The sequence below is a fragment of the Pseudorasbora parva genome, chromosome 15, assembly GCF_024679245.1.
Source record: "Pseudorasbora parva isolate DD20220531a chromosome 15, ASM2467924v1, whole genome shotgun sequence".
In the NCBI taxonomy this organism is placed as follows: domain Eukaryota; kingdom Metazoa; phylum Chordata; class Actinopteri; order Cypriniformes; family Gobionidae; genus Pseudorasbora; species Pseudorasbora parva.
In genome coordinates this window covers 34682047-35258762 of record NC_090186.1, presented here as the reverse complement: position 1 = coordinate 35258762, position 576716 = coordinate 34682047, and the positions used below count along the sequence as shown (strand labels likewise).

The 576716-nt window shown below is 37.3% G+C and overlaps 17 protein-coding genes, 2 long non-coding RNA genes and 1 other non-coding gene across 37 annotated transcripts; 10 read left to right on the top strand and 10 right to left on the bottom strand.

Moving 5' to 3' along the window:
* The first annotated feature begins 29165 nt into the window (after window positions 1-29165).
* Window positions 29166-38466, top strand: angel2 (angel homolog 2 (Drosophila)). Of its 3 annotated transcripts, none has more exons than XM_067417899.1 (9): window positions 29166-29317; window positions 31013-31497; window positions 31590-31807; window positions 32325-32394; window positions 32896-33317; window positions 33404-33512; window positions 37101-37140; window positions 37418-37584; window positions 37907-38466. In XM_067417899.1, exons 2-9 carry the CDS (start codon window positions 31020-31022, stop codon window positions 38056-38058), a joined length of 1656 nt encoding a protein of 551 aa, XP_067274000.1. In that variant the 5' UTR covers window positions 29166-29317; window positions 31013-31019; the 3' UTR covers window positions 38059-38466. The 3 variants fall into 3 exon arrangements, with proteins under 3 accessions (XP_067274000.1, XP_067273999.1, XP_067273998.1); XM_067417898.1 differs by lacking the exon at window positions 29166-29317 and adding an exon at window positions 30166-30332; XM_067417897.1 differs by lacking the exon at window positions 29166-29317 and adding an exon at window positions 30170-30214.
* Window positions 38467-46339: 7873 nt separating this feature from the next.
* Window positions 46340-84815, bottom strand: vash2 (vasohibin 2). The gene is made up of 7 exons (XM_067418658.1): window positions 83998-84815; window positions 73881-73969; window positions 72367-72423; window positions 72051-72125; window positions 64097-64478; window positions 58935-59059; window positions 46340-47333 (listed from the first exon to the last, which is right to left on the bottom strand). Exons 1-7 carry the CDS (start codon window positions 84313-84315, stop codon window positions 47264-47266), a joined length of 1116 nt encoding a protein of 371 aa, XP_067274759.1. The 5' UTR covers window positions 84316-84815; the 3' UTR covers window positions 46340-47263.
* A 1523-nt stretch (window positions 84816-86338) lies between these two features.
* Window positions 86339-101122, bottom strand: flvcr1 (FLVCR choline and heme transporter 1). The gene is made up of 10 exons (XM_067417892.1): window positions 100065-101122; window positions 99088-99232; window positions 98532-98672; window positions 97635-97702; window positions 94700-94803; window positions 93836-93946; window positions 92725-92830; window positions 92386-92497; window positions 92239-92303; window positions 86339-88281 (listed from the first exon to the last, which is right to left on the bottom strand). Exons 1-10 carry the CDS (start codon window positions 100722-100724, stop codon window positions 88198-88200), a joined length of 1596 nt encoding a protein of 531 aa, XP_067273993.1. The 5' UTR covers window positions 100725-101122; the 3' UTR covers window positions 86339-88197.
* A 1886-nt stretch (window positions 101123-103008) lies between these two features.
* LOC137041511 (spermatogenesis-associated protein 45-like) lies at window positions 103009-103635 on the top strand. The gene is made up of 2 exons (XM_067417896.1): window positions 103009-103381; window positions 103497-103635. The coding sequence occupies exons 1-2, from the start codon at window positions 103141-103143 to the stop codon at window positions 103514-103516; spliced, it is 261 nt and encodes an 86-aa protein (XP_067273997.1). The 5' UTR covers window positions 103009-103140; the 3' UTR covers window positions 103517-103635.
* tatdn3 (TatD DNase domain containing 3) lies at window positions 103589-107764 on the bottom strand. The gene is made up of 10 exons (XM_067417893.1): window positions 107622-107764; window positions 107164-107196; window positions 107000-107073; window positions 106691-106772; window positions 106531-106593; window positions 105621-105730; window positions 104621-104676; window positions 104427-104539; window positions 104021-104101; window positions 103589-103924 (listed from the first exon to the last, which is right to left on the bottom strand). The coding sequence occupies exons 1-10, from the start codon at window positions 107676-107678 to the stop codon at window positions 103793-103795; spliced, it is 801 nt and encodes a 266-aa protein (XP_067273994.1). The 5' UTR covers window positions 107679-107764; the 3' UTR covers window positions 103589-103792.
* Window positions 107765-107943: 179 nt separating this feature from the next.
* On the top strand, window positions 107944-110208 carry nsl1 (NSL1 component of MIS12 kinetochore complex). The gene is made up of 6 exons (XM_067417895.1): window positions 107944-108119; window positions 108619-108697; window positions 108805-108932; window positions 109426-109480; window positions 109593-109660; window positions 109835-110208. The coding sequence occupies exons 1-6, from the start codon at window positions 107952-107954 to the stop codon at window positions 110072-110074; spliced, it is 738 nt and encodes a 245-aa protein (XP_067273996.1). The 5' UTR covers window positions 107944-107951; the 3' UTR covers window positions 110075-110208.
* Window positions 110209-110766: 558 nt separating this feature from the next.
* Window positions 110767-113483, top strand: batf3 (basic leucine zipper transcription factor, ATF-like 3). Its single transcript, XM_067418657.1, has 3 exons — window positions 110767-111063; window positions 111306-111410; window positions 111625-113483. The coding sequence occupies exons 1-3, from the start codon at window positions 110989-110991 to the stop codon at window positions 111808-111810; spliced, it is 366 nt and encodes a 121-aa protein (XP_067274758.1). The 5' UTR covers window positions 110767-110988; the 3' UTR covers window positions 111811-113483.
* Window positions 113484-122737: 9254 nt separating this feature from the next.
* On the bottom strand, window positions 122738-127527 carry atf3 (activating transcription factor 3). 2 transcript variants are annotated; one of them, XR_010898191.1, is made up of 5 exons: window positions 127395-127527; window positions 125784-126034; window positions 125478-125585; window positions 123669-124793; window positions 122738-123634 (listed from the first exon to the last, which is right to left on the bottom strand). XR_010898191.1 is itself a non-coding variant. In XM_067418656.1 (4 exons), exons 2-4 carry the CDS (start codon window positions 126024-126026, stop codon window positions 124536-124538), a joined length of 609 nt encoding a protein of 202 aa, XP_067274757.1. In that variant the 5' UTR covers window positions 126027-126034; window positions 127395-127527; the 3' UTR covers window positions 122738-124535. The 2 variants fall into 2 exon arrangements, 1 of the variants encoding a protein (XP_067274757.1); XM_067418656.1 differs by having other exon boundaries at window positions 122738-124793.
* Window positions 127528-141970: 14443 nt separating this feature from the next.
* On the bottom strand, window positions 141971-153680 carry pex3 (peroxisomal biogenesis factor 3). The gene is made up of 12 exons (XM_067417889.1): window positions 153464-153680; window positions 152973-153104; window positions 152800-152881; window positions 152664-152707; window positions 151316-151437; window positions 151152-151218; window positions 150976-151030; window positions 150689-150839; window positions 148303-148373; window positions 146611-146733; window positions 142783-142879; window positions 141971-142686 (listed from the first exon to the last, which is right to left on the bottom strand). The coding sequence occupies exons 1-12, from the start codon at window positions 153534-153536 to the stop codon at window positions 142603-142605; spliced, it is 1101 nt and encodes a 366-aa protein (XP_067273990.1). The 5' UTR covers window positions 153537-153680; the 3' UTR covers window positions 141971-142602.
* On the top strand, window positions 153630-159756 carry adat2 (adenosine deaminase tRNA specific 2). The gene is given in 7 exon segments (XM_067417890.1): window positions 153630-153838; window positions 153840-153939; window positions 154089-154193; window positions 154780-154930; window positions 158605-158711; window positions 158925-158997; window positions 159085-159756. Coding segments are annotated over 7 exon segments (861 nt in total). The 3' UTR covers window positions 159201-159756.
* A 5163-nt stretch (window positions 159757-164919) lies between these two features.
* Window positions 164920-228031, bottom strand: aig1 (androgen-induced 1 (H. sapiens)). The gene is made up of 6 exons (XM_067417891.1): window positions 227699-228031; window positions 222793-222948; window positions 211321-211422; window positions 180643-180758; window positions 172621-172784; window positions 164920-167581 (listed from the first exon to the last, which is right to left on the bottom strand). Exons 1-6 carry the CDS (start codon window positions 227987-227989, stop codon window positions 167547-167549), a joined length of 864 nt encoding a protein of 287 aa, XP_067273992.1. The 5' UTR covers window positions 227990-228031; the 3' UTR covers window positions 164920-167546.
* Window positions 228032-237626: 9595 nt separating this feature from the next.
* On the top strand, window positions 237627-335307 carry hivep2a (HIVEP zinc finger 2a). 7 transcript variants are annotated; one of them, XM_067417884.1, is made up of 9 exons: window positions 237627-237818; window positions 253517-253585; window positions 308785-308937; window positions 319110-324247; window positions 324811-324962; window positions 325533-325708; window positions 325914-326009; window positions 326285-327189; window positions 334318-335307. In XM_067417884.1, the coding sequence occupies exons 4-9, from the start codon at window positions 319385-319387 to the stop codon at window positions 335077-335079; spliced, it is 6954 nt and encodes a 2317-aa protein (XP_067273985.1). In that variant the 5' UTR covers window positions 237627-237818; window positions 253517-253585; window positions 308785-308937; window positions 319110-319384; the 3' UTR covers window positions 335080-335307. The 7 variants fall into 7 exon arrangements, with proteins under 7 accessions (XP_067273985.1, XP_067273984.1, XP_067273989.1 ...); XM_067417883.1 differs by lacking the exon at window positions 237627-237818 and adding an exon at window positions 248784-248962; XM_067417888.1 differs by lacking the exon at window positions 237627-237818 and adding an exon at window positions 248784-248962 and having other exon boundaries at window positions 253517-253590.
* Window positions 267756-359870, bottom strand: LOC137041504 (uncharacterized). The gene is made up of 3 exons (XR_010898111.1): window positions 359815-359870; window positions 357997-358113; window positions 267756-268091 (listed from the first exon to the last, which is right to left on the bottom strand). It is a non-coding gene; the product is annotated as an uncharacterized lncRNA (long non-coding RNA).
* Window positions 359871-362751: 2881 nt separating this feature from the next.
* Window positions 362752-370791, top strand: si:ch211-202p1.5 (uncharacterized protein LOC103909337 homolog). The gene is made up of 4 exons (XM_067418655.1): window positions 362752-362987; window positions 366970-367111; window positions 369863-369991; window positions 370070-370791. Exons 1-4 carry the CDS (start codon window positions 362930-362932, stop codon window positions 370173-370175), a joined length of 435 nt encoding a protein of 144 aa, XP_067274756.1. The 5' UTR covers window positions 362752-362929; the 3' UTR covers window positions 370176-370791.
* Window positions 370792-373191: 2400 nt separating this feature from the next.
* On the bottom strand, window positions 373192-432553 carry adgrg6 (adhesion G protein-coupled receptor G6). 5 transcript variants are annotated; one of them, XM_067417875.1, is made up of 29 exons: window positions 432275-432553; window positions 428737-428825; window positions 414731-415081; window positions 412182-412802; window positions 407788-407829; window positions 403811-403876; window positions 401389-401457; window positions 400635-400694; window positions 400047-400088; window positions 395127-395212; window positions 394884-394936; window positions 394756-394797; window positions 394498-394637; window positions 393940-394054; window positions 393705-393793; window positions 393422-393623; window positions 393058-393223; window positions 392063-392203; window positions 391890-391907; window positions 389012-389131; window positions 388789-388840; window positions 388587-388693; window positions 387550-387677; window positions 382733-383001; window positions 382496-382598; window positions 382044-382327; window positions 381051-381152; window positions 380295-380447; window positions 373192-374355 (listed from the first exon to the last, which is right to left on the bottom strand). In XM_067417875.1, coding segments are annotated over exons 1-29 (3894 nt in total). In that variant the 5' UTR covers window positions 432277-432553; the 3' UTR covers window positions 373192-374173. The 5 variants fall into 5 exon arrangements, with proteins under 5 accessions (XP_067273976.1, XP_067273978.1, XP_067273979.1 ...); XM_067417877.1 differs by lacking the exon at window positions 391890-391907; XM_067417878.1 differs by lacking the exon at window positions 391890-391907 and having other exon boundaries at window positions 388795-388840.
* Window positions 381297-381369, top strand: trnaf-gaa (transfer RNA phenylalanine (anticodon GAA)). Its single transcript has one exon. It is a non-coding gene; the product is annotated as a tRNA-Phe (tRNA).
* Window positions 432554-435190: 2637 nt separating the features above from the next.
* Window positions 435191-478756, bottom strand: vta1 (vesicle (multivesicular body) trafficking 1). Of its 3 annotated transcripts, XM_067417874.1 has the most exons (9): window positions 478553-478689; window positions 477518-477604; window positions 461050-461144; window positions 456637-456764; window positions 453408-453483; window positions 449010-449121; window positions 441671-441853; window positions 440417-440494; window positions 435191-435837 (listed from the first exon to the last, which is right to left on the bottom strand). In XM_067417874.1, the coding sequence occupies exons 3-9, from the start codon at window positions 461128-461130 to the stop codon at window positions 435692-435694; spliced, it is 804 nt and encodes a 267-aa protein (XP_067273975.1). In that variant the 5' UTR covers window positions 461131-461144; window positions 477518-477604; window positions 478553-478689; the 3' UTR covers window positions 435191-435691. The 3 variants fall into 3 exon arrangements, with proteins under 3 accessions (XP_067273975.1, XP_067273973.1, XP_067273974.1); XM_067417872.1 differs by lacking the exon at window positions 477518-477604 and having other exon boundaries at window positions 478553-478755; XM_067417873.1 differs by lacking the exons at window positions 440417-440494; window positions 477518-477604 and having other exon boundaries at window positions 478553-478756.
* Window positions 478757-483556: 4800 nt separating this feature from the next.
* gje1a (gap junction protein epsilon 1a) lies at window positions 483557-496306 on the bottom strand. Of its 3 annotated transcripts, none has more exons than XM_067417869.1 (4): window positions 496226-496306; window positions 490052-490148; window positions 489014-489196; window positions 483557-484497 (listed from the first exon to the last, which is right to left on the bottom strand). In XM_067417869.1, the coding sequence occupies exons 2-4, from the start codon at window positions 490079-490081 to the stop codon at window positions 484096-484098; spliced, it is 615 nt and encodes a 204-aa protein (XP_067273970.1). In that variant the 5' UTR covers window positions 490082-490148; window positions 496226-496306; the 3' UTR covers window positions 483557-484095. The 3 variants fall into 3 exon arrangements, with proteins under 3 accessions (XP_067273970.1, XP_067273971.1, XP_067273969.1); XM_067417870.1 differs by lacking the exon at window positions 496226-496306 and adding an exon at window positions 490287-490445; XM_067417868.1 differs by lacking the exon at window positions 496226-496306 and having other exon boundaries at window positions 490052-490445.
* On the top strand, window positions 495798-509462 carry nmbr (neuromedin B receptor). The gene is made up of 3 exons (XM_067417867.1): window positions 495798-496273; window positions 500246-500591; window positions 506071-509462. Exons 1-3 carry the CDS (start codon window positions 495885-495887, stop codon window positions 506452-506454), a joined length of 1119 nt encoding a protein of 372 aa, XP_067273968.1. The 5' UTR covers window positions 495798-495884; the 3' UTR covers window positions 506455-509462.
* Window positions 509463-565999: 56537 nt separating this feature from the next.
* Window positions 566000-567961, top strand: LOC137041970 (uncharacterized). Its single transcript, XR_010898190.1, has 4 exons — window positions 566000-566326; window positions 566811-566903; window positions 567513-567655; window positions 567840-567961. It is a non-coding gene; the product is annotated as an uncharacterized lncRNA (long non-coding RNA).
* The last annotated feature ends 8755 nt before the right edge of the window (window positions 567962-576716 follow it).

Below are 576716 nucleotides of genomic sequence, written 5' to 3'. Positions count from 1 at the left end.
GTGGAAGTTTAAGGGATACATTAGGCAGCAAGTGAAAAGAAAATCCTCAAATTTGACGTGTTAGAAGTAGGAAAAATGGCCAAGCGTAAGGATTTGAGCGGGTTTGACAAGGGCCAAATTGTGATGGCTAGATGACTGGTTCTGAGCATCTCCAAAACTGCAGCTCTTTGGGGTGTTCCCAGTCTGCAGTGGTCAATATCTATCAAAAGTGCTCCAAGGAAGGTGAACCAGCGACAGGGTCATAGGCGGCCAAGGCTCATTGATGCATATGGGGATCAAAGGCTGGCCCGTGTGGTCCGATCAAACAGACAAGCTACTGTAGCTCAAATTGCTCAAGAATATAATGTGATTTATATATATATATGAGGGTTTATATATATATTTGCAAAGATTTCAAACAAACTTCTTTCACATTGTCATTATGGGGTATTGTTTGTAGAATTTAGGGAAAAAATATAATGATTTTAATTTTGGAATAAGACTGTAACATAAAATGTGGAAAAGGTGAAGCGCTGTGAATACTTTCCAGATACACTGCAACACGCATGCATGTATATATGAAAATGAAAAGGAAGTGTGTTATATTTATATATAACATATTTATATCTATTTATATATACGTATATAAGATTGTACAAATTGTGAATAAAAACAGAATGCAATGATGTGGAAGTTTCAGATTGTAATATTTTATTTCAGAATACAACATAGATAACTGAGAACAGAGAAAATTGATAATTTTAAAGGGAAATTAAGTTGATTTTAAATTGCAAGGCATCAACACATCTCAAAAAAGTTGGGACGAGGCCATGTTTACCACTGTGTGGCATCCCCTCTTCTTTTTATAACAGTCTGCAAACGTCTGGGGACTGAGGAGACAAGTTGCTCAAGTTTAGGAATAGGAATGTTGTCCCATTCTTGTCTAATACAGGCTTCTAGTTGCTCAACTGTCTTAGGTCTTTTTTGTCACATCTTCCTCTTTATGATGTGCCAAATGTTTTCTATATGGGTGAAAGAGCTGGACTGCAGGCTGGCCATTTCAGTACCCGGATCCTTCTTCTACAAAGTCATGATGTTGTTATTGATGAAGTATGTGGTCTGGCATTGTCATGTTGGAAAATGCAAGGTCTTCCCTGAAAGAGACAACGTCTGGTTGGTGCCTTTCCAGATGTGTAAGCTGCCCATGCCACACACACTCATGCAACCCCATACCATATGCAGGCAGATGCAGGCTTCTGAACTGAGCGCGCTAATAACAACGTAGGTTGTCCTTGTCCTCTTTATTCCGGAAGACTTGGTGTCCCAGTTCTCCAAAAAGAACTTCAAATTGATTAGTCTGACCACAGAAGAGTTTTCCACGTTGCCACAGTCCATGAGACTTGGCCCAGAGAAAACGTCTGTGCTTCTGAACCAGGTTTAGAAATGGCTTCTTTTTTAACCCATAGAGTTTTAGCCAGGAATGGTGAATGGAATGGTGGACTGTGTTCACCGACAATGTTTTCTTGAAGTATTCAAGCCCATGTTGTGATTTCCATTACAGTAGCATTCCTGTATGTGATGCAGTGCCGTCTAAGGGCCTCAATCATCCAGTATGGTTTTCCGGCCCTTCTCTGAATCTTTGGATGATAATATGCACTGTAGATGATGATAACATTAAACTCTTTGCAGTTTTTCTCTGAGAAACTCCTTTCTGATATTGCTCCACTATTTTTCGCCGCAGCATTGGGGGAATTGGTGATCCTCTGCCCATCTTGACCTCTGAGAGACACTGGCACTCATAGAGGCTCTTTTTATACCCAATCATTTGACCTAATAAATTGGTTCTTCAGATGTTCCTTAAGAAATTTTAACTTTTCCGGCCTCTTATTGCTCTCATAAAATCCAAAATGAGCCAATATTTGGCATGACATTTCAAAATGTCTCACTTTCAACATTTGATATGTTATTTATATTCTATTGTGAATAAAATATAAGTTTATGAGATTTGTAAATTATTTAATTCCTTTTTTCTTAAATATAAACATGTCTGTGTGCGTATTTATATATATACAGTACACACACACACACAATATGTAATCATAGACTTTTATTTTGGATGTGATTAATCACAATTAATCGTTTGTCCAGCACTAATACACACACGCACGCACGCACGCACGCACGCACGCACGCACGCACGCACGCACGCACGCACGCACGCACGCACACACACACACACACACACACACACACACACACACACACACAAGAGCTTAACTTATCAGTTGATGGATGTTCATATATTCCCATTCAAGAAGTGTCTCACTTAGGACAAGACAGTGTTACACAAGAATATATATCAGTATATGCTGATAAAAACAAGCCATTGTAGTGCCACAGAAAATAAATTGCATACAAATATGTTTTACAACAAGAGATCACAGTCATATTGGATATGGCAGCACACTGAATCACTTGAGCGTGCCCAGCAGGAGGATGAATGACTACACCATACGTGTCAACAGGAAGAGCAAGGCAGTCTGGGTAAAAGCTAGTGTTCTGGCAGGATAAGACGCTAATCATCTCTCTCTTTCTGTGTCTGTCTCTTGCATGGAATTGTAGCGTAATTCCTGCTGAGGTGGGATAATATTGAAGGGTTTCAGATGAATGGTTAGAAGGAGGCTGATTAAGCTATTTCATCAGCCTATTGTGATACCGCGCTGACAGCCCTAAGAGCTTATTCCTGTGAAGCCTTGTTATTAAGTTTCTCCATGCAGATAAGTTCAAGTGTCTGTGACTGGCATTCTGCATTATTTGCTGGGTTCACTGTGCTGATGAGTGAATGTAACCGTTTGGGTCACTGTGTCGTTTTAGTTACTCGGATGTCTGTCAGCCTAAAATGACTTTTATATTTTTAATACGTCATCTGATGAAACATTACGATTAAATTTGTTATTTCCAGGTCATAGGATTGCTGGCAGATTCAATATAGTTGGCACTGCTCCATCTTGTAATAGCAGTTTCTGCTTCATATCATGACTGGCTCAAAAAACAATGCTGAAATAAACTAAACTAAATTATTAATCAGTTTTGACAGTGGTATTTTAAAATAAATAAATAAATCTAGTTAAATCGTAATGCAATCCTAGAGGACTCCAGCCACATTTAAAGAAACTGTGAAATACCTTTAACTACATCAGTATAAACCCTTTTTGTGGGAATTTTCACATTTATTTATTGATATTCATATTAAGGGTGCATTAAATTGATTTCTGAAGGATCATGTTACACTAAAGATTAGAGTAATGACTGCTGAAAATTCAGCTTTGACATCATAGGAAAAAAATACATTTTTAAATTTATTCAAATAGAATTTTTAATTGTAATATTTCACAATATTACTGTTTTTTTACTGTATTTTTCTATCAAATAAATGCAGTTTTGGTAAGCAAAAACATAAAAAAACAGTGAACAGCCAAATAGGAGCTGATATGTAAAAGTAGGCGGCCATATGTAAATCTGCTCATGGGTGTGACATCAATACCCATTTTTTGCTGCATAAATCTCCATAAATAGTCTCTGTGGATGAGAAAGCTTTGCTTTATGAATGTCAGAGCATGTCTACATGGTACATCAAACTTTTTTATTTCAAAAGAGACAGAAAAATCCTGTTTTCCAAGATATGTCTGCACTATTAGGTGGAATCCACTTACATAAAAGAAATATCTGATCCTGACATTAACGAAGATGATGAAAAAAAAGAAGAGACAGAGATCGCTGCTCATGTCACATCTTTCGTGAGCAGTGAAACGCACACACACACACACACACACACACACACACACACACACACACACACACACACACACACACACACACACACACACACTGCAATGCCAAACTGTGGCACAGCTTCAAATTGAGGATATGAGACTTTGAGGACAAGCTGGCTTTGATAGGAAACATCCCACAGATGAAATCACGGGAAGAAAGATTGCAGCCTCTGCCAGCATATCTGTGCTTTAGAAGAGAAAATAGAGCAGCACTGATTGATTATTTTAAAAAGAAGGAGAGATAAAGATGTAAATTAACTTTGAACATGTTCGTACACACTTACAGAGGAACACAGATCTTTTTGGCATGCCTCCCCAGTCAGTGGCAAAATATAGGACAAACACAGAGCATGCTCAGTTTTTGACTTTGTTTATAATTTTGTTATATTTTTAATGCATTGCCTCGTTTTTAAGTCCCTAATGCAAGCTGAAAATGAATGCTATCATTCAAATGTTTTACTAACATTCAGGTCAAATTGAAGAACGATTCACTCACAGCCCAAATTCAACCAGGAAATATAGTGCTTTTTTGCTCCTTTCCTTTGTTGATGTCCAACCATTTGGATCGGACATCGGAGAGAATAGTGTCCGTCTCATACAGAAAGACACGGCCAAAGTACACAGCAGCTCACAAAGGCAGAGAGTGAAGCCTTAAATTCCCAAATCAATACAATGTCGCTGAGAAGCAATAGACATATTTAATGATAGGAAACCATTATACTGAACACTAGCGCCTGTTTGAATTGTGCAATTTGTCAGTTGTTAAATGCTAAATGGGGGGGCTACAGATCCTGAAGCAGCTTAAGGTGTTCTACACAACAACAAAAAAATTGTGTTTATTTATTTTGCAATAATGGCAGACTGATTGTAAATTTCCCCTTTTTACATGCTACATAGTCAACGGGGGGAAAAAACATGAAATATATAACATATGAAACACTGACTTAATAATGTAAAAGTAGTCCAGGACAATATACAAAACAACCTTCCAAGCAACAAAATGAACACTGCAATGTCTATTACATTAATACTAATACTGATGGACATAAGAGAATACTGGATGATGCGATTGACTAATTAGAATCAAAGCCCCTTTTGAGGAAAGTCTGTTCACTCAGCGTTCATATATGCAAAGCCTGCAGCTATTTCGGGCATACAAGATCAAGTCCTATCTATTTAAAGGGGGAAATCCTGGAATCTCAAAAGCTGCTTGCCGAACTCACAATTAAATAACATATTTCAAATCAGCAACAGAGTCTAACATGAACTGTCCCACAAATGTTGTTTCATATTATCAAATAGCATAATTTTTATTTAATTTTTTCAAGCTAGACGAGCCAATGCGCATGTGCAGTCCTAAGCGTGAGTCTTAAGCAGGATTGGAAACCGCAGTTTCTAACGGCAGCCAAAGTGACATAATAACTTTACCGTTCAGCGATTGGCTCTTTTACTTTAGAAGGCAAGGCTATGCTGCCATATTGCACGTTGAAGTTTCACCCATTCATAGGTAATAGAGTGGTGAAGGGGCAGTTTTTAAATAAAAAACTGGAGGAGTTGTAGGAAGCTTAGTTATGATGACGTGGTGAAGTTCCTTAGCCTACCTTTAGCTTTTTACTTTTGGCGACTGCATTGATCAAAGTGATGTCATACCTGCACCAATCTATAGGAGTGAACCATATTTTTATATCTACAGTCTTTGTTTGAATCCAGAATTCCAGAGAGCCGTTTAATGATAAGTAATAATGATTACGAAGCTAAATGATATGAACGCAATTGTGAAACAGATTTACAAAACTAAATAAGAGGCTCCTAATGACAATTGGTTGGCATTTAATGAACATGTCCCCTCTTTAATATGACCCTTGCCTTTAGTGTAACAGTGTTAATTGATTACAGCACTCAGGTGGGTTTTTGGTTCGAACGGGAGAATTGCATTGACTTCCTCTTGTCCAGGTTTCACAAGGGAGAAACTCAATCTAACATCCTGGCTCATAGACATCTGTCTGAGGATACAAGCTGGCTGGAAGCCAAATATAATGCTTATTAGAGCCTGTGGATGTGCAGAAGTGATTTCTAATAGCTGTCAGCATCCATTTTTCAACAGAAGGCAACATGCTGTCAGTCATAGACAGCAGGATAGTTGGCAATGAGTTTGAACAGCTTGAGTCTAGGCTATTTTGTTTCATCTAAAGTACGCAAGGTTATACATTAACTTTGTGTCATACCTGCCAATGGTGGGTGAATTGAGAAAATGTACCGGTCAAATGTCTCTTAACAGCCATGTCTGCAAAAAAGTCTATTAAATAATATATACAGTGGGTACGGAAAGAATTCAGACCTCCTTAATTATTTCACTCGTTGTTATATTGCAACCATTTGCTAAGATCATATAAGTTCTTTTTTTTCTCATTAAAGGGGTAATTAATTGAGAAATCAACTTTCCCTTGAGCTTTTGATATATAAAAGGTCATGGTAATATAAGAATGTCCTCTCAGAGCTGAAAACTTCCTTGTTAGTCAAAGAAAAGCTTTTATAGACACCAGGCCCAGCAAACGATCTTGTGCTTCATTCTTATGTCATAGCACTACGACACACACACCTCTACAGCACAATTAAGTAGCCCCGCCCACCGACTCATGGAGGTGATCGGCTCATGCTAGCTAGCAAACAACAATAAACATGCAGAGGAAGATAGCAAGATATTACGCTATTCCTGGTTGTGGAAGAACACAGTCGCTGCATAAGCTTCCTTCGGATCCTAATATTAGGAATAAAGTGGTTGAACTTTATTTTTAATGAAGTACAAACAAATCTCCGGTAAAGCTGGATTTGGATCCGACAGCAATGGTGCAACACACTTATGTGAGTAAAACGTGTTTTTATTTGTAATAGTATTGCATTGTTATATAGATTGTTTTGCTTATGTGTAGGTGTCTAACAGAAAGTCCAATCAATCGCGGATGGATGAGAAATAAATCATTGTGTTTGTTTGATAAAGACGTTCATGAGCCCTGTGATCGAGAAAACCATTCCGGTTGCCGCTTTCACAACAATCTCTCTTCTCCCTCCTGTCAACTGACAGGGGAGCTTAAGCTCATTAAATATGCAAATCTTCTCCAATCCTAGGCGTGGGCGTTTTCTTCCAAGTCACCAATGCAGCACGCCCATCAAAACCCAGTGTTTAAGAGAGAGCCTCAAAAAGAGTGTAGAAAATAGCCTTTTACTTATTGGTTATTATGTTTTTGAATCTAAAAACCACACAAACATCATTAGTGGACCTCAGACAACAGTTTAAAAATAAATAAAAAAGGCCAGTTCAGGACACATTTAATGTACACACAGCACCCCATATTGACCGAAAAACACAGAATTGTTTTTAAAGATTTATTAAAAAAAGAAAAACTGAAATATCACATGGTCCTAAGTATTCAGACCCTTTGCTCAGTATTTAGTAGAAGCCCCATTTTGATCTAATAGAGCCTTTTTGGGAAAGAAACAAGTTTTTCACACCTGGATTTGTGGATCCTCTGCCATTCCTCCTTGCAGATCCTCTCCAGTTCTGTCAGGTTGGATGGTAAACGTTGGTGGACAGCCATTTTTTTAGGTCTCTCCAGAGATGCTCAATTGGGTTTAAGTCAGGGCTCTGGCTAGGCCATTCAAAAACAGTCACAGAGTGGTTGTGAAGCCACTTCTTCATTATTTTAGCTGTGTGCTTAGGGTCATTGTCTTGTTGGAAGGTGAACCTTCGGCCCAGTCTGAGGTCTTGAGCACTCTGGAGAAGGTTTTCATCCAGGATATCCCTGCACTTGACCACATTCATCTTTTCTGCGACTGCAACCAGTCGTCCTGTCCCTGCAGCTGAAAAACACCCCCACAGCATGATGCTGCCACCACCATCCTTCACTGTTGTGACTGTATTGGACAGGTGATGAGCAGTGCCTGGTTTTGTTCACACATACTGCTTATAATTAAGGCCACAAAGTTCAAATTCTCATTAGACCAGAGAATCTTATTTCTCTGGACCTCAGACAAAGTGTGTTTTTAGCAAACTCTATGCTTTTATGTGTCTTGCACTGAGAGGCTTCCGTTGGGTCACTCTGCTATAAAGCCCCGACTGGTGGAGTGCTGCAGTGATTTTTGACTTTCTACAACTTTCTCCCATCTTCCGACATCATCTCTGGAGCTCAGCCACAGTGATCTATGGGTTCTTCTTTACCTCTCTCACCAAGGCTCTTCTCCCTCGATAGCTCAGTTTGGCCAGACGGCCAGCTCTAGGAAGGGTTTTTGGTCGCCCTAAACGTCTCCATTTAAAGATTTTGGAGGCCACTGTGCTTTTAGGAACCTTAAGTGAGGCACAATTTTTTTGTAACCATGGCCAGATCTGTGCCTTGCCACAATTCTGTCTCTGAGCTCTTCAGGCAGTTCCTTTGACCTCACGATTCTTATTTGCTCTGACATGCACTGTGAGCTGTAAGGTCTTATATAGACAGGTGTGTGGCTTTCCTAAACAAGTCCAATCAATATAATCAAAAACAGCTGGACTCAAATGAAGGTGTAGAACCATCTAAAGGATGATCAGAATACATGGACATGGAATACTGAGTTAAATATATGAATGTCACAGCAAAGGGTCTGAACATGTGATATTTCAGTTTTTCCTTTTTAATAAATCTGCAAAAATGACAACAATTCTGTGTTTTTCTGTCAATATGGGGGTGCTGTGTGTACAATAATGAGAAAAAAAATGACCTTTAGCTAACAGTTGCAATATAACAAAGACTGAAAAATGTCAGGGGGTCTAAATATTTTCCGCACCCACTGTAGGTGTGTGTGTGTGTGTGTGCGTGTGCGTGTGCCTGCGTGCGTGCGTGCATGCAAAATTTTGCTGCGGTTTTCTTCACATGAGAGTGTCAAACCGCGCAAGTCACTGTCAGTCGCAGCATCATATGCATTTTGAGCCAGTTTACAGTCGGTAAAACTGTACAGTTCTTATTTGAGCATGTATTATGTTAAAATTCCTAACAAAGTTACCGACCAACTGGTTTTATTTAGTCGTTAAAACCCATTTTTACCAGCATTTTCACTTAGGGGTTGACCCTGAATTTAATTCTGCAAATTGCCATGTCTTTGTACAACCATACTGCAGTTCTATTTGATTTTTATCTCAGATGTTAAAGGCACAGTACCATAAAAAGTTTGGGGTCAGTAAGATTACTATTAAAGGATACGTAAAACACACAGAGCACACACATGCAATACTTCACCACATTATTACCCCAGGATAACTTGCGTGCAGACTGCTAACAAAACAGACATTTGATGCAGTTTCATTCACCAACAACAAACAAACACACTTGCAGAACTCTGTTGCTGCTCCGGAAAAACAAACTAACACTACTTGAGAAGCTAAAAAAAGGGGATCTTTCCCTCACAACCAAAAACACACTTCTTTAGCGAAATTAGCTGTTGCATTTTGGTCCAGAGGTCGCATTTGAAGGCTGCATACATCAGAGGCGGTCTCATTTAAGAAAAGTAACCGTTAGATTCTGAAGAAAGAAAGAAATTACAGAATTATGCACAAGGAATAACAGTCATTTATGTTGCGTCATTTTTCTTAAATAAGACATCACTGTTCATGTATGTAGCCTTCAAATGAGGCCTCTGGAGGACGCAGCCTCTGAAATTAGACACAGCTAATGTTAATTTTCGTGGTCTAAAAGCAAAATGACAGCACTATCGACGGCTTCCGTAACCCGAACGAAGCTCATTGATGGGCACACATTCATCCAGAAGAAGTTCCATACAAGGAATTCCGTCCCCCTATCAGGCCAAATACTTGGAAGTTCCGAAACTTGTTTGAATCCTGAAGGAGTGTATTTGGTACAGAAATATAGGGTACTCGAGTCATACGTCCAACTCATTTTTTGTTTTTTATTTTGGCCATGTTTAGCATGGAAATCCACCTCATTAGCAGTGTAAATAAGTCAGAATGTTTGAAATAGCATTAGACCGGCCAGCTATAAGAATTTTATTCAGCAAGGATGCATTAAATTTATCAAAAGTGACAGTAAAGGCATTTATAATGTAACAAAATATTTATTTTCTATCATAAATGCTGTTCTGCTGAACTTTGTATGCATCAAAGAATCCTGAAAAAAAACATTTTCACATTTTTTTCCACAGAAATATTAAGCAGCACAACTGTTTTCAAAACTACTACTACTACTACTACTACTACTACTACTACTAATAATAATAATAATAATAATAATAATAATAATAATAATAATAATAATAATTGCCATCACAGGAATAAACAACATTTTAAAATATATATTTTTTTATTTTTTATTAAAATTATTTTATATTTGGGATCAAATAAATGCAATCTTGACAAATAAATGCAGAGGCATAAGAAACATAAAGAAATCTTACAGACCCCAAACCTTTAAACAATAATGTATAAAGAAAAACATTTATCTAGTCTTGCATTGACTTATGCAATCAAGTCTAGTCCATTTAAAAGCTGATGGGAAGAAAACGATCTACATAATGAACCTAGACCCTCAACAACAAGAAAATACCACAATGATATAGTATAAATGTAATGTGCTGCTATATTGAGAATGTAAATACCCTGAAAAACAACCTCCCCATGCATGAGCTCACTCAGCATGTTTCTCACCGGGAAGCGGCACAGAGCTGACAGGACCTGCAAGGTACATCTGAGGCGATCAGTGTTTCTCTGGTGAAACAAATGCCGGGACAGCTGTTCCAGCTGGCTGAGTAAAGCTGACCTCAGACAGAGCACTCCGGAGGTGGATCTGTGGAAAGGTATCAGAGATTCAAGGTGTTTGAAGCTACAGCCAGCAGCAGTGCATTTGTGATCCAGCCTTATCTCTTGTCTGTAGACAATTGTGTGATGTAGTAAAGTGGTTCTGACTCAGAGAATAAGCCGACAGCAAATAAACAAAACAAGCTGAGTTAGTCAATGTTACATTCAGATATAAATCCACACAACAATGTGGATGTACTTTTAAAAAGACACAAAATGAGGCAACAGTATACAGCTGTCCATAAAAAAACCTTTTCTACTTCTATTCTATTCTTCTATTCTTTTTAAAGGGATAGTTCACTCAGTAATGAAAATCCTGTCATCATTTACTCACCCTTATGTTGTTTCAAACCTGTATGACTGACTTTCTTGTGACACACAAAATAAGTAAGAAGAAAGAAAAACATGTCTACATAACCATTTCTAAGGGCCATGATGAAGCATTCAATCCTAACAAATCTATTGTAGATCTAAATAAAAGAATTGGATCCGAACATTAGGTCTTGCAGTGTAAATGCAGCCAAGGAGCTGCAAGGATAGAGAGAGCTATATTCAGACATTCTAGACAGTGCAGAAGACTAAGCAACCATATAGAGAAATCCAGGTAAACTTTTGTTAATGAATTCCTCCTACACAGAGGGCTGTTCAGGTTGTGCAGGGAGAAATAGAAAGTTAGGATGTCAGAATATAACTGCTTCTCCATGCAGTGGATGTGGGCTTTAAAGTCAGAGTGCTAAAAGCACTGATCAAATCTATGCAGATAACAAACTAATGTAATGCAATGCATGATAAGCAGAGAACTCTAAATGAAGAGAACTGTTGGTACTTCCCTTGTGTTCCCATAAGCATGTACTCGCTCTCGCTCTCTTGCTCTCGCTCTCTCTCTCTCTCTCTCGCTCTCTCATTGTGGTTGGATGAGAAGTATACACAAATATACCATTCCGACACCCTATTGGTTTGTACGCGATCCATCGCACCTGGACATGACACAAGTCACGTAATGCTCAGTAGTGCACACATATATGTTCTTTAATGTATTTGCTTTGTACAAAAATGCGTTCATTTTCAATGGGCATATATGCAGCTAAGCTGGTGGTGGTGGTGGTGTAATGGTGTGGGGGATGTTTTATTGGCACACTTTAGGCCCCTTAGTGCCAATTGGGCATCGTTTAAATGCCATGGCCTATCTAAGCTTTGTTTCTGACCATGTCCATCCCTTTGTGACCACCATGTACCCATCCTCTGATGGCTACTTCCAGCAGGATAATGCACCATGTCACAAAGCTCGAATCATTTCAAATTGGTTTCTTGAACATGACAATGAGTTCACTGTACTAAAATGGCCACCACAGTCACCAGATCTCAACCCAATAGAGCATCTTTGGGATGTGGTGGAACATGAGCTTACAAATCTGTAAGATGCTATCCTATCAATATGGGTCAACATTTCTAAAGAATGCTTTCAAAACCTTGTTGAATCAATGCCACGTAGAATTAAGGCAGTTCTGAAGGCAAAAGGGGGTCAAAGACAGTATTAGTATGGTGTTCCTAATAATCCTTTAGGTGGGTGTATTTATTTGGTTAAAAATACAGTAAAAACTACAATATTCTGAAATATTATTACAATTTAAAATGACTGTTCTATTCTTATATTTTAAGAGTAATTTAATCCTGTAATGGAAAATATAAATGTATTTAAAACATGGGTCTACTTTAACTGACCCCAAAATTCTAAACAGTACATATTTTAAAGCAGAAGAAAATGCCAAATAATTCCCAGTAATTAGAATAGAGCACTAATATTTTTGAGGTTAGCATGTGTCTGGTGAAGTGCGACAACCTATCAAACTTCATTGTACTAGTCCAGGGACTGAGCATTAATTTACAACTCCATTTAATATCAATGAAATAACAAGACGGTTCTACTGGAGTGTTTTAAAAGAAAACACTCTCAAAAATCTGTGATTTGGGTCAGGGGCTGGCAGTATGCCTGGTTGTAATGCCATTGTGGCTCTTAGGAGCAGCTGTTCAATGGTGAGTAATTTGACAGCAGGTTGGATTTTGTTTTGTGGAGATAACAACAGGCTGTGAAGATGATTACGGTGCACCGACTGAAACCACCGCAACACGCTGACAGTCCTGTGGGTTTTTACTTGAGGTGCAAACTCTCAAAGCAAGAATGGAGTGCTCAGAAATGCTCCAAGACCACTGATGGGAAAATACAAGGGAGGTAGATTCCAGTTTTGCACTCAACCGTGTGCTAGGAGCTGGAACATCTTGTTTAATTAATGTAGAGCTTAGTAAAGCAGGCCTGAAATGTGGCCGTGGCAAACATCAGAATTAATATTGCTTTACAAGTGGGGATTTAAACAAAATAGCTAAGGTTGCATGTAACTTGTCCAACATAATTTATACTATATAGACATAAACGATACAGTACCTTATATCATGTAGCTTGTTAAGGAGAGGTGTGCTATTATGTTTCTAAGTGATCTAACACAGTGGTTGATAAAAGAAGCAAAATTATGCTGTAAAATTGTATTAAAGCAGGAAACTGGGCTTGAAACCAAAACAGCAACTGTTTTGACTTGAACTAGCAAGCAAACCTACAGCAAACAGAGCACCCTAGCAAAGTCCTATAGCAATGTGCTTATAACACTGAAAATCTTAGGTTGTGTCCGAAATCACCACCTATACCCTTAAATTGGACACTATTTGAGGGGTCAGCCACACTGTTAAAAATGTATTGTAATTTTACAGGAAATTCCTGGCAACGAATAGTCGTAAAGTACAGCAAGTAATATACTGTCACTAATCCAGTCTTCATCTCCTGTGTTTTCCTCATGTTCTTCCTGCATGGTTTCTGTTTGGTCACATGTTCCTTTGTTCTAGTTTTCCCTCCACAGTCTGTCCCTGCGTGTATTAAGTATTGTCAGCTTTGTCTCGTCATCGGTGTCACCTGTTTCCCCTCTTTTGTCTGTCATCAGTGATTGTATTTAAGTTCCTAGTTTTCAAATTGTCTTCGTCCGCTCTTGATGTTGTTAGCACCCTAGCTGGTTCTCGATGTTCATTACGGTTTTGAAAAAAGTGTTAGATGTTTCATGTAGAGTCAAGTTGATTGTAAATAAAGTTCCTTTGAGTTTTTGGAAGTCTTGGAATCTTCTTCAGTGTGACATCTACAAGTAACATATACAGGATTTTTAAGTAATTCAATAAAGTACTGTAATTATAAAACAGTTCTACTGTGATTATAGTAGTGTTATTATAGTACAATGCTGTAATTTATTAAACACTCCTGTAAATTTACTACAACACAGTTGCCAGTAATGTCCTGTATTTTCACAGAACAGAATTGAAATTTAATATTGCAATTCAACATTTTGTAAAACCGGTTATTTGCAAATATTGTAATAAAATACAGTAATTGCAGAAACCATATTCCGCAATTAACAACAAAACAATGACATTAACACTTTGCAACAACACATTACACACTTATAAAATTATCCACATTTTATAAACTATATAGACTAAAATAACTAACTTATAATATAACTTTTAATATAAACTAACTTATAATAACTAAATCCTGCGGATTGCTGTACGCATCGATTTATGGCGAAACAGTTCCCCTTGAATGATGCATGCGTATTGAAGAACGCAAAAGCGCAGAGGATAGAGCAAAACAACGGTCATGAATTAGAAGTCTAAAATTAGAATTTTTAAAGAGAAATGCCAGAGGATTTCAATATAAGAGAAAAGGGTGTTGCCCAGCCCTATCCGTGAGAGGCGTCAAAGCTTGCGATGCCTCTATACATCGCCTCAGGGGGTTACTCTTTTGCCATAAGTCGAATTGTGTATACAGCTCTCCGCTAGAAGCTAGTTATTTTAGTCTATTAAGTTTTAAAAATTGATATTTTTTACACAAATGCGCCACTTCGCTTCAGAAGGCCTTTATTAACCCCCAGGAGCCGTGTGGAGCTTTTATATGATGGATAGATGCACTTTTATGGACTTCATAAATGAAACAAGAAGTCACTTATAGCCATTATAAAGCTTTATAGCCCAGACTTTTTTAATATAACTGCGATTTTAACCGTCTGAAAGAAGAATGTCATATACAACAATAGGATGACTTGAGGGTGAGTAAATCACAAGCTAATTTTCATTTTTGGGTGAACTATACCTTTAACTTTAACAAAGTAGTTGTTTTATAAAGCTTAATATGTTTAACGTTTAATAGGTTGTAAAACGATTATATGATTTGATAAAATGGACTAATAAAACATTTATGTTGTTTTCATATCTCACTTTTTAATTGAATTAACTCATAATAAGAAATATAGGACACTTGTGTATTTAAAAGCTAAAGCCACACACATTATGTGCCCTTCTTCATGATCAACTCTATTATCTATGCATGCATGTGCTGAAGAGACACACAATGCTAATAAAAACCCGCTGTCACACGTTTAACACTGATTTAAACATCTTTACACTTCCTCACATCCTGGACTCTAATACATGTCCCGATACACTGAACTCTCTTGAACAAGTGATCAATACCTGAAAGGAAAGAGAGATTGATTTCTTCCCTTCTCTCATCCATCAGTGTCTCTAAAATGAATACATCCATCTGTAAGCATATTGCTTATCGACCCCGGGTAAACAGAGATACAAAGCAATTGCACAATTATCAAGATGCATTGCGATGTCGTCCGAGACGGTTTGTCGCTTGACAGTGGATCTGTCTAAAGAATTTAGGCTACTTGACTTGGTCAGAAAATCAAGGGTGTCCCTATGTCCAGCTGAATTAAAAAAGACCTTGGTCTAGCTGTGTGTGAACAGCTACGATACGAACAGAACACGGTTCAAAAATGTAGATACGTATGAATATTTATATTTTTTAATACATTTTAATATAATTTAAAGCTACACTGTGTGATATTTTCCGCCATCTAGCGGTGTAAAGGTATATGACAATCCAGTGAATAATAGTTTCTGTTCCTCTCAATTCTGATTTCGTTTTAACTCCTACGGTGGCCGATTTAGGCCAAGATTAACATGGCAATCCCCCTCTTCACATTCGACACGGTGCCATCAAGTGTTAAAACGCAAAAGACGAAGCTTGAATTTATGGGTATGTCCCTCTTTGGCTAATGTACTTTCAAGATGGAGGAGCAACATGGCGACCGGCATTCGAACCCCTCACCCGTATGTATTTTCAATGGCATATTATAAACTTACGAGAATACTTTACTACTTGAAAGAAGTACAAATACATTAATGAGCACATATATTTTTGAGCACATAATAAGTTTTTTTTTGCTAAGAATAATCTAACATTTTTTACACAGTATAGTTTTAAAGTCTTTAGTGCCACGTTATTCTTAAGAAATAATTTTAATATCTTGATTTGGTGTTCAAATAAAAAGTCTTGTTATTAGTTGTGCTGTTTTTTTTTTTTTTCTTCCAGGATTCTATGATGCAAAAAACAGCATTTTTTTAAAAAATATAATAATTTTAAAGCTGCTGTCCGTAACTTTTTGTGTTTTTGTGTCAAGATTTTTGTGTCAAGATTTACAAAAATTATATATCCGCCATAGACATAAACAGAGAGAAGTAGCTCCGGCTGCAATGTTCTTCTGCAAGATGCATGCAGTTCTGTTTATTAACCACTAGAGTGCAAAAAGTTACGTACTGCAGCTTTAACATAAATAAAATATACATATATTTTATCTTATAAATAAAACAAATATCATCCAAACATTTTGAATGGTTGCATATGTAGCATCCTAAATGTAATGTGCGTAGCATAAAGGCTTATTTAAAGCTATACAGCTATTGATAAATACCATAACATGCATTTGTTTTATCCAAAGCTACACGTAAATGAGAAATGCTAAAACAAAATCTTGTTAAAAGTAATGATTTCCAATGCAAGCCTCTTCTTAAGTAAATGCTATATTTCATTATACAGTCTCTTTAGGATGTATGACAAATGTTATGCAGGAGCATGTCTTGCAGTTGCACTCGGCTCTATTTTAAATTCCCAGAGCTGTAAATTATGCAGAGACTGGATTGTAGCGGATGTGTTGATATCCTCCTCTCACATCTCTGACACACGGTACAGTCAGGGCTAGCAAAACAGCGGGATGATAAATGCGAGAAGCTTATCACCAAATGAACTTCCTACTCAACTCAAGTTTAGGGGAAGATCACAACTTTATTGTGCTTTCATTGGACATTTTTTTCAATTTACATCCCACATCTCACAAATTTTGAAATTTCAGACCTTTGCGGCACAACATTCATACATTCTGCACTGACTGTTGTGTAGTCACATAAAGGCTTTTCACACTGCACTTAACCCCGAGCTGTGCATGGTTAGAACTGTTTCTCTCGGGTTATGAAACCCTGCCCCAAAGCAGGCATAACACCGCTTTTACAGTATTATAGTGCCAAAACTGTACAGTCCAAGTGTGCCACACATGTCCTAAAAAGTGAACCCAAAATATTTTGATCGCCCCCTTGTGGCTGGCTGCAGCATAGGTCAAAAACCCCTCCCAATATGTAATCGAATGGGACATGAGCCAAACAAAAAAATCCAATTGCCCCCCGAGACTATTGTCTTTTGCGTTATCCTTTTTTTTTTTTTCTTTTTTTTTTGGATCGAGGAAATTATGCGTACATTGAGCATCGTTGTCGCACAACCAAATCGAGTCACAGTGGACACCCAGTACATAACCTCAACATGTCGAACGAAAATGTAAGAAAATATGACAGTGGCAGGGGCAGATCTACCGGGGTTTCAACTGCCACCCCAAAATAAAGAGCATTGCCACCCCAGCAGGCAGCTAGTGTATCCCAAATTCCCAATGCATAAAATATAAAATGTTCCTCTACCGATTTACATTAGCGGCGCTTCAGATGTGATGAGATAATAGCAATAAAACACGTGTTTCTATTATTGTGTAGTAGTCCAACAAATGACTCCTATGAACTGCTTAGCAACGCAAATAGTTTGATCACGAATAGATCGCCTGCTATACGTCCCAATGTTAACGGATTTCAGCTTTCTCACTACACACGGATGCGGTCCGGCAGTGCTTTCAGGAGCGGTGCGTCTGCAGCAGCAGCTGAATTAGAACGTTGTTGGCATTAAAATAAACATGCATTGAAGTGAAAATCTAGTTATTTCACCACAGATTCATGTCATTTAAAGTCTAATCTGTTTCAATGGCTTTTTGCCTCGGGTAAAGCAAGAAAAAAAGACACATTTAGGTAAACAGGCAGACATAATGGAGAGCACTCGTCCTTTCTTGAAGGTGGAGAAATAAAGTTCTTTATGACCTGCAGGATTCCTTAAAAGATTTAAAAATTAAAGAAATTAAAGACTAGATTTTTTGTCTATTGTAAGTTTTAATGTAAAATGTTTTTGATTTTAACATGGGGGGGGGGGGGGGGTGGCGGGGCTGCAAAAACTTAGCCCAGGGCCCTGCAAAGGCTTAACATGGCAGTGGTTGAAAGTGGACAAAAATCAGGTGTAAACATGTATTTGTCTGCCTCGTCTACTTGTGATCCAGTCAACCAAAACACATCTTAATACCAGAAGTAAACAGAGCCCTTGATAACGTGGCTCCACTTAAGGATCACCACTGCACAGACCCTAGCTCCAAATGACGTAATCGAGACAACATGTCAAAGAAGGCCATTTTTTCTACTACAGCGGCTTAACTTTTCAACAGTGGAAAGAAGTGGAGACATGTCGTCCATCTTTTTTTTTACAGTCTGTGGAACAGTGTGATGCAGTATTAAAACGTTAGGACTAGATGCTTAGCATCTGAAAACCAATAGCGTGCTACATATTCACACACTTTGGACAGTCACAGCACATTGTATAAACAGTAGTTTCAGCGTTTGAGGGAAACAAATTAAATGGTGACAGAAAAGACAACAATTGAAGAAGAAGAAGAGATAGTTTCATACCAGTGTGAAAAGTTTATTCAGGATAAACTTGACAGTACAGCCGACAACAAAAAGGATATGAGGATGCACAACAGTAGAATCTTTATGTAAATATTTCACGTCCAATCAGTGTCACTGACACTTCAAATAAAAAAACGTTAACCCAGGTTGAACGTAAAGTGTGAAATGATAGCTTATATGAATACCCAGGATTAATTGTAAACCTTGGGTAAATTATGAGCAATGTAAAATATGAAGCATGGTAACCCAGGATTGTATTTTACCTGGGGTTTAGAATGACTCAGGCAAGTGTGAAAAGCCCTACAGTCACATCGCACACCTTCTGTGTTGCCTCGTTTGCAGCTCAGGGGAATGACTACAAAAACACTTCCAAGCAGCACCAAGGCAGATTGCCTGTTAAGATTCATGACTGTTGGAATTGAGGATGTGATAAAAAATAAATAAAGGAAATTAAACCATCCTAAATGGTTGTTCCATCTGAAATGCATCTATCATGGAGTGCATTTTATCAGGAGTTTCAAAATTAAAATCTCAGAAAAACAAGATGCCTGTTTGATACAGCACATAAAACCTGAGCAGAAATGCACTTGCCGAGAATATGCATTGTGTCTGATGTTTGGTTATGGATTGCTTAGGTCTTTCAAATGCCAGTAAAACACCTTCATGAAGGCCTCGCACCACCATACAGCTATCAGATCATGCAAACCCATTTACCCAGCCGCTTGATGCCGCAAGGAATACAAGCTTTTTTTTTTTTTTTTACACATTTGAATGCCTCAGTAGAAGTGCATGAAATTACACTTCAAATTGGCATGCGTTTCCCCTCCCTACAGGGAAGGATACATTCCCACATCCTGGTACATTAATCAACTAGAAATTGAGACAGCAGTTAAACACACTATGGCCGTCAGACAGCCGGATACAATGTAGGACTTCCACCACCTCAAACGGGGGTCTCCGGTATCACTCAGTTCATTAACATTTCATACAGAGAATACAACACAACAGCCCTCTGGAGTGAGACTGTCTTTATTTACACAGACTCTGGCTGCTGCAAGTGGCTAGAATTTTGCTAAAATTTCACTATATTACTGATCTGCCCTAAAAGGGGAATTATGAAACCCACTGCTGCTTCAATACACTTGTGTGTGTGGGTATATATACATATATATATACACACACACATAAAAAATAACTTTGTTTCGATGGCATGTCTGCAACACTCTAGCCTACTGCATCAGCTCTCTCTTCCGTAATGACTGTGACGTGGCCTCGCCCGCATTGTCTTCGCGGGGCAGTATTTATGTTAATAACAAGGGTTTATGATGTCACCAACCCGGAAAAAAAAGCTTGTTGTAGTCCAAACTGGCTGTTTTTGTAGGCAATAAACTGCCATAACGTTAAAAGACAATATCTCAGTTTGCATTAAACTGTCAGCGCTGTTACTTTGCATATACTGTTTTTGCTCAAGCAGCAACATTACGCACTAACTAATGTTAAAAAGTGAAATCGCATGCAACCACCTCTTTAATTAATTGCAATCCTGACTCTTGTGCTGCGTCCCAATTCGCCTACTTATACTACGTCCTAAATGTATGTACTCTTTTTGTGAAGAAAAGGTATATACTTTTGAGTGTGTAACAGAAAAGTATGCAAGCTTCGGGACATACTACTTCGCCATCTTTAACTGACTCTGTCGCTTAGTTACGTGCATCCCGTCACCGTTTATCTGCCCTGTCAATCATCGTCAGATTCGTCACAGTTCAAATCCAACACATTCAGTTGAATCTCCTACCGCATCGGAGAGAAATGTAGCCGCTCGTTGATCTGCTATGTGTGGGTCTTTGTGGGTCAGAGACTCCTCGTGTGTTTGCAGTTTAAATATAATGATGCATTTAAAAGTTAATGGCCAAAGGTGTCATTAAAAAAGTTCACAATGCTGCTGCAGGTGAAATATAATGTGGAAAACACTGAATAAATATTTGTTTTGTCGGGTTAAATATTGATAGTTGGTCACTCAAACCCCTTTATCTAAACTTCTCTACTTAACCGTCGAACTCGCACATCCGTCATGTTTGTCGTTTTTTTAACGTTTTTTTTTCCGCATTTGTAGTTCTAATCGAATCCTTGTCCAACTCGCAATGGGTTGTGGGCAATATCAGCCGTTAGAGTGCCCATCGATCCATACTACGAATTCGGACCGGAAATAGTAAACCATCCGGGAATCTTTGGAATACTCTTTTCAACATACTACAATTTAGGACATACTAATTCTATTTTCGAATACTGTTTAGGATGGATAGTATGCAAATTGGGACGCAGGGCTTGTCTTCATTTTTCACTACTGGTCTTGGGTCATAAACTGTTAACCCCAACAGCCCGGTCTGACACGATATGATAATTGAAATTAGCTGGATGACATCACTGTTTTCTCCTGAGCGACTGTAAAGCTGAATTCTGTTGCATTATTTTACTGTCAACACAAGGAAGAATAAGCATACTTTTCTGAAGCCGTAACACAGATGGTTCTGCTTTCTAATGCGTTTACAGAGCCGAAGCAAAACCGCAACAAGTGGCCTCAAATCTAGGCTGTCTCCTGCAATAGCAGGACTGCCAACATCATTAAAAACACATCTCTTCAAAGCAAACTGCCATCTTCATCAAGAAAGGGCCATTACAAAACTGTGGTTACAACATTCTTTTGTAACCTTTTTGTAATCTTTTTTATTCCACACAATAAGTCATACAGGTTTGAAACGACATGTGTGAGTAAATGATTTTTTAAGTAAACTATTCCCTTAACCTAACTTATGCATATTCTTGAAATGAGATGATGGTTATGTAATCGTACATTTAAATCAGAAGCGCCTCAACGTAACGCACTGACATGCACATGCACTTGATCTGATCCCCAGGGATTTATTTGTATATTCTTGTTCGCTTAATCCCACAATATTCAGACATTTTTATAACGAGGGAGAGAAATAACGTATCAAATTACTTAAAGGCTAAACAGGCCTGAAACATTCACAGTTTGAAGGTGGAATTACATATTGAAGTGGCCTGTTTGCCTGGGAATTAGTTCACACAAGCATCTAATTTCCCATTTATATTTATGTTTCACAGCATTTTATGAATGGAATGTTGAACTTTTGTATGCAATACATTTCACTGCATTAGTAACTAAACCAAAATCAACAGTAATGAGTTTTGATATGTCTCACAAGTTTATAGGGTTCTCTCTTAAATGTGCTAAAATGTGCCACAGGGGGCCATAAAAAAAGATTGATTACACTGGGTCATTGAAGTTTGAAATCAAGTTTGCTGGTGCTGTCAGCCAACATGATTAGAGCTTTCTTTAACAACTGAAACAACACTTACAGAAACAGGCACAAAGCCATGTACACCATTATATTTTACAAATTACACACACACACACACACACACACACACACACACACACACACACACACACACACACACACACACACACACACACACACACACACACACACACACACCTAAAGGATTATTTGGAACACCTGTTCAATTTCTCATTAATGCAATTATCTAATCAACCAATCACATGGCAGAAGCTTTAATGCATTTAGGAGGTGTGTTCCTGGTCAAGACAATCTCCTGAACTCCAAACTGAATGTCAGAATGGGAAAGAAAGGTGATTTAAGCAATTTTGAGTGTGGCATGGTTGTTGGGGCCAGAAGTGCCGGTCTGGGTATTTCACAATTGGCTCAGTTACTGGGATTTTCATGCACAACCATTTCTAGGGTTTACAAAGAATGGTGTGAAAACCAGCGTACTGGTGATCCAGTATGCAGCAGTACTTTGGGTGAAAATGCCTTGTTGATGCTAGAGGTCAGAGGAGAATGGGCTGAAATATTCAAGCTGATAGAAGAGCAACTTTGACTGAAATAACCACTCGTTACAACAGAGATATGCAGCAAAGCATTTGTGAAGCCACAACACGCACAACCTTGAGGCGGATGGAAGAAGACAGCAGCAGAAGACCCCACCGGGTACCACTCATCTCCACTACAAATAGGAAAAAGAGGCTACAATTTGCACGAGCTCACCAAAATTGGACAGTTGAAGACTGGAAAAATGTTGCCTGGTCTTATGAGTCTCGATTTCTGTTGAGACATTCAGATGGTAGAGTCAGAATTTGACGTAAACAGAATGAGAACATGGATCAGTCATGACTTGTAACCACTGTGCAGGCTGGTGGTGGTGGTGTAATGGTGTGGGGGATGTTTTATTGGCACACTTTAGGCCCCTTAGTGCCAATTGGGCATCGTTTAAATGCCACGGCCTACCTGAGCATTGTTTTTGACCATGTCCATCCCTTTAAGACCACCATGTACCCATCCTCTGATGGCTACCTCTAGCAGGATAATGCACCATGTCACAAAGCTTGAATCATTTCAAATTGGTTTCTTGAACATGACAATGAATTCCCTGTACTAAAATGGCCCCCACAGTCACCAGATCTCAACCCAATAGAGTATCTTTGGGATGCGGTGGAACAGGAGCTTCGTGCCCTGGATGCGCATCCCACAGATCTCCATCAACTTCAAGATGCTATCCTATCAATATGGGCCAACATTTCTAAAGAATGCTTTCAGCACCTTGTTGAATCAATGCCATGTGCACAGAAGTCGCTAAATTTCTATAGAGTCAGTAGCTACAGACCTCCAAACTTCATGTAGCCAAGAACAGTGCGCACAGAGCTTCATGGAAATGGTTTTAATGGCCAAGTAGCTGCATCCAAGTCTTACATCACTAAGTGCAATGCAAAGTGTCAGATGCAGTGGTGTAAAGCACACCACCAATGGACTCTAGAGCAGTGTAGACTTGTTCTCTGGAGTGACGAATCATGGTAATCCGATGGAGAAGTCTGGGTTTGGTGCATGGTTACCAGGAGAATACTTGCCTGACTGCATTGTGCCAAGTGTTTGGACAATTTCATGCTCTCAACTTTGTGGGAACAGTTTGGGGATGGCCCCTTCCTGTTCCAACATAACTGTACACCAGTCCACAAAGCAAGGTTCATAAAGACATGGATGAGCAAGTTTGGGGTTTGGAGGCAGGCGTCCCAATACGTTTGCAATATAGTGTATTCTATATGGACATATTTTTAAACTATATGCAGAATATATACCACTATATTTATAATATCTATCCATCTTTGTTAAACTACACAAAGGCTATGCGTGATTCTCAAATGAATCAATTGTTTTATTAATAACAAATTTTTATCTTAGCTTAGCCTGTGAGAGAATGATAATTAGCTCAGTCAATATTATTATTTATTTCTTTTTTTACAGTGAGCGAATGTTCTTGATTATGATAATACAGATTTATTTTTGATCTGCTCACTTTTCCGGAGGAGATGTAGCAGGGATACGCGACGCGAGACCAGCTGCTTACAGGCATAGAGAGAGAATTAATATTTAAAAGATCTAAGAAATATTTGCTCTTAATCCACCTTAACCTCTGCCATCCCAAACTTTTGAACAGTAATGTGTATTTACGTAATACAGAAGCCCTGGACCGCAAAGTAAATAATAATGATAATAATAATAATAATAATAATAATAATAATAATAATAATAATAATAGTTAAAAAAAAACAACTTAAGATTAAAGTCGAAATATTTAGCGAATAAAGTCAAAATGTTTTGAGAATAAAGTTTAAATTAAATATGAAATATTTAGAGAATAAAGTCGAAACATTTTGAGATTAAAGTCGAAATATTAAAGTCAACATTTTTCGAGAATAAAGTCAAAATATTAAATATTTTGATAATAAAGTAAAAATATTCAATATTTGTAGAATAAAGCCAAAACATTTTGAGATTAAAGTAGAATTACTTTAAGATTCAAGTCGAAATATTAAATATTTTGAGATTAATGGGGGTTTTTTGTGTGTTTTTTTTTTTTTTTTCAGTTCAGGGCATCCGTATTAGGTATTTTTCCTAATTAAAAATGTCTTATTTAGAACCATGTGGTATAACATGAGAAAAAAAAATATTTTCTATTCCTATTACAATATTTACATGTGCAAAAATGTGAACATGATTGAAGATCAGTCCTTTTAGAGAGATGGTATAAAACAATAGATTAAACAGTGGCTCGATTTCCAACCAGCTGAACATGGAGTCACGCTCGATTACTATTAAATCAATACATCTGAGCCGCTGGTGGCCTGTCTTAGCTGTAAGGTAATTATATTTTAATTCAAGTCACATTTTACACTCCAGCTTGATCCTATTAAAGAGTGAGATGGCAATGGCCTTTGCTCGCTAAACTACTAATCTGCCTCTACGCCTGCCACCTGATGTTTCGCGTAAAGACTGAATTGTAATAAACCACCAGGCCTTCAAAACCACACAATGACAGAAAGGTAGGTTCAAACAGTGTTCTCTTACTTTACACACATGACACGCTGAAATGAATTTCATCATAACTCTGTAATGAGAGCACTATACATTGAAGAGGAGAATGATGAGTACCGTAATCACTATTAAATACAGTGGCTGTGTTAATCATGTAATATATGTGTCTTCATGTGTTAAATTGTGAGGAAAAATAGCTGATTGGTTTAATGAGTTTTTAAAATATTGCAAATGCATAATATTACATATTTCAATGCTCTGACTTTTTTCAGTGTACTGTTGGCGCTCTATAAAGAGAGTAGCCTATCTTTATTGAGAATCATTGCTTTTCATAGTGTCTCATTTCCCAGTGACCTTTTCCTCATACTGTCCTTGGGGAAGGAAAGACTTGAAAATGCATTTCACACATCAGACTAAATTTATGCAAGATCTCCGTCTACTTTGACCCATTTACCGTGACACTTCTTTAGCCTTCTGCCTCACGGTTATCTGCAAATGTTAATATTTGATGTCTGTGTGGTCAAAAGGACCAAGGTGAACCTCAAATCTGATGAGGTGTTATAAAAGAGGCTGTTAATTTTTCATCCCAGGGTTTTTGCATGAAACTAAATGGATGGGGTTTTAAAGCAGAACTAAAAATAATGAATCCTTTCTGAGACATTGCAAAAACAAACAAAACAAAAACCATAATTTTAACAAAATGTTGCAGTTCACAGTCTCCTAATTATAGTCTTTCTCCCAGTATTACTTCCAATTACAGCACAACACCTCCTCTTCTAACGTCCCGTGCTGTGTCAACCTGATCAGCACGTTTTTACGCCACATTACACCTACCACCCAACCAATTTATATTTAGTAAATGAAGACATTTCGGTGTCCTTATTTATTTACTTGTTGGTTTGACACCCTCCACAAATAATGATTTTAAAGAAATGTTCTTGAAAAACTGGTATTTATGCAGCAAATTCGCAGAGCAATATGAGCTAATGGACTGTGTCGATGAATAAGGTCATGCTGACAGCAGATGGCTGGAGCGTTGATCAGCAGCCTCATCAAAACAAAAAGGTCTGGATTTGAAGGGCCGCAACTGGGGTGTGTGAAATACATATGGTCTACAATAATCGATAATATCGTAATTGAGTATAATATCCACAAAAACACCCCAAAAGCACACATTATGTATTGTAGTAGGTTAATACACGGAAAAATATTTAAGCCTTTTTTTTTTTTTTTGAGATTTACGCATTTCAATTCATTGTAAAATTTTCATCAAATTAAATAATCATTACATATTTAAATTGGTTCAGGATTGTTCAAATATTAAAATAAAATATATAAGGATTCAATTTCATGCAATTTTACAATTTATTGAAATCTTTAATCTTTCAAAAAAATCTTTAAAAAAAAATTGTTAACATTTTTTTAGTGTAGAGTGCACGCTTTTAGCGTGATTTAGTCTAGAATACCCCAAAATTCAAGATAAGGAGCAAAAATGTATATTTATACACTGAAAAATGTTTTTTTTTTTTACTGCTCGTTCCCATTGCTTAATTAAAATGAGGTAAAGCAACACAATTGGTATACATTTTGTCCTAACTTAATTCAATCGGGTTCAGTCCACTTAAATATAAGTCAAATTGAAGTTTACTTAATCCGTTTGGGTTGTGTTACATGAATGATTTGTGTTGCATTAACTGAAACTGGGAGGGATTTGTAAGTTCCCAGCATGCTTTGCATATGGCTATGGCTAAATCAAGAGAGTAAATGTTATTTTATATGTAAAATTGTTATTTTATGTATTTTTGAGCAAGATAAGAAAGGGGGAGACTTGATTGTGTTTAATAGAGTTTTCTGACAATTCACACAATTGTACACTTGTCTTTTAGAATTATTACTGGATTCAGTGGTTTCTTACTGTGTCAACTGTTTGCATTATATTTCTCTCATTAACTGTCAAATATTCAATTATGTTGGAATTATTAGAACAATTTAACTTACAGTGGGTTACCATTGTGGAGAAGAGTCGAGCATTCGCTTAGGCTGTGGACTAAAACAACTAATGGCTTCACTGAAGGAGTTTTTAATACTTAGAATTTCAGATGCTAATGTGTGCTACTGCTAGCTAAATATTTGCCAAAGCTAGTGCAGTATTATCATTGAGTTGTGTAACATTAAAGCATATGAAATTGAAGTGGATGAATGAATATATGAAATGTAATATCTGAAACAGGGAGCAATATAAAATTCCCTTTGAAACAACTTAATTGAGTCACTTAAAATGTATTCATTCTACGATGTTGAAGTTACATGAACAAATCATGTTTGTTTAACGCAATTGATTCATGTGGGACCGATGTACACAATTAAATAATGTAAATCCAATGCACTTTTTCAATGTATAATTGAACAGAGTCCAAATATAAGCATGATTACATGATATTGATTTTATACAGTTCAATAATAATAAAAAAGTTGATATTAAGTGACTTAAATAGTTCGAAACAAGCCACAGCACTGTTCTGTGTCTCTAAACAACACACAGTGGTGTTTCATTACTGGATGAATCAACTTTTTGAACATATTTGGTTGAATGAATGATTCAATGGCTCATCCTGCATCTAAATTTGCATACTAGCCATCCTAAATAGTATGTAAAATTAGTAATATTCAATGCTATTTAGGGGGGATAGTATGCACACTGGATGCAGGGATTTAAAATCAGCTGTTTGAATGAATAGTTGAATCTCAGTGACTCAATGCCACCCACTGGTGGATTTAATTCCAAATTTAAAGTGTTCAAGTTTTATGTTTAAAATATCAAAACATTATTTACTCATTTGTAACTGCAGGTTAGATGCATTAATGTTGAATCTGAGCTGCATTAAACAGACTAAATAAATGCATGATCTAAATTAATTTTGTTGATACTGATTTCATTTGATTGGTAAAAGCCATATTGTGTCTTATTCTAAGTGAATTGATTCATTAAACGTAAGAATTTTGACACAACAGATGATGCATACATTTATTTGGTTAAGAAAAATGGCTTTATAAAGACAGAATGCCCATATAAAGGTAAAAATCAATTTAAACTTACTGGAAAATGTAATTCCTCTCACTACTGTGAACTAACCACGGCACAAATATAAAGGATATCAAAAGATTTGAGAGGCAGCTGTTTATTATAAACCAAAACTGGGTTTTCACAGTGATGCCATAGAAGAACAATTTTGGTTGCCCAAAGAACCGTTTTGTAAAAGGTTCTTTAAAGAACCATTTTTCCTAACCATTTTATAGTCTAAAGAACATTTTTGCACTACAAAGAACCTTTTGTGCAATTGAAAGGTTCTTTGGGTATTAAAGGTTCTTCATGGAACCATAATCCCTGCTAAAGAACCATTTAAGAACCCTTTTTTAAGAGTATATGATGGATGGATGCACTTTTTGGGCTTCAAAAGCTAATCTTCTATTCACTGCCATTATAAAGCTTGGAAGAGCCATGATAATATTTAATATCTCCGATTGTATTCGTCTGAAAGAAGAAAGTCATATATTCCTAGGTTGGCTTAAGGGTGAGTAAATCATGGGGTAATTTACTTTTTTTGGATGAAGTGAACTCCCTTAACACAATCAAGCAGATCTACATGGTGACATTTAGGCAAACACTGTTGAGTTATTAAACGGCCAACCAGCAATCCCAGTTTACAACTGTGAAATTTCAAAACTGCGAGCCTAGGAATTCTATGAACAGTGTGGATATGGAACAAGATAGCAGATAATTTTGTTTATGCAAGCTTTAGAATGACCCAAGTTTATTCCAATTCTGAAAAGGCTATTTGTTTGAGTAGAAGAGTAAGAGTTTGACCCCGTTCTACAATGCAAGAGTGACCTCTTGTGGTTACAACGTTTGTTCACACAATACATCTATAAATCTATTGAACACATATTTGAATTATGTTGTAGGCCTACACCCTAATGATAGGTATAAATATTTTGTTTTGATTGGTTAAAATATATTTTACTTTTACTGTATGAGTCGCAAATTATTATCATAAATAAATACAATTGAGAAAAGGCCAAACGTGTGAGTGACTTGCAACTGAAAAGATTCGCACAAATGTTTTGTAACAGCACGAAATCATCTACGGTCAGAGAAGACAGACAGGGCAGACAACAGCCGGCAATTCTGCCCATTCCACCCCGGTACCAACAACAATCATTTAATATCTCATCGAGAGTTCTTCGCTGTGTTTAGCGCGGATTTTCAGGTAAGACAATCACGTTAACGCTTAACGTTAGATTTATCGATACAATGCACCGGTTAGTGAAACGCTATTTCAACTGTTAGTAGACGTTTACTTATATGCGATGCAAATTCTAATGAATAATCGACCGAAGAAGCCAGTTCTTTGCCCAGGGTTATCACCAGTATTCTCGGAAACAATCAGATGTCTACATTTACTGTATAACACATTTTCATGTGGAGGACCGACCGTTCTAGTATTTTGTCATATAATGCTTTCCGTCATGACTAGTCCGAGTCTGACTCCTTTCAACGAATCGATTCTTTCGATCAGTCCATTTGACTTAGTTCTGTTCCTGTTTGTTGCAGCATGATTCAGTTCTTTAATGCCCATAATGCAATACAATAGACTGTGTGCAATACTCATACTCAAATATAAATCACATTTAGATTAAAATCTATATAAGCTTTACACATTATATAAAATAAATTAATAATATATTAAATATATAAACTATATATTTATGTGTTTGTTCCGGTAGTGACCCAGCCAGAATTGGTAAAGTTCTCAACGACACAAGGATTCAATTATCAGAGAACACGTAGGCCTACGTTACTGATAAATTCAACAAAAATCACTTTAGATAAAAAAAGTAGATACATGTAAGATAATATCACCTCTCTTTCGTGTGTAAAGCTGTCATACAATAAAGACATAAACATTTTTCAGTGCGTTTTCGAGCCGTATCGGCGCACTCCATACAAACGTCGGCCTGTCGTCGACTCGGTTCTCATAGAAAAGATCCGACTCAGAAAAATGATTCATTCACGAATCGTATTCAGACATGGCTAGTGACGTCATATCCAAACGCCATCACATCTGTGTTTGTTGTGTTAGCACAGCAGTTGACGAGTTTTCAAGGTAGTTTTTATGTTTCTTATAGCTCAGATGGAGGTAAAAAGAGTCGTTTTACGATAAGAGGACGTTACATGCCTCGACACACTAATTCTAATTATGTCAGACCAGGAGTATCGCCAAAGTAAGTTCATATTTGGATTGTGAGTTTTGACTATGCTAATGATGACTATCAAAAGCAAAACTACGTGCTAATATTTTAATTATTATTAACAGTCTAAATTAAATAAATACATAAATATATAGAGCAATTATAAATATAGAATGTTTAGATAAATAAAAAGTGCATTATCGTAAATCAGGTCTATTTTATTTATTTGTACATACTTTTCATTCTGCTCATATTGATTCCAACATTTTATGGTGTGTGTGTGTGTATATATATATATATATATATATATATATATATATATATATATATATATATATATATATATATATATATATATATAAATTTATTGGTGTTTTTCATTATTTCATTTTACAGAAAATTGATGTATTCCATACCTTGTTTATTTATGCTTACATTTTATTATAACTTATTTCAATATTCTATGATGTATTTAATCATGTTATTATATAATTATTTATTTACTCCAGTCCTCTAAATCTCTCCTTATATAATAAGAAACACACTTACAATACAGTCCATAACAACTCTTAATAAAAAAAAGTTGGATTTATAATGATTCTACAATATTTCACGCAAATTAACTTCACATAGTGTTTCCATAGTAAAACCATGGTAAATATTTCTAAGAGTTTGTTCTGTGGTATAATATTAATTTTTTTTTCCTCTTGCAGTCATCCCATGTTTGGCCGTTACCTGAGCACAGTGGGCTTTCCACCAGCTCAGACTGTTTACAACCACTGGAGACACTGGTATCAGCCTGGTCATTTATGGTGGACACAACCACCTTACCTGCAGCATCCCTCTTCCTTTTTCAGCACGGTCAGACACCCCTCCAACAGGCCCCCGAGACCCCCGGATCCGTACAGCTGGAGCTCCTGGAGGCAAACTGGAATACTGTCACACCCTCAACCCAGACGTGGCCTTCACCTTTCCGCAGGTCTGATGGAACGCTCTGATAAGGAGCCACCCGCGAAGAGGAGGAAGAGTGCAGACGGGAGGCCAGTAGGGGAAAGATCTCAACGCTCACCTGAACGTTCACCTCCAAAAGGCAGCAGGAGTCTAACAGGAAGTCCTGAATGGCTACACAATGTAAGCAGCATTACATTGCCTCCTGGGAAATTTTCGTCAAGCCCAGAGAGGACTGCAGCCACACCAGGTGAAGGATTTAGATGCTAGTTTTAATTTATGTTGATGTATTGGTATGTAGTCGTGCATAAAAGCTAAATCCACAATCTTTTCCATTCACAGAGTTGAAGAGACACTGGGAGGATCTTTGTAATGTTGCATCTGCAAAAGAAGGGAAGCAAAAATGGCCATTTGATTTTTCTGTGATGTCCTATAATATCCTCTCGCAAGACCTGCTCTGTGATAACACGTACCTTTACAGACACTGTAATCCTCCCGTTCTGGACTGGCGGCATAGGTTTCCAAACATCATCAAAGAGCTAGAACAACACAGTGCTGATGTAAGTGAATTAATCACTTGTTGTATATTTTCCTTATTTCTCATCCCCGCGTACAATTACTGGATTCAACTTTCTGGCTTTTATACCAGCTTTATACCATACAGTGTTACCACTTACCTATCACACATCACTGTTAAAATGCCATTCACTGTCTGGCTTGAACTCTTTGACGGCATATTTGTTACATCAGAGTGTATGAACATTTATACAAAGCCGATAATCATTTTTATGTAATGACTGATAACAGTAAATGTCAGGTGTTCAAATTCTATACTATTTTCTCTAAATAAATTTAAATGAAAACACTAAAAACTAAAGTCAATTTTAAATGCAGCAGAACTTATGGTTTGTATGACAAATGTATGCATTCATTTTAAGATTTGCTGAAGATTACATTTAGCAGAGTTATTAAAAACTATGTTTGAGTTTCAGATGTCTAACAATGCTTTGTTTTCATATTCGGTGGGCAAAAATGGATGATTTTCTTCAAATATCTCTAAAAACTTTTTTTCTGTAGATAATGTGCCTGCAGGAGGTGCAAGAGGACCACTATCAGCAACAAATCAAACCCTCGCTAGAATCTTTAGGTACTTGGTTTACTTCCTTGATGTCTTTATGTATCTTTTGTTTTATGTATTTTGTCTATTTCAATAAATCTTAAAATGTTATTTATTCCTGTCTGGCTAAGCTGATTATAAAAATCAGCCAATATGCTGATTTGGTACTTGAGAAACATTTCTTATTATCAACACTGAAAATGGTTGTGGTGATTAATATTTTTGGTGGATTTTGAGATTTAAAAAAAATCGGGATTCTTTGATTAAAAGAAGATTAAAGCATTTATTTGATACGTTTTTTGTAACAATTCAAATGTGTTACCATTACTTACTTTAATGTATTTATGTTGCATAAAAGCATGTTTCTTTAAAAAAAAAAAATCTTACTAAACTCAACATTTTGATTGGTAGCATGTAAGTAATGGTTTTCACATTGATAATCTAGGATTACAAATCTTTGTAAAGGGGGGGGAATCACAGGCTTTAAAAATTGTTAATTTTTAATGCAACAATTCTCTGCCCTTTAAACAGGCTACCATTGTGAATACAAACGGAGAACGGGACTTAAGCCTGACGGATGTGCTGTGGTCTTCAAACGCGAGCGCTTCTCTTTGGTCTCCTGTCATCCTGTGGAGTATTTCCGCCGTGGCATCCCTCTCCTGGACCGTGATAACGTGGGCCTGATTGTGCTGCTGCGGCCGATTGACCCCCATAGCTCTCTAACCAATGTCTGTGTGGCCAACACACATTTGCTGTACAATCCTAGACGCGGGGACATTAAACTGGCGCAGCTGGCTATGCTGCTGGCAGAGATAAGCCGGGTGGCCCAGTTACCTGACAGCAGTGTTTGTCCTGTGCTGCTCTGTGGGGATTTTAACTCTGTTCCCTGGTCTCCCCTGTATCGCTTTATTAGGGACAGTAGACTGGACTATGATGGCATAACTATTGGGAAGGTAGAGAGTCTTGGGATGTTTCCTTGCTCTTTATTTTTTTAAACACATTTTTGGCTTCTTTTAAATTTTCTGACTTGATTTTGCAGGTGTCAGGACAGGAGGACAACCCTAGAGGGCAGCGTATTCTCACTGTGCCAATTTGGCCCAGAAATCTGGGCATCTCTCAGCAGTGCCAGTATGAAAGCCAAACAAAAGGTGACCGTTCAGCTTTTATTGCATATAATATACAAGACACTGGATACTAATTGCCAAGAACATTTGAAAACACATTTAACATTCTGTTCCACGGTGTATTTGAAATGTTATTTCTGATGATTACTGTATGTACCAATCGGAAGTTTGAGATCTCTTATGTTCACCATGGCTGCATTTATTTGATCAAAAATACAGTAAAAACAGTAATATTTTGAAAAAATACTATTTAAAGAAACTTAATGTTTTGAAGAAGAAAAAAATTGCCTCTTCTTATGAGGCAAAGCTGAATTTCCAGCAGCCTCAAAGTGTCACATGATCCTTCAGAAACATTTCTTCTTATTATAATTATTGTGTTGAGGATTGTGCTACATAATACTTTTGTGGAAACAGTGAAAAAAAAGTGAAGTTTAAAAGAACAGCATTTATTTGGAATATGAATCTTTTGTAACAATGTAAATGTCTTTATTGTCACTTTTGATTAATTTAATGCGTCCTTGCTGGATAAGAGTAACAATTTATTTTAATAAATAAAACAACTGACCCCATACTTTTGAACGGTAGTGTGATAAGCATTATGGGGGACATTTTTGCTGCTCTGCTATTAACAGTTACAGCAAATACCGTAGTCCCAAACAGTTATGTCATACATACAAATATATAATTGTTATAAGATTAGATAGAAAATATCCAACCAAGTGGCATGTGAAAATAAATTATGGTACCTTTTCTCAGAAAACAAAAACTTCAATTTTAGTCATTTTTACAGTGATTTTTTACTAGCTGGTGTTATTGTAAAATAATTTTTAATGAATGAATGATATACAGTCGTGCTTAAAAGTTTTATCTCAAAAGCTATGGTGGCTGACACAGGACAAAGATGTCGTCATCTGAGAAGGCAGAGTGTAGCTAGCGCTCTGTAGAGCAGTTTGTCCATGTAGGGCTACTGTAGAAACGTTTCCACCAAAATTACCCAGAACATTTTGTACCAGGAACTTTTTTACAGGAACTTTTCTCCCCCCCAGACCTGCAATTGTCTGCGTTTCCACCGCGATAAAGTTCCGTGAAGATTAGGCAAATTAGTCCGGTGATGTAGGTCTGCGCGCGACTGCTCCTCCAAGTCAGTGACAGACAGTCATTTTTGTGTGTACCGATTGAAAGATTAAGTGGACTGTTTCCATGAGACGTTATCTAAACCGATCGTGTTTACATGTGATGACTTTCAATCGCAATCATTTTGTCACATGCAGTTTGTCTGCCGCATCAAAAATGTCAACGCTGTTTTCTCCAGCAGCTGGAATGTGTTAATTGAAGCCATAGCAACTCTTAACAGCCACCAGGACTAATACAGTATTATATAATTAGCTATTTATTTGTTGTAAAGTGTAATAATCATTTCAGAAAAAAGAAAAAAAAATCTTCTGTCAGGCGCAGTTAAAGTAAAAACTGCCTGGGGCAATATACACTGTCATTATTCCAACATTATCTTCATAACTTACGAAATAAAAAGTTTACCCCTCAGAAAAATAAGCTTTCCTCTCTTGTCAACATGAGCGCGGCGCGCGCTGTCACGTCATGTAAGGACGCACACTTAAAAGTAATCGGTCAGGTCGTTTACATGGTGAAAAATATAGACTGTAAAAAAATGAATAACGTATGGAAGAGATTGAAGCTGTGCTGCTTTTGCTGGTTATGTATAGGTTTCCTAAGAGGTAATTAACAACGACAGAAAAGAGCACTAATATGCAGATTCAGCAGCATGCAGCATATTCAGAAAGCTTGTAAAGCTAGATTTAAAATGACAATGTATATTAATATCAGCTATTACGGACATTGCACGTGAGATGGCTGAGACGAACGCGCGCCATCAGACAGAGAGCAAGACTGATATTTACTGAACGTAGACCGAACCTCGCAAAAGACTTTTAAAAATGCCGGTTGAAATAAAATGCTGCGTGAGCTAAACCAATCAGCATGTTCAGCGCCCAAGTCCCGCTCTCGAAAGTTCCTGAACTTTGAAAAAGTACTACCTCGCGAGCAGGGCCGTTTGGAGGGGGAAATATTTACCCGGAAATTCATTTAGACCCTGGTTCCTGCGGTCAAAACACACCGAGTACCTCCCAAAGTTCCTGGTTCCTGGGTAAAGTTCCTGCGGTGGAAACGGGGCTATTGATGTCAACTTCACTGGGGAACTTCACATGGCTCATTCTAATAAAAACATTACGGTTGATTATGTAAGGGTTTATATACCACTAAAGCATGGTTATATACACTCACCTAAAGGATTATTAGGAACACCATACTAATACTGTGTTTGACCCCCTTTCGCCTTCAGAACTGCCTTAATTCTTCGTGGCATTAATTCAACAAAGTGCTGAAAGCATTCTTTAGAAATGTTGACCCATATTGATAGGATAGCATCTTGCAGTTGATGGAGATTTGTGGGATGCACATCCAGGGCATGGAGCTCCTGTTCCACCACATCCCAAAGATACTCTATTGGGTTGAGATCTGGTGACTGTGGGAGCCATTTTAGTACAGTGAACTCATTGTCATGTTCAAGAAACCAATTTGAAATTATTCGAGCTTTGTGACATGGTGCCTTATCCTGCTAGAAGAAGCCATCAGAGGATGGGTACATGGTGGTCATAAAGGGATGGACATGGTCAGATGCAATGCTCAGGTAGGCCGTGGCATTTAAACAATGCCCAATTGGCACTGAGGGGCCTAAAGTGTGCCAAGAAAACATCCCCCACACCATTACACCACCACCACCACCAGCCTGCACAGTGGTAACAAGACATGATGGATCCATGTTCTCATTCTGTTTACGCCAAATTCTGACTCTACCATCTGAATATGACCAAACAGAAATTGAGACTCATCAGACCAGACAACATTTTTCCAGTTTTTAACTGTCCAATTTTGGTGAGCTTGTGCAAATTGGAGCCTCTTTTTCCTATTTGTAGTGGAGATGAGTGGTATCCGGTGGGGTCTTCTGCTGTTGTAGCCCATCCGCCTCTGACCTCTAGCATCAACAAGGCATTTTTGCCAGCAGAACTGGCGCATACTACATGTTTTTCCCTTTTAAAAGAACCCTAGAAATGGTTGTGCGTGAATATCCCAGTAACTGAGCAGATTGTGAAATACTCAGACCGGCCCGGCACCAACAACCATGCCACGCTCGAAATTGCTTAAATCACCTTTATTTCCCATTCTGACATTCAGTTTGCAGTTCATGAGATTGTCTTGACCAGGACCACACCCCTAAATGCATTAAAGCAACTGCCATGTGTTTGATTAGCACTGCATTAATGAGAAATTGAACAGGTGTTCCTAATAATTCTTTAGATGAGTGTATATTATATTGCATTTCTGTTAATAGATCCTCATTAATATTACACACTGCACCTTTAAGTGTCCAAAAATTTTAGGGACCACTGTATGCACTTTGAAAGCAACTTTGACATTCATTCTTACTAAACATTACAGTGTAGTAAACATTGTACTAGCACAGTGCACAGTGTAGTAGCATTATGGGATATTTTTAAAGAGAAAACTGCTAACATTTAGTTTGAATTATTTTCACAGATTCAGATTTGACGGGTTTGGAGCAGACAGAACTGGATGGGTAAATAAAAACTCATTCACTCATGCCAGTCACATCAATAAAATTATTATAAACCCTTGCCCCTAGTTTCTGTAGCTCTTTTTTGTTACGTAACGGTCAACACTTTAAAACCAAGCTGACATGACAGTCTGTACTGTTCAGCAAATTTAAGGTGAAGAGATTTGACAGCTCAAAGTGGAGTGTGTTGTTGAAGTCCTGCGATGTGTCTTTTCTCAGAGTTGTCAAAGTAAATTTTTTAAACAGTAATCATTCTTCTCTCATGTGTTCTGTTTTGCAGTTTTACCAAGCCTAGCATAGAGCACGGTTTAAAGCTGACCTCTGCATACTCCCACTATCTTAAAGAGAGCGGTCAACCTGAGATCACCACATGCCACTCACGTACAGCCATCACTGTTGATTACATCTTCTACTCCGCAGCTCTGGGGGATGTGATGTCTCAAGAAGGTTTGACCATAACATTACTGTTCTCTTTCCTAGGAAATGCTCAATAATTGTTGTGTAATGTAATGTAACATTTTATTTCAAATATAAACTCAGAGGATTTATCACAATAGCTATTACGTTTACGGTCGTCACATGAACTTGTATTCGCGTTAAATATCCTCAAAGTAGAAGCTGATGCCACTAGACTATCAATGTAAATGTTACATCACTCCTGTAATCATGTGACCTGTGATGCTGCAGTTTGCTGCAGTGCAGTATATTCAACAGCAACATTTTTGCTACTGCTGGTTACCATGGCACTGTTTTTATCTCACTTACCCAGAATGCAGTGTGCCACCAGAGAAGGGTCTGCAGCTGCTGGGAAGGTTAGCCCTGGTGGGGAAAGATGAACTCCATGACGTTAACGGCCTTCCCAACCAGCATAACTCCTCTGACCACCTGCCACTTTTGACACGCTTCCGTCTACACCCTTGAGCTGATGCCTGACGGAACGAAAAGTGTTGGCGATTTTCATAAAGCCTTTAAATCATTTTGTGGCCAGAAGAGAAATGATCTAATGAACTCACAGTACAAAGTCAAAAAAGTTTTTTCACACCAACGAAGAAATGATTCATAGATTCTCTTAAGCAGAAGTGGAACTTGTCTAAATTTTCAGAATAGATACCTGATTTGCCCAGTTAAATAAAGTCACATTCATACTATACCCAATAAATTAGGGATGTTGTGAAATATGGCAGCTTTGACACTAAGCGAGTCATTTCATGAAGATGTTTATATTTATTTTATTTTCAAGGTTTTACAGAGTATCTCTCTTTCGGAACTCTGATAATTTTAAAGAAAATATTAAAAAAGAGGGAAAATAATAAATGATTTTATCTTCAAGCTGTTGAAGTATTTTTGTAGTATTATTGTATTGCTGTTCATTTGGCAAAAAAATATACAGAGGTGCAAAAAGGCAAATGAGTCGAGTACAGAGACGTTCTGAAATTCATGCAAAAAAAATTATATAATTATTGACAATATAATTTGTAATTCATTTATTGAGTTTGTATTTTTTTATATATAATACATTTCCTTTATGCAATTGGCAGATGCATTTATCCAAAGCGACTCGCATTGCATTCAAAATGCACATTTGATCAGTTTTTGCTTTCCCTGGGAATCGTACCATTATCTTGGTGTTGCTAATGCTTTGCTCTTCTATTTGAGTTACAGGAAGAGAAAATTCAAGCATTGTTCTGATGGTTCTTTTTTAATATTTTCAAATAGGATGCATTTGTGTGTTTTCATTTTAATTTTCGATATATTTTATTGTTTTTGTCATATTTTAGTCATCTTTTAAAAAATGTCTAGATCTACGTTTTTCTACATTTAACGTTTAGTTATTTTAGTATACATCAAGTTAAACTAAATGGAAATGAGAAATGTTGCTTTGGCAACTAGCTGAAATAAAGTAAGGTTTTTGTATTTTATTTTATTTCAGTTCATGTTTATTTTATTTAGTTAAGTTAACTATAATAACCCTGCTAATTAGAATTGTTTGTAAAAAAAATCTTGTATTTAGACTGGCACATTTCTCTGATTCTCTGTTTCCTCTGGCCCTTTTTCAAAAGCAGGACAAATGGTGTTAGGATTTGAGCGAGTTTGACAAGGGCTAAATTGTGATGGCTAGACGACTGGGTCAGAGCATCTCCAAAATTACAGCTCTTGTGGGGTTGTTTGCGGTCAGCAGTGGTCAGTATCTATCAAAAGTGGCCCAAGGAAGAAACAGTGGTGAACCGGCAACATTCTTGCAGTTTCAGATTATTCCAAAACTGGACATTTTTACAATTATAGTGAGCTTCAATCACCTAATGTTACATGAGAATACTTTTGATTGTAAAATTAGACTGCATTGAGCAAATTGTAAATTGCAAATTGTCTGCATTGAGCTCATTCCTTCCCTCCAAATACAAGCTAATATTTGTGTGAGGCAGCTAGCAACACTTCAACTTATTTTACAAAAATGATAGCTACTGTTGGCTCTCCTATCAGTTAAACGTGCAGAAACCTTATCTGTTGTTCTCATAACTCATCCATGCATGACTGAGCAAATCAAATGTGCATTACACCTCAAATATATTCTGAAAGTGAAGGGCAAGCTCTATTTCTGGATTATTAAAATCCAGACGTAAAATGTTGAGATTCAGCTGACTGTTCTTTGGTATATTTTCTCTAGGAGTTAGACAAAGGTGGGTGTTCTAGGAGTCCTTTTATCCTGGGAGAAGAGATGAGCAATGAAGGATTTTTGGTAAATCCGCTGCGGCTCTATTCCTGTGTGACGCCGTCTTTGTAAGAAGATTAACGCAGGCATATTCTCTCTGTGCAGAAAGACTTCACTCAGGCTGTGTTCGGTAACTGTATGGCTGATTTAGGGCAGCTGAAGTTACATCACCTGGTTTAATCTCAAATCTCTTAGCCTACAGCGAACACCGCCGAATATTCAGACAGGAGTTTTACCCCCTTTAGAACTATTAATTTGGGGGTCACAAAATATATATATATATATATATATATATATATATATATATATATATATATATATATATATATATATATATATATATATATATACACATACAGTGCCTTGCGAAAGTATCCGGTCCCCTTGAACTTTGCGACCTTTTGCCACATTTCAGGCTTCAAACATAATGATAAAACAAATTTTTGTGAAGAATCAACAAGTGAAGTGGAACTAAATTTATTGGATATTTCAAGCTTTTTTAACAAATCAAAAACTGAAATATTGGGCGTGCAAAATTATTCGTCCCCCTTAAATTGATACTTTGTAGCGCCACCCTTTGCTGCGATTACAGCTGTAAGTCGCTTGGGGTATGTCTCTATCAGTTTTGCACATCGAGAGACTGAAATTTTTGCCCATTCCTCCCTCCAGAACAGCTCGAGCTCAGTGAGGTTGGATGGAGAGCGTTTGTGAACAGCAGTTTTCAGTTCTTTCCACAGATTCTCGATTGGATTCAGGTCTGGACTTTGACTTGGCCATTCTAACACCCGGATATGTTTATTTTTGAACCATTCCATTGTAGATTTTGCTTTAGGTTTTGGATCATTGTCTTGTTGGAAGACAAATCTCCGTCCCAGTCTCAGGTCTTTTGCAGACTCCATCAGGTTTTCTTCCAGAATGGTCCTGTATTTGGCTCCATCCATCTTCCCATCAATTTGAACCATCTTCCCTGTCCCTGCTAAAGAAAAGCAGGCCCAAACCATGATGCTGCGCTGCCACCATTATGTTTGACAGTGGGGATGGTGTGTTCAGGGTGATGAGCTGTGTTGCTTTTACGCCAAACCTAACGTTTTGCATTGTTGCCAAAAAGTTCACTTTTGGTTTCATCTGACCAGAGCACCTTCTTCCACATGTTTGGTGTGTCTCCCAGATGGCTTGTGGCAAACTTTAAACGACACTTTTTATGGGTATCTTTAAGAAATGGCTTTCTTCTTGCCACTCTTCCATAAAGGCCAGATTTGGGCAGTATACGACTGATTGTTATGGACAGAGTCTCCCACCTCAGCTGTAGATCTCTTCAGTTCATCCAGAGTGATCATGGGCCTCTTGGCTGCATCTCTGATCAGTCTTCTCCTTGTATGAGCTGAAAGTTTAGAGGGAGGGCCAGGTCTTGGTAGATTTGCAGTGGTCTGATACTCCTTCCATTTCAATATTATCGCTTGCACAGCGCTCCTTGGGATGTTTAAAGCTTGGGAAATCTTTTTGTATCCAAATCCAGCTTTAAAATTCTCCACAACAGTATCTCAGAACTGCCTGGTGTGTTCCTTGTTACGTTAAACCCTCTGAAACTATCACAGTGCAGGTGCATTTATACGGAGACTCGAAACACACAGGTGGATTCTATTCATCATCACTAGTCATTTAGATCAACATTGGATCATTCAGAGATCCTCACTGAACTTCTGGAGAGAGTTTGTTGAACTGAAAGTAAAGGGGCCGAATAATTTTGCACACCCAATTTTTCAGTTTTTGATTTGTTAAAAAAGTTTGAAATATCCGGAAATTTTGTTCCACTTCATGATTGTGTCCCACTTGTTGTTGATTCTTCACAAAAAAATTACAGTTTTATTTTATTATGTTTGAAGCCTGAAATGTGGCAAAAGGTCGCAAAGTTCAAAGGGAACGAATACTTTTGCAAGGCAATGTGTATATGTGTATGTGTGTTCAATAATATTTTATTATAATATATATTTTATTATATAAAATATATATTTATATAAATATATATTTTTTTCCTTATTGAAAATAATACAAACATTTCTAATAGATTTTTAATTAAAGCCAAAATATGTAATTTTCACTGCACTTATTTAAAACAAAGGTGTAGCTCGATGAAGCCTTGATTTTGCAGTAATTTAAACACTTATTTTTATTAAGTTGTAAATTTAGCTAAATTATCAACTTTTTTTTAAGGTTTAAAAAAAAAAATTCTGATTTGAAGTGTCAGTTTGGCATTAATTTGACTATCGTCAAGCCTTAACACAGAAAGACATTTTGTTACATACAACATTAAAATGAATAAAAAATGTAACAAACACGAACAGGAATGTTTAATCAACCTGATTTCAACCGCTTATTTAAAGGTCTTCTAAGCGATCCTGGGTGGAGTAACTTCTTGACGTTCAAAGTGTTGACCCTCCTTCCTCCTCCATCCATGCTGACTTTCTGCAACCGGAGTTCTCGCCAGCTTTCGAAGGCTTTTCCGATGTAAATTTGGGACTTTGCAGGTTCCTTCTCCTTTTCATTGCAAGTTGTTCATCAGAATGTTGTATCGGCCATATCAAAATCATATAATTCGAACTTCCTGCTTTATGCTTCTCTCTTCTGCACACACACCCCTTCATGCAAACCTCCACCCCCAAATCATTCTTGTTGGTTATTGGCTAGGGCACTGTATTATGTTTTGTGGTCCACACTGCACCAGTTTGTTTCTGTTGCCGTTTGTGGAGCTTGTACTGACTACAGAGACGCGTTTTTTTTGTGTTTTTTTTTACAGTGTGCTCAGGGGACAGGCAGCTAGCAGATAGTGAGACGTCATATGTGACAAAAAAAAAAATGTTGTGGCCTAAAAATGCATGACATTGCTTAGCCTTTTAAGCACCTTACACCTTTAAGCCTTCTGGCTCAATTTTGCCATATTGTTACAGCTACAGCTAATCACTTTAATGTGTGTGTTTAATAGTGTGTTGTGTGTAAATGAGTGTGCATTTGAGTGGGTGTGTCTGCTTTCTACTCTTAATGTTTTAGACGGAGTGTATCATTTTTCATACTATCCAATTTTTTACAGCATTGTGGCAGAATTGTTGATTTTATTTCAGGCATTTGCAAAAACCTGCTTTTGTATTAGTCACACCAGGTCATTTTTGACCATGAACAACACAAGTTGCACTATTTTCTATAGACCACACACTATTTTATATGACCATTAGCTTTTTCGAAATGAAGTCCACAATTTTTCCATTGTGAAACCAATTTTTCCAGTCACAGAGTTTCATACCATTTTGATGAAGTAGCGATTTCTAAAATTTCAAAACACTTTTTTTTTCAGCCTAAAATTACAGAAAGTAAGGGATAATGCACATTCAGCCAATCACTATCGAAAAATAAACCAGTTTATTATATTTTGATTATTGGCTAATCAAATACTTGGACATTAAATATTTGATTAATTAAATTTTGGAACCTTATACCTGCATATTATCTTCCACTGAGAAAAAAAAAATGTTATGGCCAAGTAAAAAAATAAATAATAATTTTATTACAGTATTAATACCTTTTGATAATATTTTCACTATAATCAAAAACTGAACACTTTTGAAAATACGGTAAGTATCCCCCACAGCCTCGCTTTCATACCTGTCATCATGGCGCTGCTCTGAATAAGGTCTATTCCCGCGAGCCATGCAAATAAACAGTGAACAGTGAATCCGACTTACAGAAAAACATAGTTTTATTAAAACATGCTAGAGAGGATTAACAAATGACATGTTTCCTCGTAGGGAAATGGACGTGACTCAGAAACGAAATTATGACAGAGAAAAGAATATGATGCAAGCTGTGGTAAGGCTTAGGAAAAATGTGTAAAACCGTTGAGGGTCAATTGAATTTTATAAAGTCCTTATTTAAGCTGTACATTTAGGCTATATTGCGAAAAATATGCAATATTAACATTTATTATTATTATTATTAACATTCTTTGAGAAAAAAATTCCCTTAAAATTGATTATTTGTCATTCATCAAAATTGATTGTATTTTCAGACAAGACTGCATTTAAGACATTGAAATAAAAATTCCACAAAAGCATTTGTAATCTCATGAATATTATTGTTTGTTTTTAGTTTTTTTTTGTTTTTTTTAGCAATGCTTACCATTAAACACGTGTCTTGTAATAATTGAGATAAATTCAGTTCCTAATAATTGTGCTACAGAAAAGTCACTTTAATGTGCTTTCTAATCATAAAAAGTCATAAAATAATTGAATTTAATAATATGGGTCAAATGTCTTAGCAGTTAGCACCTTTAAGGGGAGATCATTGCATTTCCTTAAAACCAGAAAGCCATTTTCAAACAACTAATACTGCTATAAAAATGTTTTCACTCACAATTTCACACGCATCTGATTAGTGACCAAACAAGTTATACATGATATGAAGTAATGTTCTTCACGTTCTTCCAATAAGCAGCAGACCGCTTCTCTCCCGTAAAGGGTCTGAGCAGTTCAACATGATACATTTGATATGTCATTGAAACTCGTGACCTTTCATCTTCATGTGACTGAGAAGAAACTCTCAACCTTAAAAGGATAGTTCACTCAAAAATATAAATTCTGTCATCATTTACTCACCATCATGTTGCTCCAAACCTGTATGAGTTTCTTTCTTCTGTTGAACACTACTATGGAAGTCAATGGATACTGTCAACTGTCTGGTTTCCAACATTCTTCAAAATATCTTCTTTTGTGTTCAACAGAAGAAAGAAACTCATACAGATTTGGAACAACTTGTGGTTGAGTAAATGATGACAAACATTTTCACTTTTGGGTGAACTGTCCCTTTAAGAGTGAGTTTGACATACTCAGTGGTCTGGCACTTGTGTGGTTCAATAGCTTTTGATGGAAAGCTGGTACCAATTACAAGGCAGAATGAGCTATAATGTGGTAGTTTGGGCAACAGCACCCGATAAACAACACTCAGAGAGAGACGGCTCATATACAACACACGGAAAATCAGTAACAATGTCACTGCTACAATTTTAAAGACAGGTCTGCTGTCAAGAAGGACGGATCCACAGACCTTTTCCACGTGCATAGCTTATTCTCACGAGGTGGGAAAGTTCAAAGTGATATGCTGTTGATAAAGAGATGATATTTGGTGTATAATTGAACGATTCCAAATAAAGCTAGAACCCACGGAGCCCCTAAAGGCACATAATGTTGGAACAAATATGAGATGGAGGGAAATTTTTATTCAATGTTAAGTTCAATACAAACGTTGCACTAAGCTAACTACGCTAGTAAAACTTCGCTAACAAAAGCATCAAAATATGGTCTTTCTTTCCACTTAATATTTTAATAATTTGTATTTGCCCAAGAAATGTTGCATTCCCTTGCAAAACTTTAGTCTCTTGTTTGTTGTGCTCCCTAATAAACTCGGTACTTGGCTATATCTTCACTGGCAAAAGCATCAAAATATAGTTTATTCCCACTGTATATTATAATTCTATTTCAATGCTTTTGTATTTGCCCAAGAAATAAACAAAAAAGGTTTGTATTCTCTTACACGTTCACTCACAAAAACGTTGTTCTCTCTTGCAAGTTTTTGCGTTCCCTAATAAACTTTGCGCTTCGCTAACTTTGCTAGCAAAACTATGCTAATTTTGCTAGCAAAAGCATCAAAATAGTTTTTATTCTCACTTCATATTACACCGTAAAGCCAGATGGCAAAATGTTTTAGAAGTGTAAACTTGGCTAGCTTTAACTAGCTGATTCAGTAATTGCTAATTTGTTAATTGGCAACATAATGCGTTGACAGTGTTAAGCACAGCAATTGCTGAATGAATACAACAATATAGAATATTCAACATACCTGTGCTCAAACTAAGCTCATGCTCCACTCGTCACCATGATGGTAACCCACCAAAAACTCTTCTAAATACTAATCACTTTTGTTTCATAGTTTTGAGTTTTATGAACCAGGCTGAGATTTCTATTTCCCAGCAAACTTTGCCATGGCCAAGTGGGACTGAAAGTTTTATACTCATAAATATGAGCAGAAGTTTTCAGTGTATAATAATTATATTTCAATGCTTTTGCATCCGCCTGAGAAATTTGCAATCCCTCACTAAACTTTTCTGTTTTGTGGCAAAAGTATTGTGTTCCCCCAGGAAACGTTGTGTTCGCAAGCAAAAGCATTGAAATTTGGTATTTTCCTCCCACTTCATATTATTTCCATCACAGCCCAAAGCAAAGTTTCTCAGGGGAGGGCAAAACAAAATTTTACACCAACGCAAAACTTAATTTTTTTCCCATCACCATGTTCCTTTAGGGGCTCCATAGGAAACTACTTCTCACATTCATTAGCCAAGCTGATCAATGTTATAACAAAAATGTTCAATGTTTAAAAAAAAAAATAAAATATATATATATATATATATATATATATATATATATATATATATATATATTTTTTTTTTCAAACAAATGTGTGGTTGTTTGTAACGAAAAGGTCAATTGATAACACATCCACCTTCACACCTCGGAGAGATTTTGTTTAAAAAAATAAAATAAAAATACATTAAAAACACTGTAATGGTTAAACCGGTAAAAACAAACAAGAAAGAAACCGTTTACAAGTTTAAATAATAAAAAATAATAAAAAACTATTTCTCTACAACTGCAACCGTGATATTTTTATGAGGAAAAAAAAGGTACAAAGCCTACAATGCAAGTGAGCCTCAAACCTTCAGTCAATAAATCATGTCCATTCCATCCATATTACAGGAGAGTTTTGGGATTGTGTGCAGGTAACACCAACAAAAAAAATAAAAATGAATTACAAAAAATGTAATACAGTTCTTGTGGGCAGAATGGGCAGCTCTCTGATGCTCTGGTCCCTCACGTCCTTGCGCCACTGGCAAAAAAAAAAGCTTCTCTCTTCTACAAAAGGGACAGTCAGCCTCCAAAACTCCCACCGCTACAGCACGAGGCACCAAGGTTTTTATCTCTCTGCCAAGCACAATCCATTCACACCCCAGCTCTCACTGCTAGTGAAAATACAGCTTACCCCCACCCCCACATTTTGCTTAAATATTTTACTAAAATGCTTGACAATTATTTGGGTAAAACATTCTTTAGCAATGCTGATTTTGGTTCCTACTTACAATTTCCACTAGTAAAAATATGGTTTGGCTGGAAAAAGAACATTGTGTTCTTTTTAAAACATCTTTCAATTTGAGAAGGGCACCCAGTTTACCTCTAACACTGAAGTACAACTATACATATGTTTAATATACTGTACAGTTCACAATGTGCATTAAATAGTGTTTAAAAACATCATCTGTGGATCTGACTGAGGGAGGACGTTTGGAGGATAAAGCTGTTACGTCAGTGCTGTAGTGTCTCAGATGCGGATCTGGTAGCCATCACTGAGGGTGCTGAGCTCTGCCGGCTTTCGGTCCAGTGCTGCTGGCCTGCAAATAAACATGTTTCATTTTAGAGATTAGTGTTGCATAATGACAAATATGGCAAACCTTTTCATGGATTAGTTGTTTTAGAGTAGAGTCAATCACATCAGTAAAAAGAGAGTGTAAAAGGCACAAAAAAGATAAATGAATATACTCTGTTTACCATAACTGATGTGCGAGTTGATGAATATCTGCATGTGAATAAAAGCCTACATTTAATCTGTTCATCATATAAAGCAATCAAGTCTCCTCAGAAAATTTGCCTTAACTCAAGAACTATGAATTATGAACTATGAACTTTTTAAATCGTCAAAGTGTTAGTTGCGTCGACTGTCAACGGAGGGACAGAGAGCTCTTTTAAAATTCATCAAATCGATCTCCATTTGTGTTCTGAAGATTAATGAAATTCTTATGGGTCTGAAGATACAGTCCCTGACATATAAACCTAGTTTACTTTTAGTATGGCCAGCTCATTTCTTTCCTTTTTTCAACTTTCTTTCTAACACAAAAAACTGAATTGATACAAATATTTAAAATGCGACAAATGCTAGCTGTGGACCAGAACTAACCGTTGCATTGGTCTATCACTCACTAGTATCACTAATCTTTCCCACATGTTTTGTTTCCTAAGATAATAATGTTCAACCTCGACTTTCATTTCTGCTGAAGAACCATGTGCTTCATCACAGACCTCCAGCACAGCTGTAACTGCTGTTGCCTTCAAAGGTCTATCACATTCTCTCTTTCACCATTTACTTTTATGCTATACTACTCTTGTGAAAGAATCAATAGGTCTCCATGTTCTTTTGACTGATGTTGGCTATTTAAAGCAGGTCCTTCAGCGCCAGGCGATCGATCTCACAGCAGTGGCAAATCAGGTCCTCTATGCTCCAGCTTTTACCATTTCTTCCTTCATAAAAGACTAAGAATGAATGTTTCGTAGGCAAAAAATTCAAATGTGAATTGATTAGTCATCGTAGGAAACCACAACAACGGCAGCTAGTCACATGAATAGTCAAAACAAACAAACTTTTATAACTCAAACCTAAGGTTTTGAAATAAATACAGTATTTTATATTTCAAAGTCCCCTGATCTTTGTTAACACATATTAAAGGTCTTAGCGTGAACAATTAATCCGTCCAAGTTAATACACAGAAAAACATAGTTTGCCGTGGTAATCTTTAATCAAAATCTGAGAAGTAACTTCTGGTCTGGAAACATTGTTCCTTCTCAGATGATGTCAATTTGACGGCTTAGTTTTGAAAATGCTTAACCGATCCCCTCCAACTATTAGTCTGCTATGAGCGAGATATGGAGAGGAGGAGCGCTGAGGTAAAACTCTGCCCTCTGTTCAATATTCCTTTCACTTGGAAATACGTCACATCACTGAAGAAATCTCACTTGCTACTTCCGGTTCACTGGGACTTCAAGACCTTGCGAGCAGCCGGATTATTTCCGCCTTTCTGGTCATGAGTATGAGGAAACGCAGCTCTGTTTATCATATTAGATACATTTGAGTGTTTAAAATGATGTTATGACGTTACTCTGCGCATTCGCTCAGCGGCTGCTGTGACACTTGTAAGTTGCCCACTGCTAAGAGTAAAGCGTTTCTGCAGAATAAAACCAGAAACCGAGGGTAACGCAGATATGACGCTGTTGACAGGCGACTCCCTCAGACGTCCCGGCTCCTTGGTTAAAATAGCAATTTTCCCACAATTTACAAACAGTTGGAAACATTTGGGATATTGTAAGAACTCAACTGAACAAAATATTTAACACTGGCCTGGTGGTTTTGGGATATTTTACTGCAAAAATACTACATAGTGCACTTTTAATTGCTCTGACCTTGAAATATTTGAGTAAGCTAATTCATACATTTAACTTAAAAATATTATGTAATGTCACATTTTTTATTTGTGGAAATTTGACTAGCTTTAACTAGCTAATTAAATCAATCCCACCTTGTTAATTGGTTACACAATGCTTTGGTAGCAATAGCACTTGCTGAATGATGACAGCTATATAATAAATTTAACATATCTGTTCTCAAACAAAGCTAATGCTCCACTCGTTACCATGATGGTAACCCTAAAAAGCACAATTTAAAAAAAAAGTTCTCTTTTTGTGGTGCAAAAAAGAAAGAAGGGCATATGGCATTAGAACAACACCAGGGCGGATAAATGATTACTTAAAGATTTTAAAAGTACAGCATTTATTTATTTGAAATAGAAAGCCTTTGTAGCAATGTAAAAGTTTTTACTGTTGCTTTTAATCAATTAAATGTGTCCTTGCTGAATTATCGCATTACTTTCTTTTAAATTATTAACTATTTTCTTTCTTTAGTTATTTTTTTAATCACCAGTCTACTTTTTTGACAGATGAATACCGAAGAACAACCTTCAGGAAGATTGTCAAGTTCTGAACACTTCAAACTCTGTGGGTACAAGATGTACAAAGTGGGCACTGAAAGTGTTTGTTCGCATTTCATGTGGATATCTGAGGACGACTGAAAGATGCAGACAGAGGAGGCGGGGGTGAGCCTGAAGACAAGCAAACATCCTGTGTGTTAGAAATAGCCCTGAGTGGAGATAATGCATTTTGACAGGGAGGGGACTCAGGAAAAGGGCAGGAGCAGATCTGTTGTACCAGAGCTAAATTTCATTTCCCCTATGGAATTTCCCCTGTTCACTCAACAGATTTGATGTGGAAAGTCTGGAGAGAAACAGAGGCATATATTATCATCTTATCTTCTGGGAATATCATGTCTTTATTGATTAGAGATAGTCAAAAATAAGAGAATGATCTTATTGTGAAGGATACATCAGTTTTGTTTATTTTTTATTTTTTTATTTTACCTCATAATTTAATCACAATGCCAGAACCGGATATTTCAGTGAAAACAACAGACTTTTCTCTTGTGGCATATTTTGCCACAAATTAGTTCCACCTAATTCAATTTTATGAGAATTTAGAACTTCCTTTTTTTTTTAAGTTCTCAAAACTGACAATTAGTCACATTTTGACACATCAAATGAACTTTTATGAACCTTTTTGTTTTGACTATTCATGTGACTAGCTGCTGTTGTTGTGGTTTCCTACAATGACTAATCAATCCACATTTGAATTTTTTGCCTACAAAACATTCATTCGTAGTCTTTTTTATTTTAATTTAGCTTAAATTTAACCGAAACTGGGTTGGTATTTCTATTTCCCAGCATGCTTTGCAATGACACACAAAAGGGACAGTAAAACCCAAAATAAAGTGTTTTTTTTTTTGCACAAGATTAAAGTTACATGAGAGATTTAGTTTAATGTTTTGTCATGCTAGTTTAGAATAGTTTTTGTTATGTTTTTTGGGGTTACCATCATTGTGACGAGTTGAGCATGAGCTTGGTTTGAGAACAGAAGTATGCTAAATGTTTTATACTGCCCTCAATCAGCATGTGCTATGCTAACAAATTAGCAAGTTGCTATTTACTCAACTAGCTAGTTAAAGCTCAAAACTAGTCAAGTTTTCACTACTAAAAATTTGAAACTACATGATATTTTTAAGGTAAATGTATGAATTAGCTTACTCAAATATTTCGCGTTTTGAGCATTTAAAATGTATGATTACAAATAAAAAAAATTGCTTACTTAAGCTTTGAGGCAACTGATTACCTTCATTTTTTGTTTTGCCATCTTATTCGGGTTTACAGTGTAAAAAAAATGTATATTGGGGGTAGGGCCTTAATATTCCACTGTAAGTGAATTAACTAGCTCATCTGCCAAGAGATGCGTGTGCAATTCTTCTGTGTAATTGAGGGTGATACTGACATTAAATGGGTGGTGTGTTTCAGCAGCTGCCTGCACGCTAGTGTATGTGTGGGGCTCAATAATTAACATCTCAGAGCATGTGACAGGAAGGTGCTATAGAACACAGCAAAAATAGCTTCAATCAGGAAGCAGGAGGTCCACAGATCTGCAGTCTAAAACTTTGGTATCATTTCATGCCATGTGCGGTTCAGCCTCTCATCTGGGAGGTGCATTAGATTGACTAAATAATTACAGCATTGTAAGACACAACAATCAAGAGTTCTTTTTAGACACGTCAACAGCAACGCTAGCTACAATACATGCGGTTAAACAAAACTCAATGACCAAAGCTACAACGCTGCTGTGGTATTTTTAAATTGCTTAACACAAACATGCTAGATGAGCGTCTTTGACAATCATTATCTTGCATCATTTTAAGACATAACATCACTTACTTGAGCATTTAAGTAAAAATGTTATGATTTAATTAGAAGAGTGAAAATGGTTTAACAAGAAGGTTCTTGAGTAAAATATCAGGGAATAGTGATTGAAAGGGATGTTATGAACATGTTTGGGAAAGAAATGAATGAGGTGTTCTAATTAAGATGGTACATGTATCTAGACTGTAAACTGAAGGATGTTTTATTTTTATTTTTTATTATTATTTCAGACCATTACTGTGTATTTGACCTTTTTTATTATTATTTTTATTCTCTTTACAACTGTTTTAATTGTCCTTGTTTTTATTTTTAATTCTTACACATGGTATTCTTATTTCTCATGCTTATGTTATCACTATTTTAATTAATTTCTATGTAAAGCACTTTGAATTGCCATTGGGTAATTCAAATGTGCTATACAAATAAACTTGCCTTGCCTTAATTAATTTCAATTAGGGTGTCAAACCTGAAAAGAAACGTTTATACCAAATGCAATAAAACACTCAAATCTATAACTGGAAATACTGCAGAGACTTGAATCAGGTATCATTTTTCTGAATCTGTTAATTCACATGAACCATCTTAATGAACCGATTCACTTGAGTCAACTGGACTTTTCCTTCACTACATATGATCATTAGACCATTAGGACGAACCGATTCACTAATGGAAAGTCTGATTCATTTTAGTGAATTGGTTCATCATAAATGGTCTTATGTCTCATAACTATTGAAGAACTCAATCATATTTTGAATTAGCTTTTATTTTTATATTTTCAGCTTGTTTTAGTACATTTATGTGCTTTTTATTTTTATTAATTATTTGGAACCTATTAATATTGTTGTTGTTGTTGTTTTAGTCATTTAACTTTCAATTTATTTATTTCATTTTTTCTTTTTCTTATAATTTTTATTTCAATGACAAAAAAATGAATAATATTTTTAATGTTTTTCGTATTAATTAACAATGACAACACTGCTCATATAGACTGGGTAAACCCAGCCTGATCTGCCGGCGATTTGATTTCGCCCTACAGCTCAGGCTGGAAACCTGTATATACTTTTATCCTGCTTCTGTTACAAATTTGCAGGGACCAATCACAAACCGGCTTATCCAGCTGATGTGCTATTGGCGGGGTTAACACAATGACGAATAGATAAGTGATGGATCGTTGGTCTGATTGGTTGAATGACTATCCAATTGTGTACAGTCATTTAAACTATGCCAGTTGATCACACCTCTTGTGCAGTTAAAAATACAGAGCAGACTCCCCAGACCAATGTTCAATCTTAAAAGATTGAGCTTGGTCTGATGAGACAAATGCTCCTAAGTATAACACTAAAAAGTTGAATCAATGGTTCATATACGACAGAAAGGACCATTTAGAACAATTTCATTAGATATACATTTTTCAAGTGTTACATATGAGAGAGAGTATGAACTGGATTAATAGAGTGAATTAGACCTCCCATCATTTTATTTTACAGAGAAGACCGTTTAGTATGAACCAGTTAACTTTAGAAAATCAGATGTTCTAATGCTACATATGAGAACGATAATGGACTTGGACTGTAAAAAAAGTAGCTTTTTACTGGAAAACCTAAATTCATTTGAAAACTACTGTCACACTTCTAAAAACTGTAGTTAATTAGGAGCAGTGTAAAAAAAGGTGACGTCAAATTAGCAAAATTTTAAAATATGGCGATGAATGAAGCACCCCTCACATAGAAGTCACTCAAACCAAGCAGCTTTCCATCAACGCGCCGAATGTGCATGACCAACGTTGAGAAATCTGCTCATAGGGAATGTGAAATCCATGATTCGATGAGAAACGCTAAATGTGACCGCACCTTTAGTTACTCCCCAACACACACTAAAACACACCGGCACACCGGCTTTAACATAATCCATTGCATCAGAGGATGAAGTTACATCATCAGACGCTGAGCTCTGAAATGCTAAAACACAACAGGACCTGCTGATTATCACTGTATGCTTATATGGAAGGATTACTCATTGGTTCATTTGAGCGTGACATGTCAGTGAGGCCCGCATCCACCACAGCTGTTGCATTGGATTCACATCCTATTAGAGCAAACGCCAACACAGTGTAATGCCTGAGGGCAGATGTACTGACAGGAGATAGTGTTTAAAATGCCACTTTGCCTAAATAACTACTCCTAACTCCCTGTTTTTTCCAAAGCTTAGGGATCCCTTTGTGTTAAAGTCTTTCCAAAACAGCCACTTCTATCAGAGAGAAAGCTTATCTATCAATATGTCGCTTTTTATGACTCTGTTCCAAATAGATGCAGAGCAGTCTATATTTCCCAGGGGCAGAACTAAAAGGTAAAGTATCTTATTTCCTCAACACCACAAACAAAAGCAGCCCGAGGTCTCCCTAGTAAAGTGATCAGCAGCACTAAAAGGGGCTTTCTGGTCCACTCAGCATGATAAAAGAGCCTCTGTGCTAGTACTTGTGCTGTGCTGCTATAGAAACATTGAAGTCAACATGCCTGGACAAGAGGAACATGGTCATGCTTTGGTAACATGAGAAGCCACCAACCGTGTGCTGCTAGAGGAGATTAGTCAACGAATTACCACCACCTGCTTCGCTGTGTCACCATCACAGCTCTAATGAGAATGCACCGGGTTAAGGCAACGGCATCAACACGAAACATGAGCAGACAATGTGTCATCTTCAGTCTCCAGTAACGTTAGTGACAGCTAAAAAACTTACGAAGTGTCTACAAATGTCAAGGAGTGTTCACACTGTGACTGATTTATAGTGGAAAAGTGGAAAAAAAGTAAAACAATTTTCAAATTGTACTAATTTTCAAAGAAGAAAGTATACCTATGATGAAAAAAGAGTCTCTCATCTTTGTGGGAGAGTGGGAGACCTATCACAATTGGTGGCTGACTAAATACTTGTTTGCCCCACTGTATATATATGCAGACTTGATACTGCCAATAAATACACGACCCACTGATGTGAGCATGTAAGACATACAATATAGCATGTACATGAATTACCCCAACAGAGCAGGTGACAATGAAGTAGGAACAATACAAGCCAATTGTACATCATATGTACCGCAAACAGATGTACTGCTACTGTTCCAAAGAGCCATGGGGACCACATGTATACTAGTTATGTGTGCCATGGCACTAGTTTTGTTTAAGTATAAGAAATGGGGCATATGCTTGGTCTTGGCAGGCTAGATCTGCCTACGCATACGCAAGTGTTCCCCTAAGCACTAAGCAGATCTAGCTTTTAGAAACATTAGACCTGACGCTTTGAGCGTTGAGTGGATTCTGACTAATATCACACACCTCTAATAGCCACTGCATCTGTCATTGGCCACACTGCAAAAACCGCTGCAAATACAAACATTTGACGTTCTCCAGAGCCCAAACACAAATATGCACTGGAGTGTTAGCCAAACCTGGAAAGTTTTGCAAATAGGATATTATTACAGAGAGTGCTCTTGCTTTTGTTTGATGATGTCTGGAAAACTGCCTTGACATGTGGAAAGCAAATAATTATCAATCTTTAAAGGTGGGGTAAGCGATTGGTTGAAAGCTGGTCGAACCGACACAACCATTTCGGTCGAACCGAAATATTGTAGAAAGAGATGGATGAGAGACATTACAAAAGAGAAATCACTGTAAAATTATCAGGAAAGCGCTTTAGGAAACATGTTAATATTAGAAAGCTTTCCAGCGCTGGAGAGAGCTAAGGGGGAAGGCCTAAAAACAGACTCAGTTGGGCTTCACCATGTCTGCTGGTGAGGAAGTCGGATTCTACTTGTAGGTTTTGTACTGACTACCATAAGTTGAATGCTATTACTAAATCTGATGCATTTCCCCTTCCCCGAATGGAGGATTGTGTGGATCAGGTGGGTAGTGCAAATTTTGTGAGCAAACTGGACCTTTTGAAAGAATATTGGCAAGTGCCTTTAACTCCTACAGCTAGAGAAGTAACTTCATTCATTACACCATCAGGGTTACATTCATACTCTGTGATGAGTTTCGCTTTGTGAAATGCACCCGCAACCTTTCAGAGATTGATGAATAAGATGACATTTGGTCTGGAAGGGTGCGCGGTGTATTTGGATGGTTATCATTTTTAGTGATACATGGGAACAACATTTGGTACGTCTTCATGCTTTGTTGACATGTCTTGCTGAGGCATGTCTTACAGTCAACCTGGCAAAGTGTGAGTTTGCTAAGGCTACTGTGAGGTATTTGGGGAAGGAAGTGGGACACGGTGTGGTGCGCCCAATTCACGCTAAAGTTTTAGCTATTTAGCATTTTCCTCCTCCATCAACCAAGAAAGAGCTGATGCGATTCTTGGGGATAGTGGGGTACTATCAGGTTTTTTTTTATGTTAAACTCTTGCTAACTTCTGCTCCTGTTTTAGCTGCTCCGAGGCTAGATAGACAATTTAAGATACAGGTTGATGCTAGCCAGATTGGTGCTGGGGCGGTCCTATTACAAACTGGTGAGAATGGACTTGAACATCCTGTGAGTTTCTTTTCTTGTAAGTTTAATACTTATCAAAGAAATTACTCTGTGATTGAGAAAGAGGCATTATCTTTAATTGGGGCTCTTCAGCACTTTGACGTATAAGTCGGGGGAGGATTACCAATGGAGGTTTATTCCGATCATAACCCTCTTATGTTTTTGCACTCCTTACAGTCTCCAAGTCAGCGGTTAATGCGCTGGATTCTCTTTTAACAGCCTGACTGTTTAACTGTTAAACACATTAGGGGCTCTGATAACGTAGTGGCAGATGCATTATCTTGTGTTCCTGATGAGATTGAATAGTATGTTGTAGTGTTTGAGTTGTTCATTTTTTTGTTGTTGTTGTGCTTTCTTTGCTGCCTTAAATTTGCTTCCAGGATCCGGATTGCTGGGGGTAACGAGAGCAGAGGGAGAATGGAAATGACTGAGGAAAACACTATCATACTGGATTTGGAGGTTATATTTAAAACGAAAGTATTTGTTGTTTTTGTTTATACTTATTGGTTAAAGTTATGATCCTTATCTGGTGATGGCGGATTTTTTTTATTTTTAATTTTTACAATTTGCACAAGCTCACCAAAATTGGGCAGTTGAAGACTGGAAAAATGTTGCCTGGTCTGATGAGTCTCGATTTCTGTTGAGACATTCAGATGGAGTCAGAATTTGGCGTAAACAGAATGAGAACATATATCCATCATGTCTTGTTACCACTGTACAGGCTGGTGGTGGTGGTGTAATGGTGTGGGGGATGTTTTCTTGGCACACTTTAGGCCCCTTAGTGGCAATTGGGCTTCGTTTAAATGCCACAGCCTACCTGATCATTGTTTCTAACCATGCCCATCCCTTTATGACCACCATGTACCCATCCTCTGATGGCTACTTTCAGCAGGATAATGCCCCATGCCTCAAAGCTCGAATCATTTCAAATTGGTTTCTTGAACATGACAATGAGTTCACTGTACTAAAATGGCTCCCACAGTCCCCAGATCTTAACCCAATAGAGCATCTTTGGGATGTGGTGGAACAGGAGCTTCATGCCCTGGATGTGCATCCCACAAATCTCCATGAACTGCAAGATGTTATCCTATCAATATGGGCCAACATTTCTAAAGAACAGAGGTGGACAGTAACTAAGTACATTTACTTGAGTACTGTACTTAAGTACACTTTTTGAGTATCTGTACTTTACTGGAATATAATTTCTTCAGGATACTTTTACTTTTACGTCACTACATTTGAAAGACAAATATCGTACTTTTTACTCCACTACATTTCTATCTAGATCGAAAGTCATTTCTATAGCAGCTCTGAAAGTCGGTGGATGATTTTTTCCATCTTTAAAAGTTTTTTTTGGTGTTGTTGTTTCAGACAGTCTGTCAGGAATCACTCTTATAGGGTCATATACATTTTCCCAACTTTTTTTGAACACTGATCAGTTCATAGCAAAATGGAAGAAGAGGGTTCTTAGGCACAAGTGTGTGCACCCATAGACATACTTTGAAAGTATATTTCGGTTTAAAAAAAAAATCAAGATTAGTTTAGTTGGCATACATTTGGTGCATGTCTTATAAAATATTAAAAATATAAACATCTGGGAGAAAGAGTGGTAAAGTTGGGAGAATATCAGATGTGTATCAGTGTATTGGATCTGTGCATTCGGCCTTAAATAGCTTTATAAAGCTATTTGTAACTTTAGTATTTAAATGAGTTAAGTTAGTCATATGCTAGTATGTGAGATGGAGCATCACTGACGGGCTTAAACCATGATGACAGTGTGCATTTATACAACAATAATAAAATAATGCATTGGCATAAAAAAGGAAATTTACTTTGATACTTAAGTACTTTTGAAAACAAATACTTCTGTACTTTTACTTGAGTAAAAATCTATTTTTACAACTTTCACTTGTAACGGAGTAATATTTGACCAGTAGTACTTTTACTTTTACTCAAGTAATAGAGTTGTGTACTTTGTCCACCTCTGCTAAAGAATGCGTTGAGAACCTTGTTGAATCAATGCCATGTAGAATTAAGGCAGTTCTGAAGGTGAAAGTGGGTCAAACACGGTATTAGTATGGTGTTCCTAATAATCCTTTAGGTGAGTGTACATTTTCATCAGTTAGTTTATCTACGGGTCAATATAAATTTATTCTCATAAAAAATCAGATAAAGATAACTGTAAGCAGGTAAGCACTACAAAATAACGTGTTTGAATGCATTAGAGAGAACGATATATACATGCATACACACCCTAACATTCAAAAGTTAGTTTAGAAAGACTTTCATTAATTTCATTAAATTAATTAAAATATTTTATTTTATTCAGCAAGCATGCATTAAACTGATTAAAAGTAAACAGTAAGGACATTTAAATTGCCAAAAAAAATATATTTCAAACTAATTGTTCTATTGAGCTTTCTATTCACAAAAGAAACATGAAAAATAACGGTTTGCACAAAAATATTTAGCAGCATGTATGTATGTATGTTTGTGTGTGTGTAATGGAGTAATCGATTTTTTATATACAAAGTTTTGCACATCAGTCAAGCTATGTTGGAACAGTGTTTCTGTGACCTCCCTAGATTTAATCTCTGTCAATGTGAACACTCCTTGAATAGCTTATTTTCAGAGTATTTTTAATAAAAGCTTTCTAATTACAGTCAAAGCGCACGAGTACACACAAAAAAATGAAGATGACAAAAAATGTGTCAACATTTAATAAATGGACCCCAAAGTAATTACTTTTTAAGCTTCCATGACCTGATGCAAGTCATGACAACTAACTGCCGATAAATCACTACCAAGCGACTGGACGTATTTCACAACATCAAAGTGTCCATTACTTACGATTTGTCTCTTCTGTGGGCGTGTTGGCGTCTTTGGGGACTGCTGGCTGATCGGCGGCGTGGTGATAAAGACTTGCCTCTAGTTCGTTCTTTGATTGGAGACTGAGCGCTGGATGACTTGAGGATCTGTAATAAAACCCAGAAGTTTTAATACTTTCATAAATTCCATATATTTTATTTTCATTTTCACTTTACAATACGGTTCATTAGTTAACATTAGTTAAGTACATTAGTTAACATTAACTAATAATGAATTGCACTTATAAAGCATTTATTTATCTTTGTTAATGTTAATTTCAGCATTTTACTAATACATTATTAAAACCTTGATAACATTAGTTAATGCACTGTGAACTAACATGAACAAATCATTAACAGCTCTATTTTTTTAACTACTGTTAACAAAGATGAACAAATACAGTAACAAATGAACTGCTCATGGTTAGTTCATGTTAGTTAATACATTAACTAATGAACATTATTCTAATGTTACCCATTATTTTTATATTTGTGAAAAAACTAAAATGCAAATGAAATTATAAAAGTAAAATTATAAAGTAAAATTATACATTTACAGATTATACATTTTTATCTTCAGTTTGTTCATGAAATTAGGATTTCAAGGCAGCTAAAATGAAAAAGGGCTCAAAATCTTCAAGATGGTAAAAGTCAAGCTGAGAAATGAACAGATGAGGAATACTGCCTATCGTCAGCCCAGCAGGGGCCCAGTGCAAGAAAACAAATCTACAGTCAGTTTATGAAACGGTTATGGCTTGAACTTTTTCACACCACAGGGAGCAAATGCTGAATCGCTCTCACTGTGTTTTCTCATTAGTGACTGCAGCACAAATAAAGCTAGCATTATGAAAGACTCCACATTGCGTTCATTAACTTGATGTCGTTCATTAACTTCATTAAGCTAGAACACAACAGATTTCCCAAACTCTTAGTCTCTCGATATATTGTGCTTTTCCCAAATGAGAAGCACAAGTGATGAGAGGCAACTTCACATTGGAATGTTTTCAATCATTATAGTTCATTTTTAGAATGAGATTTATAATGAATTACATATTGGTTCCATGCTGGTGATTCCAGATGCTAGGTTTTCAGTACATAAAGAAAATCTTTCAAGATGGATTGCCAAGTAAATTTTGATTTCATGTTGTCTTGAATGCACAAGCAATTTCTGCAGACCCACAAATATTTGTTATATATTTCAATCAAAGATAACAAGTTTAATAATTAGTTAGTCAAAAAGACTTAAATAAACAAAATGCACATTCTATCTTGAAGGGAAAAGTATGTGTTATCGCTTCATCACAGCACCTGTTAAGGGGTGGGATATATTAGGCAGCAAGTGAACATTTGTCATCAAAGCTGATGTGTTAGAAGCAGGAAATATGGGCAAGTGTAAGGATTTGAGCGAGTTTGACAAGGGCCAAATTGTGATGGCTAGACGACTGGGTAAGAGCATCTCCAAAACTGCAGCTCTTGTGGGATGTTCCTGGTGCATCCGGTCTGCAGTGGTCAGTATCTATCAACAGTGGTCCAAGGAAGGAACAGTGGTGAACTGGTGACAGGGTCATGGGCGGCCAAGGCTCATTGATGCACGTGGGGAGTGAAGACTGGCCCGTGTGGTCGGATCAAACTGACGAGTTACTGTAGCTCAGATTGTTCAATAAGTTAATGCTGGTTCTAATGGAAAGGTGTCAGAATAAATGCATTTATATAGCGCTTTCAACAGACAAATGGTCATCCAAAGCACTTTACATATTGCCTCACATTCCCCCATTCATACATGCACATCGGGAGTAGCTATGGTTAGGTGGCTTGCATATTGGACACCTCAAACCTTGGTCAAGTGGAACCAGGGATTGAACCACCCACCTTTGGTTTGTTGACAACCTACATGAACCACTGAGCCACTGCTGCCCCATGTTATACACAGTGCATCTCAGTTTGTTGCATGTGGGGCTGCATAACCGCAGACCAGTCAGGGTGCCCATGCTGACCCCTGTCCACCGCTGAAGGCACCAACAGTGGGCACATGGGAAGAAGGTGGCCTGGTCTGATGAATCACGGTTTCTTTAACATCACGTGAATAGTGTTTGTAACAAACAAGTCTGATCCATGGAGGCCCCACCTCAAAACTTACTGGAGTTAAAGGATCTGCTGCTAACATCTTGATGCCAGATACCACACCACACCTTCAGGGGTCTAGTGAAGCCTATGTTTTGACAGGTCAGAGCAGTTTTGGCAGCAAAAGTGGGATGAACACAAGATTAGGATCATAATGCAATGCCTGAATATATATACACTGTATATATACAGGTCCTTCTCCAAAAATTAGCATATTGTGATAAAGTTCATTATTTTCTATAATGTAATGATAAAAATAAAACTTTCATATATTTTAGATTCATTGCACTCCAACTTTCAGGTCTTTTATTGTTTTAATACTGATGATTTTGGCATACAGCTCATAAAAACCCAAATTTTCTATCTCAAAAAATTAGCATATCATGAAAAGGTTCTCTAAATGAGCTATTAACCTAATCATCTGAATCAACTAATTAACTCTAAACACCTGCAAAAGATTCCTGAGGCTTTTAAAAACTCCCAGCCTGGTTCATTACTCAAAACCGCAATCATGGGTAAGACTGCCGACCTGACTGCTGTCCAGAAGGCCATCATTGACACCCTCAAGCGAGAGGGTAAGACACAGAAATATATTTCTGAACGAATAGGCTGTTCCCAGAGTGCTGTCTCAAGGCACGTCAGTGGGAAGTCTGTGGGAAGGAAAAAGTGTGGCAAAAAACACTGCACAACAAGAAGAGGTGACCGGACCCTGAGGAAGATTGTGGAGAAGGACCGATTCCAGACCTTGGGGGACCTGCGGAAGCAGTGGACTGAGTCTGGAGTAGAAAAATCCAGAGCCACCTTGCACAGGCGTGTGCAGGAAATGGGCTACAGGTGCCGCATTCCCCAGGTCAAGCCACTTTTGGGCTACAGAAATGCAGCACTGGACTGTTGCTCAGTGGTCCAAAGTACTTTTTTTCGGATGAAATCAAATTTTGCATGTCATTCGGAAATCAAGGTGCCAGAGTCAGGAGGAAGACTGGGGAGAAGGAAATGCCAAAATGCCTGAAGTCCAGTGTCAAGTACCCACAGTCAGTGATGGTCTGGGGTGCCATGTCAGCTGCTGGTGTTGGTCCACTGTTTTATCAAGGGCAGGGTCAATGCAGCTAGCTATCAGGAGATTTTGGAGCACTTAATTGAAGCAGTCATTTCTGCAAAAGGATTCTCGACCAAGTATTGAGTGCATAACTGAACATAATTATTTGAAGGTTGACTTTTTTTGTATTAAAAACACTTTTCTTTTATTGGTCGGATGAAATATGCTAATTTTTAATGAGCTGTATGCCAAAATCATCAGTATTAAAACAACAAAAGACCTGAAATATTTCAGTTGGTGTGCAATGAATCTAAAATATATGAAAGTTTAATTATTATTATTACATTATGGAAAATAATGAACTTTATCACAATATGCTAATTTTTTGAGAAGGACCTATATATGTTGACAACAGTCCCAAATTGTTCAACACTCATAAAAAGATGCATTCCTTTCCAACATCCAGAGTGCAATTTCCACTCTCTGCTCACGCTGTTCATGGAAACTATGTCACAGCTGACTGCGGTCAAATCAAGGCCGCATCTGAGAAACTGGGAGCACATGACCTACTTTTTACTGTCTACACGATAAACATGTCCCATATTACAGTCATACAGATGATCTCAAGCTAGTCTGCTGGTGTAAGTCTTCAGAGGACAAATACGAACTCTGCTGATCCAGGTTCAGTCACTGAACCAGAATAAAACATAAATGTATACGTTAAAATAACAGAGTACAGGCAAACGGGATCTTTGTGATGTGGCTCTACCTCCTACAGGAAGTCTGAAATTATTTAGTTCCCACTGATTTAGCTTAGTTTTTGAGAGGGACATTAGCGTTGCATCCGAAAATCATGTACTGTCTTGAGTATACGTACTACATTTGAATTTACTTTGCGACCATTAAAATATGCTCTATATAGAATGAATATGGGGAGTATGAATGAAATTCGAATGTACTACATCCGCCATGTTGTTACTGTTACGTGACCTACCAGTGTCAGTTGCATCGCTTCAGTTCCATTCATAAATCCTCTCCCGTGGTCTGACGGGATAGTAAAGTGTCCATCGAATGTGCACTTCTGAATCTTGGTGGAAGTAGTGGGTCATCCAGAGACTTTTCACCTACTGTTTTTCGAATACTATGTATTCAGACATACTACTATTTTGGCGTACTGTTTTTCGCATAATATACAGTAGGGAAGTATTCCATTTCAGATGCAGTGTAGGTCTCTGTTCCAAAACCTAAGATATGTCATTTTGGCAAAATGTAATATGAATATCAATAATATATGTATAAAATATCTAAACAATATACTTATAGAAAATATTGATAATAATTATAGTTATGATATTTTGATAATTTGTTTTCCTTTTTTTAAATGAAACAAGCATGGGTAAATATAAGATTGAAATAAAATATAAATAAACTGTAATTGCCCAGGCAACATTTCTCATTTTCATTTAGTTTAAGTCCTAAAATAACTCAAACTAAATAAACCATGACAAAATAAAAATATATATATAGTTTTTAATATTTTGTTATACATTTTCATTCTTTGTAATTTTCTTTCATTTTGTCGTTAATATATATATATATATATATATATATATATATATATATATATATATATATATATATATATATATATATATATATATATATATATATATATATATGAATACGAAATATATATATATATATATATATATATATATATATATATGAATACGAAAATAAAAGTGATTAAAAACATTAAAGTTATAGTTCATAACATTTGGTTAAAAATGATCCAAAATCCATTTTTGAGCAAGTACACAACCTCTGTCTCCTTACCTTAGCCCGTTTCACAATGGTAAGCTTGTAATAATGTGTTATGATTTGATTTAAAAAAAAACTAAAAAAAACTCAAAGACTGCAGCTTTATCAAAAACTATAATAGTATATAATTAATACTATAACACTGCCATAGAAGGCTACGGACTCACCTTCATCCTCATGTCACGGCCGTGCTTCTCCAGCTCTTTGCGCATGTCCTCATGGCCCTGCTTGCAGGCGTTGATCACCAGATAGTTCCACTCAATAGGCTGGAAAACATGCGGATTGTGGGGCACATACAGGCCGATTTTGATCTTCTTCATGGTGTGCTGGTAGCGGCGGTACGAGTCTTCAAAGTCAAACACCAACTCGCTGAGTGTACGAAAGCTCAAAGATCTGTCCATAAGGTCAGCACGCCGACTCATACCCAGGGTGCCGTAGCGGCCGTTACAGTAAACGCCCAGCACCACGTGATGGAAGTGGTGGCCAGAGAACTGGGTCTTAAAGCTGATGGGGAACCGCTCCACAGAGGTCAGACCGTTGGTTAGGTAGCTAATGGCAATTGGGTCAAGGATTTTATTAACAGCACAGTTTTATGTAATGTTCATTTGTGATGGGTTTAGTCAAGACAGGTTGAAATCAGAATCATTTTCAAGCCCAGAAGCAGCTGCTTGAGAATGAGGTGATTATTAAATGGCAAATTGATTTTTATCTGTGTTAACATTGTTTCCCATGATACTAAAGTGTTTCATGAAAAAAACTAAATCCTCCACTTAATGTGATTTATTGACTTTTCAAACCTGATTTGTCATTGTACATTCAGTAAGTTTGGTTTCAGTCACACTTCCTGAAAATCAATCAGCTATTTTAGGTCAATAAAAAGATGGCGTGCTGTAAATCAGGCAATTAACAACTAGTGCTTCCTAACTCATTTTTGGACATTCAGATTGTAACCAATTATGCAGTTTGTTGAGGAGTGTCAGGTGAACAATCGGGAGAAATACGAGAAAAAAGTCCCATAGATTTACAATGAACTACTCAAGTCATATCTAACCATACAGAACTCTCTAGTAACCACGTAACAACTCGCTACCACACTACACCTTAGAAACTACATAGCAATTCCCTAGCAACAACTCTAGGATTATGGTGACTACCTTTGCCACAAGAACATCCTAGCACTGGCCTAGCAACCACCAAGAATTCTCAAGCAACCACATAACAGACACAAAGAAAACCCACTCTGAAGGCCTTAGAATCAGCATAGCAACAATTGTGGCAATATTTGCATAGGCACGAAGTCAAGTAAAGTTACCTTTATTTAGCACTTTATACAATATCCAAAAACAAACGTCACAAAACAATGTCACAGTAATAAACAGAAAAATCGCAGTGTTAATGTTAAATTATGAAACAAATACAATTCTAACTGTAAAGCAGCTCTAAAAGACAATACTGTGTCATTATTCAACTTAATTTAATTGAATCCTCAATTTAGTTCAATAACAAAGTCAATGTTGCATCAGTTCATCAGTTATGAAATCTCAACTATAAAGCCCTGACCTAGCAATAGCAACCACCCTGAACTCCTTAGTAGCAACACATAATGGACTAAAACACTGTGAATGTCTTATAGGCTTCATAACAACCCCCTAGCAACCACCCATAACTCTCCAAAAGTAAAGAATTTTGCATGGGCAAGCACTAACAAGAACCACTCAGAACAAACATCCGAAGCGCACACAGAAAGCTCAGTCTCAGACATCAAACGAATATTAAAATGAGCTCTGTTTCGCATCTTTTTGTACTTGAAAAAGTGCAAACATTGTAATGGTAGTGAATGGCAGCCCAAAATTTAAAGCCCAAAAAAAGTTTGTCCATCCATTATAAAAGTAATCAACAAGGTGGTATACTAAAGGCCATCTGAAGTGATTCAGATGAGTTTGTGTAAGAAAAATATCCATATTTAACATGTTATAAAGTAAAATATCTAGCCTCCGGCAGACCGCCTTCCATATTCAACTTACAAAAAAAACATAACTGGTGTGACGACGATGACGAACGTAGCGCAAGTATTTTGAACTGCGAGAGGCGTTACTATACTTTTAATACAGAAGGCGGTGTGCCAGAGGCTAGATATTTTACTTTATGATAAATATGGATATTTTCTTACACAGGATGAGTAAATCATGGGATAATTTTCATGTTTGGGTGAGCTATCCCTTTAAGTGAACGTAAACAGTTGAGAAAGTAGACGCATGTGTACAGTATCAGCATATTGGATCTGTGCATTTGCCCTTAAAGTGACAGCAGCCTAATATTCCTGCAGCTGTCTGTGCTTTTAATGTTAATCAAATGACAAAGACAATCAATCCCTCAACTGAATAACTTTTGTAACTTTAATTAGGATTAATTAATAAGGATTTAATTTATACAATAAAGACTATGCAGTGTTATTTTACATTTGCTTACATTATTTAATTTCTGTACCAGATAACTACTGTCCTGTCAGACCTACCTGAAATGGACGGTATATTTATAATTTTTTCTTACTTTATTACTGACTGTTTACTTGTCTTCAATGTTTTAAAGTTTAGCATTAGAGAATTGTTAATTTCCACTGGCATCTAAAATGTTGGTGTCATTACTGCCTTTTTTTCTAAAAACAGGGCCAGTAAAAAAAAAAAAAAAACATTTTTCAGATTTTCTTAAGCCATTGGGCAAAACATTTATTTTATGCCCTGTATGTATGTACGTTTAAAAGAAATACATATACATACATACTGTATTACCCTTTAATATATCAAGTCAAACAAAACCCTTCTGATTCCATGAAGTTGCAGGGAAGTGCTTGAAGTTGGTCAGGAGACATTTGGCTAGACTGGCCTTCCCCTCGGGCTTTCCCTTGTCTCTGCCTGATCTCTTCTGTAGTCTTATGTAAGCGATCAGTGCTCACTGCGGCATGGCCCCACATGATGCGGCACTTGCTGCCATGAGGAGTCACCAGGCTGTGAGTCTATCTGCAGGGTTCACACCAGGATTCATCTGCAACTAGGGACAAAAAAAGACTACTTTTTTGACCTTAATGCCATCAATCACATCAGTAAACTGAGTGGTGTTGGTTTTAGGGTATCCATTATGTAATTTAAGAATTAGACCACAAACAAACTGGAAAGAGATTAGCATGATTGCTGTTCTCTATACTGATGCTAAATTTGAACTCATGTGGCCTTGAGGTTGCTAAAATGAGGAAATAATGCTTTACAACCACCCTTCAAATGAATCATTATCATCATACTTGTCAGTAAACAGTGGGCCTGTCTCGTTTCGCTGTTGGGTACGGCACAAGCGCCCAAGTCAGCCAAGAGCACATACCACAGATCTGTTAAACCATGTGTGTCCAACAACACAACGCAACAAACTGGAACTGCTTCACTGCTTCGCCATCTGCCTTTCAAAGACTATCACCAGCACAATATGCTTGTAATCTATAACACAAGCATTTTCATCTATTAATCAAAACTCCTGTAGTCCACAAAAACAAAAAAAATCAGATTCCTTAGAATCCTTAGTCTTTACAATTCTGCGCTGCAAAATGTTCTCTTTTAATAATATGTTACTTACTTGTTTTCCATTAAAAATAAAATAATCAAAAAATTCTTTAAAGACAAGATAAATAAAATTGTTACATTTTAATATACTTTTAATTTACTTCGGTTAAATGTATCTTGTTTCAAGGTTTTAAAAAGACAATAATTGTTAAGAATATATATATTTTTGCCATGTAGATGTCAAAAGAGCAACAAAACACTCACAATGCATTTAACATTAATACATGACATTTCTGGGGAAAAATGCAGAGCAGGGCTTGATTAAATCCATTAGCATTTCACTGGTTCATAAACAGTAGGCTGCAAAATTATTGGTTAATGTAAATTGTGGCCTTGGTACAATAAACAGAAAAGCTGTTACAGATTGCAGATGGTTCCAGTTGACTATTATATTACACACACACACACACACACACACACACACACACACACAGTGTATATATAATTAGTCAGAGTGGGAATAGAGTGTACAGTTGTATAAATTAGAGTGTGTCACGACAGCTACAGATAAAGCCACATCTTGAAGGATGGCGCAAAAGAATATAAACAGGTGAACGCTGACCAATAAGAGGACAGTTTTACTCCCATATGACTTGCATAAACACATTTTGGTACACTTTGAAATGTTGCCCTGTGAAGGCGAACTGAACCAAGAAGAAAATGCAACATTGTAACAAATTATGACCCTGTTTTGGATAACAAAGAAAACAATCTACGGGTCTGAAAACGCCCTTAAACAAAATACAGGCCCATTCCATATGTTTTGTTCCTCTGCAGCTCTTTTGAGTTTCGTTCTCTCTCTGTGTGTACACAGATACACACACCCACAAAACCCCCCACCAGTGTTACAATGAGAAGACACCAGAGGATCACATTACCCATCAGTGGGGCCATGTGATCCTCTCAGCAGCAGTGCCATGAATTTCAACATTCTTATCTGCAACGCACGCATTCTGAAACCTGCAGGGATTACTTCTCCTATAGGTTCTAAGAACACTGTGAGAACACACTCATTTTGTCTTCATTGAAATATGCAGTCTTTTGAGGGTCCTTGTGATATAATAACTAAAAACAATGACCTTGCATATTTTGTGGAATAAAGTGGAATAAAAAATATGCCCTGTCCATAAAATCGAAACAATAGATATAAGCAAAAACTTTTTCTAGGTAATCTATCATGGACAAACATCAACAGTTAAGAAAATTATTATCAGAATATCGTCTCTTTGACTTTTAGACCCAAAGTTGTTGTAAGTGATTTCTGGGCTACTAGCATCTCTAATGGAATTGCACTAGGACGTTCTGCACTTAAACACATTCCATTGGTAGAGACCCACCTCTCCGAAAGTTTTGATTGGGTAACATCCAAAGTCATTTTAAGGCAAGTCATTTAACTTGGAGGCCATCTTTGAAATGTCTCTCAATATTTTTTTTCAGTCATGCAAGTAAAGCTCCTTTTTTTTTTAAAGAGGAAGCAAAAAATTATCCAAAGCAGTTCACCAAGTTTAAAAATCAACAACTACCACTGACGCCTTGTGGCGTTTGTTTTGACCAAGCCTGCAGTCTCCCTCTCAGATACTGAAGCTTTCGCGCCTCGATCGCCTCCCCGGTGACCGGTCCCAGTATAGCCGCCCCTCTGTGTTTTCTAATGGACGCGAGGCAAAATAACAATAAAATTAAACTTCAAATATTTGTTCCCCAAAGTTAGTTTATGTCATTGAAGGCAGTTATCATCACAATGATTTCATTTCAAGTGTTCGTTTTTAAAATAAGTTTAGTTTTAGTTCTTTATCTGATGCTATAAAAACGGGGGCTGTGACGTCATGATTGACAGCTGAGATCGACATCTTCTCTGAGTGAAGTTGTCACTGAGGCACTAACAGACTTTTTTCTGAATTTTTGGGAGCAGATTGGAGCTTTAGCTTTAATTTCCACATTTCCATATCTGTTTATTTCACACCAACATAATTAATTGTTCTGCATCTGCGAGAGTGTGGGCGTGCTTTTGATATCGCAGCTGTCCTTCCTGCTCTACTTCCTGCTCTCTACTGCGCAACTCCGTTCCCGAAATCGCTACTGCGCTGACTCGTTCCCAAGATGTCAACGCCGTGCAGGCCGCCTGAAAGCTTCAAATCTGGCAAGCGGAAACAGATGATGGATGTCAAGTCGTCCATATGTTTTTACGGTCTATGGTTTTGACATGTAAGACTGTACGCTGCACAGAGCGGGAAACTTCAGATACGGATTTAAAACAGAAAATGAAAGGGTATGTATACAGTACACTACCATATGTGTTTTCATATCATCATAAAGTAATTTATGTGTTGACTAGATGCTGCATTAGTAGAGAACAGCAGTACGTTTGCCGTCGAGAGGATGCTTAACATTACTAGTTAAAATAAAGTGACAAAACACATACAAGCCCGACTCAAATGTTAATGTCATGATTGTTACCATCTTTTAATTCGTTTTGCATCAAGCTGGTCGCTTTGCATTCATTATGCAGTGAAGTTACATATTTAAAGGTAGTGACGTGAGAAAGAAAATTGATATGTTCATGCACCCGACACAAACATTAACAAATCAGAAACGCATTCGATTCCAGTTCATTTTTTATCATTACTGTAATACATATACATGTTATTTTTATTAGATAATCAAGTGCTCTAAAATAGAAGCAAAAAACGAGTTAACGTATACAATATACGTATGTGTCTAATTTCAATGCTATAGCCTTTGTGTATATATTTAAAGACGCCATCTTTAAGCCATGACTGTTTGGATTTATATGAAATGCTAACAATTTACAATAAGATTCCATTTGTAACATTAACTTAGGTTAATTAAAGTATTGTTCATTGTTAATTTCAACATTTACAAATAGATTTTTACATACGTTTATATGAACTAACGCGAATGATCAAGTTATATTAATATTTTTTATATTTAAAAAGTTCAGTACGTTTTCCTGATTCAGTACCGTTTTAAAAATGTTCAGCACTATATTATGATTTATTTCAATCATTATCCCTTAAACTATCGGTTGATTAATCGGTTATCGGCCAGCATTGTCCAACCTTAACGCTATCATAAAATCCTCTATCGCTGTGTGGCCACAGTGAGATTCTCTTTTTTTTCAGCGCTTGGTACTGTCACAAAAAACAAGTGCTATATTTCAAGACCCCCATTTTTAGTGATTTTTGATGTGCTGTATTTAAAAAGAAACTGCTTAAAGCAACTTTAACTTTACAACAACAATAGCCTCAGTGTTCTCTGATACTCTAACACTCTTTGTCCGTTATGATGTTTGAGTCCTTTGCGACTTTCCAAGTACTGCACCGAGAGCGCTGAAGATTAAAAGAAGTTTTGTACACAAAGATACAAATCTCAAAGTGACGTAAACTGGAACCCTTCATCTTCCCGCTCAAATCTACAAATCTGCACGGAGAGAAAGCATCTATTTGCAACTAATGAGCCATGAGGTTCTAAACTCAAACTGAAGTCAACACTGCGGCTCCTGTGAAACACCACAATCTGCAAAGCAGCTCTTGAAAACGTTTCTCTGCAACACTTGGCATTTGCGTGGACGATGATGACATTCACCTTGTGTTAACCCCTGGCGTGGGTCTGCTGAGATAACTGGCACTAATAGTTCCTGTAGGAGCACACCCTCCCAGTGGCACTGAATGGCACAGCTGCATCCGCTACATGGACAGGAAGCTGTGCCTCTGCCTTCAAGAAAATCTACTACGACTCCTAGTTTCCTAGCAACAGCTGAAAGTAAAAGCTTCGGGCTGAGTTGAAAGGGTGGGGGATCATAAGGAAAGACAGTGATCTGAAGCACATTGCCTTTGATAGATCGCGGCTTAGTCTTCCATCCCAAGTGTAGCAATTGAGATATCAAAAACAACTATAAAAGTAAGGGAGAATTTCCCAAGACAAATTATCAGTGTTGCAAATGCTCAATGGCAATAATTATCTTTAGGAGTACTGATTTATAGTTATGGACCAATATGAAATGTTTTCTAAATGCATGTTATTTATCTTATTGTGAGTGATTAATCTGTGCATGTTCCATTTTTTTATTTTATGTTTTACATAAGAGAATGCCCTTTGTTAATGACTGTTATTTTAGTATTATTTATATACAATTAAAATGTCTAATATTTTGATTATGATTGATATTTGATTATCATTATTAGATTTTTTTATATTTCTATTTAGTTTTATTATAATATCTATCTATCTATCTATCGGTCGGTCGGTCAGTCGGTCGGTCTGTCTGTCTGTCTGTCTATCTACTATCTATCTATCTATATATTTGTGTGTGTTTGTGTGTGTGTATACATTCAGTTTTAGTAATTTTATTTCTACACAATTTTAGTTTTGATTTAAATTAAAAAAAATTCATATAATAATTATATTTTATTTCAGCTTTGTTTCAATTAATGAAATGCATTTTTATATTTTTTGATAAAATAACAAGACTGTTGTCAATAAAGCTAAAGGATACATTCCAAGGATAACTGCTTCAAGGCATTTGATGGGAAGTGATTCTCGTATCATCTCTCTGGCAGTCTCCATCAACCTGAAAAAAATATATATACATATGCAATACAGGGTCAATGACTTCTTATTTAAAATAAACCTAAAAATTGTGTTCATGTCTGTATAAAAGCTTAGTATTTGGTAAAGAACATGCCAACACATTCTAAGTGAACATCAAGAGTGTAAAATCCAAAGGAGCAGGAAAAAGAAAAGCCTAAAAACAGGAAACACAGGATAGACAGACAGGATGAGGAAAATGCCTCAGCGATGGCATCACTTACCCACTCAGAGGTCTGGTTTTCTTAATCTCAAAAAACTGAGTTCCCGTGTGGTTGTATCTGTCAGCAGTTAAGGAGCTTCGTGATGTTTGTATGGCTTATTTAGGAAGTTTTATTTTCCTGTTTTTTCATTGTGACTCATTCATCTAAAAATGCACAGCTGTGACCAATATCCTGTTGAATCCTACATCCTCACTACCCTTCGCGGATTTCAATCTTTTTGCGGGAGGAAAATCAGACAGAGATAGGGTCGGGCCGATAGACGATGTCATCGTCCATCACCGATGGCTGACAGACAACACAATGTTGAGCCGGCAGCGTGATTCCCCCTTCCCCTTCCCCCCACAAATAATGAAGTTGTTCCCGATCACAATACAAATTACATTCAAAACATATTTTCCATCTGGACCGTGAGACAGAATGGTAGCACCGTTTTTAGTTGAAGTGAGCAGAACATTAACACTGAGCTCACAAGCACTCAGGATCGTTTGTGGTCATGATATTTCGTTGCTATATTGTCTAGTGCAATGTTTCCCAACCTTTTTTCCATCATGGCACCTTTTGAAAATTTTCTAAATTTTGTGGCACCCCCTCGCATAAGTTACACTAGCGGGGTACACAGATTGTATCACGGTTTTATGTTGACGGTTTCCGTGCGGTTCAGTATTTGCTATGTTCAGGGAAAAAAAGGACTACTGTCAAATAAAAAATAAAAAAATAAATAAGAACAAACAACTTAAATACAAGCAGCAGCAGCAAAAAAAAAAATACTGTTGAGCAAAGATACTAATAAAATAAACAATGCTCTTCAGGTTTTTCAGGCACGTCTAACATTAGTTTTCAGGTACAGAAAATAAGTAATCAAATGTAAAATAACTGCATATTTAACTGTTTAAATTAAAGAAAGCATTATTTTTAAGTTACAACCCATGTTATTGGTGCGTCATCAAATGTGAGATGAATCGTGGTGCAAGTGTGTGCCGACACCTTTTACACGATAACCCTGCTCTCGTCAGACGGCACCCCGGTTGGGAAACACTGCTCTAGTGGTTTTATCTAAAAACCAAAGGATAAAAGCAGAGCTTAATGCCCAAACGCAACCCCCCGATGTCATCGTCCATCGCAATGTTTCACTGTAGTCATCATCTGATGCCAATTTGGTAGACATGATGAACATATGAACACATGCTGAACATAATATGCGCAGGAGCTGAAGTGATCTAGCAATGGCTGCCCAAACCATAGAGTACTATAAACTAAGGCTTTATCAAAACCCTAAGGATCAGTGTGCAAACCCATGGCTAACATCACTTCACATTAAAGTTTCTGACATTCCAACCAAAAAGGCACTCTGAGGGACTCAAGCAAACTGAATAAATTACACGGAGCGAAAAAGCATAACTGACACTCCAAAGGAACGAGTACCAATGAATTCATAATGCATCCAGAAGCAAGAGTTTTAGAATTCGTCCGACAAACTTTCCCAGAATGAATGGTATATGCAGGTTAAAGGATACTGCAGGTTTCTCATGTAATTCTGGACGGCATGGAGCCAATCAGGCACGGACATCGATGGCTTAAAGTTTGGAACCGATGGCACGGGGTGCTGTGAAAACAGAGAGAGAATTAGTGATTTGCATCTGTCGTAGACAAGACAATCCCTGAATGCACTCTGACAAGCTCAGTGAATATTCTTTTAACAAATATTTCAGCACGGATGCATTAAATTGATCAAAAGCGACAGTATTTTAAGAGACAGACATTTATAATGTTACAAAAATAACGTTACTGAGACTGATTGGATTTCTTTTAGACGACATCGTAATTTGTGTACTCAAGCCGCCCAAAAAGCTAAATTGGAATATTATAAGCAATTTGCAAATAGTACCTCAAATTCAAGATTATTTTGGAAAAATTTAAAAGACCTAGAGAATACGTTTCTAACAATAACAAGGGCCTAATTTGCTTAAAAACAAAGCTAGTATTGTTACAGACAAAACTAAATTAGCTGATTTTTTAAACAAACATTTTATTAGAACAAGTGATTTATTTGAAAATCATGTTGACAGAATATAATGTTTTTTTTTAAATAAGACGGACAAAAAGTGTTACCCTTTAGCTTTACCTTACAACCAGTTACTAAATCACAGGTATTGTTTGAATTATATAAAACTAATCCCAAAAAAACAGCTAGTGTCGATATCTTAGATCCGTTCTTTTTTAAAGTTGGTGCACCTATCATAGCTGAACCTCTAACATATATTTTTAATTAAATATCAACAGCTGAGATACCGAAAACCTGGAAAACTGCAATTGTATCCCGTTTATAATAATGGTGATAAAATGGATCCAAATTCATATAGGCAATGGAGAGAATGTTGCAAAGGTAATGGAAAAATAAATAGGCAGTTAATAGAGTTCCTTGATGAATTTAGCATAATTTCTGATGCTCAATCTGGTTTTCTTTCATCATTTAGTTGCATCACAGCAGCTGTAAAAGTTATAAACGATATCTATAATGCTTTAGATAGACAGCAATTTGCAGCTATTTTTATTGATCTGGCTAAAGCCTTTGAAACAGTTGATCATTCTATACTAATATCCAGATTACATAGTATTGGGACATCTAAGTTAACTCTATCATGGTTTTCTAATTATCTTTTTAATAGATCACAACATGTAAAAATTGATCAAGAACTATTTAAGTCCCTAAGTATTAACAAAGGTGTTTCTCAAGGTTCTGTGTTGGCTTCTACCATATTTTCAATTTATATAAATAATATCTCCCAAGCAGTGAGAAAACTTTTATTCATTTATATGCCGATGACACGATTCTTTACTCAATAGGATCATCAAGTGATGTTTTAAAATGGATACAGGATAGTTTTAATAGTATTCAAGAAGCTTCTCATGATTTACATTTGGTTTTGAATAGCACAAAAACAAAGATAATGTGGTTTGGAAAGAATCCGTGTAACAGAGGGGTTACACGTTTTTACACGTGAAACATGAAATCATGTTATATTGCACACTGTAAACATAATCAAAGCTTCAAAAACACGCGAAGAATGGGACCTTTAAGTATTAATAAATCAAATGGCCTTATCAACTTCTGTGTCTGGTCTTTTCTGCTGCCTGCTCCATTACAGCAATACTAACATCTAAATATTACGTTCTGACCCTAGACCTTTAAAAGTTCGTAACACTCAATCATCCAAGAAATATCTTGTTGAAACTACAGTTTTACCATTATTTGACTATGGACACATAGTTTATAGAAATGCTCATAAAATGACTTGAACAATTAGATGTATTGTACCATACAGCCATTCAATTTATTACCAATGCACCTTACAGGACACACCATTGCGAGATTTATTCCCTTTTAAATTGTACATCATTACACATCAGACGGGAAATACACTGGTGTGTTTTTATTTATAAAGTCCTGTTTATTACCAACATATCTTCAAGAATTGCTTTTTCCTTGTATTAGTATACATAAATCTCATCATATTCTTTTAACTATCCCAAAAAAGAAAACTGCTTATGGCCGGTTAGCTTTTTGTTGTGCTGCTCCTGATGACTGGAATTTAGTACAAAAGTTACTGAAATTGAAATTATGTATATCAGCATTTTAAAAAAACTACTAAAGGAGTGTTTTTATTACAGAATGTTACAAAATGTGTACTGCAGAATAGGTGTGTATGTCTTTCAGGAGATTTAATTATCCTGCAAAGCTGTTGTTGAAAATAAGAACTTGTTCTTAAGTATACCTTTTTTTTGTAAAAAAAATTAATAATAATAATAAAAAATTTACCCCCCCCCCATAACCCAAACCCCCGATTCATCCACTCATTTTGTTGATGATTTTTCCATAAAAATATTAAGCACCACACATATTTCTTAAGTGTGGGAAAAAGTCTACCTTACTAGTTGTTGCTGTAATACTGACACTACACTTGGCAGTAGGGGAAGGAATGCAGAATAAAAATGTTTTTTTTTTTTTAATGGAAGGAGTCACTTATTTTTATCCAGCTTAAGTTGGCAAACCCTTTCTAGTCTTGTAACCAAAAGGAGGTTCGTCAATCGGATTCTGATGTCTTTCAATGTCATCCATAGAAACAGTGCCTCATTGATCATTGCAACCTTACAATGACACTTCTAACTGCAAAAGGGCAGCGAAGAGAATTAGCGATGAACAAAGCTCGTCCTCTCGCACACAAGCCTCCATTCAGAAGACGAAAAGAAGCAATAAATGAAAACTAGAAAAAAAGGGCTGTCCTCTAACTGAAACATGCTCTTTACTACAGCATATTAACAGCATCAATCTAAAGCTTCACACAAAAATGCAGGCAGAATTAAACACATGTTGCAGGACAGCTGAGGAGACAAGAGCTACTGGGTCACAGGAGGAAATGAGAAAGAGAATCATCTCCCGTTTCCTCTTTATCTAAATGCACAGAGCGAGAGAATGTGGGACGTTAGAAAGGCAGGGAAGTTAAGTCTTGTCTGTGCTGACTTTTGAAGCTTTTGAATGCATGATAAAGAAACATAAATGCAATGTACTCTGCAGGGCTGGTGCCACAGAAAAATGGATTTTAATGATGAAATAGAACTATTAATTAGAACCACAGTCATAGGCTTTTTAGCCTTTAATATTAGGCTAATATAGCAACATGTGGTTAAAGATATGGTAGGCAATTTGTTTTATAAACACCTCTCTTCCCATCCTGATAGCAGTCAACAATAGAAGTGGTCTTAATATAAAACATATATCTTCTGTCTGTGGAAGTCACAGGACCAAAAAATGTCCAATCATTGCATGTGGTCCTACCTGCCTGTCAACAAAGTGTTTTCATACCTCTTTAGGTTGTTTATGTTCATTATTATTTTAATGTTATGTGCATAGAGAAAGGAATTTAACTCTGTCTCTTGTGTTGTGATGCTGCTGTGTACATTGCGTTCATGTTTTTTGGAGGTGGCGGGGCTTTGAAGAGCCCTCTGAGGGGTTGAGACAAGGTTGCTATTGCTAGCCTGTCCGAAATTGTCAACCCTACCTTTAAAGAGAGTCTGTTTCACGAAGTCAGATTTTTATTGGCTGTAGAGACGACTCACTGACAGAGTCGTCAAGTAATCAGTTATGTCACAATAAAGACGTAACTTCACATGAATGAAACAAAACAGCCATGAATGAGAGCATGTTGGAAGTAAAAGCACCGAATTTCTTTCTTTCTGTGTGTTTATGCTCAGTTGCATTCAGCCGTTCACTCAACAAGTTGTTGCTCCAGCATATATGCTAACGTTACCGTAGGCTATGTAGGCTAAACAAGACCGTCTCGTTTAAAACTCCTTAAATTATATTAACGTCTGCTATATAACGTTTATATAATAAACATCTTATTAATTACAGCTCCGTGAAAATGAATTATTAGGCCACCATGAATGAGAGCATGTTGGAAAGCGCTAAACTTATTTCTCTCTCTGTGTTGTTTATGCCCTGTCGCATTCTCTCACGGAGTTGCTGCTCCAGCATAGGATAGTCACCGTATGCAAGACCGACTCGTTTAAAACTCCTAGCTATATTAACGTCTGCTATATAACATTTATATAATAAATATCTAATTAATTACAGCTCCGTTAAAATGTATTATTAGGCCTATCTCCGCGAGATGTGTAAGTTAAACGCAGAGATGAAAACAGCGCTGTCGTCAGAATTTCATAGACATACAGAAACATTCATTTTGATACCGTACTAGATGAGATAAGAAAAAGAAACAAACCCCCGAATACATCATAGCTTTTACAATTCCAGAGAATATTCAATCTTTAGTCTATTAAACACATAAACCTTTTAAAACTACGTAGTTTAAAAAAAATGAATGCTTATATTTATGCTCATAGTTATGGGGATTTGATAGACTCAACTCTCAATTATGTACTCCATTTGAAAATATTAGACTTTATATATGTATTTTGCCTGTTGTTAATATGGCTGCATTTATGAATAAATAGTTGAAACAGCATTACTGTTAAAAGGACTGTGCTGTATTTAAAAAAAAGCAAATTTTTCCAGACTATTTATTGATGTAGATGTCTTTTGTTCTGTATGTAAGGGAGTGAAACCGCAAAAATTACAGTGTTTAAAAAGCGCAGTTCAGTGCTGTTGCTGTAATTGTAAAAAAACAGAAATAACACAATAAATAAAGATCGGTTCTATATATCGGGTTATCGGCACATAAACATCCAAATAATCGGTATCGGTATCGGTTATAAAAAAATCAATATCGGTCGATCACTAGTGATATGGTAACATAGTCTGTATTCATGGTAAAACTGCTGAAATTGTGTATCCAAGACGCATTTATAGAAATAAAAGTACAAAAGCGGTCACTTGGGTGGTACCCCTTTAAACTGAGAGATTGCATATTAGTAACTCAAAAGTACATATTGGTACCAAAAATGTACCTATAAGTACCTAAATCGTACCGTCTAGTGCAAGCTTTTGTACATTTTTTTCTGATGGTTTAAAACTTGTTTATTTCATGGATATCATTCAAAGATTTTATAGGAAGACGGTGCACTCCAATTACTTGAATGGAAGGGAGAAAGTGCAACACCAAATATGGTGATTAAGCCCCGCCTTCTAAATGAAAGAGCCAATCGTTGATTGGTAAAGTCATTGTTTTCTGCCGATGAATGTTAGGACTGCGCATCCGTATTTGCCTTGTCCACGCTTTTGTTATGATTCGAGCATTTAGAAACAAAATGTATGAGACAGTTGTTGTCAAATTTCATTGCTGATTTCAAATATATAATTTAATAATAAGCTTGGCGAACAGTTTTAGAGAATTTGATGATCCCATTGAAAGAGATAGAAGCCGAGAGCTGTTTCAAAGATGGCCTCAGAGTGAAATGACTTGTCTTAAAGAAACTTATCAGTCAAATGTTGGCTTGGCAATTGTGAACTTTTTGTTTTAGGTAATAATTTTCAATGCTCTGTCTGCTGTATGCTCAGTTGTTGTTTTTTTGTCTAAATCTGCACCAGTATTATGATAGCAGAAAAAAAATGCTGTAGTTCTGAGTATCTTTTTTAAGACAGACGTGCTGCCTGCAAACACACACCTTCTTTCTCAGCTTAAATATAGAGGTGTTTAGAAACCTGAGGTGTGACAAACGTCGTAAGAACTTACAGCCTTATTAAAATTGTGTTTTTGACTGACTCACTGACAAGTCGAAGACATTTGTCAGACTAACATTTTCTCAACTATAAAAGTCAAATATCTTTAAAATAATTTGCTTAACTTCCTTAAGTTATGTTTATTTTATTATATGTGCCCTCTACCAAACTAATTTGTACAAAAAATACATTTATTTGGACACACACACACACTTATGTCAACAACAAATGTTATAGGAAGCATCCTTACTTGATTTGAAATATTAATTTTACTTTCCTAACTATGCAAGATCATATTGGTTGCATTTTTATTATTTATTTACACTACCATTCAAATTTTTTGAGTTAATGCTATATTTAAAATCAATAAAGACTTACATTTTTACTGTATTTGTTATCAAATAAACACAGTACTGACAAGCATAAGAGGCTTGTTTCACTACTAGAACAATGTTATATATTTTGTATACCGGTATTCATACATTTGTGTACTTACATTATCCTAAATGTTTCCAAGAAAGTTTAAATCCAGAGAAATAAGCAATTTTAACCAGGACACAGACAGCATACCCTCGATTTCTTGTTTTATTTTGTAGAAACCATGGAAACATCAATATATTAAGTGTTTTGTTAGACAGGTGAGCAGCTGTTTGGATAAATTTATCAACAGAAAACGTATTATTGTTATATAGCTCAATACACTTACTCTAATTGTTTAAATCTTGCTTTTTTGATTTACCCCGAGTACCATGTTTTACCATGCCTAATATCGATCTAGCTTACTAAAGTGTGAAACAAGTGTCTCATAGTAGCCACAGAGTGAATGCACAGAGGTAGCATTATAACTTAACTTTCATACAAGCTTCAGCTTCATAATTTTCAGACAACAGTAACATTAATAATTCTTTAATACAGTCCCTCATCCATAAATGAGTCCTGTCAGATTATTTTCCTTTAATATAGAAGTGAAGACAACAACTCCCATGATTCCGTGAAATCCGGATATCATCAAGCTTTACCTTTATTTCTTTTTTAATAAGCAACATCTATTGGCAAAAATTACATATTGTGCCTTTAAAAAAACATAGTGATCTTGTCCAGAATGTTAAGTATTGACGCACAAACACTAATAAAACATGGTGTAAATCGGGAGTAAAAATCATAGTGTACATTTAGCATTAATTTCCTGTGTTATCAAGACCAGCACACAGTTGAGAAGCACTGCTTGAAATTATCTTACCACAGTGATGGCATCAGTTCATTTACATTCCCAAAAAGTGTCTCTAAATACAAATGCCATTCTGAATATTGATTCTGACCATCTGAATTCTCGAAGAGAGGTTCCACTGGCTCAACTGGGTCTCTTCTACCCTGAAAGGAGGTCAACAGAAATAAATAGGCCACAATCCACACTCACAGGGCCGTTAGCTGACCCCATCCCACCCGTGGGACTGGACAGAAACTCGAAACTCACTTGCTGTAGGTGATGATATAAACCACCGAGAACATTTGTCCATCTGTAAGAACAGATGTGTGGACTCACCAGAGTTCAACCACAATCTGATCAAACAATTTTACAACAAAACATTTTAAGTAGTTTCTATGACTCAAAGATTGTTTTGTTTCCCATAAAGGTCTAGCTACTAGACAAAACAACTGAAATTATGCAATTTATCCTTAGTAACATTCTAGCGAATGGATTATATCAATAACCAAATCCAAAAGATTTTTTATTAAAAGGTACTATGCATACAGAAATGTAGGTAATCGTTTGAAATGTTTTTGAAAGAAGCCTCATCAAGGCTGCATTTACTTTATATTATAACATTTGTTTTCGCTTTTAATATTTAAAAAATGTAATCTATGTCTATGATTTATTCCAACAGCCATTCCTCCAGTCTTCAGTGTCACATAATCCTTCAGAAATATTCTGATAACAAATGATGATCATTATTATCAATGTTGAAAACAGTTGTGCTTAATATTTTTGTGGAAACTGTAATACAAAATAACAGGAATTACCACTGATCCATATAGATCAGTGGGAATTACGCAGATTATTCCTAATAGCACTCCAGCAAATGGATTATATCAAACTAACAAAGCCAAAAGATGATTTTAAAGATGATAAATGATAATGATAAATAATAGACTCTCAAAAATCTCTTTTTAGCTTTCAAACATTGTTTAACTGCATCAACATTGACACCGCTGTACCGGTATGTGCTTAATTTACATAATAACTGCAGTGTCCTCGGATCCAAGGTTATCACTGGTTTGATTTTTTGCTTCTTTATCAATACAGTAATTTATGGGTTCACAGCTAGGACTTTCCCCATGGACTGCCACTCCATTTAATGAATCTAACAGGAATGTCTGGCTCATGTCGCTGTCGTTCGGGTGACTCCTAATCTGACTGATCTGTCGAATTCACTCCACGCACCTGTTCAACACTTGCTGGTGGGGAAAGCCCCTTAATAAATCAATTTAACATCTGGGGATCTGACTCAATGCTTTTGGCCAATCAGGAGCCTTTGTTATGCACGCATCAGCACATATGAGCCTGTAGGAATGCACAATGGTGTTAACAAAAACAAAAGAGCCACTATAAACACATTTTGACCCTGCGAATACTGTCCGGCTGGGCACTGAGGATTACTCAGTCTGTGATTAAGACTCACTTTATCCCCTCCAAGGCCCTTCATTTGCATGCTCTATGAAGCCTGATAAGGCCTGATTGGTTTATGTTTGGAGGTTAGAGAAACGTTGTGATAAAGGGTCATGACAGCATTCTTAATCCCAATGAAAGTCCTAAAACATCACATGGCATCATTCCTCATATAATGTGCATTAACATAGGAATGTTTCTGCATTATTGTGGATCGGATCTCTCCTTTGCCTGGTTTTTAATTCAATTACAGTATGACAAGGGACAATGTAGCAGTGTTAGAGAACACATGGATGAGTAAATCTTCTCACATGTCACATAGCCTATACTTCCTCTGCTTGAAAACTGGGTCACATGCATGGCAGTTCGTAGGCTATTTATATATAAACACTATTCCTGTAAATAAGACTTCATGTAGACCAATTTGGAGGTTTTACCAAAAGATTACCAACATTTCTATATGCATACACTACTTTTCAAAAGTACAGTAAAATGTTTAATGTTTTTGAAAGAAGCCTCATATGCTCACCAAGGCTGCATTTATTTGGTACAGCAAAAACAGTAATAATGTTTACATTTTATTTCAATTTATTAATGTGATACATGAGCCATTACTACAAACTTTAGTGTCTCATCCTTCAGAAATCATTCTAAAATGCTGATTTGGAGCTTAAGAAACATTTATTATCAATGTTGACGTTAGGGTAATATTTTTGTGGGAACTTTCCAGGACTTTTTAATGAACATTCAAAAGAGAAGCATTTATTTGAAATAGCAATCTTCTGTAACATTTTAAATGCTATTACTGTCACTTATGATCAATTGAGTGTTTATTTGCAAAATAAAAGTAGTAATTTCTTTTAAAAAGCCAAACTGACCCCAAACTTTTGAACGAAAATCATATTAAAAGGTACTCTGGCAATAAACTACCTATGAAAACTAACATTTATAGGTAAAAATGTGTTAGGCCTCATTTACTATGTAAAAACACAGTAATACATATGACGATTGTCCATTTGAACACTTTTTAACAAACATACTGTGGTTGTTACTCAAAACCAGTGTTGGTGTACTAATTACTAAGTAATTAGTTACTGTAATTGAATTACTTTTCCCTTGGAAAAAGTAAAGTAAGATATTACTCTTATTTTTCCTGTTATTTAATGAGTTCTGATGTAATTGAACTCAATACAGTGTATAGACTAGAACAATTGTATACAAATAGTGGCATTAACATTTAAAGTCTAACTTCAAAATGCATGCTTTTATGTATCATTCTCACATTTATAATAGGTAATGCTTTGGTCAGTTAACAATAATAATTTATGTAGTTTTATATTATTTATTTGAATTAATTAAAAGAGCCATTTTATTTATATCCTTAACTAGTCGAGGTTGATATATGATTTAGAAAGTAGGCTGTTAAATACATTTTGGAGAGAGTAATTTGTACAGTAATCTAATTAAACTATTGAAGATGTAATCAGTAGCTAATTAATTACTTTTTCAGAGTAACTTACCCAACACTGTTGTCTGGCTATCACCAGACCAAGCTCCATTTAAAATGAATTTTAAACAGGCAAAATCAACTCGCCGGCAGATCAGGCAACCAACACTCAAAACTAACTTGCCAACCAAGAAAGCATTTTTGGCCATTGTTGAATGAGTCGCCTCATTTATATCAGCATTTTTTTTTTTTTTTTTGTACTTTGGGACACCAAGATCATATAGATGAGCTTCCTAACATCCAAACATGTTTAGGTATTGAAACACACTTTCAACTTACTTTTGGGATGTGTGTTGCATTTCGTATTCTTTCCACCATCTCTTGTCCATCAGGATGAACTCTGGTGACGTGCGACCACATTCTTTCCCAAGTGACACCGTCTATGGGAAAGCCCGTCCTGTTCACGAAAAAAGGAACCCCGCCGTCTTTCTCGTCCTCCTCACCGGACGACCTGCCGGTGTTGTTCGCTGCAGTGGACGAGGCGGATTCAGCAGCGGTACCCGAAGTGTGACAGTAGGTACTGGTGCTTTTGGACCGGCCGTGTCTGTTGATCTTGGTCGTTGAGCCGCCGCTGCTGGTGGCGCTTGGTCCGGTCATTGTTCAGAAGTCTTCCGAGGGGGAGTTTCCCCTTGTTATTACCCAGATCAGTTATGACTGCCCAGCATTCATGCACAAAGACATGTTGCGTCTCGAGCTTGCATATTAATGTGCCAAAACCACAGTCCTGCTCAAGTATGAAAATTCAGGTGGTTTGAAAAAGATCCAGAGACCGACAAAATGGTCCGTGATACCATTTCTGTATCAGACTATGAGTGAATGTCCTTGCAGAATAGATTGTCATATATTCCCTGTAAGCCGCATACTGTAACGTTAGTTGTCGATCAGCTCCGGAGCCACAGAAACTACTTCATCCTTTCGCTTAAAAACACCGAGGAGGCAACCGAATCCTGCGGAGGGGATCGCGGGGTGAACAATCCACGGCAGATTAATATTTAATATCTGACTGCAAAGTATTAATGAATGTTTTTTTCTGTGTAGGCGTGTAACCGCTTTCACTCACGGTCTCAACAAATGGTCACTCACTAGCGTTTTTTGATACTGTTATTGTATCACTATAAACAACAGCCAATCAAATTCTGGCGTCTTTTTCATTGGGTAAAGCAACAAAGCGAGGCGGGTTCAATTCCATATAAGGGAAATAGATCAGCCTGTGATTGGCCAAAATGGCGGAAATAGGCGTAAACTTTCGTTGCGTAGCCAGCAGGGTTTTTGTAAGCTTTTAAAGTGATGGTGTAAGTCAAACCATAAAAATATATTAAAACATTTTCAAAAATGTATATTAAAGGCTGTAACCGTAACCTTTGCTATATTTTTGCATCAGGTGAAATAATTATTGTACTTTTCATTATTTGGCCTCAGAAACAATGAACAAAAAGCATGGTATTTTTTGTAATAAATTAGCTATTATTAATAATAATAATATAGTATAATATAGATATCTTTAGTATATATATTTTGTATATTTCTAAATTCTGTCTTATTTTGTCTATCCATACTCAACAATTTCAGGATTATTTTAGCTTTTGCTCTCCTTTCAATGTGATGAAGTTCAAAAGACCCATATAATAGTTGTTGTGGTAAAACACCTATACTGGATCTAAACTTTGTCAAATTATTTTGTCATGTCATCTCCATGTTGAAAAGCACATTTAATTTCAACTTAATGGCTGAAATATAGTTAACCCAAAAATGAAAATTATGACATCATTTACTCACCCTCAAGTTGTTCCAAACCTGTATGAATTTCTTTCTTCTGCTGAACACAAAAGGAGGTATTTTGAAGAATGTTGGTAACCAAACAGTTGATGGATCCCATTGACTTCCATATGAAAAATGCTATAGAAGTCAAATGTCATACAAGTTGAGGGGTGAGTAAAATAATGATAGTATATTTATTTTTGGGTGATTTTGGTATGATCACTAGAGGGCGTTAGAGTTCTAAATTCAAACTTGCTCCAACAAGGTCAAGATAAGGTCCTCACAAGGGAGTGCCAACAAGATCAAGATAAATAAAATAAAACATAAATGCATGAGCAAATAATTAATCTGACAGTAAGTTACTGTGAATAGGAAACAAACTATTATTAAAATATTATTTTCAGAATATCATTTTAGACATTTATAATAAATAAAAATGTATATAAATTTGGTCCGTACATGCCTTTTAAAATTTAAGGGGTCCCTTATGATTGGGGGTCTGTGGCATCTAAAAGAATGGAAACCCTTGTGTTATATAACATATTTGCAATAACAAACAAACTGCATATATATATTTTTGCTATATCATTTTTATTTTACAACAGCAGTGATTGAAATATGAGCCACTTCCAGTCCTCCAATGTTAAGAGTGTAATGCAATTATTATTTTTTTTTTTTTACTTTACAGTGAATGTCCCAGCATCATTTGTGACAATCATGTGAAACTTTGCACAGCTGCCTTCATTAACCGACAAACACAGTTGTGGTCTTTTGGCACCCCCGGTAAATATAATGAAAGATGGCTGTAAAAAAAAAAAATGAATCTGCATCGGTTTATCCTTTTGTTCTATCATTCAAAATTGAACCTTTCATTAAAGTAAAATAATGGAAAGTCAGGGGAAAATCACAATACGAAATAATTGTTTTTGTCCAAAACTCGTTGGCCATAATTATTGCCACCCCTTGAATTTTTTATGAGTAAAATATCTTTGAAGGGAATTGATATATCAATTCCCATTGATATTTAGATTTTTAGCACACCAGGGTGACTAGGAACATGAAATTGTCTAGCTAAGACTTCTTGTTTCACGTGAGTATAAGGAATCACAAAGGCCAACTTCCCTTAATCATCCATCACAATGAGTAAAACCAAAGAATATAGTTCTGATGTGCAGAAAAAGATTGCAGAGCTTTACAAAATAGAATGTGGATGTATGAAAATAGCTAAAGCATTGAAAATACCCATTTCCACAATCAGGGCAATAATTAAATTCCAATCAACTGAAAATGTTACGAATCTCCCTGAGGGAGGACGTGTCTATACAGTCTTAATGCACGGCAAAGAGGAAAGTTTGAGTGGCCAATGACTCCCAAGGATAACAGATGCAGTGCAGAGATTTGTAGAAAGCCTAAAAATAAAAATAAAACAACCCCTACATCACCCTATGCTGTTTAGGAGTAGGGGTGTAACGTTACACAAATCTGACGGTTCGGTACGTACCTCGGTTTTGAAGTCACGGTTGGGTACTATTTCGGTACAGCAGTTTTACAAAATTGCTTTTTATTTATTTTTATTTAACAGTGGTATATATACTGAAAAAAATGTGTCTGTCCTTAAATTAATTCAATTATAACTAAACGTTTCTTAAAGATACTGCTGTAAACTATATAGGGAGTCCTTACTGTGAAAAGAATTGTAAAAAAGCATGACTTACCCCTCACTTTCAATTGTTTTACTTCAATGAGAGGTTTTTGTGATTTTTTTTTAAGATCAAAAGGATAAACAATGCAGATTTGTTTTTACAGCCATATTTGATCATATTTACCAGGGGAGTGCCAATAATTCTGACCACAACTGTAAGAAATTAATAAATACAAAAACAGGCCAATAAAAGTAATATGTCCAATAAATATGCATCAAAAGTACAAAAAAGTAGATAAAAGCAAGTAAACCTAGGCTTTAAGCCATCAAAATAATAGTGCTCTTTCTACCTCACTTCTGAGGTACGACAGTTTTATAAAACCTCACTAGGGCCGTCCGCAACACACTCTTGTAAACAGATCACATTCCCTATACACATTCATAACGTGGTAGAAATGCTGAACGGTTGATTTGTGCTCTCTGGAACAGGTCAAAAAAGCTGAACTTGCACAACATTCGATTTTATCTTGCATGAGCACTTTCAATGGTCAGTCTCATAATTCGCTAAAGCACTTACCTATGCACTACAATTTGCATCCTATGTCTTTTTAGTTCAAAGAACACTCTTCATTGAAAGCATATGAATTCTTCATCAGCCTGAATAAATAAAACGGGAATTTGTGGTCTTTGTGGAATTATTACATGTAGATGTTCCGCAATGCAACAGCAGACTTTAGAAACGTCAGAAAGCACACAGTCGAGACGAAGCAAACAAACATGCTATTCCAATCACACTAACAGGATTGTGAAGCCCTGTTAAATACCTAATATTTGGTCCACAATTCTTCAAAAATAAGCATGCATGTATAATTAAGAGACAGATTGTATATACAATCAGCCTAGGCTGGGTGAAATGAAATCGCAGCATATTTGTGAACAATTATCACGGTCCATTTTCACTGAAAATTGTGCTATAATATCATTACATTACAGAAAAATAAGGAGGAGATTTCAAGTCATCTCAGGAGAGTCTGTCATTTCTTTTGATTTTTGATGTGCTGTAGGAAACCGTTTAAGACTTAAATTGAAGTCTCATGGGGTAAACTAGAGGACTCCGGCTTGGCGTCACAGAACGCTTTTTCAGAAGGCAGCTCAGTGGGAACCTTCAGGGGAGAGAAACACGTGTTCAAATTAACATCTCATTAAGACATGGAAATCTTTTTCATGTCCCTTGAGACAGCATTTAATTGATAGAATGGTTATCTTGAACATCAGGATATCGAAGGCCAAATAGACAACCAATCCCAGGTTTTGAGAGCTGTAAGATTTTTAAAATGTTTTCGAAATAAATATCTTCAAAGGCTGAACAAGGAGGCAAAACAATAATATATTAAATATAATTATTTACCATAGTAAAATCATTTAAAAATATAATGAATTCTTGAATTTTCAGCATCAATACTCCAGTTTAGTCTCACACGATCCTTGAGAAATCATTCAAGAAACATTTCTTGTTATCATCAAGTTTTTGATGAATAGGAAGTTCAAAAGAACAGTGTTTTTTTAAACAGAAAGGTTTTGTAACATTATAAAATGTTACAAAAATCTATTTAATGCACCCTTGCTGAATAAAACTAATGACAAATTATTACAAATAAAAATCACACTTTATTTTACAGTCCTGTTCCCCGTGTACATACAATGTACTTTATTATAATAATTACAATAACTGGGTAATAACTACGTCCTAACCCTGGATCTCCCCCTAAACCTTACTTTAACCCATGTAGTTACCTTATACTACCCAGTACTTTCTTATGTAAGTACACGTAAGTGCATGTACTGTAAAATAAAGTGCAACCAAAAACCCAAAGTGAGCCCAAATTTTCGAACAGTAGTGTACATTGAAAAATAAAGAACAGAATATGCTGTCTGATTTTATATATTTTTTAAAAAGTTCAAAAACAGTAATACACATTATAGAAGCTTGTTTTCACCACAGAATAAAAACAAGACTTTTTGTAAGATATATGACAATTATGAGGAAAAAAAAGTCAGCCTTATATTTCACAATTCGGACTTTATAACACGTAGTTCTGACTTTATATCTCGCAATTCTGACTTTATAACACGTAGTTCTGACTTTATAACACGTAGTTCTGACTTTATAACACGTAGTTCTGACTTTATAACACATAGTTCTGACTTTATATCTCACATTTCTGACTTTATATCTCGCAATTCTGACTAACATTTCTTGACATTATAATTTACTTTCAAATATGTCATGCAAAATCCCTGTATTCACTGTACCTGTCAGGGTTCTATCACTTCGGTCAGTTTATTCTTGGTTTTGGTTACAGAACTCTGACACTACCGATACTATTGTCTTGTCATTGTGAACGTGCGGTTTCGAGTTCACTCAGGTTGTGCGCTGTTTAATGCTTTTCGTAGTGTGGTTGTCCGACAGCTTATCACAAATCTCGGCCCGAGTTCGACTGGAGCCCGTGTTTTTTGGCTTACATTGTTGCAGCCATTAAACAAGTTCTATTTTGTTTTTAATGTCAAACTAGTTATATTTTGTGTTGTTTATTTGTTAAGTTAATTTAGAAAAATGTTTAAGAGCAATTTTTTGTTTGTTAAAGCTACGCTGTGTGATATTTTCCCCCATCTAGCGGTGTAAAGGTATATGACAATCCAGTGAATATTAGTTTCTGTTTTCCTCTCAATTCAGATTTCGTTTTAACTCCTACAGTGGCCGATTTAGTCCAAGATTAACATGGCTTCCAGTTCGACCTCTTTCATGACTTCTATCGAGTGTTAAAACGCGAAAAGCGAAGCTTGAATTTACGGGTATGTCCCTCTTTGGCTAATGTACTTTCAAGATGGAGGGGCAACATGGCGACCAGCATTCGAACCCCTCACCCGTATGTATTTTCAATGGCATATTATAAACTTATGAAAATACTTTATTACTTGAAAGAAGTAAATATACATTAATGAGCACATATATTTTTGAAAGAACTAAGTGTTTTAGCTAAGAATAAACAAAAAAAGTTACACAGTGTAGCTTTAAATTAAAGTTTAAAATAATTTAAGTGACGACCAAGCGACCAGCAGCCGACAGTGAGTTAACCACATGTTTAATCAATTTAGCCTCTCAAATCAACTCTTGACTTGTCTTGCCTATAATAAAATCCATAGATATAACACTTCAAGCATCACAATGTTAGTTCATTTAGCCTAGGCTACTACTCCACAGTAAAAGGTATTTTTGACGAGCTGAGGCAGGCTGATACAGCTTGCAACGCCGCTCGCAAATCATACGAGCTAAACAATCTAAACAAATAATAAAAAAAGAACAGATCTTCAATTCCCGTGGTATTCCCTATATTTAACAGAGTTCACAGCAACGAAAGCAAAATATTCAAAATGCATTTTATTCAGCAGCTTATTTCAAATTCAAAAACCGCAATATGAGAGAGAAAGACCTAAGCACTGGTAAGATCATTTATTAATTTTTATTGAAGATCATTGTGTTTTAGAGCATCTGAGACTTATTTTATGTTTCATTTGCGGCCATTTGCGTTGGCTTGCTTTACTCATTTGTGGCGATGCGTGTTGCAGTAGCACCATCATATCTGACTACAACATATAGCCCATTACACCCTCTCTCACACGTTTATTTTTCAACCATTTGCCAGGAGTAAAATTTACATGTGGTTTAAACAACCAGATACATTTACACTTGTCTGGTTTTGTCCGAAATGCTTTCAGACCACCTTCTGAATTGGTTTGTTTAAGTAATCGGAATTAAATACGTCTCGAAAGAATCTCAGAAGGCATTTATGCCTACTCCTGGTCATTTCGCAACCAGATAGATAGCCTACCTGGTCAGAGAAAACGAATGAAGGAACCAGTTGTAAAAAGGCCACAACTCTAGCAGCTGAAGAAACGTGCGCTGCTGCTGCTGGACTCTATATGTGCAACCATGTCTTAAAAGACGCGTAAGCTATGGTCTCATGTTGTTTCCACCAGCGCAGCACATTGTTTCTTTTAATTAATATAATAAATATAAAACGAAGGAGAAGCCTAAAAAAGGTCTGAAGCTTGGCCCGCGTTTAGGTATGACGAAAATTGGCCCGAAGCCCGGCCCTATAGAGGCGTAAAAAAGTCGGGTCCCGTCGGGCTCGGGCATAAATGCAGCTCTATAGTGTGAATATAGGTTCTGTTGTTGAGCTGTTCTGTATTCTGCTATTTGCACAATTAAATAAACACGCAAAAAAGTATTTTTAACGGGTCACAGACACTCTTCAATTGTATTTTTATGTAATGCCAATTCAATATTACAATCGTACCAGTTAACGGTTAATAATCGATTAATGAGCATCAGTTGTCAGTTGGGAAAATTAACCAAAATGAGCATCCCTAATCCCAACATTTTGGTCTAGTTTGATTTCGGTTCCTGTGTTGGGGTTCAAACATTCATGCTCTGTGTGTTTGTCTCCTGTTGTTAGTGCACAGGGTTATCAGTCGTCTTTTTGTGCGAGCATGCAGTTTCGAGTTTGCTCTGGCTGTAAGCTCGTCTGTGTAGAACTCGCTTCGTGTTTACATCAGCCGCATGCTTTCATGTTGTCATTTTTTGTGTGAACACGCATGTTACGATTGTTCTCATTAGCTGAGTGTTGGTGTCTTTTTTTTTTTTGAGCACATGGCTTATGTTTGTGTTCGCTGGCCATGTGCTTTTGTTTTTGTTCAGTGTGAACACATGGCTTGTCAAGTCTGGTTCTTTGTGCCACGTGCTTGCATGTATATTGTCTACCCGCCCTTGTAATCTGATTTTATTGGTTCATTTTGCCCCATCTGTCCTGGCACCTCAATAACCTGCCTTGTTTGCTCCCTATTTATTCTCCTAGTGTTTGCAGTCCTGTGCCAGATCGTCTTCAAATGTCTCTCATGTGTATCCGTGCCTTGTTTTTTTTTATCCTAAAACAGCTTTTTTAATCCTAAAATTTAACTTTGAACTTGCACTAAACTGATTAGTGCACTAAAATATATACCACTTCACATGATCAAGATTTGCAAGGTTGCATCATGAATAGCATAAAAATTTGACTTACTGCTTGTCCTTTGTTTGTATTGCCCACATTGACGTCATTTCTTTTGAGATCTGATTTAATCAGAGCTGTAAGAGCAATACAAAAGTTAATGCTGTTCACCAACAATACTGATCAATAAGAGAAAGGCCTGTAAATAAGAAAAGTTACCTGTTAGAACAATGCCAAGGAGGATCCAAGCACACAAGAAAATGTTTCCGCTGAGTGGGCCGTAGTCTGTGGTCAGCTGCCCTTGAATGAGAGTAAAAATGATGCCGAACACCTAAAAAATAAAGATAGAATATGAGATAGGAAAATGAAAATGCCAATGAATCTAAACCGGTTCGTCAACAGAGAAAATGCGGAAGGATTAAGTTTATCAATTGAATTGTGGGTGTGTATTCCACCGGGCTAAAAGTGGTTACCATGGAGTGTATGGAAATGACCAACTGAAACAAACTGACTTATTACAAAAATGAAACAAGTTAAGAAAGAGCATGCGAAACATACCTGTGCAAAAGCATTCAGAAGACCAGATGATGTGCCCTCTGACTCGGGGTATGTGATTTCAACACCGAATTCAAAGCCAATGGGAAGGTAACCAGTCATAAAAAACCTTTTGAAATGAAACGTGAGTCATATGTACCTGGCTGTTAGAGAGCTATTTGAATAAAAGAAGCTAACATACAGCATGTATAGACATGTATCCAACAGCAATATAAAAGCAAAACCTGACCAGTTCTGCTGTCTTTAGAGGTGCACTATGTAGTATTTTTGCAAAATATCCAAAATCCACTAGGCCAGTGTTATACATTTTATTCAGTCGAGTACTTACAATATCCCAAATATTTCCAACTATTTGTAAATTGTGAGAAAATTGCTATTTTAACCAAGGAGCCAGGACATCTGAGCATAGCGCCTGAGAGAGTCGCCTGTCAATTTGGTCATATCTGCGTTCCGGTTTCCGGCAGGCGGCAGAAACGCTTTACTCTCTGGAGTGTGAACAAATGTCACAGCAGATGCTGAGCGAACGCACAGAGTAAAATCATAACATCATTTTTAACACACTCAAATTGATCTAATATGATAAACAGAGCTGCATTACCTCATACTCATGACCGGAAAAGTGGAAATAGCGCCGGCGACTGTGTCCCGTCATAATAAAAGTCCCGCTGCCCACGAGGCGTGTTGTTCATCCCATTAACAATCGCTTTAGCGGCCTTGCTCAGCTCCACAACACTCAGTCCTGCTCTGCTTCATACTACAGTAACGTTAATAACCGCATTCATGAACATGATTTCTGCCCGTGTCCTATTTTCCACCGGCTGTGAGGTGAAAACCACATGTCCCAAGATGCTGCGCTCAAACTTGGTGTTATCAAACTACGCTTGTTTTGAATAGGCGCCATCTAGCGGACTAAAAAGTTGCATAGTGCACCTTTAAATTCAGAACATATGCTGCTGCTGACTTGTTTACAAGAATCAGAATGCTTCATATATATGAAAAAAGAAAAAGTTATCTGAAAAAGAAAAAGTTAAAAGTTTTCTGTCTGGACTCAAGATACTAATTGCATTAATTATAGTAAAGAGCACAATACGTTGAACTTTAATGGCAGGCTTACCCTAGGACCCCAGCAGTAAAGAAAATAATAAGGAGTTGGTCCAAGTTCAGCGTGAATGTGAACACCACCATTCCGATAAAAGACAGCACATAGACGATCAGTGTTGTCAATCTAAAGGGTAAGAGAAAAAATTAAAAACCTTTGACAAGCTGCTTGTCTCAAATCTGATTAAAAAACAAACAAACAAACAAACAAAAAAACAAACAGTAAATTGATCAAATAAATGAGTTTTTATGGTCAGAATTCAGTGTGGGGACAAAACATTTCCCCATTCAGATTTTGCAATGGGTTCAGTTTGATCAGGCAAATTCGCAGTGTTTAACAACAGAAAGGTGCTTGGCTTCAAAGTGATTTTTGTGTGAGCTGTAATTCATACATCGCTACACTTTTACAGCATAAAATTAACCTTTTTGACCATGGCATTTTGTTGAAATGGGCTAATGTGGCGGCACCTTAAATTAAAAATTAGAAAGAAAAGAAATACTCAACATACTTAAAATGATTTACTGATTAGCAGCTACTTGGGGAAAGTTACTCTAAAAAGTAATGCATTACAATACTGACTTACTCCTTTAAAAAGTAACATAAGAAAAGTCAGTCAATAAATGGGGGAACAAAGTAACTTGTATTACTTATATGAGAAAAAAAACTATTTTGTTGTAAATTTGAAAAGTAATGTGTTACTTTACTAGTTACTTAAATAAGTAATCTGGTAACCGGAGTTACTTGTAATACGTTACCCCCAACACTGGCTACTAATAATGAAAATCTAGTGCTAAAATAAGTGTGTAAGCTAAATCCTTTAAAGCCAATACTTCAAAATATTAGAGAAATATATTCCACCGGTTTACCAAATATACATACTTATAGGTTTTAGTACGATCCAACCAGATACCACACAGTATTGAGCCGAACATCCCAGCCACCACCAAAGTCAAGCCGATTCTTCCAGTGTTTATTTCTTCACCCTTAAAAAAAAGTTCTAGAATGTTTAAATGGATCATTTCTATCAACGCCTAAAAATTCTAGTGAAACTGTCCTCCAGCGAGTTTTGATCTCAGGATTTTGGTATAAAGAGCTCACAAAAGCAAGTTCAATAGGTCTCCAGTTTAACCAGAAGAAAACCCATAGTAATCATTTATTTTAGTGTTGTCAAAAACATTGTTATTTCAATACAGAAATATCTAAATCTATTCCAATACTCATTTTTCACAGTACTGATACACCGATACCAGTTATGCTCTCTTCTCTCCGACGGCGAATTGACACACACCTGTCTCCTCTCACTCACTATTACTACTTGCAGGTATTGCACATAATTTTACTCATTCGCAGTTTAAAACCGCACATTAAGGCCCTGATCAGACAGATTGCTTTTTTCAGGTTAAAAAAAGGTGAGTGACTAAACAACTTTTGTAACTTTAATTGTAAGCATTTTTCTAAATTAACATGTTTTACAATGAAGACTATCCAGTGATATTTTATATTTGATTGGCCTACCTTATTTAATTTTCTGTAGTATTTCTTACCTGAACATTAAAGTTAGACCCACCTGAAAAGTCATGTTTAATGTGTCTTTTCTATTGAATTTATGTGTGCTATCGTTTGCAATTTGTTCTTATTTTACTACAGACTGTTTTTTCCTTGTTTTTTTGTTGTTGTTTTTTGTGTACAAATTTAGTTCAAAGCTAAACAAAATTACCTAAATTATTATTTTTTTTAATTATAAGATAATAATAAAAATATCTATATGGCAGTACATTATATTTCAGATTCCCTGTGGTATTGAGAATGGTATCAAATATCAATGTTTGTCCAATTTATCCTATCATATTTAGAAATTCCAGTATTGTAACTACTTTTTTATTAGTTCTAGGTTTGTTACATTATAATTGATAATATTAAGAGGCTTAAGAGGTTTGTTGCGTCTACTGCAACACTTTTGACTAATGCCGGGTGCACACTGTACGATTTTGACCACGATTTGGCCGTCTGAAACACATTTTGCAAATCCTATAAGATTCCTCTGGTCCTAGGCCAAAATCTGTAGTCCTTGATCGCTAGGTTTGATCACCGACACCCCATTAATAACCATTGCAATCTAATTTTAAGGCCAGTCTCAGACGTTGAGGCACAGTCCTGAAGTGTGGCTTCTCCTGCAACAACTGTCAAATCAAAAACCAATAGTGGCACAGAACCTGATGACACAATTAGTGTGACAACAAACCACCACTTGCTCCATACACATCATCTTGGTTTTCCTTTTGAACAAATATTGACTGTCGCACAGTGTGACATGACTTACAGGGCTCATGTTTGTTCAGTGTGACAAGCAACAATCGTAAAAGACTATTATACACTCACCAAATGCATTATAAGGAACACCATAATAATACTGTGTTTGACCCCCTTTCGCCTTCAGAACTGCCTTAATTCTACTTGGCACTAATTCAACAAGGTGCTGAAAGCATTCTTTAGAAATGTTGATAGGATCGCATTTAACAGTTGATGGAGATTTGAGGGATGAACATCCAGGGCACACAGCTCCCATTCCACCACATCCCAAAGATGCTCTATTGGGTTGAGATCTGGTGACTGTGGGGGCCATTTTAGTACAGTGAAGGGTTGGACAAGGTCAGAAACAATGCTCAGGTAGGCTGTGGCATTTAAACGATACCCAATTGGCACTAAGGGGCCTAAAGTGTGCCAAGAAAACATCCCCCACACCATTACACCACCACCAGCAGCCTGCACAGTGGTAACAAGGCATGATGGATGCATGTTCTCATTCTGTTTACGTCAAATTCTGACTCTACCAGCTGAATGTCTCAACAGAAATCGAGACTCATCAGACCAGGCAACATTTTTCCAGTCTTCAACTGTCCAATTTTGATGAGCTTGTGCAAATAGTAGCCTCTTTTTCCTATTTGTAGTAGAGATGAGTGGTACCCGGTGGGGTCTTCTGCTGTCTTAGCACATCCACCTCAAGGTTGTGCGTGTTGTGGCTTCACAAATGCTTTGCTGCATACCTCAGTTGTAACGAGTGGTTATTTCAGTCAAAGTTGCTCTTCTATCAGTCGGCCCATTCTCCTCTGACCTCTAGCATCAACAAGGCATTTTCTCCCACAGGACTGCTGCATACTGGATGTTTTTCCCTTTTCACACCATTCTTTGTAAACCCTAGAAATGGTTGTGTGTGAAAATCCCAGTACAGCAGATTGTGAAATACTCAGACTGGCCCGTCTGGCACCAACAACCATGCCACGCTCAAAATTGCTTAAATCACCTTTCTTTCCCATTCTGACATTCAGTTTGGACTTCAGGAGATTGTCTTGACCAGGACCATACTCCTAAATGCATTGAAGCAACTGCCATGTGATTGGTTGATTAGATAATTCCATTAATGAGAAATTGAACAGGTGTTCCTAATAATCCATTAGGTGAGTGTAAATCGTACAGTGTGCACCTAGCTTAACTTTCATTAGTTTGTCAGTGACACCGCTTTTGAACAGATCTCATGACCAGATATGGACAGTAAGAAATATCACATGGTGTGTGCGGTCACTAAACTTAAGCCTTGTGGGAAAGACTGCAGAACATTCAGAAGGATCAAACTTGGGAATGTGCTCTTGAGAAGAGCTTGTCTTTTCATTCGGACAGTAGCAGGCATGCATAAAAAGAGGCTAATGAACTGTGACATTCCTCACAAAGAGACCCGCGATGTGCCTGACACGGACCCAAAAAGACCCCTACACATATGCACGTTATAAATGTACAGAGTTTATCAAAGGTCACTTACCGGATAGTAATAAATTATCATTTGATTGAGAAGTGTAGATACAGAGTAGAATGATCCAGTCATGATGCCTGAAAACATTATCAGATATTTAGAAAATTATGTTTAAAAAAAAGTTGACAATATTTGCTGAAGTGCAACTTTCTACAATGAAATTCTATAATGAAATGTGGCATTACAGAATGTCAATACTGTAATTACAGTATTAATTTAATAAGCCATATACAATATAAAATGACAAATTAAATGCACAGGGAAAATATATATTAAAATTAGATTAACAGAACAGTGGTTTAACTCTATCATTTAATAAATTTTTTATAAATAAATAAATAAATAATATCTAATGAAATACACTATAATTTCAAGAAATATTATATATATATATATATATATATATATATATATATATATATATATATATATATATATATATATATATATATATATATATATATATATATATTAATTCCATGGAAGAAACAATGTTATACAGACTTATAACATAAATGTGAATTAAGGCCTTTCCCACCAAAGACAATAATATATAAATGATAAAAAAATTAGTTCTAAAAATCATTCTAAATATTAAACAATAGCAGAATCCACACTACCACAACTATAACGATAATGGCATAGAGGATCGATATTGCTGGAATCACTTTCACAATTTTTTTTTCCAGCTGATTATTTGATAAAAACATTGACAGCCAATCAGAATTATTCCTGCCACCTTGAGCATTTAAAGTGGCAGACAACATAACTGCAGCGTGTGCTTAGATTAAACAGAATGATATGGTGTGGATGCCAATATAGTTATAGTTATCTTTATAGTTACTGTTCTTGGTACAACGGCCTTAAATAATGACAGAATTTTTGTATTGACTAATTGCCTCTCACCATAGCTGACGAGGAGCAGAATGAAGGGTTTGCTCCTAAAGAGGTTGATGATTGATTGTTTGTATGAATAGTCTTCACCTGGACCAGTAGAAAGAACAGCTTGAGCTTTGCTGGGAGGGAGTGGAGGTCTGTCCCTAATGACTGAGAAAATGAGTGAGAATGAGAGAGACACACATGAACATCTAATTCTGATAATCGGATTACTAAACATGTTGTGGGGGATTAACGTACTTGTATTCATTTCAATACTCTATGAGATATTAATCGTTGTATACAACTCTCCAGCCCATGTTTATAAAACAGCCCTTTTCCATATTATTATGACAGATGACACGACACTATATGCAAAGATAGTGTGCAAGTTGTTCCAAACTTGATTGTGTATTGTGAACCATAATGACATAAAAGCATAGCATGCAGAAAACTGAATTATTTTCCATGATGTGTTTAGACTAAGCATTAAAACATGCATCAGTTGCATTTATTTATCTCCTTTATCTTGTCACTTCACTTCTAGAAAAAGTTCTAACGATGTGAAAAGTAAACGGATTGTTACCAAATATTGTAAGAAGGAAGAGCAGAGTTGAAATCCCAGCTGTTCCATAGAACATTATGCTGATGTTATGGCCCATGAGATCTCTGTCCTCTGGAGTGTTGGGAACCAGTACAGGTGGGAGCAGGAAACCTATAGCTACACCAAGCTGAAGGGAAATAAGCGGACCATTAAGTCTCAGAAATTGAGAACATAAAACAATAATAAAACACCACATCCTATAAGAATAATAAATACACTGTTAAATATTTCTGGCCTCACTTTAAATTCGTGTTTATCACTCACTAAATACTAAAAAACACCATATCCATAACAAAAGTTTACTATGGTTACCATAGTTCTAGTTTTGCTAGTTAGAAACAATGGAAGTCAATGGGAACCAAAACTGTTTGGTTGCCAATATTCTTCCGAATATCTGGAGCAGCTTGAACTTGTCGAATGCTTGAAATAGCTATTTAGAGCAACTTATGATCATTTTAGACCATCTACATAGAGAACAAAGTGTCAAAACAGCTTGGCACTGGGGCAGTACTTTTTTTAATCCTAAAAGGTGCATACTAGTACATTAAAGTACAAATAGAAACATACATTACGGTACTACTATGAACCTTTTTGTGGTAAAAAAAAAAAAAAAAAAAAAAAAAAAATACACACACACACACAAGTCTGTCCTTATACCGGTACTGCACCAGTGACAAGCTGTTGTATTCCTAAAGGTACAATTGTGACTTTTTTTCTTTGTGTAGACTAGAGACCAACAACCATGTGCCAAAACACAGCTAAAGCCGAGTTTTACAGGAGGTATTTAAGTGATAACCATACTGCTATTGTAACAATAGCCTTTTTTCGTCAAATGCTACAGCACATAAGTTGTCCTGACTGCAACTAAATAACAAGTCGAATGACATTCCCACTATGTCATATGGTGAGTAATATTTAACCAACTGTATCACTAATGTCATGTCATTTGCAGGTCACACCTGGTTGCCCAACACCGCTGTGGCACAGGCCGTGGAAACTTCTTTCGGGCCGAACCAAACAGATGCGATTCTGGAGGGGAGACCGAGGATGAACACCTGTGCCACAGAGCATATGATCTGTGCGCTCATGGTGACCCAGAACAGGTTGGGCCCCACGCTGGCGCACTTCACCCACGCACCAAGTGCATTCAACCCGGCCCCTAACAACGCAGTCATCCTCAGCCCCTTCTTATCCAACAGCCACGTCGCGGGGAAGATTAAAGGTACATACGCGACCATATAGACCACGGAGAGCCCGTCAATCATGATGCTTGTTACTCCATAATACTCCATGAAGATGTTCGTAATGATGCTGTACTGGATCCACTGAAAGGCGTTGACTAGCGAATAGAGGCTGAACACGGCGAGAACGGCGAACCGCCTCCAGTAAAGTCTCGTCTCGAGCGCATCGTTATCATGCTCTGCGGGAAGCATCGCCTCTTTTTCGTCCGGTGGTGGAAGCTCCTGTTCCAGCACCTTTGGATCCAATGTTATATGGACCGATCCATTAGAAAGCTCCTTGTAGCCGCTGTCGTCGTCTGTATTTGCTTCCGTGACACTGCCGTCAGGTGTGCTGTTAGGCAGAACAACATGCTCTGGAAGAAACTCGCCTGCAACCATTTCGGCAAAATTAACCACTTAACTTAGATTCTACTTCATATCAAATCGGACTAGACTTGTAATTCTCCGACTAAATGCAGTTTCCTGATGCAGTAAGGCAACAAAGAGATAAGGATGACGTTTGCGGGCGGTCCACTTGATAATAAAATGCTGTAATTAAGAATAACGGTCTGAATTTGGGGTCACGTTTCCGATCACTACCGGCTTCAGCAGCATGTGGGAGATGATGGTGGCGTGATCTGCGCGCATCCACTTCAGATTTGCTCCGCTTTAGCTCACTAGTACAGTAAGTGGATTTATAGGCTTGTCAGGGACCAATGAGACTGCAGACGGGGCGGGGCAAGTAGGCGAGCCCATCCACAGTAGATAATGAACAATGAGACCTGCGTCAGCCTCCTTTTCTATTCCCCATAAGCTATACATTTGCTAACCAAATTTCTTCCCATTTTATGAATGACTTTAAATTATAGATATTCACCTAAAAATGAAAGTTTGATGTTTATCTGCTTAACCCTATGGTATCCAAGATGTAGGTGTGTTTGTTTCTTCAGAAGAACACAAATGGAGATTTTAACTCCAACCAGTGCTTGTATAATGTCAATGAGGTGTATTAAATGTGAGAGTAAAAAACAGATAGACATACGAAACCATATAAAATCCTGTGCCCGGATAGCAAACAGTCATTGAAACTGTTAAATCAACATTCTTTTGTCAACATAATTTTGCACTGTGTTTTTGAAACAATTGAAATCCTGTCCATAGATCAACAGAATTATAATGGTATTTCAATAATTATTAAGCCATAGAAAATGAATGTTAGGCATACAAAAATGTAATTTCATAAATTAAATTGCCTATAATGAATATCCTGCTTAATCCACGTCCAGGATGTAAAAAGTAATGGAACATTTGAAAGCTTGTATGCCTATCCCTAGCCTAAAACACTGACCAGACCACACTATTTCAGGTAAAAAAAATAATTTTTACTGGCCTCTTATTTCATTATTTTTCCTCTTAATAGCCTATTTACAGTTCATGGTCCTCTGACGTCTAAATGGTTTGCTGTCCAGTCTCTCCTCGCTGGTCTGGCGTATAGCGCAGCCACTTTTGCACAGCCTGGGCAAAAGTAAATTGGGTGACGGCGGCTGTCCCCATCTGCTGTGTGAGAGCATCTAAAACAGAAAATAGAAGCACAATGCAAAAAATTAGCCTTTAAGTTAAACAACATATTTGTACACTTGGAAACAAATTAAGTAGTCTAGGCCTAGGATTTTCAATGATCAGATAACGCAATTTGTCCAGTGTTGTAGGCTTGCCTATCATATTTTCCCTACGTTCAAAGCACTTTTCAAAATTACCCAATATGTGCATTGGTAATTCAAATTAAACTACTAGGCTACTTCTTTGTAGAAGTAATAAAACAGACATGACATTTACATCAGAAATAAGCTGGAGGACCTTTGATGAACTTGGAAGGCTGCTCTTTAAAGAGTTAGTTCACCCAAAAAATAAAAATCATAATTTACACACCCTCATGTCATTCCAAAACCATAAAAGTTGTGTTAATCTTTGGAACACAAATTAAGATATTTTTAAAATTCTCAAATTTTGTCCACCCATTGCAAGTCTAAATAGATCATTTTATATGATATTTAGGATTTTGATTATATAAATAATGGTATGGATTACTACTACAATCACTTTGTACTTTTGAAGCTTGAAAATGTTGATTATCTAGAGATTATAGATTAACAAAAAATTATGAGAATATTTAAAATATTTTCATTTGTCTTCCAACAAGGACTTGGAAGATCGACATGGACAGGTCTTTAGGTTGTCTTTTTTATGGTGGCTCTCATAGAAATACACCCCATTGCCATGCATTAAATACTAACAACAGTTGTAGTTAAAAATCTTCATGTGTTCAACTGAAGAAACAAACACACCATCTTGCATGCCTTTGGGATAAGCAGATAAACATCAAGTTTTCTTTTTTGGGGCGCACCCTTTAAGCCTATTGATTTTGACGTTTGTTTTACATTTTGCTGTACAAGTATGCGTTCTTAAGTGCAATTTATATTTTATTTTACATCAAGTGCTGAGGCAAGAAAAACAAGAAAAACTTTTGATGCATTTTATACACATTTCTTTTATAGCCTACTATAGGCTATCAGTTAAATGTTAAAATAGATAGATAATTAATCCTATTAATAGAAAATTACCTGCGTCCAAATATAATCATCTGCAACACAAAGGAAAAAAACACGTCCTAAATTAAAGTTATAACTTGGTCAGACATTAGCCTACGTATGCTCCATGCGTGGTTACCATGGTTACTTCTTTCTAAACATTAACGACAGGACTGGTGGCCTTAAGCTATTTCGACGTAACAAATAGCCTACGTATAATTTATAACATGTCAAAATCAAAGCAAAACCAACTGTACGAGTTGAATATGCAGAGAGAGACGTGGTGTATTATAGAGAAATCCAGCAGGTTTTGGAATTTACCTGAAAGAAAACACTTCCGTTGTCACCTCAGGAACAGCTGCGACATCAGCGCGCTGCAGACTGGGCATCCCGAGCAGCGGTCGTCTTGGAGGAGCAGCGGCGACAACACTACGACACATCCCGAGCGAAGACATTTCGAAGACAGCTGTAAGATGAGCCTCAACTTCGTTTTAAACCAGCTGTACTTCAAACAGCATTATGGTAACATTTCGCTTGCTTTATTTTGATATTTTACTTAAAATCCTTACTTTTATCCTTCCAGATAACGCTCACCTGGTGTGAGGAACTGCAATCAACCTTTGTGCAGAGCAAATGTTTTTCTCCAGACAGCAATACACAAATATAATGAACCAATCTGGCCAATCTTGTAGTTTATTTATTTATTTTGCATATATATAGGCTATATAAAATAACAATTATGTTATAAAGTCAAAAATATACTTTTGTAATTTGCCTGTCATATGCTTGTTAAAACCTGTAAGAATACCTTTCTTTTGAAAGAAAATATTGTTTTGAGTGAGCTCATTATTTAAAAAATGAAATATGATAATATTAACTCTAGGTTTTTAACTTTGAAAACAATCGAAGGGCGTTTTGTGTTGTGACTTCCATAACTACACCTGAAGATATTCCCTTAACTTTTGCAATGTATTCACAGATGATCGATATGTTTCCAGGTTCATTTCTTACCTAGAGCAGTAAAAGGAAATACACAGGCAGTGAGATTCAAAACATCTCAGTCATGAAGAAAATCTGATTATTATAACAGGTTACTATAGGACTTACATGCTTATCAAGCCCCAAGGCTGGAGAGTCGGTCTCAAGGCAAATGTGTTCCAGTGGAATCTGTCTGATTAATTTCACTCTCTGCATTTAAAGTACAGTAAGAATATATTAAAGAAAACAAAACTCTCTTTCTGTCACAAAGGTCCATATACACTCTCAGAAGAAAAAAAGGTACAAAATGTCAAAGCGGTGATACCCTTTTAAAAAGTACACCTTTGTACCTAAAGATTTATGAATTATTGTTAAAACATATTCTGTGTATGGGATGTACTAATATTTAATATGTGACGTGGAACAGGGTCATCCGAGATTCTTTAATATACGTTTCATGTCTTTATTGCATACTTGTCATACATATTTATGACTTTATAGCAGCATGGTAATTAAAAGATAATCCTTATCCAACCTGCTCGTTTTTGCTGACAGCAGGCGGAAAGGAGAAGAAGAATCCAGCCTGAACCCCTTCCATGGCAACCGATGGCTTCCCGGCAAAATTATGCAACAATGCTTGTCTAATCCCTGAAGACATAAAATCAGAATTACGCAAGAAATTCAGAAAGGTCAAAGAGACACAATGATTTGCTGGCTGGTAGCTTTTACCTAGTTCTTTCATTATGGCTATGGTAACCTTGGCTGCTGAGCGGGAATGTACATTCCTTCAAGACAAGTTAAGAACATTAAAGAGATATATACTGTACATACAGTATCTTGCTATGCCTGGGCTCCAGACTAACATTTGAGAGTCCTACAGATGGCACCAGTACTTAATCTGGTAGCGTGATTTTTTTGGGAATTGAATCATGAAATTACTATTATTTTGCATAAATAAGTGAAGTAACTAATAATAGATTACATGTTCATTTCTTAGAAATGCACATTTGACAGTAAAACACTGAACTTGAGTGTTTTATTTTACTTGTGTGAACTTGAGTGAACTTTACTTGTTTTACGAACAATGATAACAGTCTTATAGGAACATTTTAAAATATTTGTTTATACTTTATCATCACATTAAAATAATATTTCAAGTTTGAATCGCTGAAAAAAAAGTGTGAAGCACTTTAAAGTCCTTGATAAAAAGTGCTTGAATTTCACTCTCACAAACCTTAAAATTAATAATGACATTTGACTGTCTATTTCTGCCACAATACTATGGTTACAGTTAGCATTTCTACATTAAATCCAAGGTGAATGTTGGGGATTTGTGGACTGAAACATTCTATAACTTAGTTCATGGCACAGTGTTTTTATGGTTTCCACGTCAGCACTGTTTAATTTGATATCATTGGTTTATAACAGATAATTCTGTGCCAAATTTGAATGCTTCTCACCAGATCGTGCAGCGATGTTATTAATACTGCGGCGAGAAGTGCTTTCGTTTAATTTCGTTTGCTGTTTTTCATATGCAACCAAAAATTAGCTCTTATCAGTAGGGCAACAGTGCAACCTCTAACAACATTTACTCGCACAAGCAAGAAAAAAGGTCACAGAATGCAACCATTTTGTCGCAGTCTGGAGCCCTGAATGCAAAGTTATGTCAAAAAAGCCGGCTTGTATGGTTTCCTGTTACTCTCTAGTAAAATGTAATGTTGCCACTCACACAGGCAAATCCAGTTCTTTAGATATTTCAAGTTGTTTTTTAAAGACTTTTATCTGTTCATCACGCTCTTGATTAGTATTTGCAAACCAAGGGGTAAAGTCAAGACCAATCTGTGGAGAGAGAAAAAATACTGGTAAGCATAGATCATGCAAGAACTAGTGAGACTCAAGATTCAATCGACTAAAGCTTGGAACATACTCTGCAAGAACAAAGAAATGTGTTCATTTTTTTGAGGTGGCAAGAACAAAGTTCGTCCTTGGCAGTTCATTTCATACATCACGAGAAAAGCAGGTGCCGATCATCGGTGTTTCTCCGCATTAACCACGCCCACTTTAAATTTATGACCAATCACACAATAATTCTCGGACACCCACAAGAAACAAGTTCTGCTCAGGCGATGTGTCGAGAACAAGCTGCGAAAACACCCAAACCATGGCTGCGAGAACAAAATGCCGTCACTCCCAATTTTCTACCTGATAAAATATGTTGAGCTTTTCAAAACTATAAAAAATATTTTTCAGTAAAAAAACAACAAAAAACATGTTGCTACAAGATTTTAGTAATTCACTTTTTTTCAGGTCTAAAACTCAGAAAAAGGTTGTTGAGGGCATGAATTAAAATAAGAAATGTCAATTTCTTTTGTTTTTATAGCTTGTGTATATTTTGTTGTTTTGGCTTATTGAGGCCCCTTTGGAGGTTTCCAGAGCCTCCTTTACTTTTTTCCTCTCTTCTTTGGATAAATTTCACATTGCTTAAAAACAATTTATCTACTTCTATGTTACAAGACTATAGTGTCCATTAAAATGGTATAGAACCTGTTTGGTTTGGTAAGTGCTGGGTCAAACCATTCAAATAATATTTTAAAAAATCCCAATAGTCTAAAATATTTTTCCAAGACATCATACTTTACCTCTCCAACCGCAACAATATTATCTCTGTGCTTCTGGAACAAAGGAAGGAATGGCTCCAAGTCCTGTCAAAACAAAACTAAAGTTTTTGCACCAAAATATCATAATATAGCATATGAAGCACAGAAAGACTATCTATCTTTGTTATTTTGCAATATTTACCTGAACCTTGACACTGTGCAAGTCTTTTCCTGACTCTTGAAGGGGATGAATGCCAAAACAAGGGAACACAAAACCAGGATAGCTAAATAAAAAACATTAAATATTAGTAAAGCTGCATGTGTCCGGTGCTATGTAAGCATACGTGGTTTGCGTGTGCAACTGGAACTTTGTCATTCTAAAGGCAACATGGGGCTTTTCAGATTCAAGAAACTCCTCAGAGATAATGTTCTCATCCAAAGCTTTTGTTGATACATGAGATGTTGTGAGATCTCTCACGAGATACATCATGAGATGTTCAACTCAACTTACCTTTTTGACAACTGAATAACTTTCTCAAACTCACTGGCTCCCTCTGTAACTGCCACAAGAGCTTTCACTCCAGCCTTAAACAGAAGAGGTCATTATTGCAACATTTGAGGGTTGTTTTTTTAAGCTTTTAATGGTTTATTTTCTAAGGCTTGACAAAAGCTCACCTCTTTAGCCCTCAGTAGTACATCGTCTATGTCCTAGTGAAAAACATGAAAATTTCTGTAACTATCATTTTGCACTTGAATTTTGCTTGGTGTGGCAACAAACCCTTTGTCTGCATCTAGTTGATATTTATACCTATACAACAGTTTACATAAGACACTATATGAAAACATTTGTCTTTGATTATTGTAATTTCATTTGGTACAAAAAGTGACCTTATTAACTACAACTATACTGTTCCATGGCAAAATAATTCGATTAGTTCTGAACTACCAGTTGAAACAAACGTAAATCAGCTTAGACCAGCAAACAGGCTGGTTTAAGTGAGTTTTTTTAGTAGGGCTGTAACGTTAACACACATTTAAAAAGAGATGACAGATAAGATCATAAAAACCTGGTGGTTATTACTTTAAGATAAGTCTTTCGCAATTAAATTTGATGATTGCATGTTTCTTCTTACCTGTGTAAACTCGTTTGCTGATAGGTGACAGTGACAGTCAATGAACTCTCTAGCCATGATGACTTTAGTGTAGCCAATATAAAATATTTTGAGGATGTTTCATTTTCTCATCAAAAAATAACCTTGTTTTAAAACCACTCGTTTGGTTTTTCATGTTCTCAAATAAAGCATTTTCCCATCTGTCCGTCTCATAGACAGTAGGTCCGTCTTCATGATTGCGTGGAGGGTGCGGAACGCTTCTTCCACTGAAGTGTTTCTCAGGGTTTGTTTTTGTAGTAACACATCCTGCTTCCGTTTTTGTGTTTATATTGAAAAAAATAGGCGCCAGTCATGGAGGACGATCGTGCGAGTGTGGCGGATTTCAGAGTAAATGTCAAGTCGAAAAAAATAGTTCGTGATCAGCTTGAAAAGTATAAAGACTTATTTAAAAAGTTAATCGATGGCCAATGCCATATTTCTCAGGAAGATAAGGTCAAGCTGTTGCAAGAAATGGTTGTGGTAAGTCTAACGTTGGTGTCATAAAAGATAACGTTATGCCAGTCGAATTATGCTTGGCCTTATCAAGTTTACCATAGTTTTAATACATTAACACCATGTTTTTTCCTGTGGTATTTTGTGGTAATCAATTAGAGGAGTTAAGTTGCTTATTACATCGACTGTGGTTAATTCTACACTTAGTTACGAAAATAAACCATTGTTTGTTTCCCTACAAATAAAAACCTTGGATATTGTATATAAACCTTGATGACCACTAAGTTAATTAACCTTATTTTCTACGCTAACCATAGTCTAACTATGGTAGTAAAAATGGTTATACAAATGGTAATCAATCTGCCAAAAAACAACAACATGGTTCCTACACTTTTACTATAATAAAACCATTGTTAATTTTAATAAGGGTAGCTGTTTAGGCTCAACTCATTTAGTCAAATGTGTTTTTCAGTACATCGCCATGATCTTTGTTTTTTCTTCCATCCACCATATTTGTCTCTTTTAGAATTTTGAGTTCACAGTACAAGAAAATATAGTTATCGGTGGCTTGTCATGGGACGATGCGTCAGAGGAACATTGTGACGGTAAGTTACTGTCACAGTCTCAGAGAACTTATTACAGCAGAGAACTTATTTTGCAAACTAAAGGCAATGACATTATGAACCATTGTTTTTCTTGTTTAAATATATAGATTATGAGAGCACAGTAAATGACATTCTGGATGAGAAGATTGTAGAGACTGCCTGCAAACGCAACTCTTACCCTAAACAAATACGCAACCAAGTTGTACGATCATTAAGAGCAGAGAGGAAACTTTTGGTGAGACAACTCCATTACACGAATAATTATGAATTACGAATGATTATTATAAGTCTGTGTGTGTATCATATATATATATATATATATATATATATATATATATATATATATATATATATATATATATATATATATATATACACACACACACACATTTGACTTAGGAAAACACAATCAATTGAACAATTAATGAAATAATAACAACAAAAAAATATTAGTCTTAATGGGATAATGTTTTTATTAAAAAAAAATATTAATTTGGAACTATTTGGGAACACCCATCATACTCATTTTGTTAAAAATGTAGATGTTCTGCCTCTGGCCACTAGATGTCCTAATATATTCAAAAATGAACTACTGTGTTTGCTGTAACTCGTATAAGACACTGAGTGCAATACACTTTGATGTTTTTTCTGACAACATCTCAGCTTGATTTTCAAAAAGACTGTGTGAATGTAACTTATATGTTATTACTGTTTCTCCATTATTTTAGGGTTTGTATGAACAGGCAGTGAAGCCACAAGACATAAAGCCGGATACAGCTCAAGGTGTGTGCTCCATCCATCCATTTGTTTTTGTTTTTTTTAGAAAAGTTACATTGTGCTTCAAAGAGTGCTTTATGCAATATTAATAAATGCATTTTAAACATTGTTTATACAGACACTATCATCAGAGATGTATCAGCTACAGTACCTACAATGTTCAAACAAGCCAGTACGGTTATGAAGGTACAAATCAATGCTATTTACCTTTATACAGTGCTTCTGAATTGCATGTTAGTATGTGCTTGTCCGTTTAAGCTCAACAGTCTTTAAGTATACTAATGAGCTGAAAGTATCTTTAATAACTATAGCCAAAAATACATTTTTATTAACATGCACCATTTTCTTCATTCTGTTCAGTCTCTGAAAAGTCTGAAACGGGCAGCTGAAGGCTTGCGTCAAGTTCTTGACATGCAGTCTTCAGCGGAGACAGTGGAAGTCTACAGAGAAGTGTTCGGTAGCTCAGTAGGAGATACCTGTCCAGACCTTCACCACAGGCTTCCTTCCAGCATCAAAAGAGCTGCTTCTGATTCAGAATACAGTGCAGACTATGTCCCTGCACCAAAAATCATCCAAAAGACTGATGCAAATGCAATTTAATGTGTATATTTTTGTACATTTGTTTGGAAATGGAGAAGGGCCGTATATGAGTGTATTTGCACCTGTTACTAAATATGTGTTTTGTATGCTGATTCTTAACCATTTAATGTAAATAAATATTCTGGTCAGAAAGACTTTGTGCGTACAGAAAATAAGTGTTTAACCACTTTCTTTTTCCATTAAATCTTATATATTACATTTTTAGAGAACTATTGTGCTGGTGTGGTCCAGGTCCATACCACAAGGTGTTCTTGGTTTACCAGTATTGGTTTTTTAACTGGCACTTTTTTTAATGAAACAAACAGGCCAAGTAAACATTGATTGAAACCCTTTTTTACACCTTGTCTCATTTTCTCCAAAAGGGTGGAGGAAGGCATGTACAGTAAATCCAAAATGTATTAAGAAACCTTCAGCATTTTAACACATTTTATTTGCTATAGTTTAGAAAATGGTAATACAATATGACAAGGACTCAGAGTTAAACTGTCAGAAAAAGTAATCTTGATAATGTCCGATAACTGATAGAAAGGTATGTATGGATTAGAGTCATCCAATCAGCTTTTAAATATAATATAAGTACACAATTAGATAATACCTATTTAGGTCAACCAATTACCAAGCAATGCTTCATTTTGTTTTTAAAAAAAAGTTTTAAAAAGCACCGGTCAAAATGGTAATTTCGTGGAATGACCCAAACGCGAAAATAACACACCGAGAGAAGTTACTGGCGTTCTTGAGAGCACCACGTGACTTCAAAGAACATCCGCCGATGGCATTTGCAAGAAATTTCTAATGTCACTGTAGCACGTTGACTGACAGTTTGAAAATGTCTACCTTTGCGCTAATTAATTTGCTTTAATTTTATATCCAGTGGACTTAAGTCTTCATTGCTCTTGTGCTCTCCTGCACCTGTCATGTCACTTTTCAATTCGACAAGTAACTTTACGCGCAGTGATGCTCCGTCTTTACGGTTGTTTCGAAAGAGTGAGGTATGTTATTTGTTTATGCTTGTTTCCTTTCTTTAAATAATTACAAACATATAAACAATGTTATGAATGAAACCATCCGTGAAAATGTAGTCTGCATAATTTAAAAACTGGCTACTAAGTCATCTGTGCTACTGCTACTCAAAATTATGTTGTGGTTTACTAATACGATTATCCTGCAAAGTAATGTAAAATGTTCAAGTAACAACACAGCATAACTCCTACAACATATGATTATTATTCAGAGCTCTGATGATGATGAAAAAAGGCTGAAAAGGAGAGAAAAGAACCGAGTTGCCGCACAGAGAAGCCGCAAACGACAAACCCAGAGAGCTGACGAGTTGCACGAGGTTTGCAACCTGCATATTACATATTCTGTTTATAGAATGTAAAATATGCTGATTTCATCATTTGTTCTTTTCCGTAAACTGCAGCCATCAAGTTTATTTGCCCCATACAGACATGTTGACAATTGTGGGCAGACATTGGAAAATACACCAAATGCACAGTGATGGGCATGTGGTTAATGTGGGTTCTTGACATAATGATATTTTGTGTAACCAGGCATATGAGTGTCTGGAACAGGAGAACAGCCTGCTGAGGAAGGAAGTCCAGCTTTTGGTAGAGGAACAGCAACGCTTAACAGATGCCCTCAAAGCCCATGAGCCTTTGTGCCTTGTCCTGAACTGTGGTATGACCTCCACAACAAGGTCCACGGGCACAGTGCCACCTGAGTTTATGTCTAGATAAAGACATTCACATCGGATGCACATGATGTCTGAATGTCCATTTTAGGATAAATTAAGCATCTTGTTTGCAAGTGATTCATGCATGCATATGCTTTTTATTCTAAAGTATTAACCCGTGAGCTCAGTATGCAGTTTTCCGTTAACATGCACTTGAATGATTAATTCATGCTTAAACTTTCTCTTTTGCATTTTGACAGGTTTTGTTCAGAATACAGAATTTCTGTAGTCATATGTTACTTTTCCCAGGGTTGTGCCTCAAGTGAATAAATCCACTTTTGGTATTTACTGTGATAGAGTCAAAAGCCACAAACTAAACCATCTATACCAATTATTGGGCTGTGAATGAACGACATGCGAGAATGGACTTCCGCTTAATGAGAACCTGTCTGACCAAAATACCAAAGGTTAGTTTCAAAACTCTGTTACTGCAGGTTTGTTATAGCTGCACTATTAAAAATAGCCACGACAGCTTAATTAAAATGTCAGTTTTACTGTTCTGTCTTGTGTGGTTATGTTTTGCTGTGGGTGTGTATTGTAAGTATTAGAAGAAGAATTTTATTTTAATAAATAAATCACTCCGTTTATATACTCTGTGACGCAGATGCAGATTGAAATCCTGTAATAGTGATACAATTTCTATTAAAATTAGGTCACAATATCAGAAAAGGACTAAAAGAGTAGTATGTTGAAACCATATCTGGGGGTGGTTGCGGTAAGATGGTGGTCAGTTTTTTTCATAATGTATCGCTTCCTCAAACCCGATGGACTTACCTTCCTAACCAGTGCAGGGTACATACTTCTATATTTCTCTTCCAGTTTTCTCTTCTCTTCTGAAAAGTCCTAGAGTTCCACATGGATCTATTGACTTTCATTTTAAAACATTAAAACCAAAGTTAGTTAGTTTAATTAGTATGATGCTAGCGGACATCATGGAATTGTTTAGAATGGCTTCAGAAAAAAGTATTGCTTTAGTTTTGATTTGGAAATTTAAACAAGTTTTAAATGCAGCAATTACAATGTTGCATAGCCTCATGATACTGTTTGCAACTATATAAAAAGTTAATATTTTATACATGAGGCATCAAAAATAGTTCTTATGTATATTAGAACCTGTATAAATCCAATGGCAATGACACTAACACTTCTATTAACTTTCCGGTCACAAAGGTCTGTCTTTATTCCTGGATTTGAGTCTTTTACCTCTTCCCCAAATATCAGAGAGTTTCAGTAACAGAAGACACAGAGCAAGTTCTGTGAAAATGTCTTCTTTGGATGATTTTTTTTATTTTATTTTAGAGAAGTGGTTCTTCACCAGGGGGCCGGGGACCAATGGGGCCCTTAGCAAACATCTAGAAGGGTCCTAATAAGTCTTAAAGTTATATACATTCAGTTATACAGTCTAAATAAACTAGGGCCCGCAATGTAGGCTACTTTGATTTGGCTACCGCCATGTCATGAGGGGAAAATCTTAGGGTTAAAAAAAATATATATATATTTAAAAAAAAAAATCTTTACTGCCATTGAAGTAGATGCCATTGTGCAGTTTATTCAGAACTAGCCTACTGTTTATTTCATCAGTTAAAGGATTAGTTTACCCAAAAATGAAAATTCTGTCATTAATTACATACCCATGTCATTCATCACCCATAAGACCTCCATTCATCTTCAGGACACAAATGAAGATATTTTTGTTGACATCCGATGGCTCAGAAAGGCCTTCATTGACACCAATGACTTTTCCTCTCTCAAGACCCATAAAAAGGTACTGAAGACATTGCTAACAAGTCTATCTCACTACAGTGATTCTACAATCATTTTATGAAGAGACATAGGGACATAAGATAATAGCTTTTGTGTGCAAAAAAAACCTAAATTGCGACTTTATTCAACTTTATTCTTGTCTTCCGTCTGGGCCTCTGACGTGAACTCATGAAGCACCACGACGCATGTGCGAGAAAGTGACGTAGGCATTTAGACATCAAGGAAATGCACACTTTAGCACAATTTTGAGCACTACGCTGAGACCTAAAGTACATCTATCTAGAATTCAACAGCTTGGATACAGCGTGTCTTATTCTGCTTATAAACAAAGTTCCTCACTTCCGCCAGCTCTACGTATTCTCGTGGTGCTTTGTGGGTTCACGTCAGAGGCCCAGACGGAAGACAAGAATAAAAGTTGCTATTTATTTATTTTCTTGCACAAAAGCTATTCTTGTCGCTTCATCAGATGATTGTAGAGCCACTGTGGGGAGATGGACTTGCTAACAACGTCTTTAGTGCCTGTTATGGGTCTTGAGAGAGGAAATGACATTGGTGCCAAAGGAAGCTTTTCTGAGCCATCGGATTTAAACAAAAATATCTTCATTTGTGTTACAAAGATGAACAAATCTTAAAGTTGTCGAACGACATGAGGGTAAGTAATTAATGACAGAATTTTTGGGTGAACAAACACTTTAATATGCCATGGTAACAATTACTGTGGGCACTTCAAAATGATGACATATTAACATAACGGTTTTCGTTTCTCTGAATTTACAGTAGCTTTATTTTCATCCATGAGTCAAGATTCAGAGTGATCTGCGCAACCCTTATGGGCTGTTTAACACACCCATTGAGTGCCCTATCTGACTGAGAATGAGAGTGAAAGCAAAACCTACAATAAGAAGTATGTCTGAAGGAGGACTGCTTTAGGTTGAAAAAAATCTGATAATGAAAGTGCATTACATCATTTAATTATTATTTGTGTAAATAGTTATTACAGAGACTTACAATCATTCAAATAATCACAGAAGTACTGGGATAAAAGTTTATAGTAACACTGATGTCTACATAGCAATCAAAATAGAGCGAATCACCTAGTAAGGAGGCGACAAAATGTAAAAACGTTATTGAATCATTCACTCGAGATTCGTTCAAAAACTCAGAATCATCCAGTAATGAAACAAGTGATGTCTTTATGAGTGAATCATTGAATCATTCATTCAAACAGATTGAATTATTATTATTATTATTATTATTATTATTTAAAATATATATATTCAAATTCATTAAATACTCTGCCACCATTACATTTTGTCAGAAACTATAGTAAATTACATGTTGTTTTGTTTATTTATCTGTTCAGAATTGTGGAAGTGTGATTTATGTTTTGAACAAAAAAAAAGGTGATTCTCAAATGACCCAGAACTGTGCAGCTCAATACTGTAACATGTCTTTTGTTTATTATGTGTTATGTATACAGTATACGAGATAATGTGTGATCAGCAACTAAATAAACCCTGACAGGGTGCAACATATCACAGTAATATTAATACTGAACTGAAGTTATGACTGAACTATGATATCATTTTCCAACATAATCAAACACTAGATTATTATTTATTTTTTCCTTTTTTTCCCCTTTTTTTTCTAAAATGCGAGTTGGCATTTAAAAAGTAACTAAACATTAAACCTGCAATAAAGTTTAATGGTGTTATAAAACTGGATTAGTTAAGCAGATTGCTTAATTTTTTTTAAAATTATGAAATCATAAATCAGGGGAACCAAGGCTAACCACTTTAAAAAATAATATACAAGTTTGATATAATGCAACTTTTACTTTCGGTCGGCAGACTTCAATCAAGTTAGATTTTTGGCCCTTCATTGTAAAAAGTCTCAGTATATATATATATATATATATATATATATATATATATATATATATATATATATATATATATATATATATATATATATACCGATTCCAATTTGGTGTAAAATCTTTAATAGTGTGATTCAGCCCATAGTGCTGTATGGATGTGAGGTGATGAGAGATACTGATGAGACAGACATCCAACAGAAGTCCTACCACAGTTCTGCAAAATGATTCTAACTAACACTAACCAGTCTCAGACCAGCACTTCTTCTCACACAAACATCAAAATAAACCAACTTATCAAACAACCTAAAAATACATATCTGGAACACTGGGATCAGGAAACTAAGGCACAAAGTAAATTGAAAGTATCAGATTATCAGATCCTGAGCAAGTACAGGTTTAGTGAGCAGTCTTAGCTGGTTACCCACAGAGCAAAAGGTGTGTGTTCACTGTAGGACAGGAAAGATCGAAACAGAGATGCATTTCCTCCTTCACTGTCACAAATACGTTCACAAAAAATACTTAAACAAATTCAATAAATTAATAAAGAACTTTACAACTATGTCAATAGAACAAGTAAAGGTAATATAGGAGAGGGACAGACAGCAGCGCTGGCTGCGAGATATGTGTGGATATGCCACAGCCTTAGAGACAGCAGGTGAATGTGTGTATCGTGTCTGACCTCAGTGTGTTCCCCTCGGTATGTGTGAGTGTATAGGTTAAAACTGTGTGGTATTAAATCTTCATATTGTTAAGTTTGAGTTGTTATAATATTTCTTCTATTTAGATGTTTTTGTTTATTTTATTATTATTTTATGCTAATATATTCCTAGCTTTGGTAATACTGTACTATTTACATTCATGCCAATAAAACCATTTTGAATTTGAATAGATAAATGTGCTTTAACATCTGATTGATGTCTTTTTGTGGCCTACAATTCCTTGATTTTATGCCCTCTTGTGGACAATTTGCAAATGGACCTGCATCACAATTTTATTTTCTCTAAATATTTTATATTATCGAAGTATAGGCTACTTCAAAAAAATAGATATTTAGTTTAATAAATATTTGCAATACACGTTATTTCTTTTACATCGTAAAAGTTCAGGTTGCGTCAGAGCTGTTTATGTCTCTTCTTGTCACTACACGAAAATAGAAGGAAGTAGAAAAGATTATCAGAAACTGTTTATCGTTCCCTTTAAAGTGGACATGTTTTCAAATCTGAATAGAGGCGAATGCAAATTGTGAATGGGAAATTAGGGGTGTGTCCGATATGCGCCTCGCGGCTGAAAACTCTGTTATGGTAACTTTTCTTTCCTTATCTGGAAGTTCCTGGTAGAGACTGTAGGTGGTTGCCCTTGGGCCTTGCATCTAAAAACTCCTGGAAGTCTTACAGGAACTTAAAGAAGAATGTGGACATTGAAGTTCCCATTCAACCCACACTTCCTTGAGATCTCCCATAGTAAAAAGAAGAAATAAGGAACAGTTTTATGTAATAGGAAGCAGGAAGTGGTCAAGTTCGCTAAATCTATTCATTAATCTACGAAAACAAAAGTAGGCCTATGGTAAACAGTACCATATTCGGGGTTTTCGGCTTGTAACAATAGCAGAACCTTTTTTGGTGCTAAATAGAATCCTATTTTTAAGGTTCCATGATCCATGCTTCAAAAGTGCAACACCTATAGGCAGCACTTGGTGTTATAAATATTAATGATAGTTTATTTTCATTAATATTAGTAGACCTATATTCATATTATTTATGTATGTATATATTTTGTATTAAGCTCTTATTCTTCATATAATTTAGCCTGACGTCGTCATACTCAGATTCTAGTCAGAATTTTTGTTGCGCGCAGGGCTAAATTCGACTGGCATCAAGGCTTCATATAATAAATAATGCCGGGCAATCAATTAATTAACCCAACACTAAGTATTTGTATTATTTTTATTAATATTGTGGTTGATTTATTTATTTATTTATTTTGGTCCTCTATATTTCTGGTCTTATAATACCCTAATAATGAATCATTATTATTAATAATTAAATAAATAAATAATAATAAAAAACCCAGCATGTTGTCAATTAGGTACTTTATTTTTTGTATTAACATGGCAAATTGTGGCAAAAATGACAGCATTCTAACAGTTATTAGCTGAATACATTAATGAATAACAATTAACAGTGAACACGATATAGATATAATGAAGACCAAGTTCCAGTGAAATATCTTCACAATCTTCTGATTTCTTTGTGTCCTTATTGTGTATGTGAGTGGCAGATTTTCTCTGCAGATGAGGAGGTGATAGGTGATCTGAAATATACAATTGAGTTTAGAGTTACAGTTTGTCTCTTCCATTTGATAATGTAAAACCATTTATGTTTTATGAAGGCCAAAATTAAAATGGTCAACAAAAATGGACAGTAGGCTTATGTGAGCCATTTAATATGTTGAAAAAGTGATATAAAGTAATGGGATAATATTAATGTTTGTTTTGTGTGTGTGTGTGTGTGTGTGTGTGTGTGTGTGTGTGTGTGTGTGTGTGTGTGTGTGTGTGTGTGTGTGTGTGTGTGTGTGTGTGTGTGTGTGTGGGTGACTGGTTATGTTTAGGCGTAAAGTATAATGTAAAATCTAACAACTTACTTTCTTACTTACTTTTGGGGAGAAGAGAAGATGAGCGGGCCTATGGCTAACTGAACTACTCACACTGACACGTTCATGATTGGTAGGAAATAGGAAACCAGTTACCATATTTTAACGTTTAAATGTATAGACATTTTAAGAAAGGAATTATTAATGAGAGTGTTTTGACAGTCTGTGTAGTTGTAGGCTACATGAGCTCCAGAAAATCAATAATGAGGTGGCTTACAGATTTGAAAAACAAAAAGGCGGGAATAAGAACCCTAAACTCTAACACAAAGAACCATTTCACCATATAAGGGTTCTTCTAAATATAACTGTTACTATAGAATCTTTAAAGAACCATCTTTTTTAGAGTGGTGACTGCAGGGTTGTCAGGATACCTTTTTTATTTACCCTGAAGGAGTAATGCATTCCTGCGATCTTACGGGGTAAAAACCTGTCATGGATGGATGCATTACATCAAAACATTAAAATCATTACATTTCCATCGCTCATGTTTGAAATAGCATTACAACACCCTTTTTGACATTTGAAGATTCCATTGCAAAAGTTTAAAGTGGTTGCATCAGAATGTGAAGTTTCCGCTGATTGCATTTATTGGCAAGGGCCGTGGCCATGTTTGTTCACATTCTGCCAGGGCAAAGTGCACTTTACTGTGAAAGGCAGGTCACGGTGTTAGGAACCGGGGTCACTTCCAGCTAACTGCAAGATGTCAAAGGAATGCAATGTATTTAAGATATCAGATTATCAGAAAATGTCCCATATTATGCATTCTGAAAGGTGATCATTTAGTTCCAAAAGTGTATTTATATTGGGTTGAATTATTGTGATTACAAATAGTGACTCAGTTTAATTTCAGTGCACTGATTGGGAAATGAAGAGTGTTTGATTCCTGGTGATGATAATATAATGTTTCTTCTTCATGGGCGCTATATGTTTTCAGAAAAGAGGTGGAAGTATATCCTGGAGTAATTTCTGAGAGTTTATCATGACATCAATATGCATCAGCAATGAAGCAATGAGCAGCAACTCAGATTAGATTGCCCCATAAATATGTTTTTCCTACTTTAAGGGATGTGGAGGAAAGAATGACTTGAGTTCAACCTGAACTGGACCGTAGCAGATAAAAAGGCCAAAAGGGACGTTTTTTATTGTGGATCATGGAAAGGGTGGAGTACAAAGCAATGAAGACACATGTAAAGGTTTTTCATTTAGATTCAACAGAGTAAGATTATCTGTGGCCATATAAGATTGCCTTTCACTCTATAAGATAAAATAAACCTTCATTCTGTTTATTTATTTAGTGCCATATTAAGATTTTTTTTTCTTCATTTTGTCAGACAAAAAAAAACCCCTCTTAAAACATTAGCACATTAAAAATTGCGTTAAAGGGATAGTTCACCCAAAACGGACAAGTCTGTCATCATTTAGTCACACTCAATTTGTTCCAGACCTGTATGAATTTATTTCTTCTGCTGAACACAAAGGAAGATATTTGGAAGAATGTTTGTAACCAAGCAGATCTTAGCTGCCACTGACTTATATAGTGGGGAAAAATACTATGATAGTCAATGACTGCCAGAGGTGGAGAGTAACTAAGTACATTTACTTGAGCACTGTACTTTTTGAGTATCTGTACCATACTTGAGTATTCATTTTCATGGAAACTTATGACTTTAACTTCTCTACACTGTAAAAAATTTGTGGTGTTTTTTGTTGGTTTAACCTAAAAAAGTAAGTAACCTGGTTGCCTTAAAAGTTTGAGTTTATTGAAATTTGAAAATTTGAGTTGATACAATGAAGGAAATTAGTTTAATAAATAGAAACTAAAAATATTTTTGTATCTGAACCACATAAAAAATGTGATAAATCATGAAAATAGCACAATTTGGCATGTTTCACTGCATCATCAGAAATAAAACACACACAATTACCCAATATGCTTACAAAATCTTTTAATAATCTTTTAATAAAGGTTGTTGAATCTCAAAAAATCATTGTATTAACTCAAAATTTTAATTTCAATGAACTCAAAATTTTAAGGCAACCAGGTAACTTTTTTTTAAAATATTTTTTTACAGTGTACATTTAAAAGACAACTGTTGTACTTTTTACTCCAAAAAGTTTACTCCTCTCTCATTTCTGTTAATAGGGGGGAGGGGGAGATGTGAGAGATGATGATGTTTCAGCCGGGACTTTTTACTGCACCGTGTCGAAGTACTCTCAGAAGTGCTATTCCGCCATACATTATAGTTCTCCTTTTTAATCCGCTTAGAAAATCAGCACGTTTCATTTTGTCACCATACTTGATCGTTCAGCTATTCGTGTAACTGTATTTAAAAAGGGAAAAGATGGAGGTGTTTGGTCGTTTCTAACCTGATCTCTGTTTGGTACCTAATGAATGAACTGGGCTTAGAGGGCTAAGTTAAATGCTATCAGAATGTCACTGCGCGTCAGAGAGATTCACTGAGATGAGAGAGGGATGTATCAACTCGTCCCTTGTATGGTGTTCGGGCCTGTTGGACCCATTTTCCTTTTTTATCGAAAGAAAGATGATATGATTAATTATTTTTTCAAACTGAAACTCATTGGTCGTGGCTCATTTTCTGTGAGGAATATTTATCAGAACACATTTTCAATGACAACACACTGTACACCCCCCCCTACACATTTATATTACACACAGGATGTTTGGGTCCACTGGACCCGGGGCTAATAAAAGTACTTTTTTACTTTTGTAAAAGTTTACTTTGTCCTCCTCCTGTCAGGGCTGCTGTTAGTGTGTGTGTTCATGTATATGGTTTATGAGGACACAAATGTTTATAATGACATGGATATTACAACGTAAACATGGTTTATGACGACATCTTTGTCCTCATACTAAAACATACTAAATGGTGTTTTTTGAAATTCATTTAAAAAATGAAATGTGTTGCATGTGCGTGAGTTATGGGTGTGTGTGTGTGCTTGAGTGTGTGTGTATGTGTGTGTACTGTATGTGTGAGTGTGTGTGAGAGAGAGATTGTGTGTAAGTGTGAGAGAGTAGCTACAATAGTGAGTTTTGTTTCTACCCCTGCCGTTCCCACACAAGGTTGCAATTCTTAAATGTGATCTAACAAAGGTAAGGAGAAAATATTAACCATATATGCTGTTTATATTGCTTTTAATTTGGATGAAGTAAACATCTGTTGAGTATTTTAACATAACATTTTTGATTTTGTTGAATTAAAAACCCAAAAATGCAGCGGGTCCACCAGACCCATGAACACTGGCTGAGTAACAAAAATATGAACACCACACAAGGGTTAATGGAATAACATAGTTAATTATGAAAAAGCGGTAGAGTATCCCTTTAAAGTGAAAGAAGTTTTGTAAAGGGTTTTGCAACTTTTATACAAGTATTTCAGTTAGTTTAAGTTAGTCGTATGCTATATGTCGGATGGAGCATCACTGACTGGCTTAAACCATGATGACAGTGTGCATTTATACAACAATAAGAAAGTAATGCGTTGACATGAAAAAGGAAATTTACTTTTAATACTTAAGTACTTTTGAAAACAAATACTTATGTACTTTTACTTAAGTAAAAACGTTTTTTACAACTTTCACTTGTAACAGAGTAATATTTGACCAGTAGTACTGTTACTTTAACTCAAGTAATGAAGTTGTGTACTTTGTCCACCTCTGGCTGCCATAGAGATCTGCTTGGTTACAAACATTTTTCCAAATATCTTCCTTTGTGTTCAGCAGAAGAAATTCATACAGGTCTACGTGACTATATGATGACATAATATAAATTTGTGGGTGAACTATCCCTTTAATACACTGAAGAAGATTGATTTATTCAACAGAAACTCAAATAATATGTTATCTAAACCATGTCAATTATCTAAGTTGATTTGACAGAGTAATTGTTTTTGTGATAACAAATAGTGAAAATAATTTTTAATTTGTTACAGTACAGAATTCTATAACATTGCATTAAAAAGCTACTGTTGTTGTATTTGCTATAATTTACCAATGACAGTAAGGCAGTGTCTGTTTGTGTGTGTGTGTGTGTGTGTTAAAAGCAGACATGTTAGGTTACTCCCTCTCAAAGAGAAATGTTTTCAAAGAGAAATAAAAGATACTTTTATTTCCTGTACAACCACATTTGTTTTGTTGAAAAACAAACAGGGCATTTGCTTGCAATTATTTAGAATTCTGAATAATTCCCACATTTTCCCCCTAAAAGGGAGTTAACAAAACATCCAAGAGTTCCCTGAGCAGTTGAGGTTTCCAAGGAATTTCGGAAGTTTTTATTGGAAGCCTTCCAGTGCCTTCCGCCTGCACGTTTAATCAATTGCAAATCCTAATACGTGTTTGTACAAAACCACCCACTTTAACAGAAATAATCATTAAAATCAGCAGAAAATGCTGAATCATTGCTCTCTTGCTGGATGAACTCGATTACCCTAAGGGTTGCAGTCTCGCAGCACGTCTCTCAGGTTATACATGTGCAGACTTGCCCTAAAGCACATATCTCAACACAACTGCTTTTTGGACATTAAGTACACTTTAAATAGTAACAAGGTGTTGCCTCTTCTGATGCAATTACATCATATTTAGTCACATTTGATTTGAATAAAACAGCAAACAGTGACTCAAATGCAAGTGGTATCATTTTTTATTAATAAAGTATCAAAAACAAACAACAGACAGTCAAAATGAAGCCATACATATTTGATATAAATATGCAATTGAATACAGGCCATTATCTTTTCAATCATGACTTCTGCTAGCAATTGCACTTACACTTTGACGTGGACAGCAATGATGTGATGGATAAAACCTGGTTTAACCACAAATAGAAAGCATAGCTTTGTTTTCATTACACATTTAAATGTCAGTAGTGCCAGTTTGTGGCATGCCTGTTTGAACAAATACAAAAAAAAGGGAAAAAGCTACCTGACGCCTGCGTCACTTAACCTTTCAGTGCATGATATACTCCAAAACAAGAGGCAGAAGTTTGTGAAAAGATTAGGGGTTTTCCTCTGTTTTGTAGAAATGGAGTGATTAAAAAAAGAAAACGAATTCTTACACCTTTCTGAAATATTAGGCAATGTAGTCACAGGGCATGATCAGATGTCTTGTGGTATGTGTTTCTTCACTAAAAACATGGCGTGACACTAAAAGTGCTTGACACATGATCCAGTAACATAGCCAGACAATTATTTAGAGCTTTATGTTGAATCGTTTAAGGTTCTTTTTCAGTTAGAATAAGCACAGCTAACAGAAATGTTCTAAGAGCGTTTTTAGTAACATTATGAAAACGTCATTTCTGAATGTTCTCTGAAACTTTAAAACGACCAGTTTTTCTTTCTTGGCTATGCAAACATTCCATTTAAACATTTTTGCAAACGTTATGAGAATGTTACTTTTGAATCTTCTCTGATTGTTCTGAAACGAGTAGTAGCTTAGACAACAAACTAAAACATTTCAGAAAAAGATGTTGCAAGAAAAATGTATGAATAACACCTTGAGAACATTATTAAAAACCACGTAACTTTGAAGGAACATTCTGTTAATGTTACTTGAACATTTGCTCATGACTTTGACGTTCTGAGTATGTTCCTTGTTAGCTGGGAGCTTGTAGAGGTTTGTTCAGCTAGACAATAACGACACACATCTACAGTATACATCAGAAAATAAGTAGTATGTCCTTGCTAAAAGCACAAAAACAATTTTTAACAGTGGGCTGATAAATGCAGACCCTCCTGCTCACAGCATTGTAACAACAATATAGTCAGATGGTTGAGGAGATAGACAGGCGGTGAAGATACTTCCTTGCCAGTAGCGTTTCAAAGTCCACTCCTCATCGACTTCCCTGTTATTTTATCTGTTTTAATATGAGTTTCCTGTAATATATATAGCCCAAGTCCTGAGAGATTAGTAGCAGCTTGAAATACTTCATGTGGCATGTTATGTGGACACTTAACAAGGCAGAGGCCACAGATAAATATGTAACTAAACTAAACAACTTCATTCAACACCCTGGGATTTTTTTGCCAAAAAATGTAAAAGATACACACAAATCACTACGTTTCCTCCCTCACTAGAATAGTACTTGCCGTCAAACACACCGCCAGGGTTTAATTTAACCAACAAGCTGATAAATAAAAGAAATCATGTTGTTCTAGCATCAACATGACATCAAGCTTTGGTGCATACAAAAAGCATATCATGTTGAACATACATTTACGAACACATTTAAATAAGAGAAAAACGCATCAGACGTCCTTCAACACTTTAGTGCTTTAACAGTCTCGTTCAGTGTACATCAGACCGACCTTCAGTGGCATCATGGCAGGCACCCGTGTTTAGTCCTTTATGACGCGGGTGAACCTTCCAGTGTTCCTTGGCGAGGGCTGCGGATCCATTAGCTTCTTGCCTGTACAGTTTGTGCTTCAGAGATGCCCACAGCTAGTTGGTATTGCGGTGTGTGTTGGTCCAGTTGTGGTAAGGTTCAGACCCTGCAGGGTGGTCTCTTTGATTTGTTGGATGAAGAGCTTCCTCTCATCTTCAGGTGTCTGGCCGTTCTGAGCGCGGACAATACAGGTTGGCCTGTGCAGGTTGAGCATGTAAACTAGCTGCTGCTTTTGGTTCTTCAGCTCCTCAATCTGGGCTTTCAACTCGGCATTGATGGACTCCAACTTCTCTGACTCCTGAATAAAAAAACAAAAGCCATTCATGGAACAAATGAGTGTAAAATTCAAAATAAATATTTTAGAAATTTAAAAAAATATTAAATAAATGTTACACATAAATAATATGATTTTATGATTGATATATATATATATTATGCAAACAAATGACGCAATTCATCAATATATATATATATATATATATATATATATATATATATATATATATATATATATATATATATATATATATATATATATATATATATATATATATATATATATATATATGTGTGTGTGTGTGTGTGTGTGTGTGTGCGTGTGTGCGCGCTTGTTTTTGTGAAATACCAGGTCACAGAAGTGTATGACACAGGCATTACAAGGAGAGGGTGAAATATGAGGACACTGGCCATGTCACCACTTTTCAAAATGCTTATAAATAATACAGGATGAGTTTTAATAAAAAATCAGAATGTTTCCTGTGATGGGTAGGTTTAGGGGCAGGGGCAGTGTAGGGGGATAGAAAATATGGTTTGTACAGTATAAAAAACCATCACACCTATGGAATGTCCCCACATTTCACAAAAACAACATATAATATTATATATATATATATATATATATATATATATATATATATATATATATATATATATATATATATATATGAAAGAAAGAAATAGAAGAGAAAATAACAAAGACTACCTTTTGTAAATGATCAGTTTTCTCTTTTTTCTTGTTTCGGCATTTTGCTGCTGCAATTTTGTTTCTTTCCCTCCTTCTTTTTCTTCGATCACTCTCCTCTGGAGTGGCCTAAAATTATAATAATTATGACATACATTAAAAAATATATACCCACATTGTATAATAAATATTGATTTTATGAAAATACCTAATGATTGTGGAACAAGTGAATTGTGCAAGCATGGTTTTTCTGTGTGTGTGTTACTCAATATAACCAATGTGAAATACAAAAAATGACATTCGTTTATAACTGTAAATGATCCTTACCTCTCGCTTCATTGCAGGTTGTTCAGTGGGTCGGTCGCTGTTCATACACGCTCGATCAGTGGTCAAGGTGCTCATGCCGTTGGACATGCGCTTGTTCTGGATGGCGTAGCGCAGCTCCTCTTTCACTAATGGAGTGAAGTTGGTGAAGTCGTCGAGTGTGAGTGAGCCTGGCGGGGAGAGGCAGGGAACCAAAGCCGATGCACTGATCTCAAAGGGACCCAAACCAGGATGCTGAAGCATCATTCCGAAATCTAAAACATATGAAGCAAGATTTCAGTCCTGGTCTTAATAAGGAAAGATCATACAGAAGGGATTTGTAACTGACAACAAAAAGTTTACTATTAAATATTAGACTACCAACTTAACTGTGAAAAAAAAAAGAGTCCCCCCCTCCATGTAAAATAGTTGTAAAATGCTACTGTAAAAACCTATTGAATGATTAACTGTTAAAAATATATTAAATAAATAAATGTACTTGCACTGTAAAATATTATACAAATGTAGGCCTATTATAGAAATAAAAATATATATTAATTTATATACATTTATTATTTCAACATAATATTTTTTTCACAATTGAAAAATTAACAAAGCATAACTATACTTTTACAATAAAATATTGTTATGATTTGGTAAGAAATGGGTATTCTCAGATTATAATGTTTAGGGTTTTTGCTTTGTTTTGTTTTTTATCATTTGAACACAATAGACTATAAGGTGCTTTATGTTAATAAAACGTATTATATATTATATGACCACAGTTGCTACTTAGGCAAATTTTCATCTAAGTGAAATTCCTTAAATAGGCTATACATTATTTCCAGTACATTTACAATGACAAACAGATTTGAATAGCTCAAACTAGTTAGCATTTTAACACAATGTACTCATATGAAGTGTAACATATGTAGGAATGCTTTTAAAACCACATTTGTCAATATTCCCCGTATTTTCTAATGACGTTTTACATATAGCTTAGTCTGTACAGAATATCAAACTTTCTTTGTTATCGCTTTATTCAAAAGTTGCGACTACATTCAATTACCAAACTTAAAGGGTTTGTAAAATATAATATACCTCTAATTATATTTATAACAGGTCTACAATCATAATCAGTTTAATCCTGTAAAATCATCACCTTAGCTGTTTAATAGCCTAAACTGTAGCCTAATCCCAGCCTATGTGTTGGTCGATAATGTAAACGGTTTTTGTTGTACACATTTGTACAGTTGGCCATATAACGATTCGCCAACAGAAGAAGCCTAGCTACGCATCATAATCAGTTATTATAGGCTACAAATATTACAACATAAGTTAGCCTACTGCAGCCAAGTTCCGCACGTTTTGCAACTACTCCTGAGAACAAGATAACTTATAAAGATTAAATACAATAAAATATAAATAATTACTTACTATAATTAGGCCTATATAAGATAAGATAACGTTTTGAATATAAAGTATTAGCCTATACAATCGTTTGACCCAAAAACATATTTATATTTTAATCGGTCACTGGCTGAGTGGATTTATCAGAACACAGCGTAGACATTTTCTAGTGTGTTCTCGAACAGTTACCCATAAAATAACAAGTGTAACAATGCTGTCACTCACCTTGTTTTGACTGAATAAAACGCGCGTGTTGTGATGCTCTCCACCGGCTGGAGTGTTCTCGCGCTCAGCTGGTAAAGTTACAGTTGTCGCCGGCTCGTTGCATCACCCCTTTTAATGGCTGGAGGACGTGAACTACTACAAGGGCGGAGCGAGTGACGTCACCCTATTTATAGTAGGCAGAAAGGCTGTCTTTGCGATGATGCAATCAGGCAACCCTCCGCGCGCACCATAACTGGGCATGCTCAGCCCCCCGCCCTCCCTGTACAATGGAGTAATCGAAGTCGTAGCAGGATGACATGTTCACCTAATGAGCAAATAAAGACATACCCGTGTAATGACATGGGATCTCTGGTATGCTCTAATGTCATATACTGAATAGTTATGAAAAAAAAAAAAAAAAAAAGATTTGGGAGAGGAGAGATTGACCGGCTAGTTTGGTCAGGGTATAGACAAAATCCCTCTCACTGTTAAACACACTCTTTTTTAGTGTGTTAAATGGAGAAATGTATGAAGATGGAGAGTTGATCCCAAGGTCAGTGTATCGCTGTGTTTTACATATCCTGTTTAGTTTTTAATTTAGTCCATAAATGTAAACTTTGTAATCAAATATGATCATTTGGTTTGGCTTGGCAGCAAAAATGTTTTCACCATTTAACATCATGTTCAAATCTAACTTTCTCTGATGTATACTTTGTTTATTCATGTTGATTGTCTTTATTCAAAGATTTAAAAAGTGGCAACACCTAGAATTTACAAGGCATAAACTTTTTAATTTTAGCAAGAAATTGTGCATTGTGTTCAACGTTTAAAATATAATTCAATGTTGTAAATAGCTTTAGTAAGAGTGTTGCGAACCTCTTCTAGTGTCCTGTTATCTGTGGGTTAATCAATGTTAAGGGGATAGTTCAGTGAAAATGAAAGTAAAAATCCTGTCATCATTTACTCACCCTCAAGTTGTTCCAAACCTGTATGCATTTCTTTCTAAAGAATATATTTTGAGTTGATGGACCCCATTGACTTGAAAAAAAAATTCCTATGGAAGTCAATGGTTCCCGTCAACAGTTTGGTTACCGACATTCTTCGAAATATCTTCTTTTGTGTTCAGCAGAAGGAAGAAATGCATACAGGTTTGGAACAACTTACGGGTGAAAAAAATTATCACAGGATTTTCCTTTTTGGGTGAACTAGCCCATTGATCTGTTGTGGAAATGAGTTGTTGTTTAATTTCCATTTTTACAGATGTAGTTGTTTTAGAACAAACATGTATGTGTGTAATACTACAATAAATTATAAGAAAACACAACATCAATAAAACATATGCCACTATGAAGTAATCATATAAAAGGTGGTGCAATAAACATTAGCTCATAGCTTTTGTCTGTTTACTTTGAGTTGTGGATGGATACTCAACAGAATGATTTTAGAGTGATTTCAGGGAGTGGGCAGTCAGCAGTGTCTGCATTCCTCTCCTGGATGTGAAGCAGAGCTTTCTTGCTCTGGTTGGGTCATTACCCACCCCAGTACACACTCTTAGTGTTCTGGAAATTTCCAGTGATCTCCTTTTACCAGTTCTGGTGCAATCACTACTAAAACACTCCCTTGTTCAACACGATTACCTAAATTGCTTGAACACAAAATAATGTTACCAAGGAGATGTGTCTAAACCTGACACAAAGTCAAAAACATGGCAATATTTATTTTTCCAAAGATTAATTCTGACTGTCTGGCTTAAAAGCTATGTTCTCCGTATTAAGAATCTGGGTAGTGAATGAGTTTGACGTTAAACATTAAGTGAACTTGCTGCTGCTGCTGTTGTTTTGACTTGACATGAAATAAAAATATTTGTTAATTTATGTTTTTGAAGTTCCAAATAATTTAATTGAATTAAATTGAATTAGTATTTTTTAAATGTTATTAGTAATCTTTAATTTTTAATAGTGTTTGATGTGCACTGTAAAATAATATGATCAGTAAGTTATGACAACATATGTTTTAACATCGCAATAACTCACCAAAATAAGTTAAGCAATTTCCAACTTTTTAAAAATAAGTTATACAAGATTCAGCTCATTTTGTAAAGTCTGATTAATGTAATTTAAGTTCAAATGACTTTTGAACATTCAACACTTTTGAAACATTCAAGTTGATTGTACTTAAAAATTTAAGGCAGCAACATTTTTTTACAGTGTGTACAGTGTTTATTTTTCCTTATTTGCATTTTGCAAAGACTAAAAATATATATATAACAAATTTAAATACTAATTAATTTGTTGGTGTTTATCCACTGATACAGAGACCCAAAGATAAGCAGTATGTAAACATTTATAAATCGTTTTAAATCCAAACCAAATAGCATTTATAAAAAAAGAACTATAGCACAAAACTTTTTTAAGCTAGTTGTTATATTACAAAAATAAGTTTGTTTAAAAATGTGAAACAACAAATGTTTGATATTAAGATTAACAGCATTGGAGCACTTTGTGGTTGTCCAACGTGAGAAAATGTATAAAGCGATGCATTAAACCTGCGGTTATTCTGCTAGGCAGCTGTGTGAACTTGAGGGGAACTAACTTCATACATTCGCTATTACCTTGACGACAATTGGAAAAAAAGGGAAGTTATTTCTGAGAAAAGGTCTCATATATGTTTGCATATTCAACTTGATTTGATTTTATGTTGCCCAGTGCAATGAAATTCATAGATTATACAGTATGTGGCTTATGTGTCCCGAAGTTTCTAAAGAATTGTGGATGTACTGTACGTTATGTACATATTTATCAGAGAATTACATACATAATCTATTATGAAATGTATTCATTTAAGTATAAATTAAAATCTCAAAAACAAAAGGCGCAGCTGATTCTAAAATGGTGCTTGTGATCAAATGTGTTCATAATTAAACACATTTAAGAGTCACTCCGCACTATATACATGACCGATAAAGAAACTAAGATGAATTCATACTAATATGCTGTTCACTGGACATATGTGGACTCTTCCGAATGATCTATATCTAAAACCTTACACAGAGCTTAAAATAGAAGTATTCACCATCTTATCATCTCTTTATCAACTGACAGGGCAAAGTCACGTCATAGAGTTTAACTTGCGCTCCATCGCATAAAGTCAAACAGGTGTTTAAAGGCCTGTGGCCATTTTGTGTCTGGGACATGGATACATACAGCTGTTATGATGTCAATATTGACCTGTTAGCTATTAATACACTGTGAAGAAGTGATTTCACATTTCCATCTGTTGTTACTTGTTGATTGTTGTCTGTCTCCAAAAGATAAGGCATTTGTACAAACTGTGTTTAAGATAAAGGTCTTTAAACAATATTCAAACAGTTTCCTTTCCCTTCACAGTTTCTTTCTGATGCGAATAGCAAGTCTTTCAGTTTTGTTTTTATGACCACTCAAACTATATCTTTATTGCTGGTCTGATTATAATCAGTTGTTCCAGAAGAACACAATTATGTTTTAAAGGAAGTATTTATGCATTTATTTAAATGAGTAACCATCATTGTGTACTAGATTTTCCTTTTATATATGATTAAAATAATGTTGCATATCTTTTATTTGGCTTCATTTTCATTTTGAAAAATATGATATAAAATATAATATATAATATATGCTATATACAAAGTATTTATCTATCACTTTTGTTTTTACCATGCATTTAGATCTTCACAACCAACATTAATTAGCCTACCATTAAAAATATATAATATGTCCAAATTATATATAGTCTCTCTGTGCCAATTTTCTTCATTATAGGGAATTTTGTGTGTGTGTGTGTGTGTGTGTGTGTGTGTGTGTGTGTGTGTACTTGTTTATGGGGACCAAATGTAATATAAACCTGAGATCACAACATGGATTCATAAACATACTGAATTATGTTTTTTTGAAAATGTAAAAATGCAGATTGTTTCCTGTGATGGGTAGGTTTATGGGCAGTATAGGGGGATAGAATGTACAGTTTGTACAGTCAGTGTAAAATCCATTACAGGAAAGTCCCCACAATTCACAAAAACACTACATAGCACATATAAACACTTCAAAATATCTTCTTTTGTGTTCAGCAGAATTAAATTTATACAGGTTTGGAACAACTTGAGAGTGAGGAAATGATGACAGAATTTCTATTTTTGTGTGGACTATCTCTTTAATTACACTCACACACGAAGTTTGTTCAAAATGCAGATTATTTTAATATTTCCTTATATATTAATTTCTAACGCCAGAGGATGTGGCCTTTGTGTCACAGACACAGGTTAAGTAGCACACAAAGCACTTTCATAAGAAGCACAGACTGCGCATTGTTTCTTTAACACACTAGCCTCGAGTATTCTCGCCAGGGGAGAGTACGTCATCCTTCCGGGAAGTCGAGACTACAGTAATCCTGAGACTGTCCGTTGTTTTCTAGGCTTGGAGGTGAGAAGTCAAATCACCCTTTTCCCAAAACACCACGCGTTTGAAACGAAACGTATATTGCTGGAATGATGAAAGGTCGGGATCGATGGTTTGATTTGCACTTTCGGTCTGACACATCGCATTCCAGTCAACCGTTAGTCATCAAAAACGCCTGATGGTTTCTCTCTCTAACGTTAGATGTTATTAAACTTACAAATCTAATGATGACAGAGTTCAGTGTATTAGTAGACTATACTATGTAGCACACTGTACAAGCGCAATACATTTACAAAAATATAGCCTAGGCTAGCTAATAAAACATCGATCGCCTGGTATTATTTTTATCAAACCACATGCAAATGAAGGGTTTAACTTATTAACAACGATTTTTGGAGAAACTATATAGCATATAGTACAGTTTTTTATTATTATAAAGGTTTAATGTATTTGTGTAGGCTAGCCTATGCCTCACCCTTTAGATGTATAGCCTAATCCCATTGAATAATATCAAAATATTTTCTTTTTTATGGCATGTGAATCCATACTCAAACATATTGAAAAGTATCTTAATTGTTTTCTGTTATTGAATCTAAAATGAAATAGTTTGCATTTATTTGTAATAATGTGGCAAGATGTAGCCACACACAGAAAAATAGGGTGTCAAAATTGAACCTTTAGGGGTAATGTTACAACAGTTTGTCGCTGGGGCAGTACCCTTAAAAAAACATCTTTGTACCTTTTTTACTCCTAAAAGGTGCATAGTACCTTTGCGTACAAGTGTGTATCTTAAGGTACTACTATGAACCTTTTTGTGGTAAAAATGGTACACAAATGTTTTTTTAAGGGTACTGCTGTGTGCACATTATTAAACTCTGATTTAGTTTTAGTTTTTTAATATCAAATATTTACAGGTAGACTAAATAGAGTGATATTTGTGAATCGAACTGCTGTGTCATGACCCAAAAATTGGTCACAGGTCTGAAAATATTTGGCTTAGTGTTTGTTCTGTGTCACACTTTTTCTGTTGTTTATTACAAAAATGTCAGTCATGCGTCGCCTCATGGCATCCAGTGTAAATGTCTTAAAGCGAAACAAGTTATCTCTAGATGGTTTCAGGGTTTTCACCTCACAGAGCTCAAAGACAATAAATCATAGCCCATATTTCAAGTCTGACAACATATGTTGTATCATTTCATTGCACAGTTGGCACACTATTCTTTTATATTTCTATAATTAGTAAGAATTTTGTGTGGGCTCAGCTGATATTATATTTTCCAACCAGCCTCGTCAGTAGATAAGGAATGTAGGGTGAGCGGGGCATAACCTTACGTGGGGTTATAGCCAGCATGACGAAACTAAGTGTATTTACTAGTTTTCGTATCAACACTATGTCGATCTTTTTTTTTTTTTTTTTAAGTCTTTGGAAGATATCACTGCAAAATAAATTTCTTAAGTACATTTTTCATCTCAGTTTTTTGTGTTTATTTAAAATGAGACAAATGTGATAATATTTTAGCCTTATATCTGTTATTTAACAGTTGAGAGTTCTTTAATGCTGATCTAACCAGTAGAAGACACGAGCCGTGGTTTAAATCCCAGTTGTGCAGGTAGGGTGTGTTGTAACACTGCGTTATATTGTCCCCTTATTAGAAATATGCTATGCTATTCTATTCTATACTTTTATGAATTATATTGAGAAACCATGAGTTAGCAGTGGATATAAACTGAGAGTCAATGATCCGAAATGATTCATTATTATTATTATTATAACTATGTTTGCTGTTTTGCGTTGTGTTTGTTGTCAAACTCAAAAATGTGTTTATTTTTAATTCTTAAAAAGAGTTAAAAAGTTAATAATTGTATTTTATTTTGAATTTTCAGTTTGTCCTTTTTATATATATATATATTTTTTTTATTACATTTTTAAGCTCACATATATGGTCATGTTACAAGTTACCCCACCTATGGGGCATGTTGTCACATTTCACTTCCATCTTTCGGGTTAAATCAAGAAAAAAAGAATACACTATCAAACAAAACCACACAATTAATGTGGGAAAAAATAAATACTCTGAAGCCCAAGTGGTTTTACACAAACTGAGAAAATCAAAAAAGCGTTAGGTTGTGCCCCACTCTCGAATGGCTCACTAAAAACACATAAAAAGCAGTACTATTGTGAAAAAGTATTACATTTTAAAATAAGAGTTTTCTATTTTAATATATTTTAAAATGTAATTTTTTCCTGTGATGAAAGCTGAATTTTTTTAGCATCATTACTCCAGTCTTCAGTGCCACACGATCCTTCAGAAAGCATTCTAATGGCTAGTGCTCAGTTATTATCACTTGTTATTGATGAATACTTTAATAAATAGGAAGTTTAAAAGAACAGCCATTTTTTAAAAATATAAAATACTTTTGTATTATTATTAAAAAAAATAATAATTTTCATTTCATTATCTTTTTGAAGATTACCCCAAATTTTAAAGGATAGAGTAATGGTTTCCACACACACACAAAAAATAGCAGAACAATGGATGATTATAAAAAGAAATGCTTATTGAGCACCAAATCAGAACGATTACTGATAATATAATATATTTATTTATTTAGTGGTTAATTGAAAGGTCGATTGTCTTAAATGACTCAGCAGCAATGGGGCCCAAATATGCATAGCATCACTTGCTCAGTATAAATGTTGACACTACTTTCTCTAAATAATGGTTTATATAGCTTTCCTCTTACATATGTGACATAGACAGCTGTAGGACTCATAGTTATTTATAAAGTCCCAGTTAACTCAGTGCTACCTTCACACTGCCCTCACCCTGGTACACGCACCAGAGCACTGTGTACATGTTTACACTGGCTGCATCCATAGTGACGGACTCCCGCCCAAAGGACTTTCGTCGCAGACAGGCAAAGTAGGGAAAGCCAGGATTCCCAACCCCGTCACGGGCCGTGACCTCATTTCTCACTCCCAGGCCTCCTAGGTTTTGTTATTTTGGTCCTATGTGCAAACAGCGTGTAGGGTGGGTGCAAATACCTAAAGGTCATTCCCCACTACATTATAAATGCCTTATGTAATTTATAAGGAAACCAAATTGAATCACGCTAAGCACATGTAATGAACCGCATTTAGAGAGGGCTTCCTCTTTTCCTGGCCACTCATTTTCCTTTCTTCAGTTTTTGGAGTTCATTTACAATGAAACTTCTATGTGGTAATGTAAACTACGTGCTGTACTATCTGTTTCCTGCAGATGTGAAAGTAAAATGCTGCTCTACATATTTGGCCATTATGTGACTAAGGAAGTTTCTATGAAATTTTTTTTTTCTCATTCCAGCATCCCCAGCGTCCGAGCAATGCCTCAGGGAAACGTCATATTCATCATTCATTTCCCATTCCTCACTTCTTCAATTTGCTGTATAAGAACTACGTTATCTGGGATTCTTGACTTCTTACTGGCACATAGAATGTAACGGCAACTATAATTTCTGGGGTTTTATTTCAGGAAGGGAATTGAAGCAACGCAGACCTCATATAAAAAACAAAAACCAAAAAAAACAGTGCACTTAGTCTTTAAGGGCCACGTCATATTTAAGAAGTCATGTGACTGCTTGTAAAGGATCTTCGAGTGATATACAAATGATACGGTGAGCGCAGAGCTGCTAGTGTGGCTTCAGCCAATCAGCTTGATAAGGTGAGATGACATCATCTGACTGCTCTGTGGTGTGACTACAGTGCGCATCATTGCAGCATAGGATTAATAGTTAATGATAATCCCTTGAGATCAGCCAATCAGAGCGGAGGAGAAGGACATGGTGGTCAGGGCATGTACACAACCATCAATGCAGTGCAGGACTGGAGCCAAATCACTGTACTTGTCCTTCCCTGTGATATCTACATAATAATATATATATAATAATATCTACATAATAGTAATAATATAATAATAATAATAATAATATATACATATTATAGTCTGTATATATATATATATATATATATATATATATATATATATATATAGTCTGTTTATATATATATATATATATATATATATATATATATATATATATATATATATATATATATATTAACAGACTATTATATAGATATTAAACCATAATTATATTTGTAACACTTTACTATATGGTTTCATTAGGTAAATACTTTAGTCAAATTAATACTTCTACAGCATTTATTAATATTAGTTAATGTTAATTTCAACAGTTAATGATACATTATTAAAATAAAGTTAGAACATGAACAACCTATATTTTTATTAACTAACATTATAAAGATTAATAACTACTGTAGCAAATGTATTGCTCATAGTTCATCTTAATTAATGCATTAACGTTAATAAATTAGACCTTGTTGTAAAGTGTTACTATATTATTCTATATTGATTATTATTGTTTTCAAACCTGCTTTCATGTCACAAACTACAATTTGGTTGAATATTAAGTTGCACAAGCTCATGTGATGGTGAGTTCAGTGTTTGCAGTCTGACATCAGGATGAGTCAGAGAGTAACAGGACTCTAGAATGCAGGTAGAAGAAGATGAGTCATAATCTCAAAGGCAGAAAAGACCAGCAGCAAAACAAAAACACCCTGTCCCAGCATTTCCTGATTATTATATAAAATAGAAATGCCTACACATATATGTATGAATATGCACAATCACAATGACTTTCATGGTTTATTGTAAAATTATTAATGTATATAGCTTTTTGTTTGTTCAGGTACTGCAGTGATGTTGTGACTGAATTAGAGATGTCATTTCCCTTTATTATGAGGAGGGTTTTGCATTCTAAAATGTGTTTAATATCATGTTGTTCACTCACATGAAACTCCAGTCAGTAACTTAAAGGTGCACTATGTAAAACATTTTCAGTAAAATGTCTAAAAACCACTAGGCCAATGTTATATATTTTGTTCACTTGAGAACTTACAATACAACAAATGTTTCCAACTGTTTGTAAATCATGAGAAAATTGCTTTTTTAATCAAGGAACCGGGACGTGAGAGAGTCGCCTGTCAATTGCGTAATATCTGAGTTACATTGTCGCAGCAGCCACTGAGCGAACGCACAGAGTAACGTCATAACATAATTTTAAACACACTCAAACGTTACATATTCAATATGATAAACAGAGCTGCATTACCTTAGCCTGACAAGCCAGACCCACATCAAGATGTTTGGTCTGGAAACTCACCACATAGACAGGGCTCAATCCGAGGGGCGAGATAAACGGTTGTCTTTCAAACTCCCTCTGCACGCGATAGGATAACGCTACAACCAACCAGAGCAACGAAGGTGAAACAGAGCTAGTTGAAAGATTAAACATTCGCCGTATCCGGTCGGCAAAACTCCAAACACATCTTCCCTTCTTAAGAATGACTTCAGTGCCGTTCTTTGTTCTTTTCTCAGAGAAAAGCTTAACTCCAAGTCTTCCAGAGTCGCAGTCAAAGCTGATTCGAAAGACCGCCGTTTGCCAGTTTCTGTGTTTACTAGAAGCACGCAAGCGCAACTCAGCTGTCATTTTGTTAAGCCCTGCCCACCGACTCTATACACAATGTGATTGGAGCATCAAGAGTTTGACGTTTACAGCTCAGATGGGTATTGAGAGTTGCTAGACGACACTCGCGGGCAGATTAGATTTGCTGCCGCTAGGGTACATCTAGATTTCTAGGCTAGCATTACATTATACTTGGAAAAGCTGAAATGGAGCCGGCGACAGTGGCATAATAAAAGTCCCGCTGCTCGCGAGCCGTGTGTATGCATAACATGTACTCCAGCGGCCTTGCTCAGCTCCCACAACACTCAGTCCTGCTCTGCTTCATACTACTGTAACGGTAATAACCGCATCCATGAACATTTCTGTCCTATCCCGATTCTTTTCCACCGGCTGTAAGGTGAAGACCTCAGGTGTGGCTCATTCAGTTCCCTATCTCCCGAGCTCGTGAATCAGTAGCCCTATATTGTGTAAACAAGTTCGGGCACTGGTAAGGACAGCAAAAGACACTACACATTGGGACACTGATAACTATTTCCGGTGACACTTTTATCTTTCTGACATTTCAAGTAATGTTATTAAAGTACATTATCATAAACACGTTCCTTTTTACATATACGTGCAACATTTCAGCTGTAAATAAATCATACATGTTAGCTAGATTGTGTTAATTACCTCTCTAACGATTTATTTTAATATATATATATATATATATATATATATATATATATATATATATATATATATATATATATATATATATATATATATATATATATATATATATATATATATATATATATATCTCACGTGCTGTTATTGGTCATTACGTGTAGTGAGTTGGCTCATGTGATTTGAGTTTCACACTTCAGAACTTGCGTTAAGGGAGCATAGTGAGCATCGATGCACCCTGGGTTTTGCGGTGCACTGTGAGCCTTTTTTAGGGAGCAAACGTTTCAGTGCACTGAGAGGATTCTGCAATTTAATAATACAGGATTATGTAAATATTGATTATGTAAATATTTTTACATGTTGCAATCACATGACAAAAAGGGATTGTTGCTGCATTTAAGTTCAAGTGAGGTTTGGAAAAAAAAATACTATTGGCCAATTTCATATTTCCTTCTGCTATCATTTACTGACATAGATCAAGATTTTCTTAACACTACTGCACCACAACAAAGTGCACAGGATGTGTAAATAACCTTTCATCAAGGATTTCTGGGAAATATAGTTTGGTTGCCGAAGCCTGGGGGTCAAAGAGAGTGATGGGAGTCTGTAGAAAGGGTTTAAAAAACTGTTTAAAAATGTAAAAAAGTAACAAAAAATTATAAATACGAATTTATAGTTATTAGTAAAAGCTCTTAGTAATTAGTAATTACACACTCTCTCTCTTTCTCTCTCTCTCTCTCTCTCTCTCTCTCTCTCTCTCTCTCTCTCTCTCTCTCTATATATATATATATATATATATATATATATATATATACTAATCAAGCATAACATTATGAAGTGAGAAACACTGATTATCTCCTCATCACAGCACCTGTTAGTGAGTGGAATATATTAGGCAGCAAGTGAACATTTAGTTCTCAAAGTTGATGCGTTAGAAGCAGGAAAATGGGCAAGTGTAAGGATTTGTGCAGCAAGGGCCAAATTGTGACGGCTAGAAGACTGGGTCAGAGCATCTCCAAAACTGCAGCTGTTGTGGGGTGTTCCCAGTCTATCAAAAGTGGTCCAAGGAAGGAACAGGGACAGGGTCATGGGTGGCCAAGGCTCATTGATGCACGTGGTGAGCGAAGGCTGGTTTGTGTGGTCCGATTAAACAGACAAGCTCCTGTAGCTCAAATGGCTCAAGAAGTTAATGCTGGTTCAGAGAGGTGTCAGAATACACAGTGCATTGCAGTTTGTTGCGTAGCTGCAGACCAGTCAGGGTATCCATGCTGACCCACCCACTGCACCATGGAGCAATGGAAGATGGAAGATCTAAAAAAATGTAACATGTATTTAACTGAACTGAATTGCAAAAATAATATTTTTCAAACAGGTTGAAAACACTCGTCCCATTCTTAAATGTTCATTTCAATTCTTTCTTTGGCACTGTTAAATTGTGTTAAAAAAGTGTCCAAAATTGTTCTCATCTCCTCGTTTGGAGTCCAAATGTTACATTAATGGTTGAGTATTTAGTTCACAAGACGAGAGCGATAACTTGTAGCCTTTTAGAGAGCACTTTAAAACCCAGAAATAAACCATAAATCGCTGAGTCCTGGAGTTTTGTGTAGGCTATCATCAGCAAACAGGGACGGTATGCTACTCAATCTTTTAATGATTACAAGGTGTTTCCATTATCTTCCTGGACTTGATGTAAACATGCAGTTTCGGTAAAAAGGTCACGGGACAGAACCAAAGACCCAAGTCATGTGATGAAGGGGAATTTCCTGTTTGCTGGTGCAAAACAAAGAGCACGCTGAGCTCAGAGCGAGTCATGTGACTGAAGGTGCTACATGTGGAGTGTGCGGTGGAAAACACCCTCATAGTTATTCAGCACATTCAGGCGGCTTATGCAACAATGAGCCTATTTTGCTCTTTGCTCTATATATAGCTCATCCCTTGTCAAACAAACTGTCATAATCATAACCAATGCAGTTTCATTTGTCTAGCCCATAATCATTAGCGAATTGACGTCATGTTTTTATAAAATTCAAATCTCTATTATTAGGTTACATCTTCTTTTCTTGTACTAAACGGGTGTTGGCAATGGTGTTGGCCAAATGCTGACCCACATAGCTGTCTGAAAGATGCCTCAATCTTATGCAAATGACTTGTTCTCTCCAAATGCTTGCGCTCAGCACGGTTAACTGATTCTCTCACACGATAGCTGACCTCAGAACCTGACAGTGCATCCCACGATGCTTACTTATCTTCACACTCACCCTCATGACATTTCCAAACCTTTTTTCCATGGAACCCAAAATAATGTTGGTAATGGACGTTTGGTAATGAATGAATGTTTTAGTGATCACAAAAAGAAAAAACCTGCCACATTTCTACAGAAGAAAGAAAGGCATACAGGTTTGGATTCGGAATGACAAACTAATTCCTTTAAATGTTTCAAGGTAATTATTAACTAAAACTAAACCCATAAAAATAATGCTAACTATAAATAAAATAATGCTGGGCAATAGATTTATCGCATCCAAAATAAAAGTTTGTTTCCATAATATATGTGTATTATGCATATATAAATACACAGACATGCATGTATATAGTTAAGAAAAAGTGTTAGATTTATATTCAAAATATGTATATTTAATAAGCTCAATTATATAAAATATATACAGTATGTAAATATGTCTTATATACATGGAGTGTGTATTTATATACATAATTATACACAGTACACACACGTATGCTAGATTAGATACACACATATTACACATGTATTAGATTTACAATATTAATTAAAAAAATATAGTAGCCTATCACAATAGTATCTATGATACTAAAACAACACAGACAGCTCAGGTACTACCACATCCCTAAATATTAATTTCATACTTACACAGTGTTTGACTTAAAATGACAATTTCTCACCCGTACAAATCATCTATTTTTGTCTTAGGATAACAATATGCACACATGCAGCTATCATAATCATACTTTTATACAGAAAGGATGCATTAAATTGATTAAAATTGTTAGTAAGGCTGTCCTTTCCATTCATCAAAGTATCCTGAAAAAAATGCATCACATTTCCCACAAAAATATGAAGCAACACAATTGTTTTCAACATTGATAAGAAATGTTTCTTGAGAAACAAATCAGCATATTAGAAGGATTTCTGAAGGATCATGAGTAATGGCTGCTGAAAATTCAGCTTTGCCATCACAGGCAAAATTACATTTTAAAATATATTGAAATATAAAACACTTATTCTAAAGTATAATAATATTTCACAATATTACGTGCTTTGCTGTATTGTTTTTTCAAGCAAATAAATGTAACCTTGGTGAAGGACCAAGAAACGTCTTCAGACATTAAAAAAATTATTCTAAACTTTTAAACTGTTTACTGACTTAAAATGATCAAAATATGACAATGATATGAATTGGCAAATAAAAAGATTATGTAGTGTCATGATGTGAACAATTAGTTATTTATTCTAAATGTATTCATTTATTTCCTGTACATTACGCAAGGACTGGCATATATTGCTAAATCGGATTGCTCTCATCCAAAGCAAGCAGATTAAGCTTGTTTTTTTTTGTATTATTTTTTTTTTGTATAAGGAAGTTGCGTCAGAAGGGTGGTGTTTTGTGCAAGAGCAGTCGTCATATGCTTCCCTCATGTTTAGGCAGGTATTACTTAATTTCTTCCTTTTTATATTGGTGTACTTTAACTGGTGAAGATGTTTATTGTTAGACCACGATATGACCTTATTGTTTAGTTGCTATGAGCTACATTGTAGATATGTGCTGCCCTCTAGAGGAACCCGGAAGATTTACTGTGCGTACGAGGAAATGTAGAACGAAAACAAACGTCCTCAAGGTTTCTTTTTTTTCCTGTAATATAACAGCCTGTTGGTACAATTAAAATTTTTTAAAGCCAAAACAACATGCAGTGTTATTTCAATCAATAGTTCCAGTATTATTACTCCCGTTTTTATTAACATTCATGGGTCATTTTACAAAAAGAATAGCATACAACCTTTAAGAATTTGCCAAACAAAAATGAGTTCAACAATTCCTATATCAATTAGTAGAACCATTCAAATTTTAAAGTTAATACAAATGAAAATACTCCCAAAGTATGCATTTGTTAACCAGTAGCAGTGCAGACATCATGTATTGTTACTGTTCCAAAGGTGGGTATGACTGAATTTTGGTCCAGCAGCTGCAACATCAGATTCAGAGATGTCTACGATTCAATCTTCGAAGTCCATGCTGGAGTGGAGATACAGTATAACCAAGTTGTGACAGTTATTAGTATTAATGTTATGCTATAAGGATTAAAAAATAAATAAAATGTACTACAGTTTATTATAGCCTGTAAAACCCTTGGCATGCCTGGGACAAGGTTAGAGGGTCACAACATACAGACAGGACAGCTAGCAGGTGATGAGAAGCTATCTGAACTCCGTTACGCACTGGTCTCTCAGAACAGCCGCTAGTTTCTTTTCTCAGGTTGAACAATTCTGTGCTGAACGCATGAGAGTTTCCTTAAAGTGGGTTTGTAAGGTGTTCGACTTTCACAAGTTCACGTTTTGCTCAGTCCCGCGCTCACTTCTGAAGTTCCTGAGGGGTGCTGAACGTTTCGTACACGTTGGCGGCAAATTCTTTCACCTGGTCTATCAACAAGAGATCCTAAAAGATGAATGAAAACAATATGCATTGGTGTGTGTGGGCAGCTTTTATGCCACATCGAACTCAAAATGTGTAAATGCATATGAAAGTTCTCACCTGGACAAAGTGACTTGGTATTTCGCTGCATATTGAATGTATCTGTCCGTTGATGATGGGAATGATTTTGGCTAAAGGGAGGCTTACTTGTGATAGTCTGAAAGACAAGCATGAAAATAAATACTGTTCACAAATGTTTAGTAAAATGTTCAATAAAATGGGAAAAATATCTGAAAAAACCCTGGTTTATATGATATTCAAACATTAAAATGTGCATATTTGGACTTTTGATGCGTATTTTGAGCTATTTCTATCTACATACACCGCTGCCCTTTGCAATTCGAAACCTCACAATAGATGACGCTAAAATTTGCCAACAGTGCACTTTAAAGAGCATTTCTGATATACAGTGTTCATGTATATATATATTATATATATATACATATATATATATATATATATATATATATATATATATATATATATATATATATATATATATATATATATATATATATATATATATATATATTTTTTTTTTTTTACCAGTATATTTCCATGACATTTCCAAAACTTTCTGGGTCTACTTTTCCAAAGCTTTTCCTTTTTAATTTCCATTTTAAAATTCCATGACTTTTTCATGTTTCTCATGACTAAGAAATGGTTTGGTTTGAATGGTACCTTATTCATACCTGCACACTCCTCAGAGGGGGGAGGGGGAGGGAGGAGGGGGCAGCATATATATGCTTACCCCCCCAGATAAATGCAGTATGGATATATATCATATTCTTATATTAGGATTTGATGCTCAACAAACATTTATGATTATTATCAATGTTGAAAATAGTTGTGCTGCTCATGGTGCTGCTTCATTTTTGCGGAAACCACCATACCATTCAAACCTTTGTGGTAAAATTAAAGAGAGAGAAATTAATACTTTTGTTGATCAGACATAGGCTACATTAAATTGATCCCATTTTGTAACATTTTTAATATTACAAAAGATAATCATTTATTTAATAAATGCAAATAAATGCTGTCCATTGAATTTTCTCATCAAAGAATCCTGGAAAAAAAACGTATCATGGTTTCCACAACATTTTTAAGCAGCACTGTTTTCAACACAGATAATAAACAAAAAAGTTTCTTGATTATGAAATCCTCATATGAGAATGATTAGTGCATGATCATGTGACACTGAAGACTGGAGTAATGATTATAAATTCAGCGTTGATCACAGGAATAAATTACACTTTACTATATTCAAATAGAAAAATGCTGTTTTCATTTGTAATGGTATTTCACAATATTGCTATTTTAACTGTATTTTTTATTAAATAAATGCAGCTTTGGTGAGCAGAAGATAAACATTTAAAAAGCTGTCAGTTAGCACTGCATTATTCATATGATATAGGCCTACTTTATTGTCAATAAATAGGCTACACTGAGATGGTTTCAAAAACACACATAAAGCAAATTGTCGCAATTGTCTGATTGTCGTTGTCACGTTTCATCACTGATAACGATTGTTTTCCTTCAGCTGCAGCTCCAGCGTGACAGTAAGTTAAGTTTCTACGAATCCGCTTTGGAAATTTCTGTTAGAGCGCCCTCCTCATATTTAGATACGAATAAAATGACAAGTCATGCATAGTTGATTATTTTTTGTCTCTGATTTTAAATCTTGATGTATTCCCATTGGTTTCTATGTATAAATACCATAGACCGTAAAAAAATATGGACGACTCGACATCATCCGTTTCCGCTTGCCATATTTGAAGCTTTCAGGCGGGAGTGCACGGCGCTGACATCTTGGGACCGAGTCAGCGCAGTAGCGATTTCGGGACCGGAGTTGCGCAGTAGAGCGCAGGAAGTAGAGCAGGAAGTACAGCTGCGATATCAAAAGACCGCCCACACTCTCGCAGATGCAGAACAATTTATTATGTTGGTGTGAAATAAACAGATATGGAAAAGTAGAAATTAAAGCTAAAGCACCAATCTGCTCCCAAAAATTCTGAAAAAAGTCCGTTAGTGCCTCAGTGACAACTTCACTCAGAGAAGACGTCAGTCTCAGCTGTCAATCATGACGTCACACCCCCTGTTTTTAAAGCGTCAGATAACTAACTAAAACTAAACTTATTTTAAAAACGAACACTTGAAATGAAATCATCGTGATGATAACTGCCTTCAATGACATAAACTAACTTTGGGGGGAAAATATTTGAAGTGTAATTTTATTATTTAGTTTGCCTCGCGTCCATTACAAAACTCAGAGGGGCGGCTATACTGGGACCGGTCACCGGGGGGCGATCGAGGCGCGAAAGCTTCAGTAAATGAGAGGGAGACTGCAGGCTTGATAAATACGCTTGCCCTTGACCTCAAGAAGCGCGCAACCGAGGTAGAGAAAGCCGTCTTTAGCGTCCCTGTGCTTTAACTTGCCCGCCCTCGCGCAGGTAACGCTGGTTCGAATCCCGTTCGTAGCGGGTCGACTATGATCGGGGAGACCCAGTAAACATGTGGGGGATGAAAATACACTTTATTAAAAGTGCGGGAAGGACACGTCCCCTTGTAATCTACGCCCATGCTTGAATTCTTTAAAGGTTAACTATGTAACTTTTGTCCCTCTAGTGCAGGGGTGTCAAACTCAGTTCCTGGAGGGCCACCGCCCAGCAGAGTTTAGCTTTAACCCTAATTATACACACCTGATCCAGATAATCAAGTCCTTCAGGCTTATTTGAAAACTAGAGGTATGTGTGTTGGAACAGAGTTGGAGCTAAACTCTGCAGGGCTATGGCCCTCCAGGAACTGAGTTTGACACCCCTGCTCTAGTGGTTAAAAAAACCTTTGCTGAAAAGCACTGTTTTGGTTGTGCATTGACTCTGCGTGACTGTGTTGATGAATATGGTTATCTTATTGCTCATTCAACAATTACTGCTAGGGATCTTAAGGATCTTAACCTGACTAGCTGAAGATGTTACTGTAGCTATACCCATTAATAGACACAGTACTTCCTTGAAAATAAATCCCAGCACAGTGCTACAACAACCATAATGACAAGACCCTTCATAATAGATCATTCTTTACAGGAAAGTAAAACAACAGAATTGCGAGAAATTCATTCAGCATTTTAAGAAAAAAAGTCTGAATTGTGAGATGTCAACTTGAAATTGTGAGTTTATAATGTTCGTTTATAACGTTCGTTTTATTTGCGTTTCATTAAATGGATGGACACGAACAAGGAACATAGAACACAGAAATATAGTAAAAAAGAAATGTAGGCTAAATAAAAATGTATATATACCTATAATAGGCTATAGTATAGACTAATAAATTATATAATAGGCTAATAATAGACCTCGATTTATTTGATGTTCAAATGAAAAGTAGCCTTGGGCCTAATAATGTTTTCTTTGCTTCAAACATTCCTTCAAACATTAAACAAAAACATCCTTATTCCTCAATAACAAAATAGAGCAGTAGTTCTGCATGTTCCTCTCTTTATTAACTTACTAATATCTGTAGTATTAAGCGATCCACCGGTGCAGACATTATGCCACTGTGTGGTAAGCTTGACTGTTCCGCGCCTATGAACCACACAGGAGTTAGCTTCCAACCATGCGCCTGTAAATTATTTTATTGGGCTTATTTGGTTCTAGTTATTTTATTTTGTTAGATATTTCCACTTTGCGGGAGTCCCGCAAATAATTTTATTTTCCCACAACCCGCACACAATAATATCTTGCCACCTGCACCTGCATTCACCCATCAAATTTTGTTCCGCACCGCTCTCTGTTGTGCTGGGTCCCGCGGTGCTCCCACAGGAGTGCAGGCCTCTAGTTTGGGGTAATTCTATATACCTTCTTGAATAAAAATAAATGCTTCTACACTGACCTATCAGATGTACTGGAGGGGGCGGAGTCTCCCTGCGGGGGTCGGAAAAACTCTGCCATGTTGTCTAGGAATCGGATAAAGCCTCGGCTCAAGCAAGTATGGAGTACAGTATTGAAGTCTGGGCTGAAAAAAAAAGTTTAGATGTAATTAATAACCAGCTACAGAGTTTAATGATGTCCGAATATGCATATGCTGCATATTCAAAGTGATCTATGTTGGCCTATTGATTTCAACCAATTTACTCTTGTTTAAATTTTTGAATTCAGAACTCCTTCTTATAACTCACATAATACTGTATAAAAGGAATTGAAAGTGTTAGATGAAAATAAAAATACATTCTATCATTAAAGGAACACTCCACCGTTTTTAGAAATAGGGCTTATTCAACTCCTTTCCTACATTTAGACATGCGGGCAAATGCATTTTTGTCTCTACTACTTGCTACTTGGGCGCAGAGATATCACGCAACACATTGCGATCGCTCAACACCCAGAGGACGTGAGGATGAGAGCCGTGATATCTCTGCGCCCAAGTAGCAGTGCTTCGCCTGTGCCTCCCCATAATATAGTCCCAAAGACAATATCTGCCTAGGAAATCGCCTAGTCTAAATCTGCATCGCTATTTGTACTCATTGTGAATATGTAGGCAACAAGAAGTAATTAGGTGGGTGTTTTTTTTTTTGTATCACTTTTACTCGGGACATGCTAGCTGGCAACATAGGATTCCGTTCATCATACTAAGCTAAGCTAGTGCTGACCCTGCCAAACTAAAACAGACAAAAATGCATTTGCCCACATATCTAAATGTAGGAAAGAAGCCCTATTTCTAAAAACGGTGGAGTATTCCTTTAATTACTCACCCTCCCTCATGTCGTTCCAAACTTGTAAGACTTTCGTTCATCTTCGAACCACAAATGAAGATCTTTTTGATGAAATCTTGAGAGCTTTCTGTCCCTCCATATACTGCTAAGCAATTGAAAATTTGACTTTTAAAAAATTTAATCAAACTTAAATCATCTAATCAACTAATTCATATGACTTGAACAGTTTAGTCCAAATTTTCTGAAGAGACTTGATCACTTTATATGATAAACAGATTGAATTTACTCTTTTATTCACATATAAACATTGATCAGCTAACATAAACAGAAGCTCAACCAAACCTGCTTGCTGGGCAAGAACAAACCTCATTGGTTCTTGCGGAAGCTCAATCGTGCTGTGTAACACCTGAATGAACCTCATTGGTGCTCACACGTCAAGTGAATATGCTTGAACTTCCGTTTACCACAACTGATGTGTGAATTGATTAATGTTATTAATTGGTTATGTGTATAAAAGCCTAACTTTGGTCTCTTCATCATATAAAGAGTCTTTTCAGTTTTACAGTCTCTTTATGAATTATTTGAAGCGTCAAAATGGTAGTTGTAGTGACAGAAAGCTCTCAAATTTAATCAAAAAGATCTTCATTTGTGTTCTGAAGATGAACGAAACGTATTTGTATGGAAAGACATGACGGTTAGTAAATGATGACAAAATTACCATTTTTGGGTGAAATATATCTATAAGGTGTTCAGTACAAAAATAAATCATGAGATTAATTGTGATTAATTACTTACATTTTTTTGAAAATCCTACGTAAATTTAAATGTTCAATTCTATAGGTTTATATCAGTGGTGCCTTGATGGCCCTCACCTTTCAAGCATATCTCTGGTTTCATTCAGCAGCTTTATTGTTGTGACATCATTTTCTGTGAGACCACAGGCCTAGAAAAAATAAATAAATAAAACTATATATATAAATATTTTTACATTTTATATAGATTCATAAAATAAAAAATATTATATACATTTAAACTATATATATATATATATATATATATATATATATATATATATATATATATATATATATATATATATATATATATATATATATATATATATATATATATATATATATATAATATATATAATAAAAACACAAAATAAAGGTTATATACACTCCTGAACAAAATCTTAAGACCAGGGGATGCATTGCAAGTTTTACACACTTTCACACTTGTGGATCATAACCGGGTTGTAAGTGCTGCTTCAAAATGCCAAAAGAAGAAACAGGAGCAAGAGACAAAAAATAGAGAGTAGGCAATTTATTGAAAACTGCATTTAAACTCAAACAGGCTGTTCATCAGCTGATCAAAAGTTTAAGACCATACCATAAAAAGGTCAAATCTGCACAAAAATATGGCTTTCATGTCATTGTCCTTCAAGCAGTCATATTGTCAAGATCTCCTGATGGCAAAGGCAAGAAGGCTTTCTCTCTTTGAACGTGGCAGGATTGTTGAGCTGCACAAGCAAGGCCTTTCGCAACGCGACATCGCTGCTGAGGTTGGACGCAGTAAGACAGTCATTTTACATTTCTTAAAAAATCCTGAGAGTTATGGGACAAAAAAGTCAAGTGGTAGACCCAAAAAGATTTCACCTGCACTGAGCCGCAGGATCCGACGGGTTGTCCGTGAAGACACAGGTCGATCCTCAACCCAAATGAAGGCCCTTACTGATGCTGACTGCAGCCCAATAACCATAAGACATCATCTGCTAGAGAAGGGCTTCAAGAACAAAAAACGTCTTCAAAGGCCACGTCTCCTCCCACGACACAAACTTGCCCGTTTAGAATTTGCAAGGCAGCACCAAACATGGGACATTAAAAGGTGGAAGAAAGTTTTATTCTCTGACGAGAAAAAATTTAACCTGGACGGTCCTGATGGCTTCCAACGTTACTGGCATGACAAGGAGATCCCAACTGAGATGTTTTCTTTCTGGCTATGTGGATCTGTTGCAGCGGGCATCCCTCTTGACCGAGGGCCCCCGTCTGTGCGGTAATGAATAACATTGCTCTTTTGGACCACCCTGCGTGTTCCCCTGATCTAAATCCCATTGAGAACATTTGGGGATGGATGGCAAGGGAAGTTTACAAAAATGGACGTCAGTTCCAGACCGTGGATGCCCTTCGTGAAGCCATCTTCACCACATGGAGCAACGTTCCCACCAGCCTCCTGGAAACAGTCGCATCAAGCATGCCGAAACGAGTTTTTGAAGTGATCAACAAGAACGGTGGGGCTACTCACTGCTGAGTCCTTTTTTGACACGTTTAGTACTGTTGTGCGTTTATTTTGGGCTATGGTCTTAAACTTTTGATCAGCTGATGAACAGCCTGTTTGAGTTTAAATGCAGTTTTCAATAAATTGCCTACTCTCTATTTTTTGTCTCTTGCTCCTGTTTCTTCTTTTGGCATTTTGAATCAGCACTTACAACCCGGTTATGATCCACAAGTGCGAAATGTGTAAAACTTGCAATGCATCCCCTGGTCTTAAGATTTTGTTTAGGAGTGTACATGAAAATGCTATATTTTAGTTCTATAGAAATAAAAATATAAATAGTTTAATAAATTTGAGCTGCATGATTTTTAATAAATTGAATCACATTTTTTTGTATAAAATAGAGATCAAGATTCTCCCACAATTCTGAACAACTAAACAAAGTAACATGTCATTTTTTTTTACTAGAGGTTCTGACCATATTAATTGCTGCAGTCTATTTAAAAATATATTTAATTCATTTTAATGAATTATTATTATTATTTTTTATTATAAAAATTGGTTTGAATAAATTATAATTCAATGACTCACTCATAAAGACTTGTTTCATTTATGGATTAATCAGCGTATTTGAAATAGTCTCTTGAATAAATGATTTCATTAATACATTTTTAACAGCCACTTGTCGCCACCAACTGGTGTAATGATGTAATTGATACAAAAATTTCTATATAAATATAAATTCTGTGTTTATATCTGAACTATAAACTTTTACCCCAGTACTTTTGTCATATGAATCATTGGAAGACAGAAATAATGATACTGTGTAGTTAAGTAAAGACTATTATCTACACATGACAACTGCTCTGTCTAGCTCAGTGCTGACAGCAACACATATTTGAATGTTCTGCTGTGATCATACTTGTCAAAGCTTTATTAGACATTCCTAATCATTTACAAAAAAAATTATAGTTATATATCTACCTGTGAGGCTAGCGTGTTCTCTTCATCAGGCATCATGTACCAGGAAAGACTTTTGTGTTTAGAGGAAGCACTGCCCTCCTCCACTAACTGTCTGATCTGAGTTAACTGTTGCTCCAACTCTGGTAGGGACAAACTCTGCTTCAGAGACACCCTGAGGAGACATAGACAGCAGTTAGCTGAGGAACACTGATGCACTGACTCAATAGCTGCAATGGCAAATAAAGCCACAATGGGATGGGATGACTAGATTGAAGTTCATTCATCATCCAATCAATCACTCAGCGTACAGTCCAATAACTTCCTGGACAGCTTTCTTCACCACAGTTATGAGTTCAATAAGCCCTGAAAACATAGAAAAAAATGGAACAGCAGTGTAAACTATAGAGCATATGGCCTGTATGGACAGGGGATTAAACTATAATACAGATTAGACGCTCATATACAGATCTGACATTGTCCTCACCTTCTCCAAGAAGGTGTTGGATACTTGACAGATATTGTTGTTGAACATCAGGAGGGGCGAATGGGGTCTAAAGTAGCAGTATAAGAGATATGTGGTCACGATTACATGCTATAACATAATAAAATAATGTTGCCGTGCCTTTAAAACACCAAGCCCTGACATACCGTTCCATTCTTTGTCACAGAGTTGTCCAGGTACAGGTAGCCACCAATTATGTTGAGCTGAACTCTGAGTAACACCACCAGCATGCAAGTGCTGTAAACCGCCACAATGCTGCGGGTAAAACCTGGAGGGTGGAGATCATTGTTTCAGAACAGGAATGGATGAGCGTTTAATTAAAGTCAATTTGAATTTCTGTACATAACCCATTTACTTCCATGTGACGTATTGTCAAACAGGACATTCAACAAAAACAATTGTAGGGTGGGAATCAATTTGATTGTGAAAAAGTAGGCATTCCAAACTAGAATTCAGACAAAACAATGCCATAACTCGTTGGTCGTTGCTCAACATTTTCCAGTAACCCTCATGACATCAATGGAAAATAAAATTGGTTGATTACATTTTAACTGTATTAGATCTTTTTAAAATAAAAATTACACTAGCTTTTAAAAGTTTGAGGTCAGAATAAGATGTATTAATGTTTTTGTTTTTATCAAAAAGTCTTCATTTGACCATAAATACAGTAAAATATCATGAAATATTACTACAAATTAATTAAAATAACTGTTTACTATTTAAATATACTGCATATTGAAATGCCATTCATTCCTGTAATGGCAAAGCTGAATCTAGTGTCACATAATCATACATAAAGATGCTGATTTGTGCTGCGTTCACACTATGTCATAATTACGAGAGTGTATGACGTTATATCATTCATGTCACATCCTCCGAATTATGTGTTTCTATGGCTATAATATCAACGGCAATGTGAATCTGCAGCAGTATGTCTGGTACGTTGGAAGCTCTCGGAAAATTCCCAGTTTACAAGGTGGAATTATAATTTCTTCAAGGACATTCATTTTTTTTACAAGACGTAACCTCGTAATTACTGTAATTATGACATGGCACAACATTTTTTATTATTATATGTTGAAAACAGTGTGCTGCTTGATATGTTTGTGGATCCAAATATTATTATTATTTTTTCCAGGAATCTTTGATGAATAAAAAATTCTAAGCATTTATTCAAAATAGAAATATTTAGCAATAATGTAAATGTATTTACTGTCACTTTTGATTATCCTTTGTGTTTTTTTCTCTCTTAAAAAGCTACATTGAATTGCCATACATCTATATATTTAAACAACAAAAACTATATATAGCTGAGAAAATAAATTACTAGATTACAAAGACAAACCATTTATTTATATGGAAAAAAGTACAAAAATCAATAGTTCACAATAAGATTGAGAATGTGCATTAACAAAAAAAGTTAATAGGGTAAATTTTGATTTCATATTTGAATACACCTTAAATACTGTACCAAGAAAAACTTCTTGAACTCACTAATAATCTTTAGATCCTCCCAGATTTCAAGTTTATTGGCTGGCCTGTTTGGGAAGACATGATCACTTACTTCAGTTGTATTCTTTGATTTAATAATGCAGATAATCATGTATAATTTACATGAAGAATGACTCACTTGGTCTTCAGCAAAGCGGTGAGGCTCTCTGAGTTCAGGTGATGTATGATGGCCTCTCGGAGAGTGGGGAGCATTGATAACACTACAAATAAAAGACACAGTTACATACATCAGGCAGAAGACACATCACTTTCATGAACTGATCATGCAACTTTTTTATTATTCTTTTTTACCTGTCATGTTACATGTCCTCTGGTTGCTATCGAAATGAAACTGTCTCCGAGCTTGAGCGATGTATTCTGCTGCCTCTCGCTCCTGCATCTCCTGAATTTTTCTTCGTGCATATTTACCAAGTATATAGACACCTGGGTATGAAGTTTGAGAATATATTACAATATAATAAACATGTTAAGAAAGTGATATGCAATACGCATGGTCTATTCAGTAATATCAAATCTTTCTTATGGCTAAAAATACCAGGGTAAAGTCCATATCAACTTTGCCAATAGAAAATCTAGGTGACAGGTGAGCTGAGATTAATGAATTGGGAAATAAGATCTAATGCTTGACAACATTTTAATAACACGCTAAACACTACAGAAGATATTACAGCTACAAGTATTTGTATTAATCTATTCAAGAAATAATTAATGCACAGTCACTCCTAGCTAACAATCTCTGAAGTATAACAGCATGCAGGTGGTCTAGTTGCCCGCCCACGTACCTCCAACAAAAACCCCAGTGAAGATGAATTTCCTCTTATGGCGTTTGATGAAATTCCATGTAGAACTCAACATTTTAAAAACAGACTTGACACCACAAAAGACACACACGAAAGAATAGATGCAATAACGTGTTTGGACGTAACTCACTAGCTAGCACAATGCTACATGGCCATAACTTCGCATGTTAGCAGCAAGCAGGCGTACTGCAGAGAACAGATTGAGTCGATTGATCGATTCAGCCGTCGATCGATTCACCTCCCTGGAAGGTCCATCGAGTATTACGTTCCCCCGGAAACACGTGCGCGTGTAAACAACGCTACTTTCCCTAGAATTGTGCTGCTTTATTTAAACGGTTATACTTTTGTTGAGGATACTGATAGGGATGCAAGCAGGCAGTTTTGATCTCGAGAAGAGGGGTTTTCTGCAGCCATTAGAAAGTGAGATACAAACATGGATGTCAAAAGCGTTTGACATGGTAAAGATTCTGATATTTACTGTTTCTCTTACCTTTGAGTGTGTGTGTATACATGTATGTGTAATGGTAAATTGTACTTTGGGTCGTTTTGAGAAAATAATATTTACATGATATGACATTAGTCCATATAACATTAATTACTTTTAAAGGCAATTGAAGCACTTGAGAATGGTGAGGTTCCAGTTGGCTGTCTGATGGTTTACAACAATGAGATTATTGGAAAAGGAAGAAATGAGGTGAATGAAACAAAAAATGTAAGTGACGTCACAATGCGAATAGTAATTGGTAATTAAAAAAAAAATCTATTTATTATCATTCAATAGATTACAGTTATTGAAATTGCTAACAACAATACCTAATCTAGCTGACTATAACATTATGCTCCAGTATGTATAAGCAATTTATCAATTATACGACAATAATAAACAATGTGGTTCATGCAGACTGTGATGTAAATATACATCTTCTATGATGGATGGACACATTTTCTATTCAAAATGTTTTGTGAGGCTTAAAGTCAAAATGTTAAGGTGGTGTAACACTTTAGAGATTGTAAAAACGAAGTCTCATTACAAGGCTTATTTTCTTGTAAATGATTCATGATTGTCTAAGGTATAATCATATATTTGTGTATGTTTGACTTTAGTGGTTGCATAATTTAAGTTTCTAAGAACTAGAAATTCTTCTTTTTGTCATCTTAAATGTGCCTGTTTTCCTTTGACCCATATATTACAGTTTATGTAATGTCAAGGCATTTTGATTAGCGGTTCTTTCTAGTAAAGCAGGGAGAAACTTTGGACTAGACGAAACAACCTCACATCTCTGCCTGTTTTGCCCAAGGCTACTCGGCATGCAGAAATGGTGGCACTGGATCAAGTGCTGGATTGGTGTTGTTTCCGAGAGAAGGACCCGAAGGAGGTGTGTGAACAGACTGTACTTTATGTGACAGTGGAGCCATGTATCATGTGCGCAGCTGCTCTGCGCCTGCTTCGTATCCTTGAAGCCAAAATATGGTTTACTATTAGTTTAACCCTCATCCGTCCCTCACACTCTGTAACAAATTGGTCCCTCGCGGGTCGAAATAACCCGAAGCCCTAAAATTATACTTAGTTTTAGGCTAATTCTGATACATGCAATGACTATCTATTATGACATTTAGGCATTTTTATATTTATGTACATAATAATAAACGTTTACACTAATTCTTGAATTTTTCATAAGTAAAAATGATGTGTGCTGTGTTATAAGCAGTGATTGCGGAATCGCTTATAGGCTTATATTACTAACACATTCTTTAAATAGCACAAAAAATACTGCGCTATTGACTTTAGACCAGGTTTTTGTTGGTCAGTGGCGCAGTCGATTTCCTCAAAATAGCAGACTGAAAAACTAGCAAAAAACACTTGCCCTTGCACATTGCACCACATTGCGCTGGGTGTATGATGGGGCCATGGGTGTCTCTTCCGAACCTTGTAGAAAAAATAAAATAAAACATGATATTTAATGACTCTTGCCACTAGACTGCTTTATAGTTCAATATGGAGCAAATGAGCTGTTTTGCTGGGTCTTAATGTAAGTTATTTTGTGTGTCTCTTCAGTATGTATGAAGATATGCACGTAGACATTATACAAATTTTGCTAATACAAAGTTTAGTTTATTTTGAGCATTTTTTTTAAAGGTTTTTCTATGTATGATTTCCTTGCATTTCATTAATTTATTAGGGGGTTTAATTAACCCACAGGGGACTGATTTGTAGGTGCCCTGGAATGATTTGAAACAATATGTTAAGGACAACATTTGTCCAGATACAGTTTTAAATTTACAAGCCTATAAATTGTCCCTATGTAATGCTCTGTTTTTGCCTTATTTGGAAGGGTCATGAATATTAATGTTGAGCTCTGCTCCGATTGGCTTATTTCAGCAGTTCAGTTCAGTAAAGCAGCTCGTAAGTCCAGACCGTCCTGACAGAACACAGACCGACTGAATGACACTTTAAGCAGAACATCTCAAATGGAGATTGATAAAATGCAGCTTACCGTATTTTCCGGCTATAAGTCGCTCCGGAGTATAAGTCGCGGCTATATTTATTCTTGTCAGTCAGTATGAATTAAATTTAATGTAAAAGTCACATCTGACTATAAGTCGCAGGACCAGCCAAACTATGAAAAAAAGTGTGACTTATAGTCCGGAAAATACGGTACTTGTTTATTGGTGTTTTCAGATCATCCGCAGGCGAGAGAGAGCTCGCCTGCATATGGTTGCCAGATTGTACATATTTAGGTAAAACACCAGATAGTATACATGTTCTTTTCACAGAAAAGCTCTGTTTGGGGGATTTAAATTACTGAAATTTGGCAACCGCATGAACGATCTTCTTTCCCAAACAAAAACCAGTGATTTTAGACTCGTCTTTTTTCGTCAACGATATTGAATGTTTATATACCGTTAGTCACAATGTAGGCTATGCAGTGACTGTGATGTACTCTTAATACACACATTCAAAAACATACTTAATTCAGCACTAGGTAACTTCAACCTTCATAATATATTTTCAAGACTCTTGTGATGATAAATCGACTTACAATAGGTTGAATGACACGTCTGCCATAGCCTGATGGGGTCTGTATCGTTTTTAATCGTACTTTTAAACTTCGGGTTTCGGGTAGTAACCCGAGAAAAAAAAGAACTACAAAATTCAACTGCTTTACGGCAAATACATCACTTCCACCAACACACACACTTCCTTAAATTCGGACATGCGAGCCCAACTTTGTTCGTCGGATAATATAGTCATGTCCGAAGCAGCACAGACAAATAAGAAAGAAAAGGTTTTGTTGGAGGAAAGCAATAAGAGGAAACAAAAAAGTGATGGGATTAAAGGCAGGACGAGGATCAACATTGGACCATCGTTTGCTCGTCGGCGTGAGCTGAAGGAGGCGTGCCCGACCGATGCTGTCATGCTTGTTACGGTGATAACTGAAGTATCATATAGATTCTGTAAAACGGTAACCAATAGACTACTCTAATGACGCTGGCTTGTAAACGTCAGCATCGTGATTATTTGGCGTTTGAAAAAAATAAAACCCATGAAATTATATTCATATGACATGCTGAAACATGCCACTGACTGTAAGTTACCTGGGATGAAGACATTTCACACGACACACGCCGCCAGAAGAACACCTGCATGTGAACTCCTGCAGTGTTCAACTGTTAGTGCTGCACCAACCCACGGGGCCGCTTTTATGAAGTTATTTGGCCCGCCCCACTCCACTGTATATATTTTTACAACCCGCCCCGCACCCGCGACCATTAAATAGACATACGGGGTCCGCGGGTTATGAGACGACCCACGCATCACTAGCTCAGGGCTATCAGGGTTGTCATGTCAACAAATGCAAGCGCGATGGCATCCCCTATTGTAGGATGACAGATCTTACGACAGTAGTTGAGGACATTATTTTTTCCCAACTGTAGGGGGACCCCGAGAGCAAAAGTTACCCAGTGCTGCTTTAAGTTCTCAAAAATATAAATATATATTTTAACAAAATAAATAGCCTTGTCAAAGTCTGTCAGTTCCACCTGACAATGCACATGTTTGGACAGATGCAAATGTTGGGGGCGTGCGTATGAATGGTCCCCAACGCTTGCGTCACGGTTGGGTTTATGTTGAGAAGCACTTTTTTTTCCCGTGGTGTTTTTGATTCACGAGATTTACATAAGAAGTAGGAGGCAATGGTGTTTGAGACTCACTGTATGTGATGTCCATGTACTGAACTCTTATTATTTCACTATGGCAAGATTAATTCAATTTTTCATTCTAGAACACCTTTAAATTTCAACCACATAAACTCGTCTGGTCCAGTAATTTTTTTGTTCTTAGACCACTCTGATGAACACAGTTATTATATATATATATATATATATATATATATATATATATATATATATATATATATATATATATATATATATATATATATATATATATATATATATATATATATATATATATATATATATATATACATATATATATATATATATATATATATATATATATATATACATATATATATATATACATATATATATACATATATATATATATATATATATATATATATATATATATATATATATACATATATATATATATACATATATATATACATATATATATATATATATATATATATATATATATATATATATATATATATATATATATATATATATAATTGAGTGTTCATCAGAGTGTGTGTGTATATATATATATATATATATATATAGAATCATTCTAATATGCTGCATGATTTGGTGCTCAAAAGGTAATAATTATTATTACAATGCTAATTGTAACATTTGTGCTGCTTATTGTTTTTCTTTAAAGTTCAAAAGCACAGTATTTCTTAGAAATAGAATCGTGTGTAACATTATATATGTCTTTACTGTCACTTTTATTAAATGTAATGCACCCTTGCTGCATAAAACTAAAAATTTATTATTATTATTTTTAAATCCTACCAGACATTTGAACTGAAGTGTAGATATTTGTGTCAGTAGATTCTAAATGTGTTATTGTGTTTACCACAGGTATTTATTGTCTAGTAGTTTTAAAATAATCATGTCGTCGCTAAATGGACACCTTAACATTTAGACAGACATACCTCTTGTTGTATATGGGTGCAAAAATGAGCGGTTTGGAGGCTGTGGCTCCGTCCTGGATGTCTCATCAGATCATTTACCACACACTGGAACTACATTTAAGGTAAAAGAATTCCCTCCAAATGCTATCCATTTAAATTTAAATTCCAGCTCGTGCTCCAAAAGGAAGCCAGTTTCTACAATTCAGAATTTTTTTTGCCCAACCGTTCTGTGTGGCTAGAATATTTTTCTTGTAGGAACTTCCACATTCCCTCGATTTTAGTTTAGACCACATAGCATATTTTTGCTGAAGCACATGCTTATTTGCTCATTACAGTGCATCGCAGGATATAGAGCGGAAGAGGCTGTTGAAATGCTCAAGACATTTTATAAACAAGAAAACCCAAATGGTAAGGGAAGTCTTTTTAATATATGCATGTTAATGTCCATTGATGTTTTCATTGAAACATGATGTTTTCTTGTCTCCTGTTTGTTAGCTCCCAAACCCAAAGTGAGGAAAGATTTGATCAGTCCACCAGGTGGCGCTGTAGTCCTTCAGGTAAATCAAGGACCACAAGATGAGGAGAGAGGAACAATTGCTCCTTTGAGCTGAAATGGAAAATATTTGAACATTCAGACTTTTACAAGACCTTGTATCTCAATGATTTTGCCATCTTTTTGAGATCATTGATTTAATCTACTTCTGTTTGAGGAACCACATCGCCTCATTAGCCAGACCGCATCGCTCGTAAACCTCCAGGCCTCTTCTTCTCTGTGGCTGGATGCCGTGAGTCTCTTCACCGCATGTAGAAGCAAAAGACTGGGCCTGTTCTGCATTAAAGCACAGGTTCTTCTCCAGCTCTTGCTCTCTTTGTGTCCTTATACAACCCAGAACACTGCTTCTGAACTCTTAATGATCTCAGTCTAGCAGATGCAGGGCAGACCCAGGTGGAGTTTCCACTTACTTCATTGCCAGAAACTTTAAACGGAGAGTTGAAAATTAATTTCTATCATTACTTTCTCACCCTACATTTTTTCTTCCATAGAGAAAAAAGTTGAATTTATAAAGCTTTGGAGGAATATTCACCTACTTTTCCCCCCAATATATTTAAAGTGAATGATGACTGAGGCTGTCTATAAAAGCTGCAATAAAAGTATCATAAAATATAGCTTTGAGTTATATCCCTTTGTGTTCCCACAACATGAAGGTGTGTAAATAATCAGTAATTTTGGGTGAAATATTCAAAGATGTTTCCTTTGATTTGCTTAATTTCTTTCTCTCCCCTCTCTCTCTCTCTCTCTCTCTCTCTCTCTCTCTCTCTCTCTCTCTCACTCACACTCACGCACACGCACACGCACACACACACAAACACTAAACCTTCTTAGTTTCTTCCTCACTACTAGTATTGTTTTAGTATGTATAGTTCTATACTGTTATATTTTTTATTAACAATCTGAAATAACTTTTATTTTGAAATTTCAGCTTTCGTATATTTTTAGTTCGAAATTAAAATTTTAGTAATTTTCATATGTGCTTTTCATTTATTTTTTGTTTATTCAAAATAGTAACTTCAGTGTGTCAATTTAAACTTCTTTCAGTCAGTTGTGAAATTTGTGTCCATTATTTTTCCATTTAATATTTTATTTCAGTTTATTAATATTTTATACTATTTTTTATAGTTTTAGTTAATAATAACAACTTCTTAAAAAGAGATTTTAAATAATACTATATAATCCTTAAATATTTTAATTGAAAAATCCTTAATAATAATCAATTCCTTAATAATATAATATTATATAGTAATAATTATTTATATTGTAAGGATTATGCAATACAAATTGGTTGGATTTTTGCTACTAATTAAAGTTTAAATCTTTAAATAAAAAATAAAATAAAAAGAAGTCTTGAACCCTAATCTGCCTGCTTCCTGTGAAAGTATTCATGTCATGTTGCGTTTCTGAGTATTAAAGTATAACACCGCTCTCATGAGCGGCCGTATCATATATGAATGGTTTCTAAACCTCACATTATTAAATTGCCATGTAATGTGTTATTAGTGGCTGGAAGTGGGTTTTCTGTGGGTGCGTATGAAAGAGAAATCAAGCGGTTTTGGAAGTAGATATGAGGTGTCTGCGATCTTTAGGTCTGTCATTTTTCAAGGCCTGTCGTCTATGGGTTCTGTCGGCCATATCATTTATGAATTTGAAACATTTCCTCGTTCAGTTGCTGCTCTGTTATTGTCATTGTAAGAAGAACCTATGGGTTTAATTGTTTTGTGGTGAACGATCAGACATTGAGAGCTCACAGCTGGCTTTTTTAATATGAATGCGCTATCTTGATGTTGAAATGACAGGAGCTGTCATTAATAAATAAAAATAATCATATAGATTCATTGTGTAAGTAGTATCTAAGTAACCGATTCAAAACAACAGAGCACTGGTCTGGTCCCACACCTGGTAAGCATTTGACAGGTGTTATGCCCTGGCAGCGTTACGCCATGAGTCATGTGCGAATAAAGAACATCGTAAAACAAGCTGCACCCACCTACGCGGTCCCTGTTCACATGGAAGAAGAACACATTTTTGTCTCTAACTCTTTATCCATAGACGGTCTTTCATAATGCTTCATTCGAGTGAATCAAAGTTTCAAATTCATATGAAGTATTGGTGTTGGGGGTAAAGCATTACAAGTTACACAAATATACTTTATTAACCAATGTCTTAACTGCAGACCTTCAGTGATCCAATTCAATCATACCAATAAGCAAAAATAGGTAAATATCACAATTGTATTTCATTTATTTTATTGCTGAGGAACTTTCTTCTCCTTCATCGTATTCTTCTGTAATCCAAAATGGCAGCAGAGCTGAAAGGTTTGATCTGCGCCCTCTGCTGTACAGGTAGGAATTTGCATTTCCTTCAGCCTGAGGCTCATTTATTTCACTTTTGTTGTGAAAGGGCCTTTATATTTGTTTTTTGTTTTTTAACAAACAAGCAAGGCTAGCACGGGGGGTGAAAAAAGTAACGCAAAAAGTAACTCAGTTACTTTTTAAGGGAGTAAAGCAATATTGTAATGCATTACTTTTAAAAGTAACTTTCCCCGAACTCAGCCCCCCCGCCCACAACATTTGAGCTCGGTCGGTTCGGTCTGGACTCGATCCATAGAGGAGTGATTATGCCCGAACAGAAACTGTTCGGACCAATGAAATCATCAGGGCGGGCTTTAGACGATGAGGGACATGATAAACAGTAACGTAATCATGCATGTCATCAAAGGCGCTTGGATTATATTTGTTCAAATCCTAAACAGAGAGCTTGTTCGTATATGCTTATGCAGAACTTCGACTTGTAAGATAAACAGGATATTTAATGATAATTACATATGGAAGTTAATTGGATTGTGAAAAGTAAGTTACATATCCAAATAAGTTTACATTGTCCGACTGCAGTAGGCACACCAATATTTGGTAACACTTAAAGGGTTACTTCAGCGATGAGCATATGACTTTCTATCAGTAGAAACCCTGGAGTATATTCAAATTATTGTGCCCTCTCATATCCCCCTGAGACGAGAGATTTATGCATTTTATTTCTGGAAAAATTACTTCGGTCACACAAATATTGTCGATTTACGTCATCGGTAATATGTTTGACCAGAGGCTAAAGACTACAGCCGGCAGAGGGAGCCATTTCCGCGTGTTTTCAACTCGGACATGAGGGATGGGAGATCGCACTCACAGCTCAGCTCAGGCATTCATGTAAACGGAGAGGCCGGCGGAGCAAAGTGAGCATTTTAACTTCTCAATTTAATTCCTATGAAAGTTACTCTTCACGCGCTGAGAAATATTGCCGCGAGCGTGGACGGGTTTACCTCAGCTCTCATCATGAGAGCTCATTCAGCTCATCACGATGTGTGTAAAACTCCTGCTGCGTTTGTGCTGACACTTCCTCAGCGGCTAAATCAAATTATATTGAGCAGACACTTTCAGTTTAATTGTAGTGTCAGTTCTCTAACTGAACTGATTTTATGAAGATGAACACGGTGGTGGGAAAGTGATCAGTGATTCAGTAGCAGTGGCTTTGGGAATGGCCTCACAGGGCAGCGAAGCATTCTGGGAATAGTAGTCTTTCATACCCATGAGACAAAAATACATTTTCTGTCTTTTCTCAGTCTAGAAAGCACCAAATTCAAAAATAATTCCACATTTCTACTACATTAATAACCCAGTTTAAATACAGATTCATCTTCCCAGCGCTGAAGTACCCCTTTAACATTTAACTACTGTACTTTTAGCATTTATTATTCCTGTGCCTAGAGTTGATTTCTATACACCTCAGTTCTTAAAATGCTAACAAGATGCTGAATTTATTTGATCAAAAATTCATATTTTACAATTCAAAATAACAGCTTTCTATTTAATATATTTATAATAGCAAAGCTGAATTTTCAGCATCATTATTCCAGTCTTCAGTGTGATCCTTCAGAAATCATTCTAATATGATGCATTGCTGCTCAAGAAACATTTATTATTATTATTATCAATGCTGAAAACAGTTGTGCTGCTTTATTTTATTGTGGAAATTATAAACATTTTGAAGACTCTGATGATGAATACAATGTTCAATCAAATAACATTTTTTAGCATATTTTGTAACATTTTAAATATGTTTATGATCATTTTTGTCAACTTAATGTCTTTACTGAATAAAATAATTTCTTTAAAAAAAAAATCCTGACCGCAAACCCTAAATGATAGTGTATGCCAAAACATTTTTAACATTTCATTAAAATAAAAATGCAAAGTTCACAAAAAAATGGAAATTCTGTTATCACTTACTCACCATTACAACTTCTTTCCATGAAATAAATATTATTTGTTTATTATATTATATAATAAATAAATAATCTTGTGTGTTCCATGGAAATAAGTATATGTCAATCCGCTGCTGTTTTAGACTCCTTTCATAATACAGCTAAAAGGATTGAAAATCATCATATTTTTGTGTTTCACAAAGAAAGTCTATCATACAGGTTTGGAACAACATGAGTGCATGATAACATAACTATTCCTTTAACACCAAATAATGGACTATTTCTAAATAAAAGCCAATGTTAACATTGTTGTTCATTCGTTGCAAGTTTATTATAGCCTACTTAACGCATTAACCAATGTTAACAAATTGAACTACATTAAAAAGTGTTTCAAAAGTAGCATGTAGTAGCCTACTGAGTGGTTCACAAGACCTGGAATGTACATTAAGAAATGTAATGAAGCTTAGACAATGTGATGCAAAGTGTTTAAAAGTGTAGTAATTGCGTTAATTTATCACTGAGCTGTCCTTCAAATGCATCCTGCACACCATTCGAACTGCACAAAATCAGCCGTAGGCTACTCACGTCATTTACATATTTTTAAGTTTGCTAATACACGGTACTTCTACATGCAGGAGAGGCAGTGATAATGAGGAGACTGTGAAGTGTCGTTCTGAAATTAACACTCTTGACAGAGAATTTAAGCGCACACGCACACAGACACACACACACTTTCACTCTCTCCACACGCTGCCAAACACAGCGCCCAGGCTAAATTGTCAACAAGGCTGTTGTCAGGCAGACCTATCTGAATTTTAAGTGTAATATTTATGATGGATTATAATTGCCAGCCGTCGTTGAAGGTATTCTACATCTATTTTGTGACGATTCCGCTGAGAATAAAAATGATGCGTGACAGAGTGTGAGAGTATTTTGACAGTTTCGTCTGAAAATTTAGATGTGATAATACAAAGTTTCTCATTATCGGTTTTCTCTGAAACAGCCTGAGAGGCTTTGCTCCTCACATATCCGCTTTCATCGCATGGCATTTCACCGTTCTGCAGCACCAAATTCTTTTTCTTGGCTGTTCGGGACACATTTGGACTTTGGAGGTTCTGCAGGGCCTGGTTATTTGGACTTGTCCATCAAAAGGTGATTGTTATTCCTTGTCGAGCGAACCTTTTCCTCTGGCCTGAAATGTGTGTGTTTCTCATTAAAAGAATGTCCAGCTCCGCACAAAGGAATTGTTATGTTTGGGCAACATCTGTGTCTTAAAAGTCGAGGGCGAAAAGGCCAGAGAAAATATAGGACAAACATTAAATCATAAGTACAACAATTTTCCCTCTGTAATTGAACGGTTGGCTCGACTTTTCCCACAGAATTGCGGTGCGTCTGTGTGTAAGGGAAGAAAGAAAATAGCTGAGCGAAGACTAGGTTTCATTTCGCCATTCTTCTGCATCCACAGCTTCAGAAGAACATAAAAACGACAGTGAGAAAATGCGATTTTAGAAAGGTTTTTTTTATTAATAAAAAAAGAAAAACCAACATAGTGAAGTAAACCAAAAAAGGCTAGTCATATCCATGAGATATGAAGAATTACATCCCTTCAAGATAAAATAAATAAATTGGAGGTAACACTTTACAATAAGGTTCAATTTGTTAACATAACTTAATATGTTAAACCATTTACAAACATTTTAAAACAAGTTTTATGAACTAACATTTCTCTCGAGTTAGACACGTTTCTGGGTCAACATATTTTGTCGATCCTGAATCAACATTCCTGTCCGAAAATTGTATTCATAACCATAACCATATCCCTAAACCCAACCCCCATAACCTATCCCTGAAATCAGAGGGAAATGATGGGCGAATAACACTGATGTATAAGCTCCTAACCCTGGTTGTAAGCTAAACTTGACTTAAACTGTAAACTTATTCCTCAAATCTAATTGGTTGTTTGGAATGTTGTTCCAGAATCAACAAAGACGTTGATCCAGGAACATACTGCACTTGGTGAAATCATGTTTTGCATTACCTGCCCTTTTTGAGCATAGATCTGACCTTAAAAGTTTGTAATTCATAAATGCCCAGTAATACATTGAAGTAAATGCATCTTGATTTAGGAATTTTAGATATGTGTAATGGAAAAATAGAGAAATACTTGGGAAAAACATAACTTTTTCTGCAGTTTGATCAGAAGTAGAAGTTATTTCCATGTTGTAATGGTTTTAAGCAAAACGATTCAAGCTTTTTGAATTAAAAATGAAAAAGTTACAGATACATGAATGATGTATTTTCAAACTCTAAAGTGTTTCTCTCCTTAAAAATGTACATTTAGAGAACATATCGATGTATTGTGTTCCCTTCAATTTACTTACATTTTTGTTACTTGGTCTTAAAAATGTCTTAAATAAGTCTTACATTTAATCAGCAAAAGCCTTGAAAATTAAAGTGCAAAAATGTTACATTTAATGTAATACAAATGTACTGATCTAAACATTTTCATTTCATACAAAATGTATATTTTACTAAATAATTTGGACTCAAATTGCTATAAAGTTAAAGCCAAAATTGTTAATAAATATATATAAAAAAATGTAGCCTGCTTAAAGGTTTTAAATGACCATTTTCATGGTAACGCAATGCCCGATTTCAAAACGTTTTCGAAAGGGGATGAATTTTCAGTGTGAGTTTTCGAATGAAACCTAATTTATGATCATTATTAAAATGTGATGGGAAAAAGGGCAATAAATAAAGCACGCCCAGTGCCCTGCTAACAGGTAACTATCGCAAAACATTTACAGTCAGCATGAAACCGAAGTTGCGCTCTTCTTTGCTTCCACATAGTGACTGATGTATATCTACGTAAAACTGGAAAAAGTGGGGTGGAACCATAGACTGTAAAAAAATATGGACTTAGAGTCCGTGACGTCACCCATAGTATTCCGATAAGCTGTTCTGAAGCTTAAAGTAGGGCTGAGCTGGGCGTTGCCATCTTGCGAGCGAGTCATCGCGTGTCACTTCCGGATAACAGAAAATGGGCAAAAAGGCGGGATGTGGGCGGAGCTGAGGTGACGGAATGACTATAGACGCCTGATAAATGGCTATCCACCTGTCACTCAAAGTAACCACGCTCTTAATTATGCAGAACTTTAAGGCTTTAAATTTGTTATACAAAAATTCACCCCCTCATAGTTGTCATGAAGGTCAAAATTAGCCGTATAGGCCAAAACTACAATTTGTACCAGGCCGTAACCATGTTTTTTTTTCTGCTGTAAAGTTGGGAATTTTAACATGGGGCTCAATGAGATTCTGGTCCCTTCTGGAGCCTGTCCCTAGTGGCCAGTCGATGAATTGCAGTTTACATTACTTCCGTATTTTCTTCAAGAGAAATTGCGGGAGCTTGCCGCTTGGGTGGGACTTGATTTTGTCATTCAGGAATTAATTAGATTATGGTTTGGTGTGATGTAATGTGAGTGACATGTTGTCCCACTCACACGCCAGTAAACACATCATTAGAGAAGTGATGTCGCTGCAAACACATGAAAAATGCAATATTCAATTAAAATATTCAAAGAATTGATGGTGACTTAAATGCTCTTAAAATATATTGCTCACTGTTAGTTCATATACCTAATGTTAACGAATGAGGCTTTATTGTAAAGTGTTACCAAACAGGTCAGTTGTCCTTGTCTTCTGACAATGTTTGGATTTCATGCAGCAATATCTGCTCAGCGTAATCTCAAAACGTATACAGCTTCAGAAGGACCACAACCAGTCTAATCAAATAGTCTTGTGCTCATTGTCATTTGCCATATGCTGTGGATATAAAGGTGTTGCTTATTTGTTTTACTGGGGCAAAGAATGACACAATCCCTCATAAATCATCCCTTGGTAAATAAATAATACCTGACATGAGTTATATATATAATACTGGCTTTGGACACAGGAATAGAACATGTGTATAGTACACATCATTCAGTGCTCACAATGCTTGAGGTATTCTGAAATACGGTAACATTCATAACATAAATTAAAAACATGAACGTTCAAGCCAATACAGGTCTGTGCTTTATTTAGTTAAGGGGCAGTAATGAGGATGAGATAAAAAAAAATGGTTGGAAGAGAACGAGCCAGTGGTCTTCAGTCATTTTTGGTCTTGTCTGATTCCAGAATGCCTAGAAAAAGAAAATGTTTTATTTTTATATTTTATATATGAATATCATTAGGCATTAGGCATGCGCCAAAACCTAGAAAAGAGTTAGCATTTTAGCACTTCTGGTTCCATCATCGTGAAGTTTGTTGAGTGGGTTTTTGGTTAAACTAAAATTAAATAAGGTCTTGTGGTGAACACAAGCTCAACTTATTTTCACATTTTAGAGCTTTATTGGGAAGTATGTTTGCACACACAAGGAATTTGTTTTGAGTACTGAAAGCTTCTTCTGTCACCAGAGACAACAACAGTACGCAAAGTATGTACTGTTACCGTACATTCTATGATTTATAAAGCGGTTACTTTCAGTCCTTGATTCTGATTGGTCAATAGCTGTTTTATTCACGATAAAACACAGCTATGAACATTTCACACAACGGTTCTGTGTATCACTACAAAACATCCTTAGCAACCTAAACATATGTTTGTTCAAATTGACATTGTTTATTAAAGCTTACTGTATTATGTAGAGTAGAGTATTGTGAGAGAGAGCGAATGAGCGAACGTTCCTGCATTTTTCTTCAGGTCAGTCCTATGTTCGTAATAAAAAATCCATTTGAAAGTCCTGTCCTTTTAACAGTTAAGAGGTTTTACTGTGCCCTGCCACTGACAGCGCTAGTCAAAGCATTTGTCAGTTGTGACTTGCTCCTCCGTGTTCGCAATAAGTTTCAGTCCTTTTAATATAAAAGTCTTCACTACTGACTTACTCACTCAAAGACTGGATTTGCTGCCATCTACTGCTGTAATAATAAAACAGCCAGGGACTATTTTTTCCAGCGGAAGGAAGGCTTTTAGTCATTTTACTTCATTAAAGTTGCACTGATACATATTTTTTGGCTTTAATATTTGTGGTGACGGTTTTATAAAAGCAATAAGGTACTCAAGGCTAGTGCTGTATCATGAATAAGTCACGGCTGAAGAGGTGCAGGCATGACCGGCACAACGGCCTTCAGCAATGACTTATTCACAATACAGCACCAGCCTGAAGTAATGCGACTGTGGTGTTGATTGTTTATAGCCTACGTTTTTCTTTTGACTTCTGCCGATTGATACGATTCAAAATGCATCAAAAAAGTGGTGTTCATTTGTGAAAATGATCACGATGAACAAAGCGTGTAAGCATTGTAAGCTTTTGTTAGGCACAGACCTTGTTTTCTGCAATAATCCAAAAGGCAATGGAAAAAATCCTCTTGAGTTTTGTTGAGAGAATCTGGGTGACGCTAACTTCAAGGCTGGCCTACAAAAATACGTCATCCCTGCATTACTCTATGTAAAGATTTTGGCTAAATCTGATAACCGATAATTGAAAAATGAATGAATGAGGCATTTATGTAAGGCTTTTTACTATGTTCTGTATACTTCTGTACATCCAAATATGCTATACATGCTATATTATGACCTTAACTGATATTACCTTTTTAGCAATATCACAATCAAGAGAGTTGTGTTGAAGGTGATCTATAGCAGGCATATAAAAGAGTATATTCTATGTGAATCGCAAATAACTTTCAGGGCTGTAATCACCATTAAAATCATGTGCTTTTCAATGGTTCTATTTTATTAAATTGGTAACAGTTCACAACAAGGTTCAGTTTGTTAAAATTAGTTAATACATAAGGTACAAACCAAGATTAACCAAGATTAATAAATGTTGTAAAAGTCTGACACCTAATGCATTAACTAATTATAATATAGTGAACCTTATTATAAAGAGTTGCCATAAATTATCCAATTAAATTGTTAAATCACAAAATATTTGTATTCTCTTCAACGGTTTCTAGTAATTGTTGGATACTGCAGTGACATATTTAAGATCTGTGATCTCTTGGCAACTGATTGTGCATTTCAACAAGCTGTTCAAACCGTGAGTCAGAGTGAACAACAGCACAAAGCATTAGTGACGGAAGTGTTCATGGTTAGTGTAGCTGGAGGGGCCGTCGGAGATAACGATATTGCTGCTTTGGACATAAGAGGGAGATCTTGTACTGAGGACAAAGGATCAGCTCTATAGGAGAGAGGGAGACTGTGTGTGTGCGCGTGTGTATGCTGCCTCGGTGATTTGCAGGTCAGTGTCAAACAGGTGGGAGGAAGAGAAGCCTTCGCCGTCTGCTGCTCTCAGACTGCTCACGGGCTCTGTTCCCATCTGCTGTGCGCTGCCTTTGGCGGCGCTACACCCACGATGCACTGCTCTCAGTCTATAGCGTTAACAGGTGGAGGAGTGTGCGTGGGTGCATCAGGAAGCTAAGCGGGATGTATATGTACCTGAGGGGAAGTGTATAATGTCTCTAGCCATTATCCCGGCGTAGGTGGGGAGCAAGAAAATTTGTTGCTAGACATGATAAACATTCAGTTCACACAAACTCACACATGTAGCCAGTCAATGGTAGAAAACACAAAAGCAGAAACTTACAAACTCACTTAAAGGGATAGTCCTGAAAATCATTTGTAATGTCATTCCAAACCTGTATGACTATTTATTTTGCTGAGGAACACAAAGGGATGGTGTTTACTCTGATCTTTTCTAAAGAACGTGAGCAAGGAAAAAATGTATCCATGTAGCACTACTATTTAAAGTGTATTATTAGTATTATTAGTACTAGTACTATTTAAAGTTACTGACACTTTAGTTTAGAGTAATAAACATGGAAGCTTGTAGCCTGGATGCCTGCCCAACTCAGCCCCGTCCACAACATTTGAGCTCGGGCAGTTCGGTCTGGACTTGATCTATACAGGAGTTATTATGCCCGAACAGAAACTGTTCGGACCGATCAAATTGTAAGCCCGGGCTTTAGACGATAAACAGTGACGTAATTATCCATGTCATCAAAGGCGCTTGGGTTGAATTTGTTCAAATCCTAAAAGCAGAACTTGTTCATATGCATTCATGCATTCACCTCTCTCAGAAATGATGATCATGTTGGTAAGTACTCTGTGTATCCTTAAATTCTTTTTTTACAACACCAGCAACGATCTTTTATTCCAGCGTGCGTGCAGACAGGGTTGCCAAGTTTTTACAACAAAACCCGCCAACTACAGCCTAAAACAAAAGCTTCTTCAGAATTCGAGACAAAACATATCCAGGATGAGTTAGTGAAGGCGAAGTCCCGTTGGGAAGCGGATGTTGCTTTTTTTTAAATAATGGGGGGGTTCTTCAGAAGAAAATGTCGTTTGGGGGATAAAATGTGTGTTATTTTGGCATGGTTTTCTGCTAAAATTCGCACTCATGGGTCTATATATCACATGATAGTCGCTTCAACCTGCGGACATGGAAAACAACCATCGGGAAGACCGCAGACTTGGCAACACAGTGCAGTTGAGTTCTGTTGACATTTGACAACTAACATTATGCGTCGCTCCGTTGCTCTGATTGGTTGTAGGTCTATCCAATTGATGTCTTTCCTGGTTCGGTTGAAACACGTCCTATAATCACAGCCCAATGGAGCAGTTTCAGACTCATATTCTGACTAGAATTGAGTTTGACCATGTCAGGCTAGGAAGCTTGGAAACAACGGTAAAAAAAATAAGTAAATGGTGAATTTTTATCTCACAGTTTATTACGCAATTGTACTTTATACCTCACAATTATGAAGAAGAAAATCAGAACTGTGAGATACAAAGTTGCAATTACCCTTTTTTTCTGTGACAAAAACAAGCATCCATACTTCCATAGTTATCAGCTAGAAAAATACATATTGGCTTATCAGGATCAACCAGATTTGAATTCCCCGCCACTGATGGAATTTTTGAGAATGGTAAAGCTGCAGCATCTCCAAATGGAGGTAGGAGCTCCAAAATAGGGCGTGGCTTCCTCTTATTGACAAACAGGCACGACACGCATGCATGATCCAACCCCCCCATCAAATTCAGCGCAAAAACTCCACACTGAAGACGATTCTAAAGATTTCATTGATCATGTCAATCAAAGTGCTGATTTCATACAATGCAACGCTACAACAAATTCTAACCATACCCTACACCCTATAACCAATGATTCGGATCGCCAATGTCACATGATTTCAGCAGTTTGGATCATGTGTCAAACTGCTAAAATCACGTGACATTGGCGATCCGAATCATTGATTGATTCACTGATTCATGGTCGTTTGAATCTTTATTTGAGGTTTGAAAACAAACACGGAAGAGAAGACAATGCTGAATAAAGTAGTAGTTTTTGTTATTTTTGGACCAAAATGTATTTTCGATGCTTCAAGAGATTCTAATTAACCAACTGATGTCACATATGGACTACTTGATGATGTTTTTATTCCCTTTCTGGACATGGACAGTAAAGTGTGCATAGACTGCATTATGCTCTGGGACTAAAATATTAAATATCTTAAACTGTGTTTGAAGATGAACGGAAGTCTTACGGGTGTGGAACGACATTAAGGTGAGTCATTAATGACATCAATGTAATTTTTGGGTGAACTAACCATTTAGGCAGATCTATATGTAAAATAATGTGATCATCAACATTAAATAACATAAACTGCCTAATGTTACTAAATGTAATGTCGACCCCGGACAGGGCTGTGAAGCTTTGGGGCTGCTGATGAACTCAATCTACTTCATCTGTGTTTGATCATCGTTCTGAATCCGATCTGGACATAGTCTTTGACAAAAATGCGTTTTTCTCTGCTTTTTGCTCAAAATGTTGCTGTTTTTATCAAACTTACCCACATTCATGTTGATTTTTTTTTTTTATTAAGCTAGAAAAAAAATTTAAGCAGAGGCTCTGTTCTTAATTTTGATATATTGCATAGTCAGATATTCATACAACAAAATATTCTGGGGGGCCAAGACAATTTTGTGAAAATGATCAAAATGGTGGCGGTTGTTGTCAAATAGCTTAAGACTTGCAATGTAGTGCATGAGACTATGGACTACATTTATGGGTGTTTTTGTGTGTGTGTGTTCCACAGTAGATACAGGTTTGGACTGACATGAGGTTGAATAAACAATGACAGAATTTTCATTTTTAGGTGAACTATCCCTTTAACTTACTCTTTGAGGAATCCCAGATGTAGTTGTTCAAGATTTCTCCCAAGACGTAGTAGACGTTGATCAGAGCCGTGAGGCAGATGAAGAAGAAAATTCTGGCCATGGGCCCGATGTGCTCCAGCAAAGGATAAACCCACACCCCCGTCATGCTGTGCACCCAGCACATCCTATGAGAGCGAGACAGAGAAAATCTGTTACCTTTGCACCCATGATCTGTCTAATGTGTTTGTCCTTCTGTCTGCTAAATCCAGCGTTTGAAAGGCTGCAGAAGCAGTCACCACACTGTCAATGTGTCTACCATTCATGTCTGTGAATGCTAGACACTGCTCTTTTTGTTACAATGCAGTGCTGCTTCAAAAAAAATGTTTTTTTTTTTTTGCCAGAGCAATTTTAATGCAGTCACATGGTTATAATCTACAGCCTGACAGTACGTTTATGTAATGATTGTGTCCGTTTAATCTACTCATGCACTCATAACCTTAGCTTTAATATTTGATGAATTTTAAAGAAGGCCCATCTACCTTCTTTTCAAATGCCTTGTTTTCTCAGACTCGTGAAATGGAGTGTATAAAAGCGGTATCTGGAACGTAATCCTCATGTAAAGCTGCCTATGGATTTAACAACTGCAGGCAAGTCTTATTCCCTGACTAAATAAAAAGCAATGCCTAATCAGCTTAATTTAGGGAAGGGAAATAAGACAGAGAGGTGTGTTCTGATAATCTTGTACTTAAGGTGATTTTGACAGACGCCTCCTACGTGCTGTCAGGCTAGTTTAGTTTGGCTCCAAGGACTTTAACAGTGCTAATTAATCTGTTATATGCAAGACTAAATAAATCCTTGGCTGTTTATTTTTCAAAGGTGTCTGAGGCACTGAAACTGGGGTTGTATCAGCAAAAATTAATTGGGTATAAAACAGGGCTTGAAACTCTTAAAATTTCTGTGTTTATTTTCTATCCCTTTAACTTATTCTTTGAGGAATCCAAACTAAATGTAATATAAATTGTTTTATTTTCTATTCATTTTCTGAGGTTGCCATTTTAACCCCAACCCTGTTTCCAATTGGAGACTAATTGGGTCTACAAATGCTGATTTGCATGATTTTTAGCCAAGAATTTGGATTATATTATATATGTAATTATTAATACATATTAATCTGATTTATTATTAATTATTTATTAACTATAACATAACATAATTATTACTATTATTAATAAAAAATCATTAACAATATAATACTAATAATATTTATAATTACTATTATTAAAATAATTATGTATAATTATTATCACCTTGAATAATAAGATCATAATATCACCATGAAATTTAAAATGTTCATATTAATATTGATTCATTTTTACATTATTATTTGTATATCTCATTTTCATAATTATAATATCACCTTGAATAATATGAATAATAAGATGATAATAATGTAAGTCACCATGAATAATGTAAAATAATTTATATTATTAATAACAATATTTATTCAAATATAAAAAACATATTTTTATATTTATAATATTAATATTATAACTTATATTCATGAATAATAATATTATCAACAATAATAACAATACCTATTATTAATAATATGTATAATTAATCTTAATTATTTATTAATTATAACATCACCTTGAATAATAATATAATAATAATAATAATAATAACATAAGTCACCATAAATAATAATAATAATAATAATAATAATAATAATAATAATAATAATAATAATAATAATAATAATTATTATTATTATTATTAATAATAATAACAATATCTATTAAAATATAAAATAACCATTAATTTGGTTGGAAAAAAATAAAAAGTTCATATTATGTATTCAATTTACATGATTATTTTTACATGTATATTATAACATGTTTATTAATATTAACAACAACAATACGTATTATTATTATAATTGTTGTTGGTTGTTATTGTTGGTGGTGGTTGTTGTTGGTTGTTATTGTTGTTGTTGTTGTTGCTGCTGTTGTTATTTTTAAATGACACCAGAATTGGTAACAGGGTTTTGTCACGGTTCATGGATTCCCTGTCTCACTCTTGGGTGCGTGTTGAATGTAGGTGAGGGCGGAGCCTGGGATTGGCTCATCACGCACCTGTGGCTGATCACCTGCACCAGCTGCAACTCATCACCTTCACCCTATTTAGTCTCTCTGTTTCTCTCTTGTCTTTGTCAGAGCGTTGTTGGATGTTCCCCTTGTGTCTCCGTGTTGGTTGTCGTTTCCCCCTTCTGTGAAACGCTGGATCCCTTCCCGGATTACCTCAACCGCGCTCCCGAGTCACTGCTGCTCACAGCCTGCCCGTGTCGCCAACAGAGTCTCTCTCACTGCTCCGTCCTATCCGGACTTCTTCTGTGTTCTGAGTTTTGGCTTCTGTGACACTTCTGTCAATAAACTGAGTTACTTGCAATTGAATCCTGCCTCTGTGAATCCGTTACAGAACGCTCTGACCAACCATGGATTCAGCGAGTATCAACGCCCTACTGACCAGCAGCAACGAGAGACTGGACCAGCAGGAGGCGAACTTAACTGCCACAGGACAGGCGGTACACACCTTGGTGGCACGGGTGGCCGAGCTGACCCAACAGATGCAACAACTCGTCGGTCCCACTGTGCCCGACCCACCGCCGATTCCCCACACACCATCTGCATCGCGGCAACCGGAACCACGTCTGCCTACCCCCGAGAATTATGCCGGTGAGAGCAATTATTGCAGAGCCTTCCTTACCAAGTGTTCCTTGTTTTTCGCTCTTCAACCGCAGACTTTCACCACAGAGAGATCCAAGGTGGCATTCGTCCTCACCCTGCTCTCCGGACGAGCCGCACTTTGGGGAACGGCGGTGTGGGAGAACCAACATCCTTGCTGCTCCTCGTTCCAGACGCTGGCGGCAGAGATGAGAAGGGTGTTTGACCGAGCGGTGACCGGAAGAGAAGCGGCACGTCAACTCGCAGAGCTCCGCCAAGGTAACCGCTCGGTCTCGGATTATTCCATCGAGTTCCGCACCCTGGCCGCCGAGTGCAAGTGGAACGAGGAGGCACAGTGGGACATGTTCCTGCATGGGCTGGCTGACCGCATCCAGAAGGAGATATTCGCCATCGACCTTCCGGAGAAGATTGACGGTCTCATTGATCTTGCTTTGAGGGTGGACGCTCGTCTGAGTCGGCTGAGGTCCAGGATGGAGCCTCAGCATGGGAGTGTCGAATGCCCTCAGGCCAGCGCTACGGATGCGGTCAGCTACACCTTCGACCCGGAGCCCATGCAGGTGGGTCGAGCTCGGCTCTCCCGGGAGGAGAAGGCGAGACGGAGATCCCGTGGTCTTTGCCTGTACTGCGGCGGGAACGGACACCTGCTAGACTCCTGCCCGGTAAAAGACCACGCCCGGCGGTAAAAGGAAGGCTACTGTCGGGCGGGATCTCCGTGGAAAAGACCTCATCCTCCACTCTCCTCCCGGTGAGATTGCTGTGGGCAGCTCAGGATTATTCCAGCCTCGCCCTCCTCGACTCGGGAGCGGAAGGTAACTTCATTGACTCTGCCCTTGCTCACAAACTTAACATACCCACCATTGCACTCAAGAACACCATCTCTGTCAACGCACTCAACGGACAAGTTCTCCCTGACATTTCATTCACCACTGAACCACTTACACTGATCACTTCCGGCAACCACACCGAACGCATTTCATTTCTCATCCTGGACTCCCCTTTGGCTCCCGTTGTCCTCGGTCACCCTTGGCTGGAGTTACACAATCCAAGGGTTGACTGGGGACAAAACTCTGTGTCTGCGTGGAGTGATAAATGTTATGAGTCTTGTTTGGTGTCTGCTTGTTCGTCTGTTTCTCGTTCTGTTTTTCAGAGTGAGACGGTGAATCTGTCTAACGTGCCTCCGGAGTACCTCGACCTGAAGGAAGTGTTCAGTAAGTCCCGAGCTGCTTCTCTCCCTCCGCATCGTCCCTATGACTGTGCTATAGAGTTACTCCCAGGTAAGTCTCCGCCTAAGGGCAAACTATACTCTCTTTCTATTCCAGAGAGGGAGGCCATGGAGAAATATATTTCTGATTCTCTAGCCTCCAAATTCATCCGCCCTTCCTCTTCTCCAGCGGGGGCGGGGTTCTTCTTCGTGGGGAAGAAGGATGGTTCTCTGCGACCTTGCATCGATTACCGAGGGCTGAATAACATCACGGTAAAGAATACCTATCCTTTGCCGTTGATGTCTTCAGCTTTCGAGAGGTTACAGGGAGCATCCGTCTTCACGAAGTTGGACTTACGTAACGCTTATCATTTGGTTCGCATCAGGGAGGGGGATGAATGGAAAACCGCATTTAACACCCCCAGGGGGCATTTTGAATACTTGGTCATGCCTTTCGGCCTTTCCAACTCCCCAGCGGTTTTCCAGGCACTCGTCAATGATGTGTTGAGAGACATGGTCGACCAATTCATATATGTCTACCTGGATGACATTTTGATTTTTTCTTCGTCTCTCCAGGAACATGTTCGACACGTCAGACGAGTGCTTCAGAGGTTGCTAGAGAATGGGCTTTTTGTCAAGGCGGAGAAATGCGCTTTTCATGCACAGTCTGTTCCTTTTTTAGGGTACATCGTGTCATCGGAGGGAATGCGCATGGATCCCGACAAGGTTAAGGCTGTGATGGATTGGCCAAGTCCAGATTCCCGTAAGGCCCTACAGAGGTTTCTGGGGTTCGCCAATTTCTATCGGCGTTTTATTCGCAATTTCAGCCAACTAGCCGCACCTCTGACTGCCTTGACCTCTCCCCGAATGACGTTCAGGTGGTCCGATACAGCCGAGGCTGTATTCGCCAAACTGAAAAGCCGCTTTGTTTCGGCTCCCATCTTAGTCGCCCCTGATCCCACACGTCAGTTCGTGGTAGAGGTCGACGCGTCAGAGGTGGGGGTAGGAGCGGTTCTTTCACAGCGCTCTCCCTCAGATGACAAGATGCACCCGTGCGCGTTTTTCTCCCATCGTCTTTCTCCTGCCGAACGCAATTATGACATTGGTAACAGAGAGTTGTTGGCCGTCAAGTTAGCGTTGGAGGAGTGGCGTCATTGGCTTGAAGGGTCGGGGGTACCTTTTATTGTATGGACGGATCATAAGAACCTTGAATATATTAGATCTGCTAAAAGACTCAACTCCAGGCAGGCTCGGTGGGCACTTTTTTTCGGACGTTTTGACTTTGTTCTCTCGTACCGCCCCGGGTCTAAAAACATCAAACCCGACTCTTTATCTCGTATTTTTGATGCTTCCGAACGCCCGGTTACTCCCGAGTGTATTTTGCCAGAGAAGATAGTTATCTCTACACTCACATGGGAGATCGAATCGAAGGTCAAAGTGGCCTTAGAAGGGGTAACGCCCCCGCCCGGCGGCCCACCGAGTTGTTTGTTCGTTCCGGAGGGGTTAAGATCCGAGGTCCTCAAATGGGGTCACTGCTCCAACATTGCCTGTCATCCAGGGGTAAACCGCACTTGCAGTTTAATAAAGCAACGATTTTGGTGGCCACTTATGGCTCGCGACATTCGCAGTTTCGTTTTGGCTTGCTCGGTCTGTGCGGTTGGTAAGACATCTAACCAACCTCCCCAGGGGTTACTTCAGCCGCTGTCTGTTCCTTCGAGACCCTGGTCCCACATCGCTCTAGATTTTGTTACCGCCCTCCCGCCCTCCCAGGGCAAGACGGTCGTTTTGACCGTCGTGGACCGATTCTCGAAGGCAGCACATTTCATTCCCTTGCCCAAATTACCCTCAGCCAAGGAGACAGCGGTATCTGTAGTAGATCACGTCTTTCGGTTACATGGCCTCCCGATGGACGTGGTCTCCGACAGAGGTTCCCAATTTGTGTCCAAATTTTGGCAGGAGTTTTGTAAATTACTAGGAGCCACGGTTAGTCTGTCTTCGGGTTATCACCCCCAAAGCAACGGTCAGACCGAGAGAGCCAATCAGGATCTGGAGAGAGTGTTGCGATGTTTGGTATCCAAGAATCCTTCATCCTGGAGCCAGCAACTCTCTATGGTTGAGTACGCTCATAACTCGTTACCAGTGTCATCTACGGGCCTTTCGCCATTTGAGTGTAGTGTAGGTTACCAGCCACCTATTTTTCCTAGTCTGGATTCCGAGGTCGCGGTCCCCTCTGTTCACGCCTTTATCCAGAGGTGTCATCGCACATGGACCAGAGCCCGTGAGACTCTGCTCCAGGTGGGAGCGCGCACCAAGGCTAAAGCCGATCGCCACCGGTCTAAGCCTCCCGTTTACGTCGTCGGTCAAAAAGTGTGGCTTTCTACTAAGAACATTCCTCTCCGCTCCGTATCTAATAAACTTGCTCCCAAATTTATCGGCCCGTTCACTGTCACCAAGATCATTAGTCCGGTGACAGTCCGCCTCAAACTCCCTCCGGCGTACAGGAGGATTCATCCCGCCTTCCATGTATCCAAAATCAAACCTGTTTTTCACTCCCACCTTAATCCGCCAGTCCCGGTTCCCCCACCGCCGCGACTCGTAGATGGGGAACCAACTTATTCGGTTAATCGCATTCTGGATTCTAGACGGAGGGGACGCGGTTTCCAGTACTTGGTGGACTGGGAAGGTTACGGTCCGGAGGAGAGAAGTTGGGTTCCTGCTAGGGACATTCTGGATCACTCCCTTATTGATGATTACAATCAACAGGTAAGGTCGGCTGGGAGCGTCAGGGGACGCTCCTAGGGGGAGGGGTACTGTCACGGTTCATGGATTCCCTGTCTCACTCTTGGGTGCGTGTTGAATGTAGGTGAGGGCGGAGCCTGGGATTGGCTCATCACGCACCTGTGGCTGATCACCTGCACCAGCTGCAACTCATCACCTTCACCCTATTTAGTCTCTCTGTTTCTCTCTTGTCTTTGTCAGAGCGTTGTTGGATGTTCCCCTTGTGTCTCCGTGTTGGTTGTCGTTTCCCCCTTCTGTGAAACGCTGGATCCCTTCCCGGATTACCTCAACCGCGCTCCCGAGTCACTGCTGCTCACAGCCTGCCCGTGTCGCCAACAGAGTCTCTCTCACTGCTCCGTCCTATCCGGACTTCTTCTGTGTTCTGAGTTTTGGCTTCTGTGACACTTCTGTCAATAAACTGAGTTACTTGCAATTGAATCCTGCCTCTGTGAATCCGTTACAGGTTTCAGATATCGCCTAAAGCTAGTTAAATGTAAGATTGTGGCCAAAACTGGTACTGCAATCACTTCCAAATGACTGTAGAGCGGTGTATCCCCTCTCCCCCTCCCCTCTGACTCGAGGTTGCCAGATAGGCGGCAGGATCCAGCAGAAACAGCTGTGGTAACTAGAGCAGAGCTGGTAACCCGTATGCCGAAACACTACTGACTTTGTGATTGGTCGATTGGTGGAGGGCAGAGCTTCAGGCCAAAACATCAACATGTCAACATCAACATCAGCTGAGGGCTGCAACAACAGCTTTTAAATGACAATTTCCTGGCCGGACTACTGTCAGTGATATAAGTATTTGAAATGAACATGATTTCTTAATGTCTAGTGACATATCAGGGCCATTTTATGATTAATTGAAATGCCTTTCTTACATACAGTCCCTTTAACCAATTGTTGGTTTGATAAAATTAAATGTTCAAAAAAGGGGCAATCCAAAGTCTCCATTTTAAGTTGGAATCAGACATTTCATGTGTTTAAAGCGACCGCCCTTTGTTGGGTTCATTTCATGCTAGCTGATAGTTTACATGGGATTTATGCCTCTAATGCTTTTACAACGTAATGTGAGACTAAAGTTTACCCGATTCGTGGAAAGTGCCAGAATTCAGGCAAATTAATTATTGTGCAGAAAGACATAAGGGAATGATTTGGAGGTCACGAATATCAGGTGGCCAGATGGAATCTGTCTTTTGATTGACACTGTGCTAGAACAATGCGAAGTCAATTTCCCCTGATCAACGTACCTACAGGGAGTCCTTTGTAAATTAACCCAGTGTGATATTAAAAATGACTGTGCTGGAAGGAGAGATTTACCATGCAACATATCCCACAGCAAAGGTGCACACTGCCAAGAGTCCACAGGACCTGCTGGGATATCGATGGTGTGTTGTTCTCATCTCAATTATGATGAAAGGAAGAACTGTTGTGTGCTGAAAAGGACATAAATACAGCACAGTTAGCTTTACAAATGACTCTAAAGCATAGAATCTCACCACATTGTAATGCACAGGCTTTTTCAAATCCAATTCTTCTGGGAAGTTTTTAAATGTTCACTTTCTCTGTTACCCCATTGACTATTAACTAGATTATATATATATATATATATATATATATATATATATATATATATATATATATATATATATATATATATATATATATATATAAAATCTAGTTAATAGACAATTATATATATATATATATATATATATATATATATATATATATATATATATATATATATATATATATATATTATAATTTTGAAGCTCTTAAAAAATAACCACCTGCAATCAAATATACAGAAAATAAGTTATTTCTAGGATACTCCATTGAGTGTTTCCTTTAATAATGTCGACGGATTATAAAATGGTTATCGCGAGAGGGCCAATGATAATCATTACAAACTCAATTGTTGAAATGTAATTTACAAGTGGAACGGGATCACATTCACGTCCAAATGCTATTTAACCTGCCCAGAACGAAACCCAAACCACAAAGTGTAGCTATAATCAGCTTGAATCATCAGATTTACTGAATCAAAAGTGCTGTTTGTCCCAGCGTCTGGATCACAACTTCGATCAAAACCAAACAATGGGCAAGTAATTCTTTCTTTTATTTTACGTTGCTTTACAAAAACATAGATCACAAACAGTTGTTAATAAAGACACGGGTGGTCGAAAGAGTGGAATGGCAAGTTAGTCAAGGAATGCCTGAAAAAAATTACTGTTTGACATCTCTCTAGGGCACATTATTTTTAATGACACACCACTTGCTTTATTCTGCTCTGTAAATTTCTGATAACACTTTAGTTTAAGGTCCAATTTTCACTATTGATAACTATTAACTACAACCTATCTATTTAGGTATTGTTAAAGGGATAGTTCACTTTGAAATTAAATTTTGATATGTTTTAGCTTACCTCATGGGCATCCAAAATGTAGGAGTATTTGTTTCCCCAGTAGTTTCAATTTTGATCATTTTAGGTCAAACCGTTCTTGTCTGTGCCTCACATAATGCAGGTCTATGGTCACCACCTCAAAGAGCATACACAGAGAAGTCCAAATTAAACAATCCCCCATCGTAAGTACACACTGATGGCCTAAGACACGAAACGAGCGGTTTGTGTGAGAAAACGAACAGTATTTATATCCTTTTTACCTCTTGTACACCACTACGTCCGACTGATACGAGGGCGGGCGGGCGTGTTTCCTGCTGTGACATTCGCGCGTTCTGGCTTTAGTCTGCGCAAGCGCGGAAAGTGCCGGAAGTTGTATCACATCCTTGATCAGTGTATTCTGGTTCAAATAAATATGGTTGTGAAAAAAATTCAACGTTGTCTGTTAATATATCGAAATCTTCTTCCACTGCGATGTCCTGTACGTCTAAATATGTTTAGATCTTCACAGTGAAAGGTAACACTTCCCAAATTTCTGTGTAAACAATGAGAGACATACACGCGCGAGAGGTCCACTTCCGGCACTTTCCGCGCTTGTGCAGACCAGAACGCGCGAATGTCACAACAGGAAACACGCACGCGTGCCCTCGGATCAGTCGGACGTAGTGGTGTACAAGAGGTAAAAACGATATAAATATGTTCATTTTCTCACACTAACCGCTCGTTTCGTGTCTTAGGCCATCAGTGTGTACTTACGATGGGGGATTGTTTAATTTGGACTTCTCTGTGTATGCTCTTTGAGGTGGTGACCATAGACCTGCATTATGTGAGAACGGTTTGACCTAAAATGATCAAAATTGAAACTACTGGGGAAACAAATGCTCCTACATCTCGGATGCCCATGAGGTAAGCTAAAACATATCAAAATTTAATTTCAAAGTGAACTATCCCTTTAAGTCATGCAGAATAAGGCATTAAAGCCACAATATATAATTTTTCGCCCCTAGAGGTCTCTTATTTAAAACAAAGGAATAGCTTGATAACAGGGATGCTCAATTCGGTTCATTTTACCGACCAATAACCACTGCTCATTATCCGATTATTAACCGTTAACTGATAAGATTATAATATTAAATTAGAATTTAATAAAAAATACAATTGGCAAGTGTCTGTGACCTGTTAAAAAGAGACTTTTTTCGCACTAACAAAGTGTTCTTGTTTCACTAAACAAAACGAAAATACACTAAATCCATTTGAAGCTTTGAAGAACCGGATAGTTTTTTCCATCAAATAAAAATAGCAGGCCTACCTTAATCCACACTTTTTATGGTTTTTATTTTTTTAAAGTAACATGTCTGTGTATGTTAGGTTAGTCTGCATGTTAACATGTCTGTATATGTTAGGTTAGTCTGGAGAGCAGTCTGTTGACAGTTTGACCAGCAGCAGGAAACACCCTCTTAAGCATTTATATTTCAGTATGGCTCCGTAGCACGAGCTTCCGCTGACTGTGTGCGCCTTCTCCGTTTGGGGAGTTGTGAATGCGTGCTCGCCATTGTGCTGTTCTTTGAAATGACAGGACGACGAGGAGGATTTGTTCTATTAACCATCAGGAAACAGCGGTGAGAAGAACATACGTGACAAGGTTTACTTGAGTAAACTTGACCAAAACCACACTACAAAAAGCCTCAAACAAGGCTTCAGATGGCACTGATGCCCCGGCAATACAGAGATAACACCTCGTGGCCAGCCTCGGGAACCACCTTTCATTCGCTTTCCACCAGTCAGGAGCTTGTAGTACCATGTAGCAAACTTTGTCGCTCTTTCTGTCAAAATGGCCCCACACGTAGGCTACAGTAGGCCTCCTTGAATGTATCTAAACAGTTGCTCATCTGTCTAATAAAACATAATATATTAAAGCGTCAAAAAAAATCAAGGGTAACAGGTATGATGTCATTGATAGGCAACGCACAGACACGGTCTGTGTCCTGGTTAAAACTGCCTATTTCTCTGGATTTAAACATTTTTGGAAACATTTGGGATAATGTAAGTACACAAGTCAACAAAATATATAATAATGTTTTAATTGTTTTTGGATATTTTAATCAAAAAATCTTACATATTGTGCCTTTATGTGCCTATAGCCAACTAATAAACAACCAGTAATATGCATGCTAATAAGCAACTAGTTAATAGTGAGAATTGGACCTTAAACTAAAGTGTTATCATACATTTACATAGCATAATTAAGTGGTGTGAGACAAAAAAATAGGTCATGAATAATGTGACCATCTATGCTACAGAGATGTCAAACCGCAATTCCTCGACTAACTTGCTATTCCACTCTTCTGACCACCAGTGCAGGACAGAGAACGGTTACATAACTTCAAGCCAATTACTCATTAAACAATATACAAAAATTGAAAAGGAAAATGGGTGTGGATTGAAGCCGAGTGTTTGACAAACATGCTGACATGGTTTGATACATCTGAAAAGATAGAGGAATGTTAGACGAGCCAAGCCTGGGCGGGGGCTTCTTCAGCCGTGTGAGTTATGAGAATGGGCGAGCTATTATCATTATAACCATTACTAGCATTATGCAAGCCAATACAAACACTTCAAGTCAAGGATGGTAACATAAAGTTTGTATATTGTTTTTTCCCCCTAATGTTTCATTTTTATGAGTGCTACCATGTGCATCGTGCATGAGAAAATATTCCGGCCGATTATTACAAGTTGCGATGATAACATAACATTTTACATTAGTTCAGTATTAAAAGCTAATCATTTTAAAACAGACAATTTTTGTGTACTTAAAGGGATAGTTCACTCAAAAATTAAAGTCTGTCATCATGTACTACTCACCCTCATGTCGTTCTAAAGTCCATAACCAAAACTTAAAAGATCCAAGCATGTCATTAAAGGCTTTGTAAAATGAATCCATATGAATTGAGCAGTTGAATCTTAGTCTTTTGAAGAGATGTGATCACTTTATATGAGAAAAATATTTTATTTAGGCATTTATTTACATCTAAACAATGATCAACATATACAGCATATAACTCAATGTATGTTTCAATCATTGTTTATTCATCATTCATGAAAATAAAGGTTCTTTATTGGCATTATTGGTATCATGAAGACCTTAAACATCCATGGACAATTTATATATGTATATATATATATATATATATAGTTGAAAAAAGTTCCTCAGATTCAGACTGCTCATTGAAAGTTTAATTGGTGAAAAAAAGGTTCTTCTATGACATCACTGAAAAGAAAAAAAACCTTTTTGGAAACTTTATTTTTAAGATAAAAGCCTAAATTAAGTCTGTCCATTACATAAAGCAACCATATCTCTTGGATTAAACTGCTAAATGCATTTGAATTCCTTTTACAATGTGTTTCGAATATCAACCAAAGTCTTTTGAGTTTTGAGTGGCATGAGAATGAGTAAATGATTTCAAATTTTTGGGTGAACTATCCCTAGTTAGCTATCATGGGACTCCTTTCATTGCATGTTCACTTCCAATGTTCGCCACCAGATGGCAACCTTCTTACATTAAGACAGTCAAAACTCTTTCTCCCAGCAGATCTTGCCTCATTTGACCCCACGTCTGTGGTGGAAACGCATCCAGAGGAAGACTTATGAACCTTACCGAAATGACATGACATGTTGATATTCTGATATGCTTTTAACATGCAACCACAGCTCTTATTGAACCTGCTTTTGCAACACATAATCATATTTCCACGCTAAATAAAAAGCAGACCACATTTACTGGGCTTTCCCTATATACGAATGCGCCAACCCGCTTAAAACTCGGATGCTGGGTGTTTAAGTCCTTGGCGTGTTGTCGTCTCATCACATCGGCAGGTCTGAACTTGTCTTTGACAAGTGGCGGGAGTGAGATGTACAGTCAGTGAGAAAGCAGCTATTTGTGTGTGTGTTCAGTCATCATGTGACTGAACGCATGGTGTGCTAGTTACCAGTTATGAGTCACGTTATTGCTAACCAAAGAGATACTGTAATGTTCAAGAAAAGTGGCCACTGTCAATCAAAAGTCATATACTTTTGTCATATAGTTAATCAGCTCTGATTCACTGACCCAGTTTTCAGCATGTCTTTGCTGGTGTTGTTCATGTTTACAGAGCATCGCACCTCACTGTAAAATCTCAAGGCAGTCTGAGTCTTAATATCTTTTCTCTGTAACACTACTTTATCCAAGTTGAATTTGTTTGTTAACTAAAAACAAAATGTCCTAAACAGCCAATAAACTCAAAAAGTAATATCCATGGCACATATCAGTGGTCAAAAAAGATTATTAAAATGATTCTTCTGTTACTTCCTCCTTCTAAACATAAGAATTGTTTGACGACTGTCATCATCATTGAGGTTTGTATGTAAAGTGTTGCGGTCTATGAGCATCCTCTTTTGCATGTAATGCCTTTGCCTTGCTATATGTTCTCTTTAGATTTGTTTGTCATTTGTTGTTTGTCATATTAATTGATATTTGTCTTGACACTAAAGTAATGGCTTCTGCAATATGTTTTGCATAAAAAAATCATTCTTAATTACATTGTATTTAATATATTCTAACATTTTGAAACAGTGTTGTACACACACACACACACACACACACACACACACACACACACACACACACACACACACACACACACACACACACACACACACACACACACACACACACACACACACACACGTCGTGTTTCCATGTTTTATGGGGACTTTCCATAGGCGTAATGGATTTCATACTGTACAAACTGTACATCCTATCCCCCTACACTGCCCCTGCCCCTAAACCTACTTTCTCATTTTCAAAAGCATTTTTACTTTCTCAAAAAAACTCTTTCTGTGTGATTTATAAGATGTATTATTAGTAATCACTTTCTGTGATCTGATTTATAAGATGTTTTCCTCATGGGGACCTCAAAATGTCCCCACAAGGACAAGGATTTTGGATATTGCCATCTTTGTGGGGACATTTTGTCCCCATAACGTAGGGATTACCACCCCCCCCCCCCTCCCCCACACACACACACACACATAATATTTCACAATATCTGATTTATTGTAATTATAACCAAATAAATGCAGCTTATATACTGTTTTATATACACTATATTGCCAAAAGTATTAGGACACCCCTCCAAATGATTGAATTAAGATGTTCCAATCACTTCCATGGCCACAGAGTCTCTGAGCATCTCTATTATAATAAGTCTCTTAAGTGTTGCCTCACGGACGATGACCCATCCAGACTGCGTAGAACACTGCAAAGCTATATATAAGGAATTCAAAGCATGTATGTTATTTTGACACCTTTCTCTATTAACATACCGTTTCCGCTTTTTGATTTTGAACTGTAAACAGCCAATTGCATTATGACAAAAACACCAAGAATGCTTTAGCTTTAAGAAAATATCTGTATTTTGCCTTGTAGCATGAACGCACAGTAGGCTACAGTACAGACCAAAAATGTAGGTTCTAAAAAGGACTCCCTTGTCCGTCGCTGAATTATAATGATTATCATTTAGTATGTTTTTTAAGCAGTTTGGATTATGAACCATGATTACGTTTTATTTTAATACCCATGTCATTATACACAAATGTGCTGTGAGACCCCTGCATAACTTCCCCATCTAGAGCACGTCCTGTGTAAATGAGTATGACTCATTCTGTGCTGTCTGCTCTCAGTAAGTGTGGTTTGACACAGTGCATTTAGTGACTGCAGGCTAAAAAGACATTAAGTTGGTACATGAGACGTTTATTGTAGTTAATTTCTTTTATTAATATAAATGAACCATCAAAAAGATTATTTTGTCATTAAGATTGATAATCTAATAAAATAACAATTTTCTATGTACATTCAAAGGATAATCATTCTGTACAGAATGTCATTTTTTACTCTTTTTTTTTTATAGCAGTGATATTGGATACTCTCTCTAAACCTTTATGTTCTCCGTTCTTCCTGTGTGTGCTTATCTTTCTTCACCATAATGATTTTTCCCTAATTGTCCAATGCCCTTATATATTTACAAAACATGTTTGCGACAAAGTTGTGAGATTCAGAAAGTTGTGAGATTTTTATCGGTTCCCAGAAGCAAGTCAGGGAGTCAAAGTTGGCACTTAGATAATAGTTATTCTGTTCATTATGGTGATTACAGTCTAATTGCTATAATGCCAAGCAAAGAACGTATGATTCTAGAGGTGTGGAGATTTGTCTCGGCACGCATGTAAAACTGAAGTATTCTCGAAGGAGCTCATTCACCCACCCACATTCCATCCAACAAATCACAGTGAGGGGTAATCATTAATGCCCCGCTTTCAAAACCCCTCATGATCTGCAGAAATGTCTCTCAACCTCTCCAGGCTGATCCTAAAGGGACTTGTGGCTGTACTTGAGCTCTTGAGCAGAGATCGGCGTGGGTTTTGAAGCTGCATACCAATAAGTCAATTGTAACTAGCAAAAAACATATTTACATCAAATTTTTACATATTCGGACACAATATGAGGCATTTTTTGTTAATTATTTGCCACTGCCCTTCAGAGTTCTTTATAACATTAAAAAAAGTGGCTGTTGCTTTTTCAAAAGTATTATTAAAAGTATATATTAATAATGTATTTTTTAAAATGTCATTTATTCCTTTGACGTCAAATTCTGAATTTTAAGCAGTCATTACTTCAGTCTTCAGTGTCACACGCCCCTTCAAAAATCATTCTAATATGGTTATTTATGGCTCAGGAAACATTTATTATTATTATCAATGTTTAAAAAATGTAATATTTTTGTGGAAATATTTTTTTTTAGGATTTTTTTTATTAATATAAAGTATATAAAGAACAGGATTTATTTCAAATGTAATATTGTAGAGCAGGGCTATTCAAATCTTACCCTGGAGGGCCAATGCGCTGCAGAGTTTAGCTCCAACCCTGATCAAACACACCCATCTGTGATTTTCTAATGATCCTGAAGACATTGATTAGCACGCTCAGGTGTGTTTGATTCGGGTTGGAGCTAAACTCTGCACCGCATTGGCCCTCCAGGGTAAGATTTGAATAGCCCTGTTGAAGAGCATTATAAATGTTTGTGCAGTCACTTTTGATTAATTTATATCCTTGCTGAAAAAAAAGTATTCATTTCTTTAAAAAAAAAAAAAATGACTCCCAATATGAATATGTATACATATGTATCAAACGTTTCCTGTAGTTTTTCACCAGGTTTGCACACACTGCAGGAGGGATTTTGGCCCACTCCTCCACACAGATCTTCTCTAGATCAGTCAGATTTCTGGCCTCTCGAGTTTGAGCTCCCTCCAAAGATTCTCTATTGGGTTTAGATCTGGAGACTGGCTAGGCCACGCCAGAACCTTAATATGCTTCTTACAGAGCCACTCTTTGGTTATCCTGGCTGTTTTATTTCGGGTCATTGTCATGTTGGAAGACCCAGCCTCGACCCATCTTCAATGCTCTAACTGAGGGAAGGAGGTTGTTCCCCAAAATCTCACAATACATGGCCCCGGTCATCCTCTCCTTAATACATTACAGTCGCCCTGTCCCATGTGCAGAAAAACCCCCCCAAAGTATGATGCTACCACCCCCATGTTTCACAGCAGGGATGGTGTTCTTGGGATGATACTCATCATTCTTCTTCCTCCAAACACGTTTAGTGGAATTGTGACCAAAAAGTTATATTCTGGTCTCATCTGACCACATGACTTTCTACCATTACTCCTCTGGATCATCCAAATGGTCATTGGCAAACTTAAGACGGGCCTGGACTTAAGCAGGGGAAACTTCCGTGCCATGCATGATTTCAAACCATGATGTCTTAGTGTATTACCAACAGTAACCTTGGAAACAGTGGTCCCAGATCTTTTCAGGTCATTGACCAGCTCCTCCCGTGTAGTTCTGGGCTGATTTCTCACCTTTCTTAGGATCATTGAGACCCCCCGAGGTGAGATCTTACATGGAGCCCCAGTCCGAGGGAGATTGACAGTCATGTTTAACTTCTTCCATTTTTCTAATGATTGCTCCAACAGTAGACCTTTTTTCACCAAGCTGCTTGGCAATTTCCCTGTTTCCAGCCTTGTGGAGGTGTACAATTTTGTCTCTAGTGTCTTTGGACAGGTCTTTGGTCTTGGCCACCTCAAACATCTAATTTAGGAGTAGAGGTGGACATTTTAAAGGTAGACTAACAGGTCTTTAAGGGTCAGAATTCTATAGCTGATAGACAGGTGTTCAAATACTTATTTGCAGCTGTATCATACAAGTAAATAGTTAAAAAATCATATGGATTTTTTTTTTAGATTATGTCTCTCACAGTGGACATGCACCTACGATGACAATTTCAGACCCCTCAATGATTTCTAAGTGGGAGAACTTGCAAAATAGCAGGATGTTCAAATACTTATTTTTCTTACTGTATATATATATAATTTATTTTTTTATTTTATTTTTATTTTCTTATAAACATCTATTGTTATAAACATCTGAATATTGTAAAAACAAAAATCTTTGATCAATTTGAGTTTGATCAGTTATTTTCTTTAAATAATGTCACTGAAATATTCAAAATATATTAATGTATATATGTGGCCCGTGCTAGCAAAAGGAGTGGGAATGTGCACAGGATAATTTCGAGCTACAGACAAAACAAGTGAAAAATGTTGATTTTGGTCGATTTTGAGGTTTTCACAAAAAATCATTAAAGGGATAGTTCCCCAAAAAATGAAAATTACCCCATTATTTACTCCCCCTCAAGCCATCCAAGGTGTTTATGACTTTCTTCTTTCATACGAATACAATCAGTTGTATATAAAAAATGACTTGGGTCTTCCAAGTATTATAATGGCAGTAAATGGCAGCCTAAAATGTCAAAGGCCAAAAAAGTGCATATAAAAGTAATCCACACGGCTCCAGGGGTTTAAGAAAGGAAATTGATGCACTTCCACAAATGATTTACTTTAGCTATTTTATTTTATTTATTTTTCATTACAATTTATTCACTTTAAATTAATTATAATATAAAATTATAGGATTAACAGAAATTGTAGTTGCTCAACAACACAGAAACATTTAAAAAAAAGTCTTAACTCACAACTTCATAGGTTCACAGAAAAAAACGGGGAGGAAGGATGGTGAACTTGCATGTTAGTAAAGTCTGAGTCTGTGTCCTTTGACATCGTATTCCTCTCCATGTCCAATTGAGAAAGACATTTTGCAAAGGTCACAAAAAGCTCTCTCGGTATCCCCCGCAACACCTTTCAGCAATTTCACAAATATAAATTTTCCCAGTCTTTCTTGTACCCACTCCATCTCTTTTTAATTGATTATTGCTGTGCCTCAGACTCCATTTTTCAAATTGGAAAGTGCGCATCTAAAAAGTGCCCAGGGTGTCTAGTATGCACTTGCATGCGCTGTCATGACAACATCGAAAAAGTTGACAACAGCAGTTCAACTGAGGGGTGGGTGTGGCAACAGTAGCGTGCTGAACTGTCAAGTAATGTTCATTTGGCTGCCTGGGGCTCGAGGATATAGTGACCAACTTCTTTTGAGCACGCATTGATTATGCGTGACGCGGTCTCGATTTGCGGGACGCATGAATTCGGCTTCAAACGCTGTACATGCGTGCATGTGCTACGTGGGACGGGTGGTCACCCTAGTAAACAGCTAAATGCGTCTCCGTGTGGGTGGGGCCTAGCCTAGAAATCTAGACGCACCCTAGCGGCAGCAAATTGAATCTGCCCGCAAGTGTCGTCTATGAACTCTCAATACCCTTCTGAGCTGTATTCCCGTCACTCTGGACGAACCACTCACATCGTGTATAGAGTCGGCGGGCGGGCCATAATGACGACGCCCGAGTTGCGTTTGCGTGCTTCTAGTTCAGCTTTGACTGCAATTCTGGAAGACTTGGAGTTAAGCTTTTCTCTGAGAAAAGAACAAAGAACGGCACTGAAGTCATTCTTTAAAAAGGGAAGATCGGAGTTTAGCTGACCGGATACAGTGAATGTTTAATCTATCAACAAGCTCTGTTTCACCTTCGTTGCTCTGGTTGGTGGTAGCGCTTTAACAATAGCATTCAAGTAAGAAATCTGTTCTTAATAAGGCCCCACTTAGCCTGACAAGCCTGACATGCTTTCTGGTAACCGTTGTTGTTATTTCAAACATGCCTCTACCCCCAAAAAGGGTCTCGGCCTTATTTTGATAGCTCCGCCCCACACATGTGTAACCCAAGCAACGACTATGGCAGAATCTGCATGTTACTAATCCAGGTCAAATATTCAATGAAAAAGTGAATATCCATCACAAAAATATGAACCGTTCTCATGACAACTCGAAAGTACACAACCACAATAGTCCAGCTAACGAGATATTACAATTATGACAAGATTAGAGTTACAGCGATCACAAAACACAAACTGTTCTCATGAACAACTCGATAGTACATAAGCTCAATTGTCCAGCTAACAACATATTACAATTATGACCGGATAAGGGTTATATGGATCATGAAAAAAGGAAACAGTGAGACAGTGAGGAGATCGCTCCATACGGTGTGGAAATGAATGGGTCTTTATCATCGCTGAAGTGAGTGAAAATACGATCTCAAATGAACAAACAAGTGAACATGACACACGAGCATGTTCAAGCATAAGGGGGCGGGGCCTGTGAAATGTGATGTCTATTTGTCAGGAAACTGCAAACAGCTTGTTCTGAGACACTGCTTATGATTATATGGGGATAAAAATAAGAGTGGGTGGATTTTTACCATTATACTATGGTTGTGTCCAACACACATTTATATTCAAAAATTGAATTTTGCATAATAGCTTCCCTTTGATAATTTGAAATTCTGCTCATTGCAACTCATTTTGCTTTTATACAATATTAAAAGTCAAATGTTATTGACCTCTGACATAAACCACACTACTATTGCTTCACTTTATTAGTTTCTTTCTGCTTGACTATCTCCATCATAAAATGTCTCACACACTTTCCTTCACAGACCGAGTGCATATAATAGTGTTCAGCTTGACCACAGGACCCTCTCTTCACATACACTGTTTCGGTTTCATTGAAAATGATGATAATCATAAACTCACATGCAATTATAAGCTGTGGTTATGGATGCACATCTGCCAAATCTCAGAATAGACCAAATTTGGCCAATGTGGGAAAAGCGAGACTAAGAGATTATATCGGTGGGTGCAAAAAGCTAAAGCTCCAAGAACAGCCCTCAGCCTGCATGGTGATCACACTTAATCCTTTGTGATCAATGATAAGCTATAGTTTAATGCTCACTGACAGTGATAGTTATTTCATGATATGGAGCACTCCAGATGAATATGCTCATTGGCAGAACCCTTGCACAAACCTTCCAGCTCCTGGAGTCTGTTAAGCAGCACAGTTTCTTGGTTTTGTTTTCTGAGAGTGGTGAGACGGCGTATGCAAGGATTTCACAGCTGCGTCCCAGTTGGGATTTAACCCAACACTCTGTGGTCAAAGTGTCAAGGCTTCAGCTACTGCCACATTAGCGTTTGGCTCTGGTTTGCCACTCTGTGCTTGAACCTAGGACATAGTTTATCAAGAGGGGTATAAAAATATATCATGATGCATCGATTCGATCATAAAAATGTATTTATTTGATCAAAAATAGTCAATAATATTGTATATATATTATATATATATATATATATATATATATACATTTCTGTAATTTCTTTTTCTAAATAAAGTATTAATTTCTTTAAAAAACAAACATTTGAATGGTAGAGTACATTTTTGGTGTAGCTATTATTTTGTCTACATTCAAGCAGCATATTTATGAAAATAATTATGAATCATTCCAAAATAGTCAAATGGCACTGAATCCTATGTAACATCTATTTTATGGGCAAACAAAAGTAAGCAAATTAAATCAGTGTCAGAACATATATTTATATAGTCATTGCTGACAAAAAACAAAGCATGAAGAAAATAAAAAATATGCCTTAACAAAGAGGTTTACAAAAAGGCTCTTCTTGGAAATCGATAGTGATTAGTATTTGTGCAAAGAGAGCAGTTGTTCTTTTTGAAAAGACAAGACAACTATGATTAATGGGATGTCATAAATACACATACTACAGCTTGTTTGGTATAGTGGATAGAGTTACTTGTGACAGATGAGCCAGTTGGTTTAGGGCCCATGAATTACTTTACACTGCCGTCTTATCACAGTCCAGCTTGCCCCGACCTGTCAAAGCGGCAGAGCCCCGTGGAACCCGAACGGGAGATATGCGTGCTAACTGTGCAGCGGGCCGCCTGATAGAAGGCTCACAGAGGGTATAGTGTAACAGAGAGAGTGCTCCCAAGGTCAGGTGTTGTGTTTCCCTGCTTAACCTCCCAGGCTGGTTGTGACATACTCCCCACGGTTCCCAGTCAGCAGGGGCTTGCATGACCTCTTAGCCCTTTTCCCCTTGGCAGCGTGAATCCCCACCTCCCTAAACTGTACCACTAACAGCCACTACCACAAGGAGAGCCTGTTTAGGTCCCTGCTCAGTTGGATGGGTATCAGTAGATTTGGCCTGACTGTGCGTTTTTCACCACCGAGATGAGCTTGAATGTGACCCAGACTTGTTTTATTTTAGCTCGTGTTTGTGGGCCCCTGTCTTAATTTACCATGGCAGCTCTCTTTCTCTGACCACCAGGCTGAGAAGCTCTTGGAGTCTTGTGGTTTTGGCAAGCGTGCCAGGACTGTCTGTGGAAAATCCCCTCCCACAAAACAGCACAACTCACACAGAGGACCCTGAAATATAAGCAAGACAGGCCTTGTCAAACACTCCCAGGATTGACTCCATATCCTCACGTTCCAGTGAAAGTGCCGCATGCACTTCAGATTGATGCCGCTCGAGGCTCAAACACTCTGATAGCAGAATGAATGATGAGATACAATTACTCAAGTACAGAAGTAGCCTTTTTATGACTGATATATGAAGAAACTATACATGTATTGGTAGTAGTAGTAATAATCATTATCATCTGTGTAATTATTTATTCAGTGTCTTAAAAATAAAATTAATATCATTACCTCTAATAATTAATATGTATAAATGATTCATGATTGCATTACAGAAATTATCATTAGACTGCAATATACACTTTATTGCCAAACATTGATGTCTCCCATTCTTGATCAGTAGGGTTTAATAAAGACTTGGTCCACCCTTTGCAGGGACTCCTCTGGGAAGGCTTTTGCAAGGTTTAAGAGTGTGGGAATTTTTTACTATTCTTCTAGAAGTGCATTTGTAAGGGTCAGGCACTGATGTTGGATGAGAAGGTCTGGCTCACAGTCTCCTCTCTAATTCATCACAAAGGTTTTCTATTGGATTGAGGTCAGGACTCTGTGCAGGCCAGTCAAGTTCCTCCACATCAAACTTGCTCATAACTTGTTTATATGGACCTTGCTTTGTGCACTGGGCACAATGCAGTCAGGCAAGTACCGATCTCCTGACAACCTCTAAACCCAAACTCATCCATTGGATTGCCTTGATTGGTCACTCCAGAGAACAAGTCTCCACTGCTCTAGAGTCCAGTGGTGGCGTGCTTTACACCACTGCACCCGACACTTTGGATGGCATTGATTCAACAAAGTGCTGAAAGCATTCTTTAGAAATGTTGGCCCATATTGATAGGATAGCATCTTGCAGTTGATGGAGATTTGTGGAATGCACATCCAGGGCACGAAGCTCCCGTTCCATCACATCCCAAAGATGCTCTATTGGGTTGAGATCTGGTGACTGTGGGGGCCATTTTAGTACAGTGAACTCATTGTCATGTTCAAGAAACAAATTTGAAATGATTCGAGCTTTGTGACATGGTGCATTATCGTGCTGGAAGTAGCCATCAGAGGATGGTAACATGGTAGTCATAAAGGGATGGACATGGTCAGAAACAATGCTCAGGTAGGCCGTGTCATTTAAACAATGCCCAGTTGGCACTAAGGGGCCTAAAGTGTGCCAAGAAAACATCCCCCACACCATTACACCACCACCACCAGCAGCACAGTGGTATCAAGGCATGATGGATCAATGTTCTCATTCTGTTTACGTCAAATTCTGACTCTACCATCTGAATGTCTCAACAGAAATCGAGACTCATCAGACCAGGCAACATTTTTCCAGTCTTCAACTGTCCAATTTTGGTGAGCTTGTGCAAATTGTAGCTCCTTTTTCCTATTTGTAGTGGAGATGAGTGGTACCCGGTGGGGTCTTCTGCTGTTGTAGCCCACCCGTCTCAAGGTTGTGGGCGTGTTGTGGCGTCACAAATGCTTTGCTGCATACCTCAGTTGTAACGAGTGGTTATTTCAGTCAAAGCTGCTCTTATATCAGCTTGAATTCTCCCATTCTCCTCTGATCTCTAGCATCAACAAGGCATTTTCACCCACAGGACTGCCGCATATGCCAATGCTTTTCCCTTTTCACACCATTCTTTATAAACCCTAGAAATGGTTATGCGTGAAAATCCCAGTAGCAGATTGTGAAATACTCAGACTGGCCCGTCTGGCACCAACAACCAAGCCATGCTCAAAATTGCTTAAATCACATTTCTTTCCCATTGCATTAATGAGAAATTGAACAGGTGTTCCTAATAATCCTCTAGGTGAGTGTATATATATATATATATATATATATATATATATATATATATATATATATATATATATATAAACAGTCTTTCATTTATAAGTGAGAAATATATATATGAAAAGAAAGAAAAGTGAGTATTATATAAAAATGAGAACGTGAAAGAAAAGTGAGTATAATCCAAACGATCAATACATACGTTACTTCACTTATGAATACTGTAGTTGACAACTGGTCAATGATAACAGAATAGATAGAGAAATAGAATTACTAGGCATAAAACTGTGAGCAAGTTTTGAGCAAGACCAAGTGCAGAAGACTCTAGCGTAATGAGTGAGACTACTTTTTTAGTGTGTGAGGCACATGATGAGATTTCACAAGCTCATTATGCACTGCTGATCGCACTTCACTGCCAGACTGCTATACCAAAACTGGTGTGAACACAGATGTTTCTTTGCGCAAATTAAAAGCAGGGGTTACTGGTTGCTCTACTGTCGAATATACTCCAAGAATTCTGAGCTAGAGAGACGTTTTCCAGCCCCTCCAATGTGAAAACTTCTTCGCCAACTTTGTCAACAATGGGCAAGAAAGCAAACTACGAAACGGTCGTCTTTCACTGGGTTGAGATGGGTAAATATTTTCCCAGTTGTTAAGGATGAGCTAGCGAGCCAGCTATGCACTCGTTTTAATGACGGGGTTGGGATGGAGGAACTTCACCTAGTAACTTTTCCAGGCTCAACATGGCAACTCAATCATGAGTACAAGGGTGACATCGTACACCGCCATGCCGTGAAATATTAGTGTCCAGAAAAATGGACCTGCAATTATTGATTTTTATAAAGTAATCCGCCAGCACTTACGGAAACCAAAGGAAATAGCTGAACAGAAAGCACTTCAAAAGACTATTTTCCCATAGAGAATCAATATCATTGAATATAGTAGCTTTTTGCCTCTTTGCACCAGTTGTTTAAGACTTTGGGTTTGTTCTGTGAAAACCCAATCTGTCTCTTGATCTTTGCAGAAAAACACATCTGTTTCCTCTGCTCCATGTAAAACCAGTTCAGACCACATAGAATCACAATGACTGTCAGCTGAAACCCCCCGGTTCACCCTGATGATATGGACATGCACAGCTAAATGTTTGAAAGAATTTTATGCTTTTACTCAGAACGGTCAATGTGAGGCCTTGCTGAATTTATAGAGATATTATAATCTGTATTAGTGTAATTACTAGCACATCTCAAGCCAAAAATGTGCATAATATTTTTTAGCTGTGGTAGGGATACAATATAAATATCTAAACATCCTTACAAGACTTGTTTTAAGAGAATCTATGTAAATAACAGTAGAAAAAATAGAAAATAGAAATAATTGCCAGTGGGGTAAAAAACTTTATTTAAAAAATAAAATCCATCCAACCACGCCTCCCATGTTGTAAGCAAATCTCACTAAAGTTACATTTCTCTGAAAACAAGACTAAAGGTGATAATACTCAAGGCAACTTTTTTGAGCAATGTTGCTGTGCAATGTGTTTGAGCGATATTGCTTGGGCGCTACCCATTTAAAATGGGTAACACATTTCTATCTGGGTACTTCTATCTGGATCTACATACCCTGTGTCTCACCTGGTTGCCGATGACGGCAACATTGTTCAAAAAGTTGTCCTGTGTATCATCACCTGAAGGCTATGTTCAGACTCCCTGCAAAAATCAAATAAATGTTTTGCATATCTACACTTTTTCCAGTCTGAAAAAAATAATAATTCTGATTTAAAATCTGATTCAAACCACATTTGGAGGTGGTTTGAAATGCGATTCCAATCATATTTTTACAGATGTGTCTGGACGCTCTTCCTGCTCAAATCGGGTTTGCTTAACTCTTAGCATAACACTGTAAAATGTTTTTCATGATTTGTAATCACAACTTTTTATCATTTGTCAAATCAACTTATATAATTAATGGGGTTCAGATAACATATTTATATTTATTTATATTTATTAAAATCTCTTTTGTTGCAATAAAAAATTAAGGCAACCGGGTAACTTACCTTTTGAAGTTATATATATATTATTTTTGGTAAATGAAGTACAAAAGACATTACATTCTACTTATTAATTTCACTTTTAGTGTGAAGGGGCTTCATATTTGTGACTTGACTTTACTAGTGCCAAATTGCAGAGCTCAAACGCAAATGTATATCGCGTCCTTAAAGGTGCAATATGTAACATTTTTGAAGTAAAATATTCAAAAACCAACATGTTATGTATTTTGTTCAGTTGAGTACTTACAATATCAGAAATGTTTCCAACTATTTGTGAATCCGAGAAAGTTGCACCATAATTTTATCCAAGGAACCGGGACGTGTGAGGAAGACATCGGCATCATATCTGCGTTACCCTTGGTTTCCGCTTTTAATGCTATAGAAGCCATGCCAACAGATGTGGACAACTGCGTAACTTCTCATGGCACACTGTTGTAGTTTCGCTAAAAACATTATGCACCATGGCAAGCAGACTTTGGAACAAAATGAGAAATCAAAAAAGGATCAGTATCGATGTGGCATTTTCGAGATGGTGAGAGCCTTGCAACAAACTTCGACTTGAAAGAGATGCCGTTCTTGCATGTGCTTTATTAGACGTGAGCAAATGTACATATAATGAATCAATGTAATGTAGCTCAACACAATTCAATACTAGAAAATCATCAGTATGTTCCCTGGTAAAAAAAAAGAAGAAATTCTCAGGATTCCCTGCTAAAATTAGCATTTCTGGGGCTAAATATAATATAATTGGGGTCACATAAACCCGCGGACAAGAAAAACAGCCTGTGGCAAGTAGCCCAATTCCACGGGAAAACCTCAAACTTGGCAACACTGCTGGGAAATCTGCTATGTATTTTCTACTGCACAAGAGGCGTGATAAAAAAAAGCTTAATTCAAATGACTCTGTATGCAATTGGATAGTCCTTCAACCAATCAGACCACAAGAAGCATGATAAACGAGCATAATTCAAACTAGGGATGGCGAAACTTGACCAACCACCGAGCATCATTAGCCATTTGAAACTGGTTAACCGGTTAGTTTAAAATATGCTGCGCTATTTGAAATAACAGCCGTGAGCCGCGCATGCAATTTCGCCACTCTGTCGCATCTCTCTGCCGCTCTGCCTCCCACTCTCACATACACTGTCTCGGCGCCGCTGCCTCCCTTCCACTCACGTCACTTTTTTTAAATCCCCTACAGCGCGAAACATGAGTCCCACAAACGCGGCAACGAGGAGCTTGTTTTTAGTCGGAGGAAAAATGGCTCCTTGGTTTCGAAATGGTTTGGGTACAAGGTGATCGCTTTGAAAATAAAGGCATTTGTCTAGCGTTATAGCTCATTTGAAACATTGCCGCGGCTCGTTTAAGAAAATGACAGCTCCAAAGAGACGCCGCTTTAGTTTGAGGTAATGCTAACAATAATAAAGAAAGATGATGATCAACACCTTATCTGTTACCACTGAAATGTAGGTGTAATATATTCCCAAATGTAAGCCCATCTTATGCAGAATGCACGCTTCATACTGTCGTCTGCTCTGGCTCTAACCTCGAGTGTTTGAGACTGTTTACTTTTTGCAAACCTTGTGAGTGCGCAAACCCAAACACTGTGACCTCGTGCCAAATGATTTTATTGGTTTATTTAGTAAAACAGGCGAGTTATGAAAAATTAAGTGTGAGGGATTTGTTCACTTCACACAAAAAGATTTTGGAATGAGATGGCTAACTGTAGTAGCGTTTAGTCCACTGTCTATAATAGCCACATTTTAAAAAATCACTTTGTTTTTTAACTGACCACCGACAACTTTGATCGGTTAATGTTGATATGTTCAACCATCGGTCAAACGGTCATCGGTTAACATCCCTAATTCAAACGACTCTGTACGCAATTGGATAGTCCTTCAACCAATCAGACCACAAGAAGCATGATAAACGAGCATAATTCAAATGAATCTGTACGCAATTGTATAGTCGTTCAACCAATCAAACCACAAGAGGCATGATCAACAGGCAATGACCCATCGCTTTAAACCCACTAATAGCGAGTCAGGTAGATAAGCCAGTCTGTGATCGGTTCCCGCAAAAGTGAAGCAGTAGTTGCGAAAAAACCCAAAATAACGACTTATATAGTGATGAGCCGATTTCAAAACAAAGTTTCAAACAGTTATGAATCAGTGTATCGAATCACGTGATTTCAGCAGTTTGGCAGTTTGACACGCAATCCGAATCATGAATCGATACGCTGATTCATAACCATTCGAAACTTTGTTTTGAAATCGGCCCATCACTATATAAGTTGTTATTTAGTATTTTTCTGCACGAAAACAATTTTCGTCGCTTCATAAAATGATTGTAGAACCACTGTAGTGAGATGGACTTTGATACGACGGCTTTAGTGCCTTTATGGGTCTTGAGAGAGGAAATGACATTTGTGTCAATGAAGGCCTTTCTGAGCATCGGCTTTCAACAAAAATGTCTTCATTTGTGTTCCGAGATCTTACGGGTGTTGAACGACATTGGGGTTAGTAATTAAAGAGAGAATTTCCATTTTTAGGTGAACTAACCCTTTAATAAAGTCAGATTCAATACATACAGTATATTTGTGTTATTTTAATATTGATAAATGAGGATTCATACCCATTTGTATATCTAAAAGTTATTAATATGTAAAAAAATTACGGTTTACTACTGTCACTATGCCAATGTTGTATGTTTCAGTGTGTATGAAAACGTAATAACTTACTCATTGAACAATTTGTAAAAAAAATAAATCCTAATATGTTTTCCCCCTGTCTGATTGATTTGAGGCAGTTGTGTTTTGCGTTTGAACAGAACGCTGGATTCTGCTGGCAGTCTCTAGGGGAGATGATCTCTTGTTATGACAGGCTATTTTGGCTCAGTATATGCCTGGCACAGCTGCAGGGATGCTCTCTGGCAAGCGTGGATACAGTGCTGGCATTATGGGGCTTTTTATTTGCCTGTGCCAAGAAGTGTGTTGGTTTGGTAGCTGCTCTTTGGCCTATCACATGACAGGATGCTGATCTAGGCTTAATTTGTCCCTCAACACTCTAATGCAGAGCACTGATCCTACTTTCATTTGCTCTCCATCACGGCTTGCTTTAATTTAATCCATAACGCATTAGGACCTGACCATTGTAATCAGATATAATCAAATAGCATTTGTGGAAATCCAGCTTAAGATGTCAAAGCCCTTAGATGTGGCATGTCTTTTTGGTTTTCAGACAATATGTAACAGGTCTTTGATTAAACACAAGGATACAGTATTATACTTCATTTGACTTCACCATGTAGAGTTACTTGCAACGAAGCCGCATTGCATAAGACTTTAGCACATTATGTCCTTAGTAAGTTGCTGGAGGCTTGCCAGACAAAACAACCAGATCCCTCCTGTCAATCTAGAGCTTTAGTGAGTGAGATGGTTTCCAAGCAAAAAGATAACGTTAACACCACAGCACAATGGCAAAGAAAACAAGAGCAGTCGCTCTGTAATGTGGAACAGCATACATGGTTAAATCACAATGAGGGGAATTTACAGAGATGCAGTCATGTTAATAGCATGCTTTTTTAGGAGCCGTTTACACGACACCGGTTTCAACTAAAAACAGAACACTTTTATGCATTTTAGGGGCTTTAAAACAATGCACGTTTTTAAAACCGTTACCGTTATTGTTTTGGTGTAAACTACAAAAACGTGAATTTTTGAAAACGGTGATGTTCCTTACTGAACCAGGGGCAATAATAATTTAAAATTATAATAATAATAATACATATTTATTTATTTTGAATAATAATATAATGTTGTGTATAATACTAAAGAAACAGCCACTTGATTGAGAGATTTATTTGTGATTTCTTCATACTTTTATTGGTCTTACACACATGCTGTGCAGTTAATCCGTGCATGAATTTGAGTGATGACAGATATTATTTAAGGGAGTGGCTTGAGATGCAGAGAACTTGAACTTAATCTCTTGTCTCAGGAGGATATGGGGGGTGGGGGGGAGAGAAGAGAGCACAATCATTTGAATAAACTCCAGGGTTTCTACTGATACAAAGGCATATGCTAATCGCTTAAGTAACCCTTTAAGTCAACTGTCAAACGCTTAATCGCGATTAATCACGATTAATCACATCCAAAATAAATGTCTGTGTGTACATAGTATGCGTCTGTACTGTGTATAATTATTCTGCATATTTGATATAAATACATATATTATGTAAACACAAAATTCTATTTTGGATTAATTGCGAATAAAAGTGCACTTTGTAGTATTTTTGCGGTAAAATATCCAAAAAACACTAGGCCAGTGTTATATATTTTGTTCAGTTGAATTCTTATGATATCCCAAATGCTTCCAACTATTTGTAAATTGTGAGCAAACTGCTATTTTAACCAAGGAGCCGGGACGTCTGAGGGAGTCGCCTGTCAACTGCGCCATATCTGCGTTACCCTCGGTTACTCTTAGCAGTGTGAACAAGTGTCACAGCAGCCGCTGGGCAAACATCTGTAAGACCTCCACATCTGTAAGACCTCAGTTCATCTTCAGACACAGTTTAAGATATTTTATATTTAGTATGAGAACAATTGCAGAAAGGTCCAGAAAGGTAATAAAAACATATTCAAAGTAGTCCATATGTGACATCAGTTAGTTCAAAAAAAGAAGCATCAAAGTTCAGAAGCATCAAAAATACATTTTGGTCCAAAAATCACAAAAACTACGACTTTATTAAGCATTGTCTTCTCTTCCGGGTTTGTTTTCAATCCACAAATAAAGAATCAAATGGTTATGAATCATCGGATTGATTCATGATTCGGATCACCAATATCACGTGATTTCAGCAGTTTAGCAGTTTGATTCGTGAGCCGAATCATGAATCAATCCGCTGATTCATAACCGTTTGAAACCTTACTTAAAGGGGGGGTGAAACACTCAGTTTCAGTCAGTGTCATGTCAATCTTGAGTACCTATAGAGTAGCATTGCATCCTGCATATCTCCGAAAAGTCTTTATTTTTTTAATAATTATATAAGAAAGATGCGGTGTTCCGAGTCTTTCCGAAAAAAGCCGAGCGGGTGGGGGCGTGTCGTGTGAGCAGAGCTAAATAATGACGTGTGCAGCAGCGTGCTGTGTGTTGAGTCGAGTCCGTCATCCCTAACAGCGGGAAAAAAACTTTATTCAAAAAAAAATATGGCTTTTAATCAGATACAGCCATACATCTATGATCCGGAATCAGACCCAGAGGCTGCAGTTGAACAGGAGCAGCAGCAAAAACGACTAGAGCAGGACGTCTGTATGTGGTAAGTTACAAGTTATACACTAACTATATAATATGCTTAGCGGCTTGTGTTATTTACATATTTATACTTGAATTATATCGTCGTATTTTTGTCTTTGAAGGTGTACATGTGGGAAGTGCAGTTGTGCACGTGTGTTTGTGTGTTTACGCGTGGTTTGTGTAGACAGTAAGCGGACTAAAAAAACACAGACATTTGAAGCAGTCTCACTCACCCTTCTAACGTTGGGACTGCTCCATCATTCAGCATTAGGCGATTGGGAAAATGCGGCGTCGAGCTGGGCCTTGTTTATGAAACAGTCGGCACCGAAATGCAGCGAACAGATATAAACATTCGCGCAACTCAGTTGCTGATCCGGAAAAGCAAATTACATCCACTGTTGCCTTAACGCGGGGTTTTGGAGAATCTGTGCAGGACTGTCTTGGTCTGGCAACCAAAAACGCACTTTTTTGGTGACATTATGTGCTATGTGTAATTGTCACCTGTCCAGCATCCTACAAACCAGCGCTTTGATGGGCGTAGGCTGTTACTTTCGCTCTCTCCCTCGCTCTCTCTCACGCGCTTCCGGTAGAATTGTCCGTAAGGCCCATACAAGGAAATTCCGCCCCCATTAACGTCAAAGGGGACGCATGATCTCAAAAAACTTGCCGAAACTTATGACTAACCGGAAGTAGTATTTTTGACAAAGAAATACTCCCATCAAACGTCCACCTTAACTTTTGAAACTTTGTCTATGTTTAGTATGGGATTCCAAGTCTTTAACAGTGTAAAAAGATCAGTATGCATGAAACAGCATTTCACCCCCCCTTTAAGGATTGAAAACACTCTCTATGAATCTCTACAAAATTCAGATAAACAGATCAACTCTGAACATAAAACAAGCTACAAAAAGAAAATTAGTCACAATTCAGATACATAATTTATTCATGCCGCAATGCATGTCGGAACCCATGGGGAATTTTGATTGGTAGTACCCAGCATGGTGAAACAATGACAACACAAACCAATAAAAATTTAGTTTTGTTAACATAAAATGGTATGGTTGTGTACTTCATTTTTAAAGTTCTGTGAAAACTTTGTTATAATAACCGAAAATAATTGAGTTACCTTAACAGAAAACGTCATTTTAACTAATATTTGAGTTGAGCTAAATAAGCACTTTAACTGTTATCAAAAGGTACAAGTAGCAGATAATACAACCTTTTAAAGCAGCACTTGGCTACTTTTGCTCTCGGGGTCCCCCTACAGTTTGGAAAAAATAATGTCCTCAATTACTGTCGTAAGATCTGTCATCCTACAACAGGGGATGCCATCGCGCGTGCATTTGTTGACATGACAACCCTGATAGCCCTGAACTAGTGATGCGCGGGTCGTCTCATAACCCGCGGACCCCGTATGTCTATTTAATGGTCGTGGGTGCGGGGCGAGTTGTAAAAATATATACAGTGGTGCGGTGCGGGCCAAATAACTTCATAAAAGTGGCGCCGCGGGTTGGTGCAGCACTAACAGTTCCCCTGAACCCTGCAGAAGGAGTTCAGAGTTCTTCTGGCGTCGCGTGTGAAATGTCTTCATCCCAGGTAACTTACAGTCAGTGGCCTGTTTCAGCATGTCATATAAATATAAATTCATGGGTTTTATTTTTTTCAAACGCCAAATAATCGCGATGCTCACGTTTATAAGCCAGCGTCATTATAGTAGTCTATTAGTTACCGTTTTACAGAATCTATATGATACTTCAGTTCAATGTTTGAGTGGTAGGTAATCACCGTATTACAAGCATTACAGCATCGGTCGGGCACGCCTCCTTCAGCTCACGCCGACGAGCAAACGCTGGTAAAATGTTGATCCTCGTCCTGGCTTTAATACCATCACTTTTTCGTTTCCTCTTATTGCTTTCCTCCAACAAAACCTTTTCTTTCTTATTTGTCTGTGCTGCTTCGGACATGACTATATTATCCGGCAAACAAAGTTCGGCTCGCACGTCCGAATTTAAGGAAGTGTGGGTGTCGGTGGAAGTGACGTATATGCCGTAAAGCAGTCGAATTTTGTAGTTCTTTTTGTTCTCGGGTTACTACCCGAAACCCGAAGTTTACAAGTACGATTAAAAACGATACAGACCCCATCAGGCTATGGCAGACGTGTCATTCAACCTATTGTAAGTCGATTTATCATCACAAGAGTCTTAAAAAATATATTATGAAGGTTGAAAAGTTACCTAGTGCTGCTTTAAGTTCTGTAAAATTGTGACTTTTAAGTTAATCAATCGATTGCCTCAAATTTTTTGAGTTCTGGTAACTTATTCAGGATTACAGTGAGAAAGGGCTTGATTAAATGAAGTGCGTTTGCCATAAAATATTAGCAGATGTAGCAACGAAAGATTCTTACTGTAAACGACTTTGAGCGACTGTGGTGTGTACCACTCCGTTGTTTTGACGGGCTGCTCACTTTAATCTCTAGAAATGGTAAAATGGTGCAATTATGTCTTGCGGATGTAACCAAGTCGCGGCCTGCCATTTGAATACCACTGATGTAGAGGCTTATAAACTAATACTGAAATAATGTTTTCGTTATTTTTACTTTATTTTAGTAAGCGTTGAAGGTCAAAAATGTATTTAAATTTTCATTTATGTTTTTATTTCAGTTTTTGTTAACAATAATAACACTGACCTCTCCTTTATGTTCAACAGTTCAACCACTGACTGTACTATGCTCTTTGCAACAAAACTGAGACACTTTGTGTTTCTCGGCCAGCCTGAGATAAGATCAAAGCTCGCGTTCTCCAGCGGTGCATGAAAGAATCCGCTGGTAAATGTTCTATGGATGATGACGGTGGCACTCCACTGTGGAAAATACCACAAGAATGATGATTTATTTTGCTTCACTTTACTTCATTGCATACGAGGAATGGCAAGCCACGGGACAAAGGATTTTGCAGGGAAACCTCAATGGCCATAATGAAGGGGAGCCTTGTTTCAACATGTCATTAAAATGATTCTGCATCGTGCAGCAATCTGGGGAATTACAGCCTGAGCTTGTATGCTACCAGTTCCCAAGTTGGCAACGACCACCAGGTGGCAATCTGTTAACAGCCTGACTTATTTTTACATTAATGGGGACTAATACATTCAATAATGCGCATATGAATCCGGGTCTGGGCATTGCAAGTGATTACTAGCCTGCGTAAATTGTAATTCCTAGTTGTCAGACAGCCCTTTTGGTTTCAGTTTGATAATTGATGGGTAATTTGCATCCAGTTTATGCCAGACTAATATTGAATTTAGGTGTATTTTATCATCACTTATTTTATTGACTTGGTTTGGACAGTTTTTTTTTTCTCTTTTGTTTCCCAAAAGTCATAAAGGTTTGTATATGACATGAGGGTGAGTAAATGATGACAGAATTTAGCATTTTCTTCCCTTAAGAAAAGTGTAACAGATCCTGAAAAATGTCTAATATGCTGTGACATCTGGTTCTTATCCTCGCGGTATCCTAAAGACGGTCTGGGTAATACCCTTGGTTAAGCAGAAACTAGTCTGTCTGAGGTTCCTCTGACAGTGGCAAACCAAACATGTTATTAGATGCAGAGAAAACACCACTGGAGTGCATCAGAAGCCCGGATCAGTTTAGCGCAGCCAAGGACTGTGACATTGATCGATTTCAGTCACATGGATGTATTTCTCCTCTCTCTCGGAAGATGGATTCTTGTTACTGTAAATGGCGAAACACTTATCCCCACAGTCTAAACAGTGGGAGCAGTGAGAGCGTACAGTTAGAGACAATTTTCGGAGGAGAGCACTCTTCAAATTGGCCTGTGGGCTCAGCTATTTTCTACTAACAACATCCCACAAATCCAGAAGAAGGACAGGTTGAGAGACAATAAAAAAAATAAAAAAAAGAGTTGGCCTGCAAAGTCTGGTTTCTCTCAGTGTGAGTTTTTCTTTACAGGCCAAGAGAAGCTGGCATTCATTACTGGCCTATATTGCTTGGGATACTTGTGTAAAATTCCCTGTTCCCTGTTGCAGCAATGGTTGTTTTTGAAGGTTTTGAAACCATTACTCATAAATATTGATGACATCGTCTTTGAACTTACTGCATGATTAATTAGCAGAATCGAGTGCGTTCAAGGTCACGCAGCGGAACAGGAATTGCTGTGTATCGTGTTTGCTTCCCCCGAACAATTAGTGGTGTGAATAAAAGCGCGACGGAGATCTTGGGGTTGTTTACCACAGGTAATCAGTCATAAAAGCCCCCGTGCACAATGACCTGTATCGTTTAAAAGCTACCGTGAACCTACCTTCTGAATTAAATATGAGGAAAGTTACCGCTAAGAGCTCAGACTGAAAAATACGTAGGCTAGTCCAGAAAATACCTTCACGTGGGACGTCGTCGGCCTTTTATTTTCAGATGTGCGCCAGTGGTGTTTTTTCGAAGTAGGTGTAAGATGTTTATTTGTGGGATGCATTTGGAGCGAGTGGCTTTGAACGTGGGGGCTGCTCAGCGGGAGGCCACTGGCATTAACACTAGAGCAGCGAAACGCTCTTCTGACAGGTCTCTCTCTGCAGGTGGAGTACTCACAAAGCAGAGACGGGATTATTGTCACAGATACTTTGTCGCAGGTAAACTGCCTTCCGATGATGCCATGAAAGTTTAGTAGCAGCCTCTAAGTCCTATTGAAGGGGCTCTGTTTTGATTGTTATCACCACATTATGAGTCTTGATAGGCTTGCCAAATATACAGCAGTGCCGTTGACAGCTCCAAAACAGGGAAAATGTCCTTTCCCTTGTCACTTGGGGGGAAATTGTGTTTTTTGTCTTATCTTTTCATGTCACTTCCTGTCTGCACTTACAGAGACAAAGATTTTACATTCTAGTGATGTGATTAATATTCACAAATTTTTTCTTGTGTCAACATATATCTAGAGAGTCCCTGACGGTTTCAAAGGACTTTGTAGATATGAGCTGTATGCACCAGCATAACTATAAATATGTCTAGTGTATTCAAATACAATGACTTAAAAGGAGCAGTCACCCAGCTCTATTATGGTTTGTTGTGGCCTAATTTCTAAGGAAGTCTGTGAAAAGCAGCCGCTGCCTCTCTCTCTCTCTCTCTCTCTCTCTCTCTCTCTCTCTCTCTCTCTCTCTCTCTCTCTCTCTCTCTCTCTCTCTCTCTTAGTTTATCAAGGTGTAAAGGATTCATAAATGTCCTGTTGTGGGGGTTTCACTGACAGGCACATGCTATAAATTACAGATAGATCGACATGTTTTTTAAACCAATATGCCAAATCAATTTGTTAATATTTTTGTTTTTGACCAATAACTACATGATCATAAGACTACAACAATAAAAAACAGAATAATAATAACAAATATTATTATTATAAATATTATATTAAAATAATCCTTCATATATAAACATTGTAATCTATTAATCATTTAGTAAACATTTCAATTTTGTTGTTGCAATTTATGATAGTAAATATATTAATATTATCATTTTAAGAATATTAGGATTTATGAAAAGTAGTTTTGTAGTCTAAATGGTCTTAATTTTTTAAATATTTAAGTTAATAAATTGTATAATTACAAGAAAATTGTTATTATTATTTTTCTTCCATTTATTCAGTTGTTTTGTAGTCTAAATAAATTATATTCTTCTTTTTTATATATTTTAATTGTATTGTTATAATTTATGGAATTTATATAATTTTGTTGTCTAAATGTTTTTTCTAGTTATTTTGAATCATTTGTTCTTATAATGTGTGTAAGTTTTTTGTGTAAAATTTTTATTAGGCTATTATTATTATTATTATTTAAAAAAAATCTAGAGGTCAAAATCTATTTTTATGTGTGAATATCTGCAAAGATCACATTGATAATCTGTCTCTCTCTAGTACAAATGCTTAGGCCACAGCTCGGACTGGACTTTTGACCGTGCTTGATTCTGCCTAAAACAGTAAAAAGGCTTAATCACCGTTTCTTTGTCAGAGCAGCCAGTGAACAGAAGACAGTTGCCATGGCAGCATGGGTAAACAAACAAATGTGGTACCATGGAATGCTTCAAAATATTTACAATGGAGTAACCCTCTTTCGGTCGCAGGCGGGATAATCTGGAACGTTTTGCATAGAACAAACTGTTCTCAGCTGGAAGGTAGTTCTCTCCCGTGGGTCAACCCTCAGCAGCACAACTGTGCTGATCGCTAGCTGGAGAAAACCACTGACTAGGAGGAAAGAGCATTCTCTTCATTATAAACCCTGAATTGGCCATATCGGCTCAACTAATTATGTAAATGTGAGGTTGAACCATTATTATTTTCTTCTTTCTATTCAAACAATGTATGATCATAGCTTTTAAGTTTGCATTTTGTTTTTTATCATTTGCATAGCTTTTTCCCTGCTGTCTTTGAGAACAGACTCTCAACCCATTCTGGCTCATAATCTACCCAATCACTGATGTAACATTATGAAAAAATGAAACAAAGAAATGCACGTTTTTAGCACATACCTAAAGAAATCATGTACTCTCTAATGTGTATTAATGACAAATGTTAAAAGGTTTAAAAACCCTGCGGAAAATCCAATTGCATATGATTTCACAATGCCACCGCACATTAAAAAGATAGAGGCGATTTCTGATTAGGCTCAAAGGTTACATTCATTTTGATTAATAACCGAGACATGTTTCCCTAGCAACCGCTACGTGTGTTGTCATTGGCCCCGGGCTATACCCAAGTCAACTGAATACATCCTGTGATTAGCGACGACTGAGACATCCAACCACGTTTCCAGTAATAGCCTCATTCTGAGCTGTATTTCCTATCAATCTATCAGAAGCCTCTAGGTCCCAAAACCTCTTTTGTCGAGGCCACTTCAGTAGATTAAAGAAGGATTCAATATGGAAGCGTTTAGGTTATTAAATATCTCTTGTGGAGACTCCTCTAGACTAATTGCAGCGAAACCTTTTCAGTTCTGTAGATATATTAATGGTGCATTCATAACAATATGTGTGTGTAAACATTCTTGCTCACTGATGGCAACATTTGCTATTTGCTACTGGAATTACACACCAGACAATAATGCCACCACACTTCAGTTCAGAACACTCACCTGTCATAAAAACAAGACTTACTACTTTTTGACCCCACCTTCAATTCAGTGAGTGATTGCACAACAACTGCCATTTTCACATCTGATGTCAATGTGGCCCAAGAGATTATAAAGAACAAAATGTGTGTTTTTTGTTGTTGTTGTTCCTGTCTTAGAGTGAAGGATATATACAGTCTTGTACACTTGCAGTAATAAAAGGTACATTGCTGTCACTGGGGTGGTACCCTAAGGTACAAAACCGAAAAGGTACTAATATGTACCTTTAAGGTATTAATATGTAACTTTAGGGTACTAATACGCACTTTTAAAGTACTGATATGTACCTTTAAGGTATTAATATGTACCATTTAGGGGTGAGTAAGGTACAATGATGACCTTTTTACTTTTGTACCTTAGGGTACCGCCCCAGTAACAGCACTGAACCTTTTTTTTTTTCTGAGAGTGTACTTTCTAAAAAAAAGTAAAGAAAAGAAAATCCTTTCCCACTCACCATGCCATGGTTTAGCCACTGTGGTATAAAGTTGTCCAGGAGTCTTGGGTAAACCAAATCTCTGTCATACAGGTAAAGAGCCCAGAACATAGTCACCACAAACTGCAAAGCGAAAAGAAAGAAGAAACTGAAAAATAATCATCAGATCACAAAAACATAGCATTAGCAGGATGGGTTCCTTTTATCAGCATATTGTAGAATATAATTTTCTAAAGTATTTGTTATAGTTATTCCTCAAAATTAATGAGATTAGTATGTATTACTATTATATGTGATATGACCAAAATCTTGTATCACAATACAAGTAAATTTATATCATGTTATGATATAAATGTACCCAAGTAATAGGCCTAGGTATTTTGGGATAATTCTTTCTTTCTATCTATCTATCTATCTATCTATCTATCTATCTATCTATCTATCTATCTATCTATCTATCTATCTATCTATCTATCTATCTATCTATCTATCTATCTATCTATCTATCTATCTATCTATCTATCTATCTATCTATCTATCTATCTATCTATCTATCTATCTATCTATCCATCCATCCATCCATCCATCCATCCATCCATCCATCCATCCATCCATCCATCCATCCATCCATCCATCCATCTATCTATCTATCTATCTATCTATTAGGGGTGTAACGGTTCACAAAATTCACGGTTCGGTTCGATACGATACACTTGTGTCACGGTTCGGTTCGGTACGGTTCGGTATGTTTTAGATACAGCAAAAAGAAAAAATTGGCAGAAATTACCTTTTTTATTATTATTTTATTAAAACTAACAAAGTATGATTTTTTTGTTGTTGTATGATTTTACCCATCTTCTATGTAGTTACAGGAATAAGACATTAGCTCTTTACATTAGCGTGTGTGGTGCGTGTTGCGTTGCGTGTGCGTTGCAGGAGCCCCACACCCTGTAGTGCTTTACATATGCTGCGTTTGCAGTCCGCAACTGAGCCACTGTTGCATACCACAAACACAGCATTTATTCATTATTTTTTATTTAAAATCCAAAAGTTTTTACTGAACATGCCTCGTCAGAATTCCAATTTTCTTTGTTTACTCTTTAATAGAAGTCAGGTTACGTAGCCTACTACATTTAAACAACATTTTATTAAATTCATTTATTCATATTTATATACTTTAGATTTAGCTCACACAAGTGGCAAAACATTTAAACATAGTTTTTATAGCCTTAAATCACAAACATTTTAAATTAGAAACTTACAATAGTCTATTCAAAAACAGCCGACTCTGGTCTTTTCTTTCGTTTTTACACCCTTTTAAAAGAAATCCTGCAGGTCAAAAAGAACTTTGCTTTTCACCTCCAAGAAAGTACGAGTGCTCTCCATTATGGCACTTTTTTTTAACCTAAATGCCAGGTAAGGTGTCGTTTTGTTGCTTTACTTGAGAAAAAAAAAGCCATGTGTTGACTTTGAAACAAGAGTATATTTTAAATGAGATGCATCTGTGGTGAAATTACTAGATTTTCACGTCAGTACATGTTTATTTTAATGCGAACAATGTTCTACCACTTTAATGCAGCAACGCAGCGCAGCAAAAAATAGACTCGGTACGAAAACGATCCGTGCACTGCTGCAAACGCAACGCTCCTGGAACGGACTGACGGACCGCATCCGCGTGCAGTGTGAAAACTGTAATCCGTTAACATGGGTACGGAAAAAAATACGCACCGCACACGCACTGCAGACGGAGTATATGTGAAACGGGCGTAAGGTCTCATATCCGCGGCTATAAATGGACCACTCGCCGCAGTGATGTCTTTTGCCATTTGAATAAGTTGGAAATGTCTGTCTAAATGCTGCGGGGATAGTTTGTGGGATAGTTTGTGGCTGTTTCTCCTTTTTATCGTCTTGTTGTCGGCGTAAAGACAACAAGATCGTCTTGTTGTCGGCTTTGATTGACATTCATGAATTATTCCCGCTGCTGTACCATCAGCAAATGCGACATACCGTTGTTTTTTAATCCATCAATCTTGCCAACACCATCATAGCTTACCAAAGTTCACCCAAACACCAGGACCTGTTGGTTATTGGAGGATCTTCTATTTCTGGTTTGTTAAACGCAATTGCCATTTTGCCACGAGCATTCAGCGCGTAGCCTACTGAGTAAGCGAGCACCTGACTGAGCAGCCTAAAACATATTTGGTGTTTTTTTTTCTTCTTTCACTTCGGCGGTGTCAGGGGCATTGCCTGTTATGTCGTTTTGGTTATTGGGCTACCTTGTTGAACGCATATTATTATATTACACACACTTTTTTATTTTCCAAATCTAATTAATTAGTCCAAGAACCGTTCGGTACATAATGCGTACCGCGTACCGAACCGAAAGCCTCGTACCGAACGGTTCAATACGAATACGCGTATCGTTACACCCCTACTATCTATCTATCTATCTATCTATCTATCTATCTATCTATCTATCTATCTATCTATCTATCTATCTATCTATCTATCTATCTATCTATCTATCTATCTATCTATCTATCTATCTACAGTCATGTAAAAAAAGAAAGAATTCTATGGTTTTATGTAACAGGACATAATACAAAGTTATTTGATCCTTGGTTGATTTTAAAATTAGGTAAATATTACCTTAAATTAACTACAACACATGTCATATTACACCATGTCATTACTTGTTGAACAAAAATAAAGCCAAAGTTGTGGTTACAAACTAAGTACACCCTTACTGCTTCCATGGGAATTAAGAAGGTAAGTAGCATTTAAACGCTGCTAATCAAATGCCTTTGATTAATCGATCATTAGCAAGCGTGACTACCACAATAAAAGCAAAGGCTTTGGCATTTTCCTGGTCTGGAGCATTCAGGTGTGTGTTAACAAAATGCCAAGGGGGAAAGACATCAGCAATGGTCTTAGAGAAGCAATTGTTGCTGCCATCAATCCGGGAAGGGTTATACAGCCATTTCCAAACAATTTTGAAGTCCATCATTCTACAGTGAGGAAGATTATTCACAAGTGGAAAACATTCAAGAAAATCTTCCCAGGAGTGGACATCCCAGCAAATTCACCCCATGATCAGAAAATTGCGAAACACTCAAGAAATACACCTCAGACTCTACACGCCTCAGTTAGCATGTTAAAGTTCAAGGCAGTGCAATTAGAAAAAAATGGGACAAGTATGTCATGTTTGGGAGGGTTTCCAAGAGAAAGCTTCTTCTCTCTAAAAAGAACAGGACAGCACGGCTTAGGTTTCCAGAGTTGCATCTGAACAAACGTTAAGACTTCCGGAACAATGTCCTTTGGACAGACGAGACCAAAGTGAAGCTGTTTGGCCATAATGCACAGCACCATATTTGGCAAAAACCAAACACAGCATATGGTAAATGGTAAATGCATTTATATAGTGCTTTAAACAGACCCATGGCCATCCAAACTGCTTTACATATTGCCTCACATTCACCCATTCACTGACGTCTGTGTCAGCCATGCAAGGCGCTATCCAGCTCGTCGGGAGCAGCTGGGGTTAGATGTCTTGCTCATGGACACCTCGACACTTGGTCAGGTGGAACTAGGGATTGAACCACCAACCATCTGGTTTGTAGACAATCTACAATATCAGCACAAACCACTCAAATGTCCATCATGCTGATGGAGGGTTGATGATTTTTGGCTTGTTTTTGAAGCCACAGGACCTGGGCACTTTGCAGTCATTGAGTCGACCATAAACTCTTCTGTATATCAAAGTATTCTAGAGTCAAATGTGTGGCCATCTGTCTGATGACTAAAGCTGGGCTGAAATTAGGTCATGTAACAGGACAATGATCTCAAGCACACCGGCAAAAATACAACAGTATGGCTGAAAAAGAAAAGAATCAAGGTATTGCCAGTCAAAGTCCAGACCTCAACCAGACTGAAATGTTGTGGCGGGACCTTGAGAGGGAGAGCTGTGCATAAACAAATGCCCGCAAACCTCAAAGAAATGAAGAAACGTTTGTAAAGAAGAATAGGCCAAAATTCCTCCAGAATGATGTGAGAGACTGATACAAAAAAATTATTACTTTAACTAATTGCTGCTAAAAGTGGCTCTACAAGCAATCATAGAGTGTATGGGAGGCTGGGTATGGTTGTAACACTTTCGTCTTCAGCACCTAAAACTACCCTTTTTTTAACTGCACGTCTGAAACTTTTAGGCAAAGTATCCACATTTAAATTTCTCCAACTATATCACAGACTTTGTGAGATGATGACAAATACTAACTTGTCCTTTGTTACAACTTACCCCACTACTGGGGTAAGTTGTAACAGGTAGTCAAAATTCACAAAAACTAAGGGTACTTAAAGTGATATGCCATAACAACAGTTTATTTTAAATAAATGAATGGCTGCAACAGTACAATATGTGTGAATATGGGGAGTGTATGTGCATATTGTGTGCGTTTGCTTGTACATGTCTGTACGTGCACATTCATATAGGTGTGTTTGTGTGTGTGTGTGTGTGTGCGTGCGTGCATGCGTGCGTGCATGTGTGTGTGTGAAAGTGCAAATTAACATAAACATAGGCATTCTATAGAATTATTCAAATAAAATAAAAATTCTTAGTTGTATGTATAAGTGGATAGTTGTTTCAAAACACGTGTTACAACCTACCCTTCCACTGTCACTCATACTTTAGCTAGGTGTATTAGCATGGTGCTTTGAAATTATTACTCATACAATATTATCTACAAAGGTAGAATATTCGTTTTTTTTGTTTTTGTTTTTTTTGCTGTAGCTTCAGGAGAGATAGCAGCACAGCCTGGAAAACCTCCATGTGGGATCGTAAAGGAAGTCAGAGGAAACTGAAATTGTCATATAACTTATATCTTTTCCTTGATTCGTTGGAATTGGTCATGTTACAACTCTTCCTGTGTTACAATCCTGTCCCCTACCTAGTTGGTCACCCGTGGCTTTTTCATTTTGTCTTTATTTTTGATAAATAAATAATGACAGTGTAATATGTTATATACAGTGATCAGGCGTAACATTCCTAATATTGTGTTGGTCCCTCTTTGCTGCCCTGACCTGTTGAGGCTCGGACTCCTCTAGATCTCTGATGGTGAGACCCTTTGTCACACCGTAGAAAAAAAAAAATGTTTGCAACTCTATATTATCTTCAGAGGAACTTCATAACTTTTTAAGACCTCTCACTCATCACTCCCCACAAAGACTTTAAATTGAACCCATTCCTCGCCCCAGATTCCCAGCAGGTCTTCGTGCAAACTGTCTAACTCATGCCGGCAGATCTCATTAAGGAAAGTCGAACTTGTCTAATATCCTCTTTGATTCCCCATCTACAGGACACAACCTCTGCGCAAAACCTTGACAAGTACTAAAACCAGCCATGAGCACAGCAAATCAACACACAGACCTCATATTTTTATATCAGTATACCATAATTAATCCCTGAGAGCTGCTTTTATCCAGCACTTACTTGGAGCTACAGATGCCTTCTTTGAAAAAGGACAGTGTTAAGATGATGAGGGCATCACACACAGGCACATTGGTGTGAAGCATGCAGGCCTTGTGAAGGAGCGTTTGAAGTCCCAGGCTCTCTGAGGAAGAATTCCACTTCCCCTGCTGTAATCCTGAACTGCTCAAACGTATTTGCATTAATGGGTCTCATTTATGGGCGTGACAGATTTCTGTTTGGTTTGGGTGTCTCCGATTATTTTGGAGGATTCTTGTTTCCAGTAAGAGCTTGGATGATGATCACTGTATCCAAATAAACGGGCGGCACTGTGAGGATAGGCCTTGTGAAAGGATCTGTTGTGCTTTTGAGGTGCTTGAATCCTAATATTTCAAGAAAACCTTGGGCTTCATTTTGAAAGCGCAAGTTAAATAAGTTCACTGCCGGACAGGTGGTTTATTTGGATTTACCCGTTCCATGCACTCTCATTGGACACTGTGGCAAACCTTCTCTATTATCCAGCCAGCCTAGCTGGACTGGGAAACTTCATCCTGTGGCCTGACATACTGTATAGACTAAGGTCATTAGGAAGATGGAGCAGAATTCGTTCCCATTGTATCTCAAAAGAGTGGATATCAGCAAGACACACATACCACTAATAGGTGTCTGGAAATGACCTGGATAAAGCTAACAAAGTATGCATATCCCTCAAACACAGTCGAGCCTGTTTGCCAATATTAACGTCAGCACTAATGATGCTCATTGTGATGGCTGTAAGCTGAGCCTCATGCCCAGCTCTTAGACTGAGGGCCAGGGCCAAGTCAAGCATCTATTTCGTCTTTGTATCATGGCTGTCTGGCTGCTAAGTTTTTTACAAGCTAACAAGGTAGCATCCTCTGTCTGCCATCTCGTTAAGCCCCACTGAGAATCTGCAAGCTGCAAGTTCTGCAAATATCCACAGAATGATGCATCGGTAAAAGCTGCATGTCTAAATGTTAAAATGTTTAATATATATATATATATATATATATATATATATATATATATATATATATATATATATATATATATATATATATATATATATATATATATATTACATACATGCCAGTCAAAGTGTCACATGAGCTTTCAGAAATCACTCTTATATGCTGAGGCCTTGCCCATATTAATGCATTTTCATTGAAAAACTTTTCTCTCAAATTACAACTTTAATGACACCCCATTCTTAATCCATAGGGTTTAATATAGAATTGGCCCACACTTTGCAGCTATAACAGCTTCAACTATTTTAGGAAAGCTTTCCACAAGGTTTAAGTGTGTTTATGGGATTTTTTCTTCTAGAAGTGCATTTGTGAGGTCCGGCACTGATGTTGGATGAGAAGACCTGTCTCACGGTCTCCGCTCTAATTCATCTCAAAGGTGTTCTATCCATCAGAAAGAGAAGCGTGATTCATCACTGCAGAGAACACCTTTCCACTGCTCTGGAGTCCAGTGATAGCGTGCTTTACACCACTGCATCCGACACTTTGAATTGCACTTGGTAATAAGGCTTGGATGTAGCTGCTCGGCCATGGAAACCCATTCCATGAAGCTTTCTAACCACTGTTCTAGAAGACACACAAAGTTTGGAGGTCTGTAGCTATTAGGGCTGTCACTTTTTATTCGATATTTGAATTTGCATTTGAACATCATATCTGTAATCGAACTATAAATAAACTATCTGGTTTTTAAAGTGCCATGTAGCACAATTGTTTTTTAAAAATGTAGGGTTCCTTTACATGGAGCACTATAATTGGTTTAAAAATCCAATCCAAATTAAAATGCTCCATATAAACACCTCAATTGGAATACAAATGCCCAAACCAAATGAAATTGTAATCGGTTTGAGAGGCGTGGGATAAACTTTTTAGTGAATCGATCAAACGAAAAATTTCACCATGTAAACAACCTGACCGGATTACTTTTTGAGTGTGTGTCCTTATGATACAGCGCGCGTCGCGCTCAACTGCACTAAGCTATAATGTTGACAAGAGAGGAAACTACTTTTTTCAGAGGGATAAACTTTGTATTATTATTTATTATATTATTTAAGTTATGAAGATAATGTTGGCACAATGGCACTGTTTATAAACCTACCCATGACAGCAAACAATCTGCATTTTTACATTTTCAAAAAAAACATCATTTAGACATAGCCTGGCTACACCCTCATATTGACAGCATTTGTCCCAGTTACTTCAACTGCGCCTGACAGAAGAATTTATTTTTCTGAGATGAATATTACACTTTTCAACAAATAAATAGCTTTTATAAAACCGTACACTCTAAAAAATGCTGGGTTGTTTTAACCCAATGTTGGGTCAAATATGGACTAACCCAGCAATTGGGTTGTTTTAACTCTGCGGTTGGGTTAAATATTTGCTTAAGACAACCCAATTGCTGGGTTAGTCCATATTTGACCCAACATTGGGTTGTTTTTTACCCAGCATTTTTTAGAGTGTTTAAGTCCTGGTGGTCATTGAGAGTTGCTATGGCATCTGTGAACACATTCCAGCTACTGGAGAGAACAGCGTCGACATCTGATGCGGTAGACAAACTGAAAGCTGTGATGATTGCATAGTGGCACTTCAATACGACTAAGTTGATAACCTGCTGTTTCAAACATTATGTTAACAATTTATTTTTTATGAGTCCTGTTTATGACTGTCAGACAGTTAATACATTTGTGATTGAATCTCCGTTACGGAGGTGTCAGTGTTGTTGATTTCAAATATATTCAAATACATTTCTTGATATTTGATATCTATTTGAATTAGATTTTTTTTTTTAATGACAGCCCTAGTAGCTACTGACTCGGGGACTGCGCACTGTGTACCTCAGCATGTGCATGTTCCAATTGCTTCCATTTTGTTATAATACCATTAACAGTTGACTGTGGAATATTTAGTTGTGAGGAAATTTCACCAATAGACTTATTGCACAGGTAACAACCTATCACAGTACGACGCTTGAATTCACTGAGCTTCTGAGACCGACCCATTCTTTCACAGATGTTTGTAGAAGCGTCTCCATGCTAGGTGCTTGATTTTATACACCTGTGGCCATGGAAGTGATTGGTACACCTGAATTCAATGATTTGGAGGGGTGTCCCAATACTTTTGGCAATATAGCATATGTGTATGTACTGTGTATAATCATTATACATACATACTTATAAATACATACACACATATATATTTAAGAATTTTATATTTATATAAAATATAAATTATATAAATACATATATACAGTATATACATGCAAATATACATGTATGCGTGTGTATTTATATATACATAATAATTGTACAATGTACACACAAATATATTATGTATGCACAAACTTTTATTTTGGATACAATTAATAGTTTGACAGCACTATTTAGAATATACTAAAATAGAAAATGTCCCCTATCAGTCAGTCACGTTCGTCATTACATCAGACTCAGCTGACGTATTGGTATCTTCATATGTCAGTTCAGTCCGACGTATATGGCCAGACTGAATCTGAACTGTTTTTCATCATTTTCGTTACTGTTTTTGGGGAGAATTATGCTAAACATATTTAAAAACAAAACTGCATAACACATTTAAAATAGCTTATTTTTGTGTTTATATTAACATCTGTGTGTCAGTCTTATATTTAAAAATAAACCATCAGTTCAGAATAATACTTTTTTTTTAAATGTTTTGAAAAAAGTCTCTTTTGCTTATCACAGCTGCATTTATTTAATAAAAAAAATACAGAAATGCAGTATATTGTGAAACATTATTACTGAATTTAAAAGAACATCTTGGTTACTAATGTAACCCCCATTATACTTGCACACTTCAGAATGTATTTAATATTTTTAGACTTTGCTTTATTTATATTAAGAGAAAAGTTATAGTGCTCTCTTGCAATGTATAAGGAGATTGCTTGTGACTCTTTCTTTAAAATGAAGTCGGTTTTCTTCCTGCTTAAGGTTTAAGTCACTTTGACACTCATTTGACACCTTACACCTTCACCCTTCGCTGAAATTGTGCCATGTAGTGTAAAAAGATACATTCATGAGCACAATTTAAATATTTTCCATGTAATTATCTGATGGTCATCACGGACACACACAAAACACAGTGTTTCCTTCTCCACTTTGCACTATGGGATTTTATTGAACAGCTGATTTTTTTGTGGCAGTGCCAGATAGATGACTGGGCATTTGCAAAGCAAATGAGATGTACATGTAAGACAATGCGTATTGGTGTCTGTATAGTCCCCTTATGCAAAGCAGCATGTGTTGATGTGTCCAGATATAGTGGTATGTGCTGAGAAAATACAAATGCTGTCTGACCTGACCTGCAGGTTTATACATTTTAAGGAATGCGATGATTCACTGTTTCAACGGTTTATCTAAAGGCACCAAGTGTTTATTCTGCCTTACAAAGACAAAACACAGTAAATGTTTGAACTGGATTGCACATATGCTAATCCATACCTCTGAAAAATGCTGTTGATTTTAAGTAATATGTATCTTGTGCTTGTTATTTAGTTTAGTTTGCTTGTTTTATTTAGAGGGACTTCTATGTTTATCTTAAAATGTAAAAAAAGTGGTGAACATTTTGGGGTTAATAAGATTGTTATTTTCTTAAAGTAATACTTTTATTCAGCAAGAATGCTCTGGCACTAGTTTTGGTGGAAGAGATGTGTTTGTTGTTATCATTTTTTTATCGTTGTACAAGCAGAATGTGATGGTTGGTTGGTTTGGTATTTATCAAACTCCTCCTTCACTGTGATTGGCTGGCTGAGAAAAAAGTAGCCATGAGTGCAGCGTTTTACCCAAAGTTAACCATTCTCTAACTCTCTGTGACATTTGAGCATGAAATAGACGCTCCCATAAATTAAAAAAAAAGGAAAAATACACTAGCCTCGGAAAAAGCGCTTTGGTGGACACAAAATGCTGTTCTTTTGAATTTTCTATTCATCAAGGAGTCCTGATCAAAAAAATTTTTTTTTTAAATCATGGTTTCAACAGAAATGTTCTACATTGATAATAATAAAAAATGTTTCTTGACCACCAAATCAGCATATTAGAATGATTTATAGCACTGAAGATTGGAGTAACAACTGCTGAAAATTCATCTTTGCAATATAATATTTATTTTTTAAAAGAGAAAGCATTTTTTATTGTAATCATTTCACAATATTACTTTATTTTTGATCAAATGAAAGCAGCCTTGTTGAGCATAAGAGGCTTTTTTTCAAAAACATAAAAAATTGCTAAGTTGCAAAAATATTAAAACATTGGTCATACATTTGCAGCAAGCAGTATTTTACCTTTTGGCACCCTCTATAAATGTGCTCAATACACCACCCTGCTTTCTTAGATCCAGTGAATGATTGCTCGAAACAAGTTTTGAACAGTCGCCTCTATTTTCCTGTGGTTTCAGACATCTTAATGTCAATGACATGTGTGGGAGGGGAAGGGCAGCTCCAGACAAAGTATTGCATTCATGTTCCGTTACAGTACTGTTTTTTTCTTTCCCACATATTAACAATTGAACTTGATGGCTCAGAGAGTTTACGGGAGGTTCACACACTTTAAACTAACCGCACTATTACTTCACTGCCAGCCAATTACTTTTTCAGATTTTCTGTATACAAAAAAATGCAATGTTTGCATATATGTAGAACTTATATAAAAGCTACAACTTTTCCAAAACTTTAGTTTAATTTAGTTTTTGCACTGTAATAATCTGGATAATCTACATTCTTTTACTTTGAAAATTGGCCATATTGGTGTTTTTATTCAATTTCAATCCAATTTTCAACGTTGATTCTAAGCATTGATGTTATCTGAATATCAACATATCCTCACTGAGCCAGCAGCATTGCTCATAATCTCCGGATATAGGTCCAACAAACACAAATAAAGTGTGTTTTTATGGATATAATCAGTCATTTTGTGTACATATGGAAAATGAGAAATCTGCTTAGTGATTTATACGTACCACACCAACGGGAAAGGCCAGAACAGCCATCATCCAGTCTCGTAAGCCAATCAGTTTCCTCAACTGTCTCTCTTGCTCCATACTGGCACTGCCTTTTGTCAAAAGGCTTGAGAGGTCCGTCAGGACACACACGCCAAAGAACACCGCCTGAATGACCTGATAGAGAATCATAAGATACTGGTTAGGTAGAGTTTAGTATACCTAAGAAAGGGGGCAAATATGTAAGATGTAAAGAGTACCTGAAAAACATATTTAAAGGGTTAGTTCACCCAAAAATGAAAATTATTTAATTAATTACTCACCTTAATGTCGTTGGACACCCGTAAGACCTTTCGTTCATCTTCGGAACACAAATGAAGATATTTTTGTTGAAAGCTGATGGCTGAGAAAGGCTTCAGATAGGCCTCCATTGGCATTCAGTACATTTCCACTGACCCACACACAAGACCCATAAAAGGCACTAAAAACATCGATACAATGTCCATATCACTACAGTGGCTGTACAATAATTTTACAATGCGACGAAAATAGTTATTGTGCGCACAAAAATCAAAATAACGACTTTATCCGCCAAGTTACTGACGTGAACTCGAAACATGCGCGAGAATATGACGCAGTTCCACCGTTCAGATACATGACCCGGAAGAGGAGGAGCGCCGCTAGCTAGAGTGAGTTCACGTCTGAGACCTACACGGAAGACAATAACTTGGTGGATAAAGTCATTATTTTGATTTTTTCTGATTTTTTTGCTTCGTAAAATTATTGTACAGCCACTGTAGTGAGATGGACATTGTATCTGTGTTTTTAGTGCCTTTTATGGGTCTTGTGAGTGGAAATGTACTGAATGCTAATGAAGGCCTATCGGAAGCCTTTCTCAGCCATCAGCTTTCAACAAAAATATCTTCATTTGTGTTCCGAAGATGAACAAAGGTGCTACGGGTGTCCAACGAAATGAAGGTGAGTAATTAATGAAATAATTTTCATTTTGGGGTGAACTAACCCTTTAAGTAAAAGTAGAGATACATTACAGTCAAAATTACTTGTTATGGGTCTGGTTTCACAGATAGTGAGTTTTGTTGCAACTTGATTCGTTAAAAATTGAAGAACAGATCATTTAAAATCCGCATGTTACATTTTTGGAGAGCTTTACGTCAGGCTATGCCTCAGGCTATAAGACGGTGTAGGTTTGACTCAGAAGTATAAATCAGTCTTTAGGCCTCATTCCCAGCAACTACCATGTTCTCATCTATATATGAAACACCTGCGATTCAGCAACTAGTCACGAATACACTCTCATTCACATAAAGTAGCCTTGTTGACAAGTTTGGGTAAGGGCAAAACGCAGTAATGCCCTGTAAATGGTGATATTAAAAACAGTTAGGTGCCATGCAAAATGTAACTGTAATTGTAAATTGTATATAGCCCTACTGCAAACTGTGATTTCAGCAAATATAAGATTGCTACATGTACCTGTACATATCACACTGTTGACATTGTTGCTGTCAACTGTTGCTAGAGGAAAGTAGTTTTAACGCCATGTTGTAATGAACAATGCGCCATTTCATGTTACATTTTTATTGGCTCTAGTCAGCAGACCTTGGGAGCAGCATGGGATGATCATGCTAAATTTCTGACATCATGACAACGGCTGTTTTTGAAGCTATCTCCATGTAAGACGAAGGACCACCATTTATAGGAGCTAGGACCAAAGAAATTGCCACGATTGTTCATCTATCATTTGGGACTACCCAAAATCGTACAACGTGTACCGGGCATAACTCATTTCAAATGTATTGGAGTACATATACTTATTAAATGTAGTAAAGTAGCAGTGGTATCAAATATATTATGTACAATTAAACTTTTCCTTCACTACTGTACATTCCCAAACATAATTTCAAACTTAACTCCACTACATTTCATAAAAACATGTCATTCCTCATTATTTTATTTGTGAATTAACTTAAATCGGTTTGCAAATCTGATTAATTTGTGAATTGGACCAATCCGATTGCAGCTGTTCTGATTCAAATGATCCAGTCAGAGCGAGTCTCCAGTTAACAATTCACTGAATTCACAAGCCTGACTCAAAATGAGCCAAGAATGGCCGTTTGCAGAAAATGAAATATTTATTTTGGTTTAAGGAACTGCTAACTGTAAATTTAGCTGTATTTGAAGCCCTAACTAGGTAAAGCTTTTTTCGTATAAATAAATAAATAAAATGTCCTTTTTTTGAAGGCCTCTCACTGACATACAAATCAAAGCTGTCTTTTAAAAAGGAACACAAGAGGGAAGTTGAAGGGAAAGTTGATGAAAGCCATGCATTCATCTTCGGTTGTCTGAAAATAGAATACGAGTATTTCTAAGTGCCGTCATTTTCCAAGAGCAAACAAACATCACTGAAAACAGAACAATATACAGATACTGTTGACATGTTACAATGCATGACGGGCCGCAAGAAAACCAGCATTGATTTAATACGCAACCTTTCCTCCATGACCTATTTCATGTCTTAAGCTAATATGTCTTTTTTTAGTCCATTTTCCATTAGTGAACATTCGTGATGAGAGTGTTAGGAGATTGCTTTGACGTTAATTTACGATGGAAAGACATTATGGAATTATGAGGGTTTCTTTATTATATCTCCTCCACAGATATTCCAACATGCAAAAAAGTCTCCCATTAATACACTCTTAAATATTTCATTCCTCATTATCTTTCTGCTCCTAAATTTGTTTCCTGGTGTCTGAAGACAGGAGAAGCCCTGCTAAGGCTTCATATAAATGTACGATTTGCCCAAAACCAATCTTTTATTGGAAAAGTCTTAAATCCCTATTACCAGCCTTCAAAAATGATCTATTTTTCTTACTCTACCCTCACTAATGCTTTTGATCTTCGCTTTAGCTGAGCTAAAAATGTACGTTGATCCTTTTCTCACATCATTTGAGAGTTAAAAAAACTGCCTCGGTGCGAGGACACGAAGCCAAAAGAGGCATAAAATCATTTATTAGCTATACAAAGCCATATTTTGTGCTTATAAACAAACCGCAAGGATTCCTGGACTGAGATTCAAGTCTCCATGAAATCTAGTGAATTGCTTGTTTGAGGCTGGGAATAATACTAATTGGGCTAGGAATTGGGCTCACTTCTTATCAAACAACAGACTGCTACAGTATACTGCAAAAAAAGTTGTTTGCAAGTCCTAGAAATTTAAGGTAATGCATTCATGTTAAAATAAATGTCATAAAGCTAGGTGCACTTGTATTAGTTCAGACGCTATGCGCTCTAAATGCATCCTTTCAATTTGTAATTGGTTGCAAAGCATTTGCAACATAGCAACTGCTCTCATAAAAATATAGACTGCCTTTCATCACAGTAATGATACACTCAGAAAACATGTGCAACTGTGCTAATTAAACTCTGCTAATTAATCCATGGGTATCTCATTTTCAGATCACTGAAAGCTTTCGGCCACACTTGACCAGGCACTTTATGTACGACACAGAGAGCTCAACTCCTATGCCGGGCGCCTCAAGTGTCCTATTGCGAAAAAGCCAAATCTAAACCTCTAAACGTAATAATTAATGAGGCCTGCTGAAAAAGAAAATGGCAGAAATCAAAGTGGCACAGTTATGGCACAATGGCAGTTACTTAACGTTTATAAAAGTAACAAAGCTACAGTGGAGTGTGACTATTACAGTGCAAGTATTTGATCCAGACATACTCACATTTTTTTGTGCCAAGATGAGATTATCAGCCTTTCTGAGGTTGACATGTGTTTATCGTCTGTTCTAATATTAGTTCACACAGCCAGGTTGATTGGTGTCAGAGGTCCTTTAATGCTTTCATAATTAATTTTTATACTATAACACAAAGCGGCACAAACAATAAATCACTTCCCTATCTCTCTATGGTTGTGATGAAGGTGAGTTCAGCTCTTCTGTGTTTACAGACAATGAAAGAGTTTATTAATGTTACATTAATATAAAGTGTTGTTGTGTTAAAGTATTAAAATAACACGATATTGTCAATGCATAGAAGAATTTGGAATAGTAATGCAGTCACTGCTGGTACATTAAAGTTTGGAGTCAGGAAGACTTATGCTAACCAAGGCTGCAAAATACAGTAAAAACAGCAATATTATGAAACATATTTCATATATTTTGATATAGTCACTAGAGCGCTAGAGAAACATAACGTTATGAAACAAGATAAGTTTTAAAAAGCTGCATCAATAATCCAAACACATCTGTACAGAAATTATCTGTACATAAGATTATTCCCAGACAAGATTTTTTGTGTGTGTAAAAAACACAAACCCTAACAGTGCACTGGAACAGATGTGCAAACGTGAAGTGTAACAAAACAACTTTTATTGCTATTAAAAAATCACTGTTCAAAAAAGGGGGAGAAAATGGGCTGTTTATGTGGAAAACATGAGTCATTGGCTCACAGACTGTCATAACAGTCAATGCGTATGTGTTTGTGTGTGCGTGTATATACAGATGCTGGCACAGAGTGCCAGAGCTAAAGACAAAGCTTTTGCTGCTATTTTTATATTTTTATATTTCAAAACTGTGTATGCATAATTTGTCCTACTAATCATTCAGAGAACTGGTCATAATTCAGCACAACCCTTCAGAACAAAATTCATTATTAATGAGGGTGTGAGATATGAAAAGCATGACATCATCGTAAAAGACTTAAAAAGTCATTACGTCATGTGATTAACGTTTCATGATCAGTAAATATGACGTAAGACAATCTGTGTTGGCGTTTGTAGGCTACTCCTTTTTGTAGGAACCTGGCATATTTCAGCATAACAGGGGCCTGTCTATATATAATGCATTATGGAGATCTCATATAATAATCAGCCACTGCATGGGAACGATACACATGCACTTACCAAATCTATGAACGTAAGAAACTTCCAGCTACCGCCGTATGTTTGATGCGCGGGCATGTCTATGGCTTTGTAATTGCAGAGGATAGAAAAATAAGACAGGAGTATCGCTACTCTGAGGATCTGTGATGGGATGAGCGCCATTTTCCTTCCCCCGTCGTATTTCCGTCTCAGGAAATATCCTGTTGACATAGGGATGCTGTTATGCGGTGGGGAGGAGGAGAGGGTCGCGCGGATCCGTGTTGGTGGAGGCGGCGGATGTGCGCGAGAGGTTGTTGCTATAGGAACAAGCATCGCTGCCTGTGCAGAGAAGCTCGTGTGTGACTGTTATTTGTGCTCGCGCATGCTCACAGAGGGTTTTGGGGGATTGGTGTTTTTCTCACTAGTCAGATCATTTTCTGGATTTATTAACTGTCCTAAATATAGTGTAACATGTTTAGATGAAACATTTAATTTCATCTAAATGTTTAGATGAAATTTATATAGTGTAAAATGTTTATATGAAATAGCCTACTATTTAGTTGAGGTAATTTTTGGCTTTTTACTCAGTGACTATTTGAGAGGATTTGTTTGTTTTTAAAAGTAATTTACTTCACGTAAAATGGTTACAAATTGGCTGAAATAAAAGATGCAGTTAATTTAATACACGGAGATCCTTTTTCTAGATTAAGTAAAATGGACCTAGCTTTGGACCTAATAATAGATAATAATAATTTATATATATATATATATATATATATATATATATATATATATATATATATATATATATATATATATATATATATATATATATATATATATATATATATATATATATTGAATCTCATTAATCATTGAATTACATTTTGAATATTAGGCAATGTTACCGTTTGGATATAATACGTTTGGATTTAAATAGTCTATGAAATTATTATTGGCTGTGATTATTATGTTTCTTAAATGTTATATGTTTGGGAACAGTTCTTAAAGGGAAAGTTCACCCAAAAAGTACCCCATGCAGTACTCACTCTCAAGCCATTCTATGTGTATATTCTTTCATACAAATAGAATCAGAGATATATAAAGAATGTCCTGGCTCTTCCAAGCATTGTAATGGCAGTAAATGGCACCCTAAAATAGCCGGGGGTTAATAAAGGCCTTCTGCAGCGAAACGATGGGTTTTTGTAATAAAAATATCCATATTTAACATGTTATAATGTAAAATATCTAGCTTCCGGCAGACAGCTTCCATATAAACTTACTGAAAAAGCGAAACTGGCGCAACGATGACATCTGATGTATCCTTCAAGCATTTTGAACTGCAAGGGACGTTATATTTTCTGAGTATAAATTAAGGGATATTTAAAAAAATAAAAAGTGAACTATCCCTTTAACTCTTAAACAACCATTTGCAAAACCATTTGCTCATCCAGCACATCCCAAAGGCTTTTAATGAATTTAAAGGGTTACTTCAGCGATTAGCATATGGCTTTCTATCAGTAGAAACCCTGGAGTATATTCGAATGATCGTGCCGCTTCCGCATGTTTTGAACCAGCGCATGGGATCAGCTCGCAGCTGCAGGCATTCATGTAAACGGAGCTATGCTGAGCAATGTAAGTGTTTTAACTTCTCAAATTCATTTCTATGAAAGTTAAGCTTCCAAAGGCATGTACTGAAAACGCGCCAGACTGAACACTCGCTGTGAACAGGGCTGGACTGGTAATCTGGCATATCGGGCATTTTCCCGGTGGGCCGACGCACTTTGGGGCCGATAGGTTTTTTTTGTCTCTGTGTGTGTGTGTGTGTGTGTGTGTGTGTGTGTGTGTGTGTGTGTGTGTGTGTGTGTGTGTGTGTGTGTGTGTGTGTGTGTGTGTGTGTGTGTGTGTGCGTGCCACTGACAACATGCAGCGACAGTGGCCCATTGGTTTGTCTTCTGAATTTACAGGCCAGTGAGAGAGACCTCCCCTCCATATTAGGGGATTTTCTTTTTTCTATGTATTCATTTGAGCGCATGGAGCTGCAAAAGGCGAATATCTGCAAACGCAGCTGACGAACGTACACTGCGTGTAAATCCTGGCAATTTAACTTATTTTGTTTTATACAATCGTGTGATATTACAGGTTCTGTTAAATCAGCTGAAAACAGCTGCGAGCATGTATTCATGACGAGGTAAAGTGGAAAACGGCAATACACACTTCAATAAACATTTCACTTTACACAACCACAGTTTACCTTGCAGCTACTAACAGCGAAGAAATAGGGTGTTTTGGAAGAAACATTTATTAAAAACAACCCAGGCTCATTGGAAATACGTGACTCTGCCTACATTTTTGCAACACCCCAAATATGTACCTCCAGGTACGTTTACCTGCACTTTTTGGGTGAAACGTCCACCGGTGGCGCTAAGTGGTAATATTTTTTCTCCATTCCAGATGTACAACATGACATCATGACTTCACGAAAATATACACGCGCCAACCTGATCTCACAGAATGAATATTTATAGCCTAATTTTATATTAATGCTATTATTACTTAAATTAATATTGCAGAATATAAATCATTTTTATAGAGGCTGCTTTTGTATTTTCTACAGGTGTTTACAATTTTTTTTATAACAAATATAATAGTTTAATATATTTGTTTAATATATTTTAGAAACCATATAGCCATATAATGAGGAGCAAAGTTTTTACAGTCTATGTTTTTTACCCTGTGACTACTATGATCTTACGTTTAAACGGCCTACAGTTAAACTAGTCTATAAAACAGCTTTAAAGTCTGGATCCCATGAATTAAAGACAAAGTTTTTTTTCCTCTTTAAAGGTTTTATTAACTTTTTTAATATATCTAATGAAATTTAATTAAATTATATTTCAACGATAGCCTCATGAAAGATAGATATCAGTGCCTTACTTAAATTATGTGTTAACTCTTGAAAAATATGAATGTTTTTAAAAGAGTAGTTCTAATGTCATTCCAAACCTAAATTAATGTATTTCTATGTAGCGTAAAATAAAATAATTTGAGTCTGTTTTTTTTGTTCACACAATATTCAAATGGTAGCCTAACCAAAATGGCTTGGTTGCCCCACATTCTTCAAAATATTTTCTTTAGTGAGTAAATGACAGCATTTAAAAGCATCAAATTTACTTTACTGCATCCTAGCTCAAAATCATCAGTGTTTTACTGTCAAGTGCATTTCTGTGTGACAAAAAAGCAATATTATGTTTATCTGCATTTGCAGCAAATTTGATAATATCTTTCATTATTTGTCCTTATCCTAGTTTTATTTATTTACTCCAATTTAAGGCCCCAACCCCAGCAAAAACATTCACGGGGAACCGCATGGGCCGGTTGGGCTGGGTTTGCCAGGGCCGAATTTTAGCCCCAGTCCAGCCCTGGCTGTGAATGTATATGCCGTGAGCGCAGACACCTTTACCTCAGCTCACATCACGAGAGCTCATTCAGCTCATTCATCACGATAAATGTTATCGGTGGGGGAAGTGACCCAGTCACATTGATTCAGTAGCGGTGGCTTTGGGAGTGGACTCATAGGACAGCGAAGCATTCTGGGAATTGTTGTCTTTCATCCCCATGAGACAAAAATACTTTTTTTGTCTTATCTCAGTCTAGAAAGCACCAAATAATTTCACATTTCTACTACATTAATGACCCAGTTTAAATACAGATTCATCTTCCCAGCGCTGAAGTTACCCCTTTTAGGTCTGGATTCAGAGGTGCCAATTCATGTGTGAAAATTATTCTTCTTTTTCATGCTCCTTCCCAACCATTCTTTCACAATTTGAGCCTGATGCATCTTGCATCTGACATTGTAATCCTGAAATATGGATATGACGTGTCTTCTAAAATGGTTGTTCAAGAAATACACACTCCATCAGTTAAGAACTGCCAAACATATAACATATAAAAAACTTTTTTTTATTTTAAATAAACTTTTAAAAACACAACTCTTTCTCACCTAGCCATCTTGAACAGTAATGTAACCTATAATTGCCCATTTGAGTCCATCACTGTTTGACAGATGCCATACAGTAGCAGACGTCAAAACTTGCCCTTGTAAAACCTACATTATGATATAAGACAGCCAAAGAGGTTTACAGTGGAAAATCCCTTGCCACAGGCACACAAATGATTCCCAGAACTAACCATTAAGAGGATGGAGGAATGAGGATTAAAGAACTACTGCCTCCATGCACTTAAAGCAGCATTGCAGGGGCCAGATCACCTGGACTATACGTTTTCATCTAAGTTTATCCTGACAGTGTATTTTTTCTTTTGCAAAGAAAAAAGCATTTTCTTTCTTCTTTCTTTTTTAGAATAAAGGGATATCCTGCGTAAAATACACAACTTTAGTCATCAGATTTCAAATAGCATAATGAAACTGGACCCTGTCATTTTTAGACTTACTGTCACTCACATGCCATATTATCTCAGCCAAATCCACTTATTACCAGCGTGTTATTGCTTTTTTATATTTTAAACGCACCAGGTCACTGAAGATGATGTGTGTACAATCCTATTTTTTCCTCTGCAATATTCAAAACCTCATATTTATCTAACTCGTCCTAAGCCCCATGAGCAAAATGAGAAAATGCAAAGAAAATATAAAGCATGCTGACTGCTGTGCAGGCTCTTCACCTACTGTGGGGTTTGATGGGGTCTGCCAGAGTGCAGGAGTGCTCCACAGTTTGTGGTTAGCTGTGGGGAGCGTGCAAGAGTTTCCAGAGCTGAGGAAGCTTGTTCACAGTAAGTGCACTTGAGTGAGATGCATGTGTGGTTCTAGATGAGTGCGCCCACCAGCAAACCAAAACTTCATCTCATTCAGTTGGCCCCAATCTCTCTGACATAGGAAGCTTAGATTTCACATCCAAAATATGTGCAAGAGTAGATCTCAGTGAAATGTGTTTATTAGCGTGCCAAAATTCTTGAAAACACAGATTAGGTGGCCCATCTCACTTGAAAAACATGCTTGCTAAGTAAATAAGGGTAGTGAGTTAGTCGGCCCAGCCAATCTATTTTGGTTTTGGTTTTGGTTTTCTTGGGGTTAATTTTGCGATCATGACTGGATGATTGTACACAAATACAATACACAAACACAAATATAGATTTGAGTTGATAATTATATTTTGACCTGTATATTATCTTGATATTTCCACAAAGTCCATTAATGTGCAAAACAATCGGCCTAGCAACAAGACAAGCAATATTACTGTTATTGCCTACTAAAGCCCTCTTCAGTCTGGCTACTGTACAATCTATTTTTGAATACAACCAATGATGGTGTATTTTAAAGAGAGAGAGCAGGCCTACAGTATGATACAAGAGATATGAAAGTTGCACCAGTAACTATGTTGGCCGTGTCTCAAATGGAACCATAAGGCTATCTTCCTCTCCGTTCATTTTTTCAATATGTATTGCCGCTTTGACTGTCGGGTAGAAGTTTGCTGCAGAGCTTATAGGCTTGCAGGCTCGACAAACGTGCGCATTGATATCAGACACAAATGAGGCACTTACGAGCACCCTTCTGAAACCTAAAATGACAAATGGGATACCCTATATGGTCTTGTAGACTTAACGGACACATGGACATTGTAAGTCCACAAGACTGCAAGTGCACATGAAATGTGTCATTTGGGACAGGGCCATTGCTGTACAAAGAGACTGAACAAAGCAAATAGAAGGCATGAGGCCAGAAACATACTTTATGCAAGTACACAAGTACTTGGCAGGCTGGCATACTTGCATTCACTTGGTGGATTTTACAGACACAAGATTGGAGCTTTTTGGAACGCTCTTTTTTGACTCAAGCAATCAACCAATCTGAAACCATAGAGCCACATATGATGGATGGATGCCCTTTTTTGGGCTTCAAAATACACAATATTGCCAAAAGTTTTAGGACGCCTGCCTTTACATGCACATGAACTTTAATAACATCCCATTTTGAAACCATAAGGTTATAGATTTGGCCCACCCTTTGCAGTTTAGAAGTGTGTTTAAAGGAATTTTTGACCATTTTCTAGAAGCGCATTTGTAAGGTCAGGCACTCAAAAATTTACACTTGGCACAATGCAGTCAGGCAAGTACCGTTCTCTTGGCAACCGCCAAACCCAGACTCGTCCATTGGATTGCCAGACAGAAAAGTCTGTTTCGTCACTACAGAAAACATGTCTCCACTGCTCTAGAGTCCAGTGGTGATGTGCTTTACACCACTGCATCTGACACTTAGCATCGCTCTTGGTGATGTAAGGCTTGCCTTGGATGCAGCTGCTCAGCGATGGAAACCCATACCATGAAGCTCTCTACACACTGTTCTTGAGCTAATCTGAAGGCCACACAAAGTTTGGAGGTCTGTACTCTGCAGAAAGTTGGTGACTTCTGCGCACTGCGCATATTGGCATGGCTCAGCATGTAGCATGTAGAAACAGTCTTCATTCCTAGATGCTTGATTTTACACCTGTGGCCATGGAAGTGATTGGAACACCTGAATTCAATGATTTGGAGGGGTGTCTCAATACTTTTGACAATATAGTTTATCATCCTCTATTTACTGCCATTATAAAGCTTGGAAGAACCAGGGCATTATTTAATATAACTTCAATTGTATTTGTCTAAAAAAGAAAGTCATGCACACCTAGTTAAGGGTGAGTAAATCATGAGGTCATTTTAAATTTTTGGTTAACTATCTCTTTATGGATCATGTGACAGTGACCCTGAAGAGTATTGACTGTTAAAATGATTGAAACTTTTTCTATCACAATATAAAATACATTTTAAAATACATTACAAAAAATTTCACAATATTACTCCTTTACTGTAGTGAATGCAGGCTTTTCAAAGAGACTTTAAACGCATAAAAAAATAAGGGCTTCCCAACTTAAACTTTTTATGCAAGGTCCACTTTGCAAAATGTGTCAAGTAGGTCACGCCACCTTGTGTAAGTAACAACTCTAATTCTAAAGTAATACTTCCGAACACTTTTGAAGCGTTCTTTAGAACGCTGAATGCCACGATTGACCAACCATGTATGCCAGAGAGCTATGTAACACTTTTTATTATTCAAAATAATGCAAGACCAAACATGTGTATAATGAATTATAAAAAACTTATAAAAAACTGCCTTTTTAAAATGCAGTAAGAAAAACAAGCAGTGACTGTCGAGAAGCCTGCTGAGGTGATGGAGTTGTGGCTTGTAGGGCTGGCCTGCTCTGCTTTCTATATGTCTCTTTAGATTTTCTATTAACTTAAGAAAGTTCATAGCCTAGTTTATAGCCAATGAATGTGCAATGGCAACCATTATTCAACCACATTTGAAAAGAGAGTTTAAGGCACTGAACCGCAAGTTTTAATGCAGTTCACAGACGGTACATAGCGCAATATATCTGTCTTTTGGATACATTATCATCATGGTTGGAGTTGTGTGGGGAAAATCATGCTAATCCCTTTCCCTCTTATCAATCTCTGGTCAGGTCTGCAACAAGATCCCATGTAATTAGGGTGAATTGCCCTTACGTACGTATACCAGCATGACATTGTACACACAGAAAAATAGGGTTTTGACCCATAAAAGAACCAACATTATACAATTTTTACCACAAAAAGGTTCATAGTAGTACCTTAAGGTACGCATTTGTACTCAAAGGTACTAATATGAACCTTTTAGGAGTAAAACAGGTACAAATATGTCCTTTTAAGGGTACTGTCCCAGCGACAAGCTAAAGGTACAATTTTGACACCCTATTTTTCTGTGTGTAGAAAAGTGCACTGTAGCAGACTATAAACAGACTATCAGTGTCTCATTAAAATGTTGTTTTGTTTACAACAACATAATGCTATGGACCAAACACTGGAGAAGGCACTGGTGTTTGGACTTGTTTGTAGACATCAAAGTCTGCCCAATCAATCTAATGAAGAGAGCGAACGCACACATCTGCCCCGCTCACCCGCCTCCTGCTTACCTTTGTCCTGATTCTGCCAATTACATGTCCCTTCTTAGAAGCCTCCCACTCTAATCTCAAAGATAATGAGGAAATATTATTCATTCATTACAACTGCCTCCAGATTCAAATTTGGTTTCATAAGTGTCCTACAGTTAAAGGTATAGGGTATGTGATTTGTTCCAGATTTTTTTTTGGAATGCTGGTTGACTCTTCACATCTTGATAGCAATCACTAAGTTAAGTCTAGATTAATTTATATGTACATCTATCATCTGTGAAAGGTGTAGGACCATAAAATATTCGTCCAATCATCGGACTGAATGCAAAGATTGGACAAACATTTTATGCACCGTCCTACCTTCCTGTCAGGGTATGTATTTTCATTGCCCCATGTGCACATTGCTCATGCAGACATCACACGTCATCAGCGCATTTCATGCCATGCAGAGTTAGGCTGTGTCCCAATCATAGACTTAAAAATATGGACGTAGTGTCCGTAACGTCACCAATAGGATTCTAAAGAGCAGTTCTGAAATGTAAAGTAGAGCCGAGCTGGCCGTTGAATGGCCACAAAATGGGCAAAGAGATGGGATGTTGGCGGAGTTAAGGTGACTTGATGACTAACAGACAGACAAACAGCTATCCACCCCACGTCCTTAATTATGCAGAACTTTAAGGCTTTATATCATGTAAACGATGTTAAAAAAAAAAAAAAATCACCCCTCACAGTTGGCATGTAGTTCAAATTTAGCCGTATAGGCCAAAACCACATTTTGTACCAGGCTGTAAACATGTTTTTTTTTTCTGCTGTAAAGTTGGGAATTTTAACACGGGGCTCAATGAGAATCTGCTCCCTTTCTTGAGCCTGTCCCTAGTGGCCAGTCGATGAATTGAAGTTTACATTACTTCCGTATTGGCTTCAAGAGAGATCGCGGGAGCTTGCCGCTTGGTGTATGTTTTTTTTCTGCTGTATAATTGGCCATTTTAACATGGGGCTTAATGGGATTCTGCTCCCTTTTAGCCTAGTCTCTAGCGGGCCAGTCGATTAATTGCAGTTTAAGTCACTTCCGTGTCAGCTTCAAGAGAAACTTGGCATTTGCTTGGTCCCAATTCAAAGGCTGCATCTTTCGAAGGACTCGGACTTCAAAAGCCAAACCTGACAGAATTTTTTTTTTAGCAGTGAGGTTAAAACCTGAAAGCTTTCAGTCATTTTGTCAGATTCCGCTGAGGGTGCTATTGTAAATTGTAACTGTAATTTCCACTACTGTCCACTTGATGGCGATGCGCTCTTGCTGACTATCAAGTTAATGGTCAACAAATGGCACATAGTACTTTATGACATTGTTTACACACTGTTTTATTGTTCTTTCAGCGGTTGAAATTCGTATTAAGTGCTTACATGACAAAACATATCTCAGTAAGTTTGGGATGTATCTTTCAACATATTTTATGATGTTCCTCCATGTTTTCTGTAACATTAAAGAGGAAGTAATTAGACACGTTAAGGAGCGCCAAAATTGTTTGAATGTCGTCATAGAATGGACAGAATTTGAAAGCTGAGACTTTGTTTTATATCAAAATGAATAAGCACAAAGCTTATTGTGATTTATCGGACAAACTTTCAGGAATCCTGAAAAGTGACCCACAGACTCAACTTTCAATGTTTCAATGCGTTTGTGAATAAAATGAAAATGTGAACAACACAGGGAAATGGCTTATTATTATTACAATTAAGAAGTAGATGACAATTTTTAGTTAAAGTATGCGACCTCTGGATATTTGAACCGCTTTAAAGATTTATTTTTACATTTGTATCATTTGATATTTGAGTAAGTTGAAACTCAATACTTAGCTACATTTAAAAGTGCAACTTTTGCCAAAGAAATCCTGTTGTCACTACATCGCAATGAATTCTTGGGTAGTCCATGAAGGTTTTATCTGTTGTATCCTCACGGAATATCGTTTGTATTTTTACAGAAAATGAAGGATGCATTTGGAGGACACATTTGAAGGAGCCTTTGAATTGGGACACAGCACAAGATGTCAACACAAGCACCGCATGAAACAGCCACCTTTTACAGTTCCTACTGAACCAAAACAACAAGCTCATACTACGTACACGCCATAACTACTGTCATTTGGAAGCGATGATGGACAATCATGTCTTTGCACTCAGAGGTTAGTGGCTTGAATTTATGCTTTTCAATATGGCAACACTATCAACAGAGAAATAAATCTGCAGCAGTCAGGTACAGGTCAGTGCTTTTTAAGTTGCTTATGTTCATTATATTATTGTAATGTTATGTGCTTTGAGTTTAAGACATGATCAATTTAACGTCCATGCTTTTATTTGCTCCCTACTATGTTAATTTATTCGTTTTGTAGGAGGCATGTCTTTTGAGGTAATCTGAAGAGATTGTATGCTTTCAGATCTAGCTCTCCATTGCTAGCCTCTCAAAAAATCACCTACTGTACATTTAAACAAAAACATCTATGCAGATTATGAGCTTTTTGGGTGGAGGATGGCACACTGAGGGCTCAGGTGCTTTTTTAAATTTGAGGTCAATTCCTGAATTTGAATAGAGGTAGCAAAGAGGACATAGCATTTGAATTTGAATATGAATGAGTATTACAATTTCGTATGAGTGACACTGTTTTCAAAACTGATAATAATTTAACCAGATTTTTTTTTTTACTTTAAAAAGGCACCCTTTTTGAGCATGAGACTTCATTCAAAAACATAAAAAATTGACCCCAAACTTTTGAACCGCAGTGTAGCTTGTCAGGTGTTCGAAATGCCACCTCTAAAAATTTTAATACACTTTTATTTTTTATCATAAAAAAGTATTTTGTTGACCAAGTTGGGAGAACATTTTATTTCCCAGGAATGTTTTTTTTTTTCTTTTTTTTTTCTTTTTTTCTTGGAACTACAATTCAGAAAATTCCTTTTCCTGTTATTCCAATTCAACTTCCTGTTATATGTTTCTAATTTAGGTGCCAGTTTTTTTTATATTTTTGAATTTAGCATCCTGTATGTTCCCTTCTCCTTCTCATGCCCATTTGCTTAAAAAATGATGCATGTGGTGCGGTTTATGATGTTCCCTGTGGACTTCGAGATTTGATTGTTGTTTATTGTGTCGGGGACTTTCATCATTATCTTAACATGCTATAAATGATACAGTGTGTATATAAAACGGTTTCCATAGTCACACCACACATTCCATATCATTACTGTTTATGGTCACAGCCTGTCCAAACATACAGATCACACATACACACCTGCAGAGATATTTAAAGCACAATGTGTGTGTATCCATAATGGAGAGGTGTGAAAAGACAGATGCTCGATGAGAGGTGTGCAAACACTGTACTTTCGCTGGTTTGATGATAAAAGTGAGTTAAAAAAAAGAGGAAAACATCCACAATGACGATATGAGAGCTGGGCAAACATAATTATGAGCAATAATCACATGCAGATGCTTTTGGATGTGACCACCGAATAAGAATAACTCCCTCCTTATGCTGAAGTATTTCCATTACCTGTTCGCAATAGGTTACTCGCCAGGCCAGATTCTTGTTTAGAAATAAATGACAAAATGTTTTTCATTGCATTTATTGGCTTTTATTTTAGGCCCTAAACCAGTCACTCATGCTGCTAAACTGTTAACTGAATCATTCAACTAAATAAAATGTTGGGTTGTCTGCAGTTTTGGAGAGTAACTAGTTACATGTAATTAGATAACATATAATTCTAATTACAAAATAAATGGAACTATTATTACTGTAGTTACTGATAAAAATGTAATTCAATTACAGTTACTTATGAAAATGTTAATAATTACAGGGTTACATTTGTAAAAAGCTATGATATGTTGAATAATATAAATTTGTTGCTTTGCCTGTGTTTTAAGTGCACAATGCCTCCTGCCATTTAAAGCGACGCTATTCTGATGCTTTTGATTGGTTTTCATTTGAATTTGCAGCGCACAACATCTGGCAAATACATCAATCAATGTTGTCGCTGAATATGGAAGCTTAGCTATCCTAAATTAGCTATGTAATCTGCACATGGCACTGCAATATGTAAAATAGTAATTTCAGTATTTAAATTTACATTTTCTAATACCATGTGTGCAACATTTGGAGCAAAATTATCATTCAAATTGAATAATATAATTTACATTTGCTATTTCCTACATTAGTTTCAACATATAATTTAAACTTAGCCTATATTTTAAGGTTTTATATGTTGCAAAATGAAAATGTAGAAGTTCTTAGATATTTTTAACATGTTAAAGCAAAATGTTTATAAAATTGGTCTTTTTTTTAACTTACATTTATACTCACAGTTAAGATACTTGCAATTGCATTTTCATTCAATTTCCCTCATTGAATTTAGCAAAATTCAATGTGGAATTGAAAATGCAATCCGAGCTGACCGAGTTCCCGTCTCGCCCTATCAACTATTACATCAAGCCATTGGAAACATGGTGCATAGCAGCAGAGCTATTAAAGAATTAGTTCACTTCAAAATGAAAATCTCCTGATAATTTACCCTCGCCCACTACCCCCATCTCATCCAAGATGTTAACGACTTTGTTTCTTCAGTCAGTACAAAGCGCACATGTGACGACTAATACAAATGCCCTTTGACAAACAACGATATCGGACGATTTTGAAGGAAAGGGCTTTTGTATTAGTCTTCACATGTTCGCTTGGGGTGGTGCTTCCCCCTACGTCTAAGCATGACCTTTCCGATGTTTACGTAACCCATGGCACGTCCCAGAAAAGCTATTTAGCCAATTTAGGCTTCTGAATCCCTTCGGAGCCCTTTGAAACTGCATTGATTTGGACCTTTCAACCTGTTGGTTGTCATCAAAGTCTGTTATGTGGAGAAAAATCATCCTGGAAGGTTTTCCTCAAAACATTTTTTTTTAAACCTTTTACATTGTCATTTTGAATATTACAATGCAAACTGAAAATTGCTACTCATGAGCTTTCAATCGAAAGCTTTAGGCTACAACCTGCCTAAGAGTGATGAAAATGTGTTCCAGGAAAATAGAAAAGTAATATAATCAGATAAATTACTTTAATAATGTCATTGAAATAGTTACACTTTTAAATAGGGTAACTGGTAATCTGTAACCTATTACATTTCCAAAGTAAACTCCCCAACACTTTTTTTTTTTTTTTTTTTTTTTTTTGCAGAGCGATATCATTTTTCATTTTGTGATCTTATAGGAGCTCCTGTGTGGTTCTGTTATTGTCTTGTTTTATATCATGCATGGATACACTTTTTCATTTAATTAATTTGGTGTTCAGCCAAGAGTGTTATTTTTATTCATCATTGGTGTATCTTTAGAATAGTTTCAGCAGTCACACTTCACTACGACTGTGTTGTCTTTTATTAAAAGGCTTTATTAAGATAACAATTCTTTTCATTGACTATACTCAATGAATCTCACTGCATTTGACAGACAACCAGAATTCAAAAATGAGCCAATGGCTTAAAACATGCGGTTTGATTGTGAGAATGATGTCCTTCCTGATCTGTGGAAAAACATGAGGACAGAATCCGTGTGTGCCAAGTCCACCGTGGAAAACATTTGCACTTCCAGGCATCAATGTATTACCGCTTTCTGTCAGTTGTCAACATCAAACGCACCGCTTCTGTCTCACGGGATAGAGGAGTCTGCAATCACTGCTCTTTTATCTCATGGAAACATGTTAACTACCTTTTTGCCTGTGTGATTTCCAGGGTCCTGGAAAATGAGATAGATGTTCTGGGATGGGGTAGCGCACACTCAAAGTCATACTGACCATGAAAAAGAAAACAATTACAGGTCTTAGGGTGAACAAATTATCCGTGCAAGTTAATACACTATATAATACTTCCTTGCGATAATCTTTAATCAAAATCTGAGAAGTAACTTCCGTTCTGGAAACGTTGTTTCTTCTCAGATGATGTCAGTTTGACGTTTTATGTTTGAAAATGCTTAACCGATCCCCTCCAACTGTTAGTCTGCTGTGAGCGAGAGATGGAGAGGAGGAACGCTGAGGTAAAACTCTGCCCTCTGTTCAATATTCCGTTTCACTTGGAAATACGTCACAGCACTGAAGAAATCTCACTCGCTACTTCCGGTTCACTGGGACTCATGGATGCACTGTTTTGGGCTTCAAATTTTGGGCTGCGATTATAATGTGTGAAAACTCCAATTGTATTCATCTGAAAAAAGAATGTCATATATACCTAGGATGGCTTGAGGGTCAGTAAATTATGGTATAATTTTTATTTCTGTGTAAACTATCACTTTAAGGTAGCATTTGATCAGATGCAATATCATTCTCAACCACCAGAGGTCTTGAGGCAGCTCTTCAAACTAGGGAGAACTTATGACTGACTTTGAAAACTTATTTCCAAGTACTATTTTTCAAAATTTCATATAGATAAAATCTTAGTACATGAAAAAAACTAAGCGTTAAAGATTAATTTAGTGGTCCCGATGGTGTTCTTTCAATAGATATTAATTAAAGATCTGTGATTCATTATAAACCAGGCAAGTGACCTCTTGTATTTGAACAAACGGCGGCATTTTCTTTTATAGTCAGCAGACCCATTAAAACAGTATTTGAAATGGTATGGACTCTTGAGACTTTAGGTGTGTCTTTTAGGCTTTTGTCATTTTTATATGGTAGTTTTACAGCTTTGGTGCATGAGATGAAAGGAGTTCATTGGCAAGGATTCACACATTAGTGCCCTGCCTTATCACAGAGACAACCCGACCTTTGTCAACTGTAACATATTCTTATGTAATTTCCTGGCAGTGCTATAAGAGCAGAAAGAAAGCTCTGGGATTCCTGAGAATGACGTGTTCCGAGTATGAGGTTAATCACAGGGATGTGAAATCCGCACAATCGTCGCAGATTACTGGAGGTAAAACTAGGAGTGGAAAAGGGAGAGGCAGATCCCTCTGTGTAAGCTCTGCTGTTGAAGCAATATTACACCATTTCTACTGGAGAAACAGATACAGCCTTGGGCTATATTCCTCTGTGTCATATATAGGCGAGAATGTGTACGTGACATCTCTCAGATTGTTGAAGTGCGACGAGAAGTGGGGCTCTGTGTCTTTAAGAAAGCATGAGGAAGTTCACCACTGTATTGACATCTTGCTCACAAAGAATGAGGCTTTAGATTAGCTATTTTTGTGCAAAATATTTCAGGTATTCTTTGTTTCATAAAGGAATAGAAAGTGTAGAACAAAACACACTACTGTTTTTGAAAGAAGTCTCTTATGCTCTTATGCTTTGATCAAAAATACATTACATTAAATATCATTACAATGTAACTTAATTATTAAAATTGTATTTGTATCATGTGATTTAACCCTGTGATGGTGATTTGGTGCTTAATAACGTTTCTTATTATTATCAATGTTGAAAACAGTTGCTTAATGGGCTTCTTAATGTTGTTGATACATTTACTGTTACTTTTGATCAATTTAATGCACCCTTGCAGACTATAAGTATTAATCCATGGTCTTTTGGTCTTTTTTTGACAAATTATTTTTTTGATGTTGCTCAAAACTACTTTTAAGTCTTACTACTTTAAAACTCACCCGTCATGCAGTTCTAGAAAATGAAAGACAAAGGAATACATGAATATTTCATGCTTACACCAGAATTTATTTCTGGTTGAATACAAACACACACACATACATGCACACAGTCACGAACAAAGATCTGTGGCACAGCAGCACATACAGATATACTGGACGTACAAGGCCCTCCCATTATTTCCTTGCTTGTAAACAAAAGCTACAACTTCTGTATTTGATATATGGATGTATATAAATGAAGATGCAGAGGAGGAGAATATATATGTCAGTCATCACAGTCATGTTTTGCTTCTAGGAGTGGTGATCACTTCTGGGGAAAAAGTGCGCATTGTGATTCATGACATTCAAACGCTTATAATAGCACGGAGCTGTGTTTTTATCCGGTCCACCGATAATTAACTGAGAGCAGCTCTGTGCTGCTGGGAACACCCTCGGTGTCCTTGAGCAAATGACTCTGCACTGAATACATTCAGACACCTGCACAGGCACTCAACAGAAGCAAACGCCAACCAGTGCAGCAAGATGACTTGATAAATGTTGATGAAGCATGCCCTTTGGGTCAAATGCGGACATTTCCATTTCCACTTTATTTCCTGTGGGAAAGCGTCATTGGCTGTGATGTCTAAGCTGGTCCGGCAACTCTGATTTATGTTTGCCGGTTGTCGAATATGCTTGGGTGACTCAGAAGCCAGTGTTTCTTTGGGGATGCCCTTGCTGAGGATTACTGAGGAGATCCCTATTGCCAATGTGATGGGAACTCCAGGTCACGACTGATGTGATCACGAGCTCCTTAAAGGAAACGTAAGCCACTCTAACCTAGCCAGTAATCCATTTAACACAATACAGAACAGATGCATCACTCCTGGCAAGACAATACCCATTTCATATCCCAAATAGGGTTTTTCCTAATTTTCTAGGGTCTTTATAATGAGCTAATTATATTTTCCATATCCTATCCCTTAAAGATGTTCGTAGATTGGAAGGAAGGAGGCGGGAACCGGCGAACATTTAATAACTTTAATTTCAAAATAAATAAACAAAACGAAAGTAAACCGCAGGCAGCCCCTCACGGACGACTGCCCGCCCATACACACACATAATAAAACGTGGGCAGCCCCTCACGGACGACTGCCCGCCCATACACACACATAATAAAACGTGGGCAGCCCCTGACGGACGACTGCCCACACACATAATAAAACGTAAGCAAAACATAACATAAAATCCAGGCCTGGTCCTCTCTCGCCTTTGCTCCTCCTTTTATGCTCCCGTCACATGGCCGCGAGACAAGACCGATGTGTCATGCAGCTGGCACTCATTAACACTCGTCACCGGCCCGCTCTCGCGGTCCCTCGCCCCGCTGCTTGCCACAGTGCACTATGTTGTATTTTTGCTGTAAAATATCCAAAAACCACCAGGCCAGTGTTATATATTTTGTTCAGTTGAGTTCAATATTTCTAAGAACTATTTTTCAGAACAAATTTTCCAACTATTTTTAAATTGTAAAAAAAATTGCTATTTTAACCAATGAGCCGGGACATCTGAGGGAGTCGCCTGTCAACTGTGTCATATCAGCGTTACCCTCGGTTTCCGCTTTACTCTTAGCAGTGTGCAACAAGTGTCACAGCAGCCGCTGAGCAAACGCGCAGAGTTCCATCATAACATCATTTTAAACACACTTAAATGTATCTAATATGATAAACAGAGCTGTGTTACCTCATACTCATGACCGGAGAAGCGGAAATAGCGCCGGCGACTGTGTCACGTCATAATAAAAGTCCCGCTTCTCGCAAGCCGTGTGTTTGCGTAACAATTGCTCCAGCGGCCTTGCTCAGCTCCTTCAACACTCTGTCCTGCTCTGCTTCATATTACAGTAACGTAATAATCACATCCATGAACATGATTTCAGCCTGAATCCTATCTCGATTCTTTTCCACTGGCTGTGAGGTGAAAATCGCATGTCCAAGATTCTACACTCACTTGGCGTCATCATGTCGTTCCAAATCTGTAAGACTTTCGTTCATCTTCGAAACACAAATTAAGATATTTTTGATGACATCCGAGTGCTTTCTGAACCTCAGAAAAGCCCAGACAGTTAGTAAAGGCATTGTTAAAATAGTCCATATGACTACAGTTGTTTAACGTTAATACTATGAAGCGATGAGAATAGATTTCTAGGCTAGCAAAATAGGTAGACGCACCCTAGCAGCAGCAAATCTAATCTGCCGCGAGTATCTAGCAACTCTCAATACACTTCTGAGCTGTAAAAAACAAACTGTTCGGACCAATCACATTGTGTATAGAGTCGGTGGGCGGGGCTTAACATAGTGACGGCAGAGTTGCGCTTGCGTGCTACTAGTAAACACAGAGGCTGTCCAACGCCGGTCTTTCGAATCAGCTTTGACCGAGACTGGAATACTTGGAGTTAAAGGGGGGGGTGAAATGCTGTTTCATGCATACTGAGCTTTTTACACTGTTAAAGACTTGGATTCCCATCCTAAACATAGACAAAGTTTCAAAAACTAATGTTGGACGTTTGATGGAGTATTTCTGTGTCAAAAATACTCCTTCCGGTTTCTCACAAGTTTCGGAGAGTTTTTTTCGAGTATGGGTCTACTTGACGTTAAAAGATCGGAAGGTCCTTGTATGGGCCGTACGGGCTCTTCTCCTCAAATGACCAGAGCGAGAACAAATGCACAGCGCCCACAAACACTACACTCACTGCAGTCACAGGACTTCACCAAATCAACAACATACCCAAAGAAGTGTGTTTTTGATGGAGTGGTGACGATAAAGGTTCACAATCTTGCTTTGGAAGCAGGTGGTGAGTAAAACAGCTTCAAAGGTCTATGTTGTTGGCTATCGTCGCGTGAGTAAACATCAGTAAACAACACAATCGTATAGTTAATTTATCAATGAAGCATGCGATGTAATTTATGGTGTATGTTTAAATACATTTGTTTAGCCGACCACTATAGGTGTCTGTTTGTTTATTGTAAAACCACCCCAAACATAAACCTAGGGGGGGGACGTTCACACAAAAAGCACATTCAAATGCACTACTCCATTGTTTTTCTATGTAACACTATAACACAGTCTGACGTGCAAAACCGTTTTGGTTGCTACTGCTAAGGTTTAGTCGCATACAATAGTTCATAAGCCAAATCATGTCATCATATACCACGGGTAAACAAACGCAAATGTTGACAGGCCACTAAATACAGTACATACCACAGAGACGGACGTCCTGCTGTTGTTGCTTCTCCTGTTCAACTTATTTTAGCCTCCGGATCTGATTCTGGATCATATTAGTTGAATCTGATTGATAGCCATGGTTTATTTAGGGTAACGTTTTCTTTTCCACGCATGACGATGTCAGCTTTCAGAAGCTCTCGTGCTGTAGCTGCGCGCTCGTCATTCTTTAGCTCCGCGCACACTATACGCCTCCAGCCACTCTGTTTTTTTCGGAAAGACTCGGTACAGCCTATCTTTCTTTTATAAATATAATAAAACTAAAGACTTTTCGGAGATATGAAGGATGCAGTACTACTCTATAGGTACTCAAGATTGACATGAGAGTGACTGAAACTGAGTGTTTCACCTCCCTTTAAGCTTTTCTCTGAGAAAAGAACAATGACTTCAGTGCCGTTCTTTCTTAAAAAGAGATGTGTTCTAAGGTTTTGCTGACCAGATACAGTGAATATTTATTCACTTGTTGCGCTATTCTATTGCGTGCAGAGGGAGTTTGAAAGACAACCGTTTATCCCGCCCCTCGGATTGAGCTCTGTCAATATTGAGTTTCCAGACCAAACATCTTGATGTGGGTCTAGCTTGTCAGGCTACTACTTTTGTCAGGCTACTACTTTTGCGACAATCTCTTCTCTTCAATGCCATGCGATTCACATAGTAAAGATAATTGAAATGCTGTGTTTCAACCTTAATGTTATGAAGTGAGTACTTTTTGTGGGCAAATAAAAAAAAACTCTTTTAGGGATTTAAAAGTATTCTCGCTTCATAACATTAAGGTTGAACCACAATATTTTAACGATGTCTTTACTACCTTTCTGGGCCTTGTTGCAATATTGTTGCTGTCTATGGCTGGTTCAGCAACCTCTCGGATTTCATCAAAAATATCTTCATTTTTGTTCCAAAGATGTACGAATGTCTTATGGATTTGGATTGACGTAATTAATGACGGAAATGAAATGTTGGGGTAAACTAACCCTTTAAACTAAAGCCTCTAACAAGCCTTCCTGCATTTTGGCTTCCCACAATTAAAATGAAAGATTTTTATGGCCCTCAGGGCGACCTGTGGTCCCCCACAATGTGGGCAAAAGCTGATTCACACATGAAATGAACAGCAACAAATATATATATTAAATATATATAAAATAGGGTTCATCAACTGTTTGGTTACCCATTTCTTCAAAATATTTTATGTTATGTACAGCAGGTGTTTCTATGACCCAAAATTTATAAATAATACAATGATATTCCAGCTGTACTCAGATTTCGAGAGCGAAATTTTGACCTGTGTGGAAATCAAGACAATGCATTTACATGACACTTATATAATCAAAATATGACCAAATTCTCATTAATATTAGAAGGTTATATTATTATTTTTGTTTGTGTCTTTAACAATAACACACACGTGTGATGGCCATGATGTTTCTTTTAATGTTTAGAAATGTCTTTCTTTCCTTGAGGTCTTTGTTTGGACATTAAAGTGTTTTCATGATCTAAAATTATAATTAATACAGGGATATGGCGTAATCAGACTGCAGTATTGATTTAAAGTATGGCAATCTGGATTCAGCATTTTCGTGACACTTACATATAATCAAAATATGACCAAATTCTCATTAATATCAGAATATTCTGTATGTAAACAGTCAATAATGCAGAGTTGACAGTTACTGTAGGCAATTTTTCTTTCCTAAACAATGTGTCATACATGGAGGCAGGGAAACTGATTTATTATTTTTTATAGAAAATGGAAAAATGTGATGTTGAAAAGTGCAACAGTTCATAGATGATATACATCTTGGTAGGCTAGATACTAAATCTCAATCTGTCATTTAATAGCTGCTCCTCTAACATTATAAAAGGGCATTTCAAAATGAAATCTTGTGATGTGCAATTCAAGGAGACCTAATGTCAGTGCGCGTTCTCGCCCTGCCCTGATGCATCAAATTGCAGGAACGCAAGACATCTGTCGCGGTTTGGAGTCAGAGGAGTTCGTTCTGGAGAAATTTCACCTAGGGAGTTCCCTCCTCCTATCAAGACATGGAAGAGACCGGGGGGTAGTCTCGGTCAACCCCACTCCCGCCTCACCCCCTCCCCCCTCCTCCACGGGGACGCGCGCTGGGGGATCCGATGACGTCACACTCACACTGACACAAACACGCAGATTCTCTCTACTTCTCCCTCTCTCGCTTTTCTATTCTGGGAAGCGACGCTAGGAATAACCCCGTCTGCTCCCCCTCACCCACCCAGCCTCAGTCGAAGTGGACTAAACTCACTTTCATCTCTTCCTGAAGCAAAGGCGCACCACATTGTACTCCCAACGCCTGGCGTCTGCAGCATTGCAGTTGTGACAATTCGAATTTAACTGATATTTTGTGTCAGTCTGGAAGCGACAGTGGCATGAGGCGTTTGACACTCTTTTGGAATGTTGTGGGCGGATTTGAAAACGGTCTACCGGTAAGTGCTAGTACACCTTGTTCTTAGTATGTCAGGGAGTGACAATTCTTTTGAGAGCGTGATTAAGTAACATGCCTCACGGATGGGTCTCCTCCAGTTATTGGGACATGTGGGGAATACCCGGTTTGCTTGGTTTGCAGATAGGGAATATTGCGTAATATTCTAAAGAATTTGCAGGTCTTTTGCGAAAAGCGATATAAATATATATCCTAAGAGCGACTGTCATTAATGTCGAAGGGTCTGTGCTGTTTGTGTTGTTGTAGACCGTTCCTTTTTTCAGCATGGGTAATGTTGTGATCTGTATTTTCATGTACACACCGCCAGTGCGCGTGTATGTGTGTGAGCAAGAGAGGAGGTGGGTGGGACTTTGGCTCGTTCCGGGAATGTTCCATGACGCGCTCGCAGTCAGTGAAGGGCCCCTTTAAGGAGACTCTCGATATGCGATTGTTGTTGAAGTCAGGTGGCACCTGCTATAAATGACCATGTTGTGATATATTATTTTATGTTTAAAGTGGCAATTCAAACATACATTACATACACGTAATGATCTTAAAGTGTGTGTGTGTGTATATATAATATATGTGTGTACTGTATGGATGGATGTATGCATGTATGTATTGAATATACACTCCAGTGTAATGGATTTTATACTGTACAAACTGTATCACCCTCCACTAACCCTACCCCTAAATCTACCCATGACACAAAATGTTTGCCATTTTTTTAGGTAACACATTATTTTACAGTGTCCTTATATTACATATGTTACATGATGTGCTTACCATAGTAATAACAGTAAATTATGCATAATTACATGCAACTTACCCTAAACCAAACCCTAATTCTACCCTAATCCTACCCTAACCCTATAGTGAGTACATAGTTACTTGTGACAATGACACCTTAAAATAAAATGTAACTGTTTTACATTTAAAATAAACAGTTTAGTATGTTTTTAAGCTATTTGGTTGACCAGGACACAGGACGTGTCCCCATAAACCATGATTAATGTACACATTTGTGTCTACATATACACACGTCCAATGACCCATCAAAGGAATTTTCAAAAGAAATATTTTTATTTGCATTCTTTTAAATTTTTTGGCTGAATTTGAACTTTTTTGTTGTTTTGTGATTATTTTAAGAAATTATATATTGTGTATCCGGTAGACATAGGCAGTAAGGTTATGTAACAGCCAGCATCAGCAGTAGAGTAGGGTCAAGGGTGTAACCAAGTATTTACAACCCATCAGGCAAATTAGTTTATTTGACTATGCCAAATAGATGAGCCAGTGCTCTTTGCTCTGGCTTGATATATATGTCCAGGGCAATTTATAAACTCACCCACAGTATCTCTTCCTGACACTGACATATGATACATAAACATCATTTTGTTTTCCATCACCTGGGTTCTATCCATCAAGAAGCAACAGACAGAGTTGGAGGTTTGACAAATGTCCTTACGCATTTTTTCCACAACAAAATCAATCACATTGATTCCATGTTGAGCTTTGACACATCTAGGCTTTCTGGCAATTTGTTTGTAATTGTTTCTGTTGGAAAGTCACTTTTAAAGGTAAACGACCCACCTTTTTGTTCTCACTTGAAACACACACACACACTTATTATTCACCTCTCGAAGTGGCTTTCATTCCCTAATGCCAACATAAACAAATGGGTTCCTGGAATCAGGAAAGCATATTCAAAAGCTTCAAATTCTTAAGTGCCCCTTTGACAGAAATTTTAATAAGGGTTCTTTGTGACAGCCTGTCCTCGGTTCAAACTAAACCGTTAAATGCAGAGAACCCTCCCTCAGTACAATTTTAGGAAGCCAAAGGTCACTCTCCAGCACTTGCTCAAACCACAGAACTGTCATTGGTTACAGAGGGCAATGGTTTCAAGTCTTTTAGAGCTCGTCATTTTAATTGGATGAAGGAACAATCTTGCACACAAATTGTATTTACAGTGTAGGAGACTCATTTATCCAAAGAAGCTTTTGCACTCAAGGTCATAATCCATGATAATGCAAAATGCAACAGTATGTATCATGGATGGCAATAATATGTACTGTATATAATTAACCTAAATTTTAAACAAAGTTTAGACAGATTTATTTTAGCATCAGATATGATAATGGTACATCAAATATGGCAAACCCAGAAGGTCACACATTAAAGGTTCCGTGTTAATCAAATTTGATACATTTAAAATAAAAAACATTATTTGGGACAGAGTGCAAGCATATGTGTCTAATATAAATCTTTATTTTTAGCTAAGCAGAATCATAAATATTTATATTCTGGTGTCACCATTGTCATGTGCTTGGGGCAGAAGGGAACAGTCCAAATTTATTCGTTATATTTCCGATATAATACCACTTTTTTTAATTTAAGTCCACATAACTTTTTGGCTCTTCTTTGGGTTTGTTTGAGATCAGTATCATGTATCGAACCGAATCGTGACATTTAATTTAATCTAATTTAAAGGATTAGTTCACCCAAAAATCATATATAAGTTTCTTTCTTCTGCTGAGCACAAAATATGATGTTTTAAAGAATGTCTGTAACCAAACAGTTGATGAGCCCCAATGACGAAAAAAATGCATGCTTTGGAAGTCAATGGGGCCCAATTGGTCAATGGGTTTGGTAACTAACATTCTTTAAAATATCTTCTTTTGTGTTCAGCAGAAGACAGAAATTCATGCAGGTTTGGAACAACTTGATGGTGAGATGATGACAGAATTTTCATTTTGGTTGAACTAACCTTTTAATATAATTAGCTTTTTCTGTAGCTCAACCAGTAGAGCGTGGCGCTAGCAACGCCCAGGACATGGGTTTGATTCCCAAGGAAAGCAAGAACTAACAATAATGTATAAATGTATATTGAATGCGATGTAAGTCGCTTTGGATAAAACTGTCTGCCAAATGTATAAATGTAAATGTAAAGATAAACATTTAATCGCTTGAACCCATGACCTAGGGGTTGTTATTGGCATGCTGTTGGAGCTACAAGAAAACTGGCATGCACCAGTTGTGGTTAAATGCTGAATTGTGCAGTGAGCCACTGTTGTTTTTTGTTTGCGTGATGAGGGGAAGGATTTTGTTCTCATGGTGCTGGTATGGAAGGAAACAGTTGAGGCGTATCACCGCGTACACAGTGTGACAGAATGGATGCCTGCATCTGGGCTGGGCTTTTCCACCTGTTGCTTCAGGTTACATAATTTGATTTCTTGTTGAAAATACAAGGTTAAGAAGGAAGATAGCGATCTGGGGCGGCCACATACTTGGGGCTGATTCCTTATTGAGGAATGATATGGGAATGTTTTTCTTTTAATGTGGTTTTAATTGTCTCATAACAATTTGTGCAGCATATACAACTAATACTCACTATTTTAAAACCGTATAAAAACATTAGATCTAGCTCTCTAACTCGCATCGCAGTGTTGAATCTGGTAAGGATGCTGGGAAGAATCTGCGTGCGTGTGTTGTAATCCCGAGGTCGTCTTGAGAGTGTCAAGATGAGCCGGCGTCTGTGTTGACACCCCGCCAGAGTGAGAATGCTGCGCGTGACGTCCTCGCTCGCTTCAGCTGCACAACAGGAAATACTCACGGCCTCCCCTCCTTCCTGCTTTGAAAAAGAGGTAGTCTCTTGCTCGTGCTCACTCTCCTGCCCTTCTTTTCTTTCGTTTTCTGCAGCAGCAGGGCCAGGCGAGACCTATTTTAATGCCTGCAGCCATTGCCCGTGTGCCTTCGCCTTGGTTGACACCTCCTTCGGACCATCCGGCCAATCAGAGCGTAGCTGCTTACGCCGAAGAAACATGATCGTTTTTTTCACTCTTTTGCTCCTTTCTCTGAGGAAGTGAATGTAGCAGGAGTGGGAGCAACCAAAGAGTGTACGAAAGAGGAGGAGGGAGAGGGAGAGGGAGAGAGAGAGGGAGAGAGAGAGAGCGAGAGCGCGAGAAGGCTGCAGACAGTGGTAGGGAAATAGCTTCTCGCACAGAGCGTGAGCGAATGGTGATTGTACAGGCTTGCGCGATTGCCACAGCAGAGAGGAAGGAGGTTTGGAGCCCCTGAGGATCTGAAGGATGCCATGTCAGGTGAGCAACTGACCTGGACAGGGGGAGAGAGTAGAAGAACGGTGAAAACAAATGAGAATGAAAGTAAAGAAAAGCTGTTTGTGTTTTGGCTTTTGGTTTGGTGCTGCTTTGCTGCTTGTTTTTAAGTCCTATATGAAGTCCGGATGAGCTGACAGCTGGCTAGTGGGCATTGACAGGGGCTCTGACCAATGCTGGACACAAGTTTATTGGCTCACGGAAACAAGTTTGCTTAACCCACTGTCATACCTTTGCTGATAATGTGTAGTGTTAAAATACAGATACCTTACCTGATTATAGGAAACTGATGCACTAGATGACATGGCATAATGAATATTGCTGCACATATTTATTTATTTGTGTGTGTGTGTGTGTGTGTGTGTGTGTGTGTGTGTGTGTGTGTGTATACTTTAATGAAAACAGTTTTACATGCACTAATGACATTATCTTTTTCTGAACAGGGTGTATGAGAAGGGTGTATACCTGGATTAGATTCCCGGGACCGTCAGGAGAAGAAAACCAAACACTGGGTACGGTATGTTTGAGATATGTTGTGTTTACGATGCATTGTGCCATGTTGATGTACATCATTTAGCACAGGTGTTTATGCTATGCTTATAGCTGCATCAATCAGAAGTTCATCATTGGTTTCCGTGCATTTGGTTAAGCATCCCCAGAAACGCTTGTGCAAGGGTGTGTTCACACTTTTTTAAACTGCAGTTTCCGCGCTTTGTTAATAGGACTGAATAATTAATGTGCAGGTAATTGAGTTGGGCTAATTATTCATTATAAGAATGATGAATATCATCGCAACAGACCGATTTGGGAAGTATTTCTCAGCGCTCATTATTTTCAGTCACTTTTTTGATGAACTTTTCATTCAACTTTGTTCAGGGATGAGTTTAAGATAACAGAGAATGAATTAGTGAGACTAGAGCCGGAAAGAGGAACTGAAAATAGTGAAAGTAGAATGCACTTTCTAATCTATTCTAGAATTTAGTCATCTTTAATGCATGCATTGTTTTAGCGCAGGTTTTTTGAGGTAGGCCTGATAGACTGTGTTTGTCCTGTTGTGTGCCACCCTTTGTGTATACTAGACCCCTTCTGTTTTTCTTTCTTTTAGTTTCCCTTGACCATATGCTCAGTATACAAAGAGCTGTTTGTGACTACATAGTTTGCACCATATAAATAGATGTATAAAATGTTGATAACTATCAAGCACCACACAAGCCTGCCAGTGGATCAACAAAATTAAGGCACCAGCTACGCTGAACAAATTGTACAAGAGTTTATAAAGGTAAATTGAACATGCGTTGGTTGATTCAGGGTGTGGTGAAGTCATGTTTGTTATAGTGTGTGTTTGTCGATGTGAAGCTTGGTGGTTAGCGCCACCGGGCCGTAGGTAGTGTGTGAACTGTTGTGTCTGTCTGGACCGGAGTATTGTGGGTGGCAAATGTTTATCCATGCCTGAAGCAATCCAGTGATGTAACCACAGTTTGCTCGAAGGGATAGAACAGGCAAGCCATTGAACTTTTCTGTTTGTGTTTAGTCTGCAAAGTTCAGATAATGTTGAGTAACAATTTTAAATAGTTTGATCAGTAGGCATGCCAATGTGTATCACTGTGGGTTAATTGCCATTTGATTGTTCTTGACTCCTGTTGGCTAGGAGTGTTGTGAGGCTTTTTGCTGATTTGAGTTGACAGTAAAGTGCCCTCTGGTTATCATACGCTGTGCTAATTGGAAAAACATGCGGCCCCTGGAAGAAAGACAGCTGTACGACAGTCAGGCATTCCTATGCCCTCTTCTGAGTGGGATTTGCCCTTGTTTACATCAGGGAGCATGAGCATGGTGGGCATGAAGAAAGAGGTCAATAGGTCATTCTTCCAATCCTCTTTGAGCAAGGGGTTGGGTTATATTTGGGTCAAAATGACAAAGGTGATGAGAGAAACTATGGTATGGCTGCTTCTGAGTATGCTTCCACATTATGGACTATGTCAGCATTTACATTTATGCTGTATGCAACTTGTTAAAGTGAATCATCATGCCATGATGTTAACTTGAACATTGGTATGCCGAGTATGACTAGATATTGAGAGATCTCCTGAACTCGAATTGATTAAATGTTGTGTGTGTGTGTAGCCTATATTTCAGTGATGAAGTTAATTTTGTTACAAAAATGAGAGAAATGCTATAAATTATACAGGGTGTTTCAGAACCGGCTAAATAATTCAGGCTACATTGGATAACTCGATAGAAATACTTTTTTGTCAATATTTTGATGTACATATTCTTTATATGTCCAGCACACTATACATTTAATCACATAACTAATATTGTTTCTGGTGTCTTATGGTGAAATTCTGACTGATGTTTCAGCTCATTATTGTCATCACCAAGTTGTCTTTGGCATTTTTAGTGTGTGTTACTAAAATAACTCTTAGTGTATTAAATAATGCATTTTGAAAATGCTTAAAATATTTTCTTTCAACATCACATTTTTGTGACATTAGTGCCACCCATGAATACCATTTGAACTTTTGACCAGCACAAGCATGATGACATTCACTCAGCTCAACAACAGTCCAGTAATAACAGTAATAAGTCAGCACTGAGTAATGCTTCTCACCTGCTCACCTTTTCAGCTCAATGTGGTGATGGAGGATTTTTATTATGGATTATCGTTCATAAAATGGTCATGGTCGGGGCACTTCCTGACCTGTGTGTGTCTGTGTGTTTGTGTGTGTGTGTATATAAGTAGATGTTTGTCTATATAGTGCATGACACTTTTCACCCTATGAGGGGCTGTCAGGTCAGACATCTTCCATCCAAGGCAAAAAGGTCAGAGCAGCCAATGCAGTGACCACAGTTCTCTGGAGAGAGGCGTGCTTGCTGCCTTACAGCTCTTAAATTTTTTGATCTACAATTAGTCTTCGACAAAAAGCCTCTGATTGCTGCCAACTCAGAGCGCAAGCTGTTTAAAATCTCTCTGAATGGTCGTCAGGTGTGCATTCTGAACCAAATGGGGAGAAAGGAATAAGCAATAAGGAGAGTGAGGGATTGAACTATTTAGCACATTTTTCAATTTTATTTGTACAAATCAGTGCAAAAAACATTTGCAAGCTCTTCTTCCAAGTTGCTTGACATGCAATTTTTCTGTACTTTAAGGAAAATTCTTATTTCTATATATATTTCTATATAAGTTTGTGGGATCATGTTGATTTAAAAAAAATAATGTTGACTTAAAAAGCAAAAATCAAGGTCACAGTGAAGAACTAGAAAGGATGCAAATGATTACATTATTTAAAAAAAACATTATTTTTTGCAGTAGTTCTCAGCGCATCTTCAGTCTGGCGCGTTTTCAGTTCATGCCTTTGGAAGCTTAACTTTTAATAGGAATTAATTTTAGAAGTTAAAACACTTACTTTGCTCCGCCGGCCGTTCCGTTTACATGAATGCCTGCAGCTGAGCTGAGCTGTGATTGCAATCTCCCATCCCCCATGTCCGAGTTGAAAACATGCGGAAATGGCTCCCTCTGCTGGCTGTAGTCTTTAGCCTCTGGCCAAAATTTTTAGCGATTATAAAAATTGACGATATTTGCATCACCGGTGTAATTTTTCCAGAAATAAAATGCAGAATTGATTATTCTAGAATGATTGAGGTGATTTTGTAGGTGAGTGAATCTGCATAGAAAATAATAAGCAAGCACATTCCAAGCATTAGAATAATGCAATAGAACAAATATACAAATGAAATAAACAGTGTGCTATGTTTTGCAGATAAGTGTATTCAGTTTCAGAAATTTAATAAGCAAATGTAAAATAACACTTCACTATAAATAAAATATAATTACTCTGTTACTGAAAATTTTTCGATTTTGTTTTTTGATTAACATTAATGACACAGACAGCAGCGGGCATATTAGGCTGCTGTCACTTTGAGCTAATAGACATTGTTTTTTTCACATAAGCCATTTGTGACTGTTTACAAGGATACACGCCGAGATGGGTATTTTAACATTACTTTGCATGTACAGCTCTGAAAAAAATTAAAAGACCACTTAACATAGAGAAATACATTATATATATTTTCCAAAGCTGTATGTGTCTATTCAAGCTTAAATAGAGGCGCAAGAGAACGGAACTGTGTGTGTGTGTGCTGTCTGCAGGGCTCTGTGTGCACAGAAAACGCGGCAAGTTCAAAATGCGTCTTGCGCTCGCATGGCTTAAAATCGCTTGAATGTTTGAACTGACAGGACCTAAAACATGTGCATATGATAAACTTTCACTCTATGATGGTTAAACTTTGGAATGAATCTAAGAATCACATGCGTTTCAAACCGTTGTGCTTGAACCATACGGATCACAGATCAACTATGATTCATTGGACATCCTGCGATGTGACTTACGCGGATGCGCACATTACGATATCAATGCTAAAATTATAAACATTTTAATAATACATTTTATAATTACAGTCTTTGCAATTTGCTAATCACACCAAGTCACAATTTCGTTTTTTATTTCGGTTAAGTCCTACTTGTGCCTTACTGTAACTCAGATTCTTGCTTTTTAAGTTAATACATTTTAACATGGACAAATATGTTTTTGATACACATAGCATAATGGCACCTACTGAGCCCGTCCTGTATTAAAAATAGATTTTTTTAAACTTATTTAATATGTACTGGGAGACGTCAGGCTTATAGTATGCACTATGAAACAAATTCCATCTCTCAGACATAGTGTGCAGGTAGTACAGCATAATTTACCCAGATGCACTGCCTGTTTACAGTTCCTTTATGCCATCTGATATTACTTAAATCCTTCCTTGATACATTTACTCGTCCATTAGCCCTTAAGTGGAGGAGGCGGTCTAGTATGAGCGATTGACTTAGTAAAAGACAGGCGCAGCAAAAACACTATGCATGATGATTATACGAACATTTCCCTGTCAGCAGATGCACATTATATGCTAATGAAGGATCTTGCTCATCAGAAGAGCACAACCTCCCTGATATTCAACACTGAGATGTTTATGATCTGAACAACGGCATAGGTTCCAGGTTGCGCCGACGGCTCAAGGTTGAGGAAAACGAGAGCTATTGGTCAGCCCATCGCTTTTGTGTGAGAACCCTGATGAAGACAATGCACAAAAGCCCCCTAAAGCAGCAACACATACTTTGTTACTATGGGAACCTACCAGAACTGTGCTTTGTCCTTGATGGAATCAGATGGATAGAGAAGCTGTATTAGTGGAGCTTAGAAGAGAGAGGAACAGACAGAGAAAGAAACATAACCTAGGAAGCAGCATGTGTGAGGATGAATGGAGATCTGCCTTTGAGTGAATTTCATCACGGTGGGGAGACTCTTGACCCTCAACCCTTGCTCTGATTGATCTGTCTGTATTGATTTAATGCATTAAGAATTTATAATGCTGATAGACATGTCACTAGATCACATGAGCTCTTTGCTGACAAATTAAGTAACATTAAAAAAGACAACAGTGTATTGGCAAAGCAAATGGTTCTAGGCACACATACACATGCAAAGAATGAGACACATGCTGCACAGGGACAAAACCAGTCTCATCTTTCCCAAGCAGAACAATAGTATGTGCAGGTGTTTCATCTGATCAGAAATAGAGCACCCACCCACCCACACACACATACAGTTATACAAAGACACACGGAAACAAGTTCGTACGCACCAACGAGCACACACATACACTCTCATTCACCTAAACTGTTTATGAGTAACCACGCATGGAGCACACCTTTCTTTAACACACAATGTTACATTAGATACAGTGTCTGTGGGTTGGAAAATAGGTTAACGGAGTTGTTACCCAAAAATGAAAATTCTGTCATCATTTATTCACCTGCATATCGTTCCATGACTTTCTGTTTACCATGGAATGAAAATTGAGATTTTTTTTTTTGGACAAATGTCTTAGTCACTCTGTTTAACCGAAATGAATGGGGAGCTTTCGAGCTTCAAAAAGCACCATAAAAGTATCAGAAAATATCATAAATCTATATTTGAGAGCCTAGAGTGAAACTGAAATTTAAGTTGTTGTTCACTGATTTGTCTTCCAATCCAGTGGGCCTGCTACAAATGGATCATTGTTAGTGAGCTCTGAATTTGAAAACCGGTTCAGTCTGATTCCTGAATGAATCTAGTTTTGTGAACTGGATTAACCAATTAATTGAAAAAGATGTAATTCATAATAATTGTTTGTCTTTCTCTCCTAAACTCTTGCATGAGCTTGGGGAGATTGAAAGGTTTTTCCATGAATCACAACTTTTCTCTTCACACAAATCTATTGTATCACTTTACTTATAATATAGTAGTGCTGTCAAACAATTAATCGTGATTAATCGTGTCCAAAATAAAAGTTTGTGTTTATATGTGTGCGTACTGTATATAATTATGCATATTTGAATACACACATGAAATATTTGCATGTATATACTGTATATATTTTTATATCATTTGTATTGTATATAAATACATTTATATATATATAAAATTTCCCCCCTTAATATATACACGCATATGTATGTTTTGGATGTGATTATTTGTTTGACAGCACTGTAATATAGTGCATTAGTCACACTTTTATGATATTCTCATTTTGGACCCCATTCACCTTGATTATATTGAAAGAATATTCTTAAAATACATTATACAGGTTGAATTGAGGGTCGTGAATGATAACAGAATTTAAATTTTTGGTTGTACCATCCCTTTAAATAACTGTATTTTTTACTGCCAGGCCGTACAGTAGACATTCAGCACGGCATAGCCCCTCAGTTGTTCTATTCTTCCTCATGCCACTTCCAGATAACAGAGCATTTGAATTTGAAGCTTGCGCGCTGCTGTTTCCTGTAGCCAGGCAGAGACGAGGTGCACGGCGTGTGTCCGTAGGCAAAGCACATGGAAAGCAGCGAGAGAGAGAGCAGGAACTGTCCTGCCTTGCTCTCCCACACATCGCGTCGCACATTATATGCGGCGCGCTGGCAAAGAGCTGAAATACGCCCTCCTTTCGTTTCCTTCTCTTTGTCGATGCAAATCGCACACAGTCCAAAAGCTGCACCGCTGCAACGGAGCACGCTTCCTGTTTGACAAGGTGCATGAGTGAGCTTCTGCAGAGGTGGAGGGATGCGTGCTGGAGATGAAGCCGGGCCTGTGGTTTTCATGCCCACTCGGTTGCCACATGCAAGTGTGTGTGCGGGCGCTCAGCTGTCTTGATAAGGTCAGATGGCGATGCTGTTCCTGGCATGGTATTGCATCACAGCAAGAGACCCATTACATTTGAGGCGGTTTCATGAGTAGAACTCTGGGTTCTAGTGATGCATATCTACCTATCTCGCAGGCTCCCCTGTGCACTGCTGTCTCTCTCTCCGGATGTGTGTGGAAACAAAGGCGGACAAAGAAGCACTTTTATGACACCTCTTTAGCTTAATCCTTTATTTTAATCATGCTTAATCTATCTCAATCTATTAACCCAGCATTTGCAGATGACCAGCAGAATGCGTTGCTAATTTGCATGAAAATCTATCATTAGATTACTAATACCCATAGTATGCAGATTACTAGATGTATGTAAGATATCTCCAGATGACAATGAAATCAGAGACTATAAGTTAATTGTTTTATTTCTTCACACAATCAGTTTTAAAGAGGTCATGACATGGATTTTTTTTTATGTCCCTTGAGGTTCACTTTTGGTTGGCTAACGTCATCAAACAGAAAAAAGTATCAATGACCCCTCGCTATTGCAAATGTTTTGAAAACATCCCTATAATATAATGAGGAGGACGTTGTAAGCTATGAAACTTGCAGGACATTTTAATGGTAAAAATACCTCTTATATGTCAAGCTGTCAAAGAAAATTTGATTGTTCATGTCATGACCACTTTTTTTAATGTACCCGGTTTAAAAAAAGAAGAAAAAGATCCCATGCTTCTTTAGTTTTTGTCCTTTGTCTCAGTGTTTTTGTTGTTGATCAAATATTCCTGGATGGAGGAATATGTTTGTATCATATTACAGGCTTAATACATGAATCAACTGATGTAATAGCTCATTTTGGCAGTGGTTTTTCAGAAAGCTGGACAAAATAGAAAACCCTGATTGGGGGTTATTCAAGGAGAGATCTGTTTTTACTCTCTCTTTTCCTGTGGTGCTTGTTGAACAGGTGGTGAGCTGAGCTTGGTAGGATTGGTTGGCATTGGCTGTTCGTTGAATTGGTGAGGTGGCAGCTGCGCTGAGCACCGAGCAAAAAGTAGCGCTTTCCTCCCTCCCTGCCTCACTTTCAGCACACCCACGTGCCACCCGCATGCCGAAAAGAGCTGCTCTCGCCCCACTCTCGCTGCGACGGGATGAGGGTGTAGTGAGGGGGCGGTTGGGGTGGAGGGGAGGTGTGTGGTGTGGTGTTGCAATCAGTGCAACGGAGAGAAGGGGAAATATTTCAGTGCAGATCAATGTCAGTGTTTATTTCATCAGTGAAATATTCAATACATTTTTTTTTTTGTCAATGATATTATGGACGTAAAAATTTCAACCGCACAATTTAACCTATTGTTTACAAAAATATGAGAATACATTGGTCGATATTAACAATGCACTAATAATATTTCATTTGATAAAGTTATTTGTAAATATAATATAATTTGTAAAAAAAGAGAGAAATTTTTTCTTGTAAACTAAAACTAAATATTATTTTCTAATTTGATGTATTTTAATATTATTTATAGTCTATAAGTATTTGTTAATAATTTGAATTAAACTTTATTTCCAGTTTACATTTTAATTAGTTTTTGTAATGTGCGTTTTTAATAGTTTTTCTTTAAAATAATTGTATTACTTGCCTTAATTTTTTATACAATACATTTTATATTTTTAATATTTTTACTTTTATTAATTTTGGTTTTTCAGTTAGTTTCCAAGACAACGTTTGTCTTAAAAAAGGTTTTAAACGTATTTTTAGGAATATGTTTTTCATGCATATTTTTTAAACTTTATTTTATTAAAATAAACTTTATTTTAATTGTATTATTTTCCTTTTAATATTATTTTAGAAATATTATTTTATTTCAGCTTTGTCTTAATGAATGGACATTTTTGATAGTTTTAGTTAACAATAACAACAATGATTAAATGTCTTCTTTGTGTAAAATATCACAAAAATATTGACTAAATTTAAAGACTAAAACAAAAACGGTCCAAATTAACAGTGCTAAATAGGCTTTTAATCCTATATTCAGGGATAATTGTTTGCCCTTTTGACTGTTTTTAGTATCTACGCACTATCTAGTCATTGTTTTGCTAATTTGGTCAGTCATCATATCCAAGACTTACTTCCCATTTCTATCATAAATGCTTGATGTATGTTCACTGGTACAACCACAATCTCATCTATCTCCTATTTTTGAAGGTGACCTACTTATAAGTAGACGTGGAGTATTTTCCCCTATTGTTTAGTATAAGACAGGTAATCCTTACTGTATGTCATCTGTCATCCAGCACTCTTGCATATGGAGGATTTGGCTGGTGATGAGGGGTATAGAGGGGTAGGCCACCCCCCTGCCTGCACGATGAGTGCCCTGCTGGGAATGGAGCACCTCCGACACTGGCCTGTTGGCTCAACTTCCCAGGTCAATAATCCAACATTCTGTCATTAGCGCTCCCACGCTGTTCCTCAGCAGCTGTCCTTCACACTTGATAGCAGTACATTGAAGTGCTTATTAAACAGAGCACAAGCTGGACAGTGTGCTTCTATTGACACAAATGAGCGACGGATGACACTCAGCCTCTCTGCAATCAGTAAGGGTGCTTGTGATTTAATTAGCGGTGGTCTCTCCAGCTGAAGAGGTGCCCTAAGATGTTTGTACTTTGGTCAGGAGGCTAACAACAGCACACATGGGGATCAAGAAGTGGTTACTTAGTTCTGTGTCAAACTAAATGGGTTTGTGTGAGATAAACTGAATCTGATAACCACCAACAACAACATCAAATTGAAATTGTCAGTAGCCAATAACTATCATGTGGTTGGCCAATTAGCAAAGGTAATATCCACCTAGGCATGTCTTTGACAATTGACCTTTCACTAAGCCACCCCCCGGTAACTACGTGATTTGTATCATCTTAGAACTATACATTTCTGCCATATAGACAGTCACCTCTGATAACAGATTAGAATAGTAGAAACATGCATTTTCTGTAAAGTTTTTTTGAAACTATATGGAATGTAAAAAGTCCAATAAATGTGAATTAAAATGAATGTAAAGGGTTCATTCACCCAAAAATGAAATTTATGTCACGAATGACTCATTAATGACCCTAATGTCGTTCCACACCCGTAAGACCTCCGCTCATCTTCAGAACACAGTTTAAGATATTTTATATTTAGTCCTAAAGCATATGCAAGTGTAAGCACACTACACTATCCATGTCCAGAAAGGTAATACAAACATCTTCAAAGTAAAATCTCTTGAAGTATCAATTGAAAACAAACCCGGAAGAGAAGACCATGTTGAGTAAAGTCGTAGTTTTTGTTATTTTTGGACCAAAATATATTTTCGATGCTTCAAGAAATTCTAATGAACTAACTGATGTCACATATGGACTACTTGATGATGTTTTTATTCCCTTTCTGGACATGGACAGTAGTGTGCATACACTTAGATACGCTCTCGGACTAAATATAAAATATCTTAAACTGTGTTCTGAAGATGAACGGACATCTTACAGGTCTGGAACGCCATTAGGGTGAGTCATTAATGACATCAACTAACGACGTGAAAAATGACGTGAACTAACCATTTAAGGCCAATTATTGCGTTCATGCCACCTCTAAAGAAAAGTTATTTTGCTATAAATTTGTATTTATTATTTAATTGTCTCAACATTTAGCAATTGATATGTGTTTCTTTTTTCTAATTATTTATGCCTAAAAAGGACTAAAATGAATGGCATTGTGGAAACTGGAATCATCTGTTTTTATTATAACCCCTTTTCGTGTAATCATACAGTATTAGCTGAGCCACCCTATTTTTTCAATAGCCAATGAGAAAAAAAACCCACATCAGTTGGCAACTATTGGACATCTGTAATCGGTCAACGGATTTAATTATGCTAATTAAGTTTTATGAGGTGGGAGACAGAAAAGAAGAATTCTGGATGGATAGTCCACATGTGGTTCTGATCTTTTTTTCCATTCGTGATGGAAGACAACATTTGAATCTGCATCTGTGTTAATAATCCCTCTCTTGCCCTCCTTGTAGTTTTTGACTGATCCATCCATGCAGGATTGCCAACATTTCATATACTCAGGAGTGTTCATTTTGTTTCCTAATGAGACATTTTGTCATGAAATGGCCAGAATGACTTTTATAATTTGTTGTTCTTCCTTGCTAAATAAGAAAACTCTGAACTCTTTGGACTTCCCAATAGACTGCTTGGAATGTTTTTATTAAAACTGCCATCTTCATGTAGTCTGGTGATGAATGGCCTGCTAAATCTTTCCCTTGTTCCAATTTACTGCAGGGATTAATAGAAGCCAAAGTTTAATTACGGCATGCGAGCGGAGACACATATTAAAGCTCTTTGTTCTCCTTGTACATGAAAGGTGATTAGAGGTGTAGTACAGATCTATGTATCACTGCCTTGGAAATACACCTTAGCGAATCACCTTTACTAATACTCAAGTAGTGATGCATCAAAATGTTGGTTATTTTGGTCGGTACAGTTAGCTGATTAGGTTTTAAAGGTCAGTAAATTAATTTATTATGTTAACATTTCTCTGATTTCATTCTATAGCTGACACAGTATGTATACATAGATGGTAAATTTCATTCTTGATGTATAATCTCCTCATTCCCCATCTTTGCTGTTATTTCATAGCCATTGTATTGGGATACAGCTTTGTTTTATACCTGTTGAGGTTGGATTAAAGTTCTGACTAAGGAAACTCTTGCTATATCTCATAACGCTAAGGCAGGGAGTTACAGACGTTATGAATCAAAGCTAGCAAAGTGCTGACAGAACTCACAACGTATTACTCACCTGACTTCTCTGTCACAGAATTTATTTTTCCACCATAACAGTCCCTCCAGACAACTTGGAAAGAGATGTTGGAAACAACAGCATCATGGGATTGGGTTTTTCTAATATGCCTCACAAATTAACTTCATATTTGTCTCTAGCTAGACAAAAACGTTAAGACAATTCATATTTGTACACTAAATCAGGGCTGTGACCACCATTGAAAGCATATGGCCAAATTGTCCAAATACGGCCAAATTGTCCCCCTCATATCCATCATGCATTACAGCTTGACGAAAAATTTTACGTTACATTTTTAGGCTGGTTTGCAATATTCTAACACTTGTCAACTTCAAAACGACTGAGATGGCCAATCAAATAAAAAAGGCAGGATGTACTGTTCACAGAAGCTGAACATGAATTACAGCACAATGTTTCTTTTTTAACGGTGCTACAATGTGAGGTAAGATGTAAGTAGCTAAATATTTAAAGAAAGTGTATATAAGATTGTGGCAAAAACTGGTACTGCAATCACTTTCAAATGACTGTAGAGGGGTGTATCCCCTCTCCCCCTCCCCTCTGACTCGAGGTTGCCAGATAGGCGGCAGCATCCAGCAGAAATGTTTGTAGCTGTCTATGAACTGCAGCTGTGGTAACTAGAGCAGATCTGCCAACCCGGACTGCCAGATTGGGTTGACGATTTCCAGCCTAAAAGCTCACTTAAACCCGCCCAATCCAAGAAAAAAAACACCCCAAATTTTAACCTATAAAATAATGTGATATAATTATATTGCCATGTCAGTCAAGATTGATTAGCACCATTTTATTTCCTTAAAACAAAATAATGATGACAAAAATAAATAAATAATCAATTTCCCAGGAAAACGGATCAAAACAAGGCAAATACATTAAAATAGTCATGTATGAGTAAAATTTTCGAGTGGAAACTGTCAAAATCATGAAATTAACAGATGATGACACATGTAGGCTATCATTTTCAAATGTCAACTGTAAGAATAAACTAATTAAGTGCAAAAAATACCTAATATAAGTGATTGGAATAAACGTAATTAGCAGACATTACACACACATTAATTCACACACACCACAGCCAAAATGTGTCATTCAGTGATACATACTGTATGAAAATCCTACAACCAAAAATAAACAAGAATGCATTTATCTTTGTGTTGTGCTTCTTTAGACAGAACTATAGTAACGTTATGTATTTTGTGAAGTACATATTTATAGAAAATAACGCAGAAAAAAAAGGATTAATCGTTGATTTGAACCTCTTTCAGCAGCTGTCGGGAGGAGTAGAGTGCAGTCTCGGTTTAAAAGGTGCAGGTCCTTATCAGGCCAGTGTGCACATGATGGACAGGAGTCATACAGTATAGTTGAGTCATTCATCTGTGCTCTTAGAGTTGGTTAAAGAATCTTCGAGTCACAGGTTTAATCCACATTTTGAGAGTTTGTTCATTATCCCACTCATTACTGTATATTTATGTCAGTTTGGCATAGTGATCACTTGAATATCCAGCTTCAATTTTGCACTAAAAACCTTTCATGAATGAGCGCGTCTCCCTGCTGATTGGCTGAAAGTATGTGATCGTTGGCGACGTCAACACCTACGGCAGCTGACTCTATGATAGGCCTGTGTGTCATGATGACTGATTTTATGGAGTACATGCACATTTGATTTTGTTATTAACCCATTAGACTATAAAATGTAGATATTTGAAAACCGCCAAACTGACCCCAAACCAGCCCAAATTTTGTCCACCCGCCCAAACCCATTTTTACCTACACAATCAAATTCAAAACCACCCAATTGGATGGCAACCTGCCCGTATGCCGAAACACTACCGACTTTGTGATTGGTAGAGGGCGGAGCTTCAGGCCAAAACATCAACATGTCAACATCAACATCAGTTGAGGGCTGCAACAAGAGCTTTTAAATGGCAATATCCTGGCCGGACTACTGTTGTCAGTGATAGAATTATTTGAAATGAACATGATTTCTTAATGTCTAGTGACATATCAGGGCCATTTGATGATTAATAGACATTTCATTTGAGCATGGTAATTGACGTACTATATTTGTATTTTCATGATTTAAATGATTTTTTTTTAAAAAGTTACCAAATAAAAATTAGGTTAATTTTTTTTTCAGATGTTACTGTTTTTGTTAATAAACATAAATTTACATCTACATCCTAACTCAAGCTACTGTCAAATGAGACAAAACATGTACTTGTATTAATATTGCAGCCTGCACTGCAAACTGTACTGAAAATATGCATCATCTAGAGTCAGGCAACACAAACCTGTTTCATGACTTAAAACAAGATCACCTGTTAGCACATGAAGAAACTAAGAAATAATTTTTTACAATAAGATTTTTTTTTTTCACGTTCTGTCAATAAAGAGTAGTTTAGGCCTATTGTGATAACTATCAATATCGACTGATTTTGAAAATGTAATCGTGATCATTTTTTGGCCACGAGTGAATGTGTGTGCATGTTTCAAAATAAAAACTATTATTGTAGGTTCCAATTGATGACTGTTCTTTTCTTTATTCCCTTACATCCATTTTTATGTCCTTAAAAAAACAAGCCCGTCCCCCAAGGAAGGTTTGGTTACGGTCTTGCTCTAAATCACTGCATGTTTTGAACAAAAACTGAAGTAGCAAAACTTTTGGTGTGCTGTGCCCAGCATGTTTCAGACCCATTTAGATGCACAGGCTACTGATGTGCACGTATTTTGAATCTTAGCATTTGATTTGTGTTAAGCTCCTCTTCATCACAGGAGGACGGAAGGGCCGCCACTCTTCCTCCTTTGAGCCTGGATCCCTTGATCTGCACATTCAGAGGCTTAACAGCCGCCTGCACCAGCAAACATGCAACCGCTCGACGTACAGTATAGGAGACTAGTGTGCCGCACAACTCTTCAAAGTCCCGAGCTGTCTGGCTAGGAGCATTGATCCCAGTCTCTGAAAAAAAGAAATAAAAACACTGACAATATTAGCAAAAGAGATGAGCTCTCGACTTGACGTGTGTCGAAACATGCTCTGCTTTGAGAGCCCACTGAGCAAGCTGGAAGTCTTTTGAATAAGAAGAGGGAGGGGGTAACTACGCTTCATGACATGCTTTTTTTTTAAAAACGCTTTTGGCTGTGAACGGCTGTTTCTTCGTGCTGTAGAAGAAACGGTGGCTTGTTTTTCAACCAGCTTGTCTGGGCCACCGTGTGACAGGAAGCATCGCAAATAGAGATGTTATTATGCTGACAGCCAGAATAAAAAAGAACAATATTAGACATGCACTATGCCTTACCAGATGTGTGAAGTTTGTGATGAGATCAAATATACCTGTGCTATCATTATTTGAGTGTGTTTACTTTACATCTGGTCACATCCATCTGGTCTTCTTCACAACCGACCACATTAGCGTGGTTTGTTTCATAATGCCAGCCATGTCACCTGTACTTGGCCAGTCAGGCAAAGTATTGCCCACTTACACAGAAAGAGACAATTTGAACCATTTTTTTTAAGGTGCTGCCAAATATTTAGGGTATGCTTTTTAAAAATAAAATGACTAAATTAATACTTTTATTCAGCAAGGATACATTAAATTGATCAAAAGTGATCAATCAAGGGAGGAGGAGAAGAGCCTCGTTTAGTAAAGAGCCTCAAAACCAGTGTAGAAAATAGCCTATTACTTATTAATTATCATGTTTTTGAATGTTAAAACCACACAAATGTAATTTTGATGTCAGACAACAGTATAAAAAATCTCAAATAGAAAGACATTAAAATGATCTTACCAACCCCAAACCTTTGAACAGTTGTGTATAACAAATTTCACGTATTATGTAATTTACTATTTATTTATTTTTTTCTCTCTCTCATACTATTTTCTTTGTTATCGCTTATTTTTAATTGTGCAATATGCACAATATATCAGATGGTCATTAAACAGTTCATGGGCAGTCAGACTATAGCCCAGATTTTTTTGCTATTTTTATATTACTTGTATAGTTGAAATGAGACAATCGTAGTCAAAACAAAAAAACCTGATGATAAAAATCATGATTTGATATCTTTCCAAGCTTCAAAATGTTTTTTTTTTTTTTGTGTGGTCACAAGATAGATGGAAGATTACACAGCCGTTTAGCAGAACACATTTATTTAGCTGGATGACTTTCTGATCTTGGTTTCCTCTTCTTTGAGGGGTAGCCACCTGCTCAGTGGGACGACAGTGATGTCTGCTTTTCCTTGCTCAACATGTGGTGTGATGTAGGGTGGTTGAGAGGAGGTGTTGCTGGTGCACGCGCACTCTCACACATGCACACACCGTGCTGGGAAGGCTAAGGAAGTGTGAGCTGCCACAGTGTCAGGTCTCTGGTGCTCCCAGCAACCCACTCTGAATACACTCACAGCTTCCTGCCTGAGCTGACAATCTGCTCTCTTCTGACTGCTTGCGCGAGCATGTGTGTGCGTTTGTGCATGCAAGTGCATACACTGTGAAATTCTGTTCCTTTGAAATGTCAGGTGCACAGGCCTAATGCAAAACCGTGTTAGTCACAAGGCGTCTATCGGTTCCTTGGAAAGATTTTACTAGCCTTGAACGCTTTGGAGGAACAACATAAGAAAGTGACTTTACCATCTCTGTAAATTGCATCCTGCAAATACGACGTCCAAATGGTTTCGGAACCAAAATATCTCAACCCTTGCTCACTTTCTCCCTCCAGTCACCCTCTGGCCAAAACAAATTGTGTGGCAAAGCAGGAACATTTTAAGTGAGTCTCGAGGCGCTGTTCCTGGAGGACTGAATCTTGGCAGGGCTGTACCGGTAGCATGGCAGGAGGGGGGTTTCACTTTATCTCAATTCTGTCTGTTTCCTCATCCCATCTGTGAGCTTGGCAGCCTTGTTAAACTGACATTGCTAGTCTCCTATCTCACCTTCTAATTTTTGCCCTGCAGCCCATCCAAGAATTGCAAGTGCATCCGTTCTCCCGTGCTGCTGGTTTCCATGGCGTTGAGGAAACGTGGTCTGTGGTGGCATGCCAGTTTGATGTATACTGTGCACCAGTGCACTTCCTAAAGTACTGTACAGGGTTGTTGTTGTTGTTGTTGTTGTTGTTTTTTAATGGACTGTCCTCAATGTTGTTTGAAATAATAACTTTGTTGTTCATGATGTAAACACATCATGGTTTATGGCTGTTATCGATTACTCACCCTCATGTTGTTACTAACCTGGATGTGAAAAACAAAACATAACGTTTTTTTTCCAAATGTCTTTGTGTTAGAAAGATCATGCAGGGGATTAAATAATAGAAAACCTGTGGAAATATACTTTAATAATAATATTGCTTTATTTAAATTAAATATTTAATATTCACCTAAATTAACTAATTCATTACAAAATGATATAGAAAAAAACCCATCATAAAAATGATAATATAAATATATATTTATAATTATATGAGTACATAATAGAAACCTTCAATAAGCATAGGCTTTTGTAATTGTAGTCGCACCACTATGGAATGATGGATCATTTTTTATTTTATATTGAAGCAGCAGATTTCGAGGCTTGACACTGTATTTCTGACAATTTTTTTTGCTGAGGTTCCTTTCCATAAATATATGCAGGGGCCATCTGAGGGTTTCGTAGACAACATTTAACACTGTCACGGGCTGCCAGTTTGCAGCGTGGTGAGTAATGTTTTGTAGATACAGGGAGGGAATCAAGGGATGCAGGAAAAGTTTAGGACACAAAGCTTGGCTGCGTTTATCACAACTAGATGTGGCTCCCAATGAGACGCACGAAGCTGAACTTAGTGTTAATTTGCCCTAAATAGGTACGACGGTGTTCTGCCCAAGCCGCTTTGGGATTGTAGAGATGTACTTCATTCCCATTTGAGAGGGGAACTCCCAATTACTTTGGAGAGCCTTGCATTTTAATGTGTGATATATAACATGGTCTTGCTTTACATATGTTCAGTCTTGAATTTGCAAGGCCAGAGTAGATGGAAGAGAATCGTAGTCTGGATTTTACAAATATCCTGCTGAGAGAAGCACTTTATTGGCTTAGACTATCTGCTTTGTGTAAATACACCGCACTGGAAGCCCTGGCAGTGGCAGGGTGAATTGATTTTCTCTGGTGGGACAGACCCTGGATTTGTGTGCGGAGGAGTGACACAGCTGCACTTTTCTCTCTCTCTTTCTCTGTCACTATTCTGCATCAAGGCCACTTCCAACCCCAGTCCTTCCCCCTTTACTGTTTTCTACTGCCTCCCTCTCCTCACACTCTCTGCCGCTCCTACACTTTATCATGTTTTTTTTCCTTCTGACACTCAGTTTTTTCCCCTCTATCTCTGAATATATTGTCGCGTCTGGCTGTGAGTGTGCTTTAAGCACATGCTGCAACCTTGATAGATGTTCTCTCCCCCTCTCTCTCTCTCTCTCTCTCTCTCTCTCTCTCTCTCTCTCTCTCTCTCTCTCTCTCTCTCTCTCTCTCTCTCTCTCTCTCTCTCTCTCTCTCTCTCTCTTTCTCTCTCTCCTCCCCCCCCCCCCCCCTCTTGTCCTCCTCTATTTCTGCATCCTGGCTGTTGTAGGTCTGTATTTCTCTCCCCCAACGAGCTCAGGATCTTTCCCCTGTGTGATGTCAGATGCGGATCTGGGTGAGCGAATGGGCATCCGTTCATGTAGCTCTAGTTCTGCGGATGGGCTCTGGGAGAAACTAAATTTAGCAGCTCCTCGCTCTCTGTTGTGTTTGCCGTGCATGGCTTAATTAGCACACAGCATGGCAGAGTACGTCTTGGATGCATTATATAATATGTTATATAATTGAATGCATATTTCATGTTGAATGTTGGAGAAGGAGGCTCTTCGCAGTACCATCCTCTAGATGAAGATGAGTGCTAGTGTCAAGAAGAAAGTACAAGCTTATGTTCCATTTGGAGATACGAGGCAGCTTGAGAGGAAACTGCTGCTGTTATTAACCGGCAACATTGTATGTCAGTTCTGTCAAATCTGAGCTGGTAATCAAAAGGAAATAATTATCAAATATATTTAGCTTTAGCTTTAGTACAGTGACAATATATATATAAATTTGTGCTGTCAAATCAATTAATCTCAGTTAATCGCATCCAAAATAAAAGCTTGTGTTTAAATAATATACTGTGTGTGCACTGTTTATAATTATTTATATATATAAATACACACTTATTCATGTGTATATATTATGAAAAATGTGCATGTATATACTGTATGTATATTTATATAATCAATTATATATAAATATTTATATATAAATAGAATACATTTTTCTTAAATATATAAATGCATGTGTTGTATTTATATATGCATCATAATTATGCACAGTACACACAAACTTATTTTTGGATTTATCGCAATTAATCGATTTAACAGCACTAATTAAAATAGATTGATAGATTTAAAAAAATATATATATATCATAGTTCCTTAAATATCAGAGTTCCTTAAATATATCATTTGGTTCATGTAGAAACTAAAATCACTTTGGATTGTTTTATTGTATTATAATGGACTGATAAGCTAATGTAAAAAAATCTGATCTTCTGCTAACATAATAAAATCTGCAGCAAATGTGTTTTTGAAGTCATTGCATATTTGGCATCTTAGCATTGTTGTGCGTGATTAGCTTGTCAGAATCTGTCTATGAGAGATCAATTCAAGATGTTTTCTAGTACAACGTTCTTTGTAAACTAACAGGTCTTGTTGATTGTTGGAGTAATTGCTGAAAGCCTCAATGAGTCATTTCTTTTCCCAAAAGCGAAGAGGTTTACAGTAGATGTAAACAAGCTTATGGCATGGCACCAACTTACAAATATCTGACTGGAAACGGGCTGCAACATAATAACCCCTGAGGAGAGGAACATTTGTGTAGTTTACAACTGGAACGTTAAGTGTCATGACCTGGCCGTGATATGGTAATGTAACGTGAGTTAACACAGATACACCCAACTGAGTCATTTCTTCACAAAGTCTTACAAGGCAGATTTGATGGTTGTGTTTGTTTCCCACTGCAGGAAATGATCTTACAGCATGTTGAGGTTCGTTCTCTAAGTGCTAACTGATTGTGATGCAATGGCCGGAGAGGATAGTGGCACCTGGGGGGTGCTCGTATGGGGCGCTTGTGACCAGGCTACCGCAGTGTGAGTGGATCACATTTCCAGAGCGATAGATATACTGTTGCCCAGCTAATTGACAGAAATTCATTTATTTGTCCTCTCCAGCAAACTATTCATGTTCATTAACATCTCCGCTTAGCCTTTGAATAATTCCTCACACTAAAAATTGACTTTTTAAACACCTGTTCAGTCCTGACAGCTTTTATAACCACTGATCTTACTTTTTTACTAAAGTGGTATATTGGTGATATTTTTTATCTAAAAGAACAGAAATAGTTTTTTTTCCCTCACAATGCAGAGGTCACAATAGTGACATCTGCTTCTGTTACCGCTGATGTAAATTTAGAGAATGTGAGTGGCTCATACACTAACTCTAAGAATGTTCCAGTCTTTCAGGGACATCCACAGGACAGCCTACCATATTTTTAGAGTCCAACAATATGTCCAATGTGCCCTACTGTTCATCCAGGATCAAGGTCCAAGTTTAGACCTGCCGCACAGCAGGGTTGTGAGCCATTCAAAAGTGAATCGAGTGAATTACATTTAAATTCCTGGATTTTAATTGACTTTGACTTACTGTAGCAAACATGACTCAGAAGTGCAATTTTGGATGGATGGATGGATCGATAGATAGTTGAACAGAGCAGAAAAAAAAACTCTTTGTTGTGGAGTGTTTAAAGATTTGACTTTTATAATTTATTTCACTCGTATGCATGATTGTAAAATCTATTAAGAGTGAAAGTAGCCTAAATTCAGTCATGAAAATATGTTGAGCAAAACAGATTGCAATAAACTGCTATACAATCTAGAGTTTGATACACAAGCATTAAAAAGCCGCAATTGTATCATTCAGTGCGTTTAGCTTTTGTGCTTGACATTTATTTTTAATTTCTGTGTTGCTGAAACGTGTTGTCTGAGCAATTGAGTTTATTTTAGCTGCTAATGTTCTATTCACAGTAATTGTTCAGAAGTGGAAAAATATAATTTCTCAAATTACCCTCATCTGAGGTCCTTTTTCCATGCCCTGGTGGACTGCATCCGGTTTTGGGCGCTGAATAAGAGGTGGGCGGCATATACAAGCCCGAATCTGTTTGCTGTGCATTTTAATAGAAGTCTTGTTCTCTCATCGAGCAGGCGGCAGCGGGTGAGACACCTGCGCCGCAATGTGTTTTGGTTCGGGCAAGTGGAGGGGAATTGGATGCAACAGGGGGTCTTCTGTTTGGGAAGCCCCTGGTGTTCATTCCAGCTGATCTGACTCAGGGCCAGGGCTAAAATTGGTCGTGCTTGCCTGGGCGTTTTTTTGTAAACCAACACTGCGGACAAGGGGTCTCTTTTGGGGTGGCCTTGCCCCCTCCGTGCCTTGCCTCTTAACGCAACAGGTGCAGCGGGGCAACTTGAGCTTTGTGGAATGACAGACTGCTGAGAGAGCTGATCTGGGGAGTAGGCTCAGAGGGGTATTCGCTCCAGAAGGTTTCTTTCCCCTGGTTTTTTCCTTCGGGCAAAATTGGAGACAGCTGCCGGGGAGCGGCGCAGATAGGAAAACACGCTCCTGGGTTGCATAACAGGAGAAAGCAGGTCCCCGATGGTGCACGGAGTGTGAGCCACTGCCTTGCACTCCAGTGAGCAATTGTGCAGCCCTCGCTTGAGAGCCTGTTTGTTTTGGAATGGCTGCTGAGTGACTGTTTTCATCAGACTACACACGCAACCCCCTCAACTCCCACCGGGCCTCCTAGATCGGAGAATCACTCCTGCCGCGAGTCATGCCGGGGTTGAGAGGTCAAATGGAATACTGACATGAATTTGTTCTCAGTTAAACAAGGCCCGAAGTGAGATATCAGAAATCTGTGACCGTGACCTTGCAGTGTGTTGAATGAAAAGCTCATTTAATCTTGATTTCCATGAACCCTTGAGTTTGGAATGCAGTGTTTTAAAGGGGGCATGGATTGAGAAATCAACTTTCCTGTGAGCCTTTGATTTATAAAAGGCCATCTTAATATTAGAATATCCTGTAAGCTTCAGAGCTGAAAACAACCTTGTTAGTCAATGAAAAGCTTTTATTGACAGCTGGCTCAGCAAACGATCAATCTGTGAATGTGCTTCACTGTGACATCAGAGAGCAGTGAAACGCCTCCTTAACCGAAGAAGAACGCCTAATTTTGTAGCCGTACCCACAGGCTCAAAACCAGGATAGAAAATAGCCTATTACTTATTCACAAGCAGCAACATCCCGCAGTGTCTCTTGAAGCCAATAAGGAAGTGACTTAAACTGCAATTCCTCGACTTGCCACTAGGGACAGGCTCCAGAAGGGAGCAGAATCTCATTGAGCCCCATGTTAAAATGCTCAACTTTAGAGCAGAAAAAAAACATATTTACAGCCTGGTACAAATTATGGTTTTGGTCTATACGGCTAATTTTGCCCTTCATGATAACTGTGAGGGGGGTGAATTTTTTTAAAATAACTCATTAGTTTACATTTTATAAAGCCTTAAAGGGGTCATATAATGCCATTTTTATTCATGTTAATATGATTATTTAGTGTCTAAATGAAAACTTTGTAATATACTTTAATTAAAAATTCTCATTAGTATTGTAAGAAAACACAAATTTTACCTGTTCAATAAAAGCTCTGTTTTCACCAAGCCATTCTAGTGCATACAGCTTTAAATGAAGAATGACCCCGTCCCTCTGTTGTGTGTTGTGTGGGGCAAGGAGTGTTGCCATTAACAACAGAGGTGAAAGAACTGCTACACGAGTCTCTGAGGGGACAGATCATAGACCGTAAAAAAGATCAACTCTATCAATTTGAACCGGAGTCGGACCGGGACAAGATAACGGCTCCAACGAAATTCGACATTTAAGGCTAAACAGGATGTTTCTGAATGGTTGGTTAACGTAATGTCACTTTGATCTATCTTTATGTACGGGCAGGGTAATATTATCGCAAATGCTATGTGTTTACTGATGTATACGTTAGTTCATTGACATATTGATGTTACAGCTAATGCCAATAAAAACAATAAAAACTGTTACAACACGATTTATTTTTAGACAGTCACAGACACCGTTAGAAACCATCTACATAATTAAGCTTAGTGTTAACTTACCACATCCACGTTAACTTTAAAACCAGCATACACAGTTTGTAATAACACAATAACCATAAAATGTTACAACAGTATAAACGTGGGATTATGAATTATATTGAGAACATCATACATCGAAAGCATGCCGGAATTTAACTTAGCGTTACCCTGTAAACTTTAGCTGCAGTTCATCGTGAAGCGTTACAACTTCTTGTGGAGGGGCAGCATAAACACGAAGAGCTGGTACAGATCTTTATTCAGGAGCAGCTGAATTAAATGTTCTGATTTAGGAACATCATAATGACTGCTGTGTTCATTATTACACCCAAGCACAGAACACTACAATCGGCCAGCATCTCTACTTATACAATGGCGGACTGTAACGACCATAGACATCATATAGATTTGAACATATATGATGTCTACGGTAATGACGACAGCTTGCGCTCGCTCAGGGGGCGGGTCTGAGATGAAACGCTGCTTGTCAATCAACAGTCGTGGGAGGGGTGTCCGATCGTGTGACGTCACACAACGGTTCGATCTGAGACGGTAAAACACTTGATGGATTTTTATCATTATAGGATAATAGTTCATGACCCCTTTAAGGAAGATTAGCCTGAAAGGTGTATGATGCAAATCACAACATGTTTTTTTTTTTTAAAGCTGTTTTTAGAGTGCACAATTGTGATGAATGTGTATACTTGTACATGAGCGATGTGTACCAAATTGTCATCAGACGACGTATACAGTGAAATATCACGATGACAGCAGGGTTGCGTTTAAGTGTTGTTTTGTTAATGCACCACTCGTCTGGAAAAAGAGAGTACGCACGTGCACAGAGCTAAAAGGGCTTGAATGAAGCGTGTTTGGCTAAAGATTAAACTAGAGGATATAGCTCTGAAATATCATTACCTGAGATCCTGAGTGCTTGTAGTGTGATCCACAACTAGAAACAAGAAAATGGTGCTACCGTTCTGTCTCGCGGTCCGGTTGGAAACCATGGTCCGCCATTTGAATGTCATTAATTTTGTAAAAACTCTTGTAGCCTATAATTAGTTTGCCCTTTTTTTTTGAACAAAAAATTACTGAACTGCTTTGAATGTAATTATGAAATCATGTAGTTTTGAAAATACTCAGCTTTTGATTAAGATTAGATTATTTTTACACTATAAGTCATATGTACAACTGAATAAAAGAATGCATTTATTTCATTTTGGTTCATTGTGGCTGAATGATTGATTCATTTATTTTATATCCCAGATAATCTAGTCAATAAACGTATTTGTCTCATGATCACTCTGTATTTGAAGTTGAATGATCAATTCCTGTATGGAGGAACATTTTGTAGGTGATAGCGGTGATGTTTTGTGTTAATTGGATACTGCAGTGCTTTCGGTGCATTGTGCCTCAGTTCCATCTTCAGGTTAATCACTTCTGAATCTGCAAACCCCTCTGTACTGTTAACATGTTAACATGCTCTAATTGTGAGATTCATTTATGTGTGCGTAAGCTCTTGTTTTCAAGCAGTTGGCTGTGCCCTGTTCTCATGCGCTTGAGGGATCTGATGGAAAGTACTGTGCAGCGTTACAAATGAGACCCAGCACAGGTTGCCTCCCAATTTTCTCTGCTCTAGTTATCAACTATTGCATGATTTTCCCCATTTTTTTTTTGCATCTTTTCACAACCCAATATCTTCCAGTAAACGTGAACGAATGACTGCTAAAGTAAAACAAGCTCAAAAGTGATTTCAGGATGTACCCTGCTGATTGGGCTGCAAGTTATATACAATTGTACTCTCCCTTGACAAACACCACTGGAGGATTGATGGTTCCTAAAGGCACAAACTTCTGTTGTCAGCTATAGCATGGAAACAAAACATCCCTAATTTCCGTTCTAAACAGATGCTTTTTTATCACAGCTCCACAAATAGATTATGATGCAAACACATTGTTGTAGAGTTTATCTGTATTAAATAAATCCACTTTGATACAGTTAACAGAATTTTTCTTCCTTGTACACCTCCATGGTAAAACAATACTTTTAACAATACTGTATCAATTATTGATATTACATAAAAGTGTACTGGGAGAATTAAAGTTCCCAGTAAACATTGGTCCTGTAAAACAGAACAAAACAAATAACAAAAAAACAATATAATATTATAAAACATTATTAAAAACATCCTCAATATACACTGATCAGGCATAACATTGTGAGGGGAATGACACTGATTATCTCTTCAGCACGTCACCTCTTGGGTGGGATATATTAGGCAGCAAGTGAAAATTTTGTCCTCAAAGTTAATGTGTAAGAAACAGGAAAAAGGCAAGCATGAGGATTTGAATGTTTTTGACAAGCGCCAACTTTTGATGGCTATAGACGACTGGGTCTGTGAATCTCCAAAACTGCACCTCTGGGGTGTTACCAGTGACAGGGTCATGGGCGGACAAGGCTTACCACACACAAAAAATACATTTCGAAATATTTTTTTTTACTCGGACAAGTGAATAACTGTTTTACGTTCTGTGTGTGTGTGTGTGTGTGTGTGTGTTTTATCAGGCTTATCTATTCAATAATAGCAATGTAAAAAGGTTATTAGTCAGTTATTGAAATGCTTTATTTTCAAAAATGTCACCGATAAGAGTAAAATTACAAACAAAAAAAATGCTAATTCAAAGAAAAATTTCAGACGAACTTATTCATATGGTCTGTTTCAAAATTATTGTTTTATTATTGTTTACAGTGAATTATATTACAATAATAATAGTATATATTAAACAATATACTATATATATATATATATATATATATATATATATATATATATATATATATATATATATATATATATATATATATATATATATATATATATATATATATATATATATATATATATATATATATATATATATATATATATATAGGGTTTGTTTCTAATTCTGAAAAATTATTGATGCACAGCAAGTGGATATAAGTTGTGTGTCCTCAACTGAAAAGTCAAATTAAGAAATACTGCATGAAATCCCCTTAGGGAAGATGGTGATTGATTTTGCCCATAAGTACAATCCTGTACTTATGACACAGTTTGGAACAAATCTGTCTGATCTTGGAATTAATACATATAAATATACAAAAAACAGAGGTTATGTCTAGTATCTTGTTTCACAAGATGTCTAACTTCACAAAGTTCTCTGTGGTTACTGATGAAGTAATGATAATCCTAATAATACTCTAATCACAATATATCAGTGTCAAAAGGTTCAAAGGTTTAGTATGGTAACTGTAATCTCACTACAGTGGCAGTTGGACTGTGAGGTCACTTCTCAAGGTAGTTTGTACAATAGATTTGCCATTAACGTTAAAGAGGGAAAAATTCCATGAGAAGGGGAAAAATGAAGGCCAATGCCAGCTAGGGCTTTGTGAGGTAAGCAGAGTGCACTGTGGAGATGGGAGGATTCTTCAATTCCCTTGAGTCTCTCCCCTCATCACAGCCTGCTGATTAGAGGAGTGCTAGCAGCTTGGCAAAGGTCCACAGCCTCACCTCAGCCATTAAACTTGTTCATTCAGCACTAATGCCAGCTGAGATCTTGTTCCTGTCCTATTGTCCCTTGGCCACAGACCTGTCAGGCTACTTGCTTACTGAGGATGATGCAAAGAAACAGCCAGACGTCCATCCTGCCCTAGATCTTGTCCTAGACCGTTATCTCTTCTCTGACCATTACCGTGAACATGACAGGCCTGTACCTGTCTACACGGATGGCATTGCAGCCTTTTTTTTTTGCTCTCACGCTCAGCACATTGTGTTATAAGCAATGTCTTGGGTTAAGGGGCACCTACATGTAGACAGAATGTGAACTGACGCTGTTTTTAGATCAAGGGCAATCACATTCTGAGTAGTTAAATATTAATGAAACTTCACCTGCCTAGTTTAGCAAGAAATGCACTATTATGTGTTACTGCATTTAGTAGGAGTTTGTGTACATATGTACGCTTGTATGCATGTGGGCATAAGTAGATAAATAATTAATTTTTGTAACAAAACAGTGGAAAAGATGAAGCCTGTATTTCTCCACAGTAAGCATATGGCATTCTCGCTCAGTAAATCGCTCAGTAAAACAAAAAAAAAGATTAATTTAGATTAATAGATATTGATAGTGATATCTTGAAATCCTTTTCCATCTTTACAGCATGGGTTTGCAATATGTATTATTCTTTATTCAATGGCAACTCTGCAGGTAAAATAATCTTTACCATTCTAAAGTTTGGGGTCAGTACGATAAAAAAAATGAATAAAAAAAATTATACATTTATTCAGCAGGCGTACATTAAATTGATTAAAAGTGACAGTAAATAATTTTACATTGTTATAAAAAACTGTTTAGTTTAGGTTACAATTCTAATTTTGTACATTTTTATAAATTTTATAAATTGCATGTAATTACTATTTATATGGCTAAGAACTGTTGCATTTATTTGGTGTAAATATAGAATATATCACTATTTTCACTTAGTAAATAGAATCTACAGCTATTTGCACCTAGTGTAAATAGCATCTATCCCTATTTGCACTTGGGGTAAATAGCAAATAGCCGCTGCCATATTATATCATATTGATGTTTACAATGTCCCGTGACCTTAAAACTATTAAAAAGGTAGCTTTGCGAGAGTCAGACCATGAAAGATAGTAACTAACAACCCATAAAAGTGGGTGTGTCACTAGTATTTTATTTTATTAAGTTGTTTAAAAAGCTAAATGCCTTAAAAGCTTAATTTTACTGTATATACTATGCGTTTTTAAATGCATAATTTTTTAATTAAAAGTAATTTGACAAATCAGACTCAATCAAAAACAGTCCAACACATTTTAATGTGGTGCCCCATAGGATATCTAATGGTAGCTAAACCAAGAGAGTGTCTTACAGAGAGACTTGTTCAGACAGTGAGTGTGGACCTTCAGGGAACTGGTTTTGGTCCTTTTAGTGTTTGTTTTATTTTATTCTCTGCATCTCTGAGTGGGCGATTTCATGGGGGATACTGATTCCCAGTTGACCAGATTCTCAGTTAGTCACTGAATAGCTCTCCAGAGGTCAGACCTGGTCAAATATATTTAGCTGTGTAAATTGGATTCTGTGGTAAGGGCAAAAGTCTACTGAATAGCTGTGTATGTTTAGTTCACAGATGTGATTAACTGATTCATCTATGGGATAACCAGGATGGTCGTTATCATGGTGACTCTGACAGCTTGATGTCATCCTGCAGGTTGAGTAAATGCTCCCTGGAACAGCGCCGCAGCTGTGGGCCAATGTGGCCATAACTCTTGAGCCGACAGCTCATTCAGGTGACCCTCAGAAGGGCTGCATTGCTGTCATTCTTGACACAGAGTGGTTGAGGTAAATATATTAGCATAAGTTTGAATTAATCTTCTCTGTGGTGAAGGGGATGGCCGGAAGTCTCTGCTCAGAAGCCTGGTTCCCCCATAAAATCCTCTCTCTTCGGGATTGTCGCAGTGCACACCTGTCCAATGTCACCGTTTGTTTTTACAGTGAAATACCCCTTGCTAAATGCATAGACGCTCGCAGACTCACAATTACATGCCATGATCTAAACGCTAATCGTATCAGGGTCTAGGCCTGGCTGAGAGTGATCGGTGAAAGCACATCTATAAAGGGATTTTGTAAGAATTAGCCTGATGAGCTATTTATAGCACTGCGGGTGGTGGGGAGGGAGGGGTGAGTGGAGATACCGTGTTGTTATACACCACACTCTGTGGACAATCCCAGGGTCAAAGGCACCGAGACCAGACTGCAATTAAATGGCTGTCCGATAAGACCCAAGAGTCATTGCGCACAAATGCAAGCTAAAGTTCAAGAAGTTATCTGTGATTTTTCATGGAGCACTTTATCCCATCTATTTGTGTTCATGTCATGGTTTTTTAAAGATTTAAAAGGCACCAAAACAGCGCAGAAGAGCAGGCGCTGCGAAAGTACCTCTCAGCGTAGTCTGTTGTATAATCCCTCTAGGGGCCCCAGTGCTATTTTTGTTCCTGGATATGCGTCACGACTGGGTATTTTCTCTGGTGACTAGCTTACATCAGTAGGTCTCCTAGTATACGCTCTATCAGCGAGAGCCTTCTGATTGATGGGAGTTTCGGCTGGGGCTGGCTGGCGTTTAATTCCTGGTCTCCCAGAATGGACAAGGAGAATTTGAGATCGGCGGAATGTTGTGGATGACCGAGGACCTTGAGAAGCCAGGTTGGTTTACAAATCCATTTTTCCACTTCTCGTGTTGTCTCTGCCAGTGTACCTAGCGTTGGTCAGAGAGGTGATATCCCCGTCTGCGCTTGTAAACTGACAGGGGGCTGATGCGAGGTACGGCAGCAGAGGAGCGTGCGTTAGCTGTTTATCTGTGGGTTGCAGCAAGCTGTCAGTGACAGAGTCTCTGCTACTTGATTTCCCCGTACAGCTCGCATGCTGCCGTAACATTAACACAGGGTAATAACCTTGCATTTGTTAGGAATCCTTTTCCGGTACATGTCCCTTTCTTTTCACATTCTCTCCCTGCGTTTATTCTCTCCTGGCAGTGCACTTGATGTTATGCTGTGGATAGTACATTTAGACGTCCAATATACTGATGCAGCCTTAGCGTCTGTGTGCAGTGGAATGTCAGTTCCCTTCTCTGTTGAGGGACACCCCTCACATACCCAAGCAAATTCCCCCTGGGTTCACATGCCTCGTGTCATCCATCAATTGCACCAGGAATTATTAAAAAATGCCTGTTCGCATCTCATCTGTCTCTGGATATGCTAACCCCCACATACAGCTGTCTGCCTTATCAGCATGGCATAATTCATTACGTGAGGGAAGGCTCCGGCGATAATGCAGGGGAACACCATGCAGACACCAGGCGAATGTCACAGGCGCATCTATCCCAGTCTTAGTTAAACGTCACAAGTTTAAAGATGCAGCGATTTCTTTCGCATAGAGCACACACTAATATGCATGTACCATCTAAGTTCCATTCAGAAATGCTTGGCGTTTTTAACGGTGACCTTGAGATGCAGGAGCGCACATCCTCCTCCTTTTCTTCCATCAACCTCCTCCTGTTGTATGTCTGCTTGTGTAGAGAAAGAATTGTAATAGTCTGTCTGATAGCAGTGGAATGATCCTCCTTGCCAAGTGTGCTAAAGCATTTTCCATTCACAAATACTCCACGCTTTGGATTCGTCTGTTATAATGTAGTCCGGAGAGGTGTCTCTGTTACAGGAACAGTTTGACGTACATCAAGGAATATCGAGCATTTTTTGTGTACAGATTGGTTTGTTGTTTGTTTGGGGTTTCCACTTTTCCCTTGGGTCCTGAACATCTAAAGTGTGTCGGCGGAGGAAGCTTGCCGTGGCCGATCTTTTTGACCTGCCGGCGTGAGGGAAAGCAATTAATGACCGGCTCGTGAGCATGAGAGTAATGCAGTGTTAGCCACCACTGCACTCACGGGATTACAGCAGACCCTTGTGCACAACAACCCGATACAGACCCCACTTTATCAATTGCTCTGTCTTGGCAGTGAGACAGGAAGTAATTGTGTCCAGGTTTGGGCACTGCATTCTTTACTGCTTGTTTTCTGCTTGCCATTATTTGATTTGCTCAAAGTCTTGTTTTTCTGGATTTGTGTGTGTGTCACACATAACAGATCTATGCACACAGAAGCCTTTGAAATGGTCTACTAGTTTGTTTTCACAATTTATTGATAAATTTTAATGGAAATCCCGGTATATTAAAATTATTTTAAGCAATCGTTCACTTAAAAAGACATTCCAAACGAGTATGACTTTTTGTGGAACACAAAGGGGGGAATTTTTAATAATGTGCTCTTTTTCATATCATTTAATTAAATTGGACTGAAGATTTCAAGATTTAATGCAAAAGAACCATAAATGTGGTCCATATGATTCAGCAGAACAGTCTTCTGAAGACGTTTGATAAATTTGTATGAGAAACTTACTAATCAGTATTTTTTTTTGTTATATGTTTAGTTTTCCTTCTAATTTTAGTTAAATTAATTCTTTTTTTTTTTTTTTAGTTTTTTAGTATTTCTGTTTAGCTTTAATTAAGATCTTTTTATTTCAGTTTTACTGTAGTTTTAGTAATTGTAGTACTTCAACTTTAAACTATTTCAGCTAGTTGCCAAGGCAGTATTTATATTTTTGTAACTTTTTCACCTAATATTTATATTTAACAACACTGATTGTTCACAGGTCGTACATCAGTACTTCTCTTAAGAAAAGGCAAAGGTGAGCTAGGGCAGATAACAACCAAACCTGTTAATCATGCAAATGCTTTAGCGTTACTATGGCTTTAGAAAACTCAGAACTTATTTATACTTGTACACCATACTTATATGGTGCTTATTGTTTTTTTCTTTTCTGGAGCGTCAAAGCTCCGGTCCCAATTTATTGTAACTGAAAGGAAAGGAGCGAACAGTGCACTATTCAGAATTCTTTGTATTTGTGTCCTTTGCATTTTTATAGAAGAAATAAAGTAATTTAGATTTGCAATGGCAGGGCTCGACATAAATCCACTTGTCCCGGACAAGCGTTATTTGAAGGGACAAGTGAAAAATAATTTTACTTGCCCAACGGACACGAGCCTGATTAAAACAAAAAATAACTAGCGAATCACAAAAATGATTTTGCATTAATTTAGTGTAAGTGGCGATCGATAGTGGTGGATAATAATATATGATGAACTGACGATAATGAGGTCTAGCTGTTGACACTCGTGCAGCCTCTCGAGGAGAAATTACAACACTAGAGCGTTTAAGCGGTTTCCTGAATACCATCACGAGTCACGACTGAAAGTGACACTGCTTTCATATGACAGTTTCACAAACAATTAATTAACATTCACTTACATTTACATTCAATTACAAGTCACTTACATTTTAGATGCTATATTGAGTGCTTTTGTTTGATTTAAGCAGCGAAAATCGTTCACACACAGCAGAACCGTAGCGTCTCACAGCAACAAGTGTGTTACTGAACGATTTAGTGTTTGAATGAACGACTCAATGGCTGACTCATTACGACAGCCACCTGCTGCCACCTACTGGAGGCTTAGTTTCATGTGTTAACATACTTTCCAACATTTCTTATGTGTCTATTCAAAACTACAAATCTCAAAACATTATTTAATTCCGTTGTCATTTTTCAGTGTAAATTATTTAATTTTATTGTTAACAGCCCTTATAGTGTCTTAATTTAATTTAATGTATTGATCAAATTTAACAATATAAAATTAAACATGAAGCATAGCCTATATTTAATAAGATTAAGGTGGAAATGCCCTTTATAAAAGGTAAAATATCACAAATTTGAAATGATTCAATAAAAAAATTAAAATTCACAAATATGCATATGTAAATATGTCAAAGCTGATTGAGCACTGGTGAGAATATTGCTTCAGAATAAATTATAGTTACAACACACACACACACACACACACACGGTCGACACAGGTAGTTTTTTGCCTCTTACCCTGATTTTGCACTGCATATAAACGCATTACTGAAGATACTTTCTGTCGGTTTACTGAAGTGCGCAAGTGTGATAGGTGACAAAAACGCAAACTTAGAGCAGATTTAAATGCATCCAGACAGAGCGAGCTAGCGTTTTACATGAAATAAGGACATAAATTACAAACGCACTCTTTTAAAACCCAGAAAATTTAAACTGTGCTCTTATCTCATGCAGCAGAAGTAGAAGAGGTTCAGTCAAAACACTGGATCTGTAACTGCATGAGGGATAATATGAGCCGTAAATCAAAAAAGCATACTTTATTTAACATCACAACTGATGTAACATTTGGAATAGTCAAGGGGGTCACACACCGGACGCAAAGCTCAGGCCTTAGGTATCTCACACTGGACTCGCACATTATATACGTGCAAGCTCAATTTTGAATCAACTTCTGACAGAAGAGCTGCATGATGAGTGTATCTTGTAGCACAGGGTGAAATCAGTATGTACATTAACGATTTGAGGGAAATATAATATACATTTAATATAAAACCTTGAAATGGCGCTCTGTGGTGCAGCAGGATTTTCAACAACTTCCTGAGTCGCCGCGGACAGGCACCAAATGCCGCCACCGGTGTGCGTACACTCATTGAAAACAATGTGTTCGAATTTTAAAAATGTGGCGCGGTGCCAAGCGCCGCTGAGCTTCGCGTCCGGTGTGATAGATACGGACATTATTATTTTTAACGTCACTACAAGGAAATAACCTGGTTTATTGATAAAGTCATGTAAACGCGGTTTACTTGCATTGTCAGTTTACTGGTTTGCATGTAAACGGAGAAAACTGATTATTTCAATAAGCTGACTTTTTTTTAGTTATCAGCTTACTGGTGTGCATGTAAACGCTCTCAAAGTGAACTTTCTTTAAAAACGTGAAAATGCTAGATAAACATTTTACCAGCCATCGAGATTCTTTAATCCTTCAGAGAGCACAACTAGCTTCATTCACCATCTGACCTTGTCTTCCTTTGTGTGTTCTGCAGTGTTCCTGCATTTGCTGTCTTTGTACACTTCCTCTTTTCAGAGTTTACTTGAATGAAACTATTTCTCTGCCGAAAGGCTTGCCACTCATTTTCACACATTAGTATGCATTTTCCTCATAATCATGACACATTTTCATTCCCTTTCCAGGCAGAAGTGGATGTTTTGCATCTTCGCATGCTGATTAGAATCAGACGTTTACAGTTAAGGACCTGATTTCTTAGGAGTGTAGAAAATAGCGTTTTGAGGATAAATTCCACCATTCAGTGGCTAAGCTAAAAGCAGCTCGATTTGGAAATGAATAGAGAACCATAGAGTACAGATGGCAGGAGGGGGCCACCTGTACACCTGAGAGGCATGCTCCTCTATGACCTTGCTCCATGGTGCTCCTCCCTCTGATGAAGAGGAGTGAAAGAGACAATCAGCACATCCACACTCACTCCCACATGATTTCCTTTTTTTCCCAAGAATCTCTGTGCTGACACAGAGGTCCCTTTTTGTCATGTGTTGACAAAATAGCTTATAGCATTTTGTTGTCTCCTGACAACGGGTTTGGCATCTGCAGTCTTGAATGATTCTGTAGTGACCATCGGTGCATTCAGTTAAAAGTCAAGAGTCAAGACTGCTACCTGAGCAGCATTAGAGAGAGGCACAGGAGAGAGGCAGCGTGTCCATGGTGACACTACTGGCATTCTGCCCCTATTAACTTCTCTGACCTTTGTGTGAGTAAATGCGGCTATTCTATGAATTAATTATGCTGACGTGTATGGTTTGCATATTTCGTGGCTGCTTCCTGTGTTCAGTATTCATTCATTTCTATTTGGTTAATTATTTTCTTGATTATTTATGTTTTAATGCATCAATTTTATTGTATATTATTGTTAAGTATACCTGAAAGTCACAACCATTGACCCATTTTTATTTATTTATTTTACCAAAGCTGAAGTGTACCGCTGCTATTTTCTGTTGCTTTAATATTTTAGAATTATTTCTCCCTGTATATTCTATTAGTTTATCACAGTGAGAACATCTGTTCCAAAAAATCTGTTCAAATTAAATATTTATTTTATATTTATATTTTGTACAGTAGCTGTATTAATATAAGAATAATATTTTATAATATTTACATGTCATTTTATTGAATTTTTATACAGTAGCTAAAAGACAGATGGCCCATATAAATAATATTTTTATTTTGACCAAAGCTGTCAGTAATCAAAACATTGCTAAATGTACAGCTGCCGTAATGAGAAACCACAGATGAGCAACTAGAGGGCGAATGCAGCAGGGTTCGATCGAAGCAGCATGGGCAGGTTTTCATAATGAATGCTTAGGCTTTCATTCAAACCTACTCTAGCTGTGCCTCGTGACGCAAATGTCACTGATCCGAGTGCCAGAAGAGTGTGGAGGTGTGTGGATGGAGGTTGGACATACCCTGACTGCGTCCCCTCTCTGTGTCTGTGGCCTAGGCTCCGACTGGGCTAAGCTCTCCATACCTTCTGTTCGGCCGTGGCCAATGCCAGATCTGTAGCAAACAGTGAGACCTGGATGCCCAACCTGAGCCAAATGGGCAAGCACTCAGTGACTCACACTTCAGCGAGAGAGAGCAAGTGGAAAAGATGGGATCAAATGTTGACATTCAAAATAACAAGTTGTTTTTAACATTATTTGTGATCTCCTGACTGGCTGACCAGATGATTGTATAGTTATTTATGCTGTGAATGGCTTTGAATGCATAATGTGAGCACAAGCAAAACAGTTTAGAGTGGGCAGGAAGTTCAGTCATGCTGACCCCTTGGCTTATAGCATGCTAATGTAGATTTCAGTGTTTCAGTGTGTTCTGTGTACTGCCGGCGGCATTTTTTTTTTTTTGTATGTGTATATGTTTGTGTGCATCATACTGTATGTGTGTGTGCAGGCATTGCAATGGCCAGGCCCAGTGTGTGGGCTGAACTCAGGAAGTGGGCAGGCAGGCATGTGGCCCTCCGCCACTTGGGCCCCAGGGTTCCTATCACAGATGGCCCACTGACATGAGCCCAGGCCTGGGGTCAGCTAAGACATCATATGGCGAGAAAGAGAGAGCGAGACTCATGACATTCTCAGGCCGAAAGGATGAAAAGACAACAGCGCGAGACTCTCTGATGAAAGACGCACAAAGACACTTTACCTTGGTTCAGGTGAGGCGGCTCGTAGGGTTGACGAATTTGAGCGAGATTTTGAAAAATGGAGAGTGGAGAGGCAGAGCTGAGAGAGATGCTTGAGAACAGCCAGGAAAATTGTGGGTTTATTCCATGAAATCACAGGTGAGACCACCTGTCTCTACTGGCCTGAATCAACAACATTCCATGCAGCTTTAACGCCAGAAAATCAGTTATCTACGATCGAGATTCACATAAAAGCAATTTACGATCCAGATCTATCCCAGGTACTGGTTTGATAGCATATATTCAATGACTTTTATTGTACAGGCATAAATTCATCAGACAACCTTGCCTGAACCCATCTTTACGGCATGGTTTAAAGGTAAATGTTTGAAGTTGAACATCATATGCTTTTCTTTTCTTTTTTAATTAGGGTCTTTTTTTATCTTCTTATTTCAAACAGCCTTGTCAGACATATCATATATTTTTTTCCATCTCTTTTTCTCACCCAGACTCCCTTTGCTCTCTGAGAGTCTGTGGCCTCCATTATTAATGTTGGAAAAAATCCGGCTTTACACACCAGGCTGGTGGACTGCATTGTACCCTATAAAACATATCATCCAGCATATGAGTCACTCTCGGCTGGACGCAAGATTTTATAGGCAATTGTTTCAACAAATCCTGTTTTTGGAGGGCAAGCATATGTTGCATTTCAGTTGCTGGTTTTATCTTTATTATACTATATTAGAATTAATTAATATTGAAGGTGCTCTAAGTAACGAGTGAGTACATTATGAATCCATCTTCTAATGTAAGGGTTTATTTGTAGACAGTTTTTGACCAGGTGGGACGACAACCGCTGCAGGGTATCCTAGGACCCGTGTGACTTGTCATAGACATAAATAAAGAGAAGTAGCTCTGGCTACAATGTTCTTCCGCAAGACGCATGCAGACAGACACACTATATATATATATATATATATATATATATATATATAGGAACACCTGTTCAATTTCTCATTAATGCAATTATCTAATTAACCAATCACATGGCAGTTGCTTCAATGCATTTAGGGGTGTGGTCCTGGTCAAGGCAATCTCCTGAACTCCTAACTGAATGTCAGAATGGGAAAGAACGATGATTTTAAGCAAAATTTAAGCAATTTTGAGCGTGGCGTAGTTGTTGGCAGCTGATAGAAGAGCAACTTTGACTGAAATAACCACTCGTTACAACTGAGGTATGCAGCAAAGCATTTGTTAAGCCACCACATGCACAACGTGGAGGCAGATGGGCTACAACAGCAGAAGACCCCACCGGGTACCACATATCTCCACTGCAAATAGGAAAAAGAGGCTACAATTTGCACGAGGTCACCAAAATTGGACAGTTGAAGACTGGAAAAATGTTGTCTGGTCTGATGAGTCTCGATTTCTGTTGAGACATTCAGGTGGTAAAGTCAGAATTTGGCATAAACAGAATGAGAACATGGATCCATCATGCCTTGTTACCACTGTGCAGGCTGGTGGTGGTGGTGGTGTAATGGCGTGCGGGATGTTTTCTTGGCACACTTTAGGTCCTGTGTTGCCAATTGGGCATCACTTAAATGCCATGGCCTACCTGAGCACTGTTTTTGACCATGTCCATCCCTTTATGACCACCTCTGATGGCTACTTCCAGCAGGATAATGCACCATGTCACAAAAAAATGTTAGAGGACGATGCTGGTAATGCATCATCTATCTTTGTCTGACACAGAGATACAAGATCTCTGTGCCATTGGGAGACAGCGTGTGACACATCCTATAGGAATCATACAGAGGTTATAGAAGAGGATAGAATCAGATTAATGGAGAAAGGAATGTTCTAATGGAACCCACCTGAATCTTCAACCACTAAAGAGAAGAGAGCAGCTGATGTTTATTCAGCCTACTGACGCGCTGACACAGAGGCAAGGTGAGGGCCTCACTTATATTTTTAGCCTGTGAATGCAAGGAGCCATGAATTGAGTCAGAGGGAAGAATAGACAGAAAAGAAATGGAAGGAAACAGGAAAAAAAAAATTTGCAGGCAGATGGAGAGGCAGCAGCCGTGGGTTGCTGTGACTGAGATTGTGCTGCTCTATTTAAAAACCACAGGAGTTTGTTAATGCTGCCGTGGGGTACATGTTATGTGTGTGGAGATGGAGAGACAGGAGTGTGTAAGTAAGTGGGAGGACACAGGGTAAGAAATAGAAAGACTGCCGCTAGCATTGCAGCCCCCATTACAGTGCAACACAGATCTGGCCACATACTGCTGTGGGCACGACACTTATCTATAAACGTTGTAGCATGACCATTTACAGTTTAACATCCCTGTCTTTTGACCCCTGTTCTTGGTGAGCATTGAATTGATTGATTTTTTTTTTTTTTTTTTTTTTTTTTTTTTACATCAGTATTCACTTTAGGATCAACTAGGTTTATTTTGATAGCAGAATTTACAGCCATTACTCCAGTCTTCAGTTTCACATGATCCTTCAGAAATCATTGTAATGCTGATTTGGTGAAACATTTTTCCTTCTTATTATAAATGTTGTGGAAATTGTGAGGGAATTTCTCAGTTCTCTGAGAAATAAAAAGTCGAAAGAAGAGCATTTATTTAAACTAGTTTATAGTAAATAGTCTTTACTGCAACTTTTGATAATGAACATGAACTTATTTCATGTGTCCTTGCTAAATAAAAGTATAAATTTCTTTAAAAACCTACCTTACTACTTTTGAATGGTGGTTTTGTTGAAGTAAACAGTAATTCACAAAATATAAAATACAAATTTATTAAAAAATAACTTAACTTGAACTGAAATTATCCCAGGAATAAGAACATTGTTGAATGATTGTAACAGAGAGAGCCAATCCCCATATGCCCGCTGTGCTGAGTGTGGTTCACGTTGTTCTTCTCTCATTGCCAGTTAAGGGAGATTGCTCTGTGATACAGAGGAGAGGAGACTGCCATTTGTTCCATCTGTGTACAGTCACACCAAACAAAAGCTGAGCAGGAAGCCTTTCACCAATGCAAGTAACTAGATCTTTATTTGGTTTCTGTCTGCATTGGTCATCCGTGGAGATGGCTGTAGCTGCCCAGGTTGGAAATAATGCGTCCTTGGAGAACATGGGTATCAGTTTTTGGCTTTACTATTGGACTGTATTAATACAGCAGTTTGGTGGAGGCAGTCATTGGTTGCATCAGTCAGGATGTGGCCTTAAAGAATGAATCCTCAGCTGCCATTAGACTGGAGTAATGAGGCTAAAAATTCAGCTTTGACGTCACAGGAATACATTTAATTTTAAAACAATGTTTTTACCATATTTCGTCAAATAAATGTAGCCTTGGTTAGCGTGAAGAGGCTTCTTTCCAAAATGTTTTGGAAATGTCTTTTCAAAGATCTTACCGTCTCCAAACTTGGTAGTTTGTATATCTTTAAATTGTCTAGACTTGATTCGGTCTGCATGTTCACAAATGAAAATGCCTTACAGTGTTCCAAGTCCATTATAAATTTTGCAGTGTATATACTGAAACTCTGTCGGTGTGGATGCCTGTGGGGATATCCCGTCAGCAGGTAGACATAAACACACCAAGAGATCCTCACACACTCAGACTCCAGCATATGCAGGGCACGCATGTCTGGCCCATGGAGAGGGAGGAATGTGGAAAACCTTGTAATGCACCTCTGATTTTTCCACTCCTGCTGCGTACACATCCCATTATCAGTTTTATAAGAACGCTGGAAATTCCTCCGTTGAGGTGGCTCCAGCACACAGATGCGCTGGGCGGCACGGCCACTACATTCCTGACTGGGGGGCCTTTTTCCGAGACAACTTAGGGTGGCCCCTTCATGGCTCGTTTAATGGTGGTATAAAAAACTGGTATGCTCCTTTTCCCCACTTCTCGAGTCATCAGCATGCAACGCAACACCACATAATATGTGTATATAGTTGCTTGCATGCATGTTTTTGTGCGTGCGATATACTGTGACCTCATGAGCTGGCAGGTCAGGCAGTCATTCGCTCAGCGTTTGTTGATCCAAAAGTAATTAAATGCCAGTTTAGTGTTTTTAGCGATGGAAAATTTTAAAGGAACTGTTGATAGATTTCTAATGTGACATGGAATATGACTGGTTGTATAATATGCAGGGTGGACAAAGGATTTCCAAGCCAGACTTCAGTTTGAATGTTATTTCATTCTTGTTAGTGCTTGAAATGGGTGGATTTATGGTTGTCAGAACATATTTTGACAAGAATGATGCCAGATCACATCTTGTAGATGCAATACAGATAGCACACTGCATAATGTAATGCAGCAATACCAGTTCTTACCTTCTAGAAGTTATATGATTGTATTATCTGCGTCAGTTATATAAATACACACAAAGTTCACATACAGTGCATTGGATATTGAATCAGGCTTATTCATCAAATAAATGATCGTGTCTGGAATTCATAGAGCAGTCTATTTTACACAGTAACAATGGTATTTGGGATTTTTCCCCCTTTGAAATCCGTATTAAAACACTCGGAATGTGTGACGCCTTCGACTACGTCTGAGATTCTTTAACAGATTTGACATCACATTTCACTACAACTCCACAATAGAGGGTAAATGAACGGCTAATCTGGGTTAAAATAGGATCAGCCTGGTTTTGCTTGAAGTGTTACAATCCATTTTTGGTATTATTTGGGTGTTCTGTTCTAAATTTACCTCAGACAACTTCTTTTAGATTATAGCACCATGTGTTAATCAGGTGCAGCTGTGACGTGGCATCTTTCTAAAAACATCATAGATAGGCTAGTATTTTGGTAACCTTTCTATATTAATCTAAACCTACATCTTAGTCAGGTGCTGCAGTGACTTGGCAGTTTAGAGTTTTCATTGTGACAGAATGCGTTAATTAGATGTTCCTTCCTATATTTCCCCCAGCACTATTATTCTAAAGATGACTTTAGCAGTTTTGATTGACTACTTACTGACAACAGGTGAATGAAACCCAAAAGAGATGCTAGACAGACTTTGACTAGTGGCATTAAGTACAATGATGCATATCTCATGGAATCCTGGGGAAATTAATTATTTATGTACTAAATTATTTATTGGCTGATATTAGACATTCGTTTAATATATCAATATGGGTGGTGTATTGTGCATGAATTGTTTAACCCATTTTTAACATTTAGATTACATTTGCCATCCTCTATCTCCAACTTAAAGTTCTTTCTTTTTTAAAAATCAAATAATTAAATACATCTATTGTATTGTAAATTATAATGTTGTGATGCCTAAAATATTTGTGGCATTAACAAATATGGATTTGAATTGTTGTATTTTCTTATACAAAATATTTTTTTATATAAATACTTTTTCTAAAAAATATTTATAATCATTTTATGTATGTGTACTTACAATACTATAGTTCAATTTAAGTCAGATTCATCATTTGTAGAACTAATAGTGTGCACAGCAAAAGCAAATTTAATTATTTGCGTAAGGAGAGTATAGACAAAGTTAATGCCGGCCAGTGTGATATTCGCCTCCCTTCGCTCAAGTTGAAGCATTTCAACTCGAGCAGGAAATTCACATGACACGTTGACATCCAGGTGCAGTTCCTGGAGTAGATGGTGGAATTTGCGAGTTGTGTGTGCCTCTGGATGGTGCTGTGAACCCAGACACATCTGCGTTTGGCTTTCCAAATATTTGTGACTGTCACAACAGGTACAGAGCAGCAATAGTAGTCATCTCCAAAAGGGTTAATAATGGGAAAAATGGATGAAAGATGTTGTTTTTGTTGACATGCGTGAAGACACTCGTTGTGTGAAAAACAAGCAATCCAGTGAGTAATCTAGTGAGTAACGTGATGCAAATTCACTTTACTTTTGGTGTGCGCACACCATAACAGACCTGGATAATATGACTAGCTTGGCTTCATCCAGCACGTATACATGACATGTTAATTGGATGACATTTGGTCTCAACGATAATAAAGACTAACTCAATTATAACTCCACATGTAAGTGTATTTAGTGGGGAAGGAAGCTGTGAGACAGCTTAACCGTTTTTACCTCATTTAAAAATTGTGATTTGCATATGCGGTTTGTTTGTGTTTATTTACTTCTCTTACCCCTAGTCGGATGTGTCTCCTGGGATAAATGTAAATAGATGCATACAAACAAGCTCTCCTGGGCTGCGTACACACCCTTAAAAAAACGTACACAAACATGCATACACACTTAAACATTCAAGAGGCCTCATGTGTGCGTTCCTGCTCCAGGCCAGATGATGAGGACTTGTTTGTGATGGGGGCCAGCAGTGACCTCAGACGCTTAACAGAGAAGCTAGTGTACCCCTCCACCCCTCTGACACACACACAGACTCGCACAGCAGTTTGTATACCCCTCCGCCCCAGTGAGAAAGCTCAGCATCTGTTATGCAAGCCACATAATCACACTGCAAGAGTTCATAGCGAGTTTCTCAACGGAGTTAGGCGGTGGACCTCAGTGACACCTCGTCCCCTCCATCTGCAAGGAGGTCTGCATTGTCAGAGACACAAAAAAGGACATCTTGGGTGTTAGATGTCCAGACTCACATCTCAGGACTTTGGAGGCTCATCCCTCTTTTTGCCTTTCTTTGCAGTGAATTGTATTTGTGCCACACTTACCTCAGATCTCAGAGGTACTTTATTGTCTGGGTCTGATCCTGTAAGACAGGGCTTTCCCCTTGAGAGCCAAAGTACGACATCAACTGAACATTCCACAGTTACACTTTCCTGCACAAAGAGAACTGAAACAAGTTTTCTGTCTGTCAGGTGGAGTGAATGTTCAGGTTGTTTGAGTGTGGCAGACGTGTTTATAAGACCGAAATCGGAGGGGAAATTGCCTGTTGAAATTGCAATGGCCATTCAGACTGGAGCACTTGATTTGTGTCTGGACATGGATGTTGTTTTCACTTTGACAGGTGCTGATAGACAGTACTTTGCTTTTAGAATGACTCACACACTCAGTGTTATTTTGAAAGGTATTTAAAAAAAGGTTTTAAAGTAAATTTCATTATAATGGGCACATAGGTGTTGTGATATTTAATGGTTGAAAACTGTTGTTCAAAAAGTGTAAGGTCATTTTACCTAAGTTGTGAATTAGAGTTTGTAGTCTGAATTGAATGTGATAAGATAAACGTACATGTAAAAAATAGAATACACGTCTTTTCTATTCTGCATGTCAAGTGTAGTGTGATTCACAAATAACTGGTTCTTGTGACAAGGTTCTTGTTATTGAATCATGCATACATCATGACCAGTATAGTCTTGTTCAATAACAAATTATTATTTTAATGAATTGTTCAATAAGACTCACAAACATAGGAGTTACTTATGTAAATCAGATGAATGAGTCCATGGTACAAACATGATATGTGTAACAAGCTGGGAAACACAGGCAAATGGAAAGGCTCAGCTGCATGTCAATGGAACTGGAAAAACAATTATCTTAATTTCGTATTGAGGGGATTCGTCCCAGTGCTGGGAGAGGCTGAGAAATTCTGAATGAGCGGTTCCATCCCACTGTGCTGCCTTTGTGATGTAGTTGTGTCTTTTAGAAATGGAAATCCATGGTCAGATTACACTACGGACCTGTCTCTGGAAATGAACATGCCCAGGGAGAGGACTCGTCACGTTATGACAGATGTGGAAAAAGGAAGAGAGCTGCTTGATTTTCCACTTTCCAAGAAGCTTGGAAAAAAAATTTGTTGAAGAAACAACAAGAGAAAGAAAAAACAACAACAATGCCATCAGAAAGTACTTTGCGCTTGTTTGCAGAAATATGTGTGTTTGCGTGCTAGTGCCTAGCTTTTCCATTGGTAATATTTGGACTGGGGAAATCTGGCCTGTTCTTCCATTTCTTCTTCCTCCAGTGGTACCCAGAGTTTCCAAGCCTGAAACTGTTATAAGTGCTTGTTCTCAGCCCAAGTGCATGTGGCAGACCCCAATTCCATCGCCGGAAAACCTGGGGCCTGCCCCTCTAGTCAGATCAAACTTTTTAAAAAACCTAAAAAAACATTTTTTTACTTCACTTCCTTTGTTTCCTCAATCAAAGAAAGCTAAAGAGATTTGCATGTGGGCGAATGTGTACGTGTGTGTGAGCGAATCAGTCGACTGCACTGTTGTGGTGTTGTAGCTACAGTGTTGTGGGAGTTGAGTTCACACCTTTACATTACCACTTCCTCTAACGTCACTTGACACATTTCCGGGCTTAACAGTAGTAGTTGCTGTGTGGATCTGAGCGTTGCAACCTGGGATGCCACCCAAGATTTTACATTCAATGATTTTCTGTAATTTTACCATGATCAAGTATCATCTTGAACATTAATACGTAACTCGAAGGAATGAATGAGTAAGGACATCAAAATGATTCGGCACACTTGTGTATTTTCTTGTGTATGTAAAATATCCTGTTTTTGATTTCAGCAGATCCTCAGAGGTCAAAAAAAGCGAAAATCTGTCTCCACTGAGCACACGCTGGAGGCTCTTTTAGGGATAGAGACAGGCAGATTTAGATAAGACGACAGAATTAATATATTGTCTGGTACTTCTCTTTCACCAGAACCCTCTTTAAATCTGATCCGTAGAAGTAAAAATGTATATCTCACAATATTATTTTATATGCCATAATTACAACTTACTTTTTTTCTATTTGTGACTGTCTCACACAATTGTGACTTCATATCTTGCAATTGCACATTTATTTCTGGTATTCAGAACTTTATATCTCACAATTATACTTCATAATTGCAGTGACTCCATGACTCGTTACTGTGACTTGTTTTTCAATATCTCAAACTCAGAATTTCTCACAATCTGACTATTTCTTATTTTAAACTTTATCTGAAAATGAGTATTTTTTACTCTGAGATCAAAACAGGTTTCCATAAATCCCCATTTTTGAGGCATTGAAAACATTGTTGCAGCTGCTCTGTCAAAAGATGTTGAATAATAATTATTTAGCCACCTCTTGCATGCTGAAAAGGACTGGATAGATTGGTTGAAATTATAGGTACAATTAAAATAATTTCTCGGTGACAGTCTGTTACAAATGTATTCCATTTACAAGAATAAACAGTTTCAGGAGTGACTACCAAAAAATACGTGAAAAGACTGAAAATTCATCTGGCATTGGCCAGTCCAAGTGTTAAAGGCACAAAGCCAGGGGTAAAGAGCAGCCGTGTACAGGAAATGGAGATGCTGTTATTTTACTGAAGATGCCATAATTATGATGCCACTGTGGCTTCCTCTCCTTCCTCACACAGCTGTGACAGTTCCACCCTCAGTACTTGAGCCAGACACCAAAGACACTTTTGTCTCTCTGTCAGATTCCTGGAAGTAAAGGCTTTAATCGCATTACACAGATAGGCCCAATTTGTGAAAAAGGCCTTACTCTGATAAAGATCTTAGCATCAAGAATTGTTTGCGGTTGGTGTCAGTAGAGCGAGACTCTGACAGTGTTCCTTTAGTGGGGAAGGGAAATATGGCGAATCCTGGGAAAGTTGGCCCCTGGACAACATGACGAGGTGTGACTGGCTCTGTTGTTGTGTGTGTGGGACACAAGCTCTTTACAAGCTCTTCCCACAGGCACAGCATAAAGACAGGGTCCTGTTTTTGGAAATACAACCATGTCCTTAGGACTCAAGTTGCTCTCAAAAAGCTCTCCCTCCCTTTCTGCTTCCGCTGGATTATGTGGCATTGACTGCCGGGCTCGACTGTAGTGGGCCACTTTAGTCCTGCACTTCAATATTAATGTATCAGGAGGCATGCGGAGGGGGGCTGTTATTATCTCCTGTGCATGTCTGTCTCCAGCAGAGTGACAGTTAAAGGGACAGGCGCCACAGAGCAAACAGGCTCGTTTTCTCTATGATGTGGGCCAGCCAGCAGAGCCCAGAGAAACACTGTGGGGTGACTGATTGATATTCTTGGCCACCAGGATTGTCCCCCGTGGCCTGTATTCACTCTTAATTATAGGAGTGGTTGGAGGGCAGGGCACTCTCTTTCCAGTAATAATATTATTCTATCGGGTCTTAGGGGAGAGCCGCAAAATGTCAAACTTTCTCAGCTCCGTTAATGGCTTTGTGATGCACTCTGATCATGGGTAAAATCCTCCTGTGTAGCTGGAAATGGAGCACGGTTGAGGTTGAATCAGCATATTGCACTGTCTGCTTCACTTTCTCTGTGTGTGTGTGTGTGTGTGTGTGTGACTCCTTTATGTGTTAACCACTGTAGGCTCTTCTCAGGAAACTCTGTCTTGAAGAAGGGCTTTCAGCAGCACAGCCTCCTTGACGCTGGTGTTGGTTTAAAAACACCTCAGTGCAGACACAGCAGAGTGGATATCAAAGGCCAGAGAATGTTATGACCACGACACCGTTATGTCACGTACAGTGGTGAATCAGCAGTTCATCCTGTCGAAACGGCTTTCTTCAGTGTTTGTGGTATAGCAATGCTAGATCCACTTTTCAGAAAGACAACAGGAAGTTTAATATCTCTTTATGTTCCCTAAAGTGCTGCTTAAGTAGACCAACAACTCTTTCTTACTTTTAAAACTATGATGCTCTTTTTCCTGGAAGTGTCTCTTGCTAAAAGTGTGTTCATGAGCAATGAGTGCGAGAAGAGCTATTGCATTAGTTCCTGGACTCAGTGTCACCTCTGAACTATTTGTGTCAATTAAGTTTGTTCACTGGGGTTATAGAAAAGTCGTATGAGCAACTTCCCTTCAGTGTGAAACTTCTCGACTTAGCTGTCTGTCTGTCAGTTCGTCTGTCCATCTATCTACATTTTATTTAAGATAAAAGGGGGAATTTATAAATGAAACAAATGTAAATGAGGTGTAGGTTTGGTTTAATCTGCCAATTAATCAATTTAATTCTTCTTCCTTGCGTTACATTTTGGATTGTAATTCTGCATCCCGTTTGCTACCTCAATTTAAATTACATTCAAAATGCAATTCTGAATTGTGCATATTTAACACATATTGAGACACTGATCATCACTGATTCACTCTTGTTGATTTTTTTTGGATACAGTAAGGTTAAAACAGAAGTTCAGAACCTGTACTGGCAGTGACTGATTCTTTCTAGAAAACTAAAACTTAAAACTTAATAAAGCTGTATTGAAAGGTTTCTGGACACCCTCATTGACTAGAAGTTCCTCCTAATGTATAGAAGGAAATATTGTATACTCATTATTGGCTTGTGAGTTTTGTGTATTGCAGGTTTCAGGAAATTTCATCATAAATCGCTAGCGTTAGGTTTGCAGGGATGGAAGGAGTGGCGCCGTGTTACAAGACTGCTGCAGGAAGTGCTGTTTACCCCCGTAGGAGAAAGCAGTGGGTTATTGGTTAGAGGATGCTGGTGAAAGCAGCTTGTTTCTCAATACAGGTCTATCAAAGACCATTACAGGAAGACCCTCTTCCTGTTGCAATACCTAATATCCAGAAAGAAAAATGCTCTGCATCACCTCAGATCATTTAGCCAGGAATCGTTCTGATCCTACAGTATATATTCTCCCATTGGTCTACAGTCAGCCATGTGGAATGGCATATTTTCAATGAAAACCAAAAAGGTGGCAAATCTGTTATTTTGTTTCATTTTGACTGGTGCCATTGCTGATTGGGTGTTAATAGCCATTGCTGCCTCATGTCTCCTGACTTGAGTTGGTATGTTTATATATGGTGGGCTTCTATAAAAGAAGCGCATGACTCTCACAGGATAATGGCACTGTGCGGTTGTTCTGCCCAAGCCCATCAATTACACTGCCGTAAAGCTCTCATTTCAACCCAAATAGCTGCCATTGCTGTGTCAAAGTCCCCACCAACTGCCTGGGTACTTTTAACAACTGCCCTCCCCCTCAGCTGAAGTAAATTGGTGAAAAGGCATGTTAGAGAGAAATGAGTGGAAACTGGACAGACGGGCCTGGATGTATTTTACAGACTGACTCAGACACCAGCTCACCGCCAGCTTCTTGACTTGTATAACAGTGCGGCGATTGGAACAGATAGAGCAAGCTTGACTCACGGTGCTATCATGGAGAATCTGCTCTTGTTTTTCTTTAGTAAAGGAAGGAGAGAGAAGAACAGAAGGGCAAGTGGGCGGACTTGCCTTACACGGCAAAAGACAGCTGAACCCAGTGACCTTGGTGTGGTCCTCGAGGAGAGGTTGTTCTTCGGCCCTCGGCCAGCATGGATGCCGGGATGGGGTGTTCTACAAACGGGTTCCTCTAGTCGTTCTCTCGGTGTGCTTGTTACGGTTCAGTGTTACTATCACACTCAATGTAATGTGCTCAGCTTGTGATATGTCACACTTTCCCCGTTTCAATCTCGGGAGGATTCTCTTGGCAGCGGATGGACTCGCGCTGGCACTGGCATGGTTCCTTCGTCACGGCCCCCCTCTTATCTGAAAAAAGTGTGCTGCTTGTGAAAGGGGTGGCAGGGATGGTAACCGGTCCACTCATCCCCCCAATGACGTAAATGTCACTTCCCCCTTTCAGTCTGGGCCTCAGAGTCAAATGCACTGCAAAGGGAAGGGTTGGAGAAGATGACACTGATTAGCTCGCTCTGGGGGCGACTGTCGTGGCTTGCACAGGATGGCCATGGCACTCTGTGATTTAATGCCCATTAAACACCATGTGCCTCCAATTTGTTGCAGCCCAAATCCTGTCTCCCAACGCGCTGATTACAGAGCGAAAGATCAGCTCTTCTACACCTGCTGGATTGAGGAGATGCTCATTGTGCCCTGTTCTTGGTCATGTGGTTCCACTGACTCTTTAGATAAACAAGCAATGAAGAGACAGCGCTTCCTCTGGTGCCTAATCAATGGTGTGTGATCGGGGCTTTATAGCTTGTTTAAATCACAATAAAGCATGAAACAATATTTTTGTTACAGCAGTTTTGTTTGACTAGAAAACCTCTTGAGGTATTTGCCTCATGATGTTTCAAATTAGTTGTGAGCAATGAATCAATTTCTCACCTTTAAAGACTAGACAACTCGTAAATCAGTGAATACCTAGCATAATTTTCCACAGGGGCATCTGGCTGATTCTGTTATGTGTGTCTTTTATTATCTTGAAGTTTTTTCAAGGCATTTAAATTGATCTTGATCTTGGAGTTGTGATAAAATGGTTGCTGTACAGAAGTTATTTTATTATATAATAATATATAATACAACATGTAAAACAGACAGACAGAGTTAGGTTGACGTATGTTGCTTTCGATGGATACACATTCTGGCATCCCAATACATTACAACGGCGATGTACACCTTGAGGTATAATTTATTATTATTATTATTAATAAATTTAATAATTTAAGGATTAAAAAGGATTTAAGGGAATAAATAAGATTTATAAAATAAGTTCTAGGTCTAATTGTAGTAGCCTAATGAAGTACTCAATTTAAACTATTTGCAAACAAGATTTTATTTTTAAATGTGCACAAATTCCCTCTTATTCGTTTGTCTAATATGCAGAAAATGCAACGTTTTTTGGTCTCGTCAGCACATTCATAAAAACAGTGAAAATTCAATAAAATTTTCATTTTTTCATAAAAGTACAAAGCTTGCATCACTAGATAGTCTATTACTGTTAATAGCTGAACATTTCTATGATAAAACAGTTGTCTAATACTTGCATCTACTTATATTTTTCCACAAACTCTCTTTGTGTTGTGACCATAGACGGTTACGACAGTAAGACCTGCCTTCTTTGATATGATTGGCCATCTCGATCATTTTGACATTGACGAGCACTGTTAGACCACTGAGGTAGAGCAGCCTAAAAAACGGATCAGCCTAAAAATGTAACTTTAAAAATAGTTTAGATGGCGTGAAGAACACGATGGCAGCAGGCAAACCCAGCATTGCGATGTTCATCACGGCGCTGAATAATATCTAGTAAGCTACGTCCATAAAAATGAATTATGAATTTGATGCAAGTAGATTATAACAATTGCCTGTAACATGCATACTGTATGCCCATCTGAGTGTAGTATACCCATGCTTATTAGCAAGTAACCAAAATAATGAAAATTGCATGTAAACTTAAGTGAAGTGTTCTGCTCATGTCATGTAAACATTTTCCTTTGATTAAGACCGTACTCTAATTATTATAAATAGTCGCATTATTGGTGCACATGTAAACGTAGTCATTGATTGAGGATATCCAGTTTTCTTGTGCGCATCCGTTTTTAATGCACCTTAATTATCGTCTGACATTAGATCGTACAGTGTGAACAGCAGGGATCATGTTCGTACAGTCTACAAGGAAACATTCATAAAGGACTAGTATAAATCACAGTGTGCATCTGGCTTAAGTCTGCTATAAAGATTTGAGATATTAGTTCAAAATCACAGAAAGCCATTATTGTCACTTTTATTTCAGATCTTGATTTTAGCCCATCATTGGAGCTAATTCCTGTACAAGTCTGCATGTGCCATCAGGAAATCCACTTATTCCGATTTCCCGGCTCTTGTGAGGGGTAACATGACACTGGACCGCGGCCGTCAGGGGAACACTCACCGCCCAACAATAAAACGTGCGACTCTGATGTCATGACCGCAACTATGCGCCAAATTCCTCTCTGATGCACTCATCTATCAGAGGTGCTCTTTCCATTAGAACGCCCTGTCATGAAGAGACATGGGAATCAAAGGGTGGAAGGAACCAGGGAGAAAACTGAAAGGGGGGTTTCGGTGGGGGATTGTGTGCAGCTGGGGCTGGAGGAGAACAACAGAGCCTACTGATTTGTTTGTTTGCGCTGGGAGACATGTGATAGTTTAACGGGGCCCTTTCCTTTTTTCTGCCTTCTTTTTTTAAAGACTAAGCTAAAGGAGGGAGCTGTCACCTTTGTTGGTTGTGTCATTTGTCAAATGTACTTTCTAGTTTCCTTCCATAAATTTTTAAATCAGCCCATTAAATATAAGGTAATTGCATTGTCTCTATATGGCGCCTGGAGCTACAAGTCCTATTAAAGAGACACAAAGGCAGTGAGTGTTAAGAGTATTTAATAAAAAGTATGGAATTAATAATGGAAGAGGAGGAGAGCACAAGATGAGGAGAACTTGCAATGCTGCTAGGGTCACGGTTGCCATTTTAACGTTAGCACGATTTGCTCGTGAAGCTGTCAATACTGTGCATATCGATGATTTGACTGGTGTTGGGCCGACCTATTTTGGGTAGCAGCAGTTCCTCCTCACCCTGTTATTTGTCCCCAGCTGGGCTTCATTAAACCGACTTCCTCAAGTAAAAAGAGTCTCCGTTTTAGAAAGGATGGCGTCATAGTTTGTCAGACATGCTAGAGAATGCAATATGATACACAGGCAGAGGGAAAAAGATTTAAAAGAGAATGAGTACAAGAGGAAATGAAAGAGAGTGCAGTGGAGGTGTCAGGTTGAGGCAGGTGCACCTGACAGAGTGCTCATTGGTTCCCATGGTTTCAGGGCTGGTACGATGTGTGGCGAGTCAGAATGATGACAGCTCCACTAGCCCCAGGGCCCTTCCTCAGTGATACATTTAGCTTCTTAATGCCACCTCAAATGATCTTGCTAACTTTCCTGTATTACTCTGCATTAATTTTTTAGCACCCTGAATAATGTTGTGGAAGTGAGGCAACAGGAAGGCTCAACGCCTTGACAAATTTTACCTAAAGGATGTGGTCATTGACCACGTGCAACATTAGAGTCGGGTCAATGTAAATAAGGCTAAATGCACTAAGCTACACTCAGCTGCTGGGAATTTGGGCAGGATGTGCTCAATTAACTGTCTGTATAAATTAGTATCTGAAATTCTGTGACTTATATACTGCAGATCTCTCCATACATGTACAAAATACTGGAATGTTTAAGTAGAGACCTGCTTAAATGTTTTGATATTACATAAGATCCACCTGAACAAGTAGGACCTCCTCTTGGTTTACCAGGCTGCTGGAGGAGTTTGTGTTCTCTCACTGAAGTAAATTAAATGGATTAGGGTAGGAAAAGCTTCATAATAATATATTTCCTGTGTCAGTTCTCTAATCCTATTCACTTTAAGACAAAGAGGCAGAAAATGGTGTAAGGATGTTGGGAAGGGGGTTGGAAACGCATTGATGGCATGACATTATATGGCGCCTTTCCCTCTGAAATCCATTTGCAGAAATTACTCAGGCCATTGAAATAGAAAATATGCATTCACTGTCACTCTTTACATTTTAATTCACACACTGTGGAGTGGCACAGAGCATAGTTTATGAGAGCTTTGACAAAATGTGCCACATGTCCTCAAGTACTTTCAAATGATAATTTCCAGGGAAAAAAGTGGAGGCATATAATTACAGGCAGTTATTTATACCCTGTACATCTCCAATTCATCGCCTGTTCATTTAGCTAACGGCCCTATGTTGGATCTCTATTTTGGATGCTTTTTTAAAGCACTCATCATTGCCCCATCACAGCACATCTCCGTGGCAAGAATAATTTCTTCTTGCGAGTTGTAGTGGGTGAGCTCCTTGGTAAAGAGTCTTGAGCAAGTAATCAAAAAGCATTATAAGCCTACATACTGTAGATCATAGAAACCTACAGTATGTCTCAGTGGTCTCGAAGATCTACAGATAACAATGCTTTTGGTAAGTGCAGTCCATATATTCGAGCTACCCTTTATCAAGGGGCTCCTTCACTTAATGTGTATATGTAGAGAAAAATCTGCTTTTTGAAATAATTTTGAAGGAATTGTCATTTCTACAATAAGTTTAGTAGTGTGGTAGACAATTGGAATTGAAGAATGACAATAAAAGCACATGTTCATCCAGCACAGTATAGTAAATGTATCAGTTTTTGCTCTTTCACTCTTAACCTCCTAGAGGCCGAAGATCACTCTTATCAGCACCAGAGACTCAAATAACAAAAAATCTATCAATTTTTATCATTAAGAAAAGTGTTGTACATTAAGTATAAGTATCTACTTTTATTTGTGTATACTCACAATAAAAACAAAATGTTGTGCTTTTTGCAAAATAAAGAAAACATACATGATGTGCAATCTGCACGCTCTCGGTCAATGAAGTCTAATCTGATATTCCTTAGAAAATGAACTGGAACTTAGTGCATACTTAAGATATGTCTAAAGAAACATTGAAATGACAGGTTTTAAATACTCTATATCAAATTGAAAACAAATATTCTCTGTTTATGAAATCTGTTTGAAAAGAGAGATATCAGTTATTCTCGAGTGTCTCATTATTCTCTAATGCAGGCATGCCCACAGAGCATTTGAAAGACTTTTGAAAGTCAAATACTGATGCGATCAAATCGCAGTCCACATCGCAGTCCACATCAACTCGAAAAAACACCAAGTTTAGTTTAGAGCATATACTTTACATCGTTTTGAGACATGGTGAGGAATAATCCTGGAATAATTTACATCAGTAGAAAAGATGTTTTATTTCTAAGAGCAATGGCTCCAATTGATGATTTTAAGGTAAGTTTATTCTATTAGTGACCATTTAAATATGAATCCTGCATGTGTGTGCATATGACGTATATAAACTGCAGATTAACATTTATAGGCTCTATAATATAACAAATATGCTACATAAAATGTCATAGACGTAAGACTATTTAGACAAGATTTATTTGGCCTGTTTTCGAAACAGATTATGAAGTGTTCACTGTAAAATAGCCTAGTGTAACATTAATAAAGCTTTTGTTAACAAATTTCTGCTCAGATGTTATAAACAGTCTACACTAGACTACCAGTTAAATGTTTTGTGTACAATACTTCTTGTAGCCATTAAAACATGTTTCATATTTATTGTATTTCATATTATTAGTATTTTTATTTAATCTGTTGATAATGGAAAAGTGAACAGCATGATTAAAAAAGGACACATCATAAGATGCGCAATATTTTCAGGAGACGGAGTGGGTTGGTCGTGATTTTGATTGCTTCATTAAGTTTTGGTTTTGTAGAAAGCCTTTCTTTAAAGTGAATTTTGCTTGGTATAAATTGTGTCTTAATTGTAATCAATGTTTCATCAGCCAATTGCCCGGATTTAATAAATAAAAAGCAAATATATTATATTGTTAACTATATTCTAAATAAACTAAAATTATATATTTATTTTTGTAAACCTCACATTCACATTCCAAGGCTCATCAGTATGCAGCTCATTATGCGGGTCTTTTGTTCTCTCAGGCCTAAATCAAAACATTATTCATGATTATTCAAGCCTCTTCGATTACAGGTTTTGTAAAGAAGTGTCTTATAAAATTTAAATCAATATATTGTTTTATGTGAGTAAGCACAATGATTCTTACATCAGTTTGAAGCAAAAACTGCAACAGTCTTGTGGACACATATCTAGGTGGTCTAAGTATATCTAATTGTTTTTTTCTTCTTCAAAAACCACACATAAACGTTATTCTCTCAAAAATAAAAGCATGTACATACATGTTGCTCACATATTATGGTAGCCCATTTTGTGCTGAATTAATGCCATTGTTAACCCCTAAAACTGTTAGGGGTTAACACCATTAATAGCTTTATAAGAGATTTTGAAAGTATCATGTCTTGATTTGGTATGCAATGCATATATATGAGTCCTGGTGAAAAAAAAGAAAATACATTTTCTTGGTTTTTGTGGGTGAGAGGAAGTGTTGCCTGTGTTTACCCTGGGTGAGCTCCACTGCAGATTGTGATGCAACCTCACAGAAATGTCTTGTTTTTCTGGGTTAGCTGAGCTCGTCTTAGTGCAGCAGAGCAGCATAATGGTGTTTGTAATATCTCCAGCCCTGGGGCACATTTTAGATTGCGGGCTGAAGAGCACAGCTTGGCTGCATTCACTCCAAGACAGGGAGCATAAAAGCACGGTGAAGCATTCTTCTTTAGATGGCCTTTTGGAGATCGGGCCTCAAAAGCACTACAAAGGCCAAGCTAATTGTTTAACTAAGAATATATATATATATATATATATATATATATATATATATATATATATATATATATATATATATATATATATATATATATATATATATATATATATATATATATATATATATATAAATAAAATACACCAATATACACACACACACACCGATCAGGCATAACATTATGACAGGTGAAGTGACTAACACGGATTATCTCTTCATAATGGCACCTGTTAGTGTTGGCTACATTAGGCAGCAAGTGGACATTTTATGCTCAAATTTGTAATTTTATAAGCAGGAAAAATGGGCAAGCGTAAGGATTTGAGCGAGTTTGACAAGCCAAATTGTAAAGGCTAGATAACTGGGTCTGAGCATCTCCAAAACTGCAGCTCTTTTGGGGTGTTCTCAGTATTTATAAAATGGCAAAAAAAACAATTTTAGAGAATAATGTGCACGATACACTGTAATATCCTTCTGATCAAAGGAAAGGTTAATTTGTTTTAATTTGTTCTGCCATGTCTCAAAATACTTTTCCTATATATTATTCCACAGACAAGCTCTCCAATGCAATATGGTTTGCGCATAAACACATCAGAGGATTCATATTAATAGAGCAGTATTGCTCCAAGGGGAGTGGAAATATTGTTCTAACAGATGCTTAGTTCCAGATTATTTATACGTTATGAAAAGCCTTCAGCTACTTTGATCGTGTCTATATGGTCTCATATCACACATTATCATTTAACTTGTTTTGTTTCATTGTCTCTACAGTGGTCTGCATAGTCTCAGCACCCTGGCCAGGGGATCTTACTTGTCACCCAACTGCCCAGCCTTCGCCCGCCTAACCCGACTACCATAGAGGAAGCAACGTGAGGCCTTTACCCTAAGAAACGAGCAGATCCCAAACTTGCAGAGATCATTTGGGTGAGTTGTTCTGTGAGAGACACTGTCACACCATACAAGAGCAAAGACCGCAGGATGCGGAGTATCTGAGAGCCCATGCAGGACCCAGGTGTTTAATATGGAAAAAGTGGAAAAGTGAGGTTAGGGAGACACATGTTCTGCGGGCTGTGCATCTGGCAAAACCGTGTGCTGAGGTTGCATGCCTCACAGATGCAGTAGGAAGATAAAAGTGCATCACTGATGATATCCGATTTACCACAGTAAATAAAACTCTTGATTAGCATGTGAGTGGAATCCTGTACAGTAGATGCAGTTACTATTTACTAGTATCTATAGTAAGTTTAAAGAGCATTGGTATCAATTCCAGTTTTTAGTCCTCTAATTGTAATTTCTAATTTCCATTTTTGATGGCTAGTGTAGACATTATACACTTAACGACTTTCAAATCATCTTAAACACAACAAACTCACTCAGAATTTTACGCATCATTACTAATGTCATAAAAATCACACAAAAAAATTCTAAAATCGCTCAAAATATAATAATGTGTTTGATATCCCCATACTACACAGAATCAGTCTAAAGCTAAAAAAAAAAAAAAATTGTCTGGGGCCATTATACACAATGCTGTTTTCTGTTAATTCTGTCAACTGACCAAAATCTGCAGATTGGCACTGACTTTGGGCAACTATCGTCAATGGGTCCAGACTGCAAAATTCCGGGCAAAAGTCATACAGGGTACTAAAAGTCATACATTTAGTCCCCTACAACAGAACCAAAATCAGACCATTGAATCTTTTCCACAGTTTTATGATGTGTTTGTGGACACCACAAATGCCAGTGCTTCAAAGCCTGCCTTCAGAGCTGAAAACAGTGATGGTTTATTTTCAGTGGTGCTCAGAGTAGTGGCAGCCAGACGTCCCACTCGTGCATGCTCGCCCACCAGTGATTAAGCTTTTAACCTCGGACAGTGACTAGAGTCATTTATTTGTTTTACTTAAAGAGGCCAGGGCACACTTGTGGCAGATGTTTCAACTCTTCCATTTGGGATCCCAACCTCCAGATGCTCCCTCTCTTTTTTTGCACCTTCCCTATTTGGCTGTGGATATACTTAAAAGGTATACTGTTCCACTTGCTTAGCCTAGTCCGGTGCAGCACCTTCTTTTTTTTGATGAACTTGCATCCAGTAAGCTGTGTGGAGACCTTCATGTGGCGGAAGGGTTGACATGTGTTAGTTCACATGTGTCCAAACCCCTTTAAAAGGTAGAGCCAATCTAATTTCCCTTTGGGTTATGCGATTTTAAAGTCAACAACTGGCCACATCTTTTACATTTAAACATGCTTCAGATGACTTTCTAGTGTAGGTGAGAGGAGGTGAAAAAAAGGATATATTTCAATGAAGCATCATTTTGTAAGTGGGGAAACAGTAAGAAAGAAAATTAATCAGTGCCTCCACAGCTGCTTCCTGACATTTCTGCAAAATGTTGTGGAAAATTTAATGAAGGCTAGCTTGTAATGGTTTCAAGCTTACCCGGTGGAAAATATGACAGTCTTTCCATAGACAATTAAGACCAACATGAAGCCCTGTTTTTCACTTTTTTTTTTAAATCTGTCTTTCCTTCCATAGGGCAGTTCTGTTTAAGCCAAAGCTAAATGGAAACATGTACATTAAAATAGATACAGCTGTGGAGCCTGAAAAACCCATAGGATTGTTGGCGCTTTGCTAAGCAATCTAAGCAACGGCACCTACAGGAAGATTTAGTGTCAAATCACACCCCCCCTCCACCCCCCAAGGAGTGTATGTTTCTAAACACCGCCTCCAGGAATGTGTCATAAATCCATCTAATGACCTATACATGGTGCTGATGATCTTTTCTCCATTTACTTCCATGACGTTTTCCTGCATTGCACCAGTCCACAAATATGCAGCTCTTGTTTTGGGAGCGAGTTATTCACAGAGAATGTTTTCATCTGTGCCGTTTTCAATTATCAAGCTATCCTGAAATTACGTTGCTTTGCCTCATATTAGACTGCTGGTGTGCTTCAGAGTCCTGGGCCAGACCTCTATCCCAGACTGGGGTACATTTTTTTCTTCCAGGTCCCCCCTTTCTCTACTGGCCGGTCCAGTCACTAATTTGATTGGTAACAGTATCTCATGCTGGGGGATATTGCTTGGGCTTTCAGAGTGGCAGTTAAATTAGACATGACCTCATGTTGAAAGGGATTTATTCTCTCCTTAATAGCTGTTGTGTGTTCTATCAGCAGGCACTGCTTTTTGACCCGACACCCACAGCAGTACTTTGATTGTGGTATTGTCCCAATGTACAACTCTTTGGTGACAGAAAGAAGAAGAAGGAAAAAAAACACTGCTTCACTGTGATAGGTTCATTCGGGGCATCCCATCAGAGCCCTTGAAATGGTTGTCAGCTTGTAGCAAATAACAGATATCTGAAGCTTTTTCAAAATTAGCACATATATGGTGGATATAATAACTGGGCACTTTCTTAACCGCTGTTACTGTTCATCAAGATGAATCACAACATTTCCCAAACTGAGACGGTGCTAATGTCTTATTTAATGACTGATGTCAAGGCCCAGTCAAATTTTAGCACATGGCAATTTGTTGAGAGAGCAGTCGTCTGGACAGATGATGTTATTTAAATAATCACCATTGATATGATTATAATGACAAGCTAATGGATAATGTGTCCTTTCCGCTGCCGTATCTCAAAACCAATCAGAGCCAGCGAGCGTTTTCTCCCTCTTCTTTATGCAGTGATATTGTCCTTATGAAAGAATTGCCCATCATTTTCATGAATGTGAGTCTGTTGATGCTTGATTTTTCCGGTACATTCACTCTCTCACTCTCGCTGAGTCGCTGGCATCACAGCTGCTAGATAATTACGCATTCGACCAAATGTCTTGAAGGGTTGTATGCACCTCGTTTCCGGCTGCGTACGGATCACAGCAGCTCTGCCATCCCTCTCGGCCCACACAGGCAGAGAATTGGATGGGCTGGGTTGTGTAACTGAAGCCCCTTTCATAACGCAATTCATCAACACCATAACCCTGCATGGTATTCATGCCTTCTCCACCCACACAGGAACAGTCACCCACTCTCCTCACCCCGTCTCGAGATGGCTGTAGATGCTTCCCACGCATGCTTTCTCTCTCTAGTACACACATAAGGTTCAGGCTCTCCTGTACAGCTTTTTAAAAATACTTCTCCTCTGCTTTAATGGATTTTTCCTCTCCTCCATATAGCTTTCTAAGACTGGTTTATCTTTAGGTGTCTTGCGGTTATACTGGTATTGACGAATTTAATATTAAAAAAATGAAATCTTGCTATCGTGGAAATTAGGGGTCTCAATATTATTGGCATTAACCATAATATTTAAAATGAGCATATGATTATATGATATATAAACAATCCAGTGCCAGCATCTAGTTGACATTCCAACTTACAATAGTTGGTGGTATTGCACTTTAACCTGGTTCCCACCTGTCATAAAACACAAGCAAACACAATGCTCAGCTGCTACTGCTGTTGTAAAACCGTAGTCGGATATGACAGACAAGACACTCCACCTGCACTACAAGAAAGTTGCCGCGCCAGTGTGGAAGTTTTTGGAATTCATCAACAATGACTCGTTAATCACCCCAGTCAGCAGGTGTTGCTGATCAACAAATGGGGCAATACCAACAACCTTGGAGAATCTTGCAGATTTGGCCACTGTATGCTATTATTATAAAAGTTGCTATTATTTTGCTAGTCCTAAAGCAGAAAATGTTACATTAACCTGTTAACCGCTTATGTTGATGTGTTTTATTACCGTTACATCCCTCTGAGCTTTTTTCTATTTTTACCCAAAACAGGGTGACATGAGCATGATGGAACTCTAAACTCTCATAGGTTAGGTCTGTTTCATTCACACTCGATGCCGGAGGGTGTAACCACACAAAAGAATAATAAAACTTCCAGGAAAACCAAATCCAAAAAAATCCAAATATCGCATGCTGCAACTGAATAAAATGCAGATAGTGACATTTTGACTGATTAAACAAAGATAATTAACACACCATTGCGACAGTATGTGGTTTATCTGTGTTCAAGCTATCTTGGGTATTTTCATAAGGATAATGTATATTTATAATGCAAAGCAAATTGACAGCCTTTATTACTGTATTAAAAACAATAAAATAATATCATTTTTGCTGGTTATTATTCTGTGATAAGAAGCCACCTCAGTTCACAGAAGGAAATTATTTCAAACCGGTTGCTATTAAGTGTAATTATTCCTTTTGTATGCAAAGGTATGATTCGTGGTGGAAAACGCAAACCCACAAAAGAAACAGTAAAGATTAATTTGACTGATAGCATTATCATTTTTTTTTTTCAAAATTTCTATAGATAATCACAAGACATGAAGAGGTTAGATGCAAAATCCGCTAAACATCACCTCCGTCAAAAATGTTATAATACACATAGTATACATTCATACTTTCGCTCCAAATCCACTAATTCCCAGCGTCAGACCATTCAGAAAAACTAGTTAGTTGCCAGAAACTGCTAAACGCCACTTCCCTTTGTAAGCAAAACCCTCTAAGCACACAGAAACCAATCAGAATACGTGAATTGAATCATATGATTTCAAGATGAATGACGAGCCGACTTTCAGTTTCTGAGCTGCAAGTTATTATTATGTTTTGTCCATCGTTACAGTGGCAATGACAGGATTTTGCAAGTGTTCTGTGTGCTGCTGTAAAACTGACAGAAACGGACGTGTCACTTGCATCACACCTCCCCTACTGTGTAGATCAGGATCTTCATTGATACATTTTGAATTCTGCTTTCATCATTTGCAATGTTTCCGGTTCCATCTTTAGTGATTTTGCAACTTACTATGTTTACTATGTCTTGTTGTCCAAAGAGGTGGACTTAGAGGCTTTTGTAAAGAAAAAACCCTGAAAACGCATGGTTTAACAGAAAAATAAATTTACATTTTTTAAATACCAATTCATTGTCGTGACATTTTTGAAAATAAGGCATTTCAATAACTGACTAATAACTTTTTCATTGCCATTAAAGTGTCTATCTTTCACTTCTTAATTTCTAACCTAAACATAGGAGCCTGATAAAAAAAAAATGCTTATTTAAAAGAAAATATGGCAGACTGAACTCTTCATATTATTATTATGAATTCTTATGGCGATGATAATCATGTAGTGAAAAATATATTCTGGCCTGCTAGTACAACTCTATTTTTATGAACTCCTTCTATCCTTCTCCTTCTATTAATCCTTCTATTTTCAGCAGGTTTTGAAGGCATTGTAGCTATTGTTGATTAGCGAGTTATAGAAGTCCTATGCCCTTGGAATGTGATTGTGATATAGCCGATGTGTAGAACTCCCCTATGCTGACCATCTGGACACGATTTTAGCAGGCCTGTGTCTCTGTGCTGGCCTCTCACCCGGCTGCATGTGGAGTTGGATGAGTCGCCTGCCCAAGATTCAACTTTGGAGTCTTAATGAGGAGTCAGTATGACACTCCAGGGGGCTGACTCACACACATTCTGGGTGATACATCCTCTGGTCCTGCTAACACAGACCAAAATCACACCGTAAAAGTTGCTGGATGAGCAAAAGGTGAATCTTGCGGGGAGCTGAGATAAACTGCAAAGACAAAAGTTCTGTGCAAGTGAAGGAAAAGGTAATGTGAGGATAGTATTAGTGGGCCATAATTCAGGATTGTCTCAAATTTCCTTTATTTGAGCAAACAGACTTTCGATTTTTCAGTTATAGGAAGCTAAATAAAAGAACAGCTATTGAGATCCTTCCAGCATGCAGTCGAGTTTGCTTGAATAATTGCTTTGAATAGACATGTGCCAGTTCCTTTAAAACAGAAGACTTTATTGTGGTGTCCTTACTTAGATCTATTTTCAGACTCATTCTCATCTGCTCTGTGCCAGATGATAAAGCTCAGTTAGAGTAGTAAAAGTTGCTTCCATCCCTAATGAGTTGGGATAGCTGGAACAAGGGCTATGGAAAATCAACTCAGCAACCTCTCCTCCTCTGCAAGAGTAGTGGTATTCGTGCACACTTGAAATTCCCTTATGGCAGTAAAGTTCCTCTTGAGACCACCAAGCAAGGTGTAAGCAAAATATAGATGCACGACAACAAGACAAATACAAATAAGGTGCAAAATAAAGTTTCAGGGATTGAGCACAATTGTTTTAGAGGTAGGAATGTGTCACTATAAACTCTATAACCACTGAATTGAAACAATTAGCAGCTTATTGAATTATTCAGTGTCTGTCCTACAAGGAACAAAAAATTGTCCAACTTTGGACTGAGGAAATGAGATCTGTCTTGTGTACCTCCCCAGCATCATGGCTGTGATGTCATGGGGGAGTAGACAAAAGGTGGAACCCAATCTCTGGAACACACTGCTCGGTGTCCAGGTGCACCTCAGTGAACTACATGATCTAGTAACACTGTCTGTCTCCAAAGAGTCCATTAGCTTAAGTATGTAAACAGTCAGCTATTTGCACTACTTATTTGCACTATACTGCAGATCTATGTACTTAAACCAACATATCACACCATAAGGGCTTCGGGACTGTGAAACCATCCCTTTAAAAGTGAGGAGCGGTAAATGGACAAGCTTGACTGAATTACTCTAGTTTTTTTATTGCTATAACCCTGTAACTTTGGCTGGAGCTAAACAGCTAGGCAGCTGATAATCACAATCCCTGTTAAAAAGCATGACTCAAAATATTTTAAGAACATACTTTGGTTAAATACCTTTTTTCTGTTTTATTCTTTATTTAGTTGTCCATTTATACATTTATTTTTTTGCCGTCTTGCAGTGTCCTGTGTTGAACTTCTGGGGGATTAGGCATTTCCACTGCATAATGGCTTTAAATGTGATGGCACTTAAAAAAGACAGGGAGTCTCCCTTCAAGTGAAAAGGATATCCAAATGGCTTAGAATGTGACATAATGCCTCTCCAAATCCTTTTAGGACTGCTGCACCATGCAGCACTCCTTGACAAACAGACTTTGAAAAGACTGATGCTAATCCTCTCACTGAAATCTGACAGCAGAACTGTAAAATGCATAATCCTTGCATTAGATTAGGTATCCTCATAAAAGTTTGTATGTTCTTTATTATACTGGTATTGTGCATCCAGTGTGGAGGCCTTGCTGTGGCCCCAGGCTATGAACCTCCTACACTTTGTGTGTTAAAATGGGGCAGGACGAGGAGTGGGACAGCAGAAAGCAACGTACTGATTACACAGATCATTAATCTTTAGGCATAAACAAGTTTCATAACCATCTAACAACATGTTATGGTTGAAAAATATGTTTTGAGCTATGTTTGTAAAACAGGACATACTGTAGATTCACAGGGTAAAAGTAGCGGAGAGCACAGCAACTTCATGTCATGTAAGATTTTTGTAACCTCTTTTGGTTTATGTAATATGACTTAGTCATGCTATTCCAAATTCTGACGGATTTGCTGTGAATGGAGGAACTGCTCTTATCCTCTTCACAGTGTATGTCCCACACATGTGCTCTCAAATTGTAAGCATATCCATTTGCCTCTTAAAAAGGTAATTCAAAGTATTTTTAACCTCCCTTAAAAAAGATTACGCAATTAATTCAGTAGATATCTTGCCACCCAAAAACCATCATGTAACGAAAGGCACGAAAAAAGTATGGAAAACCATGAGCAATGGGGTAGACGCTATGACAATATACATCATGGTGAATCGATAGAGGTTTTTCTATATTGTTTATATTGGTATATACCCATTCAATGCAGTACTACTTAAATGTATTGGCATTTCAAAGTGATTTAAAAAAAAACATGCATGGATGAGAAAAAGTGCTTGATGTTAAGAAGTGTTAAGTGCAATAAGCAGCTAAATAGAACAATGTGTACTCATACTGTCTTGACACACTGAAGACATCGGGCTTCTACGAGCACCTGAATTGTCAAAATGCCTGTCTTTGTGAGTATTCATGAAAACGCAGTCAGTTTTGTCTTGGGTAAATGTAAACATTTGGAAGAAGACCGGCAGGGTGGGAAATTAGCACCCGCCACCAGCCAATGGCGGGTATTTTTTTCAAAGTGGCGGGTGACTTTGCCGTGTATACCAGCCACAGTGGGTGGGTTGTAAAACATGTTTATTGTTTGGGTGCTCCGATCGATCGGCAACCGATCTCAATCGGTCGATAATCGTGTTGGAATGATTGATCAGTGGTGTCTAAAAAGGCCGATCTCAGAAACCGATCTAATGCTGACGACACAAAGACACGCGCCTGTCGTGAGAGCTATAGGGCATGACATGCAGCGGCACAGTTCTCTTTCCGGCGCGGGTAAAATAATTAAAATGCTGAAGGCACTCTCTCTCACTCACTCTCAAAGTGCTCAAATGGCTTAACATCAGCACATCGCATCTGCAACTAACATCGAGCTGCACAGTTGACACGCGTTGCCACTTGCACAATCGAGGCAGTCACTAAAGTTTATCATTTGCATTCATTTTTAAGTCTAGCAGCCAAACTGCTCAGCACTCGCGCGCTCTCCAAGAAAAGACCGTAACTAACACGCACACGCATACACACGCACACACACAAGCCATCTCACAAAAAGCTTGCAAGTACAAATTGCGCTGAAATAGTCAAATACACACAAATGAATGTACTAAATTACCGTATAGAAGCTTTAGACTAATCCTGACTCCTGAGCATTTCTTTTAAGTTGCATACATTTTGTTCTTGCACTGACGTTAAATTTGTAGCCATTTTGCACTTTGACAGTCACAGGCAGTTTGAGATAAAAGATTTGTGTGTATAGTGATTTTGATTTCTGTCATTGAAATGACTGGGAAAAAGTTTCCAAATCTATCCGAATTCACCCCATACTATGCTAATGCGCTTTTTCTTTTTATAAATTTGAATTCTGGAAAAAGTGGCTAGTAAAAAATATAAGTGGCTGGTAAAATTGGGCATCCACCGGCCACTGTGGCTGGTAGGCAAAAAAGTTAATTTCCCACTCTGAAGACCGGGTGTATGTCAATATATTGGATCCGAGCAGTAAGTCTTAAAGTGACAACAGCTATATCATATCTATGTCCTTAAATGAGTGTCAGTATTATGTGTATGATTGTTTTTAAAGCCTCACTAATAAACATAACTTGGCAGACATTTTGTTGTGGATGTTGCTGTTGGAAACAATGCCTGACAAGGCTGCTATAAATTTAAAATCACTGCTTTAGTTCAATTCATGGTTTGTGAACACATATTTTCCTGTGTCAGGCATGGAAAAATTATGAAAACAAAATGAACCAAAAGTTAATGTTTCAAGTGCTATAAATACCAGTGGTTTTTCTGCCCTGCTATTTTTAGTGCTCACAACGCCTTCCAGACACCAGCGTCACACAGTTTCCTCACTCAAACTCAGGCAGTGCTGTCTGTAGCAATTAGAACAAGCTTGAGATTAAGATGTACATCATACAGAGAGCATGTTCAGCATCTTCCCTTTACAAACACATTCATGTTCTATTTATTGCTTTGAAAACTGAAAAATTGTACTGTACCTCAATGCTGTATTTTAGTCTGTAATGATCTTTCTTTTGTTCTTAAGTGTTCACAGTGTTAATGTTTTTAAAAGCTTTAAAACCCAAACTCTTAAGGAAGTAAATGTTTAAAGTTTACCCTTTAAACACCCACCCACACTACTTAGAATGCCATTTGCATTCCTTGAGCTATTTTTATATGTTTGTGTCACTTTAGGAAATGAGTGGGCAAGGTTGTTAATGATGACTCATGAGCAGAGGGAGGTGGTAGCTCCTCTGCATCAGTTCATTGAAAACTCTTGACACACTTGACATACTTGCTAGGCAAGAAGTACACATCTGTGCAGCTGCCTAGATATCATCAAACTGAAATAAAACAAGAAAGTAAGCTGTTATATGATGTAAGATGAGCAAGAGTCACATGATCAACTACCATACTGTTTTGTTTAGACAGCCGAGTATGATTTTCACCCAGATTTTTTAGATATTAACTTTCAAAATCCTACGGTAGTAGTGTTAAATATGTAGCATTTACTTGAATATATTCACAATATTTCTCTAAAAAGCAATGTTCAAACTTTGTTTTTTTGTTTTGTTTCTGTTATAGATACTGAAACACCAGAGGTCTTTAAACAGAAGAGGAACACGCGTGGATGGAACAAAAAGTGAATGGACTGCTGAAATGAGTGATGGAAAGATACTGGCCTGATTGTTACAGAGAGACATAATTTATATTTTTAAAGTGGAGCGACACTTGAACTATGGAAGTAGAAGGACCTTTTATTTAGGAGTCACTTAAGTAACTCATATGGCATGACAGCGTATATGAATGAAATTTAGCAAACACCCATCTTAAGAAACACAATTAAAGTACTAATAAAAATGGAGCCACATGAACCTGCTGTTGGCCAAAAATGCACCAAGGAACAACGGGAAAAGAACCTCTTACAAAGAAAATGGGTCTCTGAGCCTTCTGCTGTAACAAAAAGAAGTACATTTGCAGATCCAGATGTTAAAAGACACTCGCATCGTGAGCAAAGTCTTACAAGTGGGACAAGCCTTGCAAGCTCAACTCAAAAGTTTAGCTCTGGAAAGCTGATTTCATCTGCAGTGACGCACTCATCACAAGAAAGTCAATTTCAACAGGTTTTTCCTCGGCCTTACTCCTACCAATTGCCACATTCATACCCACAAGAGCCTTTCCTTGGCGGTACAAAGCCACAACCTGGGTTAGAGGCCCATGCCTGGCCTTTCTCTGGTCAACTGCAATCTCTGCCACCAGATGATATGTTTCCTGTTCACTCCCGATCTCATGGAGTATTTCCTCGTCAGAAGTCTCCAGCTGGTTTTGGCCAGTTTTCCCAATCCGGACCTGAGCAGCCAGATGAAAGTCATAAGAAGGAACAAAAACCCAAGAAGCCAGGAAAGTACATATGCCACTACTGTGGCAGGGCATGTGCTAAACCCAGTGTGCTCAAAAAACACATCCGGTCCCATACAGGGGAGCGTCCTTATCCCTGTGTTCCATGTGGTTTCTCATTTAAAACCAAGAGCAATTTGTATAAACATAGAAAATCTCATGCTCATGCTATTAAAGCAGGACTTGTTCCATTCTCTGAGCTAGCAACTCGAACAGATACTGATCAAGCATCTTCAGTCGGGGAAGCAGAGGCACACTCTGATGGTGAACAAAGCACAGACACTGATGAAGAAACTGCAGAAGGGCCAATGTTCCCTGAAAAACGTAGCCCACAGATATCATTTGAGTCTGACAAGACCCAAATGGAAAGGGGACCAGCATATGCAGATCCAGCAGAGGAACTGTCCGTGGCAACTATGAAAGTGCCTATCTTAATTGTTCCAAAACAAGGGGTTCCATCACCTGCCACAGAGTGTCCCCAGTTTACAGATATTAAAGGTTCAGTTATTGGTGGACAAATGGGCAGAGGAGATGAGTCTCATACAGTTAAACAAAGACTTGCCTTAAGACTCACTGAGAAAAAGGATCAGGATTCGGAGCAGTCACAAAATCTCTTAAGCCCCCACAGCAAAGGTAGCACTGATTCTGGTTATTTTTCCCGCTCAGAGAGTGCTGAACTGCAGATCAGTCCACCCAATACCAATGTAAAGACATATGAAGAGATAATGTTTGGAAGAACTTGGTACCACAGAACCAACTCCAGATCTAGACAATCAGTCACAATTGGGATGGTAGCTATTGCTAGTCAAGACACTAATATCAACAAGTCTAGTGCCATGCAGGAGTTGGCCATGGGAAAGATATCAGAGGGTCATGTATTTTATCAAAGTGATTGTGCAGAATCTCAATTAGTTGCTGGATGTGACCCAAAGCATTATCATGCTGGCTCTTGCCAAACTAACACAGGTCTTCTTGAAGCACCCTCTGATTCAGGGCCACTTATTAGAAGCAACTCAATGCCAACACCTTCACCTACCAACCTCAATGTCCCACTAAGTCTAAGAGGGAGTCACTCATTTGATGAGATGACGACCCAAGATGACGTCTTTTACCCAGGAGCTGTGGGTCTAAAGAGGTTAAGGAGACAGGGTGCCTTTGAACACTCTGCCCAAGAAGGGCATGGAGATTCAGAGAACTACGGGAAGATCACGGGTCTAAACTCAAGTTTGAAAATGGGTGAGAGGGGGCCTTTGATGCCTGAATTTAAAGGCTCTGGCTCAGAGATGGCTTGCCCAGAAGTACGCACAGCATATGCTTCATATGGTACAAAAATGGGAATTTCAGAGATCACCACAAGAAAACGGCGCATGAAAAAGAGTGTTGGTGATGAGGAAGATTGCCTTGGACAAGATGATGGCAGTCGGAGTGGCTCTACTGAAATCACAGGAGACTATGACCTAAGACAAGGAAGTCAAGATTCTGCCAAGGCTGCTCCCGCTAGTAAGGGATCCATGTTTAGAGCGCACAGTCCATCAGACAGTTTTGACAGAGGCTCATGTATGACTCCAGAGGATGTGGTACTTGTTCAAGATTCAGACACAAAGACTGCTGGTAATGTAATATCTGTCATTCAACATACTAATTCACTGAGCAGGCCAAACTCATTTGAGAAGACTGAATCAATTGAACATCCATTTTATCAGCCAGAGAAGCATGCTGGGCATCTTTCTGAGCAATCAGACACAGAAAATATAGATGATGTTCAGAGCCCTGATTCTCATCATAGATCAGAAAGCATGGAACATCAGCAGCAGGGTGACAATGAGCATGGATCTTTCTCTTCTAACCCATTGTATCATATGCCCCACAAACTTGTAAGACAACCCAACATTCAAGTGCCTGAAATTAGAGTAACGGAAGAGCCTGATAAACCAGAAAAAGAACCTGAAGTACAAGTGAAAGAACCAGAGAAACATGTTGAGGAATTTCAGTGGCCACAAAGGAGTGAAACATTGTCCCAGCTTCCTGCAGAGAAGCTACCCCCAAAGAAGAAACGTCTGCGTCTTGCAGATATGGAGCACTCTTCTGGGGAGTCAAGCTTTGAGTCCACTTGCACTAGCCTTTCAAGAAGCCCTAGTCAAGAGAGTAACTTATCTCATAGCTCAAGTTTTTCAATGTCATTTGATAGAGAGGAAAGCATCAAATCTGTGTCCCCAACTAAACAAGATGACTTTGGCAAGCAGTCTGAGTTCTTAACTGTTCCAGGCAGTGGCCATTCTCTGTCTATACCAGGTCATCATCAAAGAGAAATGCGGCGCTCCTCGTCCGAGCAGGCACCCTGTGCTTTGCCTACTGAAGTTCCAGAAATACGTAGTAAGTCATTTGATTATGGAAGTCTTTCAACCGGTTCAAGACAAGGAGAAGTATATGCAAGTGCTTCAGCTATGAAGGAGCGTAGACGAGGTTACCTGGTTAGACAGGCATCTCTCAGTGTCTATCCTGAAGTAGTGGTTCAAGAGCCAATCTCAGAGTTGAATATCAAACAAGAGCACTCAGACCATGTTGCTCAAGCTGCTTTAATTGGTACATCCTATTGTGTAACAAGTGACATGGCAAGACCCAGAAGAGCTACACAGTCAGTACTGGGATCGCATCACTTGCTGCAACAAAGCATCAGTGAAGACAGCCAATCTGAGGATCATTTTCAGAACACTCCTCGTTTGCCTGCACAGCTTTCATCAGATAGTGAGCATTCGGTGCATGAGCACATGACTCAGGATATAATTCAGCATTCTTCACTTCAAAGCAATCTGGCATCCTCACCCTTCTTGCCATTTCAGCCAATGCTCTGGCATCCTGAATCAACACAAAGAAACAAGCAGCACCTGGCGTTTCAGACACATCAGTTACAGAAAATACATATCAAACAGCCAAATCTACAGCCCATTCTACATAAACCATACCAACCTCCTCATCAAATTCAAGTACAAACAGACTCAAAAAATGATGGGGCAAGTCACGCCTTTCCATATTCATCAAGAGCCTCTCCACAGCAGCTTGGGGTCTTGTCATCTAAAGTGCTGACTACAAGTTTTTTACAACAAGTTCAGCCTATCTTTGCTACTCAAAATGTAGGTTCACAACCATCACTCCCTGGACTGCTGGTCCCAGTCAGAATCCAGACAAATGTGCCATCTTATGGAAGTGTTATGTATACAAGTGTTTCACAAATCCTTGTCAGTCATGCTCAGAGCACAAATTCTATTAGAGTTGTATGCACAGATAATGTGTCAACTGCTTCACTAACAGGAACTGCATTAAAGCACCAAGTAGGCATCAATTTATCCAAAATATTAGGGCAATCAGAAGGGTCCTTCAATTTTCCAATATGGAACGTCCCTGAATATTTACCTGGGAGCCTTAATACAGGAATTCCTTTGTCTCTGACATCAGGAACTATCTCTACTACAGATGCTTCCTCTAGTATCGGGGGGAGCAAGAGAATGTTGTCACCAGCTAGCAGTCTCGAGCTTTTTATTGAAACCAAACAACAGAAACGGGTCAAAGAAGAGAAGATGTATGGGCAGATAGTGAAAGAACTTAGTGCAGTTGAGCTGAGCAATTCTAGTGCAACGAAAGTTGACAAGTCCCCCAAATCTGAATTTTCAAACAGAGATGACTCAATAGATGAACAGGAGAGGATGTCCTCATCTCCACCCACTGATTTCTTGTCATCTAAATTTCTTCGGTACCCATCTGCACCTCATTTACCTGATGTGCCTCCAAAAGACAACTTCATTCCACCCTTGCAAATTATTACAAATGTGGCTAGCAGAGCAGATTCCCCAGAAGAGCTTGATGTAGATGAGTCTACACCAGAGACAAGCTCAAGCCCACAGTCTGTAATCTCCTCAAGTGATACTCAAGAAGAATCCAAGCAGAACATGGGTAACAAGTTCCCAGTAAACATGCTGGTGCAGCTAGCTGCCAATCAGGGTGGCAGCACTCTCCTACTCACTGACCTGGCAGATGTCCATCAGTTTTTTCAATTCCCAAGTCTTCGCACACCAACTAGTGTCAGCTGGTGCTTCTTAAACTACACCAAGCCAAATTACGCACTTACGACTCCCCTGACCTCTGTGTATGGTTCATGGTGTGTCAGCTCTTATAACCCAAACCCACTCAATCTCAGCACCAAAGCCACCCTGGCACTTCTTCGGTCCAAACAGAGGAAGAACACAGAGATGTATACAATGGCTGCTATGCATCAACCTGGCACTGGAAAACTTGTTTCATCCCTCCGGTGGAAACAGAAGTTTGAGCAGGTAGTCCTGACTTTCCTACAATATACAAGAACAGTTTTATCCCCAAGAAATTCAAATATAATTGAAAATAAGAATATTTACACATAACAATATACACCTCATTCCATTAATTTTGTAAATAAATACTAATTCTAGAACATGGAGATTTTAATAGTGATTTGTATAGAACGATAATACATATATTGGGAAACATTTTTGAATTTATAACTTAAATTGTAAAATTAAATGCTTTATATTTTGCTAGATAAATATGGATGGGTGAGTTTACTATGACTCACCTTGGTTTGGGTCAGACCAACCGAAATAAACTATACAAAGGCAAAGAAACAAAAATTTCAGCCAATTTGTCCTATTCTATTAGTTTTCACAACAAACTGTAGGTAAAGCAGACTATTGCAAAAACATTTTCTGTCAAAACATTAAAGTTTCCAGTTGCTAATTTTTAAGTTTCTTAAATAATAATAAAAAATGAATAACAAGAAAATGCACAGACCAACTAGTTATGTTTTATACCTATAGTTTTAGGGTACATTATTCAAACTGTTTTCTGTTTACATTTCCAGTTGAAGCCTGAGCTTATACAGTTTGATGTTGGAAAGTTTGGAAAGAAAATGAAGGGAATTAGCTCAAGAGACAGGGGAAAAGAGGACCACGGAGAAAAAGAAGTTTCTTCAAAGCAGGCTGAACCCACTCGCATCAAAATCTTTGAAGGAGGGTATGTAAAGATGTATGGCTATTTTTGAACATCTATCAGAGTGTTCTTTATAGAAGACGAGACTCCCCCTTTTCCAATTAAAGTTTAATACTGCTGGGAAACAAATATTAGGAGCTGAGGAATCCAACATCTACCAATATACAAATTCATTTAATGGGGCCTTAATCTGTTAAAACGGAAGCAGCTGAAATGTGCATGACTGTTACATGGTATTTATTAGACAGCATTATTTGATTGTTAGTAATATTATTGTTTTAAGTTTTTGAATCATAATATAGATTACACATGTATATTGTACATGCATGTGCCTTCGATATAAATTTAAAATGAAACCCATGCTTTTAAAATATTTGGTGCTCCATATAATATTATACTGTGCTGGAACAAAAAACATAAATCGATACAGCTGTGAAAATGCTTTAGTTTAAAACATATACAAAAAATCATGCCTTTCAAATATATAACTTGAGCTTTTTGATGTATGGGATTTCATTACCCATCAGCAGCATTCATCAATATATTTGATACATTCCAGTAATGTTAATAACCCTTGCCTTGTTTTTATTTCAGGTACAAATCCAACGAAGACTATGTTTATGTGCGTGGCCGAGGCCGGGGAAAGTACATCTGTGAGGAGTGCGGGATACGCTGCAAAAAGCCAAGCATGCTGAAGAAACATATCCGTACACACACAGATGTCAGGCCATATGTCTGCAAGTTTTGCAACTTTGCTTTTAAAACAAAAGGTGGGTTTTCTCATCTATTTCCAATAACAGCACACATACAAATACACACATAACGTGTTATACCTTGAATAAATGATTTGGACATTTTAAATAAATATAAAAAAAAACACACTGAACAGGTAAGGTACTATATTATAGAGGGTTAGACATATTTTTTGATATGCTAATGCAAGCAATTTAAGCTATTAACTTTTGTTTGTTGCAGGAAACCTTACGAAACATATGAAGTCAAAAGCTCACATGAAAAAGTGCTTAGAGCTTGGAGTGTCTGTGACATCTGTGGATGAGGCAGAAGAACCAGGTATGATGTTATTGAGGACCCAACATTGCAATTTATTTCAAGCTGAAAGTAGTACTAATACTCCAATTTCTGCCAGTTTTTAATAACTGAAATTAAAAACAAAATTATTCTCTCATTTTGAGCAAAAGAGGTAAAGAAACCCAGCAACTTTTCTAGGCCAAGATTTATGCATTTTTGTTGAAATAAATAAATGAAACACTATTTGACAACGCATTGAACAATATTGACCTGTGGAAGTTAGTTGAGAGAATGAACTATTGTTCATGTTTTCCCAGACACCACTGAGGAGATCCACAGAGCATCAGAGAAGATGTCAGAGATAATGGCAGAGCACCAATTCTCTGATGCCGATGATTCAGAGGGTGCTGAAGAGGATGGGGATGAAGTTGATGAAGATGAGGATGAGGATGACGAGTATGATGGTGATTCAACACCTAAAACACGGTCTCGAAGCACAAGCCCACAGCCATGTGCTATCCCCTCACACTCCATCACTGTCGCTGCTTCACAGGAATCTACGCCAGAATCTCTGGCCTCCGTCTCCAAACAGCCTCTTTTCACTTATTTTACTAGTCTGCCCAGTATTCAGATCACCCAACTCATGGCACCCAGTGAAAAAGCTGGAGAGGCCCAGATGGCTGAATACCAGAAGCTCCTTCAAGGGGCTCTGGGTGAAGATCACAAAAACAGACTGGATGTGCCTAGCTCTATGGATGAAGACCTGGAACACAGCTCATCCTCCTTTGACTTCGCCTACTCCCGTCTGTCTTCACCAGGCTGTGATTCCTCCCCTCTTCGAGAAAGCTCACCTTCCTCTAGGCGGTATCTGTCCCCTCGAAGGGACCTCTCCCCACGTGGCCGTTTATCACCAAGGCGAGAAGCATCTCCCCTTAGACACATCTCCCCCAGGCGGGATGTCTATAGAAGGGATCTGTCACCAAGGAGGGACCTGTCTCCTAGAGGACATCTCTCTCCCATCTCCCAGACAGGACGGCCGACATCCCCAGGAAGGGATCTCTCGGGTAGAGTTTCTCCCAGAAGTCGCAGGGGCATGATCAGACCCGTGTCCCCCAGGAGGGCTCTCCATTATCAAAGTGGCCCATGGGCGCTCAGCCCCAGTCCACATACAGAGATGATATCATTAAGCCAAAAGACCAAGGGCCATGCAGAATTGGAGATGGTAAGTTATTATACATGCCTAATAACTAGATAAAACAATATAGCTCCAGTCATTACTGAACTGTTTTTCACATAATATTTGTTTTAGGAAATGAATATAACTGTAAACAATGCACTAGCTACGCAACCATTTCAAGTCCATCTCAACATTTCACAGCATACTTTGGACTTTTTCACTTTAGGAATAAAAAGTCATTACTTTTCAAAATGAGTAATAATAATAATAATAATAATAATAATAATAATATGCTAAAGGCGGCCAATATGAAACCAGTATATGTTGGATTCTGAATGAAATATACAAGCTCAAGAATACATTTGCAAGACAAGTAAATTGCAGTGATAGCCAGTTATGTCTCTAACAGGGCCCAGCTAACAAATTGCCGTCATACATCAGAATGGTGCATTTCTATTTATACGGTGTAGAAGTTAATTAAGAACTCTCTGGAGAAAATGGGAAACTGCAGTGTCTATACAGTGTATGCAGTATAGTAATACATTTCAGTGCTACCTGGCTTGTTACCATGAAGCTAGGGGGATAATAAGACAAATGAGCCAGGTCTAAGCTTGGCCCTTTTTACTGGCAACTGTTGTTTTTGTTCTTTGTGGTCTTGTTAAATTTTCCAAACTTTCCAAGAGGTCCAGTTTAAATAACTGTGAAACAGGCCACAGATAAGACAATTATTTTAAGAATGACAGGTCCTTCTAAAAAAAATTGCATATTGTGATAAAGTTCATTATTTTCAATAATGTCATTATAAAAATTTAACTTTCATATATTTTAGATTCATTGCACACCAACTGAAATATTCCAGGTCTTTTATTGTTTTAATACTGATGATTTTGGCATACAGCATACCAAAATTCCTGTCTCAAAAAATTAGCATATCATGAAAAGGTTCTCTAAATTAGCTATTAACCTAATCATCTGAATCAACTAATGAACTCTAAACACCTGCAAAAGATTCCTGAGGCTTTTAAAAACTCCCAGCCTGGTTCATTACACAAAACCGCAATCATGGGTAAGACTGCCGACCTGACTGCTGTTACAGGATGTATACTCCATCTAGTGTTCATGTGAAGCATTACATGTTTATATTGCCCCGGCTGGCGGGCGCCTGTTCTCCGGTGCTCACAACATGAATAGTCAAGTACACCAGCATTTCTGTGTCCTCGTTCTTGCTACATGGTGTCAGAAGTGGCTTAGCTGTTAATTTAAGCAAGAAAATGACAGCTAATGGACAGTGCATCAGCGCAATTACAGAGTGAGTGACTCTGCATATTTCGTTTTTATTGTTTTCATTAGTTTAATACAGTATTACTGGCTAGCGCTACCAGCTAACTACCTAGCTTTAGCTCCGTGGCTCACTGACAACAAGTGGTTTACATTACAAGATGGCATTCAACCACACGATTCCCCCTCCCGGTCCAATGAAGCTCAGTGGAGACTGGAGCGCTAACTGGGACATTTTCAGGGCTGAATTTGAAGATTACAGTTTAGCGGTGGACCTGATAGCCGCATCCTCAGCAGTGCAGGCTGCCACTTTGAGGACGTTAATGGGGCCAGAATGTCGACATGTGTACAAGCACAACCTGCAGTTAACGGAAGCAGAACGCGGAGATGTGACAAACATTCTGGATAAGTTAGAGGAGTACTTTAAACCGGCCAAGAATGTAATATATGAGCGATATGTTTTCGGCTGCTGCAAACAGGAGGATGGTGAGTCCATTGACAATTTTCTTACCCGCTTGAGGGAAAAGGCGGCGACCTGTGATTATGGGGCTCTCAGGGATGAGTTGATAAGAGACAAAGTAGTACTTGGCATTACTAATGAAGCCACACGTAGACGGCTGTTGAGAGAGAAAGGACTGACACTGACTACAGCCATAGAAATATGCAGAGCTGCAGAGCTGACGGACATGACACTGAGGTCCATGGAGCATGAAAGGCCACATATGGACAGCATTAATACAGCATTCAGACAGCCTTCAAAAAAATTTCCCCATGCCACAGGAAGGCAGCTGAAGAAAACCACCCCAGCCACAGACAGTGTCTCTGCATGCAGATACTGTGGTGTGCATCATGGGAGAGGGCGAGAGCAATGTCCTGCTTATGGAAAAGTGTGCAAAGCCTGTGGTACAGCTAACCATTTTGCTCGTGTTTGCATGAAAACCAGGGGATCAGAGGTATCTGCACACATTCACTCCATGGAAAATCCAGTGCTAGTTCAGGAAACAGATGGTAGTGGAGATGATCTCTTCTCAACTGAATGCATTGGGGCCGTAGGCACCAGAGGAAAAAAGTGGTTTGCCGTTCTTCAACTAAATGGTGTTAAGCAAAAATGCCAGCTAGACTCAGGAGCCACGTGTGACGTTATGAGCCTGAAAGACAAGATACGGATCGCACCACGAGAGAAACTCATGCCAAGCAGCACCAAGCTCAAGCTCTACTCTGGTCAGCTAATGACCTCTATGGGTATGTTTGTTACAGAGTGTGTCATGCGGGATCGCAGACACACCTTAGAGTTTGAGATAGTCGAAACCAGTCAGCAGCCTCTGCTTTCCGGGTCTACATGTGAGCGTCTTGGTCTTATGCAGTTCACCATCCCAGCAGACCTGAATGCGGTGGACAGTAGTGTCCAGGCTGGGCCCTTGAAAAGAGAGGCTATCATCGAGAGGTATCAGGACGTCTTCACTGCGCCAGTAGAATCCGTTCCAGGGGTGGTGCACTTTCAGCTAAATGCAACGGTTCAGCCAGTCCAGAGTGCCCCCCGCAACGTACCGGTCGCCATGAGAGCAGCAGTGAAAGCTCAGCTTGAGAAATACGAAGCGGAGGGCCACATCACCTCAGTCACGGAGCCGACGGACTGGATAAGCAATATGGTGATCATCAGGAAACCAGATAAGTTACGGATATGCATCGATCCAAAACACCTCAACCAGGCTCTGCTGCGGTCACACTATATCATGCCAACTCTTGAAGACATACTCTACAAGCTCCCCAAGGCTAGGGTCTTCACCCTGGTGGACGCAAGGGACGCCTTTCTCCAGTGCAGATTAGACGAAGCAAGCAGCTACATGACCACCTTTTGGACACCCTGGGGGCGCAAGCGCTGGTTAAAACTCCCCTTTGGCGTATCAGTGGCCCCTGAAGTATACCAACGAAAGCAGCACGAGCTCCTGCTGGGGCTCAATGGAGTAGACCCCATAGCAGATGACATTCTCATCGTGGGCTGTGGGGATTCTGACGAAGAGGCTGGTCGTGACCATGATGCCAAGCTGCTGGCCCTCATGGACAGATGTAGGCAGGTCAAACTAAGGCTCAGCATAAAGAAGCTCCAGTTTAAAGTGCCAGAGGTTCACTTTCACGGGCATATTTTATCGGCAAAGGGACTGAAAGCTGACCCGGAAAAAGTGAAGGCGGTCATAGACATGCCACTCCCGACGGATGTGAAGGCCGTGCAGCGGTTCGTTGGCTTTGTGACGTACCTGGCCAAGTTCCTTCCACGCCTCTCAGAGGTCTGTGAGCCGCTGAGGAGGCTCATGGACAAGGATGCGGTTTGGCACTGGCTTCCAAAACATGATGCAGCAGTGAAGGAAGTGAAGCAGCTGGTGACTACAACACCTGTGCTGCGTTATTACGACGTGACAAAGGCAGTGACAATCCAGAGTGACTCTAGCCAGCATGGCCTGGGCTGCGTCCTGTTGCAGGAGGGACAACCTGTGGCATTTGCTTCGAGAGCTCTCACTCCAACAGAGCAAAATTATGCCCAGATTGAAAAGGAATGCCTCAGCATTGTTTTCGCATGCCAACGCTTCCATCAGTATTTGTACGGGCGCAGCAATGTCACTGCAGAGACAGATCATAAGCCCCTCGTCGCCATTTTCAGCAAGCCACTGCTGAATGCCCCTAAGCGCCTACAGAGCATGTTGCTGTCCCTTCAGGGCTATAATCTCACAGTGGTCTACAAGCCCGGCCCAGAGATGTATGTAAGTGACACGCTTAGCAGAGCCACAGTGCCAGAAACACACACAAACACCAGACTTGGTGGGCACACAGTCTGCAGTCTGGAAACAGAGCAGAGAGAGGTAGAGTACATCAACCAGTCTGACTATCTTAATGTCACAGACAAGAGACTCATACAAATCCGACAGCACACGGACAAAGATGAGCAGCTCCGGGCGGTGAAGTCAGTGACACTGAGAGGCTGGCCGGACCTCAGAGAAGATACTGAACTGGAGGTGAGAGAATATTGGGCCTACAAGGAGGAGCTCAGCGTTCAAAATGGAGTGCTGTTCAGGGGAGACAGGGTTGTTATTCCTAAAGCACTACGTACCGAGATGTTAGCAAGGGCACACTCAAGCCACATTGGGGGCGAGGCCTGTTACAGGCAAGCGCGCGACACGCTGTATTGGCCAGGGATGCGAGCTGACATCATTGACTTTGTCGGAAAATGCACAGTCTGCAATGAGTATGCCATTGAACAGCAGAAAGAGTCGATGATGTCCCACGAGCTGCCAACACGCCCATGGCAGATAGTTAGCATTGACTTGTTCCAACTGAATGGAAAAGACTTTCTCCTGATAGCTGATCATTACTCAGACTTCTGGGAGATTGACTTCCTCCCAGATCTCTCGGCAGACACCACAATCAAACGCTGCAAAGCACAGTTTGCTCGTCACGGACTACCAGACCGGGTTATCTCTGACAACGGCCCTCAGTTTTCATCTTATCAGTTCAAGCGGTTTGCAGCAGAGTGGGAGTTTGAACACATTACCTCATCACCACATTATCCCAAGGCCAATGGCAAAGCTGAAGCTGCAGTCAAGATAGCAAAGAACTTATGCAAAAAGGCACACCGTGAGGGCGAGGATGCCTGGAAAGCAATCCTGCAGTGGCGCAACACACCGACGGAAGGAATGAACAGCAGTCCAGCACAGCGCTTGATGTCAAGGCGTCTTAAGACTGCACTACCGGTGGCCAACAAGCTGTTGGAACCGTGTGTGGTGTCTGGAGTGTTGGAAAAGCTACGTCACAGGAGGCAGGTCTCCAAAGCAGGCTATGATCGCTCCGCAAAGGACCTACCTATGCTCACAGTAGGCCAAGGGGTGCGAATGAAGCCATTACCTGGCGATCGAACAGGCATCTGGAGACGGGGATCCTGCGTGCAGAGGGTTGCCCCACGGTCCTACCTGGTTGAGGTGGAGGGAGCACTATACCGCAGAAACAGAGTTGATCTTCGGGCAGCAGAGCCAAATACACCACAGAACTCAGACGGACAGGCGCAAAGCAGCACGCCGATGGATGTGCCCCTCACAAACCAGAAGGGGCCAGAGACACTGATTGAGGAGCCGGGTGGTCACGAAGTATGCGCTACCCCACCTAGGCGTGCTGACAATTCAGTTGTTGATCCAAGTTCCACACCAACAAGGCCCCCAGCTATGTCGCGCTATGGTCGGCTGATCAGGGCACCGAACAGACTTAATCTGTAGTTTAAAGTTTGCCATAAGTGTTGTTTGCCAGAAAGAAAAAAAAAAAAAAAAAAAAAAAAAGAAAAAAAACGAGAAGATAAGGTACAACAACTGTATTTTGTTTATAGCCAGGATGACACAACATGTTAATTTGTTGCCATATTCAATAGGCCTTAGACTATAACCCTATTATTAGGTATGGACAGGTAGCTTAACTTCTTTGAGAAAAAGGAAGATGTTACAGGATGTATACTCCATCTAGTGTTCATGTGAAGCATTACATGTTTATATTGCCCCGGCTGGCGGGCGCCTGTTCTCCGGTGCTCACAACATGAATAGTCAAGTACACCAGCATTTCTGTGTCCTCGTTCTTGCTACAACTGCTGTCCAGAAGGCCATCATTGACACCCTCAAGCGAGAGGGTAAGACACAGAAATACATTTCTGAATGAATAGGCTGTTCCCAGAGTGCAGTATCAAGGCACCTCAGTGAGAAGTCTGTGGGAAGGAAAAAGTGTGACAAAAAACGCTGCACAACAAGAAGAGGTGACCGGACCCTGAGGAAGATTGTGGAGAAGAGGAAGATTCCAGACCTTGGGGGACCTGCGGAAGCAGTGGACTGAGTCTGGAGTAGAAAAATCCAGAGCCACTGTGCACAGGCGTGTGCAGGAAATGGGCTACAGGTGCCGCATTCCCCAGGTCAAGCCACTTTTGGGCTACAGAGAAGCAGCACTGGACTGTTGCTCAGTGGTCCAAAGTACTTTTTTCAGATGAAAGCAAATTTTGCATGTCATTCGGAAATGAAGGTGCCAGAGTCTGGAGGAAGACTGGGGAGAAGGAAATGCCAAAATGCCTGAAGTCCAGTGTCAAGTACCCACAGTCAGTGATGGTCTGGGGTGCCATGTCAGCTGCTGGTGTTGGTCCACTGTGTTTTAACAAGGGCAGGGTCAATGCAGCTAGCTATCAGGAGATTTTGGAGCACTTCATGCTTCTATCAATGAGATTTTGTTTTTCAGCATGACCTGGCACCTGCTCACAGTGCCAAAACCACTGGAAAATGGTTTACAGGACCATGGTATTACTGTGCTCAATTGGCCTGCCAACCTGAACCCCATAGAGAATCTGTGGGATATTGTGAAGAGAAAGTTGAGAGACGCAAGACCCAACACTCTGGATGAGCTTACGGCCGCTATCGAAGCATCCTGGGCCTCCATAACACCTCAGCAGTGCCACAGGCTGATCGCCTCCATGCCACGCCGCATTGAAGCAGTCATTTCTGCAAAAGGATTCCCGACATAACTAAACATAATCATTTGAAGGTTGACTTTTTTTGCATTAAAAACACTTTTCTTTTATTGGTCGGATGAAATATGCTAATTTTTTTTGAGATTTTTGGGTTTTCATGAGCTGTATGCCAAAATCTTCAGTATTAAAAAAATAAAAGACCTGAAATATTTCAGGTTGTGTGCAATGAATCTAAAATATATGAAAGTTTAATTTGTATCATTACATTATGGAAGATAATGAACTTTATCACAATATGCTAATGTTTTTAGAAGGACCTGTATTTGCAAATGTGAATTTAGCGTCACAAGAATTTATTTTTTTCTGGAATTTTGATTTGCATTGTAAATTAACCATGTCTTTCAACTGTTCAGGACCAGCGAAAGACATCTCATCTTCAGGGGGATAATCGCAATACAGATGCCTCCAGCATCCACCAGGGATTATTTAGCCACCTTCCCCTGCACTCCCAGCAACAGATCCGCACTCCATTCTCCATGATACCGATTGGCGGCATCCAGATGGTCCATTCTGTTCCTGCTTCAGTCACAGGTCATGCCCACCCTACACGTCTTCCCCTGCAAAAGAGCACCTCAGAGGAGTCTAGCACCAGTGAGGTGTCCTACCACTTTTCTGAGGGCAGAGGGCCCTCCAGCAGAGGCCCGGAAGACTCTCCTCAACCCCATGAAAAATCCATGTCCCCCAAGGCTCCATCACCTTCCTCACAAAAGTCACGAGAGGACAGCACTGACGTGTCCGACAAGGAGAGCAAGCAAGAAGAGTGCATCCAAACATGTACTAAGGCAATTGCGTCGCTGTGCATTGCCTCTGAGGAAACTCCCGAAAAATTGTCAGTTCCCGTTGATCTTTACCATCAGCACACATTATCGCACTCACCCGCAGCTCAGCAAGACAGTGCGCAGAGAGCGCAGCACTATTGCAGCTCAGAGATCAGTCACCCCCTACACTCCAGAGCAGAGAGCAGTATGTCTGCCACATCAAAGACTCCCACAGCAAGCCATCCCACTCTCTACAACACAGAGAAGGCAGAGCGAGCGTCTGGCCAACAGGGCCGTGGAGAGAGGCCAGCGACCATAAAGAAAGGCAAAGATTTAAAAGACAACAACAACAGGTGAACAAGGTCGAAGGGAGAGTGGTAAATTATGCTAACACATTTAATATTTACAAATGTACATCCATGCACCCAAAATCAGTCTCAAAATCAAGTGAACTGATACCGTGGTTTCAATGTACATGCATAGCATGCCTTTTATAACATGGTTTGCTATCTCAACTATAATTACTTTCTTATTTAAAGTTTCAAAGAATATTTTATATGTGTGTGTATTATACTATATATATATATATATATATATATATATATATATATATATATATATATATATATATATATATATATATATATATATATATATATATATTATGAGCCTGACCAAAATTGCTTATGGACTTTGTCTGGTACTTTTAAAAAATGTACAGATGTGTGTGCCTTTTCTTTACTTTTCGCTTATATTCTTATAAGCATTAAACAGGAAGACATGTAAATATATATCGAGTTTTTGTGTACCCCGCTTTGTAATAAATGCAATTTACCGTCTTTTTGGACACTTTCGGTCTGAATGATGTGAAGTATCAATACATGTAAGGTTGCACTAAAACATATTTTTATATGTGTGAAATTAAATGGCTTTTGTGTACAGCAGCGATTCTATAATACTATTTATTGTATCTTGTTTCATAAATTGTACATTTTTCTTAATGTTGTGGATGCCTTTTCTATGTAAAGCATGGGTTTTGCAATTGCATAATTAGAGCAAAAATTATGTACATGTAATATGGCTTTATATATATTAGAAGTATGTGAGCATATACTTCTCAGTAAACTCGCTTTATTTAGAATTATATATAATTTAAGTAAATGTTTATATACCTAGTATACAGAAAAACAATATATCTGCACATATGTTTTAGATTGACACCCACATACAGTATGGTAGTTGGTTCCAAGTGCTTGTACCCTTCTCTTTCCTATTGGCTGGTAGGCTACACTAGTTGTGATTTCATTGTTCACATTTGAAATGTAGAACTGTTAAGCATTAAGCAAGTGAATCAACTTTCGCACTTCTGCATTTCCTCCACCACTTACTGAGGTAGATGTGAAAGGTATTTTGATCTTCTGTGAATTATGTTGCTTGAAGTACTTGACTTGTTGATGATTAGTATGGGGAACATTCCAACAGATGTAAATATTGGATGCCTACAGTTCTGTATGCTCATAGCCATACATATTCATACATTGAAGGAGTTCATCATGGGCCATGTCATCAGTCCTCAAACACTTTTATAACTATACATACAACAACTCCAATACTGAGAACTCCTAAAATGCACCTTATTTTTCCTACACCTTCTTAAAGAATCCCAAATTATATCACTTTAAGAATTGGGATTGGGATATCTTTTCGTCTTTTTTTTTTTTTTTTTTTTTACATGTTTTGAGTTGAAGCAACCTAACTGAACTGGAGTATGGAGCCAGTGCACTCTTGTGTGTATATCTGTATTTTGTATTGTGTGTATATGATCTATGTAATTGACTCCTTTGACATTTTTGTCGGTAGTCCCTCCTATTCACTTAACTGTATTAACATGTCTTTAAAACCTAAGGTATCAAAAGCACAAATCATTGTATTGAAAAACAAAAAAGAATAAAAGACAAACATAATTATAAAAATAATAAAAATAAAAAGGGTATCTTTGTGATTTTCAGTGGGAAAAACTATGTATAATATCAGTTCTGACGAATCACAGCACAGGTGAAAAAAATACAGATTGCTGTTTTCAAATAAATACAACTATGGCAACTTTGCATGTCCATGATGTCTTAATGCTCAAAAATGCAAATGCTCAAATTCTCTTTCAACTTTTGTAAAAAAGAGAGGTGAAGAAAGCGGAAGACAAAACAAAGAATTTGAAAGGGATCAGATACATGATCAGATTGATGTCAGTACACAAAGACGTGTCTCGCATTGCTAATTTTAGTAGTCTGACTGTACATGAAAACTGTATCACCAAAACGTTAATACATTATGACACAAGTAGGTTGATGTGATCTTTTGTGCATTTACCAATAAGACCAACCTATCAATCTTAGCTTTTTTATTTGTCTTATCAGTCTTTCAAATGATTTTTAATCTCAGCAGCAAGAAAGGTAGTTGTAAACTTCTAATGATCATTGAGGTGATAATTTGCCTTCTCTAAAAAAGACATTTTAAAGGAAGACTGACCTTGAGTCCAAACAGAACTTTTCCTCCCCAAAATTTCACCACATCTTTTACAATATAAGAACTGAGGAAAATATCTACACATTTTGTACATTTAACATATTTACACGAGCTGAACATATTCTCTGAGATTCTCCGATTAGAAATATGTTAACCTTGACATCCAAAAGCTGATCAAGTTAACAGATTATTGGGGAAAATCCAGTGTGTTATGTGACAGTACTTTTGAAATAGTCTGGTGTCACATGATATCCATTACTGTTTAACTGAAGAAGAGAATTGTGCTTCCCAAGCAATGTGGGGAAATCTTGAGATGTTTTAAGAAATGTGACATGGTCTCTCTCCCTATTCTACCTAATGAACCGTTTCCCACGCCTCCCTCTATAGAATAATTGCGCAATATAGTCTCATGCAGCTGAATCATTTTTATGAGGCAAGAAGGAACTTGATTGTAGCCATTAAAATGTGTGTGTGCAGAATTCTTTAAAAGTGCACAAATACCAAAAGTCTCAACAAAAAGCGGCAACCTTGTTCACTGATGGCTATTACAATAACCTGGGACACACAAGCTACAATAAATGTTTGTGATCTATTTATCCAGACTGACATATTTTCTTCTGCTATTTTATATCTAAACAGCTTCTGTATAGACTAAATGTGAAGAAAATAAGTGATATGTATGTTAGACCTGTACATAGATTGGGGGACCAACCAAAAGTGCTGCCCCCTTCCATGGGAACATATGTTTGGAACAAGGAACAAATGCCCCCCAATAATTTTTTTTTTTTACTAAGGCAGCCTCTTGCCAAAAAGAGAATGAAACCACAGCCCACATTTTCCATGTGTAGTCAATGTTCCTACACAGCTTTATTCAAGGGCGACAACAGTGCCTGTCCTGCAGGAGGTGACCGGACGTCATCTCGAACAAACTATGAAAATAAGATCATGTCTGGAGATCATTTTATAGAAATTTACTGAGAGGCCTCAAGCTAAATTTAGTGTCATTTCAAACTTCTCACATTTGGCAGTATGTCATAGGACCATGCTGCAGTGTTACAGTGAGCATGTGTGTGTTATAACCAAGTATGTTTCCTAGGTCTTTTCTTTAAGACATACTGCCATCTGTTGGTTTATAACTGTGTTTTTTCTAACACTATACATGAACAATAATACAGTGCAAAGCACACGTATGACTTGCAATATTTTAAAGATGCAAATCTAACGTCAATACAATTTTTTTTTTCAGATCTACTGATCTTTAAAGTATGCAATAGACAGAAGCAAACAGTATTTAATAAAGGTGATAAAAAACAACAACACACTGTTGATACAAATTTCACAATTCATGTAGAATTTAATTTACTTTAGAATTTAATTGTATTTTTATTATACTTTATTACTGTCAAAAAAAAACTTTTTTTTTGAAAAAGTAATACTTGATCAAAATAATGTGTCCTTGCTAAGACATTTATAAATGTAGGCCTACATTTATTTTAAAAAAATACTGTTATATTGAGCTTTTTTTAAAATCAAAGAATCCAGAGGGTGGGTGGGGGTATATATTTCCAGAAATATGTTAAGCAGCACAACATTTACAATATGAAATCAGCATTTTAAAATGATTTCTGAAGGATAATGTGACACTGAAGCATCACAAGTAGTGCTGGGTGGTATGACCAAAAATTAATATAATGGTATTTTTCAAAATTATGTCGTCATCGATTCGGTTTAATTCGACATCACAATGCAACAAAATGCATTAATGATTAACTGCATCCTCATTTTTCTTGTTTTTACTATTAAATTAACTATCATTTTTATTTTTACTACCAGATGCTCTGTAGCACTTTAAGATTGCTGAAATATAAAGTGCAATACAGATAAAATGTATTTATTATTATTATTATTATTATTATTATTATTATTATTATTATTATTATTATTATTATGTATACAGTTTGTCAGTCAGTTATATGAACTGTACCTTTAATTTTACCTGCTCAAAGTAAACACGCTTCTTGAATGTATCAAACAAAACTCAAGTCTCAGCACAGAAGACAACAGGAGCATTTAGAAAAAAATACTAAAAACCACTTCAGGAGGGTGGTCTGGGCCGCATAACAGTCAAAACTAAAGTCTAAATACATCTGGTTGTTGAAATCACACATGCAAATTTTACTTATCCCAACAATGCTATGCAAAAAATAAACGTGTGAGATCGTGTTAGAGGCTGTTATGTTATAGCCGGATATGAGAGCGCTACTGAAGCACATATCACCGCAGACTATTCAGACTTATCTCTTCATCAAGCCAACAAACAAACTACTGCAAATTCAACCAAAAGTAAAGTTGTAGGTGCACAAATTACAATTATCTTAATTAAGGTAAAGAAACTGAATGATCTTACCAGTTCTGTGTCTGCACTCGGTCATATTGCGGTCTTTGATTTTGCGAAATTAGCTGTTGGTTAAAAAAATGCAGCTCATATCTGTTATTTTGACATGACGTGAACTCCATGAAATCTGCATATAAGGGAATAAACGATTTAAATCCGTTTTGCAGAGACACATTTATGTGCCCAAGTGTAAATGAAATCGTTTTGATGAATCAGATAGCTTTTATTGACACACAGCCTGTGTTCTCTCCAGGTCGTGCTTTCCGGGTTGTTCATTAAAGCCGAACTGGCCCAAGATGTTGCCTTTTAAAGTAGTTGGAGCATTTTTAATCACTCGAACTCGCATCACGCTTCCCCATGCCATTGTATGCTACCTCGACAAAGTGTGCATGTGACAAATAACGTCAGAAAAGCATCAGTAACATTATAATTGGTTACGGTCTACTGATTTTCTACTGATTGAGAAAGGAAATACTGCAGTTGACTTTTGATTGGCTCTATTTTACTTTCATGGTGAGTGAAAATTCCACACTAGAAGATTTGCAAAGCCCCACAAAATGATGCTGTGGGGAGACAACAACCAATAAAAGACACCTGCAACACTCATTAGAGACACAGAAAAAAAGTTGAGGGCATCTTATCCATTTTTTAAAAATCTAACCCTATAACAACAAACTGTCAAAATGATGGAGAAACATGGAAGAACATTTAAAAGGCATAGTTACTTTTGCCCATTCTTTTTTAAATTGTCAGTCTACATCATGGTCTTCTGTGTACCAGAATAATCCATTTGTGTCATTATTGCATTCATGATCAGTACGGCTGTATTAGTGTCCTTATTTGCACATATATTTCATTTGAAGAACGTGATAAAATATGTGCTCATACATGCTGCTGGTTCATGTTTAGAGCACTAGAGATTACATTAAATATGTCCATAAAAAAACGTAAAGTCCAGTGTGTATCTGATCTATAATCTACATGGCGAATGTTGTTGAACTCCTCACGTTGTTTAAAGCAGTGTTTCCCAACCTTTTTCAGTCATGGCACCCTTTGAAAATGTTCTATGTTACGCTAGGGGGTAACGGTACAGACTGCTCATGTTTCGGTTCGTATCACGGTTTTAGGTTCCCTGTTTTGGTACGGTTCGGTATTTGCTATGTTCAGGGAAAAAAGGTATACTGTCAAATAAAGTCAAATAAAACCCTCCCCTGGCTATGCATTATCTTTCTCGACTGTATAAAGTTCCCCTGAAGGTCCACTGAAATCAAAATGTAAGTTTTTTAGCTTTTAGTATGACTGTGTTAGCCTTAAAGTTATGAATAAGCTAGTATGTTCCAAAACTATGACAAAATTTGCATTTAGGAGATATAAGCATTCAAAATGTACAGTCTCCCACTTCAGTTAAAATGATTCTCAGATTTTGGTGACATCATCGCAGACTTCACTTTCTCGTCAAATCTTCTGTCCAATCCAAATGCTCTCTAGAATCTAAAGAAATCGGTCAGTTGTTTACACACATTTACTAATTTCTACATGGTGAAAGGCACATAGCACACTATATATGTGATAGGAAACAATTCAGTGTAAATATGCTTTCAGCTGAGGCGAATAAAGTCTGTTGTCACGTTAGTTTCACACTCCGCAGCAGCGCACACACCCCAACGGCTCTGGTCTAAATTTAGACTACAGACAGGACAGCGCAGCGTGGATCATATGTGCGAGTCCGCGCTGACAACAAACATATCAAACCATTTTAATTCTGCACAGAATGCTGCATTTCAAAGCGATATGGAGGAGATTATGATGATAAACAGTTAGAGGAAACTGCTGGCTTTACCAAACAGAAAGGTCCGCTCTTGCGCTCTAGTCAAACTGTATATTAACCAAACGCTATTGGCTGTTTCAAAAAAGGGGAGGGGCTGCTAACAGCTGGAGCCGTTTCAGGGGAAATTACGTCAACACATTGAATAATGTGGCGCGTTCCAAAGCACTTCAGTGGGCCTTTGAGGCATTAGGCATATACAGACTATGTCTGCTTGAAAACTCATCAAGATGGACATGTTGACATGTTTACTTTTTGTGAGTTTGTCCACTCAAGTGCAAGACTTGAAAGATAATATCAATATTTCGTGCTGTGAGACGCATGTGCGCTTTCGGATGAGTTGCACAGAGACAAATCTCACAGCGCTCGCGAGTTCTCATTTGTGTCTTCTGGCACTAAACCCCGGTGATGACGTCATATTCGAACATACGGCAGCACTCGCATGCATTGAACAAAGTTTACAAAGAGAGACCGTTTTGCCAACGTTTTTCTTTTAATATCGCTTTCATTGAAGAGCCAGCCACGTATCCATCAACAGAACAGAAAAGCATTATTTTCAAGTTGCAGTCCATATTACAGGTGCGTCATCAGATGCGAGACGAACCGCGGTGCAAGAGTGTGCCGCCACCTTTTACACGGCACCCCTGCTCTCGTCAGACTACACTGGTTTAAACGACATACACCAGTATTGCGGTATAATAAATATTCATATCATAACAAAACACCGGTATTCAGTAGGGCTGGGTAAAAATATCAATTCATCAATGCATTGCAATTTTTTGTTTCTCAATTCAATATTGATTCATCAAATCCTATGAATCCATTCAGCTCACCGGCCAGTGGCGGCGCTGTGGGCAACACTCTGTTGTGAGAGCGCCAACGCAGCAAGATGGCAGACAGCACCTGCACTCCGTTTAAGTATTCGTTCAGCTGCATTTCGCACACGCGTACACACACACACACACTCTCTCTCTCTCTCGCCGTTTCTACAAGTACGCAAATTTGTGACTTGTGTCCTTGGTAGTTCAGACTTGCCAAGTTCAACTTGGGAGAACGAACTCCAGAGGACGGGATCATCATCAGTCGCTGGTCAAGTACTGTTCCAATTCAAAGTTCACATCTATCCAAGTACAGTTCAAATCCCCAGATGTGTCCTTGATCCTCCCCTTTTATCTAGAATGCATCGAGAGGTGACTTGTGGACTTTCGACAGACCAGTATCCCAGAATGCATCTCGCACCGATCAGCAGGCGTTAACAGGTGCTTCCTAAACCATTAATATTAGGTTATTAATAACCATTAATATAATATTGTTTTGTATTACAAAATACAACCGTAGATACTTTGCTTACAGATCGTTCACTCGATCCTACTAGCAAACGTCACTTTTTCCACCATACAAGTTAAAATGTTTATTCAAGGCTATTTTTTTTAATTATATATATATATATATATATATATATATATATATATATATATATATATATATATATATATATATATATATATATATATACAGTCTTGCTCAAAATAATAGCAGTACAATGTGACTAACCAGAATAATCAAGGTTTTTAGTATATTTTTTATTGCTACGTGGCAAACAAGTTACCAGTAGGTTCAGTAGATTCTCAGAAAACAAATGAGACCCAGCATTCATGATATGCACGCTCTTAAGGCTGTGCAATTGGGCAATTAGTTGAATTAGTTGAAAGGGGTGTGTTCAAAAAAATAGCAGTGTGGCATTCAATCACTGAGGTCATCAATTTTGTGAAGAAACAGGTGTGAATCAGGTGGCCCCTATTTAAGGATGAAGCCAACACTTGTTGAACATGCATTTGAAAGCTGAGGAAAATGGGTCGTTCAAGACATTGTTCAGAAGAACAGCGTACTTTGATTAAAAAGTTGATTAGAGAGGGGAAAACCTATAAAGAGGTGCAAAAAATGATAGGCTGTTCAGCTAAAATGATCTCCAATGCCTTAAAATGGAGAGCAAAACCAGAGAGACGTGGAAGAAAACGGAAGACAACCATCAAAATGGATAGAAGAATAACCAGAATGGCAAAGGCTCAGCCAATGATCACCTCCAGGATGATCAAAGACAGTCTGGAGTTACCTGTAAGTACTGTGACAGTTAGAAGACGTCTGTGTGAAGCTAATCTATTTTCAAGAATCCCCCGCAAAGTCCCTCTGTTAAAAAAAAGGCATGTGCAGAAGAGGTTACAATTTGCCAAAGAACACATCAACTGGCCTAAAGAGAAATGGAGGAACATTTTGTGGACTGATGAGAGTAAAATTGTTCTTTTTGGGTCCAAGGGCCACAGGCAGTTTGTGAGACGACCCCCAAACTCTGAATTCAAGCCACAGTATACAGTGAAGACAGTGAAGCATGGAGGTGCAAGCATCATGATATGGGCATGTTTCTCCTACTATGGTGTTGGGCCTATTTATCGCATACCAGGGATCATGGATCAGTTTGCATATGTTAAAATACTTGAAGAGGTCATGTTGCCCTATGCTGAAGAGGACATGCCCTTGAAACGGTTGTTTCAACAAGACAATGACCCAAAACACACTAGTAAACGGGCAAAGTCTTGGTTCCAAACCAACAAAATTAATGTTATGGAGTGGCCAGCCCAATCTCCAGACCTTAATCCAATTGAGAACTTGTGGGGTGATATCAAAAATGCTGTTTCTGAAGCAAAACCAAGAAATGTGAAAGAATTGTGGGATGTTGTTAAAGAATCATGGAGTGGAATAACAGCTGAGAGGTGCCACAAGTTGGTTGACTCCATGCTAGGCCTGGGACAACGCGTCGATGTCATCGATGACGTCGACGCAAAAAATACGTCGACGCAAAATATGCGCGTCGATTCGTCAGACTCAAAATAAAGATGGTGGCGCCGGAGAGTAGTAGCAACCATAGATATACATAATAAAGTATATTATGTAATTAAGTATATTATTTATTATGTATATCTATGGTAGCAACACTCCTCAGACTTTCAGAAGTGCAAGGCTTGCGGGCCGCACGGAGCAAGCGTGCGTTTTGTTGTCACGGCTACATAAAAAAATTTCTGCACACAGGAAGACAGATGTTTAAATTAAGTTACGGTACCGACATCCAGTTATGGTGTCCCGCCTTTGTTTTACTATCTATTAAAGTCTGCCGCGTTTAAGTTACGGTGTAGCCTGTGTACTGTCATACATGTTTTCATAATGCAGAATATTCACTCAGCGCGCTGTCAGGCAGTTTGGGGCTGCCCCACTGTGTGCACTCGAATGCCGTGACAGCGTGAGCTCACGCATACAATCAGTAGTAACAGTTCGCAATAATATCCATATATCCTACCTTTTCTTGTAAACCCGATAAAATCCATGGCAATGAACGTCATCGGGGATGTTTAATCCACAAGCATTCTGAGAATTATTCCTACTTGCCGTTCACGTCAATCTAAAAGTTGTCCTTTTAGGCTATAGGCGATTTTCATTCAAAGATATAAAAGTAATTAAGCTATGTAGCCTATTGTATCATTTTTTTTTACTAGATAAAAACATTAAAAACATATTGCAATAAATAATTACTCTGTTTAGCCTATGAATGGGCAATCCGATCCAGTCAGCGCTGTCATTAGAGTGTGATAGCCAAACTTAACCCTTGATTGACCAGCGGCACTATTTGCTATTTATCTTATTCCAATCCCATACATTTTTACATGATTTGTTATTTGTTCTATTTTTTATATCTTTGCATTATATATGCAAATGTTTACTCATTAGAAATAATCTTATCTTGTTCATATAATTCAGTGTCACCTATCAACCTGTAAGTTTTGCTGCACAGCAATGAAGGTACTCTTTACAAGACGTATTGTGTCCTTAATAATGGCATCAGAATGCAGCCAAAGCACATGATGGTAATAAGAAGATGGCTATAATTAATTTTAAATCATCCAAAATAAATGCCATGATCATTAGATTTTATACAGGTGTTACTATATTGATTTTGTAAAAGGTGATCAGCAACCAAATATTGATAATATGGAAGTTACTGCCTTTTGCCTTGGCATGACTCCACATTTTTTGCAGACAATACAAAGGCAGAGTGCAGTAACTTCAAAATAGGGTGTGTGCGTGTGTGTGTGTGTGTGTGTATTTTGTTATGATTTTATTGAATGCATTGTTCTTGTATAGTCTTTTACTTTGGAATTTTAAGAGCAATAAACATATATTGCAATGTTAAGGAATTAGTTTTTTTCATTCAGATAATGAAATCAACATGTATAAATTGCTATTAGGCAATTAATGGGGAGATAATCGATAATCGAATCGAATCGTAACCGAATCGGACAGGGAAAATTAATCGTTAGATTAATCGATGCATCGAAAAAATAATCGCTAGATTAATCGTTTAAAAAATAATCGTTTATCCCAGCCCTACTCCATGCCACACAGATGTCAAGCAGTTTTAAAAAACTGTGGTCATACAACTAAATATTAGTTTAGTGATTCACAGGATTGCTAAATCCCAGAAAAAAAATGTTTGTACAAAATAGTTTTGAGTTTGTACAGTCAAAGGTAGACACTGCTATTTTTTTGAACACACCCCTTTCAACTAATTGCCCAATTGCACAGCCTTAAGAGCGTGCATATCATGAATGCTGGGTCTCATTTGTTTTCTGACAATCTACTGAACCTACTGGTAACTTGTTTGCCACGTAGCAATAAAAAATATACTAAAAACATTGATTATTTAGTGTGTAAATGAAAACTTTGTAATCTTCTTCTTTCGGCTGTTCCCTTCAGGGGTCACAACAGTGAATCATCTGCCTCCACAGGGCTCTACGCTAACTTTTTTCTTGAGGAGCACTTGTGCTCCTAATTAAAAAAAATTAGGAGCACAGTCAAAAATTTAGGAGCACATTCTAATCCATCAAACACATTCAGATTATAACTTTCCCATTACAGGACGATATTTGTCCTTTAATGTCCAGGGTCATTTTTACCATTATAAGAGCAATGTTTACTAATCTTATTAAATGTATGCATCATCTGTCAATTTCTTAAATTCAACATAATTCTGACATAATAGTATCATTAACTTCTGAGAGTACAGCACAAATACACACACACACACACACACACACACACACACACACACACACACACACACACACACACACACACACACACACACACAAAAAAGCAGAACTGGACTTCATACAATCAAACACCTATGCATTTTAATGCATGAGTTAATGTTGAATGAATGTTTTACATATAAGTTTTTGAATTTAGAAACATGTACAAATTAAACTTTAAAAGTTTAATATTTTAAATAAAAAAGTTCATGCAAAGTATAAATATGAAAATAAAAACCGCCAGTAGGTGGCGGCAAGTCATTCAGTCAATAGTTCAAAACACAAGATTCATTTGAATCGAATCGCTTGGAGATGCGAATCAGTTCTGGTGTGGCTTTGTTTTTCACAAATAGACAGTGTTGTGGCTAAAACGTTGTTATTAATATCAACTTGTCTATTAGATTTTTGTGCGAGATCAGTATCACACATGCAATCATGCCAATACTCGGAGCTATAGCAAGCTGTCACTTTTGGCGCTCTGGCGCTTCATAAACAGAACCGCATGCGTCTCGCGGGAGAATATTGCAGCCGGATCTACTTCTCTCTGTTTGTGGTGAGTCACGCAGATATTGTGCTAATCCGCAGCGGGAATAACTTATTTTGTGTGTACAGTGATTCAGAATAAGACAAAAACCCGGTTTGGGAAAAATCTTCATGGTATACTCGCTCATTATATACATTTAGTATTTTTTTTAAACAGCATAGTGATAAAGATTAACTCTTTTTAGAAGATTAAAGATTAAAAGATTAAGGGCTTTTTAAATGTATTATTAATAAATTATTGGTTGATGGCCTTTATTCCCCAAGCATCCGCTAATTTCTGGGCTTGTTTATGATAATCCAAATGTGGTATTTCCAGTTAAATTTGATTTGCCTGTAAATAAACAGCGCGAGGCGTCTGGTAAAGTGCGTATGGCTGCGTCGTCAGACTCGTCACACACGTTTCACTTCACTCGTTGTAAACAATCGTTGTTTGAAGTGTAGTCTGTCGCACACGTTTTTGTACTTCTTCTACTGACTGAAGGCATGAAAAGCAGTTTATTGCAGTAGGAAACATAGCCTAACAGTTTCTCAGTGTTGATTCACTCAGTGTTGTAGTTTTTATTCCGATTGTACACATCCATTCATGAGAATTGGGTCACTCGCACCGGTGCGCCTAAATATTTTTTCACAGTCGCACGCAGTAATTTTTAGGCGTAAATGCGCCCAAAATGGGCGTTATGTAGAGCCCTGCTCCATCGATTTCTATCCTCCGTATCATCTTCTCTCAGACCGACTACCTTCATGTCCTCCTTCACTACATCCATAAACCTCCTCTTTGGTCTTCCTCTTGACCTCCAGTCTGGCAGCTCTAACCTCAGCATCCTTTTACCGATGTATTCACTCTCCCTCCTCTGAACATGTCCAAACCATCTCAACCTGGCCTCTCTAACTTAGTCTCAAAAACATCACATGTGCTGTCCCTCTGATGTACTCATTCCTGATCCTATCCATCCTCGTAACTCCCAAAGAGAACCTGAACATCTTCAGCTCTGCTACCTCTAGCTCATCCTCCTGTCTATTCCTCAGTGCAACTGTCTCCAACCCATACAACATCGCTGGTCTCACTACCGTCCTGTACACCTTTCCTTTCATTCTTGCTGGTACACTTTTATCACACAACAGACCTGACACTTTTCTCCACCCATTCCAACCTGCCTGCACATGCTTCTTCATCTCTTTTCCACACTCCCCATTGCTCTGGACCCTAAGTACTTAAAATCCTGCACCTTCTTTACCTCTTCTCCCTGTAACCTCACTGTTCCACTTGGTTCCCTCTCATTCACACACATGTATTCTGTCTTGCTGCGACTAACCTTCATTCCTCTCCTCTCCAGAACAAACCTCCACCTCTCTAGACTTTCCTCCCCCTGCTCCTTGCTCTCACTACAGATCACAATGTCATCCGCAAACATCATAGTCCATGGAGATTTCTGTCTGACCTCATCTGTCAGCATCACCTGTCTCATCTGTCCATCACCACCGCAAACAAGAAGGGGCTCAGAGCCGATCCTTGATGCAGTTCCACCCTCACCATGAAGTCCTCTATCTAACCTACGGCACACCTTACCACTGTCCTACTGCTCTCATACATATCCTGTACCACTCTAACATCTCTGCCACTCAAGACCTCCTCATACAATACCACAGCTCCTCTCTTGGCACTCTGTCATATGCTTTCTCTAAATCTACAAAGACACAATACAGCTCTTTCTGACCTTCTCTGTACTTCTCCATCAACATTCTCAAGGCAAATAATGCATATGTAGTGCTCTTTCTTGGCATTAAAAACCATACTGCTGCTCACAAATGTCCACTTCTCCCCTTAGCCTTGCTTCCACTACTCTTTCCCACAACTTCATTGTATGGCTCATCAGCTTAATACCTCTGTAGTTTCCACAACTCTGCACATCTCCCTTGTTCCTAAAAATCGGCAACAAAACACTTTTCCTCCATTCCTCAGGCATCCTCTCACTCTCTAAGACCTTGTTGAACAACCTAGTTAAAAACTCTACTGCCATCTCTCCTAGACACTTCCATACCTCCACTGTTATGTCATCAGGACCAACTGCCTTTCCTCTCTTCGTCCTCTTCAAAGCTCTCCTAACTTCACCCTTGCTAATACTTTCTACTTCCTGGTCAACAATATTTGCCTCTACAACTCTTCTCTCCCTGCCATTTTCCTCATTCATCAGTTCTTCAAAGTACTCCTTCCATCTTTCCCTCACTGTCTTCTCACCTGTCAAAACATTTCCATCTCTATCTTTAATCACTCTAACCTGCTGCACATCCTTTCCATCTCTATCCCTCTTCCTCACCAACCCATACACATCCCTCTCACCTTCCTTACTATCTAACCTTGCATACATGTTCTCATAAGCTTTCTGTTGATGTTGTTGTATGTTGTTCATTATAAAAGTGGGATTATGAATTATATTGAGAACATCATACATCGAAAGCATGCCATAATTTAGCGTTACCCTGTAAACTTAAGCTGCAGTTCATCGTGAAGCATTTCAACTTCTTATGGAGGGGCAGCATAAACACGAAGAGCTGGTACAGATCTTTATTCAGGAGCAGCTGAATTAAATGTTCCGATTTAGGAACATCATAATGACTGCTGTGTTCATTATTACACCCAAGAACAGAACACTACAATCGCCCAGCATCTCTACTTATACAATGGCGGACTGTAATGACCATAGACATCATATAGATACATGAACATAAATGAACATATATGATGTCTATGGTAATGACGACAGCTCGCGCTCGCTCAGAGGGTGGGTCTGAGATGAAACGCTGCTTGTCAATCAACAGTCGTGGGAGGGGTGTCCGATCGTGTGACGTCACACAACGAATGGCTCGATTTGGGAAAGGGGAAAACATAAGGAGATTTTTTTTAAAAACACTTGATGGATTTTTATCATTATAGGATGGTTTTGTACAGGCACTACCAATACACATTTCCATACAATCAGCTTGTAAAAGTGCATATACCATTATATGACCCCTTTAAGTAATGTTTTTGCATGCTTGTATTAAGAGTACATCACAGTCACTGCATAGCCTACATTGTGACTAACGTTATAAACGTGCAACATCGTTGACGAAAAAAGACGAGTGTAAAATCACTTGTTTTTGTTTGGGAAAGAAGAGTGTTTTTGCGGTTGCCAGATTTCAGTAATTTAAATCCCCCAAACTGAGCTTTTCTGTGAAAAGAACATGTATACTATCCGGTGTTTTACATAAACATGTACAATCTGGCAACCATATGCAGACGAGCTCTCTCTCGCGCGTGCGGATGACCTGAAAACACCAATAAACAAGTAAGCTGCATTTAAGCAATCTCCATTTGAGATGTTCTGCTTAAAGTGTCATTCAGTCGGTCTGTGTTTTTTCAGGACTCATAAGCCACTTTGCTGAACAACTGAGCAGAGCTCAACATTAATATTCATGACTCTTCAAAATAAGGCCAAAACAGAGCATTACAGGACAATTTATAGGGTTATAAATGGACCTGTAAAACTGTATCTGGACAATTTTTGCCCTTAAATAAGCCATATACCCTTTATGTATTCTAATTTCAACTCATTCTAGGGCACCTTTAACCTATAACACACACTGGGGAGTAAAATCACACAATTTATTAGCCAATGGCTAATGATATTATTTAGGCGCCCAGAGTGAACATTTACTCGCATATATGTTGTACTTGCATTGTATAGGGTTGAGTCATGTTGGAACAGGAAGGGGCCATTCTCAAACTGTTACCACAAAGTTGGGAGCATGAAATTGTCCAAAATGTCTTGGTATGCTAAAGCATTAAGAGTTTTTTTTCCTGGAACTAAGGGGCCAAGCCAAACTCCTGAAAAAAAACCCTATACCATAATCCCCCTCCACCAACCTTTACATCAACCTTTTCGGTAAAATGCAGTCAGGCAAGTACCATTCTCCTGGCAACTGTCAAACCCAGACTCATCCATCAGATTGCCAGACAGACAAACGTGATTTGTCATTCAAGAGAACACGTCTCCACTGCTCTCGACTCCAGTGATGGCATGCTTTACACCGCTGCATCCAACACTTTGCATTGCACTTGGTGTCTGAAGGCCACACAAAGTTTGGAGGCCTGTAGCTATTGACTCTGCAGAAAGTTGGCGACTTTTGCGCACTGTGTGCCCCAGCATGCGCTGACCCAGCTCTGTGATTTTACGTGTAGTTGCTGTTGTTCCTAATTGCTTCCAATTTGTTTAGAGGTCCGGTTCTTCGCAATTCCATCTTTCAAACTTTAGTTAGTGTTTAATGTTGCTGTTAGAGCATAAATAATACCTGTAAAATTATAAAGCTCAAAGTTCAATGCCAAACGAGATATTTTATTTAACAGAAGTTCCTTTTCGAAGCCTACAGCGAAGGGCCGGTTTGGATTACACCCCTGCACTTCCTTCAGGAATGACGTCACTAGAACCGTTTGTTGACTAACCCTCCGTCCACAAGTACATGCAAAATAGGGGGCGTGGTCTTGTTGCTTTCCCACGTGGAGAAGAGCGCGCATTCAGCACTTGCATTTCCCCGTTATGGTAAGAGGCGGGACCTTTCCGGGCAAAGTGCGCTAAGCTGCTGTCCAATCGCAACACGGGAAGCGCTGGCCCAATCAGAACTCGTTACGTATTTCTGAAGGAGGGACTTCATAGAACAAGGAAATCATTAGGCTGTTTTTAGGACAGAGAAAACAGCGCTGTACAGATAAGTAATTGTGTGTGTGTTTTTTACACGTGAAACATGAACTCATGTTATATTGCCAGTGTTGGGAACGTTACTTTAAAAAGGTAATTAGTTATAGTTACTCACAACTTGTTCCAAAAAGTAACTGAGTTAGTAACTGAATTACTCTATAATAAAAGTAAACTCGTTACCAGGGAAAGTAACTATTTGTGTTACTGTAAAATATGAGTAGAACAGACGTAAAGTGTTTATAACTTTTTTAAATGTTCAAATATGTCAAATAACTTGGATGCCCCCAATATTAAATGTTAAATGATTGAAATGGACACTTAATAGAATAAATTATTATTATAAAACGTACACTATTTAATGTTGCTGTGGGACAATGTGAGAGACACCTATCAAATTCAACACATTATTGTAAATATCAGTATTATAGTGGAACAATAAAACAAAATTGATTGTTTAGAACTGTAATATTTATTGCACAGACCCCAACTGGCCATCGAATAAATCTAAAAATAAATGATGCTCTTTAAGAAAAGTCTACCAAAAATAGAAAATAATAATAGGCCTAATAAATTTTTTTATTTTTTTTTTGCCCAATGATCATCCGAAAAAAAATCAGACTCAACTGTCGACAACGGCAGCATGTACTCAACTATATATCTAGATATTATTTTATTAAATTCTGTCTGGGTGATAAGAGTTTGCGGTAAAGAAACCCCATAGACAGTAAAAGAAATGGACCGAGCGTTCCCATTGACGTCTACGGCGAAAGAATGAAGTCAACCTAGGGGCACTCACTTCCTGATGGCTGAGCGAACTGCGCAGGCTCAGACTGAGCTTGACGACGTAGATGTGACGTGAGCCTCCTGTCTGACAGCTGTGAGTCATCTAGTAGATGTGGAAAGTGAAAGCTGAATCGCGTTGTTTAAATATTTTCTCCCGTTGCTTTTGGCTCACTATGGGCTTCTCTCCATTCTTCCTCCTTTACTTTATCAGACTTTATGTCTCCACGTCCCCCCGACTGTCTCATAGACAGTAAAAGATTGCCTGCGAGCGTCTCCTCAGGTCTATACGGTAATTTCTCAACTGTGCGACAGGGTCGCGTTGGTTATGACGCAATCGTTAGCCTATTTTTACAAAAAAAGCTTCTGCGGGGCGATAGTGTAAGATACAAGGTAATGGAGCCTTTTATACATTGTCGTGTTTCTTTAGAAATAAACAATGGACAAATGGAGTCTTTAAACGCCTCAGATGTAAAGTTATTCACTGTCAAAGTGACTCAAAAATGAATGGGAGTCAATGGGATGCTAACAGCAGGTGATGGCTTGGTTAGCAATGGCAGCCCCTAGGGGTGGAACGCTTTCCGAGCGCTAGATTACCCCCTTGAGAAACCCACATTTTGTTCCTGATCGCTGGTCGCATGCGCGCGCGCGTCTCACACACACACAGCTGCAGGTCCGCTGACAGACCGTGCGCCTGTTCGGATGAAAACGGCTTCTGTGAGCTCAATTATAGTAACGCCGCATTTTATTCTCAGTAACGGTAACGGCGTTGTAACTGGGGAAACAGTCATTCGTTTGATTAGTCGTTACTGAAAAAATTAACGCCGTTTATCTATAACGCCGTTATTCCCATCACTGTATATTGCACACTGTAAACATAATCAAAGCTTCGAAAACACGCGAAGAACGGGACCTTTAATACAACTGACAGTTGACCGTGGGATATTTAGTAGTAAGGAAATTTCACAACAGGACCACGCTTGAATTCACTGAGCTCCTAAGAGCGACCCATTCTTTCACAAATGTTTGTAGAAGCGTCTACATGCCTAGTGCTTTATTTTTTTACACCTGTGGCCATGGAAGTGATGAGAACACCTGAATTGAATCATTTGGAGGGGCGCCCCAATAATTTTTGCAATATGGTGTACTTTCAAACATTAACAATAGGGTCCAAATTATGCTATTTAATTGCTATTATTTATCAATTATTATTATTATTATTATTATTATTATCACCATCATCATTTTGCATTTATTTTAATAGGACAAAGCAAGATTTGGAAACATTGGGGAGGGAGAGAGGAGAACAATTTCAAAAGAGGATATCATGATGGGACTTGAACATGGGTGGGAGCACTTAAATTGCTATATAACAGATATAATAATCAACATCCAAAACCTACTATGTGGATGCACACACTTTACTATAAATATGATTTATTCATTAGAATCTTTTTTTTTTTTTTTTTTATCAATCAGCAGATGAAAATCTCTAGAAAATCTCTGAAAATCAACAACTATAAATCCAGGTAGTCTCTAGTCTATAAAAAAATAGGCCATATCTGAGTGACCAAGTGCACTGATCATTTAGGCACATATAATACATACTGTATGTAAGCACTAAAGGAGTGCATTGTTGATTATGTGGTTCACTATACTGACCTTGTTAGTCTTGGCCTGTCTGTATATTGAGAGGGACAGACATATATGGCTTGGCGGGAACTTCTGAGCCATAATAAGAACCAGATGGAAAGGAGACAGCGACAGTCTCAAAGTCAGACTTATAGCACTGTTTATGGCCTGTTCCCTCCAGCAATCTCTTGTGCTGAAGGGCTTCTGTAAAATTTTCCAAAATCAATTAACTGGCAAAAATTTCCCCCCCTCTTATCATGAAAGAGTACTTGCTCATTGGGATTGTCTTTCTGTGCTAACTAATTGCTTCTGTGCTGACATGTATCATGTGTTTCATGCATTGACAGTAAGATGATGGAATGTTACTGTCACATAGTGCATGAGTCACGATACAAGTCAATGCATTTCTGTACAGTCAGCTATTATTAACCATGGCAGATGCTAAAGCTGAAGCATCTGCAGTGTGGGGTAAAAGACAACTTTACTGGAACATGCACATTGCACAAAAGGTTCTTTATAGTCGGAAAGTCGGAAGCTTTAGATTATTGAAATTAAGAAAAAATGTTTATTTTAAAAATTGTTCCAACCAGAATTTCTGGTTCTTTTAAGAATTGTTAACAGAAAGGTTCTTTGGGGAACCAAAAATGGTTCTTCTTTTGCATTGCTACGAAAACCCCCCTTTTAGAACATTAATTTGTAGTGCACAGCAAATGTTACAATGCTTGAGCACAATAAAAAAATAAAATCCTCAGGGCTGTAAGACTTTTGTGTGTGCGGGTGGAGTTGGCCCATCCAACATTTCACATTTAAATTTGTACTTCTAGCAATGGAAGCAACTTTTTTTAAATTTATTATTAAGTCCCCATAAAATTAATTAACCTTTTTGGGGTTTCAGTATGAATATGTCAGCCTTACTCTTGTTATCTATAAGCTAGTGTGCTCTAAAGATCTTTAGAAGATGTGTTCACAACTTACAGTTTCTCACTTCTGCCAACGTGGATCAATGATTTTGATGACATGAGCACATAAAGACATGTTCGGTGTGTGCACACTGTCTAGTGGATTTGTTTTCAAGTGCTCAAGTCACTCATTGCACATACTCTTGTATGTGCACCATCTACGTATATACAATTGGAAAACGTTAGCATACAGTAGAATGCAAGTTGAATGGTTTGTAGTTTTCAACACAGTCCAAACTCTCCATTTTCTTTATATCTATCCACCTTATTCCTGACAAGCCTTGTGTGTTTTCATTTATGGGTGGCACTTCCGGTTTGGGGAACTTCCATTTAAAAAAGACTAAAACGAGTCATTTCAAGGTTGTGCAACAAATGAACCTTATCCGTCAGTTTGACTGAATGAGCCGTCACCATTCCTTCATGTTTTATTTTCAGATATGAGAATAACGTAACATTTGTACATGTTAAAGTAAAAAAAAAAAAAAAAAAAACAGCATTAAAGTAAAGTTTAAAATTATACTATAGTACAAACATCAGGAGGAAGAACGAGACAGAGGAGAGCTTTCTTGTCAGTGGAGTTTAAACTGTGATCACCGCTTCCACCTTTAAAAGTGATTCATTTGGAAACACTTGGGGAAAGAACAACATCAGTTTAGCTTTTGTGGCTTGTGGAAATGCTGGAGGCGTGCAGGTACATACAGAGAGGTTACTTTCCACCCGTAGACTAAGCCCAAGGAGAAAGAGCCGGAGTCCGGCCAAGAGCAGGAGAACCATTCCATTAATGCAGAACTCTAAATCACTACACTGACGGCCTCAAAGGTGTCATGTTTTTGCAGGCCAGGAGCCAGGAGAGGATGTTTAACTGTGCTTGATGTTCTCCTGGAAGTTTGACTTTGATCGTATCTTGTACATTATGGACATACAATTCCAAACCCGAGCGGAATAGAGACGTGTAATGTATAGTGACAGGGAGGAAGTGATCGGGCAGGCAGGCAGACAAGCAGGCGGGCAGTAGAATAGAAGGGCTAGATGCAAGCCCAGCAAGACCTACATGGCATATGGTGAAAAATCTGTTCTTCACTGTTATTAAGTGGCTCTCAGGCTGCCTTCAGCCAAGGCATACCCAGTAAGCCATGGCAGACACAGAATACTGTTCTTGTAGAGCTGACGCATTTTGATCCAGTTGAGCACTGTAGGGCTGCCCACCCTCTGATATTCCATTATATTTAGAACGCGTTGTCGTCATCTTGCCGTACACTGATGGTCTCATAAATTGCAAACTGCCAATTGCACTCGAAGTACACACCGTACTAAATATTTAGCTTGATTACAAATTTTGTACTGTGTGTTCTTACAGTATGTATACAAACCGTGCTAAAGAAAATCAGATGCTTCATAACAACATTTGTTTTAACTGACTTTTTTATCTATGCCAGTAAGAAATATTCAAAGATAATTCCAAATATTCCTTTTGTTAATATTGTTGTAAAATTCTACAGAGGTAAGTCAGACAAAATTTGCATTTGTAAGCACTAATTTCAATGTTCGCCTCAGAGAAATTGCCCAATAACTCTTAAGGGCCTTTGCCTGAGCCCAATTAACTAAATATAGCCTCAAAATCTTTTCGGTATTTCAAGTCGCAGTTGACCAACATGTGTTTTTCTGGTTGCATAATTACTGTGATTCGGCACAAAAATAGCATAATTATCATTTGCTTAACCTTTAATTAGTTTTGTTGTCTTATCTAATTCATATGCTCCGTAAGTGGTTCTTGGATTTATCAGAACGATTAAAATGCTGATGTACAGATTGCCACATGTGACAATTAAAAGCATTAGTGCCAGCGGGTGCTATTTTCATTTCGCCACATTAGAATTATTGCACATCCTTTTGTAACATGCTAAAAAAATGGTGTAGGATCTACTTGAAAACTATTTTCAGAAATGCCTAGTAAATTTCATAAATAACTATAAAGAAATGGCAAGCAACACATTGAATTAAATAAGACATATTGTAGTAGACAGACAGAAATATTATTTTCTTGTAAAAAGTACTCCAGTAATCTTTGTGTTATTTACAACCTATTACATTCTTTACAGTGTATAGTTCTTTAAATACTAGACATTTTGTAAGTGTAATGATGGTTCCACAAAACCAGGGACCATCATAAAGTGATAATTCATGGATAATTCAAAATGGAACTTCTTTGTAAAATCATGTATGCTGTTCTTTTTCATACAATGAACGTGAATGGTGACCAGGGGCTGTCAAGCTCCTTAAATTACAGTATGTTCCTTAATGTTATCATATGACTTAAGAAGACTTGAAATATATTGTACAATTATTATAGATTATTAAAGACTTACTACACTTTATGGTTCTTGATGCCTAAAGATTGACTTTGATTTACTTTCAATGTACAAAAAAAGTGTAACTAAAAGCTCTTTTGTGCTCTATAACGGAAAGTCACTAATTTCTATCCATCCATTATCCAAACTGATTGTATTTTAGGGTCACGGGACACTGAAGCTTATTCTAGTGGCTTGGACCAAAGGTAAGTCAGTTGTATGGTTGAGTAAATTATTAAATTATCTTCTTCTTTTTTTTTAAAGAAATTATTGACTTTTCATTACTGAACACAATAGGTTTGGTTAAAAGTAAAACAAAATACTGGCCCTGGGGTTGTAGGGAAATGTACAGTAAAGTTCTATCAGTTCTTAGGGTGTAAAGCAGAGCACAAATGTACCTGACAAGCTCAAATTGATGGCTGGCAGCCTCTCAGCAGCAATAAAAGTCACCTCTGCTCCATTAGCTGTCTGGAAAAGTCACCCAACAGGCCCATGGGCAACCGTAAGCATTGATTCTGTAATCAAAAGTAAAAAGTGTGGATTTCAGTAAGAAAGTGTCTCAGATTGATGCATCCGGCTCCCTGGTTTCCTGCTGGGATAATCGGTAATACATCACATTTAATTTCCCTGCGTATGTGTGTCCAAGCCCAGCTCTTGAATATGAGACAGGATGTGGTAAACCTGTGCTAGCAGGACTTTCTGTAAGATTACCATGTACTCGTATATTATGCTCCATTCTCTGGAAAGAAGAAAGCATTAGCACTTCCTGACCTTTAACAAACTGATGTATTTTTGTAAATATTAAAAGGTTTGATATTACATGATTGGCTCTGACAAAGAAGAGGGAAAAATCTAACCTTATCTTAAAATCAGCTTATAATCATAACTTATGATTCTTTCAAAACAAATGTAATGATTCAGAAGTTTTACTTCGATCTTTTTTAATTAAACAGAATAAAATTGAAATCCAAAAATAAAATAAAAATCTAAACCTAAGAAACAATAGACTCAGGCTTTATTTTGTAATGCAATATACTGTTCAGGCCTACTGGATACTGCATGCTATTTTTCAAAAGCAATATGCTTTATAAGGTTAATGTAAACCATAACATACTGTTAGCCAGTCATCATCAGAACTTTTTACTTTTCATAATATAAAAAGAACAGATCCGCCAGTTTAAATCAGAACTGAAGACTTTTTTTGTTCAGAAAGGGTCCGTGTATCATCTGAACTTTTTATTGATTTTTGTTATTTTTCCCTTTTTGAGATTCTTCAGATAAAAAGTGCATTATAAATAAAATCTATTATTATTATTATTATTATTATTATTATTATTATTAATAATAATAATATGTGAGTAGCCTAGTTTACATAAGCTGTAAAAATGCTTTTTGTGTATAAAGTTACACCACTTTTGAAGAAAAAGTACAGATATTATGCAGTGTGAAGTCTGTTTTTTAAGACTAGACATACAGACATATATGGATGTAAAAAAAAATATTGCCATTTACTAAAATAGACACTTATACTATATAAGTGACTTACACTTACTATATATATATATATATATATATATATATATATATATATATATATATATATATATATATATATATATATATATATATATATATATATGGCAGAGGTATTTATTAACTTGTATGGTTTTCTTTTCAATTTATAAAAGTTGTAATTTATTGAACCATGCTTGAGAGTCACACCATAGGACAATTTTGAGTTTTGGCTCAACAACAAAAAAAAATTTGATTTTATATCAACGTCAGGTCCATCAAGTAAGACAAGAAATGTTAACTATTTGAATTTTAAATGATGATAATACTAGGCTATATTCATTTTTATCTTGTGTGAGGTCAGGTGCCATGCCATAGCACGTCAACAAACGTGTACACTTGCTGTTTAAGTAAGCTACACAAATTCAATTAAGAAATTATTTAAAATAGTATGGTGAATTTAAATCGAAGTGCGAAGTGTGAGCTGCCTACAAATTCTAAATAATGTGAACATTAAGCAACCCTGCTAAGCTAAAACACTCTGACTGACTCTGAAGTGCAGCTTTGAGCGGGAATCTCTCACCTAACAGTGGAAAAAACGCGACAACCATTTCTGTTGTGTTGGCCAATGTGTGAGACATGGTTTCCGAGTAAGCAAAAGCAGGCTAATTAACTGATTTTCACTTGATTAACGTGCTACATACCTTTAAAAACTGTCCTAGAAATGAGATTGTAGTTTGAAACGCTTCCTCTAATTCACACATCTGAGCACTAGGTGGAGCTGTAGCGCACTTTTTTTTCTGTCGAACCTGATCAATCGCCCATTGGTTGAAGTGATAGGCCTATCAGTATCACCTTCATTATCCATGACCCGAATTGGTGATTACTTTTAAAGCAGAATATAGCTATAGCTATTCCAAATTACAGGTGTGGGGACTCCCAAACACAACCCTCACAGAAAACTGCATAAAATAATAATAAATAAAAAAAACGTATTTTAATATGATTTATGAACTGTTTTCTCACTTGGGGAATCTCTATAGAAGTAATGTCTACTTTACAGAGTGTATTATATCCCCTTACATTAGGCTAAGTCTACTCCTAAAACCATCACAAACTTTCTGCATTTTTACATTTTCAAAAACCTCATTGTGTATGATTTATAAGCATGTTTCCTCAAGGGGAACTCAATTTAGGTCACTGTGATGATACAAGACCCCATGGGCCTGTGTGCAGGTTGAAGTCACAGAGTCATAGAAACACAGTGGAGTTTCTCACACACACACACACACACACACACACACACACACACACACACACACACACACACACACACACACACACACACACACACACACACACACACACACACACACACACACACACACACACACACACACACACACACACACACACACACACACACACACACACACACACACACACACACACACACACACACACACACACACACACACACACACACACACACACACACACACACACACACACACACACACACACACACACACACACACACACACACACACACACACACACACAGTTTCATGTTTTATGGGGACTTTCCAGAATGGTTTGATCATGTATAAACTGTATACTCTATCCCTTAACCTATCCATCATATAAATTTTTCAGCATTTTTACATTTTCAAAAAACATAAATTAGTATGACCAAAACATTTCCCCACACGGACAAGGATTTCAAAAATGTTGCCATTTTGGTAGACACACAAACACAGAGACACACACAATTTGAGTAATTGTTGCTTGTTGATTTCAGGAAAATTAAGACCATCATGACAATCTAAGGTGCTGCAAATATCACATCTATCATAAAGAAAAAAATTCTTGAGACATCTGGGACATCTCAAGAAATGACAGTGAAGCAGGCAACAAAGATTTTTTCATATCTTTTTCACATACATTATTAGAGGCCTAAAAGGGTGAAGTACAGCTGAGGGTCAGTGAGAGGGGGAGCATGTAAAGTACTGCACCTGTGCACATGAGGCAGATGAAAGGAGCAGGGAACTCTGTGCTTTGGTTTTCAGGAGAAAGAGATAGTAGCTTTATCGTAGTCTTAATTCTCTCAATTATATTATAATTTAAATTTTATTTGTTGGTATTTTCAGGATGGATAATCATGAACAGATTGTTTCCTTTTAGGCTAGCTTGGCGAGCTGACAATAATTCCTAGAAAAGGTTTACAAAGTATTCTGATAGACGTGAAAACAGAAAAAAAAAAGTACTAATTGATTTAGTTAGAGATTCCACATGTATTTTCATTTGATACTTGGAGCAGCCATACTATTTATTTTGTTTATTAAACACTTATTCAGCACATGCACATATAGCTACGGGAAAAAAAACTATATTTTATCAAATAAAAACATAAAAGTGCTAGCATAGCTGAATATGAAACGCCATAGCAACAACGACACAAAGAATCCATCCCGACGTTCTGCATCCCGAAGACTTTAATTAAAGAACACACAAAGATAGATTCACATTAAAACATCAGTTTAATTTATATATACTGACACAGTGTCCCATAGTTCACTGTTCAATTCAGAAGCATGAGCATTTTCGGTCAAACTGTTCATTAAGTCTCTCCCGCAGCTGCAGGAAGAATCCGTTTGGAGCTCTGAAGTTCTCCTTCCTTCTCCACAGCACCTCACCTCACAGACCTAATTGCTGTAGCCAGGGGCTCTGTGACCAAATATGTTGTTTTGTGTTGTGCCCAGCCTTTAATTATCTCTCCTGAATGCAAAACTAAGCCTAATCTGAACTAATGAGAAGTCAAAAAGTGAGCTAAATAGAACTACGGGTGGGAAAAAATAACCCTTGTGGCACAGAATACATCAGTTTGCCCCCACTATGATTAAATGACAGGCCCCATTGAGGACCATTCTCGTCAACTTTCATGCCACAGTTCATATCTATTAGCCTGTTTGGTCAGTGGAGCTCTTGCCAAATGAATTCTCAAAGTTTGACATGACTAAAATTAAATCAAGAACGTTTTTGGAACTGCAGAAAATGTTTAAGCAGTTAGACTACAGCCACCCTCCACAGTTAATAGAGTCTGGCACGCAGATGCTTATATTGAGATGTTACAATTGGCCTTTTATTGTTTTAATTAAGATGGAGGTTTACCACATTGGGCTTCCCTTGGCTTGGGAAAAAAACCTAGTCTGTCTAGGCTTTCCACTTTGAAAAGGTTGGGTTTCCTCTACAGGCTGTAGTTTTGACTTTGTTCTTCAAACCTAACATAGCATCAGGGGGGTGCAGAAAATTCCCATGAGATGCCAGCTCACCCAATTCATCCGTATGATGAACCTCTGACCATGCTGGGAGCAGTTGATGAAAACATGCAGTTGAGAAGTTGAGAACGCCTGCTTTCACAAGCGCTTTCATATGGAGTTAGAGCATCTCCAAACAAAGAGAACAAGGTCTCTGTCTCTCTCTCTGTCTCTCTCTTTCTCTCTCTGTCTCTCTCTCTCTCTCTCTCTCTCTCTCTCTCTCTCTCTCTCTCTCTCTCTCTCTCCTCTCTCTCTCTCCCACCGACACTCACATACAATGCGTCTCTCAAACACCTGTCCCCAGCACTGAGAAGAACAACTTGGCAGGCTGATCCAAAGACAGAGATGGGGGGAGGAGGGTGTGGTAGGCTGGAGGTGTCGAGAGAGTGGCAGGAGTTCCTGAGAAACTCCACAACCTGCTCTCTCTCTCCACAAAGCTTTGCTCTCTGAGTGTGGACAGACATCCAGGAGACAGGCTTGCCAAGTTAAAAAACTGTGCATCATGGATTTTTCCTTCTTATTTGCAATAAGTGTGGTTGTTTTCATATTGGAACAACAAGGTAAATGACTATCATCTTTCTTATTATGGCTTTCTGTTACTAGAAACATCTGAAAAATGTTAATTTAAAATGCTAATTCGGTTTACATTCGCTTTTCTCTAGTATAAGCCATTAAATATTCTGCTGTTAAAACTAATTATAAGATTCTCTCTGGCTTGTTCTTTTATTACACATAATGTATTTTTATATCAAATTTAAATATTAAAAATATTTGTTTAGCAGTTTTCTTGTTATTTAAAGGGATGAATATTATGTCGTTCCAAAAATGGACTTTGGAACATACTAGATTAGTTTTGGGGTTTGGAAAATAGGAGATTTGGAATGTTTTGGTTATCAACATTCTTCAAAATATCTACTTTTGTGTACCCTAGAAGACAGTCATGAGTACACTTAATAACTCACATTGTCTAATAGTCAGATTTTCATACCCATGTAGATTTCTGTTATTAAATGCCTTTGCTTTTACAACACCAGTCACAATATGCAGTTTGTCGTGCAAAAGATTGAACTGGTGAATTAGGGTTAAATGTGGCGTAAAATGCTTCTTAATCTGTCTGGTTTGAGCATGTAAGGGTGTAAACTCCCCATGTGTAGGCCATCTCCTACCACTTCTGGACCACAGAACATGTAACTTTCCGAGTAAAAGCATAGACAATTGCCTCAGAACGGTCTAGCTAAGGTTTTTGCACTGTGGGTAGGCTTCATTTTAATAGCGTGCAGAGTTCATAGCCAGTGCAAGTTATGTAAACACTAGTTCAAGCAACAATACATTTTGTTTTACAAGGGACATTTTCTTGAATCAATTAACATGGTTGCAGGTTGGCTCACATTTATTCCCCCATAACACAGTTTGTTGTTGAGCTCTTTAGTTTCAGCACTGGATATATGCAGTGCAAATATCTGGGATATTAGACTAGGATAATATACAGCAAATGAATATTATTGTGGTAAATTGCTGGAACTACAGTACCATATTCCTCCGAAGTTTTGCGTTTCAAGGCTGGCCTCCAAGCAGGACGGAAATTATCACAGCTTTTCATTTTAATAACAGCAGTCAAACTATTTGGGATTAGGGATCTTATTGCTAACAACAGAAAACGTTTCGCTGCTTGTTCATAGGTGAGATAGTCTGTTTTAACATTGGTGGTTATGGATTTATGTAATCCCTTGCCTGTCTTTTACAATTCTATGCTGATCCATCTTGGCAGTCCTTTCTCTCTTCAGGGCATGGGTTACAAAATTAAATTTTTCTTGGGAAAACAAACTGTGCTAAGGAGTACAGATCTTACCTTAGATTTCTCACAGTCTCATACCAGTATCAAATTAGAAAACTCTAATCTGATAAAATATTACAATGATAAGATAAAACGTTTCCTCATTGTCTTTCTCATGATTTAGTGTAGGATGGTAAGTCAGTTGTATGTGAATTATGTGAGGCATTTTAAGCAGACATTCCAATGGATTTGTAACAAATTCCAAGCTCTACCAAGATCTGAGCTATTTGTTGTGATTAATTATCCCTACCTGATATATGAAAACTATCCCCAATGCTTCACTGACGCCTTGAGGACATTTTCAGCATCAAAACATAAGTCAGGCCATTTGTTGTGTATTCCACTTCAAATGTATATAGTTAGACCCCCACAGCTTTGTGATAGTGATTGATTACTGTGATCACTCCCAGATCACTTTCCACAAGACCGGGGCATGCAATTCCATCCGTTTCTATAAGGCCTTAGAGCCTCAGGCTCTGTTCGCTTGATTGAGCACCGTAGATGTCATTCCGGTTACTGAGGTCCAACTAAACACCTCTTCCGTGTCTGCTGAACAAAACTCTGAACAAAACTTACCAGTGCTGAGCTTTTAAGAGAGTGAGATCTCCTGTAGCCTTACTTCATCTTACATCATTAACCCTAAAATGCATGAATGTTTCGCCAATAATTATTATGTATTCAGGTCTTTAGAGACCTGGATCAATATCTAACACATGGATCTGAAGATAAAATAAAACTGTCCTAATTTTAGAGTAACAGCTACAGAAGAATAAAACTAAGCATATTTCATTACCTCCTGAAGTTTGGAAGGGTTCAGTTTGAGCAGATGTTTGATACCATCATCACTGTCCTCATCAGAGCTCATTTCACAGTATACATTCAGCATCTGGCTCATATTCGCAAACTTGAACATATATTTAAACCTCAAAACATCTTCAAAATCAATATATATCTTTGCCAGATCCACCATTAAGTAACAGTTTCAATAATATTTGATTATGTTCAGTACATGCTCTGCATTAAATTGCTCAGCCATTCCAAGTTTTTGCTGATGATACATCCTATTCTTTTATTTTCTGCCTGCAGTAACGATGAGTGAAATGCCACTTCATCATAGTGTATCAGACAATGGAATGAAGGTGTATTGCACCTTTTCATTCATCAAAGATTCAATTAATATTGTGTAGAAAAAAATACTTACATTGTTACACACCTTGAATCGTAAGTGACCCTATATAATTTTTTTTATTTTTACAAAAAACAAAAAAACACTGGCAAAACACATTCTTTCATTTGTTTCTTCTTGTATTGTTTGTAATGAATTGATAGAATACTAAGAAGGTTGATGTCTAACTTTAACAAATTAATGTGGACAGTGAATGATGGCACTAAATAGGGTCACTAAGTAAAGACCAACTGTAAAAAAAATGTTGGTTTATTGTTGGTTTAACTTAAAAAAAAGTGAGTAACCTGGTTGCCTTAAAATTTTGAGTTTATTGAAATTAAAAATTTAAGTTGATACAATGAAGGAAATTTGTTTAATAAATAGAAACTCAAAATATTATTGTATCTGAACCACATAAAAAAAAGATAAATCATGAAAATAGCACTATTTGGCATATTTCACTGCATCATCAGAAATAAAACACACAATTACCCAATATGCTGACAAAATCTTTTAATAATATTTTAATAAAAGTTGTCGAATCTCAAAAAATGTTCATTGTATTAACTCAACATTTTAATTTCAGTGAACTCAAAATTTTAAGGCAACCAGGTAACTTTTTTTCTAAATATTTTTTTTACTTTTCCAATTATCAAAAGTACCATGGTATTATTTAAAATACCTTAGCATGTCATGTAAATACCATCTTGTTCTTTTGTATTTACTGTATTTTTTGTTAAAGAGTTACTATGTTGTCAATGAACAAGAGATCTGTTTTTGATTCAACTTTTAAAACCCCAACCATCGGAAGCTGTAGTGGTGGTTTGCTTTGTACCATCTACACGCGCTGCTGGAATCCTACAGGCATAAAATGTGGTTGGCCACAGATTCGTATTTGCTGTCTTCTTTAAACATGGTCCACATGGGCCACTTAGCTTTTCATTTCCCTCAGCCTTAATGAAGCTCATGCAACCTTAACCATTTTGTTTTTAGGTTTCTTTCATTTTTATTACGTAACATGATTTTAATGTTTTACTGAAGTTCAACTCTTCTAAACGGATAACCTATTAGATCATAGTTACATGAAAACAGGATCTGTATGAGGATCCTCAGGATTAATGGCCTAAAACAAAGAGGACCTCGAAGACACAACATTGCTGAAATGTTTAGACAGCAGCAAGAGCTTAGACATGTTATGTCTCACATCTTCAAGCAAAGATGCTGCCCCAACATTTTTTCGTCTCAGGTATAACACACATAAAAAAATATTACGAAAGAAAACTTAGGCTTGCGGAAATAGAAAAATATTTGCTAGAAATCTATTACTTAAATCATGGAGCAATATTGTCAATATATATTTTGATGTGATATATTTTAAAATGTAATTTATTCCCGTGATGTCTTCAATGTCCTTCAGAATATGCAATATTTGTGTGGAAACGGAATAGAAAGAACAGGATTTATTTGAAATAGAGGTCTTTTGTAACATGTTTTTTTGATTTTGATTGTTGTTTCTTTTGTTACTTGTTGTTTAAAATCCCAGGGTCCCATGCAAACAGAAGTCCATCTGTGAATGCTACTCCTGAAATTCACCATCGTGAGAGACGCTGCTCCTGTGAAAACCTGAAGGACAAAGAATGCGTGTACTTTTGCCATATAGGAATCGTCTGGGTCGATACACCCAGGTACATCATCCAAACACTGATTTGTCTGTCTGTGTTCCTATTGAGCTCTCTGTGAGCAATACACAAAAGAGAGCGAAGTGGAGGTTGAAATCTGTCGGGGGCTGACGCTGGTAACCTGTACACGCTGAAAGCACGTGTCTGGTTGTATTTAAGTGTGTGGTCTCATTAATGTGGCCCACGCATGGAGACCTGAGGACAGGCAGACTGTCTTTGGTGAAAAACAACATAGAAACCAAAGATTGAGGGTCTGGCTCTAGGGAAGTGAAACAAGAGTGAAGTCTTTTATACCTCAAAACAAATGGGAATTCAAACACCAGGTCAAATGATTCGTTGATTCGTCTTTATTATAATGCTAGCTTATTATTAGGCTATTATATACAGCTCTGAAAAAAATAAGAGAGCAGTTAACATGGACTTCTCAATGTTAAGTGGTCTCTCAATTTTTTCTAGAGCTGTATATATGTAAATATACACTCACCTAAAGGATTATTACCTAAAGTGTTTGACCCCCTTTCGCCTTCAGAACTGTCTTAATTCTATGTGGCATTGATTCAACAAGGTGCTGAAAGCATTCTTTATAGAAATGTTGGCCCATATTGATAGGATAGCATCTTGCAGTTGATGGAGATTTGTGGGATGCACATCCAGGGCACGAAGCTCCCGTTCCACCACATCCCAATGATGCTCTATTGGGTTGAGATCTGGTGACTGTGGGGGCCATTTTAGTACAGTGAACTCATTGTCATGTTCAAGAAACCAATTTGAAATTATTTGAGCTTTGTGACATGGTGCATTATCCTGCTGGAAGTAGCCATCAGAGGATGGGTACATGGTGGTCATAAAGGGATGGACATGGTCAGAAACAATGCTCAGGTAGGCCATGGCATTTAAACAATGCCCAATTGACACTAAGGGGCCTAAAGTGTGCCTTTCTTTCCCATTCTGACATTCAGTTTGGAGTTCAGGAAATTGTCTTGACCTGGACCACAGCCCTAAATGCATTGAATCAACTGCCATGTGATTGGTTGATTAGATAATTGTATTAACGAGAAATTGAACAGGTATTCCTAATAATCCTTTAGGTGAGAGTGTGTGTGTGTGTGTATATATATAATACAAATATATGTTTATTATTAGTGTGAAACCATACTCAACAGAGCATGAAGACTAGACATGTATCAAAGGTCACAGATGTTTTTCAAATAACTTGTTCATGTCTCTTATGCCTAAGCTTGAAAAAAATTCTGAATTAGCAGTGATTTCTCTCATTTTAAGAATATAAATAAAGGGAGTTTTTACACTGGTAGTTTAATTCAGAACAGGGCACAGCTCGTATGAAAAATTGGTAATGTGAAAGCTGTCATGCAGACCTGGGAGTGCTCCAGTACCACCCCATACCTGGAGGAGGTCCATATCCAACAAGTAGGAATATAGTATGGCCCCTTTAAGAGCTGGAATATAATGTGGCCCCTTTAAGAGATGCGCATTCCCTATTGAACGGCCAGTATTTTGTGTGTGTGCACTGAACTGTGCCGTGATTCACGTGAACAGTGTGAGAAACACGAACTTGGAGCGCTCTTGTTCAGAAAAGTAACCTGTGTATTCGTTTTGGCCGATTGTAATATTTCTAGTTCAATAAAACACTGCAAGTAGTGATGGTGTTAATGATTTACCTCGGATATTAGCGAGATTGAGCTTAGTGTGTATTCGCGCATCGTGCTCGGACTTGGACTGCAGAGAATCTGCTGCTCCGTGTAAAAACGCGCTTTTCTTTCGACCTGTAGTCTAAAAAAAGTTAAACAGAAATTATGGTATCGTATGTAGGCTATAACTAATATGGTATCTTATGTAGGCTATAACTGCACTTGTTATATCCTTTATGGCTTATCTCAATTTCTCCAACTACGGCCTACACCACAGATAAAACAGAAAATGCACGCAGAGTTAACCGCGCGTTAATAAAATTAGAGCCGTTAAGATGAATTTGCGTTAACGTGTTAATTTTGACAGCCTTTAAAATGCCCACCTCCACTCCATTTATTATCCTAAATTAGATGCACCTGTTTGAGGTCATGAGCTGCATAAAGACACCTGTCCACCGAGACACTAGAGACAAAATTGTTTACCTCCACAAGGCTGGAAAGGGCTACGGGGAAATTGCCAAGCAGCTTGGTGAAAAAAGGTCCACTGTTGGAGCAATCATTAGAAAATGGAAGAAGCTAAACATTACTGTCCATCTCTCTTGGACTGGGGCGAAGAAGATGAGAAGATCTCACCTCGTGGGGTCTAAAAGATCCTAAGAAAGGTGAAAAATCAGCCCAGAACTACACGGGAGGAGCTGGTCAATGACCTGAAAAGATCTGGGACCACTGTTTCCAAGGTTACTGTTGGTAATACACTAAGACGTCATGGTTTGAAATCATGCATTGTACGGAAGGTTCCCCTGCTTAAACCAGCACATGTCCAGGGCCGTCTTAAGTTTGCCAATGACCATTTGGATGATCCAGAGGAGTCATGGGAGAAAGTCATGTGGTCAAATGAGACCAAAATAGAACTTTTTGTTATTAATTCCACTAAACGTGTTTGGAGGAAGAAGAATGATGAGTACCATCCCAAGAACACCATCCCTACTGTGAAGCGTGGGGGTGGTAGCATCAGGCTTTGTGGGTGTCATAAAAATGTTAAATGTCATATGTTAAATATTGGTATATGTTTGAAATGCACTTTAAAATATCAGCTGTTCTCTTTCAGTCAGGTCATTCCCTATGGTGTAGGTTCACTCCAAATGCGTCTAAGACGAGATGTGGAACGATGCCTATGCGCTGACAGGAGAGACACAAAGTGTGCGCGGTTTTGCTCTTACTTGGATCTCCAGAAAAAGTGAGTGTCATTATAAAATTCACACATTGTGGCAGTTACATTGTTTTTTACTGATGTTCTACTTGGTGTCTTTTTCAGAGATGAAAATGCCTCAGTCAAAAGATACCATCCCAGAAACTACAAAGAACGATACAAGTCTAAATTACCCCAAAGACAGAGGAGGCACAATACAATACAAACCTGAGAGAGATGAAAAAAGCTACATAGTAACTTACTGTATATTATTACTGTTTGGGCAGCAAGCCTGGCCATGTCTGAATATGAGTGCTGTGAATGGTTTACAAAGTACAGTATTAGACATCATTAGACACCTACTGGACATGTCATGAAATGCTACCATCTCAATAGTGACAGTATATGAAGAAAATAGGAGTGGATCATCTAAGTATTTTACAGAAAACTGTAAAACTGCTTTGTATTGCTTCCAATTTTCTTCCCTTATAGTGAATACATCTGACTATTTATTAAGCGCAATAGTGGTTTGGTCACTTTATGTTTGACATTAAACATATTAGTTGACCTTGGGTAAAGTTCATTCTTGCATCCAGTTTATTCTTAGCGTTAAGTCATTGTAAAAAAAAAATAGATTGTAAGGTTCAGAGTTTTACTATTATGTCTAGCTTTCTGCAAATTAAAGTTTGAACAATTTCACAGAACTAAGACAAGCAGTTTACATGTATCAGTGTGGATATATACAGTAGTTTGATTTTTCAGACAGTTGAAACTTGCAATTAATTTCTAATCTGAGCTGAATATAATGTGAAAAGGCAAATAAAAAAACCTAAAACCTACAGTAGTCATTGGTGACATTTTTCACATAGAGCATCTTTCTTGATGAAATATGACTGCAGTATAGCCTATAATTAAGTTTTTTGTCACTAAGTTCTGGATTTTAAACTTCCAATGACAGAAAAACTGCTTACAAACGTACTGTACCTATAATGAAAGTTTTATTATAGATACAGTACGTGATGAACGTGAGGTTAAATGTGTACAGAAAAAGTGGAAGACATCACAGTTACGCAGAAAATAACTTCAGAGAGGTATAGTGGGAGAGAAACTGATAAAACTGTCACCGTGCCCAGAGATCAAACAGTCTCATCATGGGAGAGGGTAATGGCAAAGCTAAATGTTTCCACAGTGCTAGAGGCTAGCAATTTTCTGAATAACTGCACTCGCTCTTTCTTTTGCTGTTGTTGTTGTTTTCCATGAGGTGATGTGTAAAGCCTTTCTAGTGTAAACCAATATTGCCTGGCTGCTCTGCTCTGGTCGCTGAGTAATCACATATTGAAGGATCGTTCATGTAAGTTAAGGTGAATAGCATAGTAGTGCCTGAATCCTTATATAAGGCCAGCTATTTATCTCCATTCATTTTTGGCATCATCAGGAATGCTGGTTTACCTCACAGGAAGGCTTTCACAAGAAACTTCTGGAAGGAATTTGTGGTGCTCTCATTTACTACCGGGACAAAGGAACAAACACTCTCTATTCCTGTCCCCCTGTTACAGTCAGACGCATTGAGCCAGCCACTAACCACATTGTTAGGTTCTGGGAAACACCCTGTCAAAACCCAACAAATGATTAAAAGTGAGTTAAAAACAGATGATTAAAATGATCAAGATATAACCACATCACATAGGCATACAAGTCTTAATTTATCATGATATTTTACTGTGTGACTCTGAACACTTTTAATATCAAACAAGAAGTAAGGTATTGTAAAATGTAATTCCTAAAGCTCTTGCTCTACAATCTACATTATTCATGTACATGTACTGCGCTACATACCATCCCTAACAAAATAAAGATTTCTGTTCCCACTTAGTTATGGAAACAGTATTTCTGAATGTTCTCGGAAACAAAGGAATGTTCCATTTTATCATTTTGCAAACATCATGAGAGCACTTTTTAATGTTCTCTTAAGATTAAGAAACATGCAGACTACTAGTAAAGTTTTTTTTTTTTTTAATTGTTATGGTATTAAAAAAACTGTAACAAACATTGCAGTAAATGGAAAGGTCTGTTCATAACTTTGAGAGAACCTTGCACGTTTGTCCTAAAAGTATGCAGGCTGTTTTTGTCAATAGCCTACAAATGATGCTACAAGAGTAGTAGCTTAACTGCGTCTTTTAATTAGCTCACTACTTAGTCACATGCATTCTTGTTACCGTTTAAACGGTTTAAATTGCCCTGTCAATCATCTTGTCATAGTTAAAATCCACAAAATTCAATTCAATTTAATTTCCTACCATTTCGGAGTATCGTGTTGATCTGCCAGTCGTCCTTTATGTGGACAACTCAAGTGTTTGCAATGTGCATAATGCTGCATTTAAAAGTTAATGACCAAAAGTATCATTACAAAAGTTCACAATGCTGTTGCAGATGAAAAATAATGTGGATGGCAATGAAGATCGTTTCGTCAGGTAGACTTTCGCACATCCGCCATGTTTGTAGTTTTTTTTTTAACACGTTTTGTTCATGCTTGTAGTTCGAATCCTCGTCCATGCTTAATGAGTTGTTGTAGGTAATATTAGCGATGTGCACGGATCTGCACTTCGGATTCTAACCGGGAAAGGTAGACCAGGGAATCTTTGGCCAGGTATTCATTTTTAACATATGTTGCGTTCGAGTCCTCCAGAATTCGTAAGCTATTTAAGAGGAGAAGTGTTTATGACATCATGTGCGTCCAAGTCATGTCGTGCAGATCGTATTCACGAGTTGAATGCACATGAACGCCACCACGAAGTCGTAAATAAATACCAGTGGGAAGTTCGGGATTTTCTTTAAGCCTTGTACAAGTTGGGGGCATGTCAGTGAGAAACATGGCGGAATCGGATGCAGCCTGTTGTTGAATAATGGGTATTTAGTAACACTGTCAGGCTTTGTTATTTACAACAAAGCTAGCATTGTAATGTAACAAGCCTAATATATAACTTGTTATACAGCCGTTTACAGTGGCTTTATAGATTAATTAAAAATGTAAAAGATTAAAACTCACCTGATGCGCATTCTTTGTGTTAACTCAATAAGCAGTTAACATTTCTGTATTTTCGTGAAATTCATTAAAAGAAGGTACACCGCCATCTTGCTCTCACCAAAGAGATCAAAGACAATTCATATTCAAGAAATACACAAACCAGGCAGAATACAAACATTTTTTAGGAATCGCTAATATTTCAGGCATTTCACCATAAGCAGACAAAATAAGACAGACGCAATCTGGTTTAAGTGCATTTAATATGCAAGATGTCACATTTTCATAAAGCATCCATAACCGCTATACTAATGATGATCTACACTGATGACCAGAGCGAACTGAACAGCCCTTGGTAAGTGTTTTCTACTGCTGACATTTTCTTACTGAACCATAGAAATCTCTTAAAAGCGTTTAAAATAAATACCAAGACAAAACAACAATGTCACTAAACTACAGCAAAAGGAAGGTCTGAACATGTTAGATTTGGTGTATATAGCTGTTGTTTTCCATTCTGTTGTCAAAGACAGATATCGGTGTCCTGCCCTTCTATTAGAGCAGTTTTATGTAGCTGTATGCATTGAAACAATTGAACAATGTTCACACTGTAAAAAAAAAAAAACATTTTCTGTAACATGTTAATCAGTAGTAGATCATGTAAAGATAAAGAGCATTTAAATAACGACAAAAATGTATTAACTAATTTACAGTGAAAATGTAAAATGTAAGCTAAACCAAAGCAAAATTCACAAGCATAAAAATTCAAGCTCCAACCATCCGTATTCTTTCAGTCCCAAACAGAGCAACTAACTACCCCTCATGTTTGTCAAGTCTTTGGTTGTGAAATGGTCCCATTTTTCTGCTGCAGAACAAGCATTTATGCAGTTATATATACAAAATACTCAAACCAAAAGAAACAAAACAAGGTGATGTGCAAAAAAAAAAAGTATGCAAAACAGAAATTAGAAAAAGCACAAACAGTAAAATATATTATGATTATTTACAGATCACTTAGTCAGTATAAGCTGAATATCACAGTATGTAAAATCCACACTTTCATAGCTTGCCCTCTCTACAGGGTTATGTGTTTCTCTACTCCAGTCGGGGAGGGTTAACTCAATATGCACTGTAGCGTATAAACATGATCCTGCCTTTCCGCACAAGGTACAGTCTGGGACACCGGAGGGCTCCATATCAGCCTCCTCTCCCTAGAATTTAGTGCTATTGCTAAAGCTGTCTGACAGGATAATGTTTTTGTAGAAGTTGTCCGAGCGTACGGAGCAGTAGCCCTTTACTTTGTCCAAAACCTGGTGTACGGGGAGGATGGACGAGGAAGCCTCTCCGTCGGAAGGGCTGCATTTGGGACTGCTCTGATTGGAGAAACTTTTACCTGCAAATATGCCACAATGGTTGATTGAAGGACTGTGTATACTTTTATATACTTAAATATACTTTTATAATAGTTGCAATAGGGAGCAATCAAGTACTGATGCCAAAGTGATATACACTAGCATACAATATGAAGATGGTGAATGGATTGGCACCCAATGTAAACTATTTTCTAACATGTTGGCTGCTTTAAAAGAAAGCAGAATGGGTGTTGTCAATACTTTGACAGTTCATATTAGTTTCCAATTCATTCAACTAATGGTCATTAAAAAGGGTCAGTCATTATTGTCCATGCCATTCTGTTGATTTTCCATGCCTTTGTACATTCTTGGGCAAAATAACATTCCAATGCACACATGCACCTTCAGTCCCATTCTATAGTGCTTTTGCCAGAACAATATTGCTTAAAGTGATAGTTCATAGTTTTGAGAGATCAAAACACACGATATGGCGTAGAGATACATGCGAGAGATCACTTCCGCTGCGTGTATCCCATTGAGATAAGCCATATTGTGTACATTCGACCTAACCTACAGGAAGTGATGCCGCGTTCAAGCATAGATCGCAATACATAAAAATAATATATATAATTCTATAATTTTACTTGTTATTCTTTTCTTTTCCCCCCCTTGGTTGCACTTTGAGATTCTTTGGAATGAATATATATATATATAAAAAATATAATTACGCATAATTAATTACGCAAAAAAATAAATAACAGTTTTAACCACATTTATTTTTGCACCGCGGAGGGTTTTTTAATGAATGAGTTTCGACGGACTGATTATACTGGAACACCAACAAGTGCTCACGAGTCACGACAACAACAAACCATAGAGAACATGAATGAAGAAGCTGATGAGACCGCTTTGCTTGGCCCCATGGATGGGAAATTTTGTTTTAAAAAAACGAAAGAATGGAAGTTTCGACAAGAGCATGGTTGTGTGCAAGCTATACAATATAGGAATTTGCGTATCACCGCAGCACATCGAGCCTCAAATATCACAAAAATGTTTTTGCTAAACTTAATGACAAACATTGCACTGGTCTGCTGGACTAAAATAAATAAACAATATTTTGTTGATTAAGCTTATGTATTCAGTCATTATTCAATGGTATACTAAAAATCAATGTGAAAAATTACTTCTCATTGTTCTCAGGTCAAATATTTATATGCAATTAAAATGCAATTAATTTCGATTAATTAATGACAAAGCCTCTAATTAATTAGATTAATTTTTTTAATCGATATATATATATATATACATTTTTTTTTCTTCTTCTGTGCATGTTTTTTTTTACTCTCATAGCTCTCATACTCTAAAACGTTACCATTGCCATGCATTACACAACTGACAGACTGCAACGGTTTGACTTAAAGATCTTCATTTGTGTTCTACTGAAGAAACAAACACACCTACATCTTGGATGCCCTGGAGATAAGCAGATAAACATCACATTGCAAGTTTTGGGTGAACTATCCCTTTAAGTTTTTCTGTGCAATGATTTCTTTTTAACGTGCAACAAATAGAACAGCGTCTGTCCTATTATGAGGGAAATCAGGGCTCCAGAAAGGTACACTGACCTACAGGACTAAATACAGAATAACTCAAATTGGAGCACAGTTTTGGCATTTCAACCAGAACATATTATGCTCCTATATGTACTATGCTATAAAAGCCATTATTTGAAGATAATGATGAGGTAATTTAGACAGTTAATTATAATATTCTACAACGACCAGGCATAACATTACGACCAAGGGAAGTGAATAACATAGTTAACTCTTTATCACGACACCTGTTAGAGGGTGGGATATATCCAAAAGTTGATGTGTTAAAAGCAGGAAAAATTGGCAAATGTAAGGATTTGAACAAGTGGCTAGACGACTGGGTCAGAGCAGTTGTGAACCGGCGACAGGGTCACGGGTGGCCAAGGCTCATTGATGCATGTGGGGAGTGGAGGCTGGTTACTTGGACCTACTGTAGCTCAAATTGCTCAAGAAGTTATTGCTGGTTCTGATAGAAAGGTGCCAAAATACACAGTGTGGGGCTGCATAACCACAGACAAGTCAGAATGGTTTGAGGAGCACAACAAGTTTGAGGTGTTGACTTGGCCTATAAATTCCCCAGATCTCAATCCAATCAAACATCTGTGGGATGTGCTGAACAAACAAGTCAGATGCATGGAGACCCCATCTCGCAACTTACAGGACTTAAAGGACTTAACTGCTAACATCTGGGTGCCCGATACCACAGCAAACCTTAAGGGGTCTAGTGGAGTCTATGCCTTGATGGGTCAGGCCTGTTTTATCAGCAAAAAGACGACCAACACAATATTAGAAAGGTGGTCATAATGGTATGCCTGATCAATGTATTATAATAGCAAAGTAGCAAAATCCACATATTGTGACACACTGACAAAAAAACAAAAAAAACAAACAAAACAACAACAAATAAAAAGTCAAATAAATCTGTATTCAAATGAACATATAGCCACAAATTGTGTTGTAATTGACTAGCACTAGTCCTTCCTCTGCCTGATGGGATTTTCACTTTGCTATAAGGTGCAAAAATAAAATAGCAAAAAGTGAAATTTAGAAGAAGAAAAAAAAGTATTCTTTAATATTTTTTAAAGGTACACTATGTAAATTTTCGTAAATAGAGAGAAGTTGTTCAGGCGACTTAGAAGCCTGTATATTGTGCGGAAGTTGCATACGTTAGTTGTCACAACGAGCAAGAAAGGTTGACATGGAGTATGCTAAAATCTCCAACCTCTGGGCTAGGATGGAGACACACTGCAGTGTGGCGTGAGTGTCTCGGCTGCGTGACGCGTCCGTTTTATTTCAGCTCCCATGTTAACAGGTTAGAGCTTGCACACTGCCTGCGTGACACGCGCTGCTCACCGTGTGCATGATAGAAATAGAACAGGCGCCTATTTTTCACGGTACACTCAAGCGTGTTAGAAGCTGTTCCAGGAAAAATAGTATAGGAAAAGATGTATATGTCATTTTGACACAAATACATATTAATAAATGTCATTTAATGTTTGAAAGTCTCTAGGTTAACATAAATGCAGATGCCTAATTGTAATAATAAAAAACAACAACATAATTATCGATTTTTAAAGATTGCACCTGTTAATATAGGACAAAATATTCTGTAGCCTATATATGGTCAATAGGCTACTGCGACATTGTCTTTGCTGTATCAGTAGGCTATATATTTATATTTAACATAAAGTTTAACATTAACAAGCAGCGCCGCGTCAGACATGCTTCTGGTGTGTAAAGACAGTGAAAACGACACACAGTTGGTCCGCGGCTGACACGCAACAGAAACGCCACACTCACACCACACTTGCAGTGTGTCTTTGGTCTTAGAGATTTTGCATATCTCCAACTTTTTTTAAGGAGTCATGAACTGTATTGTTTTATAATGTTCCCTGGGGTGCACTTATAACTTTAATATAAATTTTACTTTTCAAAATTTTAATAATTTAGAAATAAAAGGCATTTTTCCTACCCTGATTTTAGCCCTCTGCTCTAAACGCTCTATTTGAAGGGGCGTGTCTGCTGTGAGACTTCAGTTTAAATGCCCACTGCTGTTATTGGCTAACATCTTTGCATATGAAATAGCTAAGTATTTCATGTTTATTTTTACTATTACAGCTCTCATGGTTAACTAATCATCAAAAGTGTTGATTAAAGCATTACATTTAGATCTATAGCATTATATTTAGATAGTGGCATGAAAGGTTGCAGTGATTGTAGCCGATGTTGAGTGCATGAATGCAGTGATCTCATCCACTCTCATGACTGCTTTCATCATAACTAACAGTTCACAGTTTACTGTTAATGAGAGATTTGTTGATTATAAAGGGAGTTTTGGCGAGAGTCCAGAACTCGGTCACTGTCTGATAAACTTGTTTGCAATAAAGCTTTTTGATTGTCAGCTTCAGCGATTGTAAAGGAGTGTTCTTTAATCACTTTCTATATAATCAGTTTAAATAACAGATTATTTTCATCCTACTAAGAGAAACAATATGAAGTTGACAGTTTAGCTTGATTTACTGAAACATAGACAAAGAACATACATGAATGTACATGAATGACTACATGAATCATTACATATCAGAAACTACTGTTCACAGATCAGACATTAGAATTAACATTTACTTAAATTAGGGTTGTGCCGATGGACGATATCACCGTTTATTGTAACACCTTATCTATTGTGAAGGGTCATGTCATTATGGTTGTTTCAGCGCTTGGCTGGAATTTATTTTCAAGGAAGTACCGGGTCTATAACACTCAGTTTCAGTCAATCTCAATCTCATGTCAATCTTGAGTACCTTTATAGTATTGCATCCTTCATATCTCTGAAAAGTCTTTAGTTTTATTATACTTATAAAAGAAAGATAGGCTGTACCGAGTCTTTCCGGAAAAAAACGAGTGGCTGGAGGCGTATCGTGTGGGCAGAGCTAAAGTCTTTAACAGTGTAAAAAGCTCAGTATGCATGAAACAGCATTTCACCCCCCTTTAAGGAAAAATTGTGTACATTACAATAACTTAAAATAAATAATTACACTGAATGAGCTTTACTAAGTTATATTTTGGAGAATGTATGATGTATGTATAATTTCATGTAATGATGCAATTGCAGTTTCATAACCAGCACATTTCTTTGACCTTAGCATGTGTAAAATAGCAGGGCACATCAGATCTGTGAAGCAATTTTATACCTCCTACATCCTAGGTGTCTCAATATTTTACAATGACAAACTCTACTGTGCATGACAGTACAATTAGCTAAAGTGATGAGCAGTACTAAGTACACAAAGTAAAAATTGTATTTACAGTGTTTATATCTCTGATGTTAAGTGCATTAATAGTGCTATAGAAGAAGAGCATAAAATCTGTTCCAGTTCTCGACATTAACGCTTGTCTGGGACAAGTGGATTGTTTTTTGCATGCCCAGCATGTAGATTGATCCTGCTGTGGACGTTAAGTTTTACTGTGTATGATTTTATATGTTTTAGTCAGCAATGCAAACTGGGTATTTTTTCCTGTGGGGACATTCACTGCCAGACAAAACGAATAAAAAAATGGAGACAAATAAAAACAGCCCATCATGAGGAAAATTAGTGAAAAACAGAGTGAAAATGACATTCAAAACTCTCAAAAGACACTAAAGCTTGTCAATGTCAACTGAAAGGCTGGATTGGAGTCAAGTCTATAACCTCTATAAAGTCTATGATTTTTTCAGCATTGAGGTGTTTCCTTGTATTGCACCACTCCGCTAGCAACTTGATTTGCTAAACTAATCACAATGACAACCAGCAGCAGTGTGCTTTCTAGTTCTTGAATGTCACTCCACAACTTGGATTCAATCCAACAGGTAACTATTCCATCATAAAACATCACAGCAGATGCCTAACAGGTTTTTTTTTAACGTAGTCATAAGAAAGGACTGTTTTGGAGGGTCAAAAAGTAAAATTTATGTGTTAGGAGTGAGTTAGACTAGGTATTATGTCTAGGGCTGCTGGATTGAATTTAGTCTATCCCAACAGGGTAAGCTGATCACATGAATAGAGAAAAGCAGTGTGAACTCAGGCTGGCTTGCGTGGTTTTACCTCAGGAAGTCTCTCCGTGGCATTATTGCAGGGTACTATCTATACCACAAACATAAATACAGACACACAGCACCACTGAGTCAAGGCGTACACAGTCACACAAAAAAGTAACACAGTAGAGCACAGCACAAAGTAACACAAGGCAAATAATCAACCATTACACATCATAGGAATATATTACTTAAAGCATGCTAACAAAACATTGTCAAGCCCTATTTTTGAAATTAAATACCAGTTTTAGTTCATCTTAATGCAACACCAACTGTGGTCAAAGGCAGCAATCCATATTATTATTTTTATGCTCACCTGCATTACTGTGTCTGGCAAAGGGGTTTAGTGTGGCTTTGGCTTTAGACGTCCAGTTGGCTGTCGTGGAGCCAAAGGAACTGGAGGAGAGGGACTTTCCCAGGTTATCAGAACTCACTTTCTTGGTATTATTAGTGGCAGTCTTGCTCCAGTCTGCAAAATATGGTTAAATGTTATCTATAACTACCAGTTAACTTTTGTCACAAGAAAACTAATGTTAATTCTGGCAGTATATAAAACAATTCCTTCATCATAAATGCAACATAACTTCATTAAGGAAAGTTGTGTGGGACCATGGCATTCGAAAAACAGCACTTAACTTCATATCTTTTTTTTATCAGATTTAACTGGAAGTAAAGCCCAGCTAAGTTCTCTCTGGTCCTAAATTTTATTAACAATAATTCTGCTAAAGTCTCAAAAGCTGGGCTTTAATGAAACGCACATTCTAAGTGCAACCCAAGCCTCAGGAATTCAGCACCTAAAGATGTAGTAACAGCACAGGCTATACCCAAAAACGCCTATATAAGATTTACTGTACAATAACGCGTGTATTTAAAATGAAAAAGAAGATGGTGCATAAATGCATTGTGCCGAGATGCAACGAGTAGAGAGGGACATGTTCCAGCAAACGATAGGCACCCACGTAAGTTTATTAAATATAGAAATGTCCATTGTTATTGGATTATTACATATGGTATCTGACAAAATTCCCCGTGAAAAAACAACTATTAATTCAATGAAACAAAATGTAACTACCTGAATTGTCTGCCAAGCGGAACTTTCCACAGCACAAATATCTCCTCCACTGCTTCTGTACATTTTCTTTCAGGGCACAGTGGAAAATAAATATGAACAATCCTGTTGGGGGAAAAAAAAAAAGTCTTAAGCATTAATCTACACACTAATTTCGAATTGTATTTCACATTTAATACTAACAAAAACAAAGCGACCTCTAGCGGATCACAAAAAGAACTACAGTTAATTCACACTACGCCCCTACAGGCCGAAATAGCTCAGTTGGGAGAGCGTTAGACTGAAGATCTAAAGGTCCCTGGTTCGATCCCGGGTTTCGGCAGAATACAATTGGGTTACAATTGTTTTTCAATACCAATAATATTATGACCTAAAATTTGAATAATTGTAATTAATTTTTTTTTTTTTACCGAAATGTCCAATAAAAATGTTTGAGAAAAAAAATCAAGAGCCCATAAAAATAATGTGGAGAATCTAAATGTTTTAAAATGTAAATCGACAGAATTCCCATTTGACAGATGATATGGATTTAAAATAGATATTTGATAAATGACTCATGTAGCACTACAAAGATTTTGGTCATTTAAAAAAGTAGCAAACCATAGTGTATGGCTGTGGTGTAACTAAAGCCTATCAGATTAGGGTGAAAATCATTTGGTATGTATAAATAGGAAATGGTACAGCAGCTTATCATGGGGCAGTACCCTTAAAAGAACATCATTGTATCTTTTTTACCCCTAAAAGGTGCATATTAGTATCCTATAGCTTACATAACATAAGGTACTACTATAAACCTTTTTGTGGTAAAAAAAGAAGACGGTACAAATATATAATTTTCAGGGTGACAAGCTGCTGTACCCCTAAAAGTAAAATTTGACACCTTTTTTCTCTGTGTGAACACATGAAAAATATCATACCCACAATTGCCCAGCATCAAGTGATTCCAGGGGGCTTTAAATGTACAGGATATTGAAAATGGTGTGAGTATAAACCAACCCTGTAGGGAGTTGAAAATGGAGAAGAGGTACATGAAGGCCAGACTGACTGGACCCCAGGCGAAAAAAGCAAAGCCCCAGGTCATGCCCAGCAAGAAAGTCAGGCTGACCACACTTCGCATGTTACGCAAGATCTCCTCTCGAAGTGTTCGGTTGCTGCGCTTGCCGTTACGCCCACAGATCTGGATCATGACCACGATGAACATGGCAACATTCATCAGGAAGATCATGGAAAAGTAGCCCACGCACGTCACGTAGAATACCACTGGATTATGAATCCAACAGCTGCAGAAAGAAAGACAGGTAAAACCAACAAAATAAGGAAGTATAAAACCTTTCCAAAAGAAATGTATTCTTTATAAAGAATGTGAACAACACAGGTCTGTGCATTTAACTTTCACAGAAGAAATCTAACAAAAAATGGTATGTTCGAATTTCTTGGGCCAAACTTACAATTCTGATGTGCCCTGTCCATTCTCTGCTTTTCCATAATAGTTTTTTCCATACGAATTTTTGCTCACAGCCAACACAATTCCAACAATCGCAGCAGGGACACCTGAAAACACAGTCCGATCTTCTCACTGCTAAATATGTTCAGCATTCCTTCACAGTGATCTCATGTTATATTGAACATTGGCAATCAACTAGCAAAAAGTTTACACTGGAAAGAATTTGAGGTGTAAAACTTACCCCATCCCACAATGCAAAATTTGAGGATGTATCGCCGTATGTAGGTGTTGAAGACCTTGACCAGGGCAATGTACATGTGGATGGACTCTAAGCCCATCCAGGTGAAGGAAGTGAGAAGAAAAAAGTGCAGAAAAACAGCCACTGTCACACACAATCCCTCAATGTCGTATGAAGCCAGCCAGCCATCCAAAAGAAACACCATGTTGAGGAAGAGCAGTGACGTGCTCAGATTCATCAGGATCTTGGAAGGATAGTCTCGCCGCAGCTTCCTACAGATTCAATTCAAAGAATACAATGAGTTCCGTTGCACCTTTAACCATTTACAGTACCGTTTAAAAGTTTGGGGTCTAGAAGATTTAACCCTTAAATGCATGACTGTTTCGCCAAACGTTCTTACATATTCGGGTCGTTAGCGAATGTTAGAGTAACACTTACAGAAGAATAAAATAAAACCTATTTCGTTACCTTTTGGAGCATGAAAGGATACAGTTTGAGCAGATGTACAGTCTTGTTCAAAATAATAGCAGTACAATGTGACTAACCAGAATAATCAAGGTTTTTAGTATATTTTTTATTGCTACGTGGCAAACAAGTTACCAGTAGGTTCAGTAGATTCTCAGAAAACAAATGAGACCCAGCATTCATGATATGCACGCTCTTAAGGCTGTGCAATTGGGCAATTAGTTGAAAGGGGTGTGTTCAAAAAAATAGCAGTGTCTACCTTTGACTGTACAAACTCAAAACTATTTTGTACAAACATTTTTTTTCTTCTGGGATTTAGCAATCCTGTGAATCACTAAACTAATATTTAGTTGTATGACCACAGTTTTTTAAAACTGCTTGACATCTGTGTGGCATGGAGTCAACCAACTTGTGGCACCTCTCAGCTGTTATTCCACTCCATGATTCTTTAACAACATTCCACAATTCATTCACATTTCTTGGTTTTGCTTCAGAAACAGCATTTTTGATATCACCCCACAAGTTGATTGGATTAAGGTCTGGAGATTGGGCTGGCCACTCCATAACATTAATTTTGTTGGTTTGGAACCAAGACTTTGCCCGTTTACTAGTGTGTTTTGGGTCATTGTCTTGTTGAAACAACCATTTCAAGGGCATGTCCTCTTCAGCATAGGGCAACATGACCTCTTCAAGTATTTTAACATATGCAAACTGATCCATGATCCCTGGTATGCGATAAATAGGCCCAACACCATAGTAGGAGAAACATGCCCATATCATGATGCTTGCACCTCCATGCTTCACTGTCTTCACTGTGTACTGTGGCTTGAATTCAGAGTTTGGGGGTCGTCTCACAAACTGCCTGTGGCCCTTGGACCCAAAAAGAACAATTTTACTCTCATCAGTCCACAAAATGTTCCTCCATTTCTCTTTAGGCCAGTTGATGTGTTCTTTGGCAAATTGTAACCTCTTCTGCACATGCCTTTTTTTTAACAGAGGGACTTTGCGGGGGATTCTTGAAAATAGATTAGCTTCACACAGACGTCTTCTAACTGTCACAGTACTTACAGGTAACTCCAGACTGTCTTTGATCATCCTGGAGGTGATCATTGGCTGAGCCTTTGCCATTCTGGTTATTCTTCTATCCATTTTGATGGTTGTCTTCCGTTTTCTTCCACGTCTCTCTGGTTTTGCTCTCCATTTTAAGGCATTGGAGATCATTTTAGCTGAACAGCCTATCATTTTTTGCACCTCTTTATAGGTTTTCCCCTCTCTAATCAACTTTTTAATCAAAGTACGCTGTTCTTCTGAACAATGTCTTGAACGACCCATTTTCCTCAGCTTTCAAATGCATGTTCAACAAGTGTTGGCTTCATCCTTAAATAGGGGCCACCTGATTCACACCTGTTTCTTCACAAAATTGATGACCTCAGTGATTGAATGCCACACTGCTATTTTTTTGAACACACCCCTTTCAACTAATTCAACTAATTGCCCAATTGCACAGCCTTAAGAGCGTGCATATCATGAATGCTGGGTCTCATTTGTTTTCTGAGAATCTACTGAACCTACTGGTAACTTGTTTGCCACGTAGCAATAAAAAATATACTAAAAACCTTGATTATTCTGGTTAGTCACATTGTACTGCTATTATTTTGAACAAGACTGTATAATACCATCATCATCTGTCCTCGTCAGAGTTCGTTTACCAGTATATTCCGCATTTGCCTCATATGAGCGATCTTGAGCATTTTCTCCAAACTCTTTTTCAACGTCTTCAAAATCAATATTTTGATCACTGACAGCTTCTTGAGCACATCCATCATCAAGAGACAGTGACACTAATATTTGATTGTGTTTAGTACTTCCTCTCTGCAGTAAATCACTAAGCCATTTCAAGTTTTGCAGATTATAATTATTATTGTTTCATTTTCTTTCAGAGGTAACTATGAGTGAAACGTCACTTCATCATTGGGTATCAGACATGAATTGAACCCTATTTCGTCATTATAGATTAATTTATCATTGTGCAAAAAATATATACGTACAATCCTACACACCTCGGGTCGTTAAGGACCCTATACAATTTTGACAAAAAACTAGTGAAAAAAACAGGCATTCAATTATAATTCTATTATTTTTTTTGTTATATTGTTTAAAATGGATTGATTGAGGAACAGTGGTGGAATGTAACGAAGTACAAATACTTCGTTACTTTACTTAAGTACATTTTTCAAGTATCTGTACTTTACTAACGTAGAATAAATAGTGCATACTTTTTACTTTTACTTCGTTACATTTTGCAGCAATTATTATACTTTCTACTCCACTACATTTCTACAACGTTTCGTTACATTTTCTGATCAGTTTCAGGGCTCGAGATTAAGGCTTACCCGGATAATAATATATAATGTACGTTATAGGCTAATGAATTGACTGTTGTGCTGTTGAGGCTCGCGCAGCCTCTCGAGGAGAAATGGAAACATCAGCCCCGCTCACACAAAGAAACTCAGTAACATACTGCATTAAAAATTCAAAATGTTTAGTTTTTATATTTTATAACAGTTTAAAAAAACCATATGACACGACCAACGAGTGTTGTTTTCCTGAATACCATCACGACAGAAAATGTGACACTGATTTCATTTGACAGTTCCATAAACAATGAATTAACATCAAGTCACTTACATTTTTTTGATTGCTTTTGTTCTATTTCAGCAGCGGAAATATTTCCAAGATCAGATTTCCACATCTGAACCATAACATATTGCACAGCAACAGTGCGTTACTGAATCAAAGATTCAATGCCCTATTCATAAACGACTGCCTCATTTATGAACGAATCAGCCGTTTGAACGAATCGACTCAATGACTCTCTCATAAGGATTCACCTGCCGCCATCTACTGGTGGTTTAGTTAACTTTTTTTAAGTTAAAACAATCTCATAGCATTATTTAGTGCAGTTGTAATTTTCCAGTGTTAATTATTTAATTTGATTGGTAACAACCCTATTGTATCTTATTCTAATTTAATTTATTAATCAAATTTAAGAATATAAAGGGAAAGCTGAAGCAAAGCCTATATTTAATAAGATATGGGGAAAATGTCCTTTATAAAAGGTAAAAATATCATAAATATGAAGATTTTAATACATCAAAGCTGATGAGAATGTTGCTTCAGAAAAATGACATTTAACTTTGCAGATAAGCAGAATTGTAAGTCAAAATGTAAACTAGGCAACAGATGGTAAGAACAATTACAATAACCCAAATCTAACTCAATTAAAATGCCACCGCTCATACTGTTTTCTTCTTTTTAATTATTAGAATTAGACATTAAGAGAATACATTTTTATGCAAGTACTTTTACTTTTAATACTTAAAGTACATTTAAAATCAGGTACTTTTTACTTTTTACTTAAGTAGGGTTGTCGTTGTAGTACTTCTACTTTTACTAAAGTAAATATATTTCTGGTTACTTGTACTTTTACTTAAGTACTGAGATTCAGTACTTCCTCCACCACTGTTGAGGAATACTAAGAAGGTTGATGTCTAACTTTAAAAAAATAATGAGGAGCAGGGTAGTGAATGACGTCTCGGGTCGCTAACAACCCGAGGTATGCATTTAAGGGTTAATAAAGTCTCTTATACTAACCACGGCTACATTTAATTGCTCAAATACACAGTAAAAACAGCAATATTCTGAAATAGTATTGCAATTTAAAATAACTTAAGTATTTGTAAAAAAAAAAAAAAAAAAGGTAAATGCTATATATTCCTGTGATGACAAAGCTGAATTTTCAGCAGCTATTAATACAGTCCACAGTGTGACATGCTACTTCAGACACATGAACGTCGGAAGCAACAAAAAATATGGGTGGGTCCCCCCAAAATTTTTACTGGAGTAGATACAATTTACATTACCTTATTAAAAACATCAACCATGACTGTTGACATTTTTTATCTGTGGGAAGGGTATGAAAAGTCCTCACACCCCCTGCACAGCCTGGATCATAACATTTATTTCCACAATCTGCCGTTTTTGCTATCCCCGTGTGAAGCTTGTTTACTTGCAGAACGCCGTTGATTCGGCTGCGCATTTACGCCTGACAATTAACATTGGCTGGCATGCAAATATTAGGGGCGTATCACAGGTGGCGTAATGTTGAGAATCGCTTGTTTTTCGTTGGTGTTTTTCACAAACAAGATTTACATATGAAAGAGGAGGCAATGGTGTTTGAGACTCACTGTATGTGATGTCCATGTACTGAACTCTTGTTATTTAACTATGGCATGGTTAATTCAATTTTTCATTCTAGGGCACCTTTAAAAGTCAAATAGTGTCAAGATACTCACTCAAAAGCGATGTATGTGAGCAGTGTTGCTGCTGAAAAAATGGCTGAGATGCCACAGCCGATGTAGGTAATGAATGTAAGAACCCTGTTGTTCTTCTCATCTATCTGCGTAGAAGTTCCAGAGATGTCCTAAAAGACAAACGTGAGGAAAAGTCAATCGATAATGGCATTCATCAGAGATGTGTCTCATTAGAGTTTAATTATTAGTGGAAATTGCTGAAATATGAAAAACACATCCATAGTGTAAGGTTTTATAAAAAGAAATGAATGGAATATGACTGAGGCATAGCGTATGCTTAGGTGAGAATTGATGAACGCGAAAGGGCAGAGAATATAACAAGAAAGAAAAAATAAATGAAATAATAAAATAATAAATAAAAATGTCATATGGATTTGATATAAGAGAAGAGGAGCTACAAAGGGTCAGAGGTCATCCACCAGAATTTGACTCTCTCGTGAACATGCATACAGTGATTACAGTTAAAAACGTTTTACATAAGGATATTTTTCATACAAAATCCCATCGCTTCAGAAGTTATTTATTAACCCGCTGGAGTTGTATAGTATACTTTTATGATGGATGGATGTGCCTTTTGGAGCTTCAAAATCCCTCTCATTATTTAACGCCATTACAAAGCTAAGAAGAGTCCGAAATTATGGGATAGTTTTCATTTTTGTATTCCTTGAATAGTACAAAAAAGTTGTTTTTTTCTTTCAAAAAACATGTAATGATTGCTCATGAAATAAATCATGACTACCTGTGATAAAGATTTTCTACAAAGCCAATGTCTGCACAATGCAATATACCGTATACCAGCATAATATAAAGTGCACCTTTAATATTACATGTCTATACTGCAAAACTACAGTGAAGTTTCTCTAATTAGCTATTTGCCAAGTATTTGTCCTTGTGTGTTTCAGGCGTGGTTAGCCACTCTGGATGACAAGACACATAGACATTGGTTCAGTCTGTCATATTGGCTTAGAACAAGAAACCACTCTGTTGGGTCATTTTGGTGCCAATCCCACAAATCTCACCATGAGAATGCCAAAGTGTGTGAGGTGATTACACAAGCAGACGGTCCTGTTGCTGTTGGACTCCGGACTGACCTCACAGCCTTCACTATTCCAGCCCCCTGTGTGATCTAATGACGACAAATGGATATTATACAATTATGTACAGCTTCCTATGGGACTGTTTTAATGCTTAAAGAGGGGCCAAATACATCATTTATTTTACCCTCACTTTGAAGGTTGAAATCCCAAAACACACAAAGAGGCTTTGGTTGACTCTGGAGGACAGACAGACACATTAAGATTGTTAGACACAATTGTTCTAGTTAGCTTGGACAAATCATTTTTTGGAAGAAAATGACTGCTTTGAAATGTCATTGACGGGAAGGTACACAAATAAAATGAATAGTTACTGTAATTACTTATAGAAAAAAAGAAAGGAGGAGTACCTGGTGCCTCAAATGTGCAATCTCTATCTTGACGGGATCCTGCAGGTTTTTGATGGTGAAGTTGCCAATACTGCTAGCCACCACATAGCTGTTCAAGGACATGCCATTACTTTGCCGATCCTAAAAAGAAATAAAACAGAATGTTAGGACAAAGCTGTTAGTCTACTTGGTGTCAGAAACAAATTAAACCTCCAATTTTTTCTATATAAATATATCACTTTTGTAAGTATGGACAAAGTACAGTTGCAAGAAAAAGTATGTGAACTGCTTGCAGAATCTGTGAAAATGTGAATAATTTTAACTAAATAAAAGAGATCATACAAAATTCGTTATTTTTATTTCATTTAGTGCTGTCCTGAATTAGATTAGCTTAACATAGTGACGGCAGAGTTGCAGAGGTTCCGCGTGCTTCTTGTAAACAAAGAAGCTGGCGACCGGCAGTTTTTCAAATCAGCTTTGATCGCGACTCTGGAAGACTTGGAGTTAAGCTTTTCTTTGAGAAAAGAACAAAGACAGCACTGAAATCATTCTTAAGAAGGGAAGATGTGTTCAGAGTTTTGCCGACCGGATACGGCAAAAAGTTCAATCTGTCAACTAGCTCCGCTTCACGTTGCTCTGTTTGGTTGTACCGCTATCCCATCGCGTGCAGAGGGAGTTTGAAAGACAACCGTTTATCCCGCCCCTCGGATTGAGCCCTGTCAATGGTGAGTTCCCAGACCAAACATCTTGATGTGGGTCTGGCTTGTCAGGCTACAAAAATAGCTGAATTTATTAAAATGACCCCGTTCAAAAGTTTATGAACCATTGATTCTCAACACTGTTGTTCCCTGATGATCCACAGCTAGTTTTTGTTTTGTGATGGTTGTTCTTGAGTCCCTTGTTTATCCTGAGCAGTTAAACTGCCCAATGTTCTTCATAAAAATCCCCCAGGTCCTGCACATTCTTCAGGTTCCAGCATATTTTGCATATTTGACCCTTTCCAACAGTGACTGTATGATTTTGAGATCCATCCTTTCACACTGAGGACAATTGAGGGACTCAATCACAACTATTAAATAGGTTCAATCATTCACTGATGCATTAAGAGCCGGGGGTGAAAACTTTTGAACAGCATGTCTAAAGGTTTCTTATTTTGTTTATATATATATATATATATATATATATATATATATATATATATATATATATATATATATATATATATATATATATATATATATATATATATATATAAAAACATTAAGTACTGAGCTTCAGAATTGTTTTCATTTAGTACTGCCATTCAGAAGCAACAGAAGATAATTACATGTTTTCCGGAAGACAAATTAAGTACAATTTACCTTGATCTTCAAAGTCAATGCTTTTTTCCCTCGGCTCATAATGCACTGTGTTTTCTTCTGGAGAATCAGTGAATGATTGAACCTATTTAATAGTTGTGATTGAGTCCCTCAATTGTCCTCAATGTGAAAAAATGGATCTCAAAATCATACAGTCACTGCTGGAGAGGGTTCAAATATGCAAAATATGCTGGAAACCTGAAGAATGTGCAGAACCTGGAGGATTTTTATGAAGAACGTTAGGGCAGTTTTACTTCTCAGGACAAACAAGGGACTCAAGAACAACCATCACATTAATATAATCCAGAGAACGATACACAGTATTAAGAATCAATGGTTCATAAACTTTTGAACGGGGTAATTTTAATAAATTCAGCTATGTTTTGAATTTTTTGTCTTGCACTATATGTAACATGTTTTACATATAGTAACACAAAAAAATAACATGCATTTTGTATGATCCCTCTTTTTTAGTTAAAATTATTCACATTTTCTGCAAGCGGTTCACATACTTTTTCTTGCAACTGTATATCACTTTTGTTAGCTATTAGTAAGTGACAAATGTTGGATTCAGATAAGGAACACATCATTAGATATACAGTATATGTTAATCAAATTAATGACATACCGTTCCATAGGTTTGGGGCGGTATGTTTTTAAAGTTTTTTGAAAGAAGTCTCTTATGTATGAATGCTTGTTTCCGCCACAGAATAAAAAAGGAAAAAGGTAATACGACTTTCAGAATTGTATAATAAAGTCATAATTGCTAGTTATAAAGTCAGAATTGAGTGATATAAAGTCGCAGTTGCGAGTTTGTATAATTGCAATTCAGACTTTTTTCCCTCACAATTAAGAGTTTATATCTCATTATTCTGACTTTAGATATAGATATGAGATATAAACACAAATGCTAGATATGAAGTCAGAATTGTGAGTGATAAACTCAAAGTTCTTTTTTTCCCCTCACGCAGGATTGGACTTTATAACACGCAATTGCAAGTTTATATCTCACACAAGCCTGAGAAAAGAAGTAGGTGCGAGTTATAAAGTAAGAATTATATAAATATGATATAATTACTAGAAAAAAGTCTGGATTTAATTTTTTTTTTTTAAATATCTTGCAGTCTGTTAAAAGCTTCCATACTTATGCCCACCAAGGTTGCATTTATTTGATCAAAAATACAGTACAATTATAATGTGAAATATTACAGCAAACTAAAACAACTGCTTTCAATTTTTCATAAAATGTAATTTATTCCTGTGATGGCAAACTGAATTTTCAGGAGCTATTACTCCAGTCTTCAGTGCTTGTTTTTTTCAGGATGCTTGAATGAACAGACAGCTCAAAAGTTTATTTTGAGAATTTTATTACAGAATTTATTTAAACTAGACATTACTGTCAATTTTGATCAATTTGAATGTATCCTTGCTGAATAAAAGTTATAAAGGAAGTGTATGTTACACAATTTTATTCTGAGTTCTTTCTGAGGAGTTAGTTTACTCAGCACTGAGAGAAAATTTCCAGAGATTCATTACCGTACCATTAATGATCCGAAGTGCTATTGACAGAAATATCAATGAGAATTGTCAATATTAAATTGTTCTTCAGCCCTTTAAATAAAGCCTTACTTTAATATGTGAATGGACTATAGAATACCACAAATACTTTAATATAGAACAATTTACAGCACAGCGATTTAAAAAAATTGCTCACCTGAAAGAGTCCTGTCTTGGTGAAGAACATAAAGTTTATTCTGGAGACCCTCTCGATTTGTGAATTACTCAGGTTGTTCAGCAGTGTTGGAGGTAAAGTGACCACAGCCAAAGCATTCAGGGCCCCTGACTCAAAATCAATCTGGGAAGAAAAAGTTACTCATCGCATGTCTGCATGATAATAGTAGTCAAAATATTTAATTAATGGACATGTAAGGAACAGGGGATGTCTTGTACTACTGTAAAAAAGTTAAAATCTTAAAGTTGCGTGATCCCGAATTAGTATTCTTTGAAATTATAAGAGCTACAATTCATGTTATGGGGGAGAGGTTACTGCACCATCTGCCAGAATAAAGCGGTAATTAATTCATTAAAGGATCTCAAGTAAAAATAGACTGGCTGTATAACCTATTATGAGGCCTTCAGGCGATAATATAATATTTAGTTTGGCTAATTTGTATTTTTAATCCTTTAAAATCCCTTAATTACTTACAGTGCTCCTCAACTATATAAATACTGTTGCACAAAAATACTGTTTAAAGCTGCGAGAATGCTAAAAATACAGAAAATCCACTTAAATACTTGCATAAATATACATTTTGACACTTCAAGAGAGAAAATGTGTCATTTTCTGAGTCACTCCCAGACTCTACAATGTTGTTTTTTCCTCCCACAACTTTCCAGGAACCATTGGCTCTTAATCAAAGGGTGCAACCTCTGGGCATGGTCCATACACGTCACCTCTCATTACACTGCTTTAATTGCTAAAGATTACTTAACTGCTAAAATGTTTGGGCAGCAAATAAAGTGTTTGGGCAGCTTGCTGTAGGAAGTCTTAAGCAAATTTTATTGCAGTACATATTCAAATACACACGCAAAACCAGATTATAGACCCCCATTGAGCAAAAACACACTCACATACCTATATAAAGAGTTGTCAAATGTCACATCTAACGACATGTAACACCCTATGCAAAGAAGTGCAATGACATTTACCTGAGGGTCTGTCGTGTTTGTCGCTATAAACGCACTGAAAGTGGTCCCATTAAAATTGCTGATGTTGAGGGCAGAAACTCCAATGGCCAGATATTTGGATGTGATGGTCAGTGAGGGCCCATCAAACTCAATCTTCTGCACTAGGTCATCCATTGCTTTGAGAGCTCTGATCCAATATGATATAATAAGAAGCACAGATGAAAAGATTAAAAACTCCTGGGCTGAATATTCAAGGTACTGAGTAATTCACAACTGGAAATCTGATGTTTAGTGAAGATATTTAATTCAATGTGTTCAACTCAATTCAATCAATTTCGAGCAAAATGTTGCCTTCATTTTTAAGTCCAATAAGCTCTGCACATACGTCTCTGAGGCGTCCTTTTGAGCGGCATCTGAGCTGACCATGACGTTGGAGATTATAGTGACCACAGTGCCAGCCAGGGTGGAGTTGATTTTGGCTATGTTCACAAGCTCTTTTAACTTGGAAACAACCTGTGTCACCTCCTCTACAGAGAGCTCATTATTGGTTATGTCAGCGAGCTGCACGGCCACTTCCATTGCATTCTCTGTTGAATTGAAAGTAAGACTTATTAAAGCTAGTTTTGATTTTAGAGTAATGTTTGCAGTCAGTGTGGATCAGAACTTACCTTGTGAAATGGAAATGCTTGTTATATTAGTGCAGTTTTCACGGTCAGGCAGGGCCCAAAACGATGTATAATTATACTGGCTAATCATGCTAAAAAGCAGAAAAAAGACAAACATACAATATTTTAATTGACTTTTCAAACACACCTGCTAGAACATAATTACAGTTTGGAACTGCTTTAATTAGTAGGTTATTCCCATTTTCATGTAGATCATAAGGTATAAGTGTCTACTCACCAAGTCCTGGATGCGTTTTGCTCTTTGTAAGGGAAGCAGGGGATATACTGGGTGACTGTGGGTCTGCTCTCTGGCCATCTGTAGTGGAATGGGAACTCCTCTGGCTGGCAGTTTTCTGAGGCAAAGCAACCAAACAAGTACAGGATTCAAATAATTCAATTACAAACCTTTCTTTAAAGAGGAGCCACATGTTCAGAAATTTTACAGCCTATGTGCATCCTCAAAGGTTTTTCCTCATCAAAGGTTTTTACTTGTTATAAGATATGAACATGTTTCACTACACACTTTTGTGGTGATGTCATGCTACCTCCATGCTGCTAGGTATCAGTGTAAGTTTAAGATGAATACCATATCAGCCACATTTTATGAGATCTTAATAATAATAATATTACACACACACACACACACACACACACACACACACACACACACACACACACACACACACACACACACACACACACACACACACACACACACACACACACACACACACACACACACACACACACACACACACACACACACACACACACACACACACACACAATGCCATACCCATTAAATGTACGATCACACCGTCCAAAATCAAGCTATTTTCCATTGCAGGGGCATTTCTCAGCCAGTTCTCAATCTCTGCCTCTGTCAGACTCGCATCTGTGGTATTCTTATACACCAGCAGGGCCATGTAGGTTTGTCTAAGTAGAATGTAACATCACAACATTTTTTTAGACCTTAAATTTTAGACCTAAATAAAGATTGTGAGACATGGCTAGCATTTCATTAGTAAAAATATAAACTATTTAAATGTTTTACCGTATCGTTGTGGCCCTTGAGAGAGCATTGTCAGGTTGGAGACTGAAAAGGGGATGAGAGTTAGATTGTTAACAGTCATCATTCGATAAAAGAAAGAGATGTTCATTCAAATGAAAAAAGAACCCTACCTGACACCATTAACATAAACTTTGTAGATCCAGTTCTGAAATGTTTTATTAAGCTGTAAAACCCACAAAAGAAATGGATTAGTAAGCAGTGATGTGTTTAGAAAGAGATATAATTGATAGCTAATGCAGAAGTATAAAACATGTTATATTAGTGCAAACCAAGGATTTTAAAAATAAATTCATCAGTTCTCTTAATATAGAGAATTAAAATGTTTTTAACAGTGAAACAAAACAAATACAAACCCATTGAGATATCATCATTTTAACATCCCTGGGGTTGTTTGCTTGTTCATCAATAACCACAAGGGATATTCTGTAGAAAATTTCCTCTGTAAAAGGAGAATACAGTATTTTTTATCAATTAAAAAAAAATATATATATTCACCTTTTTTTCTGTGTTGCATAGCAGTAGTTAAAATAAAATAAATCTTAGTAATTAGCCATTTTGAAACAAATGTGGTCTCAAGATAGTCTTTTTAAATTAAATCTATCGAATTAAAAAATTCATTATAGATGATTTGCCATAAAATAAAAAAATAAATAAAAAATCCTGGTTCTTTAAGCCATGTATTTTGACATCTACTGCTATGCTGCACTTCTATCACAAGATGGCTCTCATGTATCTTGAGTTGTTAGTCCTTGACTACTTTATAATGCATAACTACACCATGCCAAGACTTTCTTAGGAGACTCCAGATATAATACAATTTTAAAAATATATATTTCCACAAATTGAAAATGTGAGAGAGCATCCTAAGATAGCACACTTCTCTCATAAAATAATCAGAGTGCAAATTCTTCTTGAAAGTAAAGCTGAACTGTTCAATGTAGAAAATAATTATATCAGGTAGTCTCCTAAGAAGGAAGAATGATACAAATCTGGATAATTACAAGAGACCTATGCACTCAATTTGAGTGAGCGAGTAACAGCCAGTACACGAAGAGCACTGAAACTCAATGATTTTCAGAACTGACTATGGTTAATATCTTGCTACTTGCTACTAGTTAATCACATTAAATCAAAAATAAAAATTTGCACACCGAGAAGACAGAGTGATTTTTTCCCCTCTACTGAACAACCCATCATTCTATGATCACTTGCTCAGAAAGTCAGGATTCGGCAATAAAAGAAGCTATCTTTCTTTCTAAGTTCTAGATTGTTATTGGAAAACATACTGTTCCCGGTTGAAAGTCCACACAGACATGTAATATGAAAGGGAGCTTTACATGGACATGGGGCCAGTTCTGTAGTAGTCCCATTGGTGGCACCAGTGTGCATAGAGCCAAACCCTGCACTGCCTCCTTTGGTCGGGGTGTCGACTGTGCCATTTATGGGGACAAAAGGCTGGTCGTCAATAGCTGGAGACGGATGTGTCTCGCTATCTGTGGTGGCGGGCTGAACAACGAGCATATTGTGGTTGTGGCTGGAGGGGTTTGCTGATTCATTCTTGGCCCAAAATGGCTGCTTTGTTGTTGAGGAGTGGACATGTTTAGTGTCCAGCAGGTCTTGACTGTAGCTGCTTGAAATGTCCATTGATTTGGAGGGTTGAAGGACTGGAATGGAGGCACTTGATTCAAGTTCTGATGGCATTCTGCTTGTAAAGGTGGAGAACTGATGAAAAGCAGGGTTTGAAAGGGTACGAGATGACAGATCTGCATCGGTCATAGTCATTTTCAAACGAGGAGATGATTCAAATGTGTGTATATCTGTTTTAAACAATTCATATGCTAAAATAGTGTTTGAATGGCTCACAGTCTGCTTAGTGGTCATGTTTGCAAAGTTACTATGTGAACCATTAGAGTTATGTATGCTTTTTTGGATATATGACTTAGAGACTTCTGACATATTTAGAGAAGAAGTTGTATTGAGAGACCATGTGCTGGTGGTGGCTTCAACATGTGTGTGGGTTGGACTGCTTATCCCACTATCTGCACCAGAAATAACAAATCCATCCTGATAAATCTCTCCTTCAGACTGAGAAGGAAAGACATCAGCAGGCTTCATGAAGTTAGAAATGTCCATTGTCTCTGATTGATATCTTAATTTGGTTTCATAAGGTAAGGCCTCATCTGGTCCAATCTTACTGATCAAATTGAACAAAAGAGAGGGAAATATTTCAGTTGATGAAATTTGGGAACTCTCCCCAGAATAGCCCGACCATGCTGAAGTGACCATGCCATGTTCTGAGCCAGAGTCTAAAATGTTTTGGGAGGGCATATTGAATGTGGGCGATACATCTATCCTTTCCACTTTCATTTGAGAGTCTGAATTAAGGGGTGAAGACAGAGAACCTCTCCATTCATCTGTCAGGGCCACCACAGAAACGCATGGTAATTCTGAACTAGCGCTGACAGAAATATGAGGCATATGCGACAAGTCCCTCAGATCAGCCTCTGAAGGATTAACATCGCCTTGCCTGCTTAAGCCTCTGAAAAGTGTCTCTGGCAATCTGTTTACACGTGACGGCTCCAGCATCAGAGGTGAATCTAATTTAGACCGGCTGCCCACTATTGACGTAGAAATGCCGCTTGTGAAGCTCGGATACAAAGTGAGAACTCTAGAAGTTGGAAATTGGCTGGAGTCAACAGCTTGTGGGTTTTCAGAGAGCATAAACTGATTGTTCATTGAGGGTAAAACCAGGTCAGTATTGTTTTTGGCATCCAAGATAAAGAGACTTTGGGCTGAGCCAGGTGTCAAAGATGGGAAAACATCAGTGTGCGGCGAAGAAGACAACAGGCTTGGTCTGATGGCCTCTATCATTAAAGAGTCACTTTGAACCCCTGCAGTTGGCAATGAACTCAGAGGCTCAATAAGAGTGGCAGCACTGCGGGTTGAATCCATAAGCAGTCCAGTCACCGGCTCGACACTAAAAGAGGGAGAGAGAGAGGAGATAACAAGTGTCTCTGTTTTGATGGGATAGCTGCCTTGCGGAGCAAGAGGGCTCACTGCCAAATGATCTATGAGTATAACAGTTTGATCAGGGAGATTGTCGAAAGTGCTCTGTTGGGAGATTGATGAAGAAATGGAAGGGGTGGTATCGGTAAGACTATACTTATGTTCTGTCAAGCTTGTCCTGGGAAAACTCTCTGCTAAAGTTTCTATCTGGTCAAGTGTAACCATTGTGGGCCTGATGGTAGACTTTTTCTGATCTTGTTGCACATCTTTAAAGGTGTCTATGGTGGCAGTTGCCTCCGAGAGGCCCCAGGGCATGGTGCTTGTTAGCTTTATATCCACAAGGTGTGTGGGCGACTGCTCTGGCCATGCTGCTGTTTGACCAAAGAGACTCTTGAGCTCAGGCTGGATCATTTGCACACCTGTCCCTCCTGGACTCATGGAAGGAGAAGGGATAAGTGTCCAGTTGCTGTCTGTCTCGAGCTGCTCTGAGACCTGTGCCAACTCTGACATAACCCAGGGTAAACTAAGAACTGACTGACTGTGTAAATGTTCATGTTTGCTAACAGCCTGTCTCACAGGTCCAAAAGTCGTTGTGTTGACAGTAGGCACACTTTCTACTTCTAAAAAAGACATGTTATGGGGGATGGCAGTGGCCAAGCTTTCATCCAGAGAGTAGGTGGAATCAAAATCAAAAAGGCTGAAGACATCATCATCCAAGTCAATGTCATAAAAAAACGCCTCTGGGCCAAAACCAGATGGGTAATCAAGTATCTCTGTGCTGTTCTTGTCACTATCGCTCAGGACCAGTTGGGGAGCTAACGGCTTATTCTTACGATTACTGAGTGACGCCACCTGGAAAGACTCAAAATCTTCACTCTGATTGTGAGCATCTGGTTGCCATGGAGGCTTCACCTGGGAATAGGCTGGCCTCATGCTTGTAGAGTCTGTTTTCTTGGCAACAGAGGCCAATGTGGATGTTTTCAGCCAGTGAGATTCATTTGTCATGCTTATTGTCGGTTGGGCAGGCGGCTTGGTCAGATGGATGATGGGACGTTTGTGTGGCCGAGTGACGGCAGCCTCAACTTTCTTCCTCACAGGCCAGATGAGGGGTGTGGAGATGAAGCCGAGTGATGTTTTTGGGCTCCGGGGAGCAGGAGCAACAAGAGGCCTAGCAGGGGGAGAGCTAGTGGACGGAGTCTCAGCGCCAGGAGTAAACCGCAGTAGTGACCACAAAAATGCAGCCCTCTCTTTTTCTGCTCCAATTATTTAGCAGAGGATCCAGGATTTGGTAAAAATGAAGAGGTCAGAGCAGGCTATTATTTATATTTGCAGATATACAGTACACACGATTTAACAGAACAAAACAATATACAGGAAAATATTGTTTAAAAAAAAAAAACAGAATATAGAAAGAAGTTAGCACAATGACTGTTTGAAACAAGTAAAGCACAAACATATTCCAAAGCACAAACATATTCCGTTTACCAAAATGAGGACTGTAAAGAAAGCAAAAATGAAGTTATACAGCAGAAACACAGATAAAGGATTTCAGGAAAACTGTCAGGAAGGCAATGCTAATGCAGAAGGAAAGCTAGAAAAATAGTATTAGCATCATAAATAAACAAATTAGTTCTAAATGACTTGACAGTAAATATATAAGGAACTAACAAATATAAAATAGATAATATTGAAGTACACAGGATGCTTGGCAGAAAGTAAACAAATTAATAGTTACTTTTGAAATGTAGCTTTGCTAACAAGCAAGAGAACAGTGGAGAACTGTAATAGCTGCCAGAAAAGGTTCAAGCTGAACACATTTAGGAAATTTAAGAATATGCAGTGAAAGAGAAGAGGGAAGATATGTGTTTAAAGACTGCTATGACCTGAAAAAAAAAGCTCTCACGATTTTGATAGATACATACAGGAAGTAGAGGTCAAGTCTAAAAACAAAAACATATTCACAGATTTAAGCTAAGCTAAACACAGCAGACAGTTAACAGTTAGAGTTAGAAGGTATTTATTAGTCCAATTTTTTTTTTTTTTTGACATTCTAGTAGATAAGTATATAAAAAATAAGAGGTATTAAGCCTTTAATCAGCACCCAGAAATTTTTAGAGCAGTAAACCAATCTTTTAATTATTTTTTTTAATTCTATTTAGACAAGCTAGCCGCTCCCATTCTGCCCATATAAATGAAAGTTTTGCAGTGACATCACCTGGTAAGCACAAGCAAGCCATGTATGACGTGAGATAACAGGTTTGGCTTACCATTGGTTTTGCTGTTGGACAGAGGTGAGTTAGTAGCAGCAGCTGCAGATGAAGGAATGGATTAAGTGACTGATGAATGTTTTAGGGAAATTAACAAAAAGCTATGCATGAGGAAATAAGACAAGGGTCCTTATAGTGCCATGCAGTTTCTTTCTGTTGATTGGTCTTTTTTTTTCCTTTTTTTTCTTGGTCGGGCAGTTTGAGAAAACTTGTGCCACTATTTTATCCAACTGAAATTTTGAAAAATAAAAATGTGTCCTTGTTTTTATTTTATATATATATATATATATATATATATATATATATATATATATATATATATATATATATATAATGTTAAACAATGTTAAAAGTACAGCAATATGAAACAGCAGAAATGTATAATAATGGCTGAAAAGGTGAATGAAAAATGAAAAGAAATCTGTTTTTTTTTTATAGTTGTAGTTGTTGTTTTAGCACAAGTAGTAGGCGGGAGTGGAACTAGTGTTGGTATAAAGAGGCAGAGCCACGCACATGTATTAGTGAGGCCATATATCATACCTCATTAAACAGAATATAAAACTGTAGGAAACCTAGATATTTGCTTACCAGAAGTTGTGGTTAGAGGCATGCTAGAAGTAGGTGTGTATGAAAGAGTAGTAGTAAGAGCTGATGAAGAAAATAGAAAGATAATGAGCTGTATTGACATGCATTCATATTTAAAGTTTGAAAACGAATATTTAGTTTCTCTTCATAACATTATTAAAAATGTAGATTTATAGATGCAGTGACAAAAAATATGTAATGAATAATGACTTTATAATTATAATTTGACAGATGACATGACGAACAACATTTCTGTCATCATTCCAACACTATAAGGATACATACATTTTCAATTTTGGGTAAACTAGTTATATTAAGTAACAGCATCAAGAGAGATAGAAAAAAGTACATTTAAAAAGGAATTAATACTGTGTACAAACTTTTAAATCACCTGTAATGATGTGATTGATGATGTACAATGATGTGACTGATATTAGCATTTAAACCAGACAGATTTACTGAAGGATTCCATTAAAAATAGCGACATTATGTGCCATATAAAGCAAGCATTCTCATTGGAAATATTTAAAATCTGCTTTCGAACATTTTAAAAAGTCACTAAATATTCTGGAACACGGCCACTGGCATTAATAAAACATCCTTTATTTCTAAATGAAACATTACTTTCGCAGCTAATAAGGATATTCTCCAAATGAATGAATACCACATGTTCTGCATTAGGCAAAAGACATTACCCTCATGAAACAAAAGAAACACACGGGCATAAAATGATGAAAAGGCAGAGGTGAATGCTTACCGTGGATTGTTGCATTAGTAGGAATCATGTTAGTGGTGGCAATGGGTGTGGTGGTAACAGTTAATGTTGCTGGTGGCAGGGATGGAAGAAGGGCACACTGGCATTAAATGGAGGTTAGAATGAAACCAAAAAAAGCAAGAACAACTTGTGGAGCAAACAACAGTTGTGTGAATCACAAGCATAGCGCGAGATGAATATGGAAAAAATAGATTAACCAGAAATTAAAAATCAGACATTTTCTTAAAAATATTTAAGGGCAAAAAAAAAAAAAAAAAAAAATCGGGTAACGTTGTTTTTTACTTGCCCTTTACAATGTGCTGAAGTGGGATGTTCTCCTGCTAGCTCTTATGTTTTCATAACAATTTTCTGACCGTTACTTGTTACAGCCAGGATATTGAAGTGTATCTTTAGAAATACATAGGTCAATATGTCTATTTTTTACCTATGTTTTTTCCTCCCTCAGATACAAATCCAGTAAAGTATGATGCCCCCTTTGACCCATCCCAAAAGATTTATTTAGATATATGCACAGAAACTTTATATTTTATATGCACTGATAAACATATAGATTTCTCTGCATAGATGTGTTAGCTCCATTATATAGTGCAGGCATATCATAAATAAAAAAATAACCAACAACCTCAACTATGCCAAAGTATAGTTTAAAGGGGGGGTGAAATGCTGTTTTATGCATACTAAACATGGACAAAGTTTCAGAAAAAAAAACAAAAAACAAGAAATTAGACGTTTGATGGAGTATTTCTGTGCCAAAAATACTCTTTCCGGTTTCTCATAAGTTTCAGAACTTTTTTTCCCCGAGTATGGTCTATCTGGCATTAGATGAGGTGGAATTTCCTTGTACGGGCCGTACGGGATCTTCTCCCGGAAGGGCGAGAGAGCAAACGCTTTAGGGAAGCCGGCTTCGCTGCAGTCACAGGACTTCACGAAATCAACAATGTCACCAAAGAAGTGTGTTTTTGGATGTCAGGGCAAGACAACCCTGTACAGCTTCCCAAAGAACCCTGCGTTAATGGGACAGTGGATGGAGTTTGTTTTTCCTGAGCAGCAACGGAGTTATGAAAGTGTTTTTGTTTGTTCCCTGCATTTCGGCGACGATGGTTTATAAACAAGGTGACAGTTCAACTCCGGATTTGTACCTCGTCTAATGCTGAAAGTTGGAGCTGTTCCAGCGATTAAGGTTCACGGTGGTATGTTGGAAGCAGGCGGTGAGTAAAACTGCTTTAAATGTCTTTGTGTTGTTAGCTATCGATTCGTTCATTCAAATTCGCTACTATTCCATTGTTTTTCTATGTAAAGACACACTAGTCTGAAGTGTAAAACCGTTCAGCTTGCTACTGCTAACATTAAATCGCATTCAATAGTCCATAAACCAAATTACAGTATGTCCTTATAAACCACAAGTAAGCATACAAATGTTGTAAAGCTTGCCAGCATGACAAGCCGCTAAACAAAATACAGGTACAGACAGTACATACACATTGAGACGTCCTGCTGTAGTCATCGTTACTGCTTCTCCTGTTCAATTTCAGCCTCTAGATATGATTCTGGATCATATATGTATGGCTAAATCTGAGTGATCTCAATGGTTTATTTACGGAAAAAAATTAAATTGAAATAAAAAAAAAATTCTTGATGTTTAAGGATGTCAAAGCTTTCAGATGCTCACAACGCACTAGCTGCGCATGCTCAACATTTTTTAGCTCCGCCCACAAGGTACGCCTCCAGCCGCTCGTTCTTTTCCGGAAAGACTCTGTACATGCAATACTACTCTTTTATAGGTACTCAAGATTGACATGAGATTAACTGAAACTGAGTGTTTCACCCCCCCTTTAACAAGTTTAACAAGATATTTCTAAACCTAGAAGACTAACTTTTATGAGAGAAGACTGTCCAATCTCCAGGCATGAATGTGCTATTTTTTACTACAGGGGAATAAATAATATGCAAAAGAAATTCCGCAGACCGGTGGGAAAGCAGCAAAATGGTTAAAATGGGAGAATGACCTTTAATAGACATTACTGAGGACATTAAGCCTGAGGATTCTCATGGCTCCCCACTGATGATGGACATTTATTGGCCACCAGTTCAGTGTAGGGGTGTTTTAATGAACGGAAGCCAAGCTGTTTTTGTTTGGCATGCTTACACAAACTAAAGGTCTAAGCAAATTAAGTATTATATTTCATTTTCCAGGAAAAGTTTATTTTTATTTTTTATTTTTATACGGTACCTTAGTTTAAAAAAATGTATAAAATAAATCAATAAGAGACAAAGGAATATTTTTAATTGTAATCAAATGCAATCTTTGATGAGAATGGTTCAACTAATAATACAGGAAACAAATATATGTTTTGAAGAATGTGTTCTACATTAAAAGTTATAATAAGGATATTTCTCTTCCTACCTGGGCAGCCAAGTCCAGGGGAGGCACAACCTGGGGTTTCCGGGGAAAGAGTTGCTATGGCAGTGCCTATGAAAAATGTGAAAATGAACATTTAACATGTTTGGGGAAAAAGTGAACCTAAACCTAAATTATAATCAATATAGTCTATAAAATATAAACCTACTAACATACTGTACAAAGACACAAAATATAAATCTAAAATTAATAACGTAGGCAAACTTGGGCATTACAACAATATGAATTGTATACAAAATATGTACAATATGATTTTTTTTTTAAATAAATAGAAATTCAAGAGTAAATTAGGACAAGACTTGGATTGAAAAAGTGTCATACATTTCCCTGCAATCCTCTGGGCTTTGACAATGGAATGTGACCTTAAAATGTCCAAACTGAAACTTGAACATCTGTGACTCAAAGGTGGAATTTAATAATTTGCCACAGTTGAATGACAGAAATGTTCTACTGGCTGGTTTGATCGAGGCCCTGGAATGCCTCCTTTTCTCAACACAAATCCATTAGGGATGTGCGAAATACCCAATTGCATCTTCTTTTGCTTTTCATATTCAGGTCAAAACAACATGCTTGAATGCAATACATGAAGCGACATCAAACCTTGAACAATTCAAAGATAAGCAATTTGCAAAAGGAAAACCTTGCAATGCAAATCTATTGGCTAAGCTTTAGTCAATGCAATCCTCATCAAAGCGTGTCTGAGCATTTGTACAGGTTTTAATATTTGTTCCACCTTTTCAGTGTCTCGATGGCTTTGAGTTTTAATATGTAAAGCAATTGGCTTTACAATTTACTATTGGCTCCAACAAAGTTGATTATTTTAACACCGTCAAATACAATATAAATCTGTATAAGGTCATTTGTGACATAGTTAGGTGTCAAACTACTGTGCACATAGGAACTACTCCATTGCACATCATAGAAATGAAGTACCAGGATAACTTTAAGATCTCTTAAATATATTATGGGAGACGTCACATTGCGGCAGCTGTCTAGCATTATAGCACTGAGACTCTGATCATCTTGAAGTTCTGTGTTAAAAGGCAGGTCAAGGGAAAAAAAATGGAGCTGTTCTAAGGACGGGCTCCTCCGCTGCGTTTTCATGCAAGGTGGGATCGCAGTCCCCCACTGGTCTTGTCAAAGGATGAGAGGGAACCACATGAGTAGCCAATGGAAAGAGAAGGAAGGGTAGCATCTTAAAAGCATGCTTATTAGGACAGCATTAGTTTTGCTTCGGGCTTAACTTCATGGGCCTCTTGACTTCATGCCAACATCACAAGCACAGCTGGTTAGCAAAGGAAATAGTTATGTGTCATAGGCTCCAGCGTCTAACTGTCTGCAGTTTGCTGAGGGGGTCTTACATTGCTCCTGTCAAAGTCAAGAAATGCTAGCTAAAAGCAAAAATGCCTGGAACAGGTTAGCCTTTTTAAATGAACAAATTGAATAAAAGAATGTAGTTCACTTAAATGAGCATTCTGTGATTATTTATTGACCCTAAAATCATTCCAAACATGTATGACTTTCTTTAGTGAAGAACCAAAAAGGTGAATTTCTAAACATATTCTGACAACTCTTTCCAAAATAATAAAATAACTCTCAATCTGCAAACCGACAAAGCACCCCCTTAGGGATATCTTATTAGAGAATGCCTAATTCAGATTTCAATGAATTAGGTGATGCAGTTTATAAAACCGGAAAAAAATGATCAAATCAGACAGATTCGGTTCTTAAAGGTGCTGTATGTAAGAATGACAGCTAGTGGTTGAAATGGGTCCTGCAGTCCAGTTCCCTCCTCCCCTCCCTCCTCCTCCTCCTCGATGCTCACGTGGGTTGCCAGTTTGAGGACACGCAACAGGAATGAACGCAATTGACAAGGCGAGGAGACGCACTGCAAGTTGATGAGTTGGTTTTAGGGATGGGATTTTTTGTCAATTTCTCATTTCGATCCTCGATAGGTCTCAAAAACGAGTACTTGATTAACTCTGGGCGGGGCTTGAGCCATGAACATATGACTATATCAAAAAAAAATAACTGCTAGATTAGGATGCATAAATGTCTTTGAAAAAGAAACAAAATAACCGTCTCAAATAACACCAGTCATAATATCTGACATTGAATATAGCTGAAACTGAATACACCACCCTGCAGAGCTTTGCTAGCATAACAATAAACTCCAAACGCATCCTATATAAAATTTAATCAGATGCCTATTACAATTACATCTGCCAATTACAATTGCATCTGCCTAAAAGGACGCAAAGTGCACATGTGAACTTGGCCATGCTAACTTTTTACAGGCTATGGTTTGAAAGGGAAACTAATCTTGAATGCGCTCTTGCCTTAACAACAACGCTAATACACGGGGAACGAAACCACAGATAATTTACAACACTATAATCGTGTTCTCATTATAATTCTATGTACATGACAGATTGGCGCTGCACATAATTTTATTTTTCATGATCAAAGTGATTAGCCTACAGGCATCAACTGCACGCTTTAGAATCCATGGGAAACAACTTAAAAAAAGGTCTACGGTTATATGAGAACAAAACAACACTGCAGCATTATTAATATCATCAACGATTTTGAAAAAGAAATAGCCTATTAGAGAATGAAACTTAGCCGATTTAATGGCAGCGCTTTGCTAGCTGGTTATTAAACTCAACCAAACGCCGCCCTATATGAGATTAATCAGATATATACAACATATAATCAAGTATTAAACAAGTAATCTTACAACTTGCATCTGTGGAAAAGGATATGGATGCGCACATGAGCTTTACCGCGCTTTGATGTAACTCTAGTTGGGGATTTCCTTTAGCAGTTGATACACGGGGAACTAAAGCACAGAGAATTTACAACATTCTATTACAATCGTGTTCTTATTATAATGCTGTGTATATGACAGATTGGTGATGCACATCTTGCACTGTATTTCATGATCACAGTGCTTCCAGGAATCACTGAAGGCTTCATTTTCACCTTATTCCACGGTCTGGAAGGTGTGCTGTCTAACGCTGACCAATCAGACCTCAGTCACCACCCAAAATGCCGAAAAATAGACAATATTTTTTTTTTATAGTAGGGCGATCACCGTTTTCATGATCGATCGCCGCTGTCACGTTCGAGTACTCAGCCACTCTCACCCATCCCTAGTTGGTTTATCTGTGTTTTAACGTGCTTCTGTTCATAGAGATTTTTAGATGGATGCTGAGGCTTTTTAGGTCCGGTAGAATATGCAATCTCTGACCTAGTTTGTTTGCTGGCTTCCACAGCAGCAATACGCTGTTTTCCAACAACTGGCCACCTGTGGTGTCGAAATACCATTTGGTAAAACAAAAACAGACTAACGTTAAGAATAACTGGCTGTAGCATTGTTTTCAGAGAAATGAGTACATGAATTCAGCATGTTACCTAAATATCTGCAAACATTTTATGGTATTTGACATATTTTTTTACGTATTTTACAGTACGTCAGAGCAACAGCCTTGTGGGCAGCGTTTTTGGACATATGGCACAATCCGCATTAGAGTCTCAGCTCAAGGTGCTGTTCTGTTTCCTCTCTCCTTCCCAAATTGCTTTCTAACTCATCTACACTATCCTTTTCAATAAGGGTATAAAAGGGCAAATATATATAAAAAAGTAGACTAATTATAACACAAAGTTAACATACTGACTTCAGACAAGATGTTTAAAGACTTAAACTGTGATGCAAGAAATCTACTGCGTTTGCATCCCTTATAAAGCTTGAAGCTTCATTCTCACTTCAGTTCACATCTATTGAATAGAACAACCAGAGCCTTTTTTGTGTTCATTCTGTATTTTCTGTAGCCACAGAAAGTCATAACAGTGCTTAAAGCAAAAAGCTTCTTATGGTACAGGAAAACATTGAAGCGTTGACCTTCACAACAAAAAGCAAGCAATTGCACACATATTAGGCATGTTAGCAGTACACTCACCACTAGTTGAAGCTGTTAAGTGAATGCAATTTGGGTAACAGACTGCAAAAGAAGATGAGACATTAGTTGCTTTTCCAAACTACAGTTAAGCATAAGCATAAGCATAAGCATAAGAAGTTAATTCAATTCAAGTGATTTGTCAGTGATATTAAAATAAGTTGCATACAATAACCAGCAAAGGAATACATTTCTCTTTGAAATGGAGCGATTATAACATATTTGATAACATGAAATTACAGTATGAAGTCCACATTGAAAATCTTGGATTCAAAAAAAGGAATTTTATGAGGAAAAAATAAGTAAGAAATAATTAGGATTGTGCACAATTACTTTTTCAAATTTGTGATGAAAGATGATCATTTAAGACCATGATTCTCAAATCATGCTGCATAGCATGATCACCATGTTTTTACACAGAGAAAAAGACAGATTATTATTTTTTAATACAACTTTTCACTCAAATCTTTGTGCTATTAAAAACGAGTAATGGAAAAAAAGTCACAAAAAAAGAAGTATTTTCACATGTGGACTCAGACCTTTGAAGCCAATCAGATAACATAAAAAGACAATGCTAATGATTTGCATATGAGCTGTTATCTAAAGGAGCTCTGATGAGGAATCAGTGTCCTCTGTGTTTTTTCATCTCCCCCTGACTTTAAAAGAGAGCTCTAATATAGGGAATTCAACACAATATCTGGAGAAAATAATTCCAACAGAACTTCCAAGACTAACACAGACCAAATGTTTACACAGGACATACAGCTTTATCTGTCGTGGAGAACTGACAGTTAGTGAACTAACACTTTTGATCTAAGGCGCCATAGTTTAAAGCGACACTTTTTTCCATAGGCTGCTGACCCAAGCTGTGCTGGGCATCTAGAGTTTCAGGATCCAAGCTAAGTGAAAGAAAGCAGTCTCTGGTGAAACTTGTTATGCATGTGAGTCATGCCTGTCTTTGCTTCCACCCAAAGCTTAATACTGGGAGTTAGATGGCATTTGGAGGACTTTAAAAGTGCTGTCTCAGGTAGCTTGATTAGATTTGGTTCTCAAGAATCTTTTTTGTGCATTTTTTAAAATCAGAAAATGCACCCTTGGCCCTTCCAGCATAACATTTACACCCATATGTATCAAAAAAATCTGGATATCCTTTGGCTGGATTGCATTAACAACTTGCATGCCAATACAGCAGAAACATATCTATGCATGAAGAACAGCACGTAGATATTATTTACGTGGTTATATGCACATAACAAAACAACATTTCTCTGCACAACTTTTTTATGTCATCAAAATCAGTCTGTCCATCAATGAATGTGGTTTTAATTAATCTTGAGTGCATTTACATGTTCATTGTGATCACAGCACAGACAAAGCCTTCTCTGTTAGTGTAAAACATCTTTAATAAATTAATCAAGACATTTCCCTTTATTTCTTATGTATCTGTATTTGCTTATGTTTTTTTTTTAAATACTTTATAAAGCCAATTTTTATGATCAGATGTTATGATCGTCTTGATGACGCCTTGATTTTTTATTTTATTTTATTATGCCGAAGATACATCCAACCGCTCATGCATATGTGGGGGAATGCAGCCGTTTTATCATATTAGATACATTTGAGTGTTTTTAAAGTGATGTTATAATGCTACTTTGTGTGTTCACTCAGTGGCTATTATGAGACACTTGTTACACACTATATTAAGTTAGATATTAGGCATGGTAAAACTCACAGTAAATCAAGAAAACAAGATTTAAACAATAAGAGCTTTATAACTAGGGCTGGTCCGAATACCATTTTTTGAGCTTCGAAGCTTCGGTAGTAATCAACATTGAATATTCAAAACTTTGGAAGGAAGGGGCTGAACATATTCTTCTCTATAAAAGCAAGAATCTCGAGAAGAAATGGACACTGCACTAGAAGTGATACAAAACACACAGTCTATTTCTTCCCAGTTTTGATATATTATAGTAGAAAAAAAATTATTTAGTTAAGTTAGAGAACAGATTAAAGGGATTAATAGCATATGGCTTTGTATCAGTAGAAACCTGGGAGAATATTCGAATGATCGTGCACCCCCCCCCCCCCCCCCCACACACACACTTTCTGTCTTTTCTCAGTCTAGAAGGCACCAAATTCATTGATCATTTTACATTTCTGCTACATTAATGACCCAGTTTAAATGGAAAGCTTAATGCTAAATTACTGAAGTATCCCTTTAAAAACGTGTTGTGTGAGCCAAGCGAGAGGTGCCGCACACACTGCAGAAGGAGTCAGATTTCATTCAACACGAGTGATGCGCTCTAGACAGAGAATACTCAGGGGAACTTGCAGGGAACACTAAGAAGCAAATATACAGTATTGTTCAAAATAATAGCAGTACAATGTGACTAACCAGAATAATCAAGGTTTTTCGTATATTTTTGTATTGCTACGTGGCAAACAAGTTACCAGTAGGTTCAGTAGATTGTCAGAAAACAAATGAGACCCAGCATTCATGATATGCACGCTCTTAAGGCTGTGCAATTGGGCAATTAGTTGAATTAGTTGAAAGGGATGTGTTCAAAAAAATAGCAGTGTGGCATTCAATCACTGAGGTCATCAATTTTGTGAAGAAACAGGTGTGAATCAGGTGGCCCCTATTTAAGGATGAAGCCAACACTTGTTGAACATGCATTTGAAAGCTGAGGAAAATGGGTCGTTCAAGACATTGTTCAGAAGAACAGCGTACTTTGATTAAAAAGTTGATTAGAGAGGGGAAAACCTATAAAGAGGTGCAAAAAATGATAGGCTGTTCAGCTAAAATGATCTCCAATGCCTTAAAATGGAGAGCAAAACCAGAGAGACGTGGAAGAAAACGGAAGACAACCATCAAAATGGATAGAAGAATAACCAGAATGGCAAAGGCTCAGCCAATGATCACCTCCAGGATGATCAAAGACAGTCTGGATTACCTGTAAGTACTGTGACAGTTAGAAGACGTCTGTGTGAAGCTAATCTATTTTCAAGAATCCTCCGCAAAGTCCCTCTGTTAAAAAAAAGGCATGTGCAGAAGAGGTTACAATTTGCCAAAGAACACATCAACTGGCCTAAAGAGAAATGGAGGAACATTTTGTGGACTGATGAGAGTAAAATTGTTCTTTTTGGGTCCAAGGGCCACAGGCAGTTTGTGAGACGACCCCCAAACTCTGAATTCAAGCCACAGTATACAGTGAAGACAGTGAAGCATGGAGGTGCAAGCATCATGATATGGGCATGTTTCTCCTACTATGGTGTTGGGCCTATTTATCCCATACCAGGGATCATGGATCAGTTTGCATATGTTAAAATACTTGAAGAGGTCATGTTGCCCTATGCTGAAGAGGACATGCCCTTGAAACGGTTGTTTCAACAAGACAATGACCCAAAACACACTAGTAAACGGGCAAAGTCTTGGTTCCAAACCAACAAAATTAATGTTATGGAGTGGCCAGCCCAATCTCCAGACCTTAATCCAATTGAGAACTTGTGGGGTGATATCAAAAATGCTGTTTCTGAAGCAAAACCAAGAAATGTGAATGAGTTGTGGAATGTTGTTAAAGAATCATGGAGTGGAATAACAGCTGAGAGGTGCCACAAGTTGGTTGACTCCATGCCACACAGATGTCAAGCAGTTTTAAAAAACTGTGGTCATACAACTAAATATTAGTTTAGTGATTCACAGGATTGCTAAATCCCAGAAGAAAAAAAAATGTTTGTACAAAATAGTTTTGAGTTTGTACAGTCAAAGGTAGACACTGCTATTTTTTTGAACACACCCCTTTCAACTAATTGCCCAATTGCACAGCCTTAAGAGCGTGCATATCATGAATGCTGGGTCTCATTTGTTTTCTGACAATCTACTGAACCTACTGGTAACTTGTTTGCCACGTAGCAATAAAAAATATACTAAAAACCTTGATTATTCTGGTTAGTCACATTGTACTGCTATTATTTTGAACAAGACTGTATGTATTAAGTATAACATCGAACGAAAATTCAAATATTCTGGTCCAGCCCTATTTATAACAATATCCATTTCCTGTCAGTTCATGTATCCAAAACAGTTGCTCCCCTGTCTAATAAAACACTTAATATATTTAAACATCTTTGGTGAAAAACCTTACATATTTTGCCATTAATATCACATATGGTTAATGTCACGTATAAATGCCTACTATTCTATAAGCCAATTTTGCTATGAAAATCAGAATACCTTACTTCAAAATTAAATAACAAAATGGTATATTGATATTGAAATTAAGAGTTTAATTTATTTCAAATATTTATGAGAAAAATGTTACTGGTGGAAATATCTTTATCTTCTGATTCTGTCATAAACCGGCTTTAACAGAATATAGCTTAAACAGTATACTCACTGCAGCTGAGTGTGCTGTCAGTCTGCGTGTAACTGCCCGGGATAGTCCACAAACGATGATCCCAATCAATGACGTTACCTACAACATCACAGGTGAGGGTAGTCAGCTCAGAGTAGAGCATGGCATAATCCCACAATCGGAAATTGTAAACAAAGCCGTCCAAATTCTGATCATCCACATCGACTGAGCTTGAGCCTTTTCCTGCAAGCTGGAAGATGTCCCCACCCTGCAAGGTGTAGACCTGAGAGGCTGAGCAGGTGCTGGCTCGATAGTTGCCTCCAAAGTACACTGCCACTAGGCCAGAGGTCTTGGTCCAGGTGAGGCAGATGGGCTTCATGCTGGCTGTGATATCTGAGCTAGCAAGCAGGTCGTTTACAGAACAGTAAGAACCGCCTATGAAAAGCTCCATGCCTCTCGTTGTTTTTTCAAACGCCAAGATGGATGTCCCAGCAGCATTAGACAAGGTAAAGATGGTCTCTGTGCTCTTCTGGGCAGTGCGGGCAATCTCAAAACACACAGTGAACGCAGTGAGAGCAGGAATGGAGACTGAATTGGACACTCTCACTGTATTCTTGCTGGTCTTTGGCATTGTGACCTTCTGGTTCCTCAGTGACACTGCCACTGCAAGAGTGAAAAACCATTAGATATTAAAACATTACACAAATGCATACTTAGACATTATAGAAAACCATTCATTCAAACCTCTTTATGATCTCCAAATTGGCTCCAAAGGACAAGAGTCTAAATTCAAATGTGAATCGGCTAATACAGAGTAACTGTTTTATAATACGTTTCATCACATGAGAAGAGACACATTAACGTCTGAAATCATCCAGGGTTGTCAGGAACATTATATTAAGAAATCATTCTAAGACAAGTATATTAGACTTCTTCCAAAATGGCCAGTCATATTCTTTTGGCCATGTTAAAACTCCTCTTTTAAGTCCTATTTGCTGACACATTTCATTTAAATTGGCCAAAGTTTGTGTCTGTTGGCCAGCTCAATATTAAAACCACAACCAATTCGGAATGGAAAAATACATCTCTTGTCATACTATTAGATCCCTGCACTCTATATTTTTGATGCTTTCTGACATAACCAGATGTCTAATGCTATCTAACAATGACAGAAAAAGCAACAGGTTGGCTGAACGCTAAACATTAATGAGATTGATTTCAATGGTGTTTCATTTTCAAACTGGGAAGATATAGTCTCTATAAAAGCTACTGGGGTATATGAGTACTTTCACACCATCTGACTTCCTTACAAATGTTATTTATTTCTGGTTGTTATTTCTGTTGGAGGAGTTAGTGCTGTTTGATTGCAACAAGTGAACACATTTCTACCTGTCAATTTATCCAGGCACACTTGTTATAAAAATAAAAATATGTAAATATCAATTTTTTTATTTTATTTTTTGACACAAAAAGATTCGTTACCCTCTATGAACGGAATCTATGGAATTCCTTGCTTCATAAATTCAGCAGAAAATCATGTTAAAATAACTTTTACTTTATTTCTGAAATAAATTATTGCAATATTATTAAGCAAGCATGCATTAAATCAAACAAAAGTGAAGGTACTAGATATTTACTGTAAATATTACAACATATTTCTATTAAATAACTGCTGTTTTCCCCCCGGAAAGTTCTATCACAGGAATAAATTGCATTTTAAAGTTATAATAAAATAAAAAAAACAGCTATTATTATTATTATTATTATTATTTTTATTATTGAGCACAAGAGACTTTTTTCCACAAAGGTTGCAACTGTTGAATGGTAGTATACATGTTTTACTTTTAAGGTGAAAACAGGCAAAATATGCTTATGAAGAAATATATATTATATATATATATATATATATATATATATATATATATATATATATATATATATATATATATATATATATATATATATATATATTCCAACAGGCATGACAAGTATTTAAAATAAATATTTTCTGAAACCAAGCCTTATTATATTAAACAATCAAATAAATAAATGAATCTCTTTTCCCCCCTGAAAAACAAGACAAAAATATTGATTAAGAAAACTATTTTGCAGGCTGAAAACAGAGAAGTGCTGAATATAAATCATTTATTATGATTAAATGTTTGTGACTGTGGTCATAAGAACACAATGAGATGATACCGATGGAATGAAAGGCAAAGCAATATGCTGCAGCAGCTGTGGTATGAAAGAGTGGTAGAGTTAAGCAATGTAATCTTGATAATGCTGCCGTCTATGAAGTCTGATGTTTATTCACTGCATTAAAAAAAACCGTGCTCCAGCTGTCACGCTCGTCTGGAACGATTATCTGGATTTTTATGAAGCCACAAAACCGTAGCAAAACACAATTAATGGCATGCCATAAACCAAAACAGGATACAAAGCATAAATGAATACAAATGATTTAACAAAAATGTATTTTAATTATAAAGTATGAAATAAAATGTTAATTAAATATTCAATTAAATATCTTGAAAAATAAAACAATAGAAAAATAACCATGCTGTGCAGAGCTCACTATGTAATAAACATACCTTGCTTGTAACTGATATGGAAGCCTTTCTTTTGGACACTAAAGTCTGAGTTAAAGGAAACCTCCATCACATTGCCACTGGAGTTGAGAGTTAGTCCATTGGGTGTTAAGCCGCAAAATTTGGTATCACTCGTGCCAGTGCTGATGACGATGCGGTCATAGATGCAGCCGTGTGCTTCCTCGAGCTCAAAATCTAGGAAGGTGATCTGCACTATAAAGCCAGCCGGGGCCTGTATGGTCCACTTGCAGGCCTGACTGGGTGGGTAGTCATTGGGGTAGCAGGGGGAGGTAAAAGAGCCCTGGGAGTCGGTGAGCACCACATTGCAGCTGCTACTCTGGCAGCTCTGTGCTACTGAAAGCAAACAGGTCACATGTCACTTTACCTTGCATGGCCGAAGGACAGAGGTATTAGCAGACGCCAAGGACAGGAGTGAAATCAGATGACAGGAAGATGCGTTTAGACAGCCACCGGGTTAGTGCATCGACAGGGACAGAACGAGAGGGAAAGCGATATCAGGCCTGGTCGAGATATGGCCAATTACTTTTGTAATCCCGAAGCCATTTTCCCACAAAGACAACCAAGATATTTGAACTGTGATTTAACCATTTAATAGACATATGAACGTCGTCTGCAACCAAATCCTTTAAAGGGATAGTTCACCCAAAAAGGAAAATTCTGCAATTAATCACACTCATGTGGTTCCAAACCCATAAGACTTTTGTTCATCTTTGAAACGCAAAGATATTTGATTGAAATCTGAGAGCTTTTCGTCCCTCCACTAATCCAAAACTAGTGGAGGGACAAAAAGCTGAGTGGTTCAGTCCAAAAAAATTCTGGAGACACGATTGATTTATATGATGAGCAGATTGAATAATGGCTTTTATTTACATATCAGCTCACACATCAGTTGTAGTAAATGGAAGCTCAAGCATATTCGCTTGACGTGCGAGAACCAATTAGGTTCATTCTCCTGTTACGCACATTTGAACCAATGAAACATGTTCTCATGCATCAAGCAAGCATGGTTGAGTGAATGAAAGCCTAAATTCAACCTGTTCAAAATATAAAGCAATCCAGCCTCTTCAGAACATTTGTACTCAGCCGCTCAATTCATATGGATTAGTTTTACAATGTATTTATGAACTTTTTAAAGCAACCAAGTAGTTGTGTGGACTTGTGTTTCGAAGATGAACGGAAGTCTCACAGATTTGGAACGACATGAGAGCGAGTTATTGATGACAATTTTTTTCCTTTTGTGTGAACCCTTTAGATCCCTCAAGTCGACTCTCATACATAAAGACTTCCACACTGGAAAAAAAGACTCAAGAGACAATGGTCTCTGTTCATGCTGTTCTGAACAGCAAATAAGCAAAAACCACAACACTTTTTGGCAAATTGAGCAGCGCTGAACGATTAAACTTTCTCAAGATGCACTGGTTTCCTCAGGACAAGTTAGATAAACAAACATTACTTAGAGTTAACCGATTCAAACAGTCAACTGACATAATTTAAATGATTTACAATGTGTTCTCCAAGTTAATAACATTTCATAAGATTCTTTCTGCTGAAATAAAATGCATTTTCCCTTCCAGTAATGATACTATTGAGAACAACAATCTGAATTTTCATGCATGAAATTGTACAACTCTTTGCATTAAAAATACACCCAAGCGCGCGCGCACGCACGCACGCACGCGCGCACGCACGCACGCACGCACGCGCGCGCGCACGCACGCACGCACGCACACACACACACACACACACACACACACACACACACACACACACACACACACACACACACACACGCGTATTCATAGTAGTTGGCTTTAAACTAACAGGTATAGTGATCATACCTCTGGAGAAACAAGAAGTTTGGGATTTGAAGGTTTACATAGATTCCAAGTGGGGAGCAATAAAGCTGGAGTATACTTTTATTGTGAGAACTGCTCTCTAACAGAAGGATAAAGGGCATCCACCCTAGAAAGGGAAAATGATCTTCAGTTTAAGGGGACACAACCTAAACCACAGATTGCACTCTCTTCAGAGACTTGAGTCATTACATGCCTTGTGCTCAGCAGAGTGGACAGTTGATACAGAGGCTGGATTTCAGAGCACTTACAATTCAATCCAAACTGTCAAGATGCCAAAACCACATACTTCTCTCTTCTCCCATTCTGTCAGAATTGGTCAGACATCTAAAGGCATTGACATAGGGCTGCATGATTTGGGGAAAATATTTATTTTCCATTATTCTGGTTAAAATTGGTATTTTACATTTTTGTTTATTTATTTTTTTACAAATGAAAAGTGTGTGTAAAATTGTGTGCTTACATATTATGACTAATAATAATTATTATGATTATTATTATTGATAATAATAATAACCAAATAAGAAATATTACTATTACAATAATGTTTTCATTATTTATAATAGTATTTCAGAATAAATATAATAATATAATAATGATAATAATAATAATAATAATAATAATAATATTTATATTATACAGAAAACTTATTTTACAAATAATTACAGGGGTACCTGTTAAAATGCAGACAGTATATGACAAAAAATCACTAGAAATGTCTAAGGATTTATTATAAATTATAATTATTTTAAAAATCTGTAATATCAATTTCTTAATTTTGTCAGGAGGTATGCTCCTGTTCTTTAAGCCTTCTTGGGTATTTTCATAATAATAAAGTATATAATGCAATGCTAATAGAATACTGCACTGGCTCTCTATTAAACATTGCATATATTTTAATATTTCTTATTACTTACAAAAAACTAAATGGTTTAGAATTGAGCAAGCTCTTAACACATTATACTCCATCACGTCGTTTGCAATCTTAAAATTCTGGCCAGTTGATAATACCTAGAATATCGAAATCAACTGTCAGCGGTTGATCCTTTTTCTATTTAGCACCTAAGCTCTGGAACAGTCATCCTGGCATTGTTCAGGAAGCAGACACACACTCTGTCAGTTTAAATCTCTTTACTATGGCATAAACATAAATTTTTTTAAACGTATATTATTCAAATCAATTGACTGATTGTTAGGCTGCATTAACTAGGTCAGCCGGAACCGGGAAGACTTCCCATAACACCTGATGTACTCGTTACATCATAAAAAGAGTGGCATCCACACTAATGTTAGTCTCTCTGTTTATCCAGAGGTTTACTGCAGTCGGCCGGATCCAGGCCATGACCAGCTCATTCTGGAGTGTCTGCTGAGACGGTGTCAACTGGTGTCTTCTCTGAATTTGCCTCATCGACACATCATACTCAATAAACCCGTCTCCGGCGTGATGACGCCGATCCTTGGAATATTCATATTCAATAATTGTTTACTCGACGAGTCATCCTACATAAACTCGTCTCTTGTGTGATACCTCCAACTTTCGAATATTCCGATCTAATATGATTTACGACCTTTAAGGTATGCTTTTGTTAATAGCCCAAAGGAGAACTTTGCACCCCGACTGAGCCTGGTTTCTCCCAAGGATTATTTTTCTCGCCTTCTAGTTTTAATTGTCTCTTTGGCTTGACTTGCTCAGTTGGGGACACTAAAATTTCACCCCTAAAAACACAAAGTTTTTAACTAAATATCCAAATAAAATGAATTAATAATAAATGAATAAAGGAACTGTATTAACTATATTACTGATCTGCCCACATTGTCGCTATACGATAAATTGAAATGATCTGATGACATCACTGTTTTCTTCAGAGCAACTATACAGCCGAATCAAATTTTGTTGCAATATTTTCCTGTTTAACACCGTAAAGCTGCTTTGAAACAATCACCATTGTAAAAGCGCTATAAAAATAAAATTGACTTGACTATAAAATTATTAATCGTCTGCCTAATTCTGTGATGAGAATCCCCATCCGCACTCGACTGACGATATGAAGTGAGTTAAAATGTTATTAAACATTGTCTTTTTCGTTTTTTCAAAAGCACGTTTAACTTGCAGTGCTTTCAGCATTTACTGATCATAGAGCCGCTCATCACTAACACGCTGGGCATTCATTTATTTAATTAAAATCATAGCCTTTACACTTTCATAATCTCACATTCGATTAATCGTGCAGCCCTAACTGACAGACTCAAAAGATGCCCATTATCACTACTTTTCCAAATTGACTTACCAATTAATTTGGTATGTTTTAAATGTCATGGCACTTCCAGATGTTTTGTGATTGATAAGAGTTAAAAATAAGATATTTATCAGATAATTTCTTAATGAACACTAACACTAAAAACACTAGAAAAATACTAGTGCTCTTTTCCCATAACCCTGTGCCAGCATTCATGGTAAATTAAAATTAAAGTAAATAAGTAAAGAAAAGGAGAAATATGTAATAAAAACTACTTTTGGAGAGTGACAAAAGTATTTAATGAAGTATAACACATTATGTGTTAGGGCTCCAAGGCAAAATGATCTTTGGCTGTATCGTTGCTAGTTGCAAACCATAAAACAATTAAACTGAGTAGATTTTAATACATTTTATAACTACTTCATTTTTTATTTCATTTCTCGTGAAACGCCAGCAGACATTGTACATGCAAACAACACTTCATAAATGTATAGCAGACCCAGTTTATTGAAGTGTAAGCTGAGGTTTCTACACATTTGCATTCCCTTGGTCCCTTCTGGGGGATCAAATACACCGCACAAATCAAACCAGTCTGGGTCAAACTGGGTCACTACAAAACCCGCCACAAACAAGACCCCATCGACACACCTGGGACAGAAAACGGTGGAAAATTCATAACGGTTGTCCAGCAAAAACAAAGAAAGAGGTGAGGAGGGAAAAAATCATTCTTTCCGCCATCATGCCTGGGGTTTGAACAAGCAAGGAATGGGAACAGCTTTTGACAAGTGGCCTGTGAGTGTTTTGCAGAAAGAGGCTGAAATCACTATTGGACGAAATCACGCTACTGGAATATCCTGCTGTTTTATAGATGTGTGCAAAGCTGTCGGAGTGGGCCACAGTAAAAAGAGGCACAACCAACTGTGCTACAGAAGCCACACATCTAACTTGGCAAAGCATTGTGTGCTGCTCAGATCCTGGTTCCCACCCAGGATGGGTTCATCTCAATACTGCGTCAAAGGCAGCAAACACGTCACCTGCTTTTTTAATGATCTTATTCGCACAAACTGTACAAACCATGCCATGGATCAATCCACTCAAAGGTCATTTACTTACTAGTGTGGTCATTCAACAAAACGGATACAATATGTCTCTTTCATAGTCTACATATATACTTAAAAACAATTCTTAAAGAATAGCCCTAAGGTAACAGCTAAAAAAAAAAATTCCCTAAACAATTCAATTAAATGAATGGAACTTATAATGTCACTTGTAATGTCAAACTAAACTGTAAAATTGTCAACCTCATAACCATCATAGATATTGAGGTCCTTTTAAATAATCAGAAAGGCCAGATTGTCACCCCTAATACAGGTCCTTCTCAAAAAATTAGCATATTGTGATAAAGTTCATTATTTTCCATAATGTAATGATAAAAATTAAACTTTCATATATTTTAGATTCATTGCACTCCAACTGAAATATTTCAGGTCTTTTATTGTTTTAATCTAAAAAAAATTAGCATATCATGAAAAGGTTCTCTAAATGCGCTATTAACCTAATCATCTGAATCAACTAATTAACTCTAAACACCTGCAAAAGATTGCTTTTAAAAACTCCCAGCCTGGTTCATTACTCACAACCGCAATCATGGGTAAGACTGCCGACCCGACTCTGTCCAGAAGGCCATCATTGACACCCTCAAGCGAGAGGGTAAAACACAGAAAGAAATTTCTGAACGAATAGGCTGTTTCCAGAGTGCTGTATCAAGGCACCTCAGTGGGAAGTCTGTGGGAAGAAAAAAGTGTGGCAAAAAACGCTGCACAACGAGAAGAGGTGACCGGACCCTGAGGAAGATTGTGGAGAAGGAACGATTCCAGACCTTGGGGGACCTGCGGAAGCAGTGGACTGAGTCTGGAGTAGAAACATCCAGAGCCACCGTGCACAGGTGTGTGCAGGAAATGGGCTACAGGTGCCGCATTCCCCAGGTCAAGCCACTTTTGGGCTACAGAAAAGCAGCACTGGACTGTTGCTCAGTGGTCCAAAGTACTTTTTTCGGATGAAAGCAAATTTTGCATGTCATTCGGAAATCAAGGTGCCAGAGTCTGGAGGAAGACTGGGGAGAAGGAAATGCCAAAATGCCTGAAGTCCAGTGTCAAGTACCCACAGTCAGTGATGGTCTGGGGTGCCATGTCAGCTGCTGGTGTTGGTCCACTGTGTTTTATCAAGGGCAGGGTCAATGCAGTTAGCTATCAGGAGATTTTGGAGCACTTCATGCTTCTGTCTGCTGAAAAGCTTTATGGAGATGAAGAAATTTGTTTTTCAGCACGACCTGGCACCTGCTCACAGTGCCAAAACCACTGGTAAATGGTTTACTGACCATGGTATTACTGTGCTCAATTGGCCTGCCAACTCTCCTGACCTGAACCCCATAGAGAATCTGTGGGATATTGTGAAGAGAAAGTTGAGAGACGCAAGACCCAACACTCTGGATGAGCTTACGGCCGCTATCGACGCATCCTGGGCCTCCATAACACCTCAGCAGTGCCACAGGCTGATCGCCTCCATGCCACGCCGCATTGAAGCAGTCATTTCTGCAAAAGGATTCCCGACCAAGTATTGAGTGCATAACTGAACATAATTATTTGAAGGTTGACTTTTTTTGTATTAAAAACACTTTTCTTTTATTGGTCGGATGAAATGCGCCTATTTTTTGAGATAGGAATTTTGGGTTTTCATGAGCTGTATGCCAAAATCATCAGTATTAAAACAATAAAAGACCTGAAATATTTCAGTTGGTGTGCAATGAATCTAAAATATATGAAAGTTTAATTTTTATCATTACATTATGGAAAATAATGAACTATCACAATATGCTAGTTTTTTGAGAAGGACCTGTATATGAAATTCTTGCACTGCTCTGCTGCACTCCATTCCGCAGCGCTGTATATGTTATTTTTTTTATGCTGGTCTGCCTTTGCGCTCGGTCATCAGTGTTAAAATGATTGAGATAGCCGATCAAATCAAAGTAGGCAAGGTGTACTGTTCACAGAGAGCAGATTGTGAATTGCAGCACAAAGCATCAGTTTAACAAGGTTGTGTGAGGTCAGATGTAAAAGAGCAAAACATTTAATACATGTCAACTGTTTTGTGATAGAAATGTTCAACGGCCGACATTAGCATCCCAGCGATGTAAACTACTCAAACTTTTTCCTCAAATACGGATGTTTCAAATTGAAAATATGCATTTATGTGATTCATGTGTGATAGACAAAAATATTTTAAAGCAAATAAATAAAAGTATGAGTGCTTATGCACATTAATGCAAATATTATTGGCAAATAGTTTAAAACGATTATTTCCCAACTAGAATTAAACCTAGAATTTCCTTCACTGTTCTGTATATGTTTTAAAAAAAATTGGTCCCCCGAATGTTAAAGACAGGGTTAGGGTTAACTTAAATGCAATGCAATTAACACTCTTATTTTCTCAAACACTTTAAAAGTGCAGTGTGTAATATTTAAGAGGATCTATTTTAAACCGAAAAGGTACTAATATGTACCTTTAAGGTACTAATTTGCACTCTTAAAGTACTGATATGTTTTAATGTACTAATATGTACAATTTAAGGGTACAAAGATGTACCTTTTCACTTTTGTACCTTAGGGTACCACCCCAGTGACAGCACTGTATCTTTTTTTTTAAGAGTGTATTTATAATGTATAACGTTATGTTTGTATTACCTTAGAACAGGGGTGTCAAACCCTGGTCCTGGAGAGCTACCTTCCTGCAGATTTTAGCTCCTGAATTAAAAAAACCTGAATTAAACACACCTGAACCAGCTAATTATGGTAATCAGGGTGCAGATAATTACAGACAGGCGTGTTGGAGCAGTGCTGGAACTGAAATCGGCAGAATAGTAGCTCTGCCTTAGAATGAGCCATTTCTACACACACCTCGGGTCACCTTACAGTAAAATCGACATTTTGCGCTTCCATGTTTCTACAGTAGCCCGAAACCGACAAAATGTTCTGTGTGTGATACTCTTTGCTGTCTCAGACGAAGACATCTTTGTCCTGTGTTGGCCACCATGTTGGGGTGGGGGGGTGGGGGGTAAGACGGGCACTTCGGGAAGGGGGCACCACTTCCGACTGGAATTTGCCCCAATTATCAATCTGCTGCGAGCTGAATGGAACGCATACTTTTGATGCAATCAATTCCCAGCGAGAAAAAACAAGCCATGGCCTCTATTTTCTCTTTCAATATTCTCTTTCACTCGGAAATGAAAGCACAATACTGAAGTAAAATCTTACTCAACTTGTTCATGGTGAGTTGGTGACTTTAATATTTTATAAAGAAATCGTGCTAAAAAAACCTTTAAAATTGCTTAATCAAATTGGAAAACTTCCCTGTTTCATTTAATTATTATCTTGCATTATAGAAAAACCCAGAAATAAACAATTGCAGAGAAAAATAAAATAACACTTAAAGGGTTAGTTCATCCAAAAATTAAAATTCTGTCATTACTTACTTACGCTCATGTTGTTCGACACCTTTAAGATCTTTGTTCATCTTCGGAACACAAATGAAGATATTTTTGTTGAAATCCGATGGCTCAGAAAGGCCTTCATTGACAGCAATGTCATTTCCTCTCTCAAGACCCATAAATGGTACTAAATATGTCGTTAACAACAATTACAATAATTTTAAGAAGCGACGAGAAAGCAAAAAAAAAAAAAAAAAAAAAAACGAAAACTTTTCAACAAGTTCTTGTCTTATGTCTGGGCCTCTAACGTGAACTCACAAAGCACCACAACGCATGTGCGAAAATATGACGTAGCCGGCGGAAGCGAAGAACTTTGGTTACAAGCAGAGGAAGAAGTGCTGTATCTAAGCCGTTGAATTGCTTTAGGTTTTGGCGTGGTGCTCAAAATGGTGCTTGAGTGTGCATTTCCTCGATGCCCAAACCATGACAAACGAATAAGTGCAGTAGTGCATATAAATGTGCCTAATCGAAGCAGCAAAATTAAGGGCTGAACGTCACATTCTCACACATGCATCGTGGTGCTTTGTGAGTTCACGTCAGATGCCCAGAAGGAAGACAAGAACCTGTCGAGTAAAGTCGTAATTTAGTTTTTTTGTGTACACAAAATCAATTCTCATCGCTTTATAAAATGATTGTAGAGCCAATGTAGTGAGATGGACTTGTTAACAACGTCTTTAGTGCCTTTTATGGGTCTTGAGAGAGGAAATGACATTGGTGTCAATGAAGGCCTTTCTGAGCCATCGGATTTCAACAAAAATATCTTCATTTGTGTTTTCCGAAGATGAAGAACAAAGATTTTACAGGTGTCAAACGACATGAGGGTAAGAACTTAATGACAGAATTTTCATTTTTTAGTGAACTAACCCTTGAAGGAAAGTAATATGTTACAGCAAAGTGTAAGCTATTTATGTCCTAAAGTTTGGTCTTTTTCATCAACACTTTAGAAATACAGTTACAATCTTATTCATGACAGGGCAAAACTAACTAAACAAACAAAAAAGCTGCTGATATGATGGGATTTTAGCAGTGTTGTGAAGTGACTGCTGATGAAGTGAAGGTCAATGAAAGAATGCCAGATTATAAGGGAGAAAAGAAGAGCTTTGATCTCAAAATGTCCCTTTAGAAGAAGGCCGCTAAGGAAAGATGCCAAAAGATGGAGTGTCCGATACGATACACAGATCTGAGGCTAAAAAAGACCCGGGAGATTAAAAATAGCCCTTTCAGCAGCGTCACATTTTGTGAAAGATTTAATCCCGAAGTGTCCCATTTCTCTCGCTCTCCTGGCAGTTTACCTGCTGTCTTTGTACCTCAGGTGTGCCGCATGTATCTGCCAAGAGTCAATTAACGGCTCACCCAAAAATGAAAATCCTGTCAGCATTTACTCACCTCTTTGTCATGCCAAATACCTGTATTATTTTCTTTCTTTCATGAAAAAGCAAAATGTGATGCAAGGCAGAAAGTCCAAGCTGTTCTTTTTCAAAATAAAGAAGAAAAAAAGTAAAATAAAACAAAATTAAAAAAAACAATGGAAGCTTGTTTCTGCCACATTATATAAAAAAAGGTAATTCAAACTTTTTAACTCATAATTATGACTTTCTTGCAATTGCGAGTTCTCGTAATTCTGACTTGTTTTCTCTCAATTCTGACTCTCTCATAATTGCGTTACATAAACTTGCAATTGCCAGTTATAATTTATATCTTGCAATATTTAAATTTAAATAGCTTTTTTATCATGCAATTCTGACCTTTTTTTCCTCAAAATTGCAAGTTCCCATAACGCAACTGTGAGTTATAAAGTCAGAATTGTGAGATACAAACTCGCAGTCTTTATTTACTCAGTATTGAACTTTATAACTCACAATTGCGAGTTTATATCTCACAATGCTGAGAAAGGAAGTCAGAATTCCGAATATCACGCAAATTTGACTTTATTACTCGCAATTACAATTCTGAGGGGGAAAAAGTCCCCCCTCAAAACAAAAATAAGACGAAATAAGATGAAATAAAAAGCACACTGTTGTGAAGTGACTATGTATGGAAAAGAACCCGGCTTGTTCATTCTTCCCAGCATTTCCATCATTTTGCGTTTCATGGAAGGAAGAAAAAAGCAATATAGGTTTGGAATGACATGACAGGGAGTACATAAGAATGTTTTTTGGGGGAAATATTCCTTAATTAAATCCATCATTTAAGCACGCTCCTCTTGATCAGCACGAAGCAGCTGTTCTACAAAGATCCAGAGAGATTAAACTCTATAAACACACCCAATTCTCCTTGGCTTATGAAGCATTGCAGAAAAATAAGGGTATCCTAGAATAAACATGCGACATGTTGTGTGTACATTTGCGGTTTTAGTACGAAAACAAACAACAAAAGCATATTGTGAACTTATGCACAAAAGGGTTATTCCCTCTTCGACCCATAATCACATCTGGTTTTAATGACAAGCGCTTGCACTAGGACAGTAAAGATTCCCTGTCTGGTCTATAGAGTCTGTGCACATTGTTTACAGAACGTGACATATCAGTTCTAATCATCAGTTATTCCATCAAGAATTTTCCACGTTTAAGCAACATTTGACTTAGGCGTGATTTAAATGAGGTCTAGAATGCCTATGAGAGGCGTACCGTCCTAAAATGATGTCCCAAATTGCTCTTGGCCTTCTTAGCACAACATTATCATGCTGTGGCTTGAATTAATTGAATTTCATTGTTTAGAAAGAGTATTAGCTCTTGGTTGTCAGTTGTTGTTTTTTTTTACTATTAAAGCGCTCTAGAAATTTCCCTTATACTGATTCCCAGCATTAAATCTGATCTTTGCACTAAACCATTTCTGACAGGCATCCAACGATCGTAAACGTTCCTACTTGGACCAATATAACAGTATGAACAAATCAGGCGAGCTGCGGTATGCGACTAATATTAAAAAGACACATGCTTTTCATATGAAGCTCACAAGGAACTTAAATTCAGCAACAACAGACCGATTAAAGATTTGAGCTGCCAGTTAAGAGCAAATCCATGTTTTCTTTGGTGCTGAAATCATTAATAATATGCCTGAATAATAACTCCATCTCAGGGGACACTGTCGTAACAGTGATTATGTCAGCTTCACAAAAACAACTACAAATGTTGCGCGTAATGGCTGGACTACAAACAGAAGCAGGCACGGTACACAGTTTAACCATCCAACACACACTGAGAGACCACTGACGGAGCTCATGTTTTATTTATATATGCAGGATTATATGAAGGATCATTGTTTAACACTAAACTGATTGTGGCCTGAAAAAAAGTGCCCCTTTTTTTTTTTTTTTTTAAGGGATGTACACTACCAGTCAAACGTTTAGAAACATTAATATTTATAATGTTTTTGAACTAAGTCAAACTTGCCTGACTTTAAAAAAACAGTAATATTAGGAAATATCATTACAATTTAAAATATTTTTTTCTATTTTAATATACTTTAAAATATAATTTATTTCTGTGATGCAAAGCTGAATTTTCTTCAGTGTCACGCGATCCTTCAGAAATCATTCTAATATGCTGATTTATTATCAATATTGGAAACAGTTGTGCTGCTCAAAGGAATACTTCACTTCAAAATGAAAATTTTCTGATATTTAACTCACCCACAACTCACCCAAGATGTTCGTGTCTTTCTTTCCGCAATCGAAATATATATATTTTTTTTTAGGAAAATATTCCAGGACTTTTCTCCACATCATAGACTTCTATAACAACCAAAATGTTGAAGGTTCAAATCAATGCAGTTTCAAAGGGCTTCAGAGGCTCAGCACGATCCCAGGCGAGGAATAGGTTCTTTCCTATTCCTTTTAAACCTAAATTGTTCATCATGCACTGCTCTGTGAATGCCAGCGATTACGTAAAAATATTTTTTTTTACGTAATCATTTTTCACATGCCACAGATTGTGAAATCATGTTGGAAAGGTCACGCTACGCTAAGTACTGCCCCCCGTGTTTACAAAGCGCACATCCGAAGACTAATACAAACGGCCTTTAGCACAAAAAAAATATATAAAACAATGATGTCAGACGATTTTAAAGTTGAATTTAGTTCGTGAACGTTCTCTTGGGGCGGTACTTCTGCCTACGTGTAAGCCTGACCTTTCCGAAGGATTTACACAATCCATAGCGGCAGTTAAAAAGTATATACATGTTTTTTTTGTTTTTTTTTAAATGACAGATCATTTCGCTAGATAAAAACCTATTCCTCTTTTGGGATCGTGCAAAGCGTCTCGAAGCCCTTTGAAACTGCATTGATTTGGACCATTAACATTTTAGTTGCCATTGAAGTTTATTATGTGAAGAAAAATTCTGGAATGTATTCCTCAAAAAATGTATCTCTTTTCGACTGAAGAAAGAAATACATGAACACCTTGGATGAGATGGGGGTGAGCAATTTATCAGGAAATCCTTTAATATTTCTTTTGGAACCTGTAATACTTTTTCAGGATTACTTTTTCAAAGAACAGCATGTATTCAAAATAGAAATATTAAAAAACTAAAAAAATGTTTTAATTTAATTTAACACATCCTTGATGAATAAAAGTATTACTGACCCCCAACTTTTGAATGGTAATGTATATTGTTACAAAAGACTTCTATTTAAAATAAATGCTGTTCTTTTTAAACTCTTTATTCATCCTGAGGTAATAAACAAATGTTAAGCAGCACAACTGTTTCCAAAATTGATAACAAATCAGCATATTAGAATGATTTTTGAAGGATCGCATGACACTAAAGATTTAGCTTTACATCACAAAAAATATATATATATTTTAAAGTATATTAGCATTAACAACAATAAAAAACATTATTTTTAATTGTAAGGATTTTTCACAATCTTACTGTTTTTCTGTATTTTTGATCATGCTTGATAATTACAAGAGACTTTAAAGAATACAAAAACATTAAAAATAGAAATGTTTTCAAACTTTTGACCGGTACCGTATGTTTCTTTTCATGACTGTGATTTCTAAGCCTACAGAATGCAAGGACAAAGACAATAAAAGCACGTTATGGGTGATTTAAAAAAAAGCATGATAAGGTAAAGAGCAAGAAATATAAGGAAGCTGAGAGAAAGTTTAAAACATGTACATATAGAAAACATAAAGAGAATTACTGAAATAAGCCAGGAAGCAACTGAAAATATGAAATAAAGTATTAAAGAATGAAAAGAAATGCGAGTTAATGAGATGGAAGCAATGTTGATTAGCATGATGAGCAATATACATAAAAAATCAGTTCAGAATAGAACTATGGACAACATTTCCAGGTAACACACTATTTGCATTATAACATTTTACATTTATAACTGTAGAGATCTTTTACCTGTAGTCAGAAAGCAAGTCAGCAGCAGGAAAACTGCGAGAGAATTCTGGAACTTCCATCTCCACCACCGACCGCTGATGAACGAAATCCTGCCAATCAGATTAAGCTAATTACATTTTGAAACAAAACCACAATTTAATTTATTACTTATATGTCATTTAAGTATAGTGTAAATACACGAAAACCACTATTGCATTAGAGGTTTCATTAAATGGATTGCAATTATGGCCGGGAATCCCGGGATTATCTTTTGACGCAACGGATGCTTAAAAAAAAATAGATTTTATTTGCACAAAAAATGCACATATCACCATGAATTGTTGCTTTTTGGCTTTCTTACTCACTAACACAAAACACTTGACAGCAACTGGCATAAACTTCATGCACAAGCTTTTCTCACTTTCTCTCACACACATGAGTACAATATCTTTATTCATGCGTCTATAATTTGGGAGAACTTTGAAGGTTTAAATGATGTATTTGTGGTGTGGAAACCATTTTTTCTTGTCAGAACATTAACCGCAGCCATGCAAAAAGTGCCCGTTACATAATGACCAATCACTCTCCCACGTCAGCCATAATAAGTTTGCAGAAAAAGTTCACGGACGGTGAGGTACACAAACGTTTAGAAAGCATTACTTGGAATGACAGGAAACTAGAGACCGAAAAAAACATCAGTGATCCATTTATGTTCCATGTGTTATCTATTAAAGTGGACAGTTGCTCTGGAGCAGTTCGTTCCCGCATGTAAAAAATATAATAGCTGCTAAAATCAACAGAAGCTTATTTTGAGAAATGCAATGTAGATAGAAAAGCAGTATCTAAAAGAACGAATGTGTCAAGATTCTCGTTCTTAGTGCATTTTTTAAGCACATCATCCAAGCAAAAATGGGAATTCTGTCATCATTTGCTTTCGACCGTGTTGAACACAAAAGTCAGCGGGCTCCAAAGAAACATTGAACTCCAGTGACGTTATTGACATTTTTCTGAATATATTCTTTTGTGTTCTACAAAGTGATAAAGTCAAGAAGAAACAGTCATACCAGTTTGAAACAACATGAGGGTGACTGAAGTATCAAACGGTTTTTAACTCTTCAATACACAATCTCCAATGTCCTTCAATATTCAAAGAGAGGTAAGGATATGACAGAAACTATTATACATTACATTAAAAGCAATGACTGCACTCTAAAACCTGTTCAGGATGGATGACTAATATATGTTGGTGCTTCAAATTCACAGTAATGGACTGTATGGAGCATTTCCCAGGTGTTCTTGCTCTTATTCAACTTCAACTTTAAAATAGTGCTTGTGAGAACATTTTATCACAGTGTTGGCTAGCTGCAATCCAAGGCTTTAATGGAAAGAGAAGTTTACAAACAGCCTTCTTAAAAAATAAATCTTGGTAGTATAGATTGAGAAAATAAGTATTTTTAGTATTTTTTATCAATACATTTTTGAGGGTTGGCTGTGGTTCTTCAGAGAAGAACATTCTTGATGTTACATTTATGTAAAAAATCTCAGAATAGTTCTTTGATGCATCCTAACATATGGTTTTCTAAAGAACTATAGTTCTAAAAACAGTTATCCTTGTAAAACCTTTCCTGGTTCAAGAAACTTTGGTTTAAGAGTGAAGTTACAAAGTATGTAACACTAATCCATAAAATCAATCGCAGATGAATCTATATATCTGTGACATTTTCCTACAATTCAACATTTGAAATTGGACATCAATAAACATCCCCAGGTCTGAAATCTGCTTCCAAGAAGGCGAGTTCTAGTGAGTCATTATCCGAAGTTCATGGAAAACTAAGATTCCAGCGGGAGATGATAACCACTGGAGACCTCATAAGTTATTCTGATGAAGACATTATTTGTTTAATTGGGCATTGTTCGTCTGCATTAGGATTACGGCGATAAATGTCTTCATTATATCAAACGGGATGGAAAAATTCCCTCCATCTGAGACTGAGTATGTTATAATGAGTTTATCGCAATGCTTCATTTGATACTAACACCTAAGTCTGTAAGCTTTTGTTGCCAAGACTTGAAGTGTGTGAAGTTACAAGATCCTGTGTGAGGTCCACGAGATCTTGTTTCATTTCAACAACCATTGTCGTAAGATAAAGGAGATCTCCATTTCCAGCCCACAGTGAAGTTTAGCGAAGGCAGAAACAGCCAACAGAACAATAGAATTCATATTTTATTAAACAACCACAACATGCCATTAGTCGCATTCATTAGTAGGCCACAATGGTGGAATATCATTAAAAGGGTCACGATGCCTTTAAATGAGAAGATAATCTTATCGAAGAGGAATGCAAGTCAACACCCTGAAATAAATCATTGCTACAAATCAGAATGTTACTACATATTTTTCAGCCCTAAATAAACAGCATTGCAACATCTCTGTAAGTCGGAGACTTTCTGGTCGCAGTGATCAGAATGAGGCCATTTCTTTTAAATTCATGTAATACACGACATTACAGAACATATGAATAATGTTCAGAACTCTCCTCTTGGCATATGTAAATACACATGAATGGGGTCAGAGACTCAGGGGACCCTGCAAACAGCATAAAGAACTTGATTCATCATGGCAAAAATGAGTTGGAAAACCAGAAACAGTGCCTTCTGGTATTCATAAGTCAAAGACTCCAGAAAATCATAATGCATTTAAGTAATAATAACAGACATCAATGTCGACTTACTAAATAGAAAGCTGTAAAAAAATTAAAATAAAATAAAAAATGCATTAATAACAAGCAACTAATGAAACTATTGAAACTAATGGCTATATCACGACTTCACTAACTTCAGAAACAACACGTCTTCAGCACTACTGTTAAATTAAATTAACCATTCATCATCCTCTCATTTTTCTCTCACATGAGCTCATCTCATCTAATGACATACGAAATTCCACATTATGCTTCATGGTTATGCTTTAAAATCAAGTAGACATCGGGCATCAAATGTCTATGATGCCCAAAAACGCTGAACGTGTAGGCAGGCAGCTCAAGTTGAGAGACGCTAGGCTATAATTAAGACGTGGACATTTTAAATACTCTTTAGTTGTTTACAGTTTTATTTGCGGTCTTTAAAAATTCCAATAAGCATCTGCCCACTAGCATTGTTATGTGACACCCATTCTTTTAGGATATTTCACTGGTCTAAATAAAAGGAGTAACCTAGTTAATGCAACAAACATACCGTGTGCACAATAACTTACACCTACAAACAAACAAGATTATGTGCGCTTTCCATTTATGAGTCAATCAACTGTTTCCAATTGTATTATTATTATCATCATCATCATTATCACGTTTAATTTTAGACGATATTGTGAACTTTTCAAAACATGTCAAATATCTTTTGTTCAAATTCTATCAGAACTAAAAAAAAATAGGCGAATCAAACTGTTAGCGAAAGTTAAACCGTGAAAACCAAAAGATGTTTCTTTTAGATATAGTCAGAATTTCCCGTTTCACAAAGAAACAGGAACATTTAAAAAAATAAAAATAAAAAAAATACTTACATTATTTCATTGAAGCTCGTCTCGTTGAAGAACCATTATATCTCTTCTCCTGTGTGAACAACTTCAGAGAACTTTGAGAGGCAGCCCACCATCAACTTTCACGCGCCACGCCGATGCTTAGCAAAAACATATCAAAGATGTTGTTCTAAAACCAAGTGCAAGATCTTTTTTTGATAGATGAACCTGTTCTCCGAGCAGACAGATGCTTGGTAAAGCGTTAACAGGAGTTTACTAGACAAAACTGTGCTTGTCCAAAACCGCTGGAGGCAGTTCTCAAAGAGCCCCACCCTTCAGTGAGAGAAATCCCGAGGAGACCCCACAAAGTAATAAATAAATAAATGTTTATATATATATATATATATATATATATATATATATATATATATATATATATATATATATATATATATATATATATATATATATATATATATATATATATATATATATATATAACTAACTGTAAACTAATGCAAAGGGGTTATATAAAATATAACCCCTTTGCATTAGTGCTAGTACGCATTGTTTATGGAATATGCTAACAGCAGCAAACAGTGTCTAATTAAAAGTAGCCTATCACAATTATTTTTTATGTTGGGGGGGGGGTGGTATTTTTCTACAGAATAGACACATACAGTATACAGCGTACAGTACACACACGTAGCCTATGTATATGTATGTGTGTGTGTATATATGGTGTATATATATTCACATGCACACACTGTATATATTCTTGTTCGCATAACTTTAATACCTAAAATGATGCAAGAAATCGTACATATAAAATTATTACACAATTATATTAAACACTTGTAAGACATATTATATGCAAATAAATATATAGCCTACAGTAGCCTAATATAGTAAAAAAGTTTTCTTTTCTTTCTTAATGTGTATGCATACTATACTATACTATACTATACAAAAGCTCATTTCATAGTTATATTTTCATGAACAAATTATTAGTTATTTTGTTTTACTATTACTGTATATATTCTTGTTTTATAACTTTTAATACCTAAAATGGTGAAAGACATTTTACATATACAATTACAAAATTATATTACCGGTAAACACTTGCAAGATATATTGCATTAATATATATATTATTTGTATCTGCAAAAAAAATGTTTGCTTTTCTTTCTTAATAATGTGTGTGAATACTATAACTATACAAAAGCTCATTTCATAATTATATTTCCATGAACAAATTATTACTTATTCATTTGTTAGACTTTATAAACGACTGTAAAAAATGATTTTGTCCTCAGGAACCCATGCTACCTACTTTGTTTTCAACGACGTCAGAGAAGATCTTCCAGTTAGATAGTTCCTACAAGTCGGATAACTGTATTTGCATGTACCTCAGATACTTACATTTTAGCATTCAGGTCAAATATCATGCTCTACAGAAATTTCAGGTTATGTAGTTGTAACCAATTCCGGTCTACAAGCCTTTGAGCTGATGATATGAATGATAAGACTACACATTTTGTCAGTATATTTGGATGAAAAGCATGTCTCTTTCTTTGAATCAGATAGTGTCTCTCTGTGGGGACTGTTAGGTTTTGATCTATTATGGGTGTGAGAACCAACACACAATAACATGGACATTTATTATAGGCCAGCTACATTTATGTTTTGTTTAGTATTATTGAGATTTACAGCCACAATGACGTTTTATCACCATAACACAGGAACTTGTCTGAAGATTTTGAATATAAAAAACAATTTAAGAGCCAGAAATTAGGATTTGAATGATCCTTCCAAATGCTTTGCGGTTCACAAATTACTCACTTATTGTGCTTAATAGCCAGTGCAAACATGGTGAATTTTAATGATAACGCTGAGGGGGGGAAAGATGAAAAGGTTTCTCGATTCCCACAGCACTGATAACAATCAAATTATAAACTATCTGTGCACGTCAATGTCAATACCCATAAACGCACTTAAACACTAAACAGAGATTACGGAGTCACAAAATCTGAAGAATCCAGTCGCTCAGAATATATGGTTAATTTTAGACTAAAGACATTAGGGTTTAACCTTATTCTGTAGTGTCAATGGATATGCAGTCCTAGGTGGATTTTATCAGAAGAAATACATTGCTTTGTAAATCCACTTGAGCCAATTAAACCAGAGTACAAAGGACTAAGAGAGGTTGGATGGAAAATCCCAGGTGATGTTCATTTGCATCCGCATTGAGTCAGGAAAGGATTCAGGCAAATGCAGATGCATGCAGTGATAGCTCGGTCTACTTCCAGATAAGTGCAATGCCCTTTCTATTACACTTCAGGCTAAACGGTGGAAAGAGAGGAAAACAGAGGCACTGCTAATTCAACCGCAAGAATCGCAAGTTGGGCAGAAAACAACAGGAACTATCTATTGTAATTAATTGCTTCCTGAATATGCACACTGAACTGACAGAGTTCATTCATGCATATGGCTAAATGGGTTGTGCCTAATAAAAAGAAATTACCCATTATAACACAACTAAACTCAGTGCCTTTGAAATGCAACATCGCATCCATATTTTAATCTGGAGGAATACTTACTGTGGCAGATTCTTACTGTTACTGGCATCTGGAATAATTCAAATACGGACAAAGTACCAACCATTAATGACAGTTCTAATTTAATTTAGTTAAATAAACTGCACAACTGCGATTTAAGGCCGTCTCTACAGAGGCCAGTTAGCACTAATCCTCATTTTTTTTTCTAACTGCATGTGCGTAATGCTTATTGTTTACATTATGCAATGCAGAAACCTTATTAAGCAGCATATAATGACTAAATTGAACACTCAAGCACCAAAAAGAAAAATAAAGAACGCTTAGGACTAATGAGATGCTCATTTTTCATGATGATTATAATATGAAGGAAAACATACACTGCAAATAACCCAAAAAAGTCAAATAGAGTCAAAAAAAAGATTTATTGTTGATCATAATAACGCTTTACTAATGGCAGAAAACTGTTAAGTCCACCTTAAGCATATTCATAGCGAACGGAAAGTAGCAAAAGTAGTTTAGGTCAAAGTGACGCTAAGGCTCATGTTTCAGAGAGCCTGAGGTAAAGATGAGAGTTCTTGAGACATGCTTTCATGTCCATGCATATCTAACCAAACTGTTGTGAAGCCATACAACTCTAAACCGTGAATATGAATGAACTCAGATTTTGAAAAGGTCTTTCACATGCACCTGATTTTTTTTAGTGTCGCATCTTTGTCTCATTGATCTAGTAATGAGAAGCTATTGACATCCAATATGACTGAAACAGATGTTGTATTGAGTGATGTGGGGGTGTCCTGTGGAGCGTCTTTTTTTGATACAGATGGGGCTGGGAAAATGGCCCTTTTTCAGTTCGTCTGGGCCAGATCTCTGATAAAGTGGTTTTAAGGAGGACAGCACAATGGTTTCATTCTTTGCCAGTGGTTAGAAGCTTCAGGGCCTTCTGCAGATTCTGGACGGCAGTGCCCACATCCTCATATTGCAGTGCGCTGCCTGCGTACTTACAGTATTTCTGAGCCCGAGTAAAGTCTTCTGGTGTGAGCCGCAAGTCTCCTGTCAACAGCAATAGAAATGGTCAGTTTTATTGGATGCGTTAAATTTATAGAATGACAGTAAACACATTTATAATTTTACTAAATATTCAAATTCCAAGTAAATGCAGTTCATTTGAACGTTCCATGCATGAAATCTTTCAAAATATTACAAATGTTTTTCAGCATCAAATCATCATATTAGAATGATGTCTGATGGATCATGTAACACTGAAGACTGGATTCAAAAAAATTCAGCTGCTATCACAGGAATAAATTACATTTTAAAATACATTAAAATAGAAAACAGTTATTTAAATGTTACAAAAATAATTTTTTTTACTGTATGCATTTTTGATCAAATAAATGCTTTGGGTGAGCGTATGAAAATTTCAAAATATTACAAAATTACTCCAAACGTTTGTATAGTAGTGTACATTAGTAGCAGTAATATTATAACAGTATACATATAATAGAGACAGATACAGATTATTATATTCTCTGCTAATATTTTAATGATTCCCAGGGGAAAATTCTGGAAATGCAATGCACCCATTTCACACATGCATGTCTCTCCAGTGGCCAACAGCACATTAAATTATAGGGTGAGTTGAGGTTGGAGTAGTTTATGAATATTTAACTTCACTGCATTTGCCAGTGGGCATTTGAAATATTATAGTCATGGTGCACGAATGCCTTTACCACAATGTAAACTATGCTGGCTCTCACAATGACATTCTGAGTGACAGTTTGAGCTTCATCCATAATGTGGGAACAGAATAATGAACTGGACAGAGACGACCACCAAAGCACTTGTAAGCTTTCAAAACAGATTTAGGTACAGAATTTCTGGGAACCTAAAAAAGGTCTCTAGATCCTGTCTCCTCTCCAGTATTAATATTTAACCATAATACATTTTTTTCGTCTCATTCAAAAGCATTGCTTGCACCTCGATTACTAAAGTATACACACAGACTGGGAAGACTATAACCACAGAGCTGTCTCAACTGAGATGCTTGATTTCAAGAACATTTCAACAAGTTAGTATACTGGTAATGTTATGACCTTGGTCGACTTTTTGGCTGTAGAGGGGTGAAACATGGAACAGAAGTTTCTATAGGACACACACCGGTTCATCCTCGTGAGATACATTTACAAATATTAATGTGCTTATCTGCTGATCAATTGAAAAGAATGCAGAATGCATAACCAAACAATGGTTATTAGAATGACTTGCTTAGAAAGTTACTTGGTTGGTACAGCAGGTTTGAAAGAGTAGCGCATGACTTTAAAAAGGATTGCTGGTGAATACAGGTCCTGTGATGATAGGATTTGTTTGTTAAATGAGATGTATTTCCCAGTTACATTGTAGTGACATGATCCGCCTTGGGATTTGTTGTAATTGGTAAAAGGTTTGTTATTGTTAGGTGCAGGTAGAGCAGTTGTATCAGCTTGATTGCTGTCTTATTAATCACTGCCCTGCAAGTATCGATCTCCATTAACTACTCTGAAAAATAGGGGTTGGATTATCATGGGTTGAAAAAAGGTATTTTATTCACTAAAGTCTTTTAATTGATTTATAAAACCATAATGAAGCATAAGGTTTCTTTCAGAATGATAAAATACACTTAACCACTAGGGAAAAAGATGTGACCTGATCTAACATATAGCATATATAGGCCCGGTGTTTTATTAGGACATTTAAGTAGCTTTTACAAATGTGCCTTAGAAAAATGACTGGTCTGTATCTTGAGACAAAACAATGGCACTGACATATTTTAAGATACATCAGTGCAAGTTGCTTTCAGTTAAAACAACTCACACATGCATTTTAGTCTGTGACAAGACTTAAAGCTACACTGTGTAACTTTTTTTGTTTATTCTAAGCTAAAAACACTTAGTTTTTTCAAAAATGTATGTGCTCATTAATGTATATTTACTTCTTTCGAGAAATAAAGTTCTCTCGTAAGTTTATAATATGCCATTGAAAATACATACGGGTGAGGGGTTCGAATGCTGGTCGCCATGTTGCCCCTCCATCTTGAAAGTACATTAGCCAAAGAGGGACATACCCGTAAATTCAAGCTTCGCCTTTCGCGTTTTAACACTCGATGGCACGGTGTCGAATGTGAAGAGGGGGATTGCCATGTTAATCTTGGACTAAATCGGCCACCGTAGGAATTAAAACAAAATCAGAATTGAGAAGAACAGAAACTATTATTCACTGGATCATCACACCTTTTCACCACTAGATGTGGGAAAATATCACACAGTGTAGCTTTAAGCGTTGTCTGTGAAACCAGGCGTTATCATATGTTTGTTATCTTATTCATTCATTTACAACTAAATCAGATTTGGTGTTATCGTTAACAAAAACAAAACAAAAAATGAAATAAAACTGAAATAAATATAATCTGAGTATTAGACTAGACGCTGGGCGCTCAAGATGTTTGGTCTGGAAACTCACCATTGACAGGGCTCAATTCGAGGGGCGGTATAAACGGTTGTCTTTCAAACTCCCTCTACACACAATTGGATAGCGCTACAACAAACTAGAGCAAAGTGAAGCGGAGCTTTGATAGATTAAACTTTTATACGTCTGCAAAACTCCGAACACATCTTCCCTTCTTAAGAATGACTTCAGTGCCGTTCTTTGTTCTTTTCTCAGAGAAAAGCTTAACTCCAAGTCTTCCAGAGTCGCGGTCAAAGCAGATTCGAAAGACCGCTGATCGCCAGCTTCTTTGTTTACAATCACACACTGAACGTGAAATTAATAATAGGCCATTTTTCTCATTAAACACATACATTTTGTCATAATTTGCTATATCTAAAGAAAATAATCAGATTGAAACTATTTTCTACAAGCTTTCAAAGATCATTGGAGACTCCAAAATGAAACCAAATATAAGGAGTCCATATACTTCTATTATTTAATACATTTATACACACCTAAGCACCCATGAAAAAAACATTACATAAAAAAATATATATATTCTTACAGAATTCAGTAAATAGTGTGTGTACCGAGCGACTACCATGAATAAGATTGTTCTCAATTTAGACGGGTCAATCTACGATACTGAACAGGACCAGACTGAGATGCCAAAAAACCTCCTGAATCAACCGCTTTGACTGCAAAAAACTACAATTACTCATCACAACGACGTACACGTGACAACTAAAACACTATCCTTCCTGAGTGTGTGGAAAAAACGTGATTGTACTGTGTGTCTGTACATGAATGCAAAGTTCGATCAGTGATCGAGAGCGTGCACATACATCAAGCATGTTGTTTTGTGCATCAGACACTCACACGCTCACTGTACGACTCCTGTACGCCACCAACATTGCGCTCTTCCGAAACAAATCGCAGAATACGACAGATCTTGTGCTTTAAAGCAAAGCACACACTGGAATGAATAATTCATTAAAAACGCAATGTGAGTCTCTATTCTCTTTGATATGTCTGATGTAATCAACATGGCCTTCTTTACATTAGCGCTGTTTTGGACTGAATGATTTCGATTACTGGATCAATGAGAACATTGTTCTAAATCAAGTTAAAATATTAATAAATACTATTGTTTCAAATATTTAGTATTAAACACTAATAAATTCCCGTTTTCTCTCGTTCTGCAAAATAATAATAATAATCTTGAAAACCATTTGTAATCCATGGTTTCAAGAATGACGAGAAGGACGACCCCTACAAAAAAAAAAAAACCCTCACCTTCAGAGCCATATTTCACTTCCCCAATTAGTGTGTCTTATGAGGAACAGACTTTCCCTTCAAATCAATTAGAAAATGTCATGGCTGATCTGTTGTCACAGAAAGACCTTGGCGGTTGAGAGGATGAGAAAAGCAATTTGCAGTATGACATTGCAAACTTTCCATATAGAGGATGCAGATTTTCTTTTTTTGGCATGTGGTTCTATGCAATATTAATGATGACTAATATTTGTATGTATGGTCTTCCTTAGTCGTCTCCTGTCTGGGAAACAGTTATGATAGCAGACAGGCTTCAATTATAGCCAAAGCAATATCAAATGATACTCTGTTGTCAATGTATACATGACTGGTTTGGACTAGAAAAGCAACTTTTGTCGTCTCAAATTTGTAACTGGACAAATTGAGTCTTGCACGGCAAATCTTTCAATCTGCTCTATTTCTGGCAATTGCAACAATAAAGGGCAGTCATTGTATATGAAATGACCTCACTCATTAGACAAATTATTTAATTGGCAGACTGAATACCAACACTAGCTTTGGACACATCAGCATTAATTCTTATTAAAGGTGCATTCCAGTGACACAGTAGAGATGGTAGTGAGGAAATGTCATTTTGAGCTTCATCTGTGGTTGTTCCCACCCACTATAGTAAACCTAAACCGTGAATCTTCTTTCCAATTTATTCTTAATTTATTCTTAATTCATTTAGAAAAGTCAGTGCAATGTCTGATTTTTCCCTCTGGCCTTATGAGCAGAAAATCCATCATGTCGGTAAAATGAGGTCCTATTCTCTCGGTCACAATTATTTGCCAGATTCGTTGAGATTGAATTTCAGTAAAGAGTCCCTATCATCTTCACACAAAAAGCTTACCTTCCTGGGTACTGTTTAGAAGCGAAGGATCTACCACTGGCATGGCTCGTGGAACAGGCACTGGTTTGGCGGGCTGTGCTGCTCCAAAAGAATGGAAAAAGTCCATTAAATCATAAACATAAATACACTTTTGCATTTATCATGGCTGATAGGATGTCGAAAAACTGTAATGGACGAATTAACTAGTCCATCACTGTAATTGATTTAGAGTTAGATGGGCTTAGCTACCAGCTATGGCTGAGCATACTCTTTCCTAGGAAAAAAAAGAAGAACAAAAGCTACATTTTATTTGAAAAAAAAAAAAGTTCAATTCAGTTTCATCTAAAAAGTCTAAGAACTGACACGGAGTTAAACACACAAGCAAGGAAATGAGTACATGCTATGCAGGATCAAATTAAGCGGCTACACTTCTGAGGTGCCATGTTGCAGATTAGTCATTTCCGTATCTGGAATCTGAGGTACTAATCACATAGGACAGCAGTTACCATGGGAAACATGGCCCTCATGGGGACCCTCAGCCTTTTTGCTCTTTAAAAGAAAAACAGGAAACCTGAATGGGAAATTTAAAAGCAAACAGACTACAGCTCAGCCCTGTGAGAAGTACTAATTAATCTGTATGTCTGAGTCAAGTGATTAGAGCTGTTATTGAATGACAATCAGTGTTACGGTGATTCATTCAGTAGTCATCTGCTGCTTTGTTCACACAGTGAGCGAATACTCAAAACGTTATCAAATGCATGGCTATCCATGTCACAGCCCTTGAAATAGTTTAAAGGTTTTAAAGGTTGGTAAGCTTTTACTTTTTAGTAGTAGAAGAAGTGGAAGTAGAATAATAATAATAAGAATTATCATGCACTCACCAAGGCTGCATTTATTTGATCAAAAATACAGTAAAGTTATATTGTGAAATACTACTCCAGTCTTTAATGTCACATGATCATTCAGAAATAATTGATATGTTGTGGTGCATAAGAAATATTCCTTACTATTATCAATGTTGAAAACAGTTGCACAACTCAATATTTTTGTGGCAATCTCGTTTTTTTGATGAACAGAAAGTTCAAAAGAACAGCATTTATTTGAAACCATTTTTTTGTCAGAAAAATGTCTTTACTGTCCCTCTTGATCAACTTAATACATCCATTCTTCTTTTTTTTTTTAAATGGCTACCCCGAGTTTTTGAACAGCAGTGTATATCGGAAGCTTGGCAGATTGTTGTAACGCACTAATTCCACTAAAGCTCAGATAGCTTACCTTCTGGATGGGGAATATCTGCAGGTGTATTGGCTGGGGCGTGTGACCCAGGAGGTATCTGAATATTACTGAAATTGGATGCTGGGGGTTGGTTTGATGGATGGCCATGGAAAGAAGGCTGGGATTGGGGTGGATCGTAAGGGGCTTGTGAAGGACCACCACCCTCCGCGCCAAACTCATCATCTAAAGTAAGGAGAAAAAACACGTAAATATGATCATGCATTGCACTGCCAACAGTAATCTTGTTGTGAAAGTTCCCAGAAAGTTTGATTTTTTTTTCTGTACTGATAAAACTAATAAGACTCCGGATGAAGTTTTCCTTCCTAGAGTAGTTTTTCCATAACTAACGGAGCTCTGAACAGTCTGATGCCAGTACTAATCAGGCTTTTCTGTTTTCTCACATTATCCCATTTAGTGCTGAAAAGATGCCCATGTTCACAGCATTTTTTTTTTTTTTGCATAATTGTATCATGAGTATAAATCATGGAACAAATGAGTCTCATTGCCAGTCAAGCCTTTGATGAAGTGGCTTCAACCTGGCAATTTCCTGTAACTAAGGAGATATCTGGAATCACAGTGAAACAAACACTAAATAAAAATGTGAAATTTGTACATGTGGAATTTTATCAACCTAATCTTTTATGCAAGTGACCTTTTAATGTGATTTGATTTGAGTTACACACTTTTTCCCCCTCAAAACCCAGGAATAAGTTGATGAGAGCAGTCATGACACGGAACCAATGTCAATCAACTGCGAGCTGAACCATAAGACACCCCAAAATGAGTGACGAATATAAATAAATAGAACAAGAAGGGGAAGAAAAAAAAGCAAGAAATTTCAATAAACGGTGTCAGGGTTCTTCCACTGGAAATTTAACATCAATCCCACATTCATAATGTTTCTAAAGCCCCTGGGCAGATTCAATTTTGCAAAAATATTATGTTACAGTAAAACACAGTTTAGAGATTATCACCATATATATTTGCCTGCATCAGCAACATTTAATAACAAGGTAAAACTTCAATATAACATTTCAACACTAGGAACAAGTAAATGAAGCATATGAAAAACACATGTCCAAATTTGGTTGATTTAAACATGCTTTTTTGATTACTTACCTCAGACACATGTCAGGGGGGTTATTTTCATAATCGGTGGTGAAATAATAAGGGTGGGGCAGTTCAAATAAACATTATGCTCTTATGAAAATATGGCCTTCATATGGTTTCTGTAAAGCGGGGCTTGATCAGCCACAGGTCAGGGAGATTCCTGGTCAAAACTTGGAGAAAAGTTTTGTTCTTGGAGGCGATGTTGCAGGCAGATGAGGAATTGTGAATAAGGCCATAAGCTGGCAGACTATGACTACGAAAGTCTATACTCGAGATAGCTTTGTACTGCTATAGTGAAAAGGGAGGTTGAGATTACAGAATGATAGCACCACAAAAAAAGCCATCCCTTCTGTCCTTGAGACAGAATAATACACACAGAGGGACTGGATGAAGAGCTGAGCTATGCATAAAAACGGCTGTGACTCTGGAGTGTATTCTGAACACCTGAAAATATATACATCACGCATTCCCAAAGAGCAATGGGGGAAATAAATACAATGTATAATATAAAATGCACAGCAAATAGAAAATGTATGTTCATGCTGTCTATGCAAGGAATCCACATATAATCCAACCAAGCACCTGAAATTCTGTTGAGCCCTATAGACCTGTACTAAAGGTCAATTGTGGTATAACAAATCAGCACGGAAAGAAAAGGCTGATTAGTAAAAGAAAGCCATAACCAAGACAAAAGTGACAGTAAATAAGCTGAGTTATTTTGTGAGTAGTTGTTGCTCAATGTGACATGTTTTGGAAGGCTAAAAAAAGAAGAGTTATTTTATTTTATTATTTCCAGTTACTAGAATACTCAAATGACTATCCATAACATAGAACCTTTCACTGCCAAATTCATTAAAAAGATCGATCTGTTAAACTTATTTCAAAACTCTATTAAAGTTCTCACTAATGAAACCACTGCAAACTCTGAAAGGCCTTTGTTTTTAAGTGGGAAGGTGATGGAGGGAGAACCAACATTGGCTCTAGCACACTATGGATTCGTAAAAGTCAACATGAGGCTTAAGAGAAGCTCTCTCTGCCAATATATCTCTTTATTTATTATTGATCTGCGCTGATAACTAAATTATGAAAAGATTTCATCGGGTGTGCTCAACTGATCTCTACTGCCGCCGGCCAAAAATTGTGACCTATATTACACTTAAAAGAAAAATGTATTCTGTACTAATTAGTAACAGGGAGGGAATGGATAAATTGTGAACAGATGGAATTGTTTTAACATGCATGGAGAGCAAAGCAATTTGTACAATTGTAACATGCATGCAACATTTGAGGAAACACAGTAATGGGGGGTGGATGAATAATAAAAACTAGCAGCAATCAGAACTGTTATGGGTGATTTCGTTTACCAAAGCAAAAAGGGGTTCATTGTCAGTAATGCTTGAATTTCCAGCGTGTCCAAATCACGTTTTTGCAATCAGTCATGTTACATAAAGTTAAAATGTTATACATTATCATACTGTACAAGTATACATATGGTCATGCCTGTTATATTTGTCTCAATTTAGTCCAAACGTGGTTATATAATCTACTTAATGCAAGAATTCATATCAGAGAATCAAGAATTCAGCTGAAAAAAATGACAAAAGAGACATTTAAACAATGATTTCAGCATGTTTACAGCATGCTGTTCACTGACTTTTTAAAGTAATTTTTTCCAAGCTGTACTTGTCCTGACACCAGAGCCCATTTCTGCTTGACCTTAATTTCTCACCAGGCTGAAGTAAAGAGACCTTTACTTTCCATGGAGTCATGGCACGGGTGCAAATCCTGCTCCAGGAAATGAACAGCTACTGGTGTAAACACTGTAGATGAGTCTTAGGAATAGTATACTAATTGAGAAAGTTGTTACAGATCAGTTTTCTTTCCTTCAAATAGGCTTTTTTTCCCCATGCCCCAAGGCATACTTGCCGTGCATATATTCCCGCAAGTTGGAAAGCCAAACTCGGCGAGGAGACAATACCACTAGTATGGTTCTTAAAAGAAATATTCCACATTCAAGTTTAATTCAAGCAGCAGTTGTAGCATAATTCTGATAACTACAATTAGTGGGGTAAATGCATCATGCCAATTACATAATAACATAATCAATTAAAAGATCATCAATTCAAAACATAAAATCCTCTGAAATAAAAAGTAAAAGATGGATACCTGATATCTTGAAATTACACAATGTTACGGGCTGACCTGGTTAAATGATCATGCCTGACCATTCTGCAACATCCCTTACACAGACTGAGACCGAAATCTCTTTTGAATCTAAACATGAGTTAACAATGGGAATATGCATAAATAAAGCCCTGTTGACCTGTAATCTACACCTTATTGAGGACGTGAGGTAGACCCACCACCCACCCCCACCAAAATCTCTAAACCTTTGTTACCTTTTGCTTTACTTCTGTGGGAATGAGACGTTTGCACCAGTCACACTGAGACGTTTCAAATGATTCCAAACATGTTTAAGTATAGTACTTGTTCACAACAACCCATCTAGATTTTGGCTGAATCATAGAGGCCATATGGGGGAAGAGGCAGTGAAGGGAAAGAAATGTAAATTAAGGCAATACTTGTGCGATCAAGTCGAAATGCATGAGAGTGAGTTCAGATGTTCGTTTCCTTTGTTTTCTCAGAGTTGCCATCTCTTATAATTCTTCCTGTTTTCACTGTCTTAAAAAGGAATCTGAAAAATACTATAATGCATTTTAATATTATATGTTAAAATTTCGTGATTCTGGTTATTCAGCTCCAAATTTTCACCATATCTTGTTTTGAACCCTGCCTTTTCTTAAATGGCAAAACTGAACAAATTGAATGCTGACATCAAACATCAAAATGATATCCCATGATAATAAAACACTAACCCTAATTTTCTTTCCTACGGGAAATAACTCATTTTTACACCCTCTATAATAGCACATTTCTTGCTGCTTTCATCATATGTTGAAATGGACCATATTTTTTTAATGTAAGAGCAGCAATTATAACTTGAATGTGCAAGGCTCATGTTGTTGTCAATTTTCAGATATCTTAGCTATAGAAAAGTATGTTATCCTGCTTGACATTGCAAATGCAAACTGTTATCGGTTATCATATTATTTTAATTTATATTCATAATTATAAACGCACTGGTTTGTAGCACAAAGTGTAACCGCTTACTGCACTGTATTATTATTCTAGTTATTCATCTATTGAAGCCATATGAATTGGAATTTTTGCAAATTCACAGAGAACAATTCACTTTGAACATATTAGTTGTCATACTAGGATCCCACATGCACAGAAAGGACTTGATTAATTGCAGAGGACAATAGAAAATGTATAGTCAATCAGCTGACTCAATGCAGCTCTGACCTCAAAACAAGGTCTGGAGTTTGTTATTCAGCACAAACATCTTGGCATATTGTTACAATAGATTTTCTAGGGGACCTCCTTGGAGGCAATTTGACTGACATATGGAACGAGACAGATACTGTGATAGGGGTGCTTAAACTCTGCAAGGCACAAAGCATGCTATCGTTTTTGTCTTGGCAATGCTGCACATTAGTGGGAATAACCAAACATGAGGTCACTACTTAACAAGAGGGGCCCAGCTGCTAGATGTAAAGCTGAAGAAATAAAACCTAAATACCATTATAATATGAATAAAACATGTTACATACACTTTAACAACAGATAAAAATAAAACGGTTGTCCCAGAATATAAAATAGTTATGATACAGACATTAGAAGAGTGTCACATACTACAGAAACATTCTGTGCATGCATGTACGTCCCAACGACTCAGTCTACAGATGACTTCATCTCTGACATGAGCAGGTCAGGTCAAAAGCAGCACACCCAGCAGATGTGGAGAGAAAAGTGATCTAACTAAACCCCGCCGCCAAGCACTACTTTGACCTGCACATGAAGGAGAAAAATGATTTTCAAGCAACCTTCTTAAATACATTATCTTGCAGTCAAACATTCACATCTATCACATAATCTCTAAAAAACATACGCTTATACCATGATATCGCAACCATATATTGGGTGATAGGTTCAAAATAGGTGATTAGCTGCAAAAGGTGTTCACAAATTTGTATACTTTATAAATATGGTATATTCCAAGCCAATTAAATTTGAATTCGACACACTTGAATTCGATACACTTGAATTCGACCTGCTTAAAAAGTTCAGTGTCCTGCTCGAGACTGCTAGTTTTTTTGTTTCAAACTATTTCTCAGAAACTTCTTTCCTTGCTATGAAAATGTGTCACTGCATGCTCTCTGTGGAGAACAGTGTGTCAACTATCAATCCTTCAGTTTTAAAACCAGCGAAGTCTTACAGGCTCACCGGATTACCCAAACTAAAAAAAGACAAAAACCACCAGTTTCAAGTATGGAGAATGAAAATGTATTGCTCACACTAATGAATGCAATTCACTTTCATTTTTGTGTTAATGAAACTGTAGCAAAACAGAAAGAGCACAACGTGAAGAGGCACTATAAAATAGACACACAGCTCGTGTGTCAGTCTGATTTATTTCTATGATTCTACTATGGACGAGTTTTGAAAAGCAGGTTACTTTTTTTTGCAGAATTTCCTACTAGGTGGGAATATTTCTTATGAATAATACAAAATGTTATTTATTATTATTATTATTATTATTTTTAAATGAACAAATATGCTATAACATAACTGTTCTCTGCTGATTTCATTCACAAAATATTCCAGCTTGGGCTTGCCCCAATGAATGTTTCATTTGGCCCACTTCTTGATGAAGTTGAATAGCCCTGCTATATGCTATTGGCACAGCCATGGTGTTCCATGTCTGGCGATCATTTATTTAAATAAAGTTTAAAGAGGAAATGGGTTTGGTATTGCTATTGTGTAAACACTTTCTTTAGGAGGATCAAATGACCTTTTCCTTGCCAAATGTCTGAATCCAAACCTTTGGCTTGTGTAACTCAGTACAAATGAATAAATTAACCATTCCAATTGTTTTTTTTATAACGGAACAAAAGCAACGTATTAAACAATAAGCAATCCATTTGTGTTCTGTGAATTGATTACATCCTCTTTTTTTTTGGTTGAAGGTAATGTCCTGAACACGGGCTATGTAAAACATAATTACATAAGTAAATGTTTAGATGTCTTATCCACAAGATTACAAAGAAATTAACTCTTTGTCATTCTTCCTATAAACCAATTTAGGTACTTTTAAAATCAAACTACTTAGATAGAGGTAAATTTTAACCTCAGTCTGCACTGATTTACTAACCTTAAAGGGATAGTTCACCCAAAAATGAAAATATGATGTCTATCTGCTTACCTCCAGGGCATCCAAGATGTAGGTGTGTTTGTTTCTTCAGTAGAACACAAATGAAGATTTTTAACTCTAACCGTTGTAGTCTGTCAGTTGTATAATAGTTGTCTGTTATACGAATGGTAACAACATTTATGAGAGTAAGAAAAAAAACATGCACATACAAATCCATATTAAACTCTTCGGCTCATGACGACACATTGATGTCTTAAGACATGAAACCATCAGTCTGTGTGAGAAACTGAATGCTTTACCTCTAATACATCATGAGCCACAGGGTTTAATATGGATTTGTCTGTGCATGTTTTTTTTTTACTCTATAGTTCCCATACTCTCATGCGTTACCATTCACATGCATTAAGACAGACTGTAATGGTTGGAGTTAAACAATTTAATTTGTGTTCTACTGAAGAAACAAAGTCACCTACATCTTGGATGCCCTGGGGGTAAGAAGATAAACATTGGGTGAACAATCCCTTTAACAAGATTGGAAAGCACTTTCTCAATCTAGCCAGCTGTAATTTGTTTGACATTATTCTTCAGCCTTTTCCATCCTAATGACTATCCTTGACCGTAAAATAGTTAGCTTATTCAACAGTGAGTAATTTTTACACTATTAAAAGGGGTGGCAACCCTGATCGACTGTGATGTGAATTGTTTATATAAATCACTACATAAATAGCAGCCTGTGCTGACTCGCAGAGGGAGGATCACTGGGTGAGTCGGTCATCTACTGTGTTCGTCACAACAATGATAAGGCACACAATGTGCTAACATTTACAGACTCAGAAACAACAGAGAGAAAAAGCCACTCCATAATCCTAAAGGAAAGCCCCCTGGGTGATGTGTATTTTGTTAATGGGAGTCACAGGATCATTCTGGTGCAGCAGATATAATATCAGAACTTACCATATGCTTCCCCCTCCATTCCAATAGGACCAGGCTGCGGAGTCTCGCCATTCTTTAGGCAGTTGTGGATGTAGGCTGCCTTCCATTTAGCATACTTCCTGTGTTGGATGTTCTGGGAAGTAGAGAAAATTGGGTCAATCAGCAAATCATTAAGGCAGGAAATGCTCAATAAATTTACCTGCAAAACAATAGGCGAAATAGGAGCTGATCTGATTAGTTAGGAATTTGTCTGGATATGACATGGATAACACTTGACTGACTGGTGAATGATTCACTCAGTACAAGGCAGTAATCAGGTTTTATAATTATTCGGGGGGGTTACTTGTCCCCTTCAGTGTCTATGGTGGTACATCTAGTCATGAATGTGTAAGTAAGTAAAAAAATAAAATAATTAAGTGCTGTACAGAGTAAAGAAAAAATACTGACTAAAACAAAGATAGAATAAAAATAAAAAATAAAACAAAACAACAAACCAATAAATAAATAAATCAAACAAACAGTCAGACAGAAATATAATACTATTAAAATGCTAGGGATAAAAGATAGGTTTTCAATTTTGCTTTAAAAGTAGTAATGGAAGGTGCAAGGTGGATGTCCAGGGGCAACTGATTCCAGAGACGGGGGGCAGCAATAGAAAAAACGCCGTCTCCCTTAGTTTTTAGACGAGATCGTGGGATGTATAAAAGAGCCTTGTCTGAAGATCTTAGAGATCTCGATGACGACTGTGGAGTAAGAAGATCTTTAAGATAGCGTGGAGTTTGATCATTAAGAGCTTTAAAAACAAACAACAGGAGTTTAAATTGAATTCTAAAACGGATCGGCAGCCAATGTAGTGAAGCCAAAATTGGGGTGATATGTTCATACTTCTTTGTCCCAGTCAGCAGGCTTGCAGCTGCATTCTGCACCATCTGAAGTCGTGTAAGTGACGACTGAGGAAGACCCAGATACAAAGAATTACAGTAATCCGAACGCAAAGTGATAAATGCATGAATAACCTTCTCCAAGTCTTGGAATTATAAAAACTATTTTAGTTTGGAAATGGTTCGCAGTTGATAAAAACTATTCTTAACAACAGAATTAATCTGTTTGGATAAACATAATTCTGAATCCAGAATGACACGGTTCCTAGCCTGGGTAGAAACTGAAGGGAAGTGATTACCCAACTCCTTAATAAAACTGCTCCTAATTTTTACATTTACAATTGTTTCAGTTTTGTCATTGTTAAATTGAAGAATTTGTTTTGCCAACCATTCTTTAACGTCCCTGATACAATCCAACAAAGGTTGAATGGAATCTCCAGCATTCAATGGCAAGTACAGCTGTGTGTCATCAGTGTAGAAATGAAATGCAACATTGTGCTGCTTAATATCCCCCAGCGGACGTATGTATAAGTTAAAAAGAAGTGGACCCAAAATAGATCCTTGGGGGACTCCACTAACAATAGGGGCAGAAGGTGAAGAAAACTTACCCAACTCTACAGAGAAAGACCTGTCTTTAAGGTATGAACTAAACCACCTTAATGCTGTCCCCTTGATACCAAATAAGTGTTCTAAACGCCAGATAAGAACATCATGGTCAAAGGCAGCTGTAAGATCAAGTAAGATCAATACAGCATTTTTACCAGCATCAACTGCACATAAAATGTCATTGAACACTTTAAGCAAGGCTGACTCTGTGCTATGATGGCCAGTAAAACCAGATTGAAAAGGTTCTAATAATGTAGTTGCATTTAAAAACTGGATCAATTGAGACTGGACAACTTTTTCTAAAAGTTTTGATAAAACTGATAGTTTAAAGATAAACTGATAGTTACTACAACAACCCTCATCCAGCCCTTGTTTCTTAAGCAAAGGCTGAACAACCGCTTGCTTAAAACACTTAGGGACCACCCCAGTGTCCAAAGATAAATTGATCAACACTTGGATACTGGGACCAATTATAGGAAAAGTAGATTTCATAATCTCTGAGGGAATAACATCAAGCAAGGAGGAAGTTTTCTTCATCTTCTTTACCAAATCACAAAGCTCCAGTAGAGAGACCTGCTGGAAAGTATGATAAAGCGGACTTGCCAGTGAAACCAAGGACTGATCAAAGAGCTGTGAACTGAAGGATGAACAAATAGCTAGCACTTTATCAGAAAAGAATGTTAGAAATTTCTCACAAAGATCAGCCGACAGTTCACAATGAAATTGGCAGCTTACTGAATTTATCGTAGAGAATAAAATTCTAGGTCGATGACAGTGTGTATTAATTTATTGTGAAAAATAATTTGCTCTAGCTGATTTTGCTGCATTCTGAAACTTAACCAGACACTCTTTGAAAATCTCTAATGACAGTAAAGCGATCGTGCTTCCATCTCCTCTCTGCTTTACGACAAGCCTGTCTGAGAGAACGTGCATTATCATCTAGCTAATAACAAGATTTTCGCTTTGGTTTTTTCAATTTAAGAGGGGCAATGGAATCTAAAATATCAGAACAGGCATCATAAAAAAGAAAGGTTAAGTTGTCAGGCCCGAAAGAAGACTCAGCATTCAAGATGGAAATTTCAACAGCATTGGCTAAAAATGTATCGCAAAACTGAGAGGCAGTGAGTGCGGCTTATTAAACGAGAAAATGAGCCTACCGACTTAATCACAATGGTAGAACTCGAAACAGGGATCCTAAATATAATGGGCTTATGATCAGAGAATGAAGCATTTTCAGTATATACATTATCTACAGATGTACCATATGACAAAATAAGATCCAGAGTATGACCAAGGACATGTGTTGCTTGATTTATATGTTACGTAAAACCAAATGACAATACAGTATTGGAAAACTCATGTGAGTTTAATTACTAGTATGTTCTGCATTATTGTCAAATATAGTAGTAGGACATGAGAAGCATGCATTAAAAAGTCAGTTAAATCAGTCATTTTTTTGAATGACTTATGCAACCAAATAACCCAAATCAGGGGTTTGATGTGAAGTACCCCCAAATATAATGACACTCCCCTTGTAAAGTCAATTCACCTTTTTTTATATAGTGCTTTATACAATAAAGAATGTTTCAAAGCAACTTTACAGTGATGATAAGAAAAAAATGACAGAATCAGTGTTCAATATCAATTCAGCTGTAAAGAAGCTCTAAAAAAGGAAGTCAGTTCAGTGTTGATTCAGTTCATTTTATAAAACAAATTATGAAACAAAGTCGAATCCACTATAAAGCAGTTTTGTTTTATTGGATGGAATGCACTCTACAATGTTCTGATCATTCATCAGCTGAAAACAGCTAGATCGATTCTTGGAATTTATATTGGATCGATTGAATCGATATTGGTTCATAAAAATGAAAGTTGATTTACCCAGCCCTAATAAATTAAGTGAAAAACTAATGAAAAGCATTCTGCATGTTATTTATACAAGAGCTGTAATTACTGAATTTATATATTCTTATATGGTATATATATATATATATATATATATATATATATATATATATATATATATATATATATATATATATATATATATATATATATATATATATATATATATATATATATATATATAATAATGACTGTATCAGCTTTATTTTCATTGCTCTGAAGTGTGCTAAAACCTGTAATTACACCACCAACTCACATCCATTAAAAGGGATTTGAAGCCCTTTCACATCTCAACTTCTACTTTAACATACATCAATACTGTAAAGTCCTGTTAAGTCTAGTACTAAAAAGTTCCCTTTCCTCAAGTAATTTAATATGGCACAACTCCTTGTGGCATTGTCAGAGAGAAACAGCACAGTAATGTAGGGTGATTCTGAGAGCTCATTGTTGAAACAGTCAGTCCAATGAGCTCTCTACAGTAGGAAAATGTCTGGCCCTAAGGGAGCAAAGAACACTCAATGAAACATTGTCCATCTTCGGACACAGGTCACTTCCCCTCTGTATAAAAGAGACATCTGCGGCCATGGCGACCAGTAGGGATGGTCTAATAGGCACACTGGAAATACACAGATTCAACTGGTGGATTAGCAACACTTTCCAGGCACAAATTTGCCAAGAATTGGCCTCTCAAAACCTCTGTGTACATTGAGACTGGTGAGGCGTTGTCAGTCCTTGGGCTCACTTTTATAGTTTCCCATTAATTTCCACGTTTTCATGTTTTTGTAGCAGTTTTCAGATTTGAACACGAGAATATGGCTCTAATGACGTATTTGATTCCATTAGACGTTTTCACGTTCCACTAAATTAGGCGAGCTTGTGTCTGTGCCATCAGAAACAGGGGGACTGTGTCAAGAAACACATTTCAGGCCCATATTTATGTCCCTTCAACACAAAACTTTGTCATACTAGCCTTGGCATCAAAATAAAGACCTACTTGGTTGACAATGTAGAGGACAAAAAGACTCACCTCTTCTGATAGTTCACCAAAGACACTCAACACATCAAACAAAAGACTTGAGGTGTAGAAGGACTTGATCATATTCCTGTGGTCAAAACACAAATTCAACTGTTAACACAGTAAAGCAGTCATTTAGTTAGCACTTCTTTTCTTTACTAAAATTAAGCCAGTTGTATGTCTCAAAGCAGAAACAAAGAACACCTGGATATTACACTACTGTTCAAAAGTGTGTAAGGGTTTTGTAATGTTTTTGAAACAAGTATCCTCATCCCCAAAAGAATTTATATTTTAACATATTTTCAGATGTAATTAATTTCTGTGATGGTAAAGCTAAATTTTTTAAGCAGACATTACTCTATAGTTATCATTTGGCCAACAAATAATTTGTTTTTACTTCTGAGATGGCAATAATGCATTTAGATAATAACAATATCTATAAATCTAAATATATATTCAGACTTAAATGAGCAAAGGGGGCAATTGAAAAACAAAGTCATATCAAAATATTAAACTAGAACAGTGTCATTTTTCTAAATCCAAAACCTTTGAACAAGAAACTAAAGAGACTGTTTACTACTTGTAATCCTGATGTAATCATTTTTTTCCCCATTTCAGATCTCTTTCAAAATGTGTTTTTTTTGTACACACTCAGAACATTAACCAGGCACTGAGGTCATAAGCATTGCTTTTTGCCACAAACCCCTAAGTAGCTTTCTTGCTTATATGTCAATTACCAAAGACAGGTTTAGTCAGGTGTTTTTTAATTTCCTATGAACACTTATGCAATGACCCCAAAATTCAAACTCCCTATCACCGTCCTTGAACCAATAATCATTTTCGCACTTCTATTGTACTCAAACAAGCTGACCATTTCAACACATTCTAGAATAAGGGAGCATGAAATGAGATATTAGACTATCCTAAGTATCACTTTAAATAAAAATAAAATAACAAAATACAATTTGAAACAATTACTTTAAAGCCTCTTCCAGGACAAATCTTCAGGCATACTGCTCTAGGGTCTTATTTATAACCATTGTGTACGCACAAAACAGGCCCTGAAAGAGGTGTACGCCACTTCTGATGCATAAGTTGTGATTTATAAAAACAAACTTGACGGGAAAAATTGAACACCTGCATGCAAACTCTGAGTGAGAAAAGTAATGAAGTAATTATTATATAATGAAGTTATTTTATTTAATGCCATGTGAGCATTCAAAGCTATGTTCATGGCAAAAAATCAACTACAAAAATACAAATATCATATAATACAATAAAAAACAAAACAGCAAGTCATATTATACAAGATGAATGAAGTAAGAAGTTCATTTTGATAGCTATAGGCCAGACGTGTAGGGTACATTAATGTTCCAGTTGCATTAATGGTGATATGCACTGAAATTACATAAAATCATTACTCAGAATTTAAACAAAAAATATATGAATTTAGATAAACATGTGGATGTGCAACTTTTGATCACTTTTCCTGTGACGCTGTTTAAATGACAGCAAGGATTACATACAGGCTAATTCCAATAATTCCTCTTTAGTCTAAACTGCAGATCTCATGTTTATGACAAAACATGTTTTAGCGAGAACGATGATCAGTAATGCACACTTTCACACAAGTTCGATATTACAGACACTGCAGGATTCGGTGGTCGAATGATAATGGCTTACTGTACAACCAGACCTGTACATCTACGGAGTGTAAAGACATCTTCACAAAATTATGAAAAATACCACTGTACTATTTGACGGATCCATCTAGAAGAAAAAGTTATTTGCACGTTTCCTTTTTAAAATAGCCTATTATGTCAGTGACGTGAGGAGTAAGACAATTGAATTTAAACTGCATTATTTGATTTTAAGTGTTTAAAAGTAACAAAATATTTTGAATTAAAATAATATTTTATAAAAAAAAATGTAATGGATATTTTGATGTATTTATTCTACAACATAAACAGATATTGAAAGATCAGCAATGTAATGTGTAAGGCACAAATGGCATTTATAGTCCATATCTAATATTTTAGATATATAATATAATTAATATAATATAATATAATATAATATAATATAATATAATATAATATAATATAATATAATATAATATAATTAATATAATATAATATAATATAATATAATATAATATAATATAATATAATATAATATAATTTATAAAGGGATTTTTGCGCAGGTTCTGGCGTACACATGGTTTTATAATTCTGATTTTCTTTGTGCGTAGGCAAAATCTAGCTTTTGTGCATACGTACACTTTAAGGATGAAATCTACAGAAAGTTTTATAAATGAGGCCCCTGGTCACTCTGTGAAAAACCTTGGACTGTACATTCATGCTCAAGAAAACTTAAGTAAGTTGCTGACAATACAGGCATTGTTTTTCCAGAATGAGGATAAATATTGTGAACTTCAGTTACCTTTTATAAGTAAAACCATAGAGTACACAATGATTCACCTTTTGCACTGTTTGAACAAACCCTAAGTATGTGAATACATCCGGAAAAGTGGCCTCTGGACAGGGAGTGCATGCAGGTCTGACAGCTTCCTATAGCAAGACTCATCGTCACTCTAAATCTCGTCAGCAGGAAGAGGACAGAGTGTAAGGGCAAATGTGGCACGAAATGCCAAAGTTGATCCATTTCAGAATGTATTTTGAGACCTTAGAGGGAATGTTGCATCAACATAAGACGTTGTTAGCAGTCCACATAGATGTTCCTACGTCTACGACAACATCCTGAAATTAATTTCTCTGAGATTTGATTACTTCTAGCCTAGGTGAGCTTTTTTTTAATACATGTACACAGGTTTACTTCAAGCTACAGCAAAACTAACAATCACTTAAAATACCTTGGGTAGTGCCAGTCTGTATGACCTGAGGCCTGAGTCGCTGCCAGGTATTCAGCTCCTGGACCCTTTACCTATGACGTCACTGTCCACAACAGCTTCATTATACTGCTGTGACCTGTAATGCAACACCTGGCTAATCCATGCCATCTCACTCCCAGGCAACTACCCTGTACAGAGCCAGCTTTGTAGCTAATTTTAGCCTGCTACTCACTCGCTGTATGTGCAATAGTGACAGTGGGATTATTTTGTGTCATGGTTCAATGAAAGGAAACTGTTATTAAGGTGTGCACATGTAAACAGCGAAATATTCAATGTCTAAACATTCTGCGGATGGAAAGGGCATCAAATCCAACCTGGACCGTGACTTACTTGTGGAAGCGTCCTGATCGATCTTCATTGTCTGCATAGAGGAACATCTTTATAGCGTAATTCTCAACATGGGCATTGCCAACTATTTCCTGCGAGATGGATTCATTGTCGCTGAGCTCCTTCTTCATCTGAAACACAAAATAACCACTCAAAAGTTAGTTTTCCATGTGCAGCACTGATGCTAATGTTAACACAATCTAAAGTGCTATGCAAATGTGGTCATATTAGCTTGTTTTAGCATGGGGAATACTGTACAGTAGTACACAATTAATGACAGATTCTAGATGATTACTCTCTAAAGCCCTGGTTTCCATAGCATGACTCAATCATTCCTGAGATGCATCAGCCACTTTGATTCCACTCCAGTGTAATATTTTTTTATTTTTTTGCAAAAGAGGGTCCCTCTGGAGTGTTGCCCGTGCACAATTAGTGGACTCATTCACCTAGCTATTATTACTATGATGATCCTTTGAGCGACACCAGGCGAATGAATTTGTAGCCTCATAATTCACAGAAAACTGTTAAAATGTAACAGACAATGCCATTGTGTGGACTAATGTAGGCTCATGCTATCCTCACTTCTAATAATACTGAGTCAGCACCAACTCCAAAATTATCCATTTTCCTGGCTTGAGTTTTCAACAAGACTCTTTTTTTTAAACTCATGGGCATTCTCCACATTGGTACATTGACAATAAATGTGCTGTAGCTTCATTTAAAATAAATTGTATACTTTGATTACACAAATAGAACCAAGAATGTTCTAAAAGCAGTTTTTGAGGTGGTCCTGCATTAAATTTTTTATTGCGAAATCAAATGGATTTGTAGGTTTCAGCACATTTTCAGCATTACTCCTGATCTAACACACAAACGCTGGTGACCCGGTCTTTTACTTAGAGGTTTGGAATGGCCGGCACCCAAACGCCAAAGCATCAGCCAGTCCGGCTCTGCCTTCCTCTCTGTGATGTTACAGTCTGCTAGAGAGCGTCAGGTTTCCTTGTAAAATCAGTAAAGCAAATACGACTGGTTACATTTCAACAGGTGGAACCTGGGCGCCTGAAAGGACTCACTGTTCACATTTTAATGAAATTTTTACCTATTCCGTGAAAAAGCACCATGAAGGCACAGTACGTCTCTTGTACTGTATCACAGAGGAATATAAAAACATAAATCGGAAGGAAGCATGCAAAAACAGTAGAGAAAAAGTGAGATTGGATGCTTTTTTGCATACTAAATCAAAGCCTTGAAACTAGATCTATGCACACCGATTCCGTGGGGTTTACTCAAAATCCCCTTGAAGAAAAAACAAGGAACACTGGAGTCATTTTAACAGTTACTAAAAGGAAGCTTGTTCTGTTAAGAAAACCGGTTCTATGTGTTTTTTTGGCCAAAAGACTTGCTGATATTTAGAACAAGAGCAAGATATAGGTGAAGTAAACCTTATCACACGCATTCTGCTTCTCTGTGCAAGTCTGAGACAAAAAGCTATAGATCCTAAATCTCACACAAAAAATTTGCTGGCATACGAGTAAATTAAATAAGTGGTTCAGAAGAATTTCCAGTTTAGGCAGCCCTTAATTGTTTTTACAAAAGGTCAGCACAAATCATGTTTACCTCCGTCACAATGTACCCATATTTATTATCGTCTGGGTCATGTTTTCTTTTACCTTGTGTAGTTCTGTTCATTGTTTTTCAAGAATGAGGGCATATAACAACCTGACCAAGTTACCATCTACCTAATTTGTCTAGCAGTAGCTTCAACTAGCTGACAGATGCGTTTGACTGGATGTTGCATAAACAACAAACAGGGATTCTGCAGGTTTTATGAAGGTAAATTTAAGACCTTTTAAAGGGTTAGTTCAACCAAATTTGAAAATTAGCCCATGATTTACTCACCCTCATCCTAGGTGTATATGACATTCTTCTTTTAGACAAATAAAATCAGAGTTCTATTAAAAAAGTCCTGGCTAATCCAAGCTCTATAATGGCAGTGATTGTGGCTCTGTTTTTGAAGTCCATAAAGGTGCATCTATATCCATCATACGACTGCTCCACTAGGCTCCAGGGGGGTTAACAAAGGCCTTCTGAAGCAAATTGAGGCGTTTGTGCAAGAAAAATATTTAAATCCATATTTAAGACTTTATAAAGTAAATTATCTAGCTTCCAGCCGATCATCTTCCGTATTCAACTTTAGAATACGGAAATAACTTTTATTGAATTTCTAAACTTGTTTTGTCTTGACTTCCAGTGTCTAAAATCTAAATGATTCTCAAATCAAGATACATTTACTTGAGAAGCAAATGGCAAAAGTTAAGAAATCTTGTGATCTTGTGATGGTGATTTTCTGATTAAACCAAGAACAAAACTCTGCCAATGGGTTTAGAAAAAAATTATGAAACATAAAATTTAACAGCCCTTTATTAAAAGTTTAAAAAAAAAAAAAAAATGTTTGGGCGCTTTGATACACTGGATTTACGTTGGATTTACTTAATTTTTTATTTCAACAGGTTCCACGTAATTGGGTTATGTTGAATTCAATTAACATTGTTTATTTTGGTAAACTTAATTTGTTTATGTTAAGTTCAATGCCATTTAGTTAAACCGGGTTCACATTCTTAATTTTGTCCAAAACTATTATGTTTAATTACTCTGAAATGACTATAAAAAAACTAAACAAGTAATCCAGTTTAATTTATTATTTTTATTTAGTGAAATGCTATTTTTTTAACAACATTTACAAAACCTTTTACATTACAAGATTGTATTGGCTAGATGGTTTTGTTAGATCCATGTAGTTGTTTTTTATTATTAATTAATTTTAATTTATTATTTATTAATTTTTAATATATCATTGTTATTAGCAGATCCTAACTCTATACTTCACCACAATGGTAACGTCCAAAAACACTAACATAACAAACTTTTAAATACCAACATAAAACAATAAACATTAAAAAGTCTCTCCATTTTCTCATCTCGTTAGAAATGCATAAAATAGCACTTTATTTAAACATTTACTCTCCAAATTCAGCCTATTTGCAAAGCATGATGGGAAGTGAAAGTCCTGTTTGATTGGGTTACTTGATTGAAACATGTTATTTAAAAATACACCAAGTTATGTCAAAGAGTAACAGGTTTAAGTCAGTTTAACATGAATCAATTAATTTGAACCAGAAACATCATATAATGGTGTTAAATCAAGATGAATTGCTTAAATAAACTGAACAGCATCATAAGTTGATTTTTGTTGAATGTATACATATATATTTTTGATTTATTCATCCAAAAGTTGACAAATTCTGTGACATTCCACATAATACAGTAAATTCCATTTTTAATGAATAGATTCTGTGACATGTTTTTCCACATTGCATAAATCAGAGGGCACTAATTTAATGCCATGATATTGAATTTAAGCCTTTCTGCTCCAATTTAAGACATTTTTAAAGGCTTAAATTGTAGAAGGTCAAAACCTTTTTAAGACCCGCGGAAACCCTGAACAAAAGATATGAGACTTCTCTTTTTTTACACTACATAAGCCTACTCATCTTGCGGTACAACTATGCCCAAATATTATTTTTAGTTCGATTTTATTTTACACATTTAGCTTCGTTTTTCAGAATGGACCTGTGAACCATTTTTGGGTTGAGAAACACTGATAAAAGATGGGTTACCTGAACCAGTGTAATTTTATAAAAGCACTGCAAAACACTTTCTCTACAGACAAAAATAATGAGGTTGCATCACAACTTATACATAATCTATTAATAGTTTAATAGATATATGGATTTCTTTATGTAGTACACTTCATGCACATAATCCACTAAATGACAGATTGATGAGTCCGATAATTATTAAAGAGCAGAGCATCATCTTTTCATTGTATGGTATCAAAAGAAAGTTCACTATGAAGTACACTTCATGCTTTAGACCTTTTGACCGGATGTGCCCACAAGGATCTGGGTCTCCACAGGTTTTTGTTTCCTGTTTCTGTGACATTTAATGAACTGAGCTGAGGCGATAGTAAAAGCGAGCACTAGAGACTGCAGGGTCTCCACACTTGTCTAATTGGTTCCTGAAAAGTCTTTAACAGTGCCTAGGCATAAAAGCAACGTTTTTTTTCTGCAGCTTCCTGCTCCCCTTTTGAGGAGACCTATAAATTCTGCCTTTTGAACTGTGATGAGAATACAGTGGCCTTAGTCCAAAAGGTCACTCAACACTTCTTGCCACACAAACACAAAAGACCTCAAAACCAGTCTAATCATGTTAGGTAAATAGTGTGAATAGTTATATAAAATGGATTGATACTTAAACTATACTTAAAAAGGATTGATATCACATTAGTTGAACAGCACGCTTAATGAGTTTGAAGTAAGCTGTTAATTAATTTAAAAAAGTACAAACTTGACTTACCATTTCTAACTGATCCATTAGTTTCACAAGAAACTTTCGGCACTCTGGAGTTTTGCTGTCTAGTTTCATTCCCGTCTGCATGGCGTAAAGTCGACCTGGAAGTCATTAAAAACAAGAAGAGCATTTTACTTTAACCACTGAACTGATGTCACATAGGGATTGCATTTAGTATGCAACACTAGGGTTGTCACGGTACCAACATTTCAGTGGTCGGTACTAATACCAGTCAAATTTCACAATTCTTGGTACCAAAGCAAATGCTGTTGAATAAAGTACTTTTTGTTTTATTTATTGGTAACCACTGTCCATCATACCAGTTTCAGATTGATTCGTGCATTTAAATGGTTTTCAATCCAGAAATTCTGCAGTGTTTATTCTGCTACATTTCAAACATGCAGCATTAAAAAATAAACTTGTATTCAGATTGTGAATGGGTAATAAACAAAGAGAATAGTCTCCCTTTATAACCAGTAACCACTAAGGCTGTCAAACTCTAAAGCAAAAGCTCACTGAATTCTGCACTATTGTAAAAACACCTGTTATAGTAATAAATAAAATAAAAAAATTGTACATTGAATCTCTTATTTAGATCATGTTCACTTTGTGAGTGTGCATCTCAAAACAAAACTTCTGACTAACTTCTGACAGCACCTCTGATATATGTTCTTAAAAGAAATGATTGTGATCGGCTAAAATGCTTAACGCTTCTAAAAACATGATGTGGGTAGAAACCTTTGAAGCTCAGAGAGCCCTCAAACAAACACGAAAGAGAATGTTCTATCAGCATGTACCTACTATACCCAGTACTCAATACTACCGGTTTTGCAGAAAAGCTTTTTTTTTTTTCTTTAAGAAAACGGTAGCTAATATGTGTGCAGTATATCAGAATTCCTTCATCATGGTTCAAGAATGAAGGAGAATTCCAGACTAGCTCATTAGGTTGGTGGAGAGTCTGCCAAGAGTGTGCAAATCTGATATCAATGCAAATAAGTGCTCTACTGAAAAAGCTAGACAATTTTGTAAGCTGCATAATTTTCATAGATCAATTAATTTATAATTTTGCTGAAGAAAAAATGAGTAGAAGTTTTCACATGTTTAAAGAAAAATATATATTACTGATGTTTTTCAAAGACATAAAAAACTGAATTAAAATCGATATAAATATTAAAAAAATCTAAAATACTAATATTTAGCATTTTATTGTAAAGGATTTTGTAACATTTCCGACTGTCCACTAAAAATACTCTCCGATTTCCTCTGATTCTCAGTAATTCCGAGTAAACTGCATCCTTGCTGTTATGTGTCTTTGGACTGTGTCCAGTTGTCAGTAGTTTTGGTTACAAAACATGGTCAAGCCCCCACATCTGGCAAACGTTTTCAATGTATTTTACAGGCCATATGTGATGAGTAAAACAAAAAATTTACTGGCTCTTGCTCTTTTAGTATAATATACAAAAGTGGCACATGGTACTACCGAGTGAGAAAGGGTGAAAAAAGTCCCATGAGCCTTTGATGCACACTGTATGTGTCCTTTCTGGATGCACACTTTAAATACCAGAGCTATGACTGCCAGGGCAAACAACTCCAAAGATGCAGATGTCGCTGCTGTGAGGGCACAAAAGCTACACTTAAATGCTTAAGTGAATTACCTTTATCTCTCACATGAGTAAGGAGCATTAACCCAGGGGTCTATTTTAACATTAATTAATACAATTACAATCCTTTATCAATCAGAAGACATTAACAGAAAAAGAAAGTGTGATCTACAATGTATTCAACAGAGGAAGTCCACAGAGTTCATTCATTAGAATTCAAGAAGGCTCACAAACAAGGTCTTCATTACAGGGTGTCTGGAAGAAGACAACAATCAATTGCTATTGCACAAGCTCAAAGTCATTAAGTTGAGAGGAAGTGTTAAGAGGGACATTTGGGGGGAAAAAGGCAGTAAGCTCAGAGCCTTAGGGATATGCTCCACTAATGAAGATAATATCTGGTCCCACCCACACTGTCACCAATTTAAAATATCACCTAGGTGAACCTATGCTGTCCCAGAGGAAATTAAAAAGATGAGGGCTTACAAAGTATTCCACAGCTTGCTGTCGCATTTATGTGATGAAGAGGGATGAAACGATCCCCTTGCAGCCAAACATGAGCCAAAATCTTCTTGCACTATTAAGATGCATCTGTGTGGACCTCTTACTTAAAGGCACAATATGTAAGATTTTTGGAATAAATATACAAAAACCACTATAACAATGTTATAGTTAACAAAATATTACAATATTTTGTTGACTTGTGTACTTACATAATCCCAAACATTTGTAAAAATTAGGGGTGTAACGATACATATCGAATCGTGACACGAGTGTATCTCAATACTGAAGTCACGATATGTATCCCGATATTTTAAGCCAAAATAAACTTTAAAATATTTTTACCTTTTTATTATTATATTATTATTATTTGTTTTATTATCAGGACCCACACATATTCCCCCTATTGCATTATCATACATTATATATGCCTGCTATGCCCTGCCTCTCCTGCTATTAATGCAGTAAGAATGAACCATCTGAAATGCTTTGAATAATTATACCACTAAAACTAAATGTGATCTGGTGATTTAAATTATGTTTGAGCTTTCACAACGGAGTGTCACTTTAAGCGTAGTTTGCGAGCTTACTTTGAGGAGTGTCGCTTTAAATAATGTTTGCGCTTTCACTGAGGAGCGCCGTTCCACCAGCATGCGCACTTGAGATGATCAATGCAATCCGTCACAGCTCTAATCGCAAGAAAGCTCAGCAGAAGGACTGCTCTCAAACTATAAACGTTTAGCTCATCCAAGAATTTTAATTCTGCATTTACTCTCTCATGTTGCTTTCGCGCGTCACGCAACCACTTGAACATCCGTGTTCACTACAGTATGTGCGTCATGTTAAATATTCATAATAAAGCCATTGTGTCTCTTCAGAAGACTAAAGAATGTTTGGATTAGACACTCGATTAGTTATTTTTACATCCCTTTATGACATTCTTTGTAACTTTTAAGTTTGAGAGGAATGGACTTTAAAAATGGAGGGACAAAAATCCCTCAGGTTTCATAAAGAATATCTTCATGTGTGTTTGGAAGTTAAATGAAAAACGACACAATGGTGAGTAAAGTACATGATGACAGTTTACATTTTTGGTAGCCTACATTTGTTAATTTGTGTTTGGGTGCATTATACCTTATAAATAAGCCTACTACAGCAAGATGAGCCTTGGATAAAACAACTCTATCTTGCAAATCATATCGTTTCCATCGATACACATCGTCATATTTTTATATCGCGATATATCGTTTAACTATATAATTACACCCCTAGTAAGAATGTTTAAATCCAGAAAAAAATAAGCATTTTTAACCAGGGTGTGTGTGTGTGTGTGTGTGTGTGTGTGTGTGTGTGTGTGTGTGTGTGTGTGTGTGACATCAAACACGTGTTACCCTCGATTTATGCTTTTTTGTAGAAACCATGGGAACACCAAAGACGCTTTAATATATTTCCCAATTTGTTTTATTAGACAGGTGAGCAACTGTTTGGATACACGAACTGACAGAAAACAAATTGTTATATAGGGCCCTATAAAATCAGTTTTATTTTTTCCCATATTCAGTTTTTTTCCATTTAAATTTTTGCAAATTTTGGAAATTTTTCGTTAAAATTTTTGGGAATTAAGGTTTTTACCCTTTACTGTTATTTTGGTGAAAAAAGAGAATGCTTTTAATGTTAATATAATAGAACATAAAACAAAAAATAGGAATGACCTTAAATTTATTGAGGTAACAAACATCACATTTACTTTTTAGGACAAATATTGCATTATGCAGCATAACACTGCACTTCAAGTACCTCAAATATTAATGGTTATTAGCTTTAAACTTTCTGGTAAAATACATTATATTAGTTCATGAGTTAAAATGAAAAATGCTCCATTAGCTTTTTCTTTCAAGAAGAATTATTTTCACCTTATTATTTTCTTGATTTACCATAAGTTCCATGTTTTACCATGGCTAATATCGATCTAGCTTACTTAAGTGTGCAACAACTGTCTCATAGCTACCGAACATAACTTTCAACACACTCATATGTATCTAATATGATAAAATAGAGCTGTTACCCCACATACGCCTGATCGGAAGAAATGGAAGCAGCGTAATAAAAGCTTGACAGCTCTCGAGTCGTGTCGCGCTTGTCTCTCATTGGCAATCGCTTCAGCAGCATCGTTTGGTCCAATGGCTTTCAGCCCCACCCTGCTTCATACAGTAACATTAATAAATCTTTAATACATAAATACATTGATAGCTTATGATTCTTTTTTACTGGGTGTAGAGATGAAATCAAGGCTTCATCAAGCTACACATTTGTTTTGAATAAGCGACCTCTAGTGGAGAAAATTACATATTGTGCTTTTAAATGTAACAAAAGTAAATGTCACTAGTCACTACATATATTAAGCCTAGTTCACACTGCCCGATTTTTGCCCCGATTTTGAGTCGCCGACAGGTTTTGTGAAATCGCCGACAAATGCCCGAGATCACAGGCAAATCAGTGCTCGTGCACGCGAGTGACAATCACGCAGTGTGAATAATCAAAGACGCGATCAGAGAGAATCGCCGACGCCGGTGAGATATTTGGCATGCTAAATATCTGGACCTGTCGGCGATTCAAACTCCTGCTGTGTGAACTGCGTTCTGACTGAAAATTACACCGACAGCCAATGAGAGAGTGAGATACAGGGCAGCAGGAGGTTCAGGGAGGAGTTATAGAGCATAATGTCAGTATTTTAATATATTTACAATTCTATCAAACAGAAACAAAGGCCAAACATTTGCACATCCAGCCACAGCAGCAGCACATTACAAAATTATTTATTTACCTCAAACTGTTTTTGCAGAACAAAATCCTGGCTCCCTCTGTCTCTCCAACAATTTCCTTCGCCATAATCTTTTTTCTTTTTCTCCACAAATCAGCGCACATACAATTTGAAGCAAACTTTGTGCAGTTTATCATTTTTAATAACAATTCAAAGTCACGCGCGAGAACTCCGGTGTGACGCACGTGTGATCTCGCGTTGTTTACTTGTCACATCGCACGTGTGTTTGGGAAACGTAGTTTGCGCACGGGAGAGGGAGAGAGTTGTCGGCGATTCTTCCTCTTGTTCAGTCATGCAGTGTGAACTCCTCTGTCGTCAAACCATCGTGCAGTGTGAACACAGCAGTGACTGAATGATACCCCAGATAGTCATGCAGTGTGAATAGAGCAGTGACCCGACGAGTTTGAAAATCGTGCAGTCTGAAATAGGCTTTAGACTCGTTCAATTGTTCTTAAAGGGACAGCAGTCTAAAAAACTGCTGCCATTCATTTAATTAATGTTAATGCAAAACAAAACAAAATCACTCACTGCTTTTGAATGAATCACTTTTGTATATTTATTATGAATCAATTTATATTTAAATGTATATAGTGAGCATTATAAACAGTACATTTCTGTAGTATTTCTTAAGAATTAAAATTAGTCTACAGTGCCTGAAAAACTTTTTTAAATGTTATTTGTATATTTTTATATTGTATTTGCCCCATTGTTTGTTTAATTTCATTTAATTTACCAAAGTTTCAATTTGTAAAAGTTTTTTATTTTTGTATCAAATTTTTGTATTTAGTCATTTTAAGTAGTTTTTCTATTTGGCTCAGGGCTGCCTTGCATGGGTGTGTGTAATGATTGCAGTCAGCTTAAATGGCATTTGTTTTATAATATTGTTGCGTTGACTAAAATGGGAAGAAAAAACTAAATACATTTCAAGGTTTACAATTAGTTTAGTGAGATCAATTCATCTACTAGACCTAATAAACAGTCTACCACAGTCACGCACACACAAAGACAGTTAGTCAAATAAAAAAATAAAGTTATATTCAAATATATATCGAATCTAGATTTTAATTAAATAGTGAGGGACCAAAGCTGCCAGTTTTTTTGACCAGTACATTTTACACTGTTCCGTTAAAAAAAAAATTGAGTGTAAGGAAACTATGAAGTGAATTATGAAGTCAATTAATTGAAATACTTATTTAGATGTATTGCCTTTTGTTGGAAACACACTGTGGAAAAGGTTGGAAACATTTTCTCTGTATTACAGCATTTTTAGCAATACAAAATATTCAAACAAAATAACCAATTCCACATGCTTTGCTTAAGTGACATTCGTCAAGCCAAGACAGGACTTTGAATGGCACTCTGTGTGCTAGGCAGACCTTGAAATCAGTCATCTAATTCCGATTTTAAAACACATTAGCCAGTAAAACACAGTGAACTGGCAATTACAACTTCCTGAAGGAAACAAGGAAAAGCAAATACACCCATGCCGTGAGTGCTTGGGCCAGGGCAAATACATGTTAGTCCTTATTAAAGGTGTCTGTACTCTGCTGGCTAGATCTGTGTTCTCTGCAGACAGATTCAAATTTACACTTTTTTTTTTTTTTCCAAGTGATGAAGGAAATGTTTTTCTTGAGAGAGAAAAATATAGAATGCATATGATACCAGAAACTGAAAGATTTAAACTTCATGTAGGTTACCCAAAATAAAATAAGCAGTTAGCAAGCATAACATGATGGTACGTTTTTACTTAAATAACCTGGATAGAAAGATGGTGAGAGAAAGAAACATTTAAGACAAAATATAAAATAAAAACCTATAGACTTGAGCCATGAATATTGAAAGAACATGGGAGGGAGACATATTAAATACCAGCACAAATATATCAGCAATTCAGACATATCACCAAGTGCATCCAAATAATCCAGTAAAATAAAACTATAAAACATATAGGGTAAGGTCATTGATTTATTAGAATCTGGATAATATTTCATTCTTGTTGTTAGTATCAGTAAGCACAAAGTCATTTTTTTTGTTACTTTGTCAATCTCAACTTAATTTCTCATAAGAATCACAAGAAACAAACAGCTGTATGTCTTATCATTAGTGCTATTTCAGCTTGAGCAAGTCTGTGATTAAAGTAAAAGTGAATTTGCTCATTCATTATGCAGCAGTAAATACCATGCGCTTAAGAATGGAATGGAAAAAAAGCTTAAGTTAAAAAAAAACTATGTATGTTTCTAAAACCAGGACATTTCGAATCCCACTAAAATGATGCAAATATACTTTATTACCTCTTTGTCCTCCAAAATGCCACTCCATTTTTGCATTTCAAATGCTTATCGGTTAGATAACCCTGAGTAAACTAAATAAATGGGGGTTCAGTAGATTGATGGCAGCTGAAAGGAAAGGCTCATACAGTGTTTTATATATTTTTGCTTGATATATACTTCCTGTCTTTGGTTCTTTAAAGGGGGGGTGAAATGCTGTTTCATGCATACTGAGCTTTTTACACCTTTAAAGACTTGATTCCCATCCTAAACATAGACAAAGTTTCAAAAACTAATGTTGGATGTTTGATGGAGTATTTCTGTGTTAAAAATACTCCTTCCGGCTTCTCACAAGTTTCGGCGAGTTTTTTTCGAGTATGGGTCTACTTGACGTTAAATAGATCGGAAGGTCCTTGTATGGGCCGTATGGGCTCTTCTCCCGGTAGGGTGCGCGCGCGCGTGACTAGAGGGAGAGAGAGGAAATGCACGCTGTAAACAGTCTCTCAGGTGCAGATCCAGTCGTCCGTGAACACTTATGACGCGCCGCACTCCACTTTATTCCTATGGGTGACGTCGAGCGACTTCAACGCTTCAGCACAGCATTCCGGGAAGGCAGCGCTGCATTTGAACCGATTTGAACTCAGAAATGACGGGAAGCTTCAAGGCATCGCTTCAGTCGCGTCGCAAAGTGGATTTCCACGGTCACTGCTGTCACAGGACTTCACCAAATCATACCAAAGAAGTGTGTTTTTGACAGAGCGGTCCTGCTTTGGAAGATGCCGGTGAGTAAATCAACTTCAAATGTCTCTGCTATAGGCTACCGTCGCATGAGTAAACATCAGTAAACGATATGATCGCGTGCTTCGTCTTTCAAATGCGCTAACGGTTACTCCATTGTTGTTCTGTATAACGTTACACTATTCTGACTCTGACGTGCAAAACCGTTTTGCTTGCTACCTCTAAGGTCTAGTCACATACAATAGTCCATAAACCGAATCATGTCCTCATAAACTGCACACAAAGGCCCCTAAATACAGTACATACCACAGAGACGGACATCCTGATGTTGCCGTTTCTCCTGTTCAATTTATTTCAGCCTCAGATTTGATTGTGGATCATTATCTGTATTAGCTGAGAGCCATTGGGTTTCTCCACGCTTGAGGACGTCACCGCTTTGCGCGCTTGTCATTCTTTAGCTCCGCCCACACGATACGCCTCCAGGCGCTCGGTTTTTTCCAGAAAGACTCGGTACAGCCCATATTTCTTTTATAAATATGATAAAACTAAAGACTTTTTGGAGATATGAAGGATGCAATACTACTCTATAGGTACTCAAGATTGACATGAGATTGACTGAAACTGAGTGTTTCACCCCCCCTTTAAGAACAGTATGGTACTTTTCCTTTTCCATGAAGCCCAATTAGCAGAGATCTGATGTCTATCAGAATAGATCATAGCATACAGTCACAAAGTCCCTCTTTGTAACTATATTACGCCCATACTGCTCAACATCCAATTTTCCTCATCTGAAACACTGCAACACTGAGGCCAGTCACATTTCCAAAGCAATTAAATAATAATAATAATAATAATAATAATAATAATAATAATAATAATAATAATAATAATAATAAACAATCTATTATTTGCCAAAGGGTTTCATCTCTGTTAATTAAATCAAGTTAAATAAGGAGCGTGAATAAATGTTATAATAGTGTTTTTATTGAAAGTTGTCACAAAGCATCAAAAAACTCAGGAGATCAGTTGTTTAGTCTTAAAGGGTTAGTTCACCAAAAAAAATTTAACATTTGGGAGAATGAGTGGGAGAATCAGTGACTAGTAGTCATTGGTGAATACTGTCACACTCACTCTCATGTCAACCCAAACCTGAAAGACATTTGTTCATTTTCGGAACAGAAATAAAAGGTATTTTAACGAAATCTGAGAGCTTTCTATCCGTCCATTAACAGCACAACTACCACTTCAATGCTTCAAAAAGTTCATGAAGGGATCGTAAAACTAATCCATATGATTTGAGCGGTTTGGTCGAGATTTTCTAAAGAGACAAGATCGCTTTACAAGACGAACAGATTGAATTTAGGCTTTTACACACATATAAACCAGGAGCTCAACTGAACCTGCTTGACGCGTGAGAAACTAGGGTTAAAGTACAGTAAAAATGCTGCATCTAACGGCAAGAGAGTGTGTCTGTAATTGTATACGTGTCCGTTGATAGTGAAAATGAATAATCTTTAGTTTATAGTGATTCATTTAACATTACAGACAACAGATGTCAGATACACAAATGATTAGGCTATACTTTTACCTCACATGCTGGGAAATAACCTGATTTATTAATAATCACTCTAACTTTGCTAGCAAAATAGACAAAATATATAGAAGAAACCAAATAAGCGCATAAATGCTCAAATAAGTATAGCCCTCACCACGCAATAATATTGTGTATCGTCAATCTCACAGGCTGGCGATAGGACATATGACTATGGATTAGGGCTGCACGAAATATGACAAATCATAATTGTCAATTATTCCCTTGAAACTGTAACTGCGATTATTAATTACAATTATCACAGTTTACATTGAATGATGTTTTGAATAGCTTTACACCATAGTAGCAACTGCATGCCATATTTTTATATAAAAATAAACTTTTTTTTTTCTTCCTGAAAAACTTTTATTGCTGTTCTATAGCATTAAGCCTCAAGTCATCTATCCATTTGTTTGGATTCTTCTTTAAATGAATAAAGTAAAATTTATGCATGGTACAATAATAGGGGCTTTCGCACCGGGTAGTTCTATGAACTTAGCAGTAAAAATCACTAGTAGAAGGTGGTTCCTCGAGAACTAAATGTTCCCCTAGGGTAATTTTCCTGATTGCATGCACACTGCCGGTGACTCTGAAAGTGATGAACCGTGCTTGTTTGTGATTTTTATTTTGACGGAGCTGAGAACACCAGAGACTGAGCACACAGCGCTTCAATTATCTGTCTTCATTAGCTTACGATCTGTTTAGCAGTCCTGTCTAACATGTTATTAGGTAGAACTATTAGTCAAAGATAGTAGATATTATATGACAACTTATTGATGTTTGCCATGTGGTTGATGTTTGATGTGACTAGCTGCTATGGATGTGACTGCTATGGATATCGCCCAACACTAACGAGAACAAACCTCTTGGGAAAGCGCAAATGTGCTGCGTAACACACAAATGCACGTCACTGGTTCACGCAAGTCAAGCAAGCATGCTTTCACAACTGATGTGTGAGTTGATTCATTTTTATAATGAGCCTAAATTCAATCTGTTCATCAAATTAAGTGATTGTGTCTTCAGAAAATTTGGACTAAACCAATCAATTCATATGGATTCGTTTTACGATCTCTATGAACTTTTTGAAGCGACAAAGGGATAGTTGCGTAGCTGCCAACGAAGGGACAAGCTCTCAAGATTTCATCAAAAAGATCTTAATTTGTGCTCTGTAGATTAACAAAAGTCTTACGAGTTTGGAACGACATGAGGGTGAGTAATTAATGACAGAATTTTTATTTCTGGGTGAACTGAAGAAGACATTTTTAAGTGGCATTAATGTAAATTCATAAAGAAAGATTCAGTTTTTCTTCTTACTGGTCATATGATTAGACTACTTGAATGTGCTGCACTCATTCAATGACCACTGCACAACAAAGCAAAGCACTCTGCAATATCTCAGATGCTCATTATGGCCAAGCAAGCCTCAACGCAAGCTTGACGTTTGACAGACGAAAGACAGCGTGACTCTTCAGCCGAGGACATGCCCAAGTATTTCACTGACATCTGCAGTAAGAACTGAATTGTATATTCAGGAATGTCAGCCCGCGCACTCTGCTTTCCCTACTACAAGGATGTTATTATGTAGCTGCAGCTCAGTCTGAAGACTGGATAAGGTCCAGCAAGAAGGAAGGAAAACAATGTCAAAGAGGGCCTTTTCCATAGGTTTACAGCATGGTGCCAATCAGAAAACTGGAGCTCTGTCAAAGAGACAGAAGCCAGAGCAGAACCGCATCAGGAGAGCATTCTGCTTCAAAAGCCACATACAACTGCGACTGCAGCGCATTAGTCGCGCACATGGCTGTTGCACAAGGATGTTTTCATAGCAATCCTTATAATCAAGAAAAACGGTTCTTAATGTGTGATGTGTGGAAAGAATTAGGATTGCAAGCATATGTACACTTCACCTGAAATCACTATTAGTGATTCATAAAGGGAGCTTGATTACCAAGCCAAGACTATTTTAACGTTTAGGATCAAGAAGAAAAATAAGAAAACCGAGACTGCTAGATCATGATCATGATCATCATCATCATCTAGTTATTTAACAGATCATCTGCTATTTTAAAACTCTGAGTATAAGCAAACAATAAAGTCTCAGGTAAAAGGGTCCAGTAATTCAACAACAGAAACAATTCCAGCAAGGCCTGATTCTCCCACTTAAATGTCAATGCTGACCTCCAGTGGCACACTGTATTCACCCTCTCTTAACTAAATGCTTATCTAGAATTAATGGAAAAACCACTAGGCCTGTTTATAAGTAGCACATCACAATCAGAATCTTTAAACAACTTTCAGAATCAGAATGTTCTGAAACACTGTGTAAGCCATTCACAACGGGAAACTTGACTAAAAATAATATATATATATATAAGTGTATTTAAAAAAAAAAAAAAAAAAATATATATATATATATATATATATATATATATATATATATATATATATATATATATATATATTTATATATATATATATATTTTAAATACACTTACATGGTGTTAAAATCCTTCCTTATTTGTCAGCGTTTTACATTACATGAACTAGTAAAAATAAAAATTAAACAAAGCAACTGATTTGTTCAGAATATATACACAACCTAAAACATTGTATGAATTGAAAATATATTAATTGATATTATGAAAAGGCACAAAAAGTGCGATTTATATATATATATATATATATATATATATATATATATATATATATATATATATATATATATATATATATATATATATATATATATATATAAATTTAAAAAATGTAATAAAAATGTGCTGTGAATGGGTGCTGACAATGTTAGACTGTGCAGATAGTGTGATTTTTTGCAGGTATACCTTAATACCCAAAGCAACGTGCTACACTTGATTGCTCAAAAAGATCGACCCCATGGATTGCACCTACAAATACTGAGTTATGAGACGGACCTTTAAAAAGATAGATCTGGCACACTTTTCTATAATTTCATAAAATTGTTTAGATTATTTTTTGCTTTTGAAAGAAGTCTCTTATGCTCAGAGTCACAGACCGCATCATTTGATCAAAAATACAGTGATATTAATATGAATAATATCAGTAATATTACAGAAATAGTATCACAATTTGTTAAAATGCTATTTATTCCTTTGATGGGGAAGTTAAATTCAGTCCCTTCAATGTCACTTGATCCTTCAGAAATCTATCTAATATGCTGATTTAGGGCTCAAAACTGTTAAACAGCTGTGCTGCTTAATATGTTAATATAAAATGTGATACATTTTGTCAGGTTTTTTGATTAATAAAAAGTTTAAAAGAACAGCATTTCATTGGAATAGAAATCTTCGAAAACAGCATTTAAATGTCTTTGCTGTAACTCGATCAATGCATCCCAGCTCAATAAAATAATTATTTCCTTGCAACAACAACAAACAAAACCATCTTTTGAATAATAGTAAACCTTCAGAAAGAATTAAATCCATCTATCAACAAGTATTACTCATTTCAGAGGGACAGATGCCAGATTAGAAACTAATATCTAACAATTGTGACAAAACTGTTTTATATTGATCTTTTCTACAGTAGTTTGCCCTGGAACACCAGAATGACATCCGGCTGGAGCCTTAAACTTAGTCTTTGTGAGAGTAATTGGACTGCCTTTCTTCAGAAACAGCCCAACAAAAGAGAGAGATTGCATCTAACATTTTCTTAAAGTTGCCCCTTTGCCTTCAAGGATTGCTCAGGTTCATAAAACAAATATGACGTTTGACATTCAGACTCAGCAAAGAAAGGACATAATATCTCTCTACTCAGAAATGGAAAATTGTAGAAGCAGTGGGAGGTCTCCCATTGATGAGGTTACTCCAAGTACAATGACTGCAGTCTACCTGAAAATGGTTGCCATGACAATAAGCAAGCAAGGCACAAAAAAAGGAAATCATTATTGCTTTCAATGGGCAAACTGGGATAATGTCACTAGCCATTTCATTGTATTTGATAGAAAATGACTGCTTTTGCGTAAAATAAGGTACAGCATGTAACTACCTGGGTCATACAAACATCTGGTAACCTTCCAGGAGCACCCAATCAACTTATCAATTGTGCACAAATTCTTAAAGGGTTACTTCAGCGATTAGCATATGGCTTTGTATCAGTAGAAACCCTAGAGTATATTCAAATGATTGTGCTTTCCCCCCTCATATCCCCCTGAGACAAGAGATTTATGCATTTTTTTTCTGGAAAAATTCCTCCTGTGATACAAATTGACGATATTTGCATCACAGGAGAAATGTTTGGCCAAAGGCTAAAGACTACAGCCAGCAGAGGGAGCCATTTCCGCATGTTTTGAACCCGCGCATGGGAGATCACACTCAGAGCTGAGCTCGCAGCTACAGGCACTCATTTAAACGGCGCTATGGTGAGCAATGGAAGTCTTTCAACTTCTCAAATTAATTTCTATGAAAGTTAAGCTTGCAAAGGCATGAACTGAAACGCGCCAGACTAAACTCGCGTTGTGAATGTATGCCGCGAGTGTAGTCGCGATTACCTCAGCTCTCATCACGAGAGCTCATTAGCTCATTTATCTGACTCCTGCAGTTAGTGCTCAGTGCTGTGACACTCATGCGGTGACTCACTCATTATATTGAACAGACACGTTCAGTTTTTAATCGTAGCGTCTTTTCCAACTCAGTCACAGTAATCCAGTAGCGGTGGCTTTGGGAATGGCCTCACAGGGCAGTGAAGCATTCTGGGAATTGTAATCTTTCATCCCCATGAGACAAAAATACATTTTCTGTCTTTTCTCAGTCTAGAAAGCACCAAATTAAAAAAATAATTCCACATTTCTACTACATTGATGACTCAGTTTAAATACAGATTTATCTCCCCAGCGCTGAAGTACCCCTTTAACTCTCATGCTAATTGGCACACACATAACAATGTCTTTCTTTCAGTTATAAGATACCCCTGTAAACATTAAATACTGTATAAGACAATACTAACTAGCTTCCATTCTATAAGCCAGCAATAGAACATGATGAACATATTAAGTGCTATGTTTGAAATGCTCTTTAATGACATGTGCCGTCTCAGTCCACAGCCTAAGCAATCACTCCGCTTTTCTCCACTATGGTAACCCAGTCTAATTTAAATTATTCTAATTAATACACCATAATTAAACATTAAACACTATTAAACAATATAAAGTCTCCCCTTTATCTAATTTTGCCCAATAAAACACATAAAATCTCTTCTCGTCAAGTGCCAAGCAAAGCATGCTGAGAACTACAGTTTCAGCAAAAATCATGTTCGAGTACTTAATTGGTTCACATTCACCCCAAATAATGTAATCTAGTAGATTGCACATTTTAGAGAATTACATTAATCGAAAGCAAAATCATAATAATGTCATAGGGGGCATTGTCTTGCATAAAAATTGCGGGCTGATGGGATATTATGCCTATGGAGCGTCCCCACAAAGATAGTGAACCAGGTGTGTGGTAAACAGAATACAACTTTATATCTCCTTGTTATTTCAGATGATGAGAGAAATGAGAACTTCTGACCAGCCTTGTCGACAGAAAGTCAGGCTAGGGAATTTAAAAACAAGCATCCTTGGTTAGAGTGGAGGCTGGAGGGACAGTAAGTTAGGTAGATAACAGCTGATAAAACCTTTGTTTCAGGTACCATTTTCATATAACATTTAAGGCTAAATGTAGCTCTTAAAGGTATAGATCACCCAAAAATGTAAATTGTGTTATAATTTCCTCACCCTTAATTTGTTCCAAAACTGTGTGAGTTTCTTTCTTCTGTTTAATGCAAAAGATGATATTTTGAAAAATGTTTGTAATCAGTCAGTTGGCAGCACGCATTGAAATCACAGTATACTCACTACAAAAATCTAGACTACGGTACACCACTGGTACCACCTACCTAAGCATTGTTGCAGACCACATACTCTTTAATGAAAACTGTACTCCCTGGTGGCTGTGGCCTCTTTTAGCAGGATAATGTGCCCTGCCAAAAAGCAAAAATTATTCTGAAATGGTTTGAAGGAGCACAACGAGTTGGCCTCCAAATTCCTCAAACTCAACCCAATCGAGCATCTGCTGGATGCCCTGAACAAACAAGTCTAATCCAAGACATGGAGGCACCACCTCACAACTTACAGGACTTAACGGATCTGCTGCTAACATCTTGGTGCCAGATACCACAGCGCACCTTCAGGGGTCTAGTGCAGTCCATGTCTTGACGGGTCAGGGCTGTTTTGGCAGCAAAAGGTAGACCAAACAAAACAAGGTCATATAAAAATGACTAAAAACAAAGATGACAAGTGCTCGCGAAGGAACTGCTTTTGTGTCTAAGCGTGAACGTGCAACCACGCCTTTACTGACCTCCACAGGCAAGGAGTAGGCATGACCGACCGACATGAATCAGAGATTATTGTTATTCTGCATTTAAACAAGCAAATTGACTAACATACCAGAGACATCTGTAATTGTTTTATCATATCATATATTTATGGTTTTTATTTGTAATTTAATTGTCATACTGTACTATTTGCTTTTCTATTTCTTGTTCTTGTTTTACGTTTGAGTTATGTATATGTACATTAATAGAATTATAATCATCATTTTTTTTAGATGCTGTACAATGCCGCATGGTGTATCATATATTTTATTTTTTGATTTGTAATTTATTTTGTATACTACTTGTTTTAATTAATTAAAGGCTATCTGTGGCATGCAGCGTTTTTTTAACATGAGGTATGTGTGTGTGCGTGTGTGTGTGTGTGTGTGTGTGTGTGTGTGTGTGTGTGTGTGTGTGTGTGTGTGTGTTTTATTAGATAACAATAATTTGATATAAAATTCTGGGAAGAAAAAAACAACACTGCTGAGTTGTATGACATCACTAAAAGCATATGGCTACAAAAATATGTATGTGTCATGCATTGCATGACGTGAACCCAGACCATCTGACTTACGGGATAATGAGAAAGAGGGGACGATCAAGATCTCAAGGCCTGCGGATGGTCCCTGGGGGACACTAAGTGACTGGACTGGTCACCTTCCTGTGACGTAAAGGGTCATAATTCATCTCAGTTCATGTCACATTAAAATGTCTGTACAACATCATTACAGTATTGCTAAAAATAGATGTATATGCAAAGCCTGACACACCTACACCTAGATGATGATTCATCTCTTGCACAAAGTCCTTCAAAAGCCCTAAAGTCTTTATGACACTGATACCCTCCCTAGCCATACTGAAAAGTCTGTTAATGACAACAATTGCAACTTCTCAGCAAAACACATTAAGAATATACTGTAAACAAGGTTTGGAAATGTTCCCCTAGCTAGTTCACATTCCCATCCCAACACACCTCTATATGGACAGACAAGAAACTTGTTTTTCCAGCATTGCGTAGGTGAGAATGGCAGAGACTGTCAGTATCACTAAATGATTCAGCACGTTCGTTGACTTGCCATAAAGAAACAAACAGAATAGCATGCTGCTTAATGAACGACTACCTCTCAATTACACATCTCAGAACAGCATTAAATTAAATCTCGCTTATAAAAGTGATTTACTCGTGATGTAGGGAAGTTTCAGCCAAACCTCTCAAAACAAACCAGTTAGCTAGCCCTGTTAACGTACATCTGTAACTTAGCTAAACTAAACTAACGTGTGTGGAGAACTAAAGTTACACCTATTCAGCAGGGAAACTGTTTACATACAAAACAATTCAACTTATAAATATTGGGCAATATAAATAATGGACAGTAATGTTTCAAAATAAATGCATGGTCAAAACAGCAGATGTTAGTTAGCCTAGCAAAATAAAAAGAGGCTAACTTCAACAACATACTTTAAATACAACATTTCGAAATACTGCATGTAAAAATTAGTAATTAAAAACATTTTATTCGAAATTCCTAGGATGACCTGACAACTTCAATAAGCTAATGAGAGGGGAGGGAAAGCTAACACAACAAAGGGATATAATTGACAGGCTTACAGTAATAAGCGACCACCGGCTCTCTTTTGTCGTGTTCCTGTGCTGTTCTTAAATGGTGCTGGATCGCTTTCAACTGTGGAGGGAGCGCCATACTGAAGAGAAGTCACTGTTAGAAACTTCTACGAAAACCAAAAAATGGCTAAAAACAAAGATGACAAGTGCTCGCGAAGGAGCTGCTTCCGCGTCTGAGCGTGAACGCGCAACCACGCCTTTACTGACCTCCATAGGCGAGGAGTAGGAAATGATCGACACGAATCAGAGATTATTTTTATTCTAAACAAACATATTGACTAACATACAGAGACATTTGCAATTGTATTATTATTATATCATATATTTATGGTTTTATGTGTAATTTATTTTTATCACACTATACAGTGTTATCTGTTTTTGTTCTTGTGTTTTATATTTGCTATGCATATGTAGTTATGACAAATGCTGTACAAAGCAACATATCATATATTTTATTGATTCATATGTAATTTATTTTTGTATACTAACTTTTTATTCATTATAGGCTATGTATTTAAATTAATAAAGTGAAGAAGAAAAAAAGGCTTTTCTGTTTTCGTTCTCTGTATTTTATATTTGAGCTACATTTAAGGGTTAGTTCACCCAAAAATGAAATTTCTGACATTAATTACTCATCCTCATGTCGTTCCAAACCCAGAAGACCTTTGTTCATCTTCGGAACACAAATTAAGATATTTTTTGATGAAATGCAAGAACTTTCTGACCCCACAGCAACAAAACAGTGACTTTCAAGGTCCACATTGTAAAAATATATTGTTGGTTTTTGTTGGTTTAACTTAAAAAAGTAAGTAACCTGGCTCCCTTAAAATTTTGAGTTTATTGAAATTAAAAATTTTAATTTGATACAATGAAGGAAATTTGTTTAATAAATATAAACTCAAAATATTATTGTATCTGAACCACTTAAAACATTTGATTAATCATGAAAATAGCACTATTTGGCATGTTTCACTGCATCATCAGAAATAAACCACAATTACCCAATATGCTTACAAAATCTTTTAATAATATTTAAATAAAGGGTATCGAATCTCAAAAAAATGTCATTGTATTAACTCAAAATTGTAATTTCAATGAACTCAAAATTTTAAGGCAACCAGGTAACTTTTTTTCTAAATATTTTTTTACAGTGCAGAAAAGTAGTAAAGACATGGTTAAAATAGTCAATGTGATACAGTGGTTCAACCTTAATGTTTTGAAGTGAAGAGAATACTTTTTGTGGGCAATGGAGATGGAGCATCACTGAATGGCTTAAACCATGATGACAGTGTGCATTTATACAACAATAATAAAATAATGCATTAGCATAAAAAAAGAAATTTACTTTTATACTTAAGTACTTTTTAAAACAAATACTTCTGTACTTTTACTTGAGTAAAAATCAGTTTTTACAACTTTCACTTGTAACGGAGTAATATTTGGCCAGTAGTACTTTTAATTTTACTCAAGTAATAGAGTTGTGTACTTTGTCCACCTCTGCAAAAATGACAACTTTATTCAACAATCTCTTCTCTTTTGTGTCACTCTCCAACGAGATTCACGCAAATACAACAGCCAATAGTGAGCCGACTTTCTGTACAACTCAGAAGCACTACACTTCTTTCCCACTGTTATCTACCCAACTTCTTTCCTACATTTAGATGATTTTTTTCTCATTGCATGCATAAGCTAAAACAATGCATGCAATGAGACAAAAATCATCTAAATGTAGGAAAGAAGTTGAATACCGGTAAGCCCTATTTCTAAAAACAGGGCTTACCGCTGGCAGGGTCAGTGCTAGCTTAGCTTAGCATAATGAATTGAATCCCATGTTGCCGAGTAAAAGTGATCCAAAGAAAAAAAAACCCCACTTAATTACTTCTTGTGGCCTGCTTATTCACAACGAGTACAAATAGCAATGCAGATCGGCGATTTCCTAGGCAGATATTGACAGATTGACTATTATGGAGAAGAACAGGCGAAGCACTGCTAGTTGAGCGCAGAGATATCATGCAACACATTGCGTATCTCCGCACCCAAGTAGCAGTGCTTCGCCTGTGCTTCCCCATAATATAGCCCCAAGTCAATATCTGCCTAGGAAATCGCCTAGTCTTAATCTGCATCGCTGTTTGTTGAATATGTCATTGTTGTTGTTTTTTGCGCATAAAAAGTATTTTCATCTCTTAATAACATTAAGGTTGAACCACACTGTACGCCACACACACATCACCACACTCACATCTCGCCACAAACTCTATTACCCTTGGGCCTTGTTGCTGATGTTGGGTTAGAAAGCACTCCGATTTCATTAAAAATATCTTAAGTAAGTTAGCTTTATTTCTATAGCACTTTTCACAGACAAAAGGTCACAAAGTGCTTTACAAAATTAAAATATACACATACACATAACATACAAATATACATAAATACACACAAACATACAAAACCATAATTGCTAATTAAATGCTTGTCTAAAAAGGTGCGTCTTAAGGTGTTTTTTAAAAGCTTCCACAGAGTACAAAGCTCTCAAGGCTAATGGAAGAGAGTTCCAGAGCCTTGGAGCCACTACACAGAAGGCTCGGTCACCTCTCGTTTTAAAACGTGTTCTAGGAACAGTTAAAAGGTCTTGGCCTGAAGACCTCAAAGAGCGACCAGAATTGTATACATGCAGTATATCCTGGATATAAGAGGGAGCTTGATCATGCAAGGCTCTGTAAGTAATGGTTAAAATTTTAAACTGTACTCTAAAACTAATTGGAAGCCAATGTAGAGCCTTAAGTAAAGGTGTAATATGTGTTCGCCTGTTGGTCTTATTCAAAAGTCTTGCAGCTGCATTCTGTGCCACTTGCAATTTGTCCATGGAGGATTTGTTTAAACAAGTGTACAATACATTACAAAAATCGAGACGAGAGGAAATAAAAGCGTGAATAAGCATCTCCATCTCATTTTTCGAAACCACAGATCTAATCTTAGCGATGTTCCTGAGATGGGAAAAACAGGAACGAACCACAGATTTAACATGACTGCTAAAACACATAGATTTATCAAAAATGACACCCAAATTTCGCACAACATTACAGTCCGAGGATGGTAAAGCCCCAATTGCCTGCCTAATCCTAGGAATAATGTTGTCTGGTGCCAAAATCAGTACCTCAGTTTTGTCTGGATTTAGTTGCAGAAAGTTGTCTGCCATCCAATTGTTAATGGAGGCTACACAATTGTGCAACAAGGACAGTTTGTCCAACCTATCAGGGCTAAAAGATAAATATAGTTGAATATCATCAGCATAACAATGTTTAATTTGTGTTCTGAAGATGAATGAAGGTCTTACGGGTTTGGAACCACACAGGGATGAGTAATTAATGTCAGAAATGTTGTTTTTGGGTGAACTAACCATCTAATAGAGTTGTAATAATCAACAGTTTTTTTCTACTTCTCTAATGCAACATGGCTTGGTTTACAGCATGGTTTAAAGGTACTGTAAAATAATATACTTTAAAAGCCCCTCATAAAGTTTTAGTTCCTGTTATTCAATAGATTCAGGTTTTAATGTATTCCCCTCATAACATGTAAATATATGGTATGGTGTAACCAAAAAGAGTGACACAACTATTTTTTTTTTTTTTTACTTGATTAAAACTTCACAAACATTATGAAAGCATTGTATCAGACAGAGTGCCGTGGATTCACAAGCAGTTCTATTTATTCTGACTATGAGTTACTTAACACTAAATTATAATACATTATGGCAGTCATAATATGTAACCTATATGAAGATTTTCATGCATAATCATATCATAAATCCCATAGACACTGGTGATCAAAAAAAAACAAAACAAACAGTTTTAATGTTCAACCCTCTAAACATAATACAAAAGCTATTACTCCAACAGCTGTGGTGTTGAAACTGTGGGAAGGCAACTGCGAGAAGATGTGCAGGCCAGACCTGCTGTCAGATGTTTCTCTAATGTATAAATGATATTCCTATAACAAATAGTTTCCTGCTGACAAAAAATAAGAGTTCACAGTATGCCATTTTGTACCTGAGATGAAACACTTAGCTGAGAATAATAACAAAAGTTGGATGGATGCCTGATGAAAATGTACAGATACAAATACTACAAACACACAAGATAATTCTCAAATAAACTCAAAACTATATGGAAACTATATGGAAATCAACACCATGATGAATATACTGTAAATGTGCATAATTGTGACTAAGTTGTGCAGTCCCACTGACCAATCAATAATGTTTTTAGAAATTGATGCTATATGGCATGTACTTGTTCTTCCCTATTCTCTTTTAGGAAGAATGAATCATTGTTCAAATTTAAATAAAAAAAATATTTGTAAAAATACTACTTGCAATTTGTGTACTTCAATATAAATTGTAAATCGAAATAATATTGCAGAGAGAATAATTACTAAATACTTTTGTGTGTTTAGATTAGTTTACATAAGTCAATAAATTAAACATATGTTTAAGTTTCCCCTGCGAAAAAGATGACTTATTTAGGCTTAAACATGTTAGGCTTATAACTAAAAGATATGAATGAGTCCCTTGTCATTAATTAGTCTTGTTATCCCCCACCCCCACCCCCATCCAAAAAAAAGGATTAATAAATTGTTTAGTTAAAAAAAAAAAAAAACGTCTTTAGCGCTATTCAGACGGTAATTTTTTCTCATGAGGAAGTCCATAAAAATAATTAGCATGCCATCTCAGTGATAAAACTCATGCATTCAGATGGTGATTTATTCACGGTGGAGGAGCAAATATTGTTATCCTGCACACCTGTGAATATGCTGTTTCACATGGTCAATAACATGATTGTATGCTGTAAATAAAATAACATATGCTTGATATAATAAGAATAAATGCATATTTAATTTAATAGGAAAATAATATTTATTATTATTATTTAATTATAATTAAATTATTATTTAATTATTTAAATATGTTTAAAAATAGGAAGATATATAGATGCACATTATAGTTAAGATGGTTTTCTGTCTTGAATTTTAACTCAAAATAAAGGATGTGCTGCCGTGATAATGGGCCATTTGAAATGTTTATGTGCTTTTCTTCTTTTTATTTTTTGAGCAGTGATGAAATATATTGCTCTAGTAAATACTTGCCAGCATTTCAGTCTAGATATTTAAAATGCATCCAAGTTACAGCGAAGCGCAACCGTACAGTGCTCTGCAGTGAAGGGATATATTCATAAAAACTCAGATATGTGGATTCGGACAGCAATTAAATTACCGCACGACCTTGGAGTTTGTCAAGAAACACGGGTGGTGGGAGAAAAACAGACATTCTGGATTCGGGCGGCAATAAAATCACTGACTAGCCTCTGTCAACAAAGAAAATACCTTATGACCCACGAGAAACAATTACCGCCCGAATATGGCTTTTCTGTGTCTACCACCAGAAAGTCCAGAGGTATGTGGGTTTGTGTCCTGTCTGTCGTTCAGAGACCCATTGAAGACATAAGATCGAACATTGTTGAAGCACACGTTCTAAATTCTCAAGACACTGGCTGGTTTAAATAGCCAAGTCTTCGGAACAGAATCTCAAAAATCTCAGCGATACAGAGGAGAATGGTGATGATTGTAAAGGTGTACATTGCACTGAGGAAGATAGTCTTCTCGAAGTGTTCAGGGACCATACATTTTGAGATGTTGAAGATCTTTGCCAGGGCACTGGCATCGCACATATAAATAGGATCAACCAGGAACCCAAAGAGGTGGCTCTGAAGCCAAAATGCTAAAACTTCAAGAATTATTCTCAACAGGACAGAGATGATGTAAAAAACTGTGGACATCAGTCGCTGAAGGATCTCCTCCTGGTCTATATTTTTACAGGCAGCATACAAATGGAACACAGCTCCAGGTACCAAGACAGTGACTAGCTGCAACGCCCAGAATACCTACAAGAAAAAATAAAATTTTAAGTTACTTTGCTGTCTTTAAAATCATCATGAAACGGAAATTGCATTTGTCTTTTCTATTGTGAAGTATATTTGAGTGAAGCAGCTTCTTGGACAAGAAAAAATGTAGGGTGGAGACTGGAGACTACATGTTTTACGTCAGGAAATGATTGATCGTTAGTGTTTGCTATTGCTGTGATGTCATGTTAGTGACAGTTTGTGCCGCCCTCGTGCCAGTAAACACATCATCAAAGAAGAGTGTCGCTGTTTGAGAAGAGTGAGGGGCAGTTATTTTTTTTAAGATTATTAGGGCATATGAATAAAGGAAAAAATAATGATGTGCACAGATAAATCATTTATAATAAATAATAGCCTGACAAGAGAGACCCCATTGGAACACACCATTGGCATGGCTCAATCTGAGGGGCGGGATTCATTTTCAAATTCCTTTCAAATTCCCTCTGCACACAATAGGATAATGCTACAACCAACCAGAGGGCTACCAGTAGTGAGAAAACAATCACAAGTCCCATGCATTTTCCCACCAGTGGAGCTAGTTGAGAGTTTAAACATTTGCAAACGTCAGCAAAACTCTAAACACATCTTCCTTTTTTAAGAATTAATTCAGTGCCGTTATTTGTTAGCAGGGAATTCACGCGGAACCATCGTAACTCGGCCGTCATTATGTTAAGCCCGCCCACCAACTCTATACACGATGTGATTGGCCTGACCAGAGTTTGGTTTTTCCAGCTCACAAGTCTATAGAGAGTTGCTAGACAGCACTTGCTGAAAATTAGATTTGCTGCCGCTAGGGTGCGTCTATATTTCTAGGCTAGATAACAATAATATTAAAATGTATATATATTGGCTGATACCGATATGGTGGCCGATATATTGTGCATCCCTATTAAAGGTGATTATAAGCCATAATACATCTTCACAATCAGTTTATCATATTACTGTAATATAGTTTAACATCCAGCTTTATATTATCTGCTTTCTGGAATATATTTTACAATATAGTAGAGTATTGAACTTAATGATGGATTAAGTTAAATAAGTTCCAAATCTTACAGTTGCATGGCTTGATTAGCCAAAGCTCTTTGGGTTTCCCAGAATTCAGGATTTTTTTCTTTGCAGTAATTCCAATAATTTTTAAGCAATTCAAAATCATAATGATGAACGGTGCACATCTAAATTGACTCAGCTGAAGCAAATAATACATTATTAACCTTAATATTTCGGCCAAAATGTTTTATCAGTCCAATGACGATAACATAAAAAATAAACATATATCGGCCGATTCTTACAGCTTCCACAAATCCAACTTTTGTCTGTTACTTCATGAGTATTTTGCTTAAAACACAAGGTAACAGTTTATTTTAAGGTGACATGGTTTCACGTTACTGCATGTACTTAATATAGTAATAACACTAAATTATGCATAATTACTAGTAACTAACTCTAACCTAAACCGAACCCTAACTATAACTCTATAGTAGGTACATTAAGTTAATTAATATGACTCAGTACTTATTTAAGTAAGTACAATGTAACTATATAAAAAAATAAAAAGTGTAACCAAACACAAAAACAGATTATTAAAGGGATAGTTCACCCAATAATGAATATTACCTTATAATTTACTCACCCTCAAGCCATCCTTGGTGTATAAGACATTCTTCTTAGTTTCAGGCAAATACAATCAGAGTTATATTTAAAATATCCAAGCCTTATAATGACAGTGAATGACAGCCCAAAATTTGAAGCCTAAAAAAGTGCATCCATTAATTATAAAAGATATCCACATGGCCACATGGGTTAATAAAGTTCTTTTGTGAAAGTGAAGTGAAATGAAGCAAAGCGATGCGTTTGTGTAAGAAAAATATCAAAACATATTTAAAACATTATAAAGTAAAATATCTAGTTTCCACCAGACCACCTTCCATATAAAAAAAAAAACTTAACGGATTTGACATTTGACGTTGGACATAGTGTAAGCGTTTAAACTGCGAGAGGCGTTACACTTTCTGCGTAAGTTGTATACGGAAGGCAGTTTCACCGATTGTATTTGTCTAAAAAAGAATGTCACATAGGATGGCTTGAGGGTAAGTAAATCATGGAATAATTTTTAGGTGAACTATCCATTTAAATTAATATGTCCTCCAAATGCCTATATAGGTCGTTTGTCACTTCCTCGAAATATGACCCATAGGAGCGTTTACTTAAGTTGCGCCCCTATCGACAATATTATAATTCATGAAATATGACGCATAGGAGCGTTTTCTAAAGTTGTGCTCCTATTGATAGCAGGACACTTTCATTTTAAAGCATTTTCCCTTTTATCTGCGTAATATTTCAGGTCTTGCATAGCTCAGTTGGTAATGCATTGCACTATACAACAACATGTGATCATGGACTGCATTTATGGACTGCATTTATATAGCGCTTTTATCCAAAGCGCTTTATATTTTTGCCTCACATTCACCCATTCATACATTCATACACCGACGGCGATGTCAGCCATGTAAGGCGCCATCTATTGTCGGGAGCAGCTGGGGTTAGGTGTCTTGCTCATGGACACTTCGACACTTGGTCAGGTGGAACCGGGGATTGAACTACCAACCTTCTGGTTTGTAGACAATCTACATGAACCACTGAGCCACTGCCGCCCCTGATCATGCAATCGTGAGTTTAATCCTAGGGAACACGTGCTCATAAAGTGTATATGCACTATAAATCACTGGGTAGGTTTAGGGATGGGGTGGGTGTAGTTGTAAATTAAAATAAATATTTTTGCTAAATGGAAATTTGACAAATGCTGGTAAAAAGTCCACACATTGCATTAAAATTAACACGCAGTTTGATTGGTAACGACAGTCATACAGACTTAACATGAAACTGTCATTATTTTCACGCCAGCTAGAGGGCGCATGACTGTAATGTAAATATAGGTCGTAATTAGGTGCTTGAAAAATGGTCAACAACAAAACATTGAGCAAGATTAAGATATTGCGCTATTCCTGGTTGTGGAAGAACAAAGTCGCTGCATAAGCTTCCTTTCTGATCCTAATATTAGGAATGAGTGGTTGAACTTTATTTTTAATGAAGTTCCAGCTCACATGGGGAAGACATGTTCACTTCAGTTCACTGTGGATTTGGATCCAACAGGAATGGTGCAACCACAACCAAGCCTGCAGTCTCCCTCTCAGATACTGATGCTGCGTTCACACCGCACGCGAATGACGCGATTCGCGAGAGTGATTTACATGTTAAGTCAATGCAGAGACGCGAATAGGCATTCTGCGGCGCAATTCGCGCGAATAAGGCGGCGCGAATGGCGCGATTCGCGCGAATGAAGCGGCAATGATCACGCGAATTGACCGTTTTGAACGCGTGATTCGCGCGAATAGCTCAAGTTGAAAAATCTGAACTTTGGCGGATATTCGCGCCGCGTTAACCAATGAGGAGCCTGCTTACTGCTGTCACGTGGTGAAGTGACGGATGAAGCTTTCGCACCTCGATTGCCCCCCGGTGACCGGTCCCAGTATAGTCACCACTCTGTGTTTTCTAATGGACGTGAGGCAAAATGAACAATAAAATTACACTTCAAATATTTTTTCCCCAAAGTTAGTTTATGTCATTAAAGGCAGTTATCATCACGATGATTTCATTTCAAGTGTTCGTTTTTAAAATAAGTTTAGTTTTGGTTAGTTATAAAAACGGGGGGTGTGACATCATGACTGACAGCTGAGACTGACGGCTTCTCTGAGTGAAGTTGTCACTGAGGCACTGACTTTTTTCAGAATTTTTGGGAGCAGGCTGGCGCTTTAGCTTTAATTTCTACATTTCCATAACTGTTTATTTCACACCAACATAATTAATTTGCATCTGCGAGAGTGTGGGCTGGCTATTGATATCGCAGCTGTACTTCCTGCTCTACTTCCTGCTCTCTACTGCGCAACTCCGGTCCCGAAATCTCTACTGCGCAGACTCCATTCTTGTTCTGCTATTCTCTCTCTTGACTTGACATCTGAAGGGTGGTGCGCGCGTGCCAAACTTTTATGCATGTGCGCACAGTTCGCGAGTTCTTGCGGGCTATGTGTAATATAAAAATAATAGTCCAATCAATTGCGGGTCGATGAAAAATAAAACATTGTGTTTGTTTGATAAAGACGTTTACGAGCCCTGTGGTCGAGATAATCATTCTGGTTGCCGCTTCTCCCTCATTCTCTCCTCTCAGTGAATTGACAGGGGAGCTTAAGCTCATTAAATATACAAATCTTATCCAATCCTAGCCGTGGGCGTTTACTTCCAAGTCTCCAGTGCGTCACGCCCATCAAAACCCAGCGTTCAGGAGAGAGCCTCAAAACCAGTGTAGAAAATAACTTATTAATCATGATGTTTTTGAATGTAAAAACCACACAAACATCATTAGTTGACCTCAGACAACAATATAAAAAAGGAAAAAAAGGCAGTTCATGACACCTTTAAATCCATATACTTGCACTTTTACCTGAGGTGTTATAGGCCTGAACTGGTTGTAACAGTAAACATTTATTTCCCTTTTGTCCGGATCACAGCTGAAGTGGAGGGCCTCATTGCCATAGACGGCGAATCCAAGGACTCCAAGGAAAAATGTACGCACAGAGCCGAAAAACAGCGTGTGGAACTGGCCTATCACCGTCGGAGGCCTGAGCTGAAACATGCAATGAAGAGATCTTATTAACACGCATTCGGGAAAATCATTTTCAAACACATCAGGTAAAACTTTAGACTGCATACTTACACATCCTTCATAAAAGTTTTTGATGTAGTTTAATGACATAATTTGGTTTCACAGCTCTGCATCATTCTATGGTTGCTTTTTACCATCATTGCCAGTCCTCTGGCCTTGGGCAGAGGCAGATAGCAATTCTGAATCTCAAAATGACCTTTCGCTTTAGAAACCCCTTGTCAATGCAGTCTCTTTTATCCACAGTGCCTTCATCAATTTACTCACAGTGCAAAAAAAAACAAAACAAAACGAAAAATGGGAAAATAACAAAGGCCACGGGACATGTGGTCAGCCCATAGGCTAATCCCCATTTAACCATGTCAGCGAAAAAACTCTTAACAAAAGAGCAGAGCAAACATGACAGTTGCAACAATTGCAATTTTATCACTAGGCAGATGAAATAATGGAAAACAACGATTAACAGATAAAGAAATATACTTGTAATTCCTATGCAGTACTTAAACCGACAATTGGATTCAAGCAAACAATGACTATAGTGGCTTTTGTAAAACAATTTGAAAAATTGTTAAGTAGTGCTATCCTGGGATTTTGATATCCTTAGAAGGGTTTCCAGGCACCTCTAATTTATTTTTAAGAAAATAGTTGTTTAAATAAAAACGGTTTTTATTAATAACGTGTACTATATTATCTACCTGTGATAACAGCTAACAGGCCAACTGGAAGTTTCTCTAGACTTTCCGTTTCCTCTATAAAACAGCACGAGAAAGGTCCACACGGTAAGAAACGCGTTAAATCGTCTTTAAAAAGTCCACACACCAACCGTAATCCAGGCGGAGTGTTGTTCATCCCCCTTCTTAATCAGAACCGAGGTCCTGCTCTCATGTCACTGCGTCCCGAGGGAAAGACAGACCTGCTGGAAAAGTAGCATGTTGGGGGCGCCTTTCTGACGGCAAGCTTTTTCGAGTCATAAACCAAAGAGCAAACAGACAGGCAAGGCATCAAAGAAACGTAGCAAAGAATAGATCATTATGGCCACAGAGATGCTAATTACCGAAATAAGAGTGCTGGGGTCTGGCGGTCATACGGTCACTGCGCACGTGGTGCACACGCAAGCATAGCTGTCAATCAAAGTGATGCTTCTATGACCGACGGTGCCTGATTGTTTGTTAGCTCAGAGATCAATGGCATAATGGAGGACTCCATTATATGATTTTATATTATTAGTATGTTGCCGTTCAGTAGATGTTGTGATGTTTGGGATGGGTTTGTGTATTTACATCGTGTAATGCATAAATCTCGGAGAAAAAAATCTAATAAAATAAGCATGTTTCCTATTTAATTTAAAATACAAGTGCATTGATTTCCCTACCACATCTACTTCAATAAATTACATTAAAATAACGTTTAATCCTTGAATACACATCTAATGAAAAAGGTTTTAAAAAATGTTTATTACATTTTCCATCTCTGGAAAAAGAGTTGTATTAAAGTGAACCTTCAATCCTTGAAAAAGGGGTAGCATAAAGACATTTTCATAAAAACGTGACAAATATGCTTAAGTGCTGAATTTAGATGACGGTGAAGGAAAACAGTCACCTGTGAACGTCAGAAAAACAGCTCAATACATTCTTCTGTATTTTATTATATATATATTTTTATGTCTCGACCTGTTGTTATTGATATTGTTGCGTCATAAATGCCAGCAGATGATCACTAACTGACACTGTCAGTGGCGAATTGTATTCACTTAGCCTACCACATTTAGAAAATAACACACATTTTATTAAATACACAAAAATGCTCCCAGGGTGCAAGTCAAGGTGATAAACCAAGTCAAAAAGATGAATACAGTAGAGCCAGAGTGGCAGTGACTTTTCATTCGTATAGTCTGATCAATATAAATGCTATTTACACTAAGATGTTATTCAGCAACTAGATTTTATTTACACTAAGTGAAAATAACATTTTCTTAGCGATAGATGATATTTAAGTGAAATAGTATACTAAGTTAAACTAATGATGTATTCTATTTACACCATATAAAAGTAGCAGTTCTGTGCAATATGTGTAAATAGCAATTGCAATTTATACTACTTTATTTTGATAGATACATACTTTTTGCACCTCAGTATTGTACATTAACAGAATGCAAAAATACCATGCGTAAATTATCATCTTTATTAAAATTATTAAATGAATGCCGCCTTAATGGGACAATAAAAGCCCTCCCTACACCTACCCCTAACCCTACCCAATAATAATTGTATTATTTTGTAAGCATTTGGTTAGGTGCTTTGCTTAGGTGCTTTAAGTAAATGCCTTTCCGATGTGATTTGTGATGAGAAAAGGGATAAGAGCGAGCTCTGGAAAAGGTGATCCTTAAACCTTCCCCTGATTGTGCCACTGAAGCCATTGAAATACACAGTTTTATACCTGTATTTTTTTATCTTGTTTTGCCAAACCAGACATTGTTAGGCAAAGCTAGTGCAAATAGTACTTGCCAGCAAAGCATGCTGTTTGCACTTGCTGTGAATAGACACTCCGTTATTTTATCCCTATAAGGATGAGAAAGCATCTCTCATGTTTTTGTTAATCTCCAGTGACACTAGCAAATAAAGTCTCCCCCCACAGTTCATGCGGCAGAATTGTGCAAGGGACTGGAGAACTTTTCTCTCTCTTTTTCAAATGCCCGTTTTTCTACTCAAGTTGTCCAGATCCAGTTGGTTTTCTGATTACGTATTTATTGCCTTTCTTCCCTCGGTAAATCCCCCCCTGTGAGTCATAGAAAGGGCATGAAAGAACTCCAGCCATACACCGATAAGGGAGCGTGTGGACAAAAGCTGCACCTGACGAGTCCAGAAACACAATTCCAGTTTGTGCTACTGCATATCATGACAAACATCATTCTTTTATATATTGGGATTGAAGGTTTTTCAGTTAGTTAGACAGACAGACAGACAGACAGACAGACAGACAGACAGACAGACAGACAGACAGACAGACAGATAGACAGATAGATAGATAGATAGATAGATAGATAGATAGATAGATAGATAGATAGATAGATAGATAGATAGATAGATAGATAGATAGACCATGCAAAATGCAAAACTGTGTGGTGTTGTGCTCTGCAACGCTGTACGCATTAAAGTGGTGGCTCTTATGGCAAGCCAATTTCACATTAAAGGGGTCATATGATGCGATTACTTGTTTTCCTTTTTCTTTAGTGTGTTCTTTAGTGTGTTCAAAGTCTCAAATCCAAAGAGAGATTCTTTGTAAAAGTTAAGGATCAGCCATGCATTTCAGAACACTTAAAGGGTTAGTTCACCCAAAAATGTACATTTTCTCATTAAGTACTTGCCCTCATGTCGTTCGACACCCATAAGACCTCCGGTCATCTTCAGGACACAAGTGAAGATATTTTTGTTGAAATCCGATGGCTCAGAAAGTCCTTCATTGACACCAATGTAATTTCCTCTCTCACGAGTCATGACCCATAAAATGCACTAAAGATGTCGCTAAAAGTCCTTCTCACTACAGTGGCTCTACAATCTTTTTCTGAAGCAACGAGAATAGTTTTGTGCGCAAAAAAACAAAAACAAAATAATGACTTATAGTGATGGGCTGATTTCAAAACAAAGCTTCGAACCGTTATGAATTAGTGTATCGAAAGTCATATGATTCCAGCAGTTTGAAAAATATCTTCATCTGTGTCCTGAAGATGAACGGAGGTCTTACGGGACGAACGACATGAGGGTAAGTAATTTTTGGGTGAACTAACTCTTTAATTCAAACATGCCCAAACAAATGTCAGTCTGTGGAGGCAGAGTTTTATAACACTGCCCAATGAAAAGCAAAGAAAGAAGACTTCACTTAGAAAATGTATTGTTGGAGCCGGCACCACCATGTCATGGAGCCAAACTGTCCTTCCAAAAGAGGACCCAATTAGAAAAGAGTGGTTAAGCTTTATTTACAACACTGTTCCAGAACAGTACAACCTAAATGTTCGAATGTGTGCTATGCATTTTTTGGAGGACTGTTTCCAGAACCTGGGAGAGAACAAGGCCTGCTGTGCTCAAAGGCTGATTCTAAAAAGTGGGGCAATTTAAAGGAAGTGTATGTAAAATTGTGGCCAAAACCAGTACTGCAATCACTTTCAAATGACAGTAGAATGGTGTATCCCCTCTCCCCCTCCCCCCTGACTCAAGGTTGCCAGATAGGCTGCGGGATCCAGCAGGAACATTTGTAGCTGCTGCCATGGTAACTAGAGCAGATCTGGCAACCCGGATGGCCGAACACTACTGACTTTGTGATTGGTAGATAGGTGGAGGGTGGAGCTTCAGGCCAAAACATCGACATGTCAAAATCAACATCAGTTGAGGGCTGCAACAACAGCTTTTAAATGAGAATATCCTGGCCGGACTACTGTTGTCAGTGATAGAAGTATTTAAAATGAACATGATTTCTTAATGTCTAGTGACATATCAGGGCCATTTGATGCATAATTTTGTAAATGGAGAAAGTAAAAATCAAAGTGTTTTTAACAAAGTGTAAAAATCAAAGTGTTTCAGAAAGGACAGGCATAGAGGAGGAACAATAATATATGGTGTGCGTAAAATAATGACTTTTTTAAACTAAAAATATGTAAACACTGCATTAAACCAAATACACAAAATAATGTTATTTTTTGAACTGTCATATGACCCCTTTAATTACATTAATATAGCCTGTTTCCACCAGTTTTCTAATGAATCCAAGAGTTAATTTGTCTGGCTGTCACCAGACCAAGCTCAATTTAAAAATGAACATTGGTCTCGGGAGTATGCTATATTTTCTTCTGCACAAGAGGCGTGATAAACAAGCATTATTCGAAGGACTCTAAATGCAATTGGATAGTCCTTCAACCAATCAGTACACAAGAGGTGTGATCAACCAGACGACCTATCTATCTGTCATCGTGTTAAACCCGCCAATAGCGCGGCAGGTGAAAAGTGTAATAGAAGCAGTAAAAAATGAATTTACAGGTTTCCAGACTGAGTTGCAGGGCAAAATTGAATCGCAGACAGATCAGGTTGGGTTTACCCAGTCTAAGAGTTAATAGTAAACCTGGAATGGTTACCAGAATCAACTCGAATATACACGAGAAGGAAGTGTATCCTAGTGATGACTAGTGGCAAAGAATAAATTAATACTATAGAGCTCCTGATGTCACGTGACCCATTCTGTTTACGACGCCATTTTGGCAGGCAAGAACAGCTGCCGCCAGCATGAGTTTCAAGGCAACGGAGTTCACTGCGCACTTAAATTCAAAATACATAGACTTGTAGATAGAAAAACTTAATGGATCATACAGAACATATCTAGGGCTGTTTTTTGTTGTTGTTTTTTTTACCACGACGGTGGTCTAGGGCTGTGCCAGTGTCCGGTGAACATGACAACCGCACCACCGCGGTGGCTGAGTAGCACCGGCAGTGGTCGGCCAAACAATAGTTTTGCTACTGACTATTCAAACGTGACTTTTAAGAACTATAGAGTAGTGTTTGTTTTTTGTTTGTTTGTTTAGTAGTCGTTTTTATGATCCCAAATGCAAATTTACCAATCTGATTAGTTCTGGTACAGTTGCACTGGCAAATTTGATCAATCAGATTGGTCATTTGCATTTTGTTTTTTTTTACCACGACGGTGGTCTAGGGCTGTGCCAGTGTCCGGTGAACATGACAACCGCACCACCGCGGTGGCTGAGTAGCACCGGCAGTGGTCGGCCAAACAATTTTAACAATTTTATATGTAAAAACTGTTTTACGTGAATATTATGACACGAGTGAAGCACAATGCTTTATTTAACAGCGCAGTATTTATTCATTGATCCTTAATTTAGTTTCAAATAGCCTTTCTTGATGTTATACATAAAAGCACTTATGTTATTCACGATTAAGTATTGGGATATTTTTTATCATTATTTACGTGAGGCAAAAGTAACCTCAGTTAAGAGAAGAATAAACTGAAATTCATGGCATTCAACAACTTACTACGATAAAATTATTTCCCATTTGCTTTCTCCCACTTGTTCTGCCATCCTGGTGCACATAAGCTGTCCATCATGTTGAAATAGTAAGGTTTAAACAGTCTGGTTTTAAATGATGTTATAGATACCTATAGTATTTACTATAGTATAATATACTATATTATTGTATTAATATACTATAGTATTAATATAGTATACACCCTAAAAAATAATTCAGCAGCTCAGTAAATATCTCAATTAAATTTAACTTTATTAGCTTAATAAAATCTCTGAATATTACTTTACTATAAATCAACGAGTTAAATGAAAACAATAAAAGAAATTGAAAACTATTATATTAGATTGTTTACTAGTAGTCTGAAATAGGTAGGCTATAAATAACACCAAAACATGTTAGTTAGCTAGTTTAAAAGATTAAATGTTAAATTGGTTTGCCATAGGCTCCCTCTTTACTTGTTCCCGCCTGTCAAAGAAGCCAGTCAACTTTTAGGGACGTGGCTCAAGACATCGCTCATTTCAGCACTAAGTTTGGCGGACAGCACCTCGCTCCCTCCCCAAGCACGGCAACTTTTTCCAGCCATTTGTTCATTTTAAATCCTTTGCTTTCGAACCACTGAAGCGAATATGGATCACACTTTCTCTGAGAATACCTCAGCCTACGAGAACTTCACAGATGACTGGACGTCAGACGGAGGGGAAACGGTACATTTCATCATTCGATGCGTTATCCCGTCGGTCTATATACTTATCATAACGGTTGGTTTACTGGGCAACATCACTCTTGTGAAAATATTCATCACAACCAGCGCAATGCGAAGTGTACCAAACATTTTCATCTCCAGCTTGGCTGTGGGAGATCTTTTGCTTTTGGTCACTTGTGTACCAGTGGACGCGTTTAGGTATTTCTATGAAGAGTGGATTTTTGGAACGGTGGCTTGTAAGATGATCCCAGTGATTCAGCTCACCTCGGTCGGAGTCTCCGTGTTTACTCTCACGGCACTGAGCGCAGACAGGTAAGGAGGGAAAAAATCCTGAATGAACTGCAGTCACTGCCACACTCACTACTGAAGAGGAGGACAATGTTTAACCACTGAAACAAACACGAGAAATGAACAATAAACAACGTGATACCTACAGACTTGATGTATTGTAACACACACACACACACACACACACACACACACACACACACACACACACACACACACACACACACACACACACACACACACACACACACAACAATACATCAAGTCTGTAGTTTGCAACACATTATGTCAGTAGTTTGCAATACATTATAACTCATTAAGCACCTGTAGATGAGAGCAAAAGCAAACTATGTTGATTTACAGAGGAATTCATCTTAATGCTGTAGATATCACATACCGTTTGGCAAACAGCCTGAAGGGATTATGTATTACATTTGATTCATGACTCAGATATATTTCTAAAAAAACAAAAAGAAGCAGTTCATTTCTGACATTACACAAAGTGATGGGGTTGGGTGCGCCTAGAGCAGAGATTTGGACAGATACAGAAAGATTTATTAGGCAGGTTGTTTTCTTACTTTCTGTACGCATATTAGTTTGAAGCCTGGAAGTCATCTGTACAGCCTACCGAAGACATTATTATTCTGATTTACTCACACCGCAGTGGATTTTATTATAGAAACACAGCATTTTCATAACCAAATTGGACCACGGCTGCTGTTAATAACAGAGACATCATTACAGCCAAAAGAGGTGGATTTGGGATAAGGCTTAGGAGAAATGATTGTCCATTAAAAACAAAAACAAACAAAAAAACCATCATGCATAATTGACAAATAGGCCTATTCCTTCACATTAATTTGAACTGAAAGGAGTATCTTCAGACTTCAATGTTCTCATTAGTAGATTGCATGCATTGCTTCAAATTCTAAATGATGATTGACGACTTAATATAACTGTTTTAATAATTAGCAAGCTAGTTTCTGTCTGCATTAGGGCATTCATAAGAGCATTACAAATTTGGCTGAGGATCCGCAGTGAAGGAGACAAATGTCCACTCCGTTTCACTCTTGTCTTATCCTTCATTTTTGTCTTGGTGCTTGAGGGCCCCAGCTAAAGGTGATGACCTTTCCTAGGTCGATTTGTTGCTCTGTCTGTTTGTTGTTTGGAGCACCTGAAAGTTCATTTGTGCCACAGTGATTATGCCACCACCCTGGGGTCTAAGCAGAGCTCATTTAATGCCATTGATTTGTAGGCTGCACTAAGAGTTCCGTTCCCTAAAACGACAATCGTGATGCAAAATGTAGTCAATCTACAGCTACTTGTGATAATGAATCTCCTGGCAAAATGAATTCAGTCTAAAATTGTAGATTTGAGAGTCTTCTCCCCGAGGAAAGGAGCGCATGTGCATTGGCTGGCTTGCCGGAATATACAGTACAATACAGTACAAGCAACAGAAAACAGCCAGACGATTGTTCTGATTAGCACTTACTCAACATTCACAGTCATGCGTGAAATAAAATGAAGTTCATTTGCATGTTAGTCGGTTCATACTGTACGTTCAACTCGGTCTTGTTTACTCAGGGAGAAATCAAGCTGTGATTGTGGCGTTCCCCAGCTAACCCATGCCTCAGGCAGGGCAATCTGTGTTCATTGAGAGAGGAAAAAGCCACCCCGGGGCAGTAAAACCTGGTGGAGGAGAGAAGTCGGGGCGTGGATGCTGTCATATGAGATTTCCATTTACCTTAGAGATGATTGCAGCAGAATGTCTAAAGGACACTGTCAAACGGATCAAAACCGTGCCGGTTTGACAAAAGCAGAAAACTGACAATTTCCTTGGAACAAAAGCAACCAATTTTCCGCCATGAATTTTCTCTATTGATTTTTGTTTACTTTATTTCGTTTGTAGGCGTTGCAGCTGAGGCAGAATTTTGGAAAGATGTGCACAGGAAATATCGTATTTCCTATAGGACAGCTTTTCTTTTGGGAGAAAAACATTAGATGAATCATTTATGACTTTGACCATGTAGTTTTAGACTTCATATGGCTAAGCCCCAGTGTAAATCTTAAGGTGTTTAAAATAATCATTTGCCCAGCATTTTTGCCATATTTTAATGTTAATTAAAGGGTTAGTTCAACCAAAAATTCTGTCATTAATTACTCACCCTCATGTTCCAAACCTGTAAGGCCTCCGTTCATCTTTGGAATACAGATTAAAGGGTTAGTTCAGCCAAAAAGGAAATTTCTTTCATTAATGACTCACCCCAATGTCGTTCCACGCCGGTAAGACCTCTGTTCATCCTCGGAACACAGTTTAAGATATTTTCGATTTAGTCCAAGGGCTTTCTGTCCTTTGAATGTAAGTGTATGCCCACTTGCTGTCCACGTCCAGAAGGTAATGAAACCATCATCAAAGTAGTCCATATGTGACATCAGTTGGTTAGTTAGACTCTTTTGAAGCGTCGACAATACATTTTGATCCAAAAATAACAAAAAATACGACTTTATTCTGCATTGTCTTCTCTTCCGCGTTTGTTTTCAAACCTCAAATAAAGATTCAAACAGTTGCGAATCAGCAGATTGATTTGTGATTCATATCGCCAATGTTACGTGATTTCAGCAGTTTGCCAGTTTGACACACAATCCGAATCATGATTCGTGACCGTCTGATTCTTTATTTGAGGAACACGGAAGAGAAGACAATGCTGAATAAAGTCGTATTTTTTGTTATTTTTGGACCAAAATGTATTGTCGACGCTTCAAAAGAGTCTAACTAACCAACTTTGATGATGTTTTCATTGCCTTCTGGACGTGGACAGCAAGTGGGCATACACTTACATTCAAAGGACAGAAAGCCCTCGGACTAAATCTAAAATATCTTAAACTGTGTTCCGAGGATGAACAGAGGTCTTACGGGTGTGGAACGACTTTGGGGTGAGTCATTCATGAAAGAAATTTCATTTTTGGGTGAACTAACTCTTTAAGATGTTTCTGATGAAATCCAAGAGCTTTCTGAACCAGCCATAGGCAGCAACATGGCCCTGAAAGGTAGTAAAGACATTGTTAAAATAGTCGTGTGAATACAGCAGTTCAACCTTAATGTCACGAAACCATGACTTTATTCAACAATCTCTTCAATACCATTTTCCTAGGCTATTCAAGTAATAAAAAAAGTTCCTCCAGGTTTTACGACAGAACGCCGCCTCATTATTGGCTAGTTCCTCTTGCAGTTTCGTGGTGGTCACATGAACAACATCAGCCAATGGGGAGTCGGCATTCTGGCGTAGAACCTTGAATCGCTGTACCGTGTTTATTACGTCCACAGCGTAGGAAACTGACACAGATGACAAGAAATTGTTAAATAAAGTGTATGTTTTAGGTTTTGTGTTGCTTCATAACATTAAGGTTGAACCACTGTAGTCACACAGACTATTTGAACAATGTCTTTACTACCTTTCTCGGTCTGCCTTTGGATGGTTCAGAAAGCTCTCGGATTTCATTAAAAATATCTTCATTTGTTCATGTTCCAAAGATGATCAAAGGTCTTACGGGTTTGGAAAGACATGAGGGTGAATAATTAATGACAGAATTTTCATTTTTGGTTTTGCCTTTACATTTTAAATACAGTATACTGTATATGCAAATTCACAGAGTGTGTAAGGCTGTCTTAAATGTATAATCAAACTGTCACATAATAAGAGATATGTGTGCCTGTACGACGACATACAGCAGTCATTTTATTACCATGGACCAGTCACGGAATGAAACTGAATAGAAAATTGAGATGTAACAGTTCAAATGCATACACACATCCTTCTGTAGAATTACCAACCTCAGCACAGAATCAAATCTGACTTCAGAAAAGAACACAGCGTTTCCCCTCAAGCTATGATAAATTGATGAAAAACAAGGCAATTGTCTCTTCCATCCATTTTCAACCTGGATGAAAACACAGTTATCTGTGTGCTGACAATTCTTCCCATATGTTTCTCTTAGACACAAAGCTATCGTGAATCCCATGGACATCCAGACCTCCAGCGCAGTGTTCTGGACCTGCTTGAAGGCCATCACTATATGGGTTGTCTCAGTGCTGCTGGCTATCCCTGAGGCGGTCTTTTCACAGGTGGTTCATATGCCAGACAAGAACATGACGTTCACCGCTTGTGTGCCATATCCACTCTCCAACGAGATGCATCCCAAGATTCACTCAATTATGATATTCCTTGTCTACTTCCTCATCCCTCTGAGCATTATCTCTGTTTACTACTACCACATCGCGAGGACACTTATCAAGAGTGCTCATGATATGCCAGGTGAGATTAGTGAGCACTCCAAAAGACAGGTAAGAGCTTCCAGAGGAAGAGCGTTAAGCTCACATGGTTGAATTTATGTATCTTTTACTTTGAATTTGCTAATACATTTTACAAATAAATGCAAAGAAATAACATAACCCACTGACTGACAAGTACAATTTTTTAAGTAAAAATAAAGGTCTTGTAAAACATGGTCCAGTAATTTTCTTCGAAAAATGTGTCAGTTAAGGTTACAGTTTACAGTTACAGGTTACAGTTTTCGGTAAACAGGTTACAGTTTTTCTCAATCGCTTTTGCGCCATAATTTTTTCTCTCTCTCAAAACAACAAGATCATACCTCTAAACAATTAGTTTCCTGTTCACATCAGATTAGAATTTCTTATTGATTTAAGAAAATTGCATTTTTGAGGAACATCACAAACCTGAACAGTAGCAGCAACATCAGTACTTACTCATTTGTATTTATACAGTACATTTATTTTTGTAGAAGTGTGTTGCGTGTAAGCTGAAAATTCCTGTCATGGAAGACATGTATACAGATATTTATTATACTTAACAAAAGAAGACATGGACCCACTTATATTAGGTGGCCGTAACTTGATAGTTCACTCAAAAATGAAAATGTGTCGTTTATCTGCTTAAAGGGATAGTTCACTTTGAAATTAAATTTTGATATGTTTTAGCTTACCTCATGGGCATCCGAGATGTAGGAGTATTTGTTTCCCCAATAGTTTTAATTTTGATCATTTTAAGTCAAACCGTTCTTGTCTGTGCCTCACATAATGCAGGTCTATGGTCACCACCTCAAAGAGCATACACAGAGAAGTCCAAATTAAACAATCCCCCATCGTAAGTACACACTGATGACCTAAGACACGAAACGAGCGGTTAGTGTGAGAAAATGAACAGTATTTATATCGTTTTTACCTCTTGTACACCACTACGTCCGACTGATCCGAGGGCACGCGTGCGTGTTTCCTGTTGTGACATTCGCGCGTTCTGGTCTGCACAAGCGCGGAAAGCGCCGGAAGTGGACCTCTCGCGCGTGTACGTCTCTCATTGTTTACACAGAAATTTGGGAAGTGTTACCTTTCACTGTGAAGATCTAAACATATTTAGACGTACAGGACATCGCAGTGGAAGAAGATTTCGATATATTAACAGACAACGTTGAATTTTTTTCACAACCATATTTATTTGAAGCAGAATACACTGATCAAGGATGTGATACAACTTCCGGCACTTTAAGCGCTTGTTTAGACTAAAGCCAGAACGAGCGAATGTCACAACAGGAAACACGCACGCGTGCCCTCGGATCAGTCGGACGTAGTGGTGTACAAGAGGTAAAAACGATATAAATACTGTTAGTTTTCTCACACAAACCGCTCGTTTCGTGTCTTAGGCCATCAGTGTGTACTTACGATGGGGGATTGTTTAATTTGAACTTCTCTGTGTATGCTCTTTGAGGTGGTGACCATAGACCTGCATTATGTGAGGCACAGACAAGAACGGTTTGACCTAAAATGATCAAAATTGAAACTACTGGGGAAACAAATACTCCTACATCTCGGATGCCCATGAGGTAAGCTAACACATATCAACATTTAAATTCAAAGTGAACTATCCCTTTAATCTCAGGGCATCCAAGATATAAGTGACTTTGTGTCTTGAGTTTAACACAAATTAAGATTTTTAACTCCAACTGTTGCAGTCTGTCAGTTGTATAATACATATGAATGGTAACAAAATCTATGAGAGTAAAAAAAAACATGCACACAAATCCATATTAAACTCTTCAGCTCATGACAACACATTGATGTCTTTAGACACAAAACAATCGTTTTTTGCGAGAAACCTAACAATATTTATATAATTATATAATTTATAACCTCTAATACACCACTATGTCCTACCTCTAATATACCACTAATGTACTTCAGTGCCCAATCACTTCCGGTAAGTGAGGTCAACATGATATGTCGTAGAGATTTTGTTGTAGACTTGCTAAAACTACACCAGATCATGTACACTGACCAACTGGAACAGCTAACTGGCTGTTGGACATAGTGGCGAATTAGAGGTAATACAATATATAAATAATGTTTGGTTTTTCACACAAACCGATCGTTTCGTGTCTTAAGACATCAATGTGTTGTCATGAGGTGAAGGGTTTATTATGGATTTGTATGTGCATGTTTCTTTTTTTACTCTCATAGTTGTCATGTGTTACCATTCACATGCATTACACGACTGACAGACTGCAACGGTTGGAGTTAAACATCTTCATTAGTGTTCTACTGATTAAAACAAAGTCTCCTATATATTGGATGCCCTGGGGGTAAGCAGATAAACTTCACATTTTCATTTTCGGGTGATCTATCCCTTTAAGCTTACATGTAACACATTTCTTAAAAAATAAATGCACTGTATAAATACAAATGTTCCTTTTCTTTTTACGGTCTACATTGTTGACTTTTCCCAGTCAATTTTTACCTATATTGTCTGAATCTGTATTTACAGTAAAAAGCTCTGTGATACACAAGCGCATTCAGCTAGACAAAACTGACATTGATGTAGAAAGCTGTTAGTGTCAACAAAAAGAACATTTTGTATATAACAATTATGTCCATGGTGAAAAAACATCCAAACATTTTCACCAGTGTGACTCACAAGTTGACAAAAATAAAGGTTTTCTTTTGGTGGGATTGGTGGGAACTTACTGACACAATAACTAGGTTTTAAAAAAAGTTTTGGGTGAGTAGCTACATTTTGCTGACATGCAATTGAGTTCTGATGTTCCAGCAAACAGTTATGACAATTTAGCTTACAGTTTAGAGAATGTTAAGAGCCATTGAGAAAAACTGTTACATTCTCAACTGTTTGCTAATTCATCTTTTAATTTTCAATCATTTAATTTCACTATGGAAAGGTCTGCACATTTTTGTTGACAGTAACTGCTTTCTATTCTACAGAAGAATGTTAGCTCTGTCTAGCTGAATGCTATTGTGTCACATTGACATTTTTAATTACAGATTCAGACAGCAGGTAACAATTGACTGGGAAAAGTCAATACAGTAGTATACATACACACAAAAAAGAACATTTGCATTTATACAGTACTTTTTTGTTGCATTGTGTTACATGTAAACTGAAAATCCACAGTTTGTTCATTTTTATACACCCCATTACGTCTTTGTCTAACATATCTTCTTGCATTATCATCCTATTGCTCTTCCATTACAAGAATGTTCAGCTTACATGTAATGTACACACACACACACGTTTGTTTTTGTGACATATGGGGACATTCCATAGGCGTAATGGTTTTTATACTGTACAAACCGTACTATCTATCCCCTTACACTGCCCCTGCCCCTAAACCTACCCATCACAGAAAACATTCTGCATTTTTACTTTTTTTACTCATTTACTTTCTCATGAGAAAAACTCATCCTGTATGAGTTATAAGCATTGTGAAAAGTGGGGACATGGCCAATGTCCTCATATTTCACCCTCTCCTTGTCATACCTACGTCATGTCATTATACACATTTGTGTCCTCATATGTAACCCCCCCCCCCCCAACAGCATGAATGGATCATTTTGCATGTGATGGATCACACAATAAAATAATATTCAGAAGTTGTGAAGAGATTGACGTCAAAACATGCAGTTTACTTAATTCAATATGAAATTAAAATCTTATGAGATTAAGAAACTATTTGTTATAGATCCAAACTTAAACGAAATAAAATTCTCCAGCCAAAGCGATTGAGGGAAAACTCATTTTATCCCTGCATGCAGTTTTGCAATTCAGGGATTGAATCACATATAACCCTTACTTTTTATTTACAATTATATGTCGATTTGCAGTAACTGCTGTTCTAAATGGTATTGGCCCTTTTATAATGATATACAACAAGATTTCTTCCCCAAGAGCCAAACCATAAACATTTTAAGAGAAAGTATATAATGCTGAACAGCTGAACTGAGGGACACTCTTCACAAAATGCTCCCTTGACAGTTTTTGAGACAGGGCACTTTATCTTTCTCTAGGCTGTGAATCATCAGTTAAACATTGTGCCAAGGGTCCTTAAGGATGACAGATATTCTTGTTAATATTCTCTTTTAGCAGCTGTTTCAAGGCAGCTAACTTTTTTGCTCCCGCTTGCCCATGATAATACAATATATCATCCCAGTTGAAGTTTACCATTGGACTTATCTCTTTTGGTTATGAGTAATTATGCATTTCGAGAGACAAAACATCATTCTTGTTCATCTATCCCTGAATGGCATGAATAGCTTATTAGGATGTAATCGCTCGTATTTTACTGAATGCGCATCATTGAACAGTGGAAATTTTGTATTATTGCAGAATCTCATGAGCCATCTGATGATAATAATAATATTAAAAAAACATACTTGAAGGGATAATGCTGACATTATTTACTCACCTTCACATTGTTCTAAATGTGTGACTTTAACCTATTGTGTGGAAAACAAAAATAAGATTTAATAATAAATTAATTTAAATGAATAAGATTAATTTAAAGCGCAAAACAACAAACACTACCAGCAACAACCAAAAAATTATCTTTAAAAAAAAAAAAGTAAAACAGTAATATTGTAAAATATTATTACAGTTTAAAACAACTGTTTTCTGTTTTAATATATTTAAAAATGTAATGTATTATTATTTACTCCAGTCTTTAGTATCACATGTGAACACTACCATTCAAAAGTGTGGGGTACTTGCTTTGGTAGACAAGTGTGGAGAGAAAATTGCATGCATATCGCTGTTCACACTAATATTTAGTTTTCATCTAAAGTTTAATTTTGTATTTTTGCTTGAAAGTAAACCGTGGCTATTTGTTGTTATGACTGCATCTCAGTGCACGCTTTATGGACAACACTTCCTCCGCCAACCTCAACGGGCTGAAGAGAGTTTTAAAGAAGATGGCATCAGCATTATGTTACCAGTAAAAAGTGGCCTGCATTAGTTTTAATATATCTAGTCAGTGACAGTAAAATAATTCTGTATTTTCAGCTTCAGAATAATGACATTTTTTATTCCATTGTCACCATTGTGTTAAACTTCGATTTGTCTTGGAGTGTCACAATAATATCATATTGTGAGTTCAGTATCATGATATGTATCGAATCGTAACATGAGGGTATCGTTATACCCCTAATGATGCTGAAATTTCAGCTTTTACAATAGTAACATTTTGTATTATTATTATTATTTATTTAAATGAATGCAGCCTTGCTGAGCTCAAGAGACGCCTTTCAAAATGAATAAAAAATCGTAATGGTTCTAAACTTTTGACCGATAAATGAAACATAAATTGTTAACCAGAACACCTGCATTTACTGGGTTCAGAGTCAGGCTAGAAGATGTTACTGCAGAACTTGCATGCATTTGTATTGACCTCATCCTTATCTAAAATGCACCTCATGCTTTATTGAGTGGTCTTATCTGTCAACTTTTCTCCTTCTCTTTTCTGAGACGGAAACGAGAAAGCGTCTAGCCAAGATCGTTCTGGTGTTCGTGGGCCTCTTCGCGCTGTGCTGGTTCCCCAACCACGTTCTCTACATGTACCGCTCCTTCAACTATCGGCAGATCGACTCTTCGCTGTCACATCTCATCATCACGCTTGTGGCGCGAGTGTTGAGTTTCTCTAGCTCCTGCATGAACCCGTTTGCCCTGTACCTGCTGAGCGAGAGCTTCAGAAGGCATTTCAACAACCAGCTGCTGTGCAGGCAGCGCAAATACCAAGAGCGCAACACCAGCTACCTTCAGAGCACCTCTGCTATCCGCATGACCTCCATCAGGAAGAGCGCACCCGCCGTGGCCAACGGGCATGGACAAAAAACGGGAGTCTGCATTTAGCAGCTGTTTTCCAAATCATAAGGGTTGGTGACTCTCATCTAGGTTCAATTGAAGTGTTTGGTGACCCAGCTGGGTAAATGGGTGGTTATTGAAGCAGGGAATACAAAAGGATTACTCTAGTAAATATTGCATGCTTGTTTTTCCCAACCTTTGCAGCGTCGCTTGAGCCCCGGAATGAAATTTGCTTTATTTTTGAAACATTATTCTTATTGCAAACAGAAAGGAATGGATATCCCGCTGATAACCCAAGACTTATTCTATTTCTCCTCAGGCAAAACACAATTTCTGCCTGTATAAAATAACAGATCTGTACAAAAGATTGAACTAAAGTCTCCATTGTTGTATAATGACAGGTTTGCTTTTTAGCTCAATCATAATTTCTTATTTTTTTCATCCAGTCAAATGATGAAAATTAAACTTTAATTGATGGAAAGTGCACTTAATACAGTAAATGAATGTTTGGTAAAGCAGTTTTGATTTCTCCAGGAGGACAAACGTATTATAGAGATATCACTGAAATCATTTATATTGCCTACGGACGCATTCTATTTCTCAGACGTGGACAATATATTCTCAATATATTCAATTTGGGAGTGACAGGAGCATATACATGGCTCTTTCCAGTGAATGTTAATGTCTACTATGATAGATCAGACAGGTCACACACTCAAGGGTAAACTGTGGTGATTAGATTAATATATGCATAACCAGATTAGGATTCAACATGAATATAAATTTCTCAGACACGTTCCCCTGTACCTTCCGATATAAGAGTCATAAGAATGCCAAGATCATCTAATATCAATAACGCATGCTGTTTATCATTCTTAGATTCACCAGCATTTTCCTGTTTGGAGTGCTTTGTTTCTACATCTAATTGTGCAAAACTAATAATCATACAGTTGTGAGGTGTAAATATTACCTAAACTGTAGAGACTGTCATCAGGAAATTGGAGCTAGTCACATTTCGAGCCTTTCATGAGGTCCCAAACCTGCAAGAATAAAACCCCACATGACAAGACATTCATTTTTTTGTTGCTGCCCTAAACGAAGAGTTCAATTAGCTTTTTGTGATCTTGCGGTCCTTTACTAAAGCACTTTTACTCAAAACATAGGCAACTACACACATTTTACTGCTCACAATTTCATTCAGACCTTTAATTTATAAATCATTTGTCATCATAATAGGCCTACATTTTGGTCTCTCTCACTGAACAAGTCACATCACGTTTTAAAGAATCTTAATTAACTTTTCTTTAAAACAATGAAATTCATTTGAATGGAAAATATAATTATTTATAACTAATTGCAATCATTTATCCTTGTAAAGAGACCTCTTTTCAGTCCCCTCAACACAGAATCTTTGACTTTAAGCAGTGCGTTTAAATTATGCTGGAAATTATCACGACTTGCCTGACACTTGTGTCAAGTAAAATAATAAGTCAGAAGTAATACATATCTGTTGTCCTATACCTTCTTTCAAAGTAAAGACATAAAATTAGATGAAAAAAGTTTGAGCATAAAAGTTACTTTAATGAGAAAATGTCATCTGGTTCTACAGGTTTTATTTTTCTTTTACTTTTATATAAAGAGTACAATTAAATGTTGAAAATTTTCACTCAAGTGCATGTTTCTGAATAAGGACTTTGACTTGAAAGTTGAAAATTACTCCACAATTTACTCACCCTCAAGCCATCCTAGGTGTATATGACATTCTTCTTTCAGACAAATACAGTCAGAGTTATATCAAAAAATGTACTGGCTCACTGAAACTGGCTCACTTGTAATAGTGAATGGCAGCACAATCCATCATCCATCCACGGGGGTGTTATAAAGTTATATAAAGGGGATTAATAGAGCTCTTTTTAAGTGAATTGATGAGTTTGTGTAAGAAAAATATCCATATTTATACTTGATAAAAACCATACCACCTTCCATATTCAACTTACAAAGAAAATGTAGCGCCTTTCTCATTTCGAAATGCTTATGTTACGTCCAACATCACACAACACGTCAGTTAGGCTTTTTCCGTAAATGTAATATGGAAACTGGTCATGGGGAAGCTAGCTATTTTACTTTTATAAAGTTTTAAATATGGATATTTTTCTCCAAAACCCATCGATTCGCTTCAGAAGGCCTTAATTAAACCCCGGAGGCGTATGGATCACTTTTTTAATGGATAGATGCACTTTTTTGGGCTTAAAATTTTGGGCTCCCATTTACTGACATTACAAAGCTTCATTGAGCCAGTACATTTTTTTTATATATGTAACTCCGACTGTATTCGCCTGAAAGAAGAATGTCATTGACACCTTGGATGACTTGAAGGTAAGTAAGTAAACCATGGGGTAATTCAACTTTTTGGGTGAACTATCCCTTTAAGTAAAATTTCATCTTTACAATCTCTACAATAAAACAGCAGCACAAAACACAGTAAAAAGCATTATTAGAGCATAATGAAGTGGATTGAAAAGACACGTCAAACTTAACTCAGGAATCGATTGAGACTGTTCCACAGAAGCAGGATCTAAATGTAATTCGGAAAGATTGATTAAACAGGCACACTACCCATTTCCCATCTACTTTATTGGGATTTCACTCTGAGAGTAAATTAAACACATGGATTCAATTAAACAGTGGTCTTTTATTGGATCAAGAAAAGTTCAACCAAATAGGTTAATTATATCTTTAAGGATGTAAAAAAAAACAAAAAAACGGTAAAAGGATGAGTATAATCCAAAAAGTATTTGCATTTCCAAAAAATAATAGTATTTCCACAGCACTTTCTGAGCTACAGTATATAGGCGGTATATCTATAGTAAGTATATCTACTTACTGTACATTCATTATGTTGGCCTTTTCGGCTTACAGAGATTAATGCGATTTGGAATTTCAACATTAAACAATAAGTTCGGAACTTACTGATGTAAACAGTTCTAGTTACAGTAATTTATACAGTATGTAAATGATATGCATCACAGCCATCAACTCAAAACACAAAGCATAATCTGCTCAAGTTTATCTGATCTACAGTATGTAATGCAGTAATGACAATTCAGACATGCATGTTGACCACAGCAAGGTCATGGATTCTTAAACTTTTAATTAAAACATAAGAGCCAAAACTCAATCAAGCTGGGATGAAATGATTGAATACACCATACTTAAATGTATTTACTTTAAAATTGTTCATTTGAGTTTATATTTTAAACAATTATATCCAGCATATGATGAAACCTCAGTTGTGCTTACAACGTGCATGTTTCATTGCCACATTATAAAATATTCCACAATATTTTGCAAAAAAATTTCCTCATGGGACCATACATGAATGAATAAATATGAACGAATTCGCCATGTAATGGTTCAATGTTTTGAAATATTACAAGTCAGTTTTAAGTAAACTGTTATGCATTCAGATGTATTTTAGTGTTTTAAAAAAAAATATTATTTCAACGTATTTGTTTTGTTTCAACGTATATGTGATTTTTGTTTTTACTGTATTATTTGTGAGACATAAATTGTTCAATAACGTCAATCAAGATGTGTTAAGTTATTAAAGAATTAAAATTAAACTGATTTTTGGACTTAAGTCTATAAATGTTTTATGAACCCGTGCAGAAACCAGAAACTGGAAGATGCAAAAGACATATTTATTTATAGGCACTGTTAATTTCGCTAAGCAACCGCAGTGCAAATTCTGTCTATTTTTAAGGACCATAATCTGTTTATTCAGATAAAGTTAACCTTATTATCGTCATAACATTGCTGGATGAGTCACAGCGCAAAACATTTGAAAGTCAGATGTAGCTGAAGAATTTTTTTGACGTTTTATCACAGTCTCCCAGATTGCTATTGCATTTTTTCCCTTTATTTGTCACAGAGCAAGTGGAAGGAAAATAACTGTCAATAATTATATATTAAATATGAATCAGTAAAAAAAAAAAGAAAAAAAAAAGGGACAGTTATGCTGGACTGCACTGGTCTTGAAAACTCCCATAAGGCTGCAAGATGTGGAGGTTTTTCATATAATATTGTGCATCATCAGTCAAACCTCAGAAAACAAGATGCTACATGTTAGCAGAGTTGATTATTAATAACACTAATAAATGATCAGACTAACAGAGTCACGACAAGGATTTTCTGTCATATACTTGAAACGGTAATCCCCATAAAGTACTATCTGACTGGACTAATATTTTATGTCTACATAACATAATAGAAAATGCCCTTTATGAAATAATCACGAAAGTGTATGAACAGCATCAATCTATATGTATACAGTTTAAACAACAAAGCTTCATTCATGCAAGGATAACCTGTTGTGTGTAACCAGATGCTTTTCTTCTTCTTTTGTGTGTGTGTGTGTGTGTGTGTGTGTGTGTGTGTGTGTGAGCTAACATTTCTTTTGCAATGTGACAGGAAAATCATCAGCTCAGCTGCTGGGGAAGAGTGAGAAAGGCTTTGTGAGTCTTGGCATTGTAATAGCAAAAAGCACTAATGCAAAATTTCCCCAACCATCCCAAATGAAAGGCTGAACAGAGTAAATTGTATTGTTGCAAAGCCAAGTTCCAATTGTCATTCTCACCTGTGGTCCTTTAAGCAAAAAAGAGGGGAAAAGGAGACACTCCAAATTCACCTTTTCATCATTGTTGTGATAACTGAAATGGGCGCACATTTAAAGGCACAATATGTAAGATTTTTAGATTCAAATATCTAAAACCACTCGAACGGTGTTATATATTTTGATGACTTGTGTACTTACATTATCCAAAATGTTTACAAGAATGTTTAAATCCAGAGAAATAAGCAATTTTAACCAAGGACAGGATTTTAACAAGCATTTTGCCCTCGATTTCCGGTTTAATATTGTAGAAACCATGGAAATAACTAAATATGCTATTATTAAAATATTAGACAGGCGACAACTGTTTGAATACATTAATCGGCAGAAAAACGAATCATTGTTATGTAGCTCAACAAATGTGGTCTTATTGTTTTAATCTTTTTGTCATGATTTTCCGTGAGTACCGTGTTTTACCATGGCTAATATCGATCTAACTTACTGCAGTGTGCAACAAGTGTAGCATGAGTAGCATTATAACAATTTTCAGCACACTCATAATGTATCTAATATGATAAAACAGCACTTCGTACGCATGACCAGAAAAGGCGGAAATGGTCATCTGTGGTATAATAAAAGCCCTGCAAAATCCAGGCGTCATCAAGCTACGCCTTTGTTTTTAATAAGCAACCTCCTGCTGCAAAAATATTGTGGCCTATAAGACCAATCATCTGCCATAGTCAATTGTGACCCAAGAGTAACTTTTTCACTTCTATATACCTTTCCATTGCCATTATCATATGTCATTAAATGGCAAAGCCTTAAATCTAATTTACATCAATGCACACGAATTGCATTTTTAGCATAGACTGTAAAAAATATGGACGTAGTGTCCTTGACGTCACCCATAGGTTTCTGAAGAGCAGTTCTGAAACATAATGCCATCCGGATAACTGACAATGGGCAAAAAGGCGGGACATGGACGGAGCTGAGCTGGCGCGATGAGTAACAGACAGCAGACAAACGGCTATCCACCTGTCAGTCAAAGTGGCCACTCCCTTAATTATGCAGAACTTTAAGGCTTTATATAATGTAAACAAATGAGTTAAAAAAAAATCACGCTCCTCACAGTTGTCATGAAGGGGAAAATTATCCGTATAGACCAAATACACGATTTGTACCAGGCTGTAAACATGTTTTTTTCAGCTGTAAAGTTGGGAATTTTAACATGGGGCTCAATGAGATTCTGCTCCCTTCTGGAGCCTGTCCCTAGTGGCCAGTTGAGGAATCGCTGTTTAAGTCACTTCCGTATTGGCTTCAAGAGAAACAGGGGGGTTGCTGCTTGGATTTTAGAATTGATTAGAAATATTTTATTATCTGATTTTTTGCAAAAAAAGTGTCTAGAATAGCATGTTGAAATGTCATTCGTGTATATAACCTCAAGAATGTATCTTTGTAACTCCCTGGTTCTGCTGAACTTTGTCTATTAATGAATATGGAGGCCATTCTTCTGCCGTCATTCTGATAACACCAATGCTCAATCAAGGAAAATAATTGCCAATCAACCCATCATTGTGTGTGATAATTCCATTTGACGCTGTCATGTCTTTTGTTTGCACCCCTGCTGTCACTTTTCACACATTGATTAGCTCACATCTGAAAAGTGGCCAAATGCTAAAGGCACTGATCAGTTGTAGACAGGGCACAAGCCCTTCCACATGTGTTACTGAGTTAATAGAATCATTTCATTAACCAAGAACTGACCTAGAAGATACAGCGGCATCAATTAATCTCTTCGTAAAGGGATAGTGCACCCAAAAATGAAAGTTCTCTCCCTAAATTTGTCATTTTTGTGTTTCTTTTGTCATTTTGTCAAAAAGTGCATTGTGTAGTAGCTAATTATGAGGATCTATTGACAGAAATGCAATATAATATGTATTCAGTGTATATAAAGACATTATACAATAAACCGTTATGTTTTAGAATGAGCCATTTCTATCTACATACACCACGGGCCCCCTTATGTGAAGTCATCATTTTTGCGCCGTCAAGTTTCTACTGTAGCCCTAAACGGACAAACTGCTCTACAGAGCGCTAGCCACTCTCTGCTGTCTCAGATGACGATACATTTGTCCTGTGTCAGCCACGCTTCTCTATAGCCCCTTTCACACTGCGATTCCGGCAAATACACGGATAATGCGACCCGGCATTTGTTCCCGGGCCGCTAGATTTGGTCCATTCACACTGCCAGCGAAATACCGTAATATGTGCGCTTTCACACACAACCCGTAACGGTCCCGGATCGAGTTGACACGTGACATTTGACGTATAATAGCGAGCGATCTCAACTTCAGCGCGGATAGTAAGGAGCTCCGTGGTCTCGAATTGTGTCCAGTTTGCACACATTTCTGCTTGTTTAATTTTAGTTTCTTTTGTATATGAACACTCTCTGTGTTTAAAACACCGACTAGCTCTTCTTGCACTGCAGGGTTGTATTGTTGAAAAAACAAGCTCTAGGAGTCCCACGATAACTACGTACACGTTGCAGCATTAATTTTGGCTTTTGTTCACACAGCACTCGTCCCGGGTCGAATCCCGCAATGTTACTAGGTCCCCGACCCGGGTTCAATTCGGTAATCAATTCCGGTACGTGGTTGCTTTCACACAGAAGGACTACTATAGTATTTTTTTCCCCTATATGGTAGTCAATGGGGCTCAAAATCTGCTTATATACAAACATTCTTCCAAATATCTTCCTTTGTGTTCAGCAGAAGAACGAAATTCATGCAGGTTTGAAACAACTTGAGGCAGAGTAAATGATGACAGAATTTTCATTTTTGGGTGAACTAACCCTTTAAACTCTTGTCTCTTTAATCATCTTAGGAAACATCAACATAACCTTTCTGCTTAGATCAGTGTTCTTCAACAGGGGGTCCATAATGGTATTGCAGGGGTCCACCAATTATTTGTTGGGTCTCAAAAAAAGAAAGAAATAAAGAGTGATATTTAAAAAGTTAAATTTAAAAAAATGCATTTAGAAATAAAAAAACCAAAACAAAATCAAATAAAAAATTCAGTGTAAATGACACTGCAATATCAGCATCATAACACAGTACATTAATATGGTTCTAAACACATAAGCCAGGCTTACTTAAATGGCAAAGCCTTGCCATATGTCACTGAATAATGTACTATAAACCAAGAGGTTATAGCCCTCTGGTGAAGATCTATCTGTCTGTCCCTTTGTATTAGCACTTATGGGACAAATGCTGCCCTTCAGATTATTTATGGGTAACTAAATTCACCTCCCCTGCAGCGTGACTTCATGCTTGCGAAAAAGACACATGTGTGCTAACATGCACACAGACACGCTTTCAGATTCCACATTTTAGGTTTTTTTACCCCTGATGTCTCGCAAGTGGCCTTGATGTTTTATTTCAGCATGACAGGTCCGTCTTGGTAGGGGATTCGCCAGCAGTCTTCTGTTACTAACAATGCAATTAAGTGATGACAGTTCAGCAGGACAATTTCATATATTACGACAGGTGCTAACGAAGGAGAGCTGATAAGTTATGATTATCTTCTCAGCTCTGGCAATAATTTTATCTGAATGGTTATGTGACAATCAGATTAATATAAGGTAATTGAAACATTAACTTAGAGGGTGTGTGAATTTTTAGACCAGACTTTCTTAATTCATCAGGACACATTCAGGCACATTAGAAAATTAGTTCTCAGAATATATTGCTATTCCCTATCAGCAGAGCAAAAATCCAACTCTGATAGGAAAGATATAATTTTGTACCATGAAAGGATGTTATTAATAATTTAATCCCATTGGTAATAATTGTGAACACAATTTTTTTTTCCTCACATAGTTTAGGGGGGTATTAAAAAGGGTTAGTTCACCCAAAAAGGAAAATTCTGTCATTAATTACTCACCCTCATGTCATTCGACACCTGTTAGACCCCCGTTCATCTTCAGAACAAATGAAGATATTTTTGTTGAAATCCGATGGCTCAGAAAGACCTTCATTGACACCAATGTCATTTCCTCTCTCAAGAGTCAAGACCCATAAAGGCACTAAAGACGTCGTTACAAAGCTCATCTCACTACAGTGGCTCTACAATAGTTTTATGAAGTGACAAGAATAGTTTTTGTACGGAAAAAAACCCCCTAAATAACGACTTATATAGTGATGGCCGATTTCAAAACATCTTTGAACGGTCATGAATCAGCGTATTGATTGATTCGGATCACGTGATTTCAGCAGTTCAACACGCAATCTGAATCATGAATTAATACGCTGAGTATTGATTTTTAGTATTGAATATATCGTTATTTAGTTTTTTTTGCCCACAAAAACTATTCTTGTCGCTTCATTAAAATTATTGTAGAGCCAATGTAGTTGTCACAAATCAGGCCTCTGGGGTTCCCTCTGATCGCCACCAGAGGGCTCCTTCACCTCAATATTTATCCCCATTCTGGACTTCATTCCCCATAATCCTTTGCCCTGACTCATCAGCCATCATTGTTTACACCTGTGTGCCATTAGCCTCATCACCTCAGTCTATATAAACCTGGTTCACTCTGCCATTCACTGTGAAGTCTTGTAAAGTGTAACCATTACAATTCTGAGCGTTCTAGCATGGTTTCATGTCTATTGGTTTTTGATTATCTACCTGTTTCTGGACTGCTCTCTTGCCTACGGTCCCTGCCTTGCTGTATTTAATTGTTTGGACTGCCTACATGTATGTTGATCTTGCCTGTACTCCAGATTTCGATGGTGGATTGTTGTCTCAATCAAATTGCATTTGGATCCCCACTCTGTTGACTCATCGTTACAGTAGTGAGATGAGCTTTGTAACGACGTCTTTAGTGCCTTTATGGGTCTTGAGAGAGGAAATGACATTGGTGTCAATGAAGGCCTTTCTGAGCCATCGGATTTCAACAAAAATATCTTAATTTCTTACAGGTGTCGAACGTCATTGGGGTAAGTAATTAATGACAATTTTCATTTTGGGTGAACTAACACTTTAATTAATTTAATTCTTATGAAGCACATGTAGCCTAGAAATCTAGATGCACCCTAGCGGCAGCAAATCTAATCTGCCGCGAGTGTCGTTTAGCAACTCTCAATACACGTCTGAGCTGTAAATGCCAAACTCTGGTTGGGCCAATCACATTGTGTATAGAGTCGGTGGGCGGGGCTTAACATAATGACGGCCAAGTTGCATTTGCGTGCTACTAGTAAACACAGAAGCTGGCGTACGCCGGTCTTTCGAATCAGCTTTGACCGCGACTCTGGAAGACTTGGAGTTAAGCTTTTCTCTGAGAAAAGAACAAAGAACGGCACTGAAGTCATTCTTAAGACGGGAAGATGTGTTTGGAGTTTTGCCGACCGATATGGCGAATGTTTAATTTGTCAACTAGCTCCGCCTTTGTTGCTCTGGTTGGTTGTAGCGCTATCCTATCGCGTGCAGAGGGTGTTTGAAAGACAACCGTTTATCCCGCCCCTCAGATTGAGCCCTGTCAATGGTGAGTTTCCAGACCAAACATCTTGAGGTGGGTCTGGCTTGTCAGGCTAAAGCACATGTTCATTTATAATGCAAATTTAAGATGCTGTGAACAGTGCACAAAGCACAGGGAGTCCCCCTATATGTCATCCTATATGTCTGTCTGTCTGCCTGCCTGCCTATCTTTCTGTCTGTCTGCCTGCCTTCCTTCCTGTCCATATGTTTGTCTGACTAACTTTCAGACTGACCTTAAGTCAAGGTGTGGATTTACTTGACCTTAGTGATCCAGGGCCTGTCTGTCTGCCCATCCACCCATCTGCCCATCCGTCCGTCCGTCCGTCTGTGTGCCCGCCTGCCTGCCTGTCCATATGTTTGTCTGACTGCCTATCTGTTTGTCTGTCTATCTATCAGTCTATCTTTAGTCTAGAACTACAATAAGCATCATGTTTACAACACCTCTTTACCTCACACGATTTATGTCAACATGGGGACACGTTGTCAGTCAATAAATGGAGAAACAAATTAACTTGTGCTACTTGTCTGACAATGTAATTTTTAAAGTAATGTGTTACTTTACTAGTTACTTGAAAAAAGTAATCAGATTACATACTTTATCTTGTGCCACTTGTAATGCGTAACGCCCCAAATAATGTTAATGGCAACATATTCACTTGGGTATGATAGTCCACCATAAAAATGTCAAAATAATGTGGCAAAGATTTTATATGCTTACACTTTCTCATTGATTTTCTGTATCTTTATAAATAAGTCAAAACAGGTTCCAAAAGGAATCGCCAGTGAGGCACTTGTGTGATAGAATTGGCATGTGGTGATTTAAAGGTCACTTAACACACCTGCAAGACATTTCAAATGTTTTAAATCCCCTCTGTGTGTTTGCTTTTTCTTCCCTCTCCACACTCAAATTCCCATCTTCCTCCCTGCTTTGTTTCATCAAAACAGACACAAATACAGGCTGGTAAATAACACAGCGGAGCATGCTGGAAGGCAGTTTCAGCAGGTCCACCGAAACTCTTTTTGAGCATCTCTTTAAAAAATGATCACTGTTAGAAAATATCAAAACAAAAATGATGGGAGAAAAAGGGGACATAAGACAGAGCAAATGAATAAATAAAACAGTTTTGACTTTGAAATCATCAAATAATATTATTTATAATACAAATCATTGTCAAAAGCAATAACTTGTACATGTTGCCTTCTTAGTCGAATATGAATAGATGATTTTATCTTAAAAAGCAGGTTATTTTACCTTTAATTCAAATCACTTCAACAGTCCCGGGGAAAAAATAATACATTTAAATGGCCCTGCCTGTTGCTACACAAAAAGCCATTGGAATAGCTATTGGAAAAGTGCATTTACTGTAATTTAATACAATGGTCACAAGCAGGCAGGAAATAATTTGCAATAAAGTAGCTTACCAGAACAGAATGAAACGAATCAACTGCTGTTTACTCGTGCCAGACCCTTGAAATTATTCTAGCAAAGATTAATTTACCAAAATTGTCTGTATTCTGTAAAGGAAATGCTGTCATTTATACATTGGCCAAGCAGACTGAAATGTATATTGTATTATAATCTCATTATTTTTGCCATTCTGATTTGGTGACACACAAATTAAAGGTTGCAATTTATTTTGACATTACGTGTAATTACAGTACATACATAGTATGTACAAGTAAACAGGACTTTAAAGTATAGTGCTATGCATTAAAACATAAAATCATCACCTTTAAATGTTTTTGTTTTTGAATACAGTCAGGTCTCATTGTTCACACAACACTAAATTAATATATCAATTCCAACTCGCAATCATTTAGACATCAAATGCACTTCATTTTGCCATGTGTTGCTGTTTCTCCACTTCTACCACAGACATTGATGTATGGAAGGCATTGCAGGTAAAGCGACTGCTGACCTCATATGTCTCTACGAGTTGTGTGCTTTTGCTATCTGGTTCACCCAGAGACCTTTGTGATTGGTCAAACTGGACACTACTGTTTATCATGGATATTGATTTGTGAAAGATACGGTCAGAGTATTGTTTAATTGAATGGGATGGTGCTTTGTTGAGGCAAGATAGAGAAGTGACCGATAACTTAAACCTCACCTAACGTGTGTTTTCATTATATTGTGTTCCTAAAGCATCCACTCAATATTGGCAATATGAGGCTGTGCTCTGCTGAACAGGTTATCAAACAAAAGATCATTGCAATTGCTGGTGCAAACAAAGCTGGCAAAACAAAATGAAAAGAGGGTTCTTATAAAAAAAACATGCCAACCATGTAGAATAAGAAAACAATAAGTATAGTACAGAATGGGTGTATATAGAACATTTTAGCTAATTAATGCATATTGAAAAATTACTGTCTTGATGTTGCTTGTTACACTGTCCCTAGGGCAAACAATGGCAGAGACATAAAACTGGAACATCAATGATCTCTTTCACTTTGTAAATTCTGTCAAAAGATACAAAAGAAGAAAGAAAAATAGGAAAGGATTTTAATAAAAAAGAAAAAGACATCAACTAAAAGTAAAACTTAAGGTGAAATAAAATATAAATATGACAGGAAAAACTTAACAATAGATATAAAATAGATATAAAAACTAGATATACTAGAATAAATATCAAAATGATAAACCAAAATGATATGTGTCACATGCAATGACAAACAAGGGAACTAACTATATCTATATTTTTTAAAAGAGCTAATTTTTAATAAATAAAATACTATAAAAGTATATAAAACTACTAAGATGTCAGAAAAAAAGCTTTCTGGCAGGACCACTATCATGAACAAAACAAAACCAACATTAGTATTGCAGATATCACAAATGTTCATATGAAAATTAGCAAATCCTGACTGGATGAGAGTTGGAGCTGGGGTGGAGGAGGGTAAATGAGCTCTGGAGAAACGTGATAGCTGCTGATAGTACTGAAGGAGCTTTTATGTATGCTGTGATAGACGTCGTATCCTATATGTAGACATGATCAGCTGATTCGAGTTTAACTAACATGACCTGCCAGAACTGACGCTATGCTTGATGTTTGGCTGATGGCACGTTGTGAATTTGGACATTTCCGGGATTTTTACTTAAGTATTAAAATAACACAAAGATAATTGCAATTCATATGTTGTTTGTAAACTGCTTTAAAAAAAATTAAAAAATTAGTCCATACTAACCAGTTAAATTGACTAAATTGCACAACATTTAAATTAACTGCAATGGTAAATAGTACTCAAAAGCTCACTCCACTTCTTTTAGAGGTTAGCAGACAGACCTAATAGAGCATTACTGCCACCAACTGGTCTGGAGTGAAGTGAATCGTGGATTAGGAACACTGGGAAAGATAAGCACTGCGTCCTAAATCACACATTGTCTGATTCGGTACTACACCTGAATTTGAACTTCCGTCACAATCTTTTAAAAAAAGTATGTTGAATGTGGGTAGTATGATTAAAATTCAGCCATGCACCACCCCATCTTCTCACTTTGATTTAAAGGTGTCATGAACTGGCTTTTAATTTTTTTTTTATACTGTTGTCTGAGGTCAACTAATGACGTTCGTGTGGTTTTGACATTCAAAAATATCATAACTAATTAGTAATAGGCTATTTTCTATTTCTATTTTCTTGGTTTTAAAGCTCGCTCCAAATCGCTGGGTTTTGATGGCCGTGACGCACTGGAGACTTGGAAGTAAACGCCCACGGCTAGGATTGAATAAGATTTGCATATTTAATGCATATTTGCTGTCATATTTATGCCCCTGTCAGTTCAGTTCACATGAGGGAGGGGTTGTTTTGAGAGCGGCAACCAGAATGATTCAAGTACGTCTTTATCAAACAAACACAATTATTTCTCATCCACCCACAATTGATTGGACTATTATTTTTGTATTACATAGCCCGTACGATTGTTCGATATAAGCGCGAACCGGGCGTACACGCATACACATGCGTGTGCGCCCTTTAAATTTCAAGTCAAGAGAGAGAGAGAATAGCAGAACAAGAAAGGAATATTACGAGATTCATCGGCCTGCCTACGCACTTTCGTTTTGGTAGCCCGTCTTGAAAACACACAGCAACGGGACGCACAGTACCTTGCGTTTGTGGCTTTGTTGGCATGTTGGGCTTTGCGAGCCCTGGCGATTCCAGCATGCTAAAGGTATGTTCTGTTAGACACATACACATAAGCAAAATGATCTATAACAATGCAATACTATTACATATAAAAACATGTTTTACTCACGTAGGTGTGTTGCACCATTCCTCCTGTCGAGGTGGGGTTGATTACTCTGGGTTGCTCCACTATTTTTCGCCGCAGCATTGGGGAATTGGTGATCCTCTGCCCATCTTGACTTCTGAAAGACACTGCCACTCTGAGAGGCTCTTTTTATACCCAATGATCTTGCGAATTGACCTAATAAGTTGTCTTATATGTACATTTATATGTACAATAACTTGTATGTACATTTAACTTTTCCGGCCTCTTATTACTACCTGTCCCAACCTTTTTGGAATATGTAGCTCTCATGAAATCCATAATGAGCCAATATTTGGCATGACATTTCAAAATGTCTCACTTTTAACATTTGATGTTATCTATATTTTATTGTGAATAAAATATGTTTATGAGATTTGTAAATTATTGCATTCATTTTTGATTCACAATGTGTACAGTGTCCCAACTGTTTTGGAATCGGGTTTGTATTTGGTTTCGGATGCATCAAGCTTAAACCTCCTTGAGGCACATTTTTTCATTAAGAGAGAGCAAGACAAAAGAGAAAAATAACAGGGCAATCAATAAATAAAAAAAATAAAATAAAAAATAACAATATGTCACTATGTTTCACAATGTATCTGTATTTCTTATTTTAAATTCTCACTCTCAGTTTTTCTCGAGGCAAAAATGTGCTTTTATATTTTAGCTAAAATTATATTTTAGAGACCTTCAAGATATTCCAATAAAATTTTATTTAATAAAGAGAACGGCAAAAATAAAACCACAGGAAAAAATAACTGCTAACAAGAATCGATGTTATCTTACCTGCCTGCCAGAAAAAAATGTAATTAGGGTTGTCTCCACAAATTTCAAAAGCTGGTGGTGGAAAAGTGCTGAAAGCTTAATAAAGGATATATTGGTTAGGATTATTTGCTAAGGTCTGACTGGACATGAGATGCTTCCAAAAGGATCAATTATAGTTGTTGTGAAGGGCTGCAGATAAGTGAATGGTTGCCATTATTCTATTAGCTGTTGCTGTAGAATGAAAAGGATAGCTGTCGTTGATGTACCCATAAGGTGCCCATTAAACTCAATTCCATGAATAGTGTCTGTCTATGCTTGGAATTCATGTTCAATCGGGTATCCTCCGGGTTATTTCGGCTGTTCCCATGGTGACGGGAAGCTTCAAAGCTGCTAGCAAAGCCAAAGGAAATTCAACAAGTTACCGCATACACATTCAAGTTATTCATAGTCAACCCAAAGATGTACTATTTTGATTTTGTTGACTAATATGTTTAGTGAAAGGTTTTATTGATTGCTTTAGTTAGGTTTATTGATTAAGCTATTGTGTGTGTACACGAACAGACTACTGAAAACATTTGTTTTTCAAACGATACAAAATGTGCTCTTTTTTAGCGGAGAAAGCTGCATCAAAGCACATTCTTTTAACCTCACCACTGGGCTGGAAAATGAAGCAACGTTGTGAAAATGATAACAGTGCTTGACTTTGAAAACCATCGTGCGTGCAATTTAAAGTTAAATATCAATCATACGAGTGTTCAGTACAGGGAAAAAACGCAGGCTACAGTTTAGAGAAGGTCATTTGGATGGGGGACGGTATAATGAAGGAAGCGAAATGGGGACAATCATAATGCAGAGACAGCTATCGCTGACACATTACTAAAAATTACTAGCAATAACACATTACTGCTCTTAGCATGCTCTGACTTCACATTCCTGGGCTTTGTGTCCGTAATAGATCACTATAAAATCAAATGCACTGCTTACATACTGCACACTGCATCTTCAACTTCACCGACAGACTGCTTTATGTACGTCCATCAAATCCCCCCTGTCTGCTAGCTCACTGATAAATATGCATCTCCTAAGCCTTGTATATAGCATGTGGTGTGGCATCTGGGCAAGCATGACATTGAGGTGTGTTTTGAAAGCTCTGAAGATTTGCCTCCTGAATGTCTCTGCAGCATCTACACCTCTGTGTAGTGTTGAATCAGCTTTAGAAGTCTACTCGGTGGGGAGGTGGTTTGAACAGAATTCAATTCTTACGTGGATCAATGGGAAGGTTGAGGTTTCTAACAGGATTTACCCAAGGCTTTCTTCACAATATTGATCTATCCACCTTTAAAACATCCTCAGAGACTACTGGGAATTGGCAGGCACAGTAAGATGTCATCACTGCTGTCAAGCTTTTTGAGTTACTGTACGGCAAAGTCGACTTATAAAAGTGTTGAAAATGGTCTGTTAAAGCATTTAGAGCAGTAACTGTGTGTACTGTGTCAGAACAATCCGCACACCAAAAAGACTATCTGTGTTAATGATAATGCCATTAACTTCTCTACTTCAGACTTCGAAGTTGTTAAATTGATGTCCTTTTGAGGTATTATAGTAATAGGGTGCTACTGCTAACAGCTGCTAGCAGTTTAGGGCTTAACTAAGTAAACAAAGATAAAACTACAATAACCTATTTACAGATGAAACTGACCGCCACTTGAAATACTGAACAGACCAGTAGTTTTGCCTTTCTGGGCGCTTCCACTCCATTCTTGTGTCTCTCGCATTGATTACTCGGATCGAAACCTTTTGGCGGAGGCGTGGAGCATGCACGAGAGCTTAATCATAGCGTTTGCCAGTCAAAACTAGTCGATTACCAAATACAGATTCAAACTAAAGTAACACACCTGGTTTAAAAATGCAAGAAGAAAGTACAGATATTTTTGTTAAAATGTAAGGAGTGAAAGTAAAAACATGTCGTCTCGTAAATAATTAGCGAAATAAAGTACTGATACCAGAAAAATCCACTTAAGTACAATAACAAATTATTTTAAAAGTTCAGATGCAAAACTAAGCCTGTCTGACATTTTTTTTTAAATATAAGGCTTAAGTTTAAGTTTAGTAACTTTAATGGCAATGAACTGGTTAGTAGTCAGTTATTGAAATCAAAAATGTATTTAGTCAATTCATGGGTATTTAACAAATGTATCTGTCTTTTTGCTGCAAAACCAGCCGAGCCGAGTCTACTTCTTTGGACAACAAGACATAGTAAACAGTTGCAAAATCACTAAAGATGGAACTGAAACATTTCAATTGATGAAAACAGAGAAAAAACAATGATCCACATATAGGAGGAGCTTTGATATGATAAAAAGCCAGCTCATATGGACACCTTATTCATCTTGAAATCATATGATTCATTTTGAGTCTTCTGATTGGTTTTTGTGGATTTTGCTGGCAAAGGGACGTGGTGTTTAGCAGTTTCTGCAAAAAATATAATCTCATTTTTGCAGAGGCGGCGTTTAATGGCTTTTGCACATGAACTCTTCATTTGTATTATGTGGTTTTGTTTCACTAATACAGTGTATACTTTTTTCTTGATTTCCCCCGAATGAATGGAAGTGAAATGTGACAACAAGCCCTGTAGGTGAGGCACATTGGAAAATGTGAGGGGCACATTGTAACAGGAACTTATGGCAGCATAAAATGTTATTTTATATAATAAAATAAAATCCATAATAAACACTTATTTTGTCAATAAAATACAATTATAAACTTTTTAGAGTAAAAATAATGGAATTTTTTAATCATTAAATATAAACACATTTTTGTACACCTCAAATGTAACGGTGTCATAACATGCCCCACCTGTGCAATATTTAAAGACACAGGCTTGTGTCTTCTGCTGGTTAGAGCAGCATTAAAGAACTATCTGGAACACTCAAAACATTTGTTGAATTTCCTTAAGGGGGGGGGGGGGATGCTGTTTCATGCATGCTGAGCTTTTTACACTGTTAAAGACTTGGATTCCCATCCTAAACATAGACAAAGTTTCAAAAACTAATGTTGGACGTTTGATGGAGTATTTCTGTGTCAAAGATACTCCTTCCGCTTTCTCACAAGTTTCAGAGAGTTTTTTTCGAGTATGGGTCCGCTTGACATCGACAGAGCGGAATGTCCTTGTACGGGCCGTACGGGATCTTCTCCCGGTAGGGTGCACGCACACGTGACTAGAGAGAAAGAGCAAATGCACGCCCATAAACACTCTCTCAGGTGCAGATCCACTCGTCCGTGCAACACTTCTGATGTGCCGCACTCCACTTTATTCCTATGAGTGACGTCAAGCGGCTTTAATGCGTCCGCATAGCATTCTGGGAAGGCAGCACTGCATTTGAACCGATTTGAACGCAGAAATGACAACAAGCGCCACAACATCACACTTCAGTCGCAAAAGTGTATCTCCACGGTCACTGCTGTCACAGGACTTCCCGAAATCAAAAAGAAATGTGTTTTTGACGGAGCGGTCCCAGCGATAAAGGTTCGGTCCTGCTTTGGAAGCAGGTGGTGAGTAAAACTGCTTCAAATGTCTGTGTTGTTGGCTATCGTCGTGTAAGTAAACATCAGTAAACAACACAATCGTGTAACGTTACAGTTAATTTATCAATGGAGCATGTAATGTATGGTGTGTGTTTAAATACATTTGTTTAGCTGACCAATATGTCAGTTTGTTTATTGTAAAACCACCCAAACATAATAAACCTAAGCTAGGTGATGTTCTCACAAAGAGTGCTTCTTCATTCAAATGCGCTAATGTTACTCCATTGATTTTTTTATACACTATCTGACATTCAAAACCGTTTTGCTTGCTACTGCTAAGGTTTAGTCGCATACAATAGTTCATAAACCAAATCATGTCATCATATACCACGGGCAAATAAACGCAAATGTTGACAAGTCACTAAATACACTACATACCACAGAGACGGACGTCCTGGTGCTGCTGTTGATCGTTTTAGTCACTGGCTTGATTCACTGATGCCGCGGGACTGACAGTATTAAACGATTTAGAAAGAAAATCTGTGTGAACTTGAATGATTAGCTACACATCAGGAATCACTGATCCCAGATCAGGCATTAATGAACACTGTTACTCACTGTTTGTGGCGGTGCTGTCTAATCCATATGATAAAGCCTGTGCTGCTGACATCGCGATTGATAAACTGTAAAACTCTCAAAGACAGAGAAAGACAGACAGAACTCGGTTTAGACTAATCAAAATGTCTACCCATTTGGGGACAATATTCAGGCTAGGGGAACACATATTAATGTTGCCATGGGACCTTTAATAAGGTGACAAATCAAATATTTGTCTGCAATGAGAAGTCGGTGCTGGGCCAGGCTGTGTCCAAACAGAGGCTGGCCCATTGTGCCGTCAGGACTATTGAGATGGCAAATAGAACCTGAAGGTGTGGTAGCAAATTCCACCAGGGGGACGGCTTCCTCCTGGGCACTATTCAAAGGTGAGCCTTTAGAGGAGGTTTGTGCAGCAGCAGCAGCAGGCTGGACCTCCTCGCTCTCATTTGGCCACTTATATCGCCTGAATGTGGCATCTTCTTTAGCTAACTCTGTCCTGCAAGCTGGAGTACTGAAAAGTTTATCTGGCTCTGTTTAATGTTTAGTTCCAGCGACTGGTGTTTATGTTGGCATATCACAATGTCAAACTGTTTAATATAGAATCAAGATAACTCATGTTTGTCTCATATGGTTATAGCCCCACTACATTCTCCTCCTGAACTAATTTGGTACACTGTTGACCCATGAGGTCACCCGAGGATTAAATGGTTCCGGTCAGCAAAATAAGAGAATGTGCTGGTGGCATTTCACCTGTATTTATAGAGGATGATTACGTGCAGGTACAACATTAATTTGATATGCAATCTTGGCCTCTATTCACAGAACCTCGGATACCTATGTAATGTTCTGTTTCACTTAATTTGCATTCCACTATTGTGAAGTCTTTAGAATATTTATGAAATTATAAATACGAAACGTAGCAGAGGTCAATGGTCTTTTTTTCCAGCAGCAGTCAATTAAAGAGGTGAAGGGCCAGGATGCCTGCTGGGTCTCTCAAAATGTCTTTTCACTGTTCATAAAACCGCAATTGAGCAATAGCAGCTGAGAAAACAACTTTAGTTTTGTTTAGAAAATATTTACTTTTTCTACATGTAAATTCAGTATTCCACATTTTTTTAAATGATTAATCGACATTTTAGTATGTGCTCAGATATTGTTTTTATATGCTAAGGATTCTTAAAGGTAGGGTAAGTAATATCTGGTAACTATTGTTGATTTTTTTAAATCACCAAAACAAACACGCCCCTACCCCCAAAAGGGTCTCGGCCCTATTTTGATAGCTCCTCCCCCACACATACGTAACCCAGGCAACGACTATCGCAGAATCTGTGTGTAACTAATCCAGGTCGAATATTCAATGAAAAAGTCTCCCCTTCCATCAGAAAAACACAAACCGTTCTCATGAACAACTCGATAGAACACGAGTCGACAGTCCAGCTAACGACATATTACAATTAGGATCAGATTAGAGTTATAGCGATCACAAAACTCAAACAGTTCCCAAGAACAAATCAATAACGTTAGTATACAAGCTCGATAGTCCAGCTAATGACATATTACAATTATGACCGGATGGGTTATATAGATGAAAAGAGGAAACAAACATATTAGGACTATAGTATCTTACCTGTCGGACACATTTTGTGAGCTGACTTGAAACCTTGAAAAACAGGGGTTTTAGATGCTCCATACAGTGTGGAAATGAACGGGTCTTTATCATCGCTGAAGTGAGACACAATACGATCGCAAATGGACAAACAAGCGAACATGACACACGAGCATATTCAGACAAAAGCCTGAATATATTAGTTATTTCTTGAGTAATGTCCGTCCTGTGTGACTCGTGTGTTTTGAATAATGACGTGCACTGAGCCTCTCTTCTCACCATAGACACGCCCCTTACCTGCTGATTGGCTGCGAGTTTGTTATTCCACTCGGCCCGAGTCCTTTTTCTAAAACGGTTTTGAAAGAACACTTGCCCCACCTTTAAACAATGCTTTACATCTGCTGCTTGAACTAATACGTATTTTCATCTCAGAGTTAGAGGAAGTAAAAAGATCAAAAAAAAAAAATCCTGGTCTTATCTCAGTTAACAGACAGCGACCTATTGCACGCACACACACACGCACACGCACGCGCACACAGTTTGACAGTCACTCTTTCATGACCTAAAAAAAATAAAAAATCCAGATGCAATGTTCAAACACAAATCGGGATGCAAACTTCAATTAATAAAACTGATGTTAATTAATCTTTGATTGCAGCTTCTGTTGCATATTAAAATGCAAATCTTATCCTGTTATGTATGCAAAAGTGCAAATATGAATATCTATCAGCTTAAACACTTAATTTTAATTTCCTATTCTGCTAAATTATGAATGCTGGCAAGAATCAAACAATATTTCTTCTATTTATTTGCAAAACTACGTGGGAGAACTATGCTGATGCCACGTTTTGCATGATATATGATGACATAACAGTGTGGCGAATCTCCTTTACAGAGAACTAGAAAACAACAAAAGATTCTCAGTTGTTAAAATTCCTGATGGCATAGGAACAATATCCTTTAGTGGTCTTCATATTAATTTCCAAACGTGATCAGGTTGTGTGTAGTGTACAGTAAACACAATTTTAAATGACTCATGGAAGCGGATGTCTACTGAAACCACAACTTCTTGGTCTTTTAATTGCAATTAACATCATGAACGTTTCAACCACCAATCGAACACAAGACTGAAATGTAACATTTCAATTCCAACAGCCAATACCTTAATCTTGCCTCATCATGGTCCAAATCAGAATTTTTTTTTTTTTACAAAGAAAACAGCATAGATGTGATGTTTAAAAGGTTAGTTCACCCAAAAATGAAAATTCTGTCATTAATTACTCATGCCGTTCGACACCTGTGAAATCCTTGTTCATCTTCGGAACACAAATGAAGATATTTTTGTTGAAATCCGATGGCTCACATGCGATCCGAATCATGAATCGATACACTGATTTATAACGGTTCATTTTGAAATCGGCCCATCACTATATAAGTCGTTATTTAGTTTTTTTGCGCACAAAAACTATTCTCGTTGCTTCATAAAACTATTGTAGAGCCACTGTAGTGAGATGGACTTTATAACGACGTCTTTAGTGCCTTTATGGGTCTTGAGAGAGGAAATGACATTGGTGTCAATGAAGGCCTTTCTGAGCCATCGGATTTCAAAAAAAAAATATATATCTTCATTTGTGTTCCGAAGATGAACAAAGATCTTAAAGGTGTCAAACGACATGAGGGTGAGCAATAATAGTTGTTTGTGGCTGTCCAAAAAGCTCACTAAATTTGTTTAAGTCTTGGCTTAAATAAACCATTCTTTTCAAGTTGTATTTAGCATTTGATGAATAGGCATTTAAACTCAGTTGACCTTTTTTGCCTATACCATATGGGTCTCCACTACATAATGAAACTACACTACATAACACAGATGCACTTTTGAGAACCATGCACAGGTGGGGATTAGTGGATTCACTCGTGAGCATTAAAATGGAACACAACTGACATCTTGTAAGGTCATTTCTAGTTTGCTGTGAAAAAGAACAACCTGTATACATTAAACATGAGCCCTGAGGCGAATCCCTTCTGCACACCAAAATCTACAACAGGAAACGACTCATGTTGACACTGGTGCAAGAACTAATCTTTCTAGTTCTGATGTACTGATCATATCCTGGTTTTCCAAAAACATATTCAGCAAAGTAAAGGTAACACAAAACTCTTTCAGGAAGATGCTATGGACAGGCTGTGACTAGAATTCTTATGCGCACCATTCGTTTTTACCTACGGTATACTTTCTGAAATTAGATGTAGTGTCAACATAGTGACAGCAAAGTGACATCTAAATACCTCAGCGAAAATAAAAGGATGAAAATTATGTCTTTTGTATAAACATGCTTAATATACATAAATATCTTTCCAGCAGGTGATGCTCTCAAAAAGCAGGGAGGGAATTTATATTAACCAAATATATATATATATTTTACTAATTCTTCTTTGATAATGACAGAGAAAGAATGGAATATTCAGCATATGTGTGCATAAACTTATCCAAAAAGGAATGAAGAATATATGCAAAGCTCACTGAGGCATTCAGAGCTACTGTAATGAATATATCTCTGCTATGCGATTCATTGGGTTGAAATCATTTCAACCTAAATGTTCAGTCTTATTAATGGGATTCCATAAGGGCAAGATCCACATTCCTGCAGAGTTTAGCTCCAACCCTGATCAAACTTAACTGCCTGCATATTTTTAGAGCTGCGCCCGAAAACGTATGCAGCTGACTTATTGCCTCGCTTCCTTATCAGGCTGTAACTTAGCAGTCAGTGTTTGCGCACAAAGGTACCTCACGAAACAGGCTTCCGAGGCAGCATACTGGTGTAATGATCTACAGCAAAATACAACCAGCTTTAGTGATAACTAAGTGAATATTTATTTACTATGATAGTCATTTCTTGTTAGATATAAAATCTAAAATGTTGGTCAGAAATGTACAGTTACACAGATACCATCAACCACAACTTCTAGACACCATTACTTTTTAGCTCAACTTTCAAAGAATGGAACGCACAGGATTGGGAAGTGTCCACCAAAGCAGTTTTTCCACCAAAGCGCTTTTTCCACCAAAGCATTTTCATTTGATTTCAATGGGAGCGCCGCATTTTAGAAAGCTTGGAGTACAGCGCTCAACGGTTTTTACTGGTCGCCAACTGTAATGGTCAAGAGTTGAAGAATGTTCAACTTTGAATAAAAGCACTCATCACTGTCACTTTATCACCCAGCCGTCCAATCACATTGGAGGAGGGGTGGGACAAATAAAACACCGACCATCCGCCACATTCTGCGTATACAACGTCAACAGTTGACAACAAGCAATAGTAACAGAACAAAATGATTTAATAAAGGAGCCAGAGCAAATACTTTACATTGTATCTGCAATTTCATATAGAATCAAAACAGAAACAATCTACCTGTGAAATTGGTAACACTTCCACAGATTTTCTGGATCATAACAAGCAAAGAGTCTCAACTGAAGAAAAAAAAAACCTGCTGCCCACAGCGAGGCGTTTTCAGCAGAGCGCCTAGTGTTTTCAGCTGGCTAAAAACGCTTTGGTGGACACACGGCCAAATGGTTAGCGAATCAGACTAGTAACCCGAAGGTTGCGGGTTTCGTTTCTTGATATCAGCAGGAAATGACTGAGGTAGCCTTGAGCAAGGCACGTAACCACCAATCGCTCGCCAGCTGCCACAGCAAAAATGGCTGACCACTGCTCTGGGTGTCTATGGTTTGCAGTGTGTGTGTGTGTGCATGTGTGTGTGTGTGTGTTCACTACTTACTACTCCTAATGTAAGTGCAGAGGACAAATTCCATACTTGTATGGGTTACCATACTTGGCTTTTACATGTTAATTAAAGACTGTGGGATCAAAGGGCAGCAAAGGATACAGTACATCTACACTGCCTTCAAAAATCGATCAGATGAAGGTCCCTCAGGAGACAGGAAGGGAAGCTAACATTGGATTTGTGCCTTAATGCCTTCAAACATTGGAATACATCCTCCAAAGGCAGCATTTTCAGCTTACGGATGCAGCCTAATAATCCTGAAGACCTTGATTTGCTTGTTCAGGTGTGCTTGGTTAGGGTTGGAGCAAAACTCACAGGAAAGTGGGGCCAAAAAAAAAAATCATAGAAATGCTGACTGATCCAGTCCTTACTGCTGTTTTTTTTGATATTCACAAACACTGCAATACAGAAAAATCAGTCAAAATTTTGTAAAGCTCTCATTTAAAAATGAATGCAAAAAGTAATACAGGACAAAACTGTTACATCCGATCAAACCCTTTAAAATGGGATGGAGTGAAATGCATCTAACATCTTTATTGGCTGTCGTATGGAACGCTTTGACACAATTTGAAGGGAACTGAAACGCAAATTAACTTCACAGTGGATCATGACATAAAGTGATTACACTTCAGAGGGTGTTTGGAGCGATAGAGTGCTTCATACATATTCCGTTTGCAAAAACACACACACAAAGACTCCAGGATGACTTCCTGGGGTGCTTTCCACAGACTCACTGACACATTAGACTGTATGTGGGACACGTTACAGTGGCCAAATGGCACATCCAAACTCATTATAGTCAACTCAGTTCCGACAAAACACTTATGAATGTGTTTATAATAATTAAACAAACAACCGTAGGTCTTTGGAGTGCAATGATGACATGTAAGCTACAGAACACCAATTAATTTCATGTATTAAATTATTTAATTCTTCAATTCAATACTTCTAACTTTGTCTCTATATTAAAGGCAGCTGGTATGTCTGAAGGCACAAGCTAATATCTATACCGACTACCTCAAAATGCCATTAGATATTCTGGTGTAGTCTACGACTTGAATACTTGAATAGTGATTATTCCAGCCGCTCTGCCTGTTAGTCTGATGAGGCTTCTACGGTTATGCAGAAGAAATCAGACAGGAGCGATTTGACATGCCAATAATGCAACAGGAGCCTCAATGTCATTAGCTATATACTTATGAAAAGGTCACAGCTTTAATAAAAAAGGACATCATCTTGCCTTCATCTGAAGTGAAGATTAAATCTCATTCACTGCGGTTCACTTGTTGTCGACTTCCATTCGTTATATAATATATCTTCATGCACACTAAACATTCCAATTCTGTCCATAGGGAATGCCTCTGAATCGATTACTCTATTGATTTGCTAATATTCACAGATTTGTCCATTAGACCAGGGCCAGATTTACTAACAGCTTGGACAAGCACAAACCCTGTTTTGCCGTTAAAAAAACTACTGTCAGGATTGACTAAAAACACACAGTCGTAAATTAGCACCGAAAAGGATTAGACAGGGTTATTTCTGTGGCTTAGTTTCCCTTTCAGGCACAACATTTATGGGAGAAGATATTTAAATGAATCACGCAAGGTGATTTACAAAGGTTTGCGCTCGTCAATTTACTGCTGTTTGCTTCATTATTTATCGCCTCCCCCCCCACCCCCCACCCCCCACCCCAAAAAAGCATGTGTTGGTCATTATGGAAATGATCCGGCTGCTTCTGTTTTATTCATCATTATCTGTTCATTAATTTGAGCGTCTTCAGTAGATCACGTGCAGAACTGTCCACTTGCACTCTAACGGTAATTTGCCCTGTTTAATAAATCTGGCCCCAGAGGTTCTCTGTTTTGGAAGTCTCTACAATATGTTTACATACATCAAGGTCAACAACACTTACATTTTCTTATAATATACACTGCACATCACCTGACTGGTCAGATGGCCCAGCCTTTCGCAATTGGTCTACCATTTACAGCACGAAAACTAGTGTCGAAAACTAAAACGACCATTACCATATCTGAATATCAGCTCCGGAGGCTTCCTCAGTACTTGCATACACTATGTGATACGAACAGTACCAATAACGTAAGTTTTACCATACAAGTTCCAGCATGATTCCTCATCCTTTGAAGGGCATGCAAAGAGGAGTTGTAGCACTGAACAGCGTCTTATTGACAACATGATTCATTTCATTCACTACAATGTTTGAGGGTGGGTCAAACTACGAATTAGACATTGTTTACGAACATCCAATGAAGATCATATGCTAGTTTGTTACAAACCTAGATAGATATGTTACGGAAGTGAGAATGGAAGACTCGTTTTGCCAATTCCGGCGAAATTGTTGGCATGAGCCGCATTGGTGGTCCGTGGCTATTTTAAGATAATTGAAATTGACTGCACCATTGAGCAAAAAAAAACAACAACTTTTGCGTTAACTGTTACACAAAAGTGGGCGCTATTAAGTTTCTTTTCGTATGGAATCTCCCAATCAAAACACAGGTGAAGAAGAAGCAGAAAATTGTGATAGATGGTTAACGCAAATGTAAAACAACATGATCAGAAAAAAATTAACAGAATATATCCTAAATTCAAAACTATCTAATGCTACTGAAAGAAATGTTGAAACCATGAAGAAGAAACGACTGAGCTTTGCGGGTGTTGATGAACTCGATCTACTCCATCTATTTTGATAATCATTCTGAATCTGATCCAGATGAAGTCTTTGATTAAAATGCTATTTTGTTTAAAATGTTTTTTTAATAATTTTTTTGACTTTTATTTAACCATAATCTCTCTGAAATTAAAAATCTCTTTCAAATGAGTGTCCTGGCCAAGAATGGGCATTGATTACAATCACAAACTAACATAAAAAAATAAAAAAACACTTAAAAACAATTACACATCATTGAGACTTCTTTACGCATTGGAATAATAGATTTAAAATGCTCCATAGACACCAGAGTTTGTAATTTTAATTTCATTTGGAACAGATTCCAATCAAACGCAAAAGCCCCTTTTCCCAGTTCAGTTTTAACAAACGGAACTGAATGAGTATAACAATTTTGAGACTGAAGGGACTACTTCCTAACACTTTCCTGTTGAATAAGACAACCTAGATATGAACGCAACAACGTTAAAGGTTAAAGGCTTACAATCTGATATAAATCTTAAAGCACAATGATAAATGACATTCAAGGAAGAGAAAAGATCACATGAACCACATCCACATCACCGTAATCAAGTACAGGCAAAATAGTTGTAGAAACTAACCTTTTAAATGAAAAACTAAATTTGTTTCTATAATAAAACTCAAGCTTTATCTTACATTTTTTATTTAACTTTGTTATGTGAGAGCCAAAATATAATGCATCATCACAATGAGGCCAAGATATTTATACTCTTTCACTAACTCAATCACATTAGTCTGGAAAGTAAAAAGATGATCTACTACCTTTATTGAGCTTGAAAATAACATAAGCTTGTTTTTTTCAGCATTTAAAACAAGTTTTAGTGTATGAAGCCACGACTGAATCACATCAAAAGCCATTTGAACCAGAACACCAACACTCTTTTATCTATGCAGCAGTATTTCTTCATCCACTGTGTCGAAAGCCTTTGATAAATCGATAAAAAGGGAAGTGCAATAATCACCTCTATCCATTGATTCCACAATATCATTTAAAACTTTCAGAACAGCTGTTGCGGTATGTTTTTTTAAAATGAAATTCTGACTGATTATTAGATAGAATTTAGTTAACATTCAATAAACCTGACAACTGTTCACTAATAAGTCTTTCTAAAACTTTAAGATAAAACACAAAGCATGGGAGATGAGACTCTGAATGGTTTTTTGCACGTTACACCCAAAACACCCATGACTAATTAAGAGACTATACAAACAATTTGCATCGAATATTTTACATCATTTACATCATTAAATTATAGCAAGTTTGATTCAGACACACTCTATGTGCACCTGTGTTATGCGCTTCAGACCATGTGCTCAGATCATTAAAATAGCATCCAATAACTTTATTTGTCGTGCTCTTTTATCTTTAAAACTTTGCCGACCTTTTACATTAACAAACAGATATTAAACACTGCATAAAAGGGAATATTCCCTTTTATGCAGGGCACTATAATAGGGGCACTTTAAACTTCTCAAGATCCATTAAAACATTTGAAACATGAGAAACATTCTTTTAGCTGACTTTTTATATACCTGTATATATATATTTATTGACATATTATTACATTGTGTATGCCTACTAAGTCTTCTTAAAATGAATATAAGTAGTAAAAAAAGTATATAAGTTACTTTTCTCCGTAATAACAACCAAATACTTTTTTGGAGCAATGATGGAACTTCAGTAAGCCAGTTGTATGTAGGTTCAGTAGTCAGATTCAACTGATTCAATTAATAAAATATGAATTTGTGAGTAAACAATTAATTTAATGAACCAACTCATTTGAGCGATTCATTAACATAACATAAGTAATTCTGTTTGCGAATTAGACTACAAATTTGTTTTTGCGTGGTGCAGGAAACACTGCTGTGATCTGTGATACACTTGTGGTGCGCCATGTCAGAAATGTATAAATACAAGTCATGTCCATACAAGTTAACTGAACATGAGAACTTATAATTTCATACTTCTGATATGAATTCTCCACCATGCTCAAACTTTGCGTGACCCACTCCATAACCCAAAGTCTGAAAAACACTGCAAAATACAGACCAGCAAAACCAATTATTGTGCCTTGACTGCTCTGTATCTACTTCACTTGTTCTCAATATGCCCAGATACCCAGCAGAATTTTGAGTCCAAAGATTTTAAATGACCTTAGAACTTTGTCTCTTTCTGAATGATTAAAAAGCACAGTCAATTAATATAACTAATATTAACAATAATCTAAAGTTTTTGGGAACTGTGATTGTGCAGTATATATCTTAGTTTAAGACTGATCAAGAACAAAAAAATCCCATTGCTATTTATGTAGAATGGACAGTGGAAATTGTACTAGTTCTGTAAGTCCCTTCAAACATCAATTGGGAAGCATGTACCACAACTGAAGTGAGAGGATGGACAAAATGTATTATCTAGATAGGCAGGCCTGTCTCATGTGGTGACACAAATGAATTAGACAGCTGGCGATGGCAGCTGGGCTGGGGTGTGTGGTTTGATAATGCAGTGCAGGTAATGGGGGCAGACATGGCATTATAGGTGGAGGACTCTCTGTAGGCTAAATATAGGCCAAGAAGTGGCTTTTCAGAAGAAGAAAAAATGCTAGAAATGAAAAAATGATATGCATGTAACTATACAGATTACATAAGGAGAAGAAACATACTTCAGTAGATATGTGGCAGAGAGCAGTTAAAAATAAGCTAAATGTATGTTTTCTAGTTTGATTGATGGTTTATGACAAGAGTAATTTACCCACACATGTGTAAAGTACCACAAGGTGGTACACTCTAAAAAAATTGGTGCTATCTGGCACCTAAGGTGGTTCTTGGCTTGTAATCATAGAGGAACCACTTTTGGTGCCAAATAGCACCATATCTTTAAAAGTGCTCTACACCTTTGTCAAATGGTGCTATGTAGAACCCATAAGAGGTGCCATATCACATTTTATCTCTTCCTCAAAAATGGTGCTAAACGGAACCAACAGTAGTTATTTGGCATGTAAAGAACCTTTAAAGGGGCTTGAAAGGTTCTTTGTACTGCAGTGGTGTATATAGCACCTTTACCACCCCAAAAAATCACTAAAAAACCGCTGCAGAACTATACAGGGGCTTAACAGGTTCTCTATATGGTAATGGTGCTATACAGTCCCTGACAAAAGTCTTGTCGCTTGTGTACAAATTGACCCAAAGTGCCGCTGAAATATATTTCTAATCAAGATTTTTTTTTTTTACAAGAAATGGCTCATTTTAATCCCACCAGCTTTTATGATAATGTTTCAGTGAAAAACTAAACTTTCAAAAAGTATTCTAATATTCACAGCTTGGTAAAGCCCATTGAGTCAATTTGTGCAAAGACATAAGTGTTGTCACATTGTCATATGAGCTTCACCTGTGACTAATAATGGATCAATTAGGTCTCAAGTGTGTATAAGAAGAACCCCAGTACACTAGACCTTCACATCAACTGCAACTAGACCTCTGCAAACATGCCTAAGATTCACCCTGAAACTAAAGTTTTGATTATCAAGAGGCTGAAGACCAGATCCACTGCTGATGTGGCAGACACCTTCAATGTGTCTCAGCGTCAAGTACAGAGGATAAAAAAAAAGATTTGAAGAGACTGGAGACGTTTTTGACAAGCCTAGGTCAGGCAGACCCCGCAAGACAACTGCTCAAGAGGACCGTTTGTTGGCTCGAAAATCCAAGGCCAGCTCATTTTCCACTGCAGCAGAGCTCCACGAGACCTGGTCACCTAAAGTGCCTGTGTCAACCAGAACAGTTTGTCGGATTCTGTCTCGAAATGGCCTCCATGGTCGAATCAGTGCCCAGAAGCCAGCACTAAACAAAAGACAATTGAAAAACCGTGTGGCATTTGCCAAGGCCCACAGCCTGCTAAAAGGATGGACGCTGGAAAAGTGGCAGAAGGTGGATTTTTCAGATGAATCTTCTGTTGAATTACACCACAGTCGCCGCAAATATTGCAGGAGACCTACTGGTGCCCGAATGGATCCGAGATTCACCCAGAAAACAGTGAAGTTTGGTGGCGGAAAAATCATGGTCTGGGGTTCCATCCAGTATGGGGGTGTGCGAGATCTGCAGGATGGAAGGGAACATCAATAGTCTAAAATACCAAGACATCTTAGCTACATCTTATTCCCAACCATAAAAGAGGCCAAATTCTGCAGCAGGACGGTGCTCCATCGCATAATTCCATCTCCACATCAAAGTTCCTCAGGCGAAGAAGATCAAGATGCTCCAGGATTGGCCAGCCCAGTCACCAGACATGAACATCATTGAGCATATGTGGGATAGGATGTGAAGGGGGAATTTTGAAATTCACTGCCACTTCAATATACCTGTATATATTTATATCCTAAATAACTTCATAATCAAAACTTTAATCAATATTTATCCTATATTATTATAATGATTCTATCCAGTTATGATTTTGCTTTGTTTCTTGTTTTCTAAAGTGTGTATTTGGTCTCTGAGGAGTGACTGAGGGTCTGGCCTAGAGATGTGTGATGTGTCACTAAACACTGGCAACAAGGTCATGTGTTTGGATTTGAGGTATCACACACCCCTAACATGTCAGGAGTGCAGCAACAGGGTTTGCTCACTTAGCCCGGCTTCCAGATATGAAATATGGATTTGTCTTTCATTTAATTTATTATGTTTTATTCCTTTTATATTTCCTTTTACTGAAACACTAAAAAGTCAAGATGAATATTGCCTGTACTATTGTGTGTCCCTCTCACTGAAAGAAAGCACATGTTATCAGTATGTTTTGGTAAGAACTAGTTAGAACTGGAGCTTAATCAGCTCCAACCTTGGAGAGACTGTGTATCTGTGTATGTGCGCAATATTCTGTGTTACAGATCAGAATGGTGTTCAATGGGCACCCTAAGAGATGGGTGGACTTGTTGTTCTGGGCAAGCTGGCGCCTGCTCCAGATCTGGAAGGTCACTACGGGCCTAATTCTGGGTGAAAGCATCAACAAGTGACACGTCAGTGGAAACGTGCATCAGATTAACTGACTCGAGTGGAAATTTACCATGACTGTGCATTGTCTCTGAGCCAATCAGAACCATCCACATTGCAGTAATGACGTGGATAAGACCTTGAAAATGGTATAACTGTTGGGACAATTGTATGTACGATAGGGCGAGGCAACGAGACGGTGAGAGAGGGAGCGCGGCCTACGAACTCCTTGTGAGACTTGAAGCTGGCTTCTGCTTTTGAAACTGCAAACTATTCTTAAGTAAATTTTTCTTTTATTTATTTGGAATCCTGACTCTGTCTTCATTTCTTCACTACTGGTCCTGGGTCATAAGCTGTTAACCCCTAACAGATGAAAGAGGACGCATGGAAGACGAATCCAAAGCATATTGATGAACTCTGAGAGGCATGCAAGACTGCTTTCTTAGCTATTCCTTATGACTTCATCAATAAATTGTATGAATCCTTGCCAAACCGCATGGATGCAGTCCTTCAAGCTCATGGAAGTCATACAAGATATTAAATTTGGATCTCACTTAATTTGCTGACATATTTTTGTATTTGCAGTAAATTTGTTCAATTTCTGTATAGGCGACAAAACTTTTGTCTTGCCAAAATTTGACCTTTCTGTCTTGATTAAATGATAAATATTTTTTTCTGTGAAAATTATTTATTTCAGTGCATTAAACATCATTTGTGAGGGTTTTAGCTTTTCATATGAGCTATTTCTAACACCAATTAATTAATCAAAAGTCAGGTTAATATCAGGTATTTCTAGGAAATAGATAAGCGACAAGACTTTTGTCAGGGACTGTATAGCACCTCAGTCATCCAAAAGAACTAGTGAAGAACCGCCGAGGAACCACTGAATCTCCTAGATTTGATGCTGTACAGCACTTAAAGTCGTTTTCTTTTAGAGTGTATAACTCTTAAGATCTTGATCTGTTAGCTAATGATCTGATAGTAAAGTGTACATTTACAGACAAAAAAATACAGACACTTCCAAGGTAGACTTTCAGCTCTCTCCGATCGCATTAAAACCAGGTAATGCTTTCTTCATGAGCTCAAGCAGTGTAAAGGACATAAGGGAAAATCAATTGTCTCTGCTTCAGCTTTTCCCCTACAGTAATATTTGTAATGCGGTTCTGCTAATCACAGCCGGTGGGCATGAATATTGGGATTGTTTCAAGCCTTCAAAGAAGATAATATATGCCAAATATCCCATGATGCTTTATCAGACCTCATTAACCGTCATGACAGGTGGCACCAGGCCCGATTTTCTCCTTCTGACAAGGTAATCACACAAACTGTCAAAGTGCTCAGAAATAAATTCAGTGCAAAGATTGCTGATCGGTTTAGTGGTCTGGCCCTTCACAAAGCACTGAACACATTTGTGAAATTGAAACATAAGGCATCTGTGTGATTCCCTCAGACACCCTCACTACTGTATTGAACACAGAGAAACAAACATTGCCACCATCTCAATTCCTTCTCATAAAGCCTGGAATATCAACATAGACATCTAATTCAATTTGCTGTATGTATAAAAACAAAAAAATTCCATTTCCATCTGCAATTTCAAGTGTCATAATTTAGCTTACCCAAGAGAGGAAATAGTTTGAGCTGAACATGAAGGATCTTATTTACTGTGCATGGTCCCAAATTTGAAAAGATTATTTTAATATTTGCTAAACGAGGCATTACAATATAATCCTTATTAAATCCCACTTAGCTGCTTGCTGAAGTTGGCGGATTTTTAGCATCTATCTTACACAGTTAGTGTCAAAACACATGACCAACCTTATTATTCTGAAGGTTTGCCGATGGGCCCTGCATTTTCATGAGAAGATCTGCTAAGACCTTTGGATGACAATATAGAAAACCTCTTAAATGGGAGAATGGAGCCCTTTTCAGATAATTAGAATACATTTGCAGTTATTTATCTCCTTCAGCTAGTGCTGCTTTAATTTCCCAAGTGCAATTTGTGCCCAAACTTTCTCAAATAGCATGCACAGACAACATATTATCAAAGTCTAAATTATAATTTGCTTGCAATATTTTGTAAAAAAAAGGTCTTCCCCACACCTCACCAAAAGTGTACAGCAATACAATATGAACACAATTAGTAACAAGTACATTGTATTTATTATTAGATGTAAGTAGTTAAGTTAGTTAATATAAAATGAGACAAACAAATCAGAAGCACCCTCCTGGTGATGCTGACACTGATTATATATTGAGTTAATCACCTGACCCGTGTGTCAACTCCTGTACCCTGACTACCGCTTAATCAGGTAATCATTCATATTCCTGAATCTAACCGATTTCCATTCTGTTTAACCTTTTTGCACTAAAACGCAATCACAAAAAAACTTCCTGTTTATTGAGAAAATGACTAGCATGGCTATTTTGTTATATTTAAAGAGAATAAGTCTACATAAGGTGAATATGTAGCTTTAAAGGGATAGTTGAGCCCGAAATGAAAATTGTATAATAATTTCCTCACCCTCAAGTTGTTCTAAACCGGTATTAGTTTCTTAGTCTGTTGAACACAATATATATATATATATATATATATATATATATATATATATATATATATATATATATATATATATATATATATATATATATATATATATATATATATATATATATATATATATATTTTAATGTCGGTAACCAGAGTTGATGGCAGTCATTGACATCCATACACTGTAAAAAACAAAAAAATAAGGTCTCCAATTGAAAATTTTCAATTTCAATTCGGGCAACTGAAAAATGTAGATGTGATTAGTCACTAGAATTTTTTTTCCCCTACTATAGAAATCAATGGCTACCATAAACTGTCTGGTTACCTACATTCATTAAAATATCTTCTTTTGTGTTCAACAGAAGAAAGACACTCATACAGCTTCGGAACAACTTGAGGGTGAGGAAATGATGACACGATTTTAATTTTGGGCTGAACTATCTCTTTAAAGATTTTTTGTAAAAAAATACAAAATAAAACCTAAGCTCTTTTATTCTTCAAGATTAACTTGCTATTTGAATGCTATGTAGTTTCACAGAAAATGAACATAGATTTATGTAATGGTGTATGGTCAGCTCAGAGGTGCTCCAACACACCTACCTGAAGTTTTCATTGATCATAATGACCTTGATTTGATGCTTCAGGTGTTTTTTAATTAAGGCTGGAGATAAACACGGGTGGGAAAATCAGACACACTTTCTTTTGATACATCGAAGCATTAATAGATTTTAGAATAATAAAGAAATTGAAAGGTACTATAATCATAGTTTGAATATTTTGTGTTGTGTTGTTAATTTTTTGAGTGAGTCATATCATGATAAATAAATTAACATTCTTGAATGTTCCTGTATGTGTGACAACTGAATTGACTTGTTCTTAAGTAACATCAGGCTTTCTTTTTCATATTTCAGACAACCTGAAGGAAAAGAGGCAGATTTTGAACAATGCGGCCACCTGTAGTTAACTCATTTTTCTTTTTTCTTTTGTCCTATATCTCCCTGCCTATATCTGTTTATAAAGAAGGATCTTTTATAGCTTTTTTGTCACTGATTGTGGTAAACTGTTAAATAAACTGACTCAACTACTGAGATGTCATTTATATTTTAAAAGGTTTTCTCCAATGTGAAATGGTCCATTGAAGTGTAGTTGAAATATTAATGTTGTTTCAACATGAACTTTGTACATCAGATGGCAACATTTTTTTGTTGTCATTACATTTCAGTTGTATTTTCAGTTTCAACAAAAGTGATCTAGAATCAACATCACATTGTAACATTGATCAAACAATATTACCAAAGATCATTTCAGCGTTGATTCAACATGAATGATGTAGAATCCATCATAACATAACGTTGATTCAACAATATTACCATTGATTATTTTTGTTAATTTCAGTGTTGATTCAACATCAGTGATGTAGAATCCATCATAGTGTAATGTTGATTAAATAGCATTACAATTACATTTAATGTGGGTGCAAAATGATATTGAAAAAAAATATCACTTTGTAATGTTGAATCAATATTATTACCATTAATTTGTGGTTAAAATATCAGTATTGCTTCAACATAAACTGAGGGTGCAAGAGTGATGCTACAGCAACATTACTTTGTAGCGTTAATTCAATGTAATTGCCATTTATGCATCAACACTGACTCAACATTGTTTAAATGATTACATGCTATCTGGGTAAGCTCTTTTATTCTTCAAGATAAGCCTGTTACTTGAATGCTATGTAGTTTTATGGAAACAGATATTGTAATGGCAATGGGCGTCACTAGGCCCATTTTAAGGGGGCTTCAGTCCCCCTAAAAATATGTTAATAACCTTTAAAACATATGAAACTGGCGGGAGGCTTCGGCTACGGCTTCGTCCAGTCCCGTGTGTTCTTCAATCCACAGCGTGAAGCAGAGGTGTGTGCGTAAATCTGAGCCTCATTCACCACTCGTTAATGTCAAAATATTTGAGAAAACCAATCAAATCAGAGTAATTTCGCCATTTTGAATTGCAAATATGTCTATGTGATTCATAATGTAGTCCTAGTTAACGAACAAGAAATATTAACAAAGCCATTTTCCTCAGATTAGGCATAAGAATTAATAATAATTGTGTGTGTATGCACATATTATATTGTAAATTAATATAATTCCATTTGTAACCTTCAGTAGCCTAAATTAAAAAACTTTTTTTCAGCCTGTATTGGGCATAAGATTCGTAATGAATGTCAGCATATTGTGAATTAATTTAATAAACTTTAATAAACAGTAAATTAACGCGTCTAAGAAAATTATTCATATGTTAAGTAAAACATATGTTTCCTTTCTTCAATGACAAAAATGGAAAAACTATATCAGTCTAAGCTCAGCGTTATGAGGAGAAGAGACAGGGCAAGATAAAAACTGAGAAAAAGAGAGATGTGCACTGTAAAAAATTGTGTTGGTTTTTGTTGGTTTAACTTAAAAAAGTAAGTAACCTGGTTGCCTTAAAATTTGAGTTTATTGAAATTAAAAATTTGAGTTGATACATTGAAGGATTTTTTTAATAAATAGAAACTCAAAATATTTTTGTATCTGAACCACATAATTTTTATAAATCATGAAAATAGCACTATTTGGCATGTTTCACTGTGTCATCAGAAATACAACACACACAATTACCCAATATGCTTACAAAATCTTTTAATAATATTTTAATAAAGGTTGTCGAATCTCAATGAACTCAAAATTTTAAGGCAACCAGGTAACTTTTTTCTAAATATTTTTTTACAGTGTGGAGATAAGAAATACAAATAATATACTGCCCAGTGCCATGGTTTTCAAGCTATTGTTATCAAATGTTTTGGCCTTCAGAACATCTTAAAATGCACATATGTACATCATAGATATCCAAATAAATTTAGGGGAGCAAACCCCCTTATCATTTGGGATTTCAGTGATTATAAACCTGCATACATTATTGGGTAATATTAATGCATAGACAATATGGCTGTGCACTAAGGAATTAATATTTGCTTTATATTATAAGACAGCTCCTCCCCCTTTTTTAAATGGCCAATAGCATTTCGTTTATACAGGTCCTTCTCAAAAAATTAGCATATTGTGATAAAGTTATGAATGTAATGATAAAAATTAAACTTTCATATATTTTAGATTCATTGCACACCAACTGAAATATTTCAGGTCTTTTATTGTTTTAATACTGATGATTTTGGCATACAGCTCATGAAAACCCAAAAGGCCCAGGATGCTTCGATAGCGGCCGTAAGCTCATCCAGAGTGTTGGGCTTAAGCTCATCAAAATCTCTGATCCATATTAAATGGAGAGACTATAAATTTTGAATGCATAAATCTCCTTAATTAGAATTTTGTCATTGTTTTGAAGCAGGCTAGCTATTTCATAAGCTTAACGCTATTACCTTAACGATATTCATACTAAAAGCTAAACAAATTAGAGTTTGGATCCTTTATCTTTATTTGTGTTCCAAAGAACAAAATTCTTACGGGTTTGGAATGACATTAGGGTGAGTAATTAATAACAGAATTTTGATTTTTGGGTGAACTAACCCTTAAGATTCTTCTCTAAGTCTGTCAGTCATCTTGTATAAAAATGTTAATTTCTGACCTTGCTTAAAGGTGCATGTAGTATTTTTGTAGTAAAATATCCAAAAACCACTAGGCCAGTGTTATATATTTTGTTCAGTTGAGTACCTACAATATCCCAAATGTTTCCAAATATTTGTTAATTGTGAGAAAATTGATATTTTAACTAAGGATTGGGACGTTTCAGCATTGTGTTTGAGGGAGTTGCCTGTCATATCTGCGTTACCCTCTGTGTGGTGTTTTATTTGGCAGAAGCGCTTTACTCTTAGCGGTGTAAAGTGAATGCACAGAGTAATGTCATAACATCATTTTCAACACACTTAAATGTACCTAATATGATAAACAGACCTGCATTACCTCATAATCATAACCGGAAATACTGCAGGCGCCCGGCGACTGTGTCCCGTCCCATCATAATAAAAGTCCCGGTGTTCGCAAGGCGTGTATTTGTATAACAATCGCTTTAGTGGCCTTGCTCAGCTCCAAAACACTCGGTCCTGCTCGGCTTTACACTACAGTAACGTTAATAACCGCATGCATGAACATAATTTCTGCCCGTGTCCTATTGTCCACCGGCTCTGAGGTGAAGACCACATGTCCCAAGATGCTGTGCTCAAACTTTGCGTCATCAAACTACGCATTTGCTATGAATAGGCGCCCTCCAGTGGACGGAAAATTGCATATTGCACCTTTAATTGTGTAAAAAAAACGACTTTTTCCTCTACAACCAGCATTACAATTGACCTGCAGATAATAAAAATAATGATAATTATTATTATTGTGTTATTTGTATTCTAATACTAGACATGATCATTCATCTTGTGCCGGTACATGCAATGTTTTGTGCTCTGCAGTTCTCTGGCATTTTGAGGTATAAAGTCAGTATTTGGCTTGCATTCTTAGCTAACTGCTCCAGTAATTACTTGGACATAATATGTGCATTTTCCTTGACTCTGCATTCTGCCAAGAACTGCTTTGTGTATTTCATTTGATTGCAGTTGTTTACCCCAGTGAAAAGGCATGTCAGTCTCGGTTTACACAAGGGGTTCTCAAAAAAGGCTTCCCATGTACTCTAACAACATTGTGTAGTAAATGTAGTCATGTAAATAGTTTAGATTTAGACATTTGCAATGTGGACAACACAAGCAAAATTATAGAGCATATTTGATACTTCTTTTCCTTTAGTATTCACCACAGCACCTCTGATAATTGTATACAGACTGAAACCTATAATATCATATCTATACCGAAAGAGCAAACTCAAGTAAATGGCAAAAACCAAGATGAGAGTTGATTGTTTGGATACATAGCTGTGAGATACCTGACCTTTTGAGTGAAGGTGGGCACATGCCAGCAGCACTTTCAAGTCTGCAGTCTGAGCTTCTTAAAGAAAAAATGGGAAAAAAAACAAATATAAGAATTCCCTTTACAAGACATACATGCAGTGTCTTAAGGCTGTAACATGTACCGCAAGAACAGAGGAAAAAGTTCTGGCTCCCAGGGCTGCGAGAACAAATAATGTCAGTTTGTTCTCGCAGCTCTGGTTTTGGAGTTCTCACAGTTTGTTCTCGACACATCATCATCTGAGCAGAACCTTTTTCTTGTGGGTGTCTGAGAACTATTTTATGATTGGTCAGAAAGTTAAAGTGGGTGGTTTTAATGGGGCGAAATTTAAATGTTCGGCACCTGCTTTTCTCTGTGAAGTATGGAATGCCCTGGCCAGAACGAACTTAGTTCATGTTCTTGCCACCTGTAGAAAACAAACAAATGTCTTTGTTCTTATGAAGTATGTACCAATCTTTCGCTTTGTTTCGCTTTGTTTGTGGATTGATGTGTCATTCATTCAGCATTGACAATACTGTGTACCTGCTGTTCATTTTCATTTGATTGATTTACTTGCCTGGTAGAAAAGTCCTTGAAAAGATTTGATAGAGCTGTGATATTCAGACCATTGTGACTATGAGTATGATATTGATACAATAAAAAAGAATAGTACAGCTTACATTTCAGACACAGTTTGTAAGTTACTCCAAATTTTGTTCCGCCATCGGAAACAGTCCAACTATGCCACACCTCTGTAAGATGTTTCTGAATGAATCAGTACTGTTGAATGCATCACTTGAGTCAACAGTTTACTCATTTAAGGGCTGCAATGGTTGTGAAGTAATTATTCAAAATAAGTACCTACTCAAGAGAGTATGCAATTTCGGATGCAGCCAAGGTATGTTTGACTTGAATTGACTTGCTGCACAGACTGATCGGTGTATGACATCAAAGTAACATGAGATAAATTTTAAAGCAAACAGAGAGCCGTCTGCTCTCTAACCGCGCTTGTGGTACTTGGATGTCATACACCAATCTGTTTCGAACAGGCCTTCGGTCACGTCTTTTTTTAAACAAATCAGCTGAGTTAAGATTCAACGACTCAAATTATTGTTCTCGACCGAATCAGAATTTTTTTTATTGAAGCCAATGATGCCCCAAAAAGACAAGGTAACACTTTATTCAGTCTTCTTGTTACATACACTATATTGCCAAAAGTTTCAGGATGCCTGCACATGAACTTTAATGACATACCATTTTGTCCCACTCTTTGCAGCTATAACAGCTTCAACTCTTCTGGGAAGGCTTTCAACAAGGTTTAGGAGTGTGTTTATGTGAATTTTTGACCATTCTTCTAGAAATGCATTTGTGCGGTCAGGCACTGATGTTGAATGAGAAGGACCGGCTCACAGTCTCCGCTTTAATTCATCACAAAGGTGTTCTATCAAGTTGAGGTCAAGACTCCTCGCTCATCTATGGGCCAACCGCCAAACCCAGATCAATCCAACCCATCAATCGGATTGCTTTGCATTGTAAGTGGCAATGTAAGGCTTGAATGCAGCTGCTCGACTATGGAAACCCATTCCATGAAGCTCTCTACGCACTTTTCTTGAGCTAATCTGAAGGCCACACAAAGTTTAGAGGTCTGCAGCTATTGACTCTGCAGAAAGTTGGCGACTTCTGTGCACTGTGTGCCTCCGATTTTACGTGGACCAAAAGCTTTCTGTAGTTCCCAAATGCTTTAATTTTGTTATAATATCACTAACTGTTGACCATGGAATATTTAGTAGTAAGGAAATGTCATGAATAGACTTGCACAGGTGGCCACCTATCACAGTACCACGCTTGAATTCACTGAGCTCCTGAGAGCGACCCATTCTTTCACAAGCGTTTGTAGAAGCGTCTGCATGTGGCAATGGAAGTGATTGGAACACCTGAATTTAATGATTATGTGGGGTATCCCAATACTTTTGCCAATATAGTGTGTAACATGTACCATAGTAATAACAGTAAATTATGCATATGTAATTACATGCAACTAAATCTCAAACAAACCCTAATCCTACCTAAATCCTATAGTAAGTGTAAATGAATATTATTCATTACTTAACTATACAATTACACTGCAACAATGTCACCTTAAAATAAAGAGCAACCAAAGGCAGTAATTTGTGCTTACTACTACCAGAGATGTAACCTCCAGAAAAAGTAATTGAAAAATCCCCTTTTCTCCTAACAGTACACTATATAAAGTGGTACATCCACAGTAATCCTGTTTTTGTTACTACATCCCTTTGGACCATTCTTGGAATATTTTAGTCTTTCTTGGAATGCTAGCATAAAAATCCAAAAATGTGTTAGTGGGATATTGCCACACTTCTAGAAGTAAAGCCACCAGCTCTTTGAGGGATAAAAAGCTGAGGGAAAAAACATTGTGGAATCAAAAAGTTTGAAAACACTCCTAAAAATCAATGGGCTTTAGATTGTTGATAGGGAAGATTCTGTCTCATCACACCACATAACTTTTTATTGCCTAGAAGTCCATTGGCTCTTAGCTCGTCTGTGCATTATATTGTGGTTTTGCCTTGGATACAAGAGCTGACAAAATGGCAGCCCAACAATAAAGCTCAGCTTTATGAATGAATCACAGCTGTTGTTCAGTTACTGTTTTTTTCTGGAAGTTCTTAATGTGTAACTCACCCACACTCAACAATTATAATTATGATTACTTCAAAGTTAGACGTCATTTACATTAAGTGCTTCCATTAGTTTGTATATAAAGAGAACTCTGTAGTGCACCTTCAAGATGTCATGCATTTGTTAGATTCATAAGTGGAATTTGACTATATATATATATATATATATATATATATATATATATATATATATATATATATATATATATATATATATATATATATATATATATATATATATATATATATATATATATATATATATATATATATATATACAGTGAGGAAAATAAGTATTTCAACACCCTGCTATTTTCCAAGTTCTCCCACTTGGAAATCTTGGAGGGGTCTGAAATTGTCATTGTAGGTGCATGTCCACTGTGAGAGATATAATCTAAAAATTAAAAAAAATCCAGAAATCACAATATATGATTTTTTTTTTACTATTTATTTGTATGATACAGCTGTAAATAAGTATTTGAACACCTGTCTATCAGCTAGAATTCTGACCCTTAAAGACCTGTTAGTCTGCCTTTAAATGTCCACCTCTACTCCTAAATTAGATGCACCTGTTTGAGGTCAATAGCTGCATAAAGACAGCTGTCCACCCCATACAATCAGTAAGAATCCAACTACTAACATGGCCAAGACCAAAGAGCTGTCCAAAGACACTGGAGACAAAAGTGTACACCTCCACAAGGCTGGAAAGTGCTACAGGGGAAATTGCCAAGCAGCTTAGTGAAAAAAGGTCAACTGTTGGAGCAATCATTAGAAAATGGAAGAAGCTAAACATTACTGGTAATACACTGACGTCATGGTTTGAAATCATGCATGGCACGGAAGGTTCCCCTACTTACACCAGCACATGTCCAGACCCGTCTTAAGTTTGCCAATGACCATTTGGATGATCGAGAAGAGTCATGGGAGAAAGTCATGTGGTCAGATGAGACCAAAATAGAACTTGTTGGTCATAATTCCACTAAACGTGTTTGGAGGAAGAAGAATGATAAGTACCATCCCAAGAACCCCATCCCTACTCCAAAGCATGGGGGTGGTAGCATCAGGCTTTGTGGGTGTTTTTCTACACTTAGGACAGGGCGACTGCACTGTATTAAGGAGAGGATGAGCGAGGCCATGTATTGCGCGATTTTGGGGAACAACCTCCTTCTCTCAGTTAGAGCACTGAAGATGGGTCGAAGCTGGGTCTTCCAACATGACAATGACCCGAAGCACACAGTCAGGATAACCAAGGAGTAGCTCTGTAAGAAGCATATCAAGGTTCTGGCGTGGCCTAGCCAGTCTCTGGACCTAAACCCAATAGAGAATCTTTGGAGGAAGCTCAAACTCCATGTTTCTCAATGACAGGCCAGAAACCTGACTGATCTAGAGAAGATCTGTGTAGAGAAGAGGGGGCCAAAATCCCTCCTGCAGTGTGTGCAAAACTGGTGAAAAACTACAGGAAACGTTTGACCTCTGTAATTGCAAACAAAGGCTACTGTACCAAATATTAACATTGATTTTTTCAGGTGTTCAAATACTTATTTGCAGCTATATCAGACAAATTGTTAAAACATCATTTATTGTGATTTCTGGATTTTTATTTTTTTATTTTTTAGATTATCTCTCTCACAGGGGACATACACATACGATGACAATTTCAGACCCCTCCATGATTTAGGATGAACTTGCAAGTAGAAGGGTGTTGAAATGCTTATTTTCCTCACTGAAAATGATGTGCTTCTGGTTGAGGGAGTAATGTAAGTTAAATCTTAGTATACAACCACATTCACACTTACTGTACCTCACAAAACGTCCATTTGTGTCCATAGACATGATGGCCTCTGCCTCATCCTCAGCAATCCCACAAAGGTACAGCAGAGAGGCCCAGAGATGAGGTCAGGAGGGTTAACTTCACTCCCAATGTCATGATAATGCATGTTTGCTCTGATTGACAAGCCAGAGCTGCTCAAAGACGCTTTTCATTCGTAACCTTATCTTCTCCTGACGCCCGCCATCCAGTCCACTCTCACATCACCTGGCAGCAAAAAAAACAAAAAAAAAAACATATCTAAACAATGCTACAGTTCAAACACTGTCAGTCTCAGACATCCATGATATCCTCGTTCTATCCAAATAGTTTTCAAAGCAATCTTTAAATCAGTGCAAAAAAGTATGCATGAATGATTTAATGTAAGGCTATTTACCATTGCTGTTTCCACAGGCATTCGTTCATTCATAGAGTGGCTTTGGTATTATTAGTTATTACAGTGTTTTTATTATAAGCACATGCACCATCAGTTTAAAGAACTTCTACAATTCAGTTAGCAGCACTGAGAAGGGTTAGATTACATTTGTTTTCAGTGCACAGTTCTCTTAAAATATTTCATGTCCATTAAGAGCATAGAAAACATCCAGATCAGAAAACCTACAAATGGACGTGATAATTATAGCTTTGTTGTTCTGATACTTGGGAGCTTTTTACTTAAAAAAGCAAAACAAAACATTCCGTCATGAATGATACTTCACTAGCGACATGCATGGATTTAATGCACTAAGGACAATGCATTAGACATTAATATAAGTGGCTCCTGACTCTAAAATTAGAACGTATTTCAACCCCCTAATACTTTTATAATAGTGTGAATCCCTTACCCAAGTTGACTGTCTGAAATTGCACAAACATTACAAAACAAATGCATAGAGGGGGATTTGTTGATGCATTTTATGCCCAATGACCACAAACTATATGAGCACTTCAGCAAGGAAACAAGGAAAACAAATGTCTTTGCTTAATAAATTGTACATGGGGTAAAATGGATGGTGTTTAACAGCAGGAACACGCTTCAGAATGTTTTTCATGCTATTAATAATTTATCACAGCATCATTTTGTTTTTAAGCTGAATACATAGAGCACATTTCAACAGTGTCTTATCCCTATGGATTCTTTAAATTCAAAGAGATATCAAATTTGCCAAAAATATCCTGAAAAGATGAGCAATTTCAAATGATTTGTCAAAATGGGAATTATTGTGTAAAAACTGATTCTGTAATGAGAAATGTGGATGGTCTGAAGGTTGCTAGGGCAAACCCTTTATGCACCTGTAAGCATCGCCATGGGCAATGATGCACAAAAAAACGCAGTGCACATGCAGGGTGGAATAATCGGCAATAACACCTGCCGGCTGCCGCTATTAAGTCAGTGAGAGGAGAGACAATAAAATAAGCATCCCAGTCAGGTGAGCAATGTCTCCAGCAGTGGACTCCTTGTCCTGTGACAGAAAGTGACTATACTGAGCTGACCATAGCCCTGACGCTGACTGACATTTTCATGCCAAAAATCAAAAGGATGAGGTAATACACAAGGACAGAGCAGATTCCTAAGAGCAAGGTAATTGTATTTATTTGGCGTTGAGCAAAATGAGATACCGTAGTGACAGCTTCCATCATTCATACAGGAATTTATTAGATTGCCAACCCACAAAACAAGTCATCACAGAGTTTCTAATTGAATTTAAACATCTCAATTACTGTACAAAAAGTGTCTCTAAATGTCACTGTGGCAGAATACCACATAATGTATAATTTAAGCAAGGTATAGTATAAGATCTGAACTAAAAATAAAGCTCAGACCCACTGGAAATCAAATGAGTGTACAAGTGAGTGCACTATAAAGTAAATGGATGTCTCTATGTTGTGTGCGTGTGTGTGTGTGTGTGTGTGTGTGTGTGTGTGTGTGTGTGTGTTGTGTGTGTGTGTCCTGGTAAACCCTACATTATGAGGACAAAATATCCCCACAAAGATGACAATATCCAAAATCCAATGAGGAAAACCTGATGGATTTGGTCAGGTCAGGGCAGGGCTAGGGGATAGAATATATAGTTGGTACGGTATGTAATAATTATGTCTATGTCCCCATAAAACATGAAAACCCAAAACGTGTGTGTGTGTGTGTGTGTGTGTGTGTGTGTGTGTGTGTGTGTGTGTGTGTGTGTGTGTTTGTGTGTGTGTGTGTGTGTGTGTGTGTGTGCGCGCCCTTGTTTATATTACATTGTGGGGATCAAATGACCCCATAAGGATAGTAAAACCTGAGATCACCTACATTGTGGGAACCAGCCAACTTTTCAAAAGGCTTATAAATCATACAGAATGAGTTTTTTTTCAAATCAAAATTTTTTCAAATGCTTCCTGTGATGGGTAGGTTTAGGGGAAGGGGCAGTATAGGGGGATAGAAAATACGTTTTGTACGGTATAAAAAGCATTACGTCTATGGAGAGTCTATGGAGATATTTTATGGAAATGATTACTTATAATATATATGTATGTCTATGTCAGCACTTCAACTAAATTATCACTTTTGCTCACAAAATGAAAATGAAAAAGTGTGTGCATGAAAAGGTAATAAATGTAAATGTAAGTGCTTAATACAAAAGCCATTATTCCTCAAATGCTGAGATGTGCTCACATAGTTCACGGTTAACCAAGTGAGAAAATGTCTATTCACAGTTCCCTACACATCCATTCTGTTATCAAAATATTACTCAAGCGAGTCAGAGGGTGAAAAAAACCCATGCCATAGAGACACTGCGCAATTCGTAAACCACATTGTTTGGCAATATACTTATTTCAAGGATGACAACAAACGTCTTTAAACCTCTTATAATGATTTGGAGTGATTGTAAATGGTTCTACAACAGCTGGTCCATCTAAATTAATCCCTCTGAATAAAGGAATTTACTGAGGATGCTAGAATGTTAATGTTTACTGAGGATGCTAGAATGGAAGGAAGGAAGGAAGGAAGGAAGGAAGGAAGGAAGGAAGGAAGGAAGGAAGGAAGGAAGGAAGGAAGGAAGGAAGGAAGGAAGGAAGGAAGGAAGGAAGGAAGGAAGGAAGGAAGGAAGGAAGGAAGGAAGGAAGGAAGGAAGGAAGGAAGGAAGGAAGGAAGGAAGGAAGGAAGGAAGGAAGGAAGGAAGGAAGGAAGGAAATAACTTAGAGATGAAGCTGAATGTTTAACAGCTTGAGCTAAATGAGTAATGATTAAAAGCAATTCAATTAAATGTAATACCGGTAGACCAAGCCAGAATTATAAAGTGTTTCATATAACGAGCTTTCAAATTAAGGCATACTTTTTTTATTTCTTGTATTTTCTCTCACTAAAATCACAAAGACACAAATCAGATAAAAAAATTAAATAAAAATTAAAGACTTAACAGGCAATTGCGTGTTATAGTCAGAATTGCGAGATATAAACTTGCAAATTACCCCTAGTTGAACAGACCGGGCTTAAGCTAGTCTCAGACTAAACTGCATGTTTGAGCTGTTTTAACTGTAAGCAACTTGCACTGGTAAATCTTAAAATATGTCAGTAGCATTGTTTTTTCTCAAGATACAGACCAGCAATGGTTTTTTTTCTAAGGCACATTTAAAAGTTACTTAAATATATTAATTGATGCTTAGCTTAGCCTTTTCCCCCCACTAAGAATTCTGACATCTGACATATAATTCTGATGTAAAACAATTTAAAGATATTTGCAACTCTTTATCTCACAATTGTGAGTTTACATCTCGTAATTCTGTAAACTCACAATTGTAAGATAAAAAAATCTTAGATTTTTTAAAAACTGTTTCATTCTGTGGGGGAAAAAAGCTTCAATAACTGTTCTGTTTACGCATCGTGTAGGCCTGCAGCCTGCAGAGTCGGTTTCCCTTTTTTAATGTAGAAGAATATATCAGCAGAAGACAGAATGTGCACGATAGTTGCCAGTCGGCTGTAGTTCTTTCTGTGTATTCAAGCGCAGCTGTTTTGTTCTGACACAGGCGATGTGAGGTGAACATACAGTCGGCTTTCATCAGAGCTAGTTCTTTGGCTTCAGTTTGTGTGTTCCTACCCTTAGAATACTTGGAATATACTGCAGCAGTTGTAAGGATTGCATTTAATGATCTTGCATGGAGCATGGACTACTAGTTCTTATTAACTGGAATTAAAGGTGCACTATGTAGTATTTTTGCCGTAAAATGTCCAAAAACCACTAGGCCAGTGTTATATATTTTGTTCAGTTGAGTTCTTACAATATCCCAAATGTTTCCGACTATTTGTACATTTTGAGAAAATTGCTATTTTAAAAATCTGCATTACCCTCGGCTTTATTTGGCAGAAGCGCTTTACTCTTAGCAGCATGAACATGACACAGCAGCGTCGAGCGAACGCACAGAGTAACGTCATAATATCATTTTAAACAAACTTAAATGTTAATATGATTAACAGAGCTGCTTTACCTTATACTCATGAAAAGCATAAATATATAGTGCGTGCGCCCGGCGACTCTGTCCCGTCCTGTCATAATAAAAGTCCCGGTGTTCGCGAGCCGTGTGTTTGTATAACAATCAGTCCAGCGGCCGTGCTCAGCTCCACAACTCTGTCCTGCTCTGCTTCACACTACAGTAACGTTAATAACCATGAACATGATTTCACAAACAATCTTCTTTTTTGTTTTTTGTTTTACAGTCTAAGACAAGATCAGCTGTTAACCTTCTAATAATACTATTCTGCTATCTTCATGCATTTTTGCACAAATATAATGTACCTATTTTAGCATTCCAGTTCATTTAGACATCCTTCATTAAAACTCCAGGGCAGAATATTGCTTGCAACATTTTTAAAATCAACCAAGTTTTGTCACTGACAGATGCCACTAAGACCTCATTTATAATCTCCCATCGAATCAGTAATTCTACATCTTCATTGGTCTTGCACACCATCCTAGTCTGTGGTGATTGTAGACTAATGTTCCAGAGGAATAATCACAGCTGATGACATCTTGGACCCATCACTGATTCACAATTTTATCCGTCTATTTGATGTAAACGGCTGTAGATTCCTTTCATTAATCAACGATGGGTATTTGCACCACATTAAACATGCAGCAACAGTGAAAGTAGATGGATGACTGGAAGGGCCTATTACTTCATATGTCATTCAGTGACTTGCAGCAATTTAGATTAATTGCATTCTTTATGAATGTATGTAAACGAGACTTGCAGTGTGTTTTTGTATGACAATCCAAATAGTTTTATGGCATATAATAGAAAAAAAATAAATGAATGCACACACACATACTCTAGTTTCCATATATTGAGATTACATGGCCAAGTACAGTAGAACACACTCAGAATTTGTCCTCTGCATTGAACCCATCCGTTTGTGCACATATAGTGAGAAATGAACACACACGCAAAGACTGCATACCGTGAACACACACACTCGGAGCAGTGGGCAGCCTTTAGCCCAAGCTCAACGGCACCTCTGTCATTTCCAGCTGGTATTGAGAATCGAACCTGCAACCTTCAGGTTACCAGTCTGACTCTCTAACCGATAGGCCACAACTTCCCAAGAGCTGTAGTCTTCAAATGCTCCACATTTTGTTTTTGCGCACAAAAATATTGTCATCGCTTCATAAAATGAAGGTTGAACCACTGGGCCTTAAAGAGTTATTTTATATTTATCTGCTTACCCTCAGGGCATCCAAGATGTAGGTGTGTTTGTTTCTTCAGTAGAACACAAATTAAGATTTTTAACTCCTACCGTTGCTCATATAACGCATGTCAAAGGAGTGCTTTTCTGTGAGAGTCACTAAAAGTAAAAAAACAGACATGTGAATCCATATTAAACACAGCGGCTTGTGATGACACATTTATGTCTTAAGCCACAAACCTGTGGCCTTGTACATTTGACCTCACTTGCAGAAAGTAATGGTGCGGTCTTGGCATTAAGTGTTGTATTTGAGGTAAAAAATTATATAAATTCTATTTCTCACACAAACCGGTCGTTTCGTCTCTTAAGACATCAATGTGTCGCCACGAGCCGCTGTGTTTAATATGGATTCGTATGTCTGTGTGATTTTTTACTCTCGTGGCTCTCCTAGTCGAGCAACGGTTGGAGTTAAAAATTTTCATTTGTGTTCTACTGAAGAAACAAACACACCTACATGTTGGATGCCCTGAGGGGTAAGCAGATAAACATCACATTTTCATTTTTGGGTGAACTATCCCTTTCAATTGCTGTCTATGGAGAGGCAAGAAAGCTCTCGGATTATCCCTTTACAGTAAGAGGGCGGGGTTGACCTCGTTGCTATGGATGATGTCAACACACTTACTAACTATGCCCACAGTGATTTGCTGATGAAGGAGGGATCTCGGTCAGTGATTTAATCAGTGTCACTAATTAAACAAGTACCTATGTTCAGCTAATTGTCAGCCTCTTCTGCATCTCGAGAGATTGCAGAATTCAAGGGACAAATGATGTCTCATAAACAAAGTTCAGAAGGAACGTTCAAATCTAATCAGCTCGAGATGAGGCACATCCCTGTCAGAAAAAAAGGTACAGTGCTGTCACTAAGGCAATACCCTATGGTACAAATAATGTACTTTTTAGATACTAAAATGTACCATTTAGGGGTAAGTAAGGCACAAAGATGAACCTTTTTACTTTTGTACCTGCCCCAATGACAGCGCTGTACTCTAGTTACCTCGACAGTTTGGGGGAGTGGGGGAGATTATTTTATATATTTATTTTCAGTGATTTATTTTCGCCATTTTTGACTTTTTATTATATAGGGCAGTGAGTAGACAGGAAGCAAAGTGGGATAGAGAAAAGGGGGAGAGATCTGGAAAGTTCCACAAGCCGGAACTCGAGCTGCCCACAAGTCTATCAGTGCCAATGATTGGAACATTATTTTCAACTTGACCGCAATGTTTTATTCTCCATCATTCAATGCATTTTGCCAGTACATTAATGAACCTTTATGTGATGTCATTGCAGATTATAATCTATAAATCAAAATATTTATTGCACTTATAAAGGGAGAAGGCTCAGCACCCAAGGCTCTATCGCCTATTGCCTGATTGTGTGCAGCGTCTTTGGGCGGATTGCCAGCAACAGCCATTTTAGGTCTTAGTGATTTAGGAGTCCTCTTCATTACTCCTAACTTTTCACAGATTTAGGTACTGGTTTTACCATTAAAATGCTTTGAGAAACTCTAACAGGCAAAATGTAGGGGTCCTAAAATTAGGACTGACACACTAAGGTAGTTTCTCCGAAATCTGCAAGTTAGGAGCAACTTTTAGCCTTCAAGATGTTTTATGAATACAGCCCCAGGAAAATTCTGTTCTATTGTGTTTGCATTTTGCACAAAAAAAAATCTCTTACTGAGAAAAAATGATCAAGAGTCTTACTGACAGCATAAAATGTAGTCGTAATGGTTTTAAATATATGGGGGTTTTCATAAAACCTTCCTTTGAGTATTAGTCTGTTCTATTACAGAAGGCTAAAAGCAATTCCAATAAATGGAATAATCTAGTGGCCATTGGTTGAATTACCCTCACTGAAATAAGTGCATTTCATAGGAGTTCTTGTTCACTGTTATTTTCTCAAGAATCTGGTAACACGAACGTATGTCAAGGCCTGTACCACTATCCCTGTGATTTCATGCACCGCACATAAAGAGGAGAGAAACTTTTTTTAAATACCTTTTAAACTCTACAGGCTAAAGTATGAAAATATGCTTTTTGTATTAAAGGCTGAATATCAGGAAATATTTTATATTAAACAAAATAACTTAATATATATATAAATGCTTTTTTAGATCACATTTCTCTTTGAGTACATATTGTACATTGAGACCTTTAGAATAATAACAACATATTTTCTACAGTCATCGAGAAAGGTCATTCATAAGTGATCTGTCATCGTTCGCTGCAAAAGGTGAGCGCAGAGGCTCGACTTTCGCATTTCTCCAAAGTTCTGGACGAGTTTTAATCATGGCCACAAACACCCAAGAAAACGTATATGAACAAAGCAACGAGAGGACCAAAAACATGAGAAGCCACACGAGAACATAAACAGTAACTCAGAGCCGAAATATGAGAATCAAAGCGTGCGTGAGGAGCCAGACTACATGGATACAAGAGAAACAGCTCAAGAAGAAGAAGCAGCTCAGCTTTCACCCTCCAGTGAATGAGGAGAGCAGATCGAAAGTGGTGGTGAAGATGGTGAAGAATGGAGATGGATACGGGTCTGGAAGGTCTTCATCATTAGAGGGAACTGGAGGTCTATGCTATGACCAGCCCTCACTGGTCCACGATGACCTGCTTATGGCTTACAGTCTCCAAGAAGACGGATCTCCAGTCGGAGGAGGTGGAGGTCTACAGCCTGAAGAGCGTGGAGAACAGCGGCGTGCAACAGAAGACCACTGTGGTTACCAACCCTATCCATCCGGATATTGCACTTTTTGTCAAGGTAAGGGCTTGTGGTATATTTGGGGATGTGTTTGACAGCTACAAAAAATAAGCTGAACTTTCTTATTTTATTTTCAAGAAACCTATTAGCCATTTCTACATTTCAGAGTCTTAAGGTCAGCTTGGTGTGGTTTGTCATATTCCTGCTTACCTTTGACCAATGAAGACAATGTGAAGACAATGTTCACTCGATCAGTGTTTTTTGATTTTTTTAAGATAAGAAAATGTAAGTTTAAGTAAGCAGAACTTACATATTTTTATTTTGTAATCATACATTTGAATTGCTCTGAACTTGAAATATTTGAGTTAGCTAATCCATACATTTAACTTAAAAATATAATGTAATCTCAAATTTTTAGTAGCGGAAACTTGACTAGCTAATTCAATAAATTCTTATTTGGCTACACAATGCTTTAGTAGCATTAGCATAGTAGCCCTTGCTGAATCAGGACAGCAATATTTAATCGATGTAAACTTTCGTATGTGCATTAAAGGCTGTAAATATCAGGAAAGTTTTTATATTAAACAAAATAACTTATTTAAATGCTATTTTGGATCGCGTTTCTGGTCAAGTTCTTTGTACATTGAGACCTTCAGAATAATAACGACATCCTGCATTGGTGAGAAACGCTTCCTTAATCAAAAATCAGTTACTAAATATTCAATAACTTTTTCCATTTTCTTCTTGATCTATGAGATGTATGAACAGATACATCTGTTCATCAGCAAATAACTCGTTGCCATACACACTCAGGAGATGACATGAATCCAGCTTCATCCCTCAAGACCATTAAGGTTTTGTTCCCAGGCCAGGAAGCAATCCCAATCTCCACTGAAAGCTGATCATGTCATACACGAAGGCCTTCAAGATCATTCTCATCACAGGATGCACAGGCTCCTAACAGCTTGCAATATGCCTCCCTGTAATGAAACATAATGCTGAGTTGAAACATATCATCCTGTGGCACGATTTGAGTTTCAGAAGTCAGCTCTTGACTTCAAGAGCGTATGTTACCAGATGTTACCAAGCTGTTTTTATACAGGGATATTGCACAAATCTTTGACATAAAGAAAGCCTATACACAAATATAGGTACAGACATTGTATACGAAGAAAAACTTTAAGATATACTCTCTCAAATTATAATGCAAAACAGTTAAAATACACTTAAAAATAATTGACCTTGTCATCTTAACAGCCATCTCAAATTCAGATGAGGCAGGATGTTGAATAATTTAGGATACATTTTTTATTTCACATGAGTACGGTGTAAAGTTTGGCAACACCCAGGGCTCAACAGTCCTTGGCGGTCTTGATTTTCTCAACTAGAGATTACGCTGCACAAACTACAAAATAATAATTTACATAATTGGCATAAGACAAATATTAAGTGATGCAGTCTCCTAAGGATACGCTGGGACTCTTGAATCTCCCACTTGCCTTTTTTTTATCTCTGAACTGCAGACACAAATTAAAAACCCACAGCGATGCAACACCGCATTGACATAAAATTGGTTTCTCACAGGATTTATGCTTCAAATGAGGCCCTTAATGATGAACAGAGGCACTCTCTTAGACCTGTGACGACACGGATGATTTATTCATCAAATTCAGCAGAATCAACTGAAATTCGGTATTATTAGTTGATAAATGGCTGAGACTAAATTCTACCTTTCCTTATCAAGAAAAGTACTCTAAAAATTGGAAAAAAATTGATTATTTTACATTTATCTTCATCATCATCTCATGAACTGAATGTCATTATTCATTCATTCTGAATCATTTGGTTTTCAATTTCCATTAATGCTGTTTAAGAGATGGAATTGAAGTGCAAAGGTGTTTGCAGCAGATTTAGATGCATTGCTTTTTAACAGTGTAAAGATTTGCAGGGGAAGATAATTATAGGGTTCAACACGCAACATCTGAAAGAACATCAGTTTGAATACAAGAGCTTTTGAATATAAATGAAATCTATCATGAATTTGCACTTTAAATATTAAAATGATTGTTACACCAGCACCACATTTTAAGTCATTTTTAAGGGTCAGATCATATCAAATCTGCCTGTTATTGCCTTTTGACAGCATTGAAGTAGACCTAAACAAGTCTTTAAAGGTGCTGATGAGGTGCTTCTACCCGACCTAAAAAGCCTTGCAATCAATCTAAAAATCTCTATGAATTTACAATGTGGCTTTCACTGTGATTGCATGCATTCTTGTTGGACGCCCTCAGTCTGGCAACCCGTGTGAGCATTGAGTCTGAGGAAGAGGGGGCGGCAGAAAAAAAGATTTCCAATATTTTTCATTTTCAATTTTTGTCAATTTAACTTTCATTTTCAATAGTGCACTGCACGCTCCTGATGAGTGTCCTCAATCTCAAGGAGTAGCCCAATTCCGCGGTTTTCCTTTGTTGGCTGTTTTTCATGTCCGCGGGATGAAGTGACTACAATTATGTTATATTTAGCACCAGAAATAATCATTTTAGCAGGAAACCCTGGCAAAAAACAAACAAACATATATTTTACCCCCCGGAATGCTTTTTTTTGACCAGGGAACCCATAAAAACACGATTGGGCTTGTTTTGTGCTAGTTTTGAGTTGCAATTGGGCAAACCTGCCCATGTGAGCTTCAAGTATGAGGAGGAGGGGGTGGGGGAAAAACAATCTCCAGTATTTTTCATTTGGACTGCAGTATCTAATTTGACCACTAGCTGTCAATCATTAATCCATACACATTTTTGAGGCAAGATGATTTTTCACTTTAAACTTTATTAATTTCTTCAGGTATGCTCCAGGGCATTAATAATGGTAAATACACAAGGGTATAGATTTGGTTTGAACATTGAATGTACAGGTCCTTCTCAAAAAATTAGCATATTGTGATAAAGTTCATTATTTTCCATAATGTCATGATAAAAATTTAACAATTATATATGTTAGATTCATTGCACACCAACTGAAATATTTCAGGTCTTTTATTGTTTTAATACTGATGATTTTGGCATACAGCTCATGAAAACCCAAAATTCCTATCTAAAAAAAATTAGCATATTTCATCCGACCAATAAAAGAAAAGTGTTTTTAATACAAAAAAAGTAAACCTTCAAATAATTATGTTCAGTTATGCACTCAATACTTGGTCGAGAATCCTTTTGCAGAAATGACTGCTTCAATGCGGCGTGGCATGGAGGCGATCAGCCTGTGGCACTGCTGAGGTGTTATGGAGGCCCAGGATGCTTCGATAGCGGCCTTAAGCTCATCCAGAGTCATCCAAAAGCGCACACTTGTCTCACAGCGCACAAATATTGAGTTCTCTTTCAAGTCTTGCGCTTAAACAGACAAACTCACACAAAAAGTATGTCAACATGTCCATCTTGATGAGTATCCAAGCAGACGTATTCTGTATATGCCTTAAGTGAACCGTATACAGTCGAGAAAGACGAGCATATCCCTGTATTAGGTATTAAAGGGGCAGTCTTTACTGCTGTCTGTTTAAAGGGTTACTTCAGCGATTAGCATATGGCTTTGTATCAGTAGAAACCCTAGAGTATTCGAATGATTGCGCCAGACTGAACATGCGCTGTGAATCTATACCGCGGACGCGTTTACCTCAGCTCTCATCACGAGCTCATCCATGGACTGTCAATATATCTGACTCCTGCAGCGTTTTGGGCTGTGAGACTCCCTCAGCGGCTAAATCACATATTGAACAGACACGTTCTGTTTTTAATTGTAGTGTCTGTTCTCTAACTGAACTGATTTTATGAAAATGAACGCGGTCGTGGTGGGAAAGTGAAAGTGATTCAGTAATTTAGTAGTGGTGGCTTTGGGAGTGGCCTCGTAGAGCAGCGAAGCATTCTGGGAATTGTAGTCTTTTCATCGTCTAGAAAGCACCAAATTAAAAAGTAATTTCACATTTCTACTACATTAATAACCAAGTTTAAATACAAATTCATCTTCCAGCGCTGAAGTACCCCTTTAATGTCAAACAAAAGGACATCACTCACTGCTCTTGATTGAATCGCTTTTGTAAGTTTAATAAGTATTCATCTTTAATTTAAACAGTTAAAATATGCAGTTATTTTACATTTGATTACTTTATTCAATTTCCGTACCTTTCTGCAGGCCAGTAGGCCTGTACATTATTCTTTAATGTACACATGAGTGAGGTCAAGTTAAACATTTTAGTTTGAATTTTATTTTATACTGTGGATTGTTGCAATATGCTAAATAAATATTTGCATAATTTGTAATTGATTTATTATTTAAAACTTTAATATTAATTTATGCAATTGCAATGCCTTGATTTTTAGTACAGTTACACAGTCATAGCATTAGCCATAAATGAAATGGATAATTGGCATAATTTCTTTTGGTGTTTCGGTTTCGGCCAAGAATTGTTATTTCGGTGCATCCCTACTGACAATGTTCTGCTCGGTATGTCGTCAACACGATTTAGAAGATGCCAAAACTAGTAGTTTCATTGTTGGGACTAAAAACCTGAAACTGGAAGCCGTAAAATACCATAAATCATCCAAATGCCACATCCAGGTAAAAAAAATAAAAAAAGAGCGCACAGAGCCCTACTCATTTAATGAAATGTATATCAGTTCGTGGTTTGTGTGTAGAGAAAATGTCAGTATTTCATTGAGACTTGAGATTAAATAAGTAAGTATTGCTTAAGTATTGTGGAGCTTGTAGTATTAATTTTTTACATGCAGTTACACATTGTCGGTTAAAAACAAGAAAGGGGCTGGTGAAAACATTGAGTGGCTGGTAGATTTTGAAATTCACCAGCCAGGACAAAAAAAGTTAATTTTCATCCCTACAATTATTAATGTATTTACTAATATTATTTAGCAAAGACATTCTTGCTACAATTTCCCATGTCAATAAAAAATCAAATAAAAGTACCTAATTGACACAACTTGCTATCAGTTTTTTTCTGAGGACTGCTGAGTTAGACAGTAATAGTCACAATTAAACCCAGTCATACTTACTTACAATGAACAGAAACACTATTCCCGGTGCAGTGTTTTAAATTGTATTCCTCTTCTTAAGGATTGCCAGTGCACACTCTGGGGGACCTTTTTTATTACTCATTTGTATGGACTTCAGGGTTTCATTTCATTCTCAATCAAAGGTTTTGTGGACATTAAAAACGGCAAGAAATAAAGCCTTTTCCCATAACGCTTTAGGGGTGTACATAATTCCCATCAGCTACTTGCAAATATGATAAAATAATAATGAAAAATACTACCACGGTGTGCCACTTGATGCGTGCAGACTGTCAAATCTGTTTATCATCTCCTCGCAGCTGAGATGACGACCTCCACACCTGGGAAGGCACTGGGAAAAATATATAAATGCTTCAGTTTCTGAAGATGTCAATCTACCTGACACCAAAATGAATCCTATCCTCACTCTGGACATGAGTTTATGAATCCTGTCAGGGCCCACAAAAGAACAAGTGATTTTAGTTGTTGGAGAAATGAAGACCCCAGGATGATATCCTCGAAAATGTTTTTGCCTCTGGAACTCGCTGTGTTTGTGGAACTGCCATTTTTGATACCAGCTCTCAATGGAGCAAATACTCACCTATGACAGCTATGCACCATAACAAGCCTTTGTAACCCTGGTGGTTAAAGGTCATATGGGTAGAGGAAACCAAGTATAGGTCTGGAGAAAACTAGCATTCTTGTTTGTCTAAAATGCAGTTGCGTGGCTTTCACAGGACCTGACAGAATTACCTAAATTTAAATAAAAAATTTTTTTAGATCCTCGTAGGTGCTCGGTTCTAAATCTGCTGCTGTTTTGAACAAAAATGTCATGCAACTAATCGTTCTGGAAAAGGAAATCGTGACAATGCTGATGTGATGAACCAGTCCTTTACCAGCAATTATCCTGAGCTTTGATGTCAAAGACAGGAAACAAAAAAAGGTCAATTTCACACTTCTAAGATGCCTTCAAAAACAATTAGAGCACTGGTAAAATATGCATTAAGAAACAGTAGGCCTTCATGTAAAGGCAATTCACAAGAAGTCTTTGGATAAACAAAGAAATCAAACGCGAGTAAATATCAGCGTGGCTTTCCAACAATGTCGATAACTGAGGGACTTAAAGGGGCTGAAAAACAACTCATTGCTGGCTGTATTTCTGCTGGACAGGTAATCTTTCATTTTGATTATACATTTTTTCGGTTTATCTTTTCATGAAGCATTTATCACTAGCACATGTAACTGCCTAATATAGCTAAAATGATATTACTTAGCATAAAGTTACAATATTATACACTTAGCCATTAGTAGAGATGATAAATACTCAATATGCTTAGTTCAAGTTGATCGCTGTCGTGTTGAATTGCGCAAAACTTAACTTTAGATAACAAAATGCATGTGTAAACAACACAGTCTCACCCCTACTCGTCAAATGTTGCCGAACGGTCAAGGGACCCTGACGTCAGCTGTTGACGCACAGGGTACCCCTAAATCGGCATTTTTCGACGTACTGGGTAATCCACTGATTTCAATGAGAAACCTAGGACGTCATAAACAGACGTGTTGGGCATGTGCATGTTATCGTCATGATGGAATTTATTGGGTTATAATTTTTCCATTATGACATGTTGGAGTGTGATTCTCAATTTAATCAGCCAGCACAATTGTATTTACATTTATTTACGCTATGATACACGTTTGAAACAGTAGTCAAACCCCACCCCGCCCTATACCCATTTGCGTATTATATGATATAAAACACAGGCTGTAACAGACAACAGGCACACTTTATTGAAAAAGTCCAACTATTCCGAGGCCAAACGATTGAATTGTGCGAAGAAAAGACCCAAAAGCAATCACCGTCTCTATCCGCGGCGCGCGGCGCGCGGCCCGCGCCCGTGCGTCACACTGAAGACGCCACAGGTAGACCCCTCGGCGTCACGCGATGGACGAACTGGGAACCCAATTGCTTTCAGTGGGAAACCTTTGGCGTCAACATTAGACGGCAATTCTATCGGTATGAAATCGCGCTGAAGAAGTCTCATTCAGAACACATCGCGATGTTTGGCATCAGATCACGTGTGCCACATGTTGGTGAGTAGTCATACATATTATGTCCTAATATTTGATATAACGTATTTTCTGCTTGTCGTTATCGATCATGTTCAGTCACTGCATTGTATCTGTCATCATCTCCACTGAGGCTTTGCATTTCTTTGCTTTCTAAATAAACACACCTTGCTAATAGGGTAATTTAACACTGTCACGTGACGTGCTATAGACCTTTAAACAGTTGTTAATATTTAATAATAATTACTAGTGTAGTTCCAACGTGGCATTTGTAGTAGAAGCACAATAATAAAAAAAACAACAACACTTGCCACGCGTTTACCACAGTATTGGTAGTTTTAATGTGATATTTGTTGTAAATAAACAGTAGCCACAACAATTACCATGCTTTAAATGCATTTTAATGTAAAATCCAAATATTGTTATTTAAATAGTATACTTTATAATGCTATATATTATATATTATGACTTTTTTCTCTCTTTCTTTCTTTTTTTTTTACCTGAAAAGACCAAAAGGGCCTCTCGGACTCAGTCAACCCATTCTTGTTTGTGGAGAAGTAACAGAGAAAACCGAAAGCTGCAACAGCAAATATTTGTAATGGTATGTATGTGTTGGTTTGAACCCTTTATCAAACATTTTATTTAGCATTTGTTGTTACTTATTCTTACAAATCCTATAGCTCAATCAGTAAGAACATATTCCCAAAGTCTTAATAATTCACAAGATTTAACAAGTTGTCAAATTCGTATGATTCTCGTACATATAGCTCTGAAAAAAATTAAGAGACCACTTAACATGGATTTCTAAATGTTAAGTGGTCTCTTAATTTTTTTTTCCAGAGCTGTATTTGTATATGAAGAGTTCAGATGCAAAAGCCTCAAAAAGCCACTTCGGTCACATGACATCAGATATTCAATTATTTTTTCTTAATCAGATCAGTTGCAATGTTTATAACGTCCCGTTTGCATGTAAATAATGTATGTGATCACAAAATCAAGTGAGTTATCTACATTTTCAAACAAATTCATATGATATAGCTTGCTATTATATACTTTTAATAATGGGAATGCACACATATCTGTGAACTTACTACATAAATGTATTTAACATTTAATTATGCAACGTTTTTTTACAGCAAGAAACAGTTATGTATGAACTCACAACTTGCATGCAATGTAATACAATTTCCTCTTTCTTTCTGTCTTGCAGGATTACTTGCAGATTACTTTTATTTATTTATTTTTGTTTAAAAGATCTCTACAATATCAAACTCAACAGCTCTTTTAAGAGTCAACCCTCACAAGAGCTTCTAGTGATTCTCAGCGAATCTTGCCGTAATCAGCCCTTCACAGGTAAAGTTGAATATTATCAGTATCAGTATATATACTAAAGTATATACAGTTTTAATATATATACTAATCAAATGCTCACCTTAATCTTATGATAAATTAACTTTATTGTAACTGTCTTAATTTATATGTTTTAAAAACAATAGTATTTGCTTCACAGAGTAAGTGAGACTTTCTTGTTTTACAGAAGAGAAGAAAGACCAGACCTTATATCGAAGCAAGCTAAGAAAATAAGTCATTTGTTTAGGGTGAGGAAGGAAGATGGACATCTTGTGCCCGAAGAAGACAGAAAAGTGCGCAAGTCCATTGGTATGTCTTGTATTGAAGCAATGCTGTAATATGTAGTACAAAATTTGATGTTGATCTCTCAAAGGACTATTCATTTCAACAGTGATCATTCTTTCTACTCTGATAAAATACGTACCATTATTCATGTCTAAATCTTTTAATAACTCCTAAAATAAGCAAATGAGGTTCTGTATCTTGGATTTATTTAAAATGGTAAATATTTGTTTTCCCTTTTTGATACAATTATTATTAAGAACGAATGTTCTTAGGTGTGCAATTATTTTCAGAGAAATGCATTTCAAAAGAGAAAAAAGTCATAATATATAATATATAGCATTATAAAGTATACTATTTAAATAACAATATTTGGATTTTACATTAAAATGCATTTAAAGCATGGTAATTGTTGTGGCTACTGTTTATTTACAACAAATATCACATTAAAACTACCAATACTGTGGTAAACGCGTGGCAAGTGTTGTTGTTTTTTTTATTATTGTGCTTCTACTACAAATGCCACGTTGGAACTACACTAGTAATTATTATTAAATATTAACAACTGTTTAAAGGTCTATAGCACGTCACGTGACAGTGTTAAATTACCCTATTAGCAAGGTGTGTTTATTTAGAAAGCAAAGAAATGCAAAGCCTCAGTGGAGATGATGACAGATACAATGCAGTGACTGAACATGATCGATAACGACAAGCAGAAAATACGTTATATCAAATATTAGGACATAATATGACTACTCACCAACATGTGGCACACGTGATCTGATGCCAAACATCGCGATGTGTTCTGAATGAGACTTCTTCAGCGCGATTTCATACCGATAGAATTGCCGTCTAATGTTGACGCCAAAGGTTTCCCACTGAAAGCAATTGGGTTCCCAGTTCGTCCATCGCGTGACGCCGAGGGGTCTACCTGTGGCGTCTTCAGTGTGACGCACGGGCGCGGGCCGCGCGCCGCGCGCCGCGGATAGAGACGGTGATTGCTTTTGGGTCTTTTCTTCGCACAATTCAATCGTTTGGCCTCGGAATAGTTGGACTTTTTCAATAAAGTGTGCCTGTTGTCTGTTACAGCCTGTGTTTTATATCATATAATACGCAAATGGGTATAGGGCGGGGTGGGGTTTGACTACTGTTTCAAACGTGTATCATAGCGTAAATAAATGTAAATACAATTGTGCTGGCTGATTAAATTGAGAATCACACTCCAACATGTCATAATGGAAAAATTATAAACCAAAAAATTCCATCATGACGATAACATGCACATGCCCAACACGTCTGTTTATGACGTCCTAGGTTTCTCATTGAAATCAGTGGATTACCCAGTACGTCGAAAAATGCCGATTTAGGGGTACCCTGTGCGTCAACAGCTGACGTCAGGGTCCCTTGACCGTTCGGCAACATTTGACGAGTAGGGGTGAGACTGTGTTGGTGTAAAAGCTAGTACACCACATTCAGGAACTTTTTTTAGAACTAAGTTAGCTTTAGCTACTACTAATCAACAATGCTTTCATCATGGAAACTCTTACATGCAAAACACAGTATATGTTATGAATCTTACACAAAATTCATCTTTATTACAGTATAACTGATGTTATGGGGGGGGGGGGGGGATGTATCAATGCTACCCGTTTTTAGCTTTGCCTTATAAATATAACTAGCTCGTTACCGAATTAAACAAATATATATATATTTTAAACTTTACCAGTATCGGTATTCTAGCTTGATAGTGAGTACTAAAAGACATCTTATTTATTTATATTCATACTGATAAAGTTAGATGTTTTATTACATGTGATTCTGACATGATGTCACTACATGCACACCGCTCGTCTGAGGTAAATAATGCGTCTTCCAGCAGAGGGGTCGGTGTAGCGCGTTCATGTATTTTGGGGGCGTGGCTTTGGAAAGAGCCCAGAAGGGAGAAGGTGGAGTGAATGGAAATAATGAGCTGTCTTTAAAACAGTCGTGAGAGGTCTACAGACACTCAAATTTTATGCTATCTTTTTTTAGAGTACTTACATTTTAATTATGTATTGATAGATAAAGAACGTTTAAACAAATTTGGAAAAAAAGTTTTTTTAGCCAATTCTTACCTACCCTACCTTTAACCTAGCAGTCTACTACAGTCTACTACTACTCTAATGAGATTTGACATGCAGTTGCAAAGTTACTTATAGTAAGTAGAAAGTGGACCATCAAAATAAAGTGTAACCCATTTTGAATTCTTTCTATATGTCTTCACTTTCTTCTTCCCATCTGAAACCGATTTCATTTTCATAGTGCATAGGATGGATCCTCAAAGCTGACTTTCAAGTAACCCTCTCATACTTTTGACAGCTTTTCTTCTTTTATATATAATGGATCTTGAAGTTAAACTGTATCTCAACAACCATCCATAGAAAGGTCTGTCCCCCAGACCCACACGTTTTGGACTTTTTATTAAAGTATAAACATTCATGGCACTTGTACAGTACGAGCAAGCAGCATTTATAAAACTTTTGGCTCACGGTTTTGCTACATCAAACCTTAATGAATCTGGCATATTCGCTGCTTTTTTAATATATATGCAGTAGCTGGATTCCGTGATTCTGGGATGTTAAATCACCCATAAAAAATGTTTAATAGCTAATTTACTTTTACAGTCTGACATTGTGAATTAGTCTAAAAAGATATCAAAAATGCTCTCGCGTGAAGTTTGGCTTTATGACAATGTGTGGATATGAAACTGTAGAATAAAGTTCTATTTCTCTTATATTAAGAGTAAATTAGGGCATCTTTCATACTGGATGTAAGAATGTAATGAAATATGTGCAATGTGGTGGGTGCTTTAAGAGATTAACCAAATTAATGAATGAATTAATCTGGAATGTTCTGCACTGAAAGAAAGTAAATTCCTCCTAGCAAAGAAGCAGGTGTTTACATGAGGATGCATGATCACTTGGGTGGCTTAACATAGCTCCATGAAGGACAAATGAGAGCTCTGTGAGGAAAAAAGCAATTACAAAGCCCTGAAGGGCACTCCGCTGGGATGCGGTGAGTGCGCTAGCATTCTATTCAAGGACTGACTGATGTGTTCCACCATCTCGCGTACCAACTGCACAGAAAGACGCTGCGATTGGGGTTACTGCCGTGCCAAGATATAATGACCTTCACAAACCCCATTATTGATGCTGCCACTTTGGCTAGAACAGGATGAAACTTGGAAATATGTTTTTGATGGACACTTGAGCTGTAATGGGAGTCCTTCAGCTTCAGCTGTTCAAAATAGGGGTTTCATGACTTCATTGCGTCCACATGATTGTCAAACAATACTTTTCGTAGTCAATACAGATTTCTATGCTTTTACCAGTGTCTTAAGTAAAATGGTGCAAAATTTTGTTATTCAGTGTTTAGAAAATTGAGTAGGCTACTCCAGAGTATTCCAGAAATAATAATAATAGATTTTATTTATAATGCACTATTCATTCCGAAGAATCTCAAAGTGCAACAAGGGGGGGGGGGGGGGAATAACAACAAAAAATGAATAACAAGTAAAAATATAGAATACTACAAACAATCAACCAACACAGAAAACAGAACAGAAACAGAGCTGATGGTGAACAGAAACAGAGCTGATGGTGAACAGAAACAGAGCTGATGGTGAACAGAAACAGAGCTGATGGTGGACAGAAAACAGCTGATGGTGGAAGTCTCTGTTAGCTCCGCAGCACACTGTGGTCCACTCCATGTTTCAGATTTCTCCCAGCGGCAGTGTCCCGATGACATCGCCGAGGCACGACAGCTGAAGACCAGATGATGGGTCTTCTTCATGATGATTCAAACGATGGGGATCGCTGCAGCACCATGCAGGAGGCAGAACATTCCTCCGGGCACTTCTGTGGACACACCGGGGCCGGCGCAGATGTCCAAGCCGCTCCACGGTCGCAATGCAGGACGGAACAGCGGCGCAGCCGAGAAGCAGAACATCCCAACATCATGCCGGACGCCGATTACGATGGCCCAGATGACGCTAGCCCGGTGCAAACTTCAGCCACCATGCAGCTCAAGCCCAAGGGAGACCACCAGTGAGCAGCCGCGGCGAGCAACATCAAATGTCCTCCAAACCAGAAACCAACCGCAGCAATTCAAACGTAAACATTAGAGAAGCGGTTGAAAACGGCGAAACGACGAACAACGACCTCTCAGTGGCTGCCAGCAATCAGCAACAGTCCCAATTGTAGCTCTGACTGTTATACTAGTCACAAACATAAGGAAATAAAATAAAATGTAAATCTAATATTACATTAACATGATTTGTTGTGGGTGGAGAAGCGGCGAACAGACAACGCCAGCGTCCTCTCCCCCACGTTGCCTAGCAACATCCAAATGATTAATATATATATATATATATATATATATATATATATATATATATATATATATATATATATATATATATATATATATATATATATAAATATATATATATATGTATGTGTGTGTGTGTGTGTGTGTGTGTGTGTGTGTGTGTGTGTGTGTGTGTGTGTGTTCAATCCTTGAATCTAATTGGCTGACGAATGTTCTTAGGTGTGCAATTATTTTCAGAGAAATGCATGGCAAAAGTAGAAAAGGCAGGTCTTGACCGCATTACTCCATATCACTTCACCAGATGATTTCCGTTATTTCAGATGCCTTATAGCATACAACAGCAAAATAACCAAAACAAAAATATAGTAAAAAATAGTCAGAAACGACAAATCATGTTTATGTTCTTCCCCACAAAATTGCATTCAATTATGTACGAAATGCACATATTCTCTTTCTCCCGCTCTCTTTGATCTCGCTCAAACACACACACATACACTATGGACACACACTCGCATGCAAAGAAACGTGTTGTCTGCGATTCTATCAGCAAAACAGTTTAGCAACTTAAAAAGCTATTATGACTTTTCTCACTATAGCGAGGTAATAAAGGCACTGTTCTTACAGGTCTGTATTAGTAGACGCTGCTGCCGAACACTGCTGAAAGAAACTCATGGACTAAGGCAATTCACATAAGCTCTCTCTCTCTCTCTCTCTCTCTCTCTCTCTCTCTCTCTCTCTCTCTCTCTCTCTCTCGACTAAGTGCATTAATAATTGCATTAGTCTGCTATAAGTGGCTCAAGCCTCCATTATAACTCTAAAATGACGTTTTGGAATTAGCAAGGGAGCTTAGGTTTAGATGCGTAAGAAATAAGTCATGCACAAAAGTGTTTTAAAGACAAAACCTGACTAATGTGAAATAAATCATCTGAACAATGCTTTGAGGTGTGGTAAAGCGTTCACAGGCATTGCTTTATGTATTTTCCTGGCGTCGAAATCAGGCTCATATAAATGTCAGGAAACACGATTCCTGGCTGCACGTCAATGTCTATGGATCACTGGATCTTCAGTAAATTGTAAGGAACACTATCGATTTCAGTCTTTAGTTTAAACTAATGTAATTGTTTGTTTTACTGTTGTTTTGGCAGTTTCCCCTATTACTCCAGTCATACAGGAGGCTGTTTTGCCACTCAGTCCCGGCTGAGGGGGCATGTTCCGGCGGAAAAGTGACGCCAATGCACACCCTCGATATTTAGATATTGGTAACACTTAATGCAATTGCAATGAATGTGGACCGGAGTTTTCAAGCTTCAAAGAGAATGCAAACGCACCATAAAAGGCATCATAAACAGCTCACTGCATCATATCATTTACAGTAGCCTTTGGAGGCTTGGAATATAGTGCACAAGTCACATACAGAACTTTTATGGCACTTTTGCATGCCAGATCGATGGACTATTTTTATTTTTATTTTTTTGTAACAATTTCTCACTTAGAGTTAGGAATGCTTATACATTTCTGACATTTTTGGTGTTCACAGATCAATTTGACCCATAATTTCAACCACAGCTGCACAGACCCAAAACTGAAGGAAAAAACAACTAATGATTTGTTTTGTTTTTTGTTTTGTCAGTGAAAACACTTTTTATCAGTTCTCCAATGTTGATTTTGCTGGGAATCGAATGCATGATTTTGCCGTTGCTATAGCACTATGCTCTACTGTTTAAGCTTCAGGTAAGCACACAAAAATAAATGTACTCTTTATAATATTCATGTTTGTTTTAAAAAACAAATTTAAGCTGCACTATGTAATTTTTCCGTCTGCTAGTGGGCGCCTATTCAAAACAAAGGTGTAGTTTGATGACGCCAAGATTGAACGCAGAATCTTGGGACATGTGGTCTTCACCTCACAGCCGGTGGAAAATAGGACTCAGGCAGAAATCATGTTCATGGATGCGGTTATTAACGTTACTGTAGTATGAAGCAGAGCAGGACCGAGTGTTGAGGAGCTGAGCAAGGTTCGCTGGAGCGATTGTTACACAAACACACGGCTCGCGAGCAGCTGGACTTTTATTATGGCGGGACACAGCCACAGAATCATTTCTGCTTTTTCAGTCATGAGTATGAGGTAACGCAGCTCTGTTTATCATATCAGATACATCTAAGTGTTTGTATGATGTTATGACGTTACTCTGTGCATGGCTGCTATGACACTTGTTGCACACTATTAAGAGTAAAGCGTTTCTGCAAAATAAAGCCGGAAACCGAGGGTAACGCAGATATGGCGCAATTGACAGACGTCCCGGCTCCTTGGTGAAAATAGCAATTTTCTCACAATTTACAAATAGTTGTAAACATTTGGGATCTTGTAAGAACTCAACTGAACAAAATATATAAAACTGGCCTAGTGGATTTTGGATATTTTAATGCAAAAAAGACTACATAGTGAACCTTTAAGAAAAAAATTGTTTTTATAGTGTAATTTTTCATGATTTGTATTAAATCCAATTAGGGTCAATTTGACACACAAAATAAAAGTCAGGAATTGGTGTCGCTACACATTAAAAGCAAGTTCCTGTGAGGCACAACCTTTCTGCATCATGGCCTTTTTGCAACTGATGGCCTTTTCTTGTTTAGGTTCATGATATTTGTGCATGTCAAAACTGTTTATTCTAACTATAAAAAAACACAAAAAAACAAAACAAAAAAACAATCACCATATTTTGTCGCTTCTGGTTTCAGTAGCTCTTCCAAACGTTGAATCCAGGAAAACATCTCAATCAGCTTCCTAGGAAACTGAAACAGGTTCACAGTCTTTTGCTCACCTCTGCTGGAGAACCAGCAGCTCAACAGTCAAAAGGAACAGTCAGTCCTTAGAGGGCTCTGCTGACATCAAATGGCATATCTGAAGAATGCAACAATTATTTATTTTTATTCTTTTACATTTCAAGATCTTTATGTGCTTTGCTGAGGTTAGTATGCAAGAAAATGAGGAGTTAGGACAAATGTATTGGTTCATAGTTAAAATAACACTCATTGGTGTTTGCATAACCTTTGCATAAGCTTATGAAAGCATTACAGGAACATATCAATATGCATTATCATCAAGGTATAAACAGTCAAACTAAAATGTATTCAGAGATCTTCAACATTTTCTCACATTATCACAGTTTATTCAATATAGTTTAGAAAATGGTAAGAAAATATGACAAGAACTCAGTTAAACTGTGTCAGACCAAATTTATCTTTGTACTGTCAGATAACTTTGATGGAAAGTTATGTAATGGATTACAATGAACCAATTAGCTGTTAAATTTAAGTACACAATTATATAATACCAATTACCAAGCAATGCATCATTTTGTTCAGTCTGTGGTGTAAAAGATTGCATTAGAAATAAAGAATAAACACTTCAACAAAACATGGTCAGGTCAAAGTGTCTAAATAATTATGGTCCAATAGTTGTATCAATTTTAGCCTAATGTATGAAGAATTTTGGGGTATATGTCACAGTTTGCTATCCTCACTTCCAAAAGAACGAAGTGTCCTGCACCCACTAGTAAAAATAATAATAAAAAAAAATTCTATATGTTATATGAGGACTAAACAATGCATAGCATCTGTTAATGAATAATGCAACGTCTTATTGTCAAACGGAATATTACCTGGTTAGAAATAAAACATCTTGCCTTTAATACATATTTCACACCGCTAGGGGGCACTGTTGAAACATCCATTATTTAAGCTCACCAGAAGTCTTATTAAACTCCAAAATAGTTTTCGTTGATGAACTGCATAGATGGGGGATGGTGACTGCTAAATAAACTGGTGAATATGAGTGTGTTTTAGATTTCAGAGGGGAAAATATATCTAAACTTCACTGGCCCTTAACAAATCTACACCTAGCCTGGAAACAAACAACACTGTAAAATACAAGAAACTAACTGTGTCACATATTTTGACATATTTATTTACATTTCTGTAACAACCATATTTTGCAACAACCTCAAATGTCAGATTGATTATCAAGTACCCTAGTCCTAGCAGGGGAAAAAAACAGCTTTTAAACCAAAAACGTAAGATGTCAATGAAGTATATCTATATATTCTCATCACTTTTCACTGACCCGAGTGTGCTCTGAGTGTGTATGGAGACTCTGAGCAGGGGACATCAACAAGCTTTATTCTTTTGTATCCTTGAACTCTGATTTCAAAGTTGCCTAGCAACAGTGACAGTAACAGCTGAGACAGCCTTGATCTTGTTGTTTAAACCATTACAACTAGGTGATGTGAGAAGTGGTACCATGGTAACAACAACAGTGCGTTTGAAGCAGGTGTTCACATTGGCATATGTCAGAAAAACCATGAAGACTCAGTCTAAACAGTCAAGCTAAGTTAGTTAACGATGTGCCTTTTCA

What these genes read in the sequence shown, in the direction of transcription:
- nmbr (XM_067417867.1), top strand. Translation starts at nt 495,885, where the DNA reads ATGGATCACACTTTCTCTGAGAATACCTCAGCCTACGAGAACTTCACA. An exon ending in ACGGCACTGAGCGCAGACAG is followed by an intron (nt 496,274 to 500,245) that starts GTAAGGAGGGAA and finishes TGTTTCTCTTAG; the next exon opens with ACACAAAGCTATCGTGAATC. An exon ending in GTGAGCACTCCAAAAGACAG is followed by an intron (nt 500,592 to 506,070) that starts GTAAGAGCTTCC and finishes CTCTTTTCTGAG; the next exon opens with ACGGAAACGAGAAAGCGTCT.
- vash2 (XM_067418658.1), bottom strand. Translation starts at nt 84,315, where the DNA reads ATGACCGGACCAAGCGCCACCAGCAGCGGCGGCTCAACGACCAAGATC. An exon ending in AATTACATGAGAAACCTGCA is followed by an intron (nt 72,424 to 73,880) that starts GTATCCTTTAAC and finishes AACTGCTGACAG; the next exon opens with ATACAACCACACGGGAACTC. An exon ending in GAAGCAGTTATCCTTGGAAT is followed by an intron (nt 64,479 to 72,050) that starts GTATCCTTTAGC and finishes AATTGCCATTAG; the next exon opens with CTACCTAACCAACGGTCTGA.
- aig1 (XM_067417891.1), bottom strand. Translation starts at nt 227,989, where the DNA reads ATGCTTGTTCCTATAGCAACAACCTCTCGCGCACATCCGCCGCCTCCA. An exon ending in GCTGTGGGATATGTTGCATG is followed by an intron (nt 172,785 to 180,642) that starts GTAAATCTCTCC and finishes TCGCTCTCATAG; the next exon opens with GATGTGCTGGGTGCACAGCA. An exon ending in CATCTGGGATTCCTCAAAGA is followed by an intron (nt 167,582 to 172,620) that starts GTAAGTTAAAGG and finishes TTCTTTTTCTAG; the next exon opens with GCATTCTGGAATCAGACAAG.
- flvcr1 (XM_067417892.1), bottom strand. Translation starts at nt 100,724, where the DNA reads ATGGTTGCAGGCGAGTTTCTTCCAGAGCATGTTGTTCTGCCTAACAGC. An exon ending in CTTCCTTCTTACAATATTTG is followed by an intron (nt 98,673 to 99,087) that starts GTAACAATCCGT and finishes TCATTTTCTCAG; the next exon opens with TCATTAGGGACAGACCTCCA. An exon ending in CCTTGGCATTGTTCTAACAG is followed by an intron (nt 92,304 to 92,385) that starts GTAACTTTTCTT and finishes TTGCTCTTACAG; the next exon opens with CTCTGATTAAATCAGATCTC.
- hivep2a (XM_067417884.1), top strand. Translation starts at nt 319,385, where the DNA reads ATGGAGCCACATGAACCTGCTGTTGGCCAAAAATGCACCAAGGAACAA. An exon ending in ATCAAAATCTTTGAAGGAGG is followed by an intron (nt 324,963 to 325,532) that starts GTATGTAAAGAT and finishes TTTTTATTTCAG; the next exon opens with GTACAAATCCAACGAAGACT. An exon ending in GCCATGCAGAATTGGAGATG is followed by an intron (nt 327,190 to 334,317) that starts GTAAGTTATTAT and finishes TCAACTGTTCAG; the next exon opens with GACCAGCGAAAGACATCTCA.
- adgrg6 (XM_067417875.1), bottom strand. An exon ending in TCAAGGGCCACAACGATACG is followed by an intron (nt 394,638 to 394,755) that starts GTAAAACATTTA and finishes CATTCTACTTAG; the next exon opens with ACAAACCTACATGGCCCTGC. An exon ending in CAAACACGACAGACCCTCAG is followed by an intron (nt 392,204 to 393,057) that starts GTAAATGTCATT and finishes TTTTCTTCCCAG; the next exon opens with ATTGATTTTGAGTCAGGGGC.
- si:ch211-202p1.5 (XM_067418655.1), top strand. Translation starts at nt 362,930, where the DNA reads ATGGATTTTTCCTTCTTATTTGCAATAAGTGTGGTTGTTTTCATATTG. An exon ending in TTTCATATTGGAACAACAAG is followed by an intron (nt 362,988 to 366,969) that starts GTAAATGACTAT and finishes TTAAAATCCCAG; the next exon opens with GGTCCCATGCAAACAGAAGT. An exon ending in GTCTGGGTCGATACACCCAG is followed by an intron (nt 367,112 to 369,862) that starts GTACATCATCCA and finishes GTTCTCTTTCAG; the next exon opens with TCAGGTCATTCCCTATGGTG.
- LOC137041511 (XM_067417896.1), top strand. Translation starts at nt 103,141, where the DNA reads ATGTCAAAATCAAAGCAAAACCAACTGTACGAGTTGAATATGCAGAGA. An exon ending in AAGACATTTCGAAGACAGCT is followed by an intron (nt 103,382 to 103,496) that starts GTAAGATGAGCC and finishes TTATCCTTCCAG; the next exon opens with ATAACGCTCACCTGGTGTGA.
- atf3 (XM_067418656.1), bottom strand. Translation starts at nt 126,026, where the DNA reads ATGATGCTTCAGCATCCTGGTTTGGGTCCCTTTGAGATCAGTGCATCG. An exon ending in AACCTGCAATGAAGCGAGAG is followed by an intron (nt 125,586 to 125,783) that starts GTAAGGATCATT and finishes TTATAATTTTAG; the next exon opens with GCCACTCCAGAGGAGAGTGA. An exon ending in AAACTGATCATTTACAAAAG is followed by an intron (nt 124,794 to 125,477) that starts GTAGTCTTTGTT and finishes TTTTTTATTCAG; the next exon opens with GAGTCAGAGAAGTTGGAGTC.
- batf3 (XM_067418657.1), top strand. Translation starts at nt 110,989, where the DNA reads ATGTCACTTTTCAATTCGACAAGTAACTTTACGCGCAGTGATGCTCCG. An exon ending in GGTTGTTTCGAAAGAGTGAG is followed by an intron (nt 111,064 to 111,305) that starts GTATGTTATTTG and finishes ATTATTATTCAG; the next exon opens with AGCTCTGATGATGATGAAAA. An exon ending in GAGCTGACGAGTTGCACGAG is followed by an intron (nt 111,411 to 111,624) that starts GTTTGCAACCTG and finishes TTGTGTAACCAG; the next exon opens with GCATATGAGTGTCTGGAACA.
- vta1 (XM_067417872.1), bottom strand. Translation starts at nt 478,643, where the DNA reads ATGGCGCTCCCTCCACAGTTGAAAGCGATCCAGCACCATTTAAGAACA. An exon ending in AATGGAGGGGGAAGCATATG is followed by an intron (nt 441,854 to 449,009) that starts GTAAGTTCTGAT and finishes TCCTTACTTTAG; the next exon opens with ATGATGAGTTTGGCGCGGAG. An exon ending in TCTAAACAGTACCCAGGAAG is followed by an intron (nt 435,838 to 440,416) that starts GTAAGCTTTTTG and finishes TGCTGTTGACAG; the next exon opens with GAGACTTGCGGCTCACACCA.
- gje1a (XM_067417869.1), bottom strand. Translation starts at nt 490,081, where the DNA reads ATGAACAACACTCCGCCTGGATTACGGTTG. An exon ending in CTCCGCCTGGATTACGGTTG is followed by an intron (nt 489,197 to 490,051) that starts GTGTGTGGACTT and finishes TGCATGTTTCAG; the next exon opens with CTCAGGCCTCCGACGGTGAT. An exon ending in TCAGGCCTATAACACCTCAG is followed by an intron (nt 484,498 to 489,013) that starts GTAAAAGTGCAA and finishes TTTTTCTTGTAG; the next exon opens with GTATTCTGGGCGTTGCAGCT.
- angel2 (XM_067417898.1), top strand. Translation starts at nt 30,283, where the DNA reads ATGCCTCGACACACTAATTCTAATTATGTCAGACCAGGAGTATCGCCA. An exon ending in ACCCTCGCTAGAATCTTTAG is followed by an intron (nt 32,395 to 32,895) that starts GTACTTGGTTTA and finishes CCCTTTAAACAG; the next exon opens with GCTACCATTGTGAATACAAA. An exon ending in GAGCAGACAGAACTGGATGG is followed by an intron (nt 37,141 to 37,417) that starts GTAAATAAAAAC and finishes TCTGTTTTGCAG; the next exon opens with TTTTACCAAGCCTAGCATAG.
- tatdn3 (XM_067417893.1), bottom strand. Translation starts at nt 107,678, where the DNA reads ATGGCTAGAGAGTTCATTGACTGTCACTGTCACCTATCAGCAAACGAG. An exon ending in TACTACTGAGGGCTAAAGAG is followed by an intron (nt 107,074 to 107,163) that starts GTGAGCTTTTGT and finishes CTTCTGTTTAAG; the next exon opens with GCTGGAGTGAAAGCTCTTGT. An exon ending in TGCACAGTGTCAAGGTTCAG is followed by an intron (nt 106,594 to 106,690) that starts GTAAATATTGCA and finishes TTGTTTTGACAG; the next exon opens with GACTTGGAGCCATTCCTTCC.
- nsl1 (XM_067417895.1), top strand. Translation starts at nt 107,952, where the DNA reads ATGGAGGACGATCGTGCGAGTGTGGCGGATTTCAGAGTAAATGTCAAG. An exon ending in GAGCAGAGAGGAAACTTTTG is followed by an intron (nt 108,933 to 109,425) that starts GTGAGACAACTC and finishes CCATTATTTTAG; the next exon opens with GGTTTGTATGAACAGGCAGT. An exon ending in AAAGCCGGATACAGCTCAAG is followed by an intron (nt 109,481 to 109,592) that starts GTGTGTGCTCCA and finishes TTGTTTATACAG; the next exon opens with ACACTATCATCAGAGATGTA.
- pex3 (XM_067417889.1), bottom strand. Translation starts at nt 153,536, where the DNA reads ATGTTGAGTTCTACATGGAATTTCATCAAACGCCATAAGAGGAAATTC. An exon ending in CCCTCCAGTACATCTGATAG is followed by an intron (nt 142,880 to 146,610) that starts GTCAGTGTAGAA and finishes CTTGTCTTTCAG; the next exon opens with ACTATCACAAGTAAGCCTCC. An exon ending in TACCAAGTCACTTTGTCCAG is followed by an intron (nt 142,687 to 142,782) that starts GTGAGAACTTTC and finishes TTCATCTTTTAG; the next exon opens with GATCTCTTGTTGATAGACCA.